Source organism: Musca domestica, unplaced genomic scaffold (genome assembly GCF_030504385.1).
Source record: "Musca domestica strain aabys unplaced genomic scaffold, Musca_domestica.polishedcontigs.V.1.1 10, whole genome shotgun sequence".
Taxonomy (NCBI): Eukaryota; Metazoa; Arthropoda; class Insecta; order Diptera; family Muscidae; genus Musca; species Musca domestica.
The window spans coordinates 10,939,530-11,516,245 of record NW_026712115.1 but is presented as its reverse complement, the minus strand read 5'-3'; the positions used below and the strand labels follow the sequence as shown (position 1 = coordinate 11,516,245).

The 576,716-nt window shown below is 35.0% G+C and overlaps 9 protein-coding genes across 20 annotated transcripts; 5 read left to right on the top strand and 4 right to left on the bottom strand.

The window, feature by feature from the left end:
- The first annotated feature begins 61,146 nt into the window (after nt 1-61,146).
- LOC101890688 (integrin alpha-PS3) lies at nt 61,147-97,844 on the top strand. 2 transcript variants are annotated; one of them, XM_005192000.4, is made up of 9 exons: nt 61,147-62,384; nt 92,271-93,030; nt 93,092-93,301; nt 93,365-94,046; nt 94,126-94,252; nt 94,328-94,696; nt 94,756-94,825; nt 96,294-96,618; nt 96,685-97,844. In XM_005192000.4, the coding sequence occupies exons 1-9, from the start codon at nt 62,194-62,196 to the stop codon at nt 97,296-97,298; spliced, it is 3,348 nt and encodes a 1,115-aa protein (XP_005192057.1). In that variant the 5' UTR covers nt 61,147-62,193; the 3' UTR covers nt 97,299-97,844. The 2 variants fall into 2 exon arrangements, with proteins under 2 accessions (XP_005192057.1, XP_005192056.1); XM_005191999.4 differs by lacking the exon at nt 61,147-62,384 and adding an exon at nt 87,693-88,250.
- A 3,628-nt stretch (nt 97,845-101,472) lies between these two features.
- Nucleotides 101,473-125,693, top strand: LOC131804117 (integrin alpha-PS3-like). The gene is made up of 9 exons (XM_059126508.1): nt 101,473-101,837; nt 114,959-115,742; nt 115,816-116,022; nt 116,079-116,760; nt 118,029-118,155; nt 118,226-118,594; nt 118,662-118,731; nt 124,326-124,668; nt 124,740-125,693. Exons 1-9 carry the CDS (start codon nt 101,650-101,652, stop codon nt 125,354-125,356), a joined length of 3,387 nt encoding a protein of 1,128 aa, XP_058982491.1. The 5' UTR covers nt 101,473-101,649; the 3' UTR covers nt 125,357-125,693.
- Nucleotides 125,694-127,794: 2,101 nt separating this feature from the next.
- On the bottom strand, nt 127,795-407,565 carry LOC101890348 (transient receptor potential cation channel trpm). 8 transcript variants are annotated; one of them, XM_059126496.1, is made up of 39 exons: nt 407,335-407,565; nt 391,373-392,174; nt 360,831-360,873; nt 327,051-327,083; nt 268,407-268,545; nt 263,767-264,299; nt 233,682-233,738; nt 208,415-208,497; nt 197,897-198,059; nt 197,336-197,476; nt 192,624-192,696; nt 191,381-191,540; nt 185,306-185,442; nt 184,497-184,653; nt 180,478-180,625; nt 177,069-177,255; nt 176,663-176,819; nt 176,365-176,466; nt 170,444-170,630; nt 170,168-170,357; nt 169,703-169,914; nt 169,479-169,631; nt 169,025-169,099; nt 161,536-161,592; nt 159,029-159,067; nt 153,778-153,924; nt 150,937-151,094; nt 150,679-150,869; nt 150,473-150,618; nt 145,866-145,965; nt 143,785-143,906; nt 143,576-143,699; nt 142,562-142,794; nt 141,216-141,488; nt 140,770-141,148; nt 140,532-140,711; nt 139,976-140,113; nt 136,920-137,077; nt 127,795-136,854 (listed from the first exon to the last, which is right to left on the bottom strand). In XM_059126496.1, the coding sequence occupies exons 6-39, from the start codon at nt 263,812-263,814 to the stop codon at nt 135,748-135,750; spliced, it is 5,982 nt and encodes a 1,993-aa protein (XP_058982479.1). In that variant the 5' UTR covers nt 263,815-264,299; nt 268,407-268,545; nt 327,051-327,083; nt 360,831-360,873; nt 391,373-392,174; nt 407,335-407,565; the 3' UTR covers nt 127,795-135,747. The 8 variants fall into 8 exon arrangements, with proteins under 8 accessions (XP_058982479.1, XP_011296065.1, XP_058982459.1 ...); XM_011297763.3 differs by lacking the exons at nt 233,682-233,738; nt 263,767-264,299; nt 268,407-268,545; ... (2 more) ...; nt 391,373-392,174; nt 407,335-407,565 and adding an exon at nt 250,581-250,767; XM_059126476.1 differs by lacking the exons at nt 233,682-233,738; nt 263,767-264,299; nt 268,407-268,545; ... (2 more) ...; nt 391,373-392,174; nt 407,335-407,565 and adding an exon at nt 216,395-217,060.
- On the top strand, nt 389,070-389,765 carry LOC109614348 (small ribosomal subunit protein uS13). The gene is made up of 2 exons (XM_020039773.1): nt 389,070-389,424; nt 389,704-389,765. The coding sequence occupies exons 1-2, from the start codon at nt 389,070-389,072 to the stop codon at nt 389,763-389,765; spliced, it is 417 nt and encodes a 138-aa protein (XP_019895332.1).
- A 15,171-nt stretch (nt 407,566-422,736) lies between the features above and the next one.
- LOC131800501 (DNA repair protein complementing XP-C cells homolog) lies at nt 422,737-437,939 on the top strand. The gene is made up of 6 exons (XM_059126470.1): nt 422,737-423,218; nt 423,278-424,140; nt 432,993-435,112; nt 436,754-437,221; nt 437,285-437,453; nt 437,517-437,939. The coding sequence occupies exons 1-6, from the start codon at nt 423,046-423,048 to the stop codon at nt 437,792-437,794; spliced, it is 4,071 nt and encodes a 1,356-aa protein (XP_058982453.1). The 5' UTR covers nt 422,737-423,045; the 3' UTR covers nt 437,795-437,939.
- An 11,049-nt stretch (nt 437,940-448,988) lies between these two features.
- Nucleotides 448,989-453,572, bottom strand: LOC131804098 (uncharacterized). The gene is made up of 4 exons (XM_059126466.1): nt 453,092-453,572; nt 452,230-453,034; nt 450,800-452,173; nt 448,989-450,737 (listed from the first exon to the last, which is right to left on the bottom strand). The coding sequence occupies exons 1-4, from the start codon at nt 453,143-453,145 to the stop codon at nt 449,212-449,214; spliced, it is 3,759 nt and encodes a 1,252-aa protein (XP_058982449.1). The 5' UTR covers nt 453,146-453,572; the 3' UTR covers nt 448,989-449,211.
- Nucleotides 453,573-460,496: 6,924 nt separating this feature from the next.
- LOC101899822 (uncharacterized) lies at nt 460,497-570,133 on the bottom strand. 4 transcript variants are annotated; one of them, XM_059126445.1, is made up of 14 exons: nt 570,053-570,103; nt 569,345-569,840; nt 517,718-518,356; nt 494,058-494,128; nt 478,298-478,395; nt 477,263-478,233; nt 476,544-477,083; nt 475,912-476,352; nt 475,426-475,847; nt 471,208-471,355; nt 470,915-471,131; nt 470,641-470,855; nt 470,379-470,542; nt 460,497-465,164 (listed from the first exon to the last, which is right to left on the bottom strand). In XM_059126445.1, the coding sequence occupies exons 3-14, from the start codon at nt 517,974-517,976 to the stop codon at nt 464,553-464,555; spliced, it is 4,158 nt and encodes a 1,385-aa protein (XP_058982428.1). In that variant the 5' UTR covers nt 517,977-518,356; nt 569,345-569,840; nt 570,053-570,103; the 3' UTR covers nt 460,497-464,552. The 4 variants fall into 4 exon arrangements, 3 of the variants coding, with proteins under 3 accessions (XP_058982428.1, XP_058982427.1, XP_058982429.1); XR_009342893.1 differs by adding an exon at nt 468,331-468,774 and having other exon boundaries at nt 465,032-465,164; nt 569,345-570,133; XM_059126444.1 differs by having other exon boundaries at nt 569,345-570,131.
- Nucleotides 484,508-485,417, top strand: LOC131804093 (uncharacterized). Its single transcript, XM_059126455.1, has 3 exons — nt 484,508-484,766; nt 484,835-484,989; nt 485,061-485,417. The coding sequence occupies exons 1-3, from the start codon at nt 484,571-484,573 to the stop codon at nt 485,346-485,348; spliced, it is 639 nt and encodes a 212-aa protein (XP_058982438.1). The 5' UTR covers nt 484,508-484,570; the 3' UTR covers nt 485,349-485,417.
- On the bottom strand, nt 488,298-489,168 carry LOC131804095 (uncharacterized). The gene is made up of 3 exons (XM_059126462.1): nt 488,935-489,168; nt 488,716-488,870; nt 488,298-488,649 (listed from the first exon to the last, which is right to left on the bottom strand). Exons 1-3 carry the CDS (start codon nt 489,110-489,112, stop codon nt 488,407-488,409), a joined length of 576 nt encoding a protein of 191 aa, XP_058982445.1. The 5' UTR covers nt 489,113-489,168; the 3' UTR covers nt 488,298-488,406.
- Nucleotides 570,134-576,716: the final 6,583 nt, after the last annotated feature.

Genomic DNA, 576,716 nt, shown 5'->3' with positions numbered 1-576,716 from the left:
CAAATATTGTCCGCGATTGCGTCTCAAGTGGTCTACCCGCTTATTCCAATTTTGGCATAATCTTTCCAAAATGTTGGCTGGTTTGTGACGACTACATAGGGTAAGTGTGCCTAAGTTCGGCATGTCCCAGTAGTCGGCACTTTTTATTTTTAAGACCAAATAAATGAATCTATTATAACTAAATGTATTTTGTTTACTTCAAATATATTGTCAGCTATCTTTGTGTACAATTTTGCTAAGAAAAGGTGACTTATTCTAATAAAAATTAAAATTTTGTCTGTGAAGGTCCTCAACAATCCATATTCTTAAGAAAAGTACAATAAAGACGTCGAATCAGTTTAACAAAACAAAAATATTATATTTTAATGAATTAATTTATTATTATTATTAATTATTCTTACAAAAAATTTGGTATGCCGACTGTTGGAACATGCCATACCGACAATTAGCAAGTTGTGCCGACTACTGGCAAAAAAGCATTGTTTTAATAAAACTACAAATTTATGAAATTTAATAAAAACTTATTTATTATTGCAAAAACTATACAAAATTTCGAATCTGATTAAATTAACTTTGTAATAAATTAAAAGTTCCACTCAGAATGGTGAGCGATAAAAAACGCGAAAATCCTAAAAGTGCCGACTACTGGTACCCTTACCCTACTTCAATGTTGTCTTTCAATTCGTCAATTGAAGCGGACTATTCAGTATAGAAATAAGCTTTAACATAGACCTACAAAAATTGTCTAAATGCGTTAAATCGCACGACATTTGTAACAAAAGTTTTTATTGGTTAATTAAGCAAAAGAATGTACAGTAATGGTCTTTCGTTCGTAATTATGATTTCTAAATATACTTTTTGGCCTTTTAGATCTAATCTAATTTGGCTATTATTTTATCTCATCACAGAAGATTTCGATGTTTATCTGTAATTATTGCATTTTGCAAGTAGAAACATACCGAAAAATTATCAGTCCATCAATTGTTTATTATCGATTTTGTTTACTAATTATTGCTGATTTTTTTTCATTCCAACTATTTTCAAATTTAGAAACAAGTAAAAAGCTGTAAATTCGGCCATGCCGAACTTTGAGTGCCCTCTAGCATTTGCAACGAATTTGACAATTTAAAAAAATAAAATCCGTTAAAATTCTTTTCTTCTTCTGTTAAATCTTAAAAGTACCGAATGTAGCCGTTATATTAGGGTCTATACTACGACGTGGACCTGCATAGGCAACTTTTGTCATAAGCCATAAAAATATTTAAATGCGAAACTTTAAAAAAAAATCGGTGAATAATGTCGCTAAAATCACCAAAATACCGAATATCGGGAGGTACCGTTATACGGGGGCTATATTTTTCATTTTCAATACCAAAAGACATTTAATTAAAATTTTATCAACCTACTTCATTTCGTTCGAAAGTTAGAATGATTTCCATAGTCGGGCGGACATCGGTAAATCGACATAGAATTTTATGCTGATCAAGATACTTACAAACGGAATGACAAACTTAATATACCCTCCATACTATTATGGAAGGTAAAATAAATCACCTGAGTGTCATTAATAACATTTTTATGTGGGCAACATTTAAACATGGGAATACGTTGAGAATATGCATCGAAGATATGTCGGACCGTTTGAGAAACGAAAATATCAAATTAGAGCCAAATCGATAAGAAAATTTGGTCTAATTCCGAAAAAATCGAAGACGAAGTACCAAGGTCTCAATAAAATCAAATTTCAAAGCTTTATCGAAGTAAAATATTGGAGATTTTTTGATTAATGTTATAAAAAGAATCTTATGGCATGGAATCAAACTCCGCAAAGTACTGTGTTGCACTTTTGTTTATTTCCAATCTATTTGACATATATACTCGTACATGTGTACTATAAAAATGTAACAATTCATGTACATACCATTGTATATAATCCTGAACTCACGAGCATTTCAATCCTCGTTAGCTGCAATTGCCATTCCAAAATCGACAATTCAAAACTCTTTTGCTAATCATCTTGTCGATTGGTTTTAGCTACCTTTGGGACGCAACATCGCCAAAATGTTTGTCAGCTATTGAGGAGATTTTATTGAGCACTTGCATGTTATCAACATATTAAAGTGCAATGAGTTTTGTTGATAGAACTTGCAATCCGGCAGAGTGCTTGCTACCACTTCTGTTCTAAATAAACTAAACAAAATAAGCATCACGTGCGACCGACCATGCAACGGCGAAAGAGGCATCGCCGCCAGCCGACAATAACGATGGTCGGATTTATGTGAATCGTTTGAATGGGAAAATCAGACAAGCAGCCCGCGAATTGATTGTTCTTTGCCATGAGGAAGACCAGAGGCCAACAGGCTGGCTGGCTAGCTAGTTGGCGGCTTGTCTCTCTGTCCGCCCGTCCGTCCGTCCGTCCGTCTGTTTGTTTGTCTGATAGGCAAGCAGCAGTTACTTGGCAATTTTCGTGCTATATTTGATGCACTTACGTTTAGCTAATGATACTGGCAACATGAACTTAATGAATGAATCTGCCACTTTCCACAGGATTTATTGAGGAATCCATCTAATGAGTTATTTTCGCTATACTCGCATGCCACGATGCCGCTTGCCACCAAAGCTGCAGAGCACCATCACACTGCGACTCTGATTACCATCGCGGGCACTAGTTGTGTGTTGCATGTATATCTCGATGTTGTGGTATAGGTGGACAGAAGGCAGGTTCGCAAAATCAAAAAGAATGTAGAATTAAAAGAAAGAAGTTAGAATATATTTGTCCGTGTTGCTGCAGGTTGATACCCACGGTCTATGGCCGTAAACTTAACTACTATCCGAACTATATATGACGAATTCAAAAATTTATATTGCTCTACTTTTAATATGCTTATTAATTTTTAAATTGTTGACATTTTAGGAAAACTAGAAGGATTGGGTTGAAAAGGCTGAGACGAACTGCCAAAAACGCTGGATGGCTCGTCCTGAAGTGAGTTTCGTCCCAAAATATGTCTAAAACTTAAATTTCGATGTTAAGGAAGGTTGCGAATTTCACATCTTGTATTTTATAATTGCGACACTTCAGGGAAGGCTTTTTGTTCGATTTCACGGTTTTTGTGATTCGTTCGTCGATTTGTTCGTTCACTTCCAAGTCATCTAGATGTCACCAAGCTAGTCATCCATCATCAAACCGACTTTAGAAAAATTAATTCTGACTTATACTGAATCTTGATTGGCTTATACCATAGTCATTCAAAACTAAATGATTGAAAAATATATTTCATAAAAAACAAATGTTGTGTCATCTAATTGATAACGTCAGGTTTCACCCTAGTGTCTGATTATAGCACCACCTTACCATGATTGTATTCCATGCCACGCGAATATAACTAGAATTGTATTTGTGAATTGCATTTTGCATCGGATGACTGGTAGTCGTAACTATTGAAAGTGGAATGCGCGTTGAGTGAAAGAGAACACAAAAACTAGCAAAATAAGAAAGACGTTCGAAACGATTTCATTCAATTCATGTTCGCTTTAATCGCCTCTTTGTTTAACAAAATGTCGAGCATAATTTAAAAATACACGAATCTAATTTCAAATATTTTGTTTTTCAACCAGCAACCAAACCAAAAAAAAAAAGAACCACAAACGGCAGCTTGAAATCAGTTTTTCCTTATTAGCAGAGAAACATGCAATTCCATAAATCTTTTCCCCCGAATCCAATCAACGTAATCCAATTCAACTGTAAAATAAGATTCTACATTGTGGCAAAACAAATTATTGATTTCGATCGAAATGAAAAATTAGGATATATCACCGAGATATTAATCCTCTCTTCACACAACATTGAGCTATTTAATTAACGAGAAAGGGAACCTAGAGAAAAAACTATCGATGATCTTATGAACATTTCGTGGCTAGCGTCCTTTATTTCACACTTCTGTGTGGAATTGAAATTGCCCCACAGAATATAATTTACTCATCATTGCGAAATATACGATTCTTCTCATTTCAAAACGTTAATCTATGCACTATTGGGTCTAAAGATTATTTTCTTCTTTGCTTCTATTATACGTATTTAGACTGATTGCAAAATTAATTGATACATTACTCAAAAGACGGTCCGCCGTAAGGGTCATTTCCTCACTCATTGGTAGTATATTTTTGCAAAAGAAGCTGATCCTATTAAAATCCCCTTCTGAATTGAAATTTATTTTGTTAAGCTCGTCCTGCGTCGACCAAAACAAATGGATGCCAGAAGGAACAAGGTCAGTCGGTATAAAGTGGGTGAAACATAACTTCCCAGGCACTGTGGTAAGGAGTTGTTCTATTTTAGAAATTCTTCGTCGATTGCTTTCTGATTTGGAAAACCCCCTTCCTGGCATCTAGCTGACACTTGATTGTACCTGGAATGTGGTTGGTGAGACATGATGGGAAACTAAATTGATTATTTGTAGCACAAGTATCAAGGAGGCTTCTAAGATAGATGGATTTCAGATATAACGAAATAACTGTATCGGAAGATTTAAGATGTTGTAGTCATAATTTTAAACCGAATTTTTTTGTAAATGAGTAATTTTTGTGTTCCCAGCATTTTGGAAATAATTTTAAAGAGAAAGGTCAAAGTTTTTAGTATAGTTCCAATAAAACTGTAACTCCAGATATTCGCTTAAACTTTTCACCGTAGTAATTTAACATTTGGTATTTGTAGCTCTAATAGGTGCTACCTTTTTATGACAGAAATTTGCCCATAAATTTGGTATTGAGATGTTTTATCGACATTTATCGTCGGAATTATTTCAAGAAAGATTTAGCTCCAATAAAGTTATACCTTCCGATATTTGGCATGTTAATGATTTTGGCAGTATTTTTCAAAATAATTTCCAAATAGCGATATTAAATGTCCGGCGGTTTTTTTTACTTATTTACACTTGTTTTTAGAGATATGGCGACATTTGGCAAATATTTGAGGAAAAAAATGACGAAATGCGTCGTATTTAGTTTTATCTATCTTATAATAGAGGGCAGAATGATTTCAGAGTAGTCAAATTTAATTGGGTGTAAAACTATTACCTCAAATAGTGAGTAAATCTGTGTTTTTGGTCATAGTTATATTCAATGGTAATAAAACCATGTCCGTCTCTTTGTCCTCCAATCGGTTAAAATTACCATAGACCAGGGAGGTGCTGTTATATGGGGACTATATCAAAATATGTACATATGGTGATATGTTTCTGTAATATGATTCTCTATCCCTAAAGCAGCCTAAACACACATTGTTAGCCACATCGTTAGACCCACATGTTGTACAAATTATTCTACATGTAACCCATGGGACTGTATGAAATTTAAAACTCTAACTTAAATTTTGCGAAGTATAGAGCAAAATATTTAAGGTCCTTTGTGTATGGTTGAGGTTAAGTTTGGTCTGGTAATCCAAGACCCTTTTGGGATTTTGATCTAATTATCCACTTAGAATTTCCCCGAGATTGGCTGTTGCACAATGTCATAGCTCGCAATTGCCCATAGTGATACCAGCGATTTAAGCATCTTGAAAGTTTCGGAAGAAAGTATCAGAAGGAGTCAGTCGATAAAACCTATATTCACATCAGATCTCGGGTTAAGTGAAATAATAAAATATATTCAGTCAAAAGAGAAACACTAACATGCTTGGCAAATTGTAAAGATTACAAGTAAAAAAGCTGTAAGTTCGGCCGGGCCGAACTTTGAATACCCTCCACCCTTTGCATCGAATTTTGCGTTTTTCAAAAAAAAAAATCCGTTAAAAGTTCTTTTAAAATCTTAAAAATACCGAATGCCGAAAGCCATTAAAATATTCAAATGAGAAACTTGAAAAAATCTGTGAATAATGTAGCTAAAATCATCAAAATACCGAATATAGGGAGGAACCGTTTTATGTGGACCTGTACAGACAATTTTCTGTCATAGGCTGTAGTATCCATTACGACCTTCAAATACCAAATTTGAAACAATTCCGGTGAATAATGTCGCTAAAATCATTAAAATACCTAATATCGGGAGGTACCGTTATATCCAAAAATAGAGAGGTATCATTATATGGGGGCTACACCAAAACGTGGACTTACATGACCAATTAAAATTTTATCAATCTTCTTCCTTTCATTAGGACGGACGGACATAGCTAAATCGAATTTTATGCTGATCAAGAATATATATGGGGTCTAAAATGTATATTTCGAGGTGTTACAAAGGGAATGACAAACTTAATATACCCTCCATACTTTGGTAGAGTGTATAATAAATAAGGTAAGTTCGGCCGGGCCGAACTTTGAATACCCACCTACCATCGGAAATTAAAAAAAAGAAATAAAAACTAAAATCCGTTAAAAATTCTGTTAAAATCTTGAAAATACCGAATGTAGCCGTTATATTAGGATCTATATGATGACGTGGACCTTTTGTCATAAGCCATTAAAATATTCAAATGAGAAACTTGAAAAAAAAAACTGTGAATAATGTAGCTAAAATCATCAAAATACCGAATATAGGGGCTATACAAAGACGTGGAACAATAGGGGAAAAAAGTAGCCAAAACACCGAAAATAGGGAGGTACCATTATATGGGGGCTACACCAAAACGTGGACTTACATGACCAATACCAAAAGTCCTGCAGACATAATATACATTTCATTAAAATTTTTTCAACCCTCTTCCTTTCGTTCGGACGGACAGGCGGATAGGCGGACAGACGGACGAACATAGCTAAATCGAATTTTATGCTGATCAAATGTATATTTAGAGGTGTATAAATGTAGACGGTGTAACAAACGGAATGACAAAGAGGTGTAACAAACGGAATGACAAACTTAACATACCCTCCATACTTTGGTGGAGTGTACAATAAATACAAGTAAAAAACAGTAAGTTCGGCCGGGCCGAAATTAAAAAAAAGGAATAAAAACTAAAATCCGTTAAAAATTCTTTTAAAATCTTAAAAATACCGAATAAAGAGAGTTTCCGTTATATTGGTGTCTATACGAAGACGTGGACCTGCAGAGGGAATTTTTTTGTTGCAGGCTGTAGTATCAATTGCGAACTTCAAATACGAAATTTTAAGTAAAATTTTATCAATCTACCTAATTTCGTTCGGAAGCTAGAGTGATTTCCACAGACGAATAGACATAGAATTTTATGCTGATCAAAAATATACACACATAGTGGGGTCTAAAATGTATATTACGAGGTGTTACAAACGGAATGACAAATTTAATATACCCTCCATATTATGGTGGAGGGTATAAAAATCGGCTCAATTGAGCACAATTCAACACAACTTTCCTTTTTTCAAAATTCAAAAATTGCAATTTCAAAGGACAACACATCTATTTGTCTCGTTCCAGTGGGACCGTGCCTTAAGCAGATTATTTTTAATGGTCTAACATGGAGTCATTTAGACTAAAACACTTCGTTCCAGAAAAATGCATTCATATTAATAGGAATATAGTTTGCTAGGTATGAAATTGTGAAATGCATCTCCAACGCTGGCAAGACATTTCTAGATATTCCCACATACCATTCGTAATGTTTCATATTTCCTCTTGTGTGTGTTTATTCAAAATATAGCATATTTGGAATTGGGATTAGTCATCATAATTTCAGGTTTATCACGATATTTCTTAAAAAATTTTGCCTTTATTAATACAGCGGAAATTTCGCATTATTATTTTTTTTTTTTTTTTGTTTTATTATTCTATGAATAATGAATAAGAGAGCACTGAACTGAAATATTGTTCATCTAACATGTTATTTTTAGATTTTTCATCAAATTTTGATATAAATATGCCATTCAAGTATTTGGAAAACATTTCCTGTAACTATATATGTTTTTTTTTGCTAAGATCTTTGGTCTTTGTGTGCGGCATTGAAAAGTGTTGATTCATGGGTGATTCACATTTAAATGAAAATGTGCATTATTGCAAAATGATTCCAACAGTATTTCGCATAACATCACCCTAAAGTAATAAAAGTAAAAAAGTTTTTTACACAGTTTGAAAAATTAATAAATATAAATATTATGTTCAAGAGATTTCAAAATCGTTCATTTTGAAGTTTACTAAGAAGGATATTAGTAAAATCATTAAACAATGGAATTTTCCTGTCCAAAACTACTTCTACGTTTCCATTTGTGATCCATCTTGTTTTCGTTGGTAACTTCAACTATCCCTCACCCAATACCAAATTTGGTAACAATTAGTACGCGTATCCAAAACAATCTACATCTCTCCATCCTATACACCAACAGAGGTTCGAAATGGTAACAGTTAGTACTTTTCGGACAATTGTAATACACATCTCCAAAACCATCTCCATATCTCAAATGTCAGCCCTATCCCTTCACCCAATATCCAATTTAGTACCACTTAGTACTTTTTAAATAATTATAGTACACATTTCCAAAACCACATCCACATATATTAACCACAGACACCAACAGTGACATCTACATCACATCTTAGAATTTCAGATCTACTCGTTTTCCTTTACCAAATATCAAATATAGTACCATTCGGTACTTTTTATAACATTATCGTACTCATTTCCAAAAACCACCTCGATATCTTAGCCACAGATACTAATAGTGACATCTATATAAAATTTCAGCTCTTTTCCTCTGCCCCATGCTAAAATTAGTACAATTTAGCACTTTTAGTGCAATTATAGTACGGATTTGCAAAACCACTGCCAGATATCAGCAGAGATCTCAATATCAAATGTCGGTATTTCAGCTCTATACATTCATTCAATAAGAATTTTAGTAACATTTGCCTCTTTTCGTATAATTAAGTACGTATTTGAAAACTCATTTCATATCTAGGATTGACATATGGAACGGGTTTTCAAATAAGAATACCAACGGTTATCGCAATGTAAAATTTTATGGTTTCAACTCTATCCCTTCACCTAATACTGCTATATTTGTACTTTTCATACAATTATAGTATATTACATTTCCGAAACCACCTCCGTATGTCCAGGCTGCGACCCTAAATGGTTAAAGGCACAAAAGCAGCTTGGCATCATGGCTAGGCATATCAATGCCAAATTATAAGGAAAAACGATGCCATCGTTCGAGTGTGGCTCAGGCACCCCTTTATGATATGTTACAAAATATGTCATGCGAAGACTTCAAGTTACTCATGTACTCACACCTTAATACCAAATTTCAAGCAATGTATGTTCATCCAATACCAAATTGTACCAAATACAGTACTATTTATTTCCAAGATCGAGTTTCAACAAATGTCGTATTTGCTTTCAGGGTAAATTCAGTTGAATGTGCAAAAATCCATCAAATTTGGGCTGATATTACACATGGTGCACAATAACCGTCAAATCGAATGAAGATAAATATGGAAGCTATATCCGTATTTGAACCGGTATCGATAAAATTTGGCAAAGTTATTTCCATAGTATATACGGTATTCAAATATCATTTTACTAATATGTGAGACTTAAACCCAAAATCGGATGAAATGTATATATGGAAATTATAGCTATATCTATATTTACCTATATCTATATTATTTTTTCTTAAAAGTCTGAATATCTAGTACGATGTATGAAGTTTTGATCAAAAAAATTGTTAACTTCACAAATTGTGCATTTTGAACTGATTTTAAACTGAATTGAAGTACTTGCTTCTGGGCTGAATTCAATATAATTGAAGTCGGACGAAAATATATATGGGTGCTATTTCTAAATCTGAACCGATATTCATCAAAATTGTCAGACATACTTCTGGACTGGACATGGCCGTGTTTGCTAAAATTCATTTGGTTCTGACTGATATTACGCATTTAGTGCACAATATTTATGCAATCGAACGACACTATATATGGGAGCTATATCCAAATCTGATCCGATTATCATCAATTTCAATAGGGTTCGTCCTTGAGCCAAACAAATGATCTGAGCAATTTCATCTCGATCGGTCAATAAATGCGACCTGCAGTTTGTTTATGAAACAAGTAAAAACCTGTAAGTTCGGCCAGGCCGAACGAATTGGCAAGTTTTGGAACGAATTTCAAAAATTTTCAATAAATAAAATCCGTTAAAATTTCTGTTAGAATCTTAAAAATACGACCATAAGCCATTACAATATTCAAATGCTATATCAAAACGTGGACCTGCACAAACAATTTTCTGTCATAGATCCATTACGAACATCAAATACCAAATTTGAAACAATTCCGGTGAATAATGTCGCTAAAATCATCAAAACACCGAATATCGGGAGGTGCCGTTATATGGGGGCTATACGAAGGCGGGGACCTACCTGGCCCATTTTCAATACCAAAAGTCCTGCACACATAATATATATTTGAATAAAATGTTATCAACCTACTTCATTTCGTTCGGAAGCTAGAGTGATTTCCACAGACGGACGGACATCGCCAATTCGACACAGAATTTTATGCTGATCACGAATATATATATACGTTGTGGGGTCCAAAATGTATATTTCGAGGTGTTACAAACGAAATGATAAACTTAATATACCCTCCATAATATGGTGGAAGGTATACAAACATGGACAGACGGATGAACTGAAATGCATAAATCGACACATAATGTGTATCTTTCCAAATCATCAAAATAACCTACAAATAGCTTCCTTCTTTATGTTACAAACAAATGAACAAAAACATTATACCCTGACCACAGTGTGACCGAAACTATAAGATTTTAATTCTATCTTAGGCGAGGTAAGCTTAGCCGTATTTAGGGTCAACATAAGGACCCACAAACCCCAAGTAAGTAACCCAAGTTAGCATAATTAAATCTATAATTCATTACTCTGATGTTTAAAAAATGTGGAAATTCAAGACAACATTTCCTACAATATGACTTTGGTAATTGATCCTGCTATAGTCATCTATTTTAGATATTGCACTGATATTTTATTTCAATATTGCGATCTTTGTCCTCGCATTACCAATCAAACCTCTATACCAAAGGGAGCTGTTATCTAGGCCACTCTTGAAGTCCAATTGTAAAATTGTGGGTATTTTAAGAATATCCAGCATCTCCATACTATCCATTTGTTGTGGTGAGATTCATTCTCTAACACTGATACTCTCTCGAGAAGTCAGGGGTGTGAGTATTACTCGCACAGTGGTCCAATCTGATTTGTGACTAAATATCCTTTTTTGATTTTTTGATCGTTCCCCTATACGACGGTTGATATGTGTCTTTATTATTGCCTGAACAAGGAATCTGTTACTTTCGATATTTGTAAACATTTCATATACATGCGTGAAAAACATTTTTTATTCAAAATAATCTTGATTTGTTCTGTGTTAATTTGGTGAAATTTATCTTAATTTATTGTTTCAAATCTGCGGGTAAGATTTTTTGCAGTGTTTATAAACATTCTTTTTTGATAGAAATTTTCCTCGAATGAAGGTATCCTGTAACATAATTTTCAAGATTTTGAAGATTTCGCCAACAATTCCAACAAAACAGTAGATTGAGAAGAGATCATAGGTATATGTTTTGACTCAAATCCCATAAAGCTTCATGATTTGGGCTAATGAAGTTCCAGCAACTTTTTGTTTGGCTGTAATTTCGTACTTTTTAATCTTATGTAACATAGAGAAATTCAAAGTTAATAACTATCTTCATATTATTTTGCAATTTCAATAAATGAATGCTATGCTTTGTCTATATCCCCACCCACTGCTGCCCACCGATGCTAGAGCTTAGTCTTGTGACATTTGTTCCTTCACACGCATGACTGTATGAAGTTGTTTTTGCTTTCAATGCTAGCACGTGCACGTACAAATGGTGTTTATATTTACAAATGTAGACACACTTGGCCTCACTTTCCCAAAGTGCAGGCACTAACTTGTTGGCCATCCATCCATATATCCATCCACATGATATGTCATCTAAGGAAAGAGTTTACAACTATTTGAGCTCATTATAGGTTTATTAGCAAAAAATTGCAAAACAACTAACAAGGTTACAACCAACAACAACAACAACAGCAGCAACAGTAACAACACCGGCATCGAAAAGTCGACAGGATGGGATGCAAGTACTTAACTCCAGGTCTTCATACTCGTATGGGGCACTCTTCTTTTGCCGTGTGCTGTGTCCAGAGGAATGTGTGCATGACTTTTGTCCGGATTTGTGTAGATGTGCTGAGCAGAGAATGTGGGCTGAGGCCGCCGGTATCAAATATCAAATAAAATGGATGACCAAACAAAACCGATTATTATGCAAACATCAAAGTGACAACTTATTTGTTGTGCTGTTACGAGCAATTGCAAAGCAACAACGTGTGTGGTTGTCTGTCGCTATTGGTTGGGCTTAGGTGGGGTTGCAATTGCAGCCATCCGAACCAATGGCATATTGTACAACTCTCACCGCCCTACTTCCGCCAACATCCACAAGTCGTTCTTCTCCGGTAAGGCGCAATGCGTGCGTATTGTTTGGCCAATTACGTACGTGTACACATTGTTTGGTTTGTTTCTTCTTAACCGATCATACCAATTAACTGTCGTAAACAATTAATATTTCTATTTTCTTTCGCACAGAGATACACACACATATTTATACGTAGATTCAAATCAGTAGACTGACTGAACATACAGCCGGCTCCGTATTACTGTAATTTGTTCGTGAAAAGTTACAGTTTTATTTAATGTTAGACTTGCTATTGAACTCAAATATTATTTGAAACCTACTTAACACTGTGCAACCTGAAAAATAATTGCAGCAAAAACCAAGTAGATTATGAATGAATTTTGAATGAATTTTTAAAGTTTGCATCGAAATAACTGACTTTGAACGGATAGAACTATAACTTGAAATTTAGTATACGAGAATAAATGTTGGAAAGTAAGTTTGATATATGTCGGTGGTTTTTATTTGTACTAAAAGAAATAAATTTGGTATTGGTTGAGAGATGTTAAGATTTGGAGGTGGTTTAGGAAATGTGTAATATAATTGAACTAAATGCTACTAAAGTTGGTATTGGAGGAAATTAAAGACCTGAAATCCAGAAATTTGTTATTAAGGTTGGAGGTGGATTTGGAAATGCGTACTACAGTCATTCGAAAAGCACTAAATTGAACTAAATTTGGTATTGGGTGAAGGGATGGATCTGAAATCCTGAAATTTGATATTGAGGTCGCTGTTTGCTTCTAGGGTTTACATATGGAGACATTTAAATCGCTTTTTTGTGTAAAAGGCAAACAAAAAAGTCGGAAAATTTAGTACAATGTATGAAGGTTTGCTTGAAAAAAATGTTAAACTGCGCATTCTGAGAACTAACAAGTAAAAAAGCTGTAAGTTCGGCCGGGCCGAATATTGAATACCCTCCACCATTTGGAATGAATTTGGCAATTTAAAAAAAAAAAAACAAAATCCGTTAAAAATACTGTTAAAATCTTAAAAATACCGAATGTTGCCGTTATATTAGGGGATATACGACGACGTGGACCTGCATAGGCAACTTTTGTCATAAGCCATTACGATATTCAAATGCGAAACTGGAAAAAAAATGGGTGAATAATGTAGCAAAAATCATCAAAATACCGAATATAGGGAGGTACCATTAGGGCTATACCAGAACGTGGACCTGCACAGACACTTTTCTGTCATAGGCTGTAGTGTCCATTACGAACTTCAAATACCAAATTTGAAACAATTCCGGTTAATAATGTCGCTAAAATAATCAAAGTACCGAATATTGGGAGGTAACAAGGAGGCTATACAAAGACGTGAACCTGCACAAACAATTTTCTGCCATAGGCTGTAGTATCCATTTTGAACTTCAAATACCAAATTTGAAACAATTCCGGTGAAAAATGTCACCTAAATCACCAAAATATCGAAAATAGGAAGGTACCGTTATATGGGGGCTATAACAAAACGTGGACCTACATCACCAATTTTCAGTACTAAAAGTCCTGCAGACATAATATACATTTGAGTGAAATTTTATCAACCTACTTAATTTCGGTCGGAAGCTAGAGTGATTTCCACAGACGGACGGACAACTCTAAATCGACATAGAATTTTATGCTGATAAAGAATATATATACCTTGTGGGGTTTAAAATGTATTTTTCGAGGTAAAAAGGCCTAACACAAACTATTTGAACGAATCTAAAATGATAAGATTTTACATTGGATACTTATATACATATTAATTGTTGTACGTTTTTTACTATTAATTTCAAAAAAAATTTCAAAGGATGAAATATTCTAGATCAAATTTCATTATGAGTTTCTGAAAAAACGGAATGAGTAAACTTAATTTTGGAACACGATTGGAGAATATGTCCAAGGCGCTCAAAACTACCTAAATCAGAATTATCCTTATACTAGACACTTGTTAGTATAAGGATAATTCTAGTGGCTGAAACTTTCCGATTTCGGTAATCTGGAGCTGACTGTTCTGCAACGACCGTGACAAATGAACTTTGCATTGTAATATCCTACATTACTTTTGTCACTTTGCGAGACCGTCCAGTCTGAACTGTCAGCACTTCCTCACTGCGTCCATTTGTTCGGTTGTTAACGGTATCGTTCAGTTGATTTTTTGCCTTCATTCAATAGCAACCAGTCAAGGGGATCAATTACCGGTCAGACACATTAATCCTTCCTTATATTTGTTTAATCCACCTCAAAAGTAAATGTCCTATGTAGGTATTATTTACATGGGCCAAGCTTGTTGTCAACACCATGCCGACCGGGAGCGAGGCAAGGGGCTATAGTTTCTTTTTATGCATGTGCTTTCCGTATGTTGTAGAGAAGAAAGCGTTTTTCACACACACGCCGCCGGCATTTTTGCTGCTCGGCAAAGGTTTACACTCTTAATCGTTCAAAATATTTACATTGATAATCATCGAAAAGCAGTTAATAAAACGTAGAAGCTTCTTTCTCTATTTTCCAAACTCCATAGACAGACAACAATCGTCAATGTGGCCTTTGAAAATTTGAGATTGCCGCTAGGAATTGTATAACACAGACATAGACTGAGCGGAACATAATTCAAAGGCTAGACAATGTGTTTTTCTATTTATAATTAACTTTAGTTGTTTCGTTCCGCAAAGGATGGGCATGTGGGGAACAGGAGAGATTCGAGAAACTACCTTTTAGTTGCTTAGGGAATCAAGTTAGAAGCGATTTAAAATTAAAATTTGCCAAACGAGAATCAATGTTGGCAAGGTAAATGTTTAGATTTTTCATGTAACGTATCTTCATTTAACTAATTTTTAAGTTCAGATTTTGAATAGGTTTTTTGTTTCTTTACAATGGAAAGGGCATTCTTAAAAGAATATATTTCGTTAAAAATAAATATCTTTGATTAAATCACATTGCCCATCGGCAAACTACTAATTTCATTTATAGTAGTTTAGTCTTTGACGATCTGAGTGGGCCTAGCTATGGTGTTGACTATAATCTATATTTCCACAAATTTGCGCCGGATTATTCTTTCAGAATACATATATCTAAAAGTGGTATCGCCACAGCGATTGAGTTAACAAATTAAAGGGGTTACAAAATTATTTTCAAACTTTTTAAAATTTAGAAAATGATGGCCTTAGCACCTTGGCAAATGTCGATATGTTCATACTTTTGTGCAACTATACTTCACCGGTTATTCACTTTGAAAATGTGACTAGGAATGTTAATTAAGCTGTGGTACCGATATATTAAAACTACTACGTTGTACAATCAACTTACATCATACCCCAATCTATCGGATAAAAAGGGAAATAATCAAACATTTTCAGATCTGGCAGTTCTATGACTGCGAGTATTTGCTTCCGGTGGAGGAAACACGTGGTTCGGATCTCGTAACTTCTTACATAAAAGGACAACCAACCAAATACTATATTTTATTTCTTAAAAAGCATTTATATATATTAAAATAATAAAAAAAAACATTGAACAATTTGAAAAAAAAATTATTAGGTGCTTTTGCTATGTTCCAGAACCTGTAAGAATCTACTAGTTTTGCAATATTTTTCGATATAATAAAGGAAAAATCTGTTATGGTAGTAAAAACTTTTACATTATTACAGTTCTGTAATAGAGCATGAACCGGGTGAGATGAAAAAACTGCAACAACTTCAGACTGCTGTTATTTTTAAGCCGCTCGTCCGACAGCTGTTAAAATTATTCCAGTGACAGATCATTATATTGTTTACAAGCGTGCAAAAGCATTCGTTGCCCAGCAGTTTGTAAACAAACAAAATGATTGTGTTTACTTGCCAAAGAGGTCAGCTGAAAATGTGCACCTTCGGTTGGCCACCAGAACTCAAGCGCCAGCCATGGTGATGGTGTGGGCCGCCGTAACAGCCGATGGTCACTTTCCGTTCGTATTATTCGACCGTGGCATCAGAATAAATGCCGAATATTGCGAACATATTCTAAAGGATGTATTAAAGCCTGGGCGCGCAAACATTTTGGCCGCAGATCTTGGACATTCCAACAGGACTCAGCACAATCGCACTCAGTAAGCGCCACCAAAGAATGGTTACAAAATGAGGTTCCTCGCTTCAGTTCCAGCGCACAATGGCCACCAAAATCTCCGGATACCAATCCGCCGGACTATTGTATCTGGAGTATTTTGGAAAGCAAGGTTGCCACCAAAGTGTCGATCACCTCAAGTAAGCACTTCGCCAGGAATGGACCAAAATACCGCAGAGTAACATTCATTGACGATTTCATTGGCCGTTTGAAGGCCATAGTTTTTGCCAAAGGTGACCAATTCGAACAAATCTAAACTTATTCTAAAATCTGATGCTACTTCCAACATTTTTTGCTTTCATTAAATAAATTTAAAAAAAGTAAAAATTATGGCGTATGACTTTGTTGCAGTTTTTTATCTCACCCTGTATAAATTTAGGATATTCGTTGAAAAAATGCTCAAATAGTTGTAAGCAAGGATCACCAACAAAAAAGAAAGGAAATGACCAAAACCCTTTCAAACATTTTAAATATAAGCCTTTAAACCCAAAATGAGTCCGGTCCCAGATCCGGTTTAGACACGGATATACTAAGCCAATGTCCGATGTCAATAGGATTTATTTAATTTGTTTAAAACTTCCAAAAAGTCGAAAACGGTTTTTTATTGGAGTCAAAAAACATATACCATATATAAGCGTGGCCGACTATTTGATACCCTACAACACTATAATATGTTGAAAGTCCCCTTAGGTCCAAATCCATTTTGGTACCTTTGGCTTTTGACCGATGCCATCTAACCTATATTTACGCTCTCTATCGTGCTGATAGGTATTCAAAACAATTTCACTTTCAATTTCATAAGTTGTGGTCCGTTTTACTCGCTATAAATAATCCAATGGCCATCCAAAATAGGGAATAAATGCCCTGCCCTAAACTTTAATTTAATTTTAAATTTTTTGGTCCATTTGAATCCCTAAATGTACATCTTCAAAAAGAATAGGCTTGATTTCTGCCCCAATAAAAAATTTCGTGAGGATCGGACGGTAATTGCTAGTTGAAAAAATATTACAAAATGTACCAAAGAATATTGTAAGTCAAAATTAAAAACTCTCATGAGATAAGTAATAAGAGAAAAAATCGAAAACATAATAAAAAATATTCAATTTTTTATTGGCATATTTTTACGCGATTGTTAAAATCAGTTCAGCGGTTCTGGACTTATAAACGGAATTAATTAACACCAATTTATTTTACATATAGATTGTACCTATTTTGCTATGTATCCGATACTTTGGCATCACTGTAACGGTTAAAAGTGACCTTTTAATGTATTTGTGATTTCGCCCATTGGGTCGATTGGTATATCAGAATATATTCCGAATATTATCGCGAAAATATTCTGGAGGGTGTATTAAAGCCTTGGGCACGCAAACAATTTGGCCGCAGACCTTGGACATTCCAACAGGACTTAGAGCCATCGCACTCAGCACGCGCCACCCAAGAATGGTTACAAAATGAGGTTCCTCGCTTTATTTTCAGCGTACAATGGCCACCAAAATCTTTGGATACCAATCCGTTGGAATATTGTGTCTGGAGTATTTTGGAATGCAAGATTGGCACAAAAACATACCAAAGTGTCGATCACATCAAGCAAGCTCTTCGCCGGAAATGGGCCAAAATACCGCAGAGCAACATTCGGGCAGCGTGTGACGTCGTCATTGGCCGTTTGAAGGTCATAATTCGTGCCAAAGTTGACCAATTCGAACAAATCTACATTTATTCTAAAATCTGATGCTTTTTCCGACATTTTTTGCTTTCATTCAATAGAAAAAATGTAAAAATGATGGCGTTTGCAGTGTTTTTTTATCTCAACCTGTATATGAATTCCTGGCGTTTAGGTTAGATTTAGATTCTTGATGTATTTTTGGACCCATAGTAGTAATTTATGGCAAATAATTTTGTAGAATGTTTTGACTTGCTCCGATCCGGTATAAAGAGAGTTTTTATTCATATTTTAAAATGGACCAAAAAGACCCATTTCTCAATTCGCTTGAGGGATACACATTTGTAAAGAAAATATTTCTCGTAGAGCAACTTCAAAATCAGAAAAATTTTTGCGTGTTTGGTCTATTTCAAACACTAAATATTTTACGATCATCTTCAAAAACAATACGCTTCAACCCACCTCCACTCTAAATTTCGAGAGTATTAGACCATTATTACAAATTAACACGGACGGACGCACATACATAGCTAGATCGACTTATCTCGGCGAGATAGGAAAATCCGTACATAACATCCCATGTGCAGAACCAACATTTCGAGGTCTTACATGATTTTTGGCCCAATCAAACTTATAATACTTCGACCGGGGTTTGAGATTTTCTCCCCAAGGTATGTCCAATTTCGTTAAGTTAAGTTTTCATACTGAAAACATCATTTCAGAACAGAATCGGTTTGGCCGGTGTCAAAGATCCATAACTCTCGGCCCAGGAAAGATATCACATATTGTGTCATAGAAAGGTCATAGTGTAAACAAAAATTTGTCATATATATCGTATACTCCCAAATTTTCATTAGCTTTCAAATAATACCTATAAGTCCATATTGGTTTAGTAGATAGTAGAAGTCTTACCCGGGTCTGTGACTTGTGTTAAGACCAAGAGACATTCAAAAAACAAATTATTGCAAGTCATAGGAGGACTTGTGAAATTAAAAAAAAATATATATTTTGTCAATCGGAAAAAAAGAAAAATAATAAACACCAACAGATCAGACGAAAAATATTACAAGAAAGAAAAGTTTTGTTGGATATAAAAAAAGGCATTATTAATTTATACAGCAGCTGAAATATCGTTAGCAGACATTTTGAAGTGCAAATCCATTTCTAATCACTTTTGGCAATTTCGAGCATTCGAAACCTTCCCTATACATGAAAAGGATTCTTCGAAATATTCTAAAGGACACCCGATCGGACTCCATTTTTATTACTTCTGGTTCAGGTGCTTTATCGCGTTTAACAACAGTCGACACATTATGTCGTGGACAAAATCTTATCTTTAATGCAAAATCTAGAAAAGGTATATCTTAAACAATATTCAACAATCTATTTTGCCGAAAAATACAATTTTTATCCAAGAATAGTTAACGGAACCTGAATATCTGCTAAGTTCACATGATACAAAGTACATCATCTTAATAATCGTGGTATATGCAATGAAGCTCTTATTTTAACTCTAATAGCAAATTGGCATTATGTTCCTCGGTCAACAGACCTGGAAACTGCGTGGGATTTTTATTGGTGAGTTCAAAACATACATTCTTCATTCAATATAAAATCACGATTTATCATCACACGTTTACCTTACTTAATTACTAGAATATTCACTATAAGATATTGTTGTTATAATAGGGTATTATGTCTTTGTGCATTTGTTTGTAACAGGCAAAAGGAAACGAGATAGACCCATAGTTCCTTTTGAAGATCTGCACAGAATCACATTCTGAGTCGATTTTGTATGTCCGTCCGTCTGTCCGTCCACAAATACATATTTACATATACATATTTTCGTCCAATTTGCCTTATATTATGCACCAAACTTGTAATATCAGCCCAAATAGTATGGAATTTTGCACGTACGACCAGATTGGACCTGAAAATAAGTATGCCAAAGATATAGCTCTCATAAACATCTATCCGATTTGAAGTTAACTGTGCACCAAATGGATAATTCAAGGAATGATGGAACATGTTCGGTCAGCAGGTAGTGCGGGTAGAGAACGCGGAACAACATACATCCATCTAAGGTTGCTAAACTACGATTACAACACCAATACACTTACACACATACACTAGATAATAAGTTACCTTTAAAACTTTAATTTTATGCGTACGTATCCGAGTCTATCTCCGCAGGTAAAGCACTACCCCAGACTGAGCACGGTCGGGGCCAAAAGTTAACGTATTCTGAAGGAGTTAGAGCCAGAAGAGTGGATCGTTACAGGTCTTGGACCCGAAATTTCGGGTATCCTGATCCGTCCTCAAGAAAAAAATACTTTCCAAAATCTGGGTACAAACACCTACCAAAGACCTAAAATGGTAAAGACTAGACAAAATGCATTTTGAGCAAAGGGTTACAATACATAGAGTAACAGCTCATGGCAGAGACATGTTAATATAAAAACCACAATTACAGAAACAAATAACAAATAAAAATTGGAAAAATCCAAAATTTTGGTTTCAAAATTCTATTTCTTGGACCTTACCGAAAATTTGCACATTGCCTTAGCGGTTTAAACCAGTCAACATTGGTAACTATGTTGTCATGATATCGTAAGTAAGTAAGTAAAATTTATTGAGACTTTTTTTTTCAGATTACGATAACATTATATGTTTGAACTTATCGATAACAATGTTAAATTACGGAACTATAATCATTTGTTCTGTTGCACTGTGATATTCGTACGGGCTTCATGCCAAAATGAAATTGTAATAAAAATATGATGTAAACAAACGTGAAAATTTTGTTTTAAGATTTGCTCCCAATCTTGCAATTGACTTGCAGAGCGAATTGTCTGCAAAAATCTTACAAATAATTAACACTTAAAGCTAAAATAAATAAAAAACATATCGTTAAATTGTTGACTTACGATGAACTTAAAATAAACAAAATAAAGTACATACGTACAAATTAAAAATTGAATATGCAATAACATCGAAAAGCGATTTGCTAATAAAAACAGTGATTGCAAAAGTATGCTAATTATACATTCTCGATACCTTATGACAAAGGAAGGGACATACACAATAAAATAAAGTACTGTTGTGGGAGATCTTAAGCATAGTAATGTAAATATCACAGATTTGTTATTTAATACTATTATCCCCTGTGCATTCCAGGTATTGTCTTGGTGAAAAAGTTTGGTGTTGAATATTGCCCAGAATCATTGTCAAATCTTACATTTATGATACCTATAGTAGAAAGGTAAGCAGCTTCTGTCCAATTTGTATTTTCTTCAGCAGTAAATAATTCATTCAACAGAATGTTGTCATGTGCAGCTAAGATTTCTACAAATCTTTTTTGCAGGTTTAGGGCATAGCTGCAAAATGGCACAATATTGGCGGTGCTGTAAATGTGGTGGTTAGAGAACCTTTTAGTTGGATTTTGAAAGTTTTGACCAACACATTTTCTTAAAATCTTCCTCTCAAACGTCTCAATTTCTTTAGCTACAAATGGCGAAATGGTGAACCAAATTGGGAATCCATATCCAATAATTGGCCGGATTGCAACTTTATAAAGTAGCAGCTTAGTATTTTGCGGCAGATAAGTATTGCACATTAATGTGGACAAACGTCCAGCAGTTATCTTGGCCTTTTTCAATGATGCTCTGGCGTGTTCATTAAATTTAAATAATTTATTTATATGTATTCCCAAATATTTGAAGGAATCTCGGAATGGAATTTCTATGCCATCCAGTAAGAGACGCAGATTCTTCGCTTCGGGAACAACGCTTCTATGACATTTCCCAGATGCGTTTCTAATACATACTGCTTCCGATTTAGCTGCGTTTACTGTGATTCCCCATGTTTTATAATATTTACTTATATCGCCAAGGTGAAGAGCGGCTTGCTTTAAGGCTTCAGTGGGTGAGTTATGGTGACTATATACCAAGCAATCGTCAGCATACAATATGGCTTTTGAATTTTCTGTTTGATGGGGGAAGTCGTGAAGGAAAAGATTAAATAGAAGGGGCGACAGGACACTACCTTGAGGAACTCCACTCGATATAGATCCAAAACTGGACCGACAATCATTAATTGTGACAGTAAATTTCCTATCTGTCAAGAAATTTTGGAGAATTTTGATTAAGAATGGGTCCACACTAAGTTGTATTAATTTATAGATTATCCCCTTGTGGTACACAGAGTCGAAAGCCTTTTGAATATCAAGGGAAATCGCTACAGTGCAGATCTTTTCTCTCAGGTTACTTGTTATGTCTTCACGAAACTTCAATAATGCATGGTTTGTTGAGTGTGCCGCTTTAAAGCCAAATTGCCAGTCGGGAATCGGATGTATCACAAACTCATTTTCTAATTTTTCTCGTAGAATTCTCTCAAAAACTTTTCCAATATTGGATAACATAGATATTGGACGGAACTCTTGAGGTGTTATACTGTTTATTTTCTTCTTGATTGGTATAATTTTTGCAATTTTCCATGACTTAGGGAAGTATCCATTATTCAAACAGTTGTTGAATATAATTGTTAAGAATTTTAAAGATTCATCAGAAAAATTCTTTAGTACATAGTTTGATATTCCATCTAGACCGGTCGATTTTTTTCTATTCAGACTTACAATGTGCTTTTTTATAGATGAGACATTTGTAAAGTGGTAATTGTCTGAATTGTGTAATGAATTAAATCCATCATCAAATGTGTATATATGGTTAGCAATTGGAGTGAAATAACTTTGTATTCGGGATTCAATGTTAGGTGGTGGTAACTCTGGAATATTCTCACAGAAAGTGTCGCTGTAATAGTCATGGAAGGCGTTTGCGATCTCTCTACCTGTAGTAAAAGCCACATTATCTATTTGTAGCTGTTGGCAAAATTGTGTTTTAGATTTTCCAATTAGTTTGCTGACTTGTTGGAAAGCTGATGGACTGGGTTTTATATTTTTTAATTTAGAGTTAAAAACTTTAGCCTGCTCTTTGTAAAGAAGGTCCCGTATAATGTTTTTGAGTAGCTGTATTTGTTTGGACAATATATTATATTCAAGATTTGTTCTGTTGCCATTTCGATGAAATATTTTTTTAGGTCTTTTTGCCATTGATCTTTTATTTTATAAAACCTCTTTATATTTTCAGGTAAAAGGATTTGGTGATTTTTTACTTCAATTGTTTTGCAGTGCTGTTTGTGTATGTTATGAAAGGTATTTTCAAAGATATTTATGCAATTGTCAACTTCATCATTAACAAGATTTCTGTTTGCAGGTGGTAAAATGGATTCCAATGCAGAATCAAACTGTCGACGAAACATACTCCAATCCGTGGACTTATAAGAAACAACCACTCTGGGAGTTTTGAGGATAATACCACCTGTATTGAACGAAATATCCAATTTGAGAGGGTAATGGTCAGAAAATGAGGGAATACTGGTTATTTTGTAGTTGCCTGCATCAGTATCTATCAGTTTTGGGCCGACCAAAAAATGATCCAAGTAAGATGGACCATTAGGGTATGAAGGAGAAGAGTCACATATTCGAGTAACGTCTGTGGCATTATCAAGCAACCAATTGTAAAGTGCCCTTCCATTGGTGTTGTCCATTATATCACCCCATGTCGTGTGTCTAGAATTAAGATCCCCTCCAAAAATAAATCCATCATAATTATTAGTAAACTGCAGACAATTATTTAGACCATTGATTAAGTGTTGTGTGTTGAAATTGGTTGAAATATAAAGCGAACCTAGTAAAAATTTCTGCATTGAATTGTTCATTTTTGTCTCAATCTCAATAAAGACTGCATTAAAATTTATATCCTCAACTGTAGTGCGCTTATAATTGATGTCATTTTTTAAAAGTACTGCCACGCCAATATTTGAGTAGTCATATAAAAATGTGTAATCCTTCATATAAAGTTTTTTATTTCTTCGAAGATGGCATTCTTGGATAAATGCAATATCAATTTTGTTTTTGGAGAGATATTTATGTAGCTCGATCTGACGACTGCGATCCACAAGAGACCGGACATTGAAGGTTAAACATTTTAAGAACCTATGGACCATAAGTATCCTTAACTTTTTTTAAAAGACGCATGAATTCGTCTTTAGCTTTACTCTTTGACATATTGTTGAATTCTGCCAGAAATATGTTTATTTCTTGCTCTAGGGTTAGTTCCTCTGGTTGCAAGAAAATAGTTGACAATTTTAAAAATTCGTCAATAATTGATGGTTTACTACTATGGCTCGTCGTAGGATGAAAATGACTTGCAAATGTTTTATCTGCTGTAGCATAATCGTTGGAAATGACATGACTCAGATTTTCTGTTGCTACTTTTTTAGTGTTTATGGCGTTTTGAATGCATTCTCTTCTCTTAGCTACATATTTTTTAAATACAGGACAACCTCTCCAGTTTGCGGGATGTCCATAAGATCGGCAATTAATGCAATATGGATCAGAGGAATCCGACTTTGATCTTTGGCATTCTCCTGGTGCATGTTTCTGGTCACATTTTACGCAATTATATTGAGAGCCGCAGTTTTTCGAGATATGACCCAATCCTTGGCACCTGCGACATTGTATCTCGTTATTTTTCTTGTTTGGTCTTTCCCATGTAAGCGATTGCTTATGTAAATATTTAATATGGGAAATGTCGCTTAATGATTTACCAGGATTAAGAGTCACCAAGAAAAGACCTGTATCCAAATTATTTTTTATTGATCTGGAAGTTTTGAATTTTGATACCTTGGAAATAACTTCAGGCAATACCTCATCCAAGGCATTTTTGACGTATTCAGCTTCAACACCTTGACAAAGTCCCCTTAATATAAATGACACCTGCTTTAATTCTTTCGGTGTAAACGAGTACGCGTGGACAGACTTTTCACGAAGAGTCTCTAGCATTGCAGTGTGGGCTGTGGGATCAGATAGATATAATTTACATTTATTTGTACCAAAATTTTTGATTTTGAAATTAATTGGTGGCGATCTTTCTTCTAATTGTTTAATTAGGAGTAGGACATTGATATTATATAAAAATATTGGTGGGCAAAAAGACGTCTTTTCTTTTTTTGGTGACTTTTCTGGATCGATGTTATTGTTTTGCGGTGCTTGTTGAATATTTTCAAATTCCAGATCTGCAAACATTGCATACCTGTTCTGGTTATTAGGATCATATTTGAACCCCGATATGTCAACATCAGTTGGTGGTGTAGAGTCTTCTAACCTTAGACGCTTGCCATAATTGTTGTTTTTGTTTAAGCCATTGGCTGAAACTGGCTGCTGATTATGTGGTAAAGGTCTTCCTTGTTCCATTGGTGCTATTGAATTTGTTGCAGGTATCATCAGAGTGGGTGACATCTGATAGAATACCTGCTAAGGCAGGTTAATTTTCAAACATGATTTAAAAAGTTTCACGAAAATGTAAGAGCGCTTAAAAAAATCAACCAAACGATAAGGGATCTACCGCTCGACCTCCTGTCATGATATCGTAACAACAGAGTTATTTTCACAGGGTTGCCATATCTTGACTCTGGCTTGTCCCATCTTCACCTACTTCTGAAAAATTTAAAAAGAGCCTGATATATACGGATTATACAATTATACACATTCTCGAACTTGATCGAATTTCAGGATCAAAACGCATATTTACCAAATCAGCAGTCTATCTCAGTTCCTTCGGAAGATAGAGGACTTCATTTCGGGTCCTGCATGTACCTACATGTACATGTGGTAATATTGTCCCATTTTTATATTAACAGAACCTAGCTCCATCTATTAACAACATTTAATAGTGGAATCTAATAGGTGATATGTCTTGGATGGAGGTTGAATAGGTAAATGTCTGCGATAGAATGCATTCCACAGCAATAAGTATTATCCGTGGGTTGGCAACGCTGTATTATGGTGTAATGTTATTGTTAGATGTCGCCCTGGTGTTTTGTTTTCGTAATATAGCAGATTTGCTACAGATGTCACAAAACAACATTTGTCCGTTACTAACATTAAATAGAGAACAGGTTTGTGGTTTTATTAAAATACAGTGGATGCAAGTTAACATCCTGGTATAATTGGTATTAATAATTAGCGTTTTTATTAAAGCATTAGAAAATGTTCCAAACGCTTGTCTATTTTTGAAGTTTTAAAAGCATTTTACACATTTTTTGGCTATAATCAACCATTTGTTAACAAGAAAATATATTTCAGAAATCTTTTCAATATGTCCACATTTTGGTATTCCTTCAAAACCCCTGTTGTCATATTTTGAGAATCTGACATATTTTTGACACACCAATTGGCACTCGACTTTAATTAATAATTTGGCAAACACAAAGGAAAATATATCAAGAAATAGCATTAAATGGGGAATGTACCAAATCGTTCAACTATATCTAGTATTTGTCGTGAAAGTTATACCAAAATGTGGATGAGAATCGTTTCTACACTCTCAAAAGAATTCCAATTCTGAGAGAATTCCAATAAAACTTCAATGTATAATAATAACATGTGTTGGTGTTGGAAGCAATTTAGTTGTTGAGGGAAAAAAGTCCATTACTAACTTTGCTGTGAAAAAGATTTGAAAATAGAATTTGAGTCAATCTCAGATTTTTTTCTGAAACTAAATACTACTTTCCAAAACACTGTCCACACACCAATTGTAGTGATTTCCCCATACTTCACATACAAATCGCATAAAATTTCCCACTGATCGAGAAGAAAAAGAGTTGCAAATATTCTACAGCGAAGCAGTGCGAGTACCAACAACATTGTTTCCAGTTATTAATTATTTTGTTATAAAGGAATCAGATCGGCAATTTTCGCTGTTAGTGGGAGATTATTCTGTTAACTATATTTAAGTTAACAACGTTTTCTTTGTAAACCATCCCTCAAGTCTTTCTTTTAAAGGTAAACATTTAATTATCGCCTCTGCAAACATTTCTTGATTTATTTCCACCGCCTATATCTATGTAAGGGGTCTTCATCTACAACAAACACATACACGTGCAAATACCATATCCACAATTGTTATTATTTATACTTTTGCAGTGTAATTTCAGTCTTCGATACATTTGACCCACATTTACAAACTGACAATGTCAGTTTTATCTTCATAAGGCAACAATAACATACTCTCATGCTGTATTACAACGACATTGACATCTGAAATAATTTGACACTACGCAGCTACCATAAATTCAATTACAAGCCTTCGTACCTCTTATTTCGTTGAAGATAATTGACAGTTTTATTTCCGATTTGAAGCACATTTGGTTTCAATGAATACTTCAGTCATTTGACATTCCAATCAAAACATTCAATCTATGCAAAATGTCTCAAAGCGGCTATGAGTCATCCCGTCACATATGTTGCTCATTTATTCAAAAAGTGGTATAAGTCAACAATTTTTTTTTCGTTTTTGGAGTAAATGCTCCTTTCTTATGTGGTGGAAAAATTATTGATATTTAAAAAAAACTCAATAAATTAAAAAATGTTATGGGGGAATACCCCAGACTAAAGCAATCAAAATTCAATAACTTAATTACCAATTTACGTTCTATAATAGCAATTCTTTTTTTTTTTTTTTTTTGTTAATGTGCACACCTTGTTTATTGCGTCATGGCTCAAATGTGAACAATATAGTAGTCCCCATATAACGGTACCTCCCGATATTCGGTATTTTGATGATTGCCACATTTTTTCACGGATTTGTCCAAAAATCGGTAATTGTTGATCATAATGAGTTATAGTTCCGGTGGCGAAACGTTGCATGTATAGGTTCACGTTTTGGTATAGCCCCCATATAACGGTAACTCCCGATATTAGGTATTTCGACGATTTTTGCCACATTTCCTCGCGGATTTGTCTAAGAATTGATATTTGTGGGTCCTAATGTGTTCCAGCTCCGTTGGCGAAACATTGCATGTATAGGTCCACGTATAGCCCCATATATAGCGATACTTTCCGATATTCTGTATTTTGATGATTTTTGCCACATTTTCCCACGAATATGTCTAAAAATTGATATTTGTGGGACATAATGGGTTCCAATGTTTCCTTTACCTTAAGGTGAAGGGTATTAAAATTTTGACCCGGCTAAAATTAATATTTTAATTGTTTTAGAGTAATTTACTTTACAAGCAAACACCTCCACTACCCTTTTGTTAAAGCCAATTCACACGAAATATGTAGTTATTCGTTAGCAGACAAATCCGCTGGGGGAATTGAACTCACAATCTTCAGATTTGTAGTTAAACACGCTAAACACTGTGCCACTATTATGACCATAAAATATTCTTTTAAATCTCACAACACTATCATCGTATTTTATATTTTTTCTTCGTTTGCCGACTCTAAATTTCGAAGTCAGAGTCTTAGGATTTGTAGTCGGACACTCTGTATTGTCTTTATTTCTGTTTTATACATTTTAAGGAAACCCCCTTTATTTTTAAATTTACTGACAATGCAAACGGTGGTTTGTTAACTTTACCTTTTAACGGGTTATTCGGCTGGTATGACATCCACAGTTTTGGGGGTTTTGAAAACAAAATTCCATTTTCCATTAAGAATATAAAATTTGTCTTCAAAAAAAAAAAAAAAATGAATTGATATTCGACACTATGAGTATATAAACATACTAACATTAACTCACTGATATGAGTGTGTATGGACATACGCACAGTTGTGCAAAAATAATAGCACCAATATATTACAATACGACGACTTTTTTGGCCGAAAAAATATAAGAAAATCGGAAATTTATTTCCAAATTTGTAGAAATAATTGTAAATCACCATTTTAAACTTTTGTGGGAGAGGTACCAGAAGGAGTGGGGCAATAGATCATATCAGATCTCTCTCAGACGAAGCAGATCAACTCAAAATGTCCTGAAACGGATTTGGTCAAAAGGGACCCAGGGTCTAAAAACGTTATTTTGATAAGGAACGTTTTAGTTTGGAGTCTTTTTTCTATATAATAAAATTTGATAAAATAAATTACAGAAAATGCAATTCTACCATGAACACAAGGTGAGATAAAAAACCTGCAACAAAGCCAAACGCCATAGTTTTTACATTTTTTTAAATTTTTTTGAATGAAAGCAAAAATGTCGGAAATAGCATCAAATTTTAGAATAAGTTTAGACTTGTTCGAATTGGTCACCTTTGGCACACCATCACCATGGTCGGCGCTTGAGTTCAGGTGGCCAACCGAAAATGCACATTTCCAGCTGACCTCTTTGGCAAGTAAACACGATCATTTTGTTTGTTTACAAACTGCTGAACAACGAATGTTTTCTCATCGGAGAAAACCTAATTCGGCAGTTCACCACTTTCGGCCAAGCGAGGCAATTCTTAAGCCCTTTTGAGTCTATTTTCTTTCTGTTGCGGTGTAAGTTCTTGCACTTTTTGGAATTTCAACGGCTTTACCCCGAGCTCATTTTTCAATATTTGCCGAATGCAATATTGCGATATGTTCAGCCACGATCCATTTTCCGGCCACAGCGACTCGGGTTTCGATCAAGTCGCTTCTTTACTTTTCGAACCATTTCTGCTGATGTTGCTGTTTTCTTCCGTCCACTTCCTTGACGCCGGGCTACGCTACCAGTATCACGGTAACGAGCGATGGTACGACACACAAAAGATTTATTCACTTTTAAATGCTGGAGTGCTCTAACGATAGCCACTTGTGGTTTTCCAGCCAAATATAAAGAAATCACAATATCACGCTTCAATTCCATCACAAATAACTTTTTTCTGGAAAATTCTCACCAAAATGTTTTTGTACACTTGTAAACAAATGATGAGCTGCCACTGCAATAATTTTAACATCTGTCGGACGAGTGGCTTAGGAATGACACATTCTGAAGTTGTTCGCAGTTTTTTCATCTCACCCTGTATATAGGTATATATATTCTTAATCAGCGTAAAATTCTATGTCCATTTAGCATGTCCGTCCTTCTGTTGTAATCACACTTTTGTCAAAATGACTTAAGATAGGAAGCTAAAATTTTAGACAGAGAAGTCTTTTGTCTACAGGCAGGTCAAGTTCGAAGATGAGCTATATACACGATATCGTATCGGTATTTTGATGACTGAAACCAATTTTTAAGTGGATTTGTCAACACAAGGAGTTCCTATTTAGATGATTTCAGAGCCATTATTCGCCGGAATTGTTTCAAATTTCGTATTTGAAGCTCGTAATGGGTACTACAGCCTATATCCAAAAATTGCGTATGCAGTTTCGGTATTTTAATGATTTTGTTGTTGCAAAATGGTCAGGCTTTATCCCTTTATTGTTGTTTTTATAAAAACAACGTTTGTTTTTTAGTGGAGAACGATGGTAACGTTTACCAGGGGGTAAGGCAGGGAATAAAACCAATATTGTATTTTTTTGAATTGTCCAGCTCATCACATTTCCCTGATGATAAATCCATTCATCAATCCTACATGCGAAACAAAATTCGATTTCATTCGAAATATTATATAACACTTAAAAGCACCGTGGGCATACTACGGAAAAACTTGAAAACAATTTCATTGTTTCTTAAAAATGATTGGCAAATATATTATTTATGTGTCATTGCCAACATTATAAGAGAGTAAAAGTTGTGTAGGTGTGTTTGTTTGCAAAACAAACAGCATTTTCTAACAGTAAATGGCATGACAGCTCGTAAACCCTATGACAGTTATGACCAAATGATATTTTAAAACTCATTAGACTGGCGTCAATGTTTTTATTTTTGCCTTGATTTGATTTAGACATATTTTTCAAAATTCTTAACATTTAACCCTTTTACATTTGAAACACACGCACACACACAGTTTTCAATTCAACAAAATCTGATTTGGTCTATTTCTTATTTTTAGAACAGCGGACGTGTCTTTTTTGCGCAAATTACTCCAGGAATTATGGCTGCTTTAGAGCAATTGCATTCCACTTCATGACCGTGCAATAAAATCCTACGGATGAAAGGGTAGCATTCCACAGAAAGTGTTTTATTGTTGGGCTGAATGGTCGTTCATCTCACCCATCCGCCCCTTGGTCATCCGTTTGTTTTATGTTCTCTTTTTAATTAGTGCCTTCATTGATTATTTGTAAAAATGTTGGGTTTTTCTGGTCCATTTTCAATTATGATTTATGAGTCTGTCTGTCTGTCGGGATGCTGTTGTTGAATTAAAAGAACAAACATCCGCCACATTCCCAGCATGATGAATGTTTTAGTGTGTTGTTGCGCTTTTATGACAGGCGCTTAATTTAGTGCAGCCCTAAAGGAGAGGAGTTGCCCTCAATGTTTTTATTTAAATGGTTTTATGACAGTTTGAATGTCAGTTACAACTGAAAGTGACTACCTGATTGATAATGGTCGTTCGTTTTATCTATCCTCCCACATGCCACAAACTATGACACATGTTTGTGTGTGTCTCTTGGGTTTGTTTGGCCACATAACGGCTTAGGTGTATACAAATTGATAATTAGTCCGGCCTCCTCTTCCAAATGGGTTTGTTTGCATATCACAAAATGTATTTAGAACAATTGAGGTTTGAACAGCCGTAAAAGAGGTGCATTTCTTGTATGACATTGTCAACACACAGATATGGTTAGCTAGGGTAGGGGCGATAAAAACAATGAAAATGAAATTAGGTACTACAGCACGAAAAAGAATTTTTAATGTTTTGCTTAAATTAAGCAGATTTTTAGAAATGATCGATAGAGTTATGCATAATGAGTTAACATTTGCGTTGGAAAGGGTTTCCGCAAGGTACAATTAAATCTAGGTAACCTCACTTTAAATAATTATATCCAGCTCTGCATTATTCTGTAACGTGCCTTGTTAAATGTAATTTCATTGAAAACAGGTTCTCATCTCTGATTTGTGCATATACAATGGATTTGTAAATAAACATATTGACAATGAAATATTGTTAAATGCATAATTTTGGAAAAGTTTACCATAGGTTTATTAAAGAATTATGAGCAATAAATGCAATAGTTGTGGAAGTTTCTGCCACAATACCCATATAAAATAATATACAGGGTGATATGAAAAAACTACACACAACTTCAGACTGCTATCATTTCTAAGCCACTCGTCCGACAGCTGTTAAACTGCCGAATTTGATTGTAAACAAACAAAATGATCATGTTTACTTGCCAAATAGGTCAGCGAAAAATGTGCACCTTCGGTTGGCCACCAGAACTCAAGCGCCGGCCATGGTGATGGTGTGGGCCGCCATAAGAGCCGATGGTCGCTCTCCGCTCGTATTAATCGACCGAGGCATCAGAATAAAGGCCGAATATTATCGCGAAAATATTCTGGAGGATGTATTAAAGCATGAGGGAACGCAAACATTTTGGCTGCAGACCTTGAACATACCAACAGGACTCAGCACCATCGCACTCAGCACGCGCCACCGAAGAATGGTTACAAAATGAGGTTCCCGCTTCATTTCCAGCGCACAATGACCACGAAAATCTCCGTATACCAATCCGTTGGACTATTGTGTCTGGAGTATTTTGGAAAGCAAGATTGGCACTGAAAAACACCAAAGTGTCGATCACCTCAAGCAAGCGCTTCGCCGGGCACCGTGCGACAGTTTCATTGGCCGTTTGAAGGCCATAATTCGTGCCAAAGGTGACCAATTCGAGCAAATCTAAACTTATTCTAAATTAAAAAAAAAAAAAATTAAATTATGGCGTTTGACTTTGTTGCAGTTTTTTCATCTCACCCTGTAGAGGCTTTTATTGTGCATTTGGATACACAATTTTACCTGTATTAACCCACATTATTAGTCAGTAAAGACTAAAAGAATGACTGGCTTAGCGCTATTCTTAAATATTATTATCTTAAGACCGTTTATTTTTTAAAGTCTCTCGTTTTTATAATTCATGCGAATAAACTTACATCTGTAATTAAATGATTTGCTACTTTACGAACCGGTGCCAATGAATAGGATGAACATTCTCCAATTATAAAAAATTGCTTTAGAATATATTAAAAATGTCGCAGAATGCGGTCTATCGAATGTGGTTTTAATTGGATATGATACCATAGGGTATATGAATTTATTTTTTTATTTTCTTGGCTTAATATGTCAACTTCATTTGTTTATGTGTGTGTATTCTTTTCAATAACAAAAAAATTGTTCAGAAAACATTCAAATTCGAGTGTTTTCAAAATGTTTATTTCAACGTATGCATCGACAAAATCTAGAGTTCTTGTAGCGAAATAATCCTTTAGAGATATATAGTACATGATTTTGAAAAGAAGTGTTGACCTTTCATTCAGTTATCGCGTTTTTTCAATTATTTATTCAAAATAAATGCAATAAGTTGTTTGATTTTTTATTGTTTTGATACTAATTCTGACATTACAAGCCAAACAGGTAGACCTCTATACTTGCAATTTTTTCGAAGTTGGCCTACCTTCTTTTCATTGTACCATGGTTTGTTCTACTTTTTGTAATTTTTATTTAGTTTTAATAAAAACCTTTTAAAAAATGTTATATCTAAGAGAGTATCTGTTCTTAGTAGCATAGCCTTTATTTTTAATTGTTTCTTTACAACGCCTGGACATAGAGTCCACAAGCTTTTGTCAGGTCTGAACTGCAATATTCTTCCATGTCTCTTCAATCATTGTCCACTCAGATCATTTTTAATTTTTGGATTTTTATCTTTAATTTCCCATCGAGCATAAGGCAAAGGCATTTCCCATCGAGCATAAGGCAACATGACGTCAGCTAAAATATTTGTATGGATACTAACATTTTGTCTACGATCCGAAATATAGACCCGATACCATAATAGGAGAAGAACCCATTATATTACCTCCGCCATGTTTAACTGATTTTACGACATATATTCGGTGTTGGGGGTCTTCGTACTGGGTGTCATTGACGGTCTGAGTAAAACAAATTAACCTCGGTTTCCGACCATAATATATTCCATGATCTTTGGTGAATTCCAATCTTTTCTGTACGTTACGTTTTGAGAGATATGGCACTTTTCTTGCACTTTTTGCTTTTAAATTTTTCTTAATTAATACTTTTCAAATCATGGAAGCGTGAACATTGCCATTATACTCGGGTTTCAAGGTCCTATATGAAATAAAGGGGTCAATTTTTACTCGGCGCAAAAGTATACGTTGCATTTGTTCATTAATTTTAGATTTTCTTCCCCTTATTTCTGGTTTGTCACGGTATTTTATAGCATTTTCTACCATTTTCTTCGAACATCCAAAAACTGCGCCCATTTGGCGATAAGTTTTAGTATCAATATGAAGTTTTCTAATAGCTTCGCGGAGTCCATGACTACAGTGCTTTCCTCTGTCCATTTTGAGGTTCTACCTATAAGTCACGATCAATTTATTTTCTATTTCCACTGTTTAGAAGTTTATCTTACCTTGCACACAATTTTATCAAATAAAATTACAAATTCACTTCGAATTTTCTTTATTTTCGAAATTGGCTCTATTAATATAATATTGCATAATTACATAATATTTCAGAAACGGGATTTTATTTGTCAGTAAACATGTAACAAAAACATGTCAATGATGTTAACATATACTTTTCAAAAGCGCTAGAAAAGTGTTTAATGTTTTAAGGCGAGCATGGGTCTATTTCAGTCTATTAAGTTCGAAAATATTTTGAAAAATTATAAATCTCGAATATTATTAATGGCATATCCCGATTTAGTTTAAAATGTCCATATGTTTGTCAAACTAAGATATCTGTTGTGATGTTAAAATTTGTTAACGGTATTATAACCCTACAAAAATAATATTCATTACCATTTAGGCACCACTAACTACAATCAAAACATCATCCTAAGCATTCGTTTTATCATAGGCATGCCATAGGAAGTAAGTTATAAATTTGTTCCATACGTTTCATACAAGACAACAACAATGAGATTAAATCTAACTATTTCGAAAAACTAAAAAAACTGAAAACTAATTATAAAATTTATCATACACTCAGGAGACCGACGAAATTAAATAAAGTACACAAACTAATCTCTATAGATTTTAAAGAGATTATTTTAAATTTAAGTCACGCTCATTAAGATTAAATAAACATTATGAACTGAAAATTAAGAATATTTGTCTATTACGTCCTGCGCGTGGCTTACATAAACACATTTGCCCCAGATATTTGCTTTAATCGCCAAAATCCTTCGGTTTATCCATGGATGGTCTGGCAGCGGTATTTTTTGGTAATAAATGAGCAAATCCGAAACAAACTGTTTCTAATCCACACTTATTATTTATATCCGATCTGATTTGTTTATTAAGATGTGGTTTCTTGTATTATCCAAAATATTCTGCTCAATAATACATAGATGTTAAAACAGGTAAAAAGGCTATAGTCAGCCAGTGATGTCATATCCGACACCGACTTATAATCGTCTTTCGCAGAAGATCTCTTAAAACTAACGGCCTTTTCATTCCGTTTTTTGGCCAGGGTAAGAAAATGATATAAAATGCGGAACGTTACATCAATATCCACATCCAACCAAATACGTTTATTAAATACAATTTTTTAAATTTGTGAAAAGAGCAGCTAATTGCCAAGATAAGCACCCTCCCAATCATAACGAGACATTGCATATTTGCATACTTTTAAACACCTCATATATAAAATCTGATTGAAACAACGAATTGTATACCCTACACCATAAATAGTAGGCAGGGTATATAAACTTCGTTATTCCGTTTGTAACTCTTCGAAATAATGATTTTAGACATAACAAAGTATATACCTTCTTTATCAGCGTAATATACGATTTAGACCTGTCCGTTTGTTGTAATCACGCTAAAAGATAGGAAGCTACAATATTTTTGAAACATTTTCAAATTTAAAATCCCAAATTGCAAACAATTATATTAAGAACTGTGGTTAAACTAATCGAAATGCTTCAAAAATGATCTAAAAATGTTAAAATACGGAATATCGGAAGGTACTTTTATATGATACCTGTGATTTTAGTGTCTATTATAAAAATACCGACTATCGGAAATTACCGTTATATGGGAACTCTAGAAAATTTTTAACTTATAAAGATTTTTTTGCCAGAAGAAATGGTGACCATTAGTAAGGCCAAATACCAAATTAATAATCATTCCGTTGGAAAATGTGGCTACAACTACCATAATACTGAATATCGGAAGATTTGATATGGGGGCTATACAAATACGTAGATAACTTTCTACCTGATAGGTTAGTATTCACTCCGAACTTTAAATACGAAATTTCGAATAATTTTTTGCTAAATATAAAAATTTGCTAAATACAATCATCAAACCACATACTGGGATGTACCTTTATATGGGGACTTTTTTAGACGAAAACGTGAACCGTTTCAAAATTTTAGCCATCTACTAACAGAGGGATATTACTAAATCGTCTTAGAATTTTATACTGATAAATAATATATACTTTGCTGGGTCCTAAATGATTTTTTCGTTTGAAATGACAAACTTAATATACCATCCATACCATTTATGGTGGAGTACATAAAAACCTGCATAAATCCCATATCTATAAGCGGCAGGATTTTTTTGGGATTCCCATTTTAAGGGCACGGAAAGAAAAAATAAGTTATAGCAATATCAATGGGAAAATAAAGATATGGAGTCAAAAACACCGATTTTTTTGTGGCTATGGGAGGAATGTAGCCCATCTATACCAAACGTATTTGACATAATATTAACTCAAGAGTAAATATTTGATAGGTATATTAGAAGAAAAGTCGACTAAACGGACAGTCAGACGGAAATTGTTGATCAAGAAGAAAGCAATTTTCCAAGGGATTAAAATAGAACGTAGAATTAATAAAATCCCCATTATTTATCGGAGGTAATACTTACATTTGTTGTCCAAAATAGGTCATGTTACAAATTACCATCAAACATAGACGAAATACGTAGTTATTATGCGTAAGAATATTTCTGCCTATTATAATTGAAATTATTTGATTATTTTCTCTTTAAATGGCTAGATGCGATGTTCGTTATTACTTTATTAGTGAACACTTGAATTGACATGGTTCCAATTCTGTGCTCCGTGGATTCTTCTACTCTGTCAGTCAGAAGAAGTACTTTAGGGAAACGATTCTAATGGAGCATATCACAACACACGAAAGGGCACACCAATAGATGATCATATTTCGTAAGTGCTTCACAGTCAATATATGCACATTTATATAATGTGTATGTATGCATGTACGTATGTGTGGACATCACCAAGAACATTCATAGATTGGGGTTGCAACAACATATTACTAATTTTCCTACAGCAGAGTACATGAATGGGACAAAGAAACGTTACAGAAGTCAAGAATGGGTTCATCAACTTGAACTTGTTCGTTTAGTTTTGATTGTTCGGGCTTTGTTACTAAAAACACAAGAATAGATGCCTCTTGGGCGGAAAGTCATCTCAGCCAATGTTGTCGCTGTCGACAGCAAACAAATTACGGAGAATGGGATGGCCAAGTAGGTGCCCATTGGGAATTGCTTAATGCGATGCAACAACAACTTTGTTTGACATGATAAGGAGACGGATAATCTGAGATACCATAAATTTAAATTCTTGAAATCGAAATTAGACGCATATTATGCATTACAATGACTGTTGGTCTAGCACACTACAAATGCAGCTGATAATAGAATGCTTACTGAAACATATAAACAACTGTACAGAGAATTAAAATTTCTCAATGAATTCTTTTGTCAATTTGGAAAATAGGAAATGTTTTGAAATTGAAGCATGTCAAATTTTTTATTTTACCATAATTAAATCCAAAATCAAAAAAGAAAAAATTGTTTTGCGGGCAAAAGTTATCTGAGGAAAATCTCCGCAATCTTCATTTTAAAGTTAACACAATTTTTTAAGCATGCGGATAGTCGACGTGTTGGATCAATAACGGATCACAATTTCAAGATCAAGATTGATTTCAACGGCTGCTCAGACTTCAAATGATGGGTGAAATGGCAATATCTGTGCTCTAGTAACTATATAATCTATTGTATTTAGCATTCTACTGTTATGTTATTTCTTTTACGGCACTATCCATTAGGTTGATCTAAATGGACTGAAATTAATCCGAGTGTGGTAAGTACAACTCCAGAATCAAATATCGCAATTATATAAGGAGAAAAAGTTAAATGTCACAGTTAAATATTAGAAAGCAAAACCCACAAAGACATTGGCCCTATTTTTATACCTTCTACCTTGAAACTATGTCATTCCATTTGTAACATCCCTAAATATTCGTCGTAGACCCCATAAAGTATATCAACGAAGTCCTTCTGTCTGTCCGTCTCTCTGTTAAAATCACATTATTTGAAGTAAAGCGTCAAAATTTAGCAGAATAATTTGTATTGTGTATAGGATGGTTGGTATTGAAAATGAGGTAAAGTCCCCATGGTATAGTCCCCATACAACAGTACCTTCCAATATTCGGTATTTTGATGATTTTTTCACATTTTTTCACGGGTTTGTCTAAAAATTGGTATTTGTTAGTCATAATGGGTTCAAGCTTCGGTGGCAAAACATTGCATGTATAGGTTCACGATTTGGTATAGCCCCCATATTATGGTACCTCCCGATATGCGGTATTTTTATGGTTTTTGTCACATTTTTTCACGGATTTGCATAAAAATTGGTGTTTATTGGTCATAATAGGTTCTGGCTGCGGTGGCGAAAGATTGTATGTGTAGGTCCACGATTTGGGGTAGCTCCCATATAACGGTACCTCCAGATATTCGATATTTTGATCATTTTTGCCACATTTCTTCGCGGATTTGTTTAAAAATTGGTATTTTTTGTCCTAATGGGTTCTAGCTCCGTTGCCGAAACATTGTATGTATAGGTTCACGTTTTTGTATAGCCCCATATAGCGGTACCTCCCGATATTCAATATTTTGATGATTTTGCGACATTTTCCCACGAATATGTCTAAAAATTGGCATTTGTGGGACACAATGGGTTCTAATGTTTCCTTTACCCTAAGGTGGAGGGTATTCAAATTTTGGCCCGTCCGAACTTAATGTTTTTTATTCGTTAATAATTTGTGCATGATTTTAAAAATTCGATTGATTTATACACTGATAGAAAAAGCTCCATACCATAAATTAAATCCTACGTTCCGTCAATGAATAAATGAAAAAAGTTTTATTGAGTTTCATTAATGTAGAATTAACGAAATTGTTCATTAATATAATGAAAATTCTTCCTTGATTCAGTGAAATGAAAATAGTGGAGGGTATTAAAAGTTCGGTCGGGCCGAATTTTGCTGTTTTTACTTTACCACACTGTGGTAGAGGGTAATTTGTCGTTGTGCGTTTCTTTGTAACAGGTAGAAATACTCGAGATAACCCCTACTTTTTTGGATGATCTTTATAAAATCACGTTCTGAGTCGGTTTATGCATGTCAGTAAGTGTGACCGTCTGCCCATGTAATTTTATGTCCAATTGATATGAAATTTTCCATGTATCATTCGTTTGGTCTAAGAACGAACTCCATAACATAACGTTTCGTCCATTTCATGAAACTACTTCATTAAATTGGAGCACAAATTTAAATATAACAATTATCACAATTTTCCCACTAACTGCAAATACTTTGGTTGCGTATTTGTTTGTATCATTTCTATATTCACATTTTTTACTAAATTTTGTAAAAATAAGAAGTTCCGTAACATTAATGAAATCCGTTTCATATATTCAATGAAACCAAAAATCATTGAATTTAAAAGCAACGTAAGTTTTCATTGCATGAACAAAACATTTATGATATTAATGTAGCTTTTCATTGCATCAATAAAAAAAAATCAACTAAACCTGTTCATTGATACAACGAAGCATTTTTCTTTCAGTGTATATCTTATAAATAATCGCTAAAGACTGCACGCTGTCGCAATAAGAAAAGACGTAAGGGTCATATGGACATTTGTGTATCTTTTTGAATTGTCGAATATTATGACGTCAGGAAGCACATGTCATTAGATAATGCATTACAAAGTAATGGGAACTCATTGGCTTTCAAAATAGTTTTTCATAATGACTAATAAGTATTAATTTGTATACCCTCCACAGATCAGTATTTTGTCTTCAGTCGGATCAAGTTCGAAAATGGAATATATCGATCCACAATGTCGTATATCCCCCATACAACGATATCTCCAAATATCTGGTATATTGATGATTTGAGTCACTACTTTCAACGGAATTGTTTAAAAATCGCTATTTGAAGTTCGTAAGGGGTAGTTATCTCTCTGGCTGTCTATATAGGTCCACGTTTTACTGGAGTCCCTATATAATGGTAAATCCCCATATTTGGTATCTTACTGTACTTATCCTTCTGGCATCACTATTGAAATTTGTAGTGATCGGGCCAGATTTAAATTCGCCTGATTTCACGTTTATCCTCAGCAAATTCTCAAAATATGATCAAATTAGATGAATTTTAGCACATACCACCAGATTTACTTTAGAAGGAAGTTTGTCAAATTTGGTGAAAATCGGTTCAGATATAGTTTAGCTTTTATATACATCTTTTACACGATTTGATATTTAAGTCCCATAATATGCACTCCACAAAACGATGTATGGTATATCAGATACAGCAAAGAAATACATACCCCAAATTTTATCTAGATCAGTTCAGCTATATCTAAAGCTCTCATATATGACTTCGCCGATTTCACTTTAATTTTACAGCAAATATGTAATATGAACCCAGATAGCATATATTTTGGCATATACGACCGAATTCAGCTGTGGGTTTCCAATAGAATTGTCTTCAGTTGTAATTATGAAGTTTAAAATGGGTACTAATCTCCCTGGCACAAAATTTTCTATATTGGTCCAAGTTGATGGAAGGATGATGACCGTAGATACAATTTCTAATGGAATTGTTTGCAAGTAGACATTTTAACTTTTTAGGGGGCACCAATCTCAGATGGAAAGAGGTGCATATAGGTCTACCCCTTTCAATAGCCCCAAATAACGGTATCGGGAACAGACAATATTATAATTAGGTTCACCCCATACATCGGAACCGCCCACTTCATGGCATTTTGAAGGATTTACCTTTATTTAACTTGCACACTTTGCCACAAGTGGAGGGTACTAAAATTTCGTCCCGACCGAATTACCGTTACCTGTTTTGACTACGATGAAGAGTATATCTAGATAGATAGTGTTGTGTGTTGATTATGTAGTTATATTAATTGTATTATATACATTGTATAGCAAATGCTTAGGAGCGGTAGGAGAAGAATATCCTACTTAAGGGTAATGTTAACAAAATATAATTCGGTAGTTTCGTATATGGGACCTATATCCACAAAAATCCCGACAGAGGAAATGAGTTTATAATTTAAGTTTGGTAACCCTAAAATTAGAGACACGAAATATTTTTGCACTGCATCAGCAGGAATGGGTGTAAGGAACTAAGCGAATGTGTGTGTGTGTATGCTTTGTGGCTATTTTTAGAATTTCAACGCACAATCTTTGCGATACTCACAGTCATTGCTTGTTCAAATAACACTAAGTAGCCATTGTTGTTGTTGTTGTTGTTCTGTTATTGTTGTTGAGGACTAAAACTGTCTCAGCCGATGCGGCCCACTCACTCATCCATAACTGCTGATGTGTGGTGCCCGACATGTTCAGCCTTTAATGCGAACGATCAATTGCTGATTTTATTTCATTTAAAATGCCGATGCCGCGACTGCTTAAGCTAGGGATAAAAATTGAATTTAATTGTTCTCTAGTCTTGTTTTTGTTTTTCTTGCAACTGCCGTCCCGCATTCTAAAAATAAGCGGCGACAATTATGCACTTTATGCTTATAAAACTCCATTTGCTCACAAATGTAGTACATAAATTGATTTATATGCAAAAATATATGAATGTATGTGTGGTTGTATTATTTTATGGGAAATTCCATTCCACAAAGGAAAGTCAATGTTGGAACCATTTCAAAGACAACAAGTTAAAAGGCAGCTTGGAAGAAACTTCAAACTTTTCAAAAAAAAAAAAAAACAAAAAAAATAAACATTCGTCGAAAAATGCCACTCAAATGAAAACCGTTATATGGTCCTGCATAAGTAATTTGTGTCATAGGCTATAGTAACGGTTCGGAACTTTATATACGAAATTTGAACCAATTCCGGTAAATAATGTCGCAGAAATCATGAAAAAATCACGAAAATGTGGGCCTATTTAGACAGTTCTCTCCTAAGGGGCAAAGTACTCACAAGGAAATCCTTGTGTGCATTTTTAAAAAATTCCGTTGAATAATGTGGCTAAAATCGTCAAAATAACGATGGGGTACAGTGGACCTATATAGATAATTCTCTCCCAGGGCATAACGTACTCACAAGGAACTCCTTGTGTGGATATCCAGACAATTCCATTGAAAAATGTGGCTAAAATCATAAAAATTCGGACTATCGGGAGGTACCGTTATATGGAGGCTATACGATATCGTGGGCCTATATAGACAATAATCTCCAAGGGGATAAAGTACTCACTATGAACTCTGATATACGATATCGTGGACCTATATAGATAAGAACTCTTTGTGTGGATTTTCAGACAATTCCGTTGAAAAATGTGGATAAAATCATAAAAATACAGAATATCGGGGGGTACCGTTATATGGGAGCTGTATGAAAACGTGGACCTACATGCCACCTAAAATAATCTGATATGTCTATCGGTGCTATACCAAAAAACATCAATGGATTGCAGCTACGTGTTGGAAATGATACAAGTTTTGAAACTGCTCATACAAAACATCTTTTCTGAAAATAGATCCGTACGTTTCCTTTATCATTTCTTATTCGTCGGAATTGTTTTTGTTATTTTATGAGTTCTTTTGTAGTGTTTGCAGACGCCATCCGTCCTCAACAGTTATAGTTGGCGGAAGTTTAATGAATCATTTGTCTCGTCTTATTGTTCTCTGTAATGAGACAAAAGATGCAGTTTCTGTTCGGTTTAAACAGTTCTTTGATAATCCATTAATTCCTTCAATAATCCGTAATGAGCTTAAAATGTGTGTGCGCTGCACGATTCGACAGCCACTGCAACTGAACTCTCTTTATCAGCAATGCAATCATTTTTAAGTGTTTTCATTTTCGTTTTATTTGTTTTATTTTGCTTTGCATTTTCTTCGAAACGAACACATTTTATGCTTCGAAATGATTTCGAAACAGTTGACCACAACAGAGTGAAAAAACTTCCGCTCGCGGCTGTCACGTTTTTCAACAATTTTGGTGTTTGTTCACACCGACCTGTCTATTCGATTGAACTTTTAACCATTTTAGAATACTGATTTGCAATTACACCGACTGACTATGAAACTAATTTTTGTATGCACCTTCTGTAAATGTTTGTATCCAACAGGTGTTCCTCCACTATTGGAGGCGCTTATTGATCGTTAATAGCCGCTATTACCATTCTATTGCCAATTGAAGAAAATACATTGTGGATATTGCACGTGTACGTACGTGAGTGTAATTTCCCTTTTTTATTACACTTGTATAATTATAACTACTTAGTGTGGTTTGAAATTTAAAATTGTAATTTTAAAAATCAATTTGTAGTAAATTTATGAAAGAAATTCAAAAATACATTTCTTATGATAACTCATTCATGACTGAGGGCTCAGAGTAGTAACGTTCCTTTTTTATACTCTCCCCCATAGTATGAAGGGTATATTAGTTTGTTTTTTCGTTTATAACACTTCGAAATATACATTATGGATCCTACAAAGTATATATATTCTTGATCATAATAAAAATCTCAATCGATTTACCATCTGTCTATCTGTTCGTATAAAGCTCTCTAGCTTCGGAACATAATTTTATGTAACAATATGTGCTAGCAAGCAGTACTCCTCATTTTCTGAAAAATTTATCAAATTTAATCTCTGTCATACCCAATTGCGGTGGTACTCAATTTTGTACTTTTAGAATATATTGATCTTAAATATTCCGATCCCTCCAAAATTTCGAAATTAAGTTTTAACCGTTCACCCAATATGAGTGGTACAAGTAGTAATACACAACGACAGTGGCAGTTTCATGCTAAATTTCCAAATGTTCACCCAATTAGAATGGTACCAAATTCAGTACTATTTGGCACTTTTTATACATTAATTTTCGTGTATACAGTACTATCAAGTGTCCTATAACCCGATAGCGAAAAAGTCTACCTTAAAATGCCTTTTTATACTATCCACCATACTATGGAGTGTATATTAACTTTGTCATTCCGTTTGTAACTCCTCGAAATACTCATGTCAGACCAAACAAAGTATATATATTCTCGATCAGCGTAAAATTCTAAGTCGATTTAGCCATGTCCGTCTGTCTGTCTGTTGTAATCACGCTATCGTTCGAACAAATTGAGATAGAAGGCTAACATTTTGCACACTTGTTTATTTTTCAAGTAGGCAAGCTAAGTTCATAAATGGGCCATGTAGGTCCACGTTTTTATATAGCCCCCATATAACGGTACCTCCCGATATTCGGTATTTTGATGATTTTAGCAACATTATTCACCGGAATTGTTTCAACTTTGGTATTTGAAGTTCGAAATGGATATTACAGCCTATGACAGAAAATTATCTCTGCAGGTCCACGTCTTCGTATAGCCCCCATATAACGGTACCTCCCAAAATTCGGTATTTTGATGATTTTAGCGTCATTATTTAACGGAATTGTTTCAAATTACGTATTTAGAGTTCGTAATGGGAACTACAGTCTGTGACAAAAAATTGTCTATGCAGGTCCACGTCTTCGTATAGCCTGAATATAACAGTACCTCCCTATATTATTCTATTATTCACCGTTTATTTTAAGTTTCGAATTTGAATATGGTAATGGCTTATGACAAACAAAGCCTATGTAGGTAAACGTCGTATAGACCCCAATATAACGGCTATATTTGGTATTTTTAAAGTTTTAACAGAATTTTTTAGGGACTTTATTTTTTGAAAATTTCCAAATTCGTTCCAAATGGTGGAAGGTATTTAACTAGTTAGTATTCAAATTGTTCAGTTTGACAATTTTTTTAATCAAAACTTCATACATTTCACAATTGACACATATGTGTTTATATGTAAACCCCAGAAACAGTGACCTCGATATCAAACACAATATGCATCTCTTCATCCTGGACACCACCCGTGATCCAAAATGAATACCATTTAGTACATTTCAAACAACTACAGCACGAGTTTGCAAATAACCACTAGATACCAACAGAGACCTCAATATCATATTTCAGGATTCCAGTTCTATACATCCACAAAATACCAAATTTACTAACATTTGGTACTTTTCCTATAATTTCAGTACTTGTTTCCAAAATCGTTCCATATCTCAATCCAAGATCCCAACAGTTATCGCAATATAAAATTTTACGGTTTTAGCTCTATCCCTTCACCCAATACCAAATTTAGTACCACTTTCGAACAACTATAGTACACATTTCCAAACCACCTCTCTATCTTAGATATCAATGTCAGATACCGACTGTCAAATTTCGGGATTCCATCTCCTTCCTTCACCCAGAACCCAATTTAGTACCACTTAGTACTAAATTAACCACAAACCTTAGTCAACAGGGACCCTAATTACAAAATTTCAAATTACCAGTTTCTTCCGTTCATCCAAAACGGGATTGTACCAAATTTAGCACAGTTCTTACATTTAGTACATATTTCCAAAACCACTCCCTTACATCAACCCCCATTTCCAGAATTGACTCTTCTACAAAAATCCAATATTATTCCGTTCACAGTATTCTAAATATATGAACCAAATTTAGTGTATTTTAGTAATTGTCGTACACGTAATGTTCGGATTTCGCAAAACCTTTAGTTTGTCTATCCTATACGACATCAAAGACTCTCACTCGAATTTCCAGTTCTATTCCTTACCTAAATACCAAAGTTAATACTATTTACTACTTTTCATACTTATAAGTGCTTATTTCCAAATCCTCCGCCCTGTATGAACCAAAATGCACAAAAGGTGATCCTAATTCCAAATTTTAAGCTTCCAACTCAAACCCTTATCCAAATACCAAATTTAGTACCATTTGACACTTTTAATTCCAAAACCACCTCCAAATCTCAACTCTACACACGGACAGTGATGCTAATGCCAGACTTCAGATTTCATGCAGTATCCCTTTAGGCATTATTAATATAGTAACAGTTAGTACCTTTCCTTCTTTTGCTGAACGTATTTCCAAACCTAACTCTCTATCTTAACCTTAACCACCAATCAATTCGTTCAAGCAAAACCAATTTGTACGGAATTTAGTACCATTTAGTACTTAGCACACATTTTCAAAAACACATACTTATCTGAAGACAATTTCCCAAACTTAATTTTTGTACCAAATATCAAAACGCCCGTTCTCAATGTATCAAAAAGAACCAAATTCGGTATTTTTTAGTAGACTTCTAGTTCGTATTTCCAAAAACTCGGCGGTATATCACCCCTACCCACCAATATTTGTCCATATGCAAAGTTGCAAGATTCCAGCTTCAGCCGTTTCGTCAGTCACTCATATTTTACTCATTTATATACATAGGTGAATGTCTAATAAAACATGAGATAGGATACTCAATCCTATGTCCTAACATAGATTATATGATAGAATACCAATTTTACTAAATTTAGATGTCTCATACCAAATTTAGTACGATCTTGTACGTTTATTACACAAAACATTACGTTGGTGTGCGATCGTCGTTACAATATTTTAGAGGTATAAGCTCGTTCTCTCCCTGTGCATCAATATCTCTGATCAGCTCTTGTCAAAATCACAGGCTCTCAGTAAACCAAATTCTCCTTCATGTTATTATTGTTATATTATTACAATTATCGTCGTAATCTCAGATCACTCACCCAATTGTTAATTCATTAATCAGAATTATTGTTTAATAATGGGTAATGCTATTCAATTCTTCGTGGACAAGAAAAAATAAATTTCACTGAGTATATATATGAATATAGGGTGAGATGAAAAAACTGCAACCATCTTCAGACTGCTGTCATTTCTAAGCCACTCGTCCGACAGCTGTTAAAATTATTCCAGTGACACCTCATTATATTCTCAACTCAAGCGCCGGCCATGATGATGGTGTGGGCCGTCATAACAGGCGATGGTTGCTCTCCGCTCGTTATAATAGACCGTGGCATCAGAATAAATGCCGAATATTATCGCGAACATATTCTGGAGGGTGTATTAAAGCCTTGGGCGCGCAAACATTTTGGCCGCAGACCTTAGACAGAATGGTCATTTCCAGCGCACAATGGCTACCAAAATCTCCGGATACCAATTCGTTGGACTATTGTGTTTGGAGTATTTTGGAAAGGAAGGTTGGCACTTACAAATACTAAAGTGTCGATCACCTCAAGCAAGCGCTTCGCCGGGAATGCGCCAAAACACCGCAGACCAACATTCGGGCAGCGTGTGACGATTTCATTGACCATTTGAAGGCTATAATTCGTGCCAAAGGTGACCAATTCGAATAAATCTAAACTTATTCTAAAATCTTATGCTATTTCCGACATTTATGCTTTCATTCAATAAAATTAAAAAAAATGTAAAAATGATGGCGTTTGACTTTTTTGCAATTTTTTATCTCACCCTGTAGTCTTTGCTTGTATTTATCAGAAACTATATATTTTGGTACAACCATTATCATATATTTTCGACATAAATTTTCAACATTTAAACCCGAGATATGAAGAACATTGAAATCAACTTTTTAGAATGAAATTGGAAAGTTTCTAGATGATTAAATATATATTTATGATGTCTCCAATTGCATTACAAATATGTTAATATTTGTCATTCTTTTTAAAAGTTTGGAATTATTATTGAAATTAATAACAACTATACACATCATTTCACCGCAGTAAGCCGTTTAGTAGACGCAACGTATTTTCAGTCACTTTGAAAACAAAAAGATGCGTTAATTACTTTCTATTTTTAATGATAAGTGTAAACAAAGTATAACGCAATAAGTGACATCAAACGTAAATTCATACATACTTGTGTGCGTCCATCACTGTACCTTCATCAGTTTTGGGTAGCTAATGGTGATAATGAATGCAAGATAGGCGGAGAAACACCCATCCGAGGCATACATACATAAGTCGCATGCACTATCAATTTTAAGTCGAACGCCACACTGGCTTGGCGTATTCTACATACGCGAGTAAGAGGAGGGGAAGTAAGAGTGTGTATCGTCGTCATGTGGTAACGATCCTCTTTATTCAATTTGTCCCATCTGTTTGTTAACCAGAACACATCTTTTCTTCACATACATAAATTGGAATAATAAAAAAATTACATTGGTACACACAAATATAGAGAAAGAGAGTCAAACATCTACTGTCAAAATCATAGCAGAGTAATTTTGAGTTCAGTTTAATATTCTGTTGAAATTTTCCTATGCATATAATTGCACCAAAAAAATGTAGTGAAAACTTTTAAAATATCTGAATGCTATATAAAAGCTATACAGAAACAAGTATCAGTCGGTTTTGCCGACAGATTTGTACCCTCCGCCAGTGTTTGATTATATAAATTTATTTTGATTTCTGTTATGATTATTCAAATCGTTGACCCTCTATGGAGTTGGTTCCGAAGGATTGGGCAAAATTGTCCATTTAGTATCGGACCTAAATAAATATGATGTAAATATTGCGACGTGCCAGGATATTGGTTACTTCCTCAATGTGACAATTGTTAGAAAATGTTAAAATGTGCCTGAGTACCAGATATAGTCGATGGAAGTATTCCATTTTCATCTAGTACAGATGAAAATATTAGTATGGGCAAAATTAAGGAACATCGAACATTTATTTTATTTTATGCGAAATCATAAATTCCAAATTAATCTCAGGTTTCTGGTTGAGAAAAATATTTAGATGAAGCAAGTTGTAAAGAATCGCCGACTTATTTTGCAAGTTATGACAGATAAAAGTACTGAAAAACCAGTAAAGAAAGTCCTAAAGTCGGGCGGGGCCGACTTTATGATACCCTACACCACTTTGCTAATTTAGTAGAGCTCCACATAACAATTAAAAGTTTTTATGGGAGAATTCAATCATACGCGCCATGATTATAATTATAATTTAAAGTTATGCCGAAGTATTTGTATCTTTTAAATTCGGACTTGTATTGCCCATTTGGTGCAAAATTAATTCGAAATCAGATAAAGATATATATGGGAGCTATATCCAAGTCTGAACCGATTTCGATAAAATTTGGCAAAGATATTTCTGAGCTGTATTTGATTTATTTCCCTGAATATCGTTGTTACGGCGTGCATACTTCGGCAGTGGGTAACAAATACAAAAAATCGGATGAACAATATATATGGGAGCTATAGCTATATCTGAACCGATCTTCACCAAATTTGACATACTACCTTCTAGACTCAATTCGGTCGTATGTGCCAAATTCCATCATATTTGGGCAAATATTAGACGTTTGGTGCACAATAAAAAGTAAATCGGACGAAGTTATATATGGGATATGATATGATATGGGAATCAGATAATGATATATATGGGAGCTATATCCAAATCTGAACCGATCTCGATAAAATTTAGAAAAGGTATTTCTGAGCTGCATTTGATATATTTTCCCACAGTTGTTACAGAGTGCATATTACGGCTGCGTAGGACAAAAATAACAAATCGGATGAACAGTATATATGGGAGCTATAGCTATATCTAAACCGATTTCGATCAAAGTTGACATACTTATTTTCAGGCCTAATTTGGTTGTATGTACAAAATTCCATACTATTCGGGCTGATATTACACGTTTGGTGCACAATAAAATGCAAATCGGACGAAGAAATATATGGTAGCTATATATAAATTTGTACCGATTATCTCCAATTTCAATAGGGTTCGTTCTTGGGCCAAGCAAATGATTAAGCAAAATTTCATTTGGATTTTGCAATAAATGCGAACTGTACTTTGTGTACAAAAATACATGGACAGACGGGCGGACGGACATGCATAAATCGACTCAGGATGTGATTCTATGCAGGTCATCAAAAGGAACTATGGGTCTATCTCGTTTACTTTTGCCTGTTACAAACAAATGCACAAAGACATAATATCCTGACCACCTTGTGGTGTAGGGTATAAGGAAGGGATTCGCAGATATATATCATATTCACAACTGGTCTTGTGTTAGCAAAAATGTTAGTATGTGACGTTCATTTCGCTTTATTTGAGTGTTCTGTTTTTCAAAATCTTGAACCCTATGTGGGAGAGATATCGAAAGAAATGGTCTGATAGAAATGTTAGAAGGAAATATTGAGATGTACCAAGTCTGAATGAAATAAAATGTTAATATCGCGTGTATATTCATGATATTCAAAATTTCGAACATTTGGCACTAGAAGGGTTGGACCGATGAATATGGGATATTCACAGAAGATCTCGTGTTAGTAATAATGTGATGTGTGAAATATGAACAGAAAAGGATGTTTATTTAAGATTTTATAATCGTTTTTGGTTATTCAATATGTTGACCCTTTGTGGGGAGGTACCAAAAGGAATAGTCCTATCACTACCATCTTTATAATAGATCTTGTGTTGATAAAAATATTGAGGTGTGCCAAGTCTGAATGGAAAAATGAACGTACAAGAAGGAGTGGACCGAAATTGCCCACCTCCTAACTCGATCTAAGTTTGATAATAATACTATGATGTACCAAATTTGGACCAAATCGGATACTCCCTTCGAGAGTTATCATGCGCCTCAGCCAGACAGACAGACGGGCATATCTATATCAACTCCAAATGCCCAGAAAAGGATTTGGTTCAAAGAGCCCTAGGTCTCTAAAAGCGTTATTTCGATTAGGCACGTTTTGGCCGTATCAAACGATACGACTGAGGGTATAATAAAGTATAAAAATTACTAAGCCATTATTTTACCAAGGAAAAATAAGCAGTTTTTCTTTCTTGTAGACACCTACTATTAAAAATAAAACAAATTAGAAAGTTTCAGTCCTAACTTCTTTGCTTCTTTTTTGCCTTAAATTTTTCGAGTAAAAAAATAAGAGCCAAAGGCAAATATTTACTCTGTCAAAACGTGTCCAATCGAAATAACGGTTTTAGAGACCTAGGGCTCTTTGAACCAAATCCTTTTCTGGGCATTTGGAGTTGATATAGAGATGCCCGTCTGTCTGTCTGGCTGAGGCGCATGATAACTCTCGAAGGGAGTATCCGATTTGGTCCAAATTTGGTACATCGTAGTAAATGCTAAAAGGTATATATTTTCATCATTAAAATATTCTAGAAGATATGTATTTTATATGACTTATGTGCCATAAATTTGAGAGTAAGTGTATGTAAAATTGTAACTTGAACACCGTCATACTGATACCAAATGACTGACGCAGTCAGCCAATGCGTCCATCAATCTGTTTGTCTTTTGTTGATGTAGGGTGTTGTTTACTCACAGCCACTCTCACTGGCTGTCCATTGTGTGCAATTTGAACTATGGTTGTGTGCTGCTGATGTACACTTGGAACCACGATTGACATGTGCTACTGGCACTCTTGTCCACTGGGATTTCATATTCTTATCGTCGGCCCGTTCGAGTTCTGTATTCGGTAGTGACAGTACGGAAAAAAGTAGTTGCGCTACCGACACAACAATGGCATGCGTGTACAAGAGCACTTACGCACTCGTTTGACATTTTCACAGCATGCTCCTATAGATCGAGTCAGGGCATGATGGAACGTACTTAGTCTGCTGCTGTATTGAGTGGGTGTGAGTTTGAATACAGCGTGGTTGCGGTTTGCAGAACTGCAACGGCTGCTGATATTAAATGAGCTAATGACCCGTATTATCATCATCATACATAAGTTGCATGTTCATATCCATCCATTAACTGCAACAGAGTACAAAGAATGCATTTGTGGTTGTGACAAAATGCAATAACTACACATACATACAGAGACACAACGGCATTGCATTTGTTTAGCTAGTAAGGGGGTGACTCAAAAGTTTTCAAGTTATTTTTTGGTTTAAAATTCAACAAACCGTGCTGTTTTAAATATTATGCTAAGAACTTGGACTACAAAGGCCCTCAGGCAGTTATAGTTTGTTCATCGAATGCAGGCCACAAACGATACAACTGGTTGTACAACTTTTAGAGTACTCAAATTGTGTGTTTCGGTCACAGACGATACAACTTAGTGCACAACCTCTTTGTACAACTTCACTTTGTTTGTTTGAGTTAAGATGACACCGGAAAAAATACATGCTCTATAATTGACTCAATAGCTTTTATTATTAATTTTTGAAATTCCATTTTATAAATTGAAATTCCATTTTATATATACATTAAAATCACACATTTAAATGATTTTGATTTGATTTCGTATTGTTTTGATGTGCGAAACAGTGGTGTTGCCTCTTCAAAAATAAACACAAAATGAAATTGTATGCTACATGCCCGCAAACGTTACAATCGGTTGGTACAACATGACAAAAAAATCAAAAAATTTTGATTTTTTATACAACCGAGACACAACTTCGTACAACCGGGCCACAAACAATACAATTTTGAGTACAACCTCTCCAAGTTGTACAACCAATTGTATTGTGTGTGGCTTGCTTAACATTTATTTTATGTATTCGAACTGTGTCCTAAAAAATAGAAAATATAAAAATCGGAAAAAATAAATGGAATTTTAAAATCATTAAATCGAATTTTTTATACAAGAAATGGTCGATCCAATAGCCGGGGATGAATGGATTATGTCTGAAAATGTGCCTCAAGACAAACCGTGCGACAACAAAAAATCCAAAAGAATCAATCGGAAGATGAATGTTAACAACTCTCAAAATAAATTTTCCAGTAATACCGAAGATCCCCAAACTAATTCAAAGATTCCCGAGAAAGCAAAGACCAAAAATAAGGCCATTGAAGAAAGAATATCTTATGAAAGTGAGTCTCAAAATTCCCTAATTTGTCAGAAATAAAAGGCCAAGAAAACAAACAATCCCGCATCCTTACCCAGTTCAGCCTTTTCTGGTTAATTGAACACAAAACGGCCGAGAATCAGTGAACCTAGAGACATATGAAACTTGGGTCAAACCTCTCAAAATCGTTTTGCCATGTTAGGATACATTGATATTCTTCTTGAACCTTTAGTTTCAAGAGCTCAACCTTCTCAAACGCCCACTGAAACTGTCCCCACGGAACAAAACACGGCGGCTTCTGTAAGTGAAATAAGGTCCAAACCAATAAACAGTCTAAAAGGGATTTTGTCCAATTTTTCTCTTTAATGTTAATGTAACAGAACTCATGTGACGAATAGAAATCTATTTTGGCTTTTGTAGCTAATTGTAGGAAAACATTGAAACATTTTACAGGACCATATTATTTAACTATTTGTTTATATTTTTCTTTTTTTATTGAGAAAAACGGTATCTTTGAAGCCCAAAATGTTTATATAAAAAATATGTTAAGGTTGACAACATTGGTATCCATCGATAGGTCAAAGTAGTCGCTAATACTTTGATTTCGTCGCTAGCTTACCGATGAGTTTCGTTAATTACCGACATTTAAAGCTTTTTAATTTGCCGACTTTTGACAGTAACTAAAAAAATGAGTTAGAGAATCGCATTACTAGTATAAAGTATTCAAAAAAAAAAAAAAAAAAAAAAAAAAAAAAAATAGAAAATAATAGTTGCTGAAATGTTTTATTATTTACCGAACATATCCTAATATTCGTTGAAGACTCAAAACATATGTTTTCGTGAAGAGCATTAAATCATAAGTCTATGTCTGTCCGTGTGTCCGTTAAAATCAATATACAGCCCAGTATATTATTTGCGTCTTGGATGATTGCCTAGCCCCATATAATGATAACTTCTGATTTTCAGACTCTCATTTGATTATTTTGGACTCTCTGTGTTTTGGTTCTATCCTGTCAAACATATTCCGTATTGGTATATCCCCATATAACGGTACCCCAAGGTATTCAATATTTTGATGATTTCAGCCACATTTTCAACAGAATTGAAAAATTTGAAATTGTAATTTTCGGTTTCTAATAGTTCTACAAATAGAACGTTGTCTGTAATCGTCCGCGTTTTTCTATAACCCCATACAACTGTTCTCCAGATATTCGATTTTTTGACGATTTAAAATAAATTTTCCAACGAATTTATCCTTAAGCCCCTATATTACAATAGTGGTCAGTATTTACATAATTTTTATCCCAACATTTTTAAGCGGATGCGATTCAAGTTTAGTATTTGATATTCGCAATAGATACCAACCGCTGTAGTGGACAATATAACCGTACCTCCCGATATTCGGTATTTTGATGAATTTGACCGCATTTTGAAGGGGAATTGATTGAAATAGATAGCAATACATAACAACTCTTGTGGCAGAGAAATGTCATGTTTTGTTATATTACACATCATTCGAATTATTTCGGGACAACTAGAATCCCTATACTTTTATTCATAAAGGGTTTCTCTATCTTATATTAATAGTTCGGCCCCTTAAAACCCTAATAATGGCGATTCCTATTTTTACTTAAAAAAACGTCCATGTATATAAGAGTAAAATTAGTTAGATTTATTCGAAATTTTGAAGGAGAACTTTTGGTGATCCCTGTCAGTCGACGTTAATGCATTCATTCGGCCGAATATGTGCATGCCCGTTGCACGATGTTATTTGTGGTGGTAGTTTGAATGTGACTGCTTTTAAGCATTATTATCGCTAATCACATGTTGAGGTAGGTAATGCCTCCAATTGGAAACCAACCCACCAAAACTGATAAGCAGTCCCAAAGCGGAACAGTGGCTGGCTGGCTGACTGGCGGGTTTTTGACGAAAGACTGGCAGACTGCCACTGCGTCCCCTTCCTTAGAAGGTTCGTTGGCTCTCAACAAACAATGAAAGTCGGTGGCTAAAGAATCCGGGGTTGATTTTTCCATAAACTTTATTTTTGGTGGAGTTATTTATTTAGATTTTGAAATTTAATTTTATGTTTTTTTTTGTTTCTTTTCGTTCTCTTGCCAAGAAGTCTCCCTGCATACAGACATGAGTACATAAACATACGATTGCACATATGAGTACGTGTACATATGTACGTTCTTGCATAGAAACATAAATGTATCCATATATTCAGAGTGTGTGCGTGTGTGTGATGTATGCGGCCGTATGTTTGTTTGTACACACTCAGCAATGCAACATACACCCGTTGGAGGGCGCAAATAAGTTGTATCAATTATGTTTATAAAACTTGACGAGGCGACTGACAAAGGCAAAAGCAACACAGGGGAATGAAGCCCCCCAAAAAAAGAAAGAAAGAAAAACACACATATTCAAGTTTTCATTATTTATTTACTTAGTTTCGGGCAAAAACGATACTCGAATTTAAATGAAATTCTTTCGAATAAAAAAAGAAAACACTTTTCATGGAAGACTCCCTCTCATTTGGGGTCGATCTGTTTGTTACTCTGTGTGGCGTTGTCGCCACCGTCGTGTGTCAGAAGTTATGTGTTCATCGAACACAAAAACCACCACTGATTGTAGCCACACTCGCATCGGATCGCACCGCATTCAATTGGTTGCACAGCGCATTTACTGCCTATTTGCTCGAGCATTGTGGGCGCCGAAGTGGTTATGCTTTGGGTATGGTCAATTCCACGTCTACATCCGGAATTGCCGACGGTGTAAAAAATTATCATTGTCTGTTTGATATGCTACCAAATGTGTCTATCCAATTAGATGTCGATCGTAGCAGAGTTATTTTATGGCATTTATGAATGATGAATTTTATGATGTGCTGATAAGAATATTGAAATATTTCGGTGGTACTACCAATCACTTTTTCTAATTTTTTTTGTTTGAAAGGAAAAAAACTTTTGATCGCTGTGCTGTTTTAATATTATTAAAATGAAGTAAAAATTTTTAAGCTTGAAGGGAGATGCATTTTTAGCCACTTCTTAATCAGTTACCTTAAATATTATTTTATATTTTACGGCATGTTCTGACTTTTTGTACGGGAAAACACGACATCTCCAAATAAAAAGCCAATATAGCATTAACCTTGAAGATCATATATATAATCTGATAGCCCATCACCACACATCTAACAGCTAGTCTATGCAAATGACATCTTAGCTGCTTCCAATCACAAAAGTGCTGAGTTAGCCAGCAAAAAGTAATGTCAATAACTAAATTTAATTTCACAAATTGTGTTTAATGTTAAACACACAAAAGAAACAATTTACTTATCTGTACAAAAATTCCAAAACATATGATTTCTCAAAAAGGAAGCATGTTTGAAAGAAAAGTATTTGCATACTTCCAAGGTCTGGGTAGACGAAAAATGTATGCAGGACTTTCTATTAAGAAAATCTGCAAAGAAAGTCTTATTAATATAAACAATTGTGGAAAAATAATTGATGATGCAGGTCATTTCCTATTCAAAGAATATAGAACTAAGCAATAACTATGTTTTTTTTTTATTAATTTTGTTCGCTTGTTTTGTTTTATTAGTTTTATATTTCGTATATATAACATACGAAATGGTTACTACTTTTTGTTTTTTATCTATTTTTTTTTTCTGAGAACGCCGCTGTATGAGACCATATCGCCTGAGAAACGTCTCTCGCCTTCTTCACTTTCAATTAGTATATATATAAAGTAGCCATCTTTCACACATATATTCTCTATTCTCAAAACTTTTAGAGCTATCTTAAGAAACATGTCAACTATATCCCTTGTTTTTTTTTTTTTTAATTTCTATGATGGTTGATAAATGTCGTTGATAATTAAATTATTTTAAATTAAATACTATAGAATTTTTTATTTTTTTAATTTACAGTATCGCGTTCGTCATATTCCCACAACATAAAATGTGTAATCTACCATCTCATCATTATATGGGCAATCCCAAATTTATGGTGGTTAAAATATCGTTTCACACTTAATCAAGTTTTTTAATTAATGCATTTCTTTAATAACCCTAATAAGGGTTTGATCTTACTTTAAGACACTCCAGTTGCATTAATTGAAATAAAAGAAATGTTTACATTTGAAAGGGTTTTTTTTAATAAAATATGTTTGGAAAGGATTTTTTCAAAATACTTTGGATCTTGACTTGTGTAGAATTAGTAACTCAAAATTAGGACATTTAATTACCCCATTTGGAAGAAAGCGCATATTCTAATGTATGCAGTGTTAATTTAAATTTAGTTTAATAAAACGACGACTCAAAAGTATTTTTTATACCCTCGACCATAGTTAGGAGGGTATATTGACTTTGTCATTCCGTTTGTAACTTCTCGAAATACTTATGTCAGTCCCAAAGAAGTGTATATATTCTTGATCAGCGTAAAATTCGATTAGCGATGTCCATCTGTCTGTCTGTATATTTCTTGTCTGTCTGCTGTAATTACGCTATTTATTCTAATGAATTGCGATAGAATTGCAAAAGGCACACGTGTGTATTTTGTCAGTAGGTAGGGTTAGTTCGTAATGGGTACTACAGCCTATAACAAAAAATCGACGATGCAGGTCCACGTCTTCGGCCACATATAACGTACCTCTCTCTATTCGGTATTTTGATGATATTAGCGAAATTATTCACTGAAATGGTTTCAAATTTCGTATTTGAAGTTCGAAACAGATACTACAGCCCATGACAAAAAATTACTTATGAAGGACCACGTTTTATTTAAGATGAATATTTCACTGGAAGTTTTTTACATTTTTTAAATTCCTTTAAGTTCTGCCCGACCCTGAACTTAGCTTCTTTTTTGCTTGTTAAATTAAATTTAAATATTTAGTTTGAATATTTAACTAAATTTTTTGAAATCAACAAAGTGAGCTCTTATTTTTGTCAATGTGCTATTTAAATGTTCGATTAAGGAAAATACGTTAACAACAATTGAAATTAATAATGGACTTTCAGTCCATAATTTGCAAAAACAAAGCAACGCAAATAAAAATGTGGTAATTTGAAATATCAATATCATCTCTACATTTTCATGTGCTAATAATTTACCATTGTATGTTTTACTATTTTTGCTGTTTGAACTTTAAGTTTTATTTATTTTTGAAATTAACAAGAGTAATTGCCAAAAAAAACTTCCACGGAAAAAGATGTGCCACTAATATTACGTCAAGTAAAGCTGGGTTACGGTCGTTAAACCATCATAAAGCAATATGAATACAATTCTTTACACTTTTTCGGCAAAGAATACCCTTTGCAGGACTTTTATTTCGGACAAGAAAGAAAAACTCAGCAAAGTGAGTGTATTACGCACTTCAAATGACTCTTAGCTTGTGTCAAATTATCATTTGAGGTGAATAATATATTTAACAAGGTAGTTTATTTTCAAAAATATTCTATTATATTACATATCCTTAGCCAAATAAACGCCACGAGCTAAATAAAATATTTAAAATTAAAATCGGATGGCATTCAGTATTAAAACGAGACTTCGAAGTACCATAAAGTGAGTGGTACAGTTACATATAGAGACTATACCAAAACGTGAATATAATAAAAATAAGACATATATAGGTGATGTAGGAAAAATATTGTTCTGTGTGGTTAGTTTTCTATCATCTAGCCTATCAACAATTGAAAAGTGTCGCTTAAATTATCAAAATAAACTAATATTGCTTCCAATATGTTGTCAGCTATCTTTTTTAATTTTCGTTAAAGATGATTTATTCCATTGAAATTTATATATTGTCAGCGAGGCTCTTCCAGCAATAGCGAGCGATTGCCGGCGTCAAGTAAGTAATCGACAAGTAAAATGACATTAGATTCGGCCAGGTCGAACCATCCACTAATAGGTAAAGAAAACATTTTAATACAAAAGTATCTGGATTCAAACATTTCACTTTAAACTACAAACTTCAATAATATCGGTAGGAGAAAGTGGTTATATATATATATATATATATATATATATATATATATATATATATATATATATATATATATATATATATATAGTAATTGGAGCCGTTCTATGGGGGGCCATATGAAACCGAGAGTCCATATAGACAATTTTATACTACAAAGATTGTAATATATTGCGAGTTTTAAATACCGAATTTGACGTAATTACGTGAGCAAATGTGATTATGATTATTAAAATATCGATAATGGGTCTATATATCAAATACCGAACAGTTGTATTGAAACCGTTGGCCAATATGGACAACGTGTTTGAACCGGTTGTAAAACCAATTATAAAGTACAAATACCAACTTCCACACTAACCTGTTAGAAAATATGCTTTAAATCATCAAACAACCGAATATCCGAAGGAACCGTTATATATGCGCTATATGAAAAAGTGGGCCTATATATACAATGTTCCGCCACCGGAGCTTGAATCCATAACGTACTACAAATATCAATTTTTAGACAAATTGGTGGAAAAATTTGGCTAAATCCGTCAAAATACCGAATATCGGGAGCTACCGTTATATGGGGCTATCCCAAACCGTGGACCGATATATCTAATTTTCAATACCAACCATTCTAGACATAATACAAAGTACTGTGCCAAATTTTTAATAATATAAATAAAAATATATATGTATAAAAAAGTGGGTTGTATCGTGATTTCAACAGACAGACGGATATCGTTAAATGGAATTAGAATTTTATGCTAATCATGAATATAAAGTATATATATTCATAATGGGATCTATGACGAATATTTAGGTGTTATAAACGGAATGACAAATTTAATATACCAATTACTTGCCCAGAAGCACTATTTTACTCGCCAATTTAATCTAAACATTTTGAAGGTCTGCTTCCTTTATCAAAGAGTAAATAGAATATTAAATAAGAGTAAAATTGAATTTAATGTAATTGTAAATATGTATTTAAAGTATTTTTACCGTCTAAGTTTAACCCTTCGAAGCTTAGAGTGATAACAACAGACGGACATGTTAAACTCGTCATAGAATTTTACATTGATCAACAATATTTATACTGTGTTGGGTTTTAAATGATTATTTCGATAAGTTACATACGGAATGACAAAATTAATATACCCTCCACGCTAACTACGGTGAATGATGTGGTAACGTACCAAATAGTTTAAAAACATACCACATGGAACCCCAAAGAGGTGTAAATTGTGGTTATCCATTTAACGGCGTGAAAAGTTTGATCTCTGTCTGGCGTGATTTATGGGCATTTTGATATGTTGGTCCCTTCGGATGGGAAAGTCTTGTTATCTCCAGAAGAAATTCAAATATCTTTGGTATTTAATTGCAAACCCCGCGCACCATTTCCCCATAATTGACAGGCAGATTAATGCCATTCTTTTCTTATTTTGTGAAATACAGCACCGTGATCCAAATTACATTCAACATTTTATATTTTTACACTTTCAACCCCATTTGTTGAAAGGCATTTATTTTTTCTCTCAAAATGTGTTCAATAGGTTTTGCTCCTTCGATTGAGACAACATCGATTTCCCTCAATTATGACAAAGAAATACCCTCCCTGAAGCAAATTATCCAAACAGACGACATGCCCATCCGTCTGTCCGTCCATCTCCCATTGCTGTGAATGAACTCTTGCTATAGAATAGCCCATATGCTCAGGCCAATACAATCACGACGTTGACGGCTGGTGCTCAATAAACTATCGCTGCGTTGTGCATAAAACGCAGACAGCCGCGGCAGCAGCAGCAGCAGCAGCATTATAGAGCAACAGCGGACACCAAACAACCATCCACAAATGCAGTCAGTCCGACAGCCAGCCATCCATCCATCCAGGCACACCCACCAACACACTGGCACAGTGTCATGTAGCGGCAACGCGACAACGGCAAACAAGCAAAATAAGCGGAGCTTAGGGCCTTTTCCGTCTGCGAGCAGAGCGAATGGTGTTTATTTTGATTTCGGTTGCCGGTGAAGCAAGTAGCAGTGTGTCTGAGAACTGGCGGATAAACGCGCGTGAATACGACAAAGAACAACGGACGACGACGACAACTACTTTAGAATAAGGCACAAGCAAAAAAAAAAGAACCCCAGATACAGATAAACAACAACAAAAGCGAAAAATACATACACACGCAATCACACAGAGTAGAGTGTAGTGGAAAAAAGCATCCGAAACATAGAGGAATGAATATTAACGCACCGAATTGGAATCGGCAGCAGCAGCAACAGTAGTAGCAGTGTTTTACTGCGTGTGAAAACAAATACACAAAGAAACGACAGCATCGAAATTATTAAATAAATCCAACTAAATTATGAAAACGAGAAAATAATAATCCACATCCGATGCGAGTTTAAGAAACGAAAACAAAAAAATATATATAACGAACAAGCCAACGACGAATCTTCTGCATATCATCCGTACACCAATAAATCCATCCATCCAATTCAAAAAAAGAAATACGCTATATTAACTAAATATATTTTATTTAATAAAACATACTTACATACATATTTACGCGTCTGTGCATGTGTGTGTATCCAGTGCAATGTAGTGCTTCGAAACGAAAGGAAAATTATCATTCCAACGACAACAATAATAACAACAAGAAATCCAGTGAAAATTGTGATAAATATTGAATGGAAAAACGTAAAGAGGCAAACATGTCTAAATTGAAAAGTTCTAAAGTCCAATCAAGAGCATAGATCAGTGGCTGCAGTCCAAGAAGTGGCGAGCAGTGCAGTTAAGTGAACGACGGATAAGAAGTGACAGAAATAAAATCTAAAGTAAATAAATCCAAAGTTGAAGATTGATTGGCTAGCCCTTTATACGAAAGTGCATTGATTACAAGTTCTTTATCAAAATAAGAAACCCAAAAAAAGAAGAGAAATAAAAGTTAAAGAAGGAGAAGACAAATAAAGAAAAGAAACCCATTGATTTGTTTGTGTGTCACTTATCAATCAATAACCCCACAACGAAAATGTCTTCCCAAATCAGTCCAGTGCTGTGTCTACTGTTGAGCTGCCTTTTTGGCAGTTTATTAACCTCGGTGCATGCCTTTAACTTTGCTCCCAAGCCCCAGGTGGTTATTGGTGCGCCGCAATTGAAATTTTTCCAGCCACAAGTACGCAGCTCGTATTTTGGATACTCTTTGGTGATACGCCCCACAAGGTAAGACGACGAGTTGTCACAATTGTCTAGTAAGTAGTTGTAGTTGGAGTGGTAGGAACTACAACAAACACTACTTCGGTCTAATTAACGCCAGCCCAATACCAAAAACAAACACCCAATCCACTGAAGAAGAAAAAAACAGTTAGTTTACATTCAAACAAAGTATTTAGCATGTCGTAAAACTCAAATAAATCTATTAGCGCTTGGCAATTGTACGTGAAGCGACAAAAGAAAAAATTTAAACAAATTATTATCACTTCGCAGTGGGCAAATGAAATGAATGCAGCCAACCACAGGCTGAGCGCAAAAGTGAAGTTGAAGAGTTTCTATTTTTTTTTGCTTCCAACTGTGGTTCGATGTTTTGACAAACATCGTCCGAGAGTGTGTGAAGGGAAAGCGGTCAGCCGATTGCTGTGGGGTGACACCGAAACCAAAATGCCCCCTGCAATCAAATTATTAAAAGACAACAAACACACAGTTGGTTTATCTAATTTTTGTTCGATGGGTTTATAAATAAAACGCCCACCATCTCCGAACAATCTCACATGTTGATTGGGGACCCTGTCTGGAAGCCGAGAGATGTTGATTTATTCATTAATTTAATTGGAAACTGGAATTAGTTAAATATTTATAATAAACTTTTATGAACGGCTGTTAAGGGAAAATGGTTAAGGCGATTTATGAATATTCATTTTTGTTTCCTTTTGCCAATTAATGGCGAGTTAGCCAATATTTTAAAATGTATTTTGACAGAAAGTGGAAAAAGTGTTTTATAAAGTTCTCACAATCCTACAGTTAAACGTTTCGTGTGAACAAAATGCTCTCAGATGAACTATTTGGCTATATTGAAATTACAAATGGTTTAATTTAGAATACCCGAAAATAAAATTTCACTTGAAATTCCAGTACAAATGCGCTTGTTGGGTGTATCCAAATTTTGTTACAGCTTAAAATATGTAACTCCACCTCATCAAAAATATATGGTATGACTGTTATCAATTATATTTAATTTATTCTATATGTATTTTACTTCATCATAAAATACATATTCATTAGAAAATCACATTGGAGAAACTCTAATGAAAATCCAACTATTCTGTTTCTAATATTAATTTTACAAGTGATGTTTTCAAATCAGATAATTTTATTTCCAATTCGATTATATTAATTTATCATGGAAACTTTGTAACTTCCAATTAGATTTTTTATTTCCATTTACTCAAAAGTTGTTATATAAAACTATCATATAAATACTTAATTATTTATTATTATTTTATTGGATTTAGGGTTGTCCGTCCGTCTGTGGAAATCACTCTAGCTTCCGAACAAAGTAAAGTAGGTTGATAAAATTTTACTCAGGCGAGTTCTATGTCTGCAAGATTTTTGGTATTGAAAATGGTCTATACAGGGTGACATAAAAAACTACCACAAAATCTAACGCCAAATTTTTACATTTTTTTTAAATTTTATTGAATGAAAACAAAAAATGTCGGAAATAGCATCAAATTTTAGAATAAGTTTAGGTTTGTTCGCATTGGTCACCTTTGGCACGAATTATGGTCTTCAAACGGCCAATGAAACTGTCGCACGCTGCCCAGCGAAACGCTTGATTGAGGTGATCGACACTTTGGTATTTTTTAGTGCCAAACTTGCTTTCCAAAATACTCCAGACACAATAGTCCAACGGATTGGTATCCGGAGATTTTGGTGGCCATTGTGCGCTGGAAATGAAGCGAGGAACCTCATTTTGTAACCATTCTTGAGTGGCGCGTGCTAAGTGCGATGGTGCAGAGTCCTGTTGGAATGTGCAAGGTCTGCGGCCAAAATGTTTGCGTGACCAAGGCTTTAAATACACCCTCCAGATTATTTTCGCGATAATATTCGGTATTTATTCTGATGCCACGGCCGAATAATACAAGCGGAGAGCGACCATCGACTGTTATGGCGGCCCACACCATCACCATGACCGGGCTTGAGTACTGGTGCCCAACCGAAGATGCATATTTTCAGCTGAACTCTTTGGCAAGTAAACACGATCATTTTGTTTGTTTACAAACTGCCGGACAACGAATGTTTTCTCATCGCAGAAAACCAAATTCGACAGTCCACCACTTTCGGCAAAGCGGAGCAACTCTTTAGCTCTTTTGTGTCTATTTTCTTTCTGTTGCGGTGTAAGTTCTTGCACTTTTTGGAATTTGAATGGCTTTATCCCACGGCCACTGCGACGCGGGTTTCGATCAAGTCGCTTCTTTACTTTTGGAACCATTTCTGCTGATGTTGCTGTTTTCTTCCGTCCACGTCCCTGAGGTCGGGGTACGCTCCCGGCATCACGGTAACGAGCGATGGTACGAGACACAAAAGATTTATTCACATTTAAATGATGGAGTGCTCTAACGATAGCCACTTGTGGTTTCCAGTCTAATATCAAGAAGTCACACTATCACGCTTGAATTCCATCACGAATAACTTTTTTCTAGAAAATTCTCACCTAAATGCTTATGTACACTTGTAAACAATATAATGGAATAATTTTAACAGCTGTCGGAGTGGCTTAGAAATGACAGCAGTCTGAAGTTGGTTGCAGTTTTTTCATCTCATCCTGTAATTAAATACGAATGCCGAATACTTATATATGTCTTTTAATGTTGGAAAAGCGTTTTTCTTTTTTCAAGATATGTTGCTCCAGATTTTGATTTAGCAATGCCTAAAATGTAGCTATAAAAAGTTAATTAAAACATATTTTGTTTTTGTGTTTTGCAACAAAAATTGAAAAAAAAAATGCTATGAATATATGAATTGAGGACTAATGAAGTTGCTTATCACTTCGTAAATATCCACTCGACAAACTATTATTCGATTTCTGGCCAGAATGAAAATCATTGAATTACATTTAAAATTGTACAGGTGAATCCAGCAGACGTTTGGGAATTGACAAAAAGTTGTGTGTTTTCATTGATTTTCGGTGACTAGAATTACAAAATTTTATGCTGAACTTCTGGTACCGTATCTTTTTTGTGCTGGACAAAGTACATAATCACTCTGTTACTTTTTCTATTGTCGATCATTAGCTACTAAATATCATTTTCTTCATTGCTATCAAATCCATGCTTCCTACTTATTTCAAATTAGGGTTTCTATGACAAATAACGTTTTTAGACCGATCTTCGTATATGAGACTGTTTTGATTTTGTTACTCGTTGATATTTTGTACGACATTTTCATCTACCATTTTTGTGCTTCGCTCAATGAATTGGCAAAAAATGAAAATAACAGAAAGATTTCAACAAAAATGTCAAATAACTGATCAAAATGGAAAACAGAGAAATAAAAACCTTGTTACTGTATCTATTTGAAAAATACTGCTTAACAATAAAATTTTTGAGAACATTGCCGCATCACGGTTAGTTTAGCCAGACAATGAAAACTGTTTCAGAATATGTGGAACACAGTATGTATGTAAACCACAAATTATTAAAAAAAATGTTTAAACACGGTTATTTTTTTGAATTTTTTTTCTCAGTACTCGTTTTTTTTTTTCAATGCTATGCACAGCCTCAAATTCTTCAAATTCAAATTTAAGTGGCTTTGGCTTAAGATTTGTGTCAAGAGAAATTACTGTTTACACAGCTGTTTTGCTCAAAACAACATTTATTGGCTTTATATAAACAAGTTTCGCTTAAAGGCAAGTTTTTTTAAAAAATCTATTTTTGTTATTACATTCTTGAAAATTTTTAAATAATTTATACAGCACTTCTAATAAAACAAAACTCATTTTCAGACAATGACATTAATGGCCAATGATTTTGAAATGTAATCTGATATTGTTATTGGGAAATAATATTTTATTGACGAATTAAAATGGCCCTTCAAAGAAACATAACCCTAAAAGACATTCTCACTTCAATACAAAGATACATACACACACACACACTCACCGACATAAACATAAAAATCCCATTATGCAGCAGGCACTTAAAATAAATCGTTGGGTATTAAGAAACGCTTAAAGAATGGCTCATTCTTTGTTCCTCCTCCTATCTGCAGTTTTGTTTATATTTTCGTATTTATCACCAACCACCACTCAACATTAAACATTTTGTGGCATTTTCAATTCTCTACTTTAATGTGCTTAAGATTTGAATATTAATTTATTTCGTTTGCCAAACTTTTTCGTTTTTGGTTTTTTTTCATTCAATATTACCATAGAGTGAAACCACTCCTCATCCAGTTTTCCAAGCCATTGGTAAAACTAGTTTCAACGACGAGCGATGCAAATCGACACAGTCGTTTTTTATACTTCACAAACTTTTGTCGATATGGGTGGAACTAATGTAAGTTGATGCGGAATTATGTGCGATATATGGCCAATATAAATGTTGTTTTTAAAAGGTTTACTAATGAATTGTGTTGAGAGTTTTTTTTTCGATTATGGACAAAATCTTGTTTTAAAAGACTTACATTGGTATTAGAAAGGAAATGGGTTGGCTGCACATAGAAATGTTTTGAAATCGAAAACAGTGAGTCAGTATCGGCCGATTTAAATATTTTTTATCTTTAAATTTAATGAAATAAATGCAGTATTTCACCTCATTTAAAGGAAATTTATTTTGAAGTAAATTTTAAACCGCAAACTTTTAAAAGAAGAAATTCTTAAAACTTTATCTAAAATGAAAAGGTATACAAAACTTACTGAACTTGTTTTTAATAAAATTTATGTACCTTTCCAGTCTTGAATATAATATAAAGTATCAGAATTCAAAATTCTACTATTTCATTGAATCTTATAATGAAATATTTCATATTTAAAAAAATAGGCACTAATTCATACTCGAGTCACTAAAGTGTTAGGCAAATCTCGCTCGTTAGCTCGAAATAGAGAGTTTTTAATTTGTTTGCTGATTTGTGTCAATTTTAACACAAACAAGTAAAAAAGCAGCTAAGTTCTGCCGGGCAAAACTTGTAATACCCTCCACTATTTGGTAGGAACTTGAAAAATGTCAAAAAACTTTCGGAAACTACCACTCCAATGAAAACTGTTATATGGAGACTATACGAAGTCGTGGACCTGCTTAAGATTTTTTTGTCATAGGCTGTAGTACCCACTACGAACTTCAAATACTTAATTTTAAACAATTCCGGTTAATAATGTAGCTAAAATCATCAAAATACCGAAAATGGGGAGGTACCGTTATATGTGGGCTATACGAAAACGTGTACCGACATGGCCCATTTACGAACTTAACCTGCCTGCTGGTAAACTATGCATGTATGCAAAATTTTAGACTTCTAATCTCAATTCGTTCGAAAAATAGCGTGATTACATCTGACAGACGGACGGACATCGCTAGATCGTCTTAGAATTTTACGCTGATCCAGAATATATATACTTTGTAGGGTCTATTATAAATATTTCGAGGAGTTACAAATGGTGGAGGGTATAAATATTCAAAATAGTGGATTTTTCAAAACAATTTTAATGTATTTTGTAGAAAAATATTCCAATTTTGCCATAAAATTAGAAGATTTAGCAAATAATACATTTTTTATTTTTTACAATATTTAATTAATTAAGGTAATGCATATTGACTCTTGTTTTTACCGATTTCTGTGTAAATTTTCAAAATTAGAGTTGAAATTTTGAGATATAGGTTACGATTTAAAATTTTCAAAGATTTTAGCGGTATTTTCTATGCGGTTTAGTGTGCGTTTTTTTGCAGAATTGGAAGAACGGAATATTATATTCGCTGATTTTTATGTTATTTCAAAACAAGTCCTACAAGGTTTTAACCAGAAAATCGAATGTGTGCCTATAATACATCTGTTGACAAAATTTCTCATTAAAATATCAAAAACCTAAATCGTTGTTAGGAAAGTAAGTATCAAAGAAATGTCTAGCATCGACTCTCATCTCAGATTCCTATTTGGTTTTTAGTGACTGAAAATCGGACTTTGTAATTAAACAAACTGTGTTAAGCAAGTATTTTTATTTAATTGAAACCTAACGTAAAATATCTTCAAAAATGTAAATGGAAGCAAAGAGAAGTGTTTCCTAAAGTAATGACTCAATAACGAAAACCTGGAAGAATACATAAGTTCCTTTTTAAAAAATTCCACCCTTGCGTTTTCATTGTAAATATCTTATTTTTCTTTTTAAAACTAAATAAAATCGTCAAGTTTTATATTTGTTATTAAAAAAATTCCAAACAGTTTCCAATATGCACTTAACCCAACTTATAAACTTGCTTATATTCCACATAAAAATTAATAGTTCCCAACAAAAGGAAGAAAGCCTCTCTGATTGTTTCAAACTTGCAATTTCCCTTTTATTTCTCAAATAAAATAAATGCTTCCTGTAAATACCATAAAAGAGATATTTATTTATTGGGACTGTATTAGTTGGGACCCTTTTGTAATTTGTAAAAAAAAAACAAATCGTAAACTCGTCTTTCATTGCTGGCAAATTTGGTTCAATGCCAACTGACTTGGTCAGTTTGCGCATTTTACCCTCAACGGGGTGTTCTGCGTATACATAACAAAGTTCTGGAACGAACAGGACGTGGCAAGATGATTGCACCCCACCCTGTGCCGTGGCTCAGGGTACACAAAATAAAACAAAGGGAACAGTAAAAAAAATCATCCCTCTTTTTTGGCACATAAAATTGGATACGATAAACCACGGTACGTACGTTCGATGCCATGTGTTACTGTGGATACCGAAAACTAGGTATTTTTGTGTATTCCATATTCGCCGAAGCAATGTAAACAAAGAATGCATCCGATTAACACTAACACTACAACCACCACCGACACCGCCACTATTGATTGGCAATGGGAAAAGGGAATATTGCCCAAAATGTGTAAGTTACTCATCATCATGCCCAAAGAACATCCATGTAACACACTGGCATACACATTTTATCGGCCCACACATTATGATGTTGGATTCCCCCTTAAAGACCAAACGATCCATTAGCACAATAGAATTTTCAAATAAATTTTCACTATTCGTTGTAAATTTAAATAAAAAAATTACCGGCCGGCAGCATATGCAAGCGATATGTAACATACACGATGGTCACTGAGGCTTGATGGACCCCGCCACACACACACACATCAATGCTGCTTCTCTGCTCCACGGCTGACGAGCCATAATATTGCAATTAATTGCTTTTAAATTTGATTAAATTTTATTATTGCGTGTGTCTGTCTGTGGTCGTTCGGTCGGTCGCTATGTTTGTCCACTCCGACTTTTGATGTTGGCCAGAATGTGTTATTTATTTTTCTTTTGAATTTTTCATTCAATTAACTTTAAATGCGTGTGACAAAAACATGCGGCATACAAGGAAGGGGAAGGGTGATAAGGGTGGTGTTCTTTTCCGTTGAATTAACATTAATAAATATAATTAAATATAAATATGTTTATGACAGCGAGTGTTTGCTTCCATGAAGCCATCAATTAATTATAATAAAAAACACCAACAACAACACCAAAAACCACACCAATTGCCATACATTGCAAAAAACTGGCGTAAATTAAATTGTGGTAGGTTTGGTTTTGCATGGATATTTGATGGAATCCGTGAAAAATGTGGAAGACTGCATTGTATTTTTATATCATTGAAGGAAATCCATCTATGTAGGAACCATGTGCTTCCGTGGCTCAATGAAGTATTGGAATAGTGTTATGCATATTGTCGAAATTTTTTTTTTTCGAAAATATGCATAGTATGTGATATGTTGTATCACTGTATCTGAGCTAGGCGTTAAGGTGAGAAAATATAAAAGCTTTTTTTTTGCAGGCTTAAGTCAGTGGCTAGCTTCTATGTAAAATAACATAGAAGTTTGTTCTTTTACAAAGAAGCCTCCACAAAAGCCTTTTTTTGTAGTCTCACCTTTACGGTATTATTTTGATTACGGCATTGTTCTATATGGATTTTGTCAATCAGTCGTACAATAAAAACAACTTGAAAATAAAACATAATGATGTTGCTATATTTATGGAAGATTGTTTGAGATTTGTGCAAATGGGCATGGAATGTGTCTTTATTGTTGGCTTACGATTCTAACGACCTACAGCGACTCACGGCCGGCACTATAAAACCGAAGTTTTGCTGAGATATAAAGGTTGATTTTTTAAGAACTATGGGAAAGTCTTTCAAAACAACATATTTTATGTAAATTTTCACCGCGACTGCGACTCAAATGGTCGTTTCGTTTAGTCCAATTTTGGCATATTCTTTGCAACATTCCGTTCAGTATCTCACGAGTAAATGCGTCAATATTGTCTTCCAAGACGTCAATTGAAGCGTCTATATGTACATGGATATGAGCTTTAACATATCCCCCAAAAAAAATATAGTATACAGGTGTAAAATCGTACGATATAGGCAGCCAATTGATTGGGCCCGAACGTAAACTAAAGTTCTTCGAGTTCGCATCTCTGTAAGTCCAATGTGGCACCATCTTGTTGAAACTTCGTGTCGAGCTCTTGCATTTTAGTCAAAAATGTTGGATATGATATCACTCTGACCATTCACAGTTTCGGTACGATTCGCAGCATCCATGAAGAATTACGGTCCAATCCTGCCAATGCATAAACCACATCATCGAACATAGATAGCTTTTGCAATGCTCCTTCCATTGGTATTGAAAAAATAAATAAGAACGATCTTGGTAGTGTTCTAAACCAGAAACGGTCAGGGTGTAGCAGGAAGTGAGTTAGACCCATAGTCAGGGTGGTACAGGAAGTGAGTTAGACCTATAGTTCCTTTTGATATCTGCATATATTCACATTCTGAGTCGATTTGTGCATGTCCGTCCGTCTGTCCATGTATTTTTGTAAACAAAGTACAGGTCGCATTTATTGCCCGATTAAGATGAAACCTTGCACGAAAAATTTGTTTGGCCCAAGGGCAAACCCTATTAAATTCGGAAATTGACTCCTCATGCAAATAAAAATATACACATGTTAAATATTGCTATGAGTACTACGCAATAGGAATGAAAATCTAATAGTTTTGGACCAAAGGAAAAGACACTTGGGACATATTTTTTAATAAAATAAATATTAATTCATTTTAATATATAGACTACTAGCGTCTTCCCAGTTTCATTTTATTTCTCTACTCTAATGATCGTTTTTTCGTCTATGTTGCTGCCACCTCTTTAGACCAGCGCATAGTTTAGTAAGCTAATTTGTATTGAATATTTGATATTAATCTCAACACAGATGTTTTCAAAGATTTTCCCAAAATTGAATAAATGCACACATTTTAAATACCAAGTTGAAATGCTGTTGCCATTCATTCCTTGCTGTATGTTTATGTCCATTTCTGAGTGTTGGATAATTTTTTTGTTCGTGTTTTTTCAATAAAGTGCCCTCGAAAGAATAGACAACCAAAGTGTCACTCCCAAAATGTTGAGATGTCTGCTAGATTTTTCAAATACAAAATCATGTCGTATTTGATAATCTCTTCTCTGTCTGCACGACAGACATCTACTCTTGTTTGTTACTCGCATGAACAGCTCCAATGACAAATTCACTGTCATTCGTTTCATTTTTCAAATCAATTCAAAGTCCATCCGCTACTCCTCGCATCCATGCCTTGAAAGTGGAAATAAAATTAACAACAAAATGTCAGATATTCCCTGATCGGGGGGACAAAAAGACAATAAATAAAGCTGCCAAGAGTTTTTATTACCGCCAACAAAACTCGTGTTTTATCAGATCGACAATGAAACATACACAGACACATGGATGTTTGTTATATACTCACCAACATACACACGCGCATGTATGCAACTTATGCATTATGTACATATGTGTGTACGCATACATAAAACACATAGGAGTGTGTGCGGTGACCGTTAAACACAACATCGTCATGTGACGACGTCTGGTGCAACATGTCATGTTCAAGAAACATATTCGAACAAACGTGGACAAATCGATCGATGGTGGTGGTGGTGGAGGCGATGAAATGGAAAATGCCCCCAAATTTGATGGAGTTCAACCGAAATTTGGTCTGACATTTCATTTGTTGACATTTAAATTAGAAATGAGTAGAGCGTTTAGAAGTGCCATTAAACAGATGCTAAATCACCGTTGAGACGGGGGTGATATTCAATATTTAGATATACATGTGTATGTATGTTCGAACATATGTATTTATATAGGATGGGGAGACTGCAATACTAAAAATCAGTGCAATCGAAAAAAACAAAAGAAAATATTTCTCATAAATAAAAACAGTATAAATAAATATTATTATTAACGTTTCTGCATAAACATTGGTAATTGATATTTTTATATAAATATTTATAAGTAGGTAATATGCATTTTTTAAAGAAATTTTTTTACGTTGTATATTTCACGATATTTAAAAATTATTTGTAGAACAATTGTTTATGAAAGAGTTATAGGAAATTAAATAAAATTCTGGAAATAGTCTAAAGGTGTTATATGGCACAATTTAGGCGCCCAATTGACCGGCCCCGGTAAAATACCGGACCGGTGAAATGAAACTACTCACAGTGACCAGTTGATTTTGCTGAAAATTTAGGCACAATCCTCCAATATACCGAAATTTAAATGGGGCTACACCTAAATGTGGACTGATTAATTCTGTACCTGTGCAAAACTTCAAAGTTCTATCTTTATTATTGCGGGCTCTATTGTGATTGATAATAGAATTTTACGTGGATAGTGAATATATATACGTTATATGGTTTCCGACGAGGTGTTGCAAGAAAAATGACAAGTTTAATACACCCTCTACGAATTGCATAACTACCACACTGGGATAAGGCCTGCCCAATATAAGAAATCAAAAAAAAAAAAATAGGTAAGACACTTTTAATACCCTCCACCATTGGGTAAAGAAAACATTTTTATATAGAAGTATTTTAATTCAAGCGTGTTCCACTTTAAAATATAAATACCAGTAAGACCATTTGGATGAAGTTAAACTTTTCAAAAATAAAAAAAAATTAGTTATATGGGGGCCATACCAAGAAGGATACCCATTTAGACAACTTTATACTACAACAAGGAGTGTTATCTATTGCAAGTCTTAAAGCCAAATTTGAAAAAAAAATCCGTGGTAAATGTGACAAGGATTATCAAAATACCGAATATCAGTTGGTACCATTATATGGCGGCTATAAGAAAGCTTGGACTTATATATTCAATGTTCTGCCGCCGGAGGTAGAACCCATTATGCCCTACAAATTCCAATTTTTAGACAAATCCGTGGAAAAAAGTGCCAAAATCGTCAAAATACCGAATATCAGGAGATACCGTAATATGGCAGCTATACCAAAACGGTATACGATATGTATAATTTTCAATACCAACCATCACAATACAATACAAATTGTTCTACCAAATTTTGATGTCAAATAATGTGGTCTGTATCGTGATTTCAATAGACGCACAGACATACAGGCTGACATTGTTAAAGCGATTAACAATTGTATGGCGATCATGAATATTTATAGGGCCCACGACGAATATTTAGCAATATTACAAACGGAATGACAAAATTAATATACCCTCCTTTTCACGGTGGAGGATATAAAAATATGAAACATAATTCCCCAATAATACAATTAAAAGTATCTCAAGTTCTAAACCCCAACACTATTGTACATAGATGACTGTAGCGCGCTTTTTATCTAGAGATTGTTCCTATTCTATACATCTGCACTGTGTGTAAACAGAAATGCTTGCCAAAATTTCATTCCATGTGCGAAATTGCTAACATTGTTTGTTGTGTTGTTATTGTTTTGATTATAGGCCCAAGACTTTGCACGTCAAGTTGGCGAATATTAATTCACAACTACACAATTATTGCGTCAACATCGACGATGCTTCCAAAGTTTGATGACCCTTGGTGATAGATTTCAAAACAGGCGGCTACAAACACATAATTATACATACGAACATCATCTGTCCGCATTCATCAACGTACATTTGTCTAAAAATATCACTTTTTCATTGCTCTCTTTAATGTGTAAAAAAGAACTCGCATTGTGTTAGGTAGGTTTGTTCTTCCCTTCTCTTTCTCGAGGAAGACAATATGTTTCCAAACGAACTGCTTCTAAGTCTTAATTTCCTTTTGAGAAACAAATCTAATTTAAGGCTGTCATCGATAGTCCGTCCCTTGGTAACGGATGTAGTTGTTATATAAACTGCTTATCCCTCCCATGTCATTATCGGAATGTGTATTCCCCCAGATGAGTCATACTTTCTACATTTTGTTTAGGGAAGTTGAAATACTTGCATGCAGACGGACCAGTGCAGTTTACAGTTATGCAGAATAAAATTCGGTTCCCATTAAAATTCTGGCAAATAATTTGAGACACACAAATGCCACACTTATCGCCAGTCTTCCATGTGGCAACGGAATGGAAAAAACATCAAAAACAAACAAAGTGAGTGACATTCTGTGCCAAAACAAGATTTTATGCTTTATGATTTACAGCAGTACTTTTTCTGCTTCCTCCAAACGATGAGTCAAGGACTGCATACGTTTTTTTGGGGGGTAAGACCTGAAAAGCAAACATTTCGGTTTGTTTACCGAACGAAGCCCATATGGTATGTGTGCACTTTGATTTTAACCTCTTCAGTTCTTTTTTTGTTGTTTTTGGGTTTTTTGGAAGCAACGCAAGAAGGAGATTTGCTTTTCTTTGTTTTGGGAAACAAAAGACGTCCAAAACAAAGGCAGGCCAGCAGACTGTGCTTCTGCTCGTGCCATTATTTTTTGTGGTCAAAAAATTCCAAAAGTAAAGCACAAAAACCGCTTTACTTCGTTTAAAAATTGTAATCAATGCAACACCGCCCGCCCTCTGCACCGTTACAGCGACGAGGTGTGTTGTCAAAGTTGAGGACGGAACCACCACAGGGTACACAAATTACAAATTTTCTTCAATTTAAAAAAAAAGTTTTTTTTGCACTAAATTATAAGAATGTTATGTTGAAAACAAATCAAATAACTAAAAGTCGGTAAAATCGGTAAAAAAATATCTTGAAGAGAAGTTTATGCATATCTGTCCTAAGCATAAGTAGCTTACCCTAAAACAGCTGATCGAGGAACAACAAATCAAATTCGCTGAATAGTACTGAACATTTATTCCCAGTATCATCCCGTAAATTTTCAACACTCAACTGTCAGAATTTTACTTTCACTTCCTAGTAGACATTATTGCTTTTTTGCAAGACGTATACGAAATTTACTGAGTAAATTTAAATAGAAAAGATATTTAAAGATCTATAGTTGTACATACAAAGACATCAAGCCTACTTGGTACAGCACTGTCAAAATTTGCTCCCTTTTTTGAATTATCGAACAAAATTCAATAACAACTTATATGAATTGTTATAAATATTGAGAACAGAGTACACAGTTGCTGGCTCGTACGGCAGCGATATTCTCGGCCGATCGCCTTGGTCGACTTTTATATGGCCTCTTCGGATTAGAAAGAGCCTTACCAGTCGAAAATTTTTCGTATAAATGCTTAATGGTGTTCTTAGAAGGCGCACTTCTCACATTTTTTAATGTTTTAAAAGCACGTTGAGTTTTCACAATTGACTTCTTGTAAATTTCAACTATTTCAAAGCGGTCGCGTGGCGTGTATTGGTTCATGGTAAAAATCTGCTTGGACTGACGCTTCAAACGCGGTATGTCATTAAGCGATGTGACATCTCTGTCAAAAGTTATGGCGTTGCCAGATGGGTCCGTCGAATATGGGCAACCCTGTATGTACCAGCAAGCCGGTGTTGATGTTGTTGTGCTGGATTTTATGTACGAAAGCAACAACAATATCTTAGAATTTTTTCAAACTCGAAATGTCAAAAAGTTCAATATAAAATAAGAAAGGTAATAAAAAAGCATTAATTTTTTATTTCCCACAAAAATTTCAAAAATACCATTTCTAGCTTAAAAGACGTAATTTACATCATATGAGCGAATCACTACATAAACGTTGTTGTTATTTTTGGGAGAAATGTTGTAACTGAAGAAAATAAATACATTTTACCTATTTCTTTAGAGTGGTCCATTAGTTAGAAATAGTCAGACAAAAACTAAGGGAACAGATGAGGATTGCTTGCTATTTTCGAAATAATGGTAAAGAGTGAGATAAAAAACTGCAACAAAGTCAAACGCCATAATTTTAATTTCTTTTTAAATTTTATTGAATGAAAGCAAAAAATGCCGGAAATAGCATAAAATTTTAGAATAAGTTTAGATTTGTTCGAATTGGTCACCTTTGCCACGAATTATGGCCTTCAAACGGCCAATGAAACCGTCACACGCTGCCCAAAATGTTGCTCTGCGGTATTTCGGCCCATTCCCGGCGATGCGCTTGAGGTGATCGACACGTTGGTAATTTTTAGTGCAACCTTGCTTTCCAAAACACTCCAGACACAATAGTCCAACGGATTGGTATCAGAAACCTCATTTTGTAACCATTCTTAGGTGGCGCGTGCTGAGTGCGATGGTGCTGAGTCCTATTGAAATGTCAAAGGTCTGCGGCCAAAATGTTTGCGTGCCCAAGGCTTTAATACACCCTCCAGATTATTTTCGCGATAAAATTCGGCACTTCTTCTGATGCCACGGTCGATTAATACGAGTGGAGAGCGACCATCGACTGTTATGCCGGCACAAACCGGCGCTTGAGTTCTGGTGACCAACCGAAGGTGCACATTCTCAACTGACCTCTTTGGCAAGTAAACACGATCATTTCGTTTGTTTACAAACTGCTGGACAACGAATGTTTTCTTATCGGAGAAAACCAAATTCGGCAGCTCACCACTTTCGGCCAAGCGAAGGAACTCTTTAGCTCTTTTGAGTCTATTTTCTTTCTGTTGCGGTGTAAGTTCTTGCACTTTTTGGAATTTCAGTGGCTTTATCCCGAGCTCATTTTTCAATATTTGCCGAATGGAATATTGAGATATGTTCAGCTCGTTAGCCATTTTTCGGCCACTGCGACGCGGGTTTCAATCAATTCGCTTCTTTACTTTTGGAACCATTTCTGCTGATGTTGCTGTTTTCTTCCGTCCACTTCCTTGACGTCGGGCTACGCTACCAATACCACGGTAACGAGCGATGGTACGAGACACAAAAGATTTATTCACATTTAAATGCTGGAGTGCTCTAACGATAGCCACTTGTGGTTTACCAGCCAAATATAAAGAAATCACACTATCACGTTTAAATTCCATCACGAATAACTTTTTTTGGGAAATTCTCACCAAAATGCTTTTGTACGCATATAAACAATATAATGAGCTGTCACTGGAATAATTTTAATAGCTGTCGGAAGAGTCGCTTAGAAATGATAGCAGTCGGAAGTTTGTTGCAGTTTTTTTCATGTTAGGGATGTTACGGAATGCCAAAGTTAGGCTATATTAACTTTGGCATTCCGTAACATCCCTAAATAATCGTTGTAGACCCCATTTCAAGGTGGAGCGACAAGTTGCCAAGTCGTTCTATAACTCAAAACTTCAATAAATAAAGCGAGTTGAGAGAGCCAAATTGCTCGATATGCTCATATTTCACGATTGATCAGCTGTATTCTTAAAAATGGGTAGTTTCGAACAATAACTTTTGATAATTTTCGCTATTTTTAAGATAGTAAGTACTCCACGCTTATATAAAAATTGCAATTTGTTTTCGACTTCTTTAACAGATATAAAATATAAAACACTTATATGCCGCCTTTTTCTATTTTCGAAAATGTCTTTTGACTTTTATTTAGCATAGTCATCAAAGCAATAAAATACAGCAATTTAAAGGGATTTTTATGCGATTATGACCCACAATAAATAGTTTGCAATTTTTCATAAAAACGGGAGCTAATTTCGAATTCTTTCTGAATACATATAATAATATTTATTTCTATTACAATAGAAAAGTGAATTTCTGAACATACACAATCGAATCTCAGAGTTATGTTCATCCCGATTTCTTTGTTTGCCAATGTTTTGTATTTCAACCCTCGTATTTTAGTGTTTTCCGCTTTTTGTATTAACTTCTACCAAAAATATTAACGTTTACACACAATATGTGAACACAGACTGCCACTAGGTTCAATCGCATGACTCACTCTGAAGACGTCACCGTTGTTGTCTTGTAAGTTTTGTATAGTTTCCTACTCCTCCCCCCTTCTCTTCGATGGCTGCATAGTTTGGCTGTCATCGTCTGGGAACGGTTGGATGAGTATTCATGGAAAACTTTTGTAGCTTAGCAATGGCAATGACTCCACTTCATCTCTTTGTTGTCGCAGTAATAAAAAATAAAGTTTGAATATGGAACAACAAAAACAACAACCAGTCTGTCAGTCAGTTAGCCAGCCAGCGAACAACATCCATGCATTCGATATTTAATAAGCTACAAATATGCGCTGCGAACGGGCGTTGCATTGCGTTGAGCATGAAGTTGTTTGCTGTTTAAGATTTTTATTTAATGGAGTTTTCTTGACTAGCTCCAACGTTTGTAGAAGTATTTTTTTTTTCATGAGATCTAGTCGAGATGATGGAGATATTGGACCTTGAATTATCTGAGGTTGTTGCTCACGGCTAATAGGTGTTGTGTTTTTTTCTTAAGCTTTTTAGTGAACAATATGTCTGTATATCTTTTAGCTAGGCAACTAATAAAATTGATTGAATTTTGAAATTAAATTTGAAAGGAGTAGTTGGACGTTTATGCTCAATGAGAAAAAACAATTGTTATTAACTCTATCCAAAAGAGGGGAGTGAAGACTCGTGTTGCAATATCAAATTACTTGGGCTTGGGCCTAACCCAGTTATGTCATTTGAAAATGTAATGAAATTTTTGACATTATTACATTTTGTATTCCGATATGAAGTAACATTAATGTGTACCAATGGTACATCTTCCGACATCAGAAGCAACATTATGTCTGTAGTTTAACTATAATATCATTGCATTTAACCATAGTTGATATCTGTCAATCCAACAAATGATTAATGAATATAGTCATCTCTAATTTCCTGAAACTCCTAACAAATACAAATGCTTTAAAAATAATCTATTAACAACAAAACAAATTGAGTAATACGACTATCGACAAATCAATCTGTCACATGTTGTTGTTGTCGTTACATTTAAATAACATGTACAAAACAATAACAACCCAGGTTATTGCATGTCCAAAAACCGGATATGTTAAAAGAGTTGATAGCAGCGATTAGGCAATTAAGTTAAGAAAGTTGAATTGGTAGGTAGTTTTACTGAAATGCGGCTGGATGTCAAAACAAAAGAAAGAAATGAATAACACAACAGAAGGAGTTCGGTTGATCGAATAACGATAAAGTTATTGTATATCGGTAATGAGGGCATTTTTTAAATAGTTATGTAATGGCGGTGATACCTTACATTTCTACTGGAATGATTTGTGCTCCAACTGTCCCTCAAAGCCTTCTCGATATAATTTGCTTATTTCTCCTACGATTCGTATAAACAAAGTTGTAGCAAAGATAATTCAAGTACGTCCGAAATATGCCTTCTGCCCTCATTATACTCTACACCTTGAAAAGGAGGGTATATTAACATTGTCATTCCGTTTGCAACATACTGTCGGTCCGTCTGTCTGTTGAAATCACGATGAAGTCCACATTATTTGACGTATAGCCTTAAAATTTGGCACAACAATTTGTATTGTGTCCAGGATGGTTGTTATTGTAAATGAGATATATCGATCCACGTTTTCGTATAGCCCCCATGTAATGGTACCCCCCTATATTCGGTATTTTGATGATTTTCGCCACATTTTTCACGGATTTATCTAAAAATTGGCGCTTGTAGGTAATAATGGGTGAGAGAAACATTGTATGTATTGGTCCACGTTTTTGTATAGCCCCCAAGTAATGGTACCTCCCGATATCCGCGGGTTATGTTAATCTTGGTATTTAAGAAGATTTGATAGATGACAATCCTTGAAGTATAAAATTCTCTATGGGAATTCCCGTTTTGGTATAGCCCCAATATAACGGCCTCACCCACTTTATGGTTTTTTGAAAACTTAACAGCATTATCCAAATGGTCTTATTGGTATTTGTAGTTTAAAGTGGAGCACGTTTGAAATCACATACTTTTAAAATATAAAATTATTTTCGTTTGTTTGACACTTTCAAAACATAAATAATTGGGCTCCAAAACTCCATATTGTAAGGAATTGTTCTTAACGTTGGATATTATATTGTAGCGACCTCTACGGGAACATTAAGTTAGGACATCCAAACAACTAAATTGTGGTTAGATATTGTGTGAGTCTAATAATCTTTTAATGGGTTCCAATTCGCTTTCGACGTAAAGTGCCAAATTAAAGCAATATTTCTTAAAAATATAAGAATTTCAATATTGAATAATCATTGAAAAATAATTATATATTTTTGACTTTGACAATCAAACTATTTAACACCAAAGATTTCATTCTGAAATCGAATCTACTTGATACCTAGACATCTCAGTCAAATCTGAACTATCTATGTCGCAATCAAGGACTATATCGTACTCTGATACCCCATTAGAAATGTATGCAAAGTAAATAGTATCAATTATGATCGTAAATTAGTGTGTATTTCGGATTACGTGTGGTTTAAATTTGAAACCGAAAATTAATTTAGAGCTATATTTTAATATCAATTTATATCAATTAAATTTGACGGAGCTATTTTTAAGCCGTGTAGGTTCTTTCTTAACAAAAATGATGCTATTATGAAATTTACAGACAACCAAATTTTACATCTTGTATCGAATATTTATATCTTCTAGTGCATATTAAAGATTTCGTCGGCTTAAAATATGAAATATATTGGAATATTTATGTGGGAGATATATCTAAAGAGATTTTGTTCAATTTCGAAATAGAAGCTTCTATAATTATATTCACTCCGTACGCATTTGGAAGATTCTTCGAAATAGAAGCTTCTATAATTATATTTACTCTGTACGCATTTGGCATACAACAAACAAAAACCGGAGCTGGTACTTTGATTACAAGGATATATTAACAGACAGACAGATGTACACCCGAATATGCAGGATTTGATTTAGACAGCGATTCTCTGCAGATATTTTAATTCGTCTCCTTATCCATGTAACAAAGAAACAGTTATCACATTTACACTAACTTTTATTACATTATTTATTTTATTAATTGATTGATTTTATTGCTCTCATTGTTCCCCACAATTTTCCAAGAATAAACACATATGGAAATAATGCTTCGCGCGCTTCTTGCGAAAGAGCCACATGTAAATCATTCGTGCAAATCATTGTCGTCAAATGATGTTTTTATGTGATTTACGACTCCGACTCCAACAACACAACATCACGCATGAATGGATCCATGGTAATTGTTGTCGCCATAGTTGCATGCATGTTTGTTTGTCGGCTGGTCCCTAAATTGAGTTTTCAACATAACCAACGAATAATTCAATTCATTGTGGAGAGCAGAGACATATGCAAACTACGGGCTGAATCAGAACGTAGCTCACAAATAATTATATCACTACACGAGTAGAGCTTTACCGAGTAGACTAATTATTTGGGAAAGTTCGTGTGCACATTCAGTCAATTTTGTGTATGGCGGTAACTTTAATAAGAATCAGCAGAAGTCATGACATCAGCATCCCCAAAAAAATCTTAACTCAAAAGTACTTGAGCTAGACTTTTTTTGTTGTACAAAAATAAAGTGATTTGAATCAAACATCCAGAATGTCGAAAGAACTATACGCCACACACACGCACACTCACACAGTGTCGCTGGGCTTAATTTAAATGGAACAGCAGAGATCAAAATGTGTGTCATGTACGCTTGTCTGTACTCTGAGGTAATTTCACAGCGTCGACCAGATAATTGAAGTCATGAACTAAAATATGTATGTTGTAGGTATTTAATAATGCGTATAATTAAGGTTATTAAGAGAGAAAAACTAACCTCAAACACTGAAACTCGACAGCCCAACGGAGGAGTAATGTTTGCTAGCACTGGCGCTGGTAATGGATGTACAAGGGAATTATTTTGTAATTCCCCAAAGATAATATTAAAAAATAAACATTATTTCGTTCAAATTCCAATTCTGGGCAAACCGACCATGAGGTACTCTACTGAACTGAGAGCATACAACACGTAAAAACAAGTAAAAAAGGTCTTAAAGTCGGGTGGGGCCTACATCACTTTGCATATTTTTAGAGCTTCACATAACAAATAAATGTTCTTATGACGAATTTGTGAGAGCTAACTCATACAAACTATGATTATAGTTATAATTTAAAGTGCAAAAGAACTAATATATGAGAGGAATATCCTCTTCTGAACAAATTTCTACTAAATTTGTCGGGGCATTTGTGCCTTTTCAATTCGGGCTTATATTACCGATTTGATGCACAATTTACTTAAAATCGGATCATGATAATTATGGGAGCTATATCCAAGTCTGAACCAATCTCTATAAAATTTGGACAAGCTATTTCTCAGCTGTATTTCATATATTTCCACGAATATCGTTGTTAAGGAGTGCATAATAGGGCTGTGTAGAACATATTTGACATTCTTGTTTCTAGGCTCAATGTGGTCGTAAGTGCCAAATTCTATCCCATTTGGGCTAATATTACGCATTTGGTGCACAGTAAAAGGCGAATCGGACGAAGATATCCAAATCTGAGCCGATCTCGATAAAATTTACCTGTATTTGATATATTTCTCCAAATATCGTTGTTACAGAATGCATATTACGGCGGCGGAGGACAAAAATAACAAATCGGATGAACAATATATATATATATATATATATATATATATATATATTGAAAGAGCCCAGTCCGACTATGATAAATTCCATGTGCTGTATGTTGATTTCAAGATACATACAAACGGACATCATTAAATCGATTTAGAATATTTTGCTGAATATGCAATTTGGGCCCGGGAACCAAAATATTTGCTATTCTGACATTTCTTGTACTTTTTACATAGAAAATTAAGTTTTGTGCCAGTTGACTCCACGACAAAATGGGTTTGAATGGCATTTCTGCGTTTGTCATCTTTCAAACAAAAATGAAATATTAAATATTAGCCGACGACCACACAAAATGGTAGTCTTCTGCCTCATCCTAAACTTTAAACCCACGCAAATTTATGATTCAATAAGTCTATAATTTTTATCTGTAGAACTAATGCAAAATCACCACTTTTTGGTCGATTTCATCATATTTTGCGATCAACTTTCCCAACAATAGGATCCTATTCTGACCCTCACCCGAAATCCATGCAAAATTTCCTGAGGATAGGACTATACATAATTGAGACGTGTAGCATGATTAGAAATTAACATGGACAGACGGACGGGCACATACAGCTAGATCGACTCAATTCGGCGAGATAGGAATATCTACATAACATCGTAGTACCAATATTTCGAATCGTTGTGTTGTAAGGTATAAATACTCGTAAAAGATTTCTAAAGATGTTGATATATGGATATGTTTTGAAGTCACTAAAAATCTGTCTATACTGCTATTTTACTGTCCACGTCTGTTCAAAATTTGACAGCCAATAAAAAAGACTGATTTCTTCAAAGAGTTCTGAGCAACTTAAAACTGGTTATTCGATCCATTGTTTACTATTCGTCTCTTGGTATTGAAACTCTTATTGTTTTTTCTCCATACCGTTTTTTCGTTTCTACTTTTTTAAGTTCCTTTGTTGTTATAGCAATTATTTTCTATTCTGTTTTTAGCATATCGCGTGAATGACTCATTTAATGAACTAAATTAATTAACACTTGGATTGTCGTTGTGCTATTAACGTTGCCCGATCCCGCTCTCTCTTCATTAAACGCCCGACGGACCGCACATAAAATAGAAAACTTTAGGTTTGAGATAATCCAAAAAAAAAAAAAAAAAACAATACAACAACACAACCAAAATTGTCTCACCTCTGCGAGTGAAATCATGAAAAAAATCTTTTTGTTATTTATTTTCGGCAAACTGTTTTGTTGACCATTTTTTTTGCATTTATTTGGCTTTGAGCAAATTCGAAATTGGTTGAAGGGCTGAAAGTGTTTTCTGTTGTCTCCGTACAATATTAAGAAAGTCATCTTGTAGTCATTGAGATAAAATTCCAAGTCATACAGACAGAAGCAATATTTCATGACTTTCACCCAAAATTTGTTTTATTTTTATGGTTGTAAACATTTTTTGGCAATCATTTTTAATATAAATTTTAATTGAATTTCCTGGCGAATGGTGCTATCTTTGTGAGTTGATTTGTAAATTATTTTTAAGGTCATTTCTCTTCGTAGGATTGTTTTTTTACTTTTGTTCCAAACGCTACACAAAATATCATTTACTTTTACGTTCTTTGTGAACTCAGGTATGGATACAATTATGAGTAGACTCGACGGTAGCACCAGCATTTAAAAAGCCATTAATATATTAGATCATAATTTATGATGGCCATCAGGCGATGAGTTTGATTTTGTTATGCCCGGCAGTCATTATATTAGATAATTTTGGAAAAAATCGAATGGGTTTACAAAAACTGGTAAATTTGATTCTTAACTTCTTGTGAGGGCTGATATTTTTCAAATTTAATTGAATATTCTAAAATAAGGATGATATGAATTTTTGGGGAAATATCAATACTTCTGCAAAAATATATCGAAACATAAAATTAAAGTAATATACTACCCCACCACCTGGGGGAACATGGTGCTATGTATGTTTTTTTTGATACATGCAAGTTCTGCACTCTTACCTTCACAAAACAATGTAAACACTATAAGTGACCTCAACACTATAACGTTGATTTGGAATTCAATATAATTTTATTCAAATGATGAACCAACCACTTCATTGTCATTCGTTCAAGGTGAACCTAGGAAACAATGTGATAAATGGGTCCTGATATAGGCGTCCCCGAACTAAAAATTTAGATATATCTCCTATATTTGATCATTCAATTTCAGATTAAAGCAGTTCCAAAGTCTCAATGCGTATGTATTAGCCTGGGACGCAGACTTGAGCAATTTTCCTTCTGTCGGAGTCTATAAAAATGCCGAAAATCTCCGATCTTAAGTATTTTTCCTATTTCTCAGATTTTTCTTGCAACTTTTCGTAATGTGTATGTAATTTTTCAGTCAGCAAAAATTGGTGTTTACTGACCGGAAACATGTTGACTAAAATTTATAAATTTATTTGTTGTCACATTACTTCTCTTCTGCATATACGGTTAAATCGAAAGGAATAGCAGCTCAATTTGAATCAGAACAAATTTTAGCAAAAATATTGGGTGTATATTACGGCGTACAGATAGCTTACAAGTCAAATCGGTTGCAACTTGTGCAAAGACGTTATAGAAATATCTGAACCGAAAGCGCAGCTCTAGGTTAATTTCTTCCTTGTACAAGGTGAGATGAAAAAACTGCAACCAACTTCAGACTGCTGTCATTTCTAAGCCACTCGTCTGACAACTGTAAAAATTATTCCAGTGACAGTTTATTATATTGTTTACAAGCTTACAAAAGCATTTTGGTGCGAATTTTCCAGAAAAAAAGGTTATCCGTGATGGAATTGAAGCGTGATAGTGTGATTTCTTTATATTTGATGGAAAACCACAAGTGGTTATCGTTAGAGCACTCCAGCATTTAAATGTGAATAAATCTTTTGTGTCTCGTATCATCCATCGCTCGTTACCGTGATACTGGTAGCGTAGCCTTACGTCAAGGAAGTGGACGGAAGGAACAGCAACATCAGCAGAAATGTTTCGAAAAGTAAAGAAGCGACTTGATCGAAACTAATATCGCAGTGGCCGAAAAATGGCTCGTGAGCTGAACATATCGCAATATTCCATTTGAAAAATATTAAAAAATGAGCTCGGGGTAAAGCCGTTGAAATTCGAAAAAGTTGCTGAAAATGTGCACCTTCGGTTGGCCACCAGAACTCAAACGCCGGTCATGGTGATGGTGATAACAGTCGATGGTCACTTTGCGCTCGTATTAATCGACCGCGGCATCAGAATAAATGCTGAACAAGAATGGTTACAAAATGACGGTTTACGCTTCATTTCAAGCGCGCGCTTCATTCCCAGCGTCTCCGGATACCAATCCGTTGGACTATTGTGTCTGGAGTATTTTGGAAACCAAGATTGGCACTAAAAAATGTCAAAGTGTCGATCACCTCAAGCAAGCGCTTCGCCGGGAATGGGCCTACGGGATGCCTACGTCACAAAGACCAATTTTGGTATTTAAGAAATAAGTACTTGAACTCTATTGTCCTCTCCTTTGGAAACCCAATAAATAAATACGATATTTAGGTTTTTTGCAAGAGAAAAAAATTGTTCTGATGCGCTATAAAACATTGTGTGATCAGCACCGATCAATTCGTTTGTTATATAAGCTGCTTGTGTATTTGTGCAAAAACGAGGAAGGAAAGTTCTTCTAAACATATTAATCAATCAGTGATTTTTTCGCAACATATATTTACTATCGACTACTTATGGCAGTTGTTTCAAAGCAAGCAAAAAATCTACCGACACACAATAAATCACATGGCAAACAAAATGGATTTTGGTACCGCCATTCGCTTTGCATATCTGATATTTTAAATCTAATGAACTATTTTATGGGGGTTAACTGCAGGAGCATTTTCTCCAATATTTTTGTTTTACATAATTTGTTTGGTTTTGAATTTGTACGACTTTCCAGTTATGGTAATCCAAGCTAACGTCAATTAATAACACACAGATACCTCGATGCGGCATTAACATAAATTTTACGTTTCGATTGTAACAACAGACTAAGCCAACAAAGGAGGTGATTCATGCCATATTCCAAGTACTCGGCTGTGAGACATCTCTCAAATACTTTTTCAATCGAATCAAAACAAACATAAAGAAGAAGGAGAAAAAAAAAAACAAACGAGAAGAGTCCGTTCAACAAACACTTGTAAACAAAAAACCACAATGCCAGACCAAAAGAAAAAACACCCATACCACCCGTCACAAATCAACAGCTGGACTCATTTGATTTTTGAGTGGTTTTGCCCGCCATCAGTGTAGGATGGGAGGGTGTATGACAAGGTTTTAGCTTTTAGTTGACCTAAAACCCAGAGTGTGAATAACAGTTGAAAGCGTTCGATCCCACATCGATCACTCGCAACATATCAAACCACAACTTGGAGTTAACTGAGAGGATAGAGAGCTTGTGGCTAAGCAAACACGGACTGTGTTACCGGTTTTTGTGTAAGCTTTTAGACACAGACTTTTTCATTACTCATACGTTTAGCAGACTCTCTTGGCCGACGACGTCATGCGAGAGAACATAAACACGTAAATCAATATACAAATGTTCGCCGCAGTAGTTGATTGTCTGCTCGGTTGACCATTCCAAGCATTGAGTCCAGCATCTTTAGTTTGATTTCTGCTTTTCATGGGTTGGGTTGCCAAGAACCTAAAGCGCGCCTTGGCTCACGGTTGGAATCGATAAAACGCAAGAAGGAGAAGAAGAAAAAGAAAAACAATTTGTGGTTGTAACTACGCCTATTACGTTAGGTTCGCGTGTGTGTGTGTGTGTCAATTGTGTCATAAAACATTTAAAATCACAAAAAACAAGCCAATGAAGAAATTGAAAATGTTAACGCTGACATGTTACCGGTTACGCTTAATTGGCCCCCTGAGCGTGTTTCTAACACTGATTTTGTGTAATATTATCAGTGTATCGGAGTGCTATAATTTGTCGCCGATACCCAATGCCGTCATTCGGGAACCACAATTGCCCACATTTATTCCAAAATATGAGTCCTCATATTTTGGTTTTACGCTGAGCCTAAGAAAGCTGGGGTAAGTTTGAATCATGGATGCTGATGATGATGATGAATAGTGATGACACCCTGTCTTTTTTGCTAATTTCTTATTAGTCACCTTAAAGTGATTTGTCCAGCTTAGAATTAGTCAGAGTGAAGAAACAGATCTTCGTATATATGCATGTTGGCTGTGACGCAATCCCAATTCCTCTCAAACCGCTTCACGCACACACCCAAATTGTTAACAGTTAAATACCAGTCAATTTTAACATATTTTTTTTATTTATGGAAAATATTAAGTATTTTTTAATACATCCTTACAATTTGTTATATTAATGAGATTTTAAAATGCCAAATGGCCAAAACATTTTTGGTCAGCACATCGACAGACAGTGACTGAATGCGTATGGAATATTAATTACAAATTAAACATTCATACTTCTTTATGGTGTTCACCATTTGCAAGCCCATTTCCCCCGACTGGTCAGCCGCAGCAGGCGGAACAAAGGGTTCTACTGCATCTAAATTTGGTGTGTACGTGTGTTATAATTTTCTTAACGTATTTTTATGACGTTTTCTTTTATAGCCGAAGCTTTTGTTAAGCTCCGATTTAAATAAAGAGCCGCCAAATAGTCATAAAACATACATGTATTTATAAGTCTCACTAGTTTCCTGATTATGAGCCGAATATGTAAATTATAATAATTCAGTTGTCGCACACTTGCAATATGGACACAATGGAGTTCTTTAAAACATATTACCTGGGGCTGGTAAGATTTACTCAGTAACTTCTTTTGTCAGAGATCAATGTGGATATTACTCATTCAAGTATCGTGTAAACAGGCGCACTTTTTATGTAGCAATTAATAATTTGGGAAACTGACTAAATTTAGCATTGAAACCAATATATATCTCATACAAATAATAAAGCCCATACCATTTAAAACAGATGGATGACAATATCTGGTGGCAAATGGTATTATAAAAATACTATGCAACAGCAATTATTCCCAAAATTTTGGACTCTAATCAAACGGATTGTTCGTGGCTACCTCTGGCCTTTTCGATCTTATTTACAGAACGAATATGTGACGAAGAAGAAGTTTCAAAAATATATACAAGTTTTCTTGCATAGAAGTCTTGTTTAAAATAGGAAAAAAATAATAAAAAAAATATTTTCAAAGTCGGTGTAATAACAAAAAATACTCGTATCAGTGGTCTTCATTCAGTGTTAATTATAAAAAACAGAACACCACAAAAACTCTGACTCACAGCACATTTAATGCCGATACAAATTAAAAAAATTATATTTGTTTTGGAATAAGAAAATATATCCCATAAAAACCGCAAATATTAGCACTCTTCGTATAAAATGATGGATAAAATCGTACCGAACCGTTATATGGGAGCTACATTTAAATATGGGGCAGTTCAAATTTGAAATTGACCTACCTTAATACAAAAAAAGAAAACATAGATAATGTTTAATGTTTAATTGGTTTGGAATTCCACTTTAGAGTGACATGTTAACGTATATGTTCAGTGTAATCGTATTTGTCATTGTATGTTCTCTTCCTTTAAAAGAGAAGTGCTAAAGTATAAATCGGCGGATGGAGTCTCAATAATCAAGATATGAAAAAGGCTGGTCAGAGAATAATGAATTAAAACCCAGATTAATTTCTCTCTCTGTCTTAAGCCCATTTGATTTCGGGCATATCAAAATATACTGGGACATAAAATGTGCATCTATATATATAAAGGAAATTTCTAAGTATACTACAACATCGCCATGGATATTCCACTTGGGACTGGATATATAGCATCAGAATCGGATGTACAGGGTTGCCCATATTGACGGACCCATAACTCTTTGGGCCCATTCCAATCGACGAGGCTTGTCCGCAGGCAACATTCTTTGCGTCAATTGAATTTTGTACGGGAACAAATGCAAATCAATGCGAATAATCCGTTGTAAAGTGAACCGAGCCATGCCCAACTGCTAAGAACGGCGTTTTTTGGGATGTTCTTGGGGACCTCTCAACACTGGCTCGTACGGCAGCGATATTCTCGGCCGATCGCCTTGGTCGACTTTTATATGGCCTCTTGGGATTAGAAAGAGCCTTACCAGTCGAAAATTTTTCGTATAAACGCTTAATGGTGTTCTTAGAAGGCGTACTTCTCACATTTTTTAATGTTTTAAAAGCACGTTGAGTTTTCACAATTGACTTCTTCTGTTGAATGTAAATTTCAACTATTTCGCGTGGCGTGTATTGGTTCATTGTAAAAATCTGCTGGGACTGACGCTTCAAACGCGGTATGTCATTAAGCGATGTGACATCTCTGTCAAAAGTTATGGCGTTGCCAGATGGGTCCGTCGAATATGGACAACCCTGTACCTCCAAAAAATTTAGATTTTATATGACCGATTACAGATACAGTCTCCAAATTTGAAATGCGTAACGGAATTTGAAACAAAAATAAATTTGCCGAATTGAATATTGAAATCGGTTAAGATTTGGATATAGCTCTCATATATATATTCGGCCGATTTCATGTATTTGATGGATTAAACACGCTGTGGGTGCCACATTGCAATGAAATTTCGAATGTGTAATGGAATTTAAAACGAACATACATTTGTTAAATTATATTGAAATCGAATCAGATTTGGATCTAGCTCCCATATATATTTTCTACCGATTTCGTATTTTATGATATGTTCTACTTTAATGAAATTTGGAATTAATGAAAGGATATGATCAGAAAATAAATTCCCCAAATTATATTGAAATCGGTTTCGATTTGGTTTAAGCTCCCTTATATATTTTCGACCGATTTCGTGTATTTGATGCACCAAACACGATATGTATCTCTAATTTCTATTAAATTGGGAATGCGTAACGGAATTTAAAACGAACATACATACATGATGCACCAAAAACGAAACGTAAGGCCGATTTCAATGAAATTCGGCATGAGTGACTAAATTCGGTACTGAAATAAACTTACAAAGTTATATTGAAATCGGCTGAGGTTTGGGTATATCTTCCATATATATATATTTTTTCGGCCGTTCTCATGTATGTTATGTACCAAACACGATATTTATGTCCGATTCTAATAAAATTCAGAATGTGTGGCGGAATTTGGTTACAATAATAAATTTGTCAAATAAATTAGAAATATATTACGGGGAATTGCTACCTCGAATTCTGTAATTGCAACAGAAATGTCAATCAACTTCAAAAGATTACAGTTTCCTGCACGCTTGGCATTTGCTATGAAATTAATAAATCCGAAGGACAAACCCTTCGTGTATGCGGACTAAATTTGGCATGTTCCTGCTTTTTTCATGGTCAGCTGCTCCTGGCATGTTCACGGGTTGGTAGACCGAGCTATTTGTTTACGCATTAAAGTATTATAATAATTACGTTTTTAAATGTTTGAATTTGTTTTATTAATTTTTTTAAACCAACAAATATTTACATATAAAATTTTGAATGCATATAAAAGCGAAAGGAGTAGCGAATCGCGCCGGGTTCAGCTAGTATTTTATAGAAATGTTATTGTTATTTCACGCAATTAATTTCTGACGCAATTTATAAACACAAGATCTCGATTTTTCTACAATTGCATAGACCTCAGTAAAGCAGCACACAATAAAGTTACATGAAGTTAATAACTATTAGCCTTTTAAGTTTACAACTTATAGCAAGATCCAAAGAATACATTTTTACTTAGTACCCTCATTCTCAAGGTCGCTTTGAGTAAAAGTATATTTTTGATGCAGCCTCTTAAAAATAGCTCATTGCTATATTTAAAACGACTTGGCAGTTTATTTTATTAAATATAGGAGCAATTAAAGTTTCCACCTCTACTCTTCGTAATAGTCAAACGAAAGAAATGTTCTCCCTGTATGAGAAATGAAAATATGACTTTTGCCTGCCACTTTTGAAAAAAAAAAAAAACTATAGTTAATGACTCTTTATATAAATTATGCACAAAATTTTAATTCATTCCGTCAAAAATAATATTTTCGATTTTGTTTTCTTTTTAGCCTAATTATTGGTGCACCTCGTGCCCAGTCCACATTAGAGTCACAGCGAAAAATCAATGAAACTGGTGCTGTGTATCGCTGCACCATCAATGGCACGCCCCAATGTGCCCCGTTCGTGTTTGAAAATCGGGGAAACATTAACATCGAAGACAGTGATTATACATATGATTCAGAACAACGTGATTTCCAGTGGATGGGAGCTGCCATGGACGGCGGAACCAAGGACACGGATAAACTAATTGTCTGTGCTCCCAGATTTATAACACCCACGGTATTCGAGTACATGATGCATGGCAAATGCTATTGGATAAACGACACATTATCGGCCACACCACAAAACGTTCGTTCGATTTCGCCACTGCGGGCGAAAATAGACCAAATTGTCGACGATGACGGTGAGCGCAATTATTATTATATGTTGGCTGAACAGGGTCTTAGTGTCCACGTGACAGCGGACAATGACCAATTCCTGATTGGAGCTCCTGGTATCCATAAGTGGCGAGGTTCGGTAATACGTTATCGCAAAAGGGAATATATCGATGAACCAAGTCTGAGTCGACGTGATACCAGCAGTGTGTCACGAGTTGCACGACAAATCCGTGTGTCCTATGAAACAGATATTCCTAAGCCGAGAAATTTCAATCAGGCCAGTGATTCTTACTTCGGTTACTCCGTAGACTCTGGGTACTTCGATTCAAACAATCCTCAGAAACTGTTGTATGTGGCATCGGCTCCTCAGGCAGACGAACAGTCAGGAGAGGTGAGATTGATTGGTGGTGTTGCTCTAAAGTCGCCTATTAATTTATTGTTTTTTTTTTCAGGCCTATATATTTGACTACCCCAGCAAATATAAAATAACCAAACACTTTGTCTTCCGGGGAAAACAATTCGGCGAATATTTTGGTTATGCCGTTCTTGCCGAAGACATCAATGGCGATAATCTCACAGATGTTATTGTTTCGGCACCTCAACACACAATCACGGGTTCCTACGATGATGGCGCCATCTATGTGTTCATAAACCAAGGAAACGTAAGTTGTACTCTTGAAAAACTGGGATTTGAATTTATTTTTAATGCCACACTTATTTAACAGTTATATTTCGAACGCAAATTGATCACGTCGCCGTTCCATGGAAAAGGCCGATTTGGCACTACTCTCACCAAATTGGGCGACATTAATTTTGATGGTTACAATGACATTGCTGTGGGAGCGCCATTTGCTGGAAACGGATCTGTATTTGTGTATATGGGCAGTAAACGCGGTCTGCGAGAGCAGCCCACCCAACGATTGGATTATCCCGGAACGGAGCAGCTGACCTACGGCAGTGCCATGTTTGGTCATGGCCTCTCAAAAGGATCAGACGTTGATGACAATGGCTATAATGATTTCGCCATTGGTGCCCCCAATGCCGAAACTGTGTATCTGTATCACGCCTACCCCGTTGTTAGCATTAAGGCCACAGTCTCCTCACAGACCCGTGAAATAAGTCACGATCAAACAACATTCCCAGTCACAATTTGCTACAGCATTGCCACCAATTCGCGAACGGTACAATCACAGGATTTGGCATTGAATTTTGTGGTTGATCCTCAGGTCAAGCGTGTTCGCATTATTTCCACAAACACCAACGAACTGCAGTTCAATGTAACTGCCACCAGCACGACTCAATGCAAAGTGGTTGACTGCAACGTTCGTTACAGTGTGAGCGACATCTTCAAGCCGATCGAATTGGAATTACACTATCAATTGGTGCACGCAATTCCGGACTCTGAAGGTAAGGATGCATTTGGACGTGAATTCGATTTTCAGATATATCTAACTTTATGCATGTTTCTTTAATTTCGTCACAAAAGTATTTTGCACAACGTGTGCCGCCGTGGATCCCGCCGAACCCAAAATATCCACGGAGAAAATAATTTTCAACACAGGATGCAATACAGACATTTGTGTGGCAGATTTGCAAATGACAGCCAGATTAGAGTAAGTATTTTCTTGGATTTTGATTCATGTCTGATATCTTGATTAATATTATCTTCCATATTTGTCCATTTTTAGCCGTACCTTTATTTTGGGCAGTAGTCCGACATTTAAAGTCTCATACGATGTCGTTAACAGGGGAGAAACTGCTTATTTGCCCCAAATCAACATCACCTCATCCAATCGAATGTTATTTGCCAAAATACCCTCAAACTGCAAACACAATGTCCAGGATTCGATGCTTCTTTGTGATCTCAATCGTGGCCATCACATGGCCAATGGTACCTCAGATACGATAACAGTGATATACGATACCAGCAACATTTCGGGAGAGAAGATGGTCCTAATGGCAAAGGTCTTTAGTACTGGCAATGAAAAGACACCCGGAGACAATATTGCCAGTGATGTTATCACATTGACGGAATTCACTGAAATTTCAGCTGTGGGGTTAGTATTAATATTGAACCTTAAAGAAACACATATTTTCATTATTTTTTTCTTTGCAGTGTTCCGCAATCTAAGCACATAAATTTGGAAGAAGTCTCAAATTCCGCTGAAATTGTTAACGTCTATGAGGTAAGTGCTATTGAAAACAAATGCGTTGACAGATTTCACCTTCTTTAAAACTCCTAAACATGTGTATTTCGTGACAATAAGTTCACTCAGAACACACAATTTTAAACTTCAGTATAATCGGCATAAATCCTTTCGATCGCTTATACATAGCGCTAATTTGGATGATATACATCAGTGGTTTTCTGAGAGAATAGCACAAATTGACTCATTTCAGCTTTTATTTATTGGAACCACATTGTTGTACGTTTTGAGTAACGTCAGATATTTAAAAAACTGCTTATGATCGACTTTAAAAAAAAAAAATAACACATTTACATTAAAAGGATTTACTTTATTTCCTAAAAAAATATTTTTTCAAAATGAACACAAGAAAGTAAGTTCGGTCAATGCTGGAATTGTTCAACTTTAAAATTTTCGTACTCTCAATATATTTCGGTAATATTCATATAAATGCATGTGTTCAACTTGTCAATCGAGTCCGACGAATTTTAGCTAACTAGGTTTGTTAAGTTTCAGCTAATTCTGTTGAATATTATGACTGAAACCTTTGTGGTAGCAAACAGTAGGGAGGTAATACCAAATAATGTGCCTCTACTCCACCACAGCATTATCTGCAAGGAGGATTTATATCTACTTTGTACTTAAAAATACACATAATTTGGTTTGAAATTTATCTGAAACCTTTAACTAACAAAAATAATTTGAGTACCAAGTATTCTTGGAGTAATATCTGTTCTATGTAATCTTTAAGATTAAAAGCTTTATTGTACTTTTTACAAATGGTAGCGCCACCTTACCAAGGCCTACATAAGGTCTGTCAGTAAGCCCATCTGACAAATAAGTTTGCTGTCAAAATCACAATTGTGATTTGAAATTCAAAGTTTATTGTCAAATTGTTGTTAAAAGTAGTCTTCCTGGCCGACCTTATGTAGCCCTTGTACCTTTTAATTGTACCTTGGTACAATAAGGAGGTAGAACAGCTTCGTAAAACTACAAAAATACAGCCCTGAGGCTATGCCCCCTTCCTGTCAGACTTATTCAAAATTATATACAACAAGTTGTTTTCATTCTATTTTCATAATTTCCTTATTTTTAAAATAAGTTAAATAGCTCGAAAATGAATTAAATGCCTGGATTTTCTTCAAAAATATAATCCAAACTGTTCAATCTTTCAATTTCATGCGAAAACTGGTTAATAGCTTTAATGCGCGAGCCGCAATGTACGCGTCTTCCAATCATTGGTTTTGAAAATGTTTTGATTTTTTAAAACAATAAATACATACACAAAATTGGAAGAAGTCGGGCACACATAGAAAAAAAATTGAAAACATAAAACATAGAAAGTTTTATTCTTTTTTTATTCTGACATCTTCTTTTTGAAAAGAGTGCCAACTATGTCTTATTATGGAGTACAAAACCTATTCAAGCCACAATATTTAATATTACCATTTTTTTTCTCTTTTTATAGATCAAAAGCAACGGTCCCAGCACTGTTAGTTCTATGCAACTTGTTTTCGATATTCCCGTGGCCTATACCATACCGGGCACAACGAAAACCATACCTATTATCGATATGAACAACATCACCATGCAGGCCATGTACGATTCGCAAATCAAGGATGTCAGTTTTTATTTGAACAATACCCAAATTCTAATGAATGCTGTTGAGAAAATGTCCAGTTTCTCGACTCAATTCAACACAAAAGTAATTACCGAGAGCGGAAGCAGTCATTTCCGGACAGTGGAAATGCACAGCAGTGGCGAGTTTACTGTCAAAGAAGAATCATTTGGAGGTAGGATGTTGGATTATTTTTAGTAAATACAAATTCTAAATTGATTTTTTTTTAATTTTTCTCCAGATTCCATACTAACCAGTTTAGCACGAAGAAGAAGACGCCGTGAAGCTGCCGCTTTGACTGCAAATAAGGATCAATATGCACGCATTGCCCACTCCAAATCATTTGAATTGTTGGGTGAAGATCTGAAGGGTACCTTGCCGGTCAATCGAACCATTGTGTTTAATTGCAACGATCCCGAAATGACACAATGTGTTCGTGCTGTCATTCCTCTGTACGACTTTAAACGGAACAAACCCATAACAGTGACCATGAAATATCACGTCGATTTGAAAGAAGTCAATGAGATACTAATTGAACCGTGGGAATTCTTTGTGATAGTCATCGATGTTGATGTTCAAAAAACGAATGACCCCACCGGCTCAACCTTGGCCATATCAAAGAAAATCGAATACAACATCATATCGAAGCATCAGCTATACGGCACCCCCATATGGGCCATAATTTTGGCCATTATCGGTGGCCTGTTGGCATTAGCACTGATAACCTATGGCATGTACAAAGCTGGATTCTTTAAGCGTGCCAAAAAGGAGGAAATGGATAAACTGGTACACCAAGCTCAGCTGTCGAATGACGGTGTAACGGAAACATCGAACCTTAACACCGAAGATAACTGAAAGTGCAACGTCGACAACATGCAATTTTCATTGTGATCTTGTCTCGAGTCCAAAAAGCTGTGAATACACCTCCCGCCGTTTTTGTTCTGCAAAAGTGGCACAAATTTGTTTTAATTTTATTTCCTTAATAATTACTTTGTTCAAAACAAACCCAGTACGTCCAAACGTACGCGAACAACATCACCATTAGACCATCACTGCGAACGTGTTGATAGTCAACTGTAGCTGCCGCAGGAGTTGTCAGGCATTTTAGGACGATTTCGATACCAAATGTTACTATTTTCGTGTGCATACATTTAAGTTAATTTATTTGTTTTAGAATTTTGATTTGATCTGTACTTTGTGTGTTCTCATATGTTTGTTTTTGCCTTATTTCGTAACTCGTACAAATAGGGACATTATCGAATACATAGTAGATCTAATTTTTGTTTAGTCTTAGGTTAAGTTTCGATTAGCTGCCATGTGTAAATAACTCTAAAGTAGTGAGCTAGCAACCACACATACAAGTCTGCGAGTGAAGCGTGTAATTAAAATTTGTAAATTGTTTATTAACTAAAGAAAAGCATTGCACTGTGCTTCTTGAGGATTTTTCTATTCCAGGTACTATTAAGAAATGAAACGAGGAAGATGTGATGCGTGCTCTATATGTATAAGATTTTATAAGTATTAATTTTTTATATGAGATATAAACAAATATACAAAATAAAATATACGAAACAAAAGTGTGGTCTATTCAATTTTCTTGGCGATTTAATGTAGATTGATGATGAGGAAGAAACTGAGAGAAATCTCGTTGGAGCTACTAGTACCAAAGACATACCCAATTTTTAAGTAATTTCTGAACATTTTTGGTCTGTGGGCTGGCTACACACAACATCTATTCTCGAGCATTTGAGATGACCACGTTTAAACAAATAGACGCAAAGATCCTAACTTTATCTAAAATAACTCAAATGTAAGTTGAATATGTTTTAAAATTAAAAAAGAATATTTATTTATGTTTTGCGAGATTTGAATTAAATCTCATAAACTACGACATAAAGTCTTTTATGAGAGCAATAGATGGATAAGAGGAACAAATTTAAATTTAATTCCTGGTACAAATTTCACATAAAAACAAGTAAAAAATCTGTAAGTTCGGCCGGGCCGAACTTTGAATACCCTCCACCATTTGGAACGAATTTGACAATTCTCAAAAACAATAAAATCCGTTAAAATTTTGTTAAAATTTTAAAAATACCGAATGTAGCTGTTATATTAGGGCCATAAGCCATTACAATATTCAAATGCGAAACTTGAAATAAAAAAATCGGTAATAATGTAGCTAAACTCATAAAAATACTGAATATCGGGAGGTACCGTTATATGGGGACTATACGAAGACGTGAACCTGCACGGGCAATTTTCTGTCTAAGGCTGTAGTATCCATTACAAACTTTAAATACCAAATTTGAAACAATTCCGGTGAATAATGTCGCTAAAATCAACAAAGTACCGAATATCGGATATAACATACATTAGAGTAAAATTTTATCAATCTGCTGTAATTCGTTCGGAATCTAGAGTGATTTCCACAGACGGGTAGACAGACGGACGTCGCTAAATCGACATAGAATTTTATGCTGATCAAGAATATATATACTTTGTGGGGTCTAAAATGTATATTTCGAGGTGTTACAAACGGAATGATACACTTAATATACTCTCCATACTATGGTGGAGGATATAATAACCAAATAAGCCAAGTAAACCAAAATAAACAAAATTGAATGCGGCTACCGCTTTTAACAAAATTTATGATTATTTTCAACATTTTTATTTTCGTTGGGGAATTAACACAAGAAATGCAACGGTATTGCCCATATCGGAACTTGATCAAAGTTTGGTAGAATTATTACCATATATCAAATTTGGATAAAATCGTGTGTACCAACCAGCCAGACAGTCAGACAAACGGACATGACTAGATCGACTGATGTAAACTTATGTAGCTATGATTTCACATAAAAGCTCCTAAAGGTATGCCGTGCTTTCCGCATTAAATTTTTTAATGTAATAAATAATAAATTAGTAAGGACAAGACCCGATGCTCTATGCCATACACCACAACGAACATTTTATATGTGAGCTACGCCAAGATATGAAAATTGTCAGTGGTAATGAAATTGATTTTTATACCCTTTCTCATTCCGTTTGTAACTAATCGAAAAATTATTTTAGATCCTATAAAGTATATATATATTCTTTATCAATGTAAAATTCTAAAACGATTTAATCTCGCTAGAGTCGAATCGAATTAAGATAGGAAGTGCCAATTCGAACAATTCCTCCGTCTATTGTAATTACTCTACAGTCAAAAAGAATAATTATAGAAAGCTACAATTTTGCACAGATCAGTTTTTTGTCTGCAGACAGGTCAAGTTCGAAGATGGGCTATAACGGTCCATGATATCGTACAGCCCCATATATAGGTATCCTCCGATATTCTATATTTTGAGGATTTTAGGATTCTTCAATGGATTTGTCTAAAAATCCTAACGAGAAGTTCCTACTAAGCACCATATCCTATACAACGGTACCCCCCGATATTCGATATTTTGACGATTGTAGGGATATTATTCGCCGGAGTCGTTTCAAATTTCGTATTTAGAATTCGTAATAAGTACTACAGCCTATGACAAAAATTGCATATTCAGGCCTACGTCTTTGTATAGCCTCCATATAACGGTACCTACCAATATGCGGTATTTTGATGATTTTGGCGACATTTTTCACTAAAGTTGTTCCAAATTTAGTATTTAGAGTTCGAAATGGGAACAACAGTCTATGACAGAAAATTGTCAATGCATGTCCAGGTCTTCGTATAGGCCCTAAATATCAGTACCTCCATATATTTGGTATTTTGACGATTTCAGGTACAATATCAAGGAAATTATTTGAAATTTCGTATTTAAAGTTCCTAATAGGTACTACAGCCTGTGACAGAAAATTGTTTATGCAGGTCCAGGTCTTTGTATAGCCCCGATATAACGGTACCTCCCTACATTCGGTATTTTGATGACATTATTCACCGGATTTTTCTTAAGTTTAGTATTTGATTTCGTAATGGCTTGTGGCAAAAGTTGCCTATACAGTTGGACCTGCGTCTAGACCCTATATAAGGAATATATTCGGTATTTTAAACATTTTAACGATTTTTTTGAAAATTTCCAAATTCGTTACAAGTGGTGGAGGGTATTGAAATTTCGGCCCGATCGAAGTGCTTTTTTGCTTTTTATGAGTTATACGGTTTGTGACTGTTTATTTTCTGAGTGTTCTCGACAATTACGAAGGCTTATTATGACAAAGGATCATGCATACAAAAGGGGTTTAAATCTTACCAAACTTCAACTCCAAATATATTGACGAAGGCTTTCCTGTTAAATTAAGAAAAATCTGGAAAATAGTTATATGTATGTAGCACAAAATCTTTTTAAATTAAAACCCAATTGCAGATAGTTTTAAGCAATTTTACAATATTATATGCTCATCTGATATTGCATTACAGGCACATGCTCGTACACATGTACACGCATACATATGTAATTTGGTGATTCATTCATAATTCCGATACAATTTGATAACAATGCGTTGAATTGTTTATATTTTCCCCCATACAAACCGAACTAAGCTAAACGTGATCAGAATTAATTCGCGTACAAGTCATAAGAAATTTGCGGAAAGCACGACAATAATTGACACAAAAGCTGACACTGGCTAAAAATCTGAAATCTCAGACAAAGAAGACAACAACACATAACCAAATTTGAAGATGATACAAAGGTGCAATCGGTATTATAATTATTAACGTGACATAATTGGGCAGGGGGAGGTCGGAGGAATATTGTAAAGTTGTAATAACAGCTTACTGTTTTGGCAATGTTTTTGTTTTCTTTCGTTTTTCTCATTTTTTTTTTTAAATATTTTTTGCAAACAGTTAACAGAGAGCAAAGAGTGCATTGAGCACACACTTAACTCTTTACCGGCTAAGTAGTTAATTTTCTCATTATATTATCTTCAACTGTACTTTTGGATAGATTGTACGGTTCCGGAGAGACTCCATTCGACCGATAATAGATTGTACGGTGAGCGCAATTCACAGTTAACTTTCATTGTATCGCTGTCGGAATAGAATTTTCAGTACGATTTATGACAACAACGCGCTAGGTTGTCAAGAACGCCTTTAAATAGCTTGAGAGTCGCATTGCCTTCAATTGAAATCACACAAACACAAACGTTTGTGCAAAATAGTTAGTCGACCGGGTATCGAAAGTGTTGAGTGCGCGTCAAACGGCATTCCAATTCAAACACGATGCTGCCACTCAAGTTAATGTGGCCAAACATTGGCATCCTCTTGTTATTATTGTTAACAACTCACGTCAATTGTTTCAATATATCACCGAAACCGAATATTGTCGTCAAAGATCCTGGCTTCGTCACGGATATGCCGAAATATCAGTCGTCGTATTTTGGATTTGCACTTAATCTGAGACCCTTGGGGTGAGTAACTGCATTCAGAGTCGGACAATTGATATGTCCTAGCGATTCATCAACATTTGTAAAGTGGAATTTTCGAAATCGAAATGATTCATAACAGCTCAATGAATTTGCAAGGTTTGTCATCAATATCATCGGAATCGTTGTCCGCTTTTGTTGGAAAAAATACAGTTAGTATCGGTAGAATGAAGTCATACTAAGGCTTGCATATCTCCACTTCTTTATCTCTTGATATGTACGCGTATGAGTGTTTGTGTGTGTGTTGTTTACGATAACAATTGTTTGTACGTATGTTTGCGATAATGTTGGCAAATACTCACAAATGAAGTCAATATTTATGCTAGCTTTCCAAAAACAAATTTGTCCATACCTGGATAGCTCTGCCCCATTAAAATACATTGAATATTTCGAATATCTGTTCTGAATTACTGGATACCTATGTGCAATTTAAATCGATTTTAAACCACTACATTAACTGTTTACACACTCATCGATCGGTATTGAGTTTCAATTACAATGAGGTGTAAATCATAAATAAATATTTTTGTGATAATGAATGGGTCATCACTTCCATAACCTTGTAAACAATTTTGAGGAATTATCAGAATTTTTTTGGAAGTCTGCTAAACATTATATCGACATCAACACAAATGTTATCATCCAAGAATAAAGCCCTTTTCCTTTACTCCACTTTTTAAAAGCGATAAGATTATGTTGAAAATTATTTTTTATTTCCAGCAAAATTAAAACAACAATTTATGAATAACTGTTGCTTGAGGTAATGTTTCTGCCTTGTCCAATGTTTCAAATTTTCAATGGCAAAGTTTTGCTAGAATTTCATTTTTCTGGTGGCATTAAGTGTCACTGAACAATTGGTCATTCTGCAGATAAGTATAATTAGATTAATTCCCGAAAATTGCAAATTACTTAATACGGCACGAATTATCACGTCCAAGTTAATATTATCCAATAAAATATATGGCATGAATTGAGTTAAATTAATAGCTATCTAAATAATGTGATTTTGCTCGTCTGGTGGAGATGTACATAACAGCTTGGTGCAAATTTTTTGCCAAAATCATTTCCATGTTCTTTATACCATACGCCACTTAGTTGTAAGTGTATTATGTCTTTGTGCATTTGATTGTAACATGGAGAAAGAAGGGAGATAGTTATTTTTTAAAGATCTTTATAGAATCACTTTCTGAGTCAATTTATGCATTTCAGTCCGCCTGATCATTCGCCCGTCTGTCCATGCATTCTCGTGAACAAAATGCAGATCGCCTTTATTATCCGATTGAGATGAAAATTTCCGAACAATATTGGTTTAGCCCAAGGACGAATCCTACTGAAATTGGTGAGAATCGGTTCAAATTTAGATATAGCTCCAATATATATCTTCAACCGATTTGCACCAAATGGTCAATATAAGTCCAAATTACGTGAATTTTGGCACATCCAACCGAATTCAGTCTAGAAGCAAGTATAATAAATTTTGTGAATATCGGTTCAGATATAGCTTTAGCTCCCATATATATTTTTCATCCGATTAGGTGCTTAAGTGCCCCACATTCGCTATCACAAGAATGATGTTTGGTATCAGACATCAGATACAGCCCAGAAATATATCTGCCAAATTTTATCAAGATCGGTTCAGATTTAGATATAGTTCCCATATATATTTTCAACCGATTTCGGGTTAATAGTATGCCAAATGGCCAAATCTGTTTAAAAGTCCTGGGATTTGGTACATCCGACCGAATTCTGTTTAGAAGAAAATACTTCAAATTTGGTGAAAATCAGTTAAATGTTAGATGTTTTAAATGTTTCATCCGATTTGGCGTTTAAGTCCCTCACATTAGTAATATGCATTTGACAACAATGATATTTGATGCCTGGTATCTTAAGAGCTTGGAAATACCTTTGCCAAATTTTATCGAGATCTGCTAAGATTTGGATGTTGTTCCTCTCAAACCAAATTATAACTGCTCTAAAGCCAAATGTTGGTAGATGATATGTTCTACTCCAAATAATTTTTTTGCTACGGGAACTCTACAAAATATTCATAGAGGTGTAGGGTATCATATAGTCGGCCCGCCCGACTTTTGACTTGTCCTTATTGGTTTAGTATTGAAAAACTATTGCGTTTAAAAAATATTCACAAAATATTAATTCAGAAGTGTTTTAACAAGAATTTTTTTTTTTGGCAGAGAGGTTCTCTGGGCACTTACAATACACAGTGGAAGATTTTACTACAATCGATTAAGAATTGTGAGCATTAAAATTTATTTTCCACAACAGAGCATCCTTAAGTATATTTATATTAATATGCACTAATACAATCTTGGCTTTACTAAATCTTAAAAAAACCATAAATAATTAAAAAGATTCTGGCTCAAATATTGTATATTAATTTTATTGCTTCTGAGGCTTTTTGAGAGCAGTGAACTATATACAATGTAGCATATTTTCGGTTTTTGGCCAATTTTGTAACACGCCTCCTTATAAACATACCAGTAAACGTAATTGTTACAAAATGTATCATCCAACTTAATGGTACTTAAAAATATCTCCCAATTTTGTCAGTCAACCTTTAAATGGTAAATTCAAATCTGTAGCAAAAACTTGATTCAATTTTTGTTTTAAAGTGCTGGCTTTCATATATTGATAAAATAGAAAGGATTCTCAAATTTCAAAAAATTTACTATTAGCCAAAGAAGTCACAATTTTAATTAAAACAAGTGAGCAAAGGCTATAGTCGTGCGGGGCCGACCATGTGATACCCTACAACACTACAATATGTTCGAAGTCCCCTTATATCCAAATCCATTTTGGAAGATTTCATTTTTGAAATAATGCCAAAGAGCCCTGCCTAGAGGATACCCTTAAGTTTTTGACCAGGAGAATTTGGCCAATATTTACGTACTCCGAAGTGTTGTGAAGTAATCAAAACAATTGCACACGAAAGTTGTGGTCCATTTTACAGTTAAATATAATCCAATGGTCATCCAAAATGCTAAACTTCTTCCCTGTGCTCAACTCTCTTCCGATACGGAATTCCGTGTCGATTAGTTTTCAATTGTGGCGTATAGAACTACTACAAAATTAGAAAAAAATAAACTTTTTTAACCATTTAAACCTCTAAATGCACATCCGAAGAACAATAGGCTTCAATTCCGACCCTACCCCCCATGCAAAATTTCGTGAGGATCGGACTATAATTGCGACATACATATAATACCCTCAAAACGTAGTGTTGGGGGGTGTAAAAATTTAGAAAATTTACAATTCAAAATTGTAAGTCAAATTGAAAACAATATGACAAAAATGAAACAAAAGATATAACTGTTTTATTATACCCTCCACCTTGGAAAGGAGGGTATATTAACTTTGTCATTCCGTTTGTAACATCCCTAAATATTCGTTTTAGACCCCATAAAGTATATATATTCATAATCAGCATAAAATTCTAAGTCGATTTAACGATGTCCGTCTGTCTGTCTGTCTGTCTGTCCGTCTGTCTGTCTGTCTGTTGAAATCACGATACAGCCCACATTATTTGACGTAGAGCTCCAAAATTTAGCAGAGCTATTTGCATTGTGTCTAGGATGGTTGGTATTGAAAATGAGATATATCGGTCCACGTTCTTTTATAGTCCCCATATAACGGTACCTCCCGATATTCGGTATTTTGATGATTTATGCCACATTTTTTCACAGATTTGTCTTAAAATTGGTATTTGTAGGTCATAGCGGGTCCCTGAGCGTGTGGCAAAACATTGCATGTATAGGTCCACGTTGTGGTATAGCCCCCATATAAAGGTACCTCCCGATATTTAGTATTTTAGTTTTTTTTTTACCACATTTTTTCACGGATTTGTCTTAAAATTGGTATTTGTAGGTCATAATGGGTTCCAGCTCCGGTGGCGAAACATTGTAATTATAGGTCCACGTTTTGGTATAGCCCCCATATAACGGTACCTCCCGATATTCGGTAATTTGATGATTTTTGCCACATTTTTTCAGGGATTTGTACAAAAATTGGTATTTGTTGGTCATAATTGGTTCCAGCTTCGGTGGCGAAACATTGCATGCATGGGTCCATGATTTGATATAACCCCCATATAACGGTACCTCCCGATATTCGGTATATTGATGGTTTTTGCCACATTTTTTCACTGCTTTGTCTAAAAATTGGTATTTGTGGGTCATAATGGGTTCCAGCTCCGGTGGCGAAACATTGTAATTATAGGTCCACGTTTTGGTATAGCCCCCATATAACGGTACCTCCCCATAATCGGCATTTTAATGGTTTTTGCCACATTTCTTCTAATGTTTCTTTTACCCTAAGGTGGAGGGTATTAAAAGTTTGGCCCGGCCGAACTTAATGTTTTTTTACTTGTTGGTATATTATCCAGCGATTTTCTTAGATTTTATCCTTTTCTTGCAAAAGACCATTTCGAATTGATTGGAATTTTGAAAATCGGCCCAGCGGTTCTTGATTTATAAGCAGAATAAATGGCATAACTTTTTTTACATATATATTGTACAAATTTTGCTATATATCCGATTTCTTGGCCATTAGCATCAATTTAATGGTCAGAAGTGAATTTTTAATGTATTTGTGACTTGGCCAGGATTAAAAATATTTGCGGTTTAGTGGAAATTTTCCTATTTTCTAATATAAAATTTAGGGTATTTTTTACCCGCTAATTATTGTCCGATGGCCTCTCAAATTGGTTTCTGTCCAGACCCAAACTCTAACTGCATGTAAATTTTTGCGTCGATTGGTTTATAACTGTGGCCTATAGAGCAACTGCAAAATCAGGAAATTTTTCTGTTTTTGGTCAATTTCAACCCCTAAATATCGTGCGATCATCTCCAAAAACAATAGGGTTCTATTCTGACCCTAATCCCACCTCTATTTTCAATTTCGTGAGGATCGGATAATTATTGCGACCTGTAGAGTGATTACAAATTAACATGGACAGACGGACAGACGGACGGACGGACATACATAGCTAGATCGACTCAGCTCGGCGAGATAGGAAGATCCATATATACTTTCCTATGTGGGAAATCAATATTTCGAGGTGTTAGATAATTTTTGGCCCAACCAAACAAATAATACCCCCAACACATAGTATTGTAGAGTATAAACATAAGTAAAAGTTTCAAAATATTTAAACCGGAATGCACCTTTGTACGATGCTATACAATAGTAGATAAAAATTAAACATTTTGTACAACTAGAAATTTTACAACTCAACCTTTCAAAATCGCTAGAGAATTTTGTTGTTGCAAAATAATCAGGCTTAATCCCATTATTTTTGTTTTTATAAAAACAACATTTGTTTATTAGAGGAGAAAGATGGTAATGCTTACCATAGGGTTAGGCAGGGAATACCCATGTTTCGGAAAGAACCACCAATCCTCAATAGTTCCCTTGTTTTTTGTCTGGGATATTCTCCCCAGAAGTTAATTTAAGATCAATTCAATAAGCCCCGTCGACGCAGGCGTTTTTTTTTTGTTAGAAACAAGACAAACTTATATGGTTATGTTATTTCGTTCAAGTAAAACGAAAGCATAACAATTGAAAAGAAATGAAAATTTTTATAAGTCTACAATAATGCCGTTTTACTTGAAAAGATTGCAATTTCCTGCACGGTTGGAATGTGCTATGACAATTAATAAATTATTAAAATTAAATTAAATTTGACATGTTCCTGCTTTTCTCATGGTCAGCTGTATGTGGAAAGCTTACGTGAGGGAAGAACTATCGATTTGTTTGTTTACGTTCCTGAAGGAAAGACAAGTAAAAAAACATTAAGTCCAGCCGGGCCGAACTTTAAATACCCTCCACCTTTGTGTAAAGGAGACATTTTTATATGTAAAATTATCTGAATTCAACTCTTTAAGCTTCGTATACCAGTAAGACCGTTTGGATAATGCAGTTAAACTTATCAAAAGCCCATAGAGTAAGTGAGGCCGTTATATGGGGCCATACCAAAACGGGAACCTCTATTGTAAATTATACTTCAAGGATTGTCATCTACCAAATCTTCCTATATACCAAATTTGAAACAAATCCGTAGGTAAATGTGATTAGGATTATCAAAATACCGAATATCGGGGGGTATCGTATATTTGCGCTATAGGAAAAAATGAAATTGAATACTAGAATAAATTAGAATCAATTATGAACTGCAAATACCAATTTTTAAACAAAACCGTGAAAAAATGTGGCAAAAATCATCAAAATACCAAATATCGGCAGGCACCGTTATATGGGGCTATACAAAAACGTTGACCTATACATACAATGTTTCGCCACCGAAGCTATATATTGGAAGGTACCGTTATATGGGGGCTATACCAAAACGGGGACCTAGACATACAATGTTTCGCCACACGAGCTAGAACCCTTTATGACCTACAAAAACAAATTTGTAGGCAAATCCGTGAAAAAAAACTGTGGCAAAAATCATCAAAATACCCAATATCTGGAGGTACCGTTATATAGGGACTATACCAAAACAAAGACCAATATATCTCATTTTCACAATACAAATTGTTCTGCTAAATTTTGACGCTTAACTTACTTGATGCTTGACCTAATGTGGGCTGTATCGTGATTTCAACAGACAGACAGACGAACATCGTTAACTCGATTTGGAATTGTATGCTGATTATGAATATATGTACTGTAAGGGTTCAACACCGAATATTTAGGGATGTTACAAAAGGAATGAAAAAGCTAATATACTCTCCTTTCCAAGGTGGGGAGTGTAAAAATATTGTATATCCTAAACCATTAAAACAAACACGTTTTTTAAATTTGTATTTTTTTTATTTAAAAAACACGAAATATTTATATATAAAATTTTGAATGCATAAAAGGGGCAGCGAGGCGCACCGGATTCGGCTAGTCATATATATATGTATATATATATATATATATATATATATATATATATATATATATATATATATATATATATATATATATATATATGTATATATATATATATATATATATATATATATATATATATATATATATATATATATATATATATATTTTCATATTTGCTGACCGCTGTGAAAACAAGCGCAATTATTTTACATTTTCTTTGCTCATTGTGACAAGCTTATAATTCTGAAATCTCTATAAGCAACAGACTATAAATATATATATATATATATATATATATATATATATATATATATATATATATATATATATATATATATATATATATATATATATATATATATATATATATATATATATATTTATAGTCTGTTGCTTATAGAGATTTCAGAATTATAAGCTTGTCACAATGAGCAAAGAAAATGTAAAATAATTGCGTTTGTTTTCACAGCGGTCAGCAAATATGAAAATACGTAAGATATTGGGTGTTGTCTGAAATTGCATTTTGTTTCCCTGAGCGACTTAAAATATAGCATGACAGCTGCGTTGTAGACCATTATTGTTTTTGTTTGCTATTAATCATCATAATACTACGAAAAGATGAATAATGAATCGGTTGAAAGAATTCGAACTTATTTCGGATTGATAAGTCAAATTAAAGCTAACAATTATTTGGCACGAATGCGTTACTTTTAACATTACAAATCAAATGTTAATATCACTAATACAATGGGTACCTGTCTTACCCCTTGATATAAACACCGAAAAGAAATAAACGATGGTTTATTTAAATAAATGGCAATACAGCTTGAGAATAATATTATAAAAATAGTTTGTCATAACGATTTTTATCAATGCTTGTGAAACACTTATGGTACGCAAACTTTTGTCAAATCTCTCCTTTTGATGATTTTTATACGCTACACCACATGGTGGTAAGGGTATTATGTCTTTGTGCATTTCTTTGTAACATGGAGAAGGAAGCGAGATAGACCCATAGTTACTTTTGAGGATCTCCATAGAATCACTTTTTGAGTTGATTTATGCATGTCAGTCCGTCCGTCCGTCTGTCCATGTATTCTTGTGAACAAAATGCAGGTCGCATTTATTATCCGATTGAGATGAAATTTTCCAAACAACATTTGTTTGGTCCAAGGACGAACCCTATTGAAATTGGAGATAATCGGCAAAAAAATAGATATAGCTCCAATATATCTTCGTCCGATTTGCCTTTTATTTGGCCGAATAGTATGGATTTTTGCACATACCATTATTGTATGTTATCTTTACAAACTACCTTGTAGTTTAATGATATATCATGTTATTTATAGTATTATTTTATATATATAAGGAATGCCTCTTCTTCAATGGAAAACATCACTCTCATGTCATAAGAAAATGTTTGTCTCTTGGTGATATGCATAGAAACGAGTCGTCTCTTTGTCGATGTACAATTGAGAAAAAACTTTTCCTGGTCAGGTCAGGCTTATTCCCTTTATTGTTGTTTTTATAAAAACAACGTTCGTTTATTAGTGGAGAACCCCTGGTAATGTTTACCAGGGGGTAAGGCAGGGAATACCTAGGATTCGGAAAGGACACCAATCCTCATCAGCTACCTTGTTTTTTGTCTGGGATATTCTCCCCAGAAGTTATTTCAAAAATAACTTCTATGACAAAAAAAACATTTTTTACCCAAGTGACGAGATCGCAAGCTCAATAGAAGAGGAACCAAAGAATTAAATAAAACTAAAATTCTTTTAGAAAATCTTCTAAATCTTATCCCATATATATCTTCGAACGATTTCAAGTTTATTGTGGACCAAATGAAAAATATCTCACTAAATAGGCATGTACCTAAAAGCAAGTTTATAAAACTTGGTTAAATTCGACTCAGATATAGCCATAGCTTCAACGAAATTAACTTTTGACTTTTTTATGTTTAAATAGAAAGTTTAATTTTTTGGTAGTTTGAATTTTATATCATAGATCAAATTCAGAATACAACCAATTCAGCCAAGTTTGGAGCAATTCGATTTACTTGTGACTATATATACATATTTGTTTCAAAAGATCGAACCATAACCCCTTTCCAATGTGCTATAAAACTTTTGAATCACACATTTCTTAATTTTTATTTCTTTTCTGAGTCACAAAATTTAAAGGTAGTATTTTTGATATTCGCAAAGATCGCAAGAATTTGGTGACATAACTCAGATGCAGAATAAACAATGCTTATTGTAAAATTATTGCTCTGTTTTTTGTGTGTCTCGATAAAAATATTACTTGTTCTGTTTATTCACCGATTTTCATGCTCTGCGTCATAGGTTTATAACCCCTCACAATACTAATATTTTTGTAAAAAAATATAATGATAACTTCTGGACAGATTGAAGCAAGTAGTCGTTTAGCTTTCATATAAAAGTTCCGCCGATTTAAGGTATTTGAAGCGTGGTAGCCATTTTTCAAACAAATTAGCTATAAATTGAAAATTTGGTTAAAATTTAGTTTCAGAGTAAAGTAATATATGGGAGGCATATCCAATTGATTTTCACTAAATTTGACGGAGACATTTTTATATATTATGTCAAATAATATTGCTATAGAGTGCACGACATCACTTCGAGAAGGATTATATTAAAAAAATATGTATCGAAGCCGAGTTCCACCAAATGTTCCAAAATTAACCCGAAATCGGTTGAAGATATATATGGGAGCTATATCTATTTTGAACCGAGTCTCACCAATTTCAATAGGTTTCGTCCTTGAGCCAAATAAGTATTGTTTGGAAAATTTTATTCTGCATTTTGTTCACAAGAATACATGGACAGACTGACGGACTGAAATGCATAAATCGACTCAGAAAGTGATTCTATAAAGATCCTCAAAGCTATGGAAATATCTCGCTTCCTTCCCCATGTTACAATCAAACGCACAAAGACATAATACACTTACCACTAAGTGTCATGTGTGAAAATTAACAATAGTGGTTCACTCAGCCTTGTACCACCCCTCAAAACTTTCGAAAAAATCATACATGATATATCGTACATATATAAAAAATCGTTTAAAAATGTATAATAAATCATCAAATGAGATCGGCTGGGACGAATTGATTCAAAATGTTTTCGGTTGTTTTTAATTGTAGTCTCCAGAAAAGTCGCGAATTGTAAAAATGGAAGTCTGTTTTTGGTATGCAATTCTGTGTGGAATTGTTCCAGAATGGTCATTTGAACCATGATAGTATTACAAGCTAGCCCTATCAGGCCAGATGTGGGCAAATTGATATGACAAACAAATTGTTGTAATATGAATTCGCCCCACAGATACATAAAGTAAAAAAGTCTTCACAATCATTAAAATTGAAAACTATTACCTATTCTACCAAGGCTCAAAATATTTAATAATCATTATTCTCTTAAATGTGATATTATTCTCAGTTCTCTTCAAAATATTAATATTAGATTTAGTGAAAAGTTGGAATTATTTAAGTTTTATGATACGTCCTTCAATTAAGGTAAACATAAATAAGTATTTAAATGTCGGAACTCCGACTGAACTTTTTTTTAAACAGACTTGAGATAAAGTTTAAATACAAACCAAATATGAGATATTGATTGGGATGAAATATAAATGAAAATGGAGAACATGTAGTATTTTTATGTAACCAAGGAAGGAAGAAGGGTTGGAATAGAGTACGATTTGTGGAATCAATTTGAATTGAAAACGATTCAGAATATTTATTATGTCATAGCTTCTTAACTAGAGGAGAATAGTTTTGAAATTGCCCAAAAATAAATTATTTTACAAGACTCTGTTCCCAATTTTTACACCCTCCACCTTGGAAAGGAGGGTATATTAACTTAATCATTCCGTTTGTAACATCACTAAATATTCATTATCAGAATAAAATTTTAAGTCGATTTAACGATGTCCGTCTGTCAGTTTAAATCATGACATTTGACGTAGAGCGTCAAAATTTAGCATTTATTGTGTCTATGTTTAAAAATGAGATATATAGGTCGTTTTGGTATAGTACCCATATAACGGTACTTCCCGATATTTGGTATTTTGATGATTTTTGGAACATTTTCCCACGAATTTGCTTAAAAATTGGCCCTTTGCAGAACATTGAATATTTAGTGTGCGTTTTTCTATAGCGCACATATAACGATACCCACCGATATTCGCTATTTTGGTAATCCTAGTCACATTTAACCTCAAAATTGTTTCATATTTGGTATTTTAGAAAATTTGATAGTTGACAATCCTTGAAGTATAAAATGTTCCATTGAGGTTCCCGTTTTGGTAGGGCCCCATATAACGGCCTCATTCACTTTATGGTGTTTTACCTCACTCATTTTATGGTTTTTGATAAATTTAACTGCATTATCCAAACGGTCTGGTATATACAATTTAAAGTAAAGCATTTTTCAATTCAGATATTTTTATATTAAAATGTTTCCTTTACCCTAAGGCTGGAGGGTATCAAAAGTTCATTTTTACATCCATACAAACAAGTTCGGGATAGGATCCAGTATGGATTTTTATTGTTAAACGAGACAGACAATTGTTCTCATTTCACAAATAATAATTTTTAGGTCTAAAATAAATCAAAAAATCCTCTTTTTGAAAATAGCCACGATTGAGACCCGGAATGTTTTTCAAATATCCATGATTTGAGCCGGTAACACATTTTTAGGAATTCACGGAAAAATCAATTATTTGGAGCAGCAGATTTTGCAAATTATTCTCACTTGGAGGGTTGTTTTTTGATTTCTTGTCTTATTTCGAGTCTTCGACTTTTTGTTTGCTTTTACACAAAATTTTTTTAATTGAATTCCATTTCCATTTTTTAATGGAAATAATAAGGACAACAAAATTATTCAATGTATCAAAATCAGATGTTCTTATTGGTGCAAAACAAATTGTCTCAAATTTTATATGTCAATTAAATGTGCCCAGAAATGTTCCTTGCCTACAATTTTGACTTATTTCTGTTGTATTTTTCGCCTATTTTGTTATCTGGTATTTCTGCCATGATTTGAACATTTGAAAACATGAAATATTTATTAGACGATTAAACTGTGTCGTGTTATAATTAGAATGTCTGTGATTCTCAACCTAAGAGAAAGGTACCCATATTGCACAATTACCACCTCAAATCGGACAAGGTAACATCTACCTTGAAAATGGTCAATCGTAAGTAAATGGCGCTGTTTTCAGATACGATTTCGTAGTTGCCTACAAATATACTCGTTATATTGATATAGTTTCATTGTCTGTCGTATGTCAGCATTGAACGGCATTAAAGTTATATTAGAGCAGGTGTGGAAGTGGATAATACCAGCCCACACATTTTGGTATTTCCCCCATAAAAGTTCATATATGAATGTAGCTGTCACATTAGGGTCTATACGACGACATGGACCTGCATAAGTAACTTTTGTCATAATAATCAAAATACCGAATATCGGGAGGTATCGTTATATCGGGGCTATACAAAAACGTGGACCTTCTCAGAAAATTTTCTGTCATAGGCTGCAGTGTTCATTTGTAGCTTCAAATACCAAATTTAAAACAATTCCGATGAATATTGACGCAAAAATCATCAAAATACCGAATATCGGGGCGTACCGTTATATGGGGGTTATACCAAAACGTGGACCTACATGGCCCATTTACATAATATACATTTGAGTAAAATTTTATCAATCTACTTCAACTCGTTCGGAAGCTGGAGTGATTTCCACAGACGGACAGATGGACATCGCTAAATCGACGTAAAATTTTATGCTGATCCAGAATATATATACTTTGTGGGATCTGAAATGTATATTTCGAGGTGTTACAAACGGAATGACAAACTTAATATGTCCTCCATACTATGGTGGAGGGTATAAAACGTAGGCGTGTTAAGTACTTCAGACCCCAAATAAGTACTCAGGATCGAAGACACAATCACTTTTGTCTAGTATACTAATTTTCGAACCGATTCGTTTATTTATTAATAAAATTTGTTGTTTTTAAATATTTGGCGTAAACATATATCCACCGAAAATCTACAAATTGTATAGACTATTTTTACATCGAAGGAACATCTGTTCCTCGACTTTGAAGTCAAAGATAAAAATTGACAGTTGAATTCTTTAATATGAAGATGTAAAGTTTTTCGTATTTTCTTATCATTGCAGCATTATTGTCGGTGCTCCACGTGCTCAGTCAACATTGGAGGAGCAGCGCGCTGTCAATGAAACCGGTGCCATTTATCGCTGTACTCTAACTGGCACACCGAAATGCAACACTTATGTGTTCGATGATCGTGGAAATATCAATGTTCCGGTCAGTGAATATTCCTATGACTCGGAGATGAAAGATCACCAATGGCTGGGAGCATCCATAGACGGAGGTCGGACTGATACGGACAAACTTATCGTATGTGCTCCTCGTTTTATCACACCTGCTACAAATGATTACCTAATGCACGGTATCTGCTATTGGATCAATAACACGCTGACTCAGAATCCGGTTAACGTGACAAGAATATCGCCATTACGTGGCAAGCAGGAACAAGTCACAGATGAGAATGGAAAGCGCATTTATTATTACATGTTGGGCGAACAGGGCATCAGTGCCCATGTCACTCCCGACAACGAAGAGTTCTTGATTGGTGCTCCAGGTATACACACATGGAAGGGATCCGTGATACGTTATCGCAAGGTGGTGGACACTGACGAACCTAGTTTGAGCCGTCGCGATACCAGCAGTGTGTCACGGACACGCATTACCAGACAGGCCGACGTTCAGCCCGCACCGTTTACAAGATACGAAGTCGACATACCAAATCCCAAAAATTTCGATCAGCCCGACGACTCTTACTTCGGTTATTCTGTGGCATCTGGCTATTTCGATTCGAATGATCGCAAGAAATTATTATACGTTGCCTCGGCTCCTCAAGATAACCAACAATCGGGATTGGTAAGTTTAGGACGAAACGATTGCAATAAATGGAGGGTGCAGAGTGAACTAATAGTTTCCTTCCTTACTTTAGGCATATATCTTCGATTTTGCTAGGAACTCGCTGAACAAACTTTACGTATTTCGCGGTACACAGTTTGGAGAGTATTTTGGTTATGCGGTTTTAGCCGAGGATGTCAATGGCGATGGTCTGACCGATGTGATCGTCTCTGCCCCGCAGCACAGTATTTCGGGATCATTCGATGATGGTGCCATTTATGTTTTCCTCAACGAAGGGAATGTAAGTCAAGTGCAGACTCCATCAACAACCTGTTTTGAGTTTCTATTTAATTTCAGATGAATTTTGAACGCAATACTATATTGTCACCCATTCGAGGCAAGGCCCGATTTGGCAGCACACTCACCGCCTTGGGCGACATCAATCATGATGGTTTCAATGACATTGCAGTCAGTGCTCCGTTCGCCAAGGACGGATCTGTATTCGTTTATTTGGGTAGCGAACGTGGTCTACGCGAACGTCATAGTCAGCGTTTCGATTTTAACAGTGCCCAAAAGTCCGCCTACGGCCAAGCAATGTTTGGTCACGGTCTCTCCAAGGGTTCGGACATTGATGGCAATGGTTTCAATGATTTTGCCATTGGTGCTCCCAATGCGGAAACAGTATTCGTGTATCGTTCATATCCGGTGGTCTCCATTAAGGCCAGTATTTCTTCGGCAACGCGTGAAATCAAGCCAGAACAAACATCCTTCCGAGTCAAAGTGTGTTACAGCATTATCACAACTTCGCCTAAAACACAATCCCAAGAACTGAACATGCACGTTATTCTGGATCCCCAAGTGAAGCGGGTTCAAATCGCCTCCACGAATAGCAACGAAATGAAATTCAAATCTACAGCCACGACGAAGGAGCAGTGCACCGAAATCGATTGTAATGTCCGTTTCAATGTGGAAACCATATTCAAACCGATTGAAATGGAATTGCGCTATGGATTGGCCAATGGCATTCCGAATACTGAAGGTAGGATTTGGAAAGCCGGAACTGTCCATGTATATTTGTAAAAAAGTGCAGGTCGCATTTATTATCCGATTAATATGAAATTTTCCACAACTCATTTGTTTGGCCCCGATAACAAACTCTATTGAAAATGGTGGTTAAAATCGGTTCAGATATAGCTCCCATATATCTGATTCATCCGATTTGATATATAAGTCCCTCACATTCGCAATATACACTCCAAAATATTTGGTACCAGATGTCGGACCTGGCCTGTTCCCCGCCCAAATTTTATCAACATTGGTTCAGATGATGGGTATAGCTCCCATATTTATCTTTATCCGATTTCAGGTTTATTGTGCACAAAAGGTTAATATCATCCAAAAAGAAAATGATTTTAGGACGTACGACCGAATTCGGCCTAGAAGCAAATACTTCAAATTTAGTGAAAATCGTTTCTGATATAGCTATAGCTCCCATATATATATACTTGTCCGATTTGACGTTTATTGTGCACCAACAGGTTAAAATCAGCCCAAATGGAGTAGATTTAGGCACATACCACCTAATTCAGCCTAGAAGCAAGTACTTCAAATTTGATGAAAATCGGTTCTGATTCACCCTCCGTCAATTTTTTTGCGTCTACCTCCACTTAATATACATAGACTTTTGACCTTTTTTTACTGGTTTAATTTTCAAATTTCCAAGCAAGCAGGCTTCAATATGTTTTTGTTGTATTTATAAAAACTTCGTTAGTTATTCAGTGGAGAAAAATGGCATGGCTTACTAAGGGGTAAGACAAAGAAAATAATGGCTTCGGAATTAGCCACAAAATCCTCGCCATTTCCTTGGGTTGCTCCAATGGGGGACCTTGGTGAGTTTAGATATATTTTAAGAAACGTATCACTTTCAATAAGGGAGTGCATAAAAAGATCGGCACGGCTGAACGCAAAAGCATGTTTATTGTTAGTTTTTAATGAAAATTACATGCTTTGCTTATTTTTATGGCAGATAATATATTTTTGCTGCCAGGTTTTGTCAGGAAATCCGTCTGTTTACTTTTCAATGGATTCTTGCAAAAGAGAATAAGACTACCTTACTCTCTCGAAAAGAAGTTGCTGGAAAAGAATTAGTGACCAGACACACCTAATTGAAAACAACTTGTGACAAAATTCAAGAGAAGTCTTTGTTACCTTTTTGTCCCTTAGTAAACATAGAAAAGGGTTTAAACCTGACCATATGACACAACAAAATAAAAGCCAATACTGTTTTTTTCTATTTGTTTACAACAGAATTCTGTGAAACTTGTGCTGCTGTAGACCCCGCAGAGCCTTCATCCCACACGGAGAAGATTATCTTCAGCACCGGATGTGCCTCGGAAATTTGTGTGGCCGATTTGCAAGTTAAAAGTAATTTAGAGTGAGTAAATGATTTTTTTCAACGGTCCGTCAATGTCTTGATTGTGTTTTTCGACTTCACGCCCTTACAGAAATAAATTCGTCTTGGGTAGTAGCCGCACATTCAGCGTTTCCTATGATGTCTCAAACAACGGTGAAACTGCCTATTTACCCCAGATCAACATCACCTCCTCCAATCGTATGCCGTTTGCCAAAATTCCCTCCAACTGCAAAACGAATAATCAGGATGTCTCTCTAATATGTGACCTCAATCGGGGCCAACCAATGGCCAAGGGCTCAAAGGACACTGTCACAGTGATATTCGATACAAGCAACATATCGGGACAAAGTATGACCATAGTGGCCAAGGTCTTCAGCACTGGAAGGGAACTTAACGACAGGGATAACATTGCCTCAGATGTGATTACCCTAACCGAGTTCACCGAAATTGTTGCTGTTGGGTGAGTTGTAAACTAGTGTAAATGTATTTCTTGGATACTGAACGTTTTGTCATTTCTTTCGATTCAGAAAGCCAATCACAGAGCATATCAACTTGGAAAAGGCAGGCAATACAGCTGAAGTGATTAATCTCTATGATGTGAGTAAAATATGAATGTGTTACCGTTTACATATTTTTTAGGAAACTCAGGTGTTATCGATACGATGCAAATAATAATGTTGTCATAATGTTTCCAAATCTCCTATGTTCTCGATCAGGATTTTTTTGTATATTTCTATAATCAGGGCTGTCATAGAAACCAATTTTGTTACTATTGGTTTTAAAAACGACAAGAAAAAAATGATTTGGTGTCATGAAAATCAATGTTATCGGTTTTATTTTCGAATTAGAATTTTATAGGTTTTGGTTGTCATAGAAGCCAATGTTATTGCTTTTGTTATTGGAAATAAACCAAGATGCTTAGAGCTGTCACTTTTCATTTGCTTTGGATTTTTTAAACAATTTTTAAAGGATATTCAAAGGAGTAAAAAATGTGTTTTTTTAAACTATTTTTAAAGGATATTCAAAGGACTAAAAATGCGGACTTTTTAAACAATTTAAAGGACTATAAACGTGGATTTTTTTTTAAAGAATTTTTAAAGGACTATAAACGTGGATTTTTTTTAAAGAATTTTTAAAGGACTATAAACGTGGATTTTTTTTAAAGAATTTTTAAAGGACTATAAACGTGGATTTTTTAAAGAATTTTTAAAGGGCTATAAACGTGGATTTTTTTAAAGAATTTTTAAAGGACTATAAACGTGGATTTTTTTAAAGAATTTTTAAAGGACTATAAACTTGGATTTTTTTAAAGAATTTTTAAAGGACTATAAACGTGGATTTTTTTAAAGAATTTTTAAAGGACTATAAACGTGGATTTTTTTAAAGAATTTTTAAAGGACTATAAACGTGGATTTTTTTAAAGAATTTTTAAAGGACTATAAACGTGGATTTTTTTAAAGAATTTTTAAAGGACTATAAACGTGGATTTTTTTAAAGAATTTTTAAAGGACTATAAACGTGGATTTTTTTAAAGAATTTTTAAAGGACTATAAACGTGGATTTTTTTAAAGAATTTTTAAAGGACTATAAACGTGGATTTTTTTAAAGAATTTTTAAAGGACTATAAACGTGGATTTTTTTAAAGAATTTTTAAAGGACTATAAACGTGGATTTTTTTAAAGAATTTTTAAAGGACTATAAACGTGGATTTTTTTAAAGAATTTTTAAAGGACTATAAACGTGGATTTTTTTAAAGAATTTTTAAAGGACTATAAACGTGGATTTTTTTAAAGAATTTTTAAAGGACTATAAACGTGGATTTTTTTAAAGAATTTTTAAAGGACTATAAACGTGGATTTTTTTAAAGAATTTTTAAAGGACTATAAACGTGGATTTTTTTAAAGAATTTTTAAAGGACTATAAACGTGGATTTTTTTAAAGAATTTTTAAAGGACTATAAACGTGGATTTTTTTAAAGAATTTTTAAAGGACTATAAACGTGGATTTTTTTAAAGAATTTTTAAAGGACTATAAACGTGGATTTTTTTAAAGAATTTTTAAAGGACTATAAACGTGGATTTTTTTAAAGAATTTTTAAAGGACTATAAACGTGGATTTTTTTAAAGAATTTTTAAAGGACTATAAACGTGGATTTTTTTAAAGAATTTTTAAAGGACATTGAAAGGACTATAAACATGGATTTTTTAAAGATTTTTCAAAGGACATTGAGAGGACTATAAACGTGGATTTTTTAAAGATTTTTCAAAGGATATTTAAAGGACTATAAACGTGGTTTTTTTTAAAGGTTTTTTAAAGGACATTGAAAGGACTATAAACGTGGATTTTTTTCAAGATTTTTTAAAGGATATTTAAAGGACCATAAACCATTAATCTGCAAAGCACCTTTATGAGTAAGTTCACAATAAAAAAATTTACTTACGCTATCTCCGGCAACTCCAGTGGGTTGCTGAAATCTCGAAGAGCTTTTCTCGTCACCTTTTCTGAGCGTTCTTCGTCCAACAACACAAAAACTACCACTGCTGATGCCATCTTACTTATTTATTTAAACAAACAACACATGTAAGCAATAACAGCTGTTTCGAACATTGATCTTATTTACATTCGAAATTGACAAAACCAACTTGGTTTCATGACACCAAATGAAACCTACATTGGTTTACAAAAACGACAATAAGCAAAACCGACATGGTTTCTGTGACAGCCCTGAATATTTTCCCATACTAATTTTTTCTTCTTCCCATAATATTTTCTTTAATTTTATTTTAATTAGATTTTTAAAATGAAGAGTGCTTTTATTTCGTCTTTCTTTTTAAAACACCTCAAAAATATATTTCCCCCTATTCCGGCTTTTCTTGAATAAGTTTAAAAATAGGTCCATGTTTGGTTTATACCACACATTTACAGTTAGGCATACCACCACCTGAGAGGTACCTCCTGATTCTCTGCATTTGAAATGTCTCAAGCGACCTATCCGAAATATAACATTTTGTTGTTGCAAAATAGTTCGATTGATCCCATACTTGTGTTTTTTATAAAAACAGCGTTTGTTTATTAGTGGAGAAACATGGCAATGTTTACCAGGGGTTAAGGCAGGGAATACCATGGATTCGCTTCGCCCTTGGCTTTTGTCTGGGGATATTCTCCCTAGCAAACTCCTATGACAAAAACATTTTTACCCATGTGACGATAAAAACGTTGTTTTTATAAAAACAACAATTGTGGAATTAAGCCTAACTACTTTGGTACTACAAAATAACTACAGTATCCAGAACAAAAATGTCAACACTGTTCTATCATATTTTTATATCCATAATCATTCTATGGAGGGTATATTAACTTTGTCATTCCGTTTGTAACTCCTCGAAATACTCATGTTAGACTCAACAAAGTATATATATATTCTTGATCAGCCTAAAATTCTAAGTCGATTTCGCGATGTCAGCCTGTCTGTTGTAATCACGCTATCTTTCGAAAGAATTGAGATAGAAGGCTATAATTTTCCACACATGTTTATTTTGCGAGCAGACAGATTAAATTCGTAAATGGGTCACGTAGGTCCACGTTTTCATATAGCCCCCATATAACCGTACCTCCCGATATTCGGCATTTTGATGATTTTAGCGACATTATTCACCGGAGTAGTTTAAAATTACGTATTTAGAGTTCGTAATGGGAACTACAGCCTGTAACAGAAAATTTTGTATGCAGGTCCAGGACTTCGTATAGGCCCCATATATCAGTACCTCCCTATATTCGGTATTTTGACGATTTTAGGTACAATACTCACCGAAATTGTTTGAGATGTCGTATTTGAAGTTCGAAATTGGTGCTACAGCCTGTGACAGAAAATTGTCTATGCAGGTCCACGTCTATACGGTATTTTGATGATGCTACATTATTCACAGTTTAACGGTAATGACTATAACAAACAATGCCGTATAACGGCTATATTCGGTATTTCGGTATATAACGGCTATATTCGGTATTTTTACGATTTTACCAGAATTTTTAACGGATTTTGTTTTTTGAAAATGTCCAAATTCGTTTCAAATGGTGGAGGGTGTTCAAAGTTCGGCCCGGCCGAACTTACTGCTTTATAACTTGTTTATTATACCCCCCACCTTGGATAGGAGGGTATATTAACTTTGTCATTCCGTTTATAACATCCCTAAATATTCATCGTAGTGTATATATTCATAATCAGCATAAAATTAAGTCGATTTAACGATGCCCGTCTGTCTGTCCGTCCATCTGTCTTTCTGTTAAATAAAGTCCACATTATTTGACATAGAGCATCAAAATTGAGCAGAACAATTTTTGTTGTGCCTAGGATGGTTGGTATTGGTACCTTTCGATATTCGGTATTTTGTTAATTTTTCCCACATTTTTTCACGGTTTTGTATAAAAATTGGTATTTGTGGGTCATAATGGATTTTTGCTCATGTGGGGAAACATAGTATGTATAGGTCCACGTTTTGGTATAGCCCCATATAACGGTACCTCTCGATATTCCGTATTTTGATGATCTTTGCCACAGTTTTCACGGATTTGTCTAAAAATCGGTATTTGTAGGTTATAATAGGTTATACCTTGTATGGCAAAACATTGTATGTATAGGTATAGCCCACGTTTTGGTATAGCCCCCATACTAGAGGTGCCTTCCGATATTAGGTATTTTGATTATTTTTGCCGCATTTTTTCGCGGATTTGTCTAAAAATTGGAACTTGTTGGCCATGATGGGTTCTAGCTCCGGTGACGAAACATTGTATGTATAGACCTACGTTTTAGTGTAGCCCCCATATAACGGTACCTCCCGATATTCGGTATTTTGATGATTTTTGCCATATTTTCCTACGAGCTACGGGTTATAGCTCCGGTGGCGAAATATAGAATACCTATAGCGCACATAAATCGATATCCACCGATATTCGGTATATTGATAATCCTAGTCACATTTACTCATGAAATTGTTTCAAATTTGGTATTTTAGAAGAATTGATAGATGACAATCTTTGAAGTATAAAATTGTTGTTTCCGTTTTGGTATGGCTCCATATATCGGCTTCACTCACTATATGTTTTTTTTTTGATAAATTTAACTACATTATCCAAACGGTCTTACTGGTACACGAAGTTTAGAGTAAAACACGCTTTAATTCAGGTACTTTTATATATATATATATATATATATATATATATATATATATATATATATATATATATATATATATATATATATATATATATATATATATATATATATATATATATATACATATATATATATACGATATGCATCCCATATATATATATTAGTTCCATATATTAGTTCCCTCTGAAACCAAATTAAAACTGCTCTAATTGTTGATAGCTCGCTTTGTTACGGGAGCTCTACTAAAAATGCATAGTGGTGTAGAGTGTCATATAGTCTCCCGACTTTTGGCTTTTAATTACTAGTTATTAATTGTCAATGTTTATTAATTCAGATAGTTTGGCTACAAAGGGTATATATCATTTGATATGGCCAAGTCAGATGCCACAATGGTCAATATTGGTTCGCTATTTCTTGTACCTCACCCACAAAACTTAAAAATTATGATTAAAAACTGTTTTAGTAAAACGTGAAATTAGTGCCAATCCAATCAACAATATTTCACCTCTCATTTATGTACCTCCCACAAAAAGGACAACATTTTGAATTATAACTCTCTTAATTTTATCCATGTTTGAAAATAATGTCCGCTGCTTCTCGTTCCCGCCCCAAAATGTCAACACTTTGAATGCAAATAATTCTCATAAAATGTTCAATTAGTATCCAATTTTTTCCTGCTTCGTATATCCCAATTATAACCCGATCTTATATGCAGATATGTCGGTCTACTCCCATAAATAGTTAATTTTTTTTCTCTTATAATACGAAATTGTTCCCCACATGCCTTCAATATTTGTACTAATAATAAAACTAGTGTAAGGTCGTCCCCCTGTCAGATGTAGATATTAGCCAGTGTGTCATATTAGCATTTAACACCCAATTTAAGTCCATTGCCATTTTGCCCAATACTCTCTTTTTAGAAGTGGTAAACGCCTCAATAAAGCAAATTCCCGACTTATATTGACATATTTGTAATGTACTCATTCTAATGCAAGTGTTTTGTTTTATACATCAACAGATCAAGAGTGTTGGACCCAGTAATATCGGTTCTATGAAAGTCGTATTTGACATACCCGTGGCCTACATCAACTCAGGAAATAACAAAAATATACCAATTATTGATTTGAGCAACATCACAATGCAAGCCGTCTACGATTCACAAATCAAGGATGTTCAGTTCTATCAGAATACCACGCAAATCCTGATGAACGCAGTGGAGAAAACATCCAGCTACTCGACACAATTTACCGGCAAAATTGCCTCAATTGGCGACGGAGCAGGCAACAACAATGGCATGCATTACGACTCCACCAATATGGGTCACATAAATGAGTTCAATATTAGAGAAGAGTCCTTTGGCGGTAAGTGTTTAGCGAAGAGAAATAAAGTTAGGGCGAATATTAATTAATTAATTTTTTTTGTTTTCTCTCAGATTCATTTATGTCTGGCTCAGCATCGCGTCGACGCAGACGTCGTGAAGCGGCAACTTTAACTGTCAACAAGGAAAATTATGCTCGGATTGCCAATCCAAAATCGTATGAATTGTTGGGCGAGGATTTGAAAGGAACCCTTCCGGTCAATCGTACGATAGTCTTCAATTGTAACGATCCCGAGACCACAATATGTGTCCAAGCTGTAATCCCCCTGTACGATTTCAAACCCAATAAGCCGCTAACAGTCACCATGAAATACCACGTGGACCTGAAGGCGGTCAATCAGATTCTAATCGAACCCTGGGAGTTCTTTGTGGTCGTTGTTGGTTTGAATGTACAAAAGACTGGTGACCCCTTGGGCACAACTTTGGCTGTTGCCAAAAATATAGAGTACAATATTATTTCGAAGCATCAGCTGTACGGTACACCCATATGGGTTATAATAGTGTCCGTAATAGGTGGTCTGCTGGTCCTGGCCTTAATAACATATGGCATGTATAAGGCCGGTTTCTTTAAGCGCGCCACCAAGGAAGAGATGGACAAACTAATGCACCAAGCCACTCTGTCAACGGATGGCGTTACGGAGGCATCGAACTTAAATACCGCTGGCAACTAATTTGATATAAGCTACAACGTAGGGTGTGACCCATACATCTGTGATGTCTAACTCTCGCCATTAATAATTTATTGAATATGTGTGACAATATTTATTGAAGATTTTTTTTGTTATTTTTTTTAATTAAATGTTAAAATAGTTGTACATCACAATGTAAATGAAGTTGGAGTTAGCCAACTGAAACATACCAAATGTAATTTGTAAAATCTGCCATAAGTTTACAGGCATACTTATATGTATTCAAATAGTATATACTTTTTTCTATGTTACCAATAATGTTATTTGTATTTTGTAAAAATGTGTTAAGAAATAAAAACGAATTTTTATAAATGATTAATTGATTGATAAATTGTCATAAGTCATGCGACAAATGAGCGTTGTGGAAATACCATTTATTAAAAGGGAAATGATACATTTGAAACAGCAATTCGAGCGAATTATTAATACCCTCATCATAGGGAAATATAAACAATATTGAAGTAACTGTACCGAGATTTAAAGTTACTTAAAAATTATTAGCAAGAACGAAAAAATCCAGTTAGGAGCATTTTGTCCGTGAAAAATGTGGAAATACATCTTCCTCCCTGAACATGTCTATGATATTTTATACTATTCACTGTACACGTTTCCGCCTAAGATAAATCCGTTCGATTTAGAAGTTACTTATTGGGTGCTTGGTTTACTTTTAAGGTATAGTAACTATCAATTCTTGGTATTTTAATTATGATAAGACGCTGTAATTTGTTATTTAGTGTTGTCAATTTATATCAATGGAAATTCACGACAATTACAGCACAAGGCTATTTTAGGAGTATGGAGGGTCGAACTACATTTTTCAATCTCAACCTTCTCGCATATAACACTGTGCAACACGAAAAACAATTATAGGAAAGTTCCATAAAATTATGGAAATACAGGCTGAGATAAAAAAACTGCAACGCAATAACTTTTACATTTTTTTTAATTTTATTGAATGGTAGCAAAAAATGCCGGAAATATCATCAAATTTTAGAATAAGTTTAGATTTGTTCAAATTAGTCACGGTATTTTGACCCATTCCCGGCAAAACATTTGGTTGACCGACACTTTGGTATTTTTTAGTGCCAACTTTGCTTTCCAAAATACTCCAGACACAATGGTCCAACGGATTGGTATCCGTAGATTTTGGTGTCCATTGTGCGCTGGAAATGAAGCGAGGAACCTCATTTTGTAACCATTCTTGGGTGGCGCGTGTTGAGTGCGAATAATATTCGGAATTTTTTCCGATGCCACGGTCGATTAACACGAGCGGAGAGCAACCATCAGCCGTTATGGCGGTCCAAACTATCACCATGGCTGGCGCTTGAGTTCTGGTGGCCATCCGAAAGTGCACATTTTCAGCTGACCTCTTTGGCATTATTTTGTTTGTTTACAAACTGCTGGACAACGAATGTTTTCCCATCGGAGAAAACCAAATTCGGCCAAGCAAAGCAACTCTTTAGCTTTTTTGAGTCTATTTTCTTTCTGTTGCGGTGTAAGTTTTTGCACTTTTTGGAATTTCTCATTTTCTCATTTTTCAATATTTGCCGAATGGAATATTGTGATATGTTCAGCTCACGAGTAATTTTTCGGCCACTGCGACGCTTCTTTACTTTTCGAATAATTTCTGCTGATGTTGCTGTTTTCTTCCGTCCACTCCTTTGACGTCGGGCTACGTTATCAGTATCACGGTGACGAGCGATGGAACGAGACACAAAAGATTTATTCACATTTAAATACTGGATTGCTCTAACCATAGCCACTTAAGGTTTTCCAGCATCACACTATTACGCTTCAATTCCATCACGAATAACTCTTTTTCTGGAAAATTCTCACCAAGATGCTTTTGTATGCTTGTAAACAATATAATGAGTTGTCACTGGAACAATATTAACAGCTGTCGGACGAGTGGCTTAGAAATGATAGCAGTCTGAAGTTGGTTGCAATTTTTTTCTCACCCAGTAAATGTACCTTTTGGAGTCTCCGACTAATATTTTGAGGTGTTGCAAGCGGAAAGGCAAATTTAATATACCCTCCAATGTATGGTGGAGGGTATCAAAATAGAAAACATGTGTCGGCGTTTAATAGAAGGAAAAAATTCCCTCTCTTCCAAATTGTTGTATAAATATTTCATAAGATCCTTACATTTTATATATAAAGTGTCTTCAGCAACATTACTGATAACATTACGGCAAGGGAGTCATTTCGTCATATTCAAAATATTCCCCAAAATTATTTGTCATAGAATTCTTCTGTAGGTCTCAGAATGCATCAAACCGCCAGGAATTCATAAATAAAGGGAGATTTTTAGATATTGTCTTTTTGGCAACAATGGTTTCAACAACCATGAAATTAAAAATTCCTACTTTCTTAGCCGCATTTCTGGCCGTTTCCCTAGATTTAAAGTACCATCAATGCAATTTAATCGGTTTAAAAGTTTATTCTTTTTATTAAAATCTCAACGAATATAAAGTAACGTACAATAAATGTATTCTTTATGTATAACGACATTTGATTCTTTGTTCTGTTGTTTAACATTAAATATGCAATATTTATACAATTAAATATATATTTTTTATATATATTATTTTTTTTTTAATTTTATATCTATTGTTTTGGTATCCGTTGCTTATGAATGTGACTTGCTTGGTGTTGAAATGACTTAAGAGTTTTGTTTTTCGATTATTTTAAAAATAGATATTCCATTTAAGTTGTTTCAGGTTTATATGAAGTAGTATCCTTTTCGTGTGTGTGTGTTTTTTTTTTAAGTTAAAATTACCTAAAAAGTTCTACAAAAATACATCGATTTTTAATATACATTCATAATACTTTCGCATTAACATTTTAGCTGAGGCGGATATGTTTTTTTTTTTTGTCTATTAGTAGGGTCTTAAGCAGTTTTTTAGTTGCAATTCTAGGATTACTCTTAATATTAGTTGTAAGGTAGCAAATTCTCAGCTGGAATTCAAAAGTTTTTGGTTCACGTTTTGATTATTCTAATTTTAAAGTGAACATGCGACCAACTTTTAAATTTGATTAGCAGGAAATGTGATATTCCTATGATTTTTTTCGAATACTGAAGGAACTTGATTTATGAAAAATGTATTTGCCATGACCTTGTTTTGTATTATATACAAGTTTATGTATTTATGAGCAAAATATAGGTTTTGAATAACTTTTGAAACTTAGACTTTTGTAGCATGAGATCCCATTTCGAGTATTAAGTGACTGACTAACAATTTATCAACGAACCGGCGAAACGGCTAAGAGTGTATACTTTTGCCTGATTATCTTTTGATTTGTGAAAGGTGCGAAAAGAACTGAAATCTAAGAAATGTGTCCTGGAATATGTAGTTTTTATACCCTACAACACTATGTGTTGGGGGTATTATAAGTTTGATTGGGTCAAAAATTATGTAACACCTCGAAATAGTGGTTTCCCATATGGATCTTCCTATCTCGCCGAGATGAGTCGATCTAGCTATGTATGTCCGTCCGTCTGTCCATGTTAATTTGTAATCAAGCTACAGGTCGCAATTATGAACCGATCCTCACGAATTTGAAAATGGAGGTGGGGTTATGATCAGAATAGAACCATATTGTTTTTGGAGATGATCGCACGATATTTAGGGGTTGAAATTTACATGTAGTTAGAGCTTAGGAGTGGGCAGAAATCTACCAATTTGGGCATCGGACAATAATTAGCGGGTAAAATATACCCTAACTTTTATGTAAGAAAATAGGAAAATGTTCACTAAACTGCGAATATTTTCAATCCCAGCCAAATCACAAATACATTGAAAGATCACTTCTGGCCATTACAGTGATGCTAATAGCCAAGAAATCGGATATATTGCAAAATAGGTACAATATATATGTAAAAGAATTGATGATTTTTTCTATTTGACTTACAATTTTGAATTGTAAATTTTCTAATTTTTTACACCCCCCAACACTTCGTTTTGAGGGTATTATATGCATATCGCAATTATCGTCCGATCCTCACGAAATGTTGCATGAGGATAGGGTTAGGGTCAGAATTAAAGCCTATTGTTCTTAAGATGTACATTTAAAGGTGCAAATTGACTAAAAAAAAAAATAAAAAAAAAATTCTAAATTTGTAGTCGCTCTATAGGCCGCAATTGAAAACTAATCGACACGGAATTTCACATCAGTAGAGAGTTAAGGCTAGGGAGGATGTCTAGCATTTTAGATGACCATTGGATTATATTTAGCTGTAAAATGGACAACTTTCGTGTGAAATTGTTTTGAATACTTAACAACACTACGGAGTGCGTAAATAAGGGTAACATCTGGGCGGGGTTCTTGGACATTACTTCAAGAACGAAATCCTTTAAAATGGATTTGGATATAAGGTGACTTCGAACATATTGTAGTGTTGTAGAGTATCACATGGTCGGCCCGCACGACTATAGCCTTTGCTTACTTGTTGATTTCAATTATTAAGTAGTATTTGATGATCTTTAGGATTAAAGAAGCTATATAATTTGTATTAATGCAAGTGCCAAATTCTCACATTTAATATCGAAGGAAATTCAATCGGAATACGTTTTAGCTTGACCCAATAGCCTCAATTACAATTTTGGGACAACCGTTACATGAGCGATAATAAAAAATAATATGTCTTTGCAATATCGCATTACGGATCCGAAACACAAAATAGCAACCAATTCAGTGGGAAAAGGATTTCCAAAAACAGGATCTAAATTATTATTTTTTTGGCGAGGATTAAGGTTTGAAGCGGTCTCTTCTGCTGGAGAATGCGGCTTGGGCCTTCCAACATATACGAATGGCTGAACCCGCTATTTGAGGCTTATGTCGAAACGTGGTTAGATATTGAAAAATGTGCGTTAGACGAATTTTATTAGACAAGTATTTTGTTTGGGAGATGGAGGAACCGCTAAGGAACAGACTCCTCTGGAACATAAAGGAACATACTCCTCTGAGAAACTTGTATGTCAAATTGAAGCAGAGTCGTTTGAACTATCAATTGGACTTTTAAAAAAATTATTCTTTATTAAATTCACTCCATTGTAATTTTTTCCAATTACAAATATTTACATTTTGTATTATTCATTTATATTTTCAACACACAAACCAGTAAAAAACGTATTTAACTCGGACGGGGTCGACTTTATGATATTCTACACCGCTTTGCATATTTAGTAGAGCTTCACGTAACAAAAAATTGTTACGGCGAATTTTGAAAATTAAGTCCTACCAACTTTGATTAAAGTTATAATTTAAAGTTCAAAGGAACTAATATATGAGAAAAATATCCTCTTCTGAATCGACTTTTACTAAATTAGCCGAGGCATTTGTGCTTTTTAAATTCGGGCTTGTATTACCCATTTGGTCAACTATTAACTTGAAATCGGATAAAGATATATGGGAGCTATATCCAAATCTTAACTATCTCGATAAAATTTAGCAAAGGTATTTCTGAGCTGTATTTGATATATTTTCCCAAAATATCGTTACGGAGAAAATATATAAAAACATCGTGGAGAAATGTGGAGAAAAAAAAAATAGGATGAACTATATGGGAGCTGTAGGTATATCTGAACCGATTTTCACCCAATTTGTTTCTAGACTCAATTTGTGCCAAATTGCATCCCATTTTGGCTAATATTACATTTTTGGTGTGCAATAAAAGGCAAATCGGACAAAGACAGTATGGGAGATATATTTAATCCGCATCACGAAGGGTTTGTCCCTCGGATTTATTAATTTCATAGCAAATGCCAAGCGTAAAACTGCATTTTTTTGAATTTGAGTAGCATTTCTGTTGCTATTAGGAAATTCGAGGTAACAACATACTTCCCCATAATAATCGTATCCTCAATTAAATTGTTGTGTAATTTTTTACCTTATAACATTAAAAAGGCTTAGTGGGTCAATGCATTTTTGACAGATTTATTTTCTGATCAATATCCCGTCACACATTGCAAATTTCATTTTATTCGAACATACATATCGTATTTGTTGCATCAAAATATATATGGGAGCTATATTCAAATCTGAGCCGATTTCAGTATAATTTGGCAAATTTATTTTTGTTTCAAATTCCGTTACGCATTCCAAATTTGGAGACTGTAAATGTAATCGATCAATAGATATGTACATATAAAATCTAAATTTTTGGGAGGTACCTCCGATTCCGATGCTATATCTCCAGTTCCGAGTGTAATTTCAAAAATGATTATAGCCTATGTGACTTTCAGGCGATGTTTTAGTATACTTGCAAATTTTCAGGAAAATCTGTTCAGCGGTTTTAAAGTCTATAAATTACAAACAAACAAGCATACAAACATTTTCCTCTTTTATAGATATAGATTTGGGTTATTTTTACCCGTTTAGTGCAAAATAAAATGCAAATCGGACGAAGATATATATGGGAGCTTTATCTTAATTTTGACCGATTATCTTCAATTTCAATAGGGTGCGTCCTTAGATCAAACAAATGATTTGTGAAAAAAAATCATCTGGATCGGGCAATAAATGTGACCCATACTTTGTTTACAAAAATACATGAACATACGGACGGGCATGCATAAATCGACTCAGAATGTGATTCTATGCAGATCATCAAAAGGACTCGTTTCCCTTTGCCTGTTATAAACAAATGCACAAAGACATAATACCCTAACCACCTTGCGGTGTAGGATACAAAAAAGAAACTATTGAATAGTCTATGTCGAACTTGTTCAACTTTGAAATGTTGTACGCCGAACGAGTTTGGCTAACTCTCATATAAATACACGTGTTTTATTTGTGTAAAAAAGCGAATATAAGGTAACGCTGTAATATTTCAGATAATTCCATTGACAAATATGGCTTAAGTAAAAAATACTGAATATCGATTGTACCACTATATGTAGGTTAAACACAAGCCGGGACCTATCAATGCAGTATTTGGCCTGTGGAATGAGCACCTATTAAGAACTTAAAATAACGAATTTTGAGACCATTTTATTAAAAAATCGTTCAACCGACAAAAAATACGATTTTCAAGCAAAATTCTCTTCTTCACAAAATATATAAGAATTCAAAATGTTGAGCTTTCTGCGGAGGAATGGGGAGTATGAATATGAATGAGTTAATCAATATTTCCATTTTCGCAACTGATATTAGTCTTCTTCTCTTACTTATACTTTATCGGTTACTTATACTAGATTTCTATTTTGCTTTGTAAAATTGTTGAACTATTGTGGGTATGGTATACATACAGACGGACTGTAGTCATATGACTGAGGGTATTAAAAACAAATAAAATAAACATAGGGCCACAATTTTCAATACTTATATCTCTCATAACTTGCGAAACAAGTCAACGATTCTTTACAACTTGGAATATTTAATTATTTCTCTTATTTGTCGGAATTTTTAATTTCGTATAAAGTTGGAAATAAATGGTTCTTTTTAAATTGTGCCCATCCGAATATCAGAATAGGTTGAAGTATGAAAATAGAATATTTAGGTCCACTATATCTGGTACCTCACGCACATTTCAACCTTTTCCAAAAATTATCACATATTTTATATGAAGTCCAAACCAGATACAAAGTAGACAATATTGACCCGCTCTTTCGGAACCTCCTCATATGGCGTCAACCGTTTGAATAATCATAACACAAGTCAAAATATATTTAAATAATCGAACATTGGCAGAGGTTATACATCTGCCGGCAAAACCTACTGATATTTGGTGTGTTCCAGAACTGCAAGAATGTAACACTTTCCACTATTACAACCTATTTTCCCTTAATGATGTCGAAAAAATTGCAAAACTAGTAGATTCTTCTTAATATCAGATTTTTTTAAAGAAAGTTAAAATAAATGTAGCTAGTAATACATTGAAATTTCCTTCAAAATGCCTTAAAATCGTGTAAAAAGCAAAATTTCTTCAAAGTTAATTTTTCAAAGTTTTTTTTTTTTTCATTTTGAAGAACATTTTATGAGTGTAAATCAAGTTTACGATATTGCTTGGCTCTGTTCTATATCTTTATGAATATGAATAGGCTTTATGCTTTCCTCAATTTCACTTTTAGTGCAAACTATTACTCTATTTTGAGCGATTCAATTCCAACTCTAATTTTTCAAACAGGAGTGACTCTGTGCTGTGGAATAAAGAGACATTGAAATGGCGTTGATATGCATTGTGGTTATGGCGATTTTTAACCCTTCGCAAAATTTGGCGATTGAAATGAATCCAAACCTTCGATCTGGAGCTGCGCATTTTTAGTAGGGTCACACATTAGGTGGCCATATTTTTGTAAATCTATGTTAAGCCAACCTTCTGATATTGTTACAAAAATTCAATAGAAAACATGAATATTGTTGTTTACAGAAAAAAAGATTATATTTTGCGAATTTTGTTTTGTTTGTTAATCATACCGACTATGAACCAAATAATATCGCTGTATAGTGTATTATATGACTTCGATAGGAACTATATTAAAAAAATATTTATGGTAGCAATAGACATACCGGACTGAGTTTTATCAGATAGTAAAATTCAGTTGAAAATGAAAAAATCTATTCGATTTGGGCTCATATTAAATATATGGTGAGGGACTTCAAAACCAAATCGGATGAAACATATATATGGGAGCTATAGCTATATCTGAACCGATTTTCACAAAAATTGGATGCACTTGCCTCTAGGCTGAATTCCGTTGAAAGTTCCAAAATTCAGTCAATTTGGGCTGATATTAGCCATTTGGTGCACAAAAAAACTGTAATCGGAGCTATATCCAAATTTGAACCAGGAATTTCGAAGCTGTATCTGATATCTGGAAGCAGATATAATTTTTGTGGAGTGCACATTACGCATGTAGGGGACCAAACATCGAATCGAATAAAACATATATATGAGAACTATGGCTATATCTTAATCGATTTCCACCAAATTTGAGCTACTTGTTTTTAGGATGCATTTAGTCGCAGTTGTCAACATTTAGTCTATTTGTGCTGATATTTATCATTTGGTGCACAATACGGATGGACAGACGGTCTAACATGCATAAATCGCCTCAGAAAGTGATTCTATGAAGATAAAAGTAACTATGGGCCTATCTCGATTATTTCTCTATGTTACAAACAAATGCACAATGGTTCAGTTTACAAGTTGTGCCACCAAAATTAGGAATTTGCGTCGAAGCGTAAAAACGCTTTATAATTTTCCTTTACAAGTTCCTTACATCACATAATTCAATATATTATAATTAACTATATATTATATAATATAATTACTATACATTTTAAACCTTTTTTATGTGTTAAAAATTGCTTGGAACCTAGCCACAGCGACTAGTTTGATGAATTTTGACAGGGTATTTGTGTGTGGAACTGGATATGCAAATATTTACACATAACACTGAACCGAACCAACCCAAATCGACAAGTGATTTGCAGCCCTGGTCTAAATCTTAACCACAAACAACGTAGGCTGAAGTGAAGCGATTTAAGGTATTGGGATAGCTAAATACATTTTCGTGTATAACAAAATACTCTCACACGCTACCTTTGCTCTACAAATGTAAATCAAATACTACAAAACAAAAGTTTCATACTCTTTATCATAATTTAATTCTCTTACAAATACAATAAATGGCAATAGAAAGCTTTCGACATAATCATTATTACGATATAGATACATAAATACATACATACACATAATAAGTACAGCAGACATACACATATTACGCACTTAAATTACAAAAAAAAAAAAAAATTACAGGGATACATTCAGACATGATATTTTAAAACTTGTGTATTACAATTTACACTACATTGCATAAGTATACCTACATACATACACGCATATATTTATAGAGTTTAGCTATTCACTAAATATAATGGTCTTTTTTCTCATTTCTCAACATGTTTGAATCGATGTGAATCATCTGGGATTTCCAAGATGTGTATGCCGTTACACGGTATTGAGATTGGCATGTATGCTCCCAGGGATATGGCAAGACTGGGCGCATATCTGGTCATACAAATATGTTGGAACCAGCGAAAATATACATACATACATACATACATACATATATAAGTACTATTTCTTATCTTGTTTGTTCGTATTGTTTATGCACATTATTGGGATTTTTGTACAAAAATAAAAAAACACGAATGAATAATTTATTGTTTTCTTGTTGTAAACAAATGACACGCTTTTACCTAACCTAAAACCTATTTACAATTGATAAAAATTGGTTGCTATTTTGTGACGCAGTTCGGTCCATCGTTGCAGTTGCGGCCGATAACGAAGAAGAAGTAGAAGCCGGAGAATTGGAGTCAGACGATTGGGCCGAGATGCCGAAGACGGAGGAAAGTTTCAATAAAAATCAGCACATTGTCTCGTTGTAGGGAGGATCCTTCTCCGACTCGGTACTGCTCTTGATGTTCGATGATAGCTTAGCAATTTCGTCCTGAACTAGGTCGGTGCTTATTTGGGGAATGACCATGCCAGCGGCAGAGGATGGGCCTGCGGTCGAATCGCCATCTTTGGACTCTTCAGTGCTCGAACTACTCTCCTTGAGAATGTTCATGCCAAGTTTACTGGAAAGCGGTGGTTTCAGCGAGGAAAGCAATTTGGCAGGAACCGTTGTCGGCAATGCAGCACCACCACTGTCACTGCCACTTGTGGTAAGTCTCGGCGGTGTCGGAATGGGCGATGCACTGGTGCTTTCAGTCGTGGGTGTTTCGGCGTGTGATATGCGAGTTGTGGGCGGTATAGGTGGAGGTTGTGGCTGTTTGCCCTGGTCCAAGCTAAACTGTTTCTTCAGCTGCATAGCTCGCGGAGGAGGCTGCACTTGCCCAATTATGGCGGTTGTTCCGAAATCTGTGGAAGTGGATACGTCTTCGCTGGGTCGCTTCACGTCTGAGGCACCCATGGAAGAGGTACGCAACGGCTGATAACGGGCCGAAGTGCCTAATCCGCCTCCTCCGCTGAGGCTAACACCGCTTTCGAGCACTGTCGTTGCATGGGCCGGGGTTTGAATGTCCACAGCATCCAAAGAGGGTTCTGCAGTCAATGAGGGTGTATCTATGTTGTAGGAACCAGTCATTGAGGTGGTGGTTTCATTTGAGCTTTGCTTAATAAAGCGATAGGGATGGGCAGAGTAGTCAGTGTCTGTGCTGGAATTCTTCTGCAAACTTTCGCTGGACTTTTTGAAGAGTCGACCGGCACTCTCATACGGTGGATTGAGGAATTCACTGGTGGCTCGTTGGGGTACAACTGGTGACTGATATGTTTGCTGCTGTTCCATTGACGCATTTCGTTGCCAGTGGCGTTCATTTTTCACTTGAAAGCCGGCAGCTGTTGGTGCGCTAGTATCGCTGCTATCGCCACCAATTATTCCACCGCCAGCTGGCGGCTTAGATGGTGAAAGTTCCACGGCAGTTTCGCGTCGCAGCGGATGCCGGTGACTGTAGTCAACGGAAATGCCAGCCTGTAATAAATTGACGGGTGTTTAAAAAAATGGTATACATATCGATTTCGATTTAGTTAACTTACCTCATATGAATCGTCGGTGTCATCAATGGAGGCGCGTGCCTGAAAGAGACCCTCAAGGATTTGATAGTCACTCTCCTCGCACTCTTTCAAATGTTGTTTTTCGAGTAACGCAGCCACCTCGGCCTTTGACATTTCCGTTTTAGGTCTATCCAGCGATGCTATAAATGGAGGGAGACAAGAGAATGCAATTAACATATGTGTGTATATCTGTACATGTCATGTATGTATGAACTTTATATAATGGATAAATTGTATATATGTATAAATTGAATTTGGTGTTGTATATAAATTATGGATAACGTAGTTATTTTATAATTTCATAATGGACCTTATTCGATTTAAGTTGTTTTTATATTTTACTGGCTGACTTCATGATACGCTTCGCAACCCCTACCGTACCAACTTTTCGTTGAAACAATATTTGACTCCTATCTAAAACTCAATGATGTGGAAAACCACCGAATACGTTTTGTGTTCATAATCCAATTGAATACAGTTTTGAAAAATGCATCTACTTTTTCTAGTTAATCTTCTTTTCTGTTAGATTAAAACTCTTTCAATGGCTTCCGTCACAAGTGTAATATTCAAATTCTGAATTTTTAATGTAATTTAAGTATTTAGCAATGCAAAAATGGTACTGTCCAAATGTTCCGCATGATTAGGGTTAGTCGTGAGTTACAGAATTTGTCAATTCGGATCCTCGTTTTGCTATAACATAAATCACGGCCCAGGAATCTAATAATTTAAATTAACATTTTATTCCTATGGATGGAATATTATCATTTCTATTCAGGTTTCTAAAATTCTGCCTAGTTGATATATGTCGCAGGTTTATGCCAGCTTTAAAACGCTTATCTGCGCTAAATATTTCAATATTATGTACATTTTCGATAGACCCTATTACATTTTTTCAAATTATTTTACAGAAAAAAGTTGACTGATAATCATATATGCTTTATTAAATATACATTAATTTGTTCTAAGAAATTAAAGAAAAAATCAATCAACATTTCAATTTGTGCATCTTTTATTTTGAAATTTATGTAAAATTCATTTAACAATAATAATATAGATTTAGAAATATTTTCGCCCTTATTAGATTTTTTCATTTTTTAAAGCATTTTGAAAACACCCGAATTTGAATATTTTCTTAACAATTTTTATACCCTCCACCATAGTATGCAGATTATATTAAGTTTTTCATTCGGTTTCTAATACCTCGAAATACACATTTTAGAAACCACAAAGTATATATATTCTGGATCAGCATAAAATTCTGTGGCGATTTAGCGATGTCCGTCCATCTGTCCGTCTGTGGAAATCACTCTAGCTTCCGAACGAATTGAAGTAGATTGATATAATTTTGCTCAAATGTATGTTATGTCTGTAGGACTTTTGGTATTGAAAATTGGCCATGTATGTCCACTATATTCCGTATTTTAATGATTTTAGGGACATTTTTCACCAGAATTGCTTCAAATTTGATATTTGAAGTTCGTAATGGATACTACAGCCTACGAAAGAAAATTGTCTGTGCAGGTCCACGTCTTCGTATACCCCCATATAACGGTACCTCCAGATATTCGGTATTTTGATTTTATCGACATTATAACCGATTTTTTTTTTAAGTTTCGCATTTGAATATTATATTGGATTATGACAAATGTTACCTACGCAGGTTCATGTCGTCGTATAGACCCTAATATAATAGCTAAATTCGGTATTTTTTAAAATTTTAACAAAATTTTTAACGGTTTATTGTTTTTGAGAATTGCGAAATTCGTTCCAAATGGTGGAGGGTATTCAAAGTTCGAACTTACATCTTTTTTACTTGTTTTATTATTGAAAAATAATAATTATTATTTAAAAAAAGTTGACATATTAATTGGGTATTTTGCCATTTGTGAGGTTTTTTGGTATCATGTAGGTAAATGTGACGGCGACGTAGACTTGTATTGGGTCTGATTTTGTCGTTATAGGTTTTGATTTTTAATGTTTTGATATTCGATTTAATTTACAAAATAAAATAAAAATGAGCAATAAAATAAAATTGTGGAAGAATTGGAAAAAAAAAAGAAATATAAAAAAGTCGACTCCGTTACGGAATACCAGATAGTGTCGAGGTCGAAAAAAAGTGATGCCATACCAAAAGTGACGGCGGACAAGTAGAAAAAGGGTGAATAATAATTGTACTCTACATCTTTTTGAGTTCTATTTGTAATTCAAATTATTTCAGTTATAATTCGAGAATTCCAATTATTCATTTGTAATGCTAATTATTTCATTTGTAATGCGAATTTTTGAAAATTTCAGCTCCATCGTTCACCCAGACGCACCATTTTGTACAGATCTTAAACTTAATGCACATTTCAATAACCACCCCCTTCTGTTACCAAACCTACTTCCCCAACTTAAATCCTATACCAAATGTCAAGATTTTACCTCTATCCATCCACAAATGGTACACAATTGCGTGGTTTTTAGTAATTTTAGTACATTTACAGTTCGATTTTCCATAAGCCCTTTAGTACATCTATTCTACATTCCATCTGGGACTCTCATTACAATTTTCAGGATTCTAGATCAATCTTATCCCCTCTATTACTTTTAGTGCACTCATTTCGAATTTCCAAAAATCCAAATTAATGTCATTCATACACAGATGTAAAGCTTCAAGATTCTAGCATCAGACGTTTCGTCTGGTCGATGATGAATCAGACAGTCACTCATCGCTCTATTATTTTAAATATTTATTTATATAAGACGATATGCTTTGTGCTGAAGATTTATTACAATTTTAAGTTCCCGAACTGAAAACAATTTGCATGAAGACATAATTCCTAATTCCATACAGAGTGATACAAAAAGTGAAAGTGTCCCAAAAAGTATTTTTCAATGTTACTTTAAATGTATTATCCTGCCAGCAATTGATATGTTAGTTTTTACAACAATCTAAAATTGAACATTAAATTAAGCAATTCAAAATAGTTTCTCTCATTGATATACATATTTATGGATACATATATAAACACATTTGTACAATATCGAATACTTACTCTTGTGACTTGGCAATGACACCGTGGGCGAGGCAATCATATGGCAAACACTCTCTAATTCATCCGTAATCGAAGTGTATTCGCTATGCAATTTCAGGAGAATATTTCTCGAAGGCTTTGCATGCAGAACCGATTTTCCTAAATTGCATTTTCATTATTTTTTTTTTGGTTCACAAGAAAACGTTTTCCGTTTTCATTGTGATTGGGAAAAATAAAATTTTAATTTCAAATACATATTTTTACAGAAAAAAATTTACACGGAAATGTGATCGAAATTGAAGGAGGGGAAGGAATGATTGAATGAATGAACTGAACATTGAGGACAACAAAGGAGAGAGAAAGAGAGTCAGTCACCACACCGTTACTTTACAACATAAAGCGAGAGAGAGACACAGAGTGAACTCAAAGGCAATACCTCTACATCAGGATATTGGTCAATCTCTTATAATTCGAAGAACTAACCAATCTGTGTGGATGGTATTGTCTTCGAATGGTGGGGGGAGGAGAAATACAAATGGAGCAAGGGTGTTCAGAAATGAAAGGGCTATACACATACCTGCGGCACCCTCTTTATCACTATCCGGCTCTGAGTGTGTCAGACTCATCTGGCGCCTCGACAGATGCAATTGATTCAGACTTATGTGAGAGCGACTGATGTCGCCTATTATTGAGCATGTCTCAGAATTTCTGCGACATAAAGAAACCGTGCGTTGACGCATAGCTCGATGCCTGGCAGCTGCAAGACATTAATAACATTTACATATGAACAAACCTGAATGTATGCTGGTAGTTACCTTCAAAGTTAATGTCTGGTCCCGTCTCATCGGAAGTTTCTCCGACAAGAGTTTGGTCGTCATCATGACCCAGGGGTGTTAGGGTGTCCTTGCTCTCAGTACTCGCACCAGTGTCTTGGCGAACAGTCACATAGGGGGTTCGCTTGACAGTTTCACATGTTGATGGTCGTTGTGAGAGCGGTATATAAATGTCTGAATCGGATTCTGATTGAACCGATACTTTACGCACCACTTGCTCATTGAGAGCTTCTCTAGATTTGACAACCTCGTCTGGCTCTTCAGGTACAGGTACCACTTCAAAGTGGGTTCCATCATCAAAAATGTATGCATCAGGTCGTACCTCGGTGAGCGAACGATTGAAACGTTTTCTATTGGTCACCTATAGAATGGGACATTTCAAAAGTTAATTTCTAGATTGTAACACAATAAATCTATTGACTTGATACCTGAAGACTGTTTTGAGCTGATATAAGACCGCCACCGCCAGAACAGCCGCCACCTCCACCGGTGCCGCCACTACCAGCACCTCCGCTACCAGCTTCGTTGTCCGACATTGATACTGTGCGAATCCGCTGCAAATCTCCAGGACCAATATTCATATTGGACGCATTCAAATCCTCTTGGCCCATATGCATCGACATAAAGCGATGAATGACGGCCAAATGACTTAGTATTTGCTCAGAAGATTCTTCCATTTTGCGTATGCGGAATTCAATATTCTAAAAATAAATAAGGAAGTAGTTTAAAGAAAATTTATATATTTTATTGAAATCAGAAGCGTTGTTAGATTAAATTTAGTATTTTTAGATTAAACCTAACGGCATATATTGTTGTTGAATGCGAAATCTAATTATTTTTAGGCTTCTGCAGAATTCGCATTTGTTTCAATAATACATTTAACTAGCAAGTGTCCGGCATTTTGTTAACAAACCGACCATAGTAGGGACATTTAAAAACGGCCTTAAACGGCCTCAATATCCTCCAGCATATAAAAACTTAAATTATGACAATGTCCTTAGCGCAACTTCAAAACATTAATTAAAAACAATAATTGTGGATGCGGTCTTCTACGAATTAGGATTTAAAAACTCAGATTACATCCTTTTTTGATTGATGCAACGGGTATTGGACAATTTTCGGATGTCAATAAAAACCCACATTCATTATATATATTGAATTATGTTGAAAATTACAGGGTGAGATGAAAAACCTGCAACCAACTTTAGACTGCTGTCATTTTTAATGATCGTGTTTACTTGCCAAAGAGGTCAGCTGAAAATGTGCACCTTTGGTTGGCCACCAAAACTCAAGCGCCGGCTATGGTGATAGTGCGATAGTGCGGATCTCGATAAAATTTAGCAAAGATATTTCTGATCTGTATTTGATATATTTACCCGTTACCACTTTCCGCTTCCCTTTAGGATGAAATTTACAAAGCTTAGCTTAGAGGTGTTATGCCCCCAAATGACATTCAATGTTTAAAGCAACATAGTTCGAGTATTTGAAAGTTTAATATTTCGTTGTGAGAAAAATGATAACATCTATTTTCGGTCGGATATTTGCACAGCTCAAATGCTATTACGCACCATTTTGACAGCAAATGACAGGCCATAATGCAAAGGTCACAAGAATAAAAAGAGAAATTTGGTTTTCATCATTCCCATGTCAAGTGGATTGACATCAAACAAACTGACATTCGACAGAGTCATTATCACACAGCGGCAGAGAGACCGCATATCCATGTAACTGTGTGTGTATGCGTGTAAATGTTCGACATACACGTTTAACTCACCTGAACAGTGGCTGTTTGCAAATTTTCCTTTTGGTTAATGTCTTCAATTTTCTGGGCCATCGTCTCTACACGTTCGGTTGTATTTTTGACGCGTTCTTCGGTCGACTGGTTTAGGATTATCTCCTGCTCGTGGAAGAATCCCTCAACGCACTCCTCTTCAAAGTCGTACAGACGTTCCAAGTCATCCTTTTCCAAGAAGAGCTTAAGACCGTTGTCTCGCTGTACTTCCAATCCTGTGTGTGTGAGTGGTTTGATGTGAGCACAGACAAGGTGTTGTGGCCAGGACATGTGACGATGGGAGAGAGAGAGAGATGTGACAAAGGGAATGCATGAATGAGCGAACATTGAAATGGCAATGGAGGGAGCATATATATCCCACAAAACATCAAAGAGCGAATATTTCGTTTCAAAAAATTAGCCACAAAGACATCCATTAAAGAAAGAAAAAGAATATCAATTACAATTATTTATATTTACAATGTTAGTAGTTGGTTACATATGAATGTGTGTGTTTATCGATAATATTAAATATATGATTTGTTTTTTTTTTTTTTGTTATGACATTTCCATAGAGGCGAAATTTTGATTTAAACATTCGAGCGAGAATTTGATTGATTTGAATTCGATGCGAATTTTCCAAAAATCGTCTCATCATCATCACCACCACCATTGGTTAGTAAATTTATGTTAATATGATGGCCGATGGATTAATTATTGCCAGATATGCAGCAATCATGACCATCACACGTACAGTGACATACATATGTTCGTGTGTGTGAGTGATGAAATGCAATATCGAACGAATCGTCGCGGAAATGAAGTTAACGAGCGCAACATATCATGGCGGTAAGATATTACAGACGAAGGCGACAACAACAATACAACAAGTGCAACAAAATGCAGACACATAAAAAGTAAAAGTGAAAAAAGGAAACATTATTGGTTAAATTTGTTTAGGAGCTGGTAATTAAAACTCACAGGGAATAAAACTTAATTTTCTCATCCCTCTCTCACCTTTGGCTTTGCGTATACAATACTTGAGCAGCGAGTAGAAATGGCAGAAGGCAATAAAGGGTGGCGGTAGGACGGGTTTCTGTTGGTATTCCATGACGACGGTGAAGCGTTGAAACATCCAAACCTGAGGAACGGCAGTCGGAATTAAAATAAATTCAGATTTCATTAGTTCTCCAATGTGGACACTGTGCGCTGTTATTGACACTTACCTGATGCGAAACTGAATTGACTTCGTTGAAAATATTGTTGAAAACGGCAATCAGGAGATTGATCAATAGAATATTTGCTATCAACAAATACATTGACATTGTGATGGGTGTTACCCAGTGACCTATGAGAGGAAAAAATGAGGGATTTGTTTTTATCAATATTCCGATAGATAAAATACCAATGCATTGACAATGTATGGCAAATGAAAATTCAAAGTATTCAAAACACTATTCTTCAGCCACAGGATGTTCTAATAATTCGAATTTGTTCAGAAGGATATTAGAAAAAACATTTTCTAATTCTACATATTACATAAACGCTTTAAACTTGTTTAAGAAAAATCCACAATTCCTGCCAATGTCCCGATTCGTAATGACTATTTTGTTGTGACAAGATCAAGGCTTGATTGATTTGTACAGGAAGAAGTGGTCCGTAATTGCCCATATTAGAACTTATACTTAATTTGAAAATAACACTATGCAACACATTTTTGAATTTTTCGGATTAAGATTTCTTCAAATTTGTTATATAAGGTCAAAATATTCCACAATATCATCTCTCATTACATTTAAGTAAACATCAATACTAGACCTCCGAAAAACTCGCTCGAATTTGAAATTGAGTAGTTTCTACTCTTGTCCAGCACTCTTTTAGTTTTTGTCTAATATACCAAAAACTCAAATGAAATTATAATTTTTCTGTGTGTTAAAAAATATTTTTTTCCAATTTATTTAACGAGGGCTGCTTTTAGATATGCTATGCTTAATACAAGTACAATATAGGATTTCGCTCAGGTTCGATCTTCTGTGTTCCAATCAAATCACTCACTCTACAAAGAAGAATCAAAACGAATTTACTCATCCGAGACTATCGTCCCAATTCAACGTTAGTTCGTTATCGAATCACTCATGTGAGTGAATTAATTTTTCTCTCGTTTGAGCAATCAATCATACTCGTTGCAGCTCTCTGGTATGGATGTGAACCGACTTTGCCCATTTTTTAATCTATTGATTCTTAAAGGAATCCTGAGTTCTCTAAAAACTTTCAAAGCTCTATATTCAATGTTTCCGAAAGTAGTTCAAAACTTTGGGGTCCCTTCGTCAATGGTTAAGGCTATATAAAAGCACTGACAAATTTGGTCTTGGAAACTCACTGCTCTTTTGGTGTTTCATCTACCAACCTGTGGTTTAAAGTTTTCTATAGCCCAGATTGGCTATTGCACAGAATTTGTAGAAAAGTTGTATAAAATTCGGAAAAGGTTCTAAATTTGTCGAAAATAAAAAATTACGATATTTTTATGGTACATATTGAATATACACATTTCTTTTGCTTAGAGACATATTGAAGAATATTTTTGCAGGAGAATTTCGGCTAAGCTCGTAGAAGTACGAGTTCAACCCTTGAATGTGTTTTTAATTTTTGTAATTTCTTGGTATTTGTGTAAGATTTAGAGTTTTGATGTATTCTCTGACCTGATAAAAATTTTCAGAATATTGTAATTTGTTACTATCCTGTTTAAAGGCAGCTCAGATGACTCGCTTGAGGCCTAAAACCGATAGAATCCGCGTATTGTTATGAGTAATAGCGCTGAAGACACTCTGTACCTAATACGTCAGGATTTTAAGAAATATTGATAAGAAAAATGTGGAAGATGTTGGAACTCTCCCCTCTACTAAGATTATTTTTTTTGGATGTAAATTTTTAAAATGCCTATACAACTCTGATTCCGTAATTAACTGTGGCTTTCCTGTGTTTATAAAAAAAATTGAATTTAGTCGCTCAGTGTAAAATTATGATATACCAAGTTTGAATCAAGTGGGACATATTCTTTGATCAAAGAGACATGGAGGAATAATGGAATATCAAATAATTTATGGAATGGAATGTCAATAATAACTAGTATGAACATATGTCTAAAACATTTCCAAGGTTTGCTTTAATTAATTCTTTTCTTTCTACTTTTTTAACTTCAAATATCAAATACAAAAAGAAATACCCTCGATGTTTGGTTTGCACTTCTCGCACTCTTTTAAACTCCTATGCGTTGCAGTTTAATTAGAATAGTGTTAATATAACGAACCTGTGACACAAGCGGTTTGTCCTGGATTTTCTCCGCATGGTGGATCAATGTCATCCGCAAACACTTCACCATACAACATGAAGTATGGCTGATAGGTGACCTGGAAAAACAATGAAAATATTGTCAATTAAATTAATTAATATATGACACATGCACTTGTTGTACACACCGACACACACACATACACACACCGACATTTATAGGCATACAACATTGAGTATAGGAGTTTGTATGACAAGCAACTAAATTATGTTTTTTTGTTCTTTGGTATTGTTATTAAAGCCATTGTACAATCCTTTTTTTTTGGTATCTTTGACAGATGGTCTTGACAGCAATATTTGTATGCATTTCTGTAGGAAGAAGAAGAGCTAAAAGCAGACAGTCTACATATGTATGTATGTATTTTTGGTTGAAAAAAGAAAATAAAAACGAACTTCAATATTCGAGAGTCACAAAAATATTTGCTTTCGGTTTTGAAACGCATCTAGTATACGATTTCTTCGCTATGGCGTGCATTTGATTTTCTTCCTAGCCATGGTTTATTCGTTGTTGTTGTTGATGTTGTTATTATTATTATTATTATGGAATAATACAAAGTAGAGTACATACACATTCATTTTACATAAATACATGTATTTATATATACAAAGAAATATATTCTTACGAATATATATACAGTCGAACGCGTCTATGGTAAGCTTAATTCATTGCGATTTAAGGCCAAAATAAGGGGACTATTAGAAATCATTGCCCTAGTATCGTGTTCGATTGTATATTCATATCTTCATACTTAGATTACGAATAGAGGATTAGTCATGCATTAGATTATCTTTTGTTTCTTTGGGGAAAAGTCTAAATTAGACACTTAAACTAAATGGGATTAAATAAGTATTTAGTTGTCCTTTGAATAGGCAGAAGAGAAGAGAAAGAGAAAAAGAAAGAGACGAATAAAAATCAAGGAGTAACTAAAGTGGCGGTGGCTGGTTAGGGAGGGCACAGCTACAATGAGATAACGTTCCAGAAGCTTCAAAAGGAAGAAACTCAAGAAAAACAATGTTATTTCTTCAGCTTTTGTTTTTTAGGAATAGATTATAAGGTAAGACAACTAGTTGCCGCTTAGGACCGAAATTAAGATGAATACAAAATAGAAAAAGAAAGTGGAAACTGAAGAGGGATAGAGGAGTATCACGATGCTAGCACAACACCAAATATTTGGCCAATCTATTGGCGTTCATTCCAAGGCAAAAAAAGAGAGGAAACTGTAAAGAGGAGACTTCTTTACATTCGATAATTGTTGGCCGGTGAGGTTGTTCAAGAGTTCAGATCTCTGCAAGATCTGACCCGATGTTGTGGCATGGTGAGTTGTTGATGTCGAATTGGCGTGCAAGTTTGTTGTAGTGGTTGATGTTGCGCCGTAATGACCGCGGTGGTAGGATGACGAGTGTCCACTTCCAGTTGGATCTCGAGCGTTGTGTGCGCGACTACCATGACCGATGGCGCCTAAAAATCCTGGTGCCACAATGGAGCCTGCTATTACCTACGTTCGTATATGTACAAGCGTCCGTATGTGTGCGTGTGTGTGAATTTTATTCGATAGTCCATCAAATATCACATTTAAATGTACATCCAACGAAAAAGAGAAACACACAAAATATATATTTTTTTAAATACACCACAAAGAAATTGTTTGTTTTTATTTTTTAATGATTTGTTGTGAATGAAATGAAGTCACGTCGATTAGATACCATGAGATAGGAAAAAGAGAGATATAAAAGATAAAAACAAGTGTTATTAATTAGTTTAAATGCAAATGCAATATAATTTCTAATCACGACGTCAATGCATCCAAATAAAAAAATCTAAAAATAAATGTGTATGTACTCCATTAACTGAATATCATTTTATCACAACTGTAGTTGAAAATTGCCATGTCGAACGTAATAAATAGAATATTGTCCCATGATTTAAATCATTTCCCCCCATTAAAACAGACCGATATGTTGTCGCATGAAAATCTTAAGGGTTTAACTTCCACGAAAGTATGTATTGGGTGTATTTTTAGAGCAGGATTATTCGAAATTCGGTGTGAAGAGACATTTCTTTTAATTACTTTATTTTTTATATATATGTATGTGAGCTTTATAAAAAATGTCCAGTGGTTCCACATACATGGGAAGCCGTGAAAAAATATTTCAATAATCGAAATAATTTTTTGGTGAAGCTTTTTAATGAGCCATAATGAAGCCTATTTTGTCCGATCAAATTATGTATATAATTTGCTTGTATGTAGTTCAGAGCATAATAATCTGAATACATTGTATTGAAATGCTAAAACAAATACAGGGTGAGATGAAAAAACTTCAATCAACTTCAGACTGCTCGTCCGACAACTGTTAAAATTATTCCAGTGACAGCTCATTATATTATTTACAAGCGTACAAAAGCGTTTTGGTGAGAATTTTCCAGAAAAAAAAAAACTAATTCGTGATGGAATTCAAGCGTGGTAGTATGATTTTTTTATATTTGGCTGGAAAACCACAAGTGGCTATCGTTGAGCACTCTAGCATTTAAATGTGAATAAATCTTTTGTGTTTTGTACCATCGCTCGTTACTGTGATACTAGTAGCGTAGCCTGACGTCAAGGAAATGGACGGAAGAAAGCAGCAAATCAGCAGAAATGGTTCGAAAAGTGAAGAAGAGACTTGATCGAAACCCGCGTCGTAGTGGCCGAAAAATAGCTCGTGTTGTAAACAATCAAAATGATCTCGTTTGCTTGCCAAAGAAGTCAGCTGAAAATGTGCACGATCGGTTGGCCACCAGAAATCAAGCATCGGCCATGGTGATGGTGTGGGCCGCCATAACAGCCGATGGTGGCTCTCCGCTCGTATTAATCGACCGTGGCATCAGAATAAATTCGAATATAATCGCGAAAATATTGTGGAGGGTGTATTAAAGCCTTGGGCACGCAAACATTTTTGTCGCAGACCTTCCAGAAGGACTCAGCATCATGCCCACCAAAATCTCCGGATATCAATACGTTGGAATATTGCGCCTGGAGTATTTTGGAAAGCATGGTTGGCACTAAAAAATACCAAAGTGTCGATCACCTCAAGCAAGCGCTTCGCCGGAATGGGTCAAAATACCGCAGAGCAACATTCGATCACCGTGTGACGGTTTCATTGGCCGTTTAAAGGCAATAATTCGTGCCAAAGGTGACCAATTCGAAAAAATCTAAACTTTTCCTAAAATTTTATGCTATTTCCGACATAAAAATTATGGCGTTTGACTTTGTTGCAGTTTTTTATCTCACCCTGTACATGAAATATTCCTGTGGTATTAAATTTGGTACTAATGCATAGTGGCCCAATATGTATTGGAGCGTGATATAATTTTTTTTTTATAATCGATCTGATTTTTATTGTGACGCTTCATAATGAGTAAAGAGTAATGTAACGAGTATGATCGATATCGATTTCTTAAATGATTTTTGTTAATGCAGTCGTTTGACTTGAACTGCAAGAAAAGATCATATTCGCATCTGATCGAATCGAACAATAAGTTTGAATAACTGTACTTGTAATTAAATATGAGCGTTTGAAAGCGTTAAGTTGATCACACACCTGAGTTGAAGAGAGCAATCACAACTGTGCAACAGAAAGAATTGCAAGTGGAAACTCACACGGCCTGGCAACCGAAAATTTGAAGTTTTTGTGGAACATATTGGCCTATATTGTAGAATCCATAAAAATGCTTAAATATTTTTGGGTTATTGAATACCATAAATGTGTTCCTTTTTTAAACTAATGTTTTCCTTTTTTAGATAAAAACAACTGAAGTCTAATTTTCCAAAAACCCAAATAAAATTAAAATTGTTTGTTTATTGAATACCATTTGTACCGATTTGCTTAGTTGGAACTTCTGTTAGTTATGAAATGCTAAGTAAAAGAACAAGATAATATTTCACTCAGATTCTTATGTGTATTAATCAAATCACTCACTCTAAAAAAAAAATCAAATCGATCATACCGAGCCGATTGTTCCAATATGAACAATTCAATTGTGAGCTGTTTGATTGCGAAAAGAGAGCTTCGATAGATTCGTGTTTGCTCACCACTTTTTCCTTTCGTATCAGCAACTCGAATCGACATGTTACATCTGAGCGGCTGGTTGAGTTTGATTGGATTCTTAGTAAGTGTTTTCAATCATTAAATTTATGAATCGATGAAACAATAACTTTCACAAAAGCGTGTTCTTAAGTTGTAATAGAAGGAGAAACTGTGTATTTGACTCGTAAGAAGACATGTCCATGCATTTATGTCTGATTAATGAAAATGTTGTATAAAATTATAAAAAATAAAATAATTTGTTCAATTTCATTCTTATTTTTTTACACTACATTCTTGCTCACTGCAGAATATACATATGTCTTGTACGTATGTTATTTGGCGTGTGTATTTATGTTATTTACCAAATCTTATCAAATCAGAATGATGATCAGGTAACACATTCATGTCCAAAAAATATATACATACACACACGCACACACACTCCCACACACCTCCTAAAGGATTGTTCAGAGGGTCTTAGAAATTTCATTGAAATCTTACCTCTCGGAATAGACGCCATGTTGGTTCCATGTTTGGAAAGAGTATGGCCTGTCTGCTAACGCCGAAACTCATCAAAACCACAGCCAATAAGACAACAAAATAAATCATGTTCTTGACCATCTTGCCCATCATTGTAACGAGAGGACCTACAGCATGGAAAATCAATTAAAATGTGAACAAAGAAAATAGATTAACCCATTGCGTACCCAAGTATTTGTTAACACCCAAGATGTTTAGTATTCGCAAATACCAGTAGATGCTGTCGACGCAGTAGATAACTCGCCCAATGTCCATTGTGTTCGGTCGAAATCGCAGCGAAAGGCCAATAAAGAAAAGTATTATAGCAGCTCCATCACACGGATTCCACATATTCCAAGCCCATACGGAAAATTTATGTCTGCAAGAAAATTTCAAAAGAGATAAATTATGATTCGCCCAAGGAAATGTAAAGCAAAGAGACTTACGTAATGGCAACTGGTTCGGAGGAGACAATTTCACGGATTTTTTCAAAACCTAAGGTAGTAATATAAGCTATGGAATATATTTCTTGCCATCGGGGCATTGGTTCCATTTTCACCAGAACCGTAAATGTGAACATTCCCAGGAAAAACATGTAAGCGATCTGTTAAAAAGATATGAAAGATGTTAGAATTCTTATTACATGAGAATTAATAATGACAGTATTTGGACCAAACAAGAAAACATTTTCATCATTATGTTGAGAGGGCCTATTTTAGCCCTATAGTTTCTAGCACATTAAATTTTTGATCTTAGACTCATCTTTAAATTTGCCTATTGTCCCATTGTCTATCTGTCTGTCCGACCATTAAAAACTTTATTAAAAATTCCAGGCAGCAATTATGATCACATAAAAGTTTTTTTCCAAGGTCGAGGTATTTAAGATATGAAATGGACAAAAAAACTGATTTTGCAATCGCTGTACAGGTCACAACTATGAACCAGATGATTTTACAAAAAATAGAGAGTTTTGGGCAAGGCAGACGTCTAAAATCTAGAATTTGATTGGATAATATTATCCGAAATTCGGGTGAAAAATGTCAATGTCAAATGTCAACACTTTCACTACACAGCGAAAAATGTTTTTCACGAAAGGAGTAAACATTTGGCAGACACTTGGCAACATCATACATTAAGTCTTACCAGCTATCCAAAAATAATGACAAAAAGTATTTTTATAAGTACAATTCGTTTTTCAACTATGAAAAAATCGCAAAAAACACTTTTGTCTACTGTTGATGGAAAATGTAGTTTGTTTAAATTACCTGGCAATGGGATATTTGACGGCAAGAATTTTGCTGTGAATGATGATTGACGTCTGAGTTGTAAAATGAAATCATCTATTATTAATTCTAACAAACAAAATAACCGACACATACGAACTTTGATACACAGCGGCACAGAAAAAACTTGTTTAATATAATTTTTTTTTGTTTCAGTATTTTGCAAAAAATACTTGGACAATTTATAATTTAATGTGCACCTTTTCAGTCACCAATAAATTGTCTAGTTGCAAATGTTTGACAAGAAGGGGCAATAAGGAATCTTCCAGGTTTCGGCAGACTTCGAACTTTCCACATGTTTGACAATATACAGGTGAGTATCCAGAAACATCAATCAGGAGACGTTCAACACAGCTCTCAAGAGCTTCGCTGCAACGAATGTTGCATACCATAAGAATGTTTCCATATAAATTCAGCAAAAATAGACTCCGAAACATAACCTGAAGTAACTTGACTATGCAATTTATTTTCAGCAAAAATCACAAGAGAATCCTAATTTTATTCGAAACTTAGTTAAGAGCGATAAAACCAATTTCCAATTAAATGAATTCGTTAATAAGCAAAACTGTACGACATGGGCTACGGAAAGCCTGAGAGTACTTCATCAACGACAATTACACCCAGTTAAGTGTACCGTTTGGAGCGGTGTCTTTTCAGAAAGGCTCTTATTTATTGAAAATGAACGAGGTGATCGATGTCGGGTCATGTTGGAAATTTTTGTAAGGCCTGTCGTGGAAAACTTTCAAAACAGTGCACGCAGACAAGCCACAATGACACTTATACGCAACATCTTTGGTGAAGAAATAATTTCGCGTAGATTCAATTTTAATCGGCCTTCGCGTTCAAAGCTCCAGACTTTTTCCTTTGGGGTTATTAATAGGGAATGTTTATCTTAATATGCCTTGAGGAATTAAAACCAATATTCGAGACGAAATTGGCAGAGTGTCTGAACTAGCTTAATGCTATCAAGAGACCGTCCACCGTGAAGGTCCTAACAGTAAGATCGCTATAAAATCCAAAACTGTTAACTGATTTGGAATGCATAAACTCGCTTAACAACTATTCTCAACAGGGCTCAGTACGCATTATATGGGTACCAGGTCATGTGGGAGTTAGAGGTAACAATAAAGCAAACTCTCTCGCCAAAACATACAGGGAATTAGCAATAATAAACTTATAGTAGTAAGCTAGAGTTAAGGAAATCGGAAAAATGCCCACATATCCTTATGAAACAATGAAGGCGTAGGGAAAAACACAAAAACCCTTTGGGCGGCTCTTACTTCTCACTAGGTAAGAAAGAGATTAGGGGCAAGAGGCATTCTTAGGCGGTACCTGGGCCAACAAACACATCTGTATAAAATTGGATGTGCAGATAACAGCATATTCGGGACATACGGGGAAGATGACGAAACATTGCAGGATTTCCTCTGCCAATGCCCAACGGTTGCAAATATTCGATCGCAATATTTAGGGGACGACTCCATACCAGAACTTAATCAAATCATGGTTAATTAAAAAACAGTTAAGAAAATTTTGTTAAGGCAACTGAATTCCAAATATAATAGACTTTAAACTGCGCACAACAAACCTAAACTGGCTTAAGTGCATGTCCACCAGGACATGTGGCGATTGAATCGCCCCTCTTTAATCTAACCCTAACCCTTCGAGACAAAATTAAAAATATAACACCGGAAGTTTTACAAAAGGTCATGGCAAATGTGTAGGAAAGAGCACATTTGATGATGGAAAAATGGTCACCACTTGCGGGATATCATTTTTAATAACTAATCTTAAAATATTCCATATAAATGTACTGCATTAAAAAAAAAGATAGACAAATATGTCTTAAATAAAAGTTTACCACCTCGATCTTTCTGGACTACCCTGTATTTACAAAGTGTTCCAACTGATCTTCACAATATATTCGGGGACTTCTGTTAGTCAAAAGGGTTTTAGGACCTTACTCTCAGTGAAAATCGATGTAAAATTTTATAAACTACTTACCGAGTCAGCCCAGAATTTCGTTATGGGTGCTGTGTAGAACTCGTAGACCTTCTTCTTTAATCGTAGTGGCTGATGCTGCTTAATTTCGTAGTCGGTGTTGTGAATAAAATCACGAAATTGCGATGGATCGGAGTCTGTCAGAGATACCTGTTTGTTTTAATTGTTTCCGAAGAAAATAACAAAAATAAAAAAATTAAAGTGTTAATAAAAATTAGAAATTAAAAAAAATCACTGAGCTCAAGCAGTGGCAAATAGATATGTATATTGACGAATATAATACACTGAAGCAAATATTATTTACAAATTTTATTTAACTATTCGGGCGGACCAATGGAAATTAAATGACCCAATAACCACATAGAATGCTTCGATTGTAAAAAAAGAACACATTTGACATTCAAATACATTCATAGATGTATGATGAATATTTCGTTCAATATAAACTTTAAATTTTAGAGAGATTACATTGTTGCATTATATGGCATGCTAAATAAACTAAAGTTCGATTGAAAAAAAATACAAACTGTAGAAAATCTACTCTTGCGATTAAATATTCAAAAAATTACATATTTTAATAATGAAGTTGAAATTTCAAGACACATGGATAATACTTGAAGAATTCAATAATACTTGAAGAATTCAATTGGAATGAAATGGTTATAGTAGATGGCTAAAACATAAGTGATTTGGTTTTAATAATTTATCATATGAAAGCGTTTCGTCTGTTTAAAAAAATATTTGATTTTTTTTTTTAATTTTTACGTCCTTTTATACTTTATTTATGTAATAAAGTTGACGTTTAATATGTGGAATTTGAATTCAATAAAAAGGCTGAATCATTAATCAGTAAAATTATCCTCGATATATTCAAGAAGTCTAAAAGGTTATACATAATTTAAAAGTTCTATGTACATGTGTGTGAAAGAGATGTCAGATCTGAAATCAGTTAAATGTATGACTGACGAGAGGGATAAAAGCAGGAAGGACCAAGACAAGGACATCCGTCCGGAAGGCTGCAGTCTAACATTGTACCGAAATCCCCTGCAAAGTAGCAGAAATATTAACGTACGGCGTGGGTGTCAATCAGGGGGAAGGGCAAGGCAGAAGTGAATTTTTACTCTTTTATATGACAGCTATTTTGAAATCGACTTAAAATACTGGAGTTGTTTTAGGTGTTAATGCACACCTACTGAATATTCTGCTGCCAACCCTGCATCGATAAGTGTATTGGGTAAGAGTCATGCTTAAGTGTTCCATATGCCATCTCTATCACATTGAGACATAGATGATACGTTTTTTCTCGATAAGATGTTTCTGAATTATTGGTCAGTTTAGCGATACTGCGTAATTTTGCATGGAGTTAGAGTTTAAGGCTAGGCACTTAGGCACTAAACCGCGGCTATTTTTAATCCTAACGAAATCACAAATACAAGAAAATGTCACTTCTGACCGTTACATTGATGCTCATATCCAAGAGATTTCATATATAGCAAATTATATATAATCTCATATATCAAAGAAGGTGCTGTTAGTTAGACCGCTTATAAGTCAAGAACCGCTGGACTGATTTTCACAATTCTCATCAATTCTGAATGGTCTCTTGCCAGAAAAAGAAAATCGCGTAAAAATATGCCATTAAAAATGTGAATATTTTTTGTTACATTTTTTAAATAGTTGCCATACTTTTAACAGCATGCGATTTTTATACCCTACACCACATAGTGGTAGGGGTATTATGTCTTTGTGCGTTTGTTTGTAACATGGAGAAGGAAGCGAGATAGACCCACAGTTACTTTTGAGGATCTCCATAGAATCACTTTCTGAGTTGATTTATGCATGTCTGTCCGTCCGTCCGTCTGTTCATGTATTCGTGTGAACAAAATGCAGGTCGCATTTATTATATATATTGTATGATATAGCTCCCATATATATTGTTCATCCGATTTGTTATTTTTGTCCTCCGCAGCCGTAATATGCACTCTGTAACAACAATATTTGGGAAAATATATCAAATGCAGCTCAGAAATACCTTTGCTAAATTTTATCGGGATCGGTTCAGATTTGGATATAGCTCCCATATATAACTTCGTCCGATTTGCCTTTTATTGTACACCAAACGTCCCCCAAATGGTATGGAATTTGGCACATGCCACCGAATTGAGTCTAGAAGCTAGTATGTCAAATTTGGTGAAGATCGGTTCAGATATAGCTATAGCTCCCATATATATTTTTCATACGATTTGTTGTATTTGTTACCCACAGCCGTAATATGCACTCCGTAACAACGATATTCAAGGAAATATATAACAAATATAGCTCAGAAATATCTTTGCCAAATGTTATCGAGATCGGTTCAGATTTGGATATAGCTCCCACATATATCTTTATCTGATTTCAAATTAATTTTGCACCAAATGGGCAATACAAGTCCGAATTTAAAAGATACAAATGCTTCGGCATATTTAGTCCTTTGATAGCGTGTATGATTAAATTCTCGCAAAAAAATCTTTTAATTGTTATGTGGAGCTCTACTAAATTAGCAAAGTGGTATAGGGTATCATAAAGTCGGCCCGCCCGACTTTAGGACTTTCTTTACTGGTTTAAATTTGACTTACAATTTTGAATTGTACACTTTCTGAAGTTTTTCTACACCCCCCAACACTATGTGTTAAAGGTATTATATACAGGTCGTAATTATCGTTCGACCCTCACGAAATTTTGCAACATAATAAAAGCCTACTGTTATGGAGATGTAAATTTATGGGTTCTAATTAACTAAAAAAATAAAATAAAATTTTCCTGATTTTGCAGGCTATCAACATGAGGAGAGAGTTAGGGACAGGGAAAAGGTCGAGCATTTTGGATGACCATTGGATTATATTTAGCACGAGTTTGTAAATTTATTTCGAATACATAACAACACGTCGGAGTGCGTCAATAAGGGTAACATCTGAGCAGGGCTTTATGACATTATTTCAAAATCGAAATCTACGCGATGATAAGTTGCCTGACATTTTTACCAATAAAGCCGGATGCCAGACTAAACGCAGACAAAGAAATATTACGGGAAATGTGATTGCCGAGAAGGACTGCCTTAATCCACCACCAGATAGGTAAGGGCGTGGAAATATTAATTAAAAAATAATAAATATTTTCGCGTTTTTTGGCAACATTGGTGCAAATATTTGCTTGATATGTAAGGAGAAAAGAATTTTCTTTTCACCGGCGACGTATAGTGAAATCTAATCAAGAATATTTTGGTTTTTGGCGTTATCCTTCTGAAACGATTGTTTGTTGGAGAATATTGCATAAACTCATTTGCAGTAGAGCTTTAACTCTAAAATGTATTTTAATATTTATGAATTCTTTAGTTAAGATTTAGATTTTTGATGTATAGTAGAACTATATGATTAATAATTTAGTAGAATATTTTGACTTTCTACGATCCTGTTTATAGGTAGTTTTTAGCTATATTTTGAAAAAAATACCAAAAGTACTAGTTTGAGAGTTAACATTTCTGACCAAAATAATCATGGTATTATTAACAATAATATTTCAAGAAATGTGAAATAATTAAATTACTTTGCTAAGAAAACTTTCAAAACGCCCGAACATGTGTCATCTATTTTTAGTTCTTCTTTCACTAACTCCGATTTCCCCCGTAATTATTTGTTGGGTTATACAGAGATATTAGGAAATAACGGAAGATCAATATTGTTGGTGGCCTAAAATCACTCTCTTGTCGCTCTCTACTTCTTGGAACCCACGTCATGGGCAAATATTTAAAATGTTTTAAGAGATTGTCAAGATTTGCCACATCACGCATTTCTTAGCTATTATCTGCACTTATCTCTCAAAATAATATATAACCTTAAAACCGTATTCCCGTTTTTTACAGTAAAAAGTCAAAACGAAGAAACTGCAAAACTGAAAAAAACCATATCGAGTATTATGTCTTTGTGCATTTTTTGTTACAGGAAAAAAGAATGAGATAGACCCATAGTTCCTTTTGATGATCTGCATAGAATCACATTCTGAGTCGATTTATGCATGTTCATCTGTCCATGTATTTTTATAAACAAAGTAAAAGTCTATTAAAAGTCCCTATTGGAATTGGAGATAATCGGTCAAAATTTAGATATAACTTCCATATATATCTTCGTCCGATTTGCCGTTTATTGTGCCCCAAATGACTAAATTGAGCCTAGAAAAAAAGTATGTAAAAATTGGTGCTAGCTATAGCTCCAATATATATTGTTCATCCGATTTGTAATACTTGTTCTCCACAGCCGTAATATATATTCGTAGAAATATATTAAATAGATCTCAGAATTGGATATATCTCCAAAAAAGTTATTTTTTAGGGAGATTTGAGAGAATTTAAAGTATATTTACATATAAAACATATAATATAATTAAGTGACAAATTTTGTCGGGAAAAAATTGTGGCATCATTTCGAACGTTTTAGTTTTTATGGACAACGATGTATTTTTAAAACGTTTACCAGTCTTTCCGGCGAAGTAGTTCTCTCACGAGCGAGTTTAACGATGAATGCACAAATATTACTTTGTTCTCTTCAAGGATTATTTTTTTGAAATATCAGTATAAATTCCGTTTCGAAAGTTCTGATTTCGTCACGATGTTCTTTTACCACCTCGTAATGCATCATTAGTTCTTCATAATTGTATCTCAAAGTTATAGCATCGTTTTGCTCTTGTAAATATAATTATATCCAAGCAGAATAAAACTTTTCTGTGAATCGTATATCTACATTTTTCTCTTATTGCTAAAAATAGGCATTTCCTTCGATATTTTAAATGGCGGTCTCGAAAAAAATAATTTATGTATGGTAAGATGAAAACTAGAATTGATAGCATATTTATGAGGTTATGACAGCAACAACAATTAAAGTACGACATAAGCAGTTCTACGCGTAGCGTAATTCCTAAAGTTTTTTTTTCATTTTTATATAAATTTTATTTTATCAAGCTGTAAGAAATTTCAATAAAATATTAAAGATTTACGAATATTATTTCGCTTACGAATATTTTCAATTAACAAAACAGATGTCAAAATAATTTACAGATAGATACGAATCTAGCGCTAATGAAATGAATTAAACTAATGAAGAAGTGTTTAAATTGTTTTAAGCCGTGCCAAAAGTTTTGTGCAAACAAGAGAGCAGTTTCTAAATCTAAAAGCGTTGACAAAATCTGAAGAGAGAAATAGAAAAGAGTTACATAAACTAACTTTGGAGGGGGGTTCTTCCGCTCCGGCAGTGAGATTAACCTGAAATTAATCAGTTGGGTGATATGAATTCAAATCTAAGTAGGCGTACAGAAAATTCGAAGATATTAATATAAGTAATTGTATTTATAAAAAAAGTTAAATAGATATTAATTCATTCATTATTTGAATACTTTTGATTTATGTGGCAAAATATAGGTTTGTTGCTGTAGTAGTTATTATTTTTCTGTATGTATTAGGTAGCTGTGAATGTGTTAGTAGCTAAAAAATTACTAGATTTCTATGGCTAGAATTTCATTGCTTTACATTTTTAGGTTATGCAGCTAACAATATTTTTGTATATATTTTTATTGAATTTAGATATGTCGATTATTGTTTTCGCCCAAGGAGTCTTACTTTTTTGTCCACAAATAGTTTTTGAGAAATTATATTATTTTTTTAAAGAATTTGTTCTATGCTGAAAAAAAAACTGAAATTTCTTTATCACTCTTACAACTTCAACGTTGGAAAAAATATATAGATTTTATATACTTAAGGACAATTAGTCGAAAATAGGATTTTCGATTCACGAATTTCAATGGCAAACGTCGAGAAGCAAGAAACCAATTCTAGATTAAGGACACGGGGTCACATTGAATCTTAAGGGCGAGTTGACATTATATCAGTAATTCTTCAACAATCGGGGCCAATTATTAAATAGAAAATATCCAGATGCCGTGATGGAATTCAAGCGTGATAATGTTATTTCGTTATATTTGGCTGGAAAAGCACAAGTGACTATCGTTAGAGCACTCCAGTATTTAAATGTGAATAAATCTTTTGTGTCTTGTACCATCGCTCGTTACTGTGATACTGGTAGCGTAGCCCGACGTCAAGGAAGTGGACGGAAGAAAACAGCAACATCAGCAGAAATGGATCGAAAAGAAGCGACTTGATCGAAACCCGCGTCGCTGTGGCCGAAAAATGGCTGGTGAGCTGGACATATCGCAATATTCCATTCGGCAAATATTAAGAAATGAGCTCGAGGTAAAGCATTGAAATTCCAAAAAGTGAAAGAACTTACACCGCAACAGACAGAAAATATACTCAAAAGAGCTAAAGATATGCTTCGCTTGGCCGAAAGTGGTGAACTGCCGAGTTTGGTTTTCTCCGATGAGAAAACATTCGTTGTCCAGCAGTTTGTAAACAAACAAAATGATCGTGTTTACTTGCCAAAGAGGTCAGATGGACTCTAGCGCCGGCCAAAACCAGAACTCAAGCGCCGGCTATGGTGATGGTGTGTGCCGCCATAACAGCCGATTGTCGGTCTCCGCTCGTTTTAATCGACCGTGGCATCAGAATAAATGCTGAATATTATCGCGAAAATATTCTGGAGGGTGTATTAAAGCCTTGGGCACGCAAACATTCCAACAGAACTCAGCACCATCGCACTCAGCACGTTCCAACCAAGAATGGTTACAAAATGAGGTTCTTGGCTTCATTCCCAAAAATCTCGGGATACCAATCCGTTAGACAATTGTGTCTGGAGTATTTTGGAAAGCAAGGTTGGCACTAAAAAATACCAAAGTGTCGATCACCTCAAGCAAGTGCTTCGCCGGGAATGAACGAAAATACCGCAAAGCAACATTCGGGTAGCTTGTGACTGTTTCATTGGCCGTTTGAAGGCCATAATTCGTGCCAAAGGTGACCAATTCGAACAAATCTAAACTTATTCTAAAATTTTATGCTATTTTCGACATTTTTTGATTTCATTCAATAAAATTTAAAAAAAAGATATGTAAAAATTATGGTGTTTGACTTTCTTTATATTTTTTTTTTTAGTTTTTTTTATCTTACCCTGTAATTCGGTAACTAGTCTTTGTTGATGTAAATTTAGCAAGATTTCAAACTGATGTTTAATTTTGTGTCCATGAACTACCCAACTAAATAATTTAATACTCCTTAGTAATATTTTCCATAACGAACTATGCTTATTTCAGCCCACAGCACTCATTGCTCTTTTGAATTGATTTTAATATTTCATCCTTTTTCAATCAAATATTGTTGGCTGTATATTCTTGTACCAAGGACGACTACTTCAAAACTTATGTAAATATACTCAATTGTGAAAACCTTCCTAACTACGGGTTTCTACGATTGGTGTAGTACTGGGTATATTTTACGGTATTAAATAAGAAGCCAAGTTTAATTACTAATACGATAGTGGAAAGATTGAAAGAAGAGTATTTTCAGTGTGTTCAAAAGAAGTGCTTATTTTGGTGTATAAGAGATAAAAAGAAAAGATTCGGCCAGAGGTCAAAACAATTATTAATGAAAAGAGATTGAAATCAAATGAAAATAGAATTGCCAATACCAGGAAAAAATGTTGGTGTTTAGTTATCTTTCTATATATGTAAATAATGTATGTATGTATGTGGCTGGAGTTGTTGTTTTTTCGTTTTGTTTTCTTCATATTCCAAAAATTGTGATAAAATGAAAGATGTAGTGAAATAAAAATGCATTTTACTCACTTTTCCGTTTTCATGAACTTTGGTGTCACGCAATGAATATGTGTCCGCCAAAAGTGCCTGCAAAGGTTTCAATGCGGAGTTTCACGGTATCAATCAAGATTTTTTAGATTTCATTTATTAAGCAAACAATTAATCAGTTAATCAATCAATCTTCATTCACATTTCTATTAACTAATGCAACAAATCAATCCAATAAATCTACTTGCACACGAAATATTTGTTATAGACAGACAAAAGGGGATTTTTTGCAGACCATTTTCAGATTTTTTGTCAGTTTATGTCAGTTACAATTTTTGAGCGTCTTCGAGTGAAAGAAAAATAATTTTGATTTTAAGCAAATGCGAAACAACATTCGACTGACACAACTATAGAGTTCAACGACACAAACAAAGGCTGGAACAAAAAATACATTTTTTGAAATTAAATAAATGTAAAAATAAAAAATACGGGGGTAAAATACAATGTACACTTCATTAATATACTCAAAGAATGTCATAGTTTACAAAACTCTGTGATTCTGTCATCATTTATTTCAGTAATGATAAAATCCAAAAAAAAAAATTGAGTCTTATTTCAGTTAATACACCAGTTGATTAGCTAAGCAATATTTACTTAATTTTGTTTTTGCAAAAAATTTGGAACACACTTTAAATATTCACAATCAGATCGAAATTGGTTTACAGATGCGCCTTGGCAAATACCAAGTAATTTGGAATGTTAAATAAAAGACAATTCATAAAAAAGACCAGTTACGTATTTGTGAAATGGCCTAGGTACTATTTCAATATCTCTAGACCGGGAAATTTTATGCATTATCTATAGCTGTTCCGTGTGACGTTAAATTTGGATTCTAGGTGTATTCTTTTTGGATCCTGATAAAAATGTCATAATATTATATTAATATTCATTAATGTTTCCTAAATTGGACCAAAAACAAAAACATATATGCATTTGCATATATCAACTTAACGTGAAATAATATAAAGTAATATTAACATAAAGTTTTTACATTTTTTTTTAAAGAGGCGGTACACATTAATCGTAGTTCCTTCGTGCCGAGTTTTGATACCCATAGAAATGAAAACACTAAAAAATATGTCCGAAGTAATCGTTCCGAATTATATTAACAAGATAGTTTTTCGATTCCTAACAATCATACATGTGTGTGATGGAAACCATTTCGACTACTAATCCTTTTACTGAACCAATGATTCAATTTTGAAAAAAAAAAAATGTTTTAAAAGAAACTAGACAATTTCCCAACCACGCTACACAAAAAGAATAGTAAATCATTGCGGGCTTGATGTAAGGGTAATTTGAGTATTTGAATATTTGCTGTCCCCCATGTAAGTGAATTGTTAGCTGGGAAAGAAAATTCGATCTAGCTTTTGTTATTCTAATTACGGTTTTCTTTTCCAATAGGATATTCAACACATTTTTTTTTTTTCAACCAAAATCTATAGTAGAGACGTTAAGATAATTGTAGACGGTAGACCATAATGCGATCGATTAAAGTTCGTAAACCATTCAATCGCCAATACTTATACACGACCCTAACACCTGCGAGCTGAAAGCCACTTCAACAATTTTCCGGTTAACTATCCATCGAACGGGAACTGAACACTCGACGTTTATTCGTCGAAATTCCTGATCATCTTCATATCGTCAATATCGTAGCTCCCGATTAACCACAACCTGTTGCAACTCGACAAACACCCATAAGGTATCAATTTACTTTTAATCGTCTGCAACCCGAACATTATTCCCATTACATACTTCGTCTACATCCTAATTTTTTAATATCATGATATCCGACTACCAGCACATCGTCAGCAAACCGATGTCCCTACATCATAGTTTCCGATTAACGTCAACAAACTGAATATGGAATCATTAATTACAACATCCATTTATCTCTGATGTCAATTCGCTTTAGTGGATCCTTATGAAGATCTTGGCTGCGATTGAGTTTTCCTCAGCCAGCGAGAAACCCATGTTACAATTTACAAAGAAATTAAGGTTGATTTATTAAAAGCTATAGGAAAGTCGTTAAAAAAAATAAATAAATAAAAAACAAATTAAAAGGTATCAGTCGGTTTTGCCAACATATGGTATATCATCATCCTGAAACTGAAATTTATTACAATATATTTTCATATGTGTTGTGATTATTCACAATGATGGCCAATTATGAGGCACGTACCCATATTTATATTACATCTATTGATTTTGAGTTACACGAAGATTGAAGCAAATATCTGATTTTTTCGCATGTTGTGATGCTCATAATTATTCAAAATGTTGTTCCCTTGTGGTATCAAATATCAGAAGGAATGCGCCAATAAGTTCCATATTTACATATTCAGATCTTGTGCTGATAAAAATATTGGGATGTGCCAAGTGGTCCGATATACACCATCTTCATACCAGACCTAGAGTTGGTGGAATTATTGAGTTGTACCTTTTAAGACAACCGGGCTATTATCATTTCACATTTTATAAGGTTATGATTATTCAAATTTATGACCCTCCGTGAGAGAGTTACCAGGAGGAATGGACAGATATTTCCCAGTTTGAACAAAATCTGGTGATTATTTCCATTTTTATGAGATTAATTATTTTCTTTCAAAAATTTGAACTTTTTGGTTGGGAGGTACCAGAAATAGTTGCCCGATATTGCCCATCTCCGAACTCGATCTGAATTTGATAATAATAAAACAGAGATACGTGAGCATCAGCCAGACAGATAGGCGGACGGACATCGCTAGATCGACTCGAAATGTCCTGAAAAGGTTTGAGTCTAAAGAGACCTGGGGTCTCAAACAGTTATTTCGATGAAGCACGTTTTGACCGCAGCAAATGATATATACTCCCTGTAGGCATACGGCTGAGAATACTAACATCACATTAATTCTGAAAAATGAAGAAACTTTTTATTTTTCTTTATAGTACTGTCCATATAATTTAATGATGGGAAGATTATTTTATGCAAATGTTGCCTCCGAATGCGTCACAAATGGTCCAACAGTTTAATAAAATTGTGAGCTTTTCAAAAATATCGACGAATAAATGCTTTAATGCTCTTTTCCAGAGTGTCAATTGAAGCGATCTTGTCTGCGTAGACATGAACCTTATAAGTCAAGCGATCTATAAATGCTCAACGAACTCTCGTGCTGTGTGTCTGTCTTTTTTAACCAAATCTCATGCAAGTCAATGTTTTGAGTTTTGGACAAAAAAGGAGTCAACATTCACAATTTCGTTTTATCGTTAAAAAAGTACGGTCGAATGATGCCACCACACCATAACTCCCATCAAACTGTGAATTTTCCTGGATGCATTGGTAGCTTTTGCATTGCTTCTAGCTGATCATCACTCCAAAATCGACAATTTTTTTTACACACCCATTGAGCGAAAGATGAGCTTCGTCACAAAATGGAAGAATCGCCCTTTGTCACCCTTTGTGTCTTTCTCATCAGAAATTAGTAAAATATACCAAATTCTGATTCCTTTCTGTACTGATTCATGTACAGTACACAAAACCTGGAAACATAACAATAGGATTTAGAGCACAATTTCAAGCATATAGATCAATCCTTTCAAATGTTAGAGTAGTTAACAGACGAACTTATGCAAATCATCTGCTTAAAGTCGTGAATACTTTATAGAGTATTAAAGGATTCTTTTGATCAATAACTACCGACCAGCTTAATGTACCCTCTGTTACAAAAACCCACAAAGAATAGGAAACAGGAAATAAAAAGTTTTGCAAAATCTGATAAAAAATGAAAACGAAAATTGTGAGTTCCTTTCCTGAAATCTTCAACTTTTGCATATTATTGTTAAATTCTAAAAATATATAAATATTTCAGTACTATATAACTTGTCTTTAATAGTTACATTCAATTCTTTTCCATTCCCATATGGAAGGAAAATAGAAGAAATATTGATTTGTATTTGTGTTTGAATAACTTCCAATAAGATTTCAATATTATTATTAAACATAAAATAAGATTTTATTAAAATTCAATTTTATATCATAAAATTATTTCTAAAAACATATGACCATATTCCAAAATGACTTGAATAAACTGAGCAATGGATATGTTGACAATGAAAGCCGTCTAATACACACACAAAAAATAATTAATTTATTTAATTATGTCAAATTTAATTTAAACTGAACTTACATTGTTGGAATTTGCTAAACTATAATTTGGGGATGGTGATGCCAAATCAAGTTGTAGCAATTTGTACTTTAGTTAGAATGGAATGAAAAGGAGAGGAGAGGGGAACAAATATACAAATCATTTCAGCAGTATAAACATGTATATATTTTCATTTCAAAATTACGATTTTCAATGTGTAGGAAAAAAGTATCAAATGAGAGCGTCAATCGTGACAGTGTATATCTATATAAGATGATTATCTTTTCCTGAATTTATTGCACATATTCTCTTTTAATAAGTCAAACCAAGTCCTCTCTTAAAGGTTAAATCAATTTTATTTTTATTTAAAAATAACATTTTTGTGTGTCCTTTAAAAATAGATTCTATGCAAGGGTTTATTTATGTCATTAAAAACGAAAAATATTTACATTGACACATCACAAAACCTGTGACATGGGTATAAATTTTTACATTGACTCATCTGTTTATTTTCCCTATCTGATGTACCTCAGCCGGATATGGAATTTTACTATCAGCTTAATTGTAAAGCCAAATATCCATATTAGCACTAATATTAGCAACGCTATGCGCCATCAAAAACAAATTTATATATGGAAAGGAAACCCTAAAATTCAATTTGGATACTGTTTTACTAATGGAAATAAAACGAATAGAATTGGAAAAAAAGAAAAAATAACTTATCTGATAATAATAGGCACGGACACATAATCAGGACTACAAACGGGATGTGTTAGCTAATTAGTAAACTTTTACGTACACAAATAGACAAAATTATATAATTTGATTTGGGTTAAAATCACATATTCACTCACACACAGTTACGCACATTCAGTTGTTATTCTATTCATAATACAAATGTGATAGACAATAGGCTACAAATTAGCAACAAAATGTGATTGCCTAGCTGACAAATTCGTATCAAAATAGAGCAAGTCAACGATTTTGTCCTGTTGAAAAGGAGATAAGATCCATAAATGGTTATTTGTTTATTTATTATGCTTATGGATCTGTATTAGCCTTTTGTAATATATATTTTAAAATAGTTGAATGTCTAATCATATTCGCTTTAATTTTCCTTAAGGTTGCAATCAGCACCATAAACTAGAATCTAGACGAATAGCCTTTACATACTAACTTCGTTTTTATTATGTCAGTTAATTTACGATTGTGGAAACATCACTCAAAAATATTTTGGAAATGTGGAGCATTGAAGAATTGCTCACTCGCTCACTTTTTACACGGAGTTGAATTTTCGCTAATCGTCAAATCCAGATAAAAATGATTTTATTACATTATATTAGCGCGGAAGTCGCGTGATCCTTAACGACGACTAGATGTCACGACCGCTATCCGCAAAATCCACAAGATTATTGAAACGTCGCAAGTTCGAAAATGATTAAGTATTAAGACCCAGCGAATCACAGGTCTTCGCGAGTCCTTTCAGTCCCCTTTTATACGGACAATTGTGATGATCATATCTGAGATACTGGCGGACCAGTAGTGGGATTCTCTAATCGTTTTTGCCGTTGCCAACGAAAATCTGTAACTCTCAAACGCAAAATTTGCATACAAAAAGTGCATTAAAATTTAACAACAACTAGTCTATCGGTAGGTCTTAGCGACTACTTTGTTATGGTCGCTAATTTGCCGAAAATTTTCGTTAATTAATTTATTTTTCCAATTTTTGCCGTTAACTCGACGATTCTTTTCAGAGTTAAGTCAACATGATTTTGGAGTGGATTGTAGAACATACTCCTATCGTGTCGTTTAGCAGTTCATTTGCTGCTAATAGCTTCTCTGTGAACAACAACTCACTAGTGGGTTTGTCGATCCCAGGCGATATTAAGAACATCCTCAACATAACTCTGATAAGGGAGGAAGTCTAGTTTTGCCTTTTTTTACAATTCACTTCACTTCACCATGGCAGTACGCCTTGAAAGTAGGCTATGATTGATTCTTTTCTAAAGAGAGACTATGATCAGGGCCTATTTCCCTTCTAACGCCGTTCGCAAAGCTATTCGATTCCTTTATTTTGGCAAGGTTTATAAGAAGAAAGCAGGATTTTACGGGATTGTTAGTTCTGCTCACTCGCATTTTAGTAGCTTTGTTGAAAAAGGCTTCGACAGGAGATGTGGACATAAGCCTTCTTTATTAATTGTATGTAAATTCCAGCCTTTTAACTTTGACAGTGAAGCCTCTAGAATTATCACTAGTTTTCTCAGGCGCCGCTCCTTCAGAATAAATGTAGGTGAGCGACTCTCTAATCTCAGAGTTCCCTCCTCGGTCCGATTTTATATAATTATTTTCGTGTGAAAATATTATCCACTTGCTGGGCCTCCGTCCCGACTGGAGCATCCTGGTGTACAACACCGAATAGCTAACTTAATTCAATATTAAGACATTGCATGTATTACATTTAAAAAAAAAATCTTTTTCGGGCATAGTTCGTAGTTGCAGCCTTAACTGTAGATAACTGTAGTTTTTTTTTTTTTTGCCACAGAACGGATTTGGCACTTTTAATTAATAAAATCGTGTTTATTTATAGAATATTAACACTTAAGAGTAGACGACATTGGAAATTCTGGTAGAAAGGAACCTGTTCCTAGTCTCTGCATTAAAACTCAATGCCACTTTTTCTCAATTTGGTGATTTTTTTGGGAACTTTTTCTTAGAAATTATTGACATTGTGTTAATAATAAAACTATATATTGTTCATATTCGTTGAATAAAAAAATATGAAGGATATAAAATCAAGGATTTTTCTTATATGAAGAATAGGATATGGGTTAAGGATTTGACTTCGGAATTGGAGTCGTTCATCCTAATAGATGACGAGATCTTCTCTTCTTCTAATAGAAGATGAGATCTTCTCATAACAAATCATTAATATGTTATAATTTGAGACAGCATTGACAGCTGTTTTACTGGAGAATATTGAAGAAAATTCAAACTGGATATTCAAACAAATGAATTTAATGATGAAAACATTGACTTTAACATTGCTGTATATTCACCTTGAAAACGTGGAACAAAATCAAGTCAAACAACATTAAACGAATAAAAAAAAAATAGAATCACAACAAAAAACCATTGAATTGTTAAAAAGTGGTTAGTAAACGGAAACATATACAGGGGAAAGAAGGGGGTGTGTGTTTGTCGACCGATGTCACATATACATTGTGTGTATGTACTATGTATGCATGTGGTGGGAATGGGAGTGGGGATACTCGGACACATATTTATTTATATGGTTATGCACGAATTTCGAATATCACGAATATTACAAAGTATTGATTTACTACCTTTTCAGCATTATTGTTATTACTGCCCATCCTATATTTCAAAGAAATTGACCTTTTCGCTTTTGTGAGAGGATTCTAGAAAATAAGTATTAGGACAATAATAATAGAAGTAGTAGTGGTAGTAGTAATAGTAGTAGTAGTGGTAGGTTATAATAGAAATAGTGGAACAAAGGGATTGTCTGGAAATCAAAGAAGTATTACAGTATCTGCAATATCAACAAAATGTACACAAACAAAATTACGATAACTCCCGTTGTTAATTACATATGTACATGTAAAAATACTAACCAAAAATTCAAATATCTATCAAAATAAAATTTGAAAAAAATAAACACTCAACCAATATATAAAAAAACAACACAAAATCCCTCCAATGTCATTTGCAAGTACGAAATTAAGAATTAAAATGAAATCTTCTCCTTCTCACTTATCATTGGACAAAAGGTCAACTTACCTCAGCATCCGGATGGGAACGATCCGAATCATCATTGTCCAGATTTTGATTTTCCAAATGTTCCTCTTCGGTTTGAGGCATTTGTTGTAGTTCTTCTTTTGATTTGAAATCCAAGTGTTTGATATAAAATGGCAGAGCTAAACCTAATATAACCTGAAAATAAATAAAAGGACACTCTGTTATAAGCTTGCCTTTAAATTAATGAATATGTTATGGTTGGGTACCTTAAAATTAGTGTTTTTTCGTGTCCGCAGTCCACCCATCCATAAATCAGCCAATATAACTTGACTGCAGGGATGGGCCAGGAGTGCTCTGTGATTAGCTGCTACCGCAAGTGATAGACAACTTTGGTTGGACCAAGAATGCAATTCACACGTCAATAGACGTTGAGCCTTTTCGGCATCTGTTCGATAGCTGAAATCGAGCAACTTAATACCTAGAATACAGAGAAAAGAAACAATTTTGAGATAATAAAAATAAATTATATCGAAATATATCTATGGTGATTAACACATCTTGAAATTGAAAATAACTTTATATGCCGAATAATAGCAGAAATATTTTAGCGGAGAATGAGACTCGTGGAAAATATTATCTAAATGCTACTCTTAGGTCCGTTATTATTTCTTGAAATGGTTACTTGAAATGACTTGCATAATTCAATTGCATCCCAATTTACCAATACTCACCTTTACTTTCAAATTCTTTGGCATACGAACGCAATTCCTCATAGATTTCCGTATCCAAATCATCTTCGGCAGCTTCATGTGCCATTGCTTTATACAATTTACAGGCCACCAATGACTTGGCCAGTGCCTCCTCGCCATGTGTCCACATTAGCAGTGCCATTTGTTGGCGTTTTGTTAGCACAGCCCATATCTAGAGGTAAGCAATTAAAAAAAGTGAAAACATGATCAAACGTGACTAAGGACGTCTTTTTGGCGCTGAATTTGTCATGGACCTACCAGCAGCTCATTAAACGGAAATTCGAAGAGGGCCATCTCCGATGTGAAGGGCAATAGACCCGTGACCAGACTTAATGAATTGGCGCCAGCATATCGTTGGTATGTCGATGATTTTCGGTGAGCATTGGCATAGCTGTTCATAACTTTGGCATAAATAGGACGAAATTTTCGGCGTGTATAATATGATCTGAAATTTAGACCACAAATTATTTCAATTTGATTTGGATAACATTCAATTAAATACAAAGTTGGATTCGACACTTGCGATTTAATCCCAATAAAAAGGGCGAAAAACATTGGCATTGTTTTCTCTAACGGTAAACTATCAACTTTCACTAACCCTGATGCTAAAGTTATCTTCTAAAATATACTGCCACACATTTTCCATCTCATGTTTTGATGGATGTGTTTCTCGTCATTGTAAATGTACTCGGCAAACTTTGGCGGTTAATAAAACTCTACAACCCAAAAAGGTAGCAGCAATTCAAACAAATAAAACTTTTGTAAATCTGAATCCTTTAGGCACCTCTATCGAATAAAAGTTTTTTTTTTTGTTGACATTTGACACCATTTTGTGTAGTTAAACAGAACATCAAATTTTTCTGCACTCCAATTTTAACTTGAGACTTGAGTCTGTACTGGCTAGATTGACTTTGATTCCAAAACTATTCACCTTGACAGTTTTGTGATTTATATAGGTTTCGTTATTTTTATGAAGTTTTGTTAGTTCAAAATGTTTGTCTTAGAAAAGCGCATTAGGAAAACATCAAGTCGGGCGAGATTTTTATGGCGGAAATACAAAAAAAAAGGAAGGAAAGTGGTCTCATATCGATAGCTCCTATAAAAAAACAACTCCTTGAACGAAAATAGGTCAGTAGATAGACATGCCAGTGAACCATTTTACTGGAGATAAAGTTTAAATCATGAAACACATTTTGAATTAGGATAAAACACTTTCTTACATTTTTCGTACAGAAACACATTCAATATTGAAAAAAGTCTTACTAAAACGGTTGACTAAATTTTACCCTTACTAAAAGTGTTATTGTTTATTATGAAATACAAAGCCAATTGCCTTTCGCAAGTCTTCGATAGAATAATACAGACAATTTTTTTAAAATATAAAGTTTTCAACTGTTTCCATTTTGGCACAAATTCAAAATTGTGTGTATTGCATAAAACTGATATGCTAAAATTTCTAAATAAAACCAGTAAAGGAAGTCCTAAAGTCGGGCGGGGCCGATTTTATGATACCCTACACCACTTTGCTAATTTAGTTGAGCTCCACTTAATAATTAAAAGTTTTTATGGGAGAATTCAATCATACACGCTATGATTATAATTATAATTTAAAATTCAAAGAAATAAATATGCCGAAGCATTTGTATCTTTTAAATTCGGACTTGTATTGCCCATTTGGTGCGAAATTAATTTGAAATCGGATAAAAATATATATTGGAACTATATCCAAATCTGAACCGATCTCGATAAAATTTGGCAAAGATATTTCTGAGCTGTATTTGATATATTTCCCTGAATATCGTTGTTACGGAGTGCATATTACGGCTGTAGGTAACAAATACAATAAATCGGATGAACAATATATATGGGAGCTATAACTATATCTGAACCGATCTTCACCAAATTTGGCATACTACCTTCTAGACTAAATTCGGTCGTATGTGCCAAATTCCATCCCATTTGGACAAATATTAGACGTTTGGTGCACAATAAATGGTAAATCGGACGAAGTTAAATATTGGAGCTGTATCCAAATCTGAACCGATCTCGATAAAATTTAGCAAATGTATTTTTGAGCTGTATTTAATATATTTCCCCAAATATTGTTGTTACAGAGTGCATACTACGGCTGCGGAGGACAAAAATAAAAAAGTCGGTTGAACAATATATATAGGAGCTATAGCTATATCCAAACTGATTTCGATCACATTTGGCATACTTTTATATGCGGATAATAAATGCGACCTGCATTTTGTTCACAAGAATACATGGACAGACGGACGGACGGACAACTCAGAAAGTGATTCTATGCAGATCATCAAAAGGAACTATGGGTCTATTTCGTTTCCTTTTGCCTGTTACAAATAAATGCACAAAGACATAATACCCTGACCACCTTGTGGTGTAGGGTATAAAAATAAGGTTCTAATTACCATCTATAACACCATTGTATTCTAAGTTTGCGCTAAAAAGTATATAATACATTAAAATGTTTGTGTTAGGCCAACCATGTGGTGTATCGATCTTCCAATTTCCCCGATTTACGTCGATCTAGTTATGATTGTCCATCGAGTCGTCGTCTCGTCGTCGTTACAGGTCGCAGTTATGATCCAATCCGAAATTTTGCATGGAGTTACGATTAGGGTCAGAATAGAAGCCTTTCGTATTTTTAAATATTGGCAAAATATTTGAAATAGTTGAAATGTACCTCTGCAGATCCCAATTATGGACCAATCGAGGTAATTTTGCATGGAGTTAGAGTTTATGACATCAAATCCCACCGTGGTTTGGATTGTTTTTCGGTAATGTTTAGCAGGTGCAATGGACTACAGCTTTTGTTGAAAAAATATCAACATTTATTTTTAGGTTGAAAAAAAATATTAAAATTTCCATTCAATCGGGAATATCTCTGATTTACTTTCAAACGAAATCAGAAATAATTGATAATCGAACTTCCGACCTTTAGAACGACGAAGATTCTGTATTTTCTGAATACAGTAAAATGCCAAATTAACATCTGGATCCTCTTCAAATTTCACACATTCCAACATTTTAACTAAGGTAGCGGTGCAGTAACGATCTCCATTGACCGTAACGCGAGCTCCGGCCTCATTTTTGAAAAAATAAGGTCCGATTATGCCACCAGCGTAAAAACCGCACCATACGGTGCATTTTCTGGATGTAATGGAGTCTATAGAGTCTCTTGTGGATTGGTCTCACTCCATACGCGGCAATTTTGCTTATTAACAAACCCGTTAAGCCAAAAATGCGCCTCATCGCTGAACACAATTTTGCGATAAAACAACGGGTCATTTGCCAACTGCTCTAGAGCCTGATTTTTAAAGTAAATTTGGATAATTTCGTAGCATTGTTCAAGCGTGAGTCTATTCATGATGATTAGTCAGAGTATACTGAAGCAAATAAAAAAAGTTTCATCAAAATTTAATTTTTTGTGTTACTTTTTACAATTTAAAGTTCTATCTAGCTTAAAAAACACCCTTTATAAAAGAATCTTAAACTTAAAGTTTTTTATACCCTCAGTACTACCGTCCAAATAACGGTTTTAGACTCTAGGTCTCTTTGGAAGAAATCCGATTCAGGACATGTGGAGTTAATCTAGTGGTGTCCGTTTGTCTCTCCGTATGTCTGGCTAACTCTCGAATCGAGTATTACAACTCTTATAAATTGTGGAATTTGAACGATTTTTTGTGAAGATGGTAGATATCAGTCCGCACCTTCCTCCTCCTTAGAGATTTAACATAACAAAGGATCATAAATGCCAAATAAACATCTGGATCCTCTTCAAATGTCACACATTCCTACATTATAACTAAGGCACGATCTGTTGTAAGAAGATAAATATCGGTTCACCCCTTCTGGTATATATTAGCATAAAATTGGATTTTCTATACATTTCGCACAACTCAAAAATTGTTTCCGTATTAGATTAAGTCGAATACTTCAGTCCAATATATCTGGTACACGCTCATTTCTGCTTTTTAAAACTGATCTAAAATGATCAGATCGATATAGTCCAAATATGGCATGTTGCTTTATTTATATAAGACTTAGGTCAGACACGAAATGGTCAATATTGGCCCACCACAAAGGGTAAAAAGTTTGAATATAAAAATTATTTGGCACTTTTTTATTTGTTTTGAATTCTCCATAGCACGGAAGAGAAAGGAAATAAAAAATGTGGCTTGATCTTGATGCTTCAAAAACCGGTCTAAGCTCTTCTTCACGATTATATGACATGACATCTCTAGAAGAATGAAATGGACCAAAAACACGCATATGCAAGAAATCCATATTCTAGCGAATTTACGTTACATAAGAAGTAAAAATGCTGTATGTTCGGCCGGGCCGAACATTCAATACCCTCCACCATTTGGAACGAATTTGGTAATTTAAAAAAAAAATACAATCCGTTAAAAATTCTGTTAAAATCTTAAAAGTAACAAATGTAGCCGTTATATTAGGGTCTATACGACGAATTTTCTATCATAGGCTGTAGTATCCATTACAAACTTTATATACTAAATTTGAAACAAATCCGGTGCATATATTCGCTAAAATCATCAATATACCGAATATCGAGAGGTACCCGTGATATGGTGGCTATACGAAGACGTGGACCTGCACAGAAAATTTTCTGTCATACAAACAAGTAAAAACATGTTACGATCAGCTGGGCCGAACACCCAATAGCCATTCCAATAGGTAAGGAAAACCTTTGAAAATAAATGTATTCGGATTCAGTACTCAAACGCGTTTTCTTTTAAACAGCAATTCCCAACGAAATCGGAGAATTTGTTAAAAACTTCGGATATTTTAATGGCGGCAGTGCAAAATTATGAAAATCCTCCATATCGGGAGGTACCATTACATGGGGACATAGAAAAGGGTAGACCTGTATAGGCAATGTTCCGTCACTATAAGCAGAATATAAAAAAAAATAAGTTAAAAAAATTCATTAGAAAGAAAAAGTTAAAATCATATCGGGGTACCGCTATATTGGGGATATAGGAAAGCGTGTTCCCATATACGCAATTGGTTAGTATCTACTGCGAACATCAAAATTTTCACTGCCCTTGTAAATGTGCCTTAAATCTTGAAAATACTGAATATCTTGAGGTACCGTGACATCCGACTATAGGAAAACGTGGATCTATGTAGACAATGTTCTGCCGCAGGATGTGGAATTATTACCATCTCTAAATACCGAATATCTAATAATTTTATTAAAAAATGAGGCTTAAATCATCAAAATACCTAACATCCGGAGATGTCGTTATATAGGGGTTATATGAAAACCTGGAACTACCTTCCTAGTATTTAATCCTAGACATAATATACCAACAATAAGTAATTGTACAAAAATTCAGAAACCTCTGCCAACTCCTTCAATTTTTGGTCATATTTTATATGAACTCGCTACATAGTGCGTCGTTGGTACAAATGTAGCCTTTTATTAAATTCCTTACCGTGACTTTATGTTACTATTTTCAATGCAATTCTGGGACAGTTTGTTTCGTCCTTAGGGACAATATTTTAAACTTGTTTAATTGCTTTAATTTTAACCTCTATTTTTTACGTTTCTCCTCATAAGCTGCTGAAACTACAATTTTCTTCTTTTTATGCTTATCCATTTTCATTTTGCAAAGAGGTTTAAGAAACCCCCTAAATTATTCCACCACTTTGACCATTTTCAACTTTAGCTATTGAATTTTGAAAAGTAACCGAACGGACAATGCCTTTGTTCGTAATTATAAAGAAATTTACCTTTCTATTGAATCGAAATTATACACAAACATTCTTATTTTAATATCAATTAAATTTCGAACAGAATGCTGCACAGAATTTAAATAAATTTTCAAATCAGGATAATCTATATGAATTAAATTCAAATTAATTACATACAATCCCAATATACCAAGTACTGTGGCTATGGATATGTGTAGGTGGTATGGGTTTGAACAGAGCATATTTTCAATTTATGTGGCCTGGAATTTGCCATGCTTTAATTTTTTTATTTGTTTCCTATTATTTTAATGAAAAGAGCCTGGCAGGACCCCTGGGATGAAATCGATTTGTGCCATCAATGCCAAATACAACAACAACAACAGAAAATCGAAAACAAAATACATTATAATGAGAGAGCGAACTAGAGTACATACCTGTAGGCGCCACCCATTAATTTATTAATAACTAGACCAATATCGTGTAAAGTATAAACGTATCCTTTGGGTATATGCGGACGAACATCGCGTAAAATATAGCTGAAAAAAAAAAGAATGGAATGGAATGGCAAACAAAAGAATAAATTATTAAATATTTTGTGTTGAACACATGTCTCGACATAAATAGCCTTTGGGGCCAAATACAATGATCCCATGTTTTCTTTTTTTTTTTGTCTTTTTCTTTTTTAAAAATGTAAATGATTTCGAACAAAGGGAGAGAGGGGATGGCACTTACCCTAAAGTATTTGCTGGACCGTGTTTGGTATTGTAAAGTTCCTCAAGGCGTGGTATTGTCAGAAATTTCTTCATTGAAACACCATTTTCCAATAGCAACTTAACAAAATCGATTCTGTCGTGTTCCAGTGCCTGCATCATGGCCTCATCGAGAGCTCCTTGGGGATTTAAAGTAAGCAAGCAAGCACCCACACCCACACAGACAAACAGGCGAATAAACAAAAACCGAAAAATACACGATAGAAAGAAAAAGGAAATGAGAAAATTATTGAAATTTTATGCAAAGTCCATTATGAGAAATAGGATATGATTGGGTCGTGACGACTCATCGCCATTCAATTGATGTTTCTTGAGCTATTTGGGGGGTTTTGTTTCGTTTTCTGCAGATTACAATCCCATTAACTTACCGTTCGGCCATTCTTGGCCGTAGACGAAAATCTCACTGCGTGCTATGTCAACACGATTCCAGGTCAATGCCAAACTCAATTGCTCCGGTGGACTCAAGTGCTGCGATTTGAAGAGGGCCGTTAAAATGGTTTGATCCAATTCCTGTGCCTCACCTTCTGGCTTTTCTTGAATTCGAAATATTGTTATCTGTTGGAGAGTAATTCGTATTGTATTAAATATTGAGATGAAATCAATTAAAGAAGAATGAAAAAATATTAAATTCAAGAATATTGAGATTAACTAATGCTTTAAAATAATCGAAGTTGATAGCGTGTTTATTGGTGTATTTATTATTAAAGAATGGTAACTGAAAATCTGAAATAAGAAATAAGAACCGATTCGTTTGGTTGCCTTTTTAAATGCACAACATCGATATGTATATATTGGGCCGATATTAATAATATTGCACAGGAAGATGTATCTTCCCATTAAGATCAAGAAATATATAAATATACGAAATTATGAAATTGTTATTCATTTTTAATCAACGATCCTTAAGTAACAAATTGCAGTTAAGTCAACAGTTCAAATAGTCGACCTTTGTTAACAATTCTTTTGAGCTTCGGTTGACTAATAATGGGTTATTCCAGTAAAAACTTCCTTATAGAAATAGTATGCTAACACTTATTATACATGGCTACAGAGGGTATTTATCATTTCTTACGGCCCAAAGTTTCCTCATGAAATAACCGTGTTAGACCCTAGGTCTCTTTGGACCAACTTCGTTTCAGGACATTTGGATTGATCAAGGGGTGTCCGTCCGTCTGTCTGTCTGGTGCCCACGATAACTTTCGAAACTTATATCGTGTTTGGAGATGGACAAAATCGGACCACTCCTCCTGGTATCTCATCCACAAAGGGTAACAATTCTAAAAGAAAATAATGCAACTCATTGAAAGAGAAAATATCATTAGATTTCTTTCAAACTTGGCAAAATGGTAAGAAGAATACAATTGCGTTCTAATTTTCCAATAGCCATAGGTCTGGTCTGGTATGAAGATTTAATAAATCGTACCACTCCTTCTTGTACCTCCCTCACGAAGGGTAAACATTTTGAATAATCGCAAGGCTTATAAAATCTGAAGGAAGAATCCCATTATGAAATTCGACATATCACAATATTTCTTCCAATTATGGATCTTGTATGAAAATGGAATCTCCCCCACAACTGGTCAAAATTTTGAATACCTATCACACTCAAAATGCAAAATTAACATTCAAATCTTTTTTAACTTGACACACCCAACATTTTTACCAACACAATATCTATAGCAATATGGGATTTATAAGCCCACTCCTACCTCCTCTACAAGGGGCAACATTTTTATACCTTCCACGATAGTATGGAGGATATATTAATTTTGTAATTCCGTTTGTAAAATCGTTGTAGCCTCCGAAGGGCAACTCCCTATATTCGGTATTTTTAAAATTTTAACAGAATTTTTAACGGATTCTATTTTTTTTAAACTTCAAACTCATTCTAATTGGTGTATGGTATTCAAAATTCGCCCCGGCCTAACTTACAGCTTTTTAACTTGTTAATAAATATCTTTTTCATTAAATTTAAAACAGGTCAGCGATTTTCTTCAATATTTCTTTTAACCATAGGTCCAATTTAAGCTGCAGGGAAGCCTTGGAACACTCTAGGTTGTCAATCAAGCTTTGTTGGGTTCCCGGCCATTACAATATCACAGGTAACGAAACTGCAGATGAATTGGCCAGGCTAGGATCCGAATCAACTACAATAGAAATAGATAATTCGGTCAAACCACCACTGTGCCACTTCCTACAGATCGTTCGCAAACACTACCAGGAAAAGACACAACAAAAATGGCTGGATGAAACGTGGTACATCTCCAAAAGAATCTGGCCTGTGCTCTCAGAGAAGAGAACAAGATCGCTGATGTCATTGTCTAAACCAGATTTAAAACTTGTGGTGGGCATCATCACAGGTCACTGTAAGGTGAGGGCTATGACCTCAAAATGGGACAGCGATGATATTGATTACTGCAGGATCTGTCAAGATGAAGAAGAAATTGAGACAATCGAACACTTGCTCTGCCACTGCCCAGCGCTCATTAACGTGAGACATAAACTAGTGGGAGAACTAGTGTCACGTGATTTGTCCTCTTTTTCTACCACGGACCCTGCAGTGATCCTTCAATTAGCCAGAAGGTTCAAGTGGCTAAAGACGACACGGCAAACTCAGCCGTAGACTACGTACTATCTATTTCCTACTGTCAATTCTTATACTTTCTCTATCTTTCGCTCTAACTCTTTCCTAGGATGAACACAATGGACCTATAGGTCTCCGAGTGGAGCAGTTGCTAAATGCAGCTGCGCGTCCTTTAACCTAACCTAACCTATAGGTCCAATGAAAATATGAGATATATAGGTCCACTCTTTCTGGTTCCACCCCCAAAAAAGTTCAAAATATTGGCTAAGGCTATATATCTTTCACAAATCGACGAATACTTTTTAACTTGTTTCCACATGATCTTGGTAGTTTGACATAGCATTCATTCAGGTACTGTATTACCTGGAAAAATTCTATTACCAAATAATCAGCTTCTTAGATCATGTTGGCAGCAGTAACATCTTACAGAACCCTTACTTTAACGTAAGTAAGTACCATGGGAATTAAGTACTTTCCAGAGCCAATAAATACAATACAAAGAGTGGCACGTGTTCCTTTTTTTCATACAATTTTATATAGTTCTTAAAATTCTACTATAGGTCTAAATCCTATCTAAACGAACGGTTTGTAGTTACAAATTCCAAAAAAATTGTTCATCCTTATGGCAAACTTTTTTAAGGCTTTTATAAAGCCTTGACCATATACATTGGGACCACAATATTTTGAGACAAATTTCAAAATATTTACTATAGGCCTTTGAAAAATTTTAAAGAACCGTTGCTTTAAGAATCATTGGTTTAAAAAAACCGTTACATTTTTGGAAAAATTCCTATATAAAGGTTAACCCTAATTCAAGTTTTTTTTCCACTTAATTTCGACAAATGTTGGGGTTATTTATTAAATAATCAATATATTTTATAAATTATCAATATAGGTCCACCCTTATATAGATATCCCTGATTTAAGGTATTGCGAGGGTTTCGGCCACATTTCTAATCGATTTGACTAAAATTTTTACTTTTCTTTCTTCGGTGGTATAAAAACTTAGTTAATTTGGGAGCACAGCTAGTTAAAAAGGGAGCACAATTGAAATTTGTTTAGTTCGAAGGCAACCATCAAATTGTGGGAACATAATTTTAACTGGTTTGATACTTTCATAAAAGCCTAGTTTTAAACGATTCTATTCTAATTTAAAACTTAACAGTTCATTAAAAATTCTTCATGTTTCTTACCAAGTTCTTATTGCGAGTGCATTGCAACAGCTCCTGGTAGAGTTTCTCTGCCTGATCGGAGCCCACTTCAAATGTTTTCTGTATGGTGCCAATAAGATAGTCTCTCATGGATTCCAACACCGGCTGTTCATCACCATCCGAGGCATATCTGAAAAGAGAAATTCAAATGAATAAATAAATAAATCGAAGAGAAAAGATGAAAGAAGAAAATACCATTAGCTTGATGCATTAAGACACTCTTTTTTGTATTTTGTAAAATTAAAAAATATAGCGCTTTAAATAAAGTTGCAAACACAGCAACAATGAATTGAATGAAAGGATTAAAATGGTGGCCAAGGGGTGCCGTACCAACAAATAGGAAAATTTACTATAATAGCCGCTGCATTGTGGCTGACTTTAATATAAATTGCGGTGTAAAAAAAAACGCCAAGAAAATGCTCCAGAAACTGGTCAAAAAATAATTAATTAAAACATAGTAAATGTTTGGCGAGATGCAAAACCACAACAGTCAGCACTTTCAATGACCACCAACCACCACCAAATTATAATAGCCGACCTTTCAACATTTATGTTTCCATTGGTTTGGGGTTTTGCCAGCCACTCCCCGTATCAAATTGCGGCGAAAGTGGTTTCAGTTACCAAAGACAAAGGGAACGTTTGGCTATGGCCTCTCAAAGGTTGAATGTAATTAAAATTTGTTTATTCTGTAGATGTGCATATTTTATAAAACTTTTCAGAAATTCTTTAAAAAGGGGAAATGAAAATAAAAAGGGGGTTAAATTTATTAGGGATTAAAAGAGGCTAACAACTTGGAATTAAAATGAGATAAATGTTATTGAAAATATAATACATGGCCTTATATCTTTGAAGGTACTGAGGGTTATACAAAATATGATGGTATTTAATTTGGACAGCTTCTAAACTTTTTGAAAGGCGAAGTTGATAGAGAATTTAAGGGACATTTGTTCTTAATTAAATGAAAATCAAACACTATTCCATGTGGAATACGATTTCAGTTTTGTAAGTCTGCAATGAAATCGTAGCTCCAGCAAAAAGTTTTCACAGTAAATATAAGTTGTTCCATTTTTTTTCATAGAAAACTCTTTACGAAAATCCCGTTCCTGTACCAAATTCCAATTAAGGTAGAAGTGACACAGACAAATAACTCAGCATTTTTCAATTAAACTTTTAACCGGTTATTTTTTTATTCAAAGACATTCATTAAATAGTTAGTTTTTTTCATTTATTTATTTATTGGCATTTAAAAATGAGCAGCGTGGTCGGTTCACTCAATTCGATCATAGTCAATGAGATTATCTCTTCGTCTATATCGTTATTTGTCTATGCCTGTACCCGAAAACTAATAAAAATTTAGTTAAATTTGAGAGAAAGCAAACAATGGGAATGATTAATACTCCACTTAAAAACTGTTTACTAGAAAACCTTCGTCAAGAAAAGTATTAGCATGATTGTAAACTTTCCAGCAAAAGAACTAGATATAAGTTTTAAAGTACGTTTCGGCACCAGTAACTACTTACAAAACAGAATGTAAACCCCTTTTTTAAATAAAGACATGTCATAGGAAGTATGTTCTTACTAAACTGACGCCAAGAACCAATGAATATGTACCAAAAAACAGTCATTTTATTTTTAGAATGCTAGAGTTGAAAATTGCCTATGCAGGTCCACGTCTTTGCATAGCCCCCTATATCTGGCATTTGGATGATTTTAGAATTCTTTCAAATTTCGTGGTTGATGTTCGTAATGGGTACTGCAATGAATGACACAAAAGTGTCTATACGGATCCACGTTTTCGTATAGCCCCCATATAAGGGTACCTCCCAATATTTGATATTTTGATGAATTTAACAAAATTTTTACCGGAATTGTTTAAAATTTTGTATTTAAAGTTCGTATGGGTGATACAACTTATAAGAAAAAATCGCGTGTGCATGTCCTCGTATTCGAATAGCACCCATGTAACGATACCTACCGATATTCGGTATTTTGATGGTTTAGAGGTATTATTCGCCAGAATCGTTTCAAATTTCGTAATGGGTACTACAGTCTGTGATAAAAAATTAATTATGAAGGAACACGTCTTCATAACGCTCCCATATAAGGGATAGAATTTGAACGACTTTTTCTACGGTTTTTATACCCTCCACCATACTATGGAGGGTATATTAACTTTGTCATTCCGTTCGTAACTTCTCGAAATACTCATGTCAGACCCAACAAAGTATATATTTCTTGATCAACGTAAAATTCTAAGTCGATTTAGTCATGTCCGTCTGTCTGTCTGTCCGTCTGTTTGTTGTAATCACGCTATCTTTCGAACGAATTGAGATAAAAGGCTAACATTTTGCACACGTGTTTACCTTTCCAGTAGGCAGGATAAGTTTGTAAATGGGCCATGTAGGTCCACGTTTTCATATAGCCCCCATACATAAGTACCTCCCGATATTCGGTATTTTGATGATTTTATGGACATTATTCACCGGAATTGTTTCAATTTTGGTATTTGAAGTTCGAAATGGATACTACAGCCTATGATAGAAAATTATCTGTGCAGGACCACGTCTTCGTATAGCCCCCATACAACGGTACCCCCCCCCCCGATATTCGGTATTTTGATGATTTTAGCGACATTATTCATCGGAATTGTTTCAAATTTGGTATTTGAAGTTCGAAATGGATACTACAGCCTAAGACAGAAAATTGTGTGTGCAGGTCCACGTCTTCGTATAGCCCCCATATAATGGTACCTCCCAAAATTCGGTATTTTGATGATTTTAGCGTCATTATTTAACATAATTGTTTCAAATTACGTATTTAGAGTTCGTAATGGAAACTACAGTCTGTGAGAGAAAATTGTCTATGCAGGTACAGGTCTTCGTATAGGCCCCATATATCAGTACCTCCCTATATTCGATAGGTACAATACTTACCGAATTGACGTTCGTAATGGATGTTATAGCCTGTGACAGAAAATTGTCTATGCTGGTCCAGGTTTTCGCACAGCTCCGATATAACGGTACCGCCCATTATACGATATTTTGCTGATTTTAGCTACATTATTCACCGTTTATTTCAAGTTTCGAATTTCAATATGGTAATGGCTTATGACAAACAAGGCCTATGTAGGTCCATGTCGTATAGACCCCAATATAACGGCTATATTCGGTATTTTAAAATTTTAACAGAATTTTTACGGACTTTATTTTTGAAAATTTACAAATTCGTTCCAAATGGTGGAGGGTATTCAAAGTTCGGCTTGAAAAACTTTCGCAGAAGACTTTTACGCGCTCCCAACAATTTTTAAACTTAAACATATATAATGTACATATATTATATTTATGTTACACACATACAGTTAAAACTATAAAGCATTTCCTTTCGAATGAGTTTTCTTTTTTAATGATAGTATCCCATTCTACGCCAACCCATAAGTTGTTTAAATCTAAATAAAAAGTAAAATCTTCTACAAAAAGGAAGCTAAGTGGTTTTTGTAGATATTTAACAGATTCTATAGTTAAAAGCTCGATAGTGAATTTGTATCATCATAATCCTAAATGTCACTAATGGACACAATTTTCTTTATGCAGGATCCCACTTAAAAATTTAAAACTTAAAAAAAATGTATCCCGAAGTAAACTCATCGGTATTAAAGTCCTTTAAAGATTTCGCAATCCACTTTTACTATTTTTATCTCACACATTTGTCAGTTCATTGATGTAATATTTAGATCAGAGTAATGTATTTCACATAACAAAGCTCATTTATTCACACACACACTCACATAAAGTCAAGCATAATCATTTGTTTTGTCATATGTCTCCTTGGACGGTTATATGCTTGACATTGCACTGCTAGCATGTACAGGTACAATTGTGGTCATATACCAAATGTTTTCTCACTAACCAACCCACCTGTGTCAATCAGCCAGTGAAGCGATGTGCGATGCTCAAAGAAACGGATAGTTTTTTTCGGTGATACTGTTTGCTTTTGTTACTTACTTGTGTACGAATGCTATCAGGTCGGCAGCACGCCCAGATCCATCACAGACCACCACTGGCACGGGTGGCGTATCAGTCACGTATTCAAGAACTGCACGTATCGTATTTGTACCGCCCTCGATAACGAGACAAACGACGGGAGTACTGGAATGTGTAACTGCAACAAATAAGAGAAAACAGAGGGGGAAATAAGAAGCAGCAACCAACAGAAACTATCACCATTTGAAGCGATAGAAAAACCATTTAACAACATTCCCAACAACAAAAACGATTGTCAAAAAAAAGACTTTGGTGTGCTTTACAACATGCTTCGAACATGTCGCAGTAATGCCACGGATTCATGGAATGAATTTGTCCGACATTGTTGGAATATGTATTTCATGTTCGTCATCATGGGATGTCGAGTAATTGTCCCGAGGAGAGAGGATGGGGAATAAATTACATGGTAATTTGCAACGATGCTGTTGTTGCGTTTGTTTTCTCTCTCTCTCTCTCTCTCTCTCTCGTTATGCTACTATAGTCGCCACGGTGTGGAATGAATGAAATGCATGTTTACAATGCCGGAACATGTCTTTCAATGTTGTTAAACGATTTGCATTTCGAAAAGTGAAAGTTTATTTTACCATTGGGAGGAGGGGATTGGTCATAAAATAATTTGCGGAATTTTCAATGTCATGAAACAGTTTGGATTGCAATCGTTTTGTTTTAAATTGAAATTCAAACTATTTCCACAAAATTTTCCACTATTTACAATAACAGCAAAAAATTAGGAGTATATTATCCTGCATAATGATGCAACTTCAACTTACAAGGATGCAGTTTCAAATTCGATATGAACTTCTCTAGTTTCCTGCGCAGTATCAACTCGGCACCATATTTCGCTTGAGTTCCATTGTCGACCAGCAAAAAGTAAGCATGACGATTATTAAGGACGGCAAGTTTAGATCTGAAATGAAGACAAACAGAATGAAAAAAAGTTCAAACAAATATTGTGAAAGAGTTCGGCAGCAATTCAAAGCGAAAACTTTGTAATGATTAGTCGTTGTCCTTCAGTGGGAACCCTTCGTCTCTCTCAATGCAAATAAACATAGTAAATGAAAATTAGCAATTGTATTTATTTTTGAATTGGACATCATTTGCTATTTCTTGTAAATCTCAAGGGCGTGCTTCTATTTTACTTTGAAAGTCCAACGAAACATAAATTCTATTTAATTGCTCTTGTTCTTGTTGTTAAATCCAGCCCTTTCCTAGAAATAAAACGAGACTAGCTGCGACACAGTGTTTTGTTTGAAAATTTATATTCACGTGTTGTTGTTGTATATTGTTGACCTGTTATATTTATTTTACTTATTTGGTTAATAGCTTGGCTTAAGGTCATTAAAAAACTATGTTTTTATTTTTGAATTTTTCCTTTTTTATTCATCCAATATTTCGATTTCCTCCGGAAATCATCTTCAGGGATCTGTTTTACAAAAAACACAAATTACAAACTGATTTTAACAATATATAACACAATAAATAACATACATTTTTAAAGTAAAAAGCTCGTCTATTGAGTTTAAATGTCACTATCAAACTAAGTTTTTCTTTCGTCGGTGTTTATGAACTAGGCTTCTGTAAATGTGAGCACAATGGTCTGTATCGGTTTTATAATTAATGCGTTTGTCATTTGGTAAACTTATAATATGTAACATTTCCAATGTAAATCGTCTTTTGTAATTATTTTCTTGTGCTAATATGTCGACGTTTTTAAGGTCGGGTTTATGTCCTGTCAATGTACAATGGGCAGCTAAAGCAGTCTTCTGTTCGAGAGGCTTGTCACTTTTTTGATCCGATTTATGTCCGGAAAGTCTAGTTTTTAATTTCGTCTTTGTCGTGCCGACATATGACTTTTGGCATACGTCAGCATCGTCCCCATTACATGTTATCCTATAAACTACATTGCACTTGTCCTCATTCTTAATTTTAGATTTTGTTTTACTAAACAGACTGTCGACATTATTACGAGATTTAAACGCTAATTGATAGTGGTCCTTATTGTAGATGTTTGATTTACCAAGTCTTTCTGAGAATCCCGGGATGTAAGTAACAGCTTTATATATCTTTTCTTGTCTTGCCTCCTTTATTTGGTCCGTTTTTGCGTGTATAATTAGGTCGTCAATGGTGCTTTTTGGAAAATCATTTTGGCTTAATATGTGGCGTATTTTTCTTTCGTTCTCTGAGTGGAATTGTTCGTCACTTATATTGAAAATCCTTTTGATAAAATTAGTCGCTGTGTTTATTTTTATTCGTCGAGGGTGTTTAGAATAAAAGTTAATCAATCGTCCTGACGCCGTTGGTTTTTGGTACCAATCTAATATAAGTTTTCTTCCTTTTTTGATTATTATTGAGTCCAAATAGGGTAGTCTGTCATTTTTCTCCAGTTCGTGTGTAAATTGTATGCTCGGGTTGAATGTATTTAGGATATTTAATGTGGTGTTGATATCCGATTTCTTCATTATACAAAAAATGTCGTCTACGTATTTTGTTACTGCTCTCGGCTTTGTCATCAGTTTTTCTAAAGAAGCGTCCAATAATTCCTCCATTACGATGTCAGCAATGATCGGTGACGCTGGTGATCCCATAGGAAGTCCTTTTCGTTGTTCGTACACCTTGTCCGAGTATATGAAATATCTACAGTCCTTTATACAAAAGGTCAGTATTTCTTTAAAAACGTCTTTAGGTATTTTCGTGTATTTTTGTAACATGTTCCACTTTTCATCTATTGTTCTTAAAGCTAGGTTAATCGGTATGCTGGGAAACAACGAAACTACATCAAATGATATTAATACCTCGTCTTCTTCAATCTCCAAATTCATTATCTTGGTTTTAAAATCAATTGCGTCCTTAATGTTATATGGTGAATCCCCTGTCAAGTGTTTTAAAATATTTACAATATACTTGGAAAGTCCGTGAGCTGGTGAATTTATTGAAGAACATATTGGTCTTAGAGGTGTGCTTTCTTTATGTATTTTTGGAAGCCCGTAGATTCTTGGCGCATTTGCAGTATTGATTGTCAATTTATTTTTCTCCATCATATCAATTACTCCCATTTTATATAATTTATCTATTAATTTGTTGTTTTTATTCTGTAATGTCGTAGTTGGGTCCCGCTTTAACCTTTTGTAGGTGCAAATATCATTTAAAATGGTTTTCATTTTCATATCATAGTCCATCTTGTGCATTGCAACCGTCTTTCCCCCTTTATCAGCATTTAATATCAATACATCTTTATTTTCTTTTAAAAATTGTTTTGTTCTACCCACTGTGTCCATTATTAGTTTATCTCTTATACTCAATTTCGTCTGTTGTAAGTGGTCGTCAATTAGAGAGACTATTGCATTTCTCGCGTTCTCTTGATCCTCTTTGTCGTCTAAGGTTTGAATACAAAAACGGACCAAATAAAGGAGGCAAGACAAAAAAAGATATATAAAGCTGTTACTTACATCCCGGGATTCTCAGAAAGACTTGGTAAATCAAACATCTACAATAAGGACCACTATCAATTAGCGTTTAAATCTCGTAATAATGTCGACAGTCTGTTTAGTAAAACAAAATCTAAAATTAAGAATGAGGACAAGTGCAATGTAGTTTATAGGATAACATGTAATGGGGACGATGCTGACGTATGCCAAAAGTCATATGTCGGCACGACAAAGACGAAATTAAAAACTAGACTTTCCGGACATAAATCGGATCAAAAAAGTGACAAGCCTCTCGAACAGAAGACTGCTTTAGCTGCCCATTGTACATTGACAGGACATAAACCCGACCTTAAAACCGTCGACATATTAGCACAAGAAAATAATTACAAAAGACGATTTACATTGGAAATGTTACATATTATAAGTTTACCAAATGACAAACGCATTAATTATAAAACCGATACAGACCATTGTGCTCACATTTACAGAAGCCTAGTTCATAAACACCGACGAAAGAAAAACTTAGTTTGATAGTGACATTTAAACTCAATAGACGAGCTTTTTACTTTAAAAATGTATGTTATTTATTGTGTTATATATTGTTAAAATCAGTTTGTAATTTGTGTTTTTTGTAAAACAGATCCCTGAAGATGATTTCCGGAGGAAATCGAAATATTGGATGAATAAAAAAGGAAAAATTCAAAAATAAAAACATAGTTTTTTAATGACCTTAAGCCAAGCTATTAACCAAATAAGTAATTTATATTCACTTCAATATTTGTTTGAAACGTTTGCCATATAGGGGCGAATGTAATTTGTAAATGGATATTTGATCATTTCTCTAAAAATTTTTCTAAGGATTTTTATACAAGAACAACAACAGGCACCCCTAAACCTCTATATTTTGAGGTAAAGTTTCTGTAACGAATCCTTAAAGTTATTGGATTGTGTAATAACAATATATCTGATTTTCAAAGGTTATAATAATGTATATATTTCCAATATCGATCGGATGGTACACCTTTAATATATCTGGAATCAATACATTCTTGAACTACACTGAGGTGACAGCAGCTGGCGGACCCTGAAATTTTATTTTAGGTATTTGACGTGCATCATTCTGTTCAATACAGAATTATCTCGCTTGAGCCAATCTCAAGTAACTCATACATTGATTGTATGGAACTGTCCGTAAAATGCGGAAATGATTAAGACCGCTTAGAGAATGCAATATCCGTCTGGTACTAGGGGATTTCAATGTCTACCACGAGATGTGAACCGGATGGTTGGTACAGGAGCATAGGAGATAAAAGTGGATAGGCCATATAAAGTTGTTCAATATTTGAATCGATATGAGAATGTTGTGAAACATGGGAAAAATGGCAGGAATTTAGTCAAATTTAACGATGTAACGGCGAACGATCCGAAGTGTAGCTCTAGCTTATCCAACTGCTAATTTGTTAAGTACTCCGTGATTGATAGGCAAAACTAAAACTACTACGTCATGATCAACTAGAAAGAACTATCACAGTTTCCGATGGTTGATTTTGCAAAGGTCATCGCCAAGTCATCCAAACCGATGATACTGTTTAACCTCCACTTCTACGGAATGCTTCGTCCTCCAGACAGTACTGAGATCGTAACTTATGCGGATGATTGCACGATCATTGCATCTGGTCTCACCTTCGTTGACTATATGTAAGACTGAAAACTTATCTTGCGGAGCTTGCCGAAAAGTTTCACGGAAGAATATAAAAATATCAGCAAAACTCTACCACGTGCGAAGATGAGAACACAGCTGAATGTAGAGGTCGTAAGGCCTTTAATTCCGACCATGAAATACACTAAAATTCTCGGGTTCACATCGAAAGCATGTTTAAATCTTTCGTGTATGCCACAGCTATCTGCGATAATTTGAAAAGGAGGAACAATGTCCTCAAGACACTAGCTGGCATCACTTGGAGTGCGGACAAAGAGACTTGGTTCGGTCGAGATAAAACGGTCTGTGTTTAGCAATGCGGTCCCAGTGTGGTCTGCGAATTCTGGAGTTACGCAGTGAGGAGTATTCAAATTTCCCAGAATGCAACACTACCATCTGCAACAGGTTATCTTCTCATGGTAATAGTGATTCTACCCGTACGTCAATATAAGGTCATGCTTTCGTTCCAGTACCTGCTTGGAAGTTACAATTAGAGTCATCCAAACCCTCATATGACAGATAAGACTATATTTAAGGTAAGACACCAAGGCAAGAGAGAGCCTTTAGGTCATGAAGCCTATCAGTCATGTCTGAGTAGCATTTATAGACATGCTGCCACCGATATTATTAACCTATTCACTGTAGCTGGAGAACGTCGGCTCCCTGGACGTCAAAGAGCGCGCAGACGTATAAATTCATATTGGGTGAGCATCTTTCTGCGGAATAAAGGAGTTTCTTTCTGTTAACTTCGAAAATTGGAGTTTTTGCATTGTCGACCTTCTTTGTCCAGCTGACACTACGAAAATCAGTCCGTTTAAAGAAAATATATCTTTATTTGTCACCGTTCACGTTGAATCTCCAGAAATTGTACAGTGTTATTACTGTAAACTCTGCATATTGGAAGATTTTTGGTGGATGTTTAAAAATAAATCAGACAGGCACGGTTAGATCGACTGCAAATGTCACCATAGCGGAAGATAATATATTTGACTGTATTACATGGTAAATACAATCTGCCCATATGAGGTTAAGTAGCATGGATGATTTGTCCCGAATAATGCCTAAAACACCCAAGTTCGTTTGTAAAATACAAAAGTTAATCTTCTAATGTGTAAATGGTTGAATTATATTTTTGTCACTTTCAGGTTCGTTAGTCCAATAAAGTAAATTCTTTTGAAGAAAATGCATTTTTTTGATCCAATGGCTTATTTTTAGAGCCTCAAGCGTCTCCCTTTCGCTCTACATATAGAAAGTTCAACCAAAAAATTTTGGAACACAATAAAAAGGCTTTGCACGAACTATCTAGATTTTACTGGATCAGGCTATCAGTTTTTAAATGAAAACAAATAATTGGATCAGATTTCTATTCCTGTGATATTTTTTGGTGTCTTGTCTAATCTTAAAACTATATTTATTTTTTTTTTTTCAAAATTATTTTTAAAGAATCGAAAAAATTAGTAAAATTTGCATTGTTATGGGTCGAGTTTTTCTATTGTAAAATAGATATGTACACAAATCAAAATAAAAATGTGCAGTATTCGATTTAATTTACCAAAAAACACTCCTAAGCACAACCCAACATTTTTTTTTGCTTCAAATGACTGTGCAATATTTGTTAACAGAGCAGAGTTGTTGTCAGAGCATTTGTAAACTACAATTCAACCACTCTATTGAAAAATAAATAGAATGACTAAAACAATGTCAGCTCTCTGGGGGCTTACCTTGGTGAACTGATGCTGTGGCAGGGTACCTCACGATTGTGACCCAACAGTTCATGATTACGTTCAACAATGCCCCACGGCGCTATACCAATGCTGACAACACGTCCGGTACGTTGTTGACCTTCCAGGAGCAGAGCATCGCCGACTTGTTTGGTTACACCTGTAAAGACAAAGAAAAGAATAAAGTTACCATACAGCGGAAGCAAGGAAGGAAGGAAGGCCGGAAGGAAATGGACCGCAAAAGTACATCAAGTAAATGCAAAACATTAACATATTTAAAAAGGACATCAAATGCATTGACACATTGATACTTTGGCATGTTTTGACATCAACACCCACACGTATACAATGGGATCTGGTGGTAATGTTTCGAACACATATGTATATTAAGGTTGTAACTTTTTTTGATTTCCAAAAAGCAATTCTCATTTTTTGTGTTCAAAAATTGTGCAGCTTAGCCCACCCGTAACAGAAATATTTTGAACATTTCAGTCGCATCAAAAAGTTTCAAAAGTTATCAAAAAGTTTTCAACATAAGTCCACTTTTTGATATATCACTCGTATAGTGGTATCTTCTTATATTCGATGGTCTTGGTAACTTCGCTCAGATAATGGGAATCCCAAATTTAATTTAATTTTAACTTGAGTCATTTAATGGTGGAAAGATACAGAAAGTTAGACTCGGTCGAACTAAAAACAGTTTATGCTCATTCTTCTCAATATATTGCGATGTTATCGAATGTTTTTAAAAGGGCTTTGGTATTAACGTTTATTTAAAAAATCGACTTTTAACGAATAAAGCTCTAATACTCAATGCTGAATGAATTGACCCATATACTTAAAAAAGTTATACCCTTATGTACATATGTACCAGCTACCTTGGTAATATTCGTCCAATATTAAAACATCATAAACATGTCAAGAGTATCCGTTTCCGAAGTATCCATTCACACAAAACAAAAATGACGTGGGTGTGTGAGTGCGTGTGTGTGGGTAATGGAATTTTTTTTGCTGTGCATATATTCGTGTCCGTATGTAGACAATTTACATTCGTCCATATAAAATGTATTCATAGAAGAGCACGTTTTTAGGATGAAATATGTAAATTCATCAAAATCTCTTTTTTTCGAAAAGACAAAAAAAAAACGGTGCGACACGAGCCGGGGTGTTTGCATATTTAATATTGTAAAACAAAAACGAATGCGATAGATTGGCAAATATTTGCATTGCTATTAAATATTACCTGTGTTGGTGCCACCAGTGAAAATCCACGCTCCTGTGGTTTTGGCCGCTTTCAGTAGGCCCTTGCGAATTTCCTAAAATTGAAAATGGAAATAAACATTGCATTTAATTTCAACGAAACGGCTTATCTTAATGGAATATAGTTCACAAACAGACTAAAACCGAAATAAATTACACGGTGAGTAAATGGCATGAAACATCTAATTAGGCAAACCAGAGGGTTTGCACAACCAATTGATTATCATTAAAATACGCAGATTATTTTAGTATTTTAATTTCAGCTTAAAATCAATTCAAAATTCAATCAGACAATTCTGTTCGGTTATAAAAAGGAAAATGTCTACGGCTGGTCAGTATATATAAAAATAAATTGTATTAGGATTAAAAGTAGGTAAAATAAGTGCATTTGTTTGTTTTATTCCTTGCTCCAGCGAGTTAAAGGTATATTGATTAATTTAGTCGTCCAGACTGAACTTCTTATTTGTTTCAATGTTTTTATTCCCTCCACCATACTGTGGCGTCACTCCGTTGGTGACTATTCAAAATACTCATGTTAGACCCAACAAAGTATATATTCTTGATCAGCGGACCATTCTAAGACAATGTCCGTCCCTCTCTCTTTCCGTTATAATCAAGCTATCTTTGGAACGAATATTTTTCCAGTAGGCAGGATAAGTTCGCAAATGGACCATGTCGGTCTACGTTTTCGTATAACCTACATACCTGCCTTTATTCAGAATATTGATGATAATAGCGGCATTATTCACCGGTATTGGTTTAAATTTCGTATTTTAAGTTCGGAATCGGTACTACAGACTATGTCAAAAGCATTGACATGTCTTCGTATAGCTCATATATAACGATTTTCATTTAGGAGGCATTTATTTTTATTTTATTTTTCGAAGAATAATTTTTTTTAATTCCCAAGTTCATTTGGAAGGAAGGTGGGTTTAATTAAAAGTCCAGCCGACCGCACTTCTATTCTATTTAACTAATTAGACAAACTTCTGAGCGGTAAAGTAGTAACCGGAAGAACAACACAACTTTGGGCCAAAAATCATCCAAGAAGAAATATTCAAAAAAAAAAAAAAAAAAAAAAAAAAAAAAACACTTGGAAAAGTCAGTCTGCATTTGAAAAAAATAGCCTACTTCTATCTTTTGGCGTTCTAAGTTTGGTTCTTGTTCGCAGAAGTTATGGTTGTTTTTAAGAAGAAATAATTTTTTATGATAGCCAATGACACTGTGCGACAATTTTTAGGTCATGGTCTGGTGGGGTGGGAAATTCCAAGTGGTGGTGATAGTATTCGGCTAGTAGATCCCAAAAGGGTTTTTTGTTCCCAGGGTAAACTTGTTTAGGGCTCATTATAAATAGCCTTAACGAATCACAAATGGCCTCAAATATTTTGCTCTATACTTCGTAAAATTCAAGACAGAGCTCTTAAATTTGATACTGATATTGGGTTTTTACACAACATGGCTCATATAGGTCAACGTTTTTGTATAGTCCCCCATTTAAAGGGTATACCCCGATTTGAAGTATTTTTAACTATTAGTCATATTTTTATACCCTCCATACTATGTATGTGGAGTTTGTAACTCATTAAAATAGTCATTATAGACAGTGTAAATATTCCTGATCAGAGTAAAATTCTAAGTCGATTTAGCCATGAGTTATATTTTGTCTGCAGGTAGGTCAGGTTCAAAAATGATCCATGTCGGTCAATGTTTCCGTATATACCTCATATAATTGTACCTTTCCACATTTGGTATTTTCACGATTTTAACCACACTTTCTAACGGAATAGTTTAAAATACGGTATTAAAAGTTTGTAATGGGATCTACATTCTATAGCAAAACTTTGTCTACATCAATCCACTATTTCGTATAGGCCTCATATAATTGTACGATACGATATTCGGAATTTTGACGATTTTAGCCACATTTTCTAACGAAATAAAATTTGGTATTTTGAATTTTTAATTGGAATTTAGCTCCTGTGTTTTTATATTGTCCTCATAGGACCACGCTTTCCTATAACCCCCATATTAAGGTATCTCTCAATATTTTGACGATTCATTAGCTCCCATATAATCATACCTTCCCATATTCGGTATTTTGATAAATTTAGGCTTGGTTTCTTTTCACACTAATTTCCTCTAATTTTGGTAATTTTTAAATTTAAATTCTTACTAGGAAGAAACCATCCTAGCAAAAAAAAATGATCAATATATTCCCACATTTTTGTGTAACCCCGGATTTTAGCTATTTCCAGGGCCTTCGCTACATTTTTCAATTGATTTGTCTCTTATTTGGCATCTAGGTTTCTAAGATGGTAGAAAAATAAATAAAAATATCGTTTACACTCCGAACATTACGGAGAATGGAATTGTAAAAAATATATTGTACATACTTTTGAGTGTGGTTGAGGCGCTGGGAAAATCTTACCATTAAAAATAAATATTTCAAAATTGTCACTTTTCCAGCGGTCATAAAAAATAATATATGTACAATTCGGTGACCTCGTGCGTTGTCGCATACGATAATGTGTACGATAATAAAGGTCATAGATATCGATGCGCCAGTAGGCAGCCAAGATCACTTGAATGAAAGGACACGCGGCCATGTAATGTTTCCTTTTAAATCTAATAATAGATAAGAATAATTGTGTGGCTGCTATTAGGTTATGTTAAATTAGTTTTTGTAGCACTTAAGAAACATATTTTTGAAATAAAATCAGAATTGAATCAACAGCCAAACCATTCGGTTGGTATTCTTTTCTCGCCAAAAAAGGAAGAAAATCAAATCGTTTATTAGATTAATCAAAACTAAGTTCGAAAAACAGTGTTTAGGAATATATTTTATGAAGTTTTCAGAGATAAAGAAAATATTTTACTTAAAAATTTAAAGTTGAATGGGAACGACTTTTTCGATATCAGATGCATATTACTGAGAATCTATATAGACTATATACGACAAATATTTATCAAATGGCTCAGAACTGCGAGGACTACAGAGCTTTAAATTAATTTAAAAAATTCCCGATTTGCATCGCGAATAGAAATAAGAGTGAAACAATACTTGAAATTTGTTGTTGTCGTTGTTTGTTTGCAGATTAAATTTTGAAAAGTTAAGTTATATATAATTCTCATTTGGTACGTTTCTTCTACAATGTATGATAATTCAATTGTGATAATTCAAGAATTTGACCCTTTGTGGGAAATATACCAGATGGAGCAATCTCATCTTCATGCGATAACTAAACCTATCTAATTATGACATGCGATTTTTAAAGATAATCGGAGTTTTTGTTATTCAAAATTTACCTTTTAAAGGACAAGCGAGAAGCAGTGAGTCTCCTGTCCTACATCTGACATAAATACTACCAAGGAACAAAATTATTTTTTGCCGAAAATTGACCATTTTAACACCTGTTACAAGTATCATCTAAATATTACGATATGCCAATTTGGGTTGGGAATAATATTGGATTGGTAGTAATAAGAACAATACGAGTCTTTGCTTTTTATTGCAAACTTTTTGGAGTTGGAGTTGGAAAAGTATGAACCCATATATGTTCGATTTTTTCGATCTTGCTTTTAAATAGGCTTACATTTTGGGATGTACTTAGTTTGAACTAAATCGGATGCTAATATCGCATAATACCAGAGTTACTATTAACCAAATCTATCTTTATAAATCTATCATTATAAATAAACGTGTTTTATAAAAAAATACCAATAAAAATTTCAACATATTAAAGTAACTAAATTTATCCTTTCGTCTCAATACAAGTGGAAATAACAAGTAAAAAAACATCTAAGTCGAACTGTTAATACCCTCCACCATTTGGAAGGAACTTGAAAATTTAAAAAAAATCCGCAAACTACCACTTAAATGAAAACCGTTATATGAGGACCATACAAAGACGAGTACCTGCGTACGAATTTTTTTGTCATAAGATGTAATGTAAGCAATTAGGGTGAATAATACCGCAAAAATTATTGAAAATACAGAGTATCGGGAGGTACCCTCACATGGGGGCTATACGAAGACTTGGACCTGTATACGAATTTTTTTGCCATAGGTTGTAGTAGTCATTAAGATCATCCAATACGAAATTGGAAACGATTCCAGTGAATAATGTCGCTAAAATCATGAAAATACCGAATATAAGGAGGTAGCGTTACATGGGGGCTATACGAAAACGTGGACCGACAAGGCCCATTTACTGGTAAACTATGCATGTATGCAAAATTGTAGTCTTCTATCTCAATTCGTTCGAAAGCTAGCGTGATTACAACAGATAGACAGACGTACGTCGCTAGATCGTATTTTACGCTGATCCAGAAGATATATACTTTGTAGGGTCTATTGTGAATACTTCGAGGAGTTACAAACGGAATGACAAAGCTAATATACCCTCCATAGAATGGTGGAGGGTATAAAAAAGTGTAAATTTGACAACAGCCCTCACCTCTCGTGCGACTCTTTCCAAATAATTTGTATTCATCAATATTTTTGAGGATTCGAATTGTCGTTCATACACATTTTCAGTATAGTAGTGACCTTTCCTTATTATTTAACTTATTATTTAAGTTTCCTCATTTAAATTATAGGAATGACGCAATTTCGAAAAATATGATACTAACATCATTACTTAGCCAATAACCACGTATTAAATTACAGCACAAACAATTTAAAAATATACATACCTTCTTTAACTTTGGCTGTAGCTCAAAGTTTGCCTTTCCACCTTGTACTGTTATGAGGAGTTTTGGTAATTCCAAATTCCATTCTTTGGTAAAGAGCTGCACCAATAATTCTGGACGGGTATCAAATGAAAGGCGAACATACTGCAAAGAAGAACCGCCCAAAAAAGGAAATTTATTTAATTCTTAACAAAGCCATAAGAAAATTGAATTTTAAGGCAGAAACTGGGTTACACAGAAACCAACCCAAAGATGGAGTAAAGAAAAACTTTATCGAAAAGCACACGGAACATTGACTTTGAATTGAGGGAAAATATCCTTTATTTATTTGTGGTACTTGTTCTCCTTCTTCGTCGTAGTCGTCAACGTTCGCCGTCTATAAAAATAGACAGCGATAACGATGCTTATGACATTGACTAAGAAATTCAATGTAATGCCCCAACAGAATGGGCGAACAAAACCAAAAAAAAAATGCAAAAGAAAATATTGACGAGTCCTCTCTTTCGTTGGTATTCTGCCATTCTTATGGTTATGAAAATTTTCAATAGTCCATTGGAGACAAACCTGGGCTTTGGTGGGATGAGCACCACCTTGAAATTCAATGGTGCCATAAGCATCGGTGGGCTGCGCCCTGGTATGCTTATGGGGTAACCACAAGTCACCGGGAGATCCACTTTCGATGCCAGCGATGGTTTGATGGGTTACTCGAGCCTGGCCGCAGCAACATCTGTAAAGAAATGTAAAAGAGATGGAAAAATGCTTTAAATAAGCTTATAAAATGTGGGATGCTGCTAAAAAAATAAATCCGTAGAGATATCGAAGATATCGATATTTCATCCATACAATATTTTGTATTAATTAATTCTAAGTATTTTGCAGTTATTGGTTTTTAGAGAAAACTTATATGTTTCCTTATTGCAATTTGGTAAGCAGAGTGGGTTCTTAGCTCCTCTAAGACCTTCCGTATCGTTCCAAGTGGTAAAAATATAATAAAACAATCTACAAATCGTATCAGTCAGTTTACCAACAGATACGCACCTTCAGCGTAGTAACGTTTGGGAGAAAATGTCTCTCCACCAGTTTAAATTCAGAGTTCGAGAAAATCCTCTCTCTTTTTGTAAATTTCAAGTTTTAAAATTTTCCCAATTTAATATAAGGAGAGGAGTGGTACATCGTCAAATTAAAATATATTAAAATATTATGACAAAAATTGAAAAAAATAAACAAAAAATATTCATTTATTTATTAAACACATTAGAACTTGGCGATTTTCTTAGATTTTATCCTTTTTTGGCAAGAGACCATTCCGAATTGATGAGAATTGTGAGAATCAGTCCAGCGGTTCTTTACTTACAAGCGGTCTAACTAACATCCCCTTCTTTGATATATTTTGCTGTATATGCGATATTTCGGAAATGAGCATCAATGTAACGACCAGAAGTGATATTTTCGTCTGTTTGTGATTTCGAAAGTATTAAAAATATTCGCGGTTTAGTGGAAATTTTCGTATTTTAAAAAAAAAAAAAATTATGGTCTATTTTACACGCTAAATATTGTCCAATGACCATCCAAATTGGTATGCTTCTGCCCAGTCCTAAACTCTAACTGCACGCAAAATTCGAATTGGTCAATAATTGTGACCTGCAGAGCAACATAAAAATCAAGAATTTTTCCTATTTTTGGTCTATTCAACCCCTAATTATTTTGTTATCGCCTCAAAATCAATAGGGTTCTATTCTGACCCTAACCCCACCTCCACATTTAATTTCGTAAAGATCGGTCCAGTAGCTTGATTACAAATTAACATGGACAGACGGACGGATGAACATACATAGCTAGATCGACTCATCTCGGAGAGATAGGAAGATTCATATATAGTTTCCTATGTCGGAGACCAATATTTCAAGGAGTTACATCAGTTTTGGCTTAATCAAACTTATAATACCCCCAACACTTAGTGTTGTAGGGTATAAATATTAGATTGTTGTTTGATTCAACATTGTTACTTAATTCCCTTTGTGTGGAATTCAGAATTTTTCAATATTATAACCGTTATATTATTTCATCGAATTTCGCTAGACATCACAACTTATACGGCTTTTACCCGTCCAAAGTTGTGTCATGCTGGGTCGGCATATTACATTTTTATGTCTGACCTTAGTTTAGTACAAATTTGACATTGTCTTCCCCAAAGAAGCTTTTTTGGTTGCCTTTACACTCATTTTCCTTGAGGTATACGGTAAATAGATAAACCTCATTAGGCTATTTATCACTTGTTGCAACACAAATTTGTAGTCTATGCACTGTTTATCACACCACACCAGGCTCCAATGTTATTAAAGAAATTTTTCGTCATATATAGCCTTTTATGTAGAAAATAAAACTATTTCTAAGTTTATATAATTAAATTATATTTTGAAATAAAAACAAAAATTGTTCAAACACCACTGACGCAGTTTGCGATTTGGTTCTATTAAACTACATATATCTGGTAACGGATTTATTTAAAAAAAATCAAATATTAAATTTACAATTTACATCCTTACTCCTCCAACATCAACCACTTGTTATACAATCGAGGGAAATCATAATTCATAGCCATGTGTTGCACATTAAGACAGCTTTCGCAAAAAACAGTGCAAACCCATTCCTAAAGGTAGACAATACGTGAGCACAATGCTGAATAGCACACCAGGAAGATTCCTGACAGCAACACATGCTCAACACAGTAAAACCATGTTTTATAAGGCTACGAATTTTAAGAAGGGGAATTTCTTGAATATAATAAAAAAATCGGGTGTAACAACAACCTTATATTCAAAATCGGAATTTTAAATTCGCTATATCGGCATCCTCAAAGTACCTTATTATATGCTCAACAATGATATTATCTCTGAACTTGTATCTGTCTAAGAATGTCAGTCCAGTCTTCGTCACAAAGATATCTTGCCTATCTATTTGCGCCCTATCGAAGCAAGAACAGGCTCTATATACATTACTTATGTCAATATGACGAATATGGTCGAACCTTTCTTTATACCTACCCCTAACTTTTTCATCTTATCCGAAATAGGGACCTGCTCCGAGCCTATTTTAAGCAAATTTCCTTATGTTTAACTTTGGGCGCCATCTAAAAAAATACCGATGGAGGGCATCGCGACACTCGTTAGCACAATTCGGTTCCGGAAAGTTTTTTTATACATTACAGGGATTGAAACAGAAAGCGAAAACATAACATAAAATAGTATCAGTCGGTTTAGCCGACAAATGTATACCCCCAACCATAAGTTATGATTATTCTAACTGTTGACCCTTTATGGGGGACAAATTTGTGTCTGACCAGAGACTGGTATAAATATTACAACGTGACAGATTTGAACTATATCGACTACTTCCTATACTTTATATGAAATATGTGCAAATTTTTGGAAAATTTTGAAACATGCATGAGGTGGCAAACGTAGCGGACCGAAGTATTCTATTTTCATACTTCATCTAATACAAATAAAAATTTTGGTATTTGCAAATTTTAAGGAAATCGAACATTTATATCCAATTTAATGCGAAATCATAAATTCCTATAAATTACATATTCGTATCAGATTACTGGTTAAGAGATATATGTAGATATACCAAGTTGTAAAGTATTGGAAATTAAGACCTTTTGTGGTTAAGGTAATATACATCATCTTCACAACAGATCTGGCGTTTGGAAAATATTTGGATGTGTGAAATTTGAAGAGAGTTGGATGCTTATTTCACTTTCCTTGAGCGTTTGGTTTTTCCAAATGTTGAAGTCTATGTGGGGGAGGTACCAGAAGAAATGGTCCGATCTCTACCATTTTTATAACTGGTCTTGAGTTGATGAAAAATATTAGGAAGGACCAAGTCCGAATGAAATCGGAGATTAATTTTGCGTTGTATGAGCTTCATGAATAGTCAAAATTTATCAAAGGGATTGGTCCTTCCTCTACCATATTTATAACAGATCTCGTGTTGATAGAAATATTGAGATGTGCCATGGCGCGTGTTTTTTGAGCTTCATGAATATTCAAAATTTTGAACCTTTGTGGCGGAGGTACCAGAAGGAGTGGCTGAGGGTATAACTAGCCATATAGGGTAGGGTATAATAATATCAACTTTTTTAACACGTTGTGATGTCGAAAAATCTCATCTTCTTTAAGAAATTAAGAACGGAAAAGACATAATTGAAACTACGAAATATTCCACAAGACAAAATTCCTTATTCGATTTGAACGACAAGTCATAAATAAGCTGAACGAGGTCTAAATCGTCATTTAAACCGATTGAGTTAAAATCTGCAATGTCATAAGTAAAACCAATTTATTTTGCTTTATCTCGGAAGTTAGACCCACGGCGTGAAGAAATGACGTAAATTCCACCACGACGAATTTTTACATCAACATATGGAAGTTATCTACATTCAATTCAATTAAATAGTACAATGCTAAACTTGGGAAATAGGTGGTCACCCAAACATCTCAATCTATATTTTAAAAAGTTTAGATAATTTTAAAAATAAATTGAAGAGAGAAATATACAAAGAAACGAGGACTTATATGTGAAAGTTTTTCAAAGATAATAATATGAATAACTTATATTGATAGGGAGGATTTTGGACGATAAGGAGCCTTCAATGCCAATTTATACCCAAATCGACGGTACAAAAAATCGGAGGTATAGTTATTTATAGACTGTAGCAAAGTTTGGAACCAAAACTTTTCAGACACATTGTAAAGAAAATCTTAGTCATTTAATTTGATCAGTAAAAGAGTAATTGCCAAGAACGATCGGGCAGGCGGGCATATGTGGCTTCAACAAGACAGTGCAATATGGCACACAACGCACGCGTAACAGTGGACTTTCTGCGAGGTGAGATCGGTTAAAAATTTTTTTCTGTTTTTAAATGCGTTTGTCTATTTTGATACAGAGAAAGGTGAAAATGGTCCACAGGCTTGACAAGCAATCCTTTACAGTGGCCAAAACTAATTCAAATAGACTAGGTGCCTTCTTATGAAATTTCAGCTTTGCTTTCTCTAATAAATTTTGCCAGGTCATATAGGGTTTCTCCTTGGTGCTTACTCATAAAGTCCTCAACTGAGAGGATTTCATTGAAGGTCGAGTAAATTATTTAATTTTTCTGACTTCTAAAATAAATATTTCCAATTCTAAAACGGCGTCACTTTCCCCATTTTGCATTTATCTCTGAATGTTTTCCCTAATGTGAGTCGCCGTTCCTTTCGATTATGGATTCGCCATGCTACTTTGATCGGTGAAGATTTTATTTCATATTCGGGTTCGGTCGATTGGTCACTTAGATCGTGCGATTTAAAACCTTTAGACAAATTTTTGTGAGACTACGTTAAGCGTATGGCTATAATTACGAGTCTGCTTCAAATTGACGCCTCGAATGAATTTATTCGTGAGATACCGGACGAAATGTTTGAAAAAGTATTCCAAAATTGGAGTATGCTATACTATTAAGTACTTTTAGTACAAATTTTCATATATGTTGCAACTTATGACTCATTCGAATCAGAATTGAAATTTGTACGATCTTAGTACCAAAAATGTAACATAACGTAAGCAAAAAAGTATAAATTTAATTTTTTGTACTTTGAAGGACCGTTCGTAGTGGTTCCACTGTTCAGCATTCTTTGACGTATTTCGAGCTGAATTCTTTGTATCAGTAGCAAGTATATGTATCATAAATGCCATGTGGGAATATTGAAAATGTTTTGCTATCCTTGAATGCTTTAACATTCAGGAAGGACACACAAATATCACATAAACACCTCGGCAGTTTTTGTCATTAGATATAGTTTTTAAGCGTTTATTGCGGAAATATTGATGCATATATCTTATGGAATCTGGCGTGTTGGGGCGGGGATTTACCTACAAATATTGATATGAAAAAGGTTTATATAACAATAATTCTAACGCGATAAAACAAAGATATCTATTTCCGTCACATATTATCAGCTAGTGAGCATAACGATGTGCTGGAGAATCATTACATATAATTAAGAAACATTTCTTTATATTAAATCTAAATCGGCTCAGATTTAAATGAATACATCATATACACGGTGAGATAGAAAAACTGCAACCAACTTCAGGCTGGTGGTTCGAAAAGTAAAGAAGCGACTTGATCGAAAACCGCGTCGCAGTGGCCGAAAAATGGCTCGTGAGCTGACCATATCACAATATTACATTCGACAAATATTGAAAAATGAGCTAAAGGTAAAGCCATTGAAATTCCAAAAAGTGCAAGAACTTACAACGCCACAGAAAGAAAATAGACTCAAAAGAGCTAAAGAGTTGATTTGCTTGGCCGAATTTTGTTTTCTCCGATGCGAAAACATTCTTATCCCGCAGTTTGTAAACAAACAAGATGATCGTGTTTACTTGTGAAAGAGGTCTGCTGAAAATGTGCTCCTTCGGTTGGCCACCAGAACTCAAGCGCCGACCATGTTAATGGGGTGGGCCGCCATAACAGCCGATGGTCGCTCTCGGCTCGTATTAATCGTCTGTGGCATCAGAATAAATGCCGAATATTATAGCGAAAATATTCTGGAGGTTGTATTTAAGCCTTGGACACGCAAACATTTTGGCCACAGACCTTGGACATTCCAACCGCACTCAGCACGCGCCACCCAACAATGGTTAAAAAATGAGCTTCCTCGCTTCATTTCCAGTGCACAATGACCACCAAAATCTCCGGATACCAATCCGTTGGACTATTGTGTCTGGAGTATTTTGGAAAACAAGGTTGGCACTAAAAAATACCAAAGTGTCGATCACCTCAAGCAAGCGCTTCGCCGGAAATGGGCCAAAATATCGCAGAGCAACTTTTGGGCAGCGTGTGACGGTTTCATTGTACATTTGAAGGCCATAATCGTGCCAAAGGTGACCAATTCGAACAAATCTAAACTTATTATAAAATCTGATGCTATTTCCCACATTTTTTGCTTTCATTCAATAAAATTTAAAAAAATGTAAAAATTATGGCGTTTGACTTTGTTGCAGTTTTTTTTATCTCACCCTGCATATGTGTTCCACAAGATCTCATAATAATCGAAAAATAATGTATATTTAAGATGCACCAATATAATACATTAAATATCTAGGACTCCGTAGAAAAAAGAAAAATTACTTTTGATATATTACGATGTGCTTGATATAGTTTTACAATCTTAAACTCACTATAATGCAGTAGCAATCCGCGTTAAATCCTCTACACAAAATGTTGTAAAATCGAGATATTAAGATTTTAATGCCTTTATAGCCATAACACCCCTTCATTTTGAGTCTTCATAAACACTGGGACAATTTGTTGTTTTGGCAATCTTTCGTAAGTCGTTTGATGCAGATTACCACCCTCCCTTAGTGTCAATTATGTTCTTTGTTAATAAATCTTTGATAACTCTTTTTCTATTCCCTACGCCTTTTTGGTACACTGTGAATTACGAAGAAGTTGAAATGGACGCTAAAAATATAGCAAACACGATTTGGTAGAAAACATCTGTGGCTTATGACCTAACTGGGTGCATAAAATCGCAGTAAATCAAAAATTTGCACATTAAATGTTGGCAGGAAGATTGTTGAAGTTTTATTCTACGAACGCTAGGCTACGCACAAAAATCTCTGCGTAGAGCAGTATGAATACCTTTGGATAGATATAAAATATTGGGCTTTGAAATATTGCGAAGACATTCTTTATAACCTGTAATGTCTAGTTTTGAAAACAAGACATAAAGTAAACTTTTTGGAACACGCCTCATATATTTCGTGACAAATTATTAAAAATTTTAATAAGCAGTTAATTTTGCTAGGAAAGTAAAAAATATATTCAGTTTATTATAACTTTATTAACAAATATGACACTCAAAAGGGGATTACAGGGTTGCCCATATTCGACGGACCCATCTGGCAACGCCATAACTTTTGACAGAGATGTCACATCGCTTAATGACATACCGCGTTTGAAGCGTCAGTCCAAGCAGATTTTTACCATGAACCAATACATGCCACGCGAGCGCTCTGAAATAGTTGAAATTTACATTCAATTGTGAAAACTCAACGTGCTTTTAAAACATTAAAAAATGTGAGAAGTGCGCCTTCTAAGAACACCATTAAACGTTTATACGAAAAATTTTCGACTGGTAAGGCTCTTCCTAATCCGAAGAGGCCATATAAAAGTCGACCAAGGCGATCGGCCGAGAATATCGCTGCCATACGAGCCAGTGTTGAGAGGTCCCCAAGAACATCCCAAAAACGCCGTTCTCAGCAGTTGGGCATGGCTCGGTCCACTTTACAATGGATTATTCGCATTGATTTGCATTTGTTCACGTACAAAATTCAATTGACGCAAAGAATGTTGCCTGCGGACAACCTCGTCGATTGGAATGGGCCCAAAGGTCCGTCGAATATGGGCAACCCCGTACATTCTGGAGGCGGGAAAATTGATTTTGGGTATTAAGGACCTTGATTAGAATATTAAGAAAGATAGATTCACCGTAATTAAACTTCCAAGATATAACGTGATGATTTTTTGGTGATGACTGGAAATGTTGCAACCCCTAAAATTTTCGATTTACACTATATCAATTCCCCTTATTTTTCATTTGAATAGAATTTTAGAATTTTATTTCTTCTTTCTTTATTTCTTTCTTCGATAACAGTGACCTAATTTCTAAAGAGACGAATATTTTATAAATTTGTTACGTATAAAATATGTTTTTTTTTTTTATTGTATTTTATTATTGTTTTATATCTATTTAGCAAAAAGACAGATCTAGATAAGCAATTCTAAATGATACTAGGTGTGAACATACCATAACAACATTAATTGCCTTAGAAATTACTCTTGCTTTCTCTCTCCCTCTCTTTTTTTATCATAAATCAGCCTCTCTCTTTTCTCAACAAAATAAATTGTATTGAGTCAAAACTTTTTGACGCACTTGTTTATTATTATTAGTCACATCCAGAACCATGGATTCCGGAGCGAATTGTATTACGCTTATCGTTGGTGACATGTGTGCCTTTGGTGGCGTTATCAAGAGGTCTGATAAAATTATCAGCATCTGGGTCCCGTCGTTTACCTTACCCAGTGACCTAATTTGTATTTTACCATCATTTTATTTATTTTGGTATTTTTTCTGGATAAATACCAATGAAGACGGAAAAACAACAGCCTGATGTACGTCACTGTGATGTACATCTTGGATGGATAACACCATATCTGAAATCTACCTACTTATCAAATTATTAACAATGATCTTTGGCTCACATGTTTGACACAGATTGAGTTGTTGGTTTTTCTTTATTAGTCTATTCGCCCAAAATTGTAAAAGATGAGTGAGATGATTAACGCCCAAAAAGAGCTGCTAGGGCTGGAATTTCGAAATACGGATTTTTGGGAATTACGGACTAAAAGTGGTAAAATTTGTGTGTTATTGAACTAGATGTGGAATTGTTTTGTGGAAATATTCGTAACAAGGCTAATATGAAGTACTAAATAAAAATTCAAATTCAAAAATCGTCAAGTCTTGAAATACGTCATATAGGTCACTGTTGATGTGAGTCATTAGATGGAGTTTTTTTCGGAATCTTGATACAGATTCCGAGTACTTTTAAATTTAAACAGATCGTACTTTTTGCAAAAAATACCAAAAGTACCAAAGCAGTGTCAGTCGTTAAAAAGTTTTGCCGACAGATGTTTACCCTTAGCCTGTCAGTTTACTAAAATATGTTCTAAAATTGTTCAAAATTAAGACCTTTTATGGGAGAAGATACCGAAGCAGTAGACCAAAATTATCCACTTCCATTCTGAACTAACTCTGATAATTATATATTACATCTTGCCCGATTTGGACCATATTGACCAATTAATATGTGAAAATAAGTTATTCGTGGTGAAATTCAAGGGTGATAGTGTGATTCTTTATATTTGGCTGGAAAAACACAAGTGGCTATCGTTAGAGCACTCCAGCATTTAAATTTGAATAAATATTTTGTGTACCGTACCATCACTCGTTATAGTGATACTGGTAGCGTAGCTGGACGGTTGGCCACCAGAAGTCAAGCTCCGGCCATGGTGACAGTGTGGGCCGCCATAACAGCCGATGGTCGCTCTCCGCTCGTATTAATCTACCATGGCATTAGAATAAATGCCGAATATTATTTCGAAAATATTCTGCAGGGTGTATTAAAGCCTTGGGCATGCAAATATTTTGGCCGAAGAACTTGGACATTCCCTCATCGCACTCAGCACGCGACACCTAAGAATGGTTACAAAATTAGGTTCCTCGCTTCATTTCCAGCGCACAATGTCCACCAAAATCTCCGGACACCAATACGTTGGACTATTGGTGTAGTCCCCATATAACGGTACCTCCCGATATTAGTTATTTTGGTGATGTTTGCCACATTTTTTTCACGAATTTTTCTGAAAATTGGTATTTGTAGGTCATAATGGGTTCTAGTTCCCCATATAATGATGGTTTTTGTCACATTTTTTTAACGGATTTGTCTAAAAATTGGTATTTGTTGGTCATAATGGGTTCCAGCTCCGGTGGCGAAACATTGTATGTTTAGGTCCACATTTTTGGTATAACACCCATACCCGATATTCGGTATTTTGACGATTTTCGCTACATTTCTTTGCGAATTTGTCTAAAAATTGGTATTTATGGATCCTAATGGGTTATAGCTCCTAGAAACATTGTATGTATAGGTCCACGTTTTTGTATAGCCCTATATAGCGATATTTCCCGATATTCGGTATTTTGATGGTTTTTGGCACATTTTCCCATGAATATGTCTAAAAGTTGGTATTTGTGGGTCATAATGGGTTCTAATGTTTCCTTTACCCTAAGGTGGATGGTATTAAAAGTTCGGCCCGGTCGAACTTAATGTTTTTTACTTGTTTCAAAGTTAAATTAACTATTTAAAACTGGACTGGATATTTTCTTAAATTGATTTTTTTAAATTGGTAACGATATATTGCATTTAAATTAAAATTAATTTGATATTGATTACAAAGTTCATATCACTTACCTTGTTTCATCTTTGGGACATGGTATGAATTTGATGCATTCACGCTTCTGAAAGTTTGTCTCAATCCAACTTCGAGGTTGATGCTGTTGTTGCCACAAGAGTATGGGACATGATATAAGGGGGAGCAGGATTTTATGGAAAAAATACAAAAAAGAAAATATGACATAAAAATTATATGAGAATTATTACAATTGGCGAAATCTAGGTTAAAAGCCTAAATCAATTAAAAGATAAATATTTCTTTTTATTTTCATTATTATTATTATTATTAATATTTTGTTTACATCATTTTGGCACAAGCACACGCTTCAAGAAACACATCAAACAATGGTCCATAAATAAAAAACAAAATGAAACAAAAATACAAAATATAAACTGAGTTATTGCCTTTTTAATTAAATGTTGACAGGAAATCAATAAAACAAAAAATTAAATCAACTGAAAAGAAGCTCAAATATTTAGTTACAGAAAAAATATTAAATTATGGTTCAGTTTTTTTTTTTTTTTCATAAATACATAACACAACACTATTTACACAACAACAATTCAATTTCGTTATTTACGCATAAAATGTATTTTTTTTGTTTTTTTTTTTTTTTTTTTTTTTTGTGGTGAATACTTTCATATACTTTAGCTGGGCATAAATAGCTTGGTGAAATATTTGCACTTAACGCTACGTTTTCATTGCCAATGGCGGATTTGCATGAACGGAAAATGTGTTAATTTGGAAAATGACCACTAAAATGTCAATGCCACAATGGGTTGATAATGTACGGAAAAGTGTCCAGTGTTGGGTAAGAACACTGGAAAAAATCAATACATACATATCTACAAATTGTCATTAACTGCACTAGGTACTCGTATTGCAATTTTAATAATTTGTTGGTGTTAAATCGGTGCGTGTCTACAAAATTATTATTAACTACTTACACGATTCCTTTCCTCATTTTTTATATTTTCATAAAAAGAATTATTTTGTTATAAAATGAAATTAATTTATCAATGATAAAATTTGCTCCAAATTAAAGTTTAATGAAGTTATGACAATGGTGTTCTCTTTAAGAGATATATAATAATTGTTAATATATATATATATTATTTAAAAATATTGTAGAACGTGTTATTGGTTTTATTAAATTTCCTCATTCACTTTGAAATATTATGTTTTACAGTAGATTAGCATTTTGGTTATCAATAAACATTAGCTGTAGCTGTTTTAAAACCCATTTTCAGTATTTCTACATATTGTCCGAGTTTGCTATAATTTTACATGGGCAAGGGTAAATGCACATTGAGAATAAGGTAATACTTCAGTAGGGGAAAGTGTTAGGAGGTGTGTGTCCTTTTTTTATAACAAGAGCCATGCAAACTTATAATATTCATTTGGAATTTTTGTCAAACACTTGCCTTAAACGCTGGTACAATTCAAAGTCTCAATTTTTTAAACTGAATAAAAACCTGACAATTTTTCATAGCAACTCCAGGAAACCTGCACACGTAGGTTCTCCCTACATGTAAATAGCCCTTTATCCCCAGTAATAAATGTCCAAAGCTAGCACACATAAAAAGATGAATGGAAAATTATAAAGCCGGACAACAAGCCTATGTCCAGTTGAAAGAAGAAGAAGAAGAGATAATTGAAGTCAGCGACGCACAGTAGAGTAAAATTCATAACTCAAATCCATCGATATTTTGTACGTCAAACTAATTTATGTGTTACATAAAATGTCGAGTTCTCTGGGAAGGAATATATATATGTAGCAAAGGATTATATCTTTTCTACAAATACAAAAAGTGAAAATGGGTCTTGATTTGGGAAAAGGCAATTTTTGGTATTCATCAACAAACTTTTTACTTTGCATTTACATTCCCAATGGATTAAAAAATGCACCTTCCGATTAATTGTTCATATCTGAAATAAATCAATCCTTTTTTACTAAATTAGTATAGAAATGTACTTCGAACTGCTGTTTCAAAAATCTCCATCATCATTATCTTCAATTGCCAGGAGTAAAAGTGAGAAAAAAAACTCCAACACTTATGAAGGAAGTGATGATTTTTAGCGATCTGAAAATTTTGCAGTAAAAAGGAAAGCCAGAGAGACATATTTGGCAGTGCTGTCTTACAGGAGCCGTTCTTTGGAAAGTTGAATTTATTGCTAAGTTATTGCGATCAAGCATATGCCAATTAAACACCAGAAACCATCCAAGTTCGACTCAAGTTCTATTAGCAGATCTACTTTTACATAGTTTCGATTTTCCACTTATAATAGAATTAGATATCTGGAGAGACACGTTTAATGAAAACAACAAAAGTAAATACAATATATTATTAAAAACGGATAAAAGTATATTCACCGCAAGACCAGTTGACATATGGCTAAAGAGGGTATAGATGCCGATTGACCCTAGGTCTCTTTAGACCAAATTCGCTTCTGAACATATGGAGTCGATCTAGGGGATGTCCATCCGTCCGTCTAGCTGACAGGTGTGGACGATATATCTTCGATAATATCGGTTCACTCCTTCCAGTACCTGCCCCACAAAAGGTCAAAATTCTCACAGAAAATATTATCCGATTTCAACATATCAACCACCACAAGATCTAATATGAAGAACGAACTACTCCTTCTGACACTTCTCCCACAACGGGTAAAATTTATATCCCTTATAAAATGCGCTAAGCAGCCGATTCTTTTATAATTTCACACATCAACTTATTTTTATTAACCAAATATCTGGGGATACGATGTTAAGTATTTGGTCCACTCCTTCTGGAATCCCCCGCAAACGTTTACAATTTTCAATAAATATATATCTCATAAATTGCGAAACAAGTCAACTATTCTTTTCAAAACATCAGATCTCTCAACCAGAGATCTAATGTGAATATGAAATTTATGGGCCCACTTCTTCTGGTACCAACTACACAAAAGGTTAAAAAAATTGGAAATAAGTGTTCGATTCCACATATCTCATATAAACTGAAGAAACTTTTTTATACAGTCTAAACCTGGCACGTATCTGACATTAATATCAGACTTATGTGAGATATGAAATGGGTAATATTGGCCTCTCTTTCGGAACCTCGCTTATAAGGGTCAAAAGTTTGAATAATCATGACGAAAGTCAAAATATATTTAAATAAACCACCATTGGTTTGTGAAAGAAGAGCGGAACTTTAAAAAATTTACCCTTTTGGAATATTTGGAAATTCTAACAATACGGGGATTTTTTTGGTCGAAAATGTTAACCCTAAGTGATTCACAAAAGGGGTCTTTTTGGTCCTTTTTTAAATATGGTAAAGAAAAACTCCCTTTAAACTGGATTGTAGGTAGTCAAAATATTCTACAAATTATTTGTCATAAAATAAACTAATGGTCCAAAAATATATCAAAAAATAAATATTAAAGTACATTTTGGGGGTTTAGACGAATTTATGTGAGTCCTACAAATCATTATTTCTGAAGGATAACGTCAAAAATAAGAATATTCTTCATCGAATTTCACTATAAGTCAACAATGAAAAAAACTAAATTTCTATTTCCCTTTTTCCTTTACATTAAGAGAATATTTGCAACAAAAACAAGGGTTTAAAAAATAAGGCCAAAGGCCTTGCAATAACTAAAATACAACTTTTCAACCAAGTCGCTTGAAAAAATATGACCAGCACCCAAGCTATACGTAAAACTAGAGGTTACTTAAAACAAGGGCTGTAGCAAAACGTAGAACTATACTGACAAATTTTGATAGTAGCGTTTTTATATAATTAGAAATAAAAATAACAAAATTAAATTGAAAATCCACTTTTTCATTATTTTTATTATAATTTTTTATTCTTTTTTGAGATCAGAAAGTGACTCGACTGAGAGTTTAAATATTTGATAAAAAAAACTCCTCGTGTTACAATCAGTAATATTGCCTATATACCAACCTACCTATCCACCAATATATGGGATGTGTGATAATTTTTGGAAAATGCCAGAATAGTGGATTAAATTATTCCACTTCATCTAATAATGATGTTAATATCAAAAATTAAAAATGTATTTCAAATTTTATGCGAATAATTGTTAATCTAAATTTTAATCTCTTGTGAGGGAGGTACGAGAAGGAGAGAGCCGATATCTATCATCCCCCAATAGATCTTGTGTTAGTAGAAATATTGATTTGAGGCGAGCTTGAAGAGAATCGGACTTTTATTTCATTAGAGTATTTTATTAGAGTTATAATTATTTGACCCGTTGTGGATGAGGTATCAGAAGGAGTGATCCGATATATTCCCTCATCCCACCAATGTTTGTGTTGGTAGAAATAGTAGGATGCCCGAAATTTGAAGACAATTTCACTGTTATTTTACATGTTATAAAAGTTATAATTATACAAATGAGGGAGGTACTTGATGGAGTTGACCGATATTGTCCATTTTCGGATTTAAAATTTGAACAGAATTGAATGATTCCTTCTGTTCTATGATTATTATTTTCTATTAAATTTTTCTAAGAAAATAGTGATCTTTGTGGGGGAGGTACCAGGAGGAGTGGACCGATATTGCAAATTTCCAAACTCGAATTGGGTTTGACAATAAGTTCAAATCGGATAAACTTTTCAAGAGCGATCGTGCGAACCCGCCAGCCTGACGGATCGACTCCAAATGTTTAGAAACGTGTTTGGTCCAAAGAGACCTGGGGTCTAGAACAGTTATATCGATGAGGAACATTTTTTCGTATCAAATGTACCCTCTGTATGAGTGAAGGTATAAGTATTTAGATGCTTGAAATTTAAAGTGAATCGGTTGCTTTAATGAGAGTTAAATTTACCCTAAATTTTGATCCTTTATGGGGGAGGTACTTAATGGACCGATATTGTCCATATGGCTGAAGGTATAAGCCCCTGGGGCTTAATCGTATTATGGAGATTTCGTTTTTCATTAAGGTCAAATCAATATAAACAAATATACCATGGCCCCAAATTGATACAATTATATATGAAGCATTCTGCTAGAGAAATGTATGAATCAAAAAATTTAACTCACGCGTGGAAAGCTTCAAAAGAAGCTGAATTTTCCAATATAATTTATTGGAAAATTTGAAATTTATTAATCGAACTCTTACATTGAGAGCTTTTGTGTTTAAGGATTTCCTACGTTTATTTGCAATGAAACGTCTACAACTTTTTCTAAATGAGAGGTCATGGCAGAAATTTGGGTCACCACTTTTGATTACAACGCAATGCCGGTTGAAAAGTGGAATATCTTCAAAATTTTTATATTTTAGCAGAAATCAATACAATACGGACATTCAGATATTTTTGCGTCCGAAGAGAATCGTAAAGTAATAAAATGCAGTTAATATAGCATTTCATTTTAAAATAGTAAGCAATCGTCCACCACTTGTGGAAAAATGAGTGATGACGTTCGTCATTCATTTCGAACAAAAAAAAAATATTTAAAAACCAACAGCATTGACATGAGTAAAGTTCAATAAAACTAATGACTTGTTCACAACTACATTTTGCTGATGCACCAAATGTCTGACGGAGCAAGGACATTTTTTTTTGCTCAATTAATAGAATTTTGCAGAGTAACAGATGACATGTCGATTCACCAAATTTATATGTTAGTTGATTTGTCTGAGAAGTTTGTTCACATTATTTTTTACACAAATTAAGCAGCTGCAAGACAGGCGATAATTAAATTCAATTCTTTTTAAAGACATGTTCTCCTTTGAAACAGTCAAGTTTCAAACTAAAATTAAACAATTCCTCCCCGAAGCCATCCGTTCTAGGGTGGTTTCCTTTTCACACTCTTATACCATGGAGTAGGGGTGTGCCCGCTCATATATCGAGGATAAACAATAACTTTTAAAAGTTTCTCAACAAAATTTAGTTTTAATGAAATTGTATCATTATCTGTGACTTTATTCCAGCTGCAGGGAGAAATCGAAAATCACGATGATTTTCGTTGTTAATTCCCAGATGAACGGGAGGTCTAGCCGGGTGGATGGATGATTCGTGCCGTTAATGCCACAACAGTGAGAAAAACAACAAAGGAAAACTTGTTGTTAACTTCTATCAAACTTTGACTTGCGATACATGCGAAAATGTTTATTAGAGTTCTGCCAAGTTAAGTTTTTATTTCTCAGCACGAAAGTATTAAGCATCGGTTGGTTGTACAGCCGGTTGCTGCATGTCGGTAGTTAAGCATGTGTACGTGTGGGTGTAAAACGGTGAAAACAGTTTTATCACCTCGAGCTGATAAAAATGACTTGCAGCACACAAAGGCGCAAATTAAAAGAATGAAAATTGTAATGAAGACAAAGCGTAGTTAGTTTTGCGAGAAAAACAATAAAATTAGCGGACATTAGGGTGTCCTAACGAATATCGAATGTAAACAAATGATTGATGTGTCTTTGATTTTAAAGCTCTGATTTACGCGAACAAATATTGCGTGAGTTTGATTGAAAGAAGAAGTTGGATGCCACTTTTTCTTCCAAAAGTGATTTTTTCTTTGCGGCAATGTTAGGTTACAATTGAGGGAAGACCAGATCGATACATCCCACCGATCATTTTAATAATGTGAACTGTATTTAAATGTGAATAAATCTTTTGTGTCTGGTGCCATCGCTCGTTACCGTGATACTGGTAGCGTAGCCCGACGTCAAGGAAGTTGACGGAAGGAAACAGCAACATCAACAGAAATGGTTCGAAAAGTAAAGAAGCGACTTGATCGAAACCCGCGTCGCAGTGGCCGAAAAATGGCTCGTGAGCTACACAAATCGAAATATTGCAAAATGAGCTCGGGCTAAAACCATTAAAATTCCAAAAAGTTCAAGAACTTCAGTGCAACCGAAAGAAAATAGACTCAAAAGAGCTAAAGAGTTGCTTCGCTTGGCGGAAAGTGGTGAACTGCCGATATTCGTTGTCCAGCAGTTTGTAAACAAACAAAATGTTCGCGTTTACTTGCCAAAGAGGTCAGATGAAAATTTGCACCTTTGGTTGGCCACCAGGACTCAAGCACCGGCCATGGTAATGGTGTGGGCCGCAATAATAGCCGATGGTCGCTCTCCGCTCGTATTAATCGACCGTGGCATCAGAATAAATCCCGAATATTATCGCGAAAATATTCAGGAGGGTATATTAAAGCTTTGGCACGCAAAAATTTTGGCCGCAGACCTTAGACATTCCAACAGGTTACAAAATGAGGTTCCTCGCTTCATTTCCAGCACACAGTGGCCACCAAAATCTCCGGATACCAATCCGTTGGACAATTGTGTCTGGAGTATTTTGGAAAGCAGGGTTGGCACTAAAAATACCAAAGTGTCGATCACCTCAAGAAAGCGCTTAGCCGGGAATGGGCCAAAGTACCGCAGAGCAATATTCGGGCAGCGTGTGACGGTTTCATTGGCCGTTTGAAGGTCATAATTCGTGCTAAAGGTGACCAATTCGAACAAATATAAACTTATTCTAAAACTCGATGCTATTTCCGGCATTTTTTGCTATCATTCAATAAAAGATGTGTTTTTCCAGAACAACAAACTAGATCAGAGATCCCAGAAAACTGACAGGTTATCTTCCGCTATATCCGATTTCGATATTCCGATTTATACATTTATACACACATTTATATTTTGGGGATTTTGGAAATCTAAAGTGAAATCATGGAATATTTGATCCGATGAACTTTATTTAACACTGATAAAAATATTAGAATTCGCAAAGTTTGCACAAATAACACCACTTACTAATATTTTAACGAAATTGTTCAAACTTTTGGTAGCAACCCAATAAATATTTAAACCACAAATTCATTATCTCGTTTACCACTAGTTTACCATCCTCCTCTTCCTCTAACAACTTCCACACCATTCAGAGAGAATTGGCGTTTGCCGTTTAACAACATTAAAAACAAGCAAAAATTCTATAAATACTTATATAGTGGAGTGGTAGGTGGGGTTGGGTGGGTGTTTGTCTGTATATATACCTCCTCGTCGTTATCCCTCGTATATGTTGCACGTAATAAATCACGAACATTTAAAACCAGCACTTTGCTAAGTGTTGAAGAGATGGAAGAGCGCTTGCGGGCATGTCGACGCGAACGTATTCCCTTTGGCGAAACTTTGGGTATTGCGGACGCGTCACTGACATCGGCCGGAGTCGAGCTAAAGCGGCGCACGGTGGAGAAATCTTTCGACACACGTCTCAGATACTTTTGTGCTAATTGAGGTGAATCTACGGGCATTGTGTGGCTGGCGGCGGGAGTAGCAGCACCGCAAGAGTCCAGTAACGATGGCAACGGTGTTTAATTGGATGATTTCAGTTTAATTAATTTTTTTTTTGCATAGTTCTACGCTTGGTTTGGCTGTTCACGTTCGACACTAAGCAGAGCAGGACACGAAACCGAGCGATGCCATTAAAACGTGTTGGCTTCACTTTAATCAAATAAATTCAGAAAACAGTTGAATATTTTTGTGTTTTTTTCTCGTTCGTTCTTTCGTTCTGAAAACAATCCGAATTGGTTAAACGATTGTCGGTAGGTGGTCGTCGGTAGTCACACGGCGAGTTTCCGGTCCAAAAGTTGCCTTTGGTCATGGAATGAAGAATGAATGAATACTGGTTGTTGGTACGCGTCAATGTTTTGTTTGAGATCCGCTTGCAACGATGCCGCCCGCAACAGTGTCACCTTTACACAGCCGGTGGAGATGACGATAACGACAACGACGACTACAGCCATGGATGCTGCCGAGATTATTTTTATGATGATTTCCATGTTGTTTTTAGATTTCCACACGAGCTAACTCACGCACACCAACATAGCAGAGTGTGTGTGCGTGTGTCGGGTACGTCGAAAGAGAGTCAAACAAACAGCCAAAGAGAGAGAGAGAGAACATGGTCAAAACCAAATCATATGCATTTCGTTGGTTGACTGGTAGGCACAATCACTCCTACACTGAAAGCCGATACAAAGATTACAAACCCATACAAAGACAAGAATATTTCGTTTTAGCTTAACTTGTGAAAATCGAAAGAAAACTCCTGCGCTTAGATGACAAACAATAGCCTTTTTTTCCTAAGTTATTTGACATTGATTTGAAATCAAACAAAAATGACAAAGGTGTTGTCATGTTCGAGATAGATTTTGTCGTTAGGGATGGGACTAGGGCAAAATTAAATTATCAACATCTTTTGTTTGGGGTATTGTCGTTTATTATTTCGGAATTCGTGTTCATTACATTATTTCAAAATTTTCAATTATTTTGTTTCTCTGATTATAATTTTGTTGAACTGATAATTTTAAATTTAATTATAAGAAGTTATATTAAACAACGTATAATTTATCTTTCGCAGCCGATTATAATTTATGGCGGGATTTAAATTAAAAAAAAAAAAAAAAACGGTAAGAAAAATCAAAATGCGGACCAGGTCACCTATTTCCTACCCTTGCAAAAATAGGAGCCGTGTGAAAATAATGCGTTATTTCTTAATAAATTATAAAGCAAAAATAACTTAATCTTTCTCTCTCTTGTCATTACCAAGTAACGAATACCGTCGGCGCAGTGTGTGCGTAGATACTATTGCCAAAATGTAGAAAAACATCGACAATTATTTATTGGTTCTTGGTGGCAGTTGGTCAGTACGTATTGCTGTTTTGTAAATTAGTGTCAAAGTGTACTTAATAAACCCATTATTCGGTAATGAAATTATTTACTGCACGAGGCATTCTCAGCATCGCATTAAAGGGAAAGCTGAAGGAAGTTTGCATCTATATTGAAGAATCTAAGCTGTTTTTATCCTCTTCGTGTTTTATACGTTAGTCATATGGCTACAGATCATTTGATCATCATTTGATAGACAAAATCTTGCCTCATCGAAATAACGGTTTTAAACTCTGGAGTATCCGATTTGATCGAAACTTGGTACATCGTAATGTTATTGTCAAACTTAGATCGAATTCGGAGATGGTATACATCGGTCCACTCCTTCTGGTACCTCCCCCACAAATGATCAACACTTTTGCCGAAAATAATGTAATTGTTTAAGTCTGGAGTATTCCCCTATTTACCGCATAGAACATGAAAGGATGAACCAATAATGTGCAAACTATGGAAGCCCCAATATTTGTCTCAGTGCCATGCTAGGTGCGAAAATGGACAATATCGGTCCATTTTATCATCTCTCACGCAAAGGTTCAAAATTTGGATTAAGTAAAACTAAGCTTCTGATTCCCTTCAACTTTGCCACACCACAATATGTTTGACAACAAAATATCTGGTGTGGAGATGGCAGATGGATATATGTCCACTCTTTCTTGTACCTCTCCCACAAAGGGTCAAAACTTTGAATAAAAAAACGCTCATTAAATGCGAAATTAAAATCCGATTCTCTTCAAATTTTACACATCTTAATATTTCTTTTACTACTTCACGCACATGAAACCGTTTTCCAAAAATTATCAAATATCTCATATGAAGTGTAGAAATTAGTCGGCAAAACCGATTTATACTTTTTAACTTGTCATTTCCTTCTTTGTTGCAATGACAGGGAATGTAGTGTAATATTTTTCCAGAATGATCTGCAATGCAGGGTCATTCCAGTTAGTATATAAATATACACAGACATTATTTCAACGATCTAAGTCTCTAAAAATACCAATTATTCATCCGCCTTCATGATAAAAAATGTATCTACTAAAAATACGCCGAAATTTATAAGCAATTGCAAATCGTTTCGCAACAATATGTTCAGATCACTTTGAAACTTTATTTTTGAAAAATACTATATAATATAATTTGAACAATTTGCAATATTAACTCCTTCCTTTTATCTAGGAGCAAACCCCTCATTCGTGTTTTTTTTTTTTAATTTTTAGCCAACTTTTGCCTTCCGAGTTCTATGAGATAAGCTATTATAATAACACAGGTTTGATGTACATCAAAATTTGGGAGTGGCATCAAACCAGTATTACCCGTCATGTCGGTTTGTTTGGATGTTTCCAATTTTTTAATTACTTAGACCTAGGAATGCCTTCCAAACCATTACTAAAAACAAGCTCTGTTGGTAGTTTCGTAATAACTAAAAACCCCTAGACTATAATACTTTTTAGATATTTTTTTCAAAATATTTCACATTTTTCGAAAGACATTTATGCGTATACTTTTGACTAGCAAGAATGATAAAATAAAGCCAATTCAATTTAGAAATATATTATAATTCAATGTGAGTAAACATTTGCTACCATTGTCTCACCACATTTTCAAATTCAAGCAACATTTATTTGACGTTATGAAAAAAGAAAGTTTCGAAATATATTCCAATATAAAATCACTATTAAAAATGTATGGTGCAACAAACTGACATAATCCCAGCGTTTTCCGCAGTATTTAAAACATTTCATATAATATAAGACCGAAATTGAAATTCATTTCATTAGAGTTTCTCAAAACCACCATGCATACACTACAGCAGGTAAGTGTGCAGCTTAAAGTCAGCTTATTAAGATATTAATAATACCCTGGATTGCATGCCATCGAGTTCTACTAATAGAGTGCTCTTGATATCCTGTTAAAATAATATTATTTTATGGAGCAACTCCATTGAGCGACGACCGAAACACACGCACATAACCGTGCCATGCCACTGATACAATCATAAATTTTGCACAACAACGCCACACAGGACTATTAAGGACACCATGGCAATGTGGGCCATGCGAATTTAATAACGCACACATGAAAAATGAAAATTGTATCTACGAAATCCAATAATAGCATTATTTGAGATAATTTTATACAGAACATCGACAAAATAACATTGTGTCAATATATAGAGGCACACAATATACAATGGGCTAGATTGTGATATAGAAGATAAATCAAAAAATTATTTGAATACGGATTTAGAAGAATATGCATATGTGTGTGTGTGTGTTTGTACATGAACAAGAATGATTAGCTAATTTTATTATTTCTGAAGCAATTATAGCCTGCACATATTCAATACAGGGTAATGAGCAATAAAGTATGTCACTGTTGAGATAAAGTTTGAGTTACAAAAGACAGAAGAAATTTTGAATGATTTTACTAAAGGAACTTAAAAGAAACTGCTGTTTAGCAAGGCATATTTCACAAGATAACTTTGTAGTTTTAATTTAATTTATGAATTCATCACAAAGAAAAAATGATTCTTCTTTTCAATATGATACTAAATCAGTAAAATTATTTGGAAAAGGTCTCATAGGAAATAATAATATCACTGCCTCTTTTGCATGCGTTCAAGAGAAGTCGCGATATGTATAATCTTTTTATAGAAGTTGTGTGAGTTCAGATGATGTTGTGATACGTATATTTTTACTTAATCAACAAAGAGATTGAATTTCCAGAACAATTAACGATCGGAAAATATGGCACTACTCGGAAATACGTGTTGAAAAACAAAACGTAAAATGAAAGCCAAATTGATTTGAAAATTGGCCAAAAAACAAACTCAAAATAAAAAGAATTAGGGGATAACTTTATATGAAGGCTAAAACAAAAAGTGGGCCTTTATTTATAATTTTCTGCCAGGGAGGTTTCTACATACCACGAATTAAAAATACTAGAAAATACGACTAGTATTTTAAAAGTATTTGAAATCGAAGTTCACCTTACATATACAAAGTGAGATAAAAAAAACTGCAACAAAGTCAAACGCCATAATTTTTACACTTTTTAATATTATTGAATGAAAGCAAAAAATGTCGGAAATAGCATCAAATTTTATAATAAGTTTAGATTTGTTCGAATTGGTCACCTTTGGCACGAATTGCGACCTTCAAATGGCCAATGAGACCGTCACACGCTGCCCGAATGTTGCTCTGGGGAATTTTGGCCCATTCCCGGTGAAGCGATTGCTTGAGGTGATCGACAATTTGATATTAGTGCCAACCTTACTTTCCAAAATACTCCAGACACAATCCAGATTGCAATCCGGAGATTTTGGTGGCCATTGTGCGCTGGAAATGAAGCAGGGAACCTCAATTTGTAACCATTCTTGGGTGGAACGTGCTGAGTGCAATGGTGCTGAGTCCTGTTGGCATGTTCAAGGTCTGCGGCCAAAATGTTTGCATGTCCAACGCTTCAATACACCCTCCACAATATTTTCCTGAAAATATTCGGCATTTATTCTGATGCCACGGTCGATTAATACGAGCGAAGAGCGACCATCGGCTGTTATGGCGGTCCACACCAATACCATGGCCGGCGCTTGAGTTCTGCTGGCCAACCAAAGGTGCGCATTTTCACTTGACCCCTTTGGCAAGTAAACAACGAATGTTTACTCATCGGAGAAAATCAAATTTGGCAGTTCACCACTTTCGGTCAAGCGAAGCAACTCTTTAGCTCTTTTGAGTCTATTTTAAGTTGTAAGTTCTTGCACTTTTTGGAATTTCAATGGCTTTACCCCGACCCCTTTTTTAATATTTGCCGAATGGAATATTGCGATATGTTCGGCTCACGACCCATTTTTTGACCACTGTGACGAGGGTTTTGATCAAGTCGCTTCTTTACTTTTCGAACCATAGCAGAATCTGATGTTGCTATTTTCTGCCGTCCACTTCCTTGACGTCGGGCTACGCTACCAGTATCGAGCGATGGTACGAGACACAAACGATTTATTCACATTTAAATGCTGGATTGCTCTAACAATAGCCACTTATGGTTTTCCAGCCAAAAATAAAGAAATCACAGTATCACGCTTGAATTCCATTACGAATAACTTTTTTCTGGAAAATTCTCACCAAAATGCTTTTGTACGCTTGTAAACAATGAAATGAGCTGCCACTGGAATAATTTTAAAAGCTCTCAGACGAATAGCTTAGAAATGACTGCTGTCTGAAGTTGGTAGCAGTTTTTTCATATTACCCTGTATAAAGATACTTATGAAAATCGATAATGCCTTTTTGTTATTAGTATAACTATAGTTATAGCTACATTTTCAATGTTAGGCGAACCTCAATCTCAAATTACTTTAAGGTACTAGTTATATTTTCCTTTTAATTTCGAGAATTTCTGCTATTTTTAATATGTTTTGCACAATTTTCAAATCGATTTAGCTTCCATTTTAAGTTTGTATCTCAAGAATAAAAATAAAATAGCACTTTTGGAAATTTAGCTCAAAACTTACTTTAAAAGAAATCGAAGAAATCGAAGTATTGTACAAAATTATTCGTTATAAAATTTTACTATAGGTCCTAAAACATCTTCACAGTATTAATCGTATCTAAACGCCATAAAATTCAAATATACTAAAAACACATTTTAGGGTTAAAGCCGTAATATTTTTGAGTTTGGGTAAACATCTTAATGTCTTATTTCAGAAGGACAGCTTCAAAGACAAAAAAACTTCATCAAATTTAACTATAAGTCACCAAAGGGAAAAAATCAATTTAATTTTTTATAAAGAAAACATTTTCATTAATTTTCCCATATAAAACTTGAAAATATGGCCTAATTTTTTTGATCAATTTTTCCTCGCACTTTTTTCGAGCTGACTACTGAAAGTAACATTTTAGGCAAATGCTGTCAAAAGTAGAGTTTAATATGAGACTCAGAATAAAAAAATACAATATTTTTTTTTTTATAAAAATTACATTCAAAACTTATGTACTAAAACTGAAAATTATGTTTTTTTATTGTTAGTCTAACACTTATATATTCCGAGTAAAAGTCTCCATTTGTACTTATTTTATTTTTATTTTTTTTTTTTTTGGAGAAAGTGTCGAAGTAAGATCTACACTAAATCTAGACTATAACAAAATAACACCAATTTTTGTTATTAAAAAGCTTGTTTATTTCTAAAAAATAAGCATTGTTTCCCAATTCGCTGCAAAATTTTAACTGTCTAAGTTATGAAAAATGCCAAGCGGACTTGATAATACTTGTACTTAGATCAAAACCCCAAATGTTCTCAGGCCCAACGTTGGCTCTTAAGGCTTATAAGGCTCTTATATAGTTTCGACCATATACAAAGGTACCCCAATAGTTTAAGATGCATTTAGCAATATTTAGGATAGAGTTTTGAGATTTGATAGAAATCTTTGGATTACATTTAGAATTATTGATACAGAAAATTGATAATATTGTCCACTTTTTGGAATAGCCCCCTTGTGAGGATAAATTTGAATTCAAGTATTCTTTACATTTTTTTCTTATTATGCAGAAACACCATTTACTAAAAATATATATAAATATATTGATAAAAATGTTGTTGCCCAATCTAATCTACAATGTGTCACACTAGTGTATAAATTCTAGGCAATTAACCTAAAAAGGAATCTATGAAAAATCTCTGAATCTAAGATTTATCTCAAGATTTGTTATCGAACAGTATGTTGGGTAGTTAAAGTTGTATATGCAAAGCACATACGGACGCACTTACCTCCACTGTTTATTACGTTATTCTGAGATTAAAAAAACATGTAATCCGCATTCCTCAGTAGCAAATTGAAAAAATGTACTTAATTAAGTATCAACACTAATACACTAACACTATCAATCTGAATTCCCAATTTAATGTTGTAAAATAAAACAGTTTGCTTTTATTATTTACTCGATGAAATCTCCGGTAATAAGGACACTAGACTAGCAGTCCAGAGTAATTAAAAATCTACGACTCGAAAAACTAATTAATGACAATGTTGACATACGTTCTGTATTTAAATTCCTTTTTGGTGATGCTTTCGTTGTTTTTTTCTGTTTCGGAACGTAATTAAATTAAAGGTAATAAAAGAAAAAATGATAAATGCATTTGAAAGGAAATGAAGAGCGTAAAGCTGATTCATTCTACGAAAACAATTGTCAATCAATAATTAAATAATAAAAAGTGTTCGAATTTTAGTCATTTGTTAAAGGGTTGGGCTACTTAAATTCCACAAAGCGGTAAATTATTTTGATTGTCAATTAAATTTAAATTATGTGTTACAAAAACTGCAATCTGATAACCAATTTCAGATTTACGTATTTAGAACTTAAACAAAAACCAGTAAAGATAGGTCAAAAGAAGGGCAGGCCGACTATATGATTCCCTACACCACTATTCGTATTTAGTAGAGATCCCGTAACAAACAAGTTTATATTGGGAATTTATGTAAAGTAGATCATACTAACTATGAACCAAATAAAATTGTATAATATGACTTCGATAAGGATTATATCAAAAAATATATATATATTTATTGGAGCAATAGATATACCGGATTGAGTTACACCAAGTAGTAAAATTCCGGTGAATAAGAACAAATTTATTCAATTTGGACTGCTATTACAAATATATGGTGAGCACTAACCGTAAACTTCGATGCAGATGTATATCGAAGCTCTATAAAAATCTGAACCGATCTCGATAAAATTTAGCGGAGGTGTCTAAGAGATGCATATTATGTCCGGTATCAAAATCATTGTTGGGGAGTGCATATTACGTATGTGAGGGACTTTAACACCAATTCAGATGAAACATATATATGGGAGCTATAGCTATATCTGAACCGATTTTCACCAAAATTTGAAGTACTTGTTTCTGGGCTGAATTCCTTCGGAAGTGCAAAACTTCAATACATTTGGACTGCTCATTTGGATATTATTGATTAATGATATATATGGGAGCTACATCCAAATCTAAACCGATCTTGAAAAAAATTGAAACACTTATTTCTGAGCTGTAACTGATATTTGGCACCAACGACTATTCTTGTAGAGTGCATGTTACGCATGTGAAGGGCTTAAACCCCCCAAATCGGATGAGACCTATATATATGGGAGCTATAGCTATATCTGAAACGATTTTCAAATTCCAAATTTCATATACTAGCTTCTAGACTGAATTCGGTCAGATGTACCAAAAACTCAGTTCATTAGGACCTATATTGGCCATTTGGTGCACAATTAACCCGAAATCGGTTGAAGATATATATGTGGAGCCACATCTAAATTTGAACTGATTCTCACCAATTGGAATAGGGTTCGGATTCTGTACTTTGTTCAAAAATTACATATACAGACGGACTGACATCGACTCAGAAAGTGATTCTATGAAGATCCTCAAAAGTAATTATGGGTCTATCTCGCTTTCTTCCCATATTACAAACAAACGCACAAACACATAATACCCTTAACACCGTGTGGTGTAGGGTATAAATATTTATTATAAGAAATCCATAATAAAACGCAAGTCATTTGTCGCACTCAAATAATATAACTATGGCAAGAAAGTTTATAGAATTGATTTGGGGTTCCGGATTAACAAATAAACTAATCTACCACCATTGTCATTATATCGCTCTTTTTAATGATATAATGGTCGATTTTTGATTGATCATTTAATTTAAGATCAGAGCTAAGGCTCCTTATGACTAAAATATTATCAAAACATTTAAACTTTAACTAACGAGGTGGTGGTAAATTTTACCCTCCCTTTACATTTTGTTGAAATTCTCTCTTCTATTGCAGCGAATAAAAGTTTTGCTTGACAGAAAAAATCTGTTTTTTTTTTCTTAAACAAAGTTTTATAAAGTTATAAAATATGTCACCTCATCAGTTAAGGGCTAAGAAAGATCCCGGTTTTGGATTAATGCACCCGGATCTTTATTTATTGAGACTATCTTTTAACTAGCCCTTGATCTGTATATCTGCTGAATAATGAACAAATCAGATTGTTTTCATCATTTACTTTTTTTTTTCTTCTTCCCAAATCACTTAATTTTCTCAATCTATCAATCTCATGCCGCATCACTAACGAAAGTAACTGTTATTTACCAACGGAACTAATCCACTTAAGTGTTCTGTGTGTTCCTCATTTTTTTCATTTCGAAATCTACACAAATCAGAGCGACGGCATCACAGCAAAGATGTGTGGGCAGCAACAGGAGAATAGACAAAGTTCAGATAACAATGACCAACAATGCAAACAATTGGTGTAATTAATGGCCAAAGGATACTACATGGAAGATAAACTATTCTCAGGCCTTTGTAGATAGAAATTCAAAAGGAACGAGGAATGTCTCGAGCAAACAAAATCTATGCAGCAGGTAATTGATGTGGAAAGAGAAACGAGGAAGAAGAAAACACAAGAAATTGATTAAAATAACAATGTTCATTAACTCGAGTGTGTTAAATGGCAATTTTAGGGCAATTGTGATTTGAATGCAGTTGTAATTTGAATTCAATAAATATGCAGGACACAGAATGCATTTTAATTTGTAGTTTTCAACAGTTATGGGAATTTTAAAAATATTATTATACAGCGTTTGAAAATTTGATTCCTATTATTTAAGAGGGTTTTATTTCATATAATCAATTGCTCATTAGATAGGAAGACAATCATAATTTAATATTTTAATATCATCATTTATTGAAACAACTTGCGAAATAGGCTTAAATAAAACATTATTTAAAGAGCTGCTAGCGCTGTTACAAGCATTCCACAGAAATTATTAAAATTCATAACAAGTTAGAAAGTTTCCGTTGGCGTTCTTAAAGATATATACCCTACACTTTTTACGACTTGTTTATGTATACCTTTCGGGGGCTACCAAAAGATTGGTCCTGCAAGTCCAATTTTACATTAGATTTTATGTCGGTATAAATATGGTCATGTGCCCAGTTTGAAGGGTAGCGCGGAATAAGTTCGCATTTTATGAAAGGGATGACTATTAAAATTGTTGAGGGCAAGTTACAAAATCAAGTTACAAAACATATATTTTTGCGAGATCTAATGGTATATGCAAGTTGAAGATAATAGAAATTGACTTCACATCGTACTGTTCAAAATTTAAATATTGGGGGAGGTAAAGAAACAGTGTTTTTTTTTATTTTCGGTGGTGGGCTACAATAAATTATAAATATTACTACGGACCAAGTTTGGACTATGAGATATATGCATAATTTTATTTAAAAAATTTAAGTTTATGGGGGGAAGTACCAGAAGGAGTGCACCGATATATTCTATTTTGACACTTGTTTTAAAAGATATAGAAATATTTGTATGGGAAAAATGTTTAAAAAAATCGGCCATTCATACTCCACTTTTATTTAATCCTGATTCCAAATCTAGATTTTTGTGGGGGAGGTATTGCACTTTTTTCAAAATTTTAAACTTCTGTGGGATGGGTACCAGATGAGTTGGACCGATATTGTCCATCTCGATCTATGTTTGGTAAGGTTGTACCAAATCGAGTACTAGCTTCGAAAGTTATCGCGTGCGACCAAGTAGGCGGATAGTTATACCTAGTTTGACTTTAAAGAGATCTGAAGTGTAAAATTTAAATTGCTCAAAGAATTCGAGCTGTTGAGTAGGCGATGTGAACATTAAACCCGGACACGTCGTTAAAGAAGTCCAAAGTGTTGAGAAAATCCAGATTTGTCCATCTTCCGTATTTTGTATTGGGCGTTTCGCAAATATAATTACGGCGTATTTTAGGATGAATAAATATACCGGCCCGAGTTTTACCAAATGGTTAAATTATGTTGAATATAAACAAATCTACTCAATTTACATACATTGTGAGCAATAATCGTACAATCGGGATGAAATTTGGCAGAGGTATTTTCGAGCTGCATCTGATGTCCGGTATCAAATATCATTGTTGTGGGGTGCATATTACGCATGTGAGTGTCTTTGTCCTTTTTCATTTGGGCTGATATTAGCCATTTGGTGAACAATAAACCTGATATCGGATAAATATATATAGGAGCTATATCCAAATCTGAACCGATATCGATAAAAATTTGACAGAAGTGTTTCCGAGCTGTATCTGATATCTGGTACCAAATATCATTCTTGTAGAATGCATATTGCGAATGTAAGGGACCTAACAGAAAATGGGATGAAACATATATATGGGATCTACAGCTATACCTAAACCGATTTTCACTAAATTTGATGTACTTGCTGAATTCGGTCGATTGTGCCAAAATTCATTTTGTCATTTTGGCTGATATTAACCATTTGGTGCACAATGAATCCGAAATCGGTTGAAGATATATATGAAAGCTATAACGGAATTCGAAACGATTCTCCCCAATTTCAATATGCTTCTTCCTTGGGCCAAGCAAATGAATTGTAGAAAATATCATCTCAATCGGTTAATAAATGCGACCTGCAATTTGTTCACAAAAATACACGGACACACGAACGGGAAATAATCATTAATTTTTGAGTTTTGCCTTGTGAAGGGGAAGATCATATGTTTATGACTTATTTTTTTATTTCTATTTCAAGAAAAAGCGGCAGAAATATGACAGCATTAGACCATTTGAGACGCTGTTGCGGATCAACATTTGCATGAATCAATTCAAATTTTTCTAAATTTTATTTCTTGTTGTTTTTCTTTCTATATGTTTCTATAGTTCTTATAATATCACTCTATATATACATGAAATGTAAATCCTATTCCGAAAATTAAAAAAAATCTTGTAGAAAGAAAGGGAACTAGGAACTTCTTACTTTGCGATGTTGATGTTGAATATATTTAATGTCAAAATAGCTGTGTGGTAATTAATTTATCTTCTGCTTTCTCCATATTCAAGAATATATGGAAAATGATATCTAATCGCAGTCTTTAGCATTCGCAATGTTAAAAAATAAATAATTCCTCTGACCATAGTAACACATTATTTGTACACTTTCAATGTCCAAAATGTTATCTCCACAAATTTGTTACCCATTAACCCGGTTTTCTCATTGACGTCCTTTTTAATAAAAGAACCCGGTTTTCTTATTTGCGTCCTTCTTAACAAAAGCTACTCGACTCATAATAAAAAGTGTGTTCGACCACAAACAAAGACTGCATGCTTTGAGGGGAACTAAGATTGTTTCGAAACATTATCAATCAAAATGTGATATCATATTCAAAGAGGGAAGGGAGGGGACAACATCTAATAGCTAACACAACACCAAAAATGTACATAAAATGTTAGGTTCGGCATCAATGACAACAAGTTTCTATTGCCATTTTCTTTGTATAATTTTTCATAATATATATCTTAAACTTTATCTACAGGGAGACAAATTGGATGGGTGGTTTAAGCAGGTACATTGAAAGTTGAGCAGGGTAATATATAGATAGAGAGGGGCAATGGAAGTTATTTAAACAATTATGAAACAAATGTAAACAAGCAAAATCTTGAACAGAGAATCGAAACTAATGTAAACGATCAATGACAATTATTAGTAAAAAAAATATTTATATAATATTTAAATAAAAATAAAAAATAATTATATTATGGTATGGGGTTTTGTGTCCAGTCTGATTTTTCTCTAACACAAAAAACGCCCTTATATGAGATCCTTAAACAGCTTATGTCGAATATTTATAATGGAAATCTTGAAAAAGAATACTGCCACTATTGGGGGTATGGTGTGAGGAAAGTAAAATCATATGGTTGATTTCTAATATATGGAAATGCATTCCATCTGGGGAATTTTACTTGGCGAATAATGTACAACTATTCCATGGAAGAGGATATTAAAACTGCAAAATATAACTTACCATTTTGGAAAATTAGTTAACAAACCTTATCTATAAAAATTATTTAAACTGTTTTGGTATAAAAATGTCATTAATATTTGAAGGAGGTGGGAAATGGTTAACTTGCTACTTCGTGATATATTACAAGGAGGATTCGGACGAAGAAAATCATGTTGCAATTTATCATTTGAATGCATTTCTCTTTACGACGCACTTACGTTGCTTGGCGAGAAGGGGTATACAGTATTCCCCTTGCGCCAAGAACATCTAGAATGACAATATATCCTGTACCATAGAGCGATGTACTCGTGCAGTACAAAAACTATTTAATAGAAGCAAAACCAAAAATTAATCGAAATAAAAACATATGATAATGGTTAAGGACGTTTAAAAAACTTGTAAGTATGGGTTATATATTATCTATTACGTTTTTATGTTAATCGTTATGTATATCCATCTGATTTTTAATTAAGACTATTAAAGCTTTTTTAATACTTCCTTACAATCTGATTATATGTTTTCTCCGTGTGGTTAATATATGTTCGGATAATTCAACTTTTTCTTAATATTTGGTTTGTATCTCCTCCAAAAATTGTCGAAATGTTGATTTGTGCATAATATCACTTACGACGAAGAGAGTTTCCATTGTAATAGAAATCTTTCGGATCTAAATATTTTCTTCAAATTTGGAGCAATACAGAGTATTTCGGTTTAATCCATCAGATTGGAAGTATATTGATTTTGTCCCTCCCTTTGTAATACCTGGCAACATTCTTTCTAAGACATAAAGTCACTATAGCCCTCTGAAAATATTTAAAACTCAGTTGCTATGTAGACACACCGTCCACTTATTGAATCTGTAAATTAAATCATTTTCGAGAAAAACACTTCCTAGTTTATCGATTGAAATTTGTCTTCCCGAATTATAAAAATTTTATAAAAACTTAGATCCATAGAAAAAAATAGAAATTGCTAACAGAAAATAGAATTTGCCACTCTGAGCAAATAAGCGAAATAAAATAATCCTCGTATATTTTGGAATTGGAGTTTAGCGTATTGGGGACAAAGGAGTTTAGTGTATTCAGAAATTCCTGTCTCCGATTTTATTTATTTTTAATGCCAAAGACACATTTTTCAACCAAACTATCTGTCATTTGACAAAAGTCTACAACATTTAAACTCTAATGCATTATTAGAAATTTGGCTGAAAGTCGAACCGAATTGGCTGAAATTTGTCAGATTTCCAGCCGGTAAAATATCTCTATATATGTTTAAATGAGGTGCCTTTTACCATGGCATGGAAGATATACTAATTAGGTCATTCCATTAGGAACTCCTCCAATGGTAACTTTTAGGTCCATAAATTGCATATATTTTTGATCGGCCTACGACGAATTAGTCATGTCCCACAAATATGTTTCCTTTAATCGAACTTAAATCAAGTTGGAAGATGAGACATATGGATACACGATTTGGTTGCAGCGCCCATATAACGGTCCCTTTCAAACCACATTTTTCTACTAAATTTACTACTCTTTGATATTTTGGTCTATACAAGAACAAGTAAACAAGTAAAAAAGTAGTAAGTTCGGCCGGGCCGAACTTTAAATACCCTCCACCATTAGAAAATTTTCAAAAAATAAAAACCATTAACAATTATTTTAAAATCTTTAAGATACCTAAAATCGGAAGGTGCCGATATATGGGGGATATACGATATTGTGGACCTATTTACACAATTCTTTTTAAGGGGGTTAAATTCTCACGAGGAACTTCTTGTGTGGATTTTCAGATAATTCCATTGCAAAATGTGGTTAAAATCATCAAAATCCCGAATATCGGGGGTCCCGTTATATAGTGACCATACGATATAGTGGACCTATACAGATAATTATCTTCCAAGGGATAAAGTACCCACAAGGAACTCCTTACCTTGAAAAATGTGGCTAAAATCATTAAAATACCGAATATCGGGGGGTATGTATATGGGGGCTATACGATATCGTGGACCTTATAGATAATTCTCTCTCAAGGGATAAAGTACTCACAAGAAACTCCTTGTGCGGATTTTCAGACCATTCCATTGGAAAATGTGGGTAAAATCATCAAAATACCGAATATCGGGGGTACCGTTATATGGGGGCTATACGATATCTTCAAACTTGACCTGCCTGCAGACAAAATTTTAGCTTCCTATCTTAATTCGTTTAGCCTGTAGCGTGATTACAACAGACGGACGTCTTAGAATTTTACGCTGATCAAGAATATATATACTTTGTTGGGTCTAAAATGATTATTTCGATGATTTACAAACGGAATGACGAACTTAATATACCCTCCATACTATGTATGGTGGAGGGTATAAAAATTTTGCTATTTGGTAGGTTTGGATAAAATTTTCCAATCGAATTGGCTGGAAGATACATTTTCTTTGGTGTTAAACTCTCTATTTGTTAAGATGTATTCATTTAAATTTACATTTTGTTGTAGACACCAATAACCATACGGACTTTGTGAAACCGACACAAACTGGAGAGTTCCATACCCGGCATCTCTGCAGCACGCAGTTCGAACAATATCAACCAACTGACAACCTCGTGCTGGCTTACAGGGCCATATATGTTTCATGAAAACTAATTGTCGTATTCTCTTGAGGTGTTGTATTTGCACTCCTGGGCTCCTTAAATCGCAATATGCTCAGTCAATTCTTCTAAGGATAACACGGTTCGAACATTCTTCAATGGCTCGTTGCTTGTATGGCAATTAGCGTCGTATTGTTGAATGTCCAGCACAACACCATCCAACTCCGACCTGGTGACCCAAACTAATTTTTGAAAAAATATCGACAAGTTTCACTTTGAATATGGATAGTTTTTTTTTAAAAGAACTCTTGGATTTAATGAGCCCCTAATGCGACTCGAAATATGTGTATATGTATAAAATATATCGATCCACTTCAACCTATAGAAACCTTGATGATAAAATTGCGGCTTTTAACTCAATTTATAATCCATAGGGCTAGGCTAATTCAAAAAGAGTGTCGATTTTGGTATAACCTCAAAAGGTTATACGGTTTGGAAGACAAAGAGTATGCCAAAATTTAACTAAGTGGAGGGACTGTTAAAGGCGCCTTCGCGGATTTTTTTTTTAATTTTATGTTTTTTCTGTTTTGCTTTCCTATGGCTCACCCTTTATAAATAGGCGATTTTCTAATAAAACGCATTAGACGGACTTCACTATAATGCTTTAATGCCTTGTTGGGACCACGATAAATTGACAACTTTGCATTTTGTTTTTTTTTTTAGTTTTGGCTATATTTATCACTTTTTGTTGTCTCATAATTGAAAAAAAAATAAAAAAAAAACGCACAACCCTAATTAGGAATATTCAAGAGAAATAGGCACTTTCTCCGCCTTTTAGAAAGTTCATTTGTCTGTATTTGTACATAATAATAAAAGTACAAAAGTTGCGTATTTACAACATTCGAAGAATTCGTTTGAATTAATCCTCCAAGATGCTTAGATTATTGTTAGTAGCACAAACAGCTAAACGAGTTAATCAGAAAACTGTCAAATGACTTCGAGTTAAGGGTGAATGATACATTGTAACAAACATAAAATAACAACAAAATACTGAATTATTAAACAAAGGATACGCACAAAAAAGTTAAACAACGAAAACGAAAACAAAAAAACGAACATTGGAAAATATTAAGACAAACAGACAAAAAAACGGAACAGAACAGATGATGGAATTCATTTAAATAGCTTACCCTGGGCACAGTTATATTTATCAGTCCCCAACAGATTTTTTTCAGTCCCCATGGAATCTAATCATGTCATGTTGTAGACAGGAGGACAGTGTTGGAAATGTTGGGTGTTGCAATGGCGGTGGTGGTGGTGGTTGGGTGTTGATGGTGGTGGAGGTCGTGTAAAAATGTCGGTGCCAAGTACATTACAATGGATGTTGATATGTACGTTGTATTTGTTGTATGTTACGACAAGTTGTGTGTGTGTGTTTGTTGTGTGCATGCGAGTGTTTGTGGAAACGAAAAAAGACGAATATTAGATAAATCCGTTTATTGGTGGTGGGCGGTTAACATTCAAACGGATTTTCAACGGAGAGAAAAATTACGATTTGGGTCAGGAAAGGTAATGGAATATTATTTTGAACATTTGACATGGGTGACGGTGGGTGGTGGCACGATGAAGGGAGCAGTGCAAGATTGTTTTTTGTTTTCATCATTGGGTTGTATGCAACCGACCGATCGATCACAAACACAGGCACATTCGCACCCACACATCCAGCACCAAATTCATTCGAATGCCATGTTATTGTTATTATTATTATTGTTGTTGTTGTTATGTTGACAAATAAATTATTCGATTTAATGAATCAACATTGGTTTGTCGTTTTGTTTGATTTTCATTTCAATTTGAAATATAATTAAATATTGTTTGGCGAATTTTATTTGTTGTTTGTGTTTGTTCATTTCATTGATTGTTGTTTATTGGTTTTTGCAAAAATTGTTCATATTTTGTTGTGAAATGGAAAACGTAACAAACACATAATCAAACACAAAAAAAAAATTAGGACAAATTTGTAATGAGAAGAAAACTCAATTTGCGATTGGATCATTGGAATCGGGAGTAAATTGAATGAAATGAAAACAAAATTATTAATTATTATCGATAGGCGTAATGGGTGCAAGAGAAAAAACCAATAGTATTTGAAGTATTTGAAGAGAACAGTTAGAAATAGAGAATAGAAGAAGAAGAAGAAAAAAGGAAGATAAGAAAGTTTATTTAAAACAAATCAAAACAAATTGTAAAAATCATTTTTTAGAATATTTTCACTGCCAAAGAGGGCCTAGAATGGAAACACAAGATGAGAAGGAGTGACATTGACGACATTGGAGAGTTATAAAGGACTGGATATAATGAATTTATTGAGACCGCGAAAGAAAAACGCTAGCATTTCAATCGAATTTTTGAAATGACCAAAATTTTAAAATGTAATTGACTTCATACCTTGTAGATTACAGCCAGTTCACTTTTATTTTTACATCATTGTATTGAAATATGTATGTCAACTTAAATGTCTATTTATTCAAATATACAAATATATACATATATATAATAATTTACATAATTTTACATATCTATAAAGGACCCAGCAGAGATGTTACCCAACATGGAGGGCTATGATTTTTCCTTTTTAAGCTTAATTTACAAATCTGTCTCGATGGATTTTTAGAAAACATATGCTAATGTTTATAAGCTCATAAGCTATGTATGTATATACAATTGTTTGATATAATTACACAGATTTACAAGTAATGGACCTATAAAATTTGATTGAAAATTATGCATTTTTTAATATTTATTTTTAGACTTTTTTGATAATGATACATTAAACTAGAAAAATAAATGATGTAATACATTAAACTAGAAAAATAAATATCTTGTGGGAGAGATAAAAATCTTTTTAATTATTTAATAAACGAAAGTATATTTCTTATACAAAACTGAAAATTCGGATTAATTCTAAATGATTATTTCATTACAACATTTCCTAGATCGTATCTTTAAAAAACCTTTTAAAAAGGAACGTTTGTTTTATACGGACGACTTCGACAAAGTCCAAGAAAAATCAAAAGAAGATCTATGGATTTGTATCTTCGTTTCTCATAACCCACTATGTCGAGAGTTCATATAAATGGTGGCCAAAAAGAGAAGGAGTTGACAGAAGTGGATGAATTTTGGTACAAGTACTTATTGTTGGCTTGTTATGTCGAGGACCAAATATATATAGTTTCGTATAGCTCCCATATAACGGAACCTCCCGATATTCAGGATTTTGGCGATTTAAGCTACTAGAATATAATTGTTTCATATTTGATAGATTCTGCATATTGTGGCAGAATTGTATCTATATAGATCAACGTTTTCCTATTGCCCCATAAGACGGTACCTCAAGATATTCAATATTTTAAAGATTTAAGCCACATTTTCAACGGCAGTGTTTCCAATTTGACTGTACCTCCCAATATTCGGTATTCCTATGATTTTAACCACTTTTTCTAATTTATTTTTTTTAAATTCTATATTTATATTCTGTGATGGGATCCATATGTGGTGACAAAACACTGTCTATATAGGTCCACGCTCAAGATTAGGTATATCTTCATTTAACATTGCCGCCCCATTAAAATTTCTGAAGTTTTTAACAAATTCTTCAATAGTGTTCGCTGGGATTTCCAGTTTGAAATGAAGGCCATTTGAATACCGAATCCGAATACTTTTATTTTCAATGGTTTTCTTCATCTAATGGGATGGGTGCTGGTGCTCGGCCCGGCCGAACTTAACTTTTACTTTTTACGATCAAACAAGCTCACCTATCCAACGGTGTTTGGTTCTGGCTGAACTTTTCGTACAATCAATATACTTTAGCGACCTCTTAACCTAGAGTTACCAAGTTCCTAGATAATAAAAATGTTCTATTTAATTGTAATTTTAACAGCTGTTGAATGAGTGGCTTAGAAATGACAGCAGTCTGAAGTTGGTTGCTGTTTTATCATCTCACCCTGCATATAGGCCCACACTTTCCCCGATTTTTTAAATATTTTGTAGAATAAGTATAACCTTCAAAGATACAAATTCTAAATGAAATACATCGTACCGTTTAGGACAATATTTTTTACAATTTGAAGACATTTCCATTATGTCCTCAACAAATTTTGTAAGTGTAGACATAATATATGACCTATTCCAATCTGTTTGTAAGTTTTATGAAGTAGTCACTGAAAATGATAGATAACATGTCCGTCAGCAAACCTCAACAGCCTGCACCTTTATACATTTAAAGTACAACAAATAAAAACGATATACACTTTTATACAAAAATTTACCCACTCCACTAATTAGAAAATTTGGTTTACAAAAGTAATAAAATAAGTACAACCACCATATGGTCAGCATTTACACGCAATTAAAAAGCCTATTACATCCGAAGAAAGCTTACTATTTACATTTGTAGCGACCGATGCTTTAAATTTTTATATAGCTCATCATAATATGCTTGATTAATTTTAAACAAAAATAGCGATCAACTAAAATAGTCGGATTTAAATCCTCATATAGTAAAAAATACTTGACGTGTGAATACCAAAATTCAGATTTCTTCTCAGTGGTATCTATCAATTCCCGTCAATAATTTTTTATTGCAAGGCACTCGGTTTTGACCATTCTTAGCCACGGTCGTGACACTGTGCGACGCGCAGATTCTCAAAAAAGAGATTTATACAGGGAAGGATTCTGTTATTTACAAATTTTGCTCCGATATTCATATTTGACATTTCGGATTCTGAGTAGACATAATCACTCCCTGCAAAAATTAGTTCATTATTAATCTAAGAAGATACCTGATTACATTATTTTTTAGGGAGGGTTTTATTTGCCCAGAAATTTTTTGTTAAATTACAGAAGGTTATCTGATTTTTAGAATTTCACAAGTCTTGTCATAATTTCCAACCAAATCATATGTAATCTAATATTTAAAAAAGGTAAAATAGATCCACAATTTGGAATTGATCCCATATAACGTTACCTCCTAGTTTTCGGTGTTTTGAAGGTTTCAGACACAGTTCTCCAACAAACAAATTTATTTGGCATTTAGTTTTCACAGTGAATAGAAACTCCAGAAATTGGCAATATACGATCATAATTTTAACATAGACCCGCAGTAGCACAGAGGATGAGATCTTAAACAACAGGTATACAAATGATTGGAAAATGTATCTGTCAGCCATATCACCCTTCTGGTGCCTCCTAAAATTTCGAAATCATCAGTTGGTTTTGCCGAAAGATGTATACCTTAGCCTTCGCTATGATTGTTCAAACTGTTGGTGAAGGTTCCAAAAGAGTGGCCAAATATTGTCCATTTCGTATCTGACCTAAGTCTGTTGGTAATAATACAACATGAGATATGAAATAATTTTTGTAAAAGGTTAACATTTTCGTAAGGTACGATATATAGCGGACCGAAGTATTCCAATTCCTTTAATGCTGATAAAAAATTGGTATGTGCTAAATTTGAAGAAAATCAAACATTTATTTACAATTTTATGTAATTAATCAAAATGATAAACTTTTCGGGGGAGGTACTAGAAGGAGTGTGCCGATAAATTCCATATTCATATCAGATCTCTGGTTGAGAAAAATATTTAGACATACCAAGTTTGAAAAGAATCGTTGACTTTTTTCGCAAGATATGAGAGATCGCAATCAAAGGCAATCTGGCCGATATTTCACTTTTATAAGAGTTATAATTATTCAAAATTTTTACCTTTTATGGGGGAGATTCTTGATGGAGTGGGCCGATATTGTCCATTTTCACACATGACATAGTACGATCGAATACTTTTTCGAGAGCTATCGTGCGATCCAGACAAATCGACTCCAAATATCATTTTTTAATTTAGATAATCGAGTGGTTTGACTCAAATAATTTCTAATAAAGAAGATTAACCCAACCCTTGAATCATAAATCGAAAGTTCAAAAAACGAGAAAAAATATGAAATAAATGAAAACAATTTGTTGCGTATAATTTTAAAAAATTCTGACAGGAAGCGGACATAGCCTCAGGTCTGCATTCCTGTAATTTTACAAAGCTGTTCTACCCCCTTATTGTACCATTTGTATATGCTTGTGTAAAATATACCAAGATCTATGTTCATGAAAACTTAAGGTCACTTTAATCCTGCAAATTCATGTAGATTTACGGAGCACTTAGATTTAAGCCCCTTCGACTGAGTTTTCTTCAACTCTTGTTTTTCCACCGCTAGTTGTTCATTTCATCTCAACCACAAATGAAACAAAAGAGAAAAAAAAATAAATGAATTTATGCCATGTATGGCAATGAAATAAAGCACGTTCGTACAAGCTTTTCCATCCTTTAAGGATACTTGCGCTGTAGTTGTGATATGCTTACATACTCACTCACCCACTAGTACTATATCTTAGCCTTCCTTACCACATCGAGACTTTATCATAACACCGAAGAATTCTTCTTCATCTCATCCAACATGATGTGGGTCCTGCCACTGTTCGCCGCAATAAATTCCATTTGATGGAAATGCATTCTCGGTGGCAAGGATGAAACTGTTCTGTTCCGGCTCAGTCAACAGCCATCAGTTGCCAGCATGTGGCAAATGTGAAGCCTGCACTTTTCACACATTCTCAAGATGGCTTAAGACATCTATTTCATACATGAGACGTACGCACACATGCATGTGCGTGCACTTGCAACACACTCTCCCGCTTGCTGCTGTGTACAGAAGGGATAAGTGTTAATATACACAATTGTACCGCAATTTCCTTTGTGTTTATTTTCATTACGTATGAAGTGGCAGTTGTTGTTACATTCAAGCGATTGTTGCAATTTGTTAAATGTTCAACATGTTCCTTTGCACACTCATACGCTCACACCGAGCTTAATTTTGTATTCGATTGTAACGAAGGTGTGGGAAACTATTCCGACATATTTAATCTTATTAGAATCTCATATCGGAGGGAAATGATGGGCGAAATCGTGGAGAATGAAAAATTTTCCATGCTGGAAAAAGCGGAAGTGGTTTCAAAACATACGCAAAAATCGTGAGAATTTCCAGGAAATGTTGAACATAAGTTGCTGGCAGAACAAACTGTCTTGAATTACGAGATCATCGTTTAAATCAGGACGTACGTAGATGAAAGTTGAAGTTATTTGATAGGGTCAAAACGTGACCAATCGAGATAACGGTTTTAGATCCTAGGTCCCTTTGGACCAAATCCGTTTTAGGACATTTGGAGTCGATCTAGCGATGTCCGTCCGTCCGTCCGTCTGTCTGGGTGTGTGCACTATAACTCTTGAAGGGAGTATCCGATTTGGTTCAAAGTTGGTACATCGTAATAGTATTATATAACTTTTATCTAGTTCGGGGATCGGTCCACTCTTTCCCGTACCTCCCCCACAATAGGACAAATTTATCACAGAAAATTATTTTTCTTATTGAACAAGAAAGGGTGATCCCATTTTGTGCAAACTTTGCAAATCCCAATATTTTTATCAGTTCTAGCTCTGGTGCAAGAAATCGGTCCACTCCAACATGTACCTCCTACACAAAGGGACAACATTTTGAATAAATATAACCCCAATAAAATGCGAAGTAGGAATCCGATTCTCTTCAATTTTCGCATATCGCAATATTCTTATTAACCCAAGATCTGGTGTGAGTACAGAATATGTCGGTCCGCTACTTCTGGACCGGTCAAAATTTTGAATAACTATGAAGCTCAGAGAACGCGAAATGATTATTTTCAAACTTAGCACATCCCAATATTTCTGCTAACAAAAGAGCTAGGATAAAGACGGAATATATCGATGCACTCCATCTGGTACCTACTCCACAAATGATCAACATTCTGAATAACCAAAAAGTTTATAATAGTACTAGTAAGTATCCGATTCCCTTCAAATTTCACACATCCCAATATTTTTATTAAGAAGTTCTGGTGTGAAGATGAAAAATATCGGATCACCCCTTTGGTTACCTCCCCCACAAAGGGTCACAATTTTCAATATTTATATTTCTTATAATTTGCGAAACAAGATAGCGATTTTTTTAAATTGGTAAGCTGAGATCTGATGTGAATATAGAATTCATCGGTTCACTCCTTCTGGCACCTCACCCAAAAATAGGTTTAAATTTTGATTAATTATTCGCAAAGGTTGGAAATAAATGTTAGATGCTCATCTCAATATTGTTTTCAGTAATAGATGACTTCGGTCCGCTATAAAATGGAGAAAGAATTAGTCGATATAGCCCAAATGTACATTTATTTGAGACTTAGGACAGATACGAAATGGACAACATTGGCCTACTCATTTCACTGAACAGTAGCCCCCATAACAATTCAGTAGTATTAAAAGATATTGACCCACGAGGCCCAAGTCCTACATACTAGGAGTTTTGAGGAAATTGATTTATTTTTCCTCTTAGTGTATGGTGTAAATTGTTCAAACATAGGATATACAAATATAGGCCTGACCCGGAAATTTTCACTTGTTTTGAAGCCAGAGGAATGAATTCAATCAAATAGATAAATCCTATGGAAAAAATATAATCTAGCATAGGAAGACTTCATTCCTCTAAATCCAATATTCTATAAAGGGTCTCATTGTACATTTCTTCGGCACAAACTAATATTTATGATATGAAAGTTTTATACATATAATGTGAGGATGTGAGATTTATTTTTATCAAGGAAATGAATAAGCAGATGCAGAACATTTGCAATCAAGAAAAACTACACCACAAATGAATCATTCAAGGATAAATTGGAATTATGGATACATTTATCATTTGTTGAAGACGTTCATTTGAACAAATTCTCTCGAATTGAGTTAATTGGCTGCCAATGGAGCAGAAACGAAAAATCCACCGAAAAACACATCTCATTGCTGCATTCGTAGTAAATATCAGAAAATACCCTTCAGTAAATATTAATTCATTCGTATACTTGCAAGAATATAATGTAATCTTTGAATAATTGCCAATGGACGCAGTTAGCAGAAACGAGCCGACTTTTTGCCAGAATTGGTCACATATTCTCCACTGCTGTTTGAATATTTTAGTATCAATTTCAAAATCAAATTTCACGCAAAAATTCTACATGAACTTCTCTTATATAAATGGATAAAACTAAGCGAAATTATGATAGATCCACAACAATTCAGCACCTCCTCTTTGGGAGACAACAAGGTCCATTGTTTTCATGCGTTGTCTTGCAAGGATAATAACGAGATAGCAATAGTATATTAAAAAAAAAGGTACGTCGTAGGACTGCCTTCTATAAAGAATCAATCTTCAAAACAAGTTTAGAGTATATATATTGTTGTTCGCGGATAAGTGAACATGTTTTTATAATAAAAAGAATAGCGGGGCTACCTTGTGTAGATGAGAGGGATTTGTTAAACAGGGATCTTCTTAATACAGTCCACATTAAATAAGATAATAAAATGTGGTGAGCAGACCTTCGAGTTAGATATAAATAATACAGAATTTTCAATTGCTGCATGTTGTATGGTGGAGTTAGATTATGGGATGTAATCTTTACTCAGACTGATAAGCAAGTGCAGCATGTTTGCTTGCCACATGTGAGATAGCTATGCGTGTGTATGACCTCCCCCTAAGGTTTATGGTGGTATGGTGCATATGCATGTGTACAGTTGGTATCTATTTCTCTCACTCTCTCCCTCTTATTTACACTTAATGATAATTTAGGTTAAGTCATATTATCATCTTCTATTTAATAAATAAATTCAGTGTCTTACAAACGCTCAAACGGAAAAGACTTAGCGTCTTTTAATTATTGATCCCGGTTTACAACTGTAAATTACTGTAACTATACAGCTGAGACTATAACATGAAAAAAATTAGCTAATTTAGACCGGGTCGAACTTTAAATACCCTCCACCACTTGGAAGGAACTTTTAAAATTAAAAAAAAAACAAAATCTGTCGAAAAATACCACTTAAATGAAAACTCTTATATGGGAGCTATACGAAAATGTGGACCTGCAATAAGTAATACGTAATTTGCAACAATCCCGGGAATTATGTCGCTAAAATCATCACAATACTGAATATCGGAAAAAAATGAATATCGGGAATATCGAAATTAACATACAAAATACACACATGCGCAAAATTTTAGTCTACTTCTGAACACGTTCGGAAGCTAGCCTAATTATGACAAACGGAAATCGCTAAACCCTCATATAATTTTATGCTGATCAAGAATACACATAATTTGTTGGGTCTAACATGAGTATTTCAAGGAGTTACAAACGGAATGACAAAGTTAATATACCCTCCATAATATGGTGGAGGTTATAAATTAAAATTTATACCCTCAGCTATACGGCTACTCAGCGAAATAACCGTTTTATACCCTAGGACATTTGGAGTCGATCTAGCGATGTCCATCCATCCGTCTGTCTATCTGCATGGCTGGTATGTACGAAAGCTCTCCACGGATGCATCCGATTGGGCCCAAACTTGGCACATCGTTTAGACTTTGCAAATCCTAATATTTGTATGTGTGTTAGATCAGGTACGAAAGTGAACAATATTGGTCCATTCAAGTACCTTCCCCAGAAAGGGTTAAAACTTATAAAATGTGAAAAAAATCCGATTTTTTCTCCAATTTCTAATATTTTTATCTACACAAGATCTTGTGTGAAGATGGAATATAGCAGACGACTCTTTTTTTAGTACCTCCCCTGCAAAGGGTAAACAATTTGAGTACTTATAATCCATTTAACATACGAAACAACTTAAAATACTTAAAATAAATATATATCTAAATTTTCGAATAACCCGAGATCCGCTGCGAATATACAATTTTTTGACCCACTTCTTCTGATACCTCCCCCACATGGGATCAACATTTTAAATAGTTACAAGTCTCATTAAATACAAATAATTATTCCATGAATCTCAGATTTAGTGTCAAGTTGAGACGTAAAAGGTGGCTAGACCATCTAAAGTGTTGCAGCAATGGAACCGTTGCGAGTAAGCTCATGGGAAAAATAATGATAGGACTAAAGTAATTTTAACGACGTAACAGTGACTATTCGAAGAGATGCGCTTAATATTTTAACCGACAATTTGTCGAGTACCCCGATAGTGATAGGACTAAGCGAGATCAAACCGCTAATTCATCCAAAGCGTAAGAGCAAGACGGGATATCAATGGTAATATTGAAGTATCTGGATACACCGGAAGTTGAGTATCTCACTAAAGTCCTCAATGGCATCCTTCTAGATGCCAGAAATGGCGAATCAAACAGGTCAATCTTGCTTTTGTCGCCAGTAGAAAAGACTCAAAAAGTTTTACGCTTCCCCAGTATCAGATTATGTTATTCGGTGGCTAACCATCAACACGGTTTCCGACCACAACACAGTACAACAACAGCAATAATATGTGTGGACGCCATTCCTACTTAGAACTTCAAAACAGGAATTCCATGCCCCGTAGAGTAAAACAGGGAGTTCCCCAAAGTGATGTGATATCTCCGGAACTGCTTAAACTTTACCTGTCCGGAGTTCCGCACACTCCAGACGGCATTGAGATCGTAATCACTGTGGATGACTTTACGATCAAGGCGTCGGGACCTTTCGTTTGTGAAAAATGTGTCTGAGTGAACAGCTGTCTCGCGGAGCTTGCTGCCTTCTTCCATGCGAGGAATATTAAAAAATATCCGCTACCAAATCAACGGCCCCACTATTTACGACATTGACAGCTGATTGTGTAGGTTGAGGTGCACATAATTTTGACCAATAACTACCGCTAAAGCCACAGCTATCTGTAATAAATTGAAAAGTAGGAACAAGGTCCTCAAGGCGCTAGCCGGCAGCATGTTGGGCACGGATGAGGAAACCTAGTTTACCTTTTATGAAGCGATAGGTCGGTTTGTGATATGATATGTGACACCAGTGTGGTCTGTGAATACAAGTGCAATGCAATTGAAAAGTATTCAGATCTGCCAGAATGTCGCCCTGAGAACTGCAACAGGGTGCCTTCTAACGACTCCATTTACCCGAGGAGACGAAGATTCTTCCCTTACGTCAGCGGCTGCCTAGGCAAACCTGGGTAATTTTGGCCCAATTCGTATTGGACACGAAATGAGGAAAATTTTATAAAGGAAATATTTTTCATTTCATATTTTCATAGAACAAGAATCCAGACCCTGGACATTGATTAGAAGTCTATAAACAACTAAAATATACATCACTGCTACAACAACAACATGTATCCATTCTCATTGAATTTCGACCTCCATACTATCGGTCTATGTAATTACGGTCTGCAGTTTGATTACAAATTATAATGGCCAGACGGCCGGAAATACACATATAGCTAGATCGACCACAAGGCATTAAAATGCTAGAGATTAGCCCTGTTGGTGACGAAGTCGAGTCTTTTTCTCGGCTCCAACAAAATTACTCGCCACTGATTCATAGACTCCGAGTTCTCAGCTCTGGTTTTTAAACACAATTTGATGTTCGATGTGGCTTCAGCAATCGAATTATGATTTAGAGTTTTTCAAACTTGCCCTATGTCGTTCATATAAAGAGTTTTCAATGTATGACATAGATCACCTTCGCGTCATTTTAAGTCAATACAAGTCCGCCAGTCTTGCCGTCCGTTCGTCTGTCTACAAAATGAATTTCGGTATTTTAAACTCATCTTTATTTTGAATTGTTCTTGATTAAGTTATTGAGTTTTCTTGTCATTATAGGACCACTATTTAGTATAGGCCCCAACTGTAAGTATTTTGATTGCTTTAGACGCATTTTTTGGCCACACATTTGCAAATTTTAAAGCGAGTGCTTAAGGAGGAAAAATCAAAAGACATATGAATAAAAAATTAGTTCCATTATATTTTTGATTTTTGCATTTTGCTGAACTCTTTTTTTAATTTTTTACTGAAATGTTCCTGGCCTAGAGTACAAGATTAGAAAATTCTCAATCCTGCTATTTTTATAACATCATCAAATCTCTAAATACGACTCGTATAAAATTTTAAAAATATTGACATTAATTTATCTTCTACTTTTGATATGTTTTAGCTTATCCCAACCACAAAAAATGTCCATGCACATGTTACAAAAACATCTGAGACACGTGCCATTAAGATTGATGCACATAAAGGAATGCATTCTCTGCTAAATGTTTTCATAATTGACAAGGAATGACCACAACACAGCATTCCTCGGTTGCTTACAAACACATCCAAATGGGTATGTAGGAATGCAATTACCAAGCATATATTACCAATTAAGATAGGATTTTTCTGGTTTATGTTATCTTGCCACAAATAATAGTCATGACATCAATTTGGATAAATTCAAATGGGAAATGAAAAAATGTGATCTATTCATCATTTTTCCGTAGAATAATTTCCAACATACTCTTTGGTATTTACACCACAAAGATTTTTCATAAATCAAAAATGTTCGTTTATCAAATTTGGCTGGTATTTCAATTCTTGAAATTCTTTCAAAATTAACATTGCACTTCTGTTTCCAATCCCATATTCATTTTTACATTTCGTGAACAAAATTTGTTTTTCAAGTCGAAACAATGCCCTAATTGGATTTCCGTTGATTTTGCCGATATGACCAACTTATATCGAGTGAAAATAATACTGAACTACTTTAACGACTTTTGTTTTGCAGCTGGGCAAACTGTTGAGAGAATCACATTCGAATGTCGGAAGGACATGTGGAGGAAAACTCAATAAATGCGGTTTCAAGTGTATGGGTGTGTGTGTGTGTGTCTGCATGTGTGTTTGTTTTAAAGAAAACTTTCGCAAATAATTATGATAATATTGTGTGTGTGTGTGTGTGTGTGCGTGTGATTGTCTGCATGTATGGTAACCATTGCACATGGCGATAAAGAATAACAAACCAACAGGGTCAAACAATAACAACAGCAATGCTGAAACTTTTTGCAAATTGCAAAAGTTAGCCAACAATAGCTTTGTGGCGAACACTCAATGCTTCCAAGCAATTTTGTGTTATTCTTCTTTCGTTATTCCTTCCGTTTGTTTGTCGGTGTGTTTATCTCTGTGTTCAATAGTCACACGAAGCCGGAGGCAGCTAAAAGGCATTGAGGACGAAAGTCAACATTGTTTTTATTTCCTTTTTAATATTTATAGAATGGCCAACATTTGTTCTGATCTCAAAATGTGGCCTGTTGCATCAGGAAATGTCGTTGGAACGAAGTTTTCCCTCCAAAAAGTCACTTTTGCCAATACTTTTCTGAGTGAAAATTGGAAAGATACAAAATATTCAGTCTGGTACCAAATAGAATGGTTAAAAATAATATAGAACACACAATTTAATACTAATAAGCGTATAATTTGTCATTCCGTTTGTAACACCTCGAAATATACATTTTAGACCCCACAGAGTATATATATTCTTGATCAGCATATATTTCTATGTCGATTTAGCGATGTCCGTCCATCTGTCCGTCTGTGGAAATCACTCTAGAAGAATGATTGATAAAATTTTGCTCAAACGTATGTTATGTCTGCAGGACTTTTGGTATTGCAAATGGACCATATAGAGGTACGTTTTAGTATAGCCTCCATATAACGGTACCTCCCTATATTCGGTATTTTGATGATTTTAGCGACATTATTCCACGGAATTGTTTAAAATTTGATATTTGAAGATCGTAATGGATAATAGAGCCTAAGACAGAAATTGTCTGTGCAGGTCCACGTCTTCGTATAGCACCCATATAACGGTACTTCTAAATATTCTGGGAATTGTTCCAAATTTGGCATTTGAAGTTCGTAATGGATATAAGAGTCTAAAACAGAAAATTGTCTGTGCAGGTCCACGTCTTCGTATAGCCCCCATATAACGGTACCTCCCGATATTCGGTATTTTGATGATTTCATATACACTATTACCGTTTTTTTTTTTAAGTTTCGCATTTGAATATTGTAATTGGTATTTTTAAGATTTCAACGAATGTTATTGTCTTTCAGAATTGCCAAATTCGTTCCAAATGGTGGAGGGTATTCAAAATTCGACCCGGTCGAACTTACAGCTTTTTTACATGTTAATCTCCCAGAAGTATTAACATTGTATCCTTTTAGATACCGCCCTTTTTTAAGTGGACTGTAGTCGTGTGGTTATGTTCCGCCGGAAGTCGGAACTTGCTTCAGGCTTCACATCCTGATGCTATGCGTCGACATATTTAGAATTAGCTATTTTTTTATTCGAATTTAAATACATGGATCTCGAGTAAAGAAGAAGATGAAGTAATCCCTTTAAAAGGAGATGCCCGATACGAGTGGGGATGAATCAAGTGAAGGCCCGTAACACAATCAAGTGCGTGACCAAATAAGACCGTGATACGAAGACCCCATTTTTACAACAGGTTAGACTCTCGACTACTAACCAAAAAATTGAGTACCCGTAATCCACTCAGCCACAGAGTTCCAATCCTTAGAAGACCCCCACAAAAGAGTGAGTACAATATGAAGCCGCTCTGGAAAGGCAGGGCAATACGAGTAGTCTACCTCCTTGAATTCAACAGCCACGGGAAACAGCCTACCCCTCGGTTCCAAAGCCCGACATAGGACCCCCATTTTTGAACCAGCGAGTTTCCCAAGAAGCTGGGAACCCCCGAATATTCGCTGCCTCCTCATCGCTACCCAGGACTGTCCGCAGGACGAACGTCAAATTTGCCAAGAAATTAATAGTTTAATAATAGAGAGAGATACTCCTCTCCTACAGTATCAAGGTATTCTTCTTACTTAATTCGATGACATAAACAAATTTCTGTGGCGCACCTTGACCACCGCGAGCATATCCCAGGAACGGCGAAAATCGTGTCGTTAAAGTCCTTACAAAGAATACAATGCATACACCTGTTACAATGCTGCTGTAGTAAAACAGGGTTGAACGTGCCTGGCTGAAATTTGAACCGCGGACCTCGGGTGCAGCCGACTAAAAGTTGCCGTCTCAATGTTCAGAGCCGTTAACCCCTATAGGATGGGTTCCATACAATGAAAGCATATTCTAAAATACAGCGAGCTAAAGATATAAATAAGTATTTAGCAACTACGAGGGCAGTTCGAAAACTTCTTAGCCTAGCACAAAAAGCACGGTATAAACAGGAAAAAGTTGAGTGTTTTGGAAACTACCATCTCTGTTATGACATGTAAAATTTTGTTACGATCAGGCAACTCCTTCATATAGAAACAGGTGTTCCAAAAATACGCATCCGTAATTTTCTTACAATGAAAGAATTACAAATGCCTGCTGTTAATAAATATTTACATAAAAAAGGTTTATCGGGACAAGAAATTCCAAATGATATGGTGAATGTGTCAGGTGAAAGTGCTCCTTTATATGCAACAGTAAAACATTGGGTTGCTAAATTTAATCGTGGTCGTACAAGCATTGTAGATGAACCATGCCGACGAATAAAAGTGCGTGAAATTGCTAATAACACGGCAAGCGAAATAAAATGGATTTTAAGCGTCGATTCATAACTCCTGATGACACATGGATCCACCACTATACTCCAAAGAAGAAGAAGAGAACAATCCAAACAATGGATTGAAGCTGGAGGAAGTGGCAAAAACAATTCAATCGACTGGTAAGTTTATAGCAACGGTTTTTTGGAATTAAAGAACGAGTTACTTGACCACCCACCTTATTCTCCTTATTAAGCTCCCAGTGACTTTTACTTGTTCCCAAATCTAAAAAAAATATACTTGCTGGCAAGCGTTTTACCTCAAATTACAGTTGTAAACCACTATTTTGAAGAGCTTGAAGAAGAACATTTAAAAAGGGATAGAATTGCTAGGAAAGCGTTGGAATAGGTGTGTTGAAGTTTCAGGAGATGTTTCGAAAAATAAAAATATTTTTGAAAAACTAAATATTCTCTTTCATTAAGAGGCTAAGAAATTTCCGAACCGCCCTCGTATTAACACCCTATAATCCGGAATATGTAATGTACGCGCTCCCTATGTTATGGGGGGTGGCTCTCTCGATTGCCTGGGGGCGGGAAAGTGAGGCGTTGGAAACATTGAACCAAAAAAGAAATTAACTTCAAATCTTTTAATACAGATTAGTTAATATTTTCTCTTGTGCTGCTTTGATTATCCAATTTATTTTTTGAATGAAAACTCTGCAGTTTTATACACAAACAAGAATATTTCAAAACAACGTTTTTATCTGCTATTTTTTTTTTTTTTTTTTTCAAACCGGAAAAAATTATGCTGTTTTTTTGAAAATCTCGGAAGTTCGGATCAGCAGCACATAATGTGCACATTATGCTTTTTCACGTTAAATTGGTATGGTTAGTAACTAGGTCTGACGGACAGCTTATTTAAACATCTTTACTACGGATTGATTCACTGTCGATTCTACACACCGTTTAAAAAACCCCTTATAACTTCTGTACCGCCAGCCACTGTGTCACAATAATTTTCGATAACAAAGTATTATTAAGAGAATATCAACAACTCTCTCTAGGTTTACAATAAAATTCCTATTCCTCTAAGAGAATCAGAGCAAAGAACCAAATAAAGAACACCGATCACAAAATGAAAACAAAAACACAGAGAAATAAGTATCTGTGTACATAACATACATGTGCGACAATCTCACAAATACACAATAGGCTCCAACGATTGGGATCCCCTTCCCACCTCATGCTCTCTCTCACTCACATGTTAACAAGATTCTTTATAATCGAAACTCTTTTCTTTTTCATATAGTTGTTGTTGTCTTTTGCGTAAAGATAACATAAAGAAGAAGAAAAAAACCAAACACAAAACATTTTTTCTGTCGTTGATATTCTTTGGGTCAGCCGCCTATGAATGGGGACAGTCAGTGCGGCACCGAACAGAGCCAAGTGTTTTTTGGTTTATATCAATAGAACAATTATTTTTGTTAATAAAACATTTTTTATATTTCATATTGTTGATTAAACAAAGTTCCAGTTGTTACGTTAACGTTTCTTGAAGCGCACTCACTCAGCCATTGAGATCATCGTTCTGTTACTAAAATTCAGTAAAAAATAACTTACAAATACCCAATTGGTATGGAAAAACATGGTATAGCATGTGGCCGGTGGTGGCGGCGGGGGTGGTAAACCGATTTTACGCCAACTTCTCGTGAATTGTTATTTCGTTTATAACAAAGGAATCCGCATTTGATTTTAATGTTTTTTGTTCAATTAGTTTTCGCGATGTAACACAAGAGGAATTTATTTACGCCGATAAATGTTTCGTCAAAATCCGCAACAAACAAAAAAACATAAAACGATTGTAAATACCGTCGTGACTTGAGAAATACTCAATTAATACTATCTGCTGTGGCCCACGAATCAGTTGGTCAACACACAACGTCAATCTCTTTAAATCGAATTTATTTACGACCTGTTGGTTGTTGGAACTACTCTCCCAGCAAAACGTCAAAACAAACATTTCGGTTAGTCGATGGCAGCCTATCCATGACAGCTGATTGTATACGCCGGAGATAACACCACACAACTGATTAATTAGCGCGAAACACTCGCGCTCACTTGTTCAATAAGAGTATCGCTTATTGGCAGAGTTGCCAACGGTGCAGTATTAGCAGATATCAACTTTAGAGTTATTTTCTTTTTCATTGAATTGAAAAACAATGTTGCGGTAGTTTCTTGTTAAATTATTTTAATGGGCTGATGATAGCGTAGTTTAAAAAAAGGATTACAAATTGAAAGTAAAGAAAAGACAAAAGTCACACGGGTCGGAGTATATGCTACCTTGCATCAGCAAAGCTTACCGTAACAAATATATATTTATGTAGTGAATTTTTTCGAGGACGAAGACAAAATAGAAATTTATTTCTGGAAGAAAATTCTAAAATTCCCAAATATTACACCAACATACATACCAAGATTAGAAACAGACATGGAACATGGCCACATCCTCTCCTTGAAAACCCCTTTTGGACTATATCATTTGAGCCAAATTTGATTACAATAGTATCCGATTACCTCACTAAATGGCGAAAATAATTCTGCCAAAACATATTTGCTGTGCAAAAGATATTCGTGCACTCTTAATACATAACAATATTGAACCATTTGATTTTGACCAGTACAAAAAGCGAATTTATCGAACAAAAAGTTGACCTCTTAAAAACATTTGATTACAAATATTGTTGTGATGCCACAAATAGAGCCAATCAAACGTCCCGAATTTACTCGAAGCTAATCGAGTAGCTAGAAGTCAAACTTACGTCAACTCGCTCTTAACATTAGAGGAGCAAATGTGGATATTCAAAGCCAGAAGTTCCAATAATATAGATGCAAATAGGACCCCACTCTGCTCTTTATGCAACATGATGGAAGCTGAAAATCTCCAACATTTTCTTTGTATCTGTCCCATATTTAAAGGATTTAGAATTACATTCTTCAAAAAGGCACTGCTTAACGAAGATGATTAAATAAATATTTTAAATGGATTGTAAATTGGTCGCAAATATATCGCAAGTTTTATAAAAATGTTAATACAATATCATGTTAATCAGCTATTATCTGAAATCAAATTTATATCTTCAAACAACTTCTTAAAAAATTATAAGCTACAGACGTACTGCCTAGGCTATTGTCTTATTGATATTATTATATATCTAATTTTTAATATAATATTACATATACTGCTTTAAAAAAACACTGTAACGAATATGAAATGCTTAAATAAAAAATACTCTACTACTACTAATATAGGGAATTTTTGTGAAGTAACCCCTACCTATGATTCTAATTAAATGTTTATTGTGGCTTTAGAGTGGTTAAAATTTGAAGTCGGATTAAATAATATATGCCATATATGCAAAATGTGACGTCCAATTGCTATAAAGTTTATGTGAAACATCTATAGGAACTATAACGAATCACTACAAAATTGGAAGACTCTATTACAGTCCGATCTTGAGCGAACGAAGCTATATATCTAAGCCCACCTGGACAAATTAGGACAAAGGTATTTCTAGGCTGTATCTGATATTTTGTAAATAATATAATTGTCAAGTAGCGTATATATGCCTTAATCAACTCAGAATGTGATTCCGTATAGACCAGTCAAAGGAACGCGGAATGAATTGGGAAAAATGTTTAAGTGGCGGTATAAGTTCTAAAGGTTCTACCACAACTTTCCGAGCCCAGTCAATCAAGGATGCTGGTTGGCGCACTAGCATGTCCTCTACAACTCCCATAGCGGAGACCATAGTGAGCGGATAGTCTCTGGGTATTGGTTGTTGTAGGGTTTCTCTCACTGAAAGTAGTTGTTATAAAAAAATGCAATGGATCCTCCTCCTACAAGCATTTGGAAGTGAGTTACTCACTCCCTCTCTAATATTCCACTTGTGCGACGCTTCTAATCCTAATAAATGCGATAATATATAAATTTGCAATAAAAAAACTACTTTTAGTGTGAGGCGCCAAGGAAAGTAGAAGAAGGAGTCGTGTGTGCAGATACTGTTTCGTGACATCCATCGAATAAAATATCGATAGTTTACAATTATTTTGAACTTGGACAAAAATAATTCTTTATTTTATCCTAGGATTAGTGAACACACGGGTACAATTCCCAAACCGGGCATCACAATTTTAAGACGAAAAAAATAATGTGTGAGTTTTTCAGGTAATAAGTATAAGTTTTATGAACTTATAATACAATTACATTAATTACAATAACAATAAAAAGTTAAAAAACAATAAAATTGTTTTTTATTTTCAGTAACTGTCGTGGATGTGAATTCTGTGATTATTTTGTCACGCTTAAAACTATCGCGAGCGTGGTTCATTTCTTCCTGAAGGATGTAACTTTCTCGATGAGAAAGCGATATCAACTGTGATGATTAATTTCTTAGGGATATTACAATCTGCCTTCACTTGTCTGTATTTGTGTATATATTGTAAATAGACATGGGATCCTCTGCGATCACTTAGAACGTTCACTTGTCTTCTAGTATCGAAAGGTAATTTGTTGTATAGAAAAGAATAACCAATTAAACCAAGGAATTTATATTTAAATTAATACTAATTACATTCTTGTGTTTTATTTCTTGAATTTCTCTTCCCTTTTATGAGTCATCAAACGCGCGAATCACCTTAATATCTCTCAATATCGTTACATCACATAACTCTGGGGAGTTCTTGTTTTGTCGCTGTCGAAGCTTTTTTCCATTCCCCTAAGTTAAACAATGTTTATTGAAATGTTGTGAGAGTTGTTAACCCGAATTCACAGATTACCTTTGTTTACGCGGTTACCTCTATATTCAACGAGAGAGAGAGAGAGGGAGAAGTTTGTAACAACCACACGAACTTAGAGTGTTCCCAGAGAAAGTTATAGAGAAATTATTTCGAGTCTGATCTGTACGAACGTAAGTCCCAAAGAGAAATAAAGGGTAAACCTTGAGGTTAGGAACGATTTCTCCCTACGACCCAAGCCACGCTAACGTAGGCTCTAAGGCGGAGTTATAAGTAACTATTTAGCCCACGAACACAACTGTCTACCGTTCATATAAGTTAACCCGGGTTCTCTGTATCTTTTGGCGGTTTGCCATTCTAACTTAAACAGAAAGTACACGTCTTTCTTGTGATGCAAACAAATGCACAATAATACACTTTCGACCAACTTTAAGCATGGGAGTCGTAAACCATATTTTGGAAAAAAATATGTTTTTCATCAATTTAATGTACACAAACTATATATTTAGATCGCTTGCGTTTCAGAATTAAAGACAATTATTTACGCAAAGGAGGTTGCTAAAATTTACTGGTACAGAATAAAAAAAGTTTAATGTAAAATAAATTAGTTATTACCCACAACAGATATATACCATATAATGAACATATTATTACAATTTGGCAACCCTATATAATAAATGCTCTTAATTCCTACAGTCACAAATCAATCTCTTATAGCGCCATAATTACTTTCCTATAAATTAGACACAGAACAGAAATCGATTTTCTTGCTAGGAAAGAGACCCAAGAAGGTAACAGGTGTCAAGAAATAAACAAACAGTCAGTATGTACTTCAAGTCCAAATTTGTTTACTTAAAAATTATAACATTGTAATATGTTTGGACAGGTTTAAAATACAGGTACTCGGTGGTTTAAGATGATTGTATAAAAGTTATTAGAAAAGTATAAAATAACATGAAGTCGATGACGGTACATAACTTTCAGCAAATTAACTTTTGATTATTATTTTGTTCCGGCCTGTACGGTGTTTTGTTATCAGTCTGCAAACCTGATACTATTGTTGTACCTGGATATGTTTCAACTGTCAACTGATATCAAAAAGTGATAGATTTGTTTTGTTTGTCTAATACTTTTAGAAATTACATATACAATATTTAGGAATCACGATACAAAAAATATGTACAGGTGTGTGAAGTTTTTTTTTATTTACTTCAAATACAGGGTGAGATGAAAAAACTGCAACCAACTTCAGACTGCTGTAATTTCTAAGCCACTCGTTCGACAGCTATTAAAATTATTTCAGTGAAAGCTCAGTATATTGTTTACAAGCATACAAAAGTATTTTGGTGAGAATTTTCCAGGAAAATAGTTATTCTTCATATTTTTTAAATGTTTTGCTTTTATTCAATAAAATTAAAAAGAATATAAAAATTATGGTGTTTGACTTTTTTGCAGTTTTTTTATCTCACCCTGTATAATCAAACAATAGAATACAACTAGGAAAATGTTGGTTCAATAGTATATGCGACCGATATTTACCTCTTTGTGGTATTTGAATCATGCATAGTGACGGTATAGTGTGTTTGTAATATGACACACAGAGATCCAGAACAGGGACGTACACAGGGAGGCCCCCTCAAAATGGTTACTATTCCTACATTTTTTGTAATTTTTGTATGGAAAAATTAGTTTTTGGCCATCCTTTTGACTACCGAGAGTATGTATCAATATTTGGTAAAAATCCAGCGATGCCGTCACGAAATATTTAGTAGCATTTGGGAAGAAACGAGACACAGTGGTCCAATGGTGGTTCGTGTGACAATATTCTCCTAAGTCTGATATAAATGTTACCTATTCACTCGATTTTTTTATATGAGATAATGCAAAATTTATGGAGGAAGTACAAAAAAGAGGGGAACAACGTATTCCTTGTTCACATGTACTCGAAAAGAGACACACATTTTAGGATTGGCAAAATTTGAAGAAAATTGGACATTGATTTCCAAATTATTACCTTTTGTGCGGAACGTACATGAAAGAGTTTACCAATATTGGACATTCTCACATGTGACCTAAGTCTTATCTAAATAGAACGATGTATCGAATACTACTTTCGAGGGTTATTATGTCTTGTGACGGCGAATATCCAGCGTCTTTTTGGCCCATACAAATTAACTAAAATTGCTAAAAGTTAATAAAATTCTATAATGAATTACTTTCTTCTTTGTGCCTATTCAGGCGGGCAAAAATACTCATTACAGGTGTACCGTTATTACAACAACAGAGAAGCGTCCACTTGTAATCTTGTGGTGATAACTAACATACAAGACCAGTGAAGCAGCAACATCGACTGCGGTAAGTGATACAACACTCAGTCGAATCATTGGGCATCCTAGAACATCCTTGCGTATCCTGTAGTCATCCTTGCATATCCTGTAAACTTTATTGGAGAATCCTGTGGAAGTCATTCGACATCCTTTGTAAGTCCTATCCTTTCATTATCCTTAAATATCCTTGTAGTCCGCTTGAGTACTTATGCCAGCAATCTGATTGAATACATATTAAGGTGTATTGCAACCGTATCCTCGTAGCTTGCTCTAGGTCTCTCGCATAAAATTCATTTGATAGACTCGAATAACTATGCCGAATCCTGAGGACTAAATCCTGCCTTCCTGCCCCGTGTTTCGAGTACTTATCACGGTTTCGAGTCGATGAACCACTTTCAATTCCGGACCGAAGAGAGTAGGATAAGTTCATTCATCCAACGTTCTATTAAGCGAAATAATAGTTATTCTCTTTCTGTATCAAAATAAGTAAAATTCTGTGCGAATCCTTGGACTCTGGCAACCTAATCTAGCCCAAGGGGAATACTGTCAATACAGTCCACAGATAGACATACGGGCATGGCTAGATCGGCTGAAACGGATTATGTTCTGAAACCCAGGATCTCAAATTGTTATTTCAATGAAGCATATTTTGTCCGTATCAAATGATGTATATAATTTGTTTGTATATGGTTCAGAGTATAATAATCTGCAAAAATTGTAGTGAAATGCTAAAACAATTATGTTGCCTAAAATTAGTTGGCCATAATTGTATGTCTGCATTTGAAACAATCTCAAATAAAATTGCCAAGATATGTACGGTGTTTTGTGCCAAATATTATACAGTTGTCAGCTAGGCTGAACGTACTTTCACATTTAGTGTACAAAAATATATATTCATATATGAAAGTTGTATAAAAATCTAAACCGAATATACATACGTATATCCGCATTTGCAATAAATGCAACTCGCTCAAAAACACACTCTCAAAGATGCATATATAAAATATAAGCATATACCGATGTTTCTGACCCATATTGAACTGAATCTTACTAAATGAATCCGATCCGATTTGGAATAAAATGGTAACGTAAGTAAAATAAACATAAAAGCTAGTTCTCCATTCATTCGATTTCGTTCAAAAACTTTTATGAATGTCACTATCATATATATAAAATTAAATTTAAATTAAAACATAAATAAAACCAGCAACATCATGTTGTTGGAGTGCACTTGATATGTTTCCCAAATGGATGGCGAAATTTACAGATGAGATATTTTTTCTGATTCATCAAATGCTGCAATACATGTTTGAAATGTAGCAACACACAATAACACCAACTATAATACATTCCAAAGTATGAACGTTTCAAAGAAATTTGGATGACAATATGAAAATAATACAAGACTTAAAGCACGGTAATTGCATATAAATACATTTTTATTTTACATAAAGATTGAGTACTTTTTACACATTATACCAAATCCAAAAAAAAAACGTTTTTCTCTGATTATGGCTATGTCCCCAGTAATAGCCTAATAAAAAATATGGGAACAGTGTTTAAATCCGAAACTATCCCTTGGAAAAAATCTGAGATTTAAAATATTTCTTTTGATCTGATTATTTATTTGACGTTGAAACAAATAATACATAGACGGGCGAAGCATACTTCTTGGCTCCAATAATTAAATGCATTTTCTTTGTTGAGGAAAAAAATTTAAATTTCATGAAAAAAATAACATTATGAAACCTTATCTATGATTCTTATATTTAGAATTGGTCTAAGACTAGTAATTTGGAAAAATTTCAAATATATCGATGAGAAGTTTTGTTGGAAAAAAAATATTCGGTACAACCCGAATAACCTTCAATAAAATATCATCGTTATGGAGTGTACATTACGACTCCGTGAGACTTAAGTGACAAATCGTATATAGCTGATATTGCTAAAACTGAAACGATTTTTACAAAAATTTAACATATTTGGTCGAATGTGCCAAATCCATTACGTTAAGGTTAATATTATAAACGTAAAATCGGTTGGATACATATGGTTACATGCGAGGACACAAGAATTTAAAAATTCTGTCAATTTGAGTTTAGAAAAGATCACTCGATACCACACGCTTTGAGAGCTTTTGCTTCATATATTTTAGAGGGTTTAGACCAAAGAAGGCTCTTGACTCTGTATGGCAACAGGGTATTTTATTTGAACCAAAGCAATGATAGGAATAGACATTTCAAAGGCAAGGTGGAATATCTACCTTCTAGTCGGAGAGATGAGATGACTGGCATTTACGACATTTTGGTGAGGGATGAGCCCGGCCCTCTCCAGATGGTTTTGCTACTATTCTATGCACATGATGTCATACTGGCAATGTCTGGCCTACCACCGTTTAGTATAGGAGATCTATACTAAAACTATGAGTGAATTATTAATGTTGTTGAAAAAAAGATGTATGTTGGGATTAAATTTGTACGACATTTTGCTTTTATCATTAGTCGAACCAAGAAAATGTATTTTGGTTACCCGAGTGTGCCACCCATTGCTGGTCTGTCGAATAGAATAAACCTTTTTCTATATTAGGAATATGGCCGAGAATCACTGTAAAAAGGACCCTCATAGAATGATTGAAAATATTTTTTAAGAAGAGAGACTCTTCGCTCTTCCAATTTGACAGTCTGGTTGAGAGATCTTTGCAACGATCCTATGCTACGGCTAAACTTTGCATAACACTCTGCCACCATATGCCTGGCAATATTTAAAAGAAAAAGGTTTAATTTTCAGAAATGCTAAGAAGATTTAATGGAATTATTTTTTTCTAATACTGTTTATATAACATATAACTGCGTAGTAAATTATATAAAAAAATTATAAATATGTGTACCCAACTCTTAAATATTTAATATTTATTCAATTTTAATTTTAAATATTTAATTATTGTTATTAGTTATTAGTGCATTACATAATACAGGATGTCCATTATTTAAAATTATTTATTTTAAATTTTGAAGCGGACTAAACTTTTTGTTTATTTAATATTTTTTTCTTTTTAGCTTTAAATTTGATTTCAATAAATATGACCACAATCAGAAATCAGTAAACAAATCTTCATCAAATTCATTCAACATTCATCTTTAATAGACGAAAAAGTATTTAATATTTGCAAATTAATAATATATCACACAACTAATTTTACTAGAGTCGTCGGTAAATATGTTCAAAAATTCAAAGCCTACTTCTAGGCGCTATCAAAAACACCCTTATCTTAATTTTATTTCGTGGAGAAAATATTATGTTTACTAAGACAAAGCATGAGACCTCTTGTTCAGACTGATATAAATATAAGAAATTATGGGAAAGTTATAGTTGGTTTGTTGTTATAAAGTGGTAATCATTTTAAACCCTATTTCCCCAAAAACCTCGTAGGTAAGATTAAATTGTTTTTAATTAATACTAAAATTTACATGATTACTGATTTGTCCAACCATAAAACTATTTGATATGACTTCTGGCGATGTTTGAAGGATACCATCACGTATCCTGCAATTTCACGCAATTTAAATGCTATTTTTGCACTATACCATCACATTCAATTACCATATATTTAAGCAATCTTCAAAGCACATTTTTTCTAAGCCAACACATTTGATTTACTACTTAGACACAAAAGCACAATAACTCTTTATGTATCTAATTGCATTTTGTATTTTCATCAAAGTATATTACATACATATTATCTACTATGATACATAAATATATACAGAAATACTAATACGCACATAAATGAGTAAAATATAATACAATTACTAAGGACGTATATTTTTACGATCGAAAACAATGAATGCGAACAATAGACAATTATTCCTCTCATGCTTGCTACAATTACATTTTTTTAAATAACTCTATGTACGATTTTATGGTATATATTTGTAATTTTTTGGTGTAATTGAGTAGATAATTTCATTGTTTTTCTTACAGTGTGAAACATGACATAAGCTTCCATAATCTATTTCCGGCCATAGAAATTTTATTTTAGAAAATAAAAAATGTATATATTGTATAAATTGTTAATATCTTCAGCTGTGTTGCCCTTGCATTTATTGGCAGGGGTATTTTTTCAAGCACCCAGCTAACAGGCATATTAAAAGAGAAGAAGGCTAGGAATCTCAGGAGAAGTTTAATCTTTAGCCTAGCCTGTGCCGAGAAATATTAAAATGTGATCATTTGAGGGATAACTACACTTATAATGTTCTAAGTATTAAATTAATTTTTGGAACATCAATATAAACTGACATTTATGTAAATAAAATAATATTTAGAAGTTGATGATGATTTCTAAAAACTAAGAAAAAACTTCAAAACCTTAAAGTTGGTAGATGTCCATTTCTGGTCCAGACCGACACAAGTAAATAAATCTTTATTCACAGTATGAATGAGGTCACTAAGACGGTGGTTAAAGTGAGGCCCGGAATACAATAAGGTTGGAAATCAGAGTGGCATATTTAAATCCATGAACCTGTCCCATCACTCATTACAAACGACGATAAAAAATGTTAAAATCCTTTTTTTATTAATTACGGGGGAGCAAATTATGAAAGAAGAGCTATGAAAAGGAGATACGTGCATCGGTGCTTTGAAAGTTTACTTGGAAAAGTAACATAAATAGAGGGGTCAAATTCCCCCTCTTCAACATTTTTTGCAATTTTCGGACTAAGATTCCTCGGAATCCGTACATTCTAGTCATATGGTGTTTTCGGCAATATTGCAGATAAAAATCAGAAGAATAGTTTAACCCCCAATCGAGTTAATTAACTGGTCTTTTTGTTTAAAAACTTCCGTGCATGAAGAAGAGGATGGGGGGTTTTGATCTATAAACGAGTACTATTTTCCACACCCCAGATAGGAATTATAAGAACATTTGCAGAAAAATACTCAAAAAATTTTCAGAAATAAACAATGTAATTTATTAACAACAATTTATGTTATTGTTTATGGTCATATTATGTAGACCAGTACTTGATCTAGAATAATTCTTACTCCACACTTTTCGCAAGAACTGAAGTACAGTACAGTACATTTAATACAAAATTGTGGATTTTAACTATCTGAGATTTAAAGTGAAATTTTTGTGACACTTTCCGCCTAAATTGAAATTAGGGAAGTTTTTCGGTTTGTTTTGATGCAAATATTTTCTTGATGTGGAAATAGAGATATTTTTTTCTTTGGTGGCTTATATTAAAATTGATGAAATATTTTTTGTCTTTGACGTCATCCTTCTAAAATAATGCTTTGTTGGAGATTTTTGCACAGACGCACACAAAGACGTCTTGACGTCTACTAGAACCTATGATAGAATTTTATGACAAAAATTGTGTAGAATATTATGACTTGCTACGATCCAGTTTAAAGGGAGTTTATAGACATATTTCAAAAAATACCCCTTTATCGACAAAAATTCCATGCATTTTTATCTGCAATTTTAGCTCTTCTATAATCTGCTGGATTTTCCCCGTAATTATTTTTGTGTTTCACAGTGATATAATTTAAAGCAGCACAATCGAAAGCCAAACCAAGTAAAGTAACAAGAATCCTTTGGCAGTGGGCAACTAATTGAGATCAAATGGGGAACTGATGACCCGGCTGCAGAATCTTCTGCAGAGTAAAACTGTTTTTAGTCAAAGGCGAAAATGAGCATTACAAGGTTCAAAGTTCCATATTCAGTGATAAATATCCCTTAAAATTAAAAATGGGTATATAAATTAGAGCTAAATAAAATGGTAATACCAAATCCTGGGCCTACACTAAAGGTTTTTTCAAACTGTAATATTACAAACACATAGGTTGCAAAATGTATTAGACCTTCAAAAACAAAAAAAAGCATTAAGTCATTGTGTTCGGCTCCAGCTAAAATATTGATGTTTTAAATGGGAATCAAATTTGAAATGGTGTTTGCAAAGTGTTCTTAATGCTGTCAATTGGGTTTCAGTAAAAGTAAGGGAGGTTTCTAAATACTTTCCTAAGTTACTCGAATCATATACTCCGATTAGGATTCTCTCTTTTGAACTATAAAATCGTGAACATATGCGAAAATGATAAATTTAATAAATTTCCACCTATATAAGTTTATTGTTTTATGTGGGGGTAAAAGTCTGAGTTGGAAAATTAATTTTGAGGATGAAAAGACTTGGTATATTAAGAACTCCAAAGGACAGAATCACCGTAGGTTAAACCTTCGAAATTCGAAGGCAGCTTGTGCAGCCTATCTTTGAGATCATATTTCCTCAGTCAATCCTGTTGTGGCTCATATTATATGGGGTCCAATGAGGTACCGGCATATTTTTAGTGAGCCTTCCAAGCGAAGGCAACAAATTTGGAAACATGAAGAACTCTTTATGGTTTCCTGATCTTTTTACAAAGTACCTAAATGGAATAGTCTCTACCTCTTCCTCCTTTGTCACAAAGACTGGTTAAACTACCAAGGAGCATTGCAATTGAGTTAACGAAATAAATTGCTAACAGAATTAATCGAGATATGTAGAGAATAAAAAATGAAGTCGGGGACAATTTATTTTTCTTTTTCAACTCAGACTCCGACTTAAACTCTGTTTAACACTTATTGTAAAAAGAACTTAAAAAATACAAGACATACTTCCTCAATAAAGTAAAAGAAAAGAACTCTGTCAATTCATTTGGCAGTCCTTAATTCGCATTATCCTCGACATTTAATATTCAAAACAGGTCCTATATTATATAGTAAAAGTTCTCTTAAAACACATATAAATAAGCAACAATTAATTAATTCGCAAATCAACATTTTCTTGTGTTTTTCTTTTTTTTTTCGTTCGTCATCGCTTGAATGACTCAGACACTACATACATTCATACAAAAATACATAGATAATAGATAAACTAAGAATACGACTGACATAGAAATCGATACAAATTGAAATTAACTAAAAGTACGCAGTTGATGCGTTAGATACGACGATACGCTAAGAATATACTTCAATACAATAATAATGACGCTAATAAAACTACATCAGTAAAATAAAAGCGAATTGGCAGTTAGTCAAGTTGCACATGGAAAGAAAAAAAAATAGGAAAACGAAAAAAAGAATAACTTTTTGAGATGCTTTCCATTTTGGTCTATGTGTCTGTCTGTCTGCCTGTCTGTGTCACCCACTCACTCACAGGCGACACAGACAGGCGACACGCACACACACTCAAATACATCTCTCAAGTTTACTATTAAAGACATTTACGAATATATAAGTATGTAGTAGGTATGTAAGTTTCTTTTGAAGGCATTAAATCTACTATGTACGGTTGGAGTATAGAAGAAGAGATAGGAACTAAAGAACGGAAGTAAAAGGGGGGAAAAGAGAAATGGATAAGAAAGATTAAATACAAATAGAATAGAGGGCGGATAAAGGTAAGAAAAAATAAAACCGAAATAAAACAAAGTAAGCTTTTCAACAGGAAGGATATTAAGGATATACTTGTAGCATTTTAAGGAAATGAAATTGTATTATAATCTCTTGTCGAAAATGTCAAGGACCGTGGGAATGGTGTGGGTATTGCAAAACTAAAATGTGAACAACTCAAAACGGAGAACACGGACAGGATAAAATTGGATAGTTGGGAAGGGATGGGTACTGGACGCTGTTGGGTTCACAAGCTTACCGGTTTTGCTTTAGGTTTCTGTTTGGCTTGTCGTTTAGGCTTCAACATATTCCGAAATTGCGGAATTTTTGTAATTTTCTTCCTGCAAAACGCCACCACACCCACTTGTTTACGTTGCGACACGTTCTCCGCCAAATGACTGATATGATCTGAAAAGGATGCCTCTGCTTCTCCTCCTCCTCCTCCTCCGATGGTGGATTGGGTGGTGGTTGTGGTAGAAAACAAAAACTACTGTTGGTCCAAGAGCCGTTTACGGGCAAAAACAGGGATAGACTGTTGTCATTCGCCACAAAAGGCAAATTGGATTTCCTTGATGTTCATATAACCAGAGCAGCTGCTGCAACAACGACGTTGCGTCGTTGTTCGTTTTTTTTTCAACTTGAGTTTAAAACTTGTACCAGAAGTTAGCGTGGCGTTGTCGATTTTGAGTGTTGTTGGTCCGTGCGATGGTTGTCGGCAAGTTGCGTGTAATTTTGGTTAGCTGTGTTGTTTTTTATTTATGTTGCACTCGACAACAGTTGTTCTTTATTTGTCTAGCGATGTGAAGGTGGAGCATTTCCAAGGCAAGAAGAAAAAAGATGGAAAATAGAAGAAAAAACAAATTCAAAATTGTATTCGTGGATAAACGGTTGGTTAACTTGCAAATTATTACAATTTGCATAATTCTACAATCGCATGCACTACTGAAACCTGGCTAAGGCCATTGAAATCCATTTCTCTTCCGCTGTTGTCGTTTATACATCATCTTGGCTTACCAAAATCAAAATAAATAATAGAAGAAAAAAAACATGCAAGAGGAAAATATCGTTAAACGAGGAAATCTAATTCAACTGAAAAAATGTTCCATAGTTCACGATTCAATAAAAAATGTTGAACAACAAAAAAATACCATATTTCGAATTGTTTTGTCAGGTGTCGCACAAAAAAGAATATGTATGTTATCTTGGAGGAAAGTGTGGGAGTTATAAGTTCCCCTTATTTTCGTCTAAATCGTGTGTCATTCATTTAAATTTATTTTGAGAATTTTCATATAAAAAATGCTAATTTAGTAACGTAGATACGATGATTTTAAAAAAAATAAAAATGGTAGGATCCGATGAAAGAGATTGAAAGTCGAAGCAGGGTTTTGATTTTAAAAGAAAATATTATATATTACCTACATTGGTTTCAGATGTAATTTGTGTTTCTGAAACTCCCAATGTAATTCGTTAAATTCCATATGAGTTTCAAATTATTTCATTTGTTATTCGAATTTCGAGCCACCAACATCTCATATTCCCAAACCGTTATGCTGTTCAGAGTCAATTAAGGTAACATATTTTGTAAGCAAATGGATATTTTTTAACTATTTGATATTCTCCTCAGAAGTTATTTTAAAAATAACTTCTATGACAAAAAAAAAATTTTACCCAAAAACACAAGGGAAAAACACAAGGGAACTGATGAGGATTGGGAACTGATGAGGATTGGTGGCTCTTTCCGAAACCTAGGTATTTCCTGCCTTACCCCCTGGTAAAAATTACCATCGTTCTCCACTAATAAACAAACGTTGTTTCTATAAAAACAACAATAAAAGGGATTAAGCCTGACCATTTTGCAATAACAAAATGTATTTAGTGTTATGTTATGAATATTCAAATTGTTGACCCTCTATGGGGAAGAAATAAATTTGATATAAATATTGCGACATGCCAGGCTTGGACTATATTTTTTTTGATCATTTTTAGAAAATGTGCGTGAGGTACCAGATATAGTTGACCGAAGTATTCCATTTTCATACCTCATCTAATACAGATAAAAATATTGGTATGGACAAGGTATTCGCAAGTTATGACAGATAAAAGTATTGAAAATTGTGTCCCTTTGTGAGTGAGGTACCAGAAGGGGTTCGCAAATATATCTTCACAACAGATCTTGTGTTAGCAAAAATGTTGGTATGTGTGAAATTTGAAGAGAGTTAGATGCTTACTTAGCTTTCTTTGAGCGTTTTGTTTTTCAAAAACCTGGAATCCTATGTGGGGGAGGTACAAGAAGAAATGGTCCGATCTCTACCATTTTTATAACAGATCTTGTGTTGATAGAAATATTGAGATGTAGTCTGGAATGGAATCGGATGTTAAATTCGGTTTTTATGAGCTTCGTGGATATTCAAAATATTGATCCTTTGTGGGGGAGGTACCAGAGGGAGTGGACCGATATATTCCATATTCATAACAGATCTTGTGTTAGAAGAAATAATGGGATGTGTGAAATATAAAGAGAGCCTGATGCGTATTCTGGGTTTTTTGACCTTCATGGATATTCAAAATGTTGACCATTTGCAGGGGAGGTACCAGAAGGAATAGTACGATTTCTACCGTTTTTATACCAGATCCTGAGTTGATGGAAATATTGAGATGTGCCAATGGAATCGGATGTTAATTTCGCGTTTTATGAGCTTAATGGATATTCAAATTTCGACCTTTGTGGGTGAAGCACTTGATGAAGTGGACCGATGTCTTCTATCTTAAGACCAGACCATGGTGAAGACAATCGGACTCTTTTACAATCTTTAGGCCATTTTCGCACCTGACGTAGGACTGATGTCAATATTAGGATTTGCAAAGTTGGAGCAAAATAAAATTAACGTTTCTCTTCCTGTGCAGAAAATATATTTTTGAAAATTTCTATCTTTTGTGGGGGAGGTACCAGAAGGAGTGGACCGATATTTCCCATCTCCAAATTCGAACTAAGTTTTACAAAAATATTACGATGTACCAAGTTTGGACCAAATCGGTTATCGTGCGCACCAGACAGCCAGCCAGACGGATGGACATCACTAGATTGACTCCACATGTCCTGAAACGGATTTGGTCCAAGGAGACACAGGGTCGAAAACCATTATTTCAGCCATATGGTTGAAGGTATAAAAATGAGAGCTGTCTTTGGACAGTTTATAGCGAGTTTCTTGTGTTTAGCGACGAAGTGAAGTGAAGAACTGCCAGAAGCAATACATACATCCAGAAAAAGTCACAGTTTGGTGCGATTTTGGGCTGGTGATGTCCTTCGATTACACTTCTTCAAAATTGTAACGCAACTGTAGATGGTTTACGCCACCGTGAGATGATCTAAAACTCTTTTGCCCGAAATACAAAAGCTTGACTTATATGACTTGTGGTTTTAATAAAACGTTGACACACGTCACGAAGAACGAGCAAGAATTGACTCTCAGGTCTGGTAAGCTGGCCGCCCAGATCAAGCATTTTAACGACTTTAGACCATTTTTTTTTCTTGTGACGTGTCCGCTTCAATTACCGCATTGGAAAACAACATTGAAGTATTTATTCGTTAGATTCCGGTGGAAATGTTTGAAAGATCATGCCACAATTGAACTAAGCGGATGGACAGTTTGAGATTCTGTCGCGGTCAACTTCTGCAAGAAATAATATTCAAATATTAAGTTATATGAATTCAAATAAATATTTCATGAATTTTTCTGAAATATTTGTTTTTTCTGAAAACTTTATTGAAACTTTCTAACTTGTATTTGTTAATTCTGCAATTGACATTTTCTATGGATTGATTATGTTTCAAACCCCTCTATTGATATATGGAAGTCTCAAAGTCTAAATTGTAATAATGTATAAATATTGTAAATAATGTATAAATTACAAAATTTATCTAATGTTATAAGAAGTAAGATAATTTTGGATCAACATTCTCGAAAATTAGGGAAATAAACATATATTTCCTTTATGTACTCTTTTCTATGTCCTTATGTGGATATATAATACCAATTTGATTCTATATTCAACACTTCACCCGTTTCTATGAAAAATACACATTGGTTCACACTTTGTACAATTACTATAATCGACACTTCCTTTGTAATGCCTTCATCAGGGTTGTCTTTAACTCATTCATTTCTTCACTGACAGAGAAATGCAATTATTTTTCACTTAAACACACCGCACACCCGCATTAAGCGTTTTAATAAATGGTTGGTTGGTTAGTTGGTCGGTTGCTCTACTACTAATTTTAATAAATTATCGAAGTAAATTGAATAGTTCATCGATGGCAGGTAGGTAGGTAGTTAGGTATCACGTCCAGCACAGCCATCAAAGATGGTGTGGCTATTTTCTTGCATTTGAATGTGATTAATGGACAAGAATATTATAATTTCCACCCCCCGAACCAACACCACAAAATCATGACAGGACAGAACTGTGGAAAATGTGATGGGAGTGGGGAAATATTTCCTCTTTCCCTTTTGTTTTTGTGTCCCCCAGAAGTGGGCAACTAAAGACAAAACACCGTTGGCTGACAAAACAATACGACAAATAAATGGTTTCATTGTTAATCCTTGCTGAAGACAAAGGTTTTCCTTTTGGAATGGAACACATAATGGAACACATAATGATCAACAGAAATAATTTGTTTATGACACAACAAAAACAATTTATGAGTAAATAAAAATTGGACAATAGTTAGCTAGTTATTAATTGGGGTATCAACGACCGACCAAAACGAAAAACATAAATCATAATGACAACAGACGGTTTAATGGAAATCAATTTCCCTTGTAAGACATTAACACCATTGTTCTGCTTATGTCCAAGCAGAGAATACTAGTTAGTTGGAGAATGAACAACCGTACTTACCTTCTTCGGTTTCTTCAATGAGACAGTACGTGAATACTGATGATAAACCTGGACATGGTTGGATGTGAATTTGCCCAACATGGAGAAGGCCGATTATTCGTATTTATATCCGCAATTAATTGTTATGAATTGAAGTTTTCTGAAAAGAATAAAATAAATAATTTTACCTAATTTTTTAACAATAATTCAAATATATAGCATAAATATTAAAATAGCGCCAAATGTTAAGCAACGAAAGCGAAAGAGGTGTCTATTACAAGTAAATGAGAAGTTATTAACCAAATCCACATTACGGCTCAAAGGAGTTTAATATTTAAATATATGGGAGTTATATCTTAATTTTACGGAGGCATACGTCTGTTGCATATAGTCTATCGTACCAAATATCATTGTAATAGAGAGCAAGTTATGGCTTTGGATGGCTTCAAATAAAAATCGAATAAAACATGTATAGGTGGATTATAGCTATGTCTGCAAAGTTTACATCCGCTCAAAAAAATTTTCAAAGGTCGTATATGATATGTTTATGTATATTGCATGTAGTCTCTCGTGCCAAATATTACAGTTATAGAGGACATGTTATGGCTTTGAGATGGCTTTAATTAAAAATGGAATGAAACATATATTGGTGAATTATAGCTATAACTGCAAAATGTACATCCCAATGAAGGAAAATGGGAACGATATTAAAATATCAACAGATTTAAAATAGAAGTAAAATAGTATTAGTAGGTTTTGTCGATAGGTGTATACCCCCAGCCTTGAGTTATGATTATTCAAACTGTTGACCTTTAGGGGGGAGGTTTCGAAGCAGTTGTCCAATACTGAAAATTTAGTATCTGACCTAAGACTGATATAAATATTACAACGTGCCAAATGTTACTATATATCTACTACTTCCTATACTTTATATGAGATATGTGCACATTTTTTGAAAATGTGGAAATATGCGTGAGGTGCCAGATATAGCGGTCCGAACTATTTTATTTTAATACTACATCTAACACAGATCAAAATATTGGTATGTGCAAAATTTGAAGAAAATCGAACATTTATATCCAATTTTATGCCAAATCATAAATTCCGATAAATTACATATTCATATGAGATTTATGGTTAAGAGAAATATTTAGATATTGCAAGTGGTAAAAATCGCCGAATTGTTTCGCAAGTTATGACAGATATAAATATAGAAATTGTGCCCCCACAAGGTGGGGTACCAGAAGATATATATCATCTTCACAACAGATCTTGTGTAAGAAAATATATTTGGATGTGTGAAATTTGGAGATACGGATCACAGCGGATTTTAAATATTCGTGCTATTTTAGAAACGCGTGCTATATAGTGTACGAAAAGTACTAAATTGAGTATGGAGTGTAGGAATACAGCTGGAATATGAGTCTTTCTATTAGAGTGTGTAACATTTTGACATAGAGATGGATTCAGAAATGATACGAATTACGAAAAGTTTAAGAAAAGTACAAGCTGATACCAAATTGATATAGTGTGTATGATAGAAGTGAAATTATGAGTTTTGGAATAAAACTCAGTGTGGGTGTGTAGAATTAAACAATAAAGTTATGTTGGAAATGTGTGCACAGAATGTGTTTTATGTATAAAACCCATAAAGGTGTGAAGAATTTAGACAACAATTCCAAGATCAAAATCCCAAAAAGGAGTTTGAGTTCCCAGCCTGAAATTTTTTTTTTATACCTCAAATATTTTGCTCAATACTTTGCCAAATTTGAAGATAGAGCTTTTAAATTTGATACAGGTCTATGGATTACATGTAGAACCATTTGTGTATAATATGTGTGATGTCGGTCCACGTTTTGGAAAATTAATTAAGAAATTTGTTCTTATTACCCAATACGATTTCCTCCAATTAAAAATTCTCAACGCCCAGAAAATATTTGTTGGGAACGTAGAGCTGAGAGTCGCCGTTTTACGGGACTATGCCAAATTACGTATTTATGTTGAAATTTTTCTGAAAGATATTTTTCTAAGTACAATGTAGTACTTAGGAAAAAGTAAAATCAGGGGGTACCTTTATGTGGGCGCTACCTCATTCTACCACCTTAAAAACTAAAATGACAAATAAGAGTCAAATCGATTGACAAATGTAGCCAAGACCCCGGAAATAGCTATTATATCTCAAATTACCAAAATTTGTCCAAATAAGTATGAACAACTAAAAAATACCTAAGTTCGGCAGGGTCGAACTTTTAATACCCTCCAAAATTTGGAAAGAAACTTGCAAAAATGTTCGTAGAAAAATACCGTTTCAACTAACATCATTATACGGAAGCTATACGAAGACAATTAGGCTTTAGTGCCCATTAGGACCTTCAAATACGAAATTTAAAACAATTCCGTTGAATAATGTCGCTTATATCATCAAAATACCGAAAAAGGGAGGTAGCGTTACATGTAGAGTACACGAAGACGTGGACCTGCATAGACAATTTTCTGTCATAGGTTGAAGTATTCATTACGAACTTAAAATACGAAATGTGAAACAATTACGACGAATAACGACCTTAAAATCGTCAAACTACCCAATATCGGCAGGTATCGTTGTATGGTGGCCATATGAAGACGTAGACATACATACGCAATTTTTTGTTAGAGGCTGTAGTACCAATTTGAAAAAATTTCGTTCAATAATGTCTCTTATACCATAAAAATACCGAATATTGGGAGGTACCGTTATATAGGGACTATACGAAAACGTGGACCTATATGATCCATTTATTTACTTAATCTGCCTACTGGCAAAATACACATGTGTGCGAAATTTTAGCCTTCTCAATTCGTTCAAAAGATAGTATGATTACAACAGACAGACGGTTGGGTCTGACATGGGTACGAGTACTTCGACGAGTTACAACGGAACGAACGTTAATATACCCTCAATTATATGGGGAAGGGTACACAAGGCTAAAATATAAAAAATACTTGAAATCGGGATATGCCCTCATATGGGGGCTAGAACCAAACGGACCGCAATGATCCATATTTTGTATGATGACTCTGTATAAAATTGAAAAGCTCTATCTTAAATTTAGCGAAGCATAAAACAAAATAAGTTAGGCTCTTTGTGTATGTAAGAATGCATATATAATGGTCCCTGAAAAAATTTGCCTTTGGAAACCAAAATCGTCTTGGGTTGATCCACTCCGAATACCATCCCCTCCAGGCATTTGGATGGACACGGCTAGATCGACTCAGTTACGAGGAATACGTTCAAATCATAATGATAGTAGTTAAGGATGTTACAATCTGTTTTACTGTATACGCCGTGGTCATGAATGAATCTACTTTGAAGAGGCAACAAAAATAACATAATACATAGATTATTATTTCAGTCAAAATAAAAAATTCGAAAAATCCCAAACTTTCCATTTGTTGCAACTGCCAAAATACTCTGCTCGAAAAAAAACAACTGTGGAAAATGTCTTCCTTAACAACAGAGAATGTCGTCATGTTATGACATTGGCTTCTCTCACCATTTGTTAGCATTTTTATTTGCTTCCAAAAGCCCAAACTTTATTGCAAACAAAGCACAAAATTCTTTTTCTGAAAATTCCTGCTCGTAAAAATTAAAACAAAATAATCCACAAAATATTCATGAATGGCAGGAGAAATAAAATCACATTCCTGCCCCAGAGACATGGATACTTTTTGCAGTTGTTTATACTTCACTCGGGGCGGAGATGGAGCTAGAGGAAGGAATAGAAAAATGTCAGAATTGTCGGTGGGGTGGATGGTAAGGATGTTTGTGCAAGACGACACTTGATCTCCAACTTTTGCTTCGTCGTCGTGCCAGCGTTTTGCGGATGTTATTTACAATAACCATTTTTTAGATTGCAAATATTGGATACAAATGTCAGCGCCGTTACTTTTTGCAACCAATTGCCGAGAAGAGATTCGCAATCGAATCTGAGGAGATGGCAAGAGGGGAGATATAAGGACATTTATCCTCGGTTATCTCTGTCGCAGTGATAAATGACAATATAAAACACCCTGCCACCATTGAGATTGAGTGGTGAGTCTGTGTGACTCCTGTCTAGCGAAACGCTGTAAAGTGCAAATAAATCTCTCGGATGTTTAATCGGCATGAAGAGTTTTTATTATTTATTTGATGACATAATAAAACGGTTATGTTTTTCTTTTCCCCCGTTATTTTTCTTTTCCTGCTCCATCGATATTTCTTGACACTCAATAACAATCAATCTATGCAACGAAGCGTGGCGAGAAAGGAAATCAAGTGAGCATCTGTGTGTGTGTGTGTGTGTGTGTGATTTCAATTTTGAAGTATTTGGTTATATTGCAATTATTATTTTTAGCTCAGATACAATTTGTGTTATTCAATGTAAATATAAAATATGATTTTGTAACATTTTTTTCCTTATTTTTTTATTTGATACAATAACACATCATTCAACGAATGATTCATTGAAGATGAAATGCATTCTTTATTTGCCATAATTGAAATACAGAATATAATTGAAAATATTGCAGAGGGAATACAAATTGAAGTGCTTAACAAATATTTTCTAATTATTGGAATCTAACAATTATTATTTAATGAATGGAGAAAGTTTTCCAAGGTTTTTAGTAGTGGTAGATAGAAATTGTGGCTTTGAAAGAATATTTATATCTATCATCAAATATCCTGGGAACAGTGTGGGCTAAGGGAACATGTGAAAATGTACACAATAATTTTTTTGGAAAAAAATAAGGTTATAATTTGAAATGCATACTTCAATTCAATTTTGTCCAACAACGTTTAAATAATACCAAAATAAGTTAAATAATATCAGTCTGTTTTGCCAACAGATGTATACACACAGCTGTGAGTTATGATTATTCTAACTGTTGACCTTTCATGAGGGAGGTTCGTAAGCAGTTGGCCAATATTGACCAATTAGTATCTGACCTAAGACTGATATAAATATTACCACGTGTTAGATTTAGACTATTGTCGACTACTTCCTATACTTTATATGAGATATGTGCAATTTTTGGGAAAATGTTTAAATATGTGTGAGGTAACAGATCTAGCGGACCGAAGTATTCTATTTTCATATTTCAACTTATACAGACAAAAATATTTGTACGTGCAAAGTTTGAAGGAAATCGAACATTTATATCAAATTTTATGTGAAATCATAAATCTCGATAAATTTTAAATGCTTATTCAAAATTTTGAAAATTTTGTGGGGGAGATACCATCTTCACAGCAGATTTTGTGTTAGCAGAAGAGAACCGGATGTTTATTTCTGATTTAATAATCGTTTTGGTTATTCGAAACTTTGACCCTTTGTGGGGGAGGTACCGGAAGGAATGGTTCGAACAGATCTTGTGTTGGTAGAAATATTGAGATGTGCCAAATCTGAATTTAATCGGATGTTTGGACAAAATCAGAAACTCCCATCTAGAGTTATCATGTGCACCAGACAGACAGACGGTCGGACGGGCATCGGTAAATCGACTCTAATGTCCTGAAACGGAGACCTAGGGTCTAAAACCTTTATTTCGATGAGGCACGTTTTGGCCGTATCAATTGATATATACCATCTCCAGCCATATGCCTGGAGGTATACATTTTTACATAAAATTTATGGTCTACTTTACCCGCTAAATATTGTCCGATGACCATCCAAATTGGTATGCTTTTGTTGATTTTTGTCAAATTCTCAGTAAAAAACAAGTTAATAAGATAAAATAAGATTCGTAGGAAAAATAGATATTGCTAATTCCCACTAATAAAATGTACCGATTTTAAATATGCCTAAGGATTCATAACCAAATTATTTGAAACTTGAGTTGTGTGTTCTCAAGGCACACAATTTCACGCTGCCAAAAATATCACATAACGATAAACTATTTGGCATCGATCCCATGAAATTGTAAATCCTAATTCTGGACCTTTGCATCAGTTAACAACTGAATTGGCATTTTAAGATCTCATTGGATCAAAAACATTGCACTATCGGTCCAAGCTTTACATTTAGTTACTTGAATTCTATGTCTTGATTGTAGATCCAAGACATAGAATTGAAAATCTAACATTCTATTTTTGGTGCGTTCTTCAGTATTTTTAAAGGCTTACAGGCCAATATACCATCAAATTGATGGGCTAGATATAAAACTAACATTTTTTCGTAGAATAAGTGGGATATGTGTTTAGGCTAGAACCGAGTCGACTACCGAATCGGAGTCGGAATCTGATCAAAAAATAGCTCAGCACTCCTCAAAATCCCTAAAATTTTTGGGGTAAGTTTTACGGCTACGTGGTTGATGTGCCAGTGACTGGAAATACTAAATATATTTTCAGATTGTTTTCTAACGGCTAAATACACAATATACGAAATTTTAAAAAATGCGAGCCCTCAAAATACTAATAGTTGGGAGATACCATTTTATGGTGTCCATCTCAAAAAGGAAATCTACAATGAGCATGTTTGCGAGGATGTGTTCTTTTTTAAATATTTCAAAATATTAAATTGCTACCACAACCAAACATCGATATGACTCCAAATAATAGAAAATTCTGAAAGCGAATGCTCGAACCACGAAAATGAACTAGTAGAGGAAGCGTACGAGCCCCGGAAGCGGACGAATCGCACATCTAGAAGTAGAGCAATTGTGACTGCTGACGTGAAGTGACTACTCTCTACTTTGGTCTTACTCCAATACTATACGACCATTGGTTATAAAGGCTGAACGTCTTATCCATCTGACAATGTAGTTGTATTTAACATTATTTCTTTATAACGTAGATCTACAAATCTTCTACGTATCCATGTAAATTGGTAACCCAATTTTGAAAATGAGCTAACAAATAACACGCTGCTACCGTAGGTTATTAGGTCGGTTCATTTTATTTAATAATTAAATAAACAAAAAGCTTTGAGACTATGTTACACATTTTTACGTTCTCAGAACAATTGTTTACCACTAGTTTTTTAAGAAGGCGATATTTATATTTTTAGTTCCTAATTTTAGTTCTTGTCCTAAGTTATTTTCATCTACCAAATTTTCTTAGATACCAAATTTGAAACAAATAGGATTATAAAAATACCGAGAATCGGTGGGTGTCGTTATATGTGAGATATAGGAAAACGTGGACCTAAATTTGCAATGTTCTGCCGCCTCATTTAGAACTCATTATGAACTACAAATACCAATTTTTAGACAAATCCGTGGGAAAATCATCAAAACACCGACTATAGGGAGGTTCCGTAATATGGGGGCTATTCAAAAACGTGGATCTATACATGCAATGTGTTGCCACTGGAGCTAGAATCCATTATGAAATGTGGCGAAAAACATCAAAATACGAGTATCGGGAGGTACCGTTATATGGCGGCTATACCGAAATGTGGACCGATATTTCTTCATTTTCAATACCAACAATCCTAGACACAATAAGAATTGTTCTGCCAAATTTTTTAAGCTCAACGTCAAATAATGTGGGCTGTATGGGATTTCAACAGACAGACGGACATCGTTAAATCGAATTTTATGCTGATTATGAATATATATACGAATATGACGAAGTTAATATACCCTCCTTTTCAAGGTGGAGGCTATAAAAATGTGAACCTATAAAGACAACACTCTATCAGAAGGAGTCCCAATAATTTCATCGAAAACTGGAAAAAACAAGTTAAAAAGAATTCGTCGGTTTTATCGACTGTTCGCAAATTATAAGAAATATAAGAAATATAAAAATTGTGGGGTAAATACCAAACCTTTGTAGGGAAGATACCAAAAGGGGTGGATCGATATCTATCATTTCTATTCAGATCTGGTGTTAATAGAAATTTGGCTTGTCTGAATTTTGGAGGGAATCGGATGCTTACTGCGCATTTATAAGCGTTTTTGTTATCCAAAATTTTGACCATTTGTGAGAGAAGTACCAGAAGTAGTGGACCGATATATTCCATCATCACGCTTGTGTTAGCAGAAATATTGGGATATGCTAAGTTTGAAAATTTTCGGATGCTCATTTCGCGTTTTATGAGCTTCATACGAGTAGTTATTCAAAATGTTGACACGTTGTGGGGGAAGTAAAAGAAGGAATGGTCTATATATATTTTATCTTCACACCAGATCATATGTTGATAGAAATATTGTGATATGTGGAATTTGAAAAGGATTTGGATTAATATTTTGCAATTTATAAGAGATACAATTATTCAAAATGTTGCCCCTTTGCGGAGGAGGTACCAGAAGGAGTGGATCGACATATTCCATATTCGCACCAGATTTTGAGTTGATAGAAATATTGTGATGTGCGAAATTGAAGAGAATCGGATGCTTACTTCGAATTTTATAAGAGTTATATATTATATTTATATTGACCCTTTGTGTGGGAGGTACATGTTGGAGTGGACCGATATTTTCCATTCTCGCACCTGACATAGAACTGATACAAATATCGGGATTTGCAAAGTTTGCACAATATGGAATGATCCTTTCTTTTCTATAAGGAAAATAATTTTTGTGGGGGAGATCCCAAAAGGAGTGGACCGATATTGCTCATCTTCGAACTTGATCTAAGTTTGATAATAATATTACGATGTAAGAAGTTTGGATCAAATCGGACACTCCCTTCAAGAGTTATCGTGCGCACCATCCAGCCAGACCGACGAATGGACAGACGGACACCGCTAAATCTATTCCAAATGTTCTGAAACGAATTTGGCCTAAAGATACCTAGGGTCTAAAACCGTTATTTTGACTAGGCACGTTTTTACCGTATCAAATGATACAGCCATACGGCTGAAGGTATATTAATCAAAATACTGAATAGTGCGAGGTACCATTATATATGGAATATACGAAAACGTGGACATATATAAATAGTTCCCTTCCAGTGGAATAATGGATTATTACAAACTTCACGAACCAAATATCAAATAACTTCATTATGCCTTGATTTACCATTATGTTTAGAGGTACCATTATATGGGGGCTGTAGAAACACACATATTTAAATTTAAACTGCTGGTACAGCTCTATGTGAAATGTAAGCTTATTATTACAAGTCGTTTGGTGGATAGGTAGGCGAACAGTCAGACAGATGGATAGGAACACAGAATTCCCCACAGATTCAGAATATAATTCCAAATTGCTGCCACTACCGATTATAAATGCAACTGAAAGTTCCAAATGAATAGATTTCAACGATGACAACACCTTTTTGTAATAGATCGTTACCGGTATCAAACAGGCGAATTTCTTTACCATCTTCATTATGCCGCTGGATCCCAAATATAGTACATCTTCCATTAAATTCTCTCAAACAACAGAGAACTTGAAATAGCTATTACAAGTTAATTTTGTCAAATGCGATTAAATTTTGAGGAAACACAAACAAAATGAATGACAATTTCAATATAACCTTATCTCGGAACAACATCTTCAAATGAATTAATTTTCCACAATGTGTCTGCAATTTAGTACGAATCATCCTAAATATAAAATGTTTTTAATTTTGCCAGTAATGAGTTTCGGAGCAAATGATTCAAACAAAACATAATAAATTGCACGCTCGCTCGCTCAACAGCTGACAGCGACAGAACACCATCGACATAGACATTATTGCGAAATATGGTTCAAAACATGGCTAAAATTTATGGCATAGAAGAGATACTCTATCTTTACATCTGCCCGTAACTGGTATTCATTCCTGAGTATGTGTATTTTTGGAATTGTGGCGCAACTCATTCGTTTCATGGAAGACATACATGAACACATAAATGCACACACACACGCACACATACACAAATATATATAGTTTGTATGTTTGTGTGGTCTTGCTCTTGCCAGAATCATAAATTTAATTGCACAGACTTGTTATCATTGGAAATAAAAATATTTTTCCAAGAAAATGAAGGCTTGCTTTCCTGCAGAGGATAAGACGAAGAAGAAGAAAAATTCCGCACACATGAAATGGAATACAGACACTGGGCGGGTAATTGCAACCAAATGGTATATTTATATGTTTGTATGTCTAACTGCAGTCGGTGTTTCCTTTTTATTGCTATACATTGTATTGAGCAGTGGCAGTAATGTTTTCGTTACACGGTGCGTATACGTCATAAACTTAGTGCATTGCTCATACGCTGTTACAATTCATAATGTAAACAAGTAAAAAATTTGAATACCCTCCACCATTTGGTACAAATTTGGCAACTTTAAATTTTAATTAAAATCCATTAAAAATTCTGTTAAAATCTTGAAAATACCGAATGTAGCCGTATATTAGAGTGTATACGACGACGTGGACCTGGATATACAACTTTTGTCATGAGCCTGCACAGACAATTTTCTGGCATAGGCTGTAGTATCCATTATGAACTTCAAATACAAAATTCTAAATATTTAAATATGTCAAAATATTGTATATCGGGGGTATCATCAAAATACCGAATATCGGGAGGTACCGTTATATGGGGGCTATACGAAGACGTGGAGCTACATGGCTCATTTTCTGTCTTATGCTGTAGTATCCATTACGAACTTCAAATACTAAATTTGAAACAATTCCGGTTAATTATGTCGCTAAAATAATCAGAATACCGAACATCGGGGGGTACAGTTATATGGGGGCTATACGAAGGAGTGGACCTACATGGCTCATTTTTAATACCAAAAATCCTGCAGACATTATACACATTTGAGTAAAATTTTGTGATTTCTGGAGTGATTTCACAGACGGACGGACATTGATAAATCGACATAGAATTTTATGCTGATCAAGAATATATATACTTTGTGGGGCCTGTTACAAACGGAATGAAAAACCTAATATACCCTCCATACTATGGTGGAGGGTATAAAAATGTATTACCCCCAAAACAGGAGTACGAACTCGAGAATAATACATCTGTTGTCCTTTGCATTTTGTACGTTTCGTTGCATCCTTCGTCTGTTTAAACGACATGACAATAGTTTTAATTTACTTAAAAACATATACTTAAGTACCAATACAGACATAATGGAAGCAAAGAAACTGTAATAATTGCAAAATATTTAAGTGCACACAATTGAGTTGAGTATAGGAGTGATTAAAAAATATGTTTAAAAAAAATGTAGTTTTATCTTATTTATTTATAAATAATAGAACCACCAAAATGAAATTAATTTTATGTTTTACTTAACGAAATAATAACTATAAGAAATGAACATTGATATTATCAAGGATTGTGTACATAGAAAAACTGATTAAATTATGTTACAGAGGGTTCATATCAAATGTTCAAAATAAAAAAAAAATACTTATCTCCCGTAGGAAATAGAGCATTCAATTTGGCTGAAACTTTGAATATTGTAATATTTTTAGGTCTGGTACGAAAAATATTTAGCACTCTCTGGTACATCACTCACGATAGACATTATATTGAATATTTATACCTCGCATGAAGTGTGATATTCGTCTTCGATTTCCCCCGAATACACATTCCCAATTCTTCCACTGACATTAACTTATGTGCAATAATTCTTCTTTGTGTATCTCTCCCACAAACAGATCTCATACAAATTCTATAGATTTTTTTACGAAGTCTTATCTTTTTATATTAATAAAAGAGTAAATTAATTGACTGACTGACTGACTTAACGATTCATCAATGCTCACACGAAACGGCTGAAGTTAGAATCTTGAAATTTTGGCTGAGGGTCACTCTTGGTCCAAAGGGATCTGATAAGTCTGGGTTTTTGAAAATTCCTACTAGAACGGTACGAGAAGTATAAAAAGGTACTAAATATGGTACTCTTTAAGCAGTATAGCTAGAACTCTCAAATTTGGAATGACGGTCACTAATGGAATGTGTGATAGATGTATAAAAGGGTTTTGGGAAATTCGGACTATAAGTGTACGAAAAGTACTAAACTCTAGTATATTTGGTATTATTTCGTATCATGTGAACCGTTAGAAATAAAAATGTGGAATGGGAATCAAGGTTAAGGAGAAAAGTAAATGTACAGAGGTAGTTTTAGAAGTGTGTACTCATGTGTACGAAAAGTACTAAACGGTACTAAATTTAGTACAATTTGAATATAGAGGAACGGATGAAGCTGGAGTCTTGAAATTTGAAATTAAAATTAGTGGCGGAGTGTAGCATTTGGATATTGAGGTAGTTCTAGAAATATTTACTTATGTGCACGAAAAGTACCTCATGAAATTTGTACTTATATGTTCTCAAATATACTAAATATGGTACAATTTGGATTTACGTGTATCTATAGAGCTGAAATCCTGAAATTTGGAATTAGGATTTCAGTTGGAGTGTAGGATTTGGTTATGTTTGGAGTTTTGCAAATTCATAGTTGTCTTTACTATATGGTACTAAATTCGGTAAAATTTATATTTACACGGGCCGATAGGGCTGGAATCCTGAAATTGGGTAATGAGATTTCTATGGGATTGTATGATGAAGGGTTATTTTTTATTAAATTTGGTATAAGTCGGAATTGTGTAGTGCTGAAATTTTGAAATTTGGAATAAGATTTCTATGGGATTGTATGATTGAGGTATGGAGGTAGTTTTGGATATTTAGAGTGTAGGATTTGGGTGTGTAAGAAGTTTTGGAAATTCGTACTTTCATGTACTAAATTTGGATTTGTGTGAACCGATAGGACTGGAATTCCAAATTTTGGAATTAAGATTACTATTTTATAGGATTGGGTTATGTAGAAACCTTTGGAAATTCGTACCTTTGTGTACTAAATTAGGGCGAACCTATGGAGCTGGATTTGGATGGAAATAAGTAATACAAGAGTACAAGAAGTAATAAGAAGTACACAATTTAGTATTGACTGTATGGATAGAGTTAGATTATTGAGTTTTCGTGTTGGGGTCAGAAGTGGTGTGTAGTGTTTAGATATGAAGTTGGTTTTGGAAATAAGTACTAAAAAGTACTCAATTGTTCTAAATTTGGTATTTGGGTAAGGAATTGAGTTAGTAGTCTAAAATTTTAAATTAGGATCACCTTTTGAGCGACAGGGAATTTGGAAATACCCACTAAAAAGTATGGAAATTACAAAATACTATTAACTTTGGTATTTGGAGAAGAATTAGAGCTGGAAATCTAGAATTTGGAGTGAGAGACTTGATGTTGAGTAGGATAAACAAACTAAAGTATTTTTCGAAATTTTTAGAATATGTGTACCAAAAGTATTAATATGCACTGTAATTGGTATTATCTGGAATTAAATAAACGGATAGGTAAAAAACCTTGAAATTTGACGTAAGAATCAAGTCTGATATAAGGAGGTGGTTTTGGTATATGTGGGATAGATCTCAAATTTGGCATTAGAGTTGATTTAGGGGTTTTGGTATTTTGGAAGGGACTGAGATGGAAATCTTAAATTAATGTGTATTGAAATTAGTCATCCAATTGAAAGCTTGATATTAATAAATTGTGGTTATTTATTTAATACATTCTATTTGGGGTAAACATTCCTCTTAACATAAATTCACTTAATATAAATTCTTTATTCCGCATACGAAGTAGGGGGCACTTGCTAGTATATATAAAAGAGTAGAATAACGAATGGCTGACCGACTGAATCAGCAATACTCAGGCAAATGGCTGAAGTGGAAATCTTCAAATTTAGCATGAAGGTTAATGCTGTTAATGTAATAGTGAGATAAGACTGGGTTTTTGGAAATTCGAACTATAAATGTAATTCGAACTATAAAGATATGGGTCAAACGGATAGAATTCTGCAATTTGGAATGAGAGTCGCCAATCGGATGTGAAAATGCTTTCTTTGGAAATTCAAACTATTAGTGTACTAAAAGTACTAAAAACCACTGAATTTGGTACCATTTCGAGTTTTTTAAACGGATTAGGTGAAATTTTGAAATTTGACCAGGTTTGCGATGTAGGGATTATAAAAAGAGGAAATGCGTGCTAAGTATAAGAACTATTCTAAATGGTACTTAATTTGGCACAATTTTGGTTTGGATGAACGGATGAAGCTGGAATTTTGAAATGTTGTTATTGGAGTCACTTCTGGTTGATGGAGTTAGAAGTGGTTAAAGGTGGTTTTGGAAATGTGTGCCACAATCATATGTAAAGTACTAAATGGTACCACATTACTTGATATGTGATATTTGTCTTTAGGGCCACTGTTGGTAAGTAGGATTGATATTTGAAAGTGGTTTTGGAAATACGTACTAAAATAGCAAAGTGGTACTTAATTTGGCATATCATTGAACTGGAATTATGAATTTTGACATTAGGATTACTGCAAATGCGAAGCGTTTAGATAAGGGTGTGAATTTTGAAATGCGTGGTAGAAGTTTGCAACAAGTACTAAATAATACTAAATTGTTTTGCTTAACTTGTACGAAAAGGTACAAAATGGTACAAAATTTGATGCAAGTATGGGAATAAACCATCACATGTTGCCCGAATGTTTGCTTTGCGGTATTTGGGTCCATTCCCGGGCAAGCGCTTGCTTGAGATGATCGAATATTTGCGTGCCCAAGGCTTTAATAACCCTCCAGAATATTTTCGCGATAATATTCGGAATTTATTCTGATACCACGGTCGATAAATACGAGCTATGGCCGGCGCTTGAGTTCTGGTGGCCAACCGGAGGTGCACATTTTCAGCTGACCTCTTTGGCAAGTTAGCACGATCATTTTGTTTGTTTACAAACTGCTGGACAACGGATGTTTTCTCATTGTTGAAAACCAAGTTCGGCAGTTCTTTAGCTCTTTTGAGTATATTTTCTATCTGTTGCGGTGTAAATTCTTCCATTTTTTTGGAATTTCAATGGCTTTACCCCGAGCTCATTTTTCAATATTTTCCGAATGGAATATTGCGATATGTTCAGCTCACGAGCCATTTTTCGGTCACTGCGGCGCGGGTGCAGATCAAGTCGTTTCTTTACTTTTCGAACCATTTCTGCTAATGTTGCTGTTTTCTTCCGTCCACTTCCTTGACGTCGGGCTACGCTACCAGTATCACGGTAACGAGCGAAGGTACGAGACACAAAAGATTAATTCACATTTTTATGCTGGAGTTCTCTAACGATAGCCACTTGTGGTTTTCAGCCAAATATAAGGAAATCACACTATTACGCTTGAATTCCATCACGAATACCTTTTTTTCTGGAAAATGCTCACGAAAATGTATTTGTACGCTTGTAAAAAATATAATGAGCTGTCATTGCAATAATGTTAAAAGCTGTCGGACGAGTGGCTTAGAAATGACAGCAGTCTGATGCTGCAGGTTTTTCATCTCACCCTGTATATCATTTGATGCGGCCAAAACGTGTCTCATCGAATTAACGGCTTTAGATTCTATGTTCCTTTGGATCAAATCTGTTTCTGGGCATTTGGAGCCGACCCACACCTTCTGGAAATTGCCTCAAAAAGTGTCACATTTTGAATAACCGTAAAATGCGAAATAAGCATCCGATTCTCTTCAAATTTTACTCATCTCAATACTTTTATTTACACGCGATCTAATGAGAAGGTGAGATAGATCAACCCACTCTTTCCTGTACCTCCTCTGTAAAGGGGTCAACATTTTGAATAACAAAACGCTCGCAAAATAGCATCCGATTATCTTGAAACTTCTCACAGCCCCATATTTTTACTGACAAGATGATGATAGAATTGACCAACCCACCCGTTCTTCTACTTCCCCCAAAAGGAGTCACACTTTTCAATACTCCCATAATCAATCTTTCATAATTTGCACATCACTGTACGATGATTGGGAACACTTCGGACCACTATACCTGTTACATCACGCATACTTCAACATTTTCCAAAAATTATCACATATCTCACATAAAGTAAAGGAAGTTTACGATATAGCCGATATAGCTTCGAAACTCCCTCATAATTGGTCAACATTCTACTCCCTCTCGTATTTCTCCCACGAAAGTTAAACGTTTTGAATACTTAAAATAGTTTACAATGAACAGCTAATAAAAGATTTTATGAAATTTGAGAACTTCCCGCATCTCAATATCTGCTGAGCTATTTGAAAATTAAAATTAAATACTGCTCTTTTTAAATTTGCTCAATTAAATAATCTCAGAGGCCCACCCACAGAAGCATATATACCACCACCACCAACAACAAATGGCAAGGACGCCAACAATAAAATCTAGTCATAAAAACCTACATTTGTTAACAGGTGTATTCATTTCAATGTGCGACGTAATTTATGATGCCTAAATGAAGCCCTAGCGTTCATTTTTCTATTTCTTTATTTCCTCTCGAACGTCATGTGGAGGTAGGACCCCCGAACCTTTGATGTACTGTTAATGGACTACTCTGGGCTAATAATAACCTGGCCATTGTTTTGCTTGAATGGAATTTGAATTGTAAACAAGAAGCAAATGTACCTGCATTTGTATTGATTGCGCCACGAACCAAGCAAGGAACCAACCAACCAACAAACATCAGCCGACTGTTACAAGTGATTTAAAGGCTGAGGTCAGGACCAACCCTTTTTGTCAGTTTGTCTGTTCTTTGTTGGATGAAAGCAAATAGTGCCGATATACATATGTATGTGTATACGTAGGTACGTGTTGTCAGCCTCCTGTGTAACAGTTACCATGACTTCCCAAAAGGATATATGCACTAACAAGTCTAGCACATTTAAACGTAGCAAAATCTGAACATTAAAATCAAGCGGAAGTCGTTGCAGAAATATTTATGTAAAGCAATTACACCCACATGGCCCGAACCGAACCATCTTTAATGACAACACCGGACAAGCAATATGCCAGCCAACTAACTCATTACTGTCGCCAAACAGCAGCTATTGTTGAAACGTGCACATTCAGGTAAAGTGCAAAATAAACTAAAAACCCACACACTATAATTAGTTTCAAAATGCAATGATTGTGAATGGAATCTAATTTAAGTATTCAGGAAGTATTTGTGGTCTTTAAAAAAGCCATCTCAAAATAAATGTACCACAATCTCTTCCTGTACCACATCGTTGAGTTTCCTTGCATAACATATAATGTACTTATGGATAAAGTTCAATTAGCTATAAAGAATCTAAATTGTTATAAAAGAAATTGTAGTTATTTTATTAGAAGACAATTCAGTCAATTAAGCAAAAACATTATAACAAATACTTTTAAATGAAACTAGCTATAAAATATGCAAATTATGGTTTTATCCATATGCACCTAAAAAAAGTTTGTGTATACAAAATTAAAGCTATAGAAAAAGAAAAAATGCGAATATTTATAAGAAAACTAAAAAAGAATTTCGATTCGAAACGTTCCAATGTTTAAGCGCTAGAAAGTATTCAGCACGACTGTAACAAATGTTTCTCTTCAAACCGTGACCATAAATAAGATAGAAAGGATTAATAAAACCAAAGATGAATTAATTTTCAATATAAAGATAAGTGATCGTTTATTTAATATTGTGAGTGGTGACAACCCGAGCTGTCAGATTTTCTTTTTTATGCGGTGAGCTCTATGCGAATATACAACGAAAGTCGTTATGCAACGAGGTGGCTGGAAACACCGTTGCTCCTAAGGAATCTACAACAGCAACACGGGCTGAGAGATAATGTAGGCTCTTTGGATGCTTTGGAAATAAAGGATATATTAAGGGCCGCAATATATATACAGGGTGAGACAAAAAAAACTGCAACAAAGTCAAACGCCATAATTTATACATTTTTATTTAATTTTATTGAATGAAAGCAAACCAGTAAAGAAAGTCCTAAAGTCGGGCGGGCCGATTTTATAATACCCTACACCACTTTGCTAATTTATTTGAGCTCCACTTAATAATTAAAAGTTTTTATGGGAGAATTCAATCATACACGCTATGATTATAATTATAATTTAAAATTCAAAGGACTAAATATGCCGAAGCACTTGTATCTTTTAAATTCGGACTTGTATTGCCCATTTGTGCGAAATTAATTTGAAATCGGATAAAAATATATATGGCAAAGATATTTCTGAGCTGTATTTGATATATTTCACTGAATATCGGTGTTACTGAGTGCATATTACGGCTGTGGGTAACAAATACAATAAATCGGATGAACAATATATATGGGAGCTATAACTATGTCTGAACCGATCTTCACCAAATTTGGCATACTACCTTCTAGACTAAATTCGGTCGTATGTGCCAAATTCCATCCCATTTGGACAAATATTAGACGTTTGGTGCACAATAGAAGGTAAATCGGACGAAGTTATATATGGGAGTTATATCCAAATCTGAACCGATCTCGATAAAATTTACCAAAGGTATTTCTGAGCTGCATTTGATATATTTCCCCAAATATTGTTGTTACAGAGTGCATATTACGACTGCGGAGGACAAAAATAACAAATCGTATGAACAATATATATGGGAGCTATAGCTATATCTGAACCGATTTCCATCAAATTTGGCATACTTTCAGGCCTAATTTGGGTGTATGTGCAAAATTCCATACTATTCGGGCTGATATTACGCGTTTGGTGCACAATAAAAGGCAAATCGGACGAAGATATATATGGGAGCTATATCTAAATTTCTACCGATTATCTCCAATTTCAATAGGGTTCGTCCTTGGGCCAAACAAATGTTGTTTGCAAAATTTCATCTCAATCGGATAATAAATGCGACCTGCATTTTGTTCACAAGAATACATGCATAAATCAACTCAGAAAGTGATTCTATGCAGATCATCAAAAGAAACTATGGGTCTATCTCGTTTCCTTTTGCCTATTACAAACAAATGCACAAAGACATAATACCCTGACTACCTTGCGGTGTAGGGTATAAAAATGTCGAAAATAGAATCAAATTTAGGAATAAGTTTAGATTTGTCACGCATTGGTCACCTTTGGCACGAATTATAGCCTTCAAACGGCCAATGAAACCGTCACTCCCTGCCCGAATGTTGCTCTGCTTTCCAAAATACCCCAGACACAATAGTCTAACGGATTGGTATCCGGAGATTTTGGTGGTCGTTGTGCGCTGGAAATGAAGCGAAGAACCTCATTTTGTAACCGTTCTTGGGTGACGCGTTCTGAGTGCGTTGGGTGCGGCCAAAAAGTTTGCGGGCTTTAATACACCCTCCAGAATATATTCGTAATAATATTCGGCATTTATTCTGATGCCACGGTCGATTAATACGAGCGGAGAGCGATCATCGGCTGTTATGGCGGCCCACACCATCACCATGGCCGGCGCTCGAGTTCTGGTGGCCAACCGCCAAACGAAGGTACACATTTTCAGCTGACCTCTTTGGCAAGTAAGCACGATCACTTTGTTTGTTTACAAACTGCTGGACAACGAATGTTTTCTCATCGGAGAAAATTCGGCAGTTCACCACTTTCGGCCAAGAGAAGCAAATCTTTAACTATTTTTAGTCCATTTTCTTTCTGTTGCGGTGTAAGTTCTTGCACTTTTTTGGAATTTCAATGGCTTTACCCCAAGCACATTTTTAAATATTTGCCGAATGGAATATTGCGATATGTTCAGCTCACGAGCCATTTTTCGGCCACTGCAACGCGGGTTTCGATCAAGTCGCTTATTTACATTTCGAACCAACATCTGCTGATGTTGCTGTTTTCTTCCGTCCACTTTCATGACGTCGGGCTACGCTAACAGTATCACGGTAACGAGCGATGGTACAACACATAATAGATTTATTTACATTTAAATGCTGTAGTACTCTAACGATAGCCACTTTTGGATTTCAAGCCAAAGGGACTTAGATTCTAAATGCGTTATTTCTGTGGGACACGTTTTGCCCGCATCAAATGTTGCCATATGGCTAAGGATATAATGAAAAACAAATTATAAATTTAATAAATATTAAACTTCATATTTTGTCTATTCGATATCCTCTAGACAGTCGTTATTGTCCCCAATAATTCATGGGTATTATCGTCCCGTAGTAAATTTACTCTTATTTTTGAGCAAATATGTGTAATAAATGCTTTGAGGAATCCAGACTTAAATGCATGATGAATATCCCATTAGATTACATAATAATTTGAATCGAGATTAATTTGTGCATTAACTTTAACACGAACTACGAAACTTGTAGGGTTGTAAGTCAATAATATAATGCCTAAAAATATGCTCTAAGAATGCAATAATTTAATTGCCTCATTTTTCATAGATAAACAAATTTCGTCTTTTAAAGACGAGTGTTAAGAAGTTGTAAAGGTAAAATACCTGTATAAAACGTGGAAAGACAATAAAAGTCATAATCTTTTAAATTCCTGGGATGTATTCTATCATCCCATGTTGGTTGATTAAATTAAAAAGAAAATAATGGTATATGAAATTGTTTAAAACAAGTAATGTTACGTTTGAGAATTAAAAGACGTGATACCAAGCTATTGCGACTCTCTGTCATTTCGGCAGCAGAAGGTTGCTGCCTCTATCAAATAATCGTCATGCGAAGTTTGAAAATTATAGGAAAATTGTAAAGATGAGATCCATGAGCCTAATAAACATATTTCATGAGACCCGCTAATACTCGTTATGACTTACACATGCAAGTACTCACTCTCATAGGACTATTGTAGTTGAATACATCAATTCTCACTCACTTCATGACAGCCCTCAAATAAATAGTTCAATTGTTGGCTCCGGAATCCGTGAACTGCCAACATAGCCAAACATTCCAAGCCGTCCGAATCAGTTGTCATTGAAGTTGAGAATTCGGTTAAACCACCTTTGTGCCACTTCTTCCAGGTAATTTATAGACACTACTCTGAGAGAACTCAACAAAAATGGCTAGATCAAAGGGGATGTATTGTCTCCAAGAGAATCTGGCCCAGAGGAGAGAACAAAATCGCTATGGTCCTTGTCGAAACCTGATCTTAAACTTGTGGTAAGAATCATTGCAGGGCACTACAAGGTGAGGGCAATGATTTCGAAATTGAACAGCTATGATATTGATTACTGCAGAAGCTGTCAAAATGAGAAAGAAATTGAGACGATCGAACATTTGCTCTGCCACTGCTCTGCACTCATAAAAATGAGACACTGATACAAATTTAAGGAATTTCGTCAAAAAAGAGGTTATTTCGATGAGACACTTTTTTACCGTATCGAATGATATATAATCTCTTTAGCCATATGACTGAGGATAAAAAGGCATACATTTGTGGATTTACGTAGCGATAAAAATAATTTTGATTTCACAAGAATATCAAATCGTTCGTTCGATATAAGAATTACGAAAAGCTCAATAATACCATTATTAGTTGTTAAACGTCTTTCATGGTCATAAGGTTCAAGTATAATGCCAAACAGATGGTCGCAAGTCAACCCACTCTTTGACTCTTCGATTTCTATGCAACAGATTGTTTTTAATGTAATCTTCCGAATGAAATTGCAAGCAGGCCTTAATAGACTTTTCTGTGGCGTAAAGGCAACAAAATCTCTCAGCTTATATTCATATGCCTCCTTGTGCCTTTGAATGATATCCAATGCACAAATGACTTGTTGCATGACTCATTGTAATAATGAATATTTCCTTTGAGTTCAACATCAATCTTAATAAATTAACACTTTGAATCGCTCATATTCAAATATGGGATTGGGAAATGGTGTCATTTGGTATTATGTATTGGTTTGAGAATGAAGGTCGGAAAGTGAGCTTGATGTATGAAGGTGGTTTGGGAAATGTATACTGTGTGTATAATATTTGGAACAGTTTGCTTTAGGGTAAACGGATACATCTGAATTTTTTGAAAATTTCTATTGGGTTCCATGTTGGCGGTAGGTTTGTGATAGAGAGTTGGTTTTACTACAAGTACTACAAGTCCACAAAAACTATTAATAGTACTATATTTGGTACTATTTGGTATTGGGTGAACAGATAGTGCTTGAAATCAGGAATTTGGTACTAGAATAAATGTTTATGTGTGACCTGGACATACAGGGTAATATGAAAAAACTGCAACCAACTTCAGACTGCTGTTATTTCTAAGCTACCTGTCCGACAGCTGTTAAAATTATTCCAGTGACAGCTCATTATATTCTTTACAAGTGTACAAAAGCATTTTGGTGAGAATTTCCCAGAGAAAAATTTATTCGTGATGGAATTCAAACGTGATAGTGTGATTCCTTTATATTTTGCAGGAAACCCACAAGTGGCTATTGTTAGAGCACTCCAGCATTTAAATGTGAATAAATCTTTTGTTACGGTGATACTGGTAGCGTAGCTCGACTTTAAGGAAGTGGACGGAAGACAACAGCAACATCAGCAAAAATGGTTCGACTTGATAGAAACCCGCGGCGCAAATGGCTCATGAGCTGAACATATCGCAATATTCCATTCGGCAAATATTTAAAAATAAGCTCGGGGTAAAGCCAATGAAATTCCAAAAAGTGCAAGAACTTACACAGCAACAGAAATAAAATAAACTAAAACGAGCTAAAGAGTTGCTTCGCTTTGCCGAAAGTGGTGAACTGCCGTATTTGTTTCGGAATTATCGTGTTTACTTGCCAAAGAGGTCAGCTGAAAATGTGCACCGGTTGTTCGGTCGGCCACCAGAACTCAAGCGCCGACCATGGCGATGATGTGGGCGGCAACAACACCGATGTCGCTCGCCCTCATAATTATCCACCGTGGCATCAGAATAAATGCCGAATATTATGGCGAAAATATTCTGGAGGGTGTATTAAAGCCTTGGGCACGCAAACATTTTGGCCGCAGACCTTGACATTCCAACAGGACTCAGCACCATCGCACTCAGCACGAGCTACCCAAGAATGGTTACAAAGTGAGGTTCCTCGTTTCATTTCCAGAGCACAATGACCGCCAACATCTCCGGATACCAATCCGTTGGACTTTTGTGTCTGAAGTATCTTGGAAAGCAAGATTGGCACTACAAAATATCAAAGTGTCGATCACCGCAAGCAAGCACTTCGCTGGCAAAGTTTTAATAAAATTGACTCTTATGCAGTTCTGTCATTTAGTTTAGTACATTTTCTTAAATGTTCGCATTTCCAATGTCTTTAAATTGTGATGGTGCTTATTCAACTACAAACATAGCGCCAACTATCCACCCAACTCGACCCCCACTAACACAATTTAAAAAGTTTAGACATTTTGGTTTTTATGACACTATAAAAATCTGTTAGTAACTAAAGTTTGGGGTTGCTCCATACATATGTACACACATAGATACATTTGAAATTTAGGAAATAGTTTTATAGAGTAAATTCTTATGAATATATACATATATATACGTACATACATTTGTGGATTAAGGCAACAAATCGCTTTCAACTCCGTACATACGTACGAATTTGGCGGCACTGTTTCATGGTTATACAATTGTACAATTTAAATCGATACGAAAATATATGTATGTCTGTATATTTCGTAATGTTCCACATGTTGGCCATAAACTTGACCCAGTGATTTCAAGGTCAATGAAAGAGAAGTTCAAGGTCAATGAAAGCGGTTAAGGAAACTAACCACACTGATGTGAAATAAGGTTTATATTAAAACCATTTTGAAGGTAAATAGTTGGGTGTGTATTATGGGTGAAGGCGGATAACCGGATTTTCATCAATAGACGAAAGTAATTTTCCCAAAATACTCCATTTTAAATTACCGAAAGCAAATATAATAACAATTGTACTGAAAAGTTATTAAAGAAGAGCATGAAAAACTTTGCGGAGAGAATTACATGGTGAATTTCACTGTTGAACTGTTGAAAAATGATATCGTTCGGTGAGTACTATATCCCTGAGAAAAAAAATTTGAGGTAACCTACAGGTTTGGCGGAGTCGGAAAATTTTGCTGGAGTCGAAGTTGTAAAATATTTGTTAGATTATTGTTGAAAATTTGTTATTTGTAATATTTTTAATCGGCCAGAATTGGTAGATCCTAAAAAAGTTGATTAAAATTTACCAACTGCTTTGATGCTGCATTACCTCTCTCCCGTTTATTTGTGAAATTGGAGAACTATATTGTAGATTTATTAAAATCTACTTCGGAAATATGACTTATGGCCAATGAAACCCCTTCCCAAATGTTACTCTACGGTATTTTGACCCATTCCCGGCGAACCGCTTGCTTGAGGTGATCGACACTTTGGTATTTTTTAGTGCCAACCTTGCTTTTCAAAATACTTCAGGCACAATAGCCCAACGGATTGGTATCCGGAGATTTTGGTGGCCATTGTGCGCTGGAAATGAGGGGAGGAACTTCATTTTGTAACCATTCTTGCGTGGCGCGTGCTGAGTGCGATGGTGTTAAGTCCTGTTTGAATGTCCAAGATCTGCGGCCAAAATATTTGCGTACCCAAGGCTTTAAAACACCCTCCAGAATATTCTCGCCATAATATTCGGCATTTATTCTAATGCCACGGTCGATTAATACGAGCGGAGAGCGACCATCAACCGAAGGTGCACATTTTCAGCTGACCTTTTTGGCAAGTAAACACGGAGAAAATCAAATTCGGCAGTTCATCACTTTCGGCCAAGCGAAGCAACTCTTTTGAGTCTATTTTCTTTCTGTGGCAGTGTAAGTTCTTGTATTTCTCGCAATTTGAATGACTTAATCCCGAGCTCATTTTTCAATATTTGACGAATGGAATATTGCGATATGTTCAGCTCACGAGCCCTTTTCGGACACTGACGAATGGAATATTGCGATATGTTCAGCTCACGAGCCCTTTTCGGACACTGCGACGCGGGTTTCGATCAAGTCGCTTCCTTACTTTTCGAATCATTTCTGCTACTGTTGCTGTTTTCTTCTGTCCCCCTCCTTGGCCAAGATTTATTCAAATTTTAATGCTGGAGTGCTCTAACGATAGCCACTTTTGGTTTTCCAGCCAAATGTAAAGAAATCACACTATCACGCTTGAATTCCATCACGAATAATAAAATGAGCTGTCACTGGAATAATTTCAACACCTGTCGGACGAATGGCTTAGATATGACAGCAGTCTGACTTAGGTTGCAGTTTTTTCATCACACTATGTAAATTCTAAAACTAACGTTCCTCAGATACAAAGATGACCATAATTAGCATGTCAGTACGTCTGTTCATGTATTTGTGTGGAAAAAATGCAGGACGCATTTATTATTCGATTGAGATGAAATTTTCCACAAAATATTTGTTTGGCTCAAGGACGAACCCTATTGAAATTGGTGAGGATCGCTTCAAATATTATCAATCAGCTTCCATAAATATCTTCAACCGATTTCGGGTCAATTGAGCACCAAAAGGTCAATATCAGTCTAAATGTCCTGAATCCGAATTCAGTCTAGCAGTAAGTACATAACATTTTATAAAAATCTGTTCAGATATAGCTTATAGCTCTAATATATAGGTTTCATCTGATTGGGTGTTTAAGTGCCCTACATTCGTAATATGCACCCCACAAGAATGATACTTGGTACAAGATAACTCATAGAGCTTAAAAATATCTCTGTCAAATTTTGCCAAGATCGGTTCTGATTTGCATATAGCTCCCAATGTATATCTCTATTTGATTTAAAGTTTATTAATATCAGCTTAAATGAACTTAATTTTGACACTTCCGACGGAATTCAGCCCAGAAATAAGTACATCGGAGCTATAGCTCACATATATATGTGTAAAGTAGAATAGAGTCCAATCTCCCTCTTCGATTGTCAACTCTATTCTTTATTCGGATCCTGCTCGGAGGATCAATGAGAATAGAATCCAATCTCCCTCTTCGATGGTCAATTCTATTCTCTATTCGGTGGTGAGAAAAGAAAGAACAACCTTATTCCTTGGATGTAGTTTCAATTCTCGATCCGGCTTGAAGGATCAATGTTATTGAGAATAGAATCCAATCTCCCTCTTCGATTGTCAACTCTATTGCGTTTTCGGCTCGAATGGAGCAATATTTAGTGAGAAAGGAAACGCAACCGCTTCGCTTGGGTGTAGTTTCAATTCTGATTTTATTTCAAAAATATCTTTCTCAAGTGCTACAAAAACTAATTTAACTTAACCTAATCGCAGCCACATAATTATTCTTTTCTATTCTAATATTGAATGGAGAAAATTTTAGGGCTCCTGGTTATTTCATTCAAGTGGACTTGTGCATCCACTGAACGCATCGATATCTGTACGTGTGGGTCATAACCTTTATTATGTCACGATAATGTTGGGAAATATGTAATTGTTGAGTATTTATATTTTATTACTAGATTTTCCCAGAACCTCAACCGCACTCAAAAGTATGTTCAAAGTATTTTGTACAATATGTTTCGTCCGATTTTGTGTCAATTTCCCACACATGCGTAATATGCACTCCACAACAATGAATCAGATACCTCTGCCAAATTGTATTGAGATCGGTTCAGATTTTTATACAGCTTCGATACACATCTTCATTTGATTTTCGGTTATTGCTCGCCATACATGTAATATCGGTGCAAATGAAATACATTTTTTCACACTAAACCGAATTTTACCATTTGGTGAAACTCGGTCCGGCAGTTCTATTGTAACAAGAAATATTTATGTTTTAATATAATCCTTATCGAAGTCATATCAGCAATATTATTTGGTTCATTTTTGGTATGATCTAATTCACATGAATTCCCAATATACACTTTTTGTTTACGGGAGCTCTACTTAATGCGCATAGTGGTATAGGGTATCATTTTAACTTTCCTTACTGATTTTTTTATTAACTGACAATTTTTAAATCTCCTTGTCAAGGTTTCAAAGTGGTATCCTTTAACCATTATAAAATATGTTATAAAATAATTTGTTTATGAAAATTGATGAGTATACTTTTAGGCGACATGACAAAAATTTGAGGCGATTGGAAATCCGCTCTGAATGCAAAGCACATGATTTTGTATTTCTATGAAAAATAATAAAATATTTTAATCAGATATTTCAAATATTTCACCCTTAAAGAAATGCAAGGACACGTTTCCCCTCAAAATAAACTCTTTCAAATTTAATCGCCCAAAATAAAATAATATAAAAATTGTTTTCATATTTTTGATTGTAAATATATTTTGCAGATGAAAAAAAATGAAATTCTTAACCAAACAATCTGAAGAGATTGCTTTGCGCCCATACTTAATGCAAAATTCACGCGAAGTGGTTGTTTTCGGCCGAAAGCAGTTTTACGAGCAAAACTGATGTTTTAAACTATGAATTTTTATGACATTGGCTAGTAATAAATTCTTTAATATTTTTCGGTATTAAAAGTTTAAAAAATATTTCAACCATTTTCAAGTATTTCCAACCAATGCTTGGCACGATGGCGGTAAACAACATCGGATATTTAATGCCATTAGGCAGCAATGTTGAACAATTTGTGGTCAAGTCCGTCCGTCCGTCCATCGGTTCGTGGTACACAAGACTCCACTTCCGACAACAATCCCATTACTGATGTTTCCATAGGAAATGTGGCATCATAATGTTATAAAATGAAAACAGCATTTTTTTCTATAGACCCAACGACACAAGGACGATGAAAGGCCACTGCGATGAAAGAGACACCAACACAACACAACATCGTCCTTTATGTCCAAAGTCTGCATTGCACGGGCTTGTTCTTTGAAATTAAAATCCGTTGACAGTTTGATGGTCATGAATAGCAGCCAATGTGGGAATGTCTAAATAAGTGGCTAAATCTTATCTGTATTGAAAAAAATGAGAAAAACTACAATATTCAAATAAGAATAGAGAACACAGAATAAGGTCAATTAAGAGGAGAGTAAAAAATAATGAAAATAAAAACACAATGGAGTTGCAAATAATTATGGAATTTTTTTTAATATTAAATATAGAATAATTTGAAGTTGCAGGAAATTTTGCATAAATTTCAATTAGGTGCTCTTAAATTTAGCTTCCACCACATTTTAATACAGCGACCTGCTCCAGGGAGTTTAGACTTTATGAAAAGTCCTTCATCATCACATACTTAATCTTGACTAACGTAACGTTTGTATTCTTATTAAATTGACTAGATTTTTAAAATAACTTCACTGGAAACCTACTGTAATGAATTTATTTTCTGACATGAAATTTGTCACGTTTTGAGCGACTTAATTAACATTCATTAATTTCCGGAAATTCATAAACAATCTTCATGGTTTCAAAATAAACTTTATATCAACCTTATATAAGCCATGCAAAGATATAATCCACGAATTTAGGCACCAGAAAATGTGTCTTTATTTTGGATTATCACAAGTAGACACGCACCAACCACATTTAAAGGCATGATATTTTTATCGCCTATTTTGCCTGCGGCGGCTTTAGGCTTCCAAATCATTACCTTTCGCTGAAGAAAATTCTCACGCAAACCAAAGGAAATCTAGCCCCAATTAAAATAAAGTTAAAGCAATCAAAGAATATTTCTTGGCGTTTTTTTATCAACTATGGAGGTCGTTGGCAAAAGAAGTCAATGTAAAAAAAAATAAAGTATTGCCAATGTGGTTATGTGTTTCACATATCACTCATTTATCCAAATATTGTCATATTCGAGAAAACTGATTTTAAGTTTTGGATTTGGATATAAAAAGATCATTACACGAAATGTAAATGTAATGATTTGTGATGAAAAGTAACTGAAGGTCTTTGAGCTTTACCAAAACGCGAACCTGCATAAACAGTAGAGGATATAAGAAAACGTGGAAATATGTAGAAAATTGTCGCTAGAGTGGTTAGTTTCTATTGTGAACACAAAAAAAAAAGAATTTTGAAACTGATGTGGCCAAAATCATTAAAATACTAAACAGCTCTCAATTGGAGCTAGAGAAAACCGTGGAATATACTGGGTGAGATGAAAAAACTGCAACCCACATCAGACTGCTGTCATTTCGAACTCAGCACGCGCCACCCAATAATGGTTACAAAATGAGGTTCCTCGCTTCATTTCCAGCGCACAATGGCCAACAAATCTCCGGATACCAATTCGTTGGACTATTGTGTCTAGAGTATTTTGGAAAGCAAGGTTGTCACAAAAAAATTCCAAAGGGTCGATCACCTTCAAGCAGAGCAACATTCGGGCACGTGTAACGGTTTCATTGGCCATTTGAAGGTGATCAATTCGAACAAATCTAAACTTATTCTAAAATTTTATGCTATTTCCGACATTTTTGCTTTCATTCAATAAAATTAAAAAAAATGTAAAAATTATGGCGTTGACTATGTTGTAGTGTTTTTATCTCATCCTGTAGTGAGTTATCGATATGTAGAGGGTATAAGAAAACGTGAACCTAAGTGGTTGGTTCAGTGGATGGCTTCTATTGTGAAGACAAAATAAGAAATTTGAAACACATGTGGCTAAAATTATTAAAATACTAAATACCTAGAGACATCTCTAAATTGGAGCTATAGGAAAAAGTGGCATATATGCCACCGGCGACCTACAGTAACGCAAAATCGGGTATAGCTTCGAAGGATAACATATTTTCGAAAAAAATTGTCCGGTTATGCCTTTGTACAAAAATTCGCACTAAACAGTGACTCGTTTTGGGTGCATTGGCTTTTCAATTTATGCTTTTTTACATACCCGTCAAGTTTAATACGAGCATAATTGGAAAGATGATTTTTGGGAAAATCGTCATCTTCTGTAAGTCGATCGCCGGTCCAAAAACGTGAAGCAAAAAAATGTATTTAATGGTCGTATGACATTATACCAAGGTCTTTATGCAAAATTCGTCTCAATAAGGTCTCCGAAATATTCAATTGTTGAGTACGACGAACAAACAACCGCACCTACTGTACAATAGTAACAACAACCACGGCCACAGCCCGGCAACAGCAGCAACCAACAACCACAGCATTCGTTCGCCGCGTTTTGTCGTATTAAGTTTTCGATGGCATGCCGTTCACTGTATGAGACTTAGAATTCTCATTGACTTGGTAAGGCCGGTCACATTGTTTGCAGTACGATAGGAGAGGTTTGCTACTGCAGGAGGCTTGCAAAAGGGTAGCTAGAGATTTTCTGAATCATTTGCCGTCCTCCGACTAACAAAAGCGTTAGCTGGGAATATTTTTTTCAAGACTGTCTCTCATTACGTTGAGTGACCGACAATTCGGCTCGCTGTTCCGCAGGATTTTCGGTTCGCTGTTCTGCAAAAGTTGCAGGGCTATGTTCCGCAGGAGCCTCGGCTCAAGTCATAGTCAAACATTGGTAGTGGAGTGGGTGTAGTTATTAAGCGTAGCTAGACTAGTTACCTAGCCCTCGTAGACGACCCGAATGGCTACACCAGAGCTGCCGAAGCCGAACGAGTTCCGATCCATCTACAAAGGCCTAGACATTGGTTGCCGAATATACCCTCAACGAGCTGCTGAACCTGAACGAGGTAAATTGCTAACTATTAAACCATAGGTCCCCAATCCGCCTCCAAAGCCCTGTACATCCCCATCCCAACCACCTACCTCGCAAACCCCGATTGTTCACCATCGTCAGCCCGATGAAGTTTCCGATTAGCCGATTGTCCACGAGTCGCTACCTTTCTTGCCTTCGGTACGAGTAAACATCGAATCCCCTATACTCAATTAAACAACACTACTTTGAATTCCCGAACACCTCCGAAGTCCATTCGCCATCCTATATACCATATTTTTCTTATCGTATTTCAACCGATTAGATTGTAATTCCATAATAAAAATCAATAGAACACCCGATTTTTACCCACAGGAAAGGGAGAAATCTACTCTTATGATGTCATAAGGTTTAGTGGTTCCTTATGAAAACCCTGGGTACAGCTGAGCTTACCTCAGCCGATGAGAAAACCACTTTACAACGGTAAATTGATGTAGATGACGCTTCGCGCACTCTCTCTACCACTGCAGCAATATCCTCGGATGCATGAATTGGTTTTGGTTTTTTACACTTTCAAAATCCGTACCGAATTTTCGCACAATTTTGAAACATTACCATCCATGATTTTCAATGTAATGTCACAATATTTTTAAGCGTATACACAACCATATTCGCTTAGCGGAAGGGCTAAACTAATTATCTCTAAAATCAGACATGAGCTAAGTGTTATCAATCTCGATCAATTCTTTACTAATTTTTGGAGTTTGCAAGGGTGTATATAGTTTTCAGTAGTGGGCACGCCCATAATGATTATACTGACTTCACTTGAACATTTAGTTTCCATATTTTACGCAATGAGATTTCACTTTTTATTGGATTTCCTATCGTACCAAAAAAGTATTACTCAATTTTTTTTTCTCTCGAGAAGTTGTGATAAGTTTTCAACAATCTAATTGTTAACGATTGTCCATCATTTTACAACGATTTTCCAGAATGTATAACATTGGTGTGAAGTTCATTAAGTAGACTCGTTTTTTTTAAGGAGAAGTTAACTGTTGAACGAAGCTCTGGTTTGGAGAATAACATAATACTTCATTGTTTTTAATCAATCAGCCCCCAGTCACCGATTCCAAATAAAAATCCCCATTTGGGGGAAATTTTCCAATAACGACGATGCTGGTGTCATGCAAATGTTTGAGCAGACAATGCCACCATGATCGAACTTTAAACAGTGACACACGTGAATCGGAGGCTGCTGTTGGGTGCCAATGTTTACTTAGAACATGATTGACTACACAGTTCATACAATTCGGTTAAGATAGAAATTTTTCAAATTCAATTTCTTTCTTTAACATTAGGTGGCTTGCGATGGTATCCCTCGCCCCATATGGACCCCATCTTAAATGAATTGATCTTCCTACTCTGGGGAATAGACATTTTATGTTAAGGTCTCCATTTATTATAAAATTACCAGCAGGCTTTAAAGATTTATTCACCCTATCCTTGGTGAAATTATTAGAATGTTCCACTTCGCTCGCACGCCCCGTCAACTCATTTTTAATATTCAATTGCGCTTGGATCCTTTATGTGAAATGTACAATAACATATTTAAGAGTATATTATTGCGTTGATTGCAATACAAAGTTTAGTTACTAACATGCAGAGTTAAGTAGTTAATAAGTTGTAATTAGATAATAGTTGGCAGATATATAATTTTGGGGAGTGGTCTATTAATAAGTTTATAATTAAAATGTATAATGTTTTTATTATATATTGGCGACTGATATTTATGCAGCTGGTATTCCCATTGCCTACTAAGCCCCCATGGACCGGTCTTTGGTCTGTACGCCAACCCAAACGAAAATGAATGAAAAAAGGAATTAAGCTACTATCATATGCGGAATCATTTAAAAAACAGATGGAGCATTTCACTTGCGACATAATTTAATGTTTTTAAGAATTACAGGACAAAGAAGGGAGCAATATTAGCATATATTTTCCCATTTTTGGCAACATTTGTAAGAAATATTTTCGTGATATGTAAGAAAAATTAAGATCTCGTTTGTTTGGCGACTTAAGGTGAAATTTGATGAAGAATATGTTTGACGTCATCATTTTAAAGTGGCGCATTGTAGGAGTATTTTGCATAAAAGTAAGTAAAATGTGTTCTTCATATACGTGGACTTCTGACGTTTAAGTAAGATTTAGAGTTTCGAAGCATTCTGGAACGTAAATTAGAAATTTATGGTAAAAAATGTTGTGGAATATTTTGACTTGCTACGATTTAAAGGGAGATTAAACATAACTTTTTAACTTAATTAATGTAATAGAGCAGTGTTGGAATTTTTGTTCGTAGTTGTTAAAAAAATCAAAGTTTATAGCTTATTAGTGGTGAAAGATGGCAATGTTTGCTAGATTTAGAGGAAATGCCAAAAGAATTTTACTTCTATTCTTTTTGTCATAAGAGTTATTTAAATAACTCCTGGGGAGAAAATCCTCAGACAAAAACCAAGGAAACGGATAAGAATTGGTGGTTCTTTCCGAAACCATGGCGTTCCCTGCCAAAACTTTGTTTTTATATAAACAAGAAATATTTTGCAAACAAAAAATTAATAAATTAAAAGTTTCTATATCAATTAACAAAAAGTTGAGTTTTGCATTTTCCTTCTTAAATAAGGCCACATACAGACCAAAAATACCTTCTTTATTGAACTGAGATACAGCTTCCATATAGTTTTCTTCGAATTGATGTTTATGATGCACATATTGAGCTTACTTTTTCTATGAGTTTGAGTTCATGCTTCAAGCTCTACCTAGAATAAATTATATTTGGCACGAGAGATCACATACAATCTAGAATTTAAAATTTGGTGAAAATCTATACAAATTAAGATCGACCGACGGTTGTTATTTCAATATCAGTATTTTACAAATTATCAAACAACTTGAGATTGACTTGGATGAACGAAACTATAAGTATGTAAATTAAATTTAAATTACCTTATTTAAGAAATAAGTTAACAATCTGTAATTAAAAAAATATATAGAATTAGTTTATTGAAAAAAAACTTTTTTTTTTGTTAAAACAACTCAAAAAGTTTCAGTCGGTTATTATTATTATTATTATTATTATTATTATTATTATTATTATTATTATTATTATTATTATTATTATTATTATTATTATTATTATTATTATTATTATTATTATTATTATTATTATTATTATTATTATTATTATTATTATTATTATTATTATTATTATTATTATTATTATTATTTTTTTTTTTTTTTTTTTTTTCTTTCTTTCTTTTTCCTTTCACTCCAGAAGATGTCCCCAATTAGTTCCATATTCACACTAGACTTAATGTTTCTAGAAATACGTATAACATTGTTCGAAGTTGAAAGAAACATCGGTTTTACTCTGTGGCCAAAACGTAAAAACATACTAGAAAATACAAGTAGACTTTTCGAAAAGTGGACCAATATGGCCCATTTCTATTACAATGATTCTGGATTTAATTTAAAGATCTCTATCAAATTTTAAATCTCTATTGAGAAATATATGCAAGAACTTACACCGCAACAGAAAGAAAATAGACTCAAAAGAGCTAAAGAGTTGCTTCGCTTGACCGAGAGTGGTGAACTGCTGAATTTGGTTTTCTCCGATGAGAAAACATTCGTTGTCCAACAGTTCGCAAACAAACAAAATGATCGTGTTTACTTGCCAAAGAGGCCAGCTGAAAATGTGCACCTTCGGTTGGCCACCAGAACACAAGCGCCAGCCATGGTGATGGTTTCGGCCGCCATAACAGCCGATGGTCGCTCTCCGCTCGTATCAATCGACCGTGGCAACAGAATAAATGCCGAATATTATCGCGAAAAGATTCTGGAGGGTGTATTAAAGCCTTCCTCGCTTCATTTCTTGGCCACGCAAACATTATGGCCGCAGATTTTGGACAAGACTCAGCACACGCCACCCAAGAACATTTACAAAATAAGGTTCCTCGCTTCATTTCCAGCACACAATAGCCTCCAAAAGCTCGGGATACCAACTCATTGCACTATTGTGTCTGGAGTATTTTGGAAAGTAAGGTTGGTGCTAAAAAAATATCAAAGTTTCGATCACCTCACCTGTATTTCACCCTATGGAAAATTATATTTTGATTTTTTCTGTAAACTCTATAAACTTTTAGAAAGTAATATGTAACCATATTTTGACAGCAATCCACTTTATGCGAACCTCATAAATAAAAAATCCTTGAAAGTCTGCTTTATAAACTGTTTAGATAATTTACCAAAAATTACTGTTCGCAAATATGAAGAGCAATCTAAGAATAATATTGAGATAAGTTAATATGACAACAGTGATTTAATAAACAACAACAACAACGACGACGACGACGCCAGCACAAAATTAATAAATTGCTTATTTGTTGCTTCTTCTACTTAACCTGAGCAGTTCACTTTAACAATTTGCGACTTAAGCAAGTCTCATTTAATTACAAATTGTATTGCAAAATATGAGCGAACGAAGTACCCACGGTTATGCTGAGAGATGTGATTTTCTTCTTTTTTCTGTTTTTGTATTATGAGCTTTGCCTTCTGACATTTTTTGTATATAGCCGTTAGTTATTGTTAGAAAGTCTTTGCAACAACCAGGAGGCAGCTCTGTCGTACGACAATGGCAGAATCTGTGTGCTCCTCTGCTGCTGGTTCTAGCTTGTGAGCTCGTTAAGCCATTGTCGAACAGCTATTATAAATGTTGCCATTGAGACGAAAGCAACAGGGCGGCGGCGGCTTTCACAATGGTCATGAAAAATAAACAATAGATACGGGGCAGGGTCACAAACTTGGAAAACGCAACGGGAATTGTAAGAAATTATTTTTCATTTACATTTGCCTTAAAGAAAACTCGGTTATTTTACTTTGCTCTTACATTGGTCAAATTTAAGATATGACAATAAATCATTGGATCAATTCATGCTGTGCTAATTTGCATTTTATCATTGAGGAATAAATGAAAACGCCTCCTCCTGTGAGCATGAATGGGATGGACGTTAATTATCGATATTTTTTTTATCAAAAATGGAGGAACATCTCTTCAATTAAAATTGAAGTACAAGAGGTCCACCTATGAGTTTTCCAGAAAGCACAGAAGTGCAGTTACCGATGAGGTAAACGTTTTGTATCAATATGCTTAGTAGTTGCTTGCTATTAGATTTGTGCCAATTTCAGTGCATTTATGAAAAAAAAGTAATTGAAGATATGACTATGTTATGGCTGATCTTAGACATTTCAATTTCAATTTCAAACAGAATTCCAAACTTTTCAATATTTGTCCCTATTTTTACGAAAGACCCATATTAAGACAAACATCAGGTTTCAGGAGTTTTGAAACCTGGCAGTATCTTTCTGCAGAAATGGGTGCATTTTTATATATTACATTTAAAGAGGGTGTATATCATTTGATACGGCCAAAACGTGGACCATATTCGTTCAGGACATTTGGAGTCGGTCTAGGGTTGTCCGCCTGTTTAGCTGGTGCGCATGATAATTTTCAAATAGAGAATCCGATTTGGTCCAAACTTGGTATATCATAATATAGTTGTCAAACTTTGATCGAGTTCGGAGATGAACAATATCGGTCAACCAAAAATAATTTAGAGTATAGAACACGAAAGGAATATCCAACTTTGTGCAAATTCCAAAATTGTTAAAAATGATATATCAGGTGGGAAAAATGGACAACATCGGTCCATTTCATCATGGCCCTTCCCCACAAAGAGCCAACATAAGCATCCGATTCTCTTCAAATTTACACACCCCAATATTTTTTAACACAAGATCTGGTGCAAAGATGGAATATATCGCTTTACTCCTATTATCGCGAAAATATTCTGGAAGGTGTATTAAAGCCTTGGGCACGCAAACATTATGGTCGCAGACCTTGGACATTCCAACAGGACTCAGCACCATCGCACTCAGCATGCGCCACCCAAGAATGGTTACAAAATGAGGTGCCTCGCTTCATTTCCAGCGCACAATGGCCACCAAAATCTCCAGATACCAATCCGTTGGACTATTGTGTCTGGAGTATTTAGGAAAGCAAGGTTGGCACTAAAAAATACAGAGTTGTCGATCACCCCAAGCAAGCGCTTCGCCGGGAATGGGCCAACCTACCGCGGAGCAACATTGGGCGTTTGAAGGCCATAACTCGCAAAAGGTGACCAATTCGAAGAAAACTAAACATATTCTTAAAATTGATGCTATTTCCGACATTTTTTGCTTTCAATTAGGAATCAAAATGGAAAATTTTCAAAATACTGTTCATTTTTGAATACTTCTATGTTTCTTATATCCTACACCATAATACGGAGGTTATTAAGAGTGAGATGAAAAAGACTGCTGTCATTTCTAAGCCACTCGTCCGAAAGCTGTTAAAATTATTCTGGTGGTAGCTCATTATAGAATTTTCCAGAAAAAAAGTTATTCGTGATGGAATTCAAGCGTGATAGTGTGATTTCTTTACATTTGGCTGGAAACCCAGAAGTGGCTATCATTACAGCACTCCAGCTTTTAAATGTGAATAAATCTTTTGTGTCTGGTACCATCGCTCGTTGCCGTGATACTGGTAGAGTAGCCCGACGTCAAGGAAGTGGACGGAAGAAAACAGCAACATCAGCAGAAATGGTTCGAAAAGTAAAGAAACGACTTGATCGAAGCCCGCGTCACACTGGCCGAAAAATGGCTCGTGAGCTGAACATATCTGAATATTCCATTCGGCAAATATCGCTCGTATTAACCGACCGTGGCATCAGAATAAATGCCGAATATTAACGCGAAAATATTCTGGAAGGTGTATTAAAGCCTTGGGCAGGCAAATATTTTGGCCGCAAGCCTTAGACATTCCAACAGGACCACCTCCGGATACCGATCCGTTGGACTATTGTGTCTGGAGTATTTTGGAGAGCAATGTTGGCGCTAAAAAATACTAAAGTGTCGATTACCTCAAGCAAGCGCTTCGTCGGGAATGGGCCAAAATACCGCAGAACAACATTTGGGCAGCGTGTGACGGTTTCATTGGCCGTTTGAAGGCCATAATTCGTGACAAAGGTGACCAATTCGAACAAATGTAATCTTATTCTAAAATTTTATGCCATTTTCGAAATTTTTTGCTTTTATTCAATAAAATTGAAAAAAAAATGTAAAAATTATGAAGTTTGAATTTGTTGCAGGTTTTTTTATCTCACTCTTTATAATTTGACAGTATTTCCCATATACCCTCTGTAATCAAAAGGCTGGCGATACTAACTTTCAAAATAATAACAAATCTTTCGAAAAGTAGTATTATATGATACATTTATTTGTCTGCAAAATTCTACAAAAACTTAAATTCTAAGTCGGCGAACTGCAATAAGCCCACTGGCAGACAATGCCAAACATCCCCCATTAAGACGCGGCCTTAAACGCCTTTAGGTTTACACTTCAAAATTTGAATTGTAAAACATTTTTAGTGAGAAAATTATATTTCTTTTGAATGTTTGGCACGCTGCGACCAGTAACAGGTTATTCAGCGGGAAAATGAATTACTAATATTTTCCAAGTTTTTCTGCCACCTTCGCTGCCGCTGCTACTCCTGATGATGATAAAGAAAAGATTTGACAAAAGGTGGGAATCAAAATTAAAATGTCTTTGTCAGTGACACAAAGTACTTGGAAAACATTTTCTTGTTTTTTTTTTTTCATGACACACACAATTCTTTCCAAAGAAAATGGGAGAGAGATAAAGAGAGAAAAACATATTTACGATTTATATTATTCACTTCATTTGTTATTCATGTATTCATCAAATTGACAATATCCCTTCTGCTTAGTAGAGCTACCCAGTGGGATGAATCTGTACAGAAAACCTTTCAGAAATAAAATTTAGATGATATTTGTTAGATGCAACCACAAGTGGGGACTTGTGGCAAAGTGAGAGTCCACTTTGTGTCGGCTACCAAATTTTTGAGTTTTTTTTACAGACTAAAAAAATCACCATCCCACAAAAACATTGCCTCTTAAATATGAAAAGTGAAATTTTAAACTTTACTTTGCTCGAATACAATATTTTATGTAGTAGCACTTACCAGATGACGATGAACTATTTCTCACCCCACCCCATCTGATTGATTGAGATGGCAAATAAATTTGCTTTGATTAAGTTCCCTTTCGAAAAATACATTAACATTGAAATAACTTGTAATAAATTTCAAAAAAAAAATTCTAAATTTGATTAAGTCTGGCAATTTTTCAAGGGCATCGGAGATGATGTTGAAAAGAAAGTTGAAAATAAAACCAAAACCAAAAGGGCTTTTTAATCAACTGTCAAATTGAAGTGTTGAAATGAATTTATGGTCATCATTATTCCCAATTACGGACAAGTAACAAAAAGTGTTCAAAATGAAAAAAACAAAAATAAATTTTTCGAGTGGTCAACAGCATTATTAACAAAGTTATAAAAAGAGTGGCGATTAATAACTCTGATATACTGCGAAGTTTCAGCATCAAAATTGAGAAGTGATAAATTGCTTACAAATTATTGATTTGGTGAAAAATAGGCGGCGGTTTTGAACACACAAACATAAAAACATTATTACATACAGCAACCACCGGCAATAAAGGATGTCCAATACCTACAACAGACAGTTAGATATTTTCCAATTCCAAATTCGAAATAATTTAATACTTCTTGATAAAAATTCTAAAAAGCTAACAAGTGGCCTCTACTTCGACAGCGCTTTCTATTTCTCTTCATTCTTGTAGTGTTGTGAATGATGTGATTCCTGGTTCTAGCTGGATGTTGTTTTTAGGAACTAAGTGGCACAATTCACGAAAGTTCTCACAGGCAAAACTCTTGAGTACTGCTGGTTAGTTTGAAAATTTTGTAAAAAATTTGTAATTCAATCTGTCATTACTATATTTAGGACAGATAAATATTTGGTGGTTTTCCATAGGTTGAAGTCTACAGCATTGTTGAGGGACAAGTAAGTTTTTTCACATATATGACCAGTGAGAAGTCTGTTTATAACCTTAATTTCTGCAGGTGACATGTAGAATCCTGAAAACCAATGGCGGGTAGGTGGCTCTGGGAAAAATTGTGAGAAGTATGTGCCTTTACTGATTGAAATATTTTTATAATTCTTCTTCCGTTCACTACATAGATTTTAAGATATTATTAAAAATTTTCCCTTTTCGAAAAGAATAATAAAAAATACTTTGCTTTTACACCAAAATATTTCCTTTTGAAGTTTATCGAGGAGGATATTAGCAAAGCCATTGCAAAATGGACCCACAGCCAATTTTTCTGTCCAAAACTATTTCAGCGTCTTCATATGTAAGCCCTAAGAACCAACAGTGACCTCAATATTAAATTTCAGAATTTCAGCTCTATCCCTTCACGCAATACCAAATTTAGTAACATTTGGTACGCATATACAAAACAAACTACATCTCTCAATCCAAGACACCAACAGTGATGCAAAATTATTACCATTTAGTACTTTTTGAACAATAATAACAATTATATAACATTTGCAAATCACCAGATACATCAATATCAAATTTGAGGATTTCAGATCTATCACTTTACCCAATACTGAATTTAGTATCATTTTTTAAACCACCTCCAAATCTCAATCCTATACACTAACAGTGACCTTCAGCCAAATTTCAGTTTTCGTACGCTTGCTGAACGAATTTCTAACTTCAACTCATCATCTTTATCTACCTATCTGCAGTGACCCCAATACAAACATTTAAAATTACCAACTTCTTCGTGCGTCCAAAAGGGAATTGTACCAAATTTAGTGTCATTTAGTACAGGTCTGACAATTAGTACACATTTCCAAAACCACCTCCCTACATCAAATCAATTTTCAATAATTGATTTTCATAGCAAATTTAAAGATTTTACCACTATCCGTTCACATAATTCCAAAAGGTACCGAATTAAGTACATTTTAGTACTTTTGGTATACATATTGTTCGAATTTCGAAAACCTTTTACATACTTACACAACTCTAAATACTCTGACCCTAACTTTCAGATTCCCAACTCTATTTCCTCCACAAGTGCCGAAATTAATACTATTTAATACTTTTCGTAGCTTTTAGAACGTATTTCCAAATCCCCTACCAAGTATGAACCAAACCGCACAAGAGGAAATCCTTAGGCAAATTTTAGGCTTCCATCTTCCCTTACCCAAACAAAAAAATTTCGTACCATTTAGTACTTTTTAGTACGTATTCCCAAACCGCTTCCAATAATAAAAGTAATACCAAATTTAGTACAATTTAGTACCTTTCGTACGCTTGCTGAATGCATTTCCAACCCAATTCTCTATCTTAACCCTACCCACAACAGAGACCCCAATGCTAACATTTTTAATTTGCAACCAAAACCAAATTGTATCGAATTTAGTACCATTGTTACATGACGTACACATTTCCAAAAACACCTACTTATATCCCTAAGTGTGGATCTTTTTCTACCAAGAAACGAGATTTTACCAAAAGCTAAGAAATTTGGGGTTTTTTAGTGCTTTCAGTGCACCCCAGGTCCAAAACTCAGTCCTATCCCACCCCTACCCACCAACAATAAACCGCATGCAAAAGTTCAAGATACTAATCTCAGCCGTTTTGCCTAGGCGTTCATAAATCGGTCCATCCACTTAGTTCATTCGCGTAATCCAAATTTTGGCACACTCTTTCCAATATTTCGGAAAGTATCTCCCGCATAAGTCGCAAAATCTCAATACGTCCATTGTTACGTGGACTTTGTGGTATGTGGTAAGATCTTATTGAAACCACATGCCATGCAAGAGTGATTGTCTCGCATTTCGAGCAGAAAAAAATTGAATATCATTCCACGATAGCGCTCATCATTCATAGTTACATTACGATTCGCAGCACTTTTGACCAACTACGGTCTAAAGATGTCACCGTATCACGTCCATAAACCATACCAAACTGTACCTTTTTCTGGGTGCAATAGTGGCTTTTGCAATGCTTCTGACCAATCTTCACTCCAAGGTCGACAATTCTGCTCACTAAGCCAAAAATTAGCTTCATCGCTAAACACAATGATTTGCTAGCGTTGTTCTATTGGTCCAAACTGAAGATTTCTGACAGTGTAAGAGTACAAAACGTGCGTGAGCGGTTTACAGTTATGCCGTATAGATAATAGCTACAAAATTAATCTTTATATGTATTCTTCATCGACATAAAAATTTTGTGGAAATATACAGTTTATATTCCCAGTATGTATTTCTGTGAACAAATTAGAGGACGAATTTATTGCCCGATTGTGATAAAATATTTTACAGAACATTTGTTTGGTCCATTTGAAATTTATGGTAACCCGTCCAGATATATATGTATAGGTCCCATATATATGTTTCATCCGATTTGGTTCACCACATTTGTAATATACACTCCATTACAGGATGAGACAAAATTTCCTTTTTTTTAAATTTTATTGAATGAGAGCAAAAAATGTCGGAAATAGCATCAAATCTTAGAATATGTATAGATTTGTTCGAATTGGTGATCTTTGGCACGAATTATGGCCTTCAAACGGCCAATGAAATTGCCACACGGTGCCCGAATGTTGCTCTGCGGTATTTTGGCCCATTCCAAAAATACTCCAGACATAATAGTCCAACGGATTGGTATCCGGAGAATTTGGTGGGCATTGTGCGCTGGAAATGGAGCGAGGAACCTCAAGCAAATCAACTCTTTAGCTCTTTTGAGTCTATTTTCTTTCCGCTGCGGCTCATTTTTCAATATTTGCCGAAAGGAATATTGCGATATATTCAGCTCGTGAGCAATTTTTCGGTCGCTGCGGAGGGGGTTTCGATCAAGTCACTTTTATGCTATTCGAACCATTTCTGCTGTTGTTGCTGTTTTCTTCCCTCCACTGCCTTGACGTCGGGCTACGCTACCAGTAATGAGTTACTGGAATAATTTTAACAGCTGTCGGACGAGTGGCTTAAAAATGATGAAAATTTATTTTCTTCATCTCATCCTATACATTAATATGTGTTACCAAATTTTATCGATATCGGTTCAGATTTGAAATCTTTGTGCGATTTCAAAGATATTGTTCGCCAAATGTGTAACAGTAGTATAAATGGATGAATTTTGACAGAGACTACCAAATTTTGCTAAGAATAAAATGTGTCCAATTTGAATTCGATTTTATACACTCCAAAACAAGCATTTCCGGTACAAAATATTGGCTACATTAGATAAAATTACCTTTGTCAACTTTTGTGAGATCGGTTCAATTTGAGATAGGTTCAAATTTGGATATATTTCCCATATATATTTTCCTCTAATTTGTTTTTATGTTTAAGTATTCTGGAACGATATTTGGTTTGAAGTCACACACACACACACATAAATTTACATCAGCCGTGTTTAGTTAACGTCGATTAAGATATAGCTTTTATGGGTTAGTTTTAATCTACTTAAAAATTAAGCCACTATAAAGCCTAAATACGCAATTAATACCTAAATTGCCAATATGACTGGCACCACTAAGTATCATAAAATTAGCAGCGCCCGAATTTGGTCTTTCCTTACTAGTTTTTTTCCACTAAAAAAGTAGAACACAAGAAAATGGACATTAGTCAAGTTTTTTGTAAAACTTCATTTTGTACAGTTCGAAGCTAACAAGTTGCAGTTGAAATATTTAATTAGCTCTTGTTCACAAGTTTCCATCATTCAAACGTTGGCAGACAAAACCAAACTGAGGGATTTTGTTGCACGCAATGAGTGTAGAACCACATTATAGTTTTTTACAGTCAAAGAAAAATAACTTTATTTTTTACTAAACAAGCACATTCATACATTTGTTTGTATGTATATGTCAGTGAAATCCATTGGGTATAGATATGGTGAGCGTATTAGTGTTATGGCTTCATTTGAATGTTCCACATACGACACCATGGTAAGGTAAAGATTTTTTTCGTTTTTGGTTTGTAACTTTCAGTATTAGTTTCAAACTTGTTTCATTTACAGTTTTTACCTTTACAACAAATTGCAGGTTTTTGTAATGTCCCACAATTTCAAATCAAGGTTAGTTGTATGAATTTCGGTCACGCCATTTGTGCGTATCACCTCCACCTCCCTACCGTACCCCTAAACAAAGAAAATTCTGGATTTTGTTGTAAAACATGGAATTGAAATAAAAATGACCAGAGCCACATGTAGTTCAGAGTGTATATGGTTTGACCTTTTTCATACAAAAACAAAAAAAAAAAGAAAAGTTGTTGTTGTCGTTACAAAACTAAAATTTGTAAACAAAAATAAAAGCGAAATGCAATGCCCTCTCGTCGCGCCACAGGTCGCATTTGGGTTGATGGTTATGTCACCAAATTAACGAAATATGTTGACAGCTTATGGATTTATGACACTCGAAGAACCACCAAGAGTTTTGTAGCTTTTTTTACTATATACTATAAACATTTTTATTAGCTTTTATTTTACTAAACCTATTTTACAATAAAAAAATGATGGGAAAATAAATGTTTTATTATTTATTTTATTACAAAAGATTATTATTACAGAAGAGCGTGTAGAGGAATTTTTAAATGTAACAAAGCCGATTATGGGTGCAAATATTTTGCAAAAAAATATATTCGAACATTTTTGTAATTTTGTAAAAACTTGCATTTTCATAAATAGCATTTTATTAAAAATTTAAAAAAATCCAATACAGAAAGAAAACTGACAGTGAATCTCAAGTTATTCAGACGAAATAAAAAAATATTTCCGCGAACCAGATAAATTTGGTTACTTTTAGAGGTTGCAGATAAGATTGACGTCATCTTACGTGTTTATAAGACAATCATGCTCGTTTGAGGAGAAAATTTTCAGCAGTGATAAATTTCCATGAAATGGCAATGACCGATAAGAGTATCTTAGTCTTAATTTTAGGAAGATTTTTGGAATTATACTTTATTTCAATTTTTGCAATGTAATTTATGTATAGGGGATAGATAGGTCCCCTTGGAAAGTCGATTTAGATCTTGATCTGGATCAAAGGAATAATTTTGTACAGAAAATGTTTTTGTTTATCTTTTTTCTAAGAAAAAGATCCCAATCCTTTGTCTTAATATAACGTTAAGACAGGACTGCAGCTATAAAATTCCGAACTGAAAAAATGCCAAAAGAAAATAATTTCTGCGTCAGGACAATTAACATTAGCATATTGCTAGATTTCTAAATTTGGAATGTGTGTCACTGATAATGTTTAGGTATAAGATATATGCGCCTTACGCCCAATGCCCTGACTTTTAGCGATCCCATAAAGTTAAAATGTGGTTGCTGTGTGAAGACATGGATTGGATTTTTTGGAAATCTTTCAATAAGGGTAGAACAAGAGGTAATTAATATTCTGCGCTCTGAAAGTGTGTATATGCCCACAATTCGCATCATTCGTATTAAATTTTCAAGTTTTGTATGAAATGAAATTGATAGGAATATTTGTTTTGTGGGTTCCGGTAAATTTTGGAAATTCTCCCCACAATACCACGAACAAAATGATGAGCTTAAATTTTGAAATTGATTATGGGGATCACTATTGGTATTTAGTGTTGTAATACGAATGTGGGTTTTGTTGTTTAGTATGACTGTGAAAAGTTTCAGATACTTTGCAAAACAAGTTTACAAGTCAGAGTCATTAGATTTTAATAAATAAAAACTTTTTGTTGTGATTGCTAAGCAAGTATTAAGTTTAATATTCAAGACCTTCTTAATATTTTATTGACACATAAAATCTACAAATGGTCCAAGGTTCTTAGTTATCAGAAAAAAAATAATTCGCATTTTTGCTGATGAAAATTTTTAAATTAAATAATACTGCAATACTAAAAATATTCAGTGTTTCGAATTTTCATGTCTTGATATCACTTATGGACAAATAAACATATAGACCAAAAAGCATAACGACAGCGCGGTCAAGTGACTCAAACTTAAAATATCCGAATTATTTAACGACATTATTGGGGAAAACATTCAATGCTAGTCATATGTTCTTTTTTAATAATTTAAAACATGTTAAAAAGTATCAGTCGGTTTCGCCGACGATTATTTAAATATATTTGGCTTCTGTTACGCTTATTCAAAATATTGACCCTTTATGGTTTCCGAAGGAATGGGCCAATCTAGTCCATTTCGTGTCGGAGTTAAATAAACATGATATAAATATTGCGACGTGCCAGGTTTGGACTATATTTATGTGAGAAATGTGATAATTGTTAGAAAATGTTAAAATGTGCGTTTGTCCATTTTCGCACCTGACCTAGTACTGATGCAAATATTTGGATTTTCAAAGTGGGAGCAAAATCGGATTATCCTTTCTCTTTCTGTGCAGTAAAATATTCTTTTGACATTTCGACATGTTGTGGGGAGGTACCAGAAAAGTTGGGCCGATATTGCCCTTTGCCGAATTCGATCTAATTTTGATAATAATATTAAGTTTGATAATAATAAATCGGATACTCCCTTCGAGAGTTTTAGCGCGCACCATCCAGCCAGACAGGCGGTCGGACGGACGAACATCGCTATACCGACTCCAAATGTCTTGAAACGGATTTGGTCCAAAGAGTCCTAGGGTCTAAAACTGTTATTTCGATGAGGCACTTTTTGGCCGTATCAAATCATATATACCCTCTCTAGCCAAATGGATGAGGGTATACAAATAGTAATTAATTTCATTCGAAAATGAGTCTTAAAAAATAACTCCTTCCAAAATCAAATTGTGTGATCTGTTAAGAAGGTTCATCACGCGCTTGGATTGAAGTGAAAACCAAAAGTGGAATCAAGATCAGCCAGAAGCATTGCAAAAGCCATGAATGCATCAAAAAAATTTCAGAATTTGGTACGGTATATTGAACGTTGGCATTATTGGACCGTATTTCTTCAAAGCTGCTGCGAATCGTAACGTAACTGTGAAAGATGAGCGATACCGTGAGATAATATCCAAATTTTTTGCCCCATACAAGAGCTTGACTTATGTGGTTTCAACGAGATGGACAACTTGCCATACAGCACACCTAACAAGGGACTTATTGAGAGGCTAGTTCGGTGAACATTTATTTCACGTTCGGAACCGGCCTCCTAGATCGCTCGATTTAACTCTGTTAGACTAATCTTTGCTATGTTAAAGCCCATATGACGAGCCCGCTTTAATTGATGCTTCGAAAGACAACATTGAAGCTTTTATTCGTGAGATACCGGCCGAAAATGGACCACATTTACACATTTACATAAAATAATCTTTTAACATTCAATTATATGAATCGTACAATTCGACCAATTCAAATGAAGATTCCATGCATTTTTCTGAATTGAATGTATATTTTGTTTTGAAAAAAAAGTTCCTATAGTTCTAAAAATATCACCGTTTTCTAAGATGTGTAAAGTATAAAATATTTTGAATAGTCCTTTGGTTTTTCAAACCCTGAATTATTTAATGTTAAAATGTTGATCTTTTGTGGGGAAAGTATCAGCAGGAATGGGCTGCTGTTGGCCATTGCCGAATTTAATCTAAGTTTTGATAGAAACACTACGATGTACCTAATTTAGACGAATTCAGATACTCCATCGAAAGTTATGGTTCGGACTATCAGACACACGGACTGACCGACGGACATGATTATGTAGACTTCAAATGTATAAAAATAATTTCGTACAAAGAGTCTTAGGGTCTTACACAGCTATTTCTATGAGACACATTATCGCCGTATCAAAGATTTATACCCTCTGTAGTCATATGACCTCCCATCCAAATTCTTAAGAATTTCGATTTACTCTTAAAGACAAAGTTATAGCTTTGCCCCGAGGAAAAATTGTGCACACATAAAATCCATAAAACACCAATTGCAAATTCAAAATTATAAAGTCTTGCAGGGTGAAGGGCACTAAACTCTCTTAATTTTATGTAGCGTTAGACGGATTATGTTGGTGAATACCTCTTATACTGTACCAGCAGAAATCGCCCACCAAGAGACCGAATTCCCAATGTCTGTTTGAGAGAAATCTTCTCAAGGATGTTTTGAGTAGATCCAGGCATGATGGGACGCACTGTAACTCTTAAAGGGAATTTCCAACTTGTATCAGAATTTGCACACTGTGATGAATAATCCAACCATATATTATCTGAAAGCACTTAATTTTTGACCATCCTGATATAAGGAAAAAATGTTGTCACTTTGGCACAGACTATTTTAATCGTAAAAATACAAAGCGATAGCTGTACCCAAATCAATTAAATAGAGATGTCTCAAAATCTTGGATAACTTGGCATATTTCAGTAACGCTTACAAAAATTTGTTATATTCTCCAACATAGAAAGGAGGGTAACACCTTGAAGTATGAGTCGGAGACCCCATGATCAGTATATAATTGTATAAGCTTGTCTGTTGAAATCAGGAAACAGTCTATGTTATTTGACATAGTTTTTATATAGTGTTTAGGATGATTGATGTCGAAAATACGCACCAAGGTTTCTAATAGGCGCCTTGTAACGTTACCTATTTATATTCGGTATTTTGATGATTTTAGCCAAAATTTTCGCGGAATTATTTCATAATCGAACAGATAACAAAGCCAAAAATAAAATGATTGCCCGTGAAGTTTTAAGTTTTGATGTAGCTCCCGTATAACGACGGTATTGCCCATTTTATGCTACTTTGAAGAATTTAACTGCAATTTCTCACCGACTCACTAACGGTTGTGGTTTGAAATTTAGTTCGTGTTCGAAATTGAAGTTTTTAACTAGTTGTTCTTCCGATTTAAATAGAGAACTTTTTTAATTTTAATTTCATTTAACGTTCGCCACAAAAACTGAGTTCTTGACAATATTGCTGATTGATTCAAATAAGCGTGCTGTTTTTATGAAGGAAGCAAACTTCAACTGTTTTCCCAGCATATGTAACCAGATAATATATTTACTGCAGGGCATTTAAGTCTTGGTACCTTATATAAAGTTCATAACCAATCTGTACGATTTGAAGTTTTCTGCCACATTTTCAAACAAATCCCCTCTTTTCTACTAATTTTCGACGTAACACAAACTGTTATAGGGTAAGTGTACCAGTAGTCGGCACTTTTAGGATTTTCGCGTTTTTAATCGCTAACCATTCTAAGTGGAACTTTTCAATTATTACAAAGTTAATTTATTCAGATTCCAAATTTTGAATAGTTTTTGCAATAATAAATAAAGTTTTAATAACTTTTTATTAAATTTCATAAATTTGTAGTTTTATTAAAACAATGCTTTTTTGCCAGTAGTCGGCACCACTTGCCAATTGTCGGTGTGGCATTTTCCAACAGTCGGCATACCAATTTTTTTGTAAGAATAATTAATAATAATAAATTAATTCATTAAAATATAATATTTTGTTTAGTTAAACTGATTCGACGTCTTTATTGTATTTTTTAAGAATATTGATTGTTGAGGACCTTCACAGACAAAAATTTAATTTTTATTATAATAAATCTTTTTTTTGCGAAATTGTACACAAAGTTAGCTGACAATGTATTTGAAGTAAACAAAACACATTTAGTTATAATAGTTTCATTTATTTGGGCTTAAAAATTAAAAGTGCCGACTACTGGGACATGCCGAACTTAGGCACACTTACCCTACAGGGTGAAATAAAAAATGCAACAAAGTCAAACACCATAATTTTAATATTTTTTAGATTTTATTGAATGGAAGTAAAAAATGTCGGAATTACATCAAATTTTTGAATAAGTCTAGATTTGGTCACCTTTAGCATGAATTCATCGTTCTGAGTGCGATGATGCTGAGTCCTATTGGAATGTCCAAGGTCTGCGGCCAAAGTGTTTGCGTGCCCAAGGCTTTAATACACACTCCAGAATATTTTCGCGATAATATTCGGCATTTAATACGAGCGGAGAGCGACTATTATGGCGGCCCACACCATGACCATGGCCGGCGCTCGAGTTCTGTTTGCCAACCGAAGGTGCACGTTTTCAGCTGACCTCTTTGGCAAAAAACACAATCATTTTGTTTGTTTACAAACTGCTGAACAACGAATGTTTTCTCATCGGAGAAAACCAAATTCGACAGTTCACCACTTTCGGAAAAGCGAAGCCACTCTTTAGCTCTTTTGAGTCTATTTTCTTTCTGTTGCGGTATAAGTTCTTGCACTTTTTGGAATTTCAATGGCTTTACCCCGAGCTTATTTTTCAATATTTGCCGAATGGAATATTGCGATATGTTCAGCTCACGAGCCATGTTCCAGCCAAATATGAAGAAATAACACTATCATGCTTGAATTCCATCACGAATAATTTTTTTTTTTGGAAAATTTTCACCAAAATGCTATTTTTGTATCCTTGTAAACAATATAATGAGCTGTCACTGGAATAATTTTAACAGCTGTCGGACGAGTGGCTTAGAAATGACAGCAGTCTGAAGTTGGTTGCAGTTTTTTCATCCCGCCCTGTATTTGCATGTATATTCTTTATCGTTAACATTTTCTATACCCCCAAGAACATCTATTTATCCCATGAATCTGTGTCTTGTTTTGCTCCTTGCAATTTTTCCATGCAAAAGGGACATGTCCAAAACTTAGTTCCCATTAAAGCTTCTCCAATAGTTAATGACTGCGGGTGGTAAATACCTGGCTATTAAGTATTCAAAACTCTGGGAATATAAAATGTTGGCAAGTCATTTAATAACATTTTCACAGTGCATTTGGGGACAGCATGTTGCGTTGCCAAAATTACTTTATTATCTGGAGGGAATACTAAATTTATTTACATGTGTGTGTGTGATTTTGAGTGTGTATTGGGGGCAACATTTTGTTTTAAAGTTATGTACAGCATGTATATTTTGTACACTCACTACATTACAGTAAAGTTGGAATTGGCATACATTATTCAGTTGTGTACGGAATGACAAATGGTAATGTTCAATATCATGTTTTATTATCATTTATTATATTTGTGTGTGTGTGTGTTTAAAAAAAAGGATGAAAGTGCAATTTATGACCGTCATAAATATGCAAAAGAAATCTTGTCCTCGTTAAGAAGTAATGTTAGAAGAATACGAGCATAATATAAAAAATATTAACTTCGGTTAGAAGAGAGAAATATATTCAGAAAACATGATCATCATCTTAACAGGCAAACTTAAAATTGTAAATTGTAAATATGTAACGTATTATATTGATGTATACAATGTCGCTGTGGAAACGTATCAAATTAGGTTCTGGTAATAATATATAAAATATGAAAAATATAAAAATATTAAAATTTAATGAAAACTAGAATTTTGTCGTTTAAGCTAAAATTCCCTATTTTTTTCTTCTGATTGCTTTGTAATTTTGTATTTTGCCACCGCAGGAAATAGAATAACTCTATTTGGGTTTCCGTCCCAGCTCAGTGATTCAGAGTTCAAGCTATGCTGTTCAAGCTTTTTTGTTTCATCTACCCCGAAACATGGACTTATCCACAGAAGCTAATGTTGCCAATTTGGTGAGAAATTTCTCAAAATTGATTTGTCTGTTTACTTTTTCTGCAGGAATTACATAATAGTTCTTTCGAGGGAATTATGTAGTTTTATTCTCTTTTACAAGAAAACTGTGAAAAGTAATCTGATATAATCCCTGAAAAAGCTTGCAAACAATCAGCTGATTTGTCAAAACAAAACAATTTGTCCGCCATAAAAAAAAACAACTAAAAAACATTAAATTCGGCCGGCCGATCTTTATATATCCTCCACCATTTTTCAAAAAAAAACAACCATTTTTCAAAAAAAAAAAAAAAACATAAAGTGGTATATGGAACCATAGGATTATCAAATACCAAATATCTATGGGTACCGTTATATGTGCGCTGCAGAAAAACGAGGGCCTAGATATTCAATTCTCTGCTACCGAATTTTTAGACAAATTGAAACTGTGTTTTGCCATCAACGAAATACCGAATATCGGGAGATAATGTTATATGGGGGACATACGAAACCGTGAACCGACACATCTCATTTGCAATACCAACCATCCTAAGAATTTTATGCTGATTATGAAAGTTAGCATCGATTATTATAGCTATCGTGTAATGATACCCGCAAAAAGCTTAACGAGATCCGCCGTACAAACTCTAATATTCTTTGGAGGTAAATCGGCTACTTGACAAGCCTTCTCAAAAAAAACCTAGATAATCTGAAGTGCAAAATTAGGACATTTGTTTTGTTTGAAGGCTTAGAATTGACAGATACGAAGAGGTGAGCGAGTTATTTTGGCCGACAGTCTATACAGCAACCCGAGAGTGAAAAAAAAACTAAAGGAAGAATACAATTTATCCCAGCAGAGGGGGTATAACTGACGCCAGACAGGAATGCCATATAAGTGATTTTTAAAAGGGGCAAAACGTATATAAAGGAAACTCCCCATATTCGATATTTTGATGATTATAGCGATATTATTTACCGGAATTGTTTCAAATTTCGAATTTAAAGATCTTAATGGGTACTACCACCACCGAAAGAAAATTATATATGCAGGCCCAGATCTTCGTATAGTTTTTAATTTAATTTGAATTTCGTAATCGGTACTAAATCATAGGAAAACAAATAAATTATGCAGGTCCGCGGTAACTTATGCAGGTCCGCCGTATTTTTCTAGATTCTTCAAAATGATGGCGGTTGGCTTGAAGTTCGGCCTACCTTACCTTACCTATTCAAGTTATCAGAACACACCAAGTAGGAACAATGTTTTCAAGTATATTGCCGACAGGAGTTGATAAGGGAACCGCGTTATAAGAAGCCATAACGTGATAAACTATGAGACTCCGGTGTGGTCAGCCAAAATCAGTGCTCATTATTCCTCATTATTTCAATGCTCCATAAGCTTAATGTGGACAACGGTGTTACAAACACATTCATCAATAAGGTACAGAGATGTTAAAGAGAGCCTAGATCAATAGGCCTATCAAGCAAGACTGAATAATATTCACTCTGCTGCGGTCACAGAAGTTTTGGAGGAATCATTGTGACTAACGTCCACGTCGGCCTCTCATATTAGCTAAAGAACGACTGCTGCCTCGACAACCAGAATCAGGACGGCGCAGCCACCTCAAATTATCCTGTAATTGCCTAACCAAACCTACTCACATAACTTCTCTCAGCCCATACAGATCGCCTTCTTCTTGAACTTGTAATTAAAAGCAGAGTCAGAATAGAGATAAATCAAAACGAATATAGCAGTACGAGCCAGCAAATTCGGATTTTCAAAAACCATTTTGCAGTGTCATCTTAGATTGTAGCAATTCAGATTTCAAACCCTGTAACGTAAACCTCTAACTCCAAAATGTATACATTTTTCAAAATTTCACAAAACCCACCTCGACTAAGCTGCTGTTCGAAAAGATATCTGAGTTAAACTAAGCACATTTAAAACGACACTATTGCATATTCTGCTACTTACTATGCATATTCTGGGTGAATAACGGAAATAAGACAACAACGCTAGGGAGTGGTGGGAGTTTGTATGTATGAGTGTAGGAGTGGAATCCACAATTTGATTGCTAACAGTACATTTAATATTATATACTATATGCTGACCAAGACTAATTTAATGGATGTGATCCTAACCCACCTATTCTTCAAAACCCATGAAAAAGTTACTTCTTTTAAAATTGTTATGCATCCTTCTGCAGCACAGTGTAATTTGTAAATTTCTTCATATATTACTCTCATTGTTATATTTCGAAATTGCTCTTTCAAAATCGTTCTTATTTTATTGAAATATATCCGAAACATGATGCAGTCTCCTTATCTCAGCTTTACGCAGAGCAAATGTTGTTATTTATTTTATTTCCCCATCTTTAATTTCACGAATTGCCCAATGCCGGGTAATCACCACATCGCATCACCATCGTTTATCTTATCGTTAAGCCGGAGAGTGGTGACATTGAAAATTCACTGATTCACATGATGCTCGTATAAATCACTTCTCGCTATCGTTTGGCATTTAGTGAGTGTTTGGATGTTTGCCGTGATAAAATTTTCTAAATTTGGTAACGCAGCTTAGGAACGGCTACATCCAGTCTAATCTGCAGTTGCTGGTCGGTCGGTTATCTGAAATTCAATTTGGTTAAATATTTATCGCAATAGAAAACGTTGTCTAGGCACGTTTGTTATCAGCCACCGTTTAGGTGCGAGGCAGAGGGTATGTTTTTTATGTACCGCCCCTGCTCATTTAGGATGCCAATTAACCTGCGCTAATAAACCCCACATTTCATCACAGTCACCCTTTTACGTACACGTTTATTGTTGGTTGTTGTTGTACTCATGTTTTCATTTATTGTTGTGTTTTTGTTGCTGCAATCGCGTAAACAAGATATACATTTGTTTGATTATGATTTCGGCATTTAAAGCCCTCGAAATCTACTATTAACAGGTGCCGTGAAATTCGAGCCCCGATAGAAGAGACATAGATAGAAATAAAATAGGGAATTATTAAGTTTTGATTTTATTTGTTTGTTCACGAATTTCGATGAAAAAAAGTAATTAAAGTAAAAGAGAATAAAAATCATCATGAACTCTCATTAGAATGAATTCCAAATACTGTGCATCCTAGTCAGCATTCATGAAATTCGCCGAGTCCGAGACTTTGAACAATATTTAAGATACTACTCTTATTCAAATGTATAATATAACGTCTTGTAGGGCAATTTAGCATCAGATTGTCTATAAGTAAATACGTAGTGCAAAACATATATCACTAAAATGGTACGAACTCAACGCAGTGTACAGGGTTAGAGCAGTACTGCTCAAACCCGTGTGCTAGCTAGAGAATATTTGAGAGAATTTAATATTCTGTTTTTTTTTTTTTTTTTGTGTATTCTACGATTTAGTTTTAAATATGAAGTTGGTCCAAATTTTAAATATGAAGTTGATCCAAATGTATTAAATAAGTTATTTTCTGTCATTTTTCTTTGAAAATGAATAAAGAATAGCCGTCACGTTATCCATGTTGAACGAATTTTTGTTCACAAAAATTGAAGAGGACGACATTGGCAACAACAGGAAGTCTCTAAGTGCCAGTAACAGAAGCTACATTCGGAGTTATGTGCCTTGTTTTTAAAGATCACATTAATAGCCGCAGAGCTGATGTCGGTTGGCCGCCTCGGAGCTGCGATTTGACGGTGTTGGACTATAATTTTGGGGTGCTGTCAAAGATATATGTTACGCCAACAAGTCAGATGCAAATGACGCTTTAAAGGATAAAATCCGTGAAGCTATCGGTAAATACAGCAGCACACAATCGATAATATGCTTAAAAATTTGACCGATCATGCAGCATGGCCAAACAAGGCAATCATTTGAATGCAATTATTTCCCATAAAAATTCACATGAACATTTTTCTTATACGCATTAATATGTCATTGCGAAATCGCGAAAAAAAAAATGGCGAAAACTACGGGGAAAAGCAACGTACATGATATACATAGACTAAAAAACTAATTTCAGAACATGTCCGTGTATCGATCGATGAAAGTCCACGAAATCCCTATAAAATTGTCAGCTATGTTATATTTTAACATAATGCTATGTCACGATATGAAATGTCGCATCTTATTATATTATATGTCTTTGCCAGAACTTTCAAATAAAATAGGATTTTTCAGAAAATATACAATAGTTTTTCAAAAAATTGTTATTTACCGGACTCTGTAGTTCAGTCTTTATTTTAGGTCTATAGTTCCTTTTAGCTCAATAACGTGTGAGCTTGAACCCCCCGTTTTATGAATTTCATGGTAATTCAAAATTTTAATACGTTGTGAGGGAGGTAACAAAAGGAGTGGCCCGACTCCATCTTTACACCGGATCTTGTCTTGATAGAAATATTGGGATGTGTCGAGTTCACGTCTTATGAACTTAATTTTTATTCATGGGATGCACCAAACGAGAGTTGTCCATTCTTTTCATATCAGATCTTATGTTAGTAAAAATATTGAGATGAGCAAAATTTGATGAATTTTATTTTACCTCAGCCATATAGCTACAGAGGGTATATATCATTTGATACGGCCAATACGAGCCTAGTCGAATTAACGGTTTTAGACCCTAAGTCTCTTTTGGACCAAATCCTTTCAGCACATTTGGAGTCGATCAAGCGATGTACGTCCGTACGTCCGTCCGTCTATCTGGCTGGCTGGTGCGCACGATAACTCTCGAAGGGAGTATCCGATTTGATCCTAACTTGATACATCGTAATATATTTGTCAAACTTAGATCGAGTTCGGAGATGGGCAAGATCGGTCCACTCCTTCTGGTAACTCAACCACAAAAGATCGAAATTAAAAAAAAAATTGCATAGAAAGAGAAACGATAATCGAATTTTGCTCTAACTGTGCAAATCCTAATATTTGCTTCAGTTCTAGGTCAGGTGCGAAAATGGACAATATTGGTCCACTCCATTAAGTACCTCCCCTACATAGGATTAAAATGTTGAATAATTACAACTCTAATAAACTGTGATGTAAGAGTCGGATTGTTTAAAAATGTCACACTTTTAAATATTTTTTATTAATCCAAGGTCTGGTGTAAAGGCTGAATATATTCACACATCCCATTATTTCTACCAACACAAGATCACACACACAAACATTTTGGCTAAAACAAAATCTGTTGTGAAGATGATAAATATCTGCGATCCCCTACTGGTCAACATTTTCAATACTTTTATCTATCAAAACTTGCGAAAAAAGACAGCGATTTCTTATAACCTGTCATATCTAAATATTTCTCTCAACCAGAAACCTTAGATGAATATGGAATTTATGATTTCCAATTTTATATTGGATATAAATGTTCGATTTTCTAGTAATTTTGCCCATACCAATATTTTTATCTGTATTAGACGGATTATGAAAATGGATACTTCAGTCGATTCTACCTTCTAACTCACACACATTTTATTTTTTTTTCATAAATGATCACATACCTCATATATGGTGAAGGAAGTAACCAATGTAGTCCAAATCCGATACGAAATGGTCAATATTGGGCTATTCCTTCGGAACTTACACCATAGAGGGTCAACAATTTGAATGATCAAAACAGAAGTCAAAATATATTTAAATAATCGGAAATCCTTCGGAACTTACACCATAGAGGGTCAACAATTTGAATGATCAAAACAGAAGTCAAAATATATTTAAATAATCGAAAATTGGCTGAGGGTATACATTGGTCAGCAAAACCGACTGATACTTTTTAACTTGTTTTTATTTGCTTATACCTTTTTTCGAGTAGCTCTCAAGGAAAGAGGTCCCAAAGTGATCATTCACAACCTCTTCAAGAAATAATGCGATCCTTTTCACTTAAAAGATAAATTAATTCGTTGCTTGTGGGGAACATAGCGCCGTCTTGTTGAATTTATACTGCCCAACTATCCATTCGCCAGAACTGTTATTCCAATCTCATTTTCGAAAAAGTACAGTTCAATCACCCACCCCACCATTAACTGCATCAACTGGTACAGCCATTGACAACAACAATCAGTACATCATTTACCGAGACCCATAAGCGACAATTATGCTTGTTGACGTACCAGCGAGGTACGGGTATTATGTCTTTGTGCATTTGTTTGTAACACAGAGAAGGAAGTGAGTTAGACCCATAGTTCCTTTTGATGATCAGCATAGAATTACATTCTAAGTCGATTTATGTATGTCCGTCCATCCGTCTGTCCACGTATTTTTGTAAACAAAGTACACAGGTCGCATTTTTTGTCCGATCTATATAAAACTTTGTACAAAACATTTGTTTGGTTCAAGGACGAACCCTATTGAAATTGGAGCAAATCGGTCAAAATTTAGATATGCCTCCAATATATATCTTCGACCGATTTGCTTTATAAATTTCGGTCGGAAGTCGGACCAAGAGTTCCGACTTTCGGGATGTGTCTTTGAAATCCATGTCTCTCTTTCTCCCAAATTTACCACATACAAATGCCCAGTTTTGTACTGGTAAGGAAAAAATAAAAATAACGCCACAACTTTTTTACTAAATTCGATTTATAATCGTGAAAAAAAGATATGATATTTAGTTATCCAATTTCGAGAATATTTTTGTTTAATTCGAAAGATTTTCTGTACGACAAAGGCTATTATAATTTTGCGGGTTGTAATGGGCCCTTGAGAAAAAACATACCCCATTTAGCCGTACCATTGAAATTCCATGATAGAGGGTATACATTCTCAAATTTATTGGCTCCAATTAACATAATTCTTCAACAGATACTTTAAAGTAGTTCTGATAGTGAAATATCACAAATCGGATGAAGTTGTTATGACAATGCCTCTAATATGGATACGAATTTTAAATTGTATCTTATATCCTTACAACTATGTGTTTTCATCCACTTATTGTAAAATCTGCTCGTATTTCTTAACAATTGCAGGTTGTTCTCATCCTCATTAAAAAGAAATACCTAAATTGCATTAATATAAATGTACGAAGAATCGAGTTACTTAAATGGTATAATTTATATATTTATATACACAGAGACGTGTGTAGGTATGACATTCGAAAAAAATTCGAGGGAGTCTATGTGGTGAAACAGAACTTATTTTTTTCATACAAAAATTAAAATAAAATGTGAAGGAGGAGCCCGTGGCCCAGTGCCCCCCCCCCCCCCGCCCTTGCATACGTTCATGTATATGAATACAGGTTATTACAGCTGTTGCTCAAATCATTGAAAACCCCCTACATTCATTTCTAAAGGATACGTGAGACATTACAGGTGTTAAGATGACGTATGGGAGGAATAATGTCACTACGCATGCATTGGATTACAAAGTATGGCAATGCATTTTGCCATCTGACTTTTGAGACGACTTCATAGAATTTTTTTTCTAGCTTCGCTCTCGTGGAGAAAAAATTTCCAACTACAATGGATATAACTGAGGGAGAGAAAGATAGAAAAATAGCTCTTGAATAAAATAAAACAACAATCATTTGCCGTAACTTATTTAGTGTCTTCCAATTCCACTGTCTCCTCGCCACCACTTGAAGTGCATGAGAATTGTTAATTTATTTATACGGAGCAGAATATGAATTCGATTAACGTGAAATAAAGATGTGGCCACTTACTCGTGTAGTTGTATGAGTTAAACAATAACGTAACGAGAATTAGCTTGTTTTTGTAATGATGTCAAGGAAAGCGTAAAGCTAACGGCTTAACTTAGAACAATGTAAGAGTATAAATAAAGGAAATTTAAATTGATCAATTTATTTCCTTAATAAGTGTTTCTATGAGTACTTACATTTTATTTGATGGGGATCCAATTAGACTTTATCTGAAAAGAATAAGAAAATATTATTAATTAAGCCAAGGTCTCGCAGCAAAAATCTTCTTTTCATATTTGTAAAAAAATTTCTCGAGTTTGTCCTACTATGGTGAATAACAGCCTATAATTTGAAAGTTCCAACCTTTTTTATCTTCTTTTGTAAAAAAATCACCCGAATTATTTGTAATCAAAGGTGTATATTTTAGATTTGGTATGTATAAAAAGTTTCAAAACAGTCGGCCATCTCCACATATCGTTTATATGTCTCCTCATCATAAAGGGTGATTTTTCAATAGATAAAGAAAAGTTTCTCATGAATTTCTCATTTGAATCGATAGTATGGTCCATATAATTTAATGTTTGAAAATTATTTTATGCAAATGTTAACAGCAGCTGTGCCCCCAATGGTCCATTCCCTTAGCTCAATTTTGGCATACTCTTTCCAACATTTCGGCCGGTATCCCACGAAGTAATATTTCAAAGTTTTCTTGCAATAGATCAAGCAGACTTGTATGTATAGACATACGATGTAATATAGCTCCACATAAATATTCTAAAGGCGTTGAATCGCACGATCTAGACGGCCAATTGACCGGTACCGATTGCGATATAAAATGTTCACCGAACTCGCATCTCTATATGAGCATTGTGACACATATTGTGTGGTTTGAGGTACATTTCTATGGAAACCACACGTCTTGCATTTTGGGTAAAAAAAAATTTACTCACGGAACGCTCACCATTCAGAGGTAAAAAGCCATAAAAGAGCTTTGTCGCTGAACACAATTATTCGTTTTCTAAATTTTTTAAAAAAGCATGAATTTTGATGAAAAAATTCGATGAATGGTAAGTTCATTCATTCATCGTAATATTGAGATGTACCAAGTCTCGAAGTAATCGGATGTTAATTTCGTGTTTCATGAGCTTCATTGATATTTAAAATGTTGACCCTTTGTGGGGAAGGGACCAGAAGGAGTGGACCGATATATCCCATCTTCACACCAGACTTTGGGTTAATGAAAAATATTGTGCAATTTGAAGACAATGGGACTTTTGCATCACACGTTATAAGATTTACAATTACTCAAAATGTTGACCCTTTGTGAGGGTGGTAAATGATGGAGTGGACCTGTATTGCCCATTTTCGCACCTGACCTTGCATTGATCGAAATATTAGGATTTGCAAAGTTGGGGCAAAATCGGATTATCCTTTCTCTTTCTATTCAGTAAAATAATTTTTTGAAAATGTCGAAATTTTATCGGGGAGATAAAAGAAGGAGTGGATGGATATTGCCCGTCTCCGAACTCGATCTAAATTTGACAATTATACTACGATGTATCAAGTTTGGACCAAATATGTTATTTCTTCTAGAGTTATCGTGCGCACCAGCCAGACAGACCGACCGACGGATATCGCTAGATCGACTCCAAATGTCTTGAAACGGATTTGGTACAAAGATACATAGGGTCTGGTCTAAAACCTTTATTTCCATGAGACACGTTTTGGTCGTATCAAATGAAATACCCTATCTAGCCATAAGGTTGAAACATCATATCACACTTACAGTTTTGGAGAGTCTTTAGCTCAGTCGACGATATAACCGGGTTACAAATTCGTTAAATGCTTCCAAATATCGGAAATCTGGAGGATCCATTCTCACAGGCTACCCTCAATTGCGAAAATTAATTTTCAGTTCCCATTAATTCGGAAACTCTACATAATATAATGTGGCCACTATCTTGATTTGAACAGACTGATGAAGGTTGATTGAAGGACACCATCTCCATATATACTATATGGTGTCCCCGGCGTTTATCTCGAGATGTTTTTGTGTTGAACTTCAAAACAAAACTCTGTAGCTGGTACTAGCTATGATTAACATTTTTTAAACATATCAAACCTTATTTGTATCCTAATATGCTTTATCACTCCTATGAGCAACCGCAACCTGCCAGAAGTATTTTTAATCGAGGAACAAGAGAGACTGTTGCAAGCAAAGTTTCTGTCTAACTGGGTCGAATAAAAGCATAAACTAGCACTTAATATTTCCTAACAAAAATTATCTTCCAATTAAGCCCCCCAAAAATCTCAACTATTAGGGTGCACAATATATACGATAAGTACGTACACATTCGCATCATAAAATAACATAATCCCATTATTAACACAAGCCAACTAAATTCCAACAATTTGTTGGGAGGAAATTAATAATTTATTTAAACGTTCGTTCAACACACATTTTCGTTTTGTCATAAAGAGAGCCTATTCAACAAATTGCTGTGATTTCTTTTTTCTTTTCTACCCCCAAACGATTTTCGGTGGCAATATTGGTGCGGAGCGCGGGCTATTGGGATATTCTGTTATCCGGCAAATATCTTTGACATTTACCCCAACTAAATTTGCCGAAATACAGCAACAAATGCAAAGGACCCAAGTGGTTGACGAATCAACAGAAGCAAGCTAAACGATAAAGTGGATTTCCACAAAGTGTCAATTTCCATAAGCATAAATATTAATGACAATGGTCGGTGGGTCGGCGGGTATGTCGGTTGGATGGTGAAGGAGAGCAACAAAAAAAAAAGAAATGCTTGATATCACTACGATGATGATGACATTAGAGATTGTGATAGCACCAGAATTACTGCTGCCAATGGAAGCAGCGAGTTTTATAGCAGCACGTCAAGCGTTTATACAAATTCTGCCAACTTATCCAGATAATGGTGTAAAACCCCATTTCTGCATAGTACTTTTGTTATTCCTAAGTAAATATATGTATGTGTGTAATATGTACATGTGTATTCGCTATGCAAACAACAATGAGAAGGAGGGCGGGGTCACCACAACCAAAGCAATATTATGTGGCGGATAAGAATGAAAAATAGCCGGGAAAACGAGCATAAACGAATGACACCACATCCTCTTCCCCCCCTGTTTGGACGAATTGCCATAGTTATTCACTGTCAATGCTGCCACCAAGGCAAACAAACAACATCCTGCAGCTGTCAATTACTTGCAAGTTATGTCATTTTGATGTTCTTTATGATGAAGTTTACACAGTGTCACAAGTACGGAACTGACATGCAGGCAGAATGCTTTCAGCTTGAATCGCAGCCATAGTGTAAATATATTTACTGTGTTGTGCAAAAGCTGCATCAGCTTTATTTATTTGCACATTCCATATTGATGTGGTTTGGATTTTTTTTCAGAATCATCATTTTGAAATGTTTCACCAAAAAAAAAAAATCTTTCAAAGTCTTTTGGTAGGATTATATTAAGTACATTTTTGTCCTAATGTTTAACCAAAAATTCAGTCGTATAATTTACCCAAAATCGTAAGAACATATGGGAGCTTTATCTCGATCTGAACCGATTTTCAAATTTTTATAAAACATTTCTGTTTCCACTATTTCTACATCTAGTTTGTTACGCGGTTAAGGTGAAGTAGTTTACAAAAGGGTGTCTTTTTAAGCTAGATAGAACTTTAAATGGCCAAAAGTAACACAAAAAAATTAAATGTTGAAAAAACTTTTTTTATTTGTTTTAGTATATTCTGACAAATCATTATAAATGAAAATCAGGCTCTAGAGCAGTTGGCAAATGACCCGTTGTTTTATCGCAAAATTGTGTTCAGCGATGAGGCGCATTTTTTTGCTTAACGGGTTTGTTAATAGCAAAATTGCCGCATATGGAGTGAAAACAATCCACAAGAGACCCTACAGACTCCATTACATCCTGAAAAATGCTCCGTATGGTGTGGTTTTCACGCTGGTGACATGCGTTAAGGTCAATGGAGATCGTTACCGCACAATGATCAAAGATTTTTGGTTTAAAAATATGGATGACATTGATCCGGAGGAGATGTGGTTTCAACAGGATGGCGCACATACACATACGCAACCATCGAAATTTGGCGATAAGTTGATTTCGAGAAGTAGACCCGTCAATTGGCCTCCAAGGTCGTGTGATATGACACCTTTCGATTATTTCCTGTGGGGCTACGTGAAGTCTATGGTTTATGCTGATAAACCAGCAACAATTGACGCCTTGGAGGACAGCATTGTTCGTGTTATTCGTGACATACGGCCAGCAGTGCTCGAAAAAGTGGCCAAAAATTGTACGTCCAGAATGCACTTCGTCAAGAACAGCCGCGGTGCCCATATGCCCGAAATCATTTTCAAATGTTAATGTCACGTATTGATCTTTCGAATAAAAAAAATTGATTAAAATTAATTTTTTTGTGTTATGTTTTACAATTTCAAGTTATATCAGGCTTAAAAAAACACCCTTTAGAAGAATGATTCGTTTGCAATCAAAGTGTCAACTTGATCAAATGTAATACAATTGTTTATAATTTCTTTTTATAATTATACATGATAAATCGCCCAAATATACACAACAACCTTACGAGTTACAGATCTAGTATAAGGGAAGTTTTATTGTCGGCAGTTGTAATACCTTCGATTTAATCCCTTGATTGCTGCTACGAATAGCTCGCTTCCGAGACCTATTGCGCGACTGATTCGATTTTTTCGGCATGCTTACCTCATACGAGGTTAGAGCGAAAAATCTCTTTAGGGCTGGTATAAATCGAACATCGTCGATCCGATTGCATCAACGAAGTGCCACCTAGTTGGTTGATACAATTCGAGAATCATCAAGCCGACGTAAAAAATGGTTTGAATCGGTTCACCAAGTGGTGCCTCCAAAATTGGGAATTTGTGTCGAAACGTAAACAACGCTTTATTATATTTTATTAGTTCGAATAACATCGAGCAAACAGCATTAACCCACATACCATAGAGGCACTCAATCAGCACAGTCAACAGTCTCTTCGGACCAAATCCGTTTTAGGATATTTGAAGTCGATCTAGGGTATCGATCTTTCTGTCTATTTCAAAATTTGCATCAATCCACTCCGGGAGGTCAAAAATGTCAAAGAAAATATTTTACTACACAAGAAGAAAAAGGATCTTTCAATCTTGTTAAAACTTTGCGATTTTGTTCAAACGGTGCAAAAATGAACAATATCGACCCACTCCATCAAGTACCTCCACCACGAAGGGTCCAAATTTCAAACATTTTAATAATTTACCAACAGAAGATCTGGTATGAGGAGTGGACAGAACATATCACCCACAACCGGTCAACATTTTAAATAACTTTGAAGCTCATAAAATGCAAAATGAACATCCGATTCCTTTTAAACTTGGCATATCGCAATATTTCAAGATTTGATTTAAAGATAGAATATGTTGGACAACTCTTTTTGGTACCTCCCCCACAACGGGTGAACATTTTGAATTATTATAATTCTTATAAAATTTGAAATAAGCATCCAATCCTGTAGAAATTCCACACAGCCCAATATTTTTATTAACACAAAATCGGGTGCGAAGATTGTAGATATAGGCCCACTCCTTCGGCTACCTCCCAATAAATGGTCATCATTTTGAATAATCAAACTGATCGTAAAATACGAAATAAGCATTCGATTTTCTTCAAATTTTACGCATTCCTAGATCACAAGATCTGGTTTTAAGATAGGAAATATCGGCTCACTCCTTCCGGTACCTACCTCAAAAAATGTTAAAAATTTTGAATAACAAACAGACCACGAAACGCGAAATAAGCATTCGATTCTCTTTAAATTTCAAAATTAAGGTAGTAAGAAGGATTGAGCCGATATATCCCATCTTCAAACCAGATCTTGAGATGTGTAAAATTTGAAGAGAATCGGATGCTTATTTCGCATTTTACGATCATTTTGGCTCTCATACCTCCCCAACAAAAAGTTAAAATTTTGATTAAAGTTATTCTCAGAAAATTGAAAATAAATATGTTTGATTACAGATGACGTTTGATTACAGATGTCGTGATTTAAACTAATTGTTCGATTCGATCCGATGCGAAAACGATATCTTCTGATAGATCAAAGCAAGGAACTGCATCAAAAAAATTACGCGAGAGACAAGTATGATTGAACTATTCATAATCGTTGCAGCCCTCTGCAAGACACGCGATAACTGAGTCATTGGGCTTCCCAAAAAAACAGCTTTAAGTACAGTAACGACCAGCCCAGATTTAAGACACTTTGAAAACATTATCCAAATTTTTCTTTTTCTGTTAAATTTGACCGGACTTGGCCATGTTAAAAGGAGAAAGGGCAAACATTAGTTGAACCCATTCACATTTAATTGTACCTCCATTTCGTCCCCGGAACCCTATAAAACTTGGCATTGTTTACACACACTTTTTGCATGGCTTGTAATTTCTCTGCCTCAATATTCGTCGGATTTTTTATTTATTTTACCGCAATCAATTGTGTATAATACGAAACACATAAATAACAACACTCGTTATAAACCACAACAAAATATGGCCATAGGCATCCCAACATTTTGGTAGTATTCCAATATATTTCCATATTCTGCAACTGCCAAAACAACAGACGATTGTACGAAATTTGATTTGTAATTTGGCTTGACACGAAATTATAATATCGCCAATTGCATGGCCGAAAGTTATTAGGACTGTAATTGCTCCTAACCGAAAATGTCACGAATAAAAAAAGTTTGAAATTTTGTGGTTGTGTGGGGTTTTTGCTTTTATTTCGGCAGTCAGCAATTGTTATTTGTTGAAGAAATAGTATTATTTATGTGCCAAGTGGCGAGGAGGGAATTAATGTTATTTTGCTGATAACAATCTCGACATGCTGAAATCATTTCTCTCTTTCTTACAATTAAATCGAACTGACATTCTGGTATTATTCCAGTTCTATGAACTCGAATCAAATTTCAAAATGGTAATCAAATTGTAATGAATCCATAAAGAGATTCCACAGTCATATGATACACCTAACATATTAACTTTCGTCTGGCCACAGGCACACTCACACATAGGCACGCACACTCACACATCATCGTAAAAAAAACTACCGAGTTTACACATGCAAACTCTCTCTATCTCTGGGTTCTGTTGGTGCTCTTACTGTTCTCCTATATCATAAGACGACTTTGCTTAATTGACACATTGATAAAGCATCCGGCTCTACTGTGGGAAAACCTATCTTTCGTTCCAAACAGTATTTGCAAAACCAAGTGGACCACCACAACCAATGCCATCCATGGAGTTCGGTTGGCTGGGAATATTGATTTTGGATATTTGCCAAATGTTAGAGAATAGAAATAAATGTTGGTGACAGCACCACTGGCCAAAGTAGCAAAAAGATAACAAACCCTTCAACACACACACACACACACGTCGAACTGTTGCCAACACGGGATAGTGAATGAGAGAAAAGCGTAAAGGGAGAACAAGTAAAATGATTCCCGCTTACCTCGAACATCCTTAAGTGCACTCGGAAACCATGAATACAGAGTGCTGAGTTGAAAACACTCAACAAAAAGCCAAGCCAGTAAATGGTTTTAGGAAATTGGTTTTTCGTCAACATTACTGTTTCATAACTGCTTAAAAAATGTTTAAAAACAAATTCATATCCTCGACCACCCAATAGCTACAATATATCATTTGGTACGATCTTAGAGCCTGATTGTCTGCCCAATTCGCCCAACCCTGCTACATCCTAATAATATTAACACAAAATCGGATGCGAAGTTTGTAGATATAGGCCCACTCCTTCTGCTACCTCCCAATAAATGGTCATCATTGTCATCAAACTGATCGAAATAAGCATCCGATCCTCTTCAACTTTTACGCATTCCAAGATCACAAGATCTGATTTTAAGATGGGAAATATCGGCTCACTCCTTCCGGTACCTACCTCAGAAAATGTTAAAAATTTTGAATAACAAACAGGTCACGAAACGCGAAATAAGCATCCGATTCTCTTCAAATTTTACACATCTCGGAACTTAGGTCAAGTTCGAAGAGGCGTTGTGTTGGTACACTCCCTCTCTTCCATAGCCCCTGCACTTCTCCTCCTCACACCTACGTTCACTTCTTCTCCTCCATCACCCCTGCATGCAGTGAATTATAAAAATTGGATATCTTAAAGAAATCAAAGGAATTATCCGATTGCGTCCAAATTAGGCAATATTTTTATCAGGCCCACATTAAGTGGAAAACTGGTATACATCGGAATATTTCTATTGGTACCTCCCACATAAAGGGGGTAAGATTTCGCATAATCAATCTGTTGGCATACTAAATGCCAACTGAATCACCCAATTTCTGTAAACTTGGCATATTTCATCGTAAGTCGTAGGGAGTATCAGATTTAGATTGGCCTTCATGCATCGCTATATTTATATCAAGTTTAGATCAGATCCGAAAATGGATAACATCCTAGGGCACTTCCTTGTATTGTACCATTGCTAAGCCATTTCGACCCTTTTGGATAGTTACAAGAAGAAGTCGACAATATTGCCGCACCTGAACTAAATCTGATACAAATATTTTAAAGTTTGGGAGATGTGAAAGATTGAGGATACCTATATATGACAACTCCATACAAGATGTAATGCTCGTAAAAATGTTGGAGTGTGCGAAGTTTAAAGAAAATAAAAAGTTATAGTAGTTATTAATAGCATCCAAGGAGGTACGAAAAGCAGAGTATCAATATTTTCCCCCCTCCGCTCCTGGCCCACACCTGGTAAAAATAAACATGTTACGATTTGTTTTTTGTTGTGTAATATTAGTCCAAATAGGATAGAATTTGGCACATGCGACCAAATTGAGCCTTGATATAGCTATAGGTCCCATATTAATATTTCATCTTATTTGGTATTTACACACCCATAAATTGCTCTCCACAGTAACAATATTTGTTCCCAGCTATCATATACGCTACAGAAAAACCTTTGCTAATTTTATAGAGATCGGTTCGGATTTGGATATAGTTTTTATATATATCTTCATCTGATATCACGTTTATTGTGGGTTAAAAGTGTAATATCAGCTGTAATAGGATGGAGTAATAATCATCAAATTATCGGTTCAGACACAAATGCCGCCATCAAGTTTCGTAGAAATCGATTAAGAGGAGGATATGCCTCTCATACATTATCTCCTTTCGACTTTAAATTATAACTGCTTTAAACCCATAATACACATTTAAAATTATGACTTTATTCTCCCAAATTCCCCATAAAAACGGTTATTTGTTATGGGTATCTCTACTAAGTATGAAAAGTGGCGAAGGGTTTCATAAATTCGGCCCGTAATTTTTGTCATTTCTTTATTGTTTTTTTTTAACTTCTGCGAAGAGTTACCAACCCCAATGGACTGATATTACCTACTTGAGAATTTGATCTAAATTTAGGAAAAATATAACGGAGTACCAAGTTTCGACCAAATCGGATATTTACTTCGAGTGTTATCGTACGCACCTGCTAGCAAGACAAACGGTCGTAGGGGTACAGCATGGTTCACAATGTCCTAAAAGGGATTTCGAATAACAAGACATGGACCACATTTTTGCCGTATCAAATGATAGATGCCCCTGTAGTCACAAGGTTGAGGGCGCAAAAATATCTGACACGCGAGTTTAAGCTCCTGAATTTATGACATAATATAATTTTCGGAGTAATTTCCTATTAAAGTCCAGCTAAAATTCTGGCCATGTGTCCGTTAGTCGTACGAACAGACGTGCGGCTCGTCAGCCGTCTCGTTACTAGTTAGCAACGATTCGATACAGCTCCTAGCAAGCTCCTAGCGCTTAGCACGCTCCCAGCTCTTAGCACGCTCCCAGCTCTTAGCAAGCTCCCAGCTCTTAATGAGTTCTCAGCGCTTAGCACGCTACCAGCTTCTTAACAAACTCTCAACTTTTAACAAGCTCTCAGCCCTTAGTGAGCTCTCAGCGCTTAGCACGCTCCCAGATCTCAGCCAGCTCAAGCTCACAGCCAGCTCAATGCTCTTAGCCAGCTCAATGCTCTTAGCCAGCTCCCAGCCAGACGGCTACCCGATTACCCCGAGCCGACCATAATCCGAGTAGCGCAGAGCCAAGCCACATACACGAAAACATCCGAGACGACAAATTCTCGTTTACCTATTCGACCTCAATTCAAGTAGAGAAGAACCGAGCCGATCACCACCCGATTGCCACAGGGCCAAGTCACATATCCGACTACTGCCGAATCGACAGCCATCGAACGGTACAGAGCCGAACCTTACGTTGAACATCCACCTCCCCCCCTGACAAACAGCATCCGAAACGCCGACGAATCGGTGATGATAGCCCGATTACCATCGGAACGACATCCGATTGCCAACGAGTCAATACCATCAAAACAGCTTCCAAGAACACCATATCCAATCCTGTTCCCCATATTATTTGTACTGTGGTTCCTTAGGCCGAACCTGATAGCAACTGATCTTACCTCAGCCTTAGTTAAAACCACTCGTTATACATTCTCTTATTTGTAACTTATATAAATATTGCTGAACCACTTTGTATCTTTTAGTGCTGTTTGTAACCTTAAAGTACGTATCTCTGAAAATTCCGCTAATTTCAACAATTCTACCCCAACTCCATCACAATAAGAACTAAATATCAGACAGAATTTTATGTCAAATTTTAGAGATGTAGCTCGTACAATACAAATATTTGGTACTTTTTAGTACCAAAATTTTAGCTAACATCTCATTTATTACTTTGTTACTGCGACTTAAATACCAAAATGTACAATTTTTAACATCGAATTTCGCCGTTGTTCATCAGACAAAAGTAAATGTCATATTTCGGAATTCTACCTCCAGCAATACAATATTTTGTAATTTTTAGAAACTTTTTTGAACCTCTGTAAAAATGTGAGATAATGTATAGCTCTAAAAGTTCTGAATTTAGTACCAAAAACGGGTTATAAATAATTTTTAATGCAAACCTTTTAATGCGAAACAACCCACAGCTACCGAACTCCAAATTTCAATACTCTTTCCCTAGCCATTTCTTCTGAGCATTAATGAGGCAATCAACAACTCATTTTTACAATTACACGTATTAAGATAATAATTGGATATATAGGAACACTTCTTACGGCACTTCCTCAAAATAGGTCAAATGCCTATTGTAATTTATGATAATCGCTTCAGTTTTGGATTTAACTGTCGCATCATTTATTTGGGAAGAAATTTGTAATACTTTCTCTTTTCTAATGAAATTCATACGACATATCGCATACAACTTAGGAAATGAGTTTCCTTACTAATTTTTGGCAATCGTAACTACTTAAAAGACAACCTACTAACCCATTATTTTTACAAGGACATGTCACCTGAATTAAATCTAAAAGACGATTTAAATTTAATTAAATGATTTCCATGCTAATGGGAGAGAAATCGAATCGACTTATGTATACTGTATAAGAGGTGTAAGAAACTGAATCGACATTATTGTGTCATTTGTCATGATGAAGATCCAACATATTTTTGGTTATTTCATTTCAAACCTCCCTATTAAATGCAGCATCACATTCCTTCCTTCCACTAAGAGCCTCATATTGAAGTCTTATAAATAGAGGTAGGTAATTTAAACTTTCCCACCTTCTATCTCCTTAGAGTCAATATAAAGTACAGCTTTTAATCAAATCACAAATTTAATTTCAACAATGAAAAACTCTGTTCATACTGCGCTTGAGAATTTATTTGCCAATGATTCTAAAAATGATGTCGTCTTCTGCAGTACATTATAAACCACAATTCCCATTATTTCAATAACCTTTTAAATCTTGTAATTCTTTGCAAGAAACACATGTTTCTTATCTCTCGGGCCCCTTCCCCCTTCCTTCTCTCCTTATCAGATTGTCCTAACACAAAAATCAAAAATATCATATCCACTAAAAGACATGTAAAAAATAAAGTATTTACGAAACAGGTGATAAAGTGTGCAAAATTAAATATGTCATATAAAAATGCATGTATGTTTGTGTGGATGTGTGGCTGAAGGACATGTCCATTTTCACACGACATGTTGGTGGTGTTGACCCACATTTGTGTGTTTATGGATTTTTTTTACAACACAGACGGACGTCCTATAAACGTGTCCTACAGTCCTTTTTACTGACTTTATTTTGTTGTCCTTTCCATGTCATTAGTTTATCGCTCATTTGTTTAGGGGCGGGTGGACATTGGCTGCTACTCAATACGGCCGAAACAGTGGGGATATAAATTTAAGGCTATCACCGAAGAGGACTGTAAAATTTAATCTCCGTTTATGGCCGTTGTTAATAAGGTCCGTTTGATGATGGCATCAACACTCCGTACGAATGCTACAAAAATAAATTAAATAAATAAAATGAAACCATACAAAGTCCAACCATAATTATATATATTATGTATATGTTGCATTTAAGAACCGGACATCAATTTGCCCATGAGAGATAATATATAATAATGATGTATTACATAAAAAGGTATGGCTTTGTAAAAAAATCATTTTTGTTGCTCTTAATATTGGTAAAAAGAAATACAATTCGCTTAGTAGATGTTATTATGCTAAAAAAGCTACAACCATCAATAATTATACCCGCAGCCATATGGCTAGAGTGGGTATATATCATTTAATATGTCCAAAACGTGCCTAGTCGAAATACCGGTTTTCGATACAAGGTATCTTTGTACGGAATCCGTTTCAGGACATTTGGTGTCGATTTAGCGATGTTCGTCCATCCGTCTGTCTGTGCGTACGATAACTCTCGAAGGTGCGCACGATAACTATCGAAGGGAGTATCCGATTTGGTCCAAACTTGGTACATCGCAATATTATTATCAAGCTTAGTTTGAGTTCGGAGATGGACAACATCGGTCCACTCCTTCTGTAGCCTCACCACAAAAGGTCAAAATTTTCATAAAAAATAATTTACAACATAGGAAGAGAACGGAAAGTTTGATTTTGTTCAATTCATAATATTTGCATTAGCGCAAGATCGGGTGCGAGAATAGACAAAGGTCAAAATTTGGAATATCTAAAACCCTCACAAAATTTGGCCATTACAAGATAGGGTGTGAAAATGGGACATACCCGCCCACTCCTTCTAATACCTCCCCCACAACGGGTCAACATTTTGAATAATAACAAGAGTCCTATTGTCTTTAAATTTCGCACATCCCAATATTTCTACCAACACAAGATCAGGTATGAGGAATGGATAAAGCGAACTTTTCCTTCTGATACGTCCCCCACAACGGATCAATATTTTGAATAAAACAAACATCAGGCAACTTGAAATAACCTAATACTCAAAAGATCTACTTTGATATAATAGATAATTATAGATATAATATGTCAAACTCCCCCTGGTACCTTTTGCACTTAAGTAAATCAGCGATTTTCTTCAAAAATCGTGTATACAGGGTGAGATGAAAAAACTGCAACCAACTTCAGACTGCTGTCATGTCTAAGCCACTCGTCCGACAGCTGTTAAAATTATTCCAGTGACAGCTCATTATATTGTTTACAAGCGTACACAAGCATTTTGGTGTGAATTTTCCAGAAAAAAAAGTTATTCGTGATGGAATTCAAGCGTGATAGTGTGTTTTCTTTATATTTGGCTGGAAAACCACAAATGGCTATCGTTAGAGCACTCCAGCATTTAAATGTGAAAAAATCTTTTGTGTCTCGTATCATCGCTCGTTACCGTGATACTAGTGGACGGAAGAAAATAGCAACATCAGCAGAAATGGTTCGAAAAGTAAAGAAGCTACTTGATCGAAACAATGGCAATGGCCGAAAAATGGCTCGTGAGCTGAACATATCACAATATTCCATCCGGCAAATATTGAAAAATGAGCTCGGAGTAAAGCCATTGAAATTTCAAAAAGTACAAGAACTTACACCGCAGCAGAAAGAAAAACAGACTCAAAATAGCTAAAGAGCTGCTTCGCTTTTCCGAAAGTGGTGAACTGTCGAATTTGTTTTTCTCCAATGAGAAAACATTCGTTGTCCAGTAGTTTGTAAACAGACAAAATGATCGTGTTTACTTGCAAGAGGTCAGCTGAAAATGTGCATTTTCGGTTGGCGGTTGGCCACCAGAACTCAAGCACCGGCCATGGTAATGGTGTGGGCCACCATAACAGCCGATGGTCGCTCTCCGCTCGTATTAATCGACAGTGGCATCATAAATGCCGAATATTATCGCGAAAATATTCTGGAGGGTGTATTAAAGCCTTGGGTACGCAAACATTTTGGCCGCAGACCTTGGACACTCTAACAGGACTCAGCACCATCGCACTCAGCACGCGCTACCCATAAATGGTTACAAAATTAGGTTGATCGCTTCGTTTTCAGCGCATAATGGCCACCAAAATCTCCGGATACCAATCCGTTGGACTATTGTGTCTGGAGTATTTTGGAAAGCAAGGTTGGCACTAAAAATACCAGAGTGTCGATCACCTCAAGCAAGCGCTTCGCCGGGAATGAGCCAAAATACCGCACAACAACATTCGGACAGCGTACGACGGTTTCATTCTATTTCCGACATTTTTTGCTTTCATTCAATTAAATTTAAAAAAGAATGTTAAAAGTTATGGCCGTTGACTTTGTTGCAGTTTTTTATCTCACCCTGTACGGGGTATATTGACCCACTCATTCTGGTAACTTCTCAAAAAAGTTGAGCATTTTCAAAAAGTTTATAGACATTATTCAAACCTGCCACCTCCAATGACTATATCAGACTAAGGTCATAAGGGAATGGACAATATTGTTCTAATCCATCGATACCTCTCCTACAGAGGGTCAAAATTTTGAACCATAATAAAACATGTCAAAATATATTCTAATAAACGGATAGAGGCTGAGGGTATCCGTTTGTCGGCAAAAGCGACTGATACTTTTTAACTTGTTTTTTTTTTATCAAATACGAGCGCTCGTGTTGTACTATTTCTAACAATCCCTCTGCTGAAATAAATTTGGGGAATTTAATTATAAAAATTCTACATCAGGAGTGAAGTGGGAGTTTAACAGGGAGTTACACCTGTTTGAAAAACTATAGTGAAAGCCGAATCACCCAAAATAGAGTGAGAGTTGGCTCTATGTGTGAAATTAAGTGGAAAACAAGTAAAATTTGTATTCTGATCGGAAATATATACACTTTTTGGGGTCTCCGACAAATATTTCGAGGTGTTGCAAAACAGAATGAAAATTGGATGTATGAGGGTATACAAATATTGAGCGTGCGTGTGTATGTAACATCAAACCGTTTTCGATGTTGCTGTGAACTGTTCTCATAGAAGCAAGTGTCCGGTGGATTTTATGTACAAAAGAAACAACAACAACATCGTATGCTTTGTTGACACATCTTAGCGACAATGTTTTGCGCCGTGTTAGGTTTTGTTTCCTTTGCTCCTCTGGTTTGAGAAAATATATAGAGAAATACATTGAAATACAACAACGGTATGGCAAAAACTAAAACAGTGCTCGGCAAGAGTATATTTTCTGGTTTTCGAACAAATTTTGCTGCCACTCTATTTTCTGCTCCCAGGAGTGCTTCGAGCGAGTTCCACTATTAACTCGAATTCGAGCAAGTTTTTCGGAAATCTTGTAGTTAGTGATACTAAATCATTTTACGTTCTCCAATTTATATAATTGTTAGCTTGGAGCATCTTTTGTTGAATTTACACAGGAGCTTCTACTCGTTGCTCCTTTGTTATACAGAAGCTTCGGTTCGTGGTTGAAACTGATCTCCAAATATGGTAACAATTTGGCATAATCTTTAACTAATTTTCCCATCAGAAACGAGTTTGCATGACATGCACGTTTAGCAACCGAAAACCCCCACATTGAATAGACGATCCAAACCAGAAAGGTGCTCCAACCAATTCCCGAGCAGCGGCATAAATCAGTACGTATTCAATTCTCTGGGAACAATCGGTTGGCACCAACTGACTGAGGACCTTATACCATTAGCTTTAAGATTCCAAAAAGCGGACCACGAGAATGGGAACAATCAGCTCAGGAAGGGGGTTTAAAAAACTAATTACGCATGTGTACCAAGACAATATCGTTCAGTCTGCGCACCAGACTCTCGAAGGCGAAATATCGACCCACTTCCTCGAAGTGAAGTAGGTATCCAAATTGATTGAAATTTCTATCTGGATTTTTTATCCGTCCGGATTGTACACATGGTAATTTTCGAAGAGAATTCCTGATTTGATGCAGTATTTACACATAGCGTAAAATATAATTTTCTATACCTAATTGGAAAGATGGACTAGTTAGTCCACTTGTTTACCTCCTGGCAATGATTTTAAATGTAAACGATCTGATAGCATTTATTTACCTTTTGTCAAGGGTAAAACAATTACGGGGAAAATCCAGCGGATTATGAAAATAGATTATAAAAGTAGGCACGTGTATTGGTGTCTTGAAAGTTTAAGTCGAAAAATAAGCTAAATAGAAGGGAGAAGTTACCCACACTTTTGGAAATTTTCCGATTGAGATTTCTCTGAATCCGTGCATATAGGTGTCTTCGGCAATATTGCAGATAAAAATAAGGGGCATTTTTTGGTCAAAATTTTTAACCCTTAAGCAAGTCATCGAAGGAGTCTTTTTGGCATTTTTTAATACAGTTAAAAACTTCCTTTAAAGTTAAAATATTCTACAAAATCATTTATCATAAAATCCTAGACGTGAAAGCGCCAGGAATTCATATATTAAAACACATTTTGAAACCGTACTTTGTATGAATTTGTGTAACAATCTGCAGAAAGGCACCGACACTTTGGTATTTTTTAGTACGAACCTTGCTTTCCAATATACTCCAGACACAATAGTCCAACGAATTGGTATCCGGAGATTTTGGTGGCCATTGCGCTCGAAATGAAGCGAGGAACCTCATTTTGTAACCATTCTTGGTTGGCGCGGGCGGAGTGTGATGGTGCTGAGTCCTGCTGAAATTTCCAAGGTTTGCGGCCAAAATGTTTGCGTGCCCAAGGCTTTAATACACCCTCCAGAATATATTCGTAATAATATTCGGCATTTATTCTGATGCCACGGTCGATTAATACGAGCGGAGAGCGATCATCGGCTGTTATGGCGGCCCACACCATCACCATGGCCGGTGCTTGATTTCTGGTGGCCTACCGAATGTGCACATTTTCAGCTGACCTCTTTGGCAAGTAAACACAATCATTTTGTTTATTTAAAAACTACTGGACAACGAATGTTTTCTCATCGTAGAAAACCGAATTCGGCAGTTCACCACTTTCCGCCAAGCGAAGCAACTCTTTAGCTCTTTTGAGTCTATTTTTTAAGTTCTTGCACTTTTTGGAATTTCAATGGTTTTACCCTGAGCTCATTTTATGTTCAGCTCATGATAGCCATTTGTGGTTTTCCAGCCAAATATAAAGAAAACACACTATCACGCTTGAATTCCATCACTAATAACTTTTTTTCTGGAAAATTCTCACCAAAATGCATGTGTACGCTTGTAAACAATATAATTAGCTGTCACTGGAATAATTTTAACAGCTGTCGGACGAGTGGTTTAGAAATGACAGCAGTTTGGAGTTGGTTGCACCCTGTATATTTCGGATGGATCTTTCTTTGGATTACATCCAAAATCAATGGCACCGAAAATGGGTCCTATCTATTTCACGCAAATAAGTCTCCTTGTAAGGATAAATTAAAAAATTATATATATAAGTGCCACCTTTTGGCACAGCCCTTATTTAAATTATTTCTAGTGTCTCGGTCATATTTTCCAATCGATTTTATAAGCGAAATTTTCTAAGTCTGTTCAGAGATATCTTTTTTTATTATAATTCCTCGCCTTTCTTTTACATGTGCATATGTAGCCAACTACAACTAACTTTCTATTGATGTGAGAAAAACTTGTAACCTCCCACATTATTTTGTTCAACTTAGAACCCTCCCTCCCCCATCATATACATATACAATCATATATAAACACATACACACTTTTTTATCCACATCCTACCGACAAACAGTTACAACGAAAATTGCTGAAAGGTATTCCATCCAATGCAATGGAAAAAATGTCAATCTAAAAATAGAAGAGCTATCAAAGTAAAGGTATAACATTTCATTTCAAACTTGCAACTGAAATTGAAAACACTCACAGCCATAGAGGAAGCCACAGCCAACCACGAGTCTCAGAGTCCTAATAAGGACATGCGTTCGCTTTGCATTTCTCGCAAAACACGTTCGCGTTAACAAAGTTAAGTTCAAATAAAGGAAAAAAATGTAAACAGCTAAGTGGATTCGAACATTTTTGCAAACTACATCCTAAAAATTCGTTCAAACCTCCCACATTATTTGGTAGAGTCTGGGTATGGCAACGAAACTTGTTGTCTGTGACTAATGACATCAAATACACCAACAAACAAACATACCCGATACTAAAGTGTCGCAAATGTAACTTTTTTGTTCTGTGGAGATGCCCATCCTTAAAATCTATCTACATTACATTAGCGTTTGAATTGAAGATAGACAGCAAAAGGCATTCGGAGGAAGCGCAAGAATTGAAATCCCTTTTTAATTTACATCCTAAAATTGTGATTGTGTTGAAAGGGTCATTTGACGATTTGAACTAATGCAAATTCTAATATGACAATGGACTGACTTTGGGGTTCATTTTCAGCCGCCGGTTGCGATAAGCAATAGAAAAAAGGTCAATTGAGACAATAATGAATCTTGGAAATGGCCTAAGGAAGCCACTGACTTGCCATTAAACAAAATGGCAATTTTCTTTACAAATTCTCCTCCAATTATGATCTGTGAGAACTTTTACAAGGAAGTATGCTCTTCATTGTTATTCCTAGATTGGATGGTTATATTTATAGGCTGTGTATATTTCGGCTTTGAGAAGACTGACTACCGACATTGTACCGGGTTCTGACAAAATTTCTAATACCGAATTCTCAAATACGTTGTGCCTTATGATTATTTAAATGTTAATTCTTTAAGGGGATAGATCTAAAGTAAGTCGAACCACTAATTGCAATTTTAAGCGAATAATTGCAATCCAAAATTGTGACCTTTTATGGAGAGGTCACATCATATTTCTGGCTGAAAAATATATTTAGATATACAAAGTTTTAAAAAAATCGCCAAATTGTTTCGCAAATTATAAAAGATATAAATATTGGAGAAGGTACCAGGAGGTTATGTTTATTCAAAATTTGGACCCGTTGTGAGGGAGGTACCAGAAGGAGTGGTGCATTCTATTCGTTCTTTATATGTCCCCTTTGTTATTGGTCAGAACCCCCATAATAACGTGGGGATTATGTCCGGACACAATCCCCATTGGAAGTATGACCGTTTGCTGTTTGGACTGCTTACAAAAATAATTAATTTTAGAATTCTTTGATTCGCTGTAGCCGGTATATGTCCCGCATACTCAAAGGAGAAAATCTCAAGCCCCGGCAAAAAAAAAGGTCATAAGCCCCAAAATGTAGCGAACATAACCCCCATAATAATGGGTATGTCCAAAGACATCCTCCTTTGGAACCCAAGTTTATCACATTTAATAATTTTTATAAGTAGTCCCCACAGGAAACGGTCATACTCCCCACTTTATTATGGCCGCGCGAATTATGTCCACGCACCGGTTTTGGATTTCCCATTTTAAATAATAATGTAAATGGGGGTGGCGGAAATATCAACCTAATCCGCCAAAGGTTAGGTGATGCCACAAACCTCGAAATATTGGTTCTAGACCCACAATTTTACATCTGCATCTACCTATCTTGTCGAGCTGGGTCAATTTAGCTATGTGTGTTTGTCTGTCCATTTCTACACCCACCACCATAGTATGGAGGGTATATTAAGTTTGTCATTCCGTTTGTAACACCTCGAAATATACATTTCAGACCCCACAAGATATACATATAGGGTGAGATAAAAAAAACTGCAATAAAGTCAAACGCCATAATTTTGAATAATTTATTGAATGAAAGCAAAAAATGTCGGAAATAGCATCAAATTTTAGAATAAGTTTAGATTTGTTCGAATATCTTCGCGATAATATTCGGCATTTATTCTGATGCCACGGTCGATTAATACAAGCAGAGAGCTAGCATCGGCTGTTATAGCGGCCAACACCATCACCATGGCCGGCGCTTGAGTTCTGGTGGCCAACCGAATGTGCACATTTTTAGCTGACCTCTTTGGCAAGTAAACACGATCATTTTGTTTGTCTACAAACTGCTGGGCAACGAATGTTTTCTCATCGGAGGAAACCAAATTCGGCAGTTCACCACTTTCGGCCAAGCGAAGTAACTCTTTAGCTCTTTTGAGGCTATTTACTTTCTGTTGCGGTGTAAGTTCTTGTATTTTCGAGTTAATTTTTTAATATTTGTCGAATGGAATATTGCGATATGTTCAGCTCACGAGCCATTTTTCGGTCACTGTGTTATTTTTTTAAAAGCAGTCAGTTCTTCTGACCCTTGTGTTCTGTTTATTATATTTATTTTTAACACCAATGCAAATTTGTATTAATACTATAATTACATATTTGACACAATTAAAGACTCATCACTTAATTCTCAACGTGTCTCCTTCCCCTTTAGAAGAATTACACAGCCTCAAAGAAGTGGCCGATGAATTACCTTTCGATAAAATCTAATTACTTAAAATATTTATTGGAACTACCACGTGTGATTAGTCTGACCATTTCAAAACCACTGCCTGTCGGAATGACACCCATAGACGACATCAACTGAAAAGCTATTTATTATCAATTTTCCTGCTCACGATAAATAGGCCTTAAGATATGATGCACATGCAAAATTTCTATACCCTCCCCTCCCCTGCTCCTTTAACGTCATTATGGCCAACTACTACAAATGCAATGCACATGAATGGGATGCTGAGAATGCCAGTGGCATTATGACCAAATGCTAAGTAAATATCATAACGGTTGGTTGTCTGAATGGCAAATGTCAGTCGCATGCATTGGCCATGTGACTGTCATTCGTCCAATGTGTTTGTGTAGCAAAATGAGATGTCTGTATGTAAATGAATGAATGAAAGAATGAATGAATGAATATGCATGTGTAGTTGAAGGTGATTATGGGGTATCTTTAAGATGAATAGCATAATCCTACAGTCCAACGACAAAGAAAGGTGGTGTAAAAGCAAAGCAAGGACAACGTGTAGGTGGGTGATGTGTGGCGTGTGATAAAACTATTTCAATTACTTAGTTATTTCTTAGAAGAGTTAGGAGTGTGAAGGCTTTAAATAAAATACTTAAATGTCATTCAACTTAAAAAGTTAATTACTAGAATTTAAGGGTCAAATTAAAATCCTACAGAGAATTTTGATAGTTCAAAGGTTGAACTATTGTTTACTTGCAATTCTCACCTTAGACACCTTTGAATGCAGCCATAATCATATTGTAAAAATTGACAAAATTTTTGTGAAATAAAAAGTTTAAATATTGAGCGAAAAATTGGAAAATAATAGTATTGTTTATCTTTGAACATTGTTTTAAAAGTATATATTGTTTTAATTACAGCTATATTGCATGAATCGTATTCACTCCATTGATTTGATATTGTACTCTTACCGATTATCATTGTGTTTTTGTAGTGCATGTAGTCAAAGAACTGTTTTTTGGTAATATTTCGATTCCAAATCACAACGAGCAATGTTTTGAAAAAAATACTTATACGAGTGCCTTGAATATTTTTTCTAGTTTGCTTGTGTATGAATCAAAGTCGCTTCCGAATATATGCGGGCAATTAAATCTTCCTAAAAGTATCTGTGTAACAAAGTATGTTTTGTTGGAATTGACGATTCAAACAAATTCAAAGAACAAAAACGTTCAGGAGCACAGACTAAGTGCACTTGACTTCTTTATGCGAAATTGCAATACATTGTGCAACTGACATTCAATTTAGACAGTGCATTCGTAAATGCAGTTCCAATTAGGTAGGGTACGAAATTAGTATAGTGAGAATGTGTTTTATATAAATATACTGAAGAATGAATTTAACCATTCAAGTTCATCCAACAAAATATTCAAATTTAAATAAAACAAAAATCGGTCACTCGCCATTCACTTTATATGAGATATGTGATAATTCTTGTAATGTATTGAAATGTGCCAAATACAAGTAAACCGAGGTGTTCCACTTCATCTAATAATAATAAAAAAAAAACATTGGAATGTTAAAATATCAAACATTTATTTCCAATGTTATGCGAATAATTGTTAATCGAAATGTTAGACTTTTTTGGGGGAGGAACCAAAAGGTGTTGACCGGTAAATTCCATATTTATTTAGGAGAAATATTTAGATATACAATTTTGTAAAGAACCGCTAACACGTTTCTCAAGTTATGAGAGATGCATGTATTACCAAGTAAAAAAGCCGGGCCGAACTTTGAATACCCACCACCATTTGGAACGAATCAGACAATTCTCAAAAACAATAAAATCCGTTAAAAATTCTGTTAAGATCTTAAAAATACAGAATGTAGCTGTTACATTAAGGTCTATACGACGACCTGCATAGGTAACTTTTGTCATAAGCCATTACAATATTCAAATGCGAAATTTAAAAAAAAAAATCGGTGAATAATGTAGCTAAAATCATCGAAATACCGAATTTTGGGAGGTACCAATATATATGGTTGCTATACGAAGACGTAGACCTACACAGACAATTTTCTGTCTTAGGCTGTAGTGTCCATTACGAACTTCAAATACCAAATCTTAAACAATTCCGGTAAATAAAGTCGCTAAAATCAACAAAGTAGGTAGAGGTACCGTTATATGGGGGCTATATGAAGACGTGAACCTAAACAGACTATTTTCTGTCATAGGCTGTAGTATTCATTTCCAACTTCAAATACCAAATTTGAAAGAGTTCCGTTGAATAATGTCGCTAAAATCAACAAAGATCCGAATATCCGGAGGTACCGTTATATGGGGGCTATACGAAGACATCGACCTACACAGACAATTTTCTGTCCTAGGCTGTAGCATCCATTTCAAACTTCAAATACCAAATTTGAAACAATTCCGAATATTGTCGCAAAAATGTTCAAAATAACGAATATCGGGAGGTGCCGTTATATGGGGGCTATACCAAAACGTGGACCTACATGACCTATTTTCAATACCAACAATTCCTGTAGACATAATATACATTTGAGTAAAATTTTATCAATCTACTTCATTTCGTTCGGAAGCTAGAGTGATTTCCACGGACGGACATCGCAAAATCGACATAGAATTTTATTCTGATCAAGAGTATATATACTTTGTGGGGTCTAAAATGTATATTTCGAGGTGTTACAAACGGATTGACAAACTTAATGTACCCTCCATTATATGATGGAGGGTATAAAAAAGGTGAGCCTTTGTGCGGGAGGTACCAGTAGGCGTGGGCCGATGGATATCAATCACATCAGTTTACAGACCACACTAGATCTTGCGTTAGTACAAATGTTGGGATGTGTAAAATTTGAAGACACTCGGATGCTTATTTCGTGGTTCGGATGCTTATTTATCTGGGCCGATGGATATCAGGCACATCAGATTACAGACCACACCAGATCTTGCGTTAGTACAAATGTTGGGATTTGTGAAATTTTAAGAGTATCGGATGATTATTTCGTGTTTCAATTTCCCTTTCTATGAAGTAAAATATTTTCTTTGAAAATTTTGATTTTTGTGGGGGAGGTACCAGAAGGAGTGGAGCGGCATTTCCCATCTCATCTTCGAACTCGATCTAAGTTTGACAATAATATTACGATGCACCAAGTTCGGACCGAGTCGGATACTCCCTTTGGGAGTTATCGTGCGCACCAACCAGCCAGCCAGACAGACGGAAACCTTTGCGCAGAAAATAATTTACCGTATAAAAAACGAAAGAAATATCCAATTTTGTGCAAACTTTGCAAATCCCAATATTTGTATGTCAGGTGCGAAAGTGGAAAATATCGATCCACCCCATCATGGAACATCCCAAGGAGAGTCAAAATTTTGAAAAAATTTTAACTCTTATAAAATGTGAAATAGGAGCTCGACTATTTTCAAATTTTGCAAATCTCAATCTTTTTATCAACACAAGATGTAGTGTGGAAATTGCATATATCGGTTCACTCCTTTAGGTACCTCCTCCACAAAGAGTCAACATTTTGAATAATCGTCTCTCTTATAAAATGTGAAATAAGAGTCCCATTTCACACATCCCAATTCTTTTATCAACACAAGATCTGGTATGAAGATTAAAAATATATCGGACTACTCCTTCTGGTACCTCACCCACAACATGTGAAATAAAAGTCCGATTGTCCTGAAAATTCACACTTCTCAATTATTCTACCAACACAAGATATAGATAGCATGGAGATGGGATACATCCGACCACTCCTTCTTGTGCCTCCCCCACAAGGGGTCAACATTTTGAATTAATATATCTCACAGAAAATGCGAAATAAGCAACCCATTATCTTCAAATTACATATATCCCAACGTTTAAACAAAATGTCTGGGGTGTAAACTGGATATATTGGTCCACTCCTTCTGGAAACTTCCCCACAAGGATCAAAAATTCGAATAATATATCTGATGTGAATAAGGAATCTATGGGCCCACTCCTTGTGGTACCTTCCCGACTAAAGATGAACATTTGGATTATCATTCAACCGTATAAAATTGGAAATAAATGTACGATTTTCTTTAAATTTTACCAATATTTTATCAGGATTACATGAAGTGGAATACTTCACTTTATTTTGGAACTCACGCATATTTCAACATTTTCCAAAAATTATTACATATCTCATAATATGTGAAAAAAGTAGTCGATATTGCCCAATACATGTATGTTGTAACATTTATATCAGACTTAGATCAGATACGAAATGGACAATATTGGCCCACTTCTTCGGAACCTCCCCATAAAGGTCAACAGTTTGAATGATCAAAACGCAAGGCAAACTACAAATTCTAGTAACATTTTCCGTTCAAAATTTCAAATATTGTAATGGGGGGCAATGTTAAACGAGGATATAACAAACCTTGGACGTAACAATTATTCTGCCACAGGGGTTGCTATATATTGTGAGTTTCAAGTAACAAATTTGAAACAATTATATTGAAAATGTGACAAAAATTATGAAAATTCCCGATATCGGAAAATACCTTATATGGGGGATATAGAAAAACGTGGACTCCATAACATAATATAAACGTAGAATTTTAAACAAATTCGTTACAAAAATAGTTAAAATCATAAGAATACCAAATATTAACCAAAAATAAGTACTCGTACCAAAATGCATCCTCTTTTGCTGACTCATTCTATTTTTGACCATATTTTATATGAACGCGCGACATATTGTGACAGATGACAAAATCACTATAGGTTTGGAAAGAAAGTAAATTTATCATTGATTGCTTTTTCCGGATTAAGAACGATTTAAATTTGAAATCGAGTGGAACCAACATATGTAGGCTATATCTTAACTTTACCCAGTTCCACTAAATTTTAAGGTGGTATTTTAATGATGTATGTAGACTTTCGCACCAAATGTTTTTGGTATTAAGTGAATTTAATGGTTTTGAGAGTTCTAAAATAAAAAAATGCTTGTATATCGGAGCTATAGCAATATCTAAATCGCATTTCATTAAATTTTTCCTATTTGCTTCCAACTTGAATTCGGTCATATGTGTCAAATATAATACTTTAATACTTAAATATCACATCGGACGAAACGCATATATAAGAGCTATTTAATCAAATTTCATAATATTACTTCTAGATTTAATTCGGTCATATCTGGCAAATTCTTATAAAAATTGGACTAAAATATATATGGGAGCTATATCTAAATTTAAATCAGTTATCACCAATTTCAACATGGTTCGTCCCTGAGCAAGACAAATGATTTGTGGAAATTTGCATTTCAGTTGTGCAAACTACGAAACTTTTTAAATATAGAGTATACAGGGTGAGACAAAAATACTGCAACAAAGACAAAAGCCATAATTTTTATTTTTTTTTTTTTTTTTTTGTAATTTTATTGAATGAATTATGGCCTTCAAACAGCCAATGGAACCGTCACACGCTGCCCGAATGTTGTTCTGGGTACATTGGTCCATTCCCGGCCAACCTTGCTTTCCAAAATAATCCAGACACAATAGTCCAACGGATTGGTATCCGGAGATTTTGGTAGCGCTGGAAATGAAGCGAGGAATCTCATTTTGTAACCATTCTTGGGTGGCGCGTGCTGAGTGTCTGTTGGAATGTCCAAGGTCTGCGGCCAAAATGTTTGCAAGCCCAAGGCTTTAATACACCCTCCAGAATATTTTAGCAATGATATTCGGTATTTATTCTGACGCCACGGTCGATTAATATGAGCGGAGGGGGGCCATCAGCTGTTATGGCGGCCCACACCATCACCATGGCCGGTGCTTGAGTTCTGGTGGCCAACCGAAGGTGCACATTCTCAGCTGACCTCTTTGGCAAATAAACACGATCATTTTGTTAGTTTACAAACTGCTGGACAACGAATGTTTTCTCTTCGGAGAAAACCAAATTTGGCAATTCACTACTTTCGGCCAGGCGAAGCAACTCTCTAGCTCTTTTGAGACTATTTTCTTTCTGTTACGGTGTAAGTTCTTGCATTTTTTGGAATTTCAATGGCTTTACCCCGAGCTCATTTTTCAATATTTGTCGAATGGAATATTGCGATCAAGTCGCTTTTTTAATTTTCGAACCATTTCTGCTAATGTTACTGTTTTCTTCCGTCCACATGCTTGACGTCGGGCTACGCTACCAGTATCACGGTAACGAGCAATCGTACGAGACACAAAAGATTTATTCACATTTAAATGCTGGAGTGCTCTAACGATAGCCACTTGTGGTTTACCACCAAAATATAAAGAAATCACACTATCACGCGTGAATGTCAACAGGAATAACTTTTTTCCGAAAAATTCACACCAAAATGCTTTTGTACGCTTGTAAACAATATAATAAGCTGTCACTGGAATAATTTTAATAGCTGTCGGACGAGTGGCTTAGAAATGACAGCAGTCTGAAGTTGGTTTCAGTTTTTATCTCACCCTGTATATTATATATGCTACTTTTGATTTCCCCAAAAAATATTCATATTTCACAATCGATAAATTTCCACCAACCATGACGGACAGCAAAATTCAATCATATCAAAAATTCATTAACTCAAAATCAATGAAGCCCCCCAAACAAATCAAAATGGTGACAGATTACAAAAAAAAGAAAAAGAAAATGTTTGTGTTATAAAAATACATTTTGTTCTGTTTTTGTTGTTGTATTGCTATTTTAAGATTCTCTAACTGAAATATTGCCTGCCACCTTGGATCCAGTCATGGTCAATGCCGAAAGGAAAATGTAATCAAAAAAACTAGAGAGAAAAATCTTCGTAATTTTGAGGAAGCAAAATGGCTTAGAGCGTGTATGAGAATTGGTTGACTTTATAAAAAACAACAAAAACCATATTATTTGCCTTAAATACCCAAGAAAAAAAGAACAATCACGCCCAAAAACATCGGAGCGTAAATGTGTCTGTGAATACAATTTAGAAAACAATTTTGGCTAACAAAAGTCAACGACAATTGTTCGAATGGCCAAACGGAAAGAGCAAAAAGGACGAAAAGGATTTAGGCCATTATTTAGTTAATGTTTCTCTTTTGCAACAACAATTGTTGTGTATCTATGTTTTGTGCGGATTGCTGCAGTGAGGTCTATTATACGTTTTCGTTTTTTTCTCATATTCGTAACTTTGCTGGAGTGGGATTTAAATTTAAAAATACTATTTAAATAGGCTGAGTTCTTTTGACTTAATTTTTTATTGCTTCAATGTCGGAATTTAAGCCTTTGAGTCACTGTTTGTGTTTAAAGTACTAAAATGAATAGTACTAAAATGAACTTAATGTTGTATCACAACAATTAGAGAACGAGTAAAGCTTGAATTGTGTGGATTTTTGGAAATTCAAACTAAATAGCATTTAAAAGTACCAACATGTGTTAAAAAATATTGCATTGTAGACAGCATGTGATAGAACCGGGAATTTCGGGATGTGGATCACTGTTGGCGTGAAGAAGTGTGAAGAAGGCCGACTTTTTGAAATTCAATATAGCCAACAAAAATTTGATAGCCGCAGATGGCACTTTCCGAATTACTGGTAACCAGTAATTACCCTCTACATTACCAGTATTCCAAACATAATGACAATTACATACATCTATATTACCAATAAGCTAAAAAACACGTTAAAAAGTATCAGTGGGTTCTTCCGATAGACATTTACCCTCAGCTAATTATCGATTATTTAAATATATTTTGACTTCTGTTATGATTATTCAAACTCTTGACTCTCTATGGAGTGGGTTCTGACGGAATGGGCCATTATTTTTTTTTCATATCGGACCTAAATAAATACGATATAAATATTGCGACGTGCCAGGTTTGGTCTATATTGGATTCTGGTTTAGGGAAATATTTAGATATAGCAAATTGTAAAGAATCGTTGCAAGTTGTGACCCTTTGTGGATGAGGTACCGGGAGGGGTTCGCAGATATATATCAACTTCACAACAGATCTTGTGTTGGCAAAAATATTTGTATGTGTGAAATTTGAAGAGAGTTGAATGATTATTTGGCTTACTTTGAGCGTTTGGTTTCTCAAAATCTTGAACCCTGTAGGGCGAGGTACGAGAAGAAATAGTCCGATCTCTACCATATTTATAACAGATCTTGTGTTGATGGAAATATTGAGATGTGCCAAGTCTGAATGGAATCGGATGTTAATTTCGCGTTTTATGAGCTCCACGGATATTCAAAATTTTGACACTTTGTGGGGGAGTTACCAGAAAGAGAACCGATATATCTCATCTTCGCAACAGATCTTGTGTTGGTAGAAATAATGGGATGTGTGAAATATAAAGAAAACCAGATGCTTATTTCGGTTATTCAAAACTTTGACCCTTTGTGGGGACGGTACCAGAAGTAATGGTCCGATCTATACCGCCTCTATAACAGATCCTGTGTTGATAGAAATATTCAGATGTGCCAAGTCTAAATGAAATCGGATGTTTATCTCGCGTTTTATGAGCTTCATGGATATTCAAAATTTCTACCTTTTGTGGGGGAGGTACCAGAAGGAACGGACCGATGTATTCCGTCTTAACACCAGACCTTGGGTTAATAACATTATTGGGATGTGTGAAATTTGAAGACCATCGGATTCTCACATCACATTTTATAAAAGTTGTATTTATTCAAAACAGTTTGTGTGGGAGGTACTTGATAGAGTGGACCGATACTGATCATTTTTGCACCTGACCTAGCAGTGACGCAAATATTAGGATTTGCAAAGTTGTAGCAAAATCTGATTAGCATTCCTCATTTTGTGCAGAAAATATATTTTTTTGAAATTTTTCAACATTTGGTGGGGGAGATACCCGTAGAAGAGAACAGATATTGCCCATCTCCGAACTCGATCTAAGTTTGACAAAAATATTACGATGTACCAAGTTTGGGTCAAATCGCGTACTACCTTCGAGAGCTATCGTGCGTACCAGCCAGACAGACGGGCAGACGGACATCGCTAGATCAACTCCAAATGTCTTGAAACGGATTTGGTCCAAAGAGACATAGGGTCTAAAACCGCATTTGGTGGACAAATAAACTTAAATCGGGCGAAAATATAACCAGATTCAATAGCGTTCGTCCTAGAGCCGCACAAACGATCTGTGAAGTTTTTTTTTTAACTTAATCGAACAATGAATGCTACCTGTACTTTGCTTACAAAAATGCATGGACAGAAAGACATGCATAAATCTACTCAGAATGTGATTCTATGGTGATCATCAAAAGAAACATGGGGTTTATCCCGTTTCTTTTTGCCTGTACACAAAGACATAATGCCCTGTACTACAGTGTGCCGTAAGGGTATAAATATTGGGATATCATAAGATTGAATAAATTCGGATACTGACACCACATTTTATGAATGTTATTGGCATTCAAAATGTTGACATTTTAAGGGAGGTATTAAGATCACATCAGACCAAATACGGACTTTATAGAATACTCGATTTGCTACATAAAAGACTCGCAAGTGCCCGCTACTTTGTGAGCGAAAAGTCCACCTTAAAATTTTAGGTTCGTTCCAAAAGTTCTCGTTTGGCCTTTTTGTGCTCAAAATTCACAGTTTTTTCAGTTTGACAAACATTTTTGGTCAAAATATCGTACTAAATTTTCAGAGCTTCAAAGTATTATACATTATTAAGGTTTTTCTTTTTTCGGAATGAATAAAAAAACATATGTCCCAGCTCTATCCCAACGCCCAACGTACGAATTTCCTAAACCACATTCTTCCCTCAACAACAGTCACCAACAGTGACATCTATATCAAATTCGAGTATTTCAGCTCAATCCCTTCACCCAATAACAAATTTAGTAGCTAAAGTACATTTCGAACAGTTTTCAAAAAGTCTCAATTTCTTAACCTCAGATACCAACTGTGACATTAATATCAAATTTCATAATTTCCGCTCTTCAGTTTCCCCCATTACCAAATTATGTTGCACTTAGTGCAATTATAGTACGCGTATCCAACCATACGGACCACCAGTGACATCCATATCAAATAGACGAAAATTTACAATATTGGTTCAGTCATTTTTGAACCTTTTCGAAATATTGTCATTTTTCGCATCTGAGCTATGTTTTATCTAAATATTACGATGTTCAAGGTTAAATCCAATAGGTATCCGACAAATTCCGTAGCAAATTCCGCTTTAACAGGTATATTTTATCTGAAGATCTTTAACTAAAACTTTACTGAAATGAAAAATCCAAATTTAGAGTAAGTAAATTAGGCCAATTTCATTAGAATTAAGTCAGGCTAAACTAGAGTACACTATGATTTAACACTCATTCCAAAGTTTATGGTATTAACTTATCCTCAAACGCCTCCATAACCATTTCTCGTTTAAAGTTGGCCGCCTGAATGCTCACATCCGATAAGAATAAGAACACTATTAGTTGAAAGCCAAAAATAGTAACTATGGTTCGGGGTAGGTGATTATTTGAACCGTGTTTTTTTCTATTCAGCTTTGTCTCAGTGGGGTTTAAGAGCATAATCCCTGTTGACCCAAACATAAACACGTAAAAGAGTGAACAAAAAGACTAAAATAATATAAAATTCCTAGCCATAGTAAAAAAAACAAAATAACAAAAAAGTCCACACAAAACTTTAATGTGAGTGTGTGGGTGGGTGTATGAAAACACAAGCAAACATATATGTATGTATGGATGTCTGTGAGTACATATATTCATGAATGCCTTCATAATTCCAAGTCAAGAACGCCGCACACATCATGATAAGCAACAGCAGAAAAAGGATAATCACATGAAGGCACGATAACTTAGCGCGCACACCCACACACACACCAACATACAAAAGGAAATAAACTTGAGTGTGTGTGGAACATAATAATAGTGCTTTTATTATTTTTCTCTCATTTTTTCGTTCCATTTGACACCTAGAGGCCAAGGGCAACATAATTTTCGCTTTAAGCAATAAAGAAATTGAATTGGTGGAAAAAATGGAAGTTAATAGTTTCATAATACTACCAACTAAGTGATTTATGTTGCGGCGTATAAGTAACAACAATAGTAACACAATGGAATAATGCGAAAGGAATTATATTGATGAAAAAAAATTAATAAAATAAACAAAATTTGATATAAAATGATTTTGTAACGATTATTGATTTTTGACAAATTAATAATATGGGAAAGAGTCTTTTGATATATGTATACAAATCATTGTATCCTTCTTAGATGAAGGAGTAATGCTAGAGAATGATTGGCAAAAAAATGAACGGCGAATGTTGACCATCTATAATTCTGCAAACCCTTTTACAACTGATGTAAATATATGTTGTCAAATCTGCGAAATGATAAATTCAGCTTCTATGAATGACACATGTCTTAATATAAGCAGATACAATTTTGTTTAAATATGGACTGTTATCGTAACAGTATTAGGTACTGTCCTAAATGTTTCAGTGGAATTGCACTCAGTTCATTGTCCGCAAAAGATATCATCAGGGACGTAGGTCCCAAATGTGTTCAAGGTATTTCTAACAATTTAGCACGTTATTTATTTATGGAGAAACCTTAAGTTTTGGAAAGCTATAAAGTCTATAATTTTGATAGAGAGCTAAGGAAAGCATTATCCATCAGTAATAAGTGGAGAAAGATCAAAGTTATGTAATGTATGTAATGTTTTTCCCCACTTTTTTCGAAAGAATCATTCATCGAAAAAGGAGCTACCCATAAATAAATATAGATAAACCTTAGCCGTTGGATCCTGAAAAATAATCGTAGGTACAACTGAAGATCGATATTAAAAAAAAACAGAGCATTTTTATTATTTTTAAATAAGGCCGTCACATTGGTCGTCGGACATAGACTTAGGGATATAACATTTTAACTCTTAAAACCCTTAATATGTTTAAATCGGAAAGCCAAGAATCGGTAAATTGCAGAACTCGTATGTCTTACAGACGACCTACATCTCATCAAAATCTTTCATTACAAAATAATGAGTGTGATAACCATTTCGGCCGAAATATGTAACTATAATATGACCACTAAAAGTAGACAAATTTGTAAGAGAAAGTATTTTGGGAATCAACTTTTGTCGGTTTAAGGTTTTGAACAGAGTGCAACTGTTGCGAACAATGTCGAGTCTCGAACTCACAATCTCCGTTTCTTTGTCGGATGCGAACTTTGTGCCGACGTTACTTATTACCTGATAATGAGAAAAATAAGTTCATATTCTTTGTTTTTATACCCTCTGGCTAAAGAGAATATACAGGATGAGATAAAAAAACTGCAAACAAATTCAGACTTCTGTTATTTCTAAGCCACTCGTCCGACAGCTGTTAAAATTATTGCAGTAACATCTCATTATATTGTTTATAAGCGAACAAAAGCATTTTGCTGAGAATTTTCCAGAAAAAAAATTATACGTGATGGAATTCAAGCGTGATAGTGTGATTTCTTTATATTTGGCGGTAAAACCACAAGTGGCTATCGTTAGAGCACTCCAGCATTTAAATGTGAATAAATCTTTTGTGTTTCCTACCATCGCTCGTTACCGTGATACTTCTAGCGTAACCCGACGTCAAGGAAATGGACGAAAGAAAACAGCAATATGAGCAGAAATGGTTCGAAAAGTAAAGAAGCGACTTGATCGAAACCCGCGTCGCAGCGGAACGGATACAAAATGATGTTCCTCGCTTCATTTCCAGCGCACAATGGCCACCAAAATCTACGGATACCAATCCGAAGGTGACCAATTCGAATAAATCTAAACTTATTCTAAAATTGGATGCTATTTCCGACATTTTTTGCTTTCATTCAATAAAATTTAAGAAAAATGTAAAAATTATGGCGTTTAACTTTGTTGCAGTTTTTTTATCTCTACCTCTTTATCTCACATGCCTGGGCACTGCTTCTGGAACCTCTCCCACAAAAAGATCAAAATTAAAAAAAAAAAATCACATAACTTTCATAAAATGCGTTCGCATATATTTCATTAAAGTTCGCATATTGCGAAATTTGTATCGCACAATTTTTTATTATCCTAAAGTGGTTGTGCATAAATAAATGATTAGTTACATATAAATATAAAATATAACAAATATAACTCATGGTTGGTTATATGTAAATCAATGGTCGAGCGCTCAAATACTAAATTCCTACAAATTCATGAATATTAAAATAAAAATGTAATTATTACAACATTTAATACTTACTTACCAAAATACCGTTGTAGATTCCTGCTGTTTATTTTGTATTATATCTGAAATTAAAAAAAAAATAAAATAATTTGTTAATCCAATTTATGTGGAAAGTTATAAAACTCAGTTATGTTTGTAAACTTTTTTAATGGAAAGTTATATCAACTGTACATATCCCATAAAGGGGTCTATATTAAAATTCCATATTTACGCATATTTAAGTTCTTTGCCCGGGGTCCTCAACAGATTCGTAATTTGAACTGCACACCATTTAAAACGTCATCGAAGACAAAACATTTAGAAATGTAGATGTTGGTGAAATTCCTTAAATCCAAATAAATTTACTATCGAATTCCACATAGAAAAATTAAAATGTACGAGACGGTTTTGCCGACAGATGTATGCCCCCAGCCAATGTTCATTTATTTTAAATATTACAATATGCCATGTTAAGGCAATATCGACTACTTTCTTTGCTTTATATGAGATATGTAATAATTTGGTACCCCTCAAGCGGTATATTGGACCGAAGTACTCCACTTCATATAATACTGATAAAGATAGATATTATTTCCAATTTTATGCGAATAATTGTTAATCTAAATTGTAAACCTTTTTGGTGGAGGTATTTGAAGGGAATAGGATGCTTTTTTCAATTATTCGAAATTTTGACCCGTTAAAGAGGGGGGATGTACCAAAAGGAGTGGGCCGATATATTCAATCTTGTCTTGTTGATAAAAGTATTAGGAAATGTAAAATTTGAAGAGAATCGAATGCTTATTTCGCATTTTATGCGCTTCATAGTTATTCAAAATTTTCAAATTCTTGAATTAGAAGACAATTATTTCACTTTTTCTAAAATTTATAATTATTGAACAGTTTAACGCTTTGTAGGTGCGGTACAGATCATTTGATAATAAAAATATTTAGATGTGTGAAATTTGAAAATATTCGGATATTTTTATCGAATTTTATCATCGTTTTAGTTATTTAAAATTTGACCCGTTGTAGGAAAGGTACCAGAAGAAGTAGGCCGACATATACAATCTTCACACGTTATTCTGTCTTGATAGAAATATTAAGATGTACCGATCTTGAAAAGAATCGGGTACACACTTTGTGTGTTTTATGAGCTTCATGGTTATTCAAAATTTTGATCCGTTGTGGAGGAGGTATCTAAAGTAGTGGTCCGTTCTAACTGTTCTTCTTACCAGATATAGTGTTGGTAGAAACTTAAAGACAATCGGACTCTTACTTCAAATTATAGAAGTTTTATATAAAGATTTATTCCCCCTTTGTGGGGAGGTACTTCATGGACTTGTCCATTTCTTAACCTTACTTATGATTGATAAAAAATATTAGGATTTGCAATGTTTGAGCTAAGTCGGATGATCCTATCACTTTCAATGAAATGAAATGAAGAGAAATGTTTTCTTTGATAATTTTGGAAGGACGGACACCCCTAGATCGATTCCAAATGTCCTGAAACAGATTTGGTCCAAAGGGACCTAGGGTCTAAAACCGTTATTTCGATGAGTCACGTTTTGGTCATATCAAATGATATATACCCTCCGTAGTCATCCACAGTTCATGTTGTTTATTATTCCATCCGCCATTTCGTTAAGGGTATATTGGCACTGTCATTCCGTGTTTAACTTCTTGAAATACTCATGATAGACCTTACAAAGTAAGGTAAAAAAAATAAAAGTCGATTTAGCGATGTCCGTCTGTCTGTCTGTTAGAATCACGCTATCTTTCGAACGAATTAAAATAGAAGGCTAAAACTTTGCACACATGTGTATTTTGCCGGTAGGCAAGTTAGTTTCGTAAATGGACCATGTCGGTCCACGTTTTCCTATAGCCCCCGCATAACGGTACCTCCTGATATATCGGTATTTTGAGGGTCTTAGCAACATTATCCACCGGAATTTTTACAAATTTCATATTTAAAGTTCGGAATAGGCACCACAGTCTATGGAAAAAAAACTTATGCACATCCACGTCTTCGCATATCTCCCATATAACTTTTTTTGACGGATTATTTTTATTATTTATTTATTTATTTATTTATTTATTTATTTTTTTTTTTTTTTTTTGAACTACTTTAAATTCCTTCCAAATGGTGGAGGGTAGTTCGGCCCGCCTAACTTATCTCCTTTTTTATTTGTTTTAAGTTGAATTGTGCATATTAATACCAAAATATTTTGAATCTCCTCAGTTTTCTTCATTTTTAAAGATATCAATTTATCTATACACATGCCCTTATTTCGGTCATTGTGCTATATCTGGTATTTAGCAGCTGAAATCGTTTCCCAATTTCTTTTTCCTTTTATTTGATTAACTGTTCATAAAGAAATAATTCGCAAACTATTCACAGACAAACGCTCCCTATCTTGTGTTTGTTAAATAAATATCTGACATTTTAGTAGCTGCTTTAGTGGTATCAAGTTTGAAGTTATCGATTATATTATTTACTTTGTATATAACTAACCCTCCTATTTATGCTGTTTACCAAAGTGTTCGCAAACTTTCTGAAATCAATCCTGTCAGACGATTGCCATGAAAATCCCGTTTTGATTTTTTTATTGGCGCATTTCCACAAAGAAATCCTATTTTCTTATCTTTGCATCATTGTTTCAGTCAATTTGCAAAAAGTTCGATATTTTTGCTTTTCTTGAGGAGGGCACACTCATACACAAAGGAAGCAGCAGATTACAATAGCATAGATCCCAAAAGCAGATAATCTGCTGCAATACAAAGTAGGCAATAGATCCAGAGATTAAACAAACAAAAAGGACTATTGAAACATCTTTAAGTTGGATAAAATGCATTTGAGGGGATTGATACAATGGGTTTATGTGAACAGAGATTGAAATTCGATAGGGAAAGCAATGGATTTTTATGAAGGTTGGGCAAAAAAAGAAAATACCAATTAAAATAAAATGGAATGGGTGTCATGAGTAAGCATTGTACTGAATGTTCGAAACACTTTGATACAATGGAGGAAAAGGCCCTTTGTTTTATATTTGTGATCTTTTTGATATTTAACGATTTGTGCGGTTTTATGGGAAATTGAGTTTCATAAAAATATAACGTTCTGAAAAAGTGCTCTCTGGACCAAAAAAGGGTTCTCTAAGGTTGGTATAAGATTCCTTTTTTCGTATTCAATTCAGTTATTCTTTATTAAAGTCTTATTCTAATGACGGAAAAATTAACTAACTCCCAAACTTTTTGGAAATTGTACTAAAAAAAACTAAAATTCTATTCCCTTTGAGATGGTATCACAAACTTTTTCATGTAGGTCACTGCTGATGCGGAATATTAAATAAGTTGGTGTTTTTGCGAAATTCGTGCTTCAAAGGTATACAAAATAGTTAATTTCGCACTTTAAGCGTCAAAATTTTGAAATTTGATATTAAGATTTGTCGGGAAATGCAAAAAAATCTTCTAAACTCGTAATTTTTTTGTATTAAAGAGTGCCAAAACTTACAAAAGAGATAACATTAATGCTGTTGGCCTATTAGTTCCTGTTGTATTTGTATACTTCGTAACTTTTGTTAGTCTTAAATTAAAACTAAATTAAATCTTAAGGGGCAGAGCTGGCATTCTAAAAATTTATTGTAAGGTTACATCGGTAGTATGCGTGGGAATGTATGTATGGGAAATAATAAAAATCGTACTAAATATGTATGTGTATTAAAATGTGGGGTCTGGAGCAAAAATGATCTACTTTTAGCGTTAGAATTCAGCCCTTTCGCACTACTGGCGCAAAAAATGTTTTCATTTTCGAAATTGAGTACGAAAAGTTACTAAATATTGTTCTGATAGATCTAAAATTTTCAAATATGAAATATAGTTGTGTAACATGATGATTTCATCACATGCATTAGTCCGAACAACGAACCCCACCCGTTGTATCAATAGTACCAACAACGGCAACAGCAATACCACAGGAACATGAGACAACAGCAAAGAGAACATCGTCAACCTACCAGCCCAGTATTCCTTGGCCGCGTAAGGTACAACTAAGCTTTCTACAATATGCCGTTTACGGTATAAGGCAAATAATTCTCATTCACATGCAGGTCACATATGGTATTCGGTTTGTGTTGCGATGACAAAGTGTAGTTAAAGATTTTCTGAACCATTTTTTGTCCTCCAGAAACTTTATCTGAGAATAATATTTGAACTGCACCTCATTAAGCTGAGTGGCTGGCAATTCATTTAAACCAGGTCTATGAAAAACTTCCTCGAAGTTGTACAAAGAGTGAAACTCACTCGAATTCGAGCAAGTGCGCTTCTGATAGCAGAAAAAAAAACATCGAGCGAACTCAATTATTCCCTGTCGCCCGAATACGAATGAGCATATCTTCCTCGTATTTGAGTGAGAGCAAAACTCGATCAAAATCGAGCAGATTCTACAATTTTTTTTTATCATAACGTTGTTGTATTTCTATGTATCTGTATTTTTCCGGACAATATCACCCCCTCTTCCCTTCACAGGAGCTTCGGCTAGTTTTTCCACAGCAGTTTCGGCTTGTCGTACCGTATCATAACTCAAAAATTGGTATTTAATTAGAGGAAGTCATAACCCGTATTGCTAGCTATAATAGTTTCCTAGCCATAGTAGACGACCCCAATAGCTAAAACCGAACATACCCACAGCAGCCGAACCCGAACGAATGCCGAAACATCTTAGAAGGCCTTGACAGCTGCTCCTAAATATGGACATCTTCACCCTAGTATCTGGGCAGTGAACTACCGTCCCCAACCGATTATACCGTCAAATTTTATGCATTTTTAAGCCTATAATTTGTATTTTGAGATCTCAATGGGCACTTACTATATACAACCACTCGTCCGACAGCTGTTAAAATTATTCCAGTGGCAGCTCACAAGCGTACAAAAGCATTATGGTGAGAATTTTCCAAAGAAAAGTTACTCGTGATGGAATTAAAGCGTGATAGTCTGATTTCTTTATATTTTGCTGAAAAACCACAAGTGGCTATCGTTAGAGCACTCCGGCATTTAAATGGGAATAAATCTTTTGTGTCTCGTACCATCGCTCGTTACCGTGATACTGGTTGCGTAGCCCGACGTCAAGGAAGTGGGCGGAGGAAAACTGCATCATCAGCAGAAATAGTTCGAAAAGTAAAGAAGCGACTTGATCGAAATCAGCGTCTAGAATTGAACATATCGCAATATTCCATTCGGCTGATATTGAAAAATGAGCTCGGGGTAAAGCCATTGAAATTTCGAAAAGTTCAAGAACTTACACCGCAACAGAAAGAAAATAGAATCAAAAGAGCTAAAGAGTTGCTTCGCTTGGCGAAAGTGGTGAACTGCCGAATTTGGTTTTCTCCGATGAGAAAACATTCGTTGTCCAGCAGTTTGTAAACAAACAAAATGATCGTTTTTACTTGCCAAAGAGTTCAGCTGAAAATGTGCACCTTCGGTTGGCCACCAGAACTCAAGCGCCGGACATGGTGATGGTGTGATCCGCCGTAACAGCCAATGGTCGCTCTCTGCTCGTATTAATGCCGAATATTATTGCGAAAATATTCTGCAGGGTGTATTAAAGCCTTGGGCATGCCTGGATGGTTACAAAATGAGGTTCCTCGCTTCATTTCCATTTGGAAAGCAAGTTTGGCACTTAAAAATACCAAAGTGTCGATCACCTTAAGCAAGCGCTTCGCCGAGAATGAGCCAAAATACCACAGAGCATCATTCGGGCAGCATGTGACGGGTTCATTGGACGTTTTTCGTGCCAAAGGTGACCAATTCGAACAAATCTACATTTATTCTAAAATTTGATTCTACTTCCGATATTTTTTTCCTTCTTTCTATAAATTTAAAAAAAAAATAAAATTATGGAGTTTGTCTTATATATCTCTAATTTTACTTTAATTTATCTCCTCAGTGATCTGCTTATAGCCCCGGTCTATAGTTTAGCATCAGTGTATAAATATTGCTATCTCATCACATTTTATTGTCAGACATGTTCAAATATACCCAAACTATCCTCCAGTAAAATACGACACCTCACCTTATAATGGCAAATGTCTGTACGACTAAAAGATGGCGCATCTTGTGGTTATGTTTACAGCTGTGGTTTACTTCAACTTTGATATTGTCAATGTCAATACCCATGTGTCGAATATTTAGCACAAATTTGCGGTTTATGAAATGAAAATTTTACGCTCGAAGGAAAATGGAAAAAATTAATGCATTGTCAAGTACAGTATTTTTTCTAAAAATATTGCAAGATTTTAAACAAATTCTCACGAATACTCACTGGATTTAATCTAAGATCGTAGATTATTGCTACTAATCCATCTGTATGAAATGATTATTGACATCGCCAATCATTTTTCAACTTAAATATATCGAGCCCAAAATCGAGATGTTTCGAACGCAACGGCTTGATAGGCCGCCCTTAACTTTTCCATCCACTCCAGTTCCAAAAAAACGATTTCCCCAAATTCTATATCCACATATTTTGAATTGAAACACCACCAAACATAAATCCAAATTTTTAAAGCATCAAAAAAAAATCGCTTATAATTAAGACAGCAAGACTTAATAATATTTTCTATTTCGTTCTGCTGCCAGGAAAAAAGAGCCCACACACACACACCGTCATACAAAGCAACGCCGAAAAAAACTAATTAAGAAAATGCACAAAACCATAATCCCAGTTATGATCAATGAGATTTACTGAGTCAGGCCACAAATTAACCATTTCGCAGCCAAGTTCTCATAATTTGGCCAACAACCCTTGGCGTTTTACGATACGAATTAGAAGAAGAAAACAATAGATAAGCTTAGATTGTTGACTTTTCGACATAAAGACCACACCATACCACCCGCACACACATATATGTTTGAGTGTAAATTGCGACAACGAATTGCAAGCAGCCGTGGAGCAAATAATTCCCGGCTGTAAAACTTCTGCGAACTTTGGAATTTTATGCAAAGAAGAAAAATTCATATTTAACATTAATTAGTTAAATTATTAAACACACAAACAAACATTTTACGCTTATTATAACAAAGTAAGCAATGAAATCCTGTAAACAAGAGTAATTTTTGATGAATATTGAAATTATATTGACGTTGTGCTTGACATGGAACTGAACTTCATGGAAAAGTGTAAAAGGGCAAAGAGTTGCGGATTTAAACAAGGAATTATGTGGTTTCACATTTCCAATAAATGCCAAGTTATGTTTTAATAGCCGAAATTGAAAGAAGTCGTCGAACATAAGACAACCCACATGTAAAAAAAGAGTTGCGGATTTAAACAAGGAATTATGTGGTTTCACATTTCCAATAAATGCCAAGTTATGTTTTAATAGCCGAAATTGAAAGAAGTCGTCGAACATAAGACAACCCACATGTAGAAAAATTTATGAATTGTTCCCAGCGGAAATTTTGGTAGACATATGTGCCACTATCCACTACCTATGACAACTATATACCCTCTGCATTACCAGTAAGTTAAATCCAATGTGAAATTATTTTCTAAAGTAAGATATATTCTTTGAGAGTCTTCTACATCGATCAACTTCCAGAAAGACAAATTTTCTATGCAATTTGTCTGTAGAGAAAGATGATAATTATAATACTAAGTTTGAACTGAGATCATAAAAATTAACAAAAGTATAATTTTTATATATGTAACGTGGACGGGTGTATCCGTGTCATCATAATATTTTTACCCATTTTTGTTATGTAAGAAAATGGGCAATATCGGCGAACTCCCAATATCAATATTATTATAACACGAATATATCGCAGATATCGAAGTGAGTATTCGAATTGCTCGAATGTGATATGTATATGTATATCCCATATCACATATCCCAACATTTGTAGTACCTATTCAACAATTCGAATATTCATTAGAGCGAAATTATTGCCTAATTGTCTTCATTTCAATTTTTTATCATTTTTTCTGTTTAAAACAGAGAAGGGATTAGCGGCTCACTCCTGGTACTTTGTCACAAACAAACCCATTTTTTATATCCGATTGGACTGAAACATGGCACATTGTAATAATAATTTTAGAATTGAGAAATAATCCGGCGAGTTAAACTTTTCACCTGAATTCGGACTGGAGTACTCCTGCGAGTGAGAAAAACAAATCGAGCATACTCAATTTTGAAAAAGAGCGAGTATGCTTGACTCGTTTTTGAGTTGGTGTAAAATTCACGATTCGATCAAAATCGAGCAGATTCTATTCTTGCTCTCTTTCAGTTTTAAAAACGAATAGATCAAACGTAAGGGTTACGCCTATGTTGGGGTTGTTACTTTAGTTGTTTTTGTATATAAAATCCGACCAGTTTTAATAGATTTTCACGTTCGATTTCATTCTTGCTCAAACTCAAGCATTTTGACACAAAATCATTTTCAAACAGGAGTAACTCGCGAGCGCTCCCATATAAAACAACTAACATAATATGGATACGCACTTAGTCAAACTTATAGATATTTCGACTTCAGATGTTTTACTACAACAGACAAGCATCTTTGCGATCTGTCGTTTTTGTGCAATAAGTCAAAAATCAATTCAACTAGAACCGATCATATAACAACCTTTTGGTTATTCAGGTAATTCATGTGTACAGGGGACTCGGCTCGTTCTACCGCAGAAGACTTAAGTCAGTCGCTGCCGGGGTTGACCTTAAGTAAAATAAATTGACCTAAAATAAAATAAAGATGTTATAATCCCTGTATTTATTGTTGAACCGGCTTGGCTGGTTTCAGCTAGGAGGAAATCACGTTGTTGGTTTCGGTTGTTAGGATTGCTGTGACCGAGTGCGTGTGACTGTCGACGCGGAGGCACGATGGTACGATGTTGATTTGGTATTTGGATGATGGATTGCTGGTTTGGATCTCAAATCTTTGGATGGGTTTCGGAGCGAGGTTCGACCCTGAAGTATTCAGATTTCAGAGGGCTCGGAGGTGATCGGGTACTCGGGTGATGCATGAGAATAGATTGGTTAGAGCGTGCTGACTATGGGCATTGAGCTGACTGTGAGCTCGGAGCTTTCCAAGAGCTTGGAGCTTGCTAAGATCTTGGAGCTGACTAAGAGCTGATCGAATTGTCGCAAACTAGTACCATCGGTTAGAAAACCCGTCTTATTCATTTGAGCCGTATTACAAATTAAATGATATTTATATCTGCCATTTAACTGCAGAAAAATACATCCACGAAGTAAAAAGGAAAGTTAGGTAGATATTAGTTTGGGTAGAAAGAGGTGTAACCTGTATAAAAGTCGTCATAAACTGAAATGACTACACAACCATTAGTGACGAAACAACCACTTGCTCTGGCTGTCGAGCCGAACCTGAACGGTGGTGATACAAGTTTCAAATCATCTAACACGACTTGGAACTGCATCAACGTCAAGGTGCCCATCCGAACTGTGATACAACAAGTTGCCGATTCATTTTTTTACAGATCATCCAAGCATCAACATTGCGAGCTGTCAATCCTCTGTGTACCCACTCGTCCGCGATCAGAATAGTTACTTGGTAGCCATCATCTTCTAGAACACAGTAACATCCGACGACTATCCAATTAAGTTCCGGATTAAAATCGTCTACAACCCAATATTTTGAATTATCAACAACAAAATCTAATATTTACTTAATTTAATAAATGCAAGGAGCACCTTGCCTTTTAGACCTTTTAAGGTCTAAATGGTTGTTATATCAAATATTCAGCCAGCCCCATTAAGAAATATCTTTGGGTGTTATAAAAAAGTACTGGTACCAAATATTTCTTCTCTCAAATTCATTTTTCACCCTCAGATTTTTTAAACCTTTTCCAAAATCCCCCCATAATAATTTCTCCATTTAAGACAACCAAACAATTATGTGGCTTTTTGGCGATTCAAGTCAAAAACCAATGGAAATTTATTAAAACGCCTGTCAAGATATTTATCGCCCAGTCATTAGACGTCATGTTAACATTATTACGGCCTTTGCAAATAAAATCAAATAAATGAGCGAAAATCCCTCTCCCTGTGTCAAACCACAAAAATTCTTGAATATCTCGCAGATGGATGAATGTCATTACCAACGAGTGGTGAATTCTTTGCCCGTTCTGGTGTCACGGAAGGCAACGCCGAGCAGTTCTTCAAATTCACAATTACCAACGGTCCCCCTTCCCGCTTTCGGGCGTCATTAATGTATTTCACAACACAACACTTGTTGATGTCTGTACGACCATTGCCATTACCACTGACATTTCCCGAAATAAATCCAAATACCACAATTCATCCGAGCGAGAGATTCATTTCATCAAACAAAACGCTATAATTCATGACAAACTTCGTGTGCTCAGACGGATGTCAAGTGAACATCGCGTTCTGTCATTTTTCATCAATTTGCATTAATAAATTTTTAATGAATGCAAATTTCGGTCTGACTCAGGGAGCATATTCGGTTGTCTGCCATCAATCCATGCGATGAATAAGCTTTTAACAGCCCCCCAATACCATCACCACAACCACCTTCACTGTGGTAGTAGGTCTTTGGGGCAAAGGTACACACACACACACACACACACGTACATATACATGTGAATATTCTAGCGTGTATTCCCATTAGCCATCCCTGTTCACACATCTGAAATGACATGGTTTTTGTGACAATATTCCAAACTTAATTAAAGTACGACACATTTGCTATTCTCACATTCGTAGCAAAAACATAAAAGTTGAATGAAAAACATAAAACACATTTATTTCAATTTCAATTGAAATCCTCAAAAAAATATTTGTATTTGCAGAGAACAAATATTGCTGCCAAATGGCAGTAAGACTCCTGGCCTGAATTTAAAAGTAGTCTGAAAATTAGTTGAGACATTCGGCAAAAATAGAAAGTGCATGGAGGAGACATGAAGTAATCAAATTGAAAATAGGCACAAAATTGGATAGTGAACCTAATGCCACACGGTATAATTATAGGAGCCTAATTTCAAATTTAATGAAAATAAATTTGTTAGAAAAAACGCTTTAATATGACATCTTGTGACGACAAAAGTAGCGACACCCGTTTTGTCCCACAAATGTCAATTGGTTATTGCACATTTATTATATGTTGAATTTTGATATTTTAATTGGTTAAAATGCATTAATATATTACTAATGAAAAATGAAAATATAAATTAATACATGAATTCCCAACATAATTTGCTGCCATCGTTAATTTCTTTCCCGCCTGATCGAGTGACCCTCATTGTTATTTACGTGGTGTTCGATTTCGCGTTTCGTTGACGACCAAAACAAGCATGCGTAGATGAATTTAATTCGTCGCTGACTAGAGGATTGACAAGCAGCAATTAAGGTAAGGTGGTGCTAGGCAGTAAGTCGTCGATTGGTAGGTTGGATATAAGAGAAAATGTGATTGGAGTATGGGGATCAATAAGTGTACCAGTGAACTAAAGGTAAAAAGTGTCAACTTCGTAAATGCAATCAAGTACCCGACAAGAAATGATATGACAAAACCCCAAGCACTCTCTTTACTCTCGAATTAAGACGAAACTTGGCAAAACATAATATTTTTGTCAAACTTTGATCAAGTTCGAAGATAACTTGATAACCTTCTGCACCTACTTCTACAAATGGAAACAATTTAGAAATTTATAAAAATTGTATCATATTTGAAGGAGTTCTAGGTAAGATAGAGAAAATGGTCAATATCGTCCGATTCATTCAGGCCCATCCAAAACAAGGAGAATAATCATTCAAATTAATAAACAAAACAAGTAAAAAAGTATCGGTCGGTTTTCCGACAAATGTATACCCTCAGCCAATGTTCGATTATTTAAAAATATTTTGACTTCTGCTATGAATTTTCAAACTCTTGACCCTCTATGGAGTGGATTTTTAAGCAATAAGTCAATATTGTCCATTTCATATCGGACCTAAATAAATATGAAATAAATATTTTTATGAATATATAAGAATATCGAACACACGATCCAATTTATGGGAAATCTTGAATTCTATATTCATCTAAGGTTTCCGGTTGAGAGATAAATATTTAGATATAGCAAGTTGTAAAGGATCGCTGACTTGTTTCGCAATTTATGACAGATAAAAGTATTGCAAATTTTGTCCCTTTGTGGGTGAGGTACCAGAAGAGTATGGCAGATATATAGCATCTTCACAACAGATCATGTGTTAGCAAAAATGTTTGTATGTGTGAAACTTGAAGAGAGATGGATTCTTATTTCGCTTTCTTTGAGCGTTTTGTTTTACAAAGTCATGAACCCTATGTGGAGCAGGTAGCAAAAGGAATGGTCGGATCTCTACCATCTTTATAACAGTTCTTGGGTTAATGGAAATATTTTAAATGTACCATGCCTGGAATGGAATCGGATGTTGATTTCACTTTTTATGAGCTTCATGGATATTCAAAATTTTAAGCGTTTGCGAGGGAGGTACCAGAAGGAGCGGACCGATATTGTCAATTTTCGCACCTGACCTAGCACTGACGCAAATATTAGGATATGCAAAGTTGGAGCAAAATCTGATTATCGTTTTTCTGTCTGTGCAAAAAATATGTTGTTGTTTTTTTTTTTTTGAAATTTCGACCATTTGTGGGGGAGATACCAGAAGGAGTGGACCGATATATTCCATCTTAACACCAGACCTTGGGTTAATATAAATATTGGGATGTGTGAATTTTGAAGACAATCGGACTCTTACATCACATTTTATGAGAGTTGTAATTATTTAAAATTTTGACCCTTTGTGGGGGAGGTACCAGAAGGAGTGGACCGATATATTCTACCTTAACACCAGACCTTGGGTTAATATAAATATTGGGATGTGTGAAATTTGTAGACAATCGGAATTAATAATAATGAAGACAATAATTATTAAAAATTTTGACCATTTGTGGGGGAGGTTGCAAGTATTAGGATGTGCAAAGTTGGAGCAAAATCGGATTATCATTTCACTTTCCGTGCAAAAAATAATTTTTTTGAAAATCTTTTGTGGGTGATGTACCGATATTGCCCATCTCCGAACTCGATCTAAGTTTGACAAAAATATTACGATGCACCAAGTTTGGACCAAATCGGACACTCCCTTCACACCAGCCAGACAGACGGGCGGACAGACATCACTAGATCGACTCCAAATGTCCTGAAACGGATTTGGTCCAAAGAGACCTAAGGTCAAAACCGTTATTTCGACTAGACATGTTTTGACCGTATCAAATGATATATACCCTCTGTAGCCATATGGCTGAGGGTATAATAATAAATTGACTGATAGGCTTAAGAATTTATCAACGCCCAGACGAAATGGCTGAAGCTAGTATCTTGAAATGTTGGGTTAGGGTCACTCTAGGTCCGAAAGTGTCGGATAAGGCGGTTTTCTGAAAATTCGTACTTAAATCGAAAAAATGTATGAAAAGTACTAAAAGGCACTAAATATGGTATCCTTTGCATTTGACGAACCAATAGATGTGGGACTTCCAAACTCAAAATTTAAGAAATGAGGGTCACTGTTAAAATTTTTGATCAATGTACCAAAGGATTTTTGGAAAAGTACTAAACTGTACAAAATTTGGTACCATTCGAATCATGTGAACGGTTATAGCTAAAAACTTGACATTAGCGTTAATCAAGGTTAAGGGGTATGGTCGATGTAAGGGAGTAGTTTTGGAAGTTTGTACTCATGTATACTATAAGTACTAAACGGTAGTAAATTTGGTTCAATTTGAATTTGGAGGAAATTAGTTAGGCGTACTAAGTGCTACAAATTGGAATTGTGGTGAACCGATAGAGCTGGAAATCTGAAATTTAGAAAAAAAGATTTCTATAGGATTGTTTGATTGAAGTATGGATGTAGTTTTGGAAATTTGGATATGGATTGGGTTAGGTAGGAAATTTTGGAAATTCGTACTTATGTGTACGAAATTTGGTACAATTTAGATTTGTGAGAACCAATGGAGCTGAAATCCCGAAATGTGTTATTACTTGCAAAAGAAATAGTTGTCAGCAATATGCCACATTTACAGTCCTTTACAACAAATGTATATTAATTGCAATTATTCTCTTACTTTCCTTTCACAACTCATAATAAGAAAATAATATATACTGCACTTTTTTAGTAGTGTTCTTTCAAATTCCGTTGAAATTATTAAAATGCTATGCCACAATTAAAGTCTGAATGGACAGTTCTTTGGAAGTATATTTTCTGCATACTGGGAGACCAAACTGCCAATTTACAACAAATTAGGTTAATACCTTATACCGTTATATGGAAGCTATACCAAAGTGTGGACCTTTATGGCCATTTTCAATACGGAAAGTTTTGTGAAGGTAAAATACAAAATGTATTTTCGGTAGTAAACTATAGTAACTTCCACTGGCAGACACAGAAAAACATGGTTGTTTCGCGATGTTACAACAAACGGAATGACAGAATTAATAAATCGTTCATAGTATGGTGGAGGGTAGAGAAAAGCGGCAGTTATTTGGGAACGCAATCAGGATTGTCAGGGAGACCCGTCTTGACTATTGTCTTTAGTTTTAGATTATATTTAAGCGCTTGACTTGAACTGACCCTAATATTAGCTGTCTATGTAGTTTAGATTGTTAGTCCAAAGTCTGAGATATGTACTCAAAGATGTGGGAGTAGAAAGTGGTTAGACTCAATAAATTAACAGAAAATAAATAAAAAAAAAAACAGATACAAAACCACAAGAGAATTAGAATTGGAAGTAAAAATGTCTGAGTTCTTAAAAAATAGACGCTAGTCCCCTCTTTGCATAGATATGTGTGCTGGTTCTAGTCTGAATGAATGCCTTAAATTCTTTTACAAAATGCGACTTTCCCCTTAACTTTGAGAACTTTTCGAAATTGCGATATAATTATTTATTTGCTAATTCGACAGAAATGTCGATTATTTATCTCAACTTTAATTTTCCAGTTAAGACTCATTGCAACGCATAAAAGAAATGACTTCAACTGCTCCAGACATCCACATCCCAGCTTCGCCCGCATAGACGTGCAAGTATCGACTTGATGTGGCTCGAGATGGCAGTCGCATGCACTTGAAGTTATAATTGTGGCATAACTACATTCAAACTTCTAGCAAAGTTCATTAAAAAGAAATGTGGCAAGAAAGAAATAAAAAGAAAATTACAAACGAAAAACAACAAAGCAGACTAGAAAACAATATCGTTTAAAGCCATTGAATTGAGTTGAGTTCGAGCAGCAACACATCCTCTTAGACTCCATGGCAATGTCATGAACTTTTTTCCTGCTTCTAGGACACACAAACACACACATACATACACATGTTGAATGTAGTTCGTCCTCCATGGCGCTGTGGAGACCCTCTATACGGAATATTATGAATGAGCATCACCATTATCATTAACATTGATATTATGACGTCGTTATGATGGAGACAGAATGTGTCATAAATGTGATTTGTTCTTTGAAATGAGAACAAAGAGTTGAGCGAGCATTGTGACATTTAGTTGGTGATTACCAACATTAGCAGAATGCCATCGTTAATCATAGCTCTTTCCATGAATAACACTGTTATTCTGTTTAAAAGTTGCATTTCTGCAATCTGCTTAAGGGCGTATACACACACATACATACAATCATTTATGTCCATGAGAATAATCCGTTTACAATGGAAAATGTTTCGATTTCACAATTCAACTTTCCAGAGTTTTAAATTTCATTTTCATTCATTTCGAAGTTGAATGATAGATAAATAAATAGCCATTGGTGCGTATGAGTATGAGTTATTGCAAAAGCTATTGTGTGTTGTGTATACGCGACACTGCACCATGGTCCGAATTTGATTATGTTTCTGTCCAAAAAAAAGTATACACAATATATAGGGGTATACCGAATTTGTCGAAATATTCGTCTCTTAAGTTGTTTAGAATACCTGGTTAGATGAAAAAACTGCAACCAGCCTCAGACAGATGTCATTTCTAAGCCACTCGTCTGATAGCTATTATTCCAGTGACAGCTCATTATATTGTTTACAAGCGTACAAAAGAATTTTGGTGAGAATTTCCCGAAAAAAAGTCATTCGTGATGGAACTCAAGCGTTATGGTTTGATTTCTTAATTTTTGGCTGGAAACCACAAGTGGCTATTGTTAGAGCACTCCAGCATTTAAATGTGAATAAATCTTTTGTGTCTCATACCATCGCTCGATACCGTGATACTGGCAGCGTAGCCCCACGTCAAGGAAGTGGAGGGAAAAAAACAGCAACATCAGCAGAAATGGTTCGAAAAGTAAAGAAACGACTTGATCGAAACCCGCATCGCAGTGACCGCATGAGCTGAACATATCGCAATATTCTATTCGGCAAATATTGAAAAATAAGCTTTAACCCGAGCCATTGAAATTCCAAAAAGTGCAAGAACTTACACCGAAACAGAAAGAAAATAGACTCAAAAGAGCTAAAGAGTTGCCTCGCTTGGCCGAAAGTGGTGAACTGCCGAATTTGGGTTTTCCGATGAGAAAACATTCGTTGTCCAGCAGTTTGAAAACAAACAAAATGTTCATGCACATTCTGTTGACCACCAGAACTCAAGCGGCGGCCATGGTGATGGTGTGGGCCATCATAACAGCCGATGGTCGCTCTCCGCTCGTATTAACCGACCATTACGACCATATTAAACCCTTGTGCACTCAAACATTTTAGCCGCAGACCTTGAGGATTCCAACATGACTCAGCACCACCGCACTCAGCACGCGCCACCCAAGAATGGTTACAAAATGAGATTCCTCGCTTTATTTCCAGCGCACAATAGCGACAAAAATCTCCGGATACCAATCCGTTGGACTATTGTGTCTGGAGTATTTTGGAAAGCAAGGTTGGCGCTAAAAAAACCAAAGTGTTGATCACTACAAGCAAGCGCTTCGCCAGGAATGGGCCAAAATACGGCAGAGCAACATTCGGGAGCCGTGTGACGGTTTCATCGGTTTCGTGCCAAAGGTGACCAATTCGAACAAATCTAAACTTATTCTAAATTTTGATGGTTTTTCCGATATTTTTTGCTTTCTTTCTATAAAATTTAAGAAAATATGTAAAAATTATGGCTTTTTGTCTTTGTTGTAGTTTTTTATCTCACCCTGTATATTAAAAATATTCTCATATAGAAAATTCACTTAATTTTTGATGTTTATTCTCCTTGTTTTATGACTTCAGAAGCCATAAATCATTTTATACTTCCAAAATGTCCCGAGTCGAAATAAAGGTTTTAGATCCCGGGTATACTTGCACTTTAAACCTCAAAGGGAGTATTCGTTTTTGTCATAATTCAGTACATAGTGATATTTTATTGAAGCCTATATTGCGTTTGGAAATGGTACATTTTTGTAGGTACCTCCATCACAAAAATTTTGCAGCAAAACATAAAAATCGATCTGTGTACTCGATATAGTTCAAAGTTAGCACAGCATATATTTATATTATTTGGAAAAGATATAGGTCAGGATTAAAACGGGCAATAATGGTTCACTCCTTCTAATACCTCTCTCACATTTTGAATAATGTTTTCCTTCACACCTAAGCCAGAAGCCATCATAAATCACATTGGTCCCCTACTGCTAGTGCCTCCTCCACAAACGGAAAATTTTTGAGAAATAATAAATCTAGTAATATGCAAACTTCACATATATTAATTAGACAGCACTAGATCTCGTATCCTTTGGCACGTCCCTCAAAAAGGGTATACATAAACAAGTGTTTAAATTGCGAGTGTCGGAACACTGGTCAAAATCATTCTAACTTGTTTAATTTACATCATCATTGAGCCCAACCGTACCTAACACCGTTTTCAATTGTTTTTACTGCCTTTTCTCTCGCAAGTAAACGGAAACATGATATTTAACAGATATTGAAAAGATATGATAACATTTTCCTTTTTTTTCAAAAAATATCACTCACAAAGTTTTGTATGACCCTTTGCCAGGATTTGTTTTTGAGCAGACTAAACTCCCAAACAACGTTGTCAATTAACTTTTGATATTAAACGCTTTGTATAAAACTCATGGGTAGGTATTCATGGCAACTTAAAATGAGTTGTGTCAAAAGGTTTGACATTTGCACTCAAAGAGATGTTCGCAAACAAATACAGACAATCCCAACAAAAGGATACGCACGAAAACCTGATCAGGACCCGTATAATGTGACACATGTTTTGCCGAAATATGGTCAAGAGAACAGAAATGAACACATGATAGCATGACTGACAGACAGTCAAACACTTTAACTAAACAAATGTTGTTTTTTGTCCCTTGACAACCTTTCACCTGACACACAAAGTAATCCATCTTAGCCAACCAAAACACATACATGCATACATACATACATACATTTGTGTATGCTCTTTCTTTTTGGGGACAATGCCTCACACACACACATACACGGGACTAATTCCTTTTTAATTTGGCAAGGCCTCCTTGAGATGAAATGTTATTTTTATCGCTCTTCCAGATGTCACCGAGAGTGTCTATGGCAAAGCGATTATCTCCATTTTATTTTGATTTATGATGAACGCATTTCGAAAACAACGTCTGGACCTGCAACACATGTTGATGAGTGGGTGGTCGTAACACCCACACATACACTCTCATTTCACATGCTGTCATTCAATTAGTCGTAACAAGAATTCTTTATAACCTGAACAACGATTTCTCAGAACTTGTTCTTCACATGTGGCCAAGTTTTGTGGCAATGCCTGTCAAATATAATTGGGTTGCCTCAAATTGACCTAGACACGACAAATGGCTGGGTGAGTGCGGCCTATGTCATGAAGTTTGTATTGCCTGAAACTAAATATTAATTAGGTTTATGCTTAACATGGTTGTCTATGACTCTAACCAGAACACACCGACACAGGCACACACATACAAATGGATAATCATCATTGTCAATGGAGGGATAGAGCGTGAATTGCGATATTGAAAGAAAAACTTTTGAATATCCACCCAAGCTGTTGTTAGAAGCTACAGCAGAACAACAAGTCATGGCTTATTATGTCGAATTAACAAAGTTATAAGTTTTGGCAGAAATATCAACTCATGCTGGTATATAGCTCCTTCCCCAAAAAAAACTTTCTGCCTAAAATATGTAGGTTGGAAATGTCTTTTGGTAGGAAGGTTGATCGGGTTTTATAACATTTTAAAGGATTAATGTTATTTTAAAGGGTTAAATATCATTTTTTGGTGTGAAAAAAAAACCCTATATAAAAGTTCGAACATTTTAGAACCAGGTGGGGTTCTTTTCAAGTGCTTAAAGGCTTTAATATAGTTTAACAATTTGCTGTACATCATTCTGCCAAGAAGAAGGGAAATTATATTCTATGTTCGAGTGATACTATTAGGTCAGTACTTCAAAAGCTAAATATTGTTCGACGAGTTGATAAGAATTCAAGAATCTTTCGACTATATTCCCTTGCGGTGAGATGGGGCTGGCTTTTGGAAACTCCAACGATAAGTTCTAAATATTGGCATGGTATTTAGTTTTGGGTATCTATATCAGAGCAAGCCCAAAAACGGACATTTGGATTTGCTAGAAAATATCTTCAAAACTTGTAAATTCCATATTTCAAATGAAAATTTGATACATCACTCGTTTGATTTGGATACAATGAACGTAAGCATTGCTGCAGATTATTTCAACGGAAACACTTTCTTCACCCTTCACCCTTTCCATCAGCCAACAAAATATAAAAATAAATAAATCGATGATGCTTTGAAATAAAATATGAATTCTATTCGAAGAGTGTTTACGTTTTGTTGTTGTCGTTGTTTTTATTGCAATGCTTTCCATTACTTTGTGTAAAAAGGAAAAGTTGAAGAAGAAGAATAGGAAAAATATTTCAAATATTTGCAATTTTAATTAAAATGTAACATCAATGCAAGCAACGACTTTGACCTCTGATCCATAATCCATGCCGTGACGAGGAATATTCCACTTTTACTTAAGGTTTCGCCTACATTCATGGCTATGAACTGCATTTCGAAACTCAAATGAAATAGATATTAAATTTTCCAAGAAAAACATAAACCCTCGATTCTGCAGGGCTTCCTGCCAGATTTTTATTATTCTTGTTTATTGGCAAATCCGTAATGGTTATTGCTTTCAATAAAGACGTATTATGGAAATGCTAACTTTGACCCTAGCAGACAGTACGTTAATCATGAAAATACTCTAACCGAACGCCAACCCCGATGGTGAGAAAGATACCAATGGCATTATCTTCTTCTCAATTCCAAAGATTAACGTAATTTGTCTCCACAGAAAATTAAATTTTAAAACTTGATCAACTCTTGGTACGAAATGGAATTTTGCCTTCATAACAACATTTTCGTTTAAGGTCATCAAATTTGTTTGGAATGGTGCGAAATGCTGGACATAAATATGTTATTTCGCAAAAAATTAAATTTGAAAAAAACATCGTTTATGACAAGGTCAATTTAATAAAAATTGACAACATTTTAGACGTCATTGTCTGGGAGGGTAAATTCCGAGCGAGGAGGAAGTTACAAGGCCCGTATTTTAATAGTAAGACCGAACACTTTATTTAAACAAAACCATATCGCACTTTTTTTTTTTTTTTTTGAACAGTTAATGTCAATTAAATTAGTACTTATTTAGCATCTATGAGCGACCACAACTCAACAACTTATTTCATGCGACATGGCCTTGCTCAAATTATGGGTTGGATATCCGAGATGTAATGAACATATTTATACTTTTAACCCAATGGCTAAAGAGGATACATATATTTTTTGATACGCCCAAAACGTGCCTCATCGAAATAACGGTTTTATATCCTAGTTCTCTTTGGACCAAATCCGTTTGAAGACATTTGAAATCGATCTGGCCAGTCAGTCCGTCTGCCTGACTGGCTGGTGCGCAAATCAACTCTCGGAGGGAGTATCCGATTTTGGTCGTAATATTATTGTCCAACTTATATCGAGTTCGGAGATGTTGCCCACTCCTTTCGGTACAAATTTGGCACAAAAGGTCAAAATTTTCATAAAATAAAATATTTACCGTATAGAACAAGAAAGGATGATACAATTCTGGGAACACTTTGCAAATCCTAATATTTTTAGCTGTGCCAGGTCAAGTGTGAAAATAAACATTATCGGCCCTCTCCTCCGCATACCAAACCCACACAGGGTCAAAATTTTGAACAATTATTACTCTTATAAAATCTGAAATATGAATCCGCTTTTCTTTGGTATATCTCAACATTTCTACCAACACAAGATCCCCCACAACACATCGACATTTTGAATAACAATGAAGCTCATGAAACGTGAAATGAGCATACCACTCCCTTAAAACTCGGCATATCGCAATGTTTCTGTCAACACAAGAGCTAGAGTGAAGATGGGATATATCGGTCAACTCCTTCTGGTACCTCCCCTACAACGGGTCAAAATTTAGGATAACCCAAACTTTCATAAAATGCGAAATAAGGATCCGATTCATTCTAAACTTTATACATTTCAATATTTCCACTAACAAAAGATCGGGTGTAAAGATGGAATATATCGGTTCATTCTTTCTACTACCTTCCTCTTCCCCACAAAGGGTCGGAATTTTTAATACTTATGTCTCTTATAACTTGTGAAACAAATAAGAGATGCTTTTCAAACTTGGTATATCAAAAAATTTCGCTCAAACAGAGATCTTATGTGAATATGGTGATACCTCCCCCCACAAAAGGTTAAATTTTAATAACCAATTATTCCCATAAAATTTATAACAGATGCATGATTTTATACAGATACCTGATTTTTGCCAAAAATTGGCACTGACAGATACAATCTTCAAATTTGAAATGAGTGACAGAATTTGGTACAAAAATAAATTTGCCAAATCATATTAAAATCGGTTGATATTAGGTTATAGCTCCCATATATATTCTCAGCCCATTTAACATATTTGATGCACCAAACGCGATATATATGTCCGACTCCAAAGAAATTGGAAAAAAGTGACAGAATTCGGTACAAAAATGAATTTGTCACATAATATTGAAATCGGTTCAGATTCAGATCCATATAAATTTTTGGTCGATTTTAAATATTTGATGCACTAAACACGATATGTTAGTCCGATTCCAATGAAATTCGAAATAAGTGACGGTTTTTGGTAAAAAAAAAACAAATGTTCCTAATGATGTGAGGTTTAGAGGTTGCTTCCGTATATATTTTCGACTAATTTTGCATATTTGATGCGCCAATCACGCTATATATCTCCAATTTCAATGAAGTTGGGGATGTGTGGCGGAATTTAGCCTAAAAATAAATTTTGTCAATTACATAGAAATTGGTTCAGATTCGGATATCATTTTATTACGAAACATAGGCCCACAACGCCTTTGCACTGGTATAAGGCTAACAGAAAAAACTCAATTAAACTGTTATGTAGAATATAATTGAGGCTACGATTATTACGAGAAAGTATGTAGGCTCAGTTGTATGACTACATTGAACCCCTCTAATAGCAACAGAAATACCGTTCAACTTAAAACAATGCAGTTTTCTTGGTGTATATAGGGTGAGCTGAAAAAACTTCAACCAACTTTAGACTTCTGTCATTTCTAAGTCACTCGTCCGACAGCTGTTAAAATTATCCCAGTGACAGCTCCTTATATTGTTTACAAGCGTACAAAAGCATTTTGTTGAGAATTTTCCAGAAAAAAAGTTATTCGTGATGGAATTCAAGCGTGATATTTTGCTGGAAAACCACAAGTGGCTATAGTTAGAGCACTCCAGCATTTAAATGTGAATAAATCTTTTGTGTCTCGTTCCATCGCTCGTTACCGTGATACTGGTAGCGTAGCCCGACGTTAAGGAAGTGGACGGAAGAAAACAGCAACATCAGCAGAAATGTTTCGAAAAGTAAAGAAGCGACTTGATCGAAACCCGCGTTGCAGTGGCCGAAAAATGGCTTCTGAGCTGAACATATCGCAAAATTCCATTCGGAAAATATTGAAAAATGTGCTTGGGGTAAAGCCATTGAAATTCCAAAAAGTTCAAGAACTTACACCGCAACGGAAAGAAAATAGATTCAAAAGAGCTAAAGATTTGCTTCGCTTGGCCGATAGTGGTGAATTGCCGAATTTGGTTTTCACCGATGAGAAAACATTCGTTGGCCAAACAAAATGATCGTGTTTACTTGCCAAAGAGGTCAGCTGAAAATGTGCACCTTCGGTTAGCCACGAGAACTCATGGTGATGGTGTAGGCCGCCATAACAGCAGATGATCGCTCTCCGCTCGTATTAATCGACCGTGGCATCAGAATAAAAGCCGAATATTATCGTGAAAATATTCTGGAGGGTGTATTAGAGCCTTGGGCAATCAAACATTTTGGCCGCAGACCACGCGCACTCAGCACGCGCCACCTAAATTAGGTTCCTCGCTTCATTTGCAGCGCACAATGGCCTCTAAAATCTCCGGATACAAATCCGTTGGACTACTGTGTCTGGAATATTTTGGAAAGCAAGGTTGGCACTAAAAAATACCAAAGTGTCGATCACCTCAAACAAGCGCTTCAAGCGCGGGAATGGGCCAAAATAACGCAGAGCTACATTCAGGCAGCGTGTGACGGTTTCATTGGCCATAATTCGTGCCAAAGGTGACCAACTCGAATAAATCTAAACTTATTCTAAAATTTGATGCTATTTCCGATATTTTTTTGCTTTTATTAAATAAAATTTAAAAAAAGAATTAAAAATTATGGCGTTAGACTTTGTTGCAGTTTTTTCTCACCCTGTATATGGGAACTATATCCAAATCTGAACCGATTTCAATATTATTTTTTCAAAATTTATTTTTGTTCCAAATTATGAATCATCAATCAATAGATATGTACATATAAAATCTAAGTTTTTGGTAGGTACCTTCGATTCTGATGCTATATCTCCAGTTCCAAGTGGAATTTCAAAAATGTATATAGCTTATGTTACATTCAGGCAATGTTGTAGTAAACTTGGAAATTTTCAGGAAAATCTGCAGCGGGTTTCGAGTCCATAAATTACAAACAAACATACAAACATTTTCCTCTTTTATAGATATAGAAGAGTATGAACGCAAAGAGTACCATAATTCAATCTAGTGGCCCTTAGAAACAAACTGATAGTTGTCCGAATAAACAACTATTCTACAGAGAAACATTTGCCTACCTATTAATGCAATGCATTATGTAAGAATTCAAAATCAGTCTCAATCTGCTTCCCAAGTTTCTTAATTTTCAATAATTTATATTTTCTTTGTTTTTCGTCTAGAATTTTGGAACTTTTTATTTCTTGCAGAATTAACATTTCGCAGAAAGAAAAATTTTGAAAACGTGTCAGAACAACACATACGATACTTTCCGCATTTACCTCACTCTCATATTGCGTCGTATGTGAGACCACATCAAAGTGTCTTGTGGCGATAAAACCTCAAAATCCTTTTCACTTTAAATTTCCCCATTCATATCAACACCCGCTTAACATTCTCAGGGTGGGTATGTTTCAATATCTCTATTAAATTAAAGTAATACTTTCTGAATTAAAGCTTAACCGAGATTTAAAGATAAGACGATGACAATGGCTCCAAATGGCGGAATTGCTGCCGTCCGCAATGGCTATGCGGGCAATGTTCCCAGTTTGGCTGCAAAACGATTGCGACAAACAAATCAATCGACTGGTTCTTTGTGCGGATTTTTGCCAAATTAAATCTTAAACTTTTTCACTTGTGCAGACCGACCGACCGCCCTTGTCCCTAACCCGCCAAAAACATTTGCTCTGAATAAAAATTGGCAGCATGAGGAAGGATGAAAGTAAAGCGCAAACCATTTAACCGCATTTTTGTAGAAGCTTTTCACAAAAGTTATTCAGCCGTAACGTCAAACATTTCCAAGTGAAATTCTTCCTTGTGGGGGTACGTGTGTTTCCACAGGCACCCGTACACCCTCAGACATACGCACAAAGCCACATTAGCTGGCGGTAAAACTAGACGGGAGAAGTGTAAACAGTAGGATAATGCAGTTGGGCTTTTTTTATTTGAAAAGAAAAAAAACGGCGGCTAAAACATGTCGTCGACATTAATTTAAATTAAATTTCAGAAAGTTTTGCCATAAATTATGGCCACGGTAATGTTGCCGCTGGGCTATTTGCTCGTCATAATTCGCAGCGTTTAACCTTCACATCAGTCGCCGACGAGATGGGCATTCGTTTTGAGTTGCTTTAATTTTGCACTTCCCATGTCCCCAGATTGGGTCCTATGAGACGCTGGCAACACAAGGTTGTCTGCATACATTAAGCTGAGTGTGCATGTGTGTGTGTACGTATATGTGTGTGACATACAGAGTCGGGCCTGTGTACAAACATTGACAATGAGTACACGTTTGGTTGTGTGTGGGGGTGTGTGAGTAATTTCGCGTGTGTTCCATCCAAGTTGAGGAATTTTAACAAATTCGGCTCCTTAAATGAACACAATTATGTTCTTAAAGTGTCCGTGTAAGTGTCAGAGCTTAAAACTTTTTCTCAAGTCTTTTTGCAGCAAAATTATATTCGCAACTTATGATAATGACAGTTTGACCTTTGTGTGTGCGTGTGTGTGTGTGTTATACAACAATATTGCATCAAATATACTTTATGCTAATAAGAAAAGATGTATTTATGGGTTTTGAGTGTTACATAGTTTCAGTGATGCTAAAGGGAAAAGGCTTCAGATTGAATTTCTTAAACTTGGAACAATAGACACTACGACGTTGATTCAAAGACGAACGGTTTAAAGCTATCCATGACGGGGAAATATTTATATTTTGAATTTATGTGAAGTAAATCCTACCAACACTGCCCATTATTGATTGCGGTAGAGTGCATGATATGACATTAAGATGGCTTAAATTAAAATTGGAGATGTAGCTGTATCCGGAGCCTCTTGATCTAAACTTGGCAGATTTTTTTCTAGACGAAAATTAATCAATTTCTACTAAATTTGACGGAGGCATTTGTGTCTGAAGCGATATTTACCAAAATCCATTCCAATTGAGGTGATATTAGACTTTTTAGACATGTATATGGAAGCTATATCCGAATCCAAACCAATCTCCATGAAATAAGGAGAGAATTTAACGGTTGTGAGAGACATACAAACAACATCGGATGAAACAAGGAAGTGGACGGAAGATAACAGCAACATCAGCAGAAATTGTTCGAAAAGTGAAGAAGCGACTTGATCGAAACCTGCGTCGCAGTGACCGCAAAATGGCTCGTCAGCTGAATATATCGCAATATTCCATTTGGCAAATATTGAAAAATGAGCTGGGATAAAGCCATTGAAATTCGAAAAAGTGCAAGAACTTACACCGCTACTGAAAGAGCTCACAAGAGCTAAAGATTTGCTTCGCTTGGCCGAAAGAGGTGAACTGTCGAATTTGGTTTTCTCCGATCCGTTGTCCAGCAGTTTGTAAACAAACAAAATGATCATGTTTACTTGCCAAAGAGGTCAGTTGAAAATGTGCACCTTCGGTTGGCCGCCAGAACTCAAGCGCCAGCCATGATGATAGTGGTGATGGGGCCGCCATAACAGACGATGGTCGCTCTCCGCTCGTATTAATCGACCGTAGCATCAGTATAAATGCCGAATATTATCGCGAAAATATTCAGTAGGGAGTATTAAAGCCTTGGCCGCATACCTTGGACATTCCAACAGGACTCAGCACCATTGCACTCAGCCTGCGCCACCCATGAATGGTTACAAAATGAGGTCCCTCGCTTCATTTCCAGCGCACAATGGCCACCAAAATCTCCGGATACCAATCCGTTCGACTATTATGCCTGGATTATTTTGGAAAGCAAGGCTGGCACTAAAAAATACCAAAGTGTCGATAACCTCAAGCAAGCGCTTCGCCGGGAATGTACCAAAATACCGCACAGCAACATTCGGGCAGCGTGTGACGGTTTCATTGGCCGTTTGAAGGCCATAATTCGTGCCAAAGGTGACCAATTCGAACAAATCTAAACTTATTTTAAAATTTTATCCTATATCCGACATTTTTTGCTTTCATTCAATAAAATTTAAAAACAAATGTAAAAATGATAGCGTTTGACTTTGTTGCAGTATAGTGCATAATAAATTTGAAATCGAATAAATAAATATATATATGGGAGCTATATCCAAATCTGAACCTATCTTGATAAAATTTGGCAAAATTATTTCTGAGCCGTATTTGACATATTTTCCCGAATATCGTTGTTATGGAGTGCATATTACGCTGGTGGGGGACTAAAGTAGCAAATCGGAAGAAAAATATATATGAGAGCTATAACTATATCTTAACCGATTTGCACTAAATTTGAGATACTTTCTTCTATGCTCAATTTGGTTACATGTGCCGACATTCATCCCATTTAGACTTGTTTTACACATTTGGTGCAGAATAAAAGACAAATCAGACGAAGATATGTATGAAAGCTACAATTAAATTTTGACCGTTGTCTCCATTTTCAATAGGGTTCCTCCATGAGCCAAACAATTTCATATCGATCGGGCAAAAAATGCATGGGAAGACGGACTGCCGGACCTATGCAGATCGCCAAAAGGAACTATAGAGACATAGTTCCTTCTCTATGTTACAAACAAATGCACAAAGACATAATACCCTTACCATAGTGTGGTGTAGGGTATAAAAATGTGTTGAGACCGATTTTTTTTTATATTACTAACCATTTTCAATCTACATCACGCTATGTATGGACATGGGCTTATAAAAGCAATTTAAGTACACCTTTTTTTGGTAACATAGAGCGTTGGCTCAATGGGTAACTCAGATACCAGAATTGAATTGACAACTTTGGAATAAACATTAGCCAGAAGCCTCCAGAAGCCTTCAAAAGCTACCAATGCACTAAGAAAAAGCCACAAGTGACTGGAAGGTGTCATTCTTGGACCATACGCTGCAAATCCTAATGTAAATGTGAATGATGAGCGCTACCATGAGATGATATCCAACTTTTTAAACCAAACCGCTCATGTCTACACAGACAAGTCCGCTTCAATTGACGCACTAGAAGACAACATTGTAGTATGGCAAAAATCGGACTGGGCAGATGGGTCATTTGAGGCGCAGTAGCGATCAACATTTGCACAAAATAATCTTGAAACATTAAATTCTATGGACCGTACTATCAATTCAAATTTCGGCTTAAAATCGGTGGCTATCAAAAGGCCAAAATGTCGTGCAGTATCCCAGAAAATTTCCAACACATTTTGTGTATTATAAATACCAACACTGATGGTAAACGCAAAGTTGGTATTAATGAATATATTGATTTGACCAAACATGCAGGTGAATGCACTGAAAACGAGGTCGAGAAAATCGTCACCGTCATCTGCAACCCATTGCACTACAAAGTTCCCAACTGGTTCTTGAAAAACAATCAATTGACCTCCTCCAATATGGATTCGAAATTGTGTGACGATTCGGAATGCTTGAAGAAGATCCGTTCCCACCAACAACAACCAAACCAATATCTTTCCATATCCAAATATCCAAAATATTTTTGGATTCCTTTTATATCTGTAATTTGTTTGTTCGAGTGTGTTTTCTAACGAAAAAGTGCACTCAACATCGGAATGAATTATATTAAATGAACGGTTTTTATTTAATACAACAACTAAAAAAATATGAATTTTATGTGCTTTTTAACTTTCATATAGCTCTTTATCACGGAGATATGAATATACTTTTTGAGAGTGAGATGATGTAAACGGTACAAGGTACTTTAAAAAAATATATGTATGATCGCACGACTCTTCCTGCTTAGTACTGCCACGAAACCCCTCTATAATATTTTTATTCCAACAGACACCCGTCTAGAATTTTCCACAAATAGTTCGTATGGTCACACCGTCGCCATGAATGCTTAAATGGAATTAAAGGCCTAACTGAATAATCAAAATTCATTAATATCAATGAAGATAAAATCGAAGACGAAACAAGTCTACCTCGGTTTGATCTGTTAAAACCCAGTTCAGGTCTAACAGGGACATTAAACTGAGAAGTCCTCCAAGATTGGAGTGTTTGTCTGGCATGAATAAACGATCTAGATCCCGATAACTAGACCCCTTTCCTACCTTACACACTTCATCAAAAATATTTAATGTTCAGGATTGATAATAAGTATACGCTTTAATATCCCAGCAAAATTACTCATCACAAATCGGGTTATCAACCCATTATTTTAACTAGCGCTGCTGCTGTACAATGTAAGTCCTTACTTTCCGGCAACTAAAAGTTGTAAAAATAAGTACATTTATTTCGATTTTAGTCACTAAAAGCTTTTTTATCAACTTTAAGTGGTTAGAAAATAGCTACTTATTTCGTCCGACAAGCCATTGATATCCCTCAGCACTATGTGTTGGAGATATTATAACAATATATGTGGATCTTCCTATCTCGCCGAGTTGAGTCGATCTAGCTATGTATATCCGTCCGTCTGTCCATGTTAAATTGAAATCAAGCTTCAGGTCGCAATTATCGTCCGATCTACACGAAATTTTGAATTGCAGGATGGGGTTGGGTTCAGAATTAAGCCTATTATTTTGGAAGATGATCACAAAATATTTAGTTTTTAAAATGGACCAAAAACTAACGACCAATTTTTTATGAGGTTAGAGTTTAGGACTACACTGAAGCTTATCATTTTGGATGGTCTTCAGATAATATTTACTGGCGAAATGGACCTCAAGTGTCAGTGCAAAAATACCAGAATTAAAGAGATGACAAATACAAGAAAGTCGCACCTTTGTCGTTTACATTGTTGGTGATTTTGTTGATGAATATAGCCAAATAGCGGAGATGCAAGAAATTAAAAAGTGGAAACTAGATTTAAAAAATTTTGTTTTGAATACCATTTGACACAACATAGGGCGTAAATATAGGGCAAATGCTACGAAGATTTGTGGTTTCCATCAAAAGCCAAGATAAGACTTTTAAATAAAATAAAACGGTCAATATTTCATGCATAAACATTTTGAGTGTGAAATTTCTGTTCTTTCCGAGTGAGCAAATTTGGTATCTGACATAGTAAGAAAAAGTACTTAGTCATACCGATGCCTTTTTAGAGATCGTATGTGTTTGGAAGATATTGCTTCCAGATCTATGACTATTATTCGAAAATAGGAGCAATAAGGTTCAACTTTTGCTTTTTTATGTAGTAGATATGGCGATGTATCTTACGGGAATCTTCATTCCAATCAAAAGGGTTTAAGATCTGCAGAAACTTTACCGCAAATTGCAGTGTTGTAGGGCATCAAATGGTAGGTCCCATCCGTCTGTAGCCTTTGCTTAGTTTTCAATGATTATTTTTACTGGGTTATTTTGTCTGCATTAATAACCAGCAAATATTGCATCTTTTCCATTTCATTGAACAGAAAATGGCGTTAATTAAAATAAAATTCTAAAATTGACGTTATGACCCGTAATAGGCAATAAAATATTAAAATTAAATTTGTTGCAATAATTCGGTACTTACCGCATTAATTAGTCGACTGTTCCTAATGGGGACTGTTGTTCGCTGAGCACCAACGAGCAGTTAGCCAATAACAAACACTTATTGTAAAAATAATAATTTTGGTCAGCTCGCAATTGGAATTTGGTTAATTTATGCCTTTGATAGTTGTTAGCAATCCACAGCAAGAGCAATAGTTCCCAGCACGGGCAATAAAAGTCTGATCCAGCTGACGAAGAAGCCAACGATGCTGAGGCTGGTTGTGATGATGATGATGATGATAGACTCGTGATAATGGAATTCTATTCAACAACTGACAGCCAGACTATCATCTATCATGTCACGAACTGAAACAGTATTAAATCCTAGTGAGCAATGGTCCATTGAGCAGATGGCCGGTTGGGGTGGTAACAGTGGCAGCAACAACAGAAAAATAAATAAACATTCGCGCGTTGGCCTTAATGGAGCACCATTAACAACAATCACCAGCCAGTGAGCGAGCGAACCTGTCAGACTGCCAGTCGAATAGTCGATGAATTTAATTTGTATTTATCCACACTCTCGGACACACACGGAGCAGTGTTTAATTTCGAATTAATTCACTTTTGTTTTATTCGATTCTGAATAGCAATTTTCTTATCCCATAAAAATTGCGAAATTACAATTTATGTTGTTTTTCCGATTCTCCGCCTTTTCTCCTTTCGCTTTTATTGTTTACATGGCCACGGCGGGATAGATTCAAATAGTTGAGAATTTTTATTTCTATTTTGATTTGAATTTTGATTTCAATTCAATTGTTTCTGATTTTTTTCTTTCTTTGGGAAAACTAAAATGGCAGAAAAAACAAAGAAAACAAACAGACATTTATAATTGAACGGAACTCAGAAAACAGAAAATTCACTTTTCCAATATTTTTCTTTTTCGAATAGCAGGCACATTTTGCAGTTTATAGTTGATGTAGTTGCTGTATTGTTTGTTTGCTATTCGCTATTGTTTTTTTGCTCTCCACTCTGTGTTTGTTTTATTTTATATCAGTAGTTTTGTTTGTGTGTTTTTGTTTCACTTCACTTCTTGTACATGGCAATAAAAAAAGATCTACTTTGAGTCGATTTTCCGTATTTTCCGTAAACAAAAAACTTTTGAGTTAAAGAGACCCGTGATGTTGCGATGGGTTGGAGGCACAGTGCGTAAATCCAAGAAAAACTATCAAAATAGATTAACTTAAGAATGTGTTTTGTCAATAAGTCAATTAAACCTAATAGTGGGAAAATCGATTCTAATGTGGTGTTTCTTAACAATTCTACTTCACTTAACTAGAAAAGGCTCCTCACGGTACATTTTTTAGCCAAAGTAAGCAATTGTAATTAAATTTTCGGAATCTTGTAAAGTTTTCTTATCTAGTGCACAACGAAAGCATAGATTACTTAGCAAACATCAAAATCGGCTCAGAATTTGATTCTTTATTCGTAAACTATGTACCAAAATTTGCTAAATTTAATACCATTTCGTATCATGGATCCAAGGTTGAAAGGAGGGTTCTATGTGAGGAGGTAGTTTCGGTAGTGTGTACTCATGTATACGAAAAGTACTAAATTTGGTACAATTCGAATTTGGAGGCACGAATGGAGTTGGAATCCTGAAATGTGTAGGATTGGGATATGGAGGTAGTTTTGGAAACTTGTACTTATATGTACTAATACGTACTGAATTTGGATTTGGGTAAACAAATACAGGGTGAGATAAAAAACTGCAACAAAGTCTAACGCCATAATTTTTTACATTTTTTTTTTTAAATTTTATTGAATGAAAGCAAAAAATGTCGGAAATAGCATCAAATTTTAGAATAAGTTTTGATATGTTCAAATTGGTCACCTTTGGCACGAATTATGTTCTTCAAACGGCCAATGAAACCGGAACAAGCTACAATTGTGAAAAAAAAACGGAATAAGCTACAATTCTGAAATTTGGAATGAGAGTCATTGATGGAGCGCATAATAGATGCACCAAAGGTTTTTGAAATATGAAATTTGTGTATGAAGGTGGTTTTGGAAAAGTGTGCGAACTGTACTAAATGTTATTAGATTTGGAAGAGTTTGGTTTAGGTTGAACGGATGAAGCAGAAATTTTGAAATTTTAAGTTAGTGCTCGAAATCTGAAATTTTGTATTGGGGCTGGGCATATGGAGGTGGTTCCGGAAATGTGTACTAAAAATGAACGAAAAGTACTGAATGGCACCATATTTGGTATTGGTAATAGGGCTGAAATCCCGAGCTGTCTGTGGTTAAGATATGAAGGAGGTATTGTAAATGTGTACTATACATATTCGGGGGACGTACTAAAAGAAATTATCCGATCTCTACCATTTTTACAACAGATCTTGTGTTGATAAAAATATTGAGATGTTTCAAGGGTATTGGATGTTAATTTCGCGTTTTATATGCTTCATGGATATTCCGAAAATGGACTCTTTGTTGGTGGCGGGGGTGGGGTGTTGTTGTTGGGTTACCAGATGGTGTGGACCGATACTGTCCATTTTCTAACCTGACCTAGTACTGATGGAAATATTAGGATTTGCAAAGTTGGAGCAAAATCGGATTATCCTTTCCCTTTCTGTGTACTAAAATATATTTTTGAAATTTTCGACCTTTTGTTGGGGAAGCACACAAAGGAGTGGACCGATATTGCCCATATCCGAACTCGATCTAAGTTTGACAAAAATATTACGATGTACCCAGTTTGGATCAAATCGGATACTTCCTTCGAAAGTTATCGTGCGCACCAGCCAGACAGACTGACTGAGGGACGGGCAAAACGACGAATAACACTAGATCGACTCCAAATTTCCTGAAACGGATTTGGTCCTAAAAGACCTAAGGTCTAAAACCATTATTTCGATGAGATACGTTTTGGTCGTATCAATTGATATATACAATCTCTAGCCATATGGCTGAGGGTATAAAAATCCGTTGAAATCATAAAAAATACCGATACGAAAACGCATAGGCAATTTTTGTCATATGCCACTAAAATATTCAATATTCGGACCTTGAAAAAATTTCGGTGAGTAATGCCGAACATTGGGACCTACCGCTACACGAAGACGTTTTTTTTTTCTACTACAGGCTGTAGTACCCATTACGAACTTATAATACGAAAATAATAAAATCATCAAAATACATAATATAAGGAGCAATATTTTGCCATGGGCTGTAATACCCATTAGGAACTTTAAATTCCAAGTTTAATATATTTCCGGTGAAAATGGTGAAGCAAATCATCAAAATACGGAAAATCAGAAGGTATTGTTATATAGGAATTATAGCAAAACTCAAACCTATACTGACAGTGCTATGCAATTGCGAATTTACATCAAATTCGGGATAAAAATTGTGACTAAAACAACTAAAAACCCTTAATCTGGCAGTACAGTTATATGGGGGTATACCAAAACATGGACACATTTTCAATAAAAAAGTCCTGCAGACCTACACACACATCTGAGTAAAATTTTATCAACCTACTTCATTTTGTTCGAAAGTTAGAGTGAATTCCACAGACGGACGGACCAACATCGTTCGATCGACATAGATTTTGTGCTGATCAATAATAAAGTATATATTAAAATATATTTAAAATGTATATTTTGAGATGTTACAAACGGAATTATAAACTTAATATACCCTCCGTAATATGGTGGATGGAATTTAATGACTTATAACTTTAATTTGTGACACTTAAAGCATCTCGTATTCTGTAATAGAATTATATACAAATATTTTTGCACGTTAAAGCCACCGTGCGCCGTGAAGGAAGGCATTTAAATATGTTTTACTGAGTCATAAAGTAATTATTCTCATTTGTTTTGATTGTAAAGTTTGTTTCTTAAATAAATATTTGTTTTTAGCTCTTTCTCTTTCTCTCACCGTCCTCCGTAGTTCAGTTCGACATCCTCTCAGTTGCTGTTCGTTCATCCCATCCAACCACCCACTTGTTCCTACAACTGCAAATGGCCAATTCCAATCAGAACATTTGTTTTTCTTTCTGTTCTGAGCAACACATCCACAGCAACAGCAACAATAACAATTGTACCTTTAACTTGGTGAACATGTGAAAGATCTGAAAGGATTGTCTGATTAACTTTGAGCCGCCTCCGTCCATCGAAGAAGAACAATTAACACATGGCCATTCGAAGAATTCCACGAAGAGTTCATAATCTTTAACATGGAAATGGGTTAATGTGTCCACTTGCAGAGCAAACATTTTGCAACTGTTGCAACTTATGTGAAAGGCAATATTTTTTCTTAAAAACACTTTTTTTAATTTTTCGGAAAAGCAGAACCATTTTATTTAGCATAGCATCTGGTGGCATTTTGTTGGGAAAACCATGGGTATCATTTTTTTTTTTTTGCAAACTATGTGTGTCTTTGCCCATCCACTCTTGTCGAATTTTTGATATGTATGTCCTCCCTCCTGAATATCTAATTTAATATATTCACTAAAAAATATTAGATAAATAATTAACAATTTAAAGCATATCTTTGCATAAAACGAAAAACTTTATAAATTTAAAAGTTTAATATACAACGTCGAATTATGAACATTTCTTATCAGTTGAAACGCTGCGTGATTTCATAGAAATCTTCATCTTATCTTTCTTTAAAAACGGGCAAGTTATTGCAAAACGTTGTAACGATCCAGATAAAATAATGTGGATAAGCAAAACGAGTTTTTGTGACGAAATAATTCTCAACGCCCCGAAATGATTTAATAATTTCAAGTGTCATAAAAATTAGTTCAGCTTTTTATACCCTCCACCTTGGAAAGAAGGGTATATTAACTTTGTCATTCCGTTTGTAACATCCTTAAATTTTCGTCGTAGACCCCATAAAGTATATATATTCATAATCGGCATAAAATTCTAAGTCGATTTAACGATGTCTGTCTGTCTGTCTGTCTGTCTGTCTGTCCGTCTGTCTGTCTGTTGAAATCACGATACAGCCCACATTATTTGACGTAGAGCGCCAAAATTTAGCAGAGCAATTTGTATTGTGTCTAGGATGGTTGGTATTGAAAATGAGATATATCGGTCCACGTTCTGGCATAGTCCCCATATAACGGTACCTCCCGATATTCGGTATTTTGATGATTTATGCCACATTTTTTCACGGATTTGTCTGAAAATTGGTATTTGTAGGTCATAACGGGTCTCTGTATGTGTGGCAAAACATTGCATGTATAGGTCCACGTTTTGGTATTGCCCCCATAAAACGGTACCTCCCGATATTCGGTATTTTGATAATTTTTGCCACATATTTTCACGGATTGGTCTAAAAATTAGTATTTGTAGGTCATAATGGGTTCTAGCTCCGTTGGCGAAACATTGCATATGTAGGTCCACGATTTGGTATAGCCCCCATATAACGATACCTCCCAATATTCGGCATTTTAATGGTTGTTGTCACATTTCTTCTAATGTTTCCTTTACCCTAATGTGGAGTGTATTAAAAGTTTGGCCCGACCGAACTTAATGTTTTTTTTACTTGTTTCAATTCAAAAGGAGGCGGCCTGTGGATAGTAAGAAAGTGAAAAATATTCATGGTAGAATTTGGAAGATAGTCATGCAATCATTTGTTTAAATTTTTCAATATTTCTTATTATTCTCATTGTCAAAATTGTATTTTCAAATCCATTGTATATACACAAATCAGAAATGGGAACAGGTTTTAAATGCAGTGTAATTTGCCAAAGTATGTTACAGAAAAAGCAAAGATGGTTATGCTCATTTATAATGACTTCACCTTCCACCTTGGCACAATAAGGAGGAAGAACAGTTTCGTAAAACTACAGAAATACAGCCCTCCTGTCACATTTGCATGTAACAAATTGTTTTCATTTATTCAATATTTTCCCTCATTTTAAAATCAGTTGAACAGCGGGAAAAAATGAATGAAATGCACAGATTTCCTTTCAAAAATATGATCTAAACAGTTCTATATTTCAATTCCATGGCAAAATTGGCGAATAGCTTTAATGCGCGTCTCGCAATTTACGCGTCTTCTTATCGTGGTTTTTGAAAATATTCTGTTTTTATTTTTAAAACAATTAATACATACACAAAATTGACAGAAGCTGAGCACACTTAGGCTGGAAATACATAAAGAGCATATTTGGCTGGCTTAAGTCATCGGCTGGCTTCTTCGGAAATGAACAAAGGAGCCTAGGGCCAAAATCGAACTAGGTCAACCTAAAACTCCTTTGTTCATTTACGAAGAAGCCAGCCGATGACTTAAGCCAGCCAAATATGCTCTTTATGTATTTCCAGCCTTAGAAAAACATTGTAATCAGCTGGTAGCTCCATCTTACCTTTTTATTGTACCATGAGTTATACCCCCAGTCATATGGATAGAGAGGGTAAACAGGGCGAGATGAAAAAAATGCAATCAACTTCAGACTGCTGTCGCTTCTAAGCCACTCGTCCGACAGCTGTTAAAATTATTTCAGTGACAGCTCTTTATATTGATTACAGGCGTACAAAAGCAGTTTGGTGAGAATTTTCCAGAAAAAAAGTTATTCGTGATGGAATTCAGGCGTGATAGTGTGATTTCTTTATATTTGGCTGGAAAACCACAAGGGGCTATCGTCAGAGCACTCCAGCACTTAAATGTGAATAAATCTTTTGTGTCTCGTACCATCGCTCGTTGCCGTCATACTGGTAGCGTAGCCCGTCGTCAAGGAAGTGGACGGAAGGAACCAGCAACATCAACAGAAGTAGTTAGAAAAGAAAAGCAGCGACTTGATCGAAACCCGCGTCGCACTGGCCGTGACGCGGGTGAACTGGCTCGTGAACTAAAAATATCCATCGTGAACTGAACATATTGCAATATTCCATTCGGCAAATATTGAAAAATGTGCTCGGGGTAAAGAAATTGAAATTCGAAAAAGTGCAAGAACTTACACCGCAACAGAAAGAAAACAGACTCAAAAGTGCTAAAGAGTTGCTTCACTTGGCCGAATGTGGTGAACTGACCAACTTGGTCGTGGCATCGGAATAAATGCCGAATATTATCGTGAAAATATCCTGGAGGGTGTATTAAAGCCTTGGACACGCAAACATTTTGGCCGCAGACCTTGGACATTCCAACAGGACTCAGCACGCGCCACCCAAGAATGGTTACAAAATGAGGTTCTTCGCTTCATTTCCAGCGCACATTGGTCACCAAAATCTCCGGATACCAATCCGTTGGGCTATTGTGTCTGGAGTATTTTGGAAAGCAAGGTTGGCACTAAAAAATACCAAAGTGTCGATCACCTCAAGCAAGCGCTTCGCCGAGAATGGGCCAAAATACCGCAGAGCAATATTCAGGCAGCGTGCGACGGGTTCATCGGCCGTTTAAAGGCCATAATTCGTGCCAAAGTTGATCAATACGAACAAATCTAAGCTTATTCCAAAATTTGATGCTATTTCCGGCATGTTTTGCTTTCATTCAAAAAAAATTAAAAATTATGGCGTTTGACCCGTCTGGCTGGCTGGTGCGGACGATAACACTCGAAAGAAGTATCAGATTTGGTCTTAACTTAGTACATCGTAATATTATTATCAAACTTAAATCGAGTTCGGAGATGGGTAATATCGGTCTACTCCTTCTTGTACCAAGACCACAAAACATCAGAATCAATTCAGACAGGGGCATCTCAATATTTTTATAAACACAAGATCTGTTGTAAAGATAGTAGAGATCGTACCATTTCTACCTCCCCCACATAGGGTTCAAGATTTTGAAAAAAGCTCAAAGAAAGCGAAATAAGCATCCACCTCTCTTCAAATTTCATACACAAACATTTTTGCTAACACAAGATCTGTTGTGAAGATGATATATACCTGCGAACCACTTCAGGTACCCCACCCACATAGGGACACAATTTTCAATACTTTTATCTGTCATAACTTGCGAAACAAGTCAGCGCTTCTTTATAAATTGTTATATCTACATACTTATCTCAACCAGAAACCTGAGATTATTATGGAATTCATTATTTGGCAAAAATTGGATATAAATGTTCGATTTTCTTGTAATTTTGCCCATACCAATATTTGTATCTGTATTAGATGAAGTATAAAAATGGAACACTTCGATCGACTACATCTGGAACCTCACGCACATTTTAGCATTTTCGAAAAATTATCACATATTTCACATAAAGTAAATGAAGCAGTCGATATAGTCCAAACCTGGAACGTCGCAATATTTATGTCATATTTATTTAGGTCCGATACGAAATGGCCAATATTGGTGCATTCCTTTGGAATCTACTCCATAGAAGATCAACACTTTAAATAATCATAGCAAAAGTAAAAATATATTGAACTAATCAAACATTGGTTGAGGTTACCTTGTCTTCTTTAAAAATTGCAATGTCTGAGACAGCATAAATAATATATTCATCAGAATCAGCAGAGGTTAATTTATTGCGTGTTTGCTCGAAGAGAGGAGAGAGAGCAGAGATGACAACTTTATTTCTTCCTACTTTTGCCCTTAAAGGTACTGCGTATCTGATGAAAAACCACTCCAAATCGAACTTGTAACCTAAAAAAAAAACAGTTAATCATTTTACCCACTGAACCATTTACATTTAAATGATGAATTTCCAATCAAATATATTTGTACGTGTATTTTGCTGTTCAAAATAAATTACTGAGAACTGTTGCATGTAAACATTATTTTTATTTGCATAGACGAATTAATTCGTTCAACTTGCAGTCGATTCTCCCCCTCTGACACCGCTCTCATGGACTTGAACTTATCCGCTGTGCTTGTGGGTGTGCGTGTGTGTGTTTGTTTAAAATGCAATTGATTGAAAATGCGCTCATATTAATTTTGTGCATATTTTGTATCTAAAACAGTTCAAATCGATTTTTTTCCGAATCCCCCGCAGCCATGGAGTGCATCACTGCAGGGCGGTACGGTCGGTTGTGGTTTAAATAAACATGACGGAAAACATGAAAAGACGAGAAATTGCAATATTTACTCTTTTGGACGGCTGTAAAGCAGCGGCAACAGCCCCCAGACCCCAGCATTGGCATCGGCATTACACCTTCGATAAAGTTGTTTCATTCGTTTTGAAATTAAACAGAATATTTTATTGAAATGAAACGTAACTCGCTCGGCTGTCAATCGAGGGGGTGGGCAAGGGTATGCGTCTGTGTGAGTGAAGGAAAATTTTATATTGAATGAGTTGTTGTAGTTGCTGTTGTTTTTGTGGGTCTCATGAAATAAACAATATAAACCGAACGCACGGAAATAGATCGACCCACCGGCGGACCGATCGTTGCCACAAAATATTTTAACTGGAAAGGAGGGAGGCGGAATAGATGATTAACTTGGCTGGTCGGTGGTTTACGTTATGAAAATTGTACAGCGTAATTGAAAACACAATTATTTTGACTGGAATCTGCAATGCACAAGAACAGATATTGGATAAATGAGAATATTTTTTCTTCTCTATCTCTTCGATAACCATGTCAGCTGATTTATAAAAAAATAGATATAGAAAAAGTATTACAAATTCAAAACAAGAGAGGAAGGGAGCAGGTGATGCTAAATTCAGAACTTTTTTAGTGACAGACATACATTTTGTTAACTATGTGAAAATGGCGTAAACTTGGTTTCGTAACCTTCATCCTCTGTCAAAATTGTCGAAATGTGATAACATTTGAATAGAAGCGCAACATTTAAAAACTCTAACTGTAGAAGAAATGGACAGGTCACAAACAGACTCTAATGTAGGCCATATACGAAAATCTAACTGAGCCTTTTAGTGAGTCTGATCACAGACCACAGTATGGTCAGCTCGATGGTGTGGGATTTAAAGTACTGGGAAGAAATAAGAGACGGTCGAACATTTACTCAACAGCAAAGGATATCGTACATTTGACAGATATGGAATAGATACCCTTACCTTCTTATCAGACACAGACCCTAAATCTAAAATTTGCAAAAGCCACATTGGCTCGGGAGAGCTAACCCCAAGGCACTTTTAATTCACAATTGTTATACCCTCAGCCATATGGCTACAGAGGATATACAGGGTGAGATGAAAAAACTGCAACCAACTTCAGACTGCCGATAGCTGTTAAAATTATTCCAGTGACAGCTCATTACATTTGTTTACAAGCGTACAAAAGCAGTTTGGTGAGAATTTTCCAGAAAAAAAGTTATTCGTGATGGAATTCAAGGGTGATAGTGTGATTCTTTATATTTGGCTGGAAAGCCACAAGTGGCTATGGTTAGAGCACTCCAGCATATAAATGTGAACAAATCTTTTGTGTCTCGTACCATCGGTCGTTACCGTGATACTGGTAGCGGAGCCCGATGTTAAGGAAGTGGACGGAAGAAAAAGCAACATCAGCAGAAATGGTTCGAAAAGTAGAGAAGCGACCATTCGGAAAATATTGAAAAATTGGCTCGGGGTAAAGCCATTGAAATTCCAAAAACTGCAATAACTTACACCGCAACAGAAAGAAAATAGACTGAAAAGAGCTAAAGAGTTGCTTCGCTTGGCCGAAGGAATATAGATTTCTCCGATGAGAAAACATTCGTTGCCAAGCAATTTGTAAAAAAACAAAATGATCGTGTTTACTTGCCAAAGAGTTCAGCTGAAAATGTGCACCTTCGATTGGCCACCAGAATTCAAGCGGTGGCCGATCGTCGCATCGTGGCATCAGAATAAATGCAGAATATTATCGTGAAAATATCCTGGAGGGTGTATTAAAGCCTTGGACACGCAAACATTTTGGCCGCAGACCTTGGACATTCCAACAGGACTCAGCACCTTCGCTCTCAACACGCGCCACCCATAGAAGAATGGTCACAAAATGAGGTTCCTCGCTTCATTTCCAGTGCACAATGGCCACCAAAATCTCTGGATACCAATTCGTTAGACTATTGTATCTGGAGCATTTTGGAAGGCAACGTTGGCATTAAAAAATACCAAAGTGCCGATCATCTCAAGCAAGCGCTTCGTCGGGAATGGGCCAGAATAACGCAGAGCAACACTCGGGCAACGTGTGACGGTTTCATTGGCCGTTTGAAGGCCATAATTCGTGCCAAAGGTGACCAATTCGAACAAATCTAAACTTATTCTAAAATTTGATGCTATTTCCTACATTTTTTGCTTTCATTCAATAAAATTTAAAAAAAAAAAATAAAAATTATGACGTTTGACTTTGTTGCAGTTTTTATCTCACCCTGTATATTGTTTGATACGGCCAAAACGTGCCGTGCGTGGGAAATTATAATTCTTATAAAATATTAAAAAAATGTCCAATTGTCTTAAAATTTTTATTAACACAAGATCTGACGTATATATCGGTACACTCCTTCTGGTACCTCCCCCACAACGGGCCAAAATTTTGAAAAATCATGAAGTACGTAAAACGTAAAATGAGCATCAAATTCCTTTCGAACTCGGCACGTCTCAATATTTCTATCAACACAATACCTGGTATAAAAATGGAATATATCGGACAACTCCATCTAATACCTCCTCCACAACGGGTCAAATTTTCGAATAATTATATCTCTCATAAAATGCGAAATAAGCATCAGCTTCTTTTCAAATTTCACACATCTTAATATTTTTACTAACGCAAGTTCCGATGTGAAAATGATAGATATCGGCCTACCCCCTCTCTTGTACCTCTCCCACAAATGTTCATGGCTTACAATACTTATATCTCTCATGATGTGCGAAACAATTCGCCGATTCTTTTCAAATTTCGTATATCTATATATTTTTCTCAATCAAAGTTCTGATGTGAATATGGAATTTATCGACTCACTCCGTCTTCCACCTCCCCGCAAAAGAATACAATTATGATTAACAATTATTCCCAAAAAAATGAGTAAACATTTAAAAAAATTGCTTTTAATTTTTATCTCAAAAACAGGTGAAATTACCTATTTGAAATACCTATAGATGAAAATATCCTATAGATGTTATTATTATTATTATTATCGGCTATGTTATTAAATTTTTCCGTTCACCTATTTCTAAATCATGTGATACACGTACATTTTATTTAAATGACAATAATACTCGCTTTTGACTGGTTTTGTTAGCCTACTTTCTTAATATCATCATCAGACACCGACATTCAACTACTCAATATTTCTAAACACAATATATCTAAGCCTACAACCCAAATAACAGCGCGACTTCAACGGGAATCCCCCAAAACACCAACACAAACATAAAGTAAAATCTTGATTCAATACGAGTGGTTTGAGAAGTACAACGTCGCCAGCGTTTTTTAAAAACAAAATGGGCCATTGCCACAAACAAAATGAGACCAGACCAGAAGTTGCACTACATCTTAAATTGGCATATATATTGGGATTTACGAATTCTGAGGGAAGGAAGCTACTGGAAAGGAAAATCGATGAGTTATTTTATATTCTATCGATAATATCAGACGAAATGCCAGTAATTGGGATTGTGGAATATTACAGTACGTTTATATATATGAGGGTTAACCTATTGGATTTGGATTTAAATTGTCATATCCATTACTTTTACTTCAAATAAATCCTCTCAAAGTAGGTTAACCCTACAAAAAGTTCTAACGTAAACATGGCATTAAAAGGTTTTTTAAAACAGTTTTTAAATTTTTAACATAATTTTTTAAATTGCTTACAATTTCGACAATCAACTAAATTTGTCGATAAATGAACGACGAAAATAAATTGTGACCCTTTGTGGTTGAGGTACCAGAAGTGGTTCGCAGATATACATCGTCTTTGAGCGTTTATTTTGGAGGGTTTTGTTTTGGAAAATCTTAACCTTATGTGTGGGTGGTACCAAAAGGAATGATCCGATCTCTACCATCTTTATAACAGATTTTGTGTTGATAGAAATATTGAGATGTACTAAGTCTGAATGAAATCGAATGTTAATTTCGCGTTTTATGAGCTTCATAGATATTCAAAATGTTGACCCTTTGTGGGAAAGGTATCAGAACGAATGGACCGATATATTCAAACTTCACACCAGAACCTGGGTCGATAAAAATAAATTTTGTGATGTATGTAATTTGAAGACAATCGGACTTTTACTTCACATTTTATACGAGTTATAATTATTCAAAATTGTCACCCTTTGTGGGGGGATACTTGATGGAGTGGACTGATACTGTCCATTTTAGAACCTGACCTAGCACTAATGCAAATACTAGGATTTGCAAAGTTGGACGAAAATCGGACCATCCTTTCCTTTCTGTGCAGTTAAATATTTTTTTGAAAATTTCGACCTTTTGTGGGGGAGGTGCAAGAAGGAGTGGACCGATGTGCCCAACTCCGAACTCGATCCAAGTTTGATAATAATATTACAATGTACCAAGTTTGTACCAAATCGGATACTCCCTTTGAGAGTTATCGTGCGCACCAACCAGCCAGACAGACGGACAGACATCGCTAGATCGACTCCAAATGTTCTGAAACGGATTTGATCCAAAGAGACCTAGGGTCTAAACCCGTTATTTCGATGAGGCACATTTTGACCTATCAGCTGATATATACCCTATCTAGCCATATGGCTGAGGGTATAAAAAAAATAGTGAGAGTTCCAAAGTTTTTAGTTTTTATAAAATTTGTTAGGATTTGCTTTTTAAACCCTTCACCATACTATGGAGGGTATATTAACTTTGTCATATCGTTTGCAACTCCTCGAAATACTCATGCAAGACCCAACAAAGTATATATATTCTTGATCAACGTAAAATTCGAAGTCGACTTAGCGATGTCCGTCTGTCTGTCTGTTGTAATCACGCTATCTTTCGAACGAATTGAGATAGAAGGCTAACATTTTGCACACATGTTTATTTTGCCAGTAGGCAGGTTGGTAAATGGGCCATGTAGGTCCACGTTTCCCTCTACCTCCCGATATTCGGTATTTTGATAATTTTAGCGACGTTCATCACCGGAATTGTTTCAAATTTGGTATTTGAAGTTCGAAATGAATACTACAGCCTAAGACAGAAAATTGTCTCTGTAGGTCTTGCACGTCTTCATATAGCCCCCATATAACGGTAGCTCCCAATATTCGGTATTTTGATAATTTTAGCTACATTATTCACCGTTTATTTCATGTTTCGAATTTGAATATGGTAATGACTTATGACGAACTAAGCCTGTGTAGGTCCACGGCTATATTCGGGATTTTTAAGATTTTAACAGAAATTTTAACGGATTTTATTTTTTGAAAATTTCCAAATTCGTTCCTGATGGTGGAGGATATTCAAAGTTCGGCCCGGCCGAACTTACTGCTTTTTAACTTGTTTAAATATATAATTAAATCAAATTTACGACTTCTTTCTTGCCACTAGTGACTCACAAATGACAAGCTCATACAAAATGTCTATAGGAAAAAAACATTACTTGTCTAAACTTGGTCAGTAGTACTGGTATGGAAGACAATTAACCCAGTTACTATGTTGTAGTAAAACGCAACTCAGATTACTACCTCATTGAGCTCTTATACCACTTCAAATATGAATGAAAAACTCACGATTTTACTCAAAATATCGAATGTTGTAGATATCGATAGTTTGCCCGATCTAATTAGTGTCCAACTAGTATCAATTCCTACAGGCCCATTGAAAAAGATCACAACCGATTACCACATGCCAAATTAAAACAAAAAACAAGAGCACAAACTATAATAACAATATGAATGTGATTGCTGCCACAGACAGCACGGAGATCGATATTAGTAGCAGCAACAGCGGCGGCGGCAGCGTCTCTCCCATGCCCCCAAGACTCAATTAGGAATTCCTCTCAAAATTAAAATAAAAACACTCGCACAACATTTTTTACTTTGTTTTTCATCTTGCTTTTTTGTTTCTGTGTTTTAATTGTTTTACACCTCACACGCGCCACACAATAATCATGCGAACACAACTGAGAACATTTTTTTTTGAAAATATTTCTTATTTTATTCACTGCTGGCTCATCAATTGTTGTTGCCTAGCCGCTGTATCATTCAAAACATAAAATTGGTTGGTTGGTAGGTAGGGTAAGTGTACCAGTAGTCGGCACTTTTAGGACTATCGCGTTTTTAATTGCTCACCATTCTGAGTGGAACTTTTCAATTATTACAAAGTTAATTTATTCAGATTGGAAAATTTGTATAGTTTTTGCAATAATAAATAAAGTTTTAATAACTTTTTATTAAATTTCATACATTTGTAGTTTTATTAAAACAATGCTTTTTTGCCAGTAGTCGGCACCACTTGCCAATTGCCGGTATGGCATGTTCCAACAGTCGGCATACCAATTTTTTTGTAAGAATAATTAATAATAATAATAAATTAAATCATTAAAATATAATATTTTTGATTAGTTAAACTGATTCGACGTCTTTATTGTACTTTTCTTAAGAATATGAATTGTTGAGGACCTTCACAGACAAAAATTTAATTTTTATTAGAATAAATCATCTTTTCTTAGTGAAATTGTGCACAAAGATAGCTGACAATATATTTGAAGTAAACAAAATACATTTAGTTATAATAGTTTCATTTATTTGGTCTTAAAAATAAAAAGTGCCGACTACTGGGACATGCCGAACTTAGGAACACTTACCCTATTGTTTATTTTATTTTATTTATTTATTTTTTCTCTTTTTTATTTAATTTTATTAATTTAAGGTCGTTTCTTGCCACAATGTAGATCTTGTTGTTTCAATTGCTTTCTTGTGCTTCTCGCTTCCGATAGGAATTCTTAATTCACACTGGGTGTATTATTCCCACATTTCTGATTTCTTTAACGATGTCATTTTCATACTTTTGTTTTTTTTTTGCACTTTAAGCAATTCTCCTTCTGCGTTGCATTTCCGAGTCGATTCGATGCACGTTTTATTTAAAATTTTGTCTCCCTCATTTGTTGTGATATTGAGAAAAACTATCAAAAATAGAGAATTAAAACGGATACCGTCGGCCGTGCTATTGCAAACACAATAAACGCCAGTGTTCTTTTCTTTTTGTTATTTTTTTTATTGCCTTTTGGTTTTGAAATTCTTATTCACTGTTTGCCCGAAAGGAAATGACGAACGAACTGAACGCGGCGAACTCCAATTTGCTAATGTGGAACGTCGTTCAATGCGAGAGAGCTCCAACCGTTTCGTACGAGTATTTTCGGGGGATTCTCGCATCAACCGAAGTTTTGTTTTGGTTTCGTTTCGTGTGGTGCGTCTGACGTACAAGTTGTTGTTGTTGTTTTTATTGTGGGTTCGTTTGGTGTGTGTGAGTTTGCTTGCTTTTTCGTATTATTTTGTTTATGTGCAGTGGGGGGATTCATGGTATCCCCAATTCCATGTTTGCACTGACATTCCAACAGCTGTTTTTTGTTGTTACGAGCAACACGGCGCGATCTGCCAATAGTGTGCTGCTCCATATGATGTGGAAGGCAAGAATATCAAAAACATAAGGGGTTGCCATTAAATCTAACTTGCCATATGTTTCATTTTTTTTTTCGTAAACTGTAACAGTCAAATGTTTGAATTTTATCGTTACGTATTAGGTTTATCTGGTTGCACCAAAATTTGTTAACATTTGTGTGTAACGGAAAATCGTTTGTTACAAAAAAATTTTTGGAAAATAGACAGTTCTTTTACTGAGAGTTTGCAAATTGTTACCGGAATTCTATCTTTACTTTTATTGTACCCAGGATACAATGAAAAGGTTAGGTTGAGCTACCAGCTGATTACAATATTTTCTAAGTATGGCCTCCTTCTGTCAATATTGGGTCTGTTCCAGAACTGTAAGAATATAAACCACGTTGTGGTATCGTAGATTATGGTGTGATATGAGCAATTCCGTATGTATTTTTTGTTTTTAAAAACAAAATATTTTCATAGTCAAAGATTGGAAGAAACCTATATTGCAGGGCGCGCATTAGAGATATTAACCAGTTTTGATTAAACAGTTTGGATCATATTTTTGAAAGAAAATACAGACATTTCATTCATTTTGAATGATAAAAAATATGAAATAAATGAAAAAACTTGTTGCATAAATATTTGAATAATTCTGACAGGAAGCGGTTATAGCTTCAGGGCTGTATTTGTGTCGTTTAACGAAACTGTTGTACCTCCTTTCTGTACAAAGGTTGAACCATAGGCAGACCTATTTATATAAACTAGAGTTTGGGTACATGGCCCAATTATAAGGTTGACTAGTAGACGAATTATCCAAAACTACAACTCTTCGTCTTCATTGAGGGTACATAAGCAGTCTGTCAAATTATAAGGGTAAACGACTGCAGAATTCGCGTGCGGCTCTGGCATCCCTTTATGATATGTCAAAAAATATGCCATGCAAAGACTTCTAGCTGCTTACGCACCCACCCCTTATATTTTCGCCTCAACACAAGAATAATTCAGTAATTTTTCGTTTTGCTTATTTTAGATAATAAGAATTTTGTGTAAAATGTGAAAAATAGAAATAAGCTACGTTTAAGATTCTTTGTCGGATTTCCATAACACGGGTCTAATTATACCGTTATAAAGGTGAGAATACATAAAAGGCTTCTGTGACTGGCTTCTTTGGAGAAGAATGAAGGAGCGTGAGGTGAACAAGCTTAAATGATGGGGCCGAAATCGAACTAAGTTAACCTAAAACTTCTTCACTCCGATGATTTAAACCAGTCAAGAAAGCGTTTTATTTATTCTTACCCTAAGACATGCAATATTAACTTCAACAAGCAACATTGCTATTATTATTGTTTTGAAAGCCATTAAAGAAAATATGGGCATCTTTATGAAGCACTTGAGATCCTGAGTCCGACAAACTTAATTCCACCATAACACAATGCGGGCTCCCAACCAATTGCATGCATTTGGGAAATCAATACAAGGTGAGATGAAAAAACCGCAACCCACTTTAGACTGCTGTCTTTCTAAGCCCTGGTCCGACAGCTGTTAAAATTATTCCAGTGATAGCTCATTATATTGTTTACAAGCGTACAAAAAGAGCATTTTGGTGAGAATTATCCAGAAAAAAAGTTATTCGTGATTGAATTCAAGCGTGATAGTGTGATTTCTTTATATTTGGCTGGAAACCCACAAGTGGCTATCGTTAGAGCACTCCAGCATTTAAATGTGAATAAATCTTTTGTGTCTCGTACCATCGCTTGTTACCGTGATACTGGTAGCGTAGCCCGACGTCAAGGAAGTGGACGGAAGAAAACAGCAACATCAGCAGAAATGGTGCGAAAAGTAAAGAAGCGACTTGATCGAAACCCTCGTTACAGTGGCCGAAAAATGGCTCGTGAGCTGAACATATCGCAATATTCCATTCGGCAAATATTGAAAAAAGAGCTCGGGGTTAAGCCATTGAAATTCCAAAAAATGCAAGAACTTACACCTCTACAGAAAGAAAATAGACTCAAAAGAGCTAAAGAGTTGCTTTGCTTGACCAAAAGTGGTGGACGGCCGAATTTGGTTTTCTCCAATGAGAAAACATTCGTCGTCCAGCAGTTTGTAAACAAACAAAATGATCGTATTTACTTGCCAAAGAGGTCAGCTGAAAATGTGCACCTTCGGTTGGCCACCATGGTGTGGTGTGGGCCGCCATAACAGCCGATGGTCGCTCTCCGCGTTTTTTTAACTGGCTTAAGTCATCGGCTGGCTTCTTTATAAAAGAACAAGGGAGCGTAGGGCGAGCAAGTATGAATTATTGCTGAAATTGTCAACCTAAAACTCTTTTACTAATTTACGTAGGAGCCTGCCGATGTTGAAGCCAGTTTAAAAAGCTTTTTTTTATTCTCACCTTAACAAATGAGAACATTTATTGAAAATATCGATCATTGCTTAGTTAGCAAGTTAGCAATTATTTTTTTTTTCGAAATCATAAAGGAAAGTTGTGTTATCGTGGTAAACATTTTTATATCCTGGCATTTCTGGAACAGAGCAATTGTTTACATTCTTGCAGTTCTGGCACAGTTTATTAATAAAGACAAAATTCCAGAACTGCAAGAATGTAAAAATAAATTTTTACTACGTTAACCGATTTTCCTTTATTATATTGAAAAAATTGCAAAACTAGTGGATTGTTGCAGGTTTCGGAACAGAACAGTTAATTATCATACCCTCCACCAAATAGATCAATGTTTAGGTCTAGTCCCCATATAACTGTACCTCCGATATTCGGGGTCGATGATTTGTGTCACATTTTCACCGGAACTGCATTAAATTTTGGTATTTAGAGTTTGAGTAACGGTACCTTCCTATATTTGATATTTTGATGATTTAGCTCCATTTTTAGCGGAATTATTTCAAATTTGGAGTTCGCAATGGGTCCTAATCCACATTTTCATATAGGTAAATATTCGTACATAACTGATATTTGGACGTTTTAAAATTTGTGCGGCATTTTTCTTTTTTTAAATTTCGCAAGTTCCTTCCAAATGGTGCAGAGTATTGAAGGTTCAACGGCCGAACTTGGCTGAATTTTTACTTTTTTTCAAAATTGTTTCTATTTTTAGCAAAGGTTTGCTTTTGTTTTTGTATGTTTATGAGAGCGAGTGAAGATAGTTCTGGAGTTACTGAGAGTTTCCATATTCTTACTGGGATTGAAAAACAGCTGTTGTATGACCGACAACGCTACTTAATTAAAATCCAACCACTTCATCGTTATCTCACTCTACTTTTCTTCTGGCTGTGGCTTACTGATTGTCAGTGCTTGCTGTTTCATGTGATAAATACATCCCACATCTTGTTCAGCATTAAATTCTATGTCGATTCAGCGATGTCCGTCCGTCTGTGGAAATCATTCTAGCTTCCGAACAAATGAAGTAGGTTGATAAAATTTTACTCAAATGTTTATTATGTCTGCAGGATTTTTGGTATTGAAAATAGGTGATGTAGGTCCACGTTTTCAGTATTTTGGTGACTTGAGCGACATTATTCACCGGAAATGTTTCAAATTTGGTATTTGAAGTTCGTAATGGGTACTACAGCCTTTGACAGAAAATTGTCTGTTCAGGTCAACATCTTCTTATAGGCCCCATATAACGGTACCTCCCTATATTCGGAATTTTGATGATTTTAGCTACATTATTCACAGAATTTTTTTTAATCAAGTTTCGCTTTGAATATTGTAATGGTTTATGACAAAATTTGCCCATGCAGGTCCACGTCGTCGTATACACCCTAATATAACGGCTAAATTCGGTATTTTTAAGATTTTTACGGATTTTATTATTATTATTATTTTTTTTTTTTTTTTTTTTTTGAAAATTGCCAAAATCGTTCCAAATAGTGGAGGGTATTCAAAGATCGGCTCGGTCGAACTTACAGCTTTTTTACTTGTTGGTCATGCTCAATTTACAAGAAAAAAAATAAATATTTCATAAATCTTTTAAAATCAAATATCTTTCAAAATTTTCTCCTCTGAAAAAAGAATCAAACATTTGTATATTTTCAGATACATTTCAGAATAATTTTGAATCTTCCTCTAAAACACGGATTAAAGGATTTTAATTGAAAAACTATTGAGGAAATTCTATAGAAGTATTATTAAATAAATTATTATTTTGACCGAGGTTCGTATATGGTAAGTTTGACCTATATTATTTAGTATAATTGAACGTTTTTTCAAAAGAAGGCACTAAATGGAGTATTGGTTTTTAATTTAATTTTATTTTTCAGTAATGTCCTTTAATAATATAAATTCAACAACACATTAACACACTTCACTTGAAAACTTTGCCGTTCGTTCTTCTTTTATTGAATATCATTAAATCATACTTCAAGTTGTTCTATAATATATTAAATTCTAGTCGATTACAATTCGTGTTTTCAAATATCCGATCCGAGTTGACAGCACGAAAATCCGCAAAGAACTGATTTCGGTTTCATGCAGTACTTTCACTATCGATGAGAATGGGAGTTCTGCTTGGAATTTTGGAGGCTCTCACAAAATTATAAGGACATGCGCCTGGCATGCCGACCTTCTCCCTCCTTTTTTTGAAGACATAAACAAAAGCAACAATGTGCTTTTTTGTCTAAAATGTGCCAATGTGAACTGATGTTTGTTTGTCCACCTCAACCCATCATTCCAATGAGCAACAGACAGGCTTAAAAACAAACAACGCGAAGTATGGTGAAGAGGGGTAGGCGAAAAAAAGAAGAAAGAATGAAAAAGTGAAAATATGCATTTCCGTACAGGTATCCTTGAGACTTGAATGCGGCAGCCTAGGTTATGTCGACTGCCTTGTCTGAGTGTGTATTGGTGGCACAATTAGTATAGACGGAAGTTCTCATTTCCGTTTGCACCCATTTTGGCGCACGGAAGCAGCCAAAGTGAAAAGTAATATATGGTAATGGCTTTCCATATCAGCGATGTCCTTAATTCCGATAAAGTTTTGTTTGTATTGTTCCAAAGAGCACTCACAAACACAAAAACGAACACCACCAATGCCAAACCGCCACATGATTTTCGAAAAGCACGTGCATTCGCTTTACTCTCTTTACTTTACACTCTCGCCGTGCTTGTTTGTGTGTGAGTGTGCAAGTCAAAGGAGGAATTCCGTTGGGTTTCGCCGGGTTTAGTGGAGGGAGGGAGGGAGGGACGCAGGCTTACAAAAAAACTCAACAAATAATCCATGACCTAACACAACCGGAACATTGTTTTATGTTTGGCTTTCTAAGCTCCACGACTCGACCATGCCAGCCAAATATAATTTTTGGATCACTGTCCAGATGGCAGGCACCCGTTTTCTTTTTTTGGGTTAGTGGGTGGCTGGTTGGCCAAATGTTTTCCAGCCACTGTCACTGGCTGCCAAGAAATCTGTGAAAAGTGAAAATGCTATGGAAAGTGAAAGCCTGTGTTTATATATATCACCAGCAACCAGCCATATTGAGTCCTTATCGGCCTTTAATGGTGGCAGTGACGTCACTGTTGGCGGCACACAGTAAGCACCACAGGCCTGTTAAGTTCGATCGAAAGTGTGACGCTTAAAAAACACACACATACACATACTCGAGCGCAACAAACAAGGTCGAGCGAGTCACATCACATCACAGCACGACACAGGACACATCACAAATGAAACCAACTTTTAGCAAGGATATGAAAAACTTATTTCACATAATTCCCAATTAGTTGAGCTGAACTAATGAACAGCGAACGTAGAGAAGATATTTGAACAGAGCTTAGCTGTAATTACGGAGAGGAACTTTGAAAGGGCAAAGCCAAATGATTTGCACCACAGCAACTTTTGTCAAGGGAAGCAGGTGACGATTTGAGAATGTCGCGAACACATTGAAGTCAGCCATGCCAGGACATCCGTAATGAAGACACATTATGTCATTGACACACTGGATTTTGGGTTCTTTGAGGTGAAGTGTTTTTGAAAGAATAATTACACATTTGCATAGGCACACGCAGGCATGTGAATGTGTTCAATTCTGGTATGAAGTAGAGAGAGAGAGAGTGACAGCGATGCACATATGGTTACTGAATATAATAATGCGACCCGGATGTCTTTCAAATATCCTATCCTATACGATCACATCCGCACAAAGCAAAGTGAATAAACCGAAAGGGGGAAAAAAACTTGATTGCATCGATTCATTGTTACAATAAATATTTGCATCGATGCACTGAATGGAGGCGTCAATAAATTAAAATGTTTCATTAGTGCTACGAAAACTTAAGATGAGAATACATAGAAGGCTTTTTTGACTAGCTTAAGTCATCGCTTGTGTTTCCTGGAAGAAAATATAAAATGATTTACTGTTTGAAATTCTTATATACTATCATGGTACAAAAAAACTAACAGCTGGCATTTAAAATGTTGATCCTCTACAGGAGAGCTACCAATAGAATAGAACAATATTGTCCATTTGACTGGCTTATGACCTTAGTCTGATATAATCATTGGAGGTGGCAGGTTTGGGTAAAGTGTATATACTTTTTGAAAATGCTCAACTTTTTTGGAAAGTTACCAGAAACAGCTGGGATATGGTAAAAATATAGGTATGTGTGAAACTTGAAGAGAATCTGCAGCATATTTCGCATTTTATGAGCGTTTCCGATATTCCAAATTTGGACCCTTTGTGGGGGAGGTACTAGAAGGAGTAGTAGCAATATAACGATGTAAAAGGTTTGGACCAAATCGGTTACTACCTTCGAGAGTTATCGTGCGCATCAGCCAGCCAGACAGACAACCGAACATCGCTAAATCTGAAACTGATTTGGATAAAAAGTACTAGGGTCTTAAACCGTTATTTCGACTAGGCTCGTTTTGGCCGTATTAAATTATATATACCATCTCAAGCCATATGGCTGAGAGTATAATTAGGAAAAATATCAAATAATGTTTTCTTATAGCACCTTAGCACCCATTAACACTATCTTTTAATAATTCTTTAAAATTTGGATACTTCCCTTCTCTTTGGAAGAAATCTTAATTAATTCCATTGTATAAATCAGGTAGTTTGTCCGATGTATCCAATTATAGACCAATTTACCTCCATAGTTGTAAAGAGATTTATCAATGGTATGCAAACAGATAAAATCTGTACAGATTTTAGAAAAGTGTTTAATCGTTTCAATCACTAACTTTTAATGTATAAACTAAATCATATAGGTTTCAGTAATAAATTATTGTCGTGAAAAACATCGTATTTATGAGATAGGACACAATTAGCTTTTTTGAGGGTTACCAATCTAGTTTTTTAAAATACCATCGAGTTTTCCGCAAGGAAGTCATCTTGGGTCGGTATTTTTCTCTTATTTGTAAACGGTTTGTCGACTTCAATAACATATTCCAACCTACAGATGTATACAGTAATGATGTAAAGATATTTTTATAATGATGTCCAATTTTTGGAAATGGCTTGTTTTCGTGGTACAATTTAAATTTCATGGATTTAAATCTTAAAAAATGTACACTTACAGGGTGAAATAAAAAAATGCAACAAAGTCAGACGCTATATTTTTTTATTTTTTTTCTTTAATTTTATTGAATGAAAGCAAAAAATGTCGGAAATAGCATCAAATTTTAGAATAAATTCAGATTTGTTCGAATTGGTCACCTTTGGCACAACACGCTGCCCGCTCTGCGGTATTTTGGCCCATTTCCTGCGAAGCGGTTTTTGGTATTTTTTAATGCCAACTTTGCTTTCCAAAATAATCCAGGCATAATAGCCCAACGCATTGGTATCCGGAGATTTTGGTGGCCATTGTGCGCTGGAAATGAAGCGATTGTGCTGAGTCCTGTCTGTCCCAAGGTCTGCGGCCAAAATGTTTGCGTGCCCAAGGCTTTAATACACCCTCCAGAATATTTTCGGCATTTGTTCTGATGTCACGGTCAGTTAATACGAGCATCGCTCTCCGCTCGGCTGTTATGGCGGCCCACACCATCACTATGGCCGGCGCTTGAGTTCTGGTGGTCAACCGAAGGTGCACATTTACAGCTGACCCCTTTGGCAAATAAACACGATCATTTTGTTTGTTTACAAACTGCTGAGCAACGAATGTTTTCTCATCGGAGAAAACCAAATTCGGCAGTTCACCACTTTCGGTCAAGCGAAGCAACTCTTTAGCTCTTTTGAGTCTATTTTCTCTCTGTTGCGGTGAAAGTTTTTGCACTTTTCGGAATTTCAATGGCTTTACCCCGAGCTCATTTTACAATATTTTCCGAATGGAATATTGCGATATGTTCAGCTTACGAGCTATTTTTCGGCCACTGCGACGCGGGTTTCGATCAAGTCGCTTCTTTACTTTTCGAACCATTTCTGCTGATGTTGTTGTTTTCTTCCGTCCACTTCATTGACGTCGGGCTACGCTACCAGTATCACGGTAACGAGCAATGGTACGAGACACAAAAGATTTATTCACATTTAAATGCTGGAGTGCTCTAACGATAGCCACTTGTGGTTTTTCAGCCAAATATAAAGAAATTACACTATCACGCTTGAATTTTATCACGAATAACTTTTTTTTTGTCAACAAAATGCTTTTGTATGCTTGTAAACAATATAAAGAGCTGTGTCTGGAATAAATTCAGTAGCTGTCGGACGAGTGGCTTAGAAATGACAGCAGTCTGAAGTTGGTTGCAGTTTTTTAATCTCACCCTATATGTGGCATTCACGATCTATTTGTTTTTATCGACTGTAGATAATATTAACGGGAACATTTTAACACCCGTTGAATCCTTTGTCGATCATGGCCTCCTAATGTGTCCCAAATTGTCTTTTAATAATTATATTATATCTATGATTAATAAAGCAAATGGTGTTTTACGATTCAAAAAACGCCGGGCTATAGAATTCTCTGATCCGTGTATTACAAAGCAATTATTTGTATCACTTGTTCGGCCTATACTAGAATATGCTTCATTTGTATGGGATCTTAGTTATGCAATCTACTTTGATAAAATTAAATCGGTGCAAAAACAATTTCAGCTTTTTGCGCTGAGAGATCTTTATTGGAACAGTAGCTTTGCATTACCGCCCTATACTAGCATACTAAAGGAGATAATACATAAATCGCTTTTCTGACTTACTTAAGTCATATGTTGGCTTCTTCGGAAAAGAACAAAGGAGCGTAAGGCCAAAATCGAAATAAGTCAACCTAAAACTCCTTTGTTTCTCTACAAAGAAGCCATCAGATGACCATTTTGCATATATGTTTATTTTTCCAGTACGCAGGTTAAGTTCGTAAATGGGCCATGTAGGTCCACGTTCTCGTATAGCCCCCATATAACGGTACCTCCTGATATTCGCTATTTTGATTATTTTAGCGACATTATTCACCGGAAATGTTTCAAATTTGGTACTTAAAGTTCGTAATGGGTACTACAGCCTATGACAGAAAATTGTCTATGCAGGTCCAGGTCTCCGTATAGGCCCCATATATCACTACCTCCCTATATTCGGTATTTTGACGAGTTTAGGTACAATACCCACCGAAATTGTTTGAGATGCCGTATTTGAAGTTCGTAATGGATGCTATAGTCTGTGACAGAAAATTGTCTATGCTGGTCCAGGTCTTCGCACAGCTCCGATATAGCGTTACCTCCCTATATACGATATTTTGTTGATTTTAGCTATATTATTCACCGTATATTTCAAGTTTCGAATTTGAATATTATAATGGCTTCTGACAAACAATGCCTATGTAGGTCCACGTCGTATAGACCGAAATATAACGGCTATATTCGGTATTTTGAAGATTTTAACAGAAATTATAACGGATTTTATTTTTTGAAAATTTCCAAATTCGTTCCAAATAGTGGAGGATATTTAAAGTTCGGCCCGGCTGAAAATAAGCGTTTTATGTATTCCCAGCTTAATTATTCTATGGGTATATCCATGGTAGAAGAATACAGGTGGATGCATCAATCGATATGTGAAAATTTTTAAAATATTGTTTCGAAAATAAGTAATTTTTTATAAGTTTTTTTTACGACACCAATCGGATGTTGTTATGATAAGCATTTTTCAACAATTTTCACAAATTTTAGTAATTTTTCATTTAACAGTTTAAATTGGTTCGACAATTCATTGTCCCAGCAGCTGTGGCGATACGACTACCTGTATTCTTCTAGCATGGGTGTACCTACAAGTAGAATGTATCTAGATTTCAACTCTTTGTATGATATCGTAGATTTTGGTACTAATATTGAAAAAATAACATCTAGAATATTTATGTTTTTAAATGAGTAGTGGTAGATTTTTTTCACCGGCTGATAAAATATTTTTTGTAGCTGTCATTTCAATGCCTAAAGAGAGTAGTAAAGAGTAGCGTTGGGAATGTTCGAAATAAAAAAAATTAAAATAACTTGTTGCATATAATTTTGGTAATTCTGACAAAAATAGAGCATAGCCTCAGGGTTTCATTTCTGTAGTTTTACGAAGCTACTCACATGTTTACTATAAACAAATTTGTAATATAAAATCACAAATGGTGTGAATAATGTTGATCTCAGAAAAAAAATAAAATTATAAGTACTTTTACCGAGAAAGTGGCCAGATTAGGTCGTTTCAATGCACTTACATCAATATAAATACGCTCATGAAAAAAAGAAAGAAAAAGTTTAATAAAAAAACTGGCCACTCGCCTTGCCTTTCTTCATGCCAAAATTATACCAAGTAATCTCATGCTAAAATTAAAAATTGGAATTTCCTGCTTCGAGATGTACGCACAATTTGTATTTTGTGGCAATAACCATAAAATTGTTTATAATTGAAAAATCTCGACATCTACATAGTGTAATATAATAGTCGCGAGAGCAATACGCATCCTAGAATAGAGAAAAGTATCATTTTACGTTTTACCCATGGTAAAATTAAGAAGGTAAAGTCATTTCAAATGAGCATATCCATCATTGACTTTACCTTATTAATTCTACTATGGTTTTACCCATGGCAGAAGAATATAGGTAGACACATCGACACAGCTGCTAAGACAATGAACTATCAAAGCAATTTTGGAATTGAAATTGTTGAATGAAAAATTATTTAAATTTGTGTTCGGCTCATGAACAAAATTCCAGCATTACCACATACAATTTTATTTAGATAGGAAAATACAACTCTGAAGTATGATAGGGACATGAAAGTGTGCTTAAAGCATGAAAAGATAAATATGAAAAATCCGGGCAAAAATAAATTAGGAATAAAGATTGGCGTAGTTTTTAGCCCTAAAAACGTTTTGTTGTGTGCAAAAATCATTTTTTCCATTGGCAGGAATAAAAAAAATAAATAGTGTAACAGTTTTATTTTAAATTTAATACCAAAAGCATTTGTTTGTTTTATTGTGCGGCAAAAACAGATATAAGAACTGGTGTTTCATGGTTTAACGGCCTATAGTAAAATATTTATTTTATGTTGCTCTTTTACTTAAGCAAGTGCTATATGTTCTCATCTTCAGTTTTCTGAATGAAGGTGAGAATACATAAAATGCCGGGTAACAGCAAGTGTTGTTGTACAAAAGTCGTAACAACAACCATATAAAAATTAGTTTTTGTACGTAATACAAGTGTCAGAGTTATGTATCCAAAAATGTAAACAAAATAATTAATTTTCAATAAATTATTTTTATTTCGAAAATATACATTTTTTGAATTTGGATTATTAAATTGGAAATGCAGAAGAATAGTTCTTAAATATTTAATCTTAATGCTTTCACATCATTTCCCTGAATGTATAGTTGTTAGCTGTTGGTCCTAATCTCTCAGCACTTTAAGCAATCGCTAGAAAATCCCGGAAAGGCAACATCACTTTCAAGTTGTAACCAAACAGCATACATACATAAAGTATTCTACATTTTGCAATTTTAGGAAACATGAAATATACGAATAAATTATCTAAAGTGGTGTCGCTGTTCCTTAACCGCAAAAAAAGTATCCGAACCACTGCCTTTAGCGTTTTGTTAAGTACAACGGCGATTTTTTCTATTATTAGGCATAAAATATGTTCACATTGCCCTGCAGTGAAATTTTATATCAAAAAAGGTTATACCTATTTTATATCAAAAAAAGGTTATACCCATGGTACAATGAATTCAAGGTAGGGCAGAACTACCATATGATTTCAATTTTTTTTATTTTTCTGGCTTAATATGTCAACTTAATTTGTTTATGTGTGCGTATTCTTTTCAATAATAAAAAATTTTTCAGAAAATATTCAAATTCGGGTGTTTTCAAAATGCTTATTACAACATATGCATCAAGAAAATCTACAGTTTTTGTCGCGAAATAAACCATAAGAGATATATAGAATATGATTTTGAAAAGAAGTTTTGAACTATCATTCAGTTTTCGCGGTTTTAAATTATTTATTCAAAATCAATGCAACAAGTTGTTTGCTTTTTTATTGTTTTGATAGTAATTCTGACATTACAAGCCAAACAGGTAGACCTCTATACTTGCAATTTTTTCAAAGTTGACCTACCTTCTCTTCATTGTACCATGGTTATACCTATATTTGAAACAATTGTAAACATATTTTTGCATAACTTTACCTTCTTATTTCTACCATGTTTTACAGATACAAATTGTATATCTTCTAATAAGTCGTCGTAGAGGAACGAAGGAGCTTTAGGTTGGCCTTACGTTCCATTGTTCTTTTCCGAACAAGACAGCCAGAAAAGCCTTTTATGTATTCTCACCTTAAAAAACTTGTTGTTAACACGAGAAAGAAGTGCGTTTACATTAGAGCTATTTTCCAGCTTAAACTCCTTAATAAGATTTTATTTAACATATATCATGGTAGAATAATATAGATAGATGCATCAACGCTTGAGAAAATTGATATGTCAACAACTTTTAAATGTTTTATCAGAAATAAGTAGATCTTTTAATGTTTTGTTTACGACGCTAATAGGAAGTTGTTATAATATACATGGTACAAAAAGTAGGTAGAACCATGGTACAATGAATTCAAGGTAGGGCAGAACTACCATATGATTTCATTTTTTTATTTTTCTGGCTTAATATGTCAACTTAATTTGTTTATGTGTGCGTATTATTTTCAATAATAAAAAATTTTTCAGAAAATATTCAAATTCGGGTGTTTTCAAAATGCTTATTACAACATATGCATCAAGAAAATCTACAGTTTTTGTCGCGAAATAAACCATAAGAGATATATAGAATATGATTTTGAAAAGAAGTTTTGAACTATCATTCAGTTTTCGCGGTTTTAAATTATTTATTCAAAATCAATGCAACAAGTTGTTTGCTTTTTTATTGTTTTGATAGTAATTCTGACATTACAAGCCAAACAGGTTGACCTCTATACTTGCATTTTTTTCAAAGTTGACCTACCTTCTCTTCATTGTACCATGGGTAGAACAGCTTCGTAAAACTACATAGGCTTTGTCCGCTTTCTGTAAAAGTTCCATACAACAAGTTCTTTTAATTTATACAATATATTTCCGCATGAAAAAATGGGAAAAATGAATTAAACGGCTGGATTTTCTTTCAAAAATAACGTTTCTATCTTTCAATTCTATGGCAAAACTGGCGAATGGCTTTAAAGCGCGTCTCGCAATTTACGCGTCTTCCAATCATTGATTTTGGAAATATTTATTTATTTATTTTTCGAAACAATAAACACATACATAAAATTCGCAGAAGTCGGGCACACTTAGGCTGGAAACACATAAAGCGCATATTTGGCTGGCTTAAGTCATCGGCTGGCTTCTTCATAGATGAACAAAGGAGTTGTTGGTTGACTTAGTTCGAATTTGGCCGTAGGCTCCTTTGTTCATTTCCGAAGAAGCCAGCCGATGACTTAAGCCAGCCAGATAAACGCTTTATGTATTTCCTGCTTTAGAAAAAATTGTAATCAGCTGGTAGCTCTACCTTACCTTTTTATTGTACCATGATAATATACATTTTTCAACAATTTTTACAAATTTCAATAATTTGTCATTTAATATTTTCAATTCTAATATCAGTTTGTGAATGCGATTACCTGCCCGACTACTACATGATAATTTAAATCGTTGTTCAACTTCTGTTTAGAAAATTACGTTAAACTTCTAAAATATTTTCATGGTAGAAGAATATAGGTAGACGCATCGACACAGCTGCTGGGACAATGAACTGTCAAACCAATTTTGGAATTGAAAATGTTGAATGAAAATTTTTTTAAATTTGTAAAAATTGTTGAAAAACGCGAATTATAATAGCCTCCAAATGACGTAGTATAAGAAAACGTATAAAAATCTACTTATATTTGAAAAAAACATTTAAATTTGTTTGACATATCAATGCTCCCAAGCGTTGATGCATCTACCCATGGTACAATGAAGAGAAGGTAGGTCAACTTTGAAAAAATTGCAAGTATAGAGGTCTACCTGTTTGGCTTGTAATGTCAGAATTAGTATCAAAACAATAAAAAAATCATACAACTTGTTGCATTTATTTTGAATAAATAATTGAAAACCGCGAAAACTGAATGAAAGGTCAACACTTCTTTTCAAAACCAGGTTCTATATATCTCTTATGGCTTATTTCGCGACAAAAACTGTAGATTTTCTTGATGCATATTGTGTAATAAGCATTTTGAAAACACCCGAATTTGAATATTTTCTGAAAATTTTTTTATTATTGAAAAGAATACGCACACATAAACAAATTAAGTTGACATATTAAGCCAGAAAAATAAAAAAATTAAAATCATATGGTAGTTCTGCCCTACCTTGATATCATTGTACCATGCATCTACCTGTATTCTTCTGCCATGAATATTTTTAAATATTTAACAGTTTCACACAGTTGTCGATACGGTCGATTAATGTAGAAAATCAAGAAAGTGAGGAGTAGACGGAACCAGCAAAAAAGACAAATGTCGAAAGTCGACTTTTGAATCCCTAACATTTTATTTTCGCAAAGAGTTTGGTAGCAGGAATTTCAGAACTTTTGAAATCCTCTGAATTTTGTAAAACAATATATATTTTGTGTCTAATCAAAGAAATATCAAAAATAGAATCTTATGGAATTACAATAAAACCAATTATCTAAGTCTAGAATAAACTAGCATAACAGTTTGATTCCATTCTACTTTTTTCAAACACAAAATCAATAATCCTTGCAAAAGGAGACGCAAATGCTGAAAGAGGAATGAAAAATTAGCTTAGAAAAACAACAAAGCAGACCTAACCTGGTGCAGAGAAAACCAAGATGTCTGACGAAGAAGAATCTATGTCAGAAGGATTCTCCGCCAGCGAGGATGAATGGAAGCCAAGTAAAGAAACCCGTGGTGGCGAGTCGTCAGATGACGATGATAGTGATTTTGAAGAGTCCTCGCCAATAGCTGCTATTAGCGCATCAAGTGGAGGTGGAGGAAGAAAAAGGTAATCTATTCAATTTAGTTTTTTTCCCAAATTATTATTTTTGATTTTCTTTGAATAAGGGGTGAACGGGAGCCCAAAGCACGCAGTGCAGCAAAACAAGGAACGTCAAAGAAACGGCCTGGTCTTTCCTTACGTGCCAAACTTTACAACAAATATAGGCCACTGCCAAAGACATGCTCTCCGCCAAGCAGTGAAGGAAAAAACTCACCTTCGGCGTCGACTTCACGCACGAACTCAAAAAACGCCAAAACGCCCAATGAAAGTAGTCGAAAACAACGCAACGATAACGAAGATGATGGCTCCAGTAGCGATGGCAGCATCGACAATTATTTGGTCGATCCAAATCAAATTGACATAGAATCCAGTTTCTTTAATGTCAACCAGGCAAACGAGTCCAAAACGTCTGTGTCACCTGTACCAAATTTTGATTGTAATGCTGGTTTGGGTAATTTATCAGATTCAGAATCAGATGGTGACGAAAACAACGATTCAGGCAATTTTCACAAAACGGAAGACACAAAAGCTTTTGATTTCAGTGATTTACTCCAAAATGCCAATAGCCTGGAAAGAGTTAAAGAGTCATTGGCAAAGCATGCCGCAGAGGAGGCGGCAGCTAAAAAGGCTGGCACACCATCCAAAAAATCGTTGGGCTCACAAATCGATAGCATGGATGTTTATTCACTACTTGCATTGGGCGAAAAACAACATCGATCTCACAATGATGGTGAGGACGAAGAGGACGATGATGACGAAGAGGAGGAAGATGTCAAGACAAAAGGCGGCAGAGATCGTCATAGCAAAGAACCTCTGAAGCTGAGCAAAACGAAATCAACTCGTGTCAAACGTCATACCAAGACCCGGCCAGCATCAACTGTTGTGGCGGCTGGGGATACTGACGATTCAGATTTTGAGGAAGTTGCAGGTAGGAAACGCAAGTAGTGACACCTTGTATATTGGTTGGTGATGGTTGGTTGGCTATAGACGTAATGTTATCATCATTGTTTTGATTGTAGTTAATTTACATGCATTATGTATGTGCTGGAGAGTGTGTGTGTAATTTGTTATCATGATTTTTTAGTCTTGTCCCTAAGACAAAATACTAAGGAAAGTATACAACAAAATAAACAAAAGGATATTTCTATTATAAGGTCTCAATTGCGCGCGCTTCCACAGTTTCGATATTTAAAAAAAAATGAGACTGCAAAGATATTAAATGCTATTGCAAAACCAAAGACAATTTTAAGCTCATATCTAAAGGAACACACACCATGAAAATTGAAAAGAATAGAAACCATCATAAGCAAAATGCAAGTTGCTATTCCATACGTCATCATACCTATGTTTTTGGTAACAATGCAAGAAATGACAAATGAAGGTTATTAAAAGTGTGAATTTGAATCAAGATATCTTAACAGAAATCATTTATATTTGTAGTAAAAAATAGTTTTGTAATGAATTGTTTCTTTTTTGGCATTGCTACCAAAAACGAAGTATATATTTTTTATTTATTATTAAAAATTGCGGTTGTGATATTTTATCTTTAGTAATTTTTTTTATATTTATTTTCATTTCATTTTTTTTTTTTTTGTTGCAATTACAAATTGTTGTCGGACTTTTTTTTACTTTCATTGAACACATGTTATAAATATGGAGATAAGTTGGACAGTTGCGCTTGAATTGCCGACAGAGATATGCCCTCAGCATTTACCAACTAAATGTTTTTTTTTTAAGTTTTGATCATTTGTAGTATTAAAGGAATGGATCGCTATAGCTCATTTTCTCACCAAGCAAAATATGAACAGACATATTGAGATGTGCAAAGTATTAGGAAGGTTGATAACATTTTAATTTTATGTGGGATCTACGAACAGGAGGACAAATAAGCATAATACACACAATCAGTGTGTGGGCAGGTATCAGAAGAAGTGGAAGAAGTTCTATTTTCACACAATATATAATGTGAGCGAAAGTATTGAAAAGTTTAAAGTTTTGTTTGTTTGAAGAAATGTAATTATTCAAAATTGTTATGCATTGTGCGGGGAGGACTAATGCTTAAGTCTCAAATAAATCTAAATGCAAAATTGTATTCAAATCAGATGCTTCCTTTGTTGCCTAAGAGATATTTGATTGTTTTGTTAGCAGGTGGATCTATACTATATATTTTTTGTGAACATTTTAAAAATATGTGTTCCAAGTTTGAAACAAATCGGTAACTTCCTTCGGGAAACAACCGAACATAGTATATTTATACCCTACACTATATAGTGGTAAGGGTATTATGTCTTTGTGCATTTGTTTGTAACATGAAGTTCCTTTTGGTGATCAGCATAGAACCACATTTTGAGTCGATTTATGCATGTCCGTCCGTCAATCCGTCTGTCCATGTATTTTTGTAAACAAAATGCAGGTCGCATTTATTATTCGATTTAGATGAAATTTTCCAAATAACATTTGTATGGCTCAAAGACGAACTCTATTGAAATTGGTGAAAATCTGTCCAAATGAAGATATAGCTCCCATATATATATCTACGACCGATATCAGGTCTATTGTGGTCCAAATGGCTAATATCAGTCCAAATGGAGTGAATTTTGGCATTTCCTACCGAATTCAGCCTACAAGCATTTTCTTCAAATTTGATAAAAATCGGTTCAGAAATAGCTATAGCTCCCATATATATGTTTCATACGATTTGGTGTTTAAGTCCCTCAAATTCGTAAAATGCACGATACAAGAATAATATTTGGTACCAGATATCAGATGCAGCCAAGAAATAGCTTTTTTCAATTTTATGAAGGTCGGCTCAGATTTGGATATAGCCTCCATATATATCATTATTCGATTTCAGGTTTATTTTGCACCAAATAGCTAATATTAGCCCAAATGGAGTGAATTTTCGAAATTCAACCGAGTTTAGCAATTTGCTCCCGTATATATGTTTCATCCGATTTGATCTTTAAATCTCCAACTTTCGAAATATGCACTCTACCATAATGATATTTTGTACCAGATATCTCATGGAGCTCAGAAATTGCAATATAAACCTTTCTTTTACGAGAGCTCTACTTAATATGCATAGTGGTGGGTATCATATAGTCGGCTCCGCCCAACTTTTGAGCTTTCCATACTTGTTTTTTACGGCGAGGTTTAGACACATCATACATGTTTCGTATACAAAACACATGTCACTTACCTACGGGAATTGTTAAAAACAATTACTTCTAGTCATTTAAAAAATTCTTTGGATATTTTAAATGATCCTGACCGTTTTTCATTAATTATCTGAACGTGAAATATCGAAAAGGTATTTGTATTCATCACCAAGTTCTAATCCAATTATGAATAACGATTAAATCGGTCCTTCTTTGCCAATGACTCCGGCTTCCGAACATTTGCCACAAATAAGTAGTATTATAGTTTTTAAATAAAGATCTCATAAATTTAAATATATTCCTCCATTTACAAAGCAATTTTAAATCTTTAATTACAACGTTACCCATTGAAATTCTTTGCATGATAATAAATTTATCCAACTTCTTGCAAAAGTTCTAATATCATGCAACCAAATAAAGTTAATATGATATGTGTTATAATTTTTTATTGAAAAAGTTTCCGACTACAAAGATCAATATTAAACATTTAATTTGTCTTTTTCTACTTTATTATATACTTTTGGTTTATTAATCTCATTGTTTAAGTTGAAATGCATTTAAGGGTTTTCTCGAGTGTACCGCGTTTGTTGTTGTAGCAGTCACTAAGCATAGTTAGGAATAACGACAATTTTATTTACACGAAATTCTAAATGAAATTTGATAATAAAACAAAAGATTGATAATAAAATAACTATGATTCTTAGCACCCCAAGTTATGAATTGTAGTAATATCTGATAGTTTGGACATTTTTTCGAAAGTGATATAAGTCATATAGCAAAAAGGTAGAATCAATTAATCATGAAGATCTTTGATTGTATCGTGAAAATCAAACCATTACATTTCATACAAATACCTCCAACTTATATCTTTTGTGACATCAGATGTTATTACAAATATAAACTAAATGGAAGATGCTGGAAAGGATATGCTAGTCAAATGAAGAGATAAAAGCAAAATTAGTCAATGTAGTTAATTTAAATATTTAGAACTGATTAAAAACGAATTTACTTTAAAAATGTATTCATATGTTAAAAAATTATATAAAAAATAAATAAAACACGAAATATATATATATTACGAAAAGTAACTACAATAAATTTTGTTAAAACCCAATACTAGTGATGACATCTTTGATTTAGAATAAAATCTATGAAGTATGCATAGAAATACACACGTTAGTTCTCAAGACAATTTGAAAAAAAAAAAACTTAGTTCAGTAATTAAGAACAATAGAAAAAAATACAAAACATTCATACATACAACATTTGTTTAAAAAAAAATAAAAATACAATACAAAAATTACCAATACCAAATATTAAAATCAAATCAAAATTATTAAAACAAATAGTCAAACAAAGAAAAACACAAATATCGAAATGTTACAACAAGAACAAGTCACCACTATTTACATCATCAATGTCAATCATAATGTTATTATTATAATTATGAGTGTGTGTGTGTTTTAAAAAATAATCTATGTTTGATTGCAAGTATTAGAAAATGAATGAATGCTGAAAATGAGAAAAATACGTTTGATTTAAAGCACTTACTTGACATTTGCTGAATACACACAAATAAATGTTATAAATGATATGCAAACATAATATTGTGTTTTTATTACGTTAACTTTAGCTTATTGTTCCATTAAGTAGTTAGCTGACTAGCTGATAATAAATAGCACTAGACTTAGAAAAACTCGACTCTCAAAACCCTTAAATGCATGACTTTTGAAATGTCTTCCTGTGTTTATGTCAAAAAATATTAAAACAATGCAACAAAATTTCTTTAGGCAGATGTGATACTAAAATGATTTCAGTATCCCGTATTCCAATGAAAGTTAAAATCTGGCATATCTGATGTTAGTATAGATTTCCTGCCAAAATTGTGAAGGAAACGCTTGTTCAGATATCAAAAATAGAACACAACAAAAGCTACATTGTATGAAAGCTGTCAACGTTTAATTTTGTTCGACAACATTTTCTTTTTCTGCAGGATGTTGTAGAAAAATATACACAACAAAACTAAGGATCTGTTTCTGTATGACGATATGAGAGTGAACTCGAAAGAAAAATACAGTTTTATGGGTACTTTTCAAATTAAATATAAATGCTGTTGTTATTTATTGTTGACCTTGTACATTTTAATATGCTTGATGGTGGTTCGGCTGAAGGTCAATAAAATAATTTTATTTAGTTATTTTCTTTTTCCTCTTTATTATCCAATATTTCGATTGTCATCGACAATCATCTTCAGGAATCTGTTACAAAGTACACAATTGATTACAAATTGATAGGAGAAACTACACAACACACAAATATTTCATTAGCATTGTTTAAGTGAAAACGTCTACTCTAATTTATCGTCAAATTCGAACTAAACCTTCTTCAATCTGTGCTTATGTACTAAACTTCTATAAATACAGGGTGAGATAAAAAAAACTGCTACAAAGTCAAACGCCATAATTTTTACTCTTTTTTTATTTTATTGAATGAAAGCAACAAATGTCGGAAATATCATCAAATTTTAGAATAAGTTTAGAGTTGTTCGAATTGGTCACCTTTGGCACGAATTATGGTCTTTAAACGGCCAATGAAACCGTCACATGCTGCCCAAATGTTGCTCAGCGGTATTTTGGTCCATTCCCGGCGAAGCGCTTGCTTGAGGTGATCCACACTTTGGTATTTTTTAGTGCCAACCTTGCTTTCCAAAACACTCCAGACACAATAGTCCAACGGATTGGTATCCGAAGATTTCGGCGGCCATTGTGCGCTGGGAATGAAGCGAGGAACCTCATTTTGTAACCATTCTTAGGTGGCGCGTACTGAGGGCGATGGTGCTGGTCCTGTTGGAATGTCCAAGGTCTGCGGTCAAAATGTTTGCGTGCCCAGGCAATAATACACCCTCCAAATATTTCGCGAAATTAAAAACTAGACTTTCCCGACATAAATCGGATCAAAAATTCGACAAGCCTTTAGAACAGAAGACAGCTTTAGCAGCACATTAACAGGACATAGACCGAACTTTAAGGATATAGATATAATGGAACAAGAAAACAACTATAAAAGACACATTCACATTAGAAATGTTACATATTATAAATGTACCACCGGAAAAAAGAATGAACAATGAAACCGATACGGACCACTGTGCACATATTTATAGAAATAAGTACATCGCCACAGATGGAAGAAGGCTTAGTTCGAATTTGACGATAAATTTGAGTAGACGTCTTCCACTAAAACAAAGCTAATGTAAAACTTGTGTGTTGTGTAATTTCTTTTATCAATATGTACTTTGTAACATAAAAAGAAAAATAATAAATAAAGAAATAACTAAATAAAATTGTTTTATTGACCTTCAGTCAAACTATCATTAAACATATTAAATATAAATAAAAGTGTGAAAAACATCCATGGGATGGGATGGATTATATCGTATAATACTTTGGAAGCGAATTCCGGGCATACCACCCTCTTTCGTGATTTTTAATCCATTTAAAAAATGAGGAAGAATATCAAATATTATTCAGGAAGCAGGCATAATCTTAGGGATGTATTTCTGTAGTTTTACCAATCTGTTTTACCTTAATTCTATATTGTATTGAAATCGTCATAAAAAACAGATCATTAGAAAATAAAACAAGTTGGTATCAATAATTTGATAACGTTTTTTTAGGATTTATAAAGCTTTAATGGTTTGCGGAAAAGGTTCCAAAAGGAACCTAGCTGTATGATAAATCATTGTACTTGATCTAAGTCTGATAAAAAATATGAAAATGTGCAAAGTTGAACTTAATCGTAGACATGCTATATTTAATTCCGCGAAATAACATTTTTGTGTATAATTGTAAAGGCGCTATCAACAGGAATGTGCTTTACATATGGCTCATGTACTCAATTTTAAGTTATCAATTGAAAAAGATTATTACACAAAAAGTGATATAATTGCATAGAGAAATGCATGCAGAGAGGTCACCAGTAGTGGGATTCTCTAACACCTTTTAAAGATCTTTGGTTTTAAGTATTTGAGTGTCTCATAGACATAATATACGGGTTTGTTGAAATCAAGAAAGCTGTGGCTGCTTGATTTCTACAGATATCAATATATAGTCACCGAATCATCAAGCTCACCAGTTCTGTTGACTATTAGGTTAGGTTAAAGGACGCGCAGTTGTCTTAACGTTTGTATCCACGAATAGGAACTTATCGTGTCATCTTTAGCCGCTTTATTAATATTCTGGCTAACTGTAGAATAACTACTGGTTCTGTGTTGGTTAATGAAGACAAATCGTGCATAAATCGTAGAAACCACCAGCATGCGTTCCACATTCCATTTTAGAACTATCATAATCAGATGGATTATTACGTGTTCAGACGTCAAGTATGGAGATATTAAGTGGTTTGAAGTTCAACCGACATTAAAGTGAAGTAGGACATCTATATTGGCTTCTGAGCAGAGGGTTAGCTGTGTCAAAACTTCAGTTATTTTAGTCTCAATGGGCTACTGGCTCCCTGTTCTTCTACAAACATGCTTAATGGATATAAGTAAATAATGTTAGCAGTGTGACCTGAGGAGACTCCAAAAAAAAAACTCTGATCAAGAACAATGCAGTTTAACGATAATCACAACCGACACATTAATGTATTTATTAATTTATATGAACATCTTATTTTTTAATTATTTGCATTTACAATAAGTTATCTTCTCTTGAAAATCAGGAAAAAAGGAAGTATTGTATTTTTATACCCTCAGCCATATGGCTAGAGAGAGCATATATCATTTAATACAGCCAAAACGTGCCTCATCGAAATAATGTTTTTATACCCTAGGTCTCTTGGACCAAATCCGTTTCAGGACATTTGAAGTCGATCTAGCGATGTTCGTCCGTCTATCTGTCTGGCTGGCTGGTCCGCACGATATCTCACGAAGGGAGTATTCAATCTAATCCAAACTGGGTATATCGAGTTCAGAGATGGACAATATCGGTCCACTCCTTCTGGCACCTCCCCAAAAAATGTCAAAATTTGCAAAGAAAATAATTTATTGCACAGAAAGTGAAAGGATAATCCGATTTTGCTCCATCTTTGCAGATCTTAATATTTACATCAGTGCTAGGTCTTGTGCGAACATGGACAATATTGGTCCACTCCATCAAGTACCTCCCCCACAAAGGGTTTTTTGAATATTCGTGAAACTTATAAAACACGAAATTAACAACCGATTTCATTCAGACTTCGCAACTCTCAATATTGTCATCAACAAAATATCTGTTGTAAAGATGGCAGAGATCGGACTATTTCTTCTGGTACCTCCTTCACATAGGGTTCAAACGTTGACAAACAAAACGCTCGAAGAAAAAATACGCATCGAACTTTCTTCAATCAAGATCTGTTGTGAAGATGATATATATCTGCGAAAACCTTCTGGTACCTCACCCACAAAGGGTCACAATTTCCAATACTTATATCTGTCATAACTTGCGAAACAATTCGGCGATTCTTTACAACTTATCTAAATTTCTTCTAACCAGAAAGAAATCTGATATGAACATGTAATTAGTTGGAATTTATGATTTCTCATAAAATTGAATATAAATGTTCGATTTCCTTCAAATTTTGCACATACCAATATTTTTGTGTGTATTAGATGAGGTATAAAAATCTAATACATCGGTTGGCTATATCTGGCACCTCACGCATATTTACACATTTTCCAAAAATTTGTACATATTTCATATAAAGTATAGATAGTAGTAGATATAGTCCAAATCTGGCACGTTGTAATCAATTTTAGGTCAGATACGAATTGGTCAATATTGGCCAACTGCTTCGGAACATCCCCCATAAAGGGTCAACAGTTTGAAAATTCATTACTCAAGGCTGGGGTATACATCTGTCGGCAAAAACGACTGAAACTATTTTACTTGTTAAAATAAAATTGCATATATTGTCACCTTAAATACTTCGTAAATATTGTAACATCAGCTTTTTCCTACAATTTTTCTGTAGATAGCTCTCACAAAGTACCAAATTAAAATTGACATACGTCGAATTACGCTGTTCTTTTAGAAAACCACCGAGTTCCCTTTTATGCATGAGTGTTCGTCCTTAAACCAGACTGGCCACTTGGTCGATCAGGAACAATATTACAAATTCTTTGACCTTTTGTACCCTGTTAGGACTTTTATTATCCAGTTGGAGAAATCGTCTAATATAAAGAAATTATTCACAACAAGCCGTAAATTTGTTGAAAAATTATCTGAAGGTCAACCAGTGGGTTTCTTTCATAAAATCTATAAATTATACTCTTCACCCTAATTAAAAATAACAGTAACACCAAACAAAATAAAAAATCACATATCTTTGTTTTCCTCGGTTGTCTCTCGACGAAAAATTTATAGATTGATCTAAAATAAAATTTATAGATTGATCTAAACATTCAGTTTGCCGAAGGGAAATAATATATAAATCAATTTAACACTATTAATTTCCCCACAAGAATGAAAAGTTGCTTGCGTAAGTATTAAAAGCTTTGCGTAGTATTCACTTTTATAATAAAATTTCTTAGATTAAGAAATCTTAAAAACTGCCTACAAATTTACGAGACATAAATATTTTTCAGAGTCTTCCGAATACGCTGATACCTCAACCACAGCGTCTAGTGATATTTCACACTCCGGTAATCTTGAGATCCACATTGAGTTGCCAGGCAGACAACGCGACAAAAAGACGCGTACACAACAGGATTTAGAGATGGCCTTGAAGAGAAAATTCAATCGAGATATGAAAGAACGTCAGTTACTCATGCACAAAGCCAGTCTGTTGTGCCATTTCGGCCGTACGTATCGTTACAATCGACTTCTAAATGACACAATTCTTATGCAAAAGTCGCTCAAATTGTTGCCCAGTAAAAATGCATATCCTCCTGAGCGTGGTACGGAGATTAAATACTATCAGTCATTAGTGACTTGGTTCAAAAGTACAATAACCCTAAATTCGCAAAATTTATATCCAGATAAAAAGTCTGCAAAAAAGAAGGCAATGGCCCATCGTCAGCTGCTCAAACAGATTGAGAAAAAGCAGGCATGTTGCAAGCAAGATTATATATTCATATTTATAATTTTATTGCGCGGAATGGGTCTGCAATGTCGATTGATCAACAATATGCAACCTTTGTCATTGAAACCCCAACAATCCGACTTGCTATCTTTAAAACTGAAAAAGGAGGATGATAAGGGCGAAAGCAAAGGTGCTCCTATCAAAAAAGGAGAGAGTGTGGAGAGCACAAAAGCTTCTAAACACTTGGAAAAACCAAGTACTTCCTCTAAAGTAAAATCCGTGAAAGAGGAACCAGCCAAGAAAGCTAATAAACGCCATGACTCAAACGAAAAGCCCAGTCGTTCAAAGACTAAAGAAGATACAATCAAAGAAAAAACGGAAGATACAAAAATTCAGCTAAAACCTATGACCTCGCAGGAAGAAAAAGCCACGTCCAGTATTAAAACATCATCGAATTTGAAAAAGTCAAACGATAAACCAAAATTAAACAAACTAGGAGTTTCAAAAGATACAACCAAAGTCGAAAAGAAGGACATTAATGGTCAACTAAATATATCAGCGGATACGCATACCGGAAATATGACCAGTATATCCAAAATTGGTGATGCATCAAAAGCCAAAAGTTCTAAATCACTGCCGAAACCATTGTCCTCAGATAAAATATCTAAACCTACTCCCATGTCCGATACTGAGAAACCTCCGGATGTGCAATCCGAAAGAAAACCTAGAACCAGAAAGCCATCAAGATCCGAAAACACTGCCAACAAAAAAACAGATGTTTCAAAAGAAAGACCAACTAAGCTAAAATCAGAAATCGCCATCAAGCATGAAGATAATACTTCCAAAACTGATGAATTAGAAAATTCCCAAAAGGAAAATTCACCCAAACCAAAAAAGACCAATTTGGCTCGATTAAAGCGAAATAAGGCCGCCGACGACCCCAATAAACCACCGAAGAAGAAACTCGTTATAGAATCTGGAAAACCTTTAGTTCCAACAATTGTGGTTAAGGGCAAAGAAATAGTGACTGCCACAACAACCGAGGATCCACCCACAACCTCAACTCGAACTCGTGTTACCCGATCCCGTTCGAAATCTCCACAAATTCACATATCCACTGATTTCTTACAGACCAAACAGTACAAAGAAAAATTCCCACGAATCATACAGCAAAATACCAATGTGAAAAAACAACAAACCCGCGGCAAAAGTCCTAGCGAAAAGGTTAAAATATCGACAAATTTTCTCTCAAATATAGATAAGAAAGCGACAAATCAGCGTGTGTTACGTTCCAGCCAAAAACCCAATGAATCAGAAACTGCCGAAACAAACACTGTTTCTTTGCAAATACCTCAACTGGATGGAGCTCACGATGATAATACTCAAGCACACGATCCAGGCAAAACAAAAAGTACAAGAAAGAAAAAAGTTGCGCCTAAAACTCATGGCAAACACGATTCCGATGAAGACTTTGAACCATCGCCAATTAAGAAACCAAAACTAGCTCCAACAATTGCGAAAAGAGATCGCCGTGTGCTCTCCACCGACGAGGAGAATAGTCCCGATAAACAAAGAAAACCTACAGCTGGCGATATGTGGGTGGAGGTTTGGTGTGACGTAGAAGAGCGATGGATATGCTTGGATTTATTTAAGGGCAAAATACACTGCATCGATTTAATAAGGGTAAGTGTTTTAAAGGTTCTGCTGATATATGGGTGTAAATTACCAGTTAGAGATAATAAAGATATCTATTGGTAATAGTAAAGAGATAATATCGACCTTGGAGACTTAATTCAATTATTGTTGTATTCTTAAAAACAATGTGGATTTATTGGTGGAGAACAAAAAAATAAATGGAATAGCAGGGACCAAAAGCATTTCCCATTTTTCTTTGCTGTTATGCGTTCGTTACATGAACGAAATTAGTATAACATGTTCGTCTATAAATCGAGATAGCAAATTTGAAATAACTAAATAAGTACGGTTTTCACAAGCCAGTGCTATATACATTCTGCTCTTCGAGGGCGTGTAAGGAATATAGGAGTGGAGGCCAACACACGTGATTATACATCACCACGGTTAAGCTTTGACCCACCTGACATCCACATACCTGACAGGGACGCCTCGGCCCATAGCAATCCATCTTTCCGCGGCATAGCTGTTTATACTGACGGTTCAAAGATGCAATGCGGAACGGGAGCTGGTGTCGTCTGTGACACTCTTAATGTTCGTGAATCCTACAAGTGTAGAAACGAGTGTAGCGTGTTCCATGCGGAAATCTTTGCGGTCAAAAAAGTAATTAGTTCGCAGACCTAATAGTCCTAACGGTCCGGTATCTATATATGTCGATAGCCAAGCGACACTGAAAGCTATAAACGCCTTTACCATCCTTGGAAAAAACTTGGTTGTCCATCAAGCTCTGTTGGGTTTCTGGTCATTACAATATTCCAGGCAACGAAACTGCAGACAAATTGGCTAGGCTAGGGACCGAATTTGCTATTATTGAAGTTGAGAACTCGGTCAAATCACCCCTGTGCCGCGTCTTCCAGGTAATTCATACACATTACTCTGAGAGAATTTAAAAAAATGGCTGGATGAAAGGGGATGTAGCATCTCCAAAAGAATCTGGTCTATACTCACTGAGAAGAGAACAAAATCGCTACTGTTCTTTCGAAACCTGATTTAAAATTTGTGGTGGGCGTCATCACAGTCACTGCGAGTTGAGGGCAAAGACCTCGAAATGGAACAGCAATGATATTGATTACTGTAGAATCTGTCAAGGCGAGGAAGAATTTGAGACGATTGAACATTTGTTCTGCCACTGTGCAGCACTCATTAACGTGAGACACAGATTGGTGGGGGAACAACTGCCACATGATTTGTCTTCGTTCTCTCACACTGACCTACAGTAAGTGTTCAATTAGCCAGAAGACTTAAGTGGCTCAAGACGACACGGCAAAATTTCTAGCCGTGGATTACCCTTATATCTCAATAACTTCTTCACATTTTCCACCAATCTTTCTTTCTTTCCACTTTCTTCATTTAGGATGAACTCAAAAGACCAGCAGGTCACCGTCCTTTAACCTAACCTACATTCTGACTTAATATATAGATATTAGATATTTAGGGTTGTTTTTGGTGGAATGTTCAAAAATTATGTTGCTCACTTACAATCTCCTATTTATATGCATTTAAATTCCTCACAATATCTGTTTGGACTAAGAGCCTTTGTTAAATAATTTATCATTTTTCACAATGAAAATGTTCATCATAATAAATTATGGAAGTAACGTCTTTCTTTTGTAATATTCTTCCTTCGATTAGAAATCTGCCTCTTCGAATATGGCGTACGTATTTGCCTTCCAAAATGATCTAAGTATAAAGGATGTAACTGCACGTTATAACCCACAGTGGACAAATGTTGTGCGCAAATCAAGAGTTGAGAAGGCATGGCTAGATACGGCTTTGCATAAATACCATGGTCATCGTACAAAACGAGATATCAAGGAAGATCAAGAACTGCGTCGCATACACGAGGAGAAGCCATTGCCAACTTCTATTTCCGATTATAAAAATCATCCCTTCTATGCATTGGAACGACATTTACTGAAATTTGAAGCAATATATCCGCCAACAGCACCAACACTCGGCTTCATTCGCGGCGAGGCGGTATATTCGAGGGATTGTGTTCACACCTTACATTCTCGAGACATTTGGCTAAAACAGGCACGAGTTGTTAAACTGGGAGAAAAGCCATACAAAATTGTCAAGGCTAGACCAAAGTGGGACAGGGTAAGTCCGTATATGCTGGGACTGCTTTCAGAAAATATCATTTTTACCTCTATATATATTTAGATTACACAAACTGTTATCAAAGACCAGCCACTGGAAATATTTGGTTACTGGCAAACTGAAGAATATGATCCACCTACAGCGGAGAATGGCATAGTTCCACGTAACGCCTATGGCAATGTGGAATTATTTAAACCCACTATGCTGCCCAAGAAATGTGTTCATATACGACGTAAGTATCGCCTATTAAATATAAGTAGTTCTTTTTTAATGCTTAATTTCTGGCTTATGCTAGTGCCTGGTCTTAATCGGGTCTGCAAAAAACTTGGCATTGATTGTGCCAATGCCGTTGTGGGCTTCGATTTCCATCAAGGTGCCTGCCATCCCACCTATGATGGATTTGTTGTATGCGAAGAGTTCCAAGATCAAGTTACTGCCGCCTGGTATCAAGAACAAGAGGAACAGGAACGCAAGGAACAAGAGAAATACGAGGCACGTGTTTACGGCAATTGGAAGAAACTTATACGAGGTCTTCTGATTCGCGAACGTCTTAAATTGAAATACGATTTTTAATACTTATATATCACTCAAATTGTATTGGTAATTTACAAATAACTGCGTTTTAGGCAGCTGGAATTCCTGCCACATTTATTTTTAATCATCTCCTTATTGTCTATTTTGTTTCCCACACCCAAGATAATATATTTTGTTATGCGTATTGTTTGTGTTTTTCTTTCCATTGCACATTACTGTACACTCCTTTTTATACTTTTTTGTCCAAGCTTTAAAAGAAAATAAATCTGTTTAATAAAAAATATTGTGTATTACTAAAAAAATAAAAAGATTTCGCCAACAGGTGTCCATCGAGCTTTAAGCGAAAAACTTAAGAGGTGCGCCGAGCCCATACAGTTCAACTAGTTTCCTGTTTATCTTTGCATATAACATTTAAAATTATACATTTGTATATTCATGTCTGTCCATGTATTTTGCTAAGTTAATGTCCCAGCCGAATTTAATTGAAATGAAGTCAGACCCATCTCTCATATGCATTTCAGCAGATTTGACATTGAAATTTCGTAAAACCAACATGAATATTTGACACGAGATATCTTATATAGTCTATATTCTACAAATCAATTTTACTTTAAAGATTCGCAATTCATTTTCCAATAAAGATGAATTTTGGTTCATGTGCCAAATTAAGGCAGTAGGTTAAGGTTATGATGGATTTAAACTTACATTGCTTAAACTTGTTTTTCCCTTCGTTGGCCCTTTTGTACTGCATGTTGCGAATACCATGTTGACAGTGTGTGTGTTTACTGAGCTCTGGAAAGTTGCTAAAATAGTGGCTATTATCAAATGTTAGAATATATAAGTTAGCATTTACCATCCGAGTCAACATGGATTTAGAAGTAATCGTAGCACAACCAGCGTACAAAAACCAACTTTACCAAACGTTTGCAATCGTTTTGTTCTGTATTTTCATGAAGTACGAAACGAAACAAAACCGATGTTAAGATAACGGGACTTGTTTTGTTATTTGTACTGTTTGCGTAGATGAGTGGAAACAAACAAAACAAAAAACTCATTGCAAACGTTTCCCTGTACATTAACTCATTGCAGATAAAGTAAAAACAAATATTAATTTAAATTCGTGCCTTTTTATACCCTACAACACTATGTGTTGGGGGTATTATAAGTTTGATTGGGCCAAAAATTATGTAACACCTCGAAATATTGGTTTCCCACATAGGAAAGTATATATGGGTCTTCTTAGCTCGCCGAGCTGAGTCGATCTAGCTATGTATGTCCGTCCGTCTGTCCATGTTAATTTGTAATCACTCTACAGGTCACAATTATGGCCCGATCTTCACGAAATTTGGAATGGAGGTGGGGCTCTAGCCAGAATAGAACCCTATTTCTTTTGGGGATGATCGCATAATATTAAGGGGTTGAAATGGACCAAAAACTGAAAAATTTACTGATTTTGCAGTTGCTCTACAGGTCGCAATTATGGACCAATCGACGCGGAAGTTGGCATGGGGATAGAGCTTAGGGCTGGGCAGAAGTCTTCCAATTTTAATGGTCATCGGTTAATATTTAGTGGGTAAAATAGATTATAACATTTGTGTTAAATAAAAGTCAAATTTTCCATTGAATCGCGAATATTTTTAATCCCGGCGAAATCACAAATAAATGAACAGGTCAATTTTGACCATTACGTAGATACCTCTAGTAAATATGTCGGATATATAGCGAAATATATACAATGTGTATATACAAAGGGAGGAGATGTTAGCTAGAATGCTTATATCTCAAGAATGGCGGGACCGATTTTGACAAATTTTGTCAATTCAGAATGCCCTCTTGACATAAAAGAATAAAGTCTAAAAAATCGCATAAAAAGATGCCTATAATGATGTTAATATAGATTTTGTAGTATTTTGTGAATTTTTATTATTTTTTCATATTTTTTTATCGCATGCGATTTTTTCAGTTTGACTTAGAATAGGTGTGTCTGGTTACTTTTCCTGCAGGAATTGTCCAGCAATCTCTTTCTGAGAGAGTAATGTAGTTTTATTCTCTTTTGCAAGCAAAATGCGAAAAGTAAACAGACGGTGTTCCTGCAGAAACTTGCAACTAATCAGCTGTTTTGTCAAAACAAAGCAAATCGTCCCCCATTAAAAGAATTAAAAAAAGAAAGCACCACCAATTTTACATGATTTATAAATAACAAAGAAATTAGCAAGAAAATAAAAAAATGAGCGTAAGAGAAGATAGATTTGATGTGTTCCCCGGAATTCTTTAAACGTGTTGCTAATGGCGTTTGTCAAAAATGTTGGAAATAGTCTTTTATTCTCTTATTACATATTAATATTTACGTTTTTCACATTTTATAAAGTTGTTCTCCAAAAACAATTACGTCTTGCTAATTCCAAAAAAAAAAAAAATATTTTCAAATTGAAAGCACAAAAAGAAATAAACAAACAATAGAAAACATCTGATTGAATATTGATGAATGGGAAGAAGAAGAGTTGCAAGTGATTGCAAGAAGAAATTTGTCCAGCAAGAATTTGCAAACTCTCACTGAAAGAACTGTCAAAATTTCTCTCTCCAACCGCTCTCTTTTGCAGAACTTTCGGGTTAACAGACTACTTTTAGTAACAATTTGTAACAATTGTTACAAGTTTTAGGGTAACCAGACACACCTAATATTGATGTATAAATTTTGTAATATTTTTTCACCTTACAACACAGGTTGGGATTTTTATATACAGATTGCAATTGTCGTCCGATCCTCACGAAAAATTTTCGCAGGGATAGGGTTAGGCTCAGAAGGGCTAGGCCTATTATTTTCAAAGATGTCCGCAATATATTTAGGGGTTGAAATGGACCAAGAACTAAAAATGTTCCTGATTTTGAAAATAACTTACAGGCGATATCCAAAATACACAAAAAGGTGAACTTCTGGCTTTTTATGCTGATTTCGCTGACGAATATGGACAAATATCGTAGACAAGCAAATCATATAGATAAGTCTAAATTTGGAGATACAGAGGGGCCTCTTGTTTTTGGAGACGATCGCAAATTATTAAGGGGTTCAAATGAACCAAAAACAGAAAATATTTCCTAGTCACACAATTGAAGCCAATCGACACGCCTGAGAAAAGAGTTAAGGACAGGGAAGAATTCTAGCATTTTGGATGACCAATGCATTATATTCTATATATTATATAAACCACAACAACTAACAGCACGACGGAGTGCATAAATATTGGGCAATGTCCCTGGTAAAAATGCTAAGGGTAATATCTGGGCAGTGCTCCGTAATATAATTTCAAAAGAGAAATCTTCCCAAATGGATTTGGACATAAGGCTTCTAATATATTGTAGTGTTGTAGGGTATCACATGGTCGGCCCCGCACGTTATAGCCTTTGCTTACTTGTTATTTATTTATTACGTCCATCATAGAATGGAAACAGTGAAAAAACAAACAATATTTAGAATGACGACTTTCAATATAGCAGTCAACATTTCGCACAGAAAACGTTTCCCGCCGATTCGTTCGCAAACTATGCACCACGACAAATCACAGCAATCCCACGGCAGCGGGTTCTACGATACCGGATTGACCCGAAACAAAAACACTCCAGTTTCGGCCAGCGGCTGCCAACTCAGTGTATACATGTTCCTGTTTGTTTATTTTTCTGTATTGGGAGCAGCACATCCCGGAATGCTTGCTCCGGATTCTTTTGGTCCGTGCGGGCTTGAGGAAAACCCCGGACCATGGTTCTGTACGGTTTGCCAAAACACCATCCACCATAGATCAGTCTCGGTGCGATATAATGGATGCAGAGGATGGGTGCATTTTAGGAATTGTTCCGGTTTAACCCGGTTGCGAGACTATAGCGATAGGGACTATGTTGCTTCGTGCTGTACCAACGTAGTCCCCAGTGAGTCCACGACCTCGTCGTCAACTTCCGAGTCGTCATCGGAGTATGGAACTCCCCCGCAGTCTCCAGAACAGCAAACTTTACAACAGCACTTAACGCCACATGTTGCTGTTCCAATTCCGGACAATGCATCATTCTTGCAGTTCAATTGCAACGGACTCTGAGGTAAAATTGATGAGATAGTGGATTTTATGAATCGGAGGAATATTAAGATCGCAGCGGTGCAGGAAACCAAGCTCAATGAAAATTGTAGCTTACAACGTTGCAATGGTTACAACGTATTGAGGAAAGATCACACCAGAAGTGGTGGTGGGGGATTAGCGTTCCTGTTACACCATTCTGTTCAATACAGACCTATCTCGCTTGAGCTAGTCTCTAGTGACCCGTACATGGAGTGTAGGGGGGTAGCAGTCAAGTGTGGTACTGCCGAGGTAGAGGTGCTTAATGTGTATGTCCCGCCGGTTAATAGCTGTGAACCGAGTTACTTGCCTAATATAAGCCCACTTTTGGAAGGCAATAACCGCCTGGTACTAGGGGACTTCAATGCCCACCATGAGTTGTGGCATTCCGTTCTAGGTAATGACCAGAGGGGATCAGCGTTGGCAGAGCAGATTGACTGCTCCACATTTTGCACGGTAAACGAGGATGACCCCACTCGAATAAGAGGAGAGTGTCACAGTTCGCCAGATTTAACCATCGTGTCACCCGGTCTGATAAATGTCGTGACTTGGCAACCCGTCATTTCTCTTGGCTCAGACCATCTCCCGATAATCGTCTCCATCAGCAGATCGCCCGATTTCATAACCTCTGAACGCCGCACTTTCCTTAACCATGGGAAAGCCCACTGGCCCGAGTTCAGAGAGTTCACCAACCTTCGCTTCAGAGAACTGCCCAATCCTTCTGATGTTCGGGTAGCTGAAAGGATTTTCCGGGACATCATCAAAGCTGCAGCCGCTCGCTATATACCTGCTGGTCGAATACCCGAAGTAAGACCAAATTTCCCAGCAGAGGCAGCGGGATTAGCGAATGAGCGTGATGAGCTCCGACGTACCAACCCTACTGATCCCAGAGTCAGTGAACTGACAGTGGAAGTCAACCGGTTGGTACAGGAGCATAAGCGGAAAAAGTGGCTAGACCATCTGAAGTGTTGCAACATTGGAACCGATTTGAGTAAACTGTGGGTAATGGTAAAGTCACTCTCGAACCCTGGAAAAAAGGATGACAGGACCTCAGTCACATTTAACGACGTAACTGTGACTAATCCGAAGAGGTGCGCTGGCTGTTTTAACCGCCAATTTGTCGAGCACCCCGAGAGCGATAGGGCGAGGCGAAGAGTACTACGTCGTATAAGAGCTCTTTTCGCCGAGGATGTACCTCCACAGTTTACGATGGTTAATGTTGCGAATATCATCCGAAACGCTAAGTCATCTAAAGCGTTGGGCCCGGACGGAATATCAATGGTAATGTTGAAGCAACTGGATACGCCGGGAGTTGAGTATTTAACCAAAGTCCTTAACTTGTCGTTAGCCACCCACATAGTTCCCGAAGCCTGGAAAATGGACAGGGTGGTCCCGCTACTGAAGCCTGGCAAGGATGCCAGCAAAGGCGAATCATACAGGCCAATTTCGATTTTGTCGCCAGTAGCAAAGACTCTCGAGGCCTTACTCCTCCCCAGTATCAGAGGAAGCTATTCAGTTGCTAACCATCAACACGGTTTCCGTCCACTACATAGCACTACAACAGCATTGCACGCCATATCCACACATATCAGTCGAGGACTCAACCAGGACAGGCCGTGCCACAGAACAGTAGTGGTGGCTCTCGACCTATCAAAGGCCTTTGATACGGTCAACTATGCCACGCTGTTCGAGGACGTTGAGAACACTACTCTCCGGCCAAGTTTGAAACGTTGGATAGTCAACTATATGTGTGGATGCCAGTCGTACGTGGAATTCCGGAATAAGAAGTCCAAGCCTCGTAGTGTGAAACAGGGAGTTCTCCAAGGTGGGGTGATATCTCCGGAACTGTTTAACCTCTACCTTTCCGGAATTCCGCGCCCTCCAGACGGCATCGAGATCGTAACTTATGCGGATGATTGTACGATCATGGCGTCGGGTCCTGTAGTTGATGACATATGTGTCAGGGTGAATAACTATCTCGCGGAGCTTGCCGCCTTCTTCCACGCGAGGAATATGAGAATATCCGCCACTAAATCGACGGCCACACTATTTACCACATGGACTGCGGAGATGAGAACACAGCTGAATGTGCAGGTCGAGGGGCATATAATTCCGACCACCAACTACCCCAAAATCCTTGGGGTCACATTCGATAGCATGTTCAAGTCTTTCGCGCAAGCCACAGCTATTTGCGATAAAATGAAAAGTAGGAACAAGGTCCTCAAGGCGCTAGCCGGCAGCACTTGGGGTGCGGATAAGGAAACCTTGTTGACCTCTTATAAAGCGATAGGTCGGTCTGTGGTTAGCTATGCGGCTCCAGTGTGGTCGGCGAATACAAGTGCAACGCAGTGGAAAAGTATTCAGACCTGCCAGAATGCCGCCCTGAGAACTGCTCCTCATGACTCCTGTGGACCATTTACATGAGGAGACGAAGGTTCTTCCCTTACGTCAGCATAATCATATGCTTTCGTTGCAGTACCTGCTTGGGTGTTATCGTGGAAGTCACCCTAACCACCATATGGTGGATAGAACCCAGGCGTGTCAGGAAGGACCTGCACGATCTAAAGAGAGAGATCCAGCGATATAAGAGAGAGCCTCTAGATCATGAAGCCTATCAAGCGGGTCTGAATAGCATTCATACTGATGCAGTCACAGAGGTAGTTAATAATTACAGTATGAATCAGAGGGCTGCAACGAGTATGCAAAAATTCAAGCATACTCGGTTTCTTACCTGATTTTTGTTGATGCAGTCGTTTAGTTTGATCTGAATGAAATGACCGTTTTCGCTTCGGATCGAATCGAACGCTCAGTTTGAATCACTTCACTCACAATCAAACATGAGCGTTCGAGACGGTTTGATGTGTTCAGCAACGTGAGTTGATCGAACACATGAATGTAAATGAGCAATCACAACCGTGATTGTCTTCTTTGAATCGAGTTCGCTCAGCGTCATTGTTTATTCAACCATTTAATCAAGTTAGGACAGTTTATTTTGACTTTTTTAATATTTGAAATGGAAGAATATTGTGATAGTGCGAACGAAATTGTTGCAAGTAGAAACTACACAGGTGTAGGTAAACGAAGAGGTCGAAGTTTGTGAAAAATCTTGACCAATATTGTAAAATAAAAAAAATATTTAAACATTTTTAGTTTTCTAAATACCAATGATGTGTTTCTTTATTAAAAAATTTAATTTTGTTTTTTTTTTTCAAATAAGTCACTGAAGTCTAACACACCAAAAAACCAAATAAAACGAAAACATTGTTTAGATATAATTTGCACCAATTTTTTTATGGGGACAGCTTTTAGTTATGAAATCCTTTGTAAAATTACAATCATGATTTCGCTCAGTTTCGAACATTTGTGTTTTAATCAAATCAAATCACTCACTTAACTGGGATGAATCAAACCGACAAGACTCCTCATAGATGATCGACCCGTTATGAACAATTCAACATAAGTTCGTAAACAAATAACTCATGTGAGCTGTTTGATTGCGATCACAAAACTTCGATCAATACATGTTTGATCACATCTTTTTCGTTTGGCTTGAGTAACTCGAATGAACATGTTGCATCTGACCGACTGATTGAGTTTGATTGTATTTCCACTGTGTGTGATCAAGCCTACTCGATCATACTCATTGCAGCCCTCTGGTATGAATGCCATACTCGGAGTCCACCCCCCATCCATTGCAGCTAAAGAACGTAGGCTGCCTAGGCAAACCAGGGTAGTTTTGGCCCAACTACGTTCAGGATGGTGCAACCGTCTTAATTCGTATTGGGCACAAATTGATGAGGATGTACGGAACGCCTGCCCAGCGTGCGATATAGGCCCGCACAACACGCTGCACTTGTTTAATTGTCCAGCCAAACCTACCCAACTCCGTCCAGAGGATCTATGGCTACAGCCCATAAAGGTAGCAGAATTCCTAAACCTGGACATTGAGGAAGAACCGGATTAATCAGAAAAACAACAGAACATGTAAAACTGCTACAACAACAACAACAGCCGAAGTACATTAGGGCAATCGTATTGTTTGTGTACTTCTGGCATTGAAATATTTGTGGTACTGTTTTGTTTGAAGTACAAAACGATTGAAAATAATTTTAAAGTTTGTGACTTCGTGTGAGCAGTAAGTTATTCATTTCTTTATTTTCGTTCGCTAAGCACAACATCTCTTCTGGTTGGATCGACTGATAATATAAGAAATTCTGTCAGTGCTGGTGATTGTTGTGTTTTATTATCACTTGATTAGGAAAAGGCATTTTACAGGATTAATCACGTCAACATCAGTAAGCTACATAGTAAGTTAAGTTAATGATTTCTTACTTGTACGGGAGAAAACAGTATATCTGCTGTAAAAATTTCTTCTTCCAGTGTGTAGTGATGTGCCACAGGGATCTGTTCTTGGGCCAACCCAAGGATGACATTCAAATTTTGTTTAAAAGGAGAATACGTATTTATGGATGTGTTGCAGTCATCATGGTTTTCCTGTAACGGTCTCTCAATAGATGCTCAAAAATCTTAAGTTATTTTTTTGGGAACTTGCAAGACGATTCAAAAACGTTTCCATTTATAGGACGCCTATAGATGTTGTAAGCTCGATGAAATGTCTTGGTTTGTTTCTTGATTCTGGTTTAGTGTTTTATGTGCTTGTGAATTCTTTAGTGTTTAGATATAGTGTTGCGTAAGAAGATTGGAATTCAGTTGGTACATGCCTTAATAATACCTCACTTTTAATATGGCTGAGCCATATGGCTACAGAGGGTATATATATATCATTTAATACGGCCAAAACGTGCCCCATTGAAATAACGGCATTAGACCTTAGGTCTCTTTGGACCAAATCCGTTTCAGGACATTTTGAGTCGATCTAGCGATGTCCGTCCATCTGTCTGGTGCGCACGATAACTCTCGAAGGTAGTATCCGATTTAATCCAAGCTTGGTACATCGTAACATTATTGTCAAACTTAGATCGAGTTCGGAAATGGGCAATATCGGAACATTCCTTCTGGTACCTCCTCCACAAAATGCCAATATGTTCAAAGAAAATAATTTACTGCACAGAAAGAGAAATGATAATCCGATTTTGCTCAGTGCTAGGTCAGGTGCGAAAAATAAACAATATCGGTCCACTCCATCAAGTACCTCCCCCACAAACGGTAAAAATGTTGAATAATTACAACTTTTATAAAATTTTATGTAAGAGTCCGATTGTCATCAAAATTCACACATCCCAATTTTTTTTATCAACCCAAGGTCTGGTGCTAAGATGGAATATACCGGTACCTCGCCCACAAAACGTCGACATTTTCAAAAAATATATTTTCTGCACAGAAAGAGATGGGATTATAAGATTTTGCTCCAACTTTGCAAATCCTAATATTTGCGTCAGTGCTACGTCAGGTGCGAAAATAGAGAATATCGGTCCACTCTATCAAGTACGTCCCCCACAAAAGATCAAAATTTTGATTACAACTTTTATAAAATTTGATGTAATAGTCCAATTGCCTTCAAATTTCGCACATCCAATATATTTTTATCAACCCAAGATCTGGTGTTAAGATGGAATATATTATGAACATGAATACACAATGAACAATATTGGCCCATTACTTCAGAACCTACTGCATAGAAGCTTAACAATTTGAATAATCATAATACAAGTCAAAATATATTTTAATAATCGAACATTGGCTGAGGGTATACATCTGTCGGCTTAACCGAGATATACTTTTTAACTTGTTATATTGTATTGAGATTTTTGGAGGTAGTTGTGGTTTTGTTTTTCGTAGGTTAAAACTATTGTTTTTATGGTAATGCGATATGTTTTCTGTGTCAAACGTCGTGATCATATATCTCCTTCTGTGAAGGAGCTTCTTGGTTGTTCGTTTGATTGTTTTGTGAATTTAAGGCCAATGTTGTCCTTCTACAAACATTTTAAATTGCAGACACCTTCTACTCTTTTGGATCTTTTTAAGTTTTTTAGATCTGTAAGGAACCCACAAAACGTTACCACGCTTGACTCCTCTGTTCCTGCTATGTATGAATTGCTCGCATTTCAACAATCTGACACACCTAATCTTAAGACATTTAATTCTTCCCTACAATGTTATAAGCGTAACTTATATGCTTATTTCAATATTGCTTACAAATTTTCATGGTTTTCTTCTTGAGGTCATTTGTTTTTGTGTTTCAATCAATTGTTCATTTTGCTCATCTTTTTTTGTTAATTTGTTTTAATGTTTAATTTTAAATAAGACTTTTAGGATTACGAATATTATAATAATTTATGTCATGTAGAGAAGTTTTTGAAACCGTCCATGGCCCTATGGGGTTGCTCTACAAATTGGAAATATATAAACAAATTCAGACTAAAGACTAGAGTCGGTAAAAGTTCCGTATATCGGAAACCCTTTTGACTTAAATGAGCGGATCTTTCAAGATATTGGAATACGTAATTGGATACTTAAAACATCTTCCGAAATATCACAGCTCAATTCTAATTTTCGGTTTAAATATTAATTTCTGATTGAAAGTTTGAATATTATCAATATTGCATTCTTCGTTTGAATAATTCTCGTGGATCTGAAACCAATATTTTTCATACAAAAACTTTTCATTTCGTTCATCCGCATGGATGTTTAAGTCGATTACTTCTTTCAGTTTCTGAACAGAGCAAACATTGTAAATGTTTTTTTTTTCCTATTTTTCATTTTCTCAGACAAAAACTAAACGTTTTTAATCAATTAGATTGTTAAATAAATTTATTTATAGATTTAAAAGCGAATTTGAAATATTTTACAATATATATATATATATTTATTTGAATATATCATTCTTAATAAATTTTCATAATCCATTCTGTGGTAGTACACACATATATATACGTTCATAATTATCCGATATATATGCATACAGAAATATAGATATATAAAGTAAATTAATAAATGTTGAAATTTATTCTCTCTCATGTCTATGCTATTTTCTTAACACAGTACAGATTAATGTTTGTTCGTGCAATAAAATTACTATGTTCCTTAACAATATATGTAATGGAATGAATAAAGTAATCCACATGTCAAAGAAAATAAAAAATAACAAACAAATGAAAATGAATACAAAAGTATTTAGAAAAAAACCAATACCTAAGGACTTTATTTCTATTAAGTACGTAATAAATTCTTTTTTTGTTATAAACATAGTCTTATTTGTGTGAAAAACGACGGGTTGTAACCAAGTAGAATAACAACTATTATCCAGTCACTGTTAACAATCTTTGGTGTTTCCATATGCTTTCGTAAATATAAATTAACATCAAATGCATTTTGCATTTCTTTTTTGCGCTTTCTTTATGAGTTGGTATAAAATGATGATGATGACGCCAAAGACGATGTTGGAGCTTGATTGCTGGAATGTTGTTGGAACTTTCTTTGTGTTTGGCTATGATGTTTCTGTGGTGGTGATTGCATTGTTGCATGTGTCGTTGCATTTCTATTGAGATCGTTTAAATGCTGTGCTGCCGTATTCGTGATTTTTGAGGATTGCTGTTCGTGTAGATTTTGTTGTTCTTTAGTGCGATTTTGCTGCTGCTGCTGCCTTTCTTGGTTATGAGCCGCATAGCTATTTAGGTAATCGATATACATGCGCCTCGCTTGATTCAGAACTCGAGTAACATCATGCTTCCTCACCATTTTGTCAAAGTGCATTGCTATTTCGTTATAATCCATATGAGCTTTCATAATAACGTTGCGATGCTGCAACAAAAGAGTTAGACAAAGAAACATTAGGAATGGATTACCACCCCCAAATTCCGAAGGCGGTGGCAACTTTGTTGCCGGTGTGGAATTTGTTGAATTGCCGCTGCTGAGATGCTGCTGCATAGGCGATGTTTTCGAAAAGGCAACTTCATCCGCTGCATTTGTAGCCATCTCGTCAACATCTCCTGTCTCGGGTATAGTTGTGGAAACTGGTATCAGAACTTCAGGCAAAGAGCTCGAGCTGCTGGATGGATGGCTGTAAAATGGTTCGCAACTGTTGCTGTTCTTAATGGATCTCTCTCGTTTAGTCGAAGAGCCGTTGTCTGTAGTTTCCTCAAGGAATGGATTTAGGACAACCGAATCTGCATTTGAATTTATTCCATTGGTATTTACATTTGTATACACTTCACCATTTAAAATTAACGAAGCCCCATTCTGGTCAGCATCTAGATCTTCAATCATATCCAATGAGTCTTTTCCTAGTTTTTCGTATTCAATTTCAGAACTAGTTGATTCTTTGGTAACTGAGTTATCACCAAATACCTGCCTATCTAAATTATCTGCTTCCATATGCAATTCTCGAATTATCGCCGGATAATAGTCTAAATCTTGGCCTTCCTCTGGTGCGGCATTCGCATCGTCATGTTTAATTGTATGTTGCTTAGGTGCCATATCATTCTGACGTTTATGTTGTATACTCCCCTCTAGGGTCGGGGTACGTTCCGGTGTGTGTGTTTGGGAAGAAAGTGAATTGAGCTCTAGGTGTAAACTATTGCTACTTAGATTATTTGCTTGTTGTATTGCTGTGACAGCTGTTGAACAGCTCCAGGTGTTATTCGTAGTGTCAGGTATTGACGATGAGTCGGACTCTTCAAGAGATGAGGTAAAACCTCCTTTGGTAAGTTGTACAAGGGGATGAGGTGTTGGAGAAAGTTTTTGGGGAGAAGGTGTTTTGCATTGTTTTTGTGCAACATTATCATCGTTTGGCAAGAATGTTGTGTTAGTCTTGTCAGCATTGCCTACACGACTTTTGTTCATAGCTGCGAAATTCAGAAATTCATTGAAATTTTTTACTAGCCTTTGTTGGGATTTCTCGTTGCATTCATCAAGAGATAAACCTATAAAGTGAAAATATATATTTTAAAATGTGGTAAAAGAAATAAACCGCTTTTTTACTTACCTTTTCGACTACTTGCTGCAATTTTTTCTTTTAAATCTTTAAAATGCCCTCCACTTGTGTTGCTCGCATTCGTCAACTGTTTAACAATTATATTGCTCACAGTATTGTAATTGGAGATTATTTTTTTGTTCTGCAACTTTGCAATTCCTTTGGGTATCGGCAGGTTCTTCTTTTCGCCCGTCTCATTATTCGCCACTTCATTCGATTGAGTTGCATTACTTGAACCACTGTTTGCAACATCACCGACTATAGACGACGAAGAGCTGCTGCTAAGAAATACTTTATGAATCCCCGAAGATTTAGATGTTGGTGTGGATGCGTTTTCAACTTTCGCAGAAGTGTCGTCTTTGAAGGGGTTTGTGTCGTGAAATGTAAAATGACAACTGTGGTCCGAGAACACATCATCATCCTCCGATTGATCAGTGTCAAGGTGCTTTTCTGCTGCTGACGTTGTTATGCTTTCATCAGAAGCGTCTGGATTTTTTTGTCTTCCTTCTAATAGCTGCAAAATTTTGGTCTCATCTAACGACTGACGATTTGATGGCATTCTCCGTCTAGTACGTTTAGTGGCCACATGCCGGGCTATATTATCGTCAAGGCTTTGATTCAGTCGTCTTGTGTCATCGAGTTTTGATACCATCACTCCAGTTCCATGGTTAAGACAAGACGTGAGAGATGTGCTTAGCGAATGTAACGATGCGGATGAACTTTGTCTTCTTAAATCACAGACCTTTGTATAAGCATTTTCCCGCGGTTTGGTCATAAAGTAGGATGGGCTTATAGGAGGCACTCCACCGCCAACACTGGATGGCGAAGATGGAACTGCAGTTTCTGTTATGGGTACAAACTCCTTTTCAAATAACTTTAGTTCCTTATCTACGCTGGTTTCGTACTTTAAAGAACTCCACTGAACCTCTAACATACGTAGCGCGTCTTCGAAAGGAAATTCTCTTTTCATTTCCAACAACAACCAGCGATAGCAGAAAAGCAAATCGTCTGCTTGTTGCGATTTTAGGTACTCCCAGAAGTCCGAATCGTAATAACTTAAAGCTTCAGTAAGGTGGGCAAATTTCTGCGTCATTGCTATGCCATCAAGCATAAAATTGCCCCTCACCCTCTCCATTATTGCACAAAAACATATGTAAGCTTGTGCTTCGTCATTCATTGTAACCAATAGCGGCGAAGCTATATCAGACATGCCTTGACAGTAGCTGACAGACGGATGATTCAAAGCATATGTTGTGAGTATGTTAAAAAGTGATGCTATATTCTGATTGTCATCATTGCCGGCATAAAATGGATGAAGTCTATCCGTGCGCAAAACATCCTTTTTAACCATGCTGGTGACATATGCCAACTCACCAACAACGCAACCTGCAACAGAGTTTGTTAGTGTATGTTTACCCGCTTATTGGATTGGTTTCTCTTACCCTGTTTTATGGCCGTTTTCCAAACGTCCCTCAGCTGATAGTACTGTTCCGATTTGCGGCGCATATAGTCCATTCGTTGGTGGCCATTCATACCGGCAGGATAGACATTTAAAATGTGCTTCCAAACTACCCGCCGAAGGCTGGGATCGATGCCACCCAGAAATATAACCTTTCGCAGTTCGTCCGTCCGTTGAATTTGTCCCAGGGCATCTAAATACATGCGAAATTCATTGTCGGCCAAAGATGGTCTCGGCGGCAACGCAGCCATGGTTTCTTCGTTGAGATTAAACGCTTTCTGGACCATTGAAAATGTTTTCTCCATTTGATTCATGATGAGGCCAGGCAACTTTGTTTGCATTTGCTGAACATATTTTTGAGAAGCACCAATTGATTGCTGCAGTGGTGATATTAATTCACGAGCCGATGAGCTGGTGGGTGTTGCCCCAGTACTGCTGCAGACAGAACCCGAACCAACCAACATTGATGAAGTGTTTATCGTAGTGTCCGGATCCCAGTCTTTCACTTCCGTAAACGGTTTTATATCGATTTGTAGCATAAGGCATGGTTCCGTAGATGTCTGTATGGAAATGTTGTGTATTCTCAGAAAGGCCGCATCCAAATCCCAGTCGGACAAGACAGCCAAGTAAATTTCATTACCGGCTGGATCGTAGGCCTTGTATTTGATGGAGAAATCGGATTTGATGTCAAATGCTTTGGCCAACAGAGAATACAGCACCTCCAATGAAGTAATTTGTGGGTCAACGCTAAATTTACGCCATTCCGGAGGTCGATTCGGCTCACATTTCTGCAAAAGAAAAAGTCAACATCCTTGAGCCATTCACATTCCATTGTGCAATTTTACCTTCACTTTGCAACGTACTGCTTCCCTTGTATGGGCAAATACGTTATTGGACATTGAAGCAACCGATGATTAATGCGTTCAAAGACAAATCCCGAAACAGTAGAAAGTTTAAAACATTTTGAAATTTAGTTATTTATTTGTTAGCGAAATAAGCGAAATATATATTTTTGCAAAGGCTGTGTCCAGAGAACAAAGCGGAACAATTTTTTCGACGGCGACGGCTCATCAGGTGTAAACCAATCGACGGCGGTGCGATGTCAATTTTTTCGGCGCGGAACAAAAAATTAAAAACAAATTTATTTTACATTTTATTTCATTCTTTCCCACACGAATAACACAAAAACAATTTGATTGAAAGTAAGAACACAACACACCGCAAGTCTCACAAGAAATATCAAGAATAAAAAAACTACAAGAAAAAAGAAACAAAGTGCAAATGTGTGATAAAGAAGGGGATCAAAGCAAAAACACCGATAGCAAAAGGGTTCTAGAATATCAAAAAAATTTATATAAAGGGGTCTAAAAATTCCATTTTCCCTCATCAAAGCAGCTGTTTTGTCAGTACCCAGAGTTGCAAAGTTGCAGCTAGTCTTGTTTGCAGCATGGTAGAAGAATACTGGTAATCGCATCGACGCAGCTGTTGGGATAATAATCTGTCATACCAATTTTGGAATTAAAATTCTTTATGTCGTAGAAGAAAACATCTAAAAATCTACATTGTAAAAATATCTCACAATTTTAAAATTGTTTTATTAAAAATAAGTAGATTTTTTATATTTTCTCAACAATTTTTAAAAACTTTTAATCATTTTTAATTCAAAATTTTCAATTCTAAAATCGGTTTGACAGTTCATTGTCCCAGCAGCTGTGTCGAAGCGACTACCTGTATTCTTCTACCATTGGCGTACCCCTGTACTCATATATTTAACACATATTTTTAGTTAAAACGCATGGTAGAATAATACAGGTAACGGCAAGTGTTGTTGTACAACATCCACATACAAATTTGTTTTTGAATTTGAATTAGGTTTTAATTTCAAAAATATACATTTTTGGAATTTGGATAATTAAATTGAAAATGCAGAAGAATAGTTCTTAAATATTTAAATTTTAATGCTTTCACATCATTCCTCTGAATGTATAGTTGTTAGCTTTTGGTCATAATCTGTCAACACTTTAAGCAATCGCTAGATAATCGTGGAAAAGGCAAACTCCCTATTCAAGTGGAAACCAAACAGCACACATACATTAAGTATTCTGAAATATACGAATATATTATCTAACATGGTGTCGCTGTTCCTTAACCGCAAAAAAGTTTCCGAACCATCGCCTTTGGCGTTTTGTTAAGTACAACGGCGCTTTTTTTTATTATTGGGCAAAAAATATTTTCACATTGCCCTGCAGCGAAATTTTATACCAAAAAAGGTGTACCTTTTGTATATCAAGAAATGGAATTAAATAACAAAACGTCATATCGAGTTTGACACTAGTATTACTATAGAGTCAAATCAGCTGGGACTTGCTGTTACCTGTAATAATTATACCATGGTTAAAACGGTTCGTATTTTATATATTCATATATTCTGGACATACCCAGAGGAATGAGTAAGACCAGCTACCATAGTACAATTACAATTATTATTTTGCCATGCCAGCTACCATCATAGAATTAAGAAGGTAATTCTGCCATCACATATTTACATTTTTTCAAGATTATTCATTTGACAACATTTCATTTCATTGTCAGAAGTTATGTTTATAAATGAATTGTATACACAGAAATCAGGGATGGAAACCTGTTTTTTATTCAGTGAAATTTGACAAGGTAAATTACAGAAAATGCAGAGATAGATAGTCTTATTTGAAATTCTTTGTTTTACCATACCAGCTACTTAAATTATATGAAATTTGGAAAAACTTTATTGAGTAGATCCGGCTCTTGGTTTCGGATTTTCATTCTCTGGAACAAGCATAAATTTACTTAATAGAAAATCGTGAAAAATGAATGGGATGTTACGGATTGTTTATAATATCAACAGTCAATTACATTGCGTATACACAGTCCAGTGGATTTCATTTGACGTATACGCAATAGAATTGACAATTAAACTGCGTGTAAATGGATATCATAAATACTCTTCTTATATGATTCTTATGAAGTAATCATGGTAAAAGTAAGAAGGTATGGTCATTTCAAATAGCATACCCATCTCTGCATTTTCTGTAATTCGCCTTGTCAACTTTCACTGTTCCTATTTCACAGGTTCCTATTTCTGATTTTTGTATGTACAATGAATTCATAAATATAAAAAAAAAATTGCAAATATATGTTTGCATGACTTTACCTTCTTGATTCTCCCATGTTAGCATGGTAGAAGAATATAGGTAGACGCGTCGACACAGCTGCTTGGACAATGAACTGTCAAACCAATTTTGGAATTGAAAATATTGAAGGAAAAATTATTTAAATTTGTAAAAATTGTTGAAAAACGCGAATTATAATAGCCTCCGCATGACGTAGTATATGAAAGTATATGAAAATCTACTTATATTTGAAAAAAAACATTTAAATTTTTTTTGACATATCAATGCTCCCAAGCGTTGATAGATCTACCTGTATTCTTCTGCCATGCATGTAAGTAAGGGTGAAAGTACATAAGAAGCTTGAAGGCATATTTTGTGACATTTCAAAGGGATAAGAGAGAAATCCTGCCGTCGTTTTCCATTATAATTTGACATTAATATGCCAAGTCATGACTTCAAGCTTCTTATGTACTTGCACCTTAATGTTCATTTAGAAGTTTTCGAATATTAAGGTATTCTGAGATAAGTGAAATGGAACAAAAAAGGCTGGTTATATCTAGTGTGAGCAATAAACCCAGCGTTCGAAAATAAACAGTATGGTACTGTACCGTAGTGTTCTGTACCGTTCCGAGGTGGAGTGGTACACTAAGATAATGTACCGTACCGGAGCACAACCATTAAAAAATATTTTAGTGATACTGTACCGGAGCACAACAAGAATCGTACTGTACCGCAGTCGGAGCACTAAAAAACGTAGTGTTCCGCAGTCGGAGCACTACGAAATCGTAGTGTTCCGCAGTCGGAGCACAACAAAATCGTAGTGTACCGCATGGCGGAACATTAAAAAAAAATAATGTATCGGTAGTGTACCACATATGTGTTGTTTACGATTTGTGAGAAAAATTATTACTAGCATAATTCAATATTATGAAAATAAAAGCTGGATTTATTTTATTTGTCATGTATGTTTAGATTGGTTGCAAGATTGAAGAAAGTAGAAAAATATGGGAATACGTAGAAAGAATAAAAAAGGACCAAATCTGAAGTCATAATAATTTGTATTTAACCATTAAAAATTGAAATTTTCCACGAAAAAGGGTATTTTAGTGGTTGCATTGCAATGGGTTATTATGCAAATAATTTACCTGCTATTTTGTGGTACCGAAAAATGAATGAGTGTTGGTGTAAAAAACTAAATATTTTACAGTGTATGGCTGAGTGTTTAAAATCAGTTCGATTTTCTAATGTGGTCATGTGCTACACTACGATTTTTTAATGCACCGATTGCGGAACACTACGTTTTTTTAGTGCTCCGACTCCGGTACACTACGATTTTTTAGTGTCCGACTGCGGTACACTACGATTTTTTAGCGCTCCGACTGCGGTACACTACGATCATCGTTGTGTTCCGGTACAGTATCACTAAAATATTTTTTAGTGGTAGTGTACCGGAACACTACCGCTAAAGATTTTTTTAGTGATACTGTACCGGTACAGTACACTATGTTAGTGTACTGTTTATTTTCGAACGCTGAATAAACCTGATTGACTGGAGAAAATACTTAAAACTGTTGATATTTCTGATAAAATTCGTTGTTATCAACTTCTGCCAAAAAGGCTAGTGAATATTAGGGTGGGTCAAACATTTATTTTATTTTATAAAATTGGCGTAGTGTCAATGGAATGTCATTAAATTTAAAAAAAAAATGTAAAAAATTATCCTTGTATAGATCTCAGCATATGAACTACAACTATTTCATAGGTTCTTACAAATTGGATAATGTTGACTCGTTTCTTGATCTTGGTGTCATTTTAGACAATAAATTACGTTTTAATTTCCATATAGAGTCTTGTGTTAATAAAGCAAAGTCTTTACTAGGATTTATAAAACGTTGGTCAAAGGAATTCGACGATCCTTATGTTACGCTTATTTATCAGCCTTGTTCGACCTACTTTAGAATATGGCTGCTTACTTTGGAGTCCTTTCTATAAAATATATTCAAAAAAGATAGAGTCTGTACAGGTTCAATTTCTTTTGTTTGCTCTGAGAGGTTTAGGATGGAATTCTAATGAACTTCTCCCACCTTATGAGAATCGGCTTAAACTTATCGATCTTCCTACACTAGAGAAAAGGAGATTAATGCTTAGACGTATTTTTATCAACAAACTTTTGCGTGGTCAAATTGATTCTGAGTTTTAAACTGGTGAAATTAAATTCAATGTCCCCTCGCGTAATACACGTTATTATATACCACTTAAACGAACATTAGCAAAATCGAACTTTGAAATAAATAATCCTCTCCGAAGTTTATGTGCTGATTATAATAAATTATATAACACGATTTCTTTGTGTGAACCCTTGCATGTCATAAAAAACTCTATCCTACGTTCTTAGTTTATAAAATAGTTGCCAGACTTAGTGTCTGTGATTTAGTATTTGTATTGTTTAGTTTTACTATAGTTTAGTTTAGATACTTTAATTCTTTTTAATTTTTAAACCGGCTGATGATCTAATGTAGCCGGTTTCCCAAGTCTACTAACCCCCTATAATCCGGACTATGGTGTGTACGTGCTCCCTACGTTATGGGGTGGTCGGCAGGGGCGGGAAAGTGAGGCTTTGGGAACTATCGAAAAAAAAAACAGTTTGAGAAGATCCATATTAATTAATAACGAAGGAAAATGATGTAGGAAAACTTAATTGGATCATATATGAAAGCAACACAAATGCATGTTTACAACAAAGTAAAACAGTAATAATAAATACGAATGAGTGAACGAGAACGATCATGGCAGATGAATACAGGTAGATGCATCAACGCTTGGGAGCATTGATATGTCAAAAAAATTTAAATGGTTTTTTCAAATATAAGTACATTTTCGCGTTTTTCAACAATTTTTACAAATTTAAATAATTTTTCATTCAACATTTTCAATTCCAAAATTGGTTTGACAGTTCATTGTCCAAGCAGCTGTGTCGACGCGTCTACCTATATTCTTCTACCATGAGAACGATTAAAGACAATACAATGGTAAATATCAAACTAGTAGCGCGTTTAGATACGACATTTTATACGGTTGTGAGTGGGTAATTTGGGTTAACTTTTATTCAACAAGATTTACCAAAAACAAATAGATCTTTTCACGATCGAATTTTTTATGAACTCATGGTAGAAGAATTTAGGTAGAGGCATCGACACAGCTGCTGGGACAATGAACTGTCAAACCAAATTTGGAATTAAAAATGTTGAATAAATATTATTTAAATATGTAAAAATTGTTGAAAAACGTGTATTATAATATCATCCGAATGACGTCGTATAAGAAAACATATAAAAATCTATATATATTTGAAAAGAAATTTACAATTTTTTGACATATCAATGTTTCCAAGCCTTGATGCATCTACCTGTATTCTTCTACTGTGGGTACACTCTAAAGTCGTGAAGGTTTCCTCAAAGGCATTCCTTGCATTTTGCATTCGAACAATGACAAAAAACTTACACTTTTATTTGCTCTTGATAATACAATGGAAGATGCATTATTACACCCTCCACCATTCTATGGAGGGTATATTAACTTTGTCATTCCGTTTGTAACTCCTCGAAATATTGATAATAGACCCTACAAAGTATATAAATTCTGGATCAGCGTAAAATTTGATCTAGCGATGTCCGTCTGTCTGTCTGTGGTAATCACGCTATCTTTCGAACGAATTGAGATAGAAGGCTAAAATTTTGCACACATGCATAGTTTACCAGTAGGCAGGTTAAATTCGTAAATTGGCCATGCGGGTACACGTTTGTATGCGTCTTCGAAAAGCCCCATATAACGGCACCTCCCGAAATTCGGTATTTTGATGATTTATGCCACATTTTTTCACGGATTTGCCTGAAAATTGGTATTTGTAGGTCATAACGTGCGTGTGGCAAAACATTGCACGTATAGGTCCACGTTTTGGTATAGCCCCCATATTAAGGTACCTCCCGATATTTGGTAACTTGATTATTTTTGCCACATTTTTCACTGATTTGTCTAAAAATTGGTATTTGTGGGTCATAATGGGTCCTAGTTCGTGTGGCGAGACATTGTATGTGTCCACTCTTTTTGGTATAGCCCCCATATAACGGTACCTCCCGATATTCGGTATTTTGATGATTTTAGCGACATTATATACCGGAATTATTTCGTATTTAAAGTTCGTAATGGGTACTACAACTAATTGCAAAAAATTGTCTGTGCAGGTTCACGTCTTCGTATAGCCCCCATATGACGGCACCTCCCGATACTCCGTATTTTCATGATTGCGACATTATTCACCGTAATTGTAAAAAATGTAACATCCTTAAATATTCATCGTAGATCCCATAAAGTATATATATATTTATATTATATATGCATAAAATTCTAAGTCGATTTAACGATGTCCGTCTGTCTGTCTGTTGAAATCACGATACAGCCCACATTGTTTGACGTAGAGCGCCAAATTTAGCAGAGCAATTTGTATTGTGTTTAGGATCATTGGTATTGAAAATGAGATATATCGGTCCACGTTCTGGTATAGCCCCCATATAAAGGTACCTCATGATATTCGGTATCTTGATTATTTTTGCCACATTTTTTCATGGATTTGTCTAAAAATTGGTATTTGTTGGTCATAATGGGTTCCAGCTCCGGTGGCGAAACATTGCATGCATGGGTCCACGATTTGGTATAGCCCCCATATAACGGTACCTCCCGATATTCAGTGTTTTGATTGGTTTTGCCACGTTTTTTCACTAATTTGTCTAAAAATTGGTATTTGTGGGTCATAATGGGTCCTAGTTCGTGTGGCGAGACATTGTATGTGTAGGTCCACTATTTGGTATAGCCCCCATATAACGGTACTTCCTGATATTCGGCATTTTAATGGTTTTTGCCACATTTCTTACCCTAAGGTGGAGGGTATTAAAAGTTGGCCCGGCCGAACTTAATGTTTTTTACTTGTTTTTGGTTATTTTTTGCCATCTTAAGGTAGGGTAGGCTTCAATTCAAGTACTTTTTTTATGAATATTATCATACCATTAATCAAATAAATCAATAAAAATCAAGTCGTTTTGCATGTTTTTGTACATTTTATTTACTTATTCATTTAATAAATTTAATAAACATTTAAAAAATAATGATATTAATTTTTACATAGTATTAAACAAACTAATTAAGAGAAAAAATTTTAAATATTGAAACAAAAAAAAACTAATAATTAATTATTTGCTATACATATATTTATATGTGGGTGTTTTATTTATATTTATGCATATAATTAAGGATAAATATACATACGTACAAATTACAATAAAAAAATAAACATACACAATCTGTGACTATGCCATGGATTTATATAAAACTTATTCGCAAATACAACACGTAAGCATTTTATGGACTACACTGAAAGAAAATGTCGTTTGTAAACAAAGCCATTCTCCATGTCCTTTTTTGAACAATTAATTTCTGTGTATTTTTGGGTATACAATAACGAATATGAATTGATTTTGTATCTTTCTCATTTAGGCTAAATTACAAACAAATATTTACATGACAGTATATCGCATACTATAACAATTTCGCAGTTATTTTAATCTCTGAAATGTTTCGTTTTTTTATTTATAATTATGATAATGTACTGCTTTATGTCTTCGTTTAAACATTAACAATGACTAAATTTGAGGTGATGTATATTATTGTCATATTTCTAATATAACAATAGAGCAAATTATAAATTGACTTATCTAACATATGCATTTGTTGTAAGAATTTTTGTGAAAATCAGTTTAAAAACAATAAATAATTGCCTTTCACAATTTTGAATGCGTTTCATTCCTTTCAATATTCTGAAAATTCGTTTAAATATTACATTTGCGTAAAAAGGTCAGGTTTACATTGTATTTCTGAAAATACTCATGCTGGCGTAAACATTAATCAGTTTTAATACAAATTATAAACGTCATATATTTGTACGTAAACCAGCATGGTAGAAGAATATAGGTAGACGCATCGACACAGCTGCTGGGACAATGAACTGTCAAACCAATTATTGAATGAAAAATTATTTGAATTTGTAAAAATTGTTGAAAACGCATATTTAAATAACCTCCAAATGACGTCCTATAAGAAAACGTATTAAAATCTACTTATATTTGAAAAGACATTTAAAATTTTTTGACATATCAATGTTCCCAAGCGTTGATGCATCTACCTGTATTCTTCTACCATGGTAAGCCAGTATTTTTTAACTGTCAATTTCATTGCATTCACATTAAAAAAATCACTCCCTTTGTGATTATTAACATATTTACAAAGGACGACAATGCACATATGAGTTTCCTTTGAGAAAAGGATTCTACAAAATTAGGTCCCCATTTAGAATGTCAAATAATATTGCACTGACTAGATTAAAGTACGTTTACCAATTTAAGTAGTTTTAATGTTTGCTTTCCATAATTTATGGTGCTGGGCCAACTATCAAGGTTAACCTGAATAAAGTTTATATGTAAACGTACTTTAAAGACCATCTTTTCAAAATGAAAATATACTGTTCCAGAACCTACAAGAATCTACTAGGTTTGCTATAATTTATATCATAAAGGGTAAAAAATTTTGCATTCTTGCAGTTCTGGAACAGGCTATATATGTTAATGTTTGTTTACATTTTGCTATTTGTCATGGTAGTAGAGTACGGGTTGGGAACATTTATATGTCAAACATTTAAAAACGTTTGTTTTTTTTTTTCAAGAATAAGTAGATTTTTATATGTTTTCTTATACGATGCCAATCGGATTTTGTAGTGAAATGCATTTTTCAACGAATTTGAATTAATTTTTCAAAATTGATTTGACAGTTCGTTGTCCCAGCAGCTGTGTTGATGCGACGAAACGCGACCTTAGTAGAAAAAATATTCACATAACGAAAGAATTTACTGCATGGCCAAAGTCATGGAAAAAATAGGCACTTCATTTATGAGAGACGAGCCGACAAAAAACATCATTGTAATTTAAATCCCAGTACGAAATGTAACCAAATAGCAGATAAATTTTGACATTAACATTTGACTTTCGCTATGACCGAGGTTATGTCTTTGCATCAACGCTTGGAAACATTGATATGTCAAAATTGTTTTATCAAAATAAGTAGATTTTTAAATGTTTTTTTTTTTTTATACGACGCATATCGGAGGTTGTTATAATATGCATTTTTCAAAAATTTTTACAAATTTTAATAATTTTTTATTCAACATTTTCAATTTCAAAATCGGTTTGACGGTTCATTGTCCCAGCAGCTGTGTCGATGCGACTACCTGTATTCTTCTACCATGGCGCATACATCACGTAAATCGTATTCGTAAATCCAGTGGATTTTTTTGACGTATACTCAAGGAAATTGACAGTTAAATTCCACTCAATTTAATAAGTCTAAACCTACTTATAGGCAATGGAATGGAAGTTTTTAATCTTGATTTTTCGATTATCATGATGATGATGATTATCATTGATTCGGTTGCCATCTTGGTACTTGTTTTGCTTATCAATAAGTGAAAAAACTTGCGCCCCACTGACATTTCTTAACGGTATGAACATGGCAAAATTAAGAAGGTAAAGTAATTTCAAATAAGCATTGCCATCTCTGCATTTTCTGTAATTTACCTTGACAAATTTCACTGTATAAAAAACAGGTTCCCATCTCTGATGTGTGTATGTGCAATTTATAAATATACATTTTGACAATGAAATGTTGTCAAATTAATAATTAAAAAAGATTGTAAAGATATAATTGCATGGCTTTACCTTTTTAATTCTGCCTAGGTATAAATAAAGACTGTAAAATTAGTTATTGTTTGAAGATTAAATCATTTTTGAAGGCACATGGACACTGCAGTCGACGATGTTTTTTTTTTATTTTGAAACATTACCATTGCTCACTAAATCATTAAAAAAATGTTTAACTTGTGAAGACAAAAACCACATTTGGATAAAAATGTAGTGCGTTTACATATAATGAATCCAGTGGATTTAAAATGTCGATTCCACTACTCATGCGTCAAATCTTACAACCAGCGAATTTCATTTAACGCATTCTCGATGTAATTGACAGATTTATTTTAGAGTTAAGAGGTTATAGATTTCAACTATTATTAATATTGTGTGTTTAAGGAAATTTGTCAGTTTTTTGTTTTTGATTACTTATAATTATTGAAATTGTTATAAATTATTTGGAATTGATTATGAATGTGTCATGAATAAGGGGTGTTTGTTTTATGTTTAAATCGCCTATCAAAAAGTGGGTTTACAAACAAATCTTGATCTGCTTTAAGCATTAGAACGTGATTGATTTAAATAAATTTGTCAATGGAAAACTTATATTAAATTTATTATTTTTGATCGATAATCACGGTTAACAAGGGTAAAGGTTTGTATGTACCCTGAGGTTTGTATAAACCTGATAATTGCCCAATCACAATAAATTTGACGATGGAGAAAGTATGGTACATTTATTGTGATTGGTCAATTATCAGGGTTAACCCGGGTGGATTTAAAGTACGTTGGTAATTAAACAATTACAATAAATCTGGCTATATTTTACATACCTTAAATTTATTGTGATTGATCAATTATCGGAATTAATCCGGATAGAAATTTTGTATGTAAACGTACTTTTTACCCTGATAATTGACAGATCACACAAAATATGATATGCGTTACATTTACATTTATTGCGATTCGTCAATTACCCCGGTTAACCCGTGTACAGATTTTGTATGTAAACGTGCTATTAGACAGGGATTCGTTCATGGTAAAAGAATACAGGTAGATGCATCAACGCTTGGGAACATTGATATGTCAAAAATTTTAAATGTCTTCTTATACGACGACAATCGGAGGATGTTATGATATACATTTTTTAACAATTTTAACGAATTTAAATGATTTTTCATTCAAAATTTTCCATTCCAAAATTTGTTTGACAGTTTATTGTCCCAGCAGATGTGTCGATGCGATTACCTGTATTCTTCTACCATGGCTTCGTTGTTGAATAAAAAAAATAATAAGTGACTAATTTTTCATTTTCTGATTGTTTAACAAGTTTTAATTACCCTAACGCACCACTTCTGTTACAACAAAAATATTTAGTGCTTTGGATCCTTATTATAATCGACATAGACACGTACTACTTCACCCGAATACTTACGCTGCGATGGCATGAAATAGAAGTCTGGCGTATCGGCACCACCATTTGACACCAAACGTGGATCCTCGCGTGATCGATCACGATAGTGAGCACCATTTCTATGGGCACTGCGATCACGTCGATCCTGCGTGTAATACCCTGAGGGTTGCATGTTTGCTTGTTGCTGCATATGTTGTTGTCGTGGCAGCGAATAAGCCCGGTCGGTGTACGAACTGCCACCACCACGTGTATATGAAGCCGATGGAGTTTGATGGTCATTGCTGTGGGCGTGGCCATTCCTTTCGCGATCACTGCGATGCGAACGACCATTACTGCGGTACTCTTGGGTATTATTGCCGTTGCTGCCAGCGTTGCCGTTGTACATTTGCGATTTGTTGGTTGGCGAATGGGACATTTGTAGTGTTGTCTGCTGACTGCTAGAGGGACGATTACGTGAAGATTTGTCTTTGTGCGAAGTACCGTTCTTTTCTTCAGTTTCGCCATAAGGATCGAAGGCGTAGTTAGTGTTCGACGAGTATTCCTTCCATGCTGAATTCTGGATGAGATTTTCCTGCAAGCAAATCGTATAAATGGGTAAATATCATTCTAGAATGTGTTAACGTTTTTCAAAAATCCTCAACCAGTCAGCATTTTCATACAATTTATTTTCTTAATTAAAAAAAAAACAACAATAGCAATTTCTTAGATCATTCATAGGCAATGTTCGATTAGGGCAGATATATTTGTACATCGGATATCAACACTGTTTGTTTTTTGCATTTACATGATTAGAATATCATCACAGGCTTCAGTCATTTATTGAGTTTATGCTATTTTGTCACATCCAACGAACGAAATGAAAGTGCTTGTGATATGATGGCGAAATAAAAGTGAAGATAGTGATTAGAAGAGATTAGTAGATGGAAATGATGAAAGCAAGTTGATACAAAAGTAAGCTCGAAACACAACAGCCCAGTTTGAATGGACGTGACCCGTCTTGTGTTAAGTTAGGTGTTCTCCACACAACACAAGATACAATGCAGCCGTTCTGTTTCATCCTGGGCTATATGTTTTAAAAAATGTTTCATGTTATTTACAGTTTCAAGGCTGAATCGTTTGATTTGAGTTATTTACGCAACATTTTATTATCTTTGATCTAAAATTTCCTGAACTCACAAGAATCAGATATTTTTGCAAGTTTACAATGTTTTGCGATACCCACTTCGTATGATTACAAATGTTTACTGTTTTTGGCCGTTCTAGAAACTAAGATTTCAATAAGTGAGTTTGGCAATGTTAAGCACAACTTTATAGCCGACGGAAACCATGATAGTTCTGTTGTAAAAATCGAGGGAGTCCAGTTTATGTTTAACAAGTGTAATTGTATAACCTGGCGTTTACACAAGACAAATTATCTTGAATCAGGGTTGTATTTTGCTACCACATACATACTGAGTTCTTCGGTTTCCTTACTGTCTATAATTTTACAACGACAGTAAATCGTAACAAATTGAAAAAGAACATAATAGCAAGAGTGGATCAAAGAAAAAATGGAGAGGTAAAATGTGTGGTTTAATGACAAAGGCAAGGCTGGAAGATTGATAGCGCAAATGGTAGGTACTTTTAACAGTTAAATGTCAAAATTGCATACTGTTGTCCCTGTTTGTTTACTTTTCGAACTGATCATTCATTCACATATGTAGTGTCAAATTTTCCATATGTAGAAGTTGTACACATCGTGTGATACATGGACGACATTTCAATTGGGAAATACATTAGTATAGTACATAGGTACTTTTTCGATCACAGCGAGCCTTATTTTCATCGAAAAATATAATTTAACAGTGTTGTTCATGATCAAAGTATAAGGTTCCCTTCCAGCTCAGCTGATTACCAAACCATCTGTCAATTTAATTTGAATTCGCTGCAACCAAAACAAACTTCAAAACTATGGTAGAATAATACTGGTAGTCGCATCGCAAAGCTGGTGGGACAATTTTTAAATTGAAATTTTTAAATTTCTAAAAATTTAAAGTCCAATTTTGGAATAGGTTACATGCAACAATAGCCTACATAAGGTCGGTCAAAATATGACAATTTGAGAATAAACTTATCAGTTTTTGCACAACTGATGTTTTGTCATTCTTTGAATTTCAAATCACAATTATGTTATTGACAATGAACTAGATAGGCCGATTTTCAATTTTATGTTTCAGTATGGAATTTTCTAATCAATTTGGCTGCAATTCAAGTAATAAAGTAATTTATAAAGATGAGAATATATAAAACGCTTTTTTGACTGGCTTCTTCGTAGATGAAAAAAGGAGTTTTAAGTTGACTTAGTTCGATTTTGACATTACGCTCCTTTGTTTTTTTTCGAAGAAGCCAGCCGTTGACTTAGGCCAGTCAAAAAAGCGTTTTATGTATTCTCATCTTTACCCTTCCTGCTGAGAATGTGCACTATAAGCCCACCTTTTGGTATGAGCTTCACATAAAGCTATCTTCTGTTTTTCCGTTTTTGGAAGTTTTCAGTTACAATTTTCAACTAAATTGAATGTTTGTACTCCATATAATGTACTCCAACAATGGTAGCTCTTGATTCTTAAGGTGCTTAAAATTTAAAACGCATTTTTGCTGGCTTAGAGCATAGGGCCAAAATCGAACTAAGTCAACCTAAAACTACTTTGTTCCTCTACGAAGAAGCCAGCCGCAGACTTAAGTCAGTCAAAAAAGCGTCGTATGTATTCCCACCTTAAGTCATTGTCTGGCTTCTTCGTAGAGGGACAAAGGTGTTTTAGGTTGAGTTAGTTCGATTTTGACCCTATGCTTTTTTGTTCTTTTTCGAAGAAGCTTGCCGATGACTTAAACCAGTCAAAAAAGCGTTTTATATATTTCCGCCTTTACAAGCTCAATAACAACATTCAACCGGACTGCAGTATATTTTGCCCTTATTCATATTTTTGATTCCAATATCGATACCTATAGTTCTCTATGCAAATTCTAACGAAAATTTAAAGGTTTACGTTTACGTATTTGTAATATAAATTTAATATATTTATATCCTTCGTGTTTCGAGATGGAGATTGTATTATCAAAATTATAAAATAAGTTTAAAAGAAGAATTAGTCAAGTTTATTGAGAAACACTATTATTTGTTAGTAAAAATTCTGAATGCGTTTGGTTAGAAACATTTAGAGTTTAATATTTAGTCAAGATAAAAATACAAAACAAAATAGCATAAAACAAATGCTGACTGCTTCGGAAATTAAAGAAAACTAAAATATTTAGGTATAAGGACAGATCGAGATGAGTAGGGCCAATGAATGGTACAGAGGATACATAAAGGGATAGAAGTGGATACATTAAACAAATAATATTAATAACCTAAAGTACAGATTGAAGGAAGACACCGAACGAATGTGTACTTTTGGAATATTATAGATTGTTTATACGGAACAAGACCGTCAGATTTCATTAATTATACATTAAATTAATAAAGTATCTTGGCAAAACGCGTAATTTCAAAACCCCAAGCAAATGACAATAAAAATCCAGTGTCTAGCTTTCAATCATAATTTAGGTTGTTAGTATGTAAAAAGTGTCGGTGTTCGTATTTTAGAGAGGATACATAAGATTAGAACAAGAATTGAAATGGTGTGCATTAAAACGATAGTAGTCACATGGAAAACATAATACAGGGATAACAAGGTTGATAGGTTTGAGTTTGTTTTAATTACCGATATTGAATAGCAGTAGTAGTAGTAAGAAGTTGTATCTATCACACACACACACACTGATATACACACCAATGCACTGACATGTCGAACATTTACTACGAAAGTTAACATACACATGTGTGCTGGAGGATCGAGAAAGGACTCATTGTATTTGGCAAGAAATACAAATCAATGGTAAATAGTCAAGATTGCGATTGGCTGTTAGTGATGTTTGGTTCACTGTTTGTTTGATTGATTGGATTTGATTGATCTCACAAATGTTGATTGCAGGACTTGTTGTGGTAGGAGGAGGCTATGGTGATATCTAGAGAGAGAATATGATTGATGTCTGAATGGGTGGTTGGAGGGAATTGTTGAAATCTATAGATCACTAGAAGGCTGGTAGTAGCGTTGATGTTGCCTCTGTTGATATATCCGCCATTCATCGGGTATTACATAAATGAGCTTTGAAAACAGCATTTGAATATGTTTTTGTCATTATCAATGTATTTACTAATGGTTTGTACAAATAATAATAGTATAATATAATATGTATGTATTTATAATTACATTATGAAATTGTATTGTATGTGATGATGCTACATAGGAGATTAAAAAACATATTTGAAAAACTTTTTTAACTTGGTAAAAACAATAAATAAGCGATTCGGCGGGCTGGGCGCATTAACGTAAAATTTCTCTCTGTGGTACTTGGTCAATCACATGGTAAAATAATATAGGTAGACGCATCGATACAGACTAGGAACTGTCAAGCCAATATTGGAATTGAAAATGTTAAATAAAAAATTATTTTAATTTGTAAAAATTGTTGAAACACGAGAAATATAATAATCTCCAAATTACATCGTATAAGAAACTTATATTTGAACGAACATTTAAATTTTTTGACATATCAATGTTCCCAAGTGTCGATGCATCTACCTGTATTCTTTTATAATGGTCAATCACAATAGATTTGGCGTTTGTTTTCAATAGTCAGTTTGCCAATTATCAAGGTTAACCAGGATAGGGATTTGAATCTTTAACTACGTTTATATACAAATTTTTTTATCCGGGATAAACCTGATAATTGGCCAATCACTATAAACTCGTGATTGGACACTTATGATGGTTAACCCGGATAATGATTTTTGGTACAAACGCGCTATTATAGTACTTAATTAAATAAATTCAGATGCGTACTTAACGCATTTTTATTAAAATTTTCATAAAAATCAAAAAAATTAACTTGTGTACGTAATTTTAACGTCGAACATCGTGGTTCAAACGCAATTTAGAACATGGCATGAATTAACAGTAAGTTTATAGTTTATCGGATTTAGTAAAACCCATGGTAGAAGAATCGAGCATCGACACAGCTGCTGGGACAATGAACTGTCAAACCAATTTTGAAATTGAAAATTGTTAATTTGAATTATGTAAATTCGTTAAAATGCAATATTGAAAAAATGCATATCATTAGAACCTCCGAATGGCATCGTAAAAGAAAACATGAAAAAAAAACATTTTAAAACTTTTGATATATCAATGTTCCCGAGCGTTGACGCATCTACCTTAATTCTTCTATCATAAAACCCTCATAAAGAAGTATAACCCGGAAAGAAGCTCTAATGTAAACATACTTTCAAATCATGGTAGAAGAATACAGGTAGCCGATTTTGGAATTAAAATGTTTGAATGAAATTTTATTCAAATTTTTAATATAATATAAAATAAAAAAATATAATAAAAAACAGCATTTTATAACAACCTCTGAATGACGTCGTATAGGAAAATATATAAAAATCTACGCATTTTTGAAAAAAAAACATTACAATTTTTGACATATCAGTGTTCATAAACAATGATGCATCTACCTGTATTCTTCTACCATGGTAAACCCTCATAAAGGAGGTTATCACGGAAAGAAGCTCTAATGTAAACATAATATAACATAACATTCAAATATGTTTTTAATCTCCAAACTCGTTACGATAATTATTAAATAATAATTTTCTATTTATGTTGGTATATACAAATGGCCTATGACACGCCTAGCCACCACTTACCTTATTCGATTTATTCTTTCGAGATGTCTTGTATATGGTGCAAGAGGCCTGAATCAGTGCTATAAAAACTAAAGCAGCAATAAGACCCAATACAATATACAGACGAACTTCAGACAACTCGAAGAATGATAATTTGACGTCATCGGAATCGGATATAGATTTGTCTGGAAAGCGATCACAAAATGGTTAAGCTCGAACATTTTCAAAACACACACACTTTATAAGAATTTTTAGAATTATAAATCAATGGAAAACAACTCACATTCCAGAGCTTTGAAATCCAAAAATTGTGGATCAACTGTTAATGAGCCAACTTTGCCGGAGGCAATCGTTTCTCTTAAGGCCATTTCGATTACTTCGCCATTCTTCATGGACTCTTCCAGGGGAATATTATTGGTTGTGACAGCATAACCCTTCTCATAGTCATCCTTATCGAACATGGCCTGTAATTTGGCAATCATCGAAGTAGCGCCATCTCTAAAAACCCAAAAATGTATTAAGAAATGAATTTTTTTTTTCGATAGAGTCATACTTACTTTTCAAAACCTAAAATATCTGTTTTATAGTAACCGGGTATGTTGTTCAGAACACCATTGAATGAATCTGAAATGGTGGCAGCCAAATTTTTGAATTCTACCGAACCGGGGGCTGGTGCTTCAAAGGATTCAGCCAGGTTCATTAATTTAACGCCGACAGCATAAACTAAACGATTGGGCTCTGGTGTAGTTGGGGCACTACCGGCATCTAATAATTCTGTTTCAAATAACAAAAATAAGACAATTAATTGTAAATAATTTGACAATTGCTAATGTCACTGATGTTTATTTACCTTTTCCGCAAGATTTGATGCAAACACGAGTCGGTGAAACAACTGGAATATTTTCATGTTTCCTTATTTTTTTGTTCACAGCATTGAAAGCACCACCCAAAACGGGGAAGAACAAATAGAGACAATGATCATCGGTAAAGGACAAATCCTGGAAATTAAAGGAAACACGATTTTTTCAACTCTGTATTGACATTTTATTTTGCTTAATCGGAACGTATTGAAATAGTGTACAGGGTTGCCCATATTCACAATTGACTTCTTCTGTTGAATGTAAATTTCAACTATTTCAGAGCGCTCGCGTGGCGTGTATTGGTTCATGGTAAAAATCTGCTTGGACTGACGCTTCAAACTCGGTATGTCATTAAGCGATGTCACATCTCTGTCAAAAGTTATGGTGTTGCCAAATGGGGCAACCTTGTATCATTTATTTAAATTTTACAAACTATCTGACCGTGCCCGATTTGAACTTTTTATGAGATATGTGATCATTTTTGAAAATTTTTGAAATATGATTGAGGTTTCTGATATAGTGGACAAAGGTGTTCCACTTTATCTAATACTGATTAAAATATTGGGATTTGCATAGTTAAAAAAAAGTGAGACATTTATTACCAATTTTATGGGAACAATTATAAATCAACCTTTTGTGGGGGAGGTACGTTAAGGAGTGACTCGATATATTCTATGTTTATACCAGATCTCTGGTTCATAGAATTATTTAGATATACAAAGTTTGAAGAGAATCGCTTACTTGTTTCGCATGTTAAATTTTGACCCTTTGCGGGGAGATACCAGAAGGGTAGGCCGATATCTGTCATCTTCACACCAGACTTTGTGTTGTGTGAAATTTTAAGAGAAACTGATGTTTATTTCTAATTTTATGAGAGATATAATAATTCAAAATTTGGACCCGTTGCACAGTGGTCGCTGCCATTGGCCAAAATTCAAAAAATGAAAATCAGATATTTATTGTCAAATGTGTACAAATGAACTCTTAAGGGTTTAAGCTTTTTAGAAAACATAATAATCTTGGCTTCATTCTAACGGGACACTTCGAAAATAGCATCAAAAAAGAGAAAATGTAGTTAGTTGCTTTTTTCAGTGGGATCAGAGAAAAAGTGTAGTAAAAATAGAACTGTATTACAAAATTAAATACATTTTAAAATTACAAATCTTGGCATTATTATTGAAAAGCAAGGTATTAGCTTATTTTTAGTGCAGTAATTTGTGTGTTTAGTATATGTGTATAATATAGAAGATGTGAGTGTTCTAAGTTGCCTTTAAGATTAATTTTGAAAATAAAATTGGATTTCAGTTAAAGTTTTAATTGTTTTCCCCCCTGAATCCTCCAATGTGATTTTTTTCACGCCATTAGTAATGGTCCTAAGATTCTAAAAGTGCTAATTTAACTTTCAAATTTTGTCAGATGTGTACGTTATGCTGAAGTGACTTCGCTGCAATTTTGTCAGTTCTATGGTGCTAGTGACATAGAATATGTTTTTGTTGTTAGGGATTGAAAAGGATGTAACTGAGGGGTGTTCAATAATGTTGCAAGCATTGTCCTCTGGGTATAATATTTATGTCGAAAAATTTAAGGCCTTTACACTGGAAACTGCTAAAGAGTTAACAAATTTATATCCATAGCACTATCTTCCAAGTTTCGACTAAATCATGCCCGAAAAAATTCTAGTGTTTCAACAAACACAGATCTTATTAACCGTCTTCTTCTGAGCTCTGACCCTTTTATAATGGGACAGCGAACGTTACCAAACAATAACCAGTAAAGAAAGTCTTAAAGTCGAGCGGGGCCGACTTCATGATACCCTACACCACTTTGCATATTTATAGTAGAGCGTCACATAACAAATAAAGGTTTTAATGGGGAATTTGTGAGAATTAAATCATACCAACAATGATTATAGTAATAATTAAAAGTCCAAAGGAAGTTATATATGGGAGGAATATCCTCCTCTGAATCGATTTCTATTAAATTTGTCGAGGCATTTGTGCCTTTTCAATTCGGGCTTGTATTATCCATTTGGTGTACAATTAACTTGAAATCGGATAGATATATATGAGAGCTATATCTAAATTTGATTTGGGCTAATATTACACGTTTGGTGCACAATAAGGAGGACAAAAATGACAAATCGGATGAACAATATATATGGGAGCTATATATATATCTGAACCGATTTCGATCAAATTTTGCATACCTATTTTCAGGTCCCATCTGGTCGTACGTATATTCCATGCTATTTGGGCTGATATTACATGTTTGGTGCACAATTTAAGGCAAATTGGATGAATATATATGGGACCTATACCTAAATTTTGACCGGTTATATCCAAGTTCAATAGGGCCTTAAGTCAAACTAATTATTTGTGCAAAATTTATCTTTGATTTAATTTTACATTAAATTGTTATTTTATTTTGTTTACAAAAAATAATCAAATTTGGACTTGATTTGTATGAAAAATGCTTCTATTTTTGGAGGTACCTTACAAGGGACTCTACTTGATGGCGGGCTGTTCCAAATAATTTTCAGTAAGATTATTTTTAGCTCCTTAGAACGTAAAATGTCAAATAACATTACAATCTGGTGTAGAAATGTGACAAGAATTGGGCAAATAACCCTTATTCGGGAGGTACGTTATATGGGGACCATGCCAAAACATGCATCGACCATATCCATTTTGTCACATTTTTTATATTTATCCCATCAAGGTACCATAACCAAAGATTCATATTGATATCTGCACTGAAAGTATTTTTAGCCGCTGTTCCCATACGACCTCAACCACTGTGCGTTGTGGGCGGGGTTACCAGATGGAGTGGTCTGGTATATTCCAACTTCACACCTGATCTTGTGACGATAGAAATATTGTGATGTGCAGAGTTTGAAAATGATCGGATGCTCATTTCTTTTATGACCTTCACGGTTATTGAAAATGTTGACTCCTTTGTGGGATAGTACCAGAAGGGGTGAACCGATATTTAAAATTCGAGTTTTATGAGAGCTATAATAATTTATAACCTATTTTGGAGGAGGTATTTTATGAAGTGGAACGATGTTGTCCATTTTCGCACCTGGCATAGCACTGATACTGGATTTGCAAATTGTGCACAAAATCTAAGGATCCTTTCTTGTTCTATACGGTAAATTATTTTCTGTGCAAATGTTGACTTTTAGTGGGGGAGGTATCAGAAGGAGTGCTCCGATATTACCCATCTTCGAACTACATTCAAGTTTGACAATAATATTACGATGTACCAAGTTTGAATCAAATCGGATACTCCCTTCGAGAGTCCGGACAGACGGACAACCTTACATCGACTCCAAATGACCTGAAACGTATTTTGTCCAAAGAGACCTAGGGTCTAAGACCGTTGTTTCGACAAATGATATATACCCTCTGTTGTCATAAGGCTGAGTATAAAAAATGGTTTCTGATCTGACGGTGCCCGTCTGTCTGTTGTAATCTTAATATCTTTCGAACAAATCCATAGATAGGTTAAGTTCGAAGATGGGTGCACATTCTGTGAACCCCCATATAACAGCATTGACCTATCAAAGATATTCTAAATGTTTTAGCCATATTTCCGGCCCAAATTGTCTGTAGTTCAGCTTTTAAGGAAATAAAGCCCTTGGTAAAATATTGCCTGTGCGGTTTGTGACATTCATATCAAATTCCAACATTCCAGGTATAGTCGGTCTCCTCATATGCATATTTATTACATTTAAGAACTTTTTCCACACAATTATATTCATCACAGGCAAACCTAGGTACGAAATTTCAAATTGCTATCACTCAATACCAACTCAAAGATATTTAGTACTTTTTATTGTTTTTCGTTTTTTTCATGTCCCAATCTTCACAATCCCAACCATACCCTCACACCAAATTCCTCAATATTTTGAAATTGGCCAACCCACATACAAAAATCAGGATTTCTAGCTTTAACCGACTGCTCAATAACATTGGCATATGGCTTTGAACAATAGGCTATTTTTTGTATCCTTCTGGCTCGAATTTTCAAAATTGTACTCCATTGCACCAAAAGCGATCCTTATGCCAAATTCCACGATTGTAGTCATAGTCGTTTCGTCTGGGCGTGCATAAATCAGTCACTACTCTCATTAATTATGCTGAGATATACTGAGAATGTTAAATTTTCCAATAATTGGTAGCTTCATACACCCCCAACCCCCTTACCTGAGCATCATTGCTAATTCTTTTGCGGGTAAATTCCAAAATGGTAACACCCTTCTCTATGCGACCCTCGGCATTGTAAAGATCCTGACGGTCGTCCAGCTTAGGAGAAGAATAACCATTAATCCAGGTGTCCATGAGGAAGGGGCGTCCATTGCGATCAACCCAACCAATTATGGAATCCGTTTGAGACATCTTCTCATCGTTACTGAATCCAATGCCAGTCCAGGTCTGGGTGTTTGAAGTTTCAATGTGCCAACGCATTTCGTCACCGCGACCAATCGTCTCCCACGAGACATAGTATTCGCACGTGTGATTCTGAGGTGAACAACTTGCAGGATATTTCCAGTGGCCAAAGCAATCGTTGTCCAAAACATTGGCCGATTCATCGGGCATACCATCGACTGTTTTGGGTTTTTCTTTTTCTAAAATAACATTTTTTCGTTAATTACAGCTTCGGGCAATTTAAATAGTTTCAGCGAAACTTACCGAAGAAATTGATTAGGGCAACACCCCGCTGCATGTTGTGGCCATGGTATTTCAATTCATCCGGATAATAGAACTCTTTCATGGCGGCCATATCGGTTTCCATGCCAGAGGCTGGTATGTGAACATAGTTGTTCAATTCCTGACCCTTGGCCCAAATGACATGGGTCAAAGTATCGGTCAAGGAGTGATCTGTGGGCTCGCTGGCTGTAAGTTTCTTGCGGAATATAATCGTTGTGACACCATCCTTTTCGTAGCCTGTGGCCAGAGTCAGATCCTGTTTGCCGCCAAACACTTCATCAAGTTTTGGAGTCGATCTGTCTCTGCTGTAGTAGTCGCCCACACGACTGGCCATGCCTCGAGCAGTGCCGATGATCACATCGGTGCAGTCCATGGGATTGAAATCGTGACGAGGTGTGTAGGGATTCAGTTTGTACTTGGCATCTGGAAAAGGAAGAAGAATAACAACAATCTTTTAATACCAAGTGAAAATATTGGTATTTTGCGAGGGTGTCACAGCGTTCGGTTGGGGGTTAGTTCGTGGATGTGTGACAACTCCGAGAATTTGTAGGAGTTTTCACGAGCGAAGCAATGTGTTATGTGTGTGTGTTAGTGTTCGATGAATGAAAATATACCTGGGTTTTTCTTTTGTGGTGCAACATTTTGTTTGATAGGTGCAGACTTGGGTTCGGGCTCAGCAGAGGGTTCCTGTTCGGGTTTGGAGAATGGCTTCGGTTTTGGTCTGCCATTTGATCTGGGCTCGGGTTCAGATGTAGGTTCTGGTTCCGACTTTGGCTCTGGTTCAGATGAGGGTTCCGGTTCTGACTTTGGCTCTGGCTCAGATGAAGGTTCGGGCTCTGATTTGGGCTCGGGTTCAGATGATGGTTCCGGCTCAGATTTGGGTTCAGGCTCCGACGATGGTTCCGGCTCAGATTTGGGTTCAGGCTCCGATGATGGTTCCGGCTCTGATTTTGGTTCTGGTTCGGATGATGGTTCAGGTTCCGATTGAGGTTCTGGTTCTGAAGTTGGCTCCGGTTCCGATTTTGGTTCCGGTTCAGAGGATGGTTCTGGTTCCGGTTCCGATTTTGGTTCAGGTTCCGAGGTGGGTTCCGGTTCGGATTTTGGTTCAGGTTCAGATGTGGGTTCGGGATGTGACTGTGGCTCATATTGTGTATCTGTTCAATATTTGTTCAGAATTATTAAGAGGGAGAGAGAGAAAGCGTTTTCAGAGTATGTGCAAATTGTAAGCAAAGGTGCAGCGGTGCAATACTGTGCAATGTAATGTATTCTAAGCACTGTATTGTATTGAGGAAAATTGAGACGGGAAAAAGAAAACAAAACTGATTGCACTTACCTGGTACATCGCGTCTACGGCGTCTTGCATCATCTTCAAAATGAGTTTCACGTTTAGATTTTGTGGCGGACGAAGGTTCTGGTTCAGATTGAGGTTCGGGTTCTGAAGTAGGCTCTGGTTCAGATTGGGGTTCTGGTTCTGATTTTGGTTCAGGCTCTGACTTTGGTTCAGGTTCCGAAGATGGTTCTGGCTCTGATTTGGGTTCGGGCTCCGAAGAAGGCTCGGGTTCTGACTTGGGTTCAGGTTCGGAGGCGGGCTCTGGTTCTGATTTTGGTTCCGGCTCAGAGGATGGTTCGGGTTCCGACTTGGGTTCGGGCTCTGATGATGGTTCGGGTTCAGATTTTGGTTCAGGTTCTGCAGAAGCTGAACCGGAACCGGAACTTTCAATGGTTGTGGTCAAATCCCCAATATCTCTAATCAGGGGGAAATTCTTACATTCCTTTGTCGAAGATCGTGGTCTCCAGCCAACACCAACCCATGTTGTACTGTTCACTTTCAGTACAATTTCAATTTCTTTTTGCTCTTCCATCAGACGCCAGTACATCTGATAGTCAGGCGACAGTTGTTTCATCGAGTAGGCAGACAGGTCCATTTCCGTGGTTTTGTAGGGCGATCTCTTGTTACAGCTGGGTCCGAACCAACCGAAATTACAGAAACATTGCTTACGTGGCAAAGTTGTTCCCTGAATGTCAATACATTTCCCTTGGATGCCACAATCGGCATTGCTGGTACACTCGTCCTTGTATTGGCACTGGGGTCCATAGAAACCCTTTTCGCATTTGCAGCGAGAGGGGAAATATTTGCCATTACCTGAGCAAGTTTCCCTAAAATCTTTACGAGTAAGAATATCAATATCGGCACAGGACCAGAAGAGATAGTCCGTTGACCATTCCACAGCTTGTCGTAGCAGACGTATGGAACAGTTGCGACACTCCATATCAGCGGGCAGTGACACTTCATGGCTTTGGGCACTAAAACAAAATTGTAATAATAAAGGAAATCTTCTCTATCGGCCATTGTCGGAGGGGTACTTACGTGGAATCGTGTTTTAGAAAACCACTACTATCACCTTGCGGAGTCAGCTCAATCATTGGCCTCTCAAAGTTATCCAATAGTTGTAGGCGATAGCCACCCTGCAAGTAATAAAAAGGGAGTACTCGTTACTAAAACTCTTCTCACTGATGGCTCTTTCAAACGCATTGTAACAGGCGATACCATGTAAACATTCCCCTGACATGCTCACATCTAATTAGACTACTTAAGTTTGAAAATTTTTAATTTTGTTAGCATGCCAGCTTAAGTTTTAATGAACTTCAACGAGCGACTAAAAATCTTCAAGTCTATGAAAATAATGTTATGTTGTCGTCGACCTCCATTTACGGCAAAATGTAACGTCTAGAATGCCAAAAACCCCATTTTCAGGCAGTACCTCAATTAATGAGCTTGCACTCAGTGTTTACTGCCCTACACCAAGACACCACCCAATCTGCCATCATCGTGGTACTGATTTTTGCTTTTTGCAGAAGAGAAGGCGATATGTGGTAAGGTTTTAAAACCACCAACAACAGTTTTGCAACGGCCACACACACTCTGACGCTAGAACTTCGGATGGCGGAAGAGGAAAGCCGTTACCAAAATAATGAATGTTAAAACAATGAGTCTGTGTCATAATCAGCAGCATGAAATTAGCGAAGCAATCTTGGGATAAAGGGTGTTACAAATACGATGCAAAATTAACTGCAATGTTTTGCCATGCGACGAAAGTTTAAAAATGTTTTCAAAGTTAATTTTCAATGGAAACAAGGTATGCGAAAAAGAAATGGGGAAACGACGAAAGTCAGGCGGGTCGATACCCTAAATAGCTCTGCGTATTTAGAAGTGGTGTGCGCATCTGCAGTCCAAGATTCATATAGCTGGGAAATCGTTGAAAAATCATTTATGACAATTTTTTTTAGTAAAGGCAGAGAACGATATTTTTGATTTTCGCAACTGACCTTAGTTTGATGCAAAGCCCGAATCGTTCGTATTCGAATGTATTCGTGTTAATTTGAGTTTATATAAAAGTTTTGATAGTTCTCGTTCATTTCCGAAAACCTTTGATATGCCAGTGTTTTTTATAACCATAATTTTGTTAATTTTTATACCCTACACCACAAGTTGATCAGGGTATTATGTCTTTGTGCATTTGTTTGTAACAGACAAAACGAAACGAGATAGACCCATATTTCCATTTGATCTGAATAGAATCACATTCTGAGTCGATTTATGCATGTCCGTCAGTCCATGTATTTTTGTGAACAAAGTACAGTTCGCATTTATTACCCGATCCTAATGAAATTTCGCACAAATCATTTGTTTGGCCTAAGGACGAACCCTCCCATATATATCTTCGTCCGATTTGCCTTTTATTGTGCACCAAACGTGTAATATCAGCCCGAATAGTATGGAATTTTTCACATACGATCAGATTGGACCTGAAAATAAGTATGCCAAATATCCATATGCCATATATATCAAATGGGCAATACAAGTCGGAATTTAAAAGATACAAATGCCTTTAATCATAGCGTGTATGATTGAATTCTACCATAAAAACTTTTAATTGTTATGCGGAGCTCTACTAAATTAGCAAAGTGGTGTAGGGTAAGATAAAGTCGGCCCCGCCCGACTTTAGGACTTTCTTTACTGGTTTATTTAAATTCTTAGGAGTTGTGCTGTTTGTGGCAACCCAAATGAGTTTGAATTTTATCAAAAAAAAATTGAACAAGTAAAAAAGCAGTAAGTTCGGTCGGGCCGATCTTTGAATACCCTCCACCTTTTGGAATTAATTTGGCAATTTTCAAAAAAATAAAATCCGTTAAAAATTCTGTTAATGTAGCCGTATATTAGGGTATGTACGACAACGTGGACCTGCATAGGTAAGTTTTCTCATAAGTCATTAGAATATACAAATGCGAAACTCAAAAAAAAAAAAAAAAAAAAATGGGGAATAATGTCGCTCAAATCATCAAAATACCGAATATCGGGGGTACCGTTATATGGTGGCTATACGAAGACGTGGACATGCACAGACAATTTTCTGTCATAGGCTGTAGTATCCATTATGAACTTCAAACACCAAATTTGAAACAATTCCGGTGAACAATGTCGCTAAAATCATCAAAATACCGAATATCGGGAGATACCGTAATATGGGGGCTATACGAAGACGTGGACCTCCACAAACAATTTTCTGTCATTGGCTGCAGTATACCTTACGAACTTCAAATACCAAATTTGAAACATTTCCGGTGAATAACGTCGATTAAATATATCCCATCTTCTCACCACATAACGTGTGTGTGAAATTTGAAGAGAATCGGATGTTTATTTTGCGTTCTATAACCCATTGGCGGGAAGTGCCGGATGTAGTAGTTCCTTTCAAACTCGACACATCGTAATATTTTAATTTTTTATTTGAAAGGAATTTGATGCTTATATCGCGTTTTATCAGGTACCAGAAGGAGTGAAAATATTGAGATGTACGAAATTTAAAGGTCATACCAAAACGGGAACCTCTATAGACAATTTTATACTTCAAGGATTGTCATCTACTTAATCTTCTTAAATATCAAATTTGAAACAATTTCGTGGGTAAATGTGACTAGGATTATCAAAATAACGAATATTGGTGGATATCGTTATATGTGCGCTATAGGAAAACCTGCTAGCTAGAACCTATTACGAACTACAAATACCAATTTTTAGATAAATCCGAGGAAAAATATCGAATATCGGGAGGTACCGTTATATGGGAACTATACAAAAACGTGGACCTATACATACAATGTCGAGCCACCGGAGAACCTGTGCTAAAAATACCATTTTTAGACAAATCCGTGAAAAAATGTGTCGAAAATGATTAAAATACCGAATATCGAAAGGTACCGTTATATGGCGACCATACTAAAATGTTGACTGATATATCTCATTTCCAATAATAACCATCCTAGACACAATACAGATTGTTCTTCCAAGTTTTGAATCTCTACGTCAAACAATGTGGGCTGTACCGTGATTTCCAAAGATAGACGGACATAGTTAAATCGACTTAGAACTTTATGCTGACTAAGAATATATATATACAATATGGGGTCTATGACGAATATTTAGGGATGTTACAAGCGGAACGACAAAGGTAATGTACCCTCCTTTTCAATGTGTAGGGTATAAAAAAATATGTTAATTACGTTTTGTTATAGACATCTAACTGAAAGAGCCAATCAGAACTCATTCTTTCTATTTAGTAGAAGTGCTGATTCCACTGCTCTTGCTGAGAGTTTGGTAAGTACTTATGTTCTATGACATATGCATCTTAAAAAAATCTTAAGAATACTATTCCATAAGTAGTTACCAATACCTAATTGTACTTTAAAAGCTCATTATTTGGTAGACTTTAAATTTAATCACTGCCGTTTAACAAATGCAATTCGTGGATTTTTCCTTGGGTGTAGTTACAGTTTGTGATTTGTTGGTTGTAGTTGTTCGTTCCCATTGTATTCAATTTCCATAATTTTTGTTGATTTTTTCCAACTCGATAAACAACAAATTGTTGTTGGAGGATGTGTCACATCATCGTTTTTCATATAAATCTTCCATTGTGTCTATTATCGTCAGCAAAAAATCATCTATTATCAGTCTCAGTCTCACATTGTAATTTTATTAATTTGATCGTGGGCGCTACCATTTGGAGATGTCATTTCGCGGCGCTTTACAAATTCGGAACTAAGTGGGGAAAATATCCCATGAAAAACTCTAAATGAACTAGGGATGGAGATTGGCTAACGTTAGAAGAGACAATACTATATTTAAAATTACCCGGTCATACAAGTGAAAAGGGATATGCTTGAATATTCGAAATACTGTCAGGATATGAAGTTATCTGTATTCCCAAACAAAAATATTCAGAGATTTAAAGCAAAGAAAATAGGCCGTTTTGAGTGTACGTATGTCAGATAAAATGGATGTATATTACATACGACCTTTAAGTTTGTTTCCCACTCAAGAAATATGTTCAAATGTCTCAGTAGATTTTGCCGACAGATCTATGCCTTCGTATTTTACTTAATTTTGGACCCAATTGAGAGTTATAATTATTTAAAATTTTGAACTTTAGTAGGGGAGGTAATGGAAGTATGGACCGATATTGTCGCAGCTAATCTAAGTTGAATACAGATATTGCGATATGCAAAGATATGTGTCAGGAGGTACAAGAGAAAGTGAACCGATATATCCCATCTTTACGTTAAGAAAATGTTATATATACAGGGTGAGATGAAAAAACTGCAATCAATTTCAGACAACTGCCATTTTTAAGTCACTCGTTCGACAGCTGTTAAAATTATTCCAGTGACAGCTCATTATATTGTTTATGAGCGTATTAAAGCATTTTGGTGAGAATTTTCCAGAAATAAAGTTATTGGTGATGGAATTCAGGCGTGAATTTCTTTATATTTAGCTGGAAAACCACAAATGGCTATCGTTAGAGAACTCCATCATTTAAATGTGAATAAATCTTTGTGTGTCTCGTGCCATCGCTCGTTACCGTGATACTGGTAGCGTAGACCGACGTCAAGGAAGTGGACGGAAGAAAACAGCAACATCAGCAGAAACGGTTCGAAAAGTAAAGAAGCGATTTGATCGAAACCCGCGTCGCAGTGACCGAAAAATGGCTCGTGAGTTGAACATATCGCAATATTCCACTCGGCAAATATTGAAAAATGAGCTCGGGATAAAGCCATTGAAATTGCAAGAACTTACACCGCAACAGAAAGAAAAAGCTTCGCTTGGCCGAAAGTGGTGACCTGCCGAACTTGGTTTTCTCCGATGAGAAATCATTCGTTGTCCAGCAGTTTGTAAACAAACAAAATGCTCGTGTTTACTTGTCAAAGAGATCAGCTTCGGTTGGCCACCAGAACTAAAGTGCCGGCCATGGTGATGGTGTGGGCCGCCATAACAGCAGATGGTCGCTCTCCGCTCGTATTAATCAGAATAAATGCCGAATATTAAGCGAAAATATTCTGAAGGGTGTATTAAAGCCTTGGGCACGCAAACATTTTGGCCGCAGACCTTGGATATTCCAACAGGACTTAGCGCTACCCAAGAATGGTTGCAAAATGAATGGTTCATTTCCAGCGCACAATGGCCACTAAAATCTCCGGATACCAAACTGTTGGACTATTGTGTCTGGAGTATTTTGGAAAGCAAGGTTGGCACTAAAAAATACCAAAGTGTCGATTAACTCAGGGGTGCGCTTCGCCGGGAATGGGCCAAAATACAGCAGAGCAACATTCGGGCAGTGTGTGACGGTTTCATTGGCCGTTTGATGGCCATAATTTGAACAAATCTAAACTCTTTCTTAAATTTGATGCTATTTCCGAAATTTTTTGCTTTCATTCAATAAAATTAAAAAAAAATAAATAAATATTATGGCGCTTGACTTTGTTGCAGTTTTTTTATCCCACCATGTATTGATAAGTTTGATGAATATCGGCAACATATTTCAGATTTCATTAGAGTTATCGGTATCAAGTGTTGGTCCTTTTTTAAAGTTGCTATCAGACGATAAGGGTTTTACATATGCAGTGTCAAATTTTCCATACATAAAAGTTATACACGTCATGTGATACATGGACAGTATTTCAGTTGTGAAATACATGAGTAAAGTACATATGTACCTTTTCGATAATATCGAGTCCTATTTTCGTCCAAACAATATAATTTAATCAAAAGTGTTGTTTTTTATCGTGGATTAAAAAAAATTGCGGTAAAAAGTATTTTAAGTATTTTAATTTTTTAGAAAATACAATAAAATCACATTTGAACCAAAAGAACAAAAAAAAAAAAAAAAACATATGGAAATGTGTATAAGTTATATGGAAAATGGTAATTTGCTCCTTCTAAGTTGAATAGAAATATCTATTAACGTCGTTCAATAACGGACATACGAATTTAAAAACAATGTCAAGCTTAAATACAAGGAATTCCATCCAGAATAACTATCAACTTCACCAGCTGACTTACGATCTTAAATGATCAGAGTTTCACAGACAGCCAACAAAGGCGGTAAAAACTAGACGCAAAAAAAACTAGACTAAAGCAAGACGTAGTATACACAAAAAGGCGACTCATGGCGACATTTGCTTTCGAATAGATGCACTTGCATCTCCGGCAATAATTTAATTTTCATTGACATTCTATTTCAGTGTCGAGCGAGATAAGTTGTTAGAGTCGGATATTTTAGACTTATATCAACACTCAAATCGAAAAATGCAGTGCATTCGTGTGACAACTCCTTTGACATGGCTACTAAGTGTTTTTGCGATAATAATAGGCTTCTCGAACATAGCTGCTGGACTTGAATGCTATACCTGCAAGGGTATTAACTGTCAAAGACCATCGAAGGTCAATGAGACAACCGTCTGTGCCAACAAATGGGATGAGTGTGTTACCATCTTCAGTGGATGTAAGAATGATTTTATTAAATACTTTTTTTTTTGAAATTTAAATAAGAAAAGGAATAAAATTTGGCAGTGAGCGTAATTGAGAGAGGTTGTTTCACATCCATTCCCGAGGAACATCTTAAGAGATGTACCGATGGGCCGATCAGTAAAGAATGCCACATGTGCTTTGGAAATCTCTGCAATAATCGGGGAGCAGCCACGTGTATACATTGCAGTGCAAAGAACGTAAGATAGGACCCACATTTCAGAATCTCTCCTCCTCTAAAGAGAAACAATTCTTTGTTTCCTTTTTTTAGAACAAAGAATGCCTGGAATACCACTGCCCAGTGCCAGAAGGAGACAACACCTATTGTTATTATCGTTCTCTTGCTAATGGTCGCAGCGAAAGCGGTTGTTTGGCACGCCTCGAGGACCAACTTAAATGTCAACAAGACAACCAATGTGAAATGTGTCTTTCCACCCCGGACAGAGCTTGTAATGGAGGAATGATACCATCAACGTCCAGTGGGGCTAATCAAATTTTTGCAAATAGTTTGTTTATTATTGTTATATTTGCTCTATGTAGTTTATTTACAAAATTGTAAATTATACAAATTGAATACGATTTTGATTGAGAGGGTGTGTAATAGTAATAGAAATGAACATTGTTAAAAGGTTTATTCATTTTCAAAACGAGATATAACAAGCAAAAAAGGAGTGAGCTCAGCCGGGCTGAACGTTGAATACCCATCACCATTTAGAAAAAGTTTGCCAATTTTCCAAAAAAAAAAAAAAAAAAAAAAAAATCGTTGAAAAATGCTACCAAAATCATAAAAATACCGAAATTGGAAGTTACAGTTATATTGTGCCCATTCGAAGACGTGGACCTGTAAATGCTAATTTCGTCATAGGCCATTACCATATTCAAATATGAAATGTTAAACAATTTCGGTGAATTATGACGCTAAAATCATCACAATATCGAATATAGGGATCTAGCGATATGTGGGGGCTATCCGAATTTTCAGTTACAGGCTGTAGCACCCATTATGAACTTAAAATATGAAATTTGAAACAATCCCGGTGGATAACAACAACTAAAATCATCAAAATACCAAATAATTGGAGGTACAGTTATATGTACAATATATCAAAACTTAGACCTTCAAGAATTTTTGTTACATAATCGGAACATATGCTGTCAATTTACAGAAATTTTGGGTACAAAAATACTTTTTTAAGAGGATCTCAATTTAATGAAAAATCCTACTTCTGACTTATGCTCAATTTATTCACGACCTCGATCAGATCATTGAAACCTACGTTCGGCGATTTGAAAACGATTGATGTACAAGCTTTATCACGAATGGCCGTTCGAAATTCTGCCAGTTACCTCGCAGACCCAACTAGTTTTTGGATCAGTTCCGATGAACGTAGGACTGAGATGTGAGCGGACCAGGTGTAGTCATAGTTTTAGCATGGGTTTTTAACGCTTAATATAATCAGTATACCGATTATATTAAGCGTTAAAATAGATTGGCGTTGGAGATGATTACATACCATTCTCCTATCGTGTCATTTAGCAGTTCTATCACTTTAAATGGCTTCTACGTGGACAACATATTTCTTTGGCTGTATAGTGGGTATGTCAAAATCTGGACGCTCTTTCACGGCAGCCAGTCCGTTATTCCCAACATAGCTCTGAAATAGGACAGGGACTATAATTGAGTCCTGATTCTAGGGTATGGTTCCCATACTAAAGCGGGACTCTAATCCCGCTCAGTGTGATAATTATATTCCTATTTTTCGGTTGTCGCATTTTGGAAAGTTATACGAATCCTTTAATTTGACGAGGAAATGAAAATCCTGCCATCCAATCCATTCCTTAACGACTTGAAAAGCATAGTTCGAAAAGTCTTCGACAGAATGTGCGGATCTAGATATCGCTAGGTTATGTTTTGATTATGTCGGGCATAATGACATTTTATATAAATTCCAGTCGTTTGGCTTAATAGACAAACCTGTTGGCAGGTATTTGAGGATGTTATATAACATATTATCTTGTTACATCGGGTCATAGCCCTCTGGCGGTCAACTCCTGATATATGTCGATGATGCCCTGCTAGCATTATTTTTGGTTCTTTTGCTAGACCCGTCGATACTTCGTTAGCAAGTGCCTAAAGTTTAATGTAGGCCATATTCCACGATAGTTTTAGGAGGTTTTAGCTAGATCTAAATATAGATTCAGACCAGGCTTAAATATTTGAGGGTAGTATTTTTGAAGAGGTTTGACTGTATTCGTGGTATAGACTTAGGCTAGTTATACCCTCTAACATGGAAAGTAGGGTATATTTAATTTGTCATCCCGTTTGTAACACTTCTAAATATTCATTGTAGACCCCATAAAGTATATATATTCATATACCAGTATCTCCCGATATTCAGTACTTTGATGGTTTTGCCACATTTTTCAGCGGATTTGTCTAAAACTTGATATTTGTGGTTCTTAATGGGTTCTAGCATCAGTGGCGGAACACTGTATACATTGTAGTTTAAAATGAAACACAATGGCAGAACTTAATGTTTTTACTTGATTTTATTTTGGATATATTGGCATCTTAAAGATGGTGGTCTTTCCCAAGAAATTATTCTCTGAATCTTCCGGTAGGTTATTAAATTGATCATCGCCTCAGCCTTCCCTGTCTGGTTTGACATTTCGCTTCATTAGATAAAAAGGATCAGTAGAACAGACGACGTTGAATCCGTAGAACAGATAGGGCGTAAGGTGATAGAATAGACGTCTTGATGACAAGAACTGCTTTGACCTTCTTGGATCAGTTAGATACTAGTATCGGCAAGGGTATAATTAGATGACTTGAGAGTCAAGGCTTTAGAACTTGTAGTAAAAGCCTAGGTGTTGAAAGAATTCTTTTAGTATGGTTGAAATATGTAAGAAAACTCAATTTGGGTGTTTTTATCCTGAGTACAAAACCCGAGTGACTAATGTCGGAAGATTCGATTATTTAAGGTTATAACCTTTGCACATTCAGAAAGGTTGCTTAACTTCAAAAAAATAACCTAACCTAAATGTCAAATAGACTTTTAAATAAGCGAAGATTGGTTTTGTTTATTTTACATTTTTTTTGGGGAAATACCACAAAACATGAATGGAATGTTGGCTTTATTCCACAAAATTGAATCTAAGATAGTTAGACAATACAGTTTTATCCCAAAATTTTACAATTTGTTAACCTCGAAAATAAGCATTTTTTGCAACTGAATTTGAAATAATTCCAAATTATTGTATTCAAAACAATACACGCACATATACAAACAGTGTTTATGTTTTGACAGAATAGGGGCACCAAAAGAAAAATATGGAATTTGGGAGGAAGCTTTGTTCTACCTTCTACAATTGTGCCGGGCAGAGCATTTCCCTCAGTGTGAATTTGGCAATTATCTTTTTTACTAGTTTTACCATTAAAAGTATGACGAATGATATTACAAATTTTCCGATTAAGATTTTATCCAGAAACATTAAATAACTCGAGAAATGGCATTATTCAAGTTCATTAAATTAATTCAAAACAATATTGATTTAAATTATTTTACATTTGTTTTTGAATTTAAACATTTTTAATGATTCACAAACCCTCCACAAATTTACAAACGGTAAGCCCTGGACCCGGGTGTAAAGTCGGCAGCATTGCAGGCATTAATATCGCCAGCCAGGCACAACATACAGTTGGCATTGGCATAGCAGGATTGCTGATCAGCCACAGTTGTTGAACAGCCACGCTTGACCGTATTGCCATCGTACTGGACATAACAATAGGAATTGGGTGCAGTTGGTGATCCGCAGCGAGTTGCCACTAAATCAGTTGGAGCTGAAGAACATTTCGAGTCCTGATGAAGAAATTAAATTTTCAATATGAATTTGGCATTAAGTTTTTGGTTTCTTAAAATTGTCACCTGGCTGGAGTCGCATTGAATGCATTTGAATTCAGCTTGACCCAAATTGTTACAACGATCCGTATTACATTTATGGCATTCGGCAGTGTTGGCATCACAGCGACGACGCAGATGTTCTGGTACTTCATACGAACATCCCTTTTGCACAACATTGACTATAAAACGGTTAAAGGGAAACCTTTTTTTAAAGAACTATTGTGAAAATTTAGTTTGACTTACATTTCTCAAAGACGGTGACACAAAAATCCAAGGGATCTGAACATTGTTTGGTTGGTGCCACCGAGGTGCGCATGCAGTTGATACCCTTGCATGAATAGCAAGTCCTTGGCGTATTGGCCGTTATGGAGTCCAACAGACCCAAAACTAATACTGATAACAAAACAAATTTCAAATGCATTTTTGGCTCGTAGCTGAACTGAACAGAATTTTAGACAACACCGGTATCCTTGTATGGTCTGACGGTGCACCGTCTTTTATAAATTCATGCCATTTGTTTTGCCAAAGCTTAATCATGTTGGCGATGCATTCGAAAGCACTTGATGGTTTTATCTTTCGATAGACTCTCCACAGCTCTGGAGTACTATTTTTTATCTGGGCTCAAAATCAAAATAATCAATGGTAACTAACAAAACAAAAATAAACACATACGAGGTCAATATTTGTAGAGGGTTGTGTGCGGGAACACACAAAAATACATACATACATATTGGGCTGTATCATTAAGCTTCCGCATGTAGGAAGACATTTGACAGCTTTCTGATTACTCATTCACATTAATGGATACAAAGTGTTGAACTGTATTTTTTTGGTAGTACATTAAGTAGGCTATAATGCGTATAAAATCAAGGCCATTTTAGTGTTTTTTTTTATTTCAATAACACACATCAATAAATTGCCAAATATTGAAAAATATTGAACTATGCATTAAGATATTCAAAATTGTAAACCTTTGTGGGGATGTACCAGAAGGAGTGGATAGATATATACCATCTTCAGAACAGATCTTTTGTTAGTGGAATTAATGGGTTGTATGAAATATAAAGAGATCCTGATGATTATTTCGGATTTTATAAACGTTTTGGATATTTAAAACCTTGACCCTTTGTGGGAGGGGTACCAGAAGGAATGGTCCGATCTCTACAGTTTTTTATAACAGATCCTGTGTTGATAGAAATATTCAGATGTGCCAAGTCTAAATGGAGTCGGATATTTATTCCGCGTTTTAATGTTCAAATGAGTATTCAAAATTTCCACCTTTTGTGGGGAGGTACCAGAAAGAGTGGACCGATATATTTCATCTTAACACCAGAGCTCGGGTTAACAATATTATTGGGATGTGTGAAATTTGAAGACAAGCGGGATCTTACATCACACTTTATAAGACTTGTATTATTCAAAATTTGTACCCCTTGTGGGGGAGTTATTTGATGGAGTGGACCGATATTGTCCATTTTCGCACCTGACCTAGCACTGACGCAAATATTAGGATTCGCAAAGTTGGGGCAAAATCGGAGTATCCTTTCTCCTTCTGGGCAATAAATTATTTTCTTTGAAAATTTTGACATTGTGTGGGAGGATCAAATCGGATACTCCCTTCAAAATATATTTTTGGGGATCAAAAAATTACGCATGTGCAGGTGCAAAACTTAAAAAGATTTTTGTGATCCAATTCATTCTAATGATAAAACAAGGCATTTCGATTGGAGAGAACTACTTTGTCCATAAAGTACGGGAACGTAAAACTAGTCAAAATTTCATGGCAATTTCTCCAAATCAACATATCGGCCAATCGGAAGCTGTCAACGTCACTACTATTTTTTACCCATTAAAATTTACATAGTAAAAAATTGAGAATTTCATATTTGAATTTGTTCTTTTCTTCTCTTACATGTTCGTGTACTTAAGTAAAATATGTAAAAAATAGTACAATATCGTACTATATTGCATGTTCTGGAACACAACTATTATTAAAAACAATGTTTAATAATTGTTTAAAGAAGAAACTTGTAATCCAATACCCACAACAACCAGCGTCATCGCTTTTAATTAATTGACCATAAAATAAAACAAATAAAATGCATAAATGATTACATTAAAAGTACCAATAAAACACTTTCAAAACTAAGTGATTTTAGAAAAATGTCATTGTTTATCACAACAACTGAAAACTAAATACTTAACCACTGGGTGGAGCGGAGAGCAATTATTAGAGAGGAGAGTTAATAATTAAAATCAATTATAATTTAAACTAGCAATATTGGAATTTTTTATATTGAAATGGTGGTAAAAAAATGTTTCGAAATATTGAAACGGATAATTTGGAACGATATCATTCATATGACAAACAATCGCCTGTTATTTAAGACTCAAAACAAATTTTGAGAATTAAAAGAAAGTTAATAATTCAGAGCAATGTTTATCCATCTGAGAGGATATTTAAACATAAATTTAGAAATTTTCCATGTATGAATTGTCTTGACAATATACCCTTATATGGTGACTCCATCATAATTTTACCTTCAGTCTTATAGCTACAGACATGGAAGACGTTAGGGGCAAATATATAAAATAACATTTTCTTATAGGAGGATTATATTTGCCCCAACTTGTATATGTGTGCCATAACGTGGAAGGAAATTTTCAAATTCAGCTTTTCGTTCAACGAAGGTAAAAATATTAAAATTTTTTTTGAATTTTGAATTCATTTATCCTAAAAATATACCAAAAGTGCCAAGTGGAAGAAGTAAAGTTTGAATGCTTACATCTGACATGGGTATCACTGCGTGCATAAAGCGTGCGAAAAGGACAGGGTGTATGAAAACTTGGTCCAGACTAAAACTTCAAAAGTATTAAATGCACTTTTGAATCTGGAATCTTGAAATTTTACATGTAGGCCACAACTGACTTAGGATATAAGATAATATTGCATTTTTGAAAAATTAACTAAATTAAAGAACTAAATCGGTGTTAATAGTACTAAAATTCTGTACTTTTAGAGCTAAGGTGTTGAAATTTATAAACTATTGATGGGACCTATGTTGAGATTTCGAAATTCGTACTAACATTTTAAAATCCTACGAAATTTGATTAATTCTTATCAAACTTCAATATTGAAGTCTAGTCTAGGCTTGAATTTTGAAATTCATGAAATTCTCAAGCAGGTTCACGTCTTCGCATAGTCCCCATGTAACGTTTTTCATTTAAGTGGTAGTTTTCGAAAATTTTTGGAAAATTTTCAAGTTTCTTCCAAATGGTGGAGGGTATTAAAAGTTCGACCCAGCCGAACTTAGCTTCTTTTTCACTTATTTTTGTTAATTTTTCGTAAAATGTTTCCTCAGATCTGAAAAACTTTTGCATATGTGTTTTTTATGTCTTGGCTTAATTTTATTCTTGTCATTATTTCAAGAATTTTATGCAAAATGATTTGGAACTGTTTTTGGCCGTAGCCACGAGATTGTGCGAAATTTCGTGCTAACAATATTTGAAAACTTAGATTCCTGTATATATTTTGCCTTATTTCAAATATTCGAATCTATACGTTAACGAGATCAGCATCAATGTAAAACTCAGAAGTGTCATTTCCAAAAATCGTTAATTTTATACTTATTATCTCCAAAATGTTTGTGTTTCTTTTGAACAGACGGACCCAGCTCGTTGATATGTTGATGATCGGTATGGCATACATAGTGTGTTTATGATAAAAGAAGTAAAATTTTACAAATTACTAGCTCTATACAAATAGATTTTAATGACGTGAAGACAGACTTAGCTTTCGGGGATCAGTAGAGTTTCACAATTGTTGTTGGAAATAACTAACCGTGCCTACACAGAGAACAGTAAAAATTTTCGATTTGGATTATCTAAAAAAATTGGGAAAGGTTGAAACAATTATTGCCATTGCCGGGAATTTTAGAAATCATGGAAAATTTCCTTCTGCGAATGTAATGCGAATTAATCAACAGCACTCTATGACGATTTGTTAGAATTGACTCTCGAGCTCTTATCTTCATGGTTGATATTCGTTCTGATGACAAATGCCACGGGCAATATGGTTAATGTAAACACAGATATATTGCCAATTGCAACAACTCTCAAAAGGGGCCACTTGAAATCTCTATCTCTATCGATTTGAAAATTCAATTGAGTGTATGTAACCACGGTGTATATTATCAATACTGTGGCGAGTATTGCCTTCAATGCATTCTCGGAAGCCATAAAATGCAGTTAGCTTTGGGTCATCAAACCACCGGCCGTTTTTGTGGGGGAAACAAACTCCTGGTTTTGTTCCTGTTTGCCACTCTACAAATTTACTCGATTGCGGCGCAACGTTCCTGTTACCAATGCCAGGGTATCAATTGCCTGCGCTCTACATATAAAAGTGTGGAAACCTGTTCGAATGGTGTGGATATTTGTGCCACAGTCTATGATGGCTGTAAGTTGTGAAGGAGAGCTCATATGAGAGGAGTTGGAAAATATTTTTATTCGTTCTTTTTTTTGAATTTGTAGCAACAATTCAAGCTCAAGGTTGCTTGGGAAATCTAGCAAAACATTTACGCACCAAATGTGATTCGGATGATGCTGATGACCTTCCCGAGTGCCACAAGTGTAATGAAAATCTTTGCAACAAATGGGCAGCCGATGTATTCGAATGCGTTCAATGTGATTCGAGTTCGGTAAGTAGGAGATGAAGATCCATAAAGAACAACAATAATATTAGGATTTTTTTGGCCAGGACTCTAAATGTTCCAACAATGTTGATGCTTTGCAACCCACTCGCTGTCCCATAAGTCGCACCGCGAACATGTATTGTTTTGCTACCAAGGATGGCAATCGTGTAGTACGTGGTTGTACCTCAACATTGGAAGAACAGAGGGCTTGTTTGGCTTCGGAAAAATGTGAGATGTGTGATCCAAGTGAATTGGGTTCTTGCAATGGCGTAAGAGCCGATGGTGGTAGTGGTGGTGGTGGTGGAAATAACAATAGTACCTCTGTGCCACCAACGGAAAAGCCCCAGCCCAGTGCTGGACCAACAATAGAATTTAGCATAGCTAGTTGCTGGGTCATTCTTGTCGCTTATCTTTGCAAGTTGTTGTAATTGAAAAATATGTAATATTAATATATTATATTTGGGCATTGTTCAGTAGAGCTCGGCTTTTCATAAGTTTTTTTTTCGAAAATTAAAATTACAAAATTTGTTTTAATGAAAACTTGGAATAAAATATATAGCCATACTATTTCATATTTAAAACTTGTACATAACAAATTAGTTTTAATCAATTAATAATTATTAAATATGCAAAATCTGGGATCTATTGATCAGTCAATCAATTGCATGAACTTACCCGGTGAGGATACGCCAAGTGCCATGTGACGTTGAATTTGGTGCCAGCCAAGAGTGACGTTCTTATGGAACCTGAAAGAAAATAGGGATTTGTAATATTTCAAAATATTTAGTTTTTCCTTTATGCAACATATATTTTTTTCTATCTATTCGGCTTAACTATGATCCAGAAGTTCTGATTTTAACTATTTTCTTTGAGTTCTTTCCTATATTTCTTCATACCACATTAAAGTAAGCTCGTAAAGAAATAATTTCACTTGGAAAGTTCTCAGGTGTGTTCATTAACCGAAATCCCAAAGAAGAAAACAAGATCATCATGGATATCAGTTTCAAGATTTACGAACTAATCAAGCTTAGTATTGTTAGAAAGACAGCAGACAACTTGGTTATGTTTTACACAAGCAACCTGTTCAATTTTCCCCGTACACATGTGTGTGTATATGTGTGCGTGTGAAAATGTGTGTTTGTACATGAGTGAAAAATTGAAATCTTTCAACGGGAATAATCAAAAACTAAGAATATTAAATTGCAATCTTATTATAGACTTTTCCGCATTTACGATGTGGCATAAGCGTTATGGTGTACGAGGGTAGTTCTTTGCTACATGTATTTTTGCAATTTTAGATTTGGAAATTGTCATTTATTCATATTCCATCGTCGGATTATAATTCTATACTTAAAGAAATAGAAATAAAGTAGTAAAAAACCATCTCTTCCGGTTCAGATATATCTATAGCTCCCATATATATGTGTCATCCGATTTAGGGTTTTAAGTCCCTTACATGCGTAATATGAACTCCAAAAGAGTGATATTTGGTACCAGGTAACTTTTGTAGCTCAAAATATCTCTGTCAAATTTTATCGATCGGATCAGATTTGGATATAGCTTCCATATATATCTTTATCATATATTAGGTTTATTGTGTACCAAATGGCTAATATCACAATGCATCTTAGAAACAAGTACTTAAAATTTGATGTTAATCGATTCAGATATAGCTCCCATATATATTTTTCATCCGATTTGGGGTTTTAAGTTCCTCATACACGTAATATGCACTCCACAACAATAATATTTGATATCGGATTTAGCACGAAAATACCTCTGCCAAATTTTATCGAGTTCTGTTCAGATTATACATCTTCATCCAATTTTACGGTTATTGTTCATCATTTATGTAGATTTTTCATATTCAAAACTCGGTCCGGTATATCTATTGCTCCAATAAAAATTACAAATATATTAATACTGATTTGTGCTATAGACAGGCATAGAGTCAGTTAGTTTTAATAAAGGTGTGCGTGACAGGAGCTTTCTTCTCAGTATGTTAGGGCGTTCCTCTTGGTACTTCAGGAATTGGTTCACTTTTCTTTTGTCTCCGGCTTGACTCCTTTCAAGGAATTTAAGAGCATTGTTCATCATGAAGACGACGATCCGGCTAAATTCTATAAAGTTATAGCGTTTATTGTACTATCATCGATTGTTGGTCTCATATCTTAACATGATGTCAATATCCTCCCTTCTCATATCCTTATTTTTTTTTATAAAAAAATTCTGTTTGTCGTAAGGCTGTAGAAATCGAATTTGTCGGGCATTATTATAACCTGCTATAGACAGGCATAGAGTCAGTTAGTTTTAATAAAGGTGTGCGTGACAGGAGCTTTCTTCTCAGTATGTTAGGGCGTTCCTCTTGGTACTTCAGGAATTGGTTCACTTTTCTTTTGTCTCCGGCTTGACTCCTTTCAAGGAATTTAAGAGCATTGTTCATCATGAAGACGACGATCCGGCTAAATTCTATAAAGTTATAGCGTTTATTGTACTATCATCGATTGTTGGTCTCATATCTTAACATGATGTCAATATCCTCCCTTCTCATATCCTTATTTTTTTTTATAAAAAAATTCTGTTTGTCGTAAGGCTGTAGAAATCGAATTTGTCGGGCATTATTATAACCTGGTGATTGTATCTGAAATTCCGAAGAATTCGTAAACAACGTTGGTGGAAGGAATGTAGCTCTGAACTTTTTGCTGTAGATTTTTATTGACTTTGCAAAACCACAGACATACACATTCACACGTTGAGGCTAAGTCTACATTCGTTGAAGCAACTGTGCTTCTATAACAACCTCGTAACCTCAATAAAATGTCATCGACGTAAAAGAGTCGTAATCCTCTTCCATGCGGCCCAGGGATGTCGCTGAGTCGTTTCTCTGACAGCTTGTTATCACACTGTCGTGAGAGATTCGATCCTTAAGAAAACTTCCAACTATGCGACAAGTTTGTCCTTTGAATCTATAAGATTGTATTCTGTATACGATGTCATATTGCCATACCGTATCAATGGCTTTGGTGAAGTCCAGAAGACAAGCTATTTTTCTCATTTTGGATCCAAAACCATCCCATGGATCCAAAACCATCAGTCTTCTGTGTGCAGGCAGGTCATGTTTCCCCATATAACGGATGATGAATGATGAATACTTCAACTTATGACGGAAAATTGTCCAGGTCCACGACTTCGCATAGCCCACATATAACGGTACCTCCCTTTATTCGGTATTTTGATGTCTTAGCAATATTATTCATCGGAATTATTTAAAATTTAAGAATATTAGCGACATTATTCAACGAAATTGTTTCAAATTTCGTATTTGAAGTTCGTAGAGGGTACTACAGCCTATGACAAAAAATTACTTATGCAGGTCCATAAATAGTACAGGTTCGTATAGCCCCCATATAACGGTTTTCATTTAAGTGGTATTTTTTGACGGATTTTTTTATAATATTTCAAGATCCTTCAAAATGGTGGAGGATATTAAAAGTTCGGTCCGGCCGAACTTAGATGCATTTTTACTTGTTTTCGACAAATGTTACCAAACCAGCAGAAGACAAAAAACTTAACAACAAGGTAAAAATCCCTCAGAAATACGTCGGTAGACGCGTGGAACTCAACTTAAGACTTTGAACAGATGTGTCGGACGTCCGATATTTGGTTCGGTGAATGTCCAATCTGTAATAAATTGAACAGCGAGCGTTTTCAGAATTAACAAGGAAGATATCGGCTTAAGGTTGGTCATGTCACGTAGAAAATATCGTTAAGGCTATAACAGAGTTAAAGTATCCAAGATTCAGTGCGATGGTCTTAAACTACCGGAAAATATGACGAAGAAAAACAAAAAATTCCCCATAGATAAGTAATTTAGCTCATATAGCTCCCAAGTTTATACTGGTTAGTCACTTGGTCTGAACATATTATTTCCTTCACGTTTTTTGGATAATTATTGTACATTTTGAACAATTTGTTGTCACTTCAACTCTCCAGATCACTGGATGCCCTTAAATTATTTTCACATTCGAGATTTGTTTTTAATCAAGAACTGATCTTTAACTTGTGAACCTATCCCTCATATAAAAGTGTTATTACCACACGAAATACCCGCCGTTATGCATGTGTTGGTTGTCTTTTGTTGTATTGTGATAATAGTGTTATTTATTCGGTTGCACCTGTGATCTAAATACCAAAAACTGAAGTGTTTACATGCAAACTGTGTGATAGATAGACAGATATACACTTTGGGAAAAAATTGAATGACTAATGACAGACTGTTCCTGATTGGGAAAATGATTTCGTTTTTAAGGCTTTTCCGAATTTTCCGCATTTTAGGCCTTCACCACGTATTAAATTTGTTTAATTGAAAAAATGGGTTGGTAAGTCCCAAGAAGAAAACAATAGTTATATAAATTACTATGTTGGGAACATTAATAAAGCCTGTGTAAGAATGAACAAAAGTCACAAGATTCATTCAAATCAAAATAAAATGCAGTAATGAAAAAACTTTGCATGTTTAGCGCAGCCACCTATAACAAATACATGTTCATATTTAGAATTTATGTTAATACGAATAGAACATATATAGCTCCTCTACCTTATTTTAAGCCGAACTATTTTTCAACCAATTTTATCAAATATCCCATATTGTCTTTGGAAAGGAAGGATCTTTTTCTACGCTGAATTCGATCGAATGTGCCAAAACGTTAAGTCCTAATTCCATTCTGGGCCGAATATCATCAATTCCAAGTTTGACCAGAGCACCAAAGACAGACATGGGTAGCTTGAATCCTTAAAACTGATTTTGTCCAAAATGGACTATAGTATAAAGCCGCTATTTCGACGTTGATCTATTAAATGATATATACCCTCTGGTATGATAAGTTTGAGGGTTTAAAAACAACAAAAAACTGGATAGAACTTAACTGTTTTGATATAACGTTGGTATACCAAATAAACGACATCACTGTCTTGATCGTTTGCGTATTAAAAGCTACATTTAATTAGACCCAGGGACATAAATTGGAACTTAAAAATGGTAGCAATAATAATGACATGAGATATTTTAATGTAAAGTGATGAATTGGAAATATATTTTACGTGTGTATTTATTTGTATGTTTCGTATTGTTTTAAGTTGTTTTTTTTCAGTGTACATGTATCTAAAGGAAAATGTATTTTTTTTAATTTCTTTAATTTTTCTAACGTAGAGCGATTTCAAGAGCAATTTAGATAAAATGTATAATTTCAAGTTGTAAACATACAGAAATTCATGTAATAAGAAGCATACAGAGTTGGTTATATACAGAATAGATATAAAAAAAATATTACACATTTGATGCTAGCTGAAAAGACTAGCATTGTTTGCCTTAGTTCCATCTGGTCATATACATCAAAGTAATCACGCTGTTCTCTTATGTTTAGCTGTGCCTTCTGAAACATCTTTTACCATTCCTGCAGTATGATTTCTGTGCTAGCATTAGACATTTCAGTCTCACTTTCTTCTTGATATTGAATGTTTTCTACAGCTCTTTGACACAACCAGAATATTAGCTTACTTCGAAGGACATGACAAAAATTCAACTATTTACTAGAGTCTTATTGTATCAAATATAAAGGTGGCGCAAAAATAACCCCTTTTATCAGAAAATGATAGGAGGATTACTTTTCTGCAGAGAATATTGCTGATGTAGCCATGTCATGGACGTGCCACGCAAATGGGTAACAGTCGACAGACTTTACAGCGAATTTTGGTACAAGATTTGAAGATGTTTCCGTACAAAGTCCAGATGGTGCATCAGCTGTTAGCTGCTGACCGCCAATCGCGTCTAACATACGCTCAAGCCATCCTTAATCGCCACCAAGAAAAGATGTTTCTTCATAAAAAATAATCATGAGTGATGAGGCCCATCACCACTGGGGAAATGAAAATCCGCGTGTAACCCACGAATAGTCATTACACCCACTCAAAATCACTGTATCGTGTGCTGCTTTCGCTGGAGAAGTCATCGAACCTTTTTTCTTCAAAGACGTCGCGGACCGGACGGTTATTGTGAATGGTGAGCTCTACAAAGCAATGATCAGCGACTTTTTTGCCGCAACTTGTTGAGTTGGGATTGGAAAACATGTGGTTCCAACAGGACGGTAAAACGGCACACACTGCACGTGCCACAAATATAAATAAATCACACTATCACGCTTGAATTCCATCACGATAACTTTTTTTCTGGAAAATTCTCACCAAAATGCTTTTGTACGAGTGGGTTAGAAATGACAGCAGTCTGAAGCTGGTTGCAGTTTTTTCATCTCACTCTGTATACATGTTTCGTCTGATTTAGGGTTTTAAGTCCCTCACATTCGTAATTTGCATTCGACAACAATGATATTCGGTATCAGATGTCTTATAGAGCTCGGAAATAATATAATTTTAATATAATCCTAAAAATTTAATTCTAATAAAATCCTTCTCGAAGTGATACAGTGAATTCTATAGCAATGTTATTTTTATAAACGATTAAAATGTCTCCGTCAAATTTAGTGAAAATCGATTCAGAATTGGATATGTCTTCACTCTGAAACCAAATTATAACTGCTCTAAAGCCAAAGGTTCATAGATGGTATGATCTACTTTAAATAAATTATTTTGCTACGGGAGCTCTATTATATATGCATAGTGGTGCAGGGTGTCATATAGTCGGCCCGCCCGACTTTTGACGTTTCCTTACTGGTTTTAATTTGGAATTTATAGCATTGGAACCGAGATGCGAATGATGTACACATACACAATCAGGCGGTTTATTGATTATGCGCACCCATGTTCCAACTTACATTTGTGACCTATATAAAAGATCGTATTTTTTCCTTCGATCCGTTGAAAAGAAAAGTTATAGTAAAAAAAACATCAAAAATTATGCTGAAAATCGGCGGAGACTTCGAAGATCGATTAAAACAATTTGAGGTAACATTAACAAGTGGCTCCATATGGTACTTCTATTAAACCCTCTATATTCATACTCCCCTTCCAGAATGGAGTTAATTTTGGCTCATCTGCAATTTTTCCGCAGTGTTATTTTGTAATAAAATGTCACATTCTGTTATCATAGAAGTTCAATCGAACATTTTTAACAGAGTTAAGTCCCAAAAAGGTTATAGAAATGCCTAAATATTAAAATACACAATCTTCAATAGCCACTTTAAACTATTAAAACGTTTCATCACTTTCATGCTGTGGGACTTTAAAAATCTGCCAAATTGTGGTTGTGGGTTGTGGCAGCAACCCACCATCAGCATTTATGTGTGTGTGTATTTAGTTATGTGAGTGTTTGCACGTCGCGTATGACTGTGCAACAATGGAATGCAGTTGTGCAGCATTTTTTTTATTGCTCCCCCCAATACGTTTGCAGACGCTGGTGTTTTTCCTCTGTGGGTTAGTTTTGCTGGTTATGTTTTTTTTCAGCAGATTTTCCACCAGATAACCTCATGACCAAGTAATAATGATGTCGTTTGCGGTATTGATGCAACAGGTAAATTATATATTACGACTTGTCTCTTGACGATCTTTTCTTTTCTTCTCTTCTTCTTTTAATGTTTAAAATTTTATGTATTTTCTTCGGTGTTCGGACGGACGGCAGATATATCGTATGATCGACTATTATAGTGTCAATTTGTGTGTGTGTGTGTGTGTTTAAGTTGCACAAACTACTCAAGTCAATGGAAAGTGACACTCCTTTCGCTTTCTGTGTCTTTAGGTTGATGCCACAGACCACAAGCGGGCTTGCTGCACTCTTGCCAACCGCCACCATCAGCCGTTTAATCGATTGCCATCAAACACGCGGTTATCAGGTTCATTCTTATGGCGGTGAATCTTCAGAGGAGTTTTTTTTTTTATTTTTTAACCAGGCTTAGTGGTTTTTAAACTTCCAACCGATCTGCAGGTGGTCGACTCTACTTCCCTTGGATGCGAAGGTAGTGAGAGTTGAACGGCAGTGAAATTGCTAATAAATGTTAAGTTGTCATAATTGTGATTATGTTAAGTACATACTGACGTACTTATGTACAAAATGTGCTTACACATAGGTAAATGAAATTTAACATCTCCTAGTTGACAGCACACAGTTAGCTGGTTTGAAAAATGTTTTTGCAACTTATAAAATAAAAAAAGATGTCTCTACATTATCCACCGCAATTGTTTCAAATTTGGTGTTTTGAGTTCAGATTGATTACCTATAACATATAACGGTTCATCGAGATAATCGGTTTTTGATGATTATAGCAACATTTTTTTAACTAGATGGTTTTAATTTTGGCACTTGGAGTTACATATTTCTGTATAGAGCCACATATGTGACGAAAGCACCCTAATATGCCGTCTTGTAAGGAAGGGGACTTCTTCATAGCAATTTCCGCTGGGTATTTTTAATTAGTCCTTGCTTTGTGTCGTACGAGGAAAGCATTATCTGGCATATCTATTTTTAGAACTATATCGTATTGTCTGTATCCAAAGGCCCGGTCCCAGTATAGATCCTTAAGCTGCTTCAGAGGTGATTTGCAACTTTTGTATGTCCTGTATTGTGTCATACATAAATATGCGGCTTTGAAGGTAGTATCTCATATTATTCATTAGATGGATGTTTCCTACATACTGGGAACACAAACAGCCAATTTAGAGCGGATTCGATTTAAAACTATGACCTAAACCTCTAAAATCTCGCGGTTCGGTTATATATGGACTATACCAAAAAAAACTGACCTAAATGACTCATTTTAAAGACTAAAAATTCTACGGGCCTCGAATACATCAGAATTTTATACAACCTACTTAATTTCTTTCGGAAGCTAGAGTGATTTCCACAGACGTACATGACATCTAATAGTACACTTAAGAAGAACATGTACAGATTGAGAAGAAAAAACTGCAACCAATTTCAGACTGCTGTCATATCTAAGTCACTCGTCCGACAGCTGTTGAAATTATTCCAGTGACAGCTGATTATATTGTTTACAAGCGTACAAAATCATTTTGGCGAGAATTTTCCAGAAGAATTTTTATTCGTGATGGAATTCAAGCGTGATAGTGTGATTTCTTTATATTTGGCTGGAAAACCACAAGTGGCTATTGTTAGAGCATTCCAGAAAAAATGGCTCGTGAGCTGAACATATCGCAATATTACATTCGGCAAATATTGAAAAATGAGCTCGAGGCAAGGCCATTGAAATTCCAAAAAGTGCAAGAACTTACACCGCAACAGAAAGAAAATAGATTCAAAAGAGCTAAAGAGTTGCTTCGGTTGGCCGAGAGTGGTGAACTTCCGAATTTGGTTTCCTCTGATGAGAAAGCATTCGTTGCCCAGCAGTTTGTAAACAAACAAAATGATCCTGTTTACTTGCCATAGAGGTCAGCTGAAAATCTCCACCTTCGGCTGGCCACCAGAACACAAGCGCCAGCCATGGTTATGGTTTGGGCCGCCGTAACAGCCGATGGTCGCTCTCCGCTCGTGTTAATCGACCGTGGCATCAGAATAAATGCCGAATATTATCTCGAAAAGATTCTGGAGGGTGTATTAAAGCCTTGGGCACGCAAACATTTTGGCCGCAGACCATGGACATTCCTCGCTTCATTTCCAGCGCACAATGGCCACAAAAATCTCTGGATACCAATACGTTGGACTTTTGTGTCTGGATTATTTTGGAAAGCAAGGTTAGCACTAAAAAAATACCAAAGTGTCGATCACCTCAAGTAAGCGCTTCGCTTCGGCCAAAATACCGCAGAGCAACATTCGGGCAGCGTGTGACGGTTTCATTTGCGTTTGAAGGCCATAATTCGTGCCATTCAATTCAAATTCAAACAAATCTAAACTAATTCTAAAATTTGATGCTATTTCCGACATTTTTTATTTTCATTCAGTAAAATTAAAAAAAAATGTAAAGATTATGACGTTTGACTTTGTTGCAGTTATTTTATATCAATTTCAACTCCATCCGTTCACCCAAATCCGTATTGTACAAAATTAAGTTCCATTTAGTATAGTTCTTACACTAAGTACACATTTCGAAAACCATCTCCTTCCAAAATTCACACCTATCCAACACTCCATTAGCGACCCTCTCCCCAAATGTCATAATCCGTTTGATCAATACAATCGATTCAATATTAAGTACCTTTTGGTACACTTATATTTTTAATTTCGAAAAACCAGCCTTATCTCATCCCTACACACCAAAATTGACCCACATTTTTTTGACCCACATATTTTCTTTAGTTACCATTTTATAAATCGCATTTAAGCGCACATTTCTCAGCTGCAGTTATGGTTAACATCTAAAAAACCTCGAAAAAATTTCGGCATGTCCCAGTAGTCGGCAGTTTTGAAATTTAAACTTAACTAACTAAGAATAGAATTGACCAAATAATGAAATAATTGCAAAAAAAAAAAAAACGTCAACATTGTTCTCTGCTCTCTTTCTGTAAAAAAACATTTATTACGAGAGAATAACGGTTTTCGTCAGTGAGTGTCTCCCAACGCGTGCGATAGTGCTTGTTTGTAAAGAAAAAATTAGTGGTGGCGTCAACTTAATAATCGATTTAAGTAAATTAAATTTAATACTTTTGGAATCAGATATATTTTATAATAGTCCGGCCAGTCTAAAGATCATTTTATAACTTAAAAACATACAAATCAAGCATTTTTCTGTTATATTATTTAATGTCGACATTAGGAACAGAAAAAAAAGAGATTTGCCAGTAGTCGACAGGTGGTGCCGATTACTAGAAAAATATCATTTTTGACCAATTTCAATTTTCAAAAACTACTCAAATAAAAAAATAGTTTTGAGTCGGCAGTTGATTTTATTTGTATATTTTGTAAATTAAATAGATTTTTTAATCAGCTATTTGGCGTTGTAGATAGCGGTGGCATTTTTGAAAAAAAAATTGCCTTTCTAAAGAAGAAGATCAATTCACAAATTCCAAATACAAGAAAGGTACTTTTTTATTTAATCTCATTTTTTTAATTGAAAATCCATACGTTACTGAAGGTAACCATGTTATTCTTGATTTTCTACCTATATTTGGTTTATAATGATAATTATATAAAACACTTTTTAAAATCGAAATTAATTTCAAATTCTGGATTAAACTGTGAATTAATAATACAGCATTGTTTTATACTATTTGAAATAAAAAAATATACAAATAATATTTTTTTACTGAAATAACATATGCCGACTACTGGCAAATAGACATGCCGATCATTGGAAAATGGTGAAAACTAAATCTTAGTAAAATTGCAAATTTTGTCAATTTAATAAAAACAAATTCAATTTTTGTTTATTATTTCGAAAAGTAAACAAAACTTGGAATCTGAACAATTTTATTTGTCTGCAATTGAAAGATTTCACTCAGAATGTTAAAAGATTGAAAAATGGTACACTTACCCTATGTTTTCCATATTTATAATTATTGCTATAGCTTAGGTACCAGGTTTACCGGAAAAAGATTTATATGCAAACGTACTGTAACATTTGAATTTGGAACTAGTTTCGATTGCAGAAATAGTGTTATGTTTAAAAAATTGGCAGGTTGGGCGAAATTACTACAATTTCACTTAGCACCGATAATACCATTTTGCGACAAACAAATGTCTTCCCCAAATCCACATAGCGGAAGAGTCGCCTGCCTCGCTGTCCTAAAATTGAAACACGTCAACGAACATGTGTAATACTTTAAAAGCCTATTACATAAAATTCACACTTTTTATGACCACTGACGACGACTGCCGCCACAGTATTTTCTTGACGCATTACAATAGCTACAGCAACAACAACAAACGCAATAAGCAAGCAGTTATGGATGCGAACGTGTAGGCAAGAAGACAGGATATTTATCATTGCGGAGCGCGACAACTCAACATGGGATGCTGTAACATCGAAGACAAGTTTTCTCATTAGGTGGCGGCTATGCCCCGCCATAGGCATGGAGCTATGGATGGGTACAAGTGAAAGTTTTCACTTGCTTCACATACGGTATCGTCAGTCAGCGGCACAGCTTTATTGAAAACTAAACGAGAAAAAGGTAGGCATCTCCTTTATCCTCCCCACCTCCCCCGGCACAGTGTCCACAAACAAAAACAACACATACATCTTAATGAAGAAATATTTACAGTAATGCCCATTCGAGAAGTTATTTCCACTGAAATGTTTTACTTTTTGTTTTTGAGCAACTACTGTAGTTTTTACCTAATATTGATGCAGAATGCGTAAAGCGATCGCTCGTTCGTCGGAGCGATGTAACGCCGACGAAACACACAGCGCCAAAAACATGGCAGGCACATTGCCTTGTAAATGAAATTTCACAAAAGTGCAACATGTTGCGCACACGTTCGATACCATGCTGCATGTTGCAGCCAATTGATGTGGTTTGACCACATAGCTCACCATTACCATTGGGAGTGCATTTAGCAACAAAATCAACAACAACAACAACATCAGCGTTTCTTGCAATGTCCAGATATTTATGGCTATGACACGCCTTCGGTTTGACGTTGTCGGTTGGACAAGTACCGTCCACCACCGTTGTGTTCATGCCAATATCAAATACCAAGTGTTATAATAAATAAGTGATGTATCCACTATAAAAAATTAATAGAGTTGTCCAGCAAAGATTTCATCTAAGTTGACATCATATATATTTAGGCCATGATATCCCCACGTTTCAAAGAGTGCTGCCATTAACGAATGATGTGTGACCTTATCTCTAGTTTCCAAGGAAAAGTATCATTACCAAATAATGGTTCTATAACTAAACGCATTAACATAGTTTTAACATGGAAAGCATCTCCTTCCTGGTGAGTACATTGGTAAGTACTTATTTAAGTGCGAGTTAAACACACATTAAGGCTATCAATAACAACAAGTGACCATATAAAGGATAATGAGTTGTCATTACCTTACAAAGCATGGAGTAATGTCTTGTGCAGGACTGCAAAACGGATCCGAATTGAACCACAATTTTTGTAAATGAACCGAACCATTGTCTAAACAAACCAAAAAGCATATTTAAATTTAAAAAAAATGATTCCGCTCGGTTCAATGAGTTGGGCCTCCAAATTTAGGAATTTGCGTCGAACCATAAACAACGCTCATTAGTTGTTATTAGTTCCTAATAACATACAGTTACAATTCTATAATTAAATAATTTTTTTATATAAATGTGTTAAAAATTGTTTGGATGCTATTTACAGCGACTAAATTAATTAATTTTGACAAGCAATTTGTGAGCGGAACTGGATATGTATGTATTTACACATAACACTGAGTCGAACCGAATCGAAACGAAAACCACAGTTCGAGTCGACTGAAACCCCATTTCAAAAACCGAACCATGATCCAAAGGGTAGCCTGAACCTCTGAACCGAATCAACCCAAATCGACAAGGAGTTTGTAGCCCCGTCCTAACATGGCTTCCTCATCTTATGACTTTGTGTCTGCATATCGCAGGTCAGTCATTTATTTAGAGGATTTCAAATTAGTCTAATTATATTACATATGTAGGATTTATTAAGCTGATTGATCGAATATATGGATTTACTGTTATATTGAAGCATACGAAAACGTGGACCTGCAGGTAACTTTCTGTTACAGACGGTAGTATCCATTAGGATCTTCAAATACGAAATTTGAAACAGTTGCAGTGAATAATATCGCTTTAATCCTCAAAATACCGAATATAGGGAGCTCTACGAAGATAGGGGATATATAGTCATCGGAAAAATCGTAAAAATAGCGAATATAGGGAGGTACCGTTATATGAGGGCTATGCGAAGACGCAGGCCTGTTGGGAAGTTCAAATTGCAAATTTGAAACATTTTCGGTGAAAAGTGTGACGCAAATCATCAAAATACCGAATATTTGGTGGTACAGTTAAATGGGGACTATATCAAAACTTAAACCTACATTGACAGTTCTTTGTAAGGATTATTCTTACATAATGGGTACATATGCTGCCAATTTACATCAAATTCGGGAACATTTATATTGGGGCTATATTAAAATGTGGACCTGTATAGTTCATTTTCAATACCAAAAGTCCTGTAGAACAAATACATATGTGAGTAAAATTTTATCAACCTACTTCATTTCGTTCGGAAGCTGGAGTTCGGCCGGCCCGAACTTTAAATACCCTCCACCTTAGGGTAATGGAAACACTAGAACCAATTATGACCCACAAATACCAATTTTTAGACATATTCGTGGTAAAATTTGGCAAAAATCTTCAAAATACCGAATATCGGGAGGTACCGCTATATAGGGCTATACAAAAGCGTGGACATACAATATTTCGCCAACGGAGCTAGAATTCATTATGACCAACAAATTCCAATTTTTAGACAAATCCGCGATAAAATGTGACAAAAACCATCAAAAACCGAATATCGGAAGATACCTTTATATGGAGGCTATACCACAGCGGGACCTATACATACAATGTTTCGGCGCGCAAACTAGGACCCATTATGACCTACAAATACCAATTTTCAGGCAAATCCGTGAAAAATGTGGTAAAAATCATCAAAATACCGAATATTGGGATGTACCGTTATATGGGGCTATACCAAAGCGTGGACTTGTACATGCAAAGATCCGCCACCGAAGGTATAATCCATTATGACTAACAAATTCCAATTTTTAAACAAATCCATGAAAAAATGTGGCAAAAATCATCAAAATACCGAATATCGGGAGGTACCGTTATATGGGTACTATACCAAATCGTACAATACAAATTATTTTGCTAAATTTGGACACTCTACGTCAAATTATGTGGGCTGTATCGTGATTTCAACAGACAGACAGACGGACATCTTTGAATCGTCTTAGAATTTTATGCTGATTATTAATATATATACATTATGGGGTCTACGACGAATATTTAGGGATGTTACAAACGGAATGACAAAGTTAATATACCCTCCTTTCAAAGGTGGAGGGTATAAAAATAAAGAAAATATCTATAAACGAAACATACATTTTTCTGCATTCAATTAAACAAATTTAGATCCGACGTAATTTGGTTATTTCAAGTATTTAAAAGTAGGAATATACGGAATCCGAAGTCTACTCAAAAGCTTCCCATTCATTATAAAATGCCATCATGATTATAAACTTTTTTATTGAATTGTCATCCCTAATTCCGCTTGAGGAACTAATGTGTTCACTAACAACAAAAATACCCCAGATTGGTAAAAATAATTATTTTCATTTTTTTTGCTCACCAATGGAGAAGTGGGTTAAATGGGCAAACTTGTGCATTGCTCAAAGTTGAAATTAAAGTCGTTTTTGTTTTCGTTTTGGCTTTTATCATCAAACAGGGTTGGCCGAGGTACTCTGTCACGTATCGATGCTGGCGAGTATCAAAGATGTACTCGGAAATAGGAAGATAGACAAGTTTTAATTACTTAACCGTAACGAAAAACTAAATGCAAAACAACAAATTTGAAGATGACTTTTCAAATCAAGGAAATCAGTTAAAGAGAAAAAACAAAACTTGTTTTGTTAACTACAACTATGGAATCATATGCAGTTATATATTGTAAGGCCTACGAATATATGCAGTTGTATGTTTGCGCAGTTAATAACTTCTAGCCCTTTGAAACTTGTAGTGTGCAGCGTTTATAACTATCATAGCAATCTAAACAGAATTAAATATTTTAAATCATTTGTTGCGTAACTATACAACAGAGAAGAATTAGAGTTCAGCTTGTGATAAGCGAATGTATCAGTAAATTACAGTATTCAGATGTATAATTAGGCTTGATTCTTGGAATTTCACAGCTTGAACATTTGAAAAGCTATGACTAAGCGAACGCATATAATAATCTACGCAGCACTGTGGTAAGGCTTATACGTCTTTGTGCACTTATATGCAACATAGAAAGAGGAATAATATAGATATATAGGTAGATTTATGTATGCAGTCTTGTAGGCATAGGTAAAGTATATTTAATAGTCTGATTTATGTGGGTAACATTTCACAAGTTTCAAGAATGATCCCACTATTTTCGGTTCACATTTGGATGTGACTCTATGCATAGTTTTATAATTAAAATGCTTATAATTTCGGTAAGTTAACGACAAAATCAAAGTAGTCGATAGGACCTAAAAAAGATACCAATGTTGTCAACTTTAACTTTTTTTATATCAAAAAATTCGTGTTTCAAAGTTACCGATTTTTGTCGGTACCTCAAAAATGAATTAGGGAATTCCACTACAGATGTATCTATAGCTCCCTGAGAAATGTTTCATGTGTAATAACAAGTATTCAGTACAAGATATCAGATACAATCTATAAAGACATCTGAGAATTTTTTAGAAAGCTTTTCCAATTAAGATCCCTTCTATATATTTTTTCCCAAATTTTAAGTAAATATTGCAAGTCATGCTGCGTTTGTCCACTTTGGATTAATTTTGGATCTCGGTCTCGCCTGACATTTTTATACCCTCCACCATACATAGTATGGATAGGAAGCTAAAATTTTGCACAGATCAGTCTTTTGTCTGCAGGCAGGTCAAGTACGAAGATGAGCTATATCGGTCCACGATATCGGTATAGCCCAAATATAACGGTACCACCGATATTCGATATTTTGATGATTTTAGACACATTTTTAATGGAATTGTCTGATATTCTACACAAGGATTTATCTATATAGGTCCACAATACCGTATAACCCCATATATCGGTACCTTCTGATATTCAGTATTTTTAAGATTTTAGCAGAATTTCGTCCCAAATGGTGGAGGGTATTCAAAGTTCGGCCCGGCCGAACTTACTGCTTTTTTACTTGTTACATTTCTTAATGGTTTTATTTGTACCCCTGTGGATTATAAGCATGAATAATACAAATGTCGAAAACTTGATGATTAAAAAAACGTAAGTGTCGGATATAGCTTTGAGAAGTACAAAAAATACTGAATATTTAAACCCCCACTTATTGCGACAGACACCGACGAAGTTAAGGGTTTCCAAAGTGGTAATTCAAAATGCCTTCTGAGACCCTCGAAATGGTCTCAATGGATATTTCTAGCAATGTTGGTGTCTACAGTGGGTCTCTTTGGACGAAATCGGTCACAGGATATTTGGAGTCGACCTAGTCAGTGTGTGCGCGCGATAGGTGTAAATACCTCTGTTATTACGATTTCATAACAACATAGTCACCAATGTCAAGTTGTTTTAACAGCAAATGCAATTTTTAATTAAACGTCGAAAACGTCAATGGAATACAATTTTGAGTCAAAATTTTTGGTTTACAGTGCATTTTTACGAATAATAGGTATTTATTACTGGTGGCCATATTTTGACTCGGTACTCTCCTATTTTTATGCTTCTATGTCTATATAGAATCCAAAGATATAGAAGTGTAAAGATGGGACAAGACAGAGTCAAAATATTGGCAATTTTCAAAAAAAAAAAAAAATAGAATCAGTTAAAAATTCTATTAAAATCTTAAAAATACCGAATGTAGCCGTTGTATTGTGGCCTATACAACGGCGAGACCTGCATAGCCAAGTTCTGTCATAAGCCATTAGAATATTCAAATGCGAAACTTGAAAACAAAATCGGCGAATAATGTAGCTAAAATCATCAAAATACCGATTATACCCCCTTTATATGGAGGCTATATGAAGACGTGGACCTGCACAGACAATTTTCTGTCATAGGCTTTAGTATCCATAACGAACTTCAAATATTAAATTAATATCACTTAAATCACCAAAACGTGGACCTGCATTCCTGTAGACATAATATGCATTTGAGTAAAATTTTATCAACTTACTTCATTTCGCTCGGAAGCTACAGTGATTTCCACAGACGGACAGACGGACGGACATCGCTAATTCGACATAGACTTTTATACTGATCAAGAATATTTATACTTTGTGGGATCTAAAATGTATTTTTTGACGTGTTACAAACGGAATGACAAACTTAATATACCCTTCATACAATGGTGGAGGATATAAAAATGTGAATGTAAACATGTTATTATAAGCTAAATGACAAACACGAAAGGCTGTCTCTTGTATCCATCGTTATGAAGTACACAAACTCCCACAAGGAATTGTTTCAATTACACACTGGCTATGACATAGAAATTCCGGAATATTTGATCACGCTTGACCAGCTGCCACTTAAAAGTCGTTCAATGCCTTAACATTGGCGCATATTACATAAATAAATAAACATTAAAATAATTGCACGTAATAATACACAAATGTCTGCTTTTGGGACGTGCCGAATTTTAGCACCATTTTAAACATTGATTTTAACAAATTGCATTGATATTGTCGAATATTATATCTACACATTTATTTACACAACTGTTTGTACCTGCGTTTTGGCATGTGTTGTAATGTACATACATACATACATGAGTAACTAATGGACTGAATATACATAACGACATCAGGCAGGTGTCACATTTCGGGGGTATTTATGCTAAGTTTGTTTTTTGTTTTTATTTTTTCAATTAATGTTTTCTTGCGTTGCACAACTTTTTTGTTTGTTTGTTTTTTGTTGTGGTGTGCCATAGCTAAAGTTTGCCTAAGCTTAATGTAAATTATAAATATAAACAAAAAAAAAAATACCAACAACAAGAAAATTATACAATATCAGTTGTGTCTTCATAATTGTGTGTGGAATGTCTGCCATAGAAGCTGATTTGCCTGTACAACGATCTACTTACTTTCGGCCACAAAAAAAAAATATGCTTGTAATAGAAATCGTAGCCAAAATCTATTAACTGACAATGGTCAGTCAACAACAGTGCTCTCAGCGTTGGTTTTCTGAGCGCGTTAAAATAATTAGCAAATAAACTAAAAATTTACCCAATTTAGTTTGCAAATTTCACTTGGTTACAACAAACGTCAATTATTATTATTATTGTAATAATTTTGGCCAATATTTTGATGGGTTGCGATTAAATCGAAAAAATGGAGATTGTTGTTGTTATTTTGTTTATGCTATCAAAACACATAATCAATTATGCAATAATAATTGTTTTCCTCTTTGCTGGTAAAGGAAATTTTGTTTATTATTTTTGATACAATAATAAGACTACTGGTCTTACATGGCGTTTTTTCTCTTTTTGCCAATTTTATTTCGCAGTTTGGTAGTAAAGAAATTTTTAAAAATATATATTTAGTATTCCGTATAATAACTCTTAAAATTATAATGATGTAATGAAGTAATCGTTTAAAACCAGTAATAAAAGGTCAAAAGTCGGGCGGGGTCGACTATATGATACCCTACACCACTATGTTGATTTAGCAGAGCTCCCGCAACAAAAAAGTTTGTATTGGCAATTTATATGAAGTAGATAATACTAACTGTGAACATTATTTGAATGAGTATCATGGCTTTAGAGTAATCACAATTTGGGAACTATATCCAATTCTGAATCGATGTTCAACAATTTTGACGGGGGCTTTTGTGCATCTAGTACCACATTGCTTTATGACTTTAAGATTTATATTAAAAAATATTTATTAGATCAATAGATATACCGGACCGAGTTTCACCAAAGGGAAAAATTAGGTTGAGTATGAACAAATCTATTCATATCGAAGCTATATAAAAATCTGAACTGATTGGCAGAGGTATTTCGAGCAGCATTTGATGGCCGTCATCAAATATCATTGTTGTCGAGTGCATATTACGGAGATATAGCTATATGCGAAGCGATTTAAAAAAATAAGTTCTTGTTTCTAGGATGAATTCTGTCGGAATTGCCAAGATTTAGTTCATTTGGGCTGATATTAGTCATTTGGTGCACAAAAAAAAAACCTGATATCGGATAGAGATATATATGAGAGCTATATCCAAATCTGAAACTATCTTCACAACATTTTAGGTACTTATTACAGAGCTGTATTTGATATCTGGTACCAAAAATCATTGTTGTGGAATGCATATACGCATGTGAGGGACTCAAAACTCCAAATCGGATGAAACATATATATGGGAGCTATAGCTATATCTGAACAGATTTTCACAAAATTTGAAGTACTTGTTTCTAGGATAAATTAATTCGGAATTGCCAAAAATCGGTAAAAATATTTGGTATCTACAACAAAACATAGTCCTATACGGATGTTGCTCACATACTGCAAACACAAACTGCCAATTTACGGACTTTTGGGTTCAAAACTATGATTTTAACGCTCAAAACAACTTAAAACTAGCGATATTTGACCCATTTTCAATACCAGATGGTCGATATTCACATAAGATCTCGACTTAAGACAAACATTGAGATATACTAAGTTTAAAGAGAATAACGAAAATGTTAACTTTTTTGGGAGAGGTACCAGAAGGAGTGGTGCGATTTTTCACACAATCTTATGTTGACAGAAATTTTGAAATAGTCCGATACATTCCATCTTCACACCAGAGCTTGTGTTGGTAGAAATATTGAGATGTGAAATATTATTTGAGAACAACCGGGCTCATATTTTATAAGATCTATGATTATTCAAAATTTTTTACGCTTTGTGGGGGAGGTACTTGATGGAGTGGACTGATATTGTCTATTTTCGTAAATATTGGGATTTAAAAAATTTGCTCAGAATAGGAAGATCCGTTCTTGTCCTATAAGGTAAATTATTTTCTGTGAAAAATTTGATCTTTTGTGGGGGAGGTACCATAAGGAGTGGACCGATGTTGCCCATCTCTGAGCCCGATCTAAGTTTGATATTAATATTACGATGTACCATGTTTGGAGCAATTCGGATACTCCTTTCAAGAGTTATCGTGCGAATCAGCCATACGGACACACTGACACCTCTGATGGACTTGAAATATCCTGAAATGGATTTGATTATTTCGATAAGACACGATTTGCTGAGGCTTAGGTTATAAAAATGCAGTGGAATTCGAAAAATTATATCCTCCTCTTTTCTCGCAAATACTAAATACATTGAAGTCAATTATCACAGTGTTGAACACCAGACCACTAAGTATCTCTGCATACTTTCTTTTCAATATATTGTACACTGCTGATCAATTTCATGCATGTTTATCAAATTTTCTGTTTTTTCCTTAGGATATTCTTTACCATTTATGTTGGAAATAATCTTTTAAATCAGCAAAAGAAACGGTAGTTTAGAATATTATGAATTGCAGAGAAAGCATAAAGAATTGGTTAATTCTGTATTTAAAAAACACAATCGAAGCATTCAAAAATTAATGACCATAATAAAATTGTGTTAAATTATCTATCATATTATTTTTGGCATGGTATAGAAGAGAAAATGCATCGAAAAGAAATTCATTGAAAACATTGACTTAAAACCGTCAAATAAAACATTACTCCATTTTTTTTAATTTTAATTAGAACTAATTCCCTGAATCGGCATAAATCGCTTGTGTAATATTTGGATCAGCATATCATGTTTCGTCTATTTTGTAGTTGGCTCTGAAATGTAAATCTATCGAATTTTTTTCATTATGAAATTTGGTTTGTGAGTTGAAGGTCATCTGACCCAGTTTATTTTTGTTGTTTTTTTTTTTTTGCTTTTGCAGACTGACTGCAACACTGAACAACAAACAAAACAAGCCATTTGGTTTGATTCCAACTTTGTTAACGGTAACAAGGCACTCTTGTCTCTGGGAACATTTAAATGCTTTATATTTTTCGTTGAGCATTTATTTTGTAGCTGCTGGTTGTGGGTTACTGTTATACATTTCGTCTGTCTGCTGATCGTATCGAAGGAAAAAATAAACAAAAAGAAATACCCGCTAAATTTCCCACGATTTTCTCATAAATGCAAATATACAAAACAAACCATGAAAAGGAGAAGGAAAATTTGTCTGTTGTGATGCTGTTCATTGATGTTAAAAAAAGCATAATTTTTATTTTGAAAATTGGATTTGTTGACCTGGGACCTGGGGACTAAAGTGAATTAATTTTGGATTACTTAATATTTCATATATATAATTTTTTAGGTATTATATAATAATGCAGTGATCAGAGTATTTCTTGGGCAATAAATAGATATTGCAATCAATGTGTTTAGAGAAAAGAAAAACTATTTGAGTTTTTATAGCATATTCTTAAAGAAGCAATGATGAGAAATTTCAAAATTCATATAACGACTACGGACTGTCACCATCTTGCCAATATTCAATGGAGAATAATCATGTTGGTACCGGCAAAAAAAGTAAAAGGATCCCAAAAAATAACTACATATTTCGTGTGTCTGGTCTTGATTAAAATAATGTGTTGTTAACCTGATTAGTAATGCGTATTTTTATTGTACTTTTAAGTCCATAAGTCTACATTTTCAGCGGGTTGAAAATTGTTAGGTTTCCACTTTGTTTACTAAAATATTTTATTTATGGTTTTGCAATTCAATATATTTTATTGATCTTCAAAATTGACGACTTACTCACACAAAACTTTGCAAAAGACAAAATAAAAAGGTTTTCATTTAGACACCATTTGGAACGAATTTGGAAAATTTTAAAAAATAAAATCCTTAAAAAATTCTGTTAAAATTTTGAAAAATACTAATGATAGCCGTTATATTGGGGTCTGTACGGCGTAGACCTACATAGGCATTGTTTGTCATAAGCCATTACCACATTCAAATTCGAAACTTGAAATAAACTGTGAATAATGTAGCTAAAATCATCAAAATATCGTATATAGGGAGGTATCGTTATATCGGAGCTGTGCGAAGACCTGAACCATCATAGACAATTTTCTGTCACGGGCTATAGATTCCATTACGAACGTCAAATACGACATCTCAAACAATTTCGGTGGATATTGTACCTAAACTCGTCAAAATGCCGAATATCGGGAGGTACTGATATATGGGGCCCATACCATACCGAATATCGGGAAGTACCGTTATATGGGGGCTATATGAAAACGTGGACCTACAAAATAAAAAAATATTGTGATGTGTGTAATTTGAATCTAACATCACATTTTATAAGAGTTATAATTATTCAAACTGTTGACTCTTTGTTGTGGAGGTACTTGATTTTCGCACCTGACCTAGCACTGATGCAAATATTAGGATTTGCAAAGTTGGAGCAAAATCGGATTATCCCTTCTCTTTCTGTGCAGTAAAATATTATCTTGAAATTTCGACCTTTTGTGGGGTAGGTACCAGAAGGAGTGGACCGATCATGCATATTTCCGAACTTGATTAAAGTTTGATAATATTATTACGATGTACCAAGTTTGGATCAAATCGGATACTGTCTTCGAGAGTTATCGTATGCACCAGCTAGACCGACTGACGGACGGACATCGCTAAATCGATTGCAAATGTCCTGAAATGGAATTGGTCTAAAGGGACCTAGGGTCTAAAACCGTTATTTCGATGAGGCACATTTTGGCCGTTTCAAATTATATATACCCTCTTTAGCCATATGGCTGAGGTATACCGCCTGAATGTAACATAGGCTACATAAATTTTTAAAATTCCTAGGATTGGAGATATATCATTCGGAGGTACATCCAAAAATTTTAGATGTTGTACGCACATATCTTTTGATCGGTTATAGATACTGTCAAAAAATTTGGAATGTGTAACGGAATTTGGTACAAAAAAAAATTACCAAATATATTGAAATTATTTTAAATTTAGATATAGCTCCCATATATTTTTTCGTCCGATTTTATGTATTTGACAAACACGGTATGTATCTCCAATTTCAATGAAATTTGGAGTCTGTGATGGCATTTCATAAATAAAATTAATTTGCCAAATTATATTGAAATCGATTCAGAGTTAGATGTAGCTCCTCCAAACGAGCTGTGTATGTCCGTTTCATATACAATTTGGAATGAGTAACGGAATTTGTTACAAAAATAAATTCGCCAAATCATATTAAAATCGGTTCAGATTAGAATATAGCTCCCATATATGTTTTCGGTCGATTTCATGTATTTGATGCACCAAACACACTATGTGACATACCATTTCAATGAAGTTTGGAATGTATGACGGAATTTGGTTTAAAATTCTAGCAGTAAAAAAGAACACAACAATCTAATTGAGACACCGATTGTTACGGGGAAGTATGTAGGTTCATATGCATTGCCCTGTACAACAAACTATGTGTAGGTTCAGCTAGTTCAATATAAGGCGAATGATTATGACTTTCCTTGGAAAATATTTTTGGGATTAACCATGTTAGTCCCACAGTGGCAAATAAACGTTTACTGGCGTTTTCCATTAAATTGGTAACCCAATTTCTATTTTGATATTTTCGGTGGCATATTTTATTAATTTTTTGCAAATGCCAAACATTGCGCTACTTACCTTTCGGCATTCCGCATGGTCCTTTGGTACGTGAATTATCCAAGAAATCTAAATCGTATTTTCGTGCAGGTGGATAAGTTAGCGCCACATGTGCGGAGGTAATGTGCATTAGACAGCAGAGGTACACGCTGCAAATGGCCAAAATGGTTAGCCAACTTGGTAGTGGTGATTTTCGTTGTTTACGCTGCCGCGGGTTGTGTTGAAGCCGTTGTAAATGGTGTGGCCACAACTGTGGCTGCTGATCGTTATTTACGGCCATGTTATTTGTTTAATATTGCCCAATCTGGGTCGTCGTTTCTATGTCAATTTATCGGATTTCTATGTCAATTTATTTGATTTAAGAAAATATTTTCTTTCTTTTTGTTTTGTTTTGCTCTTATTATTATTTTCTCAAAATTGATTTGTGCAATTTTACAATTTATTTTTTCCGTTGTAACACTTAAATACAATATTTAAATGATTGCTTTATTTTGCTGGCTTTTTGTTTTGCTATAATTTTGAAAAATTTTTATAATGATTCAATCACATGTCTGAAATATGATTTTTTTATTTTAATTAAAAATAATTTACACTCGTAGCATTTTTTGTTAAAAAATTAGGTTAGCAGGTTTTTGCAATGTGGACACTTTGGTATTTGACCTGAAATGGAGAGAAATGTTAAACAAAATTTAGTGGAATGAAAAAAAAAGTGTTTAAAGGGAGATATTGAAGACTGTTAAATAGTCTTTCTGTATCTTTTTTTTTTTTTGATATTTAACGTTAAATTGAAAGATTTCTACAGAAAATCGTTATCCCATTTGACCAATAAAATTTTGAATACAATAATTTTGTGCAAAATATTTATGTTAAATAAATAATAAGTGCTTTAAGTTCGACCGGGCCGAACTTTCTATACCCACCACCACTATGCTTATCAAAGTAAAATTAAATAATGAAAAGGGTAGAATATGTACAATTAAAATATCAATCCGTTTTAATTAAAATAAAAAAATAACCCAAAGAGTTGGCAATTTGGTAAAAACCTTAAAACTACCAAAAATCTGGAGGCATTGTTACATTGGGTCTATACCTATTAGTGGACCTTAATCGAACATTTTTTTGCAAGGACAAAGCTGACTCACCGAGAATCCCAATTGTCTAGGTACAGCTAATTTGGTTGAAAATTGTGGCAGAAACATTCAAAATACAATAAACATTCAAAAATACAAAATTCCAGTGACAGCTCATTATATTGTTTACAAGTGTACAAAAGCATTTTGGTGAGAGTTTTGCAGAAAAAAAGTTATTTGTGACGGAATTCAAGGGATTTCTTTATATTTGGCTGGAAAACCACAAGTGGCTATCGTTAGAGCACTCCAGCATTTAAATGTGAATAAATCTTTTGTGTCTCGTACATCCGCTCGTTACCGTGATACTGGTAGCGTAACCCGACGACAAGGAAGTGGGCAGAAAAAAACAGCAACATCAGCAGAAATGGTTCGAAAAATAAAGAAGCGACTTGATCGAAATCAGCGTCGCAGTGGCCGAAAAATGGCTCGTGAGCTGAACATATTGCAATATTCCATTCGCCAAATATTGAAAAATGAGCTAGAGGTAAAGCAATTGAAATTCCAAAAAGTGCAAGAACTTACATCGCAACAAAAAGAAAAATAGACTCAAAGGAGCTAAAGAGTTGCTTCGCATGGCCGAAAGTGGTGAACTGACGAATTTCTCCAACGAGAAAACATTCGTTGTCCAGCAGTCTGTAAACAAACAAAATGATCGTTTTTACTTGCCAAAGAGGTCAGCTGAAAATGTGCACCTTCGGTTGGCCGGCAGAACTTAGAAGCCGGCCATGGTGATGGTGTGGGCCGCCATAACATCCGATGGTCGCTCTCCGCTCGTATTAATCGACCGTGGCATCAGAATATATGCCGAATATTATCGCGAAAATGTTCTGGAGGGTGTATCATAGCCTTGGGCACGCAAAACAGCACCATCGCACTCAGCACGCGCCACCCAAGAATGGTTACAAAATGAGGTTCCCCGCTTCAATCCGTTGGACTATTGTATCTGGAGTATTTTGCAAAGCAAGGTTGGCACTAAAAATACCATCGATCATCTCAAGCAAGCGCTTCGCCGTAAATGGGCCAAAATACCGCAGAGCAACATTCGGGCAGCGTGCGATGGTTTCATTGGCCGTTTGAAGGCCATAATTCGTACCAAAGGTGACCAATTCGTACAAATTTAAACTTGTTCTAAAATTTTATGCTATTTCCGACATTTTTTGCTTTCATTCAATAAAATTTCAAAAAATGTAAACATTATGGTGTTTGACTTTGTTGCAGATTTTTTTTATGGAAGCTATATCTAAGTTTTGAATGATTACCTCCAATTTCAATAGGATTCGTCCTTGCACCAAACCTATGATTTGTGGAAAATCTAGTTCTGACAATATATGCGACCTGTACTTTGTTTACAAAAATACATGGACAGACGGACGGATGGACTCAGAATGTGATTCTATGCAGATCATCAAGAGGAACTACGGGGCTATCTCGCATCCTTCTCTATGTTACAAACAAATGCACAAAGACATAATAGCTGCGCTTCAAATAGTCCATCCTCTTAGCCCAATGTTGGCAACATCTCGGCGGTATCTTGCGAAAAAATGCTTTAACGGTCCCCGAACTCGCCTCTCAATGAGTCCATTGTAACGCGTGGTGTAAGGCATCTGGCATCATCTAGTTGAAACCACATGTCGTACAAGGCATGCTCGCATGGTAGCGGCAACGCTCACCATTCAAAGTCACGTTACAATTTGTAGCATCTCTGAAGAAGTACGGTCCAATGACGCCACCAACCCAGAAACCGCACCAAATTGAGATTTTTTCTAGATGCATTAGTAGCTTTTGCTATTTTTCCCAAAAAACAATAGCTAATTTTTGTTTAAAGTTTTTTTTTTCAAAATTTGAGTGGTACAAGTCAATATTTATTTGTCCGATCTTTTCTCCAATTCAGTGACTTAAAGGAAATCGGAGTAGACTCCAAGTCCACTTTCAGTTATCTATGTAAATAATTAATTGTAAAAACGAATATATTATTTGTGGAAAAGACCACAAAAACAAACGACAACAGCTCTCAATTCCAACTGATTTACAAAGGGTCAAGTGGTTGCTGGATATTTTTTTTTTTTTGAAATTTAAAAACTATGCATATTGTACGTATGTACATATCTGTCTATCTTCGTTGGTAGACATGTCACAGTCATCATGCTTCGGCAAAATGCATTGGTCTTAGGCGACGACAACAATGACAGACACTTGAGCTTTAACAAATTTGTTTGAAAAGAAACAAAAAAAAAGCAAAACAAAACACACGAATGTCCGCAACATCGCAACATCCATTGTCATAATTCATTATTCAATAAAAATTCATAAAAGATAATATCCAAATGGCTGAGAGAAAGAAACGGAACGGGTTTATTGACCAGCTATGTGTGTTTGTATTTTGGTTTGTCTATTTGTCTTCCTGTGAATAGTGCCGTAATACAATGTGAATCTCTTGAAACCCCACAAATAATGTTTTTTTTCGATTTTAGTTTTTGTTGCTGAGAGATCTCTTTTAATCTTCGTGTGAAGACATAGCTTTTTCAAATTTCAGTTATTCCCTTCCAAAATTTGTCAACGTCATTTATCATTGCTGTGTGTCTTCATCATCGTCAACATCATAGATGACGTTAGCAATAATTTATGTAATTATGTTAACAAAATAATTTCAAACATAAATATTGAAAGAATTTCGCTCCACCCATTAAGTTATTCCAATAACATAACTTGTGGAGGGAAAACCACATTAAGAAGAAGAAACGCGCCAAATACACTAGCTCACAGGTGGCGTGGAAATGTGTGCTTTTCTGGCAATGTACCCATACTGTCCTTATATTTTCCAACATTTCTCCTATCTCCTTCGGACCATTTCACAACTTTTATAGGCTTCAACTCACCTCCAGGGAGTATGTCTTTGTGTATATGTTTGTAGCATTCAAAAGGTAACGTTCTAGACCGATACTGTCCTTTTATTTTCCAACATTTCTCCTATCTCTTTCGGACCATTACACAACTTTTATATCCTTCACCTCACCTCCAGGGATTAGGTCTTTGTGCATTTGTTTGTAGCATTCAAAAGGTAACGTTCTAGACCAATTAGTCCTTTTGATGCCTCGCTATAGAATTTCATTCTGAGTCAATTTATACATTCCTGTTCGCCCATCCGTCAGTCTGTCTCTTTATATTCGAAAGCGAAATTGAGGTGCATTTATTGTCCGTTGGAACCAAACCTTTGCCCAGTTCATTGTTGGTCCAAGGAACCCAATTGAAATTCGCTGGTTTTTCAAAATAGATTTTGGCACATACCAACGGATTCAGCCCAGCAACAAGTTCATAAAATTTATTAAAAATCAGTTCAGATACCCAACAAAAGTTTGGTAGTCAGATTTGCTACTTTCGGTATTACTAAATAATAACTTAATACATTCCCTCGGCATTACTAGTAAACTAAAAATAATGACAACTACATATGCTTTGCATTACTAGCAAGCTTAAAAATAATGAGCTATTATTGAACACAAGAAAATATGAAGAGTTGGCCGACGCACATACTCGCACACATTGTTAAACAACAATATATGTTCGTAACAGTGCCTGAGAGAATGGTGTGCCCTACTGTCAATCCGAAGATCGCCAGCTCGACATCGGCCAGAAAAACAAATGACAAAACAAACAAGTAAACCAGTTAGGTTGACTATATGATACCCTACACCACTATGAGTATTTAGTAGAGCTCCCGTAGTTTATGTGAATTTGTGTGAAGTAGATCATACCAACTATGAGCTGCATTTGAATGCGTATCATGGCTTTAGAGAAGTCTCAATTTGGGAACGATATCCAACACTGAATCGATTTTCATTAAATCATTGTTGTGGAATGCATATCACGCAGTTGTGGAGTGCGAAATGCATTCCATTTGGGCTGGTATAAGCCATTTGGTGCACAAAAAACTTAAATCGGATAAAGATATATATGGGAGCTATATCCAAATCTGAACCGATCCTGATAAAATTTGAACCAGGAATTTCTAGGTTGTATCTGATATCTGGAAGCAAATATCATTTTTGTGGAGTAAACATATATATGGGAGCTATACTATATCTGAATCGATTTTCAACAGAATTTGAATTATTTGTTTTTAGGATGAATTTAGTTGAAGTTACCAAAATTCATTCTATTTTGGTTGTATTAGACATTTAATGCACTATAAAACTGATATCGAATAAATATATATGAGTGCTATATCAAAATTTGATCCGATCTCGACAGAATTTGGCGAGGTATTTTTGAGATGTATCTGATGTCCGGTGTCATTGCTGCGGAGTGCATGCGTAACGTGCACTCCACAGCAATGACGCAAGTGACGAATTTAAATCGGAATGAAACATGTATATGGGAGCTATGACTTTGTCTGAACCGTTTTTTTAATGTACTTGGCTTTAGACTGAATTCGGTCAGATGCGCCAAAATTCAGGTAATTTGGACTGATATTGGCATTTGGTGCACAATTAACCCGAAATCAATTGAAGATACATATGGGAGTCATATCCGATTCTCACCAATTTCAATAGGGTTCGTCCTTGGGCCAAACAAATATGGTTTGGAAAATTTTATCTCAATCGGATAATAAATGCGACCTGAATTTGTTCACAAAAATACATGGACAGACGGACTGACATGCATAATTCGACTCAAAAAGTGATTCTATAAAAACCAAATTCCAGACAATTCCGTTGAAAAATATGTCGATTGTCGGCGAAATGTTTAAAATAAGGGGTGCACATCTTCGAACTTTATCTAAGCTAAGACCCAAAACGCAAAACACCAAAATTTCAGCACTTTGTCTCAATTATTTCGGAAGATAGCGTGATTACTTAATGTACTATCCTTACTACGTATGGTGGAGGGTATAAACATGAAGTGTAGTGAAGTTAAACACAAATTGAACACTTGTATTCTAAAAATAGAACCACTGCTTTTATAGCCTTAAGTCTGTCATTCCGTTTGCAACTCCCCGAAATACTTACTCTATCTTTCTACAGAATTGAGATAGAAGGCTAATTTTGCACACGTGTGTATTTTACCAGTAGCAAGTTATGTGTAATGGATCATGTTGGTCCGCGTTTTCGTGTAGCCCCCATATAACGGCACCTCCCAATATTCGACATTTTGATGATTTTAGCGACATTATTCGCCGGAAATGTTTGGAATTTGGTATTTGAAGTTCGTACCCATTACAGTCTATGACAGAAAATTACTAATGAAGGTCCACGTCTTCGTGTAGCTCCCATATGAAGGTTAAGCGGTATTTTTTGACGATTTTTTTTTGACAATTTTTCAAATTCCTTCTAAATGGTGGAGGATATTAAAAGTTCAACACGGCCGAATATAGCTGCTTTTTGTACTTATTTTTGCCTCTTGGAAATAGTTGGGAAAGAACTTGTTACCTGTTTTCTCGTTCCAGAATCTATTATTTACCAATGTGGGCTTAAATCTCATTTATACATATTTCATCCGATTTGTTAGGTCCCTCACATCTGTCACATTTACAACAAGACTAATTTAATAGTTTTCAGATGTAAGATAACACCTTTTTACATGTTGGGGAATGAGATTTTTTCCCATAATGTTGTAGACTGTAATGTCAAATGTTTCAGCCCAGAATGGCATAGACGTCTACAAACTTCTAATGGAGATTCTGTAACATTACTTAAGCCTTCTTTTCGTTTCCACATATTAACATTTCACTAATACGCAACAGCAAAACAAGTGTCAAATCATATACCATAATTTCGCTGTTATCGCATTATGAATTGTTGTTATGATTTTAGCTGACCTTCTCTGCAATGGGGCCAAGAAATTACAGTAATTCACCGACGCTAAGTAATTTATAGTGGTTGACTTTTATGTTTAATAGGCCCGACAACTTTGTCGTTTTGTTTTCTCATATCCACCGTCAAGTTAATTAACTTCATTTTAGGCAAGGTCCACAACAAACCAGCAATTAAAATTGGCTAGTGGTACTTTTTCATAGTCAAAATATACATACGCACACGCACACATGCCTATACACCAAACTGGCGACCACAACAAAAAATCAAAAGAAAAAAAGGTAATAAAAAGACCCAGTACCATTCCACAGCTCCAGCTATCTTTAAAAAAACAGCTTCGTTGTTTCCTTTTCTCGACAAAGTAATAGACCAATTGTGGCCACAAAACACCTGAAATCTGCACGTGTTTTCCGTTTGCCTTTTGCCACAATGTAACAGTGGCAAACTGAAGGCGGAATTTCGTATCCAAGCTATGTTTGTGTTAAATGGTTATCACCTCCCTCCCATTGTAGTCGACAATGGCATGATTGAATACAATTGGCATTAGTTCGATTTAATCGAAGTTTAGAAACCGGATTGCAATTGCCGAACAAATTCAAGCCCAGAAAAAATGGCCCCAAACTTTACTTAGATTTTTGAACTCATTGCTTAGCACTTTTTGCTTAGTATGAATGGAAATGGTGTAACAGTAGGAAAATATAATTATTGGATGTATTTGAAAGGCCAACAATTGTAACAATAACAATTGTTTGCTGGCACGGAGATTCTTCAGGTGCTAGCTTGTTAGGAATTAGTCATTATTATTTAGCTTACTAGTAATGTAGAGGGTATGTATCTGTCATACGACCACAAAAATGTTTGTTGGTTTGAATTTAAAACATTTTAAAAAACATTAGTCGATTTTGCCGACAGAAGGAATGAAAGGAGTCGGCATATTTTTATTTTGGAAATTTTGACTTTGTTTGATAATGTGGCAGATGGAGTGAACAAAATAATTCTATATTTACATAAGATCTATGGCTGCTATGAGAGATATAATTATTTATAATTTAGACCCCTTTTGAGAGGTATCAAAAGGAAAGGGCCGATAGGTACCATATTAACAGGCAGATCTAACGTAGTTGTAAATATTGTGTTGTACAAAGTCAAAGAAACTTTATTCTACATTTTATAAAAGTTATAGTTATTCAAAATTTAAACCTCTTTTGGAGAAGGTATCAGTAATAGCCGGTCGATAATTCCTATGGTTGATAGAAAAATACAGAGGTATATGAAGTTTGTAGTATATGGATTATACTTATTCAAGACATTGACCAGTTGTGGGATAGGTACTAGTGGTGTGGTCCTAGTGTATATTCCCCATCTTCACCAGATTTTGATTTAGTGGACATATGATTCTTATTATCTTGTCACGTCTCATGCCGGACTGCAATGCTACCGGCTAAAAACCCACCTCCTTTCACCCCGGGAAATACGCTACCACGACACCGCTTTTACATTACTTGGTGGTGGCCCCCTTGTTTGGAGTAACTAACTCCATTCATCAGTTTTTGCCTGCATCCAGGTTCCACAATTGCATCGTATATAGTTGCGTCAAGGTCTTTCTCCTTCTCCTTCTACAAAGATTCTTACCATCTCCCAACTTCTCTAGCTCAGGATTATTTTTTGGATGACATTTTCGCAAGTTAATAGGCAATGCTGTCGTCACGTCTACTCGATTCCGCAACTCCAGCATTTGTGCCCAGACCTCGGAACCACTCTGTTTACAACATCTCCCCTTATTTTCCCATCTGCTTAGCTGTTATTTTGGCCGCCTTCGTTTTTGCGTACTCGATCTGCCGTAAGAAAGTCATCATCATATCTAGCCTCATCCAATGCACAATTGTGTGGGGGAGGTCCAAGAAGGAGTGGACCGATAATGCCCATCTCCGAACTTGATCTTAGTTTGGTAAAAATATTGGGATGTGTCAAGATTGGACTAAATTGCATAATTCTTTCAAGTGTTATATTACAAAGCCCATTTGTTGAGCTGTAAAGGCAAAAAATAACTTTAAATGCCGTACTTATCGTTTTCAAAATAATAGCTTATTATGTTGATTTGTACGTAATGAGACTTTACGCAGGGCTTTGTAATTTCCCAATTTGAGGAACTACATTTTGTCGTTGGTAGGAATCCTGTTGGCGGTAGAATAACTTCGCACTCTATTAAGCCCATATTTTTATCTTCTTGCCTCATACATCAAAGTCTCCGGCTTACAAAATCTAATCATTTAAAAATAAATTTTAAGTCTGTCTTAATTACGAATCCTTTGCTAAAGCATTTTAATTTTCCTTATCACCTCCAAATGGCCGTTGAGGCACTGTGAATCAACATTGTTTTACTTACTTACTGCCCGCCAGTGGCTTTGTCTTTTGCAAGTCTTACAAAATCAGCGAAAGAAAAACAAAGAGCTCAAAACAATAAACCGTAATAAATCCAACAACACCACACCGAACCGAACCGTCCGACATTATATAGACAATACTCCAACATGAATGAGCTTAGATGCTTTTGGACAACTTTAAGGTGGAAAAATGTTTTTTTTTTTTCAAAACAAAACAGACACACGCACACACTCACACCAAAATACCAACAAATAAAAATGCCAAAACCAGTCGAACGGCATTCTTTTCAAAAAGTGTGCGCGCGAGTCAAGTCGAAATGGTTATGTTTTTCAAAACAAAAACCGTTCGAAGTATGATTCCGACCATAGCAGTGGAAGGTATTAGTTTGTTTGACAGTGGGTCTGGAGGTTTCATGTCTCTCTATCTTGCCTTCTCTTTTTCTTCCTCTCTTGGTTTTAATATTCAATGTGTTGCCACAACTCTGTGCGATCCACGGGGCCAGGGAAACAGGTGCAGTAGTTCCCATTGGTCATTTCAAATGAATATCGAATTGCAGCTGAAAAAGAAAGTAAACGTTCTAAGCCACAAAATAACCACTCAGCGCAATTAATCTCTTGGCCACAAAAACACAAAACGAAAAAAAATCTGTTGCTATTTTAATTGGTGATAGGTCAGTTTACATGCCATGGAATGTCTGTTTTATTACCTGGTCTAGGTTGGGTATTTTTTAATTTTCATCGGAACTAAGCGCGAAAGTTGTTCTGGCCATTTGCGTATTAAATGCTACCCCTACATGGAGCCAGAAAAATAAGAATGGTAAGTTCTCAATGTAGACGTTGTTTTTTTAAGGAGGTTTTAAAATGTTGCATTTCTGGTAGTGATTTTGCAAATTGTTTTGATGTAGAAAATGTTGTTGAAAAATGTTTTTTTTTAATTGCAGGAATACCCCTAGTCAAAGCAATTAAAATATATTGGGGATATATATTTATACGAAATTGATCAGATAAAATGGCAAAACTAAGCTAAAACTGGGATCTTAAAAAATTCCATTCGATTGCTTTTCGTGCTTAGGTACTCGATAAGGCTGTGTTTGGGAAAAAGTACATTAGACGATACATAAAAATGCATTTTGGATGCTAGCATTTTGAAACATATAAATCCTGAGGCATGAGATAACGTGGAGTTTTTAAAAATCAAGCTAAAATGTACTCAAAATAATTAAATGTTGAACCGAAGTCTTAATTTTAGTGCTCAGTTTGGTATAAAGAGATTAAATATTTTCAATTTTATGCAAATAATTGTAAATCAAAATTGTAACTTTTTGTGGGAGAGGTATCAGATACTCTGGTTGACAGAAATATTTAAATATACGAAGTTTGAAAAAATCGGTGCCTTGTTTCGCAAGCTATGACAGACACAAGGAGTGGACCGATATATCCTATTTTCATAGCAAATATTGCATGAGTAGAAATATTCGGATGTGTGAAATTTGAAGAGAATCTGATGCTTATTTCGTATTTTGTGTGCAAAGCGACGCTTTGTGTGTAGGGTATTGGAAGGGAGTGGCCTGTCCGAACGAATACAAGTAGGTTGATAAAATTTTACTCAGGACTTTTGGTATTGGAAATGAGCCATATAGGTTCACGTTTAGGTATAGCCCCATATAACTGTACCTACCTACATTCGGCATTTTTATGATTTTAGGGACATTATTCACCGGAATTGTTTTGAATTTTGTATTGTAAATTCATAGAGGGTACTACAGCCTATGACAAAAAATTGTATATTCGGCATTTTGATGATTTTAGCCACATTATTTATGGGAATTGTATCATATTTTATATTTGAAGTCCCTAATGGATACTACCATCTGTGACAGAAAATTGCCTATGCAGATCCACGTTTTCGTATAGCTCCCTATATTCGGTATTTTGAGGATTTAAACGACATTATTCACTGTATCTGTTTGAAATTTAGTATTTGAAGTTCCTAATAGGTACAACAGCCTGTGACAGTCCAGGTATTCGTATAGCCTCCATATAACGGTGCTTCCCTGTATTCGGTATTTTGCTGATTTCAGCGACATTATTCACCAGAATTGTTTAAAATTTCGTACTTGCACTTCGTAATTGGTACTGCAATATGTGACAGACAATTGTCTTCGTATAACCTCCATATAACGGTGTCTCCCTATATTCGGTATTTTTATGTTTTTGCGACATTATTCACCGGAATTGTTTCAAGTTTCGTATTTGAATGCTATAATGGCTATGACAAAAATTGCCTATGCACATCCACGTTTTTGTGTCAACTCCAAAAAACCGTAACTCCCAATATTCAACACTCTTAATTGTTATTAATTGTTATTAATTGTTAATTAAAAACTTCCGAAAATCGTTCCATTTGGTAGCCTGGCCGATTTTACTGCTTTTTTATTTGTTTTAATAGATATATTGTATGGATTTGACCGTAATCAGCTAGAAGTTAGGTCCCTTGTGAAGGATTATATGTCAGTTACAAAAATGTACAACTAGAAAGGACATGCAAATGGCGTACCAAGCAGTTCTGTTCTGCCAGTGCTAAACCTTTGCATTTCTAGTAGGACGCACACACTCTATTATTTGGTAATGGTTAAATAAGTTCTTGTGGGTGGTACTTTTTTTAAGGGATATCCTATTATTTTCAACTTATTGGTAATACAGGGTGTAGTTTGTTTACATTATCTTGTAAAGGTTTATTTTGTTTATGTAGCTTCCGAAGCTTTTGTTGGGTGCTTGTATATGTATAACAGTTATATTTATGTCTTTCTTTTGACTTCATCTCTTTGATGTAACAACTGAATTAAAATAAAGTCTCGAACATCTAAACAGCATAGCTTTTCTTCTGCGTAAACTTAAAAAAGACTTTCTTTTGATAATCGTGTTATCAAGTTTTTAAGTAAAAAAAAAAAAACAATTGATTAGAAAGTTTAAAACCGTACCATGGGCAGGGGAAATTAGGAGTAGATGTGACAAGATATTAAAATCAATTAAGATTTAAATGTTTTTTTTTTTTTTGAAATTTCCGACCTGTTCGAGCTCGAACAAACTGTTTTTATCAATTAAGATATTTATCATTCGGGTATCAAATTAGCGTCTAAACTATTGTGCAAATTATTCACAAACAAAAATAGTCAGTCAAAATTTCATTCATAAAAATCAGTAAAATCGACAACTAAATTTGTAGTGGCAATATTTTGGTCATCGTAACAACAACGACAATGATGTAATATTTTGTTTTATTACTTATTTTGCACTTTTCTTCATTTTAATTTTTTGTCATCATAGGCTGAGGTGTTTGAATAATTTCTGAAGCGACGACCGACATTTGATGTTTCCCTGCCTTTTTGGTATACACATACACACATATTTACATGTTATCATTACGGGTGGAGTGCATTAGCTGTAAAGGGGTGTCAGACTTCAAACACCTCTGTGGTCATTACATGTAGTTAGGCCAAAACAAAATGTATAACGTAAAAGAAATCATTGTCCAGCAAAGCAAAGCAAAGCAAAGCAAAACAAAAACAAAGCAAAATGCCAAAGAGCCATAGACTACTCGAACACCCAACAAAGGTGCAATTACCACTGCAGAGAGTTCACGTTTTGCAAGCATTTGCCATAACAAGTTGTTAACTCGAATGGAAATATGAGGTCTAATACTCCAAATTGGTTATTTGCAGTTGTTTCAAACTAAAATCCTATATTTGTTTCTGGAATGCAATATAAACCAGTAAGGAAGGCTCAAAAGTCGGGCGGGACCGACTATATGATACCCTACACCACTATGCATATTTAGTAGAACTCTCGTAAAAGAAAGGTTTATCATTATGGTAGAGTGCATATTCCAAAAGTTGGAGATTTAAAGACCAAATCGGATGAAACATATACTATATGGGAGCAAATTTGAAATTCTTCCTTCTATGGTAAACTCGGTTGAATTTCGAAAATTCTCTCCATTTGGGCTAATATTAGCTATTTGGTTCAAAATAAACCTGAAATCGAAAAATGGAGGCTATATCCAAATCTGAGCCGATCTTCATAAAATTGAAAACAGCTATTTCTTGGCTGCATCTGATATCTGGTACCAAATATTATTCTTGTATCGTGCACCAAATTTGAAGTACTTATTTCTATACTAAATTCGGTCTGAAGTGCCAAAATTCACACCATTTGGATCGATATTAGCCATTTGGTGCACAAGAAACCTAAAATCGGATGAAGATGTATATGGGAGCTATGTCCAAATCGGAAACGATCTTGATAAAATCATGAGTTGCTAGGCTGTATCCGATATCTGGTGCAAAATATCAGTCTCGTGGAGTGCATATTACTACTGTGAGGGACTTAAACACCAAATCGGATGAAACATATATATGGGAGCTATATCTGAACCGATTTTCACCAAATTCGAAGCACATGCTTGTAGGCTAAACTCGGTCAGATGTAGAAAAATTCTCACCATTTCGACTGATATTAGCCATTTGGTGCAGAAGAAACCTAAAATCGGATTAAGATATATATGGGAGCTATAGCTATATCTCAACCGATTTTCACCAAATTTGAAGCACATGCTTGTAGGCTGAATTCGGTCGGATGTAGCAAAATTCACTCTATTTGGACTGATTTTAGCAATTTGGTACATGAGAAACCTAAAATCGGATGAAGATATATATGGGAGCTATATCTAAATTTGGACCGATTTTCACCAATTTCAATAGGGTTCGTCCTTGAGCCAAACAAATGTTATTTATAAAATTTCATCTCAATCGAATAATAAATGCGACCTGCATTTTGTTTACAAAAGTACATGGACAGACGGACGGACGGACATGCATAAATCGACTAAAAAGGTGATTCTATGCTGATCACCAAAAGGAACTATGGGTCTATTTCGTTTTCTTCTCCATCTTACAAACAAATGCACAAAGACATAATACCCTTACCACCATGTGGTGTAGGGTATAAAAACAACACAAGACGGGGAGTGTGCTACTGCTAATTACGCAGTTCGATTTCTTCTTTTTACAATATCATTCAGGACATTTAGCTGATTTGCACTAAAAATACAATCAGAAAATTTTACACATTGTAGGCAATAGGTAATATTACTAATATTACTTTAATAATCCTAGTCACATTTACCCACGTAAAATATTTTAGAAGATTTTGTAGATGACAATCCACGAAGTATAAAATTATCCATATAGGTTCCCGTTTTGATATGGTCCCTCACTCATTATCCAAACGGTCTTACTGGTATGTGAAGTTTAAAGTGGAACACGCGTGAATTCAAATACTTTTGTATAAAAATGTTTCCTTTCCCCAAAGGTGGGGGATATTAAAAGTTCGGCCCGACCGAACTTAATGTTTTTTACTGATTTTTATATATCTTGGAAGGCTTTGAAGGAACCATAACAACCGCTACATCCACCCACCGTCTGGTTACCATTGCCAATGTAATGAATCTACTCTTCAGCATGGTGGTTATAGCTAGACCTTGGAAATGTCTCCACGATAATCATCCCCGGACCATATATCTTCAAAAATGTTGCGAATCGTAATGTAACTATGATTGGCGAGCCATTCTGCGAAATGATATCAATTTTTTTTCGTCCAAAATGCAAGAGCTTAACATGTATCCATGTAACAGTGGACTTATTAAGAGGCGAGTTCGGCTAACATTTTATTTTACGTTCGGGACCGGTCAATGGCTGCCTAGATCGTGTGATTTAATGCCTTAAAGTATTTTTTGTGGGGCCTAAGTTAAAGCTCATATCTATGCAGACGAGTCCGCGTCAATTGAGGCATTGGAAAACAACAGTGAATCAATTATTCGTGAGATATCGGCCGAAATGTTGGAAAGAGTATGCCAACATTGGACAAAAGGTTTGGACCACTCAACAGCGGTCGCGCTCAATATTTGCATGAAATAATTTTTAAACATTGAATTTCAGAAAAAAAGTTATTCGTGACTGGAAAACTACAAGTGGCTATCGTTAGAGCACTCCAGCATTTGAATGTGAATAAATCCTTTGTGTCTCGTACCATCGCTCGTTACCGTGATAGTGATAGCGTAGCCCGACGTCAAGGAAGTGGACAGAAGAAAACAGCAACATCAGAAGAAATGGTTCGAAAAATAAAGAAGCGAAAAATGGCTCGTAAGCTGACCATATCGGAATATTCCATTCGGCAAAAAAATGAACTCGGGGTAAAGCTATTGAAATTCCAAAATGTGCAAGAACTTACACCGCAGAAGAAAGAAAATAGACTCTAAAGAGTTGCTTCGCTTTGCCGAAAGTGGTGAACTGCCGAATTTGTGTTTCGCTGATGCGAAAACATTCGTTGTCCAGCAGGTTGTAAACAAACAAAATGAATGCCAAAGAGTGCACCTTCCACCCTTCTTCACGATTTCGGAATAACATATTTCTGAAATATTTCCAATGCATTCTTTGCATGTCATCGGCCATGTATTGCTTGATCGAGACATTAAAAGACAATATGGATTTTGTCCAATCTTTATAGTATCTGCAATATCTGCGTAAATAAGATGTACTCACGATTTCGAAGTCGACGTAGTTGTAATTAATCAACTTACCTGTAAAGAAAAAAAGAACAAATTATTTAAGCAACGATTGTAGACTGTTTATATAATTAAAAATTACAATTACTCTCCCTCAATTGAACAACCCACCCTCGTACGTAATTATATGCTCTTTTTCGCACACACCAAAAAGAAATGCACTTGCATAAGAACAAGCACATGGAACTATTTATTGCGAACCAAAAAGTATTTTGTTTCAAGAATTTGCCACAATTTAAATTCTGACTTGTTCGTGTCGTCAAACCAGTTTTGAGTTCCAAGAACGCCACCAATGGCTTACAAAAAATATATTTCTCAAATTGATTTGTAGGAATGGTATAAAATAATACATTTAGTTTATGAATATTTTTTCTATAGCAACAACAGCAAAACAAGACAGTTATAAAGAGGTACCGAACAAGTTTGCTGGCTGACAATTTAAATTTGCAAAAGAATAATAAAAGACTAATTTGAATTAACTGGGGCCAATGTAAATCAAATGTATGCTTATCGATTACAGACATGTCTAACAAGTGGAATGCTTTCATTAGTTTTCAATGCAAAAGTTTTGAAACTTGAGTCGTTTAATTCAAACAAAAACAATATTTTCTGAACGGCCTTTAAGGGAAGAAAAATAAGGCTAAAACAAAGTTTTGCCTTAGTTTAGGATCCAAATTCTTTATGGTAATGGAGAATTATTAAATTAAGTATTTTATTGAATCATCAACTAACTATAGGGGGAGATGAAACCAACTTCAGACTGCTTTCATCATTTCTAAGCCACTCGTCCGTACAAAAGCATTTTGGTGAGAATTTTCCAGAAAAAAAGTTATTCATGATGGAATTCAAGCGTGATAGTATGATTTCTTTATATTTGGCTGGAAAACCACAAGTTGCTATCGTTAGAACACTCCAGCATTTAAATGTGAATAAACCTTTTATGTCTCGTAACATCGCTCGTTACCGTGATACTGGTAGCATAGCCCGACGTCAAGGAAGTGGACGGAAGATAACAGTAACATCAGCAGTAATGGTTCGAAAAGTAAAGAAGCGGCTTGATCGAAACCCGCGTCGCAGTAGCCGAAAAATGGGTCGTGAGCCATTTTTTGACTTCTGTTGTGATTATTCAAATTGTTGACCCTCTATGGAGTAGGTTCCGAAGGAATGGACCGAACATTTATATATAATTTTTTGCGAAATCATAAATTCCATATTTATCTCAGCTTTCTTGTTGAGAAAAATATTCAGTATTAAGTATTGAAAATTATGACTCTTTGTGGGTGAGGTACCAGAAGTGGTTCGCAGATATATATCATCTTTACAATAAATGTTAAGTTTGCAAAAATGTTTGAATTTGTGAAATTTAAAGAGAGGTGGATGCTTATTTCGCTTTCTTAGGCCGTTTTGTTTTTCATAATCTTGAACCCTATGTGGGGAAGGTACCAGAAGACATGTTCCGATCTCTACCATCCTTATAACAGACCTCATCCTGATAAAATTATTGAGATGTTTCGGATTTTATGTGGGTTTTGGTTATTCAAAATGTTGACCTTTTGTGGAGGAGGTACCAGAAGGATTGGACCGATATATTCCATTTTTACACGAGATATTTATAAAAGTTATAATTACTCAAAATGTTGACGCTTTGTGGGGAAGGTACTTGATGGAGTGGGCCGATATATTCCATTGTCATATTTGGCACTGATACGAATTTTAGAATTTGCAAAGGTTGAACAAAATCGAATGATCCTTTCTTGTTCTATTAGGTAAATTAGTTTCTATGAAAATTTTGACGTTTTGTCGGGAAGGAACCAGAAGACGTAGATGGATATTACCCATCTCCGATCTCGATCTAAGTTTGATAAACACAAGTAACAAGTTTCGGTCAAATTAGGTACTCCCTTCGAGAGTTATCGTGCGCACCAGCCAGACAGACAGACCCTCCGTAGCTATATGGCTAAGGATATAAAAAATGAAAATTATGGAAAATACCATCAAAATACCATAAGTATGGAGGTATCGTTATATGAGGGATATGAAAACCTTGGCCTTTAAAGACAATATTCTGCCAGAAGAGATGGTAGCCATTTCAAACTTCATACAACATTTTTCAGTTATATAGGCTGTATATAACCCGTTTCCATTGCCAAAAGGTCTACAGATTTAAAGTTTATTTGAGTAAAATTTTATCAACAATTTTTATTCCGTTCAGAAGCTAAGGTGATTTCTATAAATGGACGAACATTACCAAACCGATATAGAATTTTGTCGATGTCGATCAGCGGAATGTCAAACTCAATCTACCCTCTATAGGAAGGATAAAGGTTGTAAAAATTAAAAACTACGTTTAGTTCGGCACTCCTCCAAACTTGAAAACTTGACTCAAGGTCAAATCGGCCGCATTGAAAATCGCTGAAATTTGGAAGTTCCATTTAATGGGGGCTATAACTATCTAACAATGATCAATATTGTTTTTTAATGAGTTCTTTATGGAGTCTCTGAGGAGTTGCAAGCCGAGTGACAAATATTCCATCCATTTTATGAAGAGACCCTCCACGGTATAAAAAATCAAAGAGATTTGTTTCTCCCAAAAATGTCCACCTTTCGCTTCTTTGTCTATGAAATATTTATAAATCGCTATCGAATATTTATTTCATGCATTATCCCATTAGATATAACCTTGTATTTTGGCCACACAAACAATGGCGAATTTCGAACCTCGAAAATCGAAAAAAAAACAACTAATCAAAATTGATTTTCAACAAATATTTGTCGGCTTTTGCTAATATTTTACGCTTTCGTAATAAATAAACAATAAAATTATTTACGAATACCTATTTGGTTGCGGTGCGGCAATTGCAGCAATAAAACGTGATACCGCCTGGTAGCTGAACAATAGAAGGCAAGCCAAGCCAACACTTTTGGCCATTTTTGTGATAATACCAGCAGCAAATATTCGTGAGCCCGACACACTATTGTGCAAACGGACAGATTTGGTAACGCCAAGACCTCTTCGACGCTTATGGAGTTTTAATTGTAAGCATGTGTGTGTTTAATAAATACTGAAAATTAATGTGTGTGTGTGTGTACTAACTTTTATAGATTTTCACACTTCCACTTTCCAAGATTTCAAATCGAAGACAACAAAAGGATGAAAAATATTTTTCAAAATAAAAATGAAAACAAACTAAATACCAAAACACGGTGGCTTTCATCAACGGCGATGGTCATTGTGGTCATCATTGGTTAGATTGTTTGTTTAATTATTTATGAACAATGGCCTCGGTAACAACAACAACAGTTGCTCAACTCAAAGAAGACGAACAAAACTCAAATTCCACAAAACTACTCGCAGTGAATGAAGTGTGGGACAGGTTGCTGTTTTCATTAGCATTGCTCTCCCATACGAGTCTACCAAATAAGAATACAGTTACCACAATGCAACAGTGCTACGTTCCATACCAAACCAGCAACCAACCAACCCAACCATCATCGACCTATAATTAGTAATTTATTAAATCGAGAAGAGGGTAACAAAAAAAAGATACAAAACAATATTTGTATCGATCACATTTATATGCCCGCCCCAAAGAGCTAACAATACTTTGGGCCTAATACCATCATCTCATCGTACCTGTCCGTTAATATGTAACTAAGTGAAGAAGCAGCCAAGAAAGAGAAGAAAGCAACAACAACAACAATACAAACCTATCCAAGTTTGGTTTTCCAGTGAAAGTTATTGCCTTTACTTGGCATAGATTTTCAGTCGATTCGATTCGATTTCGTTAAATTACCACTTTTCAGAGTCCACATTCGATACGGCTGTGATTCGCGTCAGCGGCAGTGGCTGTTACTTCAAAAATCGTGCGTGAATTTATTCAACGAATTTCTTTAAAAGGCCGCCGTATGAATGGGTGCGTGTCCGCTGATTATGTTAATGCGTCTATTGACTTTGTGTTGAAACGTTTAAACATTTTGTTAATATGCCAAAATTGTTTATTGCCAATTGCTATATTTTTGGTTTTGGCAACGATTAATAATTGATAGCATATTACTATTTTGAATGAAGGCACTTCGATGTGGACGGATTAATTGATTGATGGGTTATGTGAAAATGTGAACAATTTAGCAATGACATTTAAATTGTTAAATAAGGGGATATTTTAGCAGGGGTTACAAAAAATGAATAAAAGTTGAATCAACTTGGCACAATATGAAACTTAAAGCAGTACGTATAATATTATTTAGGGGACAGAGGTGGATTTTGCTATCATCTATAAATACGTTACCAAAGTAATTTATAAATTTGCAATTGAATTCATTTTGTGGGCACTGCTATCGATTGTTACATATCAAAAAAGAGCCAAAGAAAGAACTTTTATTAGATTATAAAAAGAATACTTATGAAATGAATGGTCTGCAGGCTAAGAGGATCTCATACAAATTTCTGCTATGCTATTTATATATTACGCTTATGTATTATGACTGGGACAATTGTTAATGAAAATTAGCTACTTCTTCATCAACCACTTTCTGATTTTCGGCAATTTTATCTAAAAATTCGCCCCAAAAAAGTTAAAAATATTGAAAAAATGTGAATATTTTCACACTTTGAAAGTTTTATTATTTTTCAAATATTATACCCTACAACTGTAAGGTTGGAGGTAGCACACATTTGATTGGGCCAAAAATGATGGAAATATTGGAATAAATGGATCTTCCTATTTCGCCAAACTGAGTCAATCTAGCCATATATGTCCGTCTGTCCATGTTAAATTGTATCACACCACAGGGCAAAATTATGGCCCGATTCTCACGAAATTTAGCATGAAGGTGGGGTTAAGATCTGAACAAAATATTCAAGAATGGACCAAAAACCGAAAAAATCTTGATTTTGTAGTTCTTTTCAATTATAGACTAATCGACTTGGAATTTCGCATCCGGCTAGAGTTTAGGGCTGGACAGAAGCCTGCCATTTTGTTTGATCTTCGGACACAATTTTAATTTTATGTAAAAAAAAATACGAACATTTATATTCAACAGCGAATATTTTTAATCCCGACGAAATCACAAATGTCACTTCAAATGCAAAATAATTTGGGTTAAAAATTTAACCAAAGCAACGTTTGAGGCTCTTGCCAAAAAGGCAATTTTTATACCCTCAGCCATATGGCTAGAAAGGGTATGTATTATTTGATATGGCCAAAACGTGCCTCATCGAAATATCGGTTTTAGACCTCAGGTCTCTTTGGATCAAATCTGTTTCAGGACTTTTGGAGTCGACCTAGCGATGTCCGTCCGTCCGTCTCTTTGGCTGCACCAGCCAGCCGTTAACTATCGAAGGGAGTATCCGATTTGGTCCCAACTTGGTATATCGTAATATTGTTATCAGGCTTAAATCGAGTTCGGAGATGGGTACCTCCCCCACAAAAGGTCGAATTTTTCAAAAAACGGAACGGGTACTTCCATTTTGCTCTAACTTTGCAAATTTAATATAATATATATATAATTATATAATAATATAGACCGACTTCTTCCAGTACAACCTTCACAAAAGAACAAAATTTTATAAAATGTGAAAAAAGAATCGAATTGTCTTGAAATTTCCTATATCTTAATATTTCTAACAACCCAAGGTCTGGTATGTAGATGGAATAGGTCGTACCACTTCTTCTGGTAATTCCTTCACAACGGCTATATATATATATATATATATATATATATATATATATATATATATATATATATATATATATATATGGTATGAAAAACAAAATTACCATCCAATTCTCTTCAAAATTTCACAAATCTGCATATTTTTCCTAAAACAACATCTGGTGTGAAGATGCGATGTATCGGCTCACTCCCTATGGTACAGCCCCCAAAAGGGTAGAAATTTGGAACAATTTTAACTGTTATAAAATGTGAAATATGAGTTAGATGGTCTTCAAATTACACGCATCTTAGTATTTCCACTAACACAATATCTAATAATGAACCGATATATAAGACCACTACTTCTGGCACCTCCACCACAAAGGGTCAAAATTATGAATAGTAATAACTCTCATAGAATGCAAAATAAGCAGCCGATTCTCTTTAAATTCCACACATAGCTATATTTTTACTAACGCAAGATCTAGTGTGAAAATGACAGGTATCGGCGCAATACATGTGTCTCTTACAACTTGGGAAACAATTCAACGCTTCTTTTCAAACTGGGTATATCTGATGTGAATATAGAATTTATCGTCCCACACCTTCTCGAACTTCCCTTATAAAAGTTTAACTTTTTGATTAAAAATTACTATCATAACAATTATCCGACTTTCTTCCTTCAGAACTACCCATATAACGGGTCACTGGTCAAAATACAGGGTGAAATGAAAAACTGCAGCCAACCTCAGACTGCTGTCATTTCTAAGCCACTCGTCCGACAGCTGTCAAAATTTATTCCAGTGACAGCTGATTATATTGTTTACAAGCGTACAAAAGAATTTTTGTAAGAATTTTCCGGAAAAAAAAAAATTATTCGTAATGGAATTCAAGCGTGATAGTGTGATTTCTTTATGTGTGGAAAAGTAAAGAAGCAACTTGATCGAAAACCGCGTAGCAGTGGTTGAAAAATGGCTCGTGAGCTGAATATATCGCAATATTCTATTCGTCAAATATTGAAAAGTGAGCTCGGGGCAAAGCCATGGAAATTCCAAAAAGTGCAAGAACTTACACCGCAACAGAAAGTAAATAGACTTAAAAGAGCTAAAAAGTTGCTTCGCTTAGCCGAAAGTGGTGAACTGCCGAATTTAGTTTTCTCCGATGAGAAAATATTCGTTGTGCAGCAGTTTGTTAACAAACAAAATGATCGTGTTTACTTGCCAAAGAGGTCAGCTGAAAATGTGCACCTTCGGTTGGCCACTAGAACTCAAGCGCTCGCTATGGTGATGGTGTGGGCCGCCATAACAGCCGATGTTCACTCTACGCTCGTATTAATCGACCATGGCATCAGAATAAATGACGAATATTATCGCGAAAATATTCTGGAGGGTGTATTAAAGCCTTGTGCACGCAAATATTTTGGCCGCAGACCTTGGATATTCCAAGAGGACTCAGCACCATCGCACTCAGCACGAGCCAATCAAGAATGGAGTATTTTGGAAAGCAAGGTTGGCACTTAAAAATACCAAAGTGTCGATCACCTCAAGCAAGCGCTTCGCCGGGAATGGGCCAAAATACCGAAGAGCAACATCGGGCAAACCGGGCAGCGAGTGTCAACGGTGGCCAATTCGAACAAATCTAAACTTATTCTAATATATGATGCTATTTCCGAACTTTTTTGCTTTCATTCAAAAAAAATTAAATTAAAATTATGGCATGACATTCACCCTGTGTATTAATAAATTACAGTCACTTTGTTTAGAAATAGAGTCTGAATTCTTTCAAATACTTAATAACTCTATATGAGCTTTATACCAAATCGGGAAATTGTATTTAGATTTTCTAAAAAGAATATATAGTTTTATATAGTTTAAGGATAATGTATATGAATCATCAAGAATTCTTTAATCCGACAAGGTACCAAATACCAAAATACAGAACACCAAATGTTAAATTTCAACTAATGTTATTAACAGAGAAGCAGACTACATATTCTATGCAGATTAAGAGTTTATATACGTTAAGGCGGATCAGATGCATTTATAGAGGTGTTTGTTAAAAAAATTATTCATCAAACATATTTGTGGCTAGCCTCCGTCGAACAAGTTGTAAGCCGAAAATATAAAGCTCATTTAAATTTAGCTCTTCTTTTATTCCCTTGTAACTTCACTCCCTTTGACTGCTCACAGTAATAAGATAAAAGCTAATTAAGTACAAAATCGTTGTTATTATTTTCGAATCAATTCCATTGTATTCATGATTTTATTCGCTCACATTAACACTCGCACAAACACACACACATACAAACAATCAGATTTACCTGTCAGTAAATCATTGAGCTTCAGCCCTAGTCGGCATGGTAGTCGATTCAAACTAACCGACATACAGACCAAAATCTATACACAAATATATGTACATATATTTAAATTAATCAGTAAATATATAATTTCAAAATAGTTTGCCATCATTCATGCGTATGTCTGCCCGTCTATCTGTCGGCCTTTTGCTGCTACAAAATTTACAGACACATCAGTGTCTTGGCCATTTTACAGCAACATGTGTACGAACAGTGACCAGCATGATTATGGTTACGATTTTGTGAATCTGATTGAATCTTGAAGGAAGGCAGTCAAGTTATCAGAAGAGAGAGAAAAACAACAGCAACTACAACAAAGCATATCAAACCAAACTCTCAAATGACTTCAATCAAGTTATGGAAAAAATCCAACAAAAATACTCATTGATAATTTTAGATGGTATTGGTAAACGTGCGTGTGTGTGTGTTTTTTTTTTATATAAAACGCCTAGGTATAGACATGTGTGAAAAAAGCCAATGTTTGTATTGATTTTCGTATGGGTATATCTCTGTATCGGTTTGGTATGTAAATAAACTTGAAAAAAAAACTATTTGATAAGCCTCCAGCAGATGCTGTCAAGCGTTTCTAAATTTTTATTTAACGTCTAAAACGATTTGAATGACCTTAGATCGATTTTTTATTTATTCAAGCATGGCATATTAATTCCCTGTGATACTCGTGCATATATTCATACATACATACAGACATACGTATGTAGGCAGTTGGTTATGCCGCGCAGTCTAAATGTGCCGTTGTATGGCTTATATTTACAACTTGTTATGGCCAAAAGAAATTAATGGATTTTTTGTTGATAGACCTCAACATCTATTTATCCCAAAACTAATTATGAATCAAATGTTTTTTTTTTTCGAGATGAAAAGGTGTTATCGATAATTAATATGGGTCCATCAGTTCCCAAGAAAACAAGTGCCTGAGAGAGGTACAGTGAAAAATTAAATTATAAGAATGTGATGAAAGAAGGTACCACGAAGTAATGATTTTAGGTTAGACTAGTGTGTATGTGTTTGTGTTATTGCCAACACCAATCTGGCCCAGCACAATGATATTGCTAATCATGCTTTTTTCCAAATATCAATTTTAGATTGCCTATTTTTATCTTCCTGAATTCATGTTGCCACCCATTAAATATTTCGCTGTTTGCTTACTCACGTGTTAATTAATTGTTTATTTGTTGGCTGTAAAAAAATGTTTATTGAATTTGGGCGTTAACAAGACAAATAATTTTTTTTAAGTAAATAAATTTTTATATCCACGGCTGATGAGTGGCGATATTGAGTTTTTCAAACATGTGAATATTTTTTTGCTGATATTTATTTCGAGATGATAGAGATTTAGAGAGGATGAAAAAAGTTTAATCTGTATTTTCATTAATTTCATTTCGAATGATCATGCTTTTAAAAGACAATTTCCTAATTTTATATATATATGAGATTAAAAAAACTGCAACCAACTTCAGACTGCTGTCATTTCTAAGCCACTCGTCCGACAGCTGTTAAAATTATTCCAGTGACAGCGGATTACATTGTTTACAAGCGTACAAAAGCATTTTGGTGAGAATTTTCCAGAAAAAAAGTTATTCATAATGGAATTCAAGCGTGATAGTGTGTTTTCTTTATATTTGGCAGGAAAACTACAAGTGGCTATCGTTGGAGCACTCCGGTATTTAAATGTGAATAAATGTTTTGCGTCTCCTACCATCGCTCGTTACCGTGATACTGGTAGCGTAGCCCGACGTCAAAGAAGTGGACGGAAAAAAACAGCAACATCAGCAGAAATGGTTCGAAAAGTAAAGAAACGAAACCCGCGTCGCAGTGGCCGAAAAATGGCAAGTGAAAAAAATTGGAAAAATTAGTCCAGAGTAAAGCCATTGAAATTGCAATAAGTGCAAGAACTTCAACGGAGCTAAAGAGTTGCTTCGCTTGACCGAAAGTGGTGAACTGCCGAATTTGGTTTTCTCCGATGAGAAAACATTCGTTGTCCAGCAGTTTGTAAACAACCAAATGATCGTGTTTACTTGCCAAAGAGGTCAGCTGAAAATGTGCACCATCGGTTGAACAACAGAACTCATTCGCGGGCCATGGTGATGGTATGGGCCGCCATAACAGCCGATGGCCGCTCTGCACTCGCATTAATCGACCGTGGCATCAGAATAAATGCCGAATATTATCGCGAAAATATTCTGGGGGGCATATGAAAGCCTGGGGCACGCAAACATTTTGTCCGCAGACCTTGGACATTCCAACAGGATTCAGTACCATCGCACACAGCACGCGCAACCCAAGAATGGTTATAAAATCATGTTTCTCGCTTCATTTCCAGCGCACAATGGCCACCAAAATCTCCGGATACCAATTCGTTGGACTATTATGTCAGGAGTATTTTGGAAAGCAAAGTTGGTCTAAAAAATACTAAAGTGTGGATCACCTCAACCAAGCCCTTCACCGGGAATGGGCCAAAATACCGCAGAGCAACATTCGGGCAGCGTGCGACGGTTTCATTGGCCGTTTGAAGGCCATAATTCGTGCCAAAGGTGACCAATTCGAACAAAGCTAAACTTATTCTAAAATTTGATGCAATTTCCGACCTTTTTTGCTTTTATTCAATAAAATTTAAAAAAATTTAAAAATTATGGCGTTTGACTTTGTTGCAGTTTTTTTATCTCACCCTGTATATCTCCCATAAACTCCTGAAGAAGTTGAAAAGTTATAAGTAAATTAAATTTATTTTGTTGGAAAACCTCTGACCTAAACAACCCGGTGAGGAAATCTAGCTTACTGTCACAGCAAAATATGTATCTTTTTAGTAAACCTCATAACACAATTTAAATTGCTAAGATAAATATCAAATCGTAAACAAAGCCTGTTTTTAATACTTCAATACAAAATATTATAATGACATACTTTAAAAAAGTTAAAATTAACATCTTCCATTAGCATAACCGTTGCAAAAATGAGTTTCGAATTAAATTATTTAATTTGTTAATATTTAAATGTCGATTTTGTGATCTTCTCTTTTCAAGTTTTTCATTCTGTTTTTTTTTTTTTTCTTTCAATTCGATTTGATTTTTAAACATTTCACAAAAAGCTGGCTCCAATTCAAATCGAATCTCTAAAAATAGGCACTGCATTGACCAAAAATAAAACACAAATCAATTTTATGTAAATGACTGTCATAATAATAATATTTAGTATGTTTTATTACGGGTCATTAGCTATGCATCTGCATGTGAGTGTGCGTCATTGACTAGAGAGAAGTTTTTTGAAGTTCGTTTCTTAAGTCTTTTGTTTTCCTTATCAAATTTCGTCATGCTGGACATTTACATTCGTCTTGGGAATACTGCATTCAATTAATAACCTGCATTACCACTTCATTATTATGTCTATTGTTATGGAATTTTAGTTTGAGAATAATCAAACAAAAAAAATGTTTGGAAAAAAACGCACTCGAAATTGTTATTCGCCACAAAAATTAAAAACATTTATTTCAATGAATGTTACCCAAATACGCATAGAGTAAAAATATAAAACTTGGGTATTTTCAACTTGGAAAATGCATCCAATTGTCATTTGAATAGAAATATTATACATACATACAATACATAGTATGGAGGGTATATTAAGTTCATTCCGTTTGTAACTCATCGAAATAATATATATACTTTACGCTGATCAAAAATATATACACTTTGTTATATATATATATATATTGTAGCCAAATTTTTCAATGAAATTGTCTGAAAATCTACAAAAGGAGTTCGTTTTGAGTACTTTACACCCTGGAAGAGTATTGTCTACATATTGGTCCACGATATCGCATATCCCCCATATATGGATACCTACCCATATTCGGTATTTTGATGATTTTATCTAAAATTTTCAATGGAATTGTCTCAAAATCTTTACTAAAAGCTCTTTAATAGGGACATTAAACACCGGAGTTATTTCAAATTTCGTATTTAGAATTCGTAATGGGTACTACAGCCTATGACAAAAAATTGTGTATGGAGGCCCACGTCTTCGTATAGCTATGGTATCTCCAATTAATCGGTATTTTGCTGACTTTAAAGACATTATTCACCGTAGTTGTTTCATTTCATAATTAGAGTTCGGAATGGGTGCTACAGTCTGTGACAGAAAATTGTCTATGCATATTCAGGTCTTCGTATAGCCCCGATAAAACGGTACTTCCCTATATTCGGAATGACAAAAGCTTTGCTTTTTTATTTGTTAACTCTCATATTTTATATATAGTATATTTGTCTTCAGATTTAAGAAAGGGTTTTCAAAGAATAAATTATTATTATTATTTTATTTATTTATTTATTTACTAGCTGGCCCGGTCCGCGTTGCCGGCCCGTAGTTTTTGTCTATTATGCATATTTGTCAAAGCATAATTATTCAAAGATATGAATGTTATAAATGTTCACGTACTGGTCGATTAGATTTTAATTAGTTTTTTTTTTAGTGAAATGAGCAGTAATTTGGAATTTACTGTACTTTGTACACCTCATAATTGAGGGCTAATTGATTTAAGAATAGCCAAAGTTAAGTTAATTACTTTTTTAAACCCATTAGCACCTCAGATCGTGCATTAGAGTCCTCATAAGTCCCCATGTCGATCTGTTTGTCCGCCAAAAGGTGGACTTGAGGGGGTACTATTACATGGAGAAAATTCTAAAATTTGTAAATATGTTGAAATTTTTGTGTAAGATTTTCACCCCCAAATATACATTTTTAGCCAAATCCTTTGAAATATGGTAAAATGCGAAACATCGACCTACATTGAAAACTTTCTTCACCCCTTATAATCCAAGATGACAAATAGAGGCCAAATCGAAAATATAGCAGAACAACATAGCATGTCAAACTGAAAAAAAATCACGTGATTTAAATAAGTAAAAATAGTTTTATCGACCTCATAATTGAGGTCAGACTAATTTCTGAATAGTCAAATATAATTACTATTTTACACCCATTGCCGTAATATGGGAACTAATTTTATTTGTCATTTAAATTGTAAATTGGAGACCCCATAAAGTCCATATTTTTCATCATAGTATAACACAATGACGATTCAACAAATATTCGGTCCCGTGATACTTTCTTATATTTGTAATTTGTTCATGTTTCCACAATTTATTTCATATAGATGTACATCCCAAATCTACGTTCCCAACCAATATTCTCTTGGGGGTTACAAATTCAATAGAATACACATTTTTCTTTTCTGACCACACATTAGATGTGAAAGTGGACTTGGGGATACTCCAATGTGGGGACTTTACATGAATAAATTTCTATGTGGCAATTATCTGTACGATGGTTCCTTAGTCCAGGGTAGCATAAATACAATTTTTTAGTGGTCAAGACCAATATGGGGCCTACTCCGAAAATTTTATGCGAAGAGGTTCTCTACCCCCTTAGAAACAAAGATGCCAAATAAGGGCCAAAAATAGAAGAAAGTGGCGAAGACTCCAAAAATGGCTTAAATCATACGATGGTTATTTATGATCGATATCATGACCCGCAAAAGCGATTTAAGGTATCTTAAATATTCGGGAAGAATTTTTGGAAGGATAGAAATCCTTTTCTTACTAAAAGTCCCTTTCGCTCTACTATTTTGCACCCTTTATATTTGGTATTTTACTGATTGTACTTCCAAAAATTTTTGCATTCTGAGCTCTCATTGGACGGATTATTGTCAAATGAAAGAAGTAGGGCCACGCTTTGAAATAAGCCCCATTAATCTTTTTCGGTCATTTTTGTTTGTTTAAATGTCTGCGCATCTTCCAGCTGAAGCACGATGTAGGCCCTGGAGTTGAAAGGTAGATGTCAGTTACCATCGTATTTCGCACTTATTTCATTTTTTTGGTGAAAAATTGTATATAGTGAAAAATTATTCTTTATTTTGTTCACAAAAAATCCACTGAATTCAATATGATAATACAAAATTAAATTAAAGATCCTTACAAAGTTTGTAAATAGAATGTACTTTTATTTTAAAATTCAATTCCATTGGAAATTTTTTTCGATATTTTCCCTTTTTGAGAATTGTTGCAATGAGATCTCTTTTTTCGTGACTTTTTTAACGATTTTGAAAAAGTAATTATCTTTTAACTTTGGTGTGACCGCATTAAATTATTTCGGTATCATCTATTCCGTTTCGCCACCACATAATTCGGTACTACACTTCCATGTAACCCGCCATCAATTTCGGTTCTCAAGAAATCAAGTCAATTAAATAAATTGGTATTAATATTCGAATTCAAAAATAACATAAAAAAAACATTACAAATGTACATTAGAAAAAAGTAAGTCAAAATGGAAAAAATCATGCAAAATAAAACATTACTATTGTACATTTCAAAAGTCAAAATGAAAATGTTAACATATCACATTTTTACGCGATTTTTTTGGATATTATCCTTTTCGGATAAGAGACAATTCCGAATTTGTATGAATCAATAAAATCAGTTCAGCGGTTCTTAAGTTATAAGCGTAGTAACTAACACAACTTTCATTTATATATATAGATTTATTTTTTGCTTGACTCAAATTTTGTATGATTAAATATGAAAAAAAAAAACACATATGAATGGGAGCAACGAAATTCTTCATTTGAATTTACCTCTAATTTTGGGGATCTTACCCCATTTGACCCTGCAGAGACCTACATTATAGGTGGCTCAATATAGGCAATTTTTGTAGTTTTAATTCACTGAAAAAACAAAATACCAAATCATATGTTTGTAAAAAACTCTATCTGACAACCTCAAAATACCTAAAATTAGGAAGTACCATTATATAGGGACTATATATAATAGTAGATTTACCTTCACAAAATGTTGCAGGGAGAGATTTTCAAAATACTTAAACTTTGGAAGTGCCGTTATATATGATCAACAAATAATAGTGGATTTATCTTCACAAAATTTAGCAGGGAGAGATTTTATCAATTCATATCACAAAATGTGAAGTTACTCATGATTGGGTTTGTAAGTGTGGCCGAAACCTTCAAAATTCTGAAAATTAGGAGGTACAGTCATATGGGGCCTATACCAAATACTGGAGAAATCTTGAAAAGTTTTAGCGTGGAGATATTATACCTACTCAGAACTCGAAATGTCAAGTTACACATGATATGGTTTAAAATTGTGGTCCAAACATTCAAAATGCCGAAAATCAGGAAGTAACGTTATGTGGGGGCCTTACCGAAACGTGGACCTATTTTAATACCAAACATATTAGGGGTAATATAAACGTCTGCGCAAAACTTCGGAGCGATAGAATGCTTCCTTTAATTAATCTCCGTTTTTGGGGGATCTCACCCCACTGTTCGCCGATACAAGTGTCTTCTTTTTACGTCCACTTTAATAAACGGCTGAATGTTCCCCGCAGTTATTATGAATGTTCCCCGCAATTGCATAGTGTTATTATTATAAAAATCCCCCGGCAAGCTAAGTTAACTTAGAATTTATGATTTTACGAGAGAGAATATTTCTATCTATATCCCTTCGATCAGATACTATGCACTCATTAAGTCCCCAAATAATTGGTCTTTAATTTTCTTTCGGATAAAATTTTAAGAAGTTCTAATGTGTGACTTAGGTTAGAACTAATATTCTTTCCTTAGTGGCTCCGAAGGGGTAGATATAACGCCAACTATTTGCTAATGGCTTAACCTTGAGCATCGGTTAAAAAATTTGCAATTCTTGTTATTAGTCATAGACGTGTTTATTAATGTGTGTTTGTGTGTGCATTGGACTGGTCTTGGCGTTTAAAAATATTTCAAAAATGCAGCTGGTCTCCAGCTTCACGATAATAAAAAATGCTTTGATTTATTGATTTGCCAGGTAACCAAAAAAAAAAAAAAAAAAAAAAACAAAAAATACACACTCACACTTGCCAAGAAGTTAAGCATCAAACAAAACACAAGAGATTTTAAGATGTCCAAATACATACATACATACATACATACATACATATGTGGTTATCTCAACACCAACAACATTTGAATTCGAATATGACTCTGTGTTGAGTTTGTATTCTGTGTGGTGTGAAAAGATTCAATATCATTCACAAGTTTGTTTTTCTATTTCGTTATAGCCAAGTTTCTTTGTTTTTATTTCTGTGTCTTTTGATTCCACAGAATTTATTGGCAATCAAAACAAATCTTCAGCTCACCCGCTCCCCTAACCTCGTTCGGATACAATTCGTGAGTATAAAAGACTTGAGACAGCAAAAAGCAAAATCCTCAATGTCTGTTTCTTTTTTCTACATTTTTGTCACGGAACAGACATCGTTAAGAGTCATCTACAGTGGAAAACAAAAGTTTTATTACAAAAACGTTTTCGAATTGGTAATTGATCAATTATTCCATATTATTTTATACACGTATTTAGTTCTTTTTTTTCGTTTTCAAACGACCTTGAAATGTCTACATTTGAAGTGCATCCGTGAAATATATATATATGTGTGTGTGTGTACATAAATAATTTAACATATCAGTGTTTGAAACATTGATGCTAAAGTTTTTGTTAAAATAGATTGAATATTTCAAAAAAAAAAAAAAAGAAAACAAATTAGTAAAATTAAATATTTGAATGTTGTAGGTATTTAGTATACCTAGTGGATTTAAATTGCCAATTCCATTCCACGGCAAAATGCTCTAATGTAAACATGCCATAAGTTGAAATGTTTCACTCGGAGAAATATAAATTATTTTATATGGCATGGATTCTTCTTTCCATTTTCAATCTACGAATATTATTTTTCTCAACACTGTAATAAAACACTTACAATTAATGTTCACTGTCATTCAATTTTTGTTTTCGACATTTTACACCCCACGATTGCCGCTAATAACGCTCGACGATTACAAAAGTACAAACTCCCCGAAAAGTCAATAGCCACACAATAACAATAGAAACATCAAATAATGTGTCAAAACTGTCGTTGTTGTTGTTGCTGTTTTTGTAAGTTTCATTCTTAAATGTATACCACACATCTATATATCTCCAGTATCGACTCAAAAAAAAAAAAACAAACGACAACTTTCGAGGACAGGTACTTTGGGGGGTATTCAACTGTAGCTGTGCATATTGGCCGTCTCCGCTAGGCTCCAAGCAAACGAATGAACGAACGAACATGAAAAACAAATCTGACAAAAAGCCTTGAGGCACATCTTGACTCTGTTATTATTGAAAAAAGTATGCTGTAGTTGTTGTTGCGGCCATAAACATCTCATATCAATGTAATATTAATACAGCATTCCAAACGTACTTCTATTCAAATGGAGATATGAGTCGTTCCATGATGTATAAGACAAACTAACGCAATTATTTGTAGCATGCAAAAGAAGAAAGAAGAGATCAATATTTTTATAATATCTACCATACTATGGAGGGTATATTAAGTTTGTCATTCCGTTTCTAACGAAATATACATTTTGGACCCCACAAAGTATATACAAGGTGAGATGAAAAAACTGCAACCAACTTCAGACTGCTATCATTTCGAATCCACTTGTCCGACAGCTGTTAAAATTATTCCAGTGATAGCTCATTACATTGTTTACAAGCGTACAAAAGAATTTTGTGAGAATTTTCCAAAAAAAAAAGTTATTCGTGATGGAATTCATGCGTGATAGTGTGATTTCTTTATATTTGGCTGCAAAACCACAAGTGGCTATCGTTAGAGCACTCCAGCATTTAAATGTGAATAATTATTTTGTGTCTCGTACCATCGCTCGTTACCGTGATACTGATAGAGTAGCCCGACGTCAAGGAAGTGGACGGAAGAAAACAACATCAGCAGAAATGGTTCGAAAAGTAAAGAAGCGACTTGATCGAAACCCGCGTCGCATTGGCCGAAAAATGGCTCGTGAGCTGAACATATCGCAATATTCCATTCGCCAAATATTGAAAAATGAGCTCGGGGAAAACCCATTGAAATTCCAAAAAGGGCAAGAACTTACACCGCAACAGAAAGAAAATAGACTTAAAAGAGCTAAAGAGTTGCTTCGCTTGGCCGAAAGTGGTGAACTGACGAATTTGTTTTCTCCGATGAGAAAACATTCGTTGTCCAGCAGTTTGTAAACAAACAAAATGATCGTGTTTACTAGCCAAAGAGGTCAGCTGAAAATGTGCACCTTGGGTTGGCCACCAGAACGGCCATGGTAATGGTGTGGGCCGCTATAACATCCGATGGTCGCTCTCCGCTCGTATTAATCGACCGTGGCATCAGAATAAATGCTGAATATTATCGCGAAAATATTCTGGAGGGTGTATTAAAGCCTTGGGCACGCAGAGCAACATTCGGGCAGCGTGTGACGGTTTCATTGGCCATTTGAAGGGCATTATTCGTGCCAAAGATGACCAATTCGAACAAATCTAAACTTACTCTAAAATTTTATCTTTTTCCGACATTTTTTGCTTTTATTCAATAAAATTTAAAAAAAAATGTCGGGAAATCAGCCGATTTCATAACCTCTGAACATCTCATTTTCGCCACGAGAATTTTAAGAATTCATCAAGCCTAGCAAAGAACTGCCCATTCTGGTTCTTGGCTAGGAGAAAAGGATTTTCCGAGACATCTCAGCTGTAGAAAATCTTTATTTCCTGCTGATCGAATACTTGAAGTATTATGGACTACGTCGTGTAAAATCCACTGATCCCACAATTTGGCAATTGCAATTGGCGATCAAGAGGATCCGATATTAGTAAATTTCGAGCCACAGTTAAGTCCCTCTCGAATCCTGGGATCTCAATCACCTCACTATTGACCCATAGATACACGTTTGTCGTCCAACCTGAGAGCGACAGAAAGTATTATATGGCATCATATCTCTCCTCATTTGAAAAGCTAGGGGATTCGAGAGCACCACTACAACCTTTAGCTAGTCATCTATCCACATTCAAAGCTTGGAAAATGGACAGATAGCTTCACTACTGCAATCAGACAAGGAGTCTTAGAAGCCAGTAGCAAAATTTCTTGAACATATAGTTACTCCACGCCTCGTCTACAAACATAAATCGAGGATCCTATATCAAAAACTTGAGACCAGTTTGGTAAGTACTTACTTTCCATGATATTTTCATGTTAAAATAGATGTTAAGTAAGCTGTTTATAAGGATATAGTGTCGCTCAAGTGCTTAATAAAACCATTATTTGGGAGTGGGAACCTCTACATCAAAAATCTATCAGACAGATTTGAATGACTTTCATACTGACAAACAAAATTCCTTCCCCCACCCAAACGTTGGTTGCCTCAATGCACCTTCTTAGCCTTGTCCTTCCAAGTGGGCAATTGTATTGGTTAATCTGGAGTTGAATCCTGATTACATGAACAGTATAACTGCACAAAAAACTATTCTACAACAGGACGCGGCTCTGAATGTTTCTCCTGAGATTTTGCCTTTCATGTACGCACTATCACCTATTTATGCATATTCAACATGGAATGTCTCACATACAGAAAAAGCGTTCTTCAGCCATGTGCTTATGACTCAAATCTTTACAACAAAATCTCCTTAATAAATATGACAATTTATTTTAAATTTCAAAACAAATTCTCAGCATCGACAGCTTTCTATTTCTCAATAATTCCGATAATGTCACAATCGTAGAAAATCCACCCAAAACTGGTTTCTTGTCTTTCGAGTATTTCGAAAGGAATTCAGAAATTCACTTGTCACTGCATTTATTGCTAACATAAACAAATACAAAATAACAACAACGAAAGAAACAAACTTTAAATATTTCTGCCAGCTTAGAAGTCCAAACTTGAAATGTCGTAATCCGATCTATTCCGTATGCATGTCGGTGTGGGTATTTTTGTTTAATTGTTTTCATCAGCTGCATCGTTTCCTGCCTGCCACAGCTCAACACCATGGTGGCGATTCATGACAAGGTCTGAGCTATCGTTGTTGGCCAACCAACCAAGCAACCACTTTGTGCGTTTGTGTGTTGGCGTTGGCAAATGTCAATTATTGTTTTTTTGTTCTTCAGTTTTTGTTTTTGATGCTTGCAATTATTTTCTAATAAAATGGATTTCTAATGGAATTCCTTGGGATTATTAATTTTTGCTGGCGATTGTGTCTACTCCCGATGACCGGCCAACCAACCGACTGAATGTCAAGTGGTCTTTAGTTAATTATAAATTATTCACCACAAATTGCAATTTATTTTGCTATTCACACAAAGTTGTTATTTTTGTGAGTGTTTTCTTTTTTTTGTTTTTTGATTCATAAATAATTACCTTGTTTATATACTCTTGGCTGTGTGTTTTTGTGAGTATTTTTTCGCGTAGAAGCCAAAGATGACGTTTTAGAAAAATACATTAAGCGGAAATATTGAGATTTAATAATTTTTGTTTTTTTATCTCCGTGGAACTGTATATACCTTTTGTTTGAAATGCCAGTTGTGAAATCCGTGTTTCGCTAAAGCAAACAAAAATTAGAAAACCTTCCAAAGAGAGGACTTGTTTGGTCCTGTTTTATATAAGACGAAATATAATATCAACCTTGAAATTATGTGGGTTTGTCTATAACAAACAGCACGACAACTCAAAAAAAAATCTCGGCAAATCTTGGTACTCCAATTATGAAAAGGTACTCCAATTATGAAAATATACTAAATATTGTTGTTTGGAGAAAGTGCAGACATATATATCATCGTCCGATTTGTCTCTTATTGGCACCAAATGTGATAACACTTACGACCAAATTGAGTCTGGAAACTAGTATGACAAATTTGGTGAAAATCGGTTCAGATATGGAAATATCTCCTACATATATTGTTCATCCGATTTGTTCTATTTGTTCTCCACAGCCGTGATATTCACTCCGTAACAACGATATTCAGGGAAATATATCAAAGTAAGCTCAGAAATACCTTTGCCAATTTTTATCGAGATCGGTTTAGATTTGGATTTAGTTCCCATCTCTCCATATCTTTATCTGATTTAATGTCAATTTTGCACCAAATGGGTAATACAAGCCCGAATTGAAAAGACAAAAATGCCTCGGCAAATTTAGTCATTTGGACTTTAAATTATGACTATAACCATGATTTAATTCTCACAAATTACCCAAAAACTTACATTTGTTATGTGAAGCTCTACTAAATATGCAAATTGGTGTAGGGTCGGTCCCACCCGACTTTAAGACTTTCTTTACTGTTTTTTTTTTCAAAACTACTAATATCATGATTTCATCTCTGTGAAGGGAATGATCACTTGGCTTTTTCAGCTTTTTGCGATGTGACCACATTGATGAAAGCAAGTTCTTTAAGTTTCCAGCATTCTCAAGTCATTAAAAATCACACTTACTTCCTGTTCTCCTGTTGAATGGTCGTAAAAAATATTGCATATTTTGCGAATGGAAATCAAAACATGGACCTATGTTAACAATTTTTCGTAATGTGAATTTTTTACCCAATCAGAACCTCATGTGCAATAGTGCATACAATTGGGTCAAAATTATTCCTACATATAACTTTCGAAATACCGAATATGTATAGATATTACAAAATAGCCTCTAAACTGTGGAAATTTTTGAAATTCCACTTGGAATGGGAGATATTGCATCATAATCAGAGGTACCTTCAAAAAAATAGTTTTTGTATTCACATATCTATTGATCGATTACAGATATAGTCTTCAAACTTGGATTGCGTAACGTGATTTGGAGCAAAAATAAATTCAGCAAATTGTATTGAAATCGGCCGATTTCATGTAGTTTATGCACCAAGCACGATATGTATGTCCGATTCCAATGAAATTTAGATGTGTGGCGCAATTTAGTACAAAAATAAATTTTCCAAATTATAATGAAATCTGTTGAGGCTTGGATATACCTCCCATATATATTTTCGGCCGATTTCGTATATTTGACGCACAAAATACGCTATGTATCTCCAATTTCCATGAAATGTGGAAGGTGTTACAGAATTTAGTCCAGAAATAAATTTTGTCAAATTATATTGAAATCGGTTCCGATTGTGATATGATTTTATTAAGAAACATTGACCCTACAATGTCTTTGCAATGATATTAGGCTAGCAGTAAAAAAATTATACAAAAATTTAATTGAGGATACGATTATTACCGAGAAGTATGTTGCTACCCCTAATTCTCTAATAGCAACAGAAATGCCACTCAACTTCAAAAGGTTGCAGTCTGCAGCGCGCTTGGTATTTGCTTTGAAATAAATAAACCCGAAGTAAACACTCTTCGTGAGAAATATTTAGAGAATGCAAAATTATATACCCACAACTTATGATGGAGGGTATCGAAGTTTTTAAACTATACCAATAATAATAACATTTGCAACGAACATCGTGAAACAAAAATCTTAAAATAATGTAGTAGATTTTAAAATAAAATTTAGGTAAAATATGAAGGGGACACATTCGGATTTTTGTGGTGTTAAGCAGTAAAAGGGTACGAAAGCGCACTTTTGAATAAATATTATTTGAAACAAGAAGAACAAAGTAGTGAAAACATACGTTAGAATGACATATACGTAAGAATGACGTTTTACTACACTTTTACGTTTTGGAAAAAAGTTTTTTTTTTTTTTTTTAACGGACTCAAACGTCGTTGCTGTCATTGCTACAACATATGTTAAATTAATCAAAAAGTATTCAGGTATTAATAACCGGGCAAACAAACAAATTCATTCAAAATACAATTCCATAATTAATCATCAACAACAAAAACTTTATATGTGAGTGTTCTACATTTCAAAGTCAACTCAAAAAACGACAGCCAAGGAAGCTGGTCATAAGAAAAAAAAAAAAAAACCCACACACAAAAACCAAAACTATTGCTTTAAAATAATTTATAAGCTTTTATTGCCGCCCAAACACTTGCTGCGCCAATACAAAAACAAACGACTCCCTGAATTACAGATGACGCCTGCCATTCTAACAATGTCATTATTATTTCTATTATTAAGTACCGCCAAACCGAGAGTGTATCGCCAATGGCCCAGAACATGAAAGGTAATTTGCTGCTTATTGTAAAACTCCGCCGCTTTGTTTAGTTCTAATTTAAAACGAAGAAAAAAAAAAAACAAAACAAAACCAAAAAAATTGTTAGAAAGAAAGCCATTATCATCGACCCGACTTCGGCGAATTTGAAAGCCATGGCATTCACACAGGTTGCTGTCTTAAGTCTTTTGTTTGGTGCTGTGACCCCAATCTGTAAAAGTATCGATTTGGGTTAATATTCATGCTATGAAAGTCCACAGCAACATCGATTTTGGTGTTTAATTCTTGTTGCTTGGGCGTAAAATTATAACAGCTTTGCCAAAAATTAATTCATTGCGATGATTAATTGGTGAGGTGAGGTCAGGTGGCAAAGCAAAGTAACCAACTAATTTGGGATTTCTTTCATAGACATCACTCAAAATTATTTGGGATTACCCGAAAGTTATGACATTAACTTTCAACATTCATAATTTATTCCGAACACAGTGTCTTGACGTTATTTAACAATTGCAAACAATTGTGGTTCCCTCACTACCACTAACACCAACAACAACAACCCCAATTCAAACAATTGAACATTTCAATTGAATGGCCAGGCAAACGCAAATCAATGTCAAATGCATAAACAATTTTCTAGGCTAATCCAAACATTTAAATGCAGTTTGTGAGCGCTGTGTGAGTTACATAAACTCACAAATTATTTTAATATGAAATTGACAATGTCATTTCGAAACTAGTCGGGCATAAAGCCGAATATCTGACAATTGTAAAAGTAATGCCAATGCCAACTTCAGGTTTACGTTCTGATATGTTAGGGAGTAGAGAAGGAGAGTGGACAGAGAGACAAGATGTAAAATTTTAATATTTTCTAAATAAAAACGACAGTATAACTCGCAGCCATATGGCTACAGAGGCAAATGTTTGCGTGCCAAGGCTGCTGGACAACGAATGTTTTTTCATCGGAGAAAACCGAATTCGGCATTTCACCACTCTTTAGCTCTTTTGAGTCTATTTTCATTCTGCTGCGGTGTCAGTCCTAGCACTTTTTGGAACTTCAATGGCTTTGCTTCGAGGTCATTTTTCAATATTTGGCGAAGGGAATATTGCGATATGTTCAGCTCACAAGCCATTTTTCGGCCAATGCGATGTGGGTAACCTGTAACTGGCAACCGGTAACCGCGGGTAAGGTGGGAAATCAATTTTTGTGCTTCTGTTTGTACCAGGCAAAAGAAAAGAGATAGACCCGCAGTTCCCTGGGATGATCTGCATAGAATAACATTGTAAGTCGATTTATGTGTGTCCGTCGACAGTCTGTCCATGTATTTTTGTAAACAAAGTACAGGTTGCATTCATTAGATAAAATTTTGCACAAGTCATTTGTTTGACCCAAGGACGAACTCTTTTGAATTTTTAGAGATAATCGGTTAAAATTTGGATAAAGCATCCATATATATCATCGTCCGATTTGCGCTTTATTGTGCACCAAACGTGTAATATCAGCTCAAGTAGTATGGAATTTTGCACATACGATCAATTTAAGCGGGAAAAAAGTATGCCAAATTTTATTGAAATCGGTTCAAATATAGCTATCATTCCCATATATATTATTCACTAGATTCGTTATTTTTGTCCTCCGCAACCGTAACATGCACTCTGTAAGAACGATATTTGCGGAAATATATCAAATACATCTCAGAAATACCTTATCCAAATTTTATCGAGATCGGTTCAGATCTGGATATAGCACCCATATATATCTTCTTCCGATTTGCCTGTTATTGTTCTCCAAACATGTAATATTAGTCCAAATAGGATTGATTTTGGCACTAATGACCAAATTGAGCCTAGAAAAAAGTATGACAAAATTGATGAAAATCGGCTATAGCTCCCGTATTTATTGTTCATCCGATTTGTTATATTTTCTATTTATTATGTGAAGCTCTACTAAATATGCAAAAATCATGGCCCGATTTTTAGACTTTCTTCACTGGTTTTCCTTTATTGAAGTTCCCCTAAAAATCCAAACTTGGTTCGTTGTCATATTTATACCAGTCTTAGGTCAGAAGCGAAAATAACCTATTTTTTTAGTTTTTGAATTTTGCCTTATTAGAGCGAAGATTATTTATTTTTAATTGTAATTGTGCATTTCTCTTTCGAGACGAGCTTAATAATCTGAAATTTGCTATGAAAAGGGAAGGCAACGAGAAAGACACAATCACACATTCACCGCTGTACGACGACGCATTTTGCCGTTGGTTATGCGGCTCATCAGGCATATTTGGTGCGGAAGGGCCCTTGTTTGGAAAATAGTATTTAATTCGAACTTATTTTGATAATGCAAAGGCGAATTAAACACTAGAACAATCCAAGTTCGACTCACGTTTTTTTTTTTTTTTTTTTTGAAATTCCACTTGGAATGGGAGATATAGCATCAGAATCAGAGGTACCTTCAAAGAAAATAGTTTTTGTATTCACATATCTATTGATCGATTGCAGAAATAGTCTTCAAACTTGGATTGCGTATCGTGTTTTGGAGCAAAAATAAATTCAAAAATTGTATTGAAATCGGACGATTTCATGAAGTTTATGCACCAAGCACGATATGTATGTCCGATTCCAATGAAGCAAATCTTTTCCTTAAGATCTCGTATTAAGAGGTAATTTCTTGGCTCACTCCCTCTGGGATCCTTTCCACAAAGGGTCAACATTTTTAATAACCATGCTTTCATAGAATGTGCTATTATTCCTTGGTATAGGAAGCTCTAATCTTTACAAATAAAACGGTAGTCAAATGCTTAGCTCTTTCAACTTGTTTCATTAGATGGCAGTACGAAGAGTAGATGTGTACCTAAACATCAATTTCCCCCTTTGACATAACTCAGCATACCTTCTTGACGTAGATTAAAAAAAATTAAATGCCCACTTTTTGTTGATTATTTAATTGCAATAAATTTTACACTTTTTTCTGGATTTTATTTCACTAAAAAGCTTCGTTAACTAGTCAACAACTATGAATGGCTGGCATCACCTGTAAAACACTTGTTTACCGAATCATCCTCATCATCATCGCCATTAAGCATTTGTTTATTTCAATAAATAAATTATTTATAATAACAATAACATTTGTGGAGAGGTGCTGATCGTAAACAGCAAGTATAAGCGTATGACATCATTTATTCTAGCCATTCTACGGGGTGCGGTGTAGAGACATTGGCATAATCACTCATCCAGTCACCCTCCATTCCTCCGTCCGTTAGATCGACCATTCACTCTCCCGTTTCGGTATGCCTGGCACTTGTAGAATGTTTGAGGCAAACGAAACATCTTAACTGATGTAACCAGAAACCAAAAGCATCAGCACAGCAACAACAAGAACAAATCGCCCAGCAACCAACAACGTTGCCGTTTCAATCATTAATCAAGCGATTCGCATTTCATTTCATTTGGTTCGGTAAAGAGTTGTGGGTTTTTGGTGTGTCAGAAAGTTTTCTATACAGATTCCAACAGGCCAACTTTGTATGTGTGCATACCGACACACACACACACACACACACACATATTGTTTTGTTCTTTCAAAAGCTCTAAATCTTCCCTTTTCTTCTTTATCTTCAATTTCGTCTGAATCACGGGCTTGGTTCTTCAGGCTCTTTGCTAAACCCAAATAAAAACACATGGAGTTTCAGTTTTTGTTTTCATTCTTTTTTGTTTTTGTTGGCTGTGTAACCCAATCCCTTACTGACTCATTCCATGACATTTCCGAATTATATTATATATTATGACGATTTATAACCGTGATAGTGTAAACATGTTTCACTAAATTATTTTTGAGAATATTTTAATTACTTCTTTTTAATAAGAGTAGGTCAGGAGTGAGAGATTTTTTAACGATTGCGTAGAGAGGTGAAACAGATCAATTGTGTGTAACTAGTTAACGAAAGTATTAGCGACAATAATTGATTATAATTTGATTTTAATTTCAGCAATTTGCGAACTTAATCGGAAAGATAGCGAATATAACAATTTTACTACGATAACCGATTATCGAAAAAATTACAATACTAGATAGTAGACTCTTGCAGGTTCTGAAGAAGAGCAAAATTAGTCGCCTAACCATACAGATAGGAAAACATTGCTAAATTTCAGTGAAAACATTGCTAATTTTTGAGAACAAGATACGTTTTGCTCTATTAATCGACAAAAAAAAATTAAATAATTGCTAATCCCATGAAATATGTTCTATTACAGTACGTGCAAGAATCTACCGATTTTGCAATTTTCTTCGATATCATAAAGGGAAAATTGGTTATCGTAGTAAAAACTTTTTCATTCTTGCAGTTCTGGAACACACCAATATATGCTCGTTTTTGCCCGCAAGTGCTCGAAAAGTTCCATTTTTATGCAAAGTTGGCTCTCCGCGCTTCTGTTTTATATAGGAGCGCTCATCATCGAAACCCGCGTAGCAGTGGCCGAAAAATTGCTCGTGAACTGAACATATCGCAAAATTCCATTCGCCAAATATTGAAAAATGAGCTCGGTGTAAAGCCATTGAAATTTCAAAAAAGTGCAAGAACTTACACCGCAACAGAAAGAAAATAGACTCAAAAGAGCTAAAGAGTTGCTTCGCGTTACCGAAAGTGATGAACTGCCGAATTTGGTTTTCTCCACTGAGAAAACATTCGTTGCCCAGCAGTCTGAAAACAAACAAAATGTTCGTGTTTATTTGCCAAAGAGGTCAGCTGAAAATGTGCACCGTCGGTTGGCCACCAGAACTCAAGCGCCGGCCATGGTGATGGTGTGGGCCGCCATAACAGCCGATGATCGCTCTCCGATCGTATTAATCGACCGTGGCATCAGAATAAATGCCGTATATTATCGCCTTGGGCACGTAAACATTTTGGCCGCAGACCTTAGAAATTTCAACAGGACTCAGCACGCGCAACCTAAGAATTTTTACAAAATGAGGTTCCTCGCATCATTTCCAGCGCATAATGGCCACCAAAACCTACGGATACCAATCCTTTGGACTATTGAGTCTGGAGTACTTTCGAAAGCAAGGTTGGCAGTAAAGAATTTGAAAGTGTCGATCAACTCAAGCAAGCGCTACGCCGGAATGGGCCAAAATACCGCAGAGCAACATTCGGGCAGCATGTGACGGTTTCATTGGCCGTTTGAAGGCCATAATTCGTGCCAAAGGTGACCAATTCTTATTCTAAAATGTAATGCTATTTCTTATATTTTTTGCTTTCATTCAATAAAATTAAAAAATTATGGAGTTTGGCTTTGTTGCAGTTTTTTATCTCACCCTGTATATGCGTAGTATAAATTTTAGAACCATCGCACACGAACTTGGGTAACGAAACTCTGGCACTGGGTCTGATATTTGATGCATATACTCATCAAATAAATTCTCATATCGACTGTCGTAGTAAGATTCCTTAGGGAAATCCCGATGAGATCCAGTGCCAGAGTTTTGTTACCCAAGTTCGTGTGCGATGGATCTAAAATGCTATAATAACTGGTCGACCCCGATGAAGATACGCCCATCGAATCTCATTTTATATATTTTTTTTATTTTTGTGTGGAGTCAGAGTAAAATGTCCCTCCGCTCATCTGCTGTAATCTCTTAACATCCACGCGACTTACATGGAGGATACATTTTATGTTAAAGTAGGCACATCATGAAATTAAAAAAAAAAAAAACCTTTTGAGTAATATTTTGCAAATTCAAATAATCTGTGTGCAATAAGCCTATTTCTAGCTTATATCCAAGTCCAAAAGCCAAGGGCGAAATAACTGCCACTTATATTCAACGTAACGTAATCCCTTCAAATTGCCTTGCATTTTGTATTTACTGCTCACAATTAAATTATTTTAAATATATTATTTTAGCTTTTTTAATTAGTTCATATCCAATCCCACATGGAAAATATCTGAATGTTCTCTATTAGTGGCACTGGTAATTACTTGACTTCCCATGACTTTGTTAATTATTAAAATACGCAATAATAAAAAAATACTTTATAAAACGAGAACATTATAATCAGTATTTTATATTGTTTGGATGTATCAATCTTCAAAATTCTATGAACAATTGAAAAGCTACTTCAATTTCCAATTGCAATCAGCACGACTTATGGATGATTTGTTTCCCTATTTCAGGATGTGCCTTAGTCACTTTAAAGCAATATTTGCGACATGTGTATTTTCACTTTTCATAAAATTACCCACACATGCATAATACATACGCATTGGCCAAAATACATGCGAACATATCAACAAACACTGAAATCTATGAATTTCTGGATATTATCCAAAAAAAATTAACAATTCCAAGCATACACCGAGGGGTAGGCATTCTTTTGCGATTACTTCGCTGATGTTGACTGATTGGCTGTTTGTCTTTTTAATGCCAAAAATAGTCGTCACTGTCAAACAGCCAATATTCGGTACGTTGTATCCGATTTCGACAACTTTGGTATGTGTCTAAACCTTTTCTGAAATGAGCGACACGTGTGTGCGTATGTAAACGAAGGAAACAGTGGGAAGTGAATAAAACGAAACGGATGACAGCGAAATTTGCTTTCTTAACATCCGGTAGTTGATATGTTTTAAAACTCCCTCCTAAAGGCTAAGAAATGTAGTTGTTCGTAATAAGCGAGTGTTTGTAATAACTTCTACTACACATATATTGGCTTGTTGTTACAAAAAATTAATTATTTATAAATTCGCATGGAAGACAAAATGGGAAAAATTAAAAAAAAATATTTACTGTGTAGGAGTTATATGTATAATTTATGTACATATACATACGTACATGTGCGAATCGGCGTGTATAATTCTGTGCGTGCTTGTCTGATACTACACAGCATGTAAAGGTGTGACTCGTGTAAACAGCCAAAAGCCGTCTTGTGAAAGGCAACTAGCAAACCCTTTTATAAAATCAAAAAATAAAATGAATAAATAAATAAATTTTTTACGATGCTAGGTAACTGATTTTATCGTTCCTATACTAATAATGGACATGTGATGGGTGAAAAATGAGAATCTAGTGATCTTGGTAATTACATTTATGCCTCTTTGGGTTGTTCCTATGCTACAAGAACAACTCAAAATTTTCAAATATGCAAGAAAACATACCGCTTAATGAAGCCCAAAGACCTAAGGATTTATGTACTGTGCTGCATAAAAAATCCGAGCATTTTCGGTACATAGTCTTCCTTGATGTTTGTCGTTTCTATAGCCGTCGTCGACGTTATGTGCAAATCGCCATCACCATAACTTCAATTCAAAAATGAACTTACGGTAAGGCATAGAAGAGCTGTTAAAATTATTCCAGCTGTTAAAATTATTCCAGTGACAGATCATTATATTGTTTACAAGCGTACAAAAGCAATTTGGTGGGAATTTTCGGGAAACTCAAGCGGCGGCCATGGTGATGTTGTGGGCCGCCATAACTCGTAATAATTGACCGTGGCATCAGAATAAATGCCGAATATTATCGCGAAAATATTCTGGACGGTGTATAAAAGCCTTGGGCATTCAAATATTTTGGCCGCAGGCCTTGGACATTCCAACAGGTCTCAGCACCATCGCACTCAGCAAGCGCCATCTTATCAGACCAGTGTCGGAAATGACTTCAATATATCCAACTTGTTTTTCTGTTTTTATTTTCATTTCAATTCATTTCATTTCAAATACAAAATGGTTACAATATCAACGTCAACTAAAGGATACAATGTCATCACAATTTTTGCGGCGACAGATATTTACAAAAATCCACAAAAATCCGACTATTATATCGACAATTATAATAGCAATCATTCATCGCTATCTACAAAAAAACGACAACCAACGACAACCGTAATAGGGTCGATTAACAATAACTATGCTATGATTATTTGCATCGAAAATGCTAACCGACAAGCGAGATCAAGGGGGTTTGTTTATTCCTTGTTTTTTTCAAAATATGATTAGAAAATTCCCTTTGAATGGAAACGGGGCAATTCAAAATATCCTACAAAATTATCTGTCATACAATTTTACTATTGATCCCAAAATATATCAATAGTCTAAATCTTATCTGGATACCAGGAATTTATTAATATTAAAACTCATTTTTTTGGTTAAAACCGTGAGTTAACGGAAAATTCGCCTACAAAACATCATATCATAAGAATAATGTCAAATATAAATATATTCGTTAAAAGTCATCAAAGAAATATATATTACCCTTTTCGGCCCACTTTTTGATGCAATCCCTATATAAAGTATTTTTTAAGCTTAAGTCATATTTTCCATTTAATTTGACTAATTTTGGAGTTCATATTATATAAAAAAGCTACTAACAAAGTATTTAAACTAGGTCCACGCTTTTGGTTAATTTTAGCGATGCCGACGACAGTGTTTTCCAATCGATTTGAATTTTGGTTTCTTCGGGAGCAGAAAATCTTCCGACAGAAGAGATTTAAAATATTTTTGTGGGAAAAAGAAACAATTTACTTACTCTCCGAAGAGAACTTAAGGTCAGTATACATAAAACCCCTTTTTGGCATAATTAAAAGGCCATCCGCTCATTTCCTCCATATCTTTCTTTCAAAATTCATTCAGCTATAAATCGAACGTACAAAAATCTGACAGTATAAAGGTATTTCAATCACAATGGATGCTTTTCGATGTGCTCACACTGCCATGCACCATAATTTCAAAACCGAAATAAAATTCCAAAATTGTTTACATTACGATCCACGTTAAGTCTACTTTAAATTAGTTAGAGGATCGCACCACATAGCATTGGATTAACTGCCAAGATGCCAATTGTGATTTAAATCATCCTAAGAAACATATACAATAGCTCGGTTTGTTTACTTTTTTTTAATAACAAATTGTTGAGTGTAAATACGAACCTTATTCTCCTAAGCCCCAAAAAATGTATTGTGACACCTTATCTAGAAAATGGGACTTGGGCAAGATCTACAGAAGAAAAAGTAAACGCATTTGCCGAACATCTTGAATCTGTATTTACCCCAAATCCCGGACCATCGACAGTTGTTCAACCTTTAATTGACGACATTGTTCCGAATCCAATACGATTTTCTCTAAAAGAAATCGAAAGTTCTATAGCCTCGATAAAACTAAAAAAATCCCCGGGTAAAGATAGAATTACTCCAAACATGCTCAAGAAATTACCAACACCGGCCGTTAAATTATTGTTATTTATATTTAACAGCATTCTTCGAGTAGGGTACTTCCCGTCTGTATGGAAAGAATCTGAAATAGTAATGATTCCGAAACCTGGAAAAGATCCAACACAGGTAAAATCGTATAGACCCATCAGTCTTCTATCTATACTCTCAAAGCTGTTCGAAACAACTTTACTAAGGAAGTTAACTCCCCATATTACAAATAGCAGTATTATCCCCGACCACCAATTCGGCTTCCGTAAGAACCACAGTACTATTGAGCAAGTGCACCGCATAGTCTCAAACATTAGAATGACATTCGAAAGGAAGGAGTACTGCTCGGCGCTATTTATAGACATTTCCCAAGCGTTTGACAGAGTCTGGCATCTTGGAATTCTATACAAAATTTGTGAAACTCTACCTAAAAACACTCATAAACTTTTTTGTAGTTATTTGTCAAATCGTACGTTTGTTGTTAAATCGAAAGACATACTTTCAAATTCGAGAAAAATATTGGCTGGCGTCCCACAGGGTAGTATCTTAGGACCAATTCTGTACGTGTTATTTACTGCCGATATGCCCACAACCAATGAAACTCTAACCTCAACGTTTGCTGATGATACTGCTTTCATTAGCATACACAAGGATCCTCTGATTGCGTCGGAAAAACTACAATACCATGTATATCTTCTCGAAAATTGGCTGACAAAATGGAGAATATCGGTAAATGCCAGCAAGTGCATACATGTTACTTTTGCTCTAAGACGTGAACTTTGCCGCACGATAAAAATCTTTAATACTCAAGTTCCACAGAAAGATACCGTAAAATATCTCGGAATGCACCTGGACCGAAGACTTACATGGAAGCAACACATCGATGCAAAAATCACACAAATTAAACTAAAAAAGGCCAATCTTGAGTGGTTAATTGGTATACGTTCTTCTATTAAATTAGAATATAAAGTCCTATTATATAAGACTATAATAAAGCCAATTTGGACGTATGGCATACAGCTCTGGGGTACAGCTAGTGCCTCTAACGTAAGTAAACTACAAAGAAGACAGTCGAATATTCTTCGATCTATTACAGGTGCACCATGGTACATAAGGAACGCAAACATCCACAAGGACCTAAATATACTTACTGTTGAAGAAGAAATAAAGAAGCTTTGCCGCAGGTACTTAAACAAACTATCCGAGCACCCAAATAACTTGGCCCGCCAACTCCTACTATTCGGAGGCCACGATAGACTGCGCAGACGTGACACTCTTTCTATCATATAGTTTTTTTTTTTTTGTCTTACGCTCTCATTATTTTCAGCTCTTGTCTGGCCAATTGAACGTCGCCCACTTTTATACTTCTACAGGTAGTAGTATGCTAAATTGGAAGCTGCTTCTGTGAAGAAATCGAAAAGACTATTACTGTAGTCCGCGGGAAGATTAGTGAAGAAATCGATAAGACTATTACTGTAGTCCGCGGGATGATTAGATATAACTGTATCTAAACAAAGCAACATTATATCCGTAAGACTATTTCTGTAGTCCGCGATTCACTTAGATATATCTGTATCTAAACTAATCTTAACTACCTATCCAATCAATTCACGGATATAACTGTATCCACAAGCCCACAAAATAACACACATCTATATTATAAAAAAAAACAATAATAATTAAAGCATGAAAAAAATATGGGGTGATTGTATTGACAACCTCCCTATAAAAATATTAGTATATAAGATATGAAACCTTATTGTTATTTTCATTAAATATATGAAAGATTCAATAAATTAAACAATTAAACAAAAAAAAAAACCTTATCGAATCATTTGTATTTTGATGATTTTAGCGACATTCTTCAGAGGATTTGTTTAAAATTTGGTATTTGAAGTTCGTAATGGGAACTACAGCCTAAGACAGAAAATTGTCTGTGCTGGTCTACGTCTGCGTATAGCCTCCATATAACCGTTCCTCCCTATATTCGGTATTTTTATCATTTTAGCGACATTATTCACCGGAATTGTTTCAAATTTGGTATTTGAAGGTCGCATTGGATACAGCAGCCTATGACAGAAAATTGTCTGCACAGGTCCACATTTTGGTATAGCCCCTATTGGCTATTGATGATTTTAGCTAAATTATTCAGCGATTTTTTTAAGTTTCGCATTTGAATATTGTAATGGCTTATGACAAAAGTTGCCTATGCAGGTCCACGTCGTCGTTAAGATCCTTATATGAATGCTACATTTGGTATTTTTAAGATTTTAAAAGAATTTTTAACGGATTTTATTTTTTGAAAATTGCCAGATTTGTTCAAAATGGTGGTGGATATTTAAAGTTCGGCCCGGCCGAACTGATTATTGAACAGATGATGGAGAAATTTTCAAGTAAGCATAAGTTAGCTGTCAGTACACACCTGTCAAAAATAGTTCTCTCAATTCACTCTCAGTAACAAGTTATAAAGTAAACGAAAACTCCTAATTGTTAAACAAAACTTAATAAAAATTTGACATTTCGTTTGTTTTTTTTCATTTATTTTTTGCGCCATGGTGTTTAATCCTTAGATTACAGCGTAGTGAAAATGCTGGATTTTTGACTTGTTAAATAATTTAATTATTCTATATATGGCATTTGAGTCTTCAACTCCTTTTTTAAAATCATCGAGACCTGGAAAAACCTCAGGTATATTTGTCAAAATAGTGAACTTTTTGTTAACCTGCATCCGGAGTAATGACATAAAGTATGACCTCCAATATCATAACCACCCTCAAACTTTTGCAAAGCAGTGTTGTATCTGCGCACCTAGAATATTAACATGCCGGTACTTGAAGATCGATGGATAACTGGCAGAAAATGAATGGATGACACAACTTGCGACAAGACAGTCGACAATTGTAGGAGAACCAGGCACCAGAACAGCGAATGTATCTGCCTGTATTCTAGTGTGTACGGATGACAGTACACGGCAATGTGTCGTCGTAGTCGTCGTCGCCACCGTCGTTGCATGCTAACGTAATAAACATTATGGTTGTCGTTGGTCGTAACATCGAAGCGATTCTTGAAAGCCATTTGAAATTTCAAACACGCAAACGGATGCATATATTTCAAGGCATTTGAGAGGCTCCGCAAGCATGCATACACAAACATTACTTTGTTTAAGTTTCGTTGTTGTTGTTGGTGGTGTTTTCTAATTCGAAATTCTAAAAATGCACCAAACACTGCTCGCTCACTAGCGCTAAAACCACATGCATGTATTGCTTGCATATGTGTAAAAGTGTGTGTGTGTGTTGGCGTAGGTGTAATGACAGTGGTGGGAGGAGTGGTGGCGTTGAATTCCACCACAATTGCATTGATATGAATGTTGTTGGCCAAATGGATGCATGGATGGCTACTTGCTTGCTCGCTAGCTATCTTGAAAAGTTGAACAGCAACAACAAATTGCATTCCAAATGAATGCATTGCTGAGAGCGCGCGATCGGAGGGTGTCGGGTACTTACATTACAATTCACTTTTTTGTGTGGTTCAAGATGATTGCAAAATATTCTTTTTGCGAGATTTGTTTCTCCTTTTGCTTTCGGTTTCGGCTATTTGTTGGACAGTAGTAATATTCCTAATGATCGCGAGTGAGCGCGTGTTGATATTTCTTGATTTGTTTATATTTTGCTCGCTTTTACAAATTGCAATTGGTTGTTACTTTTTTAATTTGCGCTATGTTTCTTTGGGTTTAATTTTCATTAATCACTTTTTGACACAATTTGAATTTATATATTTCAAGTTGCACACCAGCACAGTGCGAAATATTCACCGGAATTCACTTTGTAAATGACAAAACGACTTATCTCGACTTTGCGGCTATTGCCACGCCACTCGAAAATCAATAACACGGTCCTAATCGTCTTTCTATTGTTTGCGATCGATGGATTCGATCGACCTGAAGTATCGTTGTTGTATCTTCAGAAATTGTTGTTTTTGTTTTTTGTTAATAATATCCACCTGAGTACACAGATTCCGTCGCAAATAAAACAAAATACAGAAGTAGAAGAGAGAGAGAGAAAGAGAAAAACAAAACGCAAAACAGCTTGGCTTGCACCAAAAACAAAAACACAGGCCTTCGTTGGCACGAGTTTTTTAATTCTTTTTTTCTTCTTCTTCTTTTCCGCTCCTTCTCTTTCGTCTTTTAACTTTCTTTTGGTCTTGCTGCTTACGACAACTTAGCGGTCACTCGGAAAGACACAACTTAACAGTCTAACATCTCAAACCCGACTAAAAGACGAACTCCACAAGCGGATTCTCTCTGCGCCTGCATAGTTGATAAGTTGCCGTGTGTGCAAACGCTCTCAAGCTTTGTTTCGTTCCAGTCATTGTGTGAGCGTTTTAACCATGGCTTAAACAATCGCACATTATTGGAGCTTTCAGTTGCATTGGTAAGAGGTCTCCATGGCAGAGGTTTGATATCAAACCAAATCGATTCTCTTTCTATGCCTCATTGCATTTTAAGGGAGAATTGAAAAAAAAACGAATAGGAGCCGACAAGCGAAAGCCGTAATTTGTGATATTCTTGAAAATTGGTAACGATTTACTATCTAAGTACATACAGGGTGAGATAAAAACAAGTTAAAAAGCATACCCTCCACCAAAAATAAAATCCTTAAAAATTCTGTTAAAATTTTAAAAATACCGAATATAGCCGTTTTATTGGGGTCTTTATGACGTAGCATTGTTTGTCATAATGCAAGCCACACACGTTACGACCGGTTGTACAACTGGAAGAGATTGTATTCAAGATTGTATCGTTTGTGGCCCGGTTGTACGAAGTTGTGTCTCGGTTGTATGAAAAATCAAAATTTTTTGATATGTTGTACATGTTGTACCAACCGATTGTAACGTTTGTGGGCATGTCGCATAAATTTCATTTTGTCTTTATTTTTGAAGAGGCAACACCATTGTTTCGCACATCAAAACAATACGAATCCTAATCAAATGCGTGATTTTAATGTATATATGGAAAGTAATTTCAATTTATAAAATGGAACTTCAAAAATTAATTATAAATAAAAGCTATTGTGTCAATTATAGAGCATGCGTTTTTTCCGGTGTCATCTTAACTCAAACAAAATCTACGAAAAGTGAAGTTGTGCAAAGAGTTTGTGCACTAAGTTGCATCGTTTGTGACCGAAACACACAATTTGAGTACTCTCCAAGTTGTGCAACCAGTTGTATCGTGTGTGGCTTGCATAACGATAGCCACTTGTGGTTTTCCAGCCAAATATAAAGGAATCACGCTATTACGCTTGAATTCCATTACAAATAACTTTTTTTCTGGAAAATTCTTACCAAAATGCTTTTGTACGCTGTTGCTGTTCTTTCATCTCACCCTGTATATACTCTCACCTTTAAATTATCATAGGATATTAAAGTTGAGAATACAAACAAGTAAAAGAACATTAAGTTCGGCCGGGCCAAACTTTTAATACCCACCTTAGGGTAAAGGAAACATTAGAAGAAATGTGGCAAAAACCATCAAAATACCGAATATCGGAGGGTATCGTTATATGGGGGATATACCAAATCATGGACCTACACATGCAAGGTTTCGCCAACGAAGCTAGAACCCATTATGACCTACAAATACCAATTTTCAGACAACAACGTGAAAAAAATGTGTCAAAATCATCAAATTACCGAATATCGGGAGGCACCGTTGTATGGGGGCTATACCAAAACGTGGACCTATAATTACAATGACTCGCCACACGAACTAGGACCCATTATGATCTACAACTACCAATTTTCAGAGAAATTCTTGAAAAAATGTGTCAAAATCATCAAAATACCGAATGTTGGGAGGTACCGTTATATGGGGACTATATCAAAACGTGGACCTATACAAACAATGTTTCGCCACACGAACTAGGACCCATTATGACCCACAAATACCAATTTTTAGACAAATCAATGAAAAAATGTGGCATAAACCATCAAAATACCGAATATCGGGAGGTACCGGTATATGGGGGCTATACCAAATCATGGACCCATACATGCAATGTTTCGCCACCGGAGCTGGAAACTATTATGACCAACAAATACAAATTTTTAGACAAATCCGTGAAAAAATGTGGCAAAAATAATTAAAATACCGAATATCGGGAGGTACCTTTATATGGGGGCTATACCAAAACGTGGACCTATACATGCAATGTTTTGCCACACGTACAGGGACCCGTTATGACCTACAAATACCAATTTTCAGACAAATACGTGAAAAAAATGTGGCAAAAATCATCAAATTACCGAATATCGGGAGGTACCGTTATATGGGGGCTATACCAAACCGTGTACCTATAATTACAATGACTCGCCATACGAACTGGGACCCATTATGATCTACAACTACCAAATTTTCAGAGATATTCGTAAAAAATGTGGCAAAAATCATCAAATTACCGAATATTGGGAGGTACCGTTATATGGGGACTATACCAAAACGTGGACCTATACATACAATGTTTCGCCACACGAACTAGGACCCATTATGACTCACAAATACCAATTTTTAGACAAATCAGTGAAAAAATGTGGCAAAAACCATCAAAATACCGAATATCGGGAGGTACCGGTATATGGGGGCTATACCAAATCATGGACCCATACATGCAATGTTTCGCCACCGGAGCTGGAAACTATTATGACCAACAAATACCAATTTTTAGGCAAATCCGTGAAAAAATGTGGCAAAAATAATTAAAATACCGAATATCGGGAGGTACCTTTATATGGGGGCTATACCAAAACGTGGACCTATACATGCAATGTTTTGCCACACGTACAGGGACCCGTTATGACCTACAAATACCAATTTTCAGACAAATCCGTGACAAAATGTGGCATAAATCATCAAAATACCGAATATCGGGAGGTACTGTTATATGGGGACTATACCAGAACGTTGACCGATATATCTCATTTTCAATACCAACCATCCTAGACACAATACAAATTGCAGTAAGGGTGGAAATACATAAAGCGCTTCTCTGGGTGGCTTAAGTCATCGGCTAGCTTCTTCGAAAATGAAGAAAGGAGCCCGGTGCCAAAATCGAACTGAATCAACCTAAAACTCCTTTGTTCATTTACGAAGAAGCCAGCCTATGACTTAAGCCAGCCAAGGTAAAGTCATGCAATCATGTGTTTACTTTCCTTGAAAATTATTCATTTGACAACATCTCATTGTCAAAATCTACATATATTTTCAAATCCATTGTATACACATAAATTAGAGATTGTAACCTGTTTTCCTTGTAGTGAAATTATTTAAAATGATTTTACCTTCATAATTTTACCATGATTCTTACTTTACTTTGTGCTGACTTTTTTGATTATTACTAGGTAGTTTTGCCGGTTTTAAAATAATCACGGTTGTTCGCTTCGGATTGACTAAATCGACATAAATGTTAATTTTCACTTTTTCTCTGTTTTGTACAAAAATCATTCTTACTCACCTTACCGAAAAAGTAAATTATATGCAATACAAGTTGTATGATTAAGCATTTAGTAACACTCGTTTTAGAATACATTCAGATGATTGAAACAAGTGACACCTATACTGCATTGTTTAAGCACACGATTACTTTAGTAGCGCCATCTATGTGCTGTATTTCAATAATTAATTTTATGACAAAGAGATGGCGCAAACAAATGACATTGTGAAACTAGTCGAAAAAAAAATAAGAAAAGCAATCGAGAGGATGCCCAAACTAGTTTTATAAAACGCATGGTATTCTTCTACCATACAGCCTTAACGCTTGAGAACATTCAAATGTCAAATATTTTTAAATACTTTTTTTAAATGGTACATTTGTACATGGCATAATTTGAAAAGGTAGAAAAAAGCTACCTCCAAATACATTATTTTCTTTTGGTACCTCTCAAGGTGTATTAAATAAGGTGTGATTGACAATAATTTATTATTTTTGTTTGTAAACTAAATTGTCAATATCAATTTTAGAAGTTAAATTGGTTTCTGTTAGATTTGTAGAATTGCAATTTTTTTCCTTTAAGAATCAGCTTAGGAGAATTTATGAGAAATTTCATTTTTCTATTGACTGGCGTACCTAACCCAAAGATGGGACATTACGAGCTTTTTAATTTAGCTTTAGTACTTTCATAGCAATAACCATTGTGGGATATATAAGTGGTAGTTACACAAATCGGGCTGTTACGATTGCTATGACCTTGGTAGATCCCATAAATTTAATCCGTATTGTTATGTATATTGTAGCTCAATGTATGGACTCGGCCTCTGATGCGTGTGTGCTTAAACTGCTGCTAGACTAGGCATATCACAATGGTGTGACCATAGCAGAAGAATACAGGTAGTTGCATCGACACAGCAGCTGGGACAATGAACTGTCAAACCAATTTTGAAATTGAAGTTTTTAAATGAAAAATTATTTAAATTTGTAAAAATTGTTAGAAAATGCATAGTATAACAACCTCCGATTGACGTTGTATAGGAAAACATATACAAGTCTACTTATTTTTAAGAAACAATTAAACATTTTTGACGTATCAATGTTCTCAAGCGTTGATGCATCTACCCGTATCCTTTGCCATGGGTGTGACCCAACTGTGTAGCCGAAAACATCTGTGAGCTTCAAAACACGAGTATCTAGGGTGCAAGTACATAAACAGCTTGAAGTCATGGCTAGGCATATTAATGTCAAATTATAATGGAAAACGACGGCAGGATTTTAGTACTGCTTTTTATGTACTTGCACCTTAATTTATACTTTGATTAATGTTGTTTCTGATTTAGCAGCTTTTCACGCTAGCCGACTGGACAATAGGTTTATTGTACCCTTTAATGAGGGTATGACAGTAACCCTGAGACATGTTTTGCAGGAACTGGTGAGAATCCAGCCCGACCATTACAACGGATCATTGGAATCGCATTACCTATTGGTGTTGAAATTATTATAAATTCTATTGCAGCAGAAATGCATATTTTTTTAATATTAATGGGCAACAAACAGTACAATTTTGGAATAATACAATATTGTCCTCTATTCTGGGCTCAATTTTGTAAAATAATCCCAACATTTCATTTATTCAGTTCCGTTGCTTTTCCCTTAAGAAAAGAATTTTATGAAAATTTTTAAAATATAAAACCAAGGGTTGAATGTTTATTTGACACAATAAGACTCCAGTACCGAGTTGCATTTTCATAGTTTCTTTGAAGTTGAACAACTTTTCTTATTGAGCCATGGATTTGTATATGCTCTCCTATTGGGGTTTTTATGTTATGCATTTTTTAACACTTTTTCGCAATTTCGTAACTATTTTTTTTTTTCAAATATGTAGTAAGACATATTTATTTGCTCCATTACTTCTTACAATGTATTCATTAAAATATCCGACAACAACTCCCTCATCATCTGCTCGAATTAAACTTAACATACGTCCAAACGTATTTCCACAAAATTTCCATTTTATTGCATATTCATGACAATCTGTTTTTGGAAAAAAATGCAAAGATTTATCCATGGCAAAACAATAGAGGTAAACTCATTTTGCTGTAATGTTAGTTATTGTGTAGGCCTCAAATGTGATTTTACTTTAGATCCGCCTTCAGCGATCAAACCCGCAGAATTACCAACTGAAAAATGTTGCCAAAATCTTCACAAAATCTGCTGCATAAAATGAAATAAACGAAAAACTCTTGCCAGCCTACATCCATATTTAAGGAAGAATTACAAAAAATATAAATTTGACAATGAAGAGACATAAAAGCAAAAATTGATCTTAAAATATTATCTTAGGATAGCATGAGATTACCTTGTTAATTGTACCACGAATTTATCTTTCCTTTTCACATTTCAAACATATGTTTAATTTCCCTTCACTGTCAATTGTTTTGTATATATTTTCCTTGAATATGGGCATACAGTTGGCAAGAAATTTAAATTTTTTCGACCAAATACTTCCTCATTTTCTCGCCTTTTAGAAAATATAAGAGAACGAAAAATACAATCTAAAACAGACAACGTAAATATTAGCCTTATAAATATTTAAGGATTTGGTTAAAAAATTATTGAATTTTGCTTCAAAGTATAACTTTGCGCAATCTAGAATAATTATGAAGATCGACAATATCACTTCTAGAAATTCACGAGTTTTCAATTGAATTGGCGTTAATTTCATTGCACGAAATTGTCAGTGTCCATATTGTACACAATCCATATAGTAGGTTAGTGAAGATTTTGCCAACATTCATTCAACTGGTTTTGATCCTTAAAAACAGATCACAAATTAAACGTAATTCCATGGTACAATAAAAGGTAAGTAAGTACAAAATAAAGGCAAGTGTGCCCGACTTCTGCCAATTTTGTGTATTTATTTATAGTTTTGAAAAATAATAACAAAATATTGGAAGAAACTTAAATTGAGGGGCTGGCATTAATGATATTAACCAGTTTTGCCACGGAATGAACACTTAGGATCATATTTTTGAGAGATCATCCAGGCATTTCATTCATCTTTCGCTCAATTTGACTCATTTTAAAAATGAACAAAAACATCAAATGAATAAAAACTTGTTGGATATAATTTTAAATAATTCTGACAAGAAGCGGGTATAGCTTCAGAGCTGTATTTGTTTAGTTTTACAAAGCTGTTCTACCTCCTTATTGTACCATGCGTAAAGCTGGCCATAGACGAACGATAAATTCGAGCAATTTGTTGGGTTTGTGGTCGCGTTTTTACGTCTGTGGGGTAGTTTGCGAACAAATTGCAAGTTTTTGGCAAACAAATCATACGTGTGTGGGCTACTACGCAAATTTTAAGCCATTTTGCCATTTCAGTTGCTCTTCA

What these genes read in the sequence shown, in the direction of transcription:
- LOC131804095 (XM_059126462.1), bottom strand. Translation starts at nt 489,112, where the DNA reads ATGCATTTGAAATTTGTTTTGTTATCAGTATTAGTTTTGGGTCTGTTG. An exon ending in TGTCACCGTCTTTGAGAAAT is followed by an intron (nt 488,871 to 488,934) that starts GTAAGTCAAACT and finishes ACCGTTTTATAG; the next exon opens with TCAATGTTGTGCAAAAGGGA. An exon ending in TTCAATGCGACTCCAGCCAG is followed by an intron (nt 488,650 to 488,715) that starts GTGACAATTTTA and finishes TTTCTTCATCAG; the next exon opens with GACTCGAAATGTTCTTCAGC.
- LOC131804098 (XM_059126466.1), bottom strand. Translation starts at nt 453,145, where the DNA reads ATGTCCAATAACGTATTTGCCCATACAAGGGAAGCAGTACGTTGCAAA. An exon ending in CAGTACGTTGCAAAGTGAAG is followed by an intron (nt 453,035 to 453,091) that starts GTAAAATTGCAC and finishes TTTCTTTTGCAG; the next exon opens with AAATGTGAGCCGAATCGACC. An exon ending in TGCAGCAAGTAGTCGAAAAG is followed by an intron (nt 450,738 to 450,799) that starts GTAAGTAAAAAA and finishes TTCACTTTATAG; the next exon opens with GTTTATCTCTTGATGAATGC.
- LOC101890688 (XM_005191999.4), top strand. Translation starts at nt 88,027, where the DNA reads ATGAAGAAATTGAAAATGTTAACGCTGACATGTTACCGGTTACGCTTA. An exon ending in CGCAATTCCGGACTCTGAAG is followed by an intron (nt 94,047 to 94,125) that starts GTAAGGATGCAT and finishes TCGTCACAAAAG; the next exon opens with TATTTTGCACAACGTGTGCC. An exon ending in CAAAGAAGAATCATTTGGAG is followed by an intron (nt 96,619 to 96,684) that starts GTAGGATGTTGG and finishes ATTTTTCTCCAG; the next exon opens with ATTCCATACTAACCAGTTTA.
- LOC131800501 (XM_059126470.1), top strand. Translation starts at nt 423,046, where the DNA reads ATGTCTGACGAAGAAGAATCTATGTCAGAAGGATTCTCCGCCAGCGAG. An exon ending in GGAGGTGGAGGAAGAAAAAG is followed by an intron (nt 423,219 to 423,277) that starts GTAATCTATTCA and finishes TCTTTGAATAAG; the next exon opens with GGGTGAACGGGAGCCCAAAG. An exon ending in ACTGCATCGATTTAATAAGG is followed by an intron (nt 435,113 to 436,753) that starts GTAAGTGTTTTA and finishes TCCTTCGATTAG; the next exon opens with AAATCTGCCTCTTCGAATAT.
- LOC131804093 (XM_059126455.1), top strand. Translation starts at nt 484,571, where the DNA reads ATGCAGTGCATTCGTGTGACAACTCCTTTGACATGGCTACTAAGTGTT. An exon ending in TGTTACCATCTTCAGTGGAT is followed by an intron (nt 484,767 to 484,834) that starts GTAAGAATGATT and finishes AAAATTTGGCAG; the next exon opens with TGAGCGTAATTGAGAGAGGT. An exon ending in TACATTGCAGTGCAAAGAAC is followed by an intron (nt 484,990 to 485,060) that starts GTAAGATAGGAC and finishes TCCTTTTTTTAG; the next exon opens with AACAAAGAATGCCTGGAATA.
- LOC101899822 (XM_059126444.1), bottom strand. Translation starts at nt 517,976, where the DNA reads ATGGCCGTAAATAACGATCAGCAGCCACAGTTGTGGCCACACCATTTA. An exon ending in GAATTAGCAATGATGCTCAG is followed by an intron (nt 471,356 to 475,425) that starts GTAAGGGGGTTG and finishes TTTAATTTCCAG; the next exon opens with GATTTGTCCTTTACCGATGA. An exon ending in CATCAAATCTTGCGGAAAAG is followed by an intron (nt 471,132 to 471,207) that starts GTAAATAAACAT and finishes TATTTGAAACAG; the next exon opens with AATTATTAGATGCCGGTAGT.
- LOC101890348 (XM_059126476.1), bottom strand. Translation starts at nt 216,652, where the DNA reads ATGCCCGTAGATTCACCTCAATTAGCACAAAAGTATCTGAGACGTGTG. An exon ending in CTCATCCCACCAAAGCCCAG is followed by an intron (nt 197,477 to 197,896) that starts GTTTGTCTCCAA and finishes TCTTCTTTGCAG; the next exon opens with TATGTTCGCCTTTCATTTGA. An exon ending in CAGCTCAAAACAGTCTTCAG is followed by an intron (nt 141,149 to 141,215) that starts GTATCAAGTCAA and finishes CCCATTCTATAG; the next exon opens with GTGACCAATAGAAAACGTTT.
- LOC131804117 (XM_059126508.1), top strand. Translation starts at nt 101,650, where the DNA reads ATGCTGCCACTCAAGTTAATGTGGCCAAACATTGGCATCCTCTTGTTA. An exon ending in CTTAATCTGAGACCCTTGGG is followed by an intron (nt 101,838 to 114,958) that starts GTGAGTAACTGC and finishes TTATCATTGCAG; the next exon opens with CATTATTGTCGGTGCTCCAC. An exon ending in CAAGTTAAAAGTAATTTAGA is followed by an intron (nt 118,156 to 118,225) that starts GTGAGTAAATGA and finishes ACGCCCTTACAG; the next exon opens with AAATAAATTCGTCTTGGGTA.
- LOC109614348 (XM_020039773.1), top strand. Translation starts at nt 389,070, where the DNA reads ATGTCGTGCAGTATCCCAGAAAATTTCCAACACATTTTGTGTATTATA. An exon ending in TCCTTTTATATCTGTAATTT is followed by an intron (nt 389,425 to 389,703) that starts GTTTGTTCGAGT and finishes TTATTCCAACAG; the next exon opens with ACACCCGTCTAGAATTTTCC.